This window comes from Palaemon carinicauda, chromosome 12 (assembly GCF_036898095.1).
Source record: "Palaemon carinicauda isolate YSFRI2023 chromosome 12, ASM3689809v2, whole genome shotgun sequence".
Lineage (NCBI taxonomy): Eukaryota > Metazoa > Arthropoda > Malacostraca > Decapoda > Palaemonidae > Palaemon > Palaemon carinicauda.
In genome coordinates this window covers 10,465,395-10,922,894 of record NC_090736.1, presented here as the reverse complement: position 1 = coordinate 10,922,894, position 457,500 = coordinate 10,465,395, and the positions used below count along the sequence as shown (strand labels likewise).

At 41.1% G+C, this 457,500-nt stretch overlaps 4 protein-coding genes and 2 pseudogenes across 4 annotated transcripts in view; 2 read left to right on the top strand and 4 right to left on the bottom strand.

Moving 5' to 3' along the window:
• Positions 1-79,245, top strand: part of LOC137651218 (von Willebrand factor A domain-containing protein 5A-like) — a 339,908-nt gene extending 260,663 nt beyond the window's left edge. The window contains exons 17-18 of the mRNA XM_068384404.1: positions 34,167-34,337; positions 78,074-79,245. Of these exons, the coding sequence (XP_068240505.1) occupies positions 34,167-34,337; positions 78,074-78,253 (351 nt within the window). The 3' untranslated portion in view covers positions 78,254-79,245. The remainder of the gene's footprint in view (positions 1-34,166; positions 34,338-78,073) is intronic.
• LOC137651370 (5S ribosomal RNA) lies at positions 49,304-49,422 on the bottom strand (annotated as a pseudogene).
• Positions 79,246-133,542: 54,297 nt separating the features above from the next.
• Hel89B (histone acetyltransferase 1) lies at positions 133,543-336,670 on the bottom strand. The gene is made up of 34 exons (XM_068384403.1): positions 336,327-336,670; positions 308,018-308,259; positions 304,871-305,011; positions 304,447-304,610; positions 303,693-303,824; positions 292,443-292,562; positions 283,213-283,371; positions 280,111-280,246; positions 274,232-274,417; positions 269,999-270,215; positions 267,018-267,681; positions 266,426-266,572; positions 265,503-265,659; positions 263,108-263,369; positions 262,563-262,662; positions 250,258-250,406; positions 248,109-248,226; positions 247,778-247,912; positions 240,231-240,296; positions 226,061-226,180; positions 224,683-224,919; positions 224,060-224,327; positions 218,867-219,102; positions 201,984-202,118; positions 201,090-201,241; positions 200,818-200,959; positions 187,731-188,039; positions 179,104-179,253; positions 178,338-178,486; positions 173,645-173,776; positions 159,818-159,980; positions 157,207-157,343; positions 147,641-147,722; positions 133,543-140,787 (listed from the first exon to the last, which is right to left on the bottom strand). The coding sequence occupies exons 1-34, from the start codon at positions 336,335-336,337 to the stop codon at positions 140,584-140,586; spliced, it is 5,922 nt and encodes a 1,973-aa protein (XP_068240504.1). The 5' UTR covers positions 336,338-336,670; the 3' UTR covers positions 133,543-140,583.
• On the bottom strand, positions 238,451-238,641 carry LOC137651366 (small nucleolar RNA U3; annotated as a pseudogene).
• Positions 336,671-348,632: 11,962 nt separating the features above from the next.
• On the bottom strand, positions 348,633-450,352 carry AGBE (1,4-alpha-glucan-branching enzyme). Its single transcript, XM_068384402.1, has 16 exons — positions 450,207-450,352; positions 438,105-438,219; positions 432,157-432,326; positions 429,162-429,277; positions 411,170-411,298; positions 410,199-410,343; positions 388,713-388,803; positions 377,440-377,649; positions 377,102-377,173; positions 376,328-376,499; positions 375,130-375,339; positions 371,050-371,221; positions 360,749-360,933; positions 356,534-356,641; positions 350,668-350,808; positions 348,633-348,794 (listed from the first exon to the last, which is right to left on the bottom strand). The coding sequence occupies exons 2-16, from the start codon at positions 438,203-438,205 to the stop codon at positions 348,747-348,749; spliced, it is 2,070 nt and encodes a 689-aa protein (XP_068240503.1). The 5' UTR covers positions 438,206-438,219; positions 450,207-450,352; the 3' UTR covers positions 348,633-348,746.
• Positions 401,447-404,850, top strand: LOC137651214 (uncharacterized). Its single transcript, XM_068384401.1, has 2 exons — positions 401,447-404,419; positions 404,713-404,850. The coding sequence occupies exons 1-2, from the start codon at positions 402,118-402,120 to the stop codon at positions 404,805-404,807; spliced, it is 2,397 nt and encodes a 798-aa protein (XP_068240502.1). The 5' UTR covers positions 401,447-402,117; the 3' UTR covers positions 404,808-404,850.
• Positions 450,353-457,500: the final 7,148 nt, after the last annotated feature.

The window sequence follows — 457,500 nt, the reverse complement described above, 5'->3', positions numbered from 1 at the left end:
CCACCTAACCTTCTCTGTCTCCAAACTAGACCCGGAGATCGCAGGATAGCAGTTCAACGAGAACCTTCCTAAGTTGCCAGACCATCTTCTGAGGAAGGAACAGGAGTCGAAGGAGAGACTTGTGGCCTCTCTCTCTCATCAGAACTGCTTGGAACTAAGCGCAAGCCAACATAATGCCCAAGAAATCTTCCTCTTTCTGGCCAAGTCTCACATGGGTACCTTTGTGAAAGACCTTTATGCTTTCCTCAGAGCGACGAGAGTTTGCAGACAGTGCGTCCTGGCTGCAGGAACCATCAGGCACGAACCAAGGAAGCTGATTACCTCGAGCATCTGGGGTAAAGACCTCTTCCCACAGGAGCTGGTCCAAGAGGTCATTGCGAGGGCAGCAACGGAGAACAGGAACCTTCTTTAAAAGTGGGGTATGTCCTCAAAAAGAAAATTTTCTACGGAAGGAGGTCCCCAGCCCAAGAACAAGAGGGCAAGGAAACCACGAAGACCAGCACAAATCTTCGCCATGACCATGACCATAATGCCTCAGACCACCTTCCAGATGGTCCTTCAACCCTACCTTTGAGAGGCAGTCGACTTCCTTTCACCCCAGCCAGAAAGGAAAAGATCCTAAGAGAAGTTCTCCAGGAGGTAACTTCTCTCGCGGCCGAGGAGGACATGGTCGTGGAGGCAAATCCGCAGGACCCCCCAAGCAATGAGGGCTTCCAGGTAGGGGGCAGACTCCATCACATTCGGGATCGCTGGACCTTCGATCCCTGGGCCCACAGCCTAATCACGAATGGACTCGGGGTGGAAATGGAACAGAATTCCACCCCATTTTCCAGAATTCTTCCAACACACTACCCCCTTGTTGGAAGAATATATCTCAGAACTCTTGAACAAGAAGGTGATAAAGAAAGCGAAGTCCATCAAGTTCCAGGGAAGGCTGTTTTGTGTTCCCAAGAAAGACTCAGACAAACTCAGAGTCATTCTAGACTTGTCTCCACTCAACAAGTTCATCGAGAACAACAAGTATCGGATGCTTACTTTTCAACACACTAGGACCCTTCTGCCAAAAGGGGTGTACACGGTCTCAATAGACCTAGCAGATGCTTACTGGCATCTCCCAATGAGTTGCCTTTTCTTCTCCTACCTAGGATTCAGACTACAGAAGAAGAAGTTTGTCTTCAGAGCAATGCCTTTCGGACTGAACACATCCCCAAGTATATTCACAAAGCTAGCAGACACAATCGGTGCGTAGCTGTTCAAGTGGTAGCATATTTAGACGACTGGTTCATATGGGCAGCATCCAAGATTACTTGTCTGCAGGCAGCTCAAACGGTGATCCAGTTTTTGGAACACTTGGGCTTCAAGATCAACCGCAAGAAGTCTTGTCTCACTCCAGCTCAACAGTTCAAGTGGTTAGGAATCCAATGGAACTTGAAGTCACACCACCTCTCAATTCCATCAAAGAAGAGGAGAGAAATAGCAGGATATGTCAGGAGACTAATCTGTCACAAGAGGATTTCCAGACACCAACAGGAAAGAATATTTGGCTCTCTTCAGTTCGCAGTAGTGACAGGCCCAGAGCTAAAGGTACATTTAAATGATGCGTCAGAAGTCTGGAGGTAATACGCATCAAACGCTCGCAGAGATCAACTAAGGTTGAACCCGGCCTTGTTGCGCACGCAATTAAAGCTGTGGTCAACAGCCAAGAGCCTAGCGCAGATAATTCCCCTGCAACCACCACAACCATCAGTGGTGATACATACGAATGCCTCCTTGGTAGGATGGGGAGGTCATTCTCACGACAAGAAAGTGCAAGGGAATTGGTCGCGCTACTTCAAAACATTTCATAACATTTTGGAAGCTATGGCAGTATTCCTGATGTTGAAGAGACTATCCTTCTCAGATCAATCCCCATCAGGTTGGTCCTGGACAACGAGGTGATAGTAAAGTGTCTAAATCGACAAGGCTCGAGATCACCCCACATCAACCATGTGATGTTAGCATCTTCTGCCTGGCAAGGGTGAGAGGATGACACTTATTAGCAGTTCACTTACAAGGGATCCGCAATGTGACGGCGGACTCTCTATCCAGGCTAAAGCCCATGGAGACAGAATGGTCCCTAGATGCAGACTCATTCTCCTTCATCTCGGAAAAAGTCCCAGAACTGCAGATCGACCTTTTCGCAACGAGCGACAACAGGTAACTATCTCGTTACGTAGCCCCTTACCTGGACCCTCAAGCAAAAGCGATGGATGCCATGTCCCTAGACTGGAACAGGTGCGATTGCATTTACCTGTTTCCACCAACCAATCTCCTGCTAAGAGTCCTCCGACAAGCTAAGATCCTTCAAAGGAACAGTAGCGGTAGTAGCCCCCAAGTGGCCCAAGAGCAATTGGTTCCCTCTAGTCCTAGAGTTGAATCTGAAGCTGTTTCCACTGCCGAATCCAGTGCTGTCTCAACTGGTCCAGAACTCCATTGTCTACGCTTCATCCTCGAAAACCAGCAACCTACATCTCATGGTTTTCTCGCCTTTGCGGCGAGCAAAAAGTTTGGAATCTCGAAGGATAAAGTTGACTTCATCGAGGAGTACAATTCACGTTCGACTAGGAGACAATACGAATTGTCATGGAAGAAATGGGTGACCTTTGTGAAAGCAAGGAAACCGACAGAGATATCGATAGATTATTGTCTTGCATTCTTTATACACCTCCATGAACAAGGCCTGGTCTCTACTACAATTACTTCTTGTAAATAGGCCCTGGCTAGACCACTTCTGTAGGCTTTTGAGGTGGACCTCTCAGGTGAAATTTTTAATAAAATCCCGAAAGCATGCGCTAGACTCAAGCCTGAAGCGCCACCAAAGCCCATCACTTGGTCTTTGGACAAAGTCTTGCTCTATGCTTCGAACCTGGACAATGAGGACTGTACTCTAAAGGATTTAACACAGAAAGTAATTTTTCTGTTTGCAATAGCCTCTGGGGCTAGAGTTAGTGAAATAGTTGCCTTATCTAGAAACGAAGGCCATATTCAGTTCCTGGACTCAGGAGAACTGAACCTGTTTCCCGATCCTGCTTTTCTTGCCAAGAATGAGCTACCTACCAAGAGGTGGGGTCCTCGGAGAATCTGCCCATTAAAGGAAGATGCCTCTCTGTGTCCAGTAGAGTGTCTTAAGGTCTATCTTCAAAGAACTTTAAACTTCAAAGGAGGACAGCTCTTCAGAGGCGAAACTTCAAGATCAAACCTATCTTTAAGACAACTGAGAGCAAGTCTCACCTACTTTATTCGCAGAGCGGATCCTGACAGTACACCCTCGGGTTACGATCCGAGGTAAGTTGCTTCTTCGTTGAACTTATTTCAACATATGGACTTTGAGAGGCTCGTAGACTGGGTGGAAATCATCCAGGATCTTCTACAAACATTACGCGAAGCAAGTACAAGAGATAAAACACTGTGGTGGCGGCGGGTAGTGTGATTAAACCCGTCGTCTAGTGGTGCGATGAACAGTGGACTGGTTTGGGACTTTACAGTGCATCGGGTACATGGGTATACCTACCCACTTGTGCAGATCACATCTATGGTTGACACACTGTTCTATGTAGGTGCATATCTGATCAATACACCAGTGCCGATTAAACATTTGCGTTACGGTGTTTTATGCATTTCCGAACATCTGACTATGACAGATAGATTGGTCATCGCCGTCGAGTAGAACTCCGGCTTGACCTAGATAGCAATAACACCGTCTTTCTTCTTTGCCGCCGAGTACTCTGGCTTTGAGGATTAGATGGTAATTCAGGGTGCCCTGTCTCGCAGCCGACAATGTTGCCGACTGGGGAATCTTTGTTCCTGTGCCGTTCACAACGTCATCGGCACAGGATGCCATGCTTCCTTAGTTCACGGCTGAAGTTAGGTGGCATACCTGCCGCCGCCTTTCTCCCCTGTGAACTATAAGACCCTTCCCCCTCCCCCCTCTGTCCTTTAGTGTCGGCGTAGCCGTCACAACATTCTCTCACCGGTACTCAGACAGTCATCCTGGCTTGGCGGGTTGACTGCGTTGCCGGCCGGGACCCTACCGGCGGTGGTTAGGTAGCCGCCTCAGTCACTTCCCACGTATGTCCTTCCTTCACCGGAAGTGAATGCCCCAGGGGGAAAGACTAAGCCGGCCCTGACGGCTGCCGGTGGGAAACCCAACATACTGTTGAGAGTTCTTCAGTCCTCTCTTGGTCTGCCATCCACAAACCTTGCAGCCGGCAGTATAGCCAGTGGCAGACTTTTGTGCAAGGATGGAAGGTAGAATCAGATGGATTCCTCCCCTTCCATTAGAACTCTCATTCTGGCAAGGAGACAGTAGGCGGCAGGATAGTCCTACACTTCCAGTTATTGTGCTAAACCATAATAATAAGAAACCCTCCTTTCCATTCTTTCTCTCTCTCTATCAGTTAGTGCCGCCAGGTACTAACCTAACCCCAGTAGTGTACCAGTAAAACTACAGTATACAACAATACATTAGTACAAGTAATTTTTAACATACTCTGTGTATCCTATCACAGTCTATTGTTGGGACTGCATACCATTTTGAGGTTGAGTAATCCCTCAACAGCCAGATGAATCCTTTGATCATCTGGACCCATATAAAACACCGATCAATATGAATATGCTACAGGTGGAGAAGTTAGTATAAATATTTACTAACCACGTCCCTACGTACGAGAGTCGTTCCACCCTGTATTCTCCCTTATAGGGAATCTAAATATTAATATTGACGAAGGTCTCAGCGATTGCCTGGGAGAGGAATCACAGATATGTGTCTTTCCTATTTCCTTTCTAGCTTACTATCCTAAGCTATTACTATTAAATGTATTACTATTAAATGTATGCATTTACATCAATGATATAAACAACTGAATACTCATCAAATCCTTTTCCTTTAAAGGAGGATCCAATAATGACGTGTGCAGTTATGTTCTGCAACCACAAGAGTAAGGACTTTTGTGGGCATACGATGTGCAGGTCTCATGCCCCCTGCAGCATCATATCTGGATCCCTGAGGTACTGGGACCCGAAGGGTTGCTCCAACTGCTCGACCTTGTTGTCCAACGGCTTTGGAGAAACCATCACTGTCTCCACAGGGACTAGGGATACAGCAAGGGAAACCCTTTGTAGGTGGGTAATAGGGTTCCAAAAGAACTCTCCGGCAGCTTACCTGCCCAATGAATCTCTCAGGTGCCTTCTGTTCCCTAAGGCTCACCCTAGTGTGGTAGTGCCCCAGGAACAGGTCCAGACTCCCTTCATCCAACTGAAGATCGACGCGGACATCCACAAGGCACTTGAAGGCATGGACATCCACCAAGAACGGATGTCGGAAGTGTCTACCGACACTTAACAGGACCTACTGCAAGAAGGCCCTGAAGAAAACGTGGTTCAACCACCAACGGAGAAAGAAGGATCCATTTCGACGGTGACTGAGGACCCCCAGTTTACCGTGACGGCATATCAACCTATGCCCAGTTTACCGTGACGGCATATCAACCTATGCTGTCGACCTCTTCAGCCCCAACTCCCCAACCGACTACACAGGTTGACAGGAGTGAGGCGCTCCTATCGTCGATCCAGCAGATGTTGGAAGTGTTCGGAAGGAACAAGAGGAGATGAAACAAGACATCCAACAGACGAAGAGAGAGGTACAAGAAGGGAAGCGGCCCGGAACTTCCAGGGTCTCTACTAAACCCCTTAAAGTGTCAGACCTCCCTCACTGCTTCGAAACCAACCCCTGGAGGTATACAGAACACATGCCCATGAGGAATGGAAAGCTATTCATCTCCGAGAAGTTGGGGGCCAAGCCACTTGAAGATCTTGAATTCTGGCCCAGCTTTTCAGCCTACCCAGATTGTTACGTGAGACTGCGAAATGAACCTGCATCCCGCGAGGAGACAGTACCAAAGGAAGTCATTGTCTTCGAACATGACAAGGCACAGGCCATACTTACCAAGACCTTGAAAGGAGCCGGATATACCAATGTCAAAGTCTCAGCACTGAGCAAGAGGCATCCAACCTTTATTGCTCCTTCCTCCAGACCTTTCCCCTTTTTGGAGGAAGCCCTCGACTGTGTCATTAAAGCAGTCGAAGAGGGAAAACCCTGCCCAATCCTAGAGGAATGTAAGCCATTATCTCCAGCTATGCCTACCTGCAAGGAGAATTGGAAAGAAGTATATCTGACCTTCTCCGTCTCGAAGTTGGATCCTGAGATAGCAGGCCAACAGTTCGAGTACCTTCCAAAGTTGCCAGATCATCTCTTGAGGAGGGAACAGTAGACAAAAAAAAAAAAGACTTGCCGCCTCCCTGTCTCATCAGAACTGTTTGGAAATGTGTGCAGGCCTACATAACGCCCCAGACATGTACACCGTCTTAGCCAAGTCTCACATGGGTACCCTTGTGAAGGATTTGTACGCTTTTGTCAGGTCAAGGAGGACCTGTAGAGAGCACGTGTTTGCCGCAGCAATGGTGAAACACGAGCCCAGAAAACTGATTTCATCATGTATCTGGGGCAAAGACCTTTTCCCACAGGAAGTGGTCCAAGAAGTCATTGCCAGAGCAGCCACGGAGAAGAGGAACTGTCCTTGTTGTGAACAGTACGTGGCCCTGTATTTATTTGTTGATTTTAGCCCCGTTCGGTGTTGATTCTCAAATTGGGTATCAATAACATTCCATGGTCCTTTTTGTAGTTACTTTATTATATAAACCATGAGCCCTTAATTGAGTATAACACAATTTTGGGGACTTAATCCATTAGACATACAACATGAAGAAATCCATGACAAGCAAGTCACATTTCATGTGCTTGAATCTGAGGCAGCAGTTGTTGTGATTGTTTACTTCTACCCAGTAGAGCGGGAAGTACCTCGTCCACCTTGGTAGAATGTATTTTAGTATTGTTTCAAAACTCAAGATATAACTGGGTATGCTAATGACAGTAACAATGGCTCCCCTAAATTTTTATAACAATTTAAACAATAATTATACTATTGGGGAATGAATATGAGATTCTTTACAAACTATAAAATCACAATATACAGGGTAGTCCATTCCATACCAAATAAAAATATTCAGTACATAATGACTTAAATGCTCCCTGATGGGGACTTCACTGTTGTACTTTCTAATAACATTACAACTGAATGAATAGGCCTTTCTAGAATTGTAGCTGTCTTGTGGCGTTTACCATTTTCATCAAGAAAAGCATCTGCTACTAACAATTTAATTTTTCTAACATGGCCAGCTTCATCTGCGTTTGTTTCTAATACTCGGCCTAACATCCACTTGTTGCGAGGTAGATTATAGTCTTTGATTAAAACTATATTATCAATTTCTACATTCCTTTGAGGCTTTAACCACTTTTGGCGTATTTCTAATGATTGTAAGTATTCTCTTTGCCACCTTTTCCATAACTGATTAAGAACGACATTGTACACGCCTCCATTTTTTCTTTGAAAACATGTCCTCTTTTACAAAATTACCTGGAGGAGGCAAGACTACCTTAGACTTCAATGTCAGAAAATGATTAAGTGTCAAAGGTTCTGCATTTAAAGGATCATTCAAGTTATCTGTGGATAATGGTCGCCCGTTTACAATATTTTCTGCTTCAGTCATGAATGTTCTCAAAGATTCATCGTCTAAAATTTTACTATTGTTAGATAGCAATACATTCAAAATATTTCTAACAGATCTTATTTGTCTCTCCCAAACACCACCCATATGACTTGCATGAGGTGGGTTCATTTTGAATATTATAAAATCACATTGGTCCTTTAATAATTCATTTTTAATATTTTCAACATTCATTTCTCGGAGGCACTTTGCAAACTATTCTCTTGCACCAATAAAGTTACTACCTTGATCTGAATGCAGTTGTGCACAATGGCCTCTTCTACAAACAAATATCCTATAAGCATTTAAGAAAGAGTCTGTACTGAGAGAATGGGCAGTTTCAATTTGTATTGCCCTAGTTGACATACATGTAAATAATACACCATACCTTTTGAGCTCTTTTCTACCTTCCTTAATTATAAATGGACCAAAATAATCAACTCCACTGTAAGTGAATGGAGAAGACATTTCTACCCTATCCTTTGGTAAATCGGCCATCTTCTGTGTAAGAGTATCATGTCTAATTTTTCTAAAAGTTACACATTTTGATATATGTTTCGCTACTAAGGATGATCCACTTATAATCCAGTAACCACTAGATCTAATTTCATTTAAAGTTAAATTTCTACCTTGATGGTGTACTTTATTATGATAGTGACAGATTATCAATTCAGTAATATGACTATTCCCACCCTTTTGCTGATCCCTCCCAAAATTACTTTATCTGTGGCCATTTCCGCTTAACGGCAAGAATAGGAATGGCATCGTGTTAGTAGTAGGGAAGGAGATCCACCGGGTACCTAGAACGGCACCCCTTCTTTTGCCACTCTTCCCCCTTGCATCGAAGCGTTAAATCTATTCGGGGTGAAGATTGCCATGTGTCGTATCTAGAATACGTCCCCTGATATTATACGATACCCTTTATTGGATACTCGTGCCAGGAGTTAGAATTCTGGAGACCTTTGGTTTAATTCTCTGGGAGTATCATTGTAGCAAATATCCCTTAGAAGGCTACCTATAGGAACCCTTCCATCAGGACGATATGGCCCTCTCACCCAAAAATAGATTTTTCACCTTTATCAAAATCTGTTATGTGAAAATATAAAGAAAAACTGTAAACGCCCGTATATCAAAACTATACTTATTGACCTTTAAATTCTATCTTCTCCCTCAGTCTTAAAGATATAGCATTGAAATTTGGTATATAACTTAGAAAGACCTTATAAAACAATAAAAATGAAGCCTCTTCTTCAAGTTTTTGTTTCATATTTATTTATTTGTTTTCATTGATTTTTAGGGTTTATTTTTCTACCATAATGAAAAGATTATCTAACAAAATAAAATGACATAAAAAAAAACTCTTCCTTTGATTGGAGGTCTACATCAGGGTTATATAGGTTAGTAATCCCAGGTCTTAATATTGATTATCAAGGAAGGATATAGAATTTGGAAAACACTCATTTTCAGGACCCTCTTAATGAGAGAATGCTTTGATGAAGTCATTGAGCTTCAGCACGGCATTCTATTCCCGTGCTGAAACTGGGTGATGGGCAAAAGGGCTCTTGAACTTGGGGAAATTGCTCCCCCAGTTTGAATCTAAATTTCTCTCTTTCTAATCTTTTTCTTCCTCATTATATTACTACAACCTTCTCCTAATATTATAAACTTTCTTTCATGTTACTGTCCCAACCCTATGAGTAAAATTTCCCCTATGTATATGTGTATATATTTACATGTATATGTTTTTTTTTATGGCATGGATGTTTCTACATCTGTTTTTGCCACTTGGGCGGATGTTTCTACATCCAGTGTTGCTGCCTGCTTTGATGAATGGGAGGAGGTGTCACATTTGGGAGGTGTATGTGCTCAAAGCTATATGTGAGAGTATTGGATAATCTCAGCCATCCCGAAGATGGTTAGGACCTTTTTGACAGAACTATTCTCAAGTGTTGGGTGTTCGGAATCCAGGGCTATCCAATGCTTGGGGTAGGATACTCGGAGTATGGCGGGAAGCCCGTCATTACAGATATGGGGAGGATGATTCCATAGTTTATTGGTCTCAGTCCTAACAGTCGGGTTCACCTTACACCTGTACTTCTATATCTATTTTAATGCTATCCTTCGGGTAGAGTATGGAGTGGACCATCTGGGAAGTATACTCTCACTGTGCCGGTAGTGGAGAGTGCAGATTTCCTTCCCATCATGTGATGCCTTAATGTTCTCAAGCAGGTGAATCAAACTGTTTAAAATATCACACTTCTTTCTTTTTTCTTATGGATTCTTGTGACAACGACCCCCTCCTCCCCTGGATATGCTGACTCGCCCCCGGCACTGTTGACGACCTCTGGCAATTCATTTAAAGAAAAATCCGTTGACGACGTAGGAACTAAAAAGGACTATTCTTTAAACATTCGAAAAGAGGTTAATTTGGGCAACACAGGTAAACTGAATGTCCTGCACGTTACCCAAACCCCATTAGAAGCTAATTATGATGTGCTACATAAAATATTCGAGTGTTACGGATTAATAAAAGAAATTAGAATGAAACTTCAAGATGATAATTGGGATTCTTGGTTATCATTTAATTATCATGAGGAAGCATTTAATGCAAGCCGTAACATTGTTAATATTAAAGTAGATAATATGAGTATCAAGGGTGCTCTGTGAGAGGGGGAACCTAAAGATCTGGATGTCTACAGACCAGCAGACTGGGTTGATAAAGATATAGAGGTAGATATGCCATTCCAAAGAAAGCCAAAACCACCAATGTGGCTTCTTGCTCAATCTACAGGAGGTACGGAAAATTATTTCAAGATATGCAAATTTCTTCAGAGGAAGGTAGGAACGATCGCACCAGGAGATATATCTCGATTCGGTAAGAAAGGTTACTTGATAAAGGCCAAGTCATACACACAGTCTGTTATATTGTCCAATTTAAAGACAATAAATGATGATATTAAATTGGACATGAAACCCCATCTAAACTTTAGCTATAGAAGGGGAGTGGTTTTCAATATGGATCTATATGAATTTACGGAAGAGGAGATATTGGCTATGTGTCCACTACCAGTGTGGAAAATACATAAAGTACCTGGAACATCAATGGTTGTTCTTACTTTCCAGGATGCTGATGTACCTTTCCACATAGACATAGAAAATGAAAAGATTAGAGTTCAACCTTTTAAGCAGAAGCCACTGCAATATTATAATTGCTTTAAATTTGGGCATTCTTCCAAAGTTTGCAAGAATGACAAAATTTGTAATACTTGCTCCAGTATTTACCATGGGGAATGTACACTTGAGGTAAGGTGCTTAAACTGCAACTTTAATCATAAATCTAATAATAGGAGCTAACAGTTTTATAAGTGAGAAGAGACTGCCCTCAATAATTCATTTATTGAACATGTAATCGTGGGGCATGCCAAGAGATTATTAAATAAATCTAATACCTATGCAAAGACATTAAAAACAGGAAAAAAAGTTCCTCGGGAATCATCTCACCCACCTACTACTGTTGGTAGTTCTCGAAAAAGGAATTCACCTTCTATTGATAAAGTGCTGCATAATAAGACAAGAATATCTTCTCCTAAAGATTTATCATTGAGTATCAACCAAAAGACATTGCCCACCACTATCAAACCTTTGTCCCCCATTACAAAGGATAGTACTAACCTCTCCCAGGCCATATTCTTGCCTGATTTAATGGAAATTCCACCTGAAACCAAGTTATGAGGTGTACCTGTGGTGGGGAAGGTACAAAAACCTGGTAACTCACAACCTATTAATCGTAAAAAAGAGAGACCTCCATCTCTCTCACCCCCTTCCATAAGAAATATTAGAGTTATGACATCAAATAAATATGATGTTTTGTCTGTTGGTGTTTCCGGTCAACCAGAAGACAATTTAAATAAATCAGAAATTCAAGTTGAGGTCCACCATCCACCTCAACAAATAAGATCAGAAGGATACCAAAAAAAAATTAAACGTAAAACCCAACATAACAAGACGATCTCTGAAGAAACCTACAGGAAATAATGTTAGATTAAAAACTGCTAATGGGAAGACCTCATCCAAGATGTCTTCCAAAAATAATCCATAGTTTTCTCCTTCATTTTGCAATGGAACTGTCAGGGTTTAAGGGCGAAATTTGAAGAACTTAAGCTCCTAATTCATGAACATTCCCCCATAGTTGTATGTCTACAGGAAAGTATGCTTGATACTAACACTTCTAGTCCTCGAGAGTAAGTTAGCTATAGAACACCATATAATCATCAAGCCATGGCGGAAGTCTCATGTACGTTCGTCGAGATGTTCCCCAAATACCTATGTCTATACATACAACCCTGCAGGCAGTGGTTGTACAAATTGATATAGGGAGAAAATATACAATATGCTCTCTGTACTTACCTCCAAATGATAATATTTTATATGATGATTTAGCAGAGGTCATTCAACAACTCCCTAAACCATTTCTCTTACTGGGAGATATGAATGGTAGACATCCTTTATTGGGTGATGTTTTGGCAAACACAAGGGGCAATATTATCTCATCAATTGTGAAGAATGAGGATGTGGGACTCCTTAATACAAGAGAGCCCATGCACTTCCATGTTCAGACAGGTACCTTGTCATGCATGGACCTTTCATTTGCAAGCTCTAAGTGCCTTCTTGATTTTGATTGGAGGGCATTAGATGATTGGCATACTAGTGATCAAGCACCAATCATTTTAAACACCAACAAGGGTCTGCCTTTGCAAAGATCGTCACGATGGAATCTTGACAAGGCAGACTGGGTTAAATTTTGTGAGCTACGTGAAATCGAAGGGAGAGCAGAACAGTTTGAAAGTATTGATGATGCCATAGACCTACTGAATGGAACTCTCCATACAGCAGGAATCAATTCGATTCTCAAAACCACAGGATTATTCAAAAGACGACCAGTCCCGTGGTGGTCTTCAGAATTAACAGCCTTGCACAGAGCCACCAGAAAATCTCTGACTAGATTGCGTAGATGCCGTACAGATGAAAATTTGATAACATACAAAATGTGTAGAGCACAGTTCCATCGTGCCATGAAAGAAGCTAGACGCCAATCTTGGGTGGCTTTTGTTTCCTCCATTAATAGTAGAACACCACCATCTGCTGTATGGAGGAAAGTAAAAAAGATTGCAGGCAAATTCACCCCAAACCCACCACCAGTGTTGAAAGTGAATGGTCAGTATGTGACTGAAGGAAATGAAGTTAGCAATGCCCTGGCTGACCATTTTTCAAATGTATCGTGCAAGAGTGTAACAGCTCCTGGTCACCAGTACAGGAGCATTGAAGAAAAGAAAATTTTTAATTTTGCAACAGGAAGGGAAGAATCATATAATTCTCCTTTCACTGAAAGAGAATATGATTCGGCACTTTCCACTTGTAACGATACAGCCCCTGGACCCGATGGAATTCCATATGCAATGGTGAAACATGTACATTTTAATACAAAGTTATTTATTTTAAGCATTATTAATAGAATATGGCATGATCATAGTTATCCAAGTGTTTGGGAACTAGCCATTATTTTAGCCTTTTTAAAACCCGGTAAGGAAAATTTTTAGCACAAACTACCGACCTATTGCATTGACATCTTGTTCATGTAAAATTATGGAGAAGATGGTCAATGCAAGGCTGATTTGGTACCTTGAAAAGAAGGGTATTTTATCACCGATTTAATGTGGATTCGGAAAAATGCACTCAACGACCGACGTGTTGATAAGGCTTGAGTCCTCTATTTGTGAAGTGTTTGCTTCCAAACAGCACCATATGACAGTCTTTTTTGACCTTGAAAAGGCATATGATACCACTTGGAGATATGGTATACTTAAAACATTCATGAATTGGGATTGAGAGGAGAGCTGCCACTATTTATTCAGGCATTTCTTTCAAATAGAGTTTTTCAAGTGAGAGTGGGGGAAACTTTATCAGAGAGTAAGTGTCAGGAAGAAGGAGTTTCTCAGGGGAGTGTGCTTAGTGTAACCCTGTTTGCACTAGCAATTGATGGGATATCCTCAGCCATTCCCTGGGATGTTCTCTCAACATTATTTGTGGATGATCTCTCCATATCATTTGCTGGAGCTAGAATGGCAATGGTTGAGAGAAAACTACAACTCTCAATTAACAAAATTATCCTGTGGGCCAATATGAAGGGATTTAAGTTCTCGACAAGTAAAACTACTATTGTACATTTCTGTCGTATCCGGGGAGCACATCCAGACCCGGATATATACATTAAAGGTCAACGGATCCCCTGTGCAGGGGAAGCTAAATTTTTAGGTTTGATACTTGATTGTAGACTTACATGGGTCTTTCACCTAAAAGCGTTAAAAGCTAAATGTGTTGAGGCTCTGAATCTTGTAAAAGTATTGTCCCATACATCATGGGGGGCAGACCGCAATACTATTTTCAAATTATACAAGGCCTTGAATTTTTTCCAAAATTAGTTATGGATGTGAAATATATTCTTCAGCCACCCCAAGCCGGTTAAAAATATTAGATTCAATGCATCATTCTGGTATTAGATTGTCCACAGGAGCATTTAGAACCTCACCTATCCCAAGTCTCCTTGTCGATGCGGGAGAGTTACCTCTAGACCTTTACCGAATGTCTTCCATTATTCGGTATTGGTTTAGATTGCAAAGACTCCCTAACTCTTTAGCCTTTCAGACTGCAAGCCTTGTAAGACACACATCATACTTTGAGTTGCGCCCAAAATCTCCTCAACCTTTTGCCTTTCGGGTGAAACGATTATTAAACAGTCTGGATATATTTAGAAGTAAGGTACTTCCATTCAAGGTATCATCAACGCCTCCATGGAAATTACCAGAGATATCTTTTTGTAAATACTTTATTGGAGTTAAGAAGAATATGACTGACCTAGAAGCCAGGTCTCTTTTTATGGAACATGTTGAAGAACATAGAGGATCGACTTTTATATATACTGATGGCTCCAAATCTAATGCTGGCGTTGGATTTGGAGTACATAGTAATGGTTTTAATTGTAGAGGTGCACTTCCCTTAACAGCTTCCATATTTGCTGCCGAACTTTATGGCATATTAATCGTTATTGAGAAAATAGCTTTGGAGAAGGAGGGTAATTTTACAATTTTTAGTGATGCAAGGAGTGTCCTTCAAGCTTTAGAAGTTTTTAATTCTAGTAACCCTCTAGTTTTAAAGATTTTAGAATGGCTTTTTATTATTGGACAGAGAGGTATAATGGTTAGATTTTGTTGAGTTCCAGCACATGTAGGTGTGTCTGGGAATGAGAAGGCAGATTCACTGGCAAAGAATGCTGCATCTGATTTGCTGCCAAGAAGGTATCCCATTCCGTGTAATGATTTCCTACCTAACATCAAGAAATTGCTTTGCAATAAATGGCAACAGCACTGGGATAGTCTAGATGGCAATAAAATGAGAGAAGTAACAAATGTCATATCTCCTTGGAGGTATAACATGATGCCCCGAAAATGGGAGACTTCTCTTTGTCGTCTCCGTATTGGTCACACTCGGTTGACACACGAGTTTCTGCTGAAGGGCCAACACCAACCATATTGTGATGACTGTTTATTACCTCTAACAGTGAGGCATTTGTTGACCGAATGCCCCAACTATAATAACTTCAGGAATAGATATTTGTTTGAGGGTCGAGGTGAGGGTGGCAGGTTCATCCTTGCCAAGATTCTTGGATATGATGTATCCTACAATGCAAGTGGCATTTTTAGATTTATTTCAGAAGCAGATCTTTTGAAAACTATCTAACTTGTACAATGACATTCAACTTTTATGGTTTTAATTGAATATTCCTCTAATTTTTATATAAAATAAATATCGGCATCAATGACCTTAGATATCAGGATGCCTGAAAACTTTAAATCAATCAATCAATCATTTTCAGGATAAGTTGATCTGTCTTCGGAAAACCGAAAATCTGAGGCAAAAAAACCTATGCAGTTTGGAGATGTCCTAAGTCACCTTTTTGGGCTCAAGCCATGACGTCGTGATGGAAGGTTTCTTTAGTAGCTTCCTAAGGGTATATATGACTACAGTGATATTCCCAGAGAATCATACCAAAGGTTTCACAGAATTCTAACTTCTGGCACGAGTACCCTCAAGATTACTCTCATTGGTATCGTATATAATCGGGACGTATTCTTGACACGCCACATGGCAATCTGCACCCCGAATAGCCTTTACGCTTTGAGGGGGATACGTGGCAGAATAAAAGGGTAGCTGCAATAAAGGTTACCTTGGTTCCCCTACTACTATCGTATCACAACAGTGCCAACTCCCTCTGGCGGTCATTTCCTCTATTTGTAGCGCCTCGCTACGGTGGTGTTCCCTGCTGATCTGACATTTTGATCGTTTTCTAGGAATCTTTATGCTTTTTACGGCTTCTTTCTTCATCCAGAAAGTTGAGTATTTATTCTTTACAATTTATATTTTAGTTCCAACCTCATAATGAAATTAGTGTAATTATTGTGTTTGGTTCTACGCTGGTCACCAGTGTCGCCATAGGCGCCGTCGTTCTTTGGGCATATGTTATTTAGTTAGCAGAACGACATTTCCGTTTTAAATAGTATTAATTATTATTATGAAAGCTATTTAGGCATTTTATATTGTAAAGATATTTATATGCATAATTTTCCCTTTTTTCCGTGTCGATCATATATGTCAGAGTTTTGGTGATTTTAGGTAACCGAGATCTCGCCTTGTCTATTAACCTAACCTAGACAACATATACTTTCAACATTTCCCCGGTTACCCTTGTGTATCGGTTATCATTCATTGGAGATTGATATCTCCTGGAATTATATTAGCAGTTACTAGTCTCGATTAGAGATTTATGGGTAATCTCTCTTCCCTCTGAGAGTAGCCTTAGGCTACAACTCTCTGCGTCGGCCTTGAATTTCGAATTCAGGCATGACTACCCTAAAGTTTTTCTGTCTCATACTTTAACGGCAGACAGCAAGTTTTGGGATTCAATCAGAACCTCAGAGTATTTAGTCTTTTGTCGGCAGTCGGTCGGCGGGGTGATTGCATTCCCCTGCCGGCTGAGCTGCCGGCATAGGAGGCTAGCCCTCCCTAGATTACACCTGAAGTGGTTGCATGTTGCTGCCACCTTCTCCCTGTGGTCTAGTAGACTAGTCCTATGCTCGCAGACCCTAGGCTGTAGAGTCGTATACTCTTCTAGCCTAGGATGACGCCGGAATTGGAACCCTGTTTCTCCCTTGTTGAGAGGAACGGCATGGACTGCCATCCCCTAAACTGTATTAGCACCTCCTAAGCTGGAGAATAGGTAATTCTCCTGCTGCTTGGCGTTGTGCCAGTACTGAAACAGAGTTTCTTCAAGGTGTGTAGGTCCGGCAACATTGTCGGCCCCTCCCATACCTCATACAGGACCCTTCCCCCCCCCTGATCTTTTACGATGGCCGAGCCATTGTCTTTCCTGAGCCGGCGTCCTGCAAGCTTACCATTGCCGGTGGGTTGCCGGAGCCGGCCAGACCCCCTCTTCTCAGATGACGGCTGTCAGCAACTGACGGTTTCCGGCAGCCATGACGGCTGTGGGTGGGAAGTCCCTTTTGTCACCAAGGTTTTCCAGTTCTCCCTTGAACTGCTGGCCACAACTTCTGTAGTCGGCGTTTTGCTCTGGCCAGCAGTAGACCGGCACAGATAGGTACTGACTCAGTCGGTAGCATGCCGACTGTACTCGTGCTGCCGGAGGCTGGCCTACAGTGGTAAGCCAGCAATAGTACTGTGGCTAGATGGAAGCCTGAATGTTACATTCTCCCCTTCCATTTGAACCTTCTTTTTGGAGAAAGGTAGTAAAATTATACTTTTACATCCTTTATTACTGTATACATACACAGTAATAGATAGCCTTCACTCCATGCTTTCTGTCTCTCTCTCTCTTATCTAGCTTGCTAGATGCTCCGGTAAGAGCTTGCTAATCCGGCAACATGCCGGCTGAACTACAGTATAAGTCTATACAGGTAGTCAGTATATTTGCAGTATAGTATATACGGCAGATGGAAAACTAACGTATATATTATACTAGTAGTTATTTCCAATATATTTTGGGTATCCCTGCCCAGATATTTGCTGAACCCAATCCTATATTGATAGAATAATATTTCATCAATATTCTGATTTGAAATCAGTTTCCATTTACCCTACAATATTAATTTTCGTAAAGGGCTGGTGGTGTGACACCTCTAACCCCAAAAGAGGAGAGCCCTTATCCCTGAGTTTCCCTGATCAGGAAACTCCCTGATTTGATATTGTAAGGAAGGTCACAGCAAATAGATTGGTTAGGATACACAAATATATGTCTTTTATCTTTTCTTGGGTACCCTTTTGCGAGCTTCTGCTGGTACCGCTCCTATATCGAAAGAATGGCATTCCTTCAATACTCTGATTGTGAAATCAGTCCTCCTTACCTCACAGTGTTAAGTAAAAAGGGGGACAGTGCTTGTACACTTCCTTACACCTAGGTGTTCGACCCCCTTTTTTACCGGGGAATTCCCCGGTTGGAGGAATTTCCTTATCTTAATACTGAGGGGAGGTAACAGCATTGGTTCGCAGGGGATACACGGGTATGTGTCTCCCACTATCTCTTTTAGCTTTCTGTCCTAAGCTATTTTTGTCAAAAGATGATTTTTGCAAATTGATTATGATTTTTGCAAATTGTTTATCAGTGCAATAATCAATTGAATACTCATTTCTGTTCTCCTTTCCTTACAGGAGGGACACCAGATGTTGCATCGCAGTCTTCTGCAGTTATAAAAGTGAGTATTTTCACGGACATGATATATGCAGGTTCATGCCCCCAGCAATATTATTTCCAAATCCCCAACCCCGTCTGAGACCCTCTGACCTGTGAGTAGACCAGACCTTCTGATCGAAGGTCTCGAAAAAAACCCAAGTTAATAGAATCTGGTATAACACATTTGGGTGAGAGATTTCTAAAATCTCTCCGAAACCATACCTACCTATTTTACAGCTTCCTAAAGGACATCCTGTCCCCTATCCCTCCTGTCTCCACTCCATTTCGAGGAGGGAGGTGAGGATGGCGGTTCCCCCCCCCCCTCTCACTGCCAGTGCATACAAGATGGCAGTTTCAAGCTGTCGAACTACGGTTGGTTTGGTTTCGGAAGTTATCTCAAAAATGCGGTTCAGTTACGAACTTGCAAAAATTCGGAAACTCTACGGGAATTGTACTGAAAATTTCACTTATTCATTGCGATAACTGGCAATTTAGTGTTCCTTTTAAAGGTTTTAAGGTCTTAAAACTCCCCAAACCCCCCAACCTTGCCTCACAAGGATGGTAAGGTAGCAGACACTAACGGCAATAATGAATCTGAGCAAGACTCGAACCCCCGACTGGCAAACACCAGGCAGAGACATTGCAATCAGGCCACACCTCATAGTGATAACAACGACGGCAGTCATTGATTCACTGTCACATCTGACTCCGCCGCAGAGAGCCGGCAGTGTGTGCCCTTGGTCACCACCCAGTCAATAGCTGAGTTGGTATGCCTTCAGTTGGCAGCCGCCGATAACTGGCGTACTGCCGACAGCCCGAGGGGTCGCCAATGGTTCAAAGGCTGCTGACTATGCGTATAGTTTTCACCACTACCCAGTCACATTGAATACTGGCTAGGATGGTGAGACTTCCGTCAGCGACCCGCTGACAGCCGACAAGTCACTGACATGCCGGAGAACTGCTAGCCATATCAGTACTGAAGTACTGTGCCAGTTAACTTACCCCCAAGTACTAGCCTTGACGGTAATATACCAGTTGTATAAGGGTATACAATACCCTGTACATCTGTAGTATAGGACCATATCACAGACAGAAATCGTGGGTACATAACCATACAATAGAATGGTTCTCCAGTACGCTGTACTTCTAAGCACAATCTCTTGCTGAGACCTACCTGATTTGGGGGATCCACTTTCCCCCCTTTTTTCTTACGCTTACTCTTCATCAGCCTCTTTGATTCTCATTATTAATTCCCTGGATGTAGGCGCTGTTTATGCTACTGTATCCTTATGAGCTAGAATCTTCCATCGGGCCCTTCTTAAAAGGGGATGCCCTAGAATCAATAATTAGGAAGGCCGCAGCAGTAGGCTGGAAGGATTCACACGTATGTGTGTCTCCAATTCTTTTCCAGCGTACTTATCCTAAGCTTTATAAGGAATCTTCTATTACAGTGAAACACTGAGAAGCTGATATAGGCAAACGGTCAGGTATGACCTAAAAGGAGGACGGAAGGGTTTCTTAGTTTTCCTTGGGATGTTAAACAGCATCCCACAGTTACAATGACCGTTGTCCCACAGACGGTCAGATATGTACACCTTCTGATCATGCGAAGCAAACAGATGCTTCTGGTAGGAGGGAAGTTCCTCCTGGATCACTGGACCTTCGATCCTTGGGTCCAAGGCCTAACCAAGATGAGACTAGAATGGAAATGGACATACCTCCACCATCCTTTCCTCAACTCTTCTTTTATTCAAATCCCCTTAGAAGAGTATACCTTAGAGCTCTAGAGCATACTAGCGGTGAGGAAAGTAGAGTCCATCGATTTTCAAGTAAGGCTGTTTAGTGTTCTCGTGAAGGACTCAAGAAAACTCTGAGTCATTCTGGACTTGGTGCCACTCAACAAGTTCCAATAAAACAGCAAGTTCAGAATGTTAATCCTTCTGAACATAAGGACCTTATTCAGTGAGGGGTGTCGACAATCGGGCCAGACCTGAAAGATGTCTATCAGCAACTTCCAGTCAGTTACCCCCTCCCCTCCTACCTAGGATCTAAGTTACAGAAGATAACATATATCCTAGACAAGATTCTCGTCGGACTAGATTATGTCCTGGGATCTTCACGGAATTAGCAGACACAGTCAAGCGAAACCAAGCCTAGAAAGAGTTCAGGCAACAATGGCCCAGGACGACAGGCTGGGGTGGGCAGCACCCGAAACGACTGTCTATGAGCATCAAGTCTCGATTCTCTCCAGCTCAGGGGCTTCAATGTTTTTAAAAAAAATAATTGAAACCTGTGGTCGCCCTAACGCTCCTTTCCCTTGGGGATGTAAAAGGAGATTGCAAGGTCTGTCAAGAGACTAATGTAATCAGTCAGGATTCCATGACGCTAACAGGGAGGAGTCTTGTACTCTCTCCAGTTCACGATAATGACAGACCCAGTGCTACGTGCACAGCTGTAAGATGCGTTAAGAGGCTGGAGAAGATACGCATCAAACGCTCGAAGAGATCTAATAGGATCAATGATGGTCATTCCCTCTTCGCTTACCCTACAATGACCAAAGGCCATGGACCCGTAGGCCATTTTAGCCCTGTAATGGGTGGAGAAACTCTCTCCACACAGATCAGACCTCCTTAGGTTGACCTGGGGCATCGAAGCGATAATGAGGCGTCGAAACTATCGAGGATAAGGGAATGCTAGCCATCCCTTCCTTAAGGGAATGGCGCCTATCAGCAGCTCTTTTATATATGATCCGCAAGGTGACAGCGGATGCTCTTCTCGGGTTCAACTCAATAGAGTTGGAATGGTACACGGACACAGACCCATTCCCTCCCAGATGGGAACAAGTCCCCAAGCTGCAGATCGTTCTCGTCATTACGAGCGTCATCAAGATACTATCTCGCTATTTAGCCCCATACGAGGATCCTCTAGTGGAGGTAACAGACATCATGTCTCTAGAATAGAAGTGATGGACTTAGAAATTCCTGTTCAGCTCATCAAATTTCCTCTGGAAGGCCCTCTACATGCTGAGACCCTTCCAGGGAAGAGGGCCTCTGTTGGCTCCCAGGTAGCCCAAGAACACCCCGTTCCCTGTAATGAAGGAACTGAGGCTGAGGCTGGTCCTGGTTATGCACCTAGGATTATCCAGGAGGTTCAGAAGTTTTCTGCCTTCAATTTATCACAGTACACCTGATCCCTTCATTTTATGAATTCCTTGCCGTTAACGGTTAGGAAAAAGACTGGGATCTCAAAAGGAAAAATAGAATTCCTAAAAGAATACCAGACTAGTCAACTAGAAGACAATACGAGTCTTCATGGGAAAAGTAAGTTGCTTTGTAAAGCAAAAGGGTCCGAAAGCAATCTCATGATCTTCTCCCTGTCCTTCTCTGTCCACCCCTATATTCAAGGTCTAGCGGCTAACAGCACGATGGCCTTTGAGGAAGGAGACAGTGTATCCTTGGATACTATGAGAAGTCTAGTTCTTCGGCCTTGTCCCATATAAACCCTTGAGTAAGCACCAAGGGTATGGCCGACTTTGCGAGAGAGGTCACTTGATTGGATCTTTGGATCTATGGACCAATATCTATGTGCAAGTCAGCCCCGACTAGACCTCTTCTATATGCCCTTTAAATGGATCTGACGATTGAAATCTTTAATGAGATTCCGAAAACATGTGCAGGCCTAGGCCTGCAGCGCCACTAAAGCCCATCTCATGGTCTTTGGACAAGGTCTTACATTATGCCTCACCTGTGAACAATGAGGATTGTTCCCTCAAGGATCTAACCTAAAAGGTTATTTTTTCGGTTCGCTATAGCCTCTGGGGCTAGAGTTAGTGAAATAGTGGCCCTATCTGGGGATGAGGGCCACATTAAGTGGGAGAACTGCATCTCTTTCCTGATCTAACCTTTCTCACTAAAGATGACCTATCCACTAAGAGGTGGGGTTCCTGGAGAATCTGCCTTCTGAAGGAAGATGTCTCTCTAGGTCTGCTAGAGCGTCTAAGGTCTATCTTCATAGAACTTCAGACTTCAGGAGAAACAGCTCTTTACAGGAGAAAACTTTGGATCAAACTATCCCTACAACTGAGGGCGAAGCTCACCTACCTTATTCGCGGAGCGGATCCTGACAGTACTCCTGCAGATAAAGATCCGAGAAAAGTTGCTTCATCACTGAACCTTTCAGTGTGTGAACTTCAGCCTCTTCGCTCATTTACTGATCGGAGGTTGTCCAGTGTGTCTTACAGACACTATGCTATGCAATTCTATGGATTGAAGCATTATGTGGTGGCGGCAGGTGCTATTTTGGACCCTGTCATCTAGCTCTGCGATGAACAGTACAGTAATACCTCTACATACGATAGTCCCAACATACGAATTTTCCAACATACGAAGTAAAATTCGACCAAATTTCTGTCTCAACATACAAAGTGTTGCTCCAACATACGACGTAAACAATACGCTTACCCGTGGAATTTTCTCGAAAGCGTGCAGTGTAGTTTGTTGTTGACGCTGCTAGACGGCAGCACATCGTAGGGACGCCAATCGAGCGTCACCTTGATCAGTCCTCTCATCTCGTGCGCATTGTGTGGTTGTCCTCTATTCGCTCAGTTTTAACAGTTTTTTTATCTTGCTTAGTTTTGGTTCAGGAAGTAGTAGCAGTGGTGAGAAAAAGAGGAAGTCTATGCTTTCATTAGAATTAAAGCAGGAAATCATAGAAAAGCATGAGCGAGGTGTACGTGTTAGCGATCTCGCTGAACAATATGGCCGGAATATGTCGACGATCTCGACGATCATAAAACAGAAGTCAGCCATTAAATCAGTGAAACCTTCGAAGGGGATCATGATTATTTCTAAACGTCGTAGCCCTACCCTTGAAGAAATGGAATGACTTTTGTTAATATGGATCAAAGACAAGGAGATTGTTGGCGATACGATCATGTAAACGATCATTTGTGAGAAGGCCAGCGCTATCTACAGTGACTTGAAGGCGGCGCGCTCTCGGGGTGACGCGGGGGAGAGTTCAGCCGATCCTACAACGGAGGAATTCAATGCGTCTCGAGGTTGGTTCGAGAAATTTAGGAAACGGACTGGGATTCATTCAGTTGTTCGTCATGGAGAAGCTTCAAATTCGGACACTAAGTCTGCTAAAGACTTTGTTAAAAAGTTCGAAAGCATCGTGGCGGAGGAAGGTTACGTAGAGCAGCAGGTTTTCAACTGTGATGAAACCGGTCTGTTTTGGAAAAAGATGCCTAGTCGAACGTATATTACCGCCGAAGAGAAGAAAGTGCCTGGACATGAGCCAATGAAGGATCGGTTGACTCTTGCGCTTTGTGCCAACGCCAGCAGGGACTGCAAAATTAAGCCTCTGTTAGTTTACCGTTCCGAAAACCCTAGGGCATTTAAAGCACATAGATTTAATAAAGACCTGCTACATGTTCTATGCCATTCTAATTCTAAGGCTTGGGTTACTAGGCATATCTTTGTGGAATGGGTAAACGTAGTTTTCGGCCCTGCTGTCAAGAAGTATCTTCAGGAAAGGAATTTGCCTTTGAAGTGCTTGCTTTGTTTGGACAATGCACCAGCTCCCCCCCCCCCCCCCCCCGGACTCGAGGATGATATCATCGACGAATACAAATTCATCAAGGTGTTGTATCTTCCACCGAATACCACCCCTATCCTCCAGCCCAAGGACCAGCAAGTCATCTCGAATTTTAAGAAGCTCTACACAAAGCACTTATTTAAGCAGTGCTTTATGTCATGCAAAGCACCAACTTAACTTTGCGTGAATTTTGGAGGAGCCACTTCAATATCGTGCACTGCTTAAAGATCATTGATCAGGCTTGGGAGGGAGTAACTCGTCGGACCGTGAATTCCGATTGGAAGAAGCTTTGGCCTGATGCTGTTGCTCCCAGAGATTTCGAAGGTTTTGGCCCCGAGAATGAACCTGTGCTTGCCGCCGAGGAAGACATCGAAGAGATTGTACCCTTGGGCAAGTCCATGGGTCTGGAGGTAGATGAATCGCTGATCGCTGATTGTCTGTTTGTCCTTTTGCCAATAGGCATCTCTCTGACTGCCTTATGCCTATGACCTCAGACTCTTCTCGTTCTTGTCTTTCGCCAGCCTTACAGCTCTTGTCAGACCAACTCTCTTCGCCACCTGCTCGTCAACAAACTACGGTTTGTGACTCTCCAGCTAGTTACAGCCACACGGTCACTCATCCTTCGATGACCCATCTGCATGCAACCGTTCGCCATTCGACAATGGTTAACCTCTTCCGGACTTCTCCAGCGATTTGCCGTTCACCTTCGGCTCTATGATCGCCAACCTCCCAATCTTTGATTCGATACCCTTATTGACGGCAGATCGCCGCTCGCCAACTGACCAGGCTGCCTCTGACCACTCGTCAGTCACCATCCGTTCACTGTTTGCCAATGGCAAGCCATTCACCGCTCGCTAACGGTTAGCCATTTTCCGCTCCCCTATGGTTCACTGCTCATCTTCTTCCTACCGATTGCCGACAGCTCGCCGGCAGCTCACCGTTCACCGGCAGTTCGCCGCTCGGCAACTCACCAGGAGCTTTCAACTATTCGCCAGTCACCCTCTGCTTGTCGTTCCTGAGAGATCAGAAGGCAAACGACATCAGCTCCTCGGTTCTCGCCATTCGCCATAGCGCCGATCCACTAACCGATCGGCAGACAAATGGCAGTCCCCATCAGCAGCTCGTCGACAGGTGACTACTCACAAGCACCCTCCGAATACACAGCGGCCACGAAAACCAGCTCTTGACCAACGTCAACATCCGCCAGAATGGCACCGTTTTAAGAAACAGCATCACCCCCATCAGAGCGTCCAAGGTGAGGTCATTTGTTTCCTTGCCCACTTCTCCATTAGTTCAGACTGAGTTCTCTCATAGGGAAGAGTCCTTATCCGTCTCTTTCTGGCCTTCGCTCATTTAAGGAAGTCCCGAGAGATTGCATAGTAGTCTTGAAACCCGGGGAGGATTTCATCTTTTCCCTTATGGGTGACCAGCAGAAGGCTGTAACACCTAAGCCTTCGGTGCTAGAGGCCTTCTTCTCTTTGAGTAAAGAGTCTAGGGACTCTTTAAAAAGTCCTCATAGAGGACTACAAAACCTACAGAGGCGGTCAAGCAGTCCACATGTGGCCTCTTCAAGAATGACAAAACAGTACTGCAGTAACGGACAAGGTGTCTAAAAAGCCCTTTCCTGCCAAGGGCAAGAAAAGCCCCAAGTTCTTTTGTGAAAAGAAAATGCAGCTCGTGACCAAACCCCTGACAATCTTTGTGATACGTTTAGGGTATTGCACTCCGTTCACTCATCTCTCCCTCCACTGGTCAGGACCCCAGCGTCAACGAGCTTTTCTGTAAAGGGATCTGCAAAGGACCTGGCCCTTCGGGCTGAAGTCCACACCATATTAGAGAAGGTCAGACAATCGGTAAGACCACAGGACTTCAAGTGCACTCTGGACCTAAAGGACGCATAATTCCAGAACCCAATCCATCCGTCTTTAATGAAGTATCTGCAATTGATTGTAAGAATCAATTTGCAGTCATAGAGACTTGAAGAGAAGAAAAGCAGACAATTAATGATGAATGGTGTGATATTAAGAACATGTATCAGTCAGTCAGTTAATTGCAGTTACAAGGAAAAAAACATGGATATCAAATGATACTTTGGATATTATAAAAAGAAGACAAAGACAGAAATTGATTGTTGAAAGTTTTCGAGGAAGTAATGAAAATCACAAGGTAGAGCATGCTAAGTATTCCAATATTGATGGTGAAGTCAAAAGAAAAGCCAGGAATGACTGGAGAGAATATTTAGACAGGAAAGCAGATGAGGCTGACAAAGCTATGAATTCAGGGAGTGGCTATGGTGTAAGAATTGCACATAGAATTATTAATGAAATATCTAATGGGGCAAAGAAGATGAATTATATGCCCATTAAAAAGAGAGATGGATCTTTTATAACCTCAGAAGATGAAAAACGGCCTGTTGGATGTAACACTTTGGTGAGGTCATGAATAGGAGATATGAAAGGAATAATTTGACTGATACACCTGAAGCTGAGGAAGACCTTGATGTAATTCAAAGCAACCATTTTAAAAACTCAAGAGATGGAAAGCCCCTTGATACTATGGAATAACTGCTGAGATGATATTGGCTGGAAATGAAGTGAAACCCAGAATACTTACAAGATTATTTTGTAGAATGTGGTATGAAGAGGCAAAACCTGATGAATGGGAGTTAGGAGTGTTGGTGACAATGGCAAAAAAAAAGGAGATCCGACTGATTGCAATAATTAGAGGCATCACACTTCTGTCAGTTGTTATGAAAATATATAGTATGCTCATTCTAGAGACTAAGAGAGAGAGGGCTGACACATGAACAGGCAGGATTTAGAAAAGGTAGAAGTTGAATTGACCAAATTTTCACTTTAAGACATGTAGTACAGTAATGTGTAGAATATAGAAATCCACTTTTGATGGCATTTGTGGACTATGAGAAACCCTTAAGTATATTCTCCGGACAATTTTGTGGAGAGTCCTACGTTATTATGGAGTTCCTCTCATTTATGTAAATTTAACTAAGTCTGCCCATGAGCATAGCAAGTGCAAAGTTAATGTTAATGGAGTCCTATCAAATGAATTTCCTATAAACAGTGGAGTACTCCTATGGAATGTGTTGACGCCTATGTTGTTTGTCCTCTTCACGGATTTTGTAATGCAGAAAACAGTTGGAGAAGGTGGAGAAGGTTTGGACTGGATTAGTAACAGGAAATTAGCTTATCTAGAGTATGATGATGACGCTGTTCTTATGAGCAGAACACCACAGGACTTGCAAAGCTTGCTTACCAGAATGCATGAAATATCACATGAGGTTGGGCTAAAGATAAATAGAAGAAAGACAGAGATGATGAGAATGGAATATGCAATGGAAGATAAAATATCATCGGGAGGAGAAAGTATTAATGAGGTGGAATCATTTAAATATTTAGGAACTATGATCTTTAATATAGGATTTTCAGAATTTAAGTTTAATGAAAGATTAAAAAAAGTAAATCAGACAATGTGTAGTTTAAGTAAAATTTGGAAATCAAATCTTCTGAATTTACTTATAGCATTCTGCTTTTCCAACTAGGGTTTTAGCTTGGCAATTAATAATAATAGTGATAATATTATATATATATATATATATATATATATATATATATATATATATATATATATATATATATATATATATATATATATATATATTATATCAGTTGAGTGAGGTTGGTGTTACTATATGGACGTGAGTCATGTTATAACAGTGAAACAATATCCAACATAGTGCCATATGGGGATGAAATCAGGGTGAGGGGTAGATGGAGATGGTTGAGGCATTGTCTTTGCACACCCCAAGAGAGATTAGTTCACATAACTTTTAACGGGGCTCCACAAGGCACTAGAAGAGTTAGAAAACCCAGGCCTACAAGGCTGAAGACGATGAAGTGTGAAGTAGATGATGAATGGAGAATTGTTGAATTAAAAGCTCAAGATAGAGACGACTAGTGAAATCTAACTGAGGCCCTTTGTGTCAATAGGCGCAGGAGGAAATGATGATGATAATCACGATTTATTAAAAACATTTGAATTTGACTTCTGAATTGCACTTGATTTTACATTGATTTTTCTTTGTTTTGGCAAAAATTTCATCAAGCCAAAGAGGGAAAAATCAAAATATCTCGCTAACACATAAAAGAAAATCCGCTACCAGGAGCATAAAGAAGCAAGATATTGGGTAAAAGGATCTTTATTTATGAATAGATTATGATAAATAACATTATTTTGGTATATTAATACCTAAATTAGAATATAGAATTCATAGTAATTATGATTTATTAATGTTGTCTTTGTAAAAATACAAAAAAAAAAAAATTAATATTTGAATGGCCGTCTCTCAAAACTACAGCACGGTATACTTATTTACCTTCAAAGTGTATCTTCTCCCTTAGTTTCAAAGCTATATCATTGAAATTTGGTATATAACTTAGAAAGGCATTATACAACAATTAAATGATGCCCTCCTTTTCAAATTTTTGTTTAATTTTCTTCTTCCTTTTATCCCTTGTTTTATATGGTTTACTCCTTACCATAATGAAAAAACTCTTATCTAGCAAAAAAATTACCTAGATAAAAAAAAATCATCATTTAGTTGGATGTGTACATCAGGTCTATATATGGCAGTGATCACAGGTCTTAATATTAAGTATTAAGGGAGGAGATAGAATTTGAAAAATACCTATTTTCAAGATAAATTGCACTGATGTCACAAAACCAAAGAGTCAGAGGCAGAAATCCTATGTGGTTTGGTGAAGTCCCAATTATTCAATGGTATGAATGTCGAAGTCATGTCCTTAATAAAATGGCATTGGTCGACCAGCTCCCTTAAGGGATGCCTACTTCTAAGTCCCGATCCATCCTCTGTCCTGGAAATATCTGCGAGTAGTCGTAGACAAAAGAATTTACCTGTTCTAGGTCCTCCATTTTGGCCTCTCAATAGTACCCCAGGTCTTCACGAGGATCTTGGAACTGGTATCAGCCTGGGTTCATGCCAACGGGATCTGGCTACCGAGGTATTTGGATGACTGACTCATCCTCCCAGAATCATGAGAGGTCATCTTGGCTCATCGAGAGAAGTTTCTCCAGTTCTTTCAGGATCTGGGAATCCTGATAAAAATAATAATAATAATAATGTTTATTGGACAAAAATATTTACATACAAAGATTTACAAAAAGAAAAAAAGACTCGGTCCAAGCCCATGTGGAGCAGAGCTCTTTGGGCAATGATACAACTAAAATAATATCATCAATTATGTAAAAATAAAAAATAAAGTAAATATGGATATAGATATACAAAATGTACGCATACATATATATAAGTATATATATACAAATAGATACATATAAATGAGATTCTTAGCCTAAAAACAAATGGAAATGTATATTTATATGATAAAGAAGGATGGTATATGAAAGCTGATGGCATATACATTGAAAAAATTAGATATTAAGCAAGAAACTCAGTAAAAGAATTAGTTTTACAAATAAGAATATTCTAAACAATGAAACATACATGTATTGTGGTTAGGTAGGAAAGTATAAATATTTATTAATAAAGCTTAATACCCAGATAACAGGAGATTTGTATATGATTTCTTAAATGATCGAACGCTAAGCAATGCCTTTAGATAAGCGAGCAGAGTATTCCAAAGTTTAAAACTAAACAATTCCTCCTGAACTCCATCTCAATGTCTCGTCTACTGGGGCATGGGTGTCAACATTCTCCAAGGGAAAGTGTTTCCTTTGGAGGACAGGGTGTCTGTTTCAACAAATAGCCTAGAGAATGGTCTTTGATTTCTCAGACAGCAAAGGAATTAATAACTTTGTTGGGTTCTCTAATTATAGACCTGAAAAGAAAACTCAATATACTGCTCACCAATACCAGATCCAGCAGCGGTGTTCGAGGACGCCTTCCAGCATCTCTCGGACGGCCTTGAAGCCTATACTTTTCTGCCTTTCTGCTTGTTAAGAAAGGCTCTCAACAGCATAAGGGATACCCCGAACTTTTTAGTGAAGCTCTCTTTTGACCACATTGGGAATGGAATGTGAAGATACCGAGAGAACTCTCACACCTTCAGCATCTTCTGCAACACTGCCATGTCAGGATATTCCAGAGCAGCTTAGAAACCCTATGTCTTCACGAGTGGAAACTATCCAACACCTTTTCTCTCAGAAAGGGTTTTCTAGAGTGAACTTCAGAACAGATATCTGGATATCTTTGGAAATCCTTGACTGCAGTCTACCAGGCAAAATGGGCTGTCTTTTGTGGTTGGTGTCATTTAAGGGGTATTTCTGAAATTGACACCTCTATACCTGTAATCGCAGATTTTTTATTCTACCTTGGTGGGGGGGAAACTTGGTCCATTTTTGCGGTGAAGGTTATCACTTAGTCTTGAGCCAAATCTTTAGACTTGACGAATTGGACATTTCTTCCTTAGGAAATTTGTATGCTAATACGGAACTTCAAACAGACCGGCCCTCCAGGGGAAGTCAGTCCACCTTCATGGAAGGTCATTAAGGCTCTGAATCCTTCAAAGAGGCACCTTACAAACCTCTGAAGGAAGCATCTGACAGAGGCCTCACTTTAAAGACAGTCTTCCTTCTCGCCTTGGTCTCAGCCAAATGAGTGAGTGAAGTACATGGACTAGCAGCTGATGTCGCCCATTCACAGGGTTAGAGGGAGGTCTCTCTAAGCTTTGTTCTGGATTTGTTGGAAAAACACAAAACCCGGCCTCTTCGGATCCTAGATTTTCATAATTTTTCTCTTTGAGTCTTTTTTTCATTGGTCGAGGATCCTGATTAAGTTCTACTGTGTCCTGTTAGGTCTCTGAGAAGCTATTTGAAACGTATTAGGCCGTTCAGGCCTTGCCAGCAGAACCTCTTCATAAACACAGGAAGGATCAGGAAAAGGGTCTCTAGGAATACCATCTCCTTTTTGCTAAGCAAAGTTGTTTCCAGAGTAATAGACTCTTCCATATCTACAGTATCTCCAGTAAAAGATCATGAAATCAGAGTCCTTGCAGTCTCATTAGGTTTCATAAAGAACTTCTCTGATGCAGGGTCTCAGGGCAGGGGTTTTTTTCGAAGAGACAAACCACCTTTAAAACCCATTACCTCTGGGATGTTACCAACAGGACCTTGGACACATTTACACTAGATCCTGTTGTGGATGCTCAGCAGGTGATTTAGCTTTCTGTGATTGGGTGTCGCCACCCATGGCTCATGAAGTATAGTGGCTGGGACTTGAGCGCTCATCCTTCATAACAATGACTCTCCTATAGGTAAAGAACGAACAATTAGCATGCTTGTAAGAACAAATGACAAATTTTAAAATCAATTTGTATTTTCCCAACTATACAGAGCCGAGTTCTTTGCTCAAACTTGGCCGCCATTACCAACCCCCGATGTAAAGTCCTGATTGCAATCCAATTGAGGTTGTAGTTAGCTGCAGGGCAGGAGGAGGACCGGTTGCCTCCCGGCTACCGGCCAGGTAATTACCAGCCAGTTATTTACACCTCGTTATAAGTTTTAGGTGATGTATCCTGTCCGTCACCGTTATTCCGTTTTTTATAGGTAAAGATCTCAGGTTTGTATAGTTAGGATAAATACAGTTTATTTAAAAGATTTGTCATTTTTAACTTGTGTGCCATTGTAATCACATTACACTTGAAATCATGAGCACTATCTGTCTTAGGATCCATAGCTAATACAGACATACTAAGCAATAATATAAAAAATACAATACTTTTAACAAAATTTGCACACAAACACAAATGCGTGACAAAGAAAAAGGCAAACAGTATTGTTTTTTTTTTTTTTGTGGGGAAGGGGGGTGGGGGAATAAGAACCAGCACCTATTCCTCAAAGAAAGAAAACAAGTGCTGTAAATTGTGTACACATTTACCTTTGGCAAAATCAATTTTACTTTAGGAAAGTGGTGTAAACTTTATTATTATTTAGTGAAAATCTTTCTATTAGACAATCACGTCAGGAATAGAGCGACCTTTTCTCAATCAGCTAGAACTACCAGCTCAACAATGACATTAACTGCACATATCTTGTGTTTGGAGAAGCTTGTTACTCACGGGTATCTCAACCAGTGATGTCTGAAGCAGCACTTGTCAGCAGTCAGCTATCACCTATATCATTTGGTTCCAGTGGAACAGGATATACAGGACAATCTAGTCTGGTGGAGGGAAGATGAGCATTTCTGAAGTGTCCTTCGGAAATGCTGTTCACAAATGCGTTAATGGAGGGATGGGTTGTGCACCTGATGAACCGGATCACTTCGGGTTGCTGGTCTGATGAAGGAAAGCACGTGTACATCAACCTGTTGGAAATGAAGGCAGAGCTGCGAGCATTCCAATAGCGACTCATGAGTTTCTTGGTACCATTGATAGCGACAACTCTTATCATAGTAGCTTGCATCAAGTAGCAAAGAGGTACTGTTTTACACTGCCTTTGTGAGTTGACAAATCAGATGCACATTGGGACATTTGACAACGATGTGGACCTGTCCACAAGATTCTTTCCAGGAACCACAACATGTTGTAGTGGTGTCACGATCACCGGAAAAACAGTGGGCACTTGCTTGCTTTTTGAGAGGCCCTACAAAGCTGCAGCTTCTGGTACAGAGATAATGGGAACCATGGGCGAGGGGGTCACAGGCATAAGGGTGGCGTGCTCAGATGTGAAACTCTCAGTGAAAACCTTTCTTCTGCCCTTTTGCACAGGGGCATGGTAGCCTTTGCTACCAGCCCCCTCAAGAAAAACTTGAAGGGCATACCTACAAGATCTAAAGAAAGCTAAGGCATTTTTAGGTCAAACTTATAAGCAGTTGAAGAGCTTCCAGCATATATAGTACAGCTATTACTGGGGAACTCCGTGCTCTAGACGCATACTCCCCAGGAACTGAGGTAGGGTCGTATACCCAGAAGCTTCGGCAGTCTGCCATGTTGATGGGGAGAGATAAGTGCTATAGAGCTTCTTTGACATTATCATGGTTGTTGCCAAGGATGACACCGAAAAGTCCTTAGCCATCCTTTTCCTCCTCAAAGCAAATTTTGGTACCGAGAAGTAGGCCTCAATCTAAACTGGGTTTTTCAATCAGATTACAACATCCACCCTTTCCCTTACATTCACAAATAACTGCTTTGCTTTCATAATGATGAGGGGAAGCCAACAATCAAATATTCAAACTGCATGAAAAGAAAAAGATTAAAAGGCCTTTTGATAGGATACAAAAGTACGGCTGTACTCATTGGGGCCGAAGACAAATGTGAAGAGCCTTTGACAGGAAAGTGGGCGGAACACCTATCGTTAAATACCACTTAACAAATTCAACAGTTGTTTCAGTTCTACAGAAGACATATCCTATTTTAAAGAATTAAAGATTTGTATATGCATGTGAACAAATTCTTAAGTACTTTAAACGCCTCATTTCAGGAAATTATTTGTTAAAATTTTCCAAATCAGTAGCTCAGGAAATAGTAAATGCTTAAATTGACGGACAAATAAAAACACTTTTGACAGGAATAGCATTTATAATATTGCTTCTTGTATAATGATTTTCCAATTCTTTTCTAAAGTATGGTAAGCTTTATCTGCTGATGTAGGAGCTGAGGACTTTGGACCAGATTGTAATAAGTGACATTACATGGTCGTCATTGCTAATATCAAGTTGACACTGTAAAATGTAAACGAAAACAAAATTGATTATTAAAAAGTTAGCTTATTTGGTATACCTTTATTCATGCACCATTCAGAATTGTTTTAGATGTTAATTGAGTGAGAACCTGGTGTCCGAAACCACTTTAATCAGGTAGGTGATTTTCCCGTTAAGTAAAGGTTTGGCTGGTAACACAAGGTTTTGATGTTCACTAGTGGAGGTGTGAAGGTAAAAATATAATTATATCTCGCGTAGGTATTTTTTCCAGATATTGAATGAGTCAATGATTTTTGTGGCCAGAGGCAATGATTGCATAATCTTAGAAATTTTCACACTTGCACACACATGTTTAAAGAAATTTTCTTTATTCATTGTAAAATCTATCCTAAGAAATATCAATTATGCTTCATAAACTAAATTTAGAATTTGTTGATGTAGGGAAACATGGAAGAGAAACCAGAAAGTGGGGAATATTCTCCAGTGAACTATGAGACAAATCTTATGGCTGTTGTTAGTCATCAGAAATTTGATGGATCCTGGACTCTAGAAGATGCAGCGAAGATCACATCATTAGCTCATTCACTTCTTGCTAATGCAACTGTGTACAAGGTATGTTTTACAGGGACATTTTTCTCTGTATTTATGTTTCATATAGCCATCATTGGTCTTGTCACAACATAGTTGAAATTACAAAAGGTAATCTAACTATATTAGAACCTCGTTTATTACTTCAGACTTTCCATTATAGTGCTATTGATACAACTCTGTCACATGAGCTCATTCTATGGTTTGTGGTCTTATACTGTATAGTAGATACAGGTATGAATAAAATTGATCTAAGTACTACCCTATATATCAAAATTTATATTAGAAATAACTATTTCAAATTCAGAAATACAGTAGAATGTAGTATGAGGACAAGTGATTGGTTTCTATTTTTCATACGTGTATGCAAACATTTTGTCATAAAGTAAGGATATATCCTTAGTGGCAATGGAATGGCTACTGAATTGTTAACAAAGTAGATATTTAATTTCAGGTGGTGCGAAGGGAAAGCCCCGCCCACCCATATGTTGCCAAATAACATTTGTCTTTGGCCACAATAGGTACTGGCGTACTATCACGCTCTCTTATCTGTCTGATCTTTTCCTACATTCGTTTGTGATAAGTGCTTAATTTTTACTCTTGTGAGCTCTCTTGCTTGCAAATGCAAGTGCATCAAAAGATAAGGATGTGGTGAAGTGAATATTTTTCCCATACAGATACAACCTGCAAAACCCCCTGTGTTGTTGTTGTTCTACTTCTTTGTCTGCATCTTTTCCCACTTTTATGTGGGGTCGATGTTTCTGGCAAGTGTTCCCCAACTACCTCTGTCCCACACTTCATCACCGGTTAATCCCTTTGATCGAAGGTCATCCTTGATACAGTCCATCCACCTTCGCTTTGGTCTCCCTCTTCTTCTCGTTCCCTGTACCTCCACTTGCATCACTCTCCTCCCAATATACTCTTCATCTCTTCTCATGACATGACCATACCACCTCAGTCTACTTTCTTGGATCTTATCTGATAGTTCTCAAGCAAAACCCCCTGTGTTATGTATCTTTATGTAGGGGTGACTGTAAGCAGTAATCCCCATTTGGAGTGCTTTTCTTGCATTCCCAAGACAATGAACTCAAGAGTGTAACTTGTCTCGCTCCATGGTAGTTTCTCTGGCTTGGAAGGGTATAACCCAATATAAACGAGTAACGTTTGATTATGAAACTAATTTGTCTGGTGATCTCAACTGACGGAGACACCGTTACCGAGAGCAGGCGAGTGATCCTAATTGTAGCAAAATTTGGCCACGGGAGGGTCGCGCCAACTCTTCCTGTTCTTATCATGATAAGGAAGATTGTTCCTTATGGAAATCTCCCACCAACTAGTACCTTCAGGGCAGGCTACCAGTTGTCAGCATGGTGTTATAGTCAGCTGTTTGATCATTTAAAAGTGAATAGTCCTTCCCGGGAGTATATCCAGCACCGTAATAGTCCTTCCCGGGAGTATATCCAGCACCGTATGGTGGACCAATAGTGGCATTGTTCACTTTACTGCCTCAAATCATTATGGAGCTCATGCATCAGCCAATATTTTCACTTTGGAACAGTGAACATAAGCCTGTTATGTCTCACAGCCACTACTGTTTAATTAGTTGAAGGTGAACATTCCTAACTGGACCAATCTCCAGCCCTTTACTCAAGGCAGATACTTCCTCATACCATATGGGGAGCTCACATATTGACTGGTAACCTTCAAGGTCAATTAGCAATCATGTGTAATTCCTACCACAGACCTATCTCCAAACCAATAGGTAGGCTGATTTGAGTATCATTTACGCTACTTCAAGTGCTGCTGTGAAGCGTAATCATTAAAGTTCAGATGCTGATCAATAAGAACTGTTTCTGTTCACCCTTGAGCAGCTGCAGAGTTTGTATATTGATCAGCAAGGTGAGATTGGTGCCTCAGTGACTGCTATTTAAGGGGGTATCAGTTGATCATTCCTACTGAACCCAACACGAACTTCTTGGTGATTAAGGGTAAGGGTACACATTTTTGTGAAGTTATCCTCCTCCTCCTCTTCCTCATTCCCCTCTGATTCTGATGATTCTTATCATAAGAAGAAGTAGTTTAAATCTGGGAAAGTTAGTCACAAGAACTTGAGCAGGACTGTGAGCGACCTTGTGTCTGTCAGAACATCGGCTGCTATATTGGTCTGAGAGATTGGCCCCGGCATCCGATCTGTGCCAGCAGTCAATCATCTGGGGCTAACGGCCAGTGAGACCAAGGCTGATCACCCTGGGTTGACGGCCTATGAAACTGGGGCCAATGACCTTTGGCCATAATGGATCACCTAGGGCTATGGCTATGGCCATGGCCGATCACCCATGGGGCTGCAGTTGAAGGCATGTGTGGCCATGGCTGATCACTCAGGCCCTTCTACATTCCTCCCTTGATTAGAAAAAGTTTTGTTTACCCTGAAAGAGCTGCTTTCTTTTGTGAAGAGGGATTAACATAGGTTATCCGCTGACTGATTCCTTTGGGAGCAGAGTGTGAGCCCAGTGCATATGTCACTGTGGCACTGATTGGAGGCGAGTGGTCCCTCCACACTTATCACCAGCATTGTAAGCCAGGTATATTAGGACTGAGTACCTTGCTTCTCATAAGTCCTTCTATGAATGTAGATTTCATGAGATTCAGGTAATAAAAGTTTGTGGCAGGCATAACAGTTTCTATTTGTGTTCAATCTACCAGAATCCAGACAAAGATGATTCTATCTTCGATTGTCTTCTTACCATTCTTCTTCTTTGTCTACATCTTTTCCCACTTCTATGTGGGGTCGATGTTTCTGGTCAGCTTTTTCCATTTACCTCTATCCTACACCTTGCTTGAGGGTACACTCGGGCACACTATTCTATCTTATTTTAATTTTTTTTTCTTCCTCTAGTTTTTTTTAAATGGTGTGTTGGGCAGGCTTAATAGAAGGGCCATGGATGCCCTGGTGGTTTATCAAGAGGTTGTCTTTTCCTTTTTCTGATTCTTTTTTTTCTCAAAACTATCCTTATTGTCCTCCCTTCAGTTGAAGTGTCTATCCTGGAGGGTATTTAGCCTTGCATGGTGTATCGGCTCCTCCATGTTGACCAGTTTTTCTGACTTTTTACTATAGTCTGTGGGTTTCATCAATCACTTTATTTATAATTCTGTACATATTGTTTTTGTTATAATTCTTGTTAATCTAGTTTTTAAGTATGATGTCTCTTTTTTTTATTTCCATTAGTTCTTGTGCTGTCTGGAGACATTGAGCGAAATCCGGGACCAGTACGTCCTAGATTTTGTCAATGTCGTCTTCTGTATTGCAATATTCGTGGTCTTCATGCAAATATCCAAGACCTTACAGTTGTGTCCAGACAGTATGATATTCTTTTGTGCTCAGAAACTTTGGTTTCTAATATGAGGCACTCATCTGAGCTTATAACTGATTTTAAGTAGCCAATAATGTTGAAACGTGATGCCATCCCTAGGCCCAGGGGAATGGTGGTGTATATTAGGACCGAGTACCCTGCTTCTCATAAGTCTTGCTATCAATGTGGTTGTCATGAGATTCAGGTAATAAAAGTTTGTGGCAGGCATAACAACTTTTATTTGTGTTCGATCTGCCGGAATCCAAACATGGGTGATTTTATCTTCGATTGTCTTCTTACCATTATGGCTAAGATACAAGATGATAGAAAGGCTTCTTTTGTCTTTGTTGGTGATTTTAATGCTCACCATAGGGAGTGGTTAAGTTCTATCTCTCCTAGACGCTTTAGACTTTGCCTCTGAATCAGGCTGTGAGCAAATCATAAATGAAGCTACTCACAGGTCTAGTAATTGCTTGGACCTCGTATACACTGTCTCCCCTGGCGTTATAACTAGTAAGGTTGGTTCTCCAGTCGGGACATCTGATCATGCCTTGATTTCATTAGTAGTGAAGACTGAGCAGCCTGTCCCTGATATATCATACTCTTGTAAAATTTTTATGAAATCCCAAGCAGACTGGAATGGGATTTTGCATGATCTTTTGTGCTTGAATTGGTCACAATTATATAGTAGTATAGATCCTTTTGTCCCTTTGAATGAGAATCTAGTCAACATAATTGATAGGCATATCCCTTCTCATGTGCTAAGGTACTGAGTGAAGGACAAACCGTGATTCATTGATGATTGTAGACGTGCTTATTTGGAGAAGCAGGAGGCCTATCACCTTTGGAAGGGTAACAGATCAGATTTGACCTAGAACAACTATATTCAGCTTAGAGCCTTTGCTCAGAGAGTTGATGCCTTAACTGAAAAGGAGTACAATTTAACCATAAAAGAAACCCTTTCTGGTACAATTGAGGAACATAAACGGTGGTCTACCCTTAAATCTGCACTCTTTGGTGTAGATGCAACGGGTCTTCCTTTACTTAAACCAGATGGCTCAGTCACTCACTGTCCAAAGGAAAAGGCAACCCTTTTGGCTGATTTTGACAGTAAACAGAGTAATGAAAAACTTGAAATTCCTCATTCCTGTTTTCCTGAGGCTAAACTAACTAGTTTAGCTTTTCGATCTCGTGAGATTAAAGTTCTGTTGATGGATCTTGATGCTTATGGAGGTGTAGACCCAAATGGTATTTTGCCTTTGTTTTTTATAAAGATGGCAGATTTCTTAGCTCTAAAGTTATCTGTTATTTTGTGCAAGTTAGCTAGAAGAGGAGCTTTTAGCACTTGGAGAATTGGTAATGTTACTCCTCTATGTAATTGTGTTTGTGGTAGCTCAAGTCCCACTGATTACCGCCCAATTTCCATAACTCCCATATTATCTAAAGTTTTTGAACGTCTTCTGGCAAAACGTCTTAATTGGTTTGCTGAAGGTAATGATCTACTCCCTAGTTTGCAATTTGGTTTTCGTAAAGGCCTTGGAGCATGTGATGCCCTTCTTACAATCTCCAATGTTGTACAGAAATCCCTTGATTGTGGTCAGGAAGTTCGTATGATTGGCCTTGATTTTAATGCTGCCCTTGACCGTGTTAATCATGAGGTCCTTGTTTTCAAACTGAAACAGTTGAGAGTGGGTGGGTCGTTTCTTAGCATTATTATTGATTTTTTAAGTAATAGATCTCAAAGAGTTGTTGTTGATGGGCACCATGGTGAGTATAGGAATGTGATATCCGGTATTCCACAGGGTAGAGTTCTTGGCCCATTACTTTTCATACTATATACACATGACATGTGGTTTGGCCTAGAAAACAAGCTTGTTGCATATGCAGAGGATGCTACTATTTGCATCAATTACATCCCCTGAATGTAGATCTGGGGTTGATGAATCTCTTAATAGAGATTTAGCTAAAATTAGTGCATGGTGCAAATTATGGGGTATGAAGTTGAATCCTAACAAAACTCAAAGTATGATTGTAAATAGGTTAAGGACTGTGGCTCCTCAACATTGATCTCAGTATTGATAATGTTTCTTTAAATTTGTATGACTCTTTTAAAATTTTAGGTGTGATTCTCGACAGCAGATTTACTTTTGAGAAACACATTAGGTCTGTGTCTTCTTCAATTGCACAAAAAATTGGCTTATTGAGAAAGTCTTACAAGATTTTCGGTGATCAATCTATTCTGAAGAAGTGTTTTAATTCTTTCATTCTACCTTGTTTTGAGTAATGTTCTCGTCTGGTGTTCAGCTGCTGATTCTCATCTTAATTTGTTGGACAGAAACTTACGGTCTATCAAATTTCTTATTCCTGATCTAGATATTAATCTCTGGCACTGTCGTTCAATAAGTTCATCATGCATGTTGCATAAGATTTTTCATAACTCTGACCATCCTTTACATTCAGATCTCCCTGGACAATTCTATCCTGTTCGTAATACTAGGCAGGCAGTTAATTCTAATAGCCAGGCCTTCTCCATCATGAGGCTCAATACTACACAGTATTCTAGAAGTTTTATTCCAACTGTTACCAAGTTGTGGAATGATCTTCCTAATCGGGTAGTTGAATCAGTAGAACTTCAAAAGTTCAAAGTTGGAGCAAATGTTTTTATGTTGACCAGGCTGACATGAGTCTTTTTATAGTTTGTATATGACATATCTGTTTTTGATGTTGTTAATAGTTTATATAGGACATATCTGTTTTGACACTGTTACTGTTTTTAGAATGCTTTATTGTTAATTTATCCTCATCATTTATTTATTTCCTTATTTCCTTTCCTCACTGGGCTATTTTTCCCTGTTGGAGCCCTTAGGCTTATAGCATCTTGCTTTTCCAACTAGGATTGTAGCTTGGCTAGTAATAATAATAATAGAAATAATAATCCCTTTGATCGAAGGTCATCCTTGATACAGTCCACCCACCTTCGCTTTGGTCTCCCTCTCCTCGTTCCCTGTACCTCCATTTCTATCACTCTCCTTCCAATATACTGTTCATCTCTTTTCATGACATGACTGTACCACTTCAGTGTACTTTCTTGGATCTTATCTGGTAGTTTTCTAACTCCTGCGGTATCCCTAATTACTTCATTCCGTATCTTATCCCCTGTCTTCTTATCATTATGGCTAAGATACAAGATGATAGAAAAGCCTCTTTTGTATTTGTTGGTGATTTCAATGCTCACCATAGGGAGGGGTTAAATCCTATTTCTCCTACTGATTACCATAGCTTAAGAGCTTTAGACTTTGCCTCTGAATCAGGCTGTCAGCAAATTAGAAATGAAGCTACTCACAGGTCTGGTAACTGTTTGGACGTCGTATACACTGACTCCCCTGGAGTTATAACAAGTAAGGTTGGTTCTCCAGTTGGGACATCTGATTATGCCTTGATTTCATTAGTAGGGAAAACTGATCAGCCTGTCCCTGATGTATCATACTCGTGTAAGATTTATATGAAATCTCAAGCAAACTGGAATGGGATTTTGAGTGATCATTTGGGCTTGAATTGGTCACAATTGTATACGGTAGTAGTGTTGATCCTGTTGTCCCTTTGAATGAGAATCTAGCTAACATAATTGATAGGCGTATCCCCTCTCTTGTGCTAAGGTACCAAGTGAAGGACAAACTATGGTTTAACGATGATTATAGACTTTCTTACTTGGAGAAGCAGGAGGCCTATCATCTTTGGAAGATTTGACCTGAAATAACTATACTCAGCTTAGAGCTTTTGACCAGAGAGTTTATGCTTCAGCTGAAAAGGAATACAATTTAACCATAAAAGAAATCCTTTCTGGTACAACCGAGGAACATTTGTGGTGGACTACCCTTAAATCTCCACTCTTTGGTATAGATGCATCAGTTCCTACTTTACTTAAACCAGATGGCTCAGTCACTCACTGTCCAAAGGAAAAGGCAACCCTTTTGGCTGATGTGTTTGACAGTAAGCAGAGTAGTGAGAAACTTGCTCATCCTCATTCCTGTTTTCCTGAGGCTAAACTCACTAGTTTAACTTTTCAATCTCGTGAAATTAAAGCTCTCTTGATGGACCTTGATGCTTATGGAGATGTAGACCCCAATGGTATTTTTCCTTTCTTTTTTAGACTGCAGATTTCTTAGCTCCAAAGTTATTTGAGCTCCAAAGTTATCTGTTATTTTGCGGAAGTTAGCAAGAAGAGCTTTTAGCACTTGTTGGAGAATTGGTAATTTTACTCTATGTAAATTTGTTTGTGGTAGCTCAAGTCCAACTGACTACCACCCAATTTCCATAACTCCCATATTATCTATAGTTTTTGAACGTTTTTGGCAATGCGTCTTCATAGGTTTGCTGAAGGTAATCATCTGTTCCCTTGTTTTCAATTTGGTTTTCATAAAGGCCTTTGAGCATGTAATGCCCTTCTTACAATATCTGATGTACAGAAATCCCTTGATTGTGGTCAGGAAGTTTGTATGATTGGCCTTGAATTTTTAAGTAATAGATGGCAGAGAGTTGTTGTTGATGGGCACCATAGTGAGTATAGGAATGTGATATCTGGCATTTCTCAGAGTAGTGTTCTTGACCCATTACTTTTCATACTCTATACACATGACATGTGGTTTGGCCTAGAAAACAAGCTTGTTACATATGCAGATGATGCTACAGTCTTTGCATCAATTCCATCTCCTGAATGTACATCTGGGCTTGCTGAATCCCTTCATAGAGATCTAGCTAAAATTAGTGCATGGTGCAAATTATGGGGTAAGAAGTTGAATCCCATCAAAACTCAAAGTATGATTGTAAGTAGGTCAAGGACAGTGGCTCCTCAAAATCCAGATCTCAGCATTTATAATGTTTCTTTAGCTATGTTATAGTTGTTTGTGGACTGTGGCCAAAGGTAGCACCCAAACTGTCTAGTGTCCAAATGGCGACCACAACCTAACCTTCACTACACAAAAAAAATATACAACGGTGGAATACCCAAAAATCTAGGTAACAGGTCAAGAGAACGGAACACTGGGCACCACCCCTTGATTTATAATGGGCAAGGGGACCCAGCTAGAAGCTTACTTCCTTCCTAAATTCCCTTTCCTTGGGCTAGCTGGATTAACACGTAAAATGACCGTTGATTCATTTCTGAGAAGTTAGCAGAATTTATATATACAGTAGCTCTATATTCTTTAGGTAAGATGGTTTCAAACTTGGGTAAAAAATGTCAGAACATTAGGTGAAAGGGAAAGAATTTTTTATACTGACAACAGGATACAGTGTGGGAGAAAAAAAAATTATGATAAATAACTTATTAGAAAGATTTAAAAACTAAGAAAAAAAATAGTGGCTGAGAAGGGGGACACAGTGATGTAAGGAACTGGAATAAATTTGTCTTCATAAAAACAAAAAATATCTATTTGAAAAAAAAAAAAAACTGTTAGGGTTACATTAACATTGTTTTTTTCAATTCAAATAAGCAATTAAAGACAAAATTAACATCCCTTTACACTCCAGCCTCAAGATAAAATAAAAAAAAAGATTTGACTAAAAAAAAAGAACTATTCACATCTACATGTTTTAGTACATGATAAACACAACCGTGGGTATTGCCTGGGTGGACCAATTATCTTAACAAAAAACACTACTCCTACACTAAGCTCAAAGGAGAACCCCGCAACACTATGGTTTTATGACATCTGTAATGACCAGTAATAAACTTGAACACTTAATATCTAATGAACCATCTATAAAGAGCATATAACTGTGAAAAATACTGTACTGCAATAATTTTCCCTAAATCAATACTGTCCTTATCAATATCCAGTCTACCATTAGGCTGCAAAGTTACTTAAACATTCTTAAATTCTGAACAGTATGGCCGCATACGATGCCGTGCAGGCCTCTGCGGGCCCACGATAGCAATGTCTAGAAAATCTCCAATTGTAAACCTGCACTGTGATAAGGTTATGTTGTCATCGAAACTTTTCAGTCTAACCACAGTAGTGCCTAAATTTCTCATTCTTGGAAGGGGTTTTGATAATTCTGGAACAATTCAGACTAAACTCGAACACAGTCTCTCTCCTCCTTACAACTGAATTCACTTCCGGGGCCCAAGACCAGATATGCCATTTAAATAGCTCCTGTGAACTATTAATGTTTATGACACACTCTCATATAAGGAGATTCTTCCTCATTACTTCACACATCGAAACAAAATATTCATTAACTTTACGGTGTTGACTGCCGAACAAGAGCAATAGACAATGGCCTTATAATACATTCGTTTTTGTGTTATTCAGTCAAACACTTGAGAAAGGGACTTAACAGTTCACAGGTAAGATAATATGAATACAGAGCAGCATCACAGACCACTACACACTAGTAACAGGCAATGGTCAACATTCATCTTTCTATGTACTTAGCAGAATGGTCTCAGCTTCTTTCCTATATACATACAGTACTCTGAAGTTTAAATTTCTAAATTTCCCTTCTGGGTGAAGGGGCTGCTGTCCATATCTGGAAAGGAATGATAACAGATTAAAGCACTTTTTAGGGGGCACAGAGGGCTATAAAAAAAAATAATAATAATAGTGTGTTTCCTAACATTCAACCCACTAAGCCTTCTTAGATACAAACCATTTTTTTTATTCCATCCCCCGCCCCCCATTATCCCTCAAGCCCATCCAAAAAAATGCCCCGTAACTGACAGCAACACCCCACACAAACTCTGTACAATCAAGTGAAAAAATTTTACCTTGCAAAAATGACAAATTCGGAGATAATTTGTATTTTTCCTAACCATACAAACCTTAGCTATTTACATTGGGTTTACCTTTTAGCGTAGCTGAAATGGCGAGCCATTAGAATTTAACGAGGGTGTATTACCCCCGCGCTAGTTAACAGGGGGGTAGGGGAGTGGTAGCTAGCTACCCCTCCCCCCCTCACACACCGGTGAACTGCTTCACTTCACTTAGAGGTAGGACTTGTCTTGGGGGACAGGGCTGGCAGGCAAATATGTGTAAATAGCTAAGGTTTGTATGGTTAGGAAAAATACAAATTATCTCCGAATTTTTCATTTGTTCCGTAACCGAAATACAAACCACGCTATTTACACTGGGTGACTTACCCCTTAGGAAGGGTGGAAAGTCCCCAGCCATACTGGCTTTGGCTTTACCTGGGGACTCAAAATCCGAGTGAGTCGCACTCGAGAAAAGGAGTCCCTGCACCTCACAAGTTCCTTGCTCCGCAAGGAAACGTGTGGCCTACATAAACTTGTGTGTGAAGGAAGAAGTGTGACCCGTCCTAGGCAGTTGACCTGGAGTTCCAGAAGGAACTCTGGGTTAGGACATTCCCAATACCACCTCGTCAGGATATGGGGGACGCGACAGTATTGACTCAATACTCGGAACACAAGGAAGCATGGTTTACCTGCAGAGGTTTGAGGTCAGCTATGCAGAGACCAGGATGCTGCTTCCCCAGTAGAGGGGACGATGAAGAAAGAAGTAAGGGCAAGACATACTTCTTTCGTTCATGCAGACTAAAACCTGATAACAATGCCCTCAACCTTCTGCTACCTGTCCAAAAAGGAGCCTGAGGTTAGACCAGCTGTTGTGTAGCCACCACAGAGCGATAGAAACGTATCGATACTCCTGTGGGTCACGTCCTGCAGGAAGCGGGCTGCGAAGGTCATTAGACGCTTCCAGACTCCAGCTTGTAGCACCTGCGTCACAGAGTAGTACTACTCGAAGGCGAGGGACGTTGCGATGTATCCGACATCGTGCTGTAGGGCGACGTGACGGGGGACGGTCTGGATTCAGGTCGAGATGAATGTCCTTGAGTCCGAGCTGAAGAGGTATACTGGAGACTCTCCCCTGTGTCCTTCCTGTGCTCCCAACCCGGCTGCACGTGAGGACAAACTGCAGCTGTTCCCAAAGATAACCCCTCGATTCCTTTACTGGCAAGAAGGAGAAGGTTTGGGTCATCTGATACAGAATGGCGACTCGAAATCTTGAAGGAGTTGGCCCGAAGGGCCGGGACCTCAAGATTCTGAGTCTAGCAAACAACTCGGGAGCGAACCTGAATGTTGCCTTCCCCTATTCCTTAGAAAGGGCGGAGTCGTACGAGACCAAGAAGATTGCTTACACACTGGCCGAGGCCAGAGTGAGCAGGAGCACCATCCCCCAAGACGGAATACGATCAGATGCCTGACGTAATAGTTCTAGAGAAGATCTCATAAGGGTATTGGGGGGAGGGTTAATTTTGAGTGGCAGTGTTGAAACTTGCATAGTTATTACCTCTAATTATAAGGAAGATTCACATAAAATTTCAGGTCAATTGAATGTAAACTTTTTTTTTTTTTACGAATATTTTTCTCTTAAAAATAACGTTTTTTTTCATGTTTTTTAAATTAGATCTCCTTTCTTGTTTATCACTCAATTAAAAAAAAGATACCAGCAGAAAGTTCAATTCCTACCAAATAAAATGATATGATAGAAAATCTAATATATGATTTATGCTATTTTTAAACAATTTTTAGAAATGCAATAAAAAAAAAATACCATAAAATTATGTATTTCAATGTTCGTAGAAAAAAATTAAGAGAGAAAAGAAGAAAGATAGCCCTGGTGATGAGTTTTCTCACAATCTCTAATTAAATTGCTTTTTAGATTATAAAAATCCATTCATAAATAACAGAGTTATTTAAGTTTGAAAGTAGAAAAATGTATGTTTTGAGAAAAACAGTTCTAAAGTTTTGCTTACCTTTTTTTGCTTTTAAAACCATAGTGTCTCTTGGAAAACCCCTATAGGGCACCTGGTACCCTCTCTTTTATAAGAGATATTATCCCCTCTAAAAAAAAGAACACTTTTCACTTAAACAAAATAGTTAAAATCATATTTTATATGTGTGTGGGGGGGGGGGGGGCGTATCATAGAGCGCCACTCTACTCTTTGTTGCCAGGGTTTTTGGGGAACAATGAGCTCTACCTTCATATCCTCCTTTAGATGTTCTTTGTTTCTTTGCCGTTCTTGAATACATTGCAGACATTCTTTTCCCGGTCTTCTCCTTATATATTTTTTATACCTTTGGTAAGTGCTGTTTGCCATAGGTCTAGCACCTAAAGCAATTCGAGTGTTATTCAAGGCTGCTAAGCCTCACACATTTATCATATTTTCATACATAAAAGAAGCTGTTGTTTCACCAATAGTATCTGTTTTCACACTTTAATTTTCTTTCTCGTTTGCATGTTTGAAAACAGACGGTTCTTCACACAGACACTTTAGTTTCAAGTCAACATCAAAACTGTTTTTATCAACTTTGAGTGTTATGTTGCTTTCACACTGCCCACAATATGTCGAACTAAAAGCGTCTTTCAAAACTTTCAAGGGTAATAAACTATCTCCCCATCACTGCTTTCACTTGGGAGCTTTTCTTTATCAGTTACAAAACCACTCAATAAAGATATTCGTAGTTTGGCTCCCGATAACACACCATCATCTGTTGCATCATGAACAGAAGTTACATTTCGAAAATGTTCCTACTCTTCTTTGTCCTTCTCCTCCTCATCATTGATTGATTGATTGAAACTTTAAATCAATCAATCAATCCTCATCATCATCAGATAACTTCAAAATAAAATCATCAGTTCCATCATCATCACCTTGATAAATTTGAGCAAGGGAATGATAAAATTCACTGGAAGCAGCTTCGCTATAGGAAAGACTCGCGAGGTCATTCTCACACGTGCTGAGCACATGGTGTTTGTTTATGTTTTTGTTTTCGTTATAAGCCCTAATATTGCGAGAGCTTCCATCCCTTCGCTTACTAAACTTCCTTAAAGGCATTTAGGTAGTATATATAAATCACAATTGATATTCAATAATTCGAAAAAGTGATGCAACTGTTTGAAAATACAAAAGAGCACAACCACAGCCTATAGGCCTAGCCAACTGGCTTTGTTGTTGCCATAAACATAGGGAGATGCCGACTCTATCGGGAAAACATCGTACGACGAACGAAAAAAAATTATGATAAAAAGAAATAAATACTTCGAGGAAGAACGAAAAAGAAAATGCTAAGGTTACGCCTACCCAGCCCTTTAATCCTTTACCAGGTATGTCCTTTAAATTGCCCTTTAAACTGTTTAAAAGGCTTCATATCGATTTCATCTTGCGCGAGGCAGCGGAGGTAACCCCCACTTATCGAAATATGACAGTAACTAATTTTCACGAATTTCAGCCAATATCGCCAAAATTACACCAGGCCGATACCCTTAAGGGACTAAAAAGTCCGAACCATGTTCCATGGAGGATGTCTCACTCCGACTGGGGGCAGGGACGTTCGCAGCTTAGCATGAGCAAAGAAAGGTCCAGCGGGAAGGAAAAAGTCTACTCCTTTCAGCCTGAAGGCCAGAGAAAGGCTGAGCGACAGGCTTCATTGCCGAGAGCGGAAAGGAGTTTCCTCCCGCCGAAAAGCAATAAGTCGGTTATTGCTGGAGAAGAGGCCTCAAGGGAAGAGGTATCTCTCCCAGGACACCAACCATAGAAGACTCTCCACTTCGCCTGGTAGACCCTTGCGGATGACTATCGCAGGTGACGCAACCTCCGCTCCGCGACTGTAGTGGGTTGTCTCTTCTCGAGGAGGCGGCGTAGAGTCTACAGACGTGAAGCCGAAGCGATGCCACGGCTCGTGAAAGATGTTGGAGTGTGGTTGTTTGAGTAGCCTGTGCCGTGGGAGAAGCTCTCCCGGGAGTTCCGTCAGGGGAAGCAGAGGGTCCGGAAACCGTTCCGCGTATAGTCACAGTGGAGCTCTCAGGGCCATCGAAAGGTTGACAGACAACCTGGTCTTGTTGGGGTCTGAGACTGGGGGGAAGAACAGCGGAAGCTTGAAGTTCCAGGCTGTCGCGATCAGGTCCCCCAGGCCAGGACTTGCTGGCTACTAAAGGCCAAAGACCCCCAGGTACCCTCTATCTGCGAAGCTCTGCTCAGATAGTCGGAGAGAACATTCCTCTGCCTGGAATGAGCGAGCCGATAGTGGTATAGAGAGGACCTCGGATCATTTCAGTATCTCTACTGCAAGATGCGAAGGTATGAAAATGCGTCCATTGCCGGTAGGAATACGCCAGTACCATGAAGTCGTCGCGCACGGAGCGACTCGGCAGGAACTGTAGGATCTGTAGAGGGGCCAGACTACGGCCCCTAAGCCTGCCTGAATGATGGAGAGGTATCCTTCAGGTCCTGACCATAGGCCTGAACCGGAACATGCGCCCCCCCCTCCCCATTTCTTTGACGAGTCCGTGAACAGCATCAAAATGTGGGGAAAGGACGAGAATATCCACTCCCATCAAGAGGTTCCATAGGTCAACACCCATTGCAGGTCTAAACGTTCTGCTGGTCCCATAGGGGCCAGAAAGTCCGGTTAATCGTTGCTTTGATACCATCAGAACTTGGGCCGCCCCACAGGGAACTTATCCTGAGACGACCGTTCGGGACTTTAGACGGGTCAATGAGGAAAAGAGACCCAGGAAACGTTCCAAGGTAGGGCTGAAAGCTCTGCTTGACTGAGAACAGGTACTGCGACTCTCCCCAGCCTTGCCACAGTCAACTGAAGGGAAGGCCCGGAGAAGGAGGCAACAGCATCTGGCGTCCCCAGGGGGTCACCCATCCAAGTACTGACCAGACCAAACGTTGCTTAACTTCGCTGATCGGACGAGAAGCGGTGTTTCCAACGTGGTAAGGCCGTTGATTCAATATCATGGCTAGATACTCCAGATGTTGAGGCAGAAGTAGAGAAGGCTCCTAGCAAATTACCATGATCCCTCACTCATGGTAAGGACCCGGAAGCTTGTCCCGGCGTTGAAGGTCGAACCCGAGCCTACCGGAGTTGACCAGACCTCCAAAAGGCGAAGGAGGCGGAAGCCTGCTCCTGAGCGGCCATGAGGAAAGCAGGGAGAGTTCTCTGGGGAAAAAACCTGCGATGCTGCGGCGGGATCGCCACACCGCATCTTAAGTCTAGGCTGAATTCCAAGAGCTTCCTGGAAGATGGATGGAATGGAAACTGGAAGTACCCGTCCTTCCGATCCAGGGCCTAAGGAGTCCTGCCGCCTCTTTACCAGTCTGATTGATTCTGCTGTTCCACGCTGGACGAAGTTTCTTCGACAAACTTGATCAGAGCTGAGAGGTCGACTACGGAATTCCCGTCTCAGATGCTTTCCTACGAGAAAGGATCGACTGAAGAAGCCGGGGGGTGAAGCCGTCGACGACCCTATGGAGGACCTTCTCCTAAGGCATGGATCATTCTGCCCAAACGGGCAAAACTCTTGCCAACCCCATGGCATAGAGGTTCAGTGACACTGAATTCGCTGACAGAGACGGAGAGATGGTAAGAGCGAGGCGCGATATCCTTGGCTGATCACGGAGATCGTGCAGGAATCGGCATCGGGAAGCTGTTATCCGGATGAATAACCTTAGGCATCAGCGTGAGACCTGCAAGGGGGGGTTCCCAATCCTAGAGTTTGTGAACTCTGCCGCTCCCTCTAGGATTATGCCCCCCCCCCCCCCCCCCCCCCCCGGGAGAGCCTCCCGTGCTACCTGTCCCTGACAGGAGGGGACTGCTATTGGACACCTTGTCCTAGCTGCCGTAGCTGGTCCGATAACTTAGGCCGACGAGGCTGAAAGAAGAGGCGCTGGAGGCCTGCAGGGTCTGGAAGAAAGCGCCTTGGAGGAGTGAACACGGAAGTCGACTTCCTCCGCACAACCGCTGTCCATGTCTCTGTCCTTGGGCACAAACAAGTTCTTCCCAAGGATGGAAGAGTGTCTGAGCTTGTCGACATCCACGGATGAGACACCCGAGAGGAAGCCCTCGGTCACTGCGTCTAGATGGTCCAACATCGAGCTTGCCCGCAAGTTCGAAACTTGGCGACGAAACGCCAAGGTGCTTGAGCCCGAGAGGAGGAAAGTACCTATGATCTTCCTGGAGCTTCCTTGTACAAAACCTCGGGTCGCAACCGAGGAGGGAAAGGACCTGGTAAGCCCCTTCCACGAGATGAAGAAGAGGAAGGGGTAAACCAGTCACCCCTTACCCAACGGAGAAATCTCGAATGGGAAGCTCCCTGGCAAGACCCTTCCAGGGAATGACGAGGAAGGGCTAACCCAGGTTCTGGAAAGAAGAATGTTGCTCAGACCTCCCTGAAGATTCTTCCTGCTCTTGCATGTGCCATGCTCTGCGTTTACGGGGTGAAGACCGTGTTCTGGAAATACGCTCCAGAAGACTCGCCAGGCTGGTCATGTTGCGTAACCCTGACGGGAATCGCGGTCGCAATCGCCCCGGCGCTCACGCGATGGTAAATCAATGGTTTGCACGTGGCCGAACGTGGAAGCGCCCAAGCGGGGGCACGCAGGAGCGCAGACGAAAGTGCGCGAGGGAGCGCAGAAGGAGGGCGAGCGTGGTAGGAAGGGCGAGAGCTGGTGGTCGGAATCCGAAAGTTCACAGGCGAGCAATGGATACTGCAGGAATCGAGCCGACGTTCGCGCGATGGAACACCGTAGGCTTGCGCGATGGAACACCGTCGGTTCGCGCGATGGAACACCTTCGGTTCGCGCGACGGAACACCGTCGGTTCGCGCGATGGAACACCGTTGGTTCGCGCGACGGAACACAGTTGTTCCTCGCGATGGAATACCGTTGGTTCGCGCGCTGGCGAACATTGGAGCGCATGTGCGCGGGCACATGGGCGTGTGGTCGCGCAGGCACGTGGGCGAGCGGGTGAGCGCAGGCGGTCGGAAGACCGATGGCGCGTAGGCGGGCGATGGCGCGTTGACGAGCGATGGCGCATCTTGGCGAGCGATGGCGCGTCTTGGCAAGCGATGGCGCGTCTTGGCGAGAGATGGCGCGTCTTGGCGAGCGATGGCCCGTAGGCGAGTGAAGGCGCGTTGGCAAGCGATGGCGCGTCGGCAAGCGATGGCGCGTTGGCAAGCGACGGCGCGTTGGCGAGCGGTGGTGCGTTAACAAAACGCTAGCGCGCAGGTGAAGAATCGCGCGGGCGCGTAGGCGATCGCTAACGCGTAAGAGACTAGGGATGGTTAGCGCGCATCGCGCTAAACAGAAGGCGCGCAGGTGCATCAGGAAGGTGAGCGCTGAAGCGAGCTGTCAATCAGGCGATCCTGGACGGTCAGGAAAAACCGTTGGCGCCCATTGGTGCGTGGCAGGAAAGGGCGCGCAGATGTGCGCTGGCAAATGAAGAAAGCTGGCGCACAGAAGGACAAAAGTAAAGGTGAGCGCTGGCGATCAGGAGGAAGATCTACGGCAAGACTCTGCTACCGGAGATCGTGGTTCACAGCAGGCGAGCGCTAGATCGCTACTGATGGTGTCCAGGGGACCTGACACGCGTGGCAGATCGATGGCGATCGTTGACGCGCAGGAGATCGCTGACGAGCAGGCGAACGTTGACGCGTCTGTGGTCGCTGGCGAGCTGGTGATCGCTGGCGAGCAGAAGGCAACGCGTGGAATCCTGTGCGTAGAAGAAGAGTCCTTGTCCAAGACCTGAACCGAAGTTCTAGATTGCGTGGGCGAACATGGGCGCACAGGGCGCGTAATAGGAACCAACAGGAACAGCAGCGACGATCATCAGGAGAGCGCTGACGAATAGGAGAGCGCTGGCGAACAGGAGAGCGCTAGCGATCAGGAAAACGCTGATGACCAGGAGAGCGCCTGTGCGCTAACACTGAGCAGGAGAGCGCCTGTGCGCTAACACTGAGCAGGAGAGCGCCTGTGCGCTAACACTGAGCAGGAGAGAACACTGCAGAAAGGCGCGCAGGGGAACCCTGACACGCAAGGGAAGCACCCCCGTGGGAGGCAACCCTTTCGAAGGGACCGTTGTCCGTCGGAAGACGAGGCCAGACTGCTGTCCATCTGCACCAGGGGCGGAAGGTCAAGAAGTTGTTGGAGATCGATCCCCGGAGAGATCTAAAGAGGAAGGAGCTGCAGGCTGCAAACGAAGATTCAAAAAGGTGCCTCTTAGCACCCTTATAGGGAGATGGGAGGCCCTTACGACGTAGCGGACGGTGAGCTTTACGGCGAAGGCAACCAACAGCAACAACAGCAGAAGAGTCCTCCAAAGAGGAGTCTCTATGAGTACTCTCTCGCGAACGAAAGAGAAACACTTCGTAGAATAGACGGGTCAGCCAGTGACCTAAAAAGAGCAATCCTCCGAAGAGGGGCTCCTGCAGTTGCTCAGTCCCTTGAGCATAACTGCAGGTGCGACCGCTCAGCACCAAGAGCATAGTCGCACGAAAAAAAGGCAAGAAAAGAACCCCCCAAAGGGGAAAAACTCAAGCCTGGACAGGAAAACTTCCCTCGAAAGGAAAGTACCCCACCCAAGGAGGCGAGCCTCCTGAGTGTTCTAAAATGAACTGGAGAGCTGTTAATCGTCACGGGAGTACTTCCAGGAGAAGGAGACATGCCCCTGATGAAGGTCTATAGGGGAAGCAGCAACAGCCGAATCCCCAGACCCCAACAAGACAGCTCACTCCGTCGTCACATTACAGAAACGAACTAGATCGGTAACTGTGAAAAATAAAAACAAAAATCATTAGTTAACATTCATTCCCCCGGGAAGGCTCCGAAGAGGAATCCTGAGGGAAAGGAACACAAGAATTACACAACAGGCACGTGCCCTCACAACCATTTACACTCACGGAAGGAGAGCTGTAACCAAAACAGAATTATAACAATTATAATTATGTAACTATGTAATTATGTAATTTAAAAATGAATGAACACTATAGAAAGAATGAAACCCCCGAAAGAAATCGTTCTACAAAGCTGAAAAATCAACAAATACAATTAGATTCATAAACTAATTGAGACAAAACGTACGGCGTAGCAACCCCACCCATACGGGAAGGAAGCTACTCAGACGTAGTAAAAGTAACATAGTAAAAGGGTGAACGACCTCAAGAGAGAGAGAGAGAAAGACAGTAGTCAAACTCGATCGCGACCCATGAAATTACACCATGGTGGCCTAACTGCCGAGGGCTCCACGGAGATATCGTACACTACACACACAAGCACAAACTCTGAAAAGGAAACTTACTGATTTCTATACTCAAATATATACATAAACACAAAAAAATGTTTGCATATATATTGAGTAAAAGAAAAGTAAGTGATTAAGTAAAGACAAAACAAACAATGGCTGCCAAGCGAGGACAAAAACAGAGACGTCTGTCCATTGTCCGAGCCAAAAGTGAAGTGAAGCAGTTCACCGGTGTGTGAGGGGGGGGAGGGGTAGCTAGCTTCCACTCCCCTACCCCCCTGCTAACTAGCGCGGGGGTAATACACCCTCGTTAAATTCTAATGGCTCGCCATTTCAGCTACGCTAAAAGGCAAACCCAATGTAAATAGCGTGGTTTGTATTTCGGTTACAGACCAAAATAAATTTAGTAAAAAGGTAGGATGATCAACTAAAGATTTAATTCATCATCCCTTCCTTCAGATACATATCCAATTATATGAATTTACATTAGGTACAATATATTATTTCACAATTTACTGAGATAACAAAAAGCAATAGGAATAGACGATAAACTACCAGACAAATGGAGATAAAGTATTTAAAAACAAAAAATTAGATTATCGTGAAACATTTCAGCATTACAGGTATACAGTCATGATCTGTCAAGAAATAAATTGCATTCATTGCAGTCCAAAATCAATTTAAAAGAATACAAAACTTATTGATTTTGGACTACAGGTATTACAGGATAATAAAAATTTATTAAATCTATTATAACTGTCAAGGTCAATTTACAGTGCAACAATTGATGCGACAATTACAGAAACCGTGACTAAATGAATATTTCCTCACACCATGTGTCCCATTCTCCAGTCTTTTATCTACCCCAATGTGGGAGCCAAAACATGACTAATTAAAAAAGGGTAATTATTATCAAAACTTCCTTTAAAAACTGTACAAAGATTAATTCAGTGGGAGATTTATAGTTATTCTTTTGAGTATCAAAATTCTGTCTCTGGACATGCGCCGGGATTCAGCAATCGGCTGGCGAGCCATATTAATTTCTCGCAGCACCAGAGACAGGCTAAGCTGGCGACTCCAGGTACAAGCTGGGTGTCTTTAATTGATCGATAACCTCGCATAACAGTTGGTATTTTCGGGTGATCAAAATTCTTTTAGGTAAACCAGAGACAGAATCCGCAGACTCAGAAGAGGACAATAAAAATCCCGAAAAATCAGGCGATGACTCAGGGCCAAGTTGTGTTTTGGGCGACCCAAACAGTGTTGTAGCGTTCAGGTTAGATACACCTGACTGTGCCACTTCAGCCTCGAGCTCTGACCGGTGTTTTCATCTACCATCCGAATGTTGGAAAGGGTTTGAATTCTGAGGTGACTCAGGAATGGTGGATGGTTCCCTCTCTGTAGTATTCATCTGGTCAGTGAGGCGAGGTCTCCACTTCAGGACTTGAGGCTGAACTAGAGGTAGGTCAAGAATAGGACCTTTTGACCTAGTCCATGGGTGACTAAATCCACTAGAGGTGGGATCTTCAGGCGACAGACGGTCGTCACAATCGGGTGACAAAAGGCCGAGAAAGTCATAATCAGGAGGAATAGACACTGCCGATTCGAAAACAGGGCTTTCTAAAGTAGAAGGTCTTGACCAATCTGGACTAGTTCTCTTGGAACCAAGAGAAATTAGTTCCTATAATGGAATACTGGAAACTTCCTAGAATTCCCAACTCCCTGGAGGATGCAGGACACCTTCCTCTTGGAAAGAAGCAGCTAAAAACTGGAGCGTTGGATATTCAGGCACAGGAGAGTGAACCACCAATTCGGGAGACAAAATTGGGGTTTCACACATTTCAGTGGGGCTGTTCTCCCACAGTTGGAAGATCAAGCAATCTCGAAACGATTCAGGCTTTAATACAGGAGTCTCATCAATTTTCTGGAGGATATAACCAAGCATCTAGTGCTTTATTCTCTTGTAAGTTCTAGCTGGCTTAAGAATGGGCTTAGACTGAGTAATAGCTCTAGTAGGACAGTGACTTTTCCTCTGTCGTCGGGACTTGTTACAATCTTGGGACAAAAGGTAGGACGCCACTACTGCAGCCACCCCATAGGAGTAGCCATCACTACAAGAACCAGAACTTTCAGAGACTTCAGAGGAAGTTTGACTATCCTCCACGATTCCTGGACTATTCAGAGTCTCTGTTACAGGATCAGGACACTTCGGATACCAGAGAAAGTGCCTCCTAAGATAAACTGGAGGTTCAAACCAGGCTTTTAACTGGATATGGTGAGCTCTTACCAGTTCACCATCAGGCAGTTTCTGCAGCCCATAGGTGACCTTATTCTCGTGTACCTTAGTAATACGAAATACCCCCTCAAACCTAGGGATGAGCTTGTTCGTCAGGAGGTGTCCCAACAGATTCACCTTCTTAAGCACCAGAGAGCCCTCTTTAAACGGTTTGTACCGAGGATGTCCTTCAGCCCATGGGTCTCTCGTTTTTGCTGACAGCAATGGGGTACTATCAACATCATGAGCACCCTTCAGTATGTTTTCAGCTGGAGTACAGCCAATCTCAGTGGGGTGGGAATGGTTGTAGCTGAGAACTGCCCGGGATAAGTACTGGTCCCATTTCCGAGATTCCCCTCTTAGTAACTCACCAATGGTACAATTAACTCGCTCCACTGCACCATTAATAGAGGGTTTATACAGAGTTGTTTTCACATGTACAACATTGTTCCGCTCCAACAATTCAGTAAATTCCTGGGAAATAAACTCAGAGCCGTTATCAGTCAATATCCGGGCTGGAACACGAGGAATAATAGGAAAAACATTGGTCTTTAAGCGCCTGGCATATCGTACTGCTCTCCTTATTCCTTATGGGCACTGCTGTCACCCAATTGGAATAATGGTCGACTACCATCAGACAACCAATAAAACCAGTACTGGTTATTAGGAGACTCACAAGGTCCATAGCAACCAATTCAAAAGGAGAAGAGGTCACTATTTTCAAGGTTGGCGGGGCAACCACCTCCCTTGAGACCTTACAAGTCTGACATTCCCAACATGTCCGGTACATATCTCTGATTACATTAATCAAAGATCTGTGCCAGACGAGTCGACGGAGCATTGCAATCATTTTTCCGATCCCCCAGTGAGCATTCTGGAGGTGTGTCTCGGCAACGTGGTCAATCAGGCTATTGAAGGTGACTACTGGAACTAGTGATTCGTCTGGGTTCCGCTTCACTAGCAAACCCTGGTGTACTTCCAGGTCCGACCAACATCTCCTATAGGGTAGATAGGAGTGTGAAACTCTGGATGCAGGAACCCCAGAGTAGATCATCTTAATGACAGATTGACTATGACGATGAGCTCCTTGGATCTTGCACACCTGACTAAAAGACAGAAGAGCATTCTGTATCAACAAGAGCACAAAATAATGTCTCCTGCATCATTACTATACCTACTGCCGAGTGTTGAGACACATGGGTACAACTGGACTGACAAGGTCAGATCATAGGCTTATTCCGGCCATATTGTTTAGCCATATCACTCACATGCACACTGCTCTCATGTTTTTCTATAATTTCTTGCTTCAATTCTAATGAAAGAATTGCCTTCTTCCTTTTCTCACCACTACCTGTACGTACTGAAACTTAGCTTCTTAGGCACCATGATTATAGGTAAAATCAAAAAGGAAATGTGAGAAAAGGAAGAAAATAAGCACTGTTAATAGCAGACCAAACAGAGGACAACCACACAATACACACAAGAACAGAGAACAGAGCACTCGACGCTCAATGGCGTCCCTCTTACGTGCTGCCGTCCACCGGCGTAAACAAGATCTACATCGGATGTTGGAGCATTACTTTGGGTGTCGAGACAAAAATTTGATGGAATTTTACTTAGGATGTTGGAACAATCGTATGTAGAGGTTCCACTGTATATCAGTTTTTTTATCAAATAACTTGAATTTTTTTATATGATGATGGTATCATATATGTCGAAAACATCTTTAGAAATTGTGTTTTGAATAATTAGAAAAAAAAAATTCATGGTATGGCAGATGGTCCCCACAAGTCCTTCAACACTTTTGTTCTTGGCTCTGTGTCATCAAGCCATTTCCCATATGGGACAGGAAGCATTTTGTCTATGATAACATATTAGATGTAAGTCGGGATAAAAGGTAGAATGACGGGCTCTTCTGCCTATTCTTTCCTTCCGTTACTTGGGGGTGAAGCTTTTGTACCGTTAATATTGGTAAGCTACTTTCCTGAACATTATTGTTAGACTAGATCTGCAAATAGTAGTTCTCCCCATCCTCCCTTTACAAGGGGGGGGGGGGAGGATGGTGAAATGAATTCCTATCCTTGGACTTACACCAGGTATTTATTTCCATAGTGCATATTTGCTTTGGGGAGGAAAGATTCTTTCATTGACCAGATACCAGATATCCATCAAGTACTATCTAGGCCCTATCAACCGACAAATCTGTACAATGGGGCCATCTTCTTTACTTTTGTACAGTGACCAAGGAGACAGGCCTTCCAGGTTAGTGGAGGAACCAACCAATTCGGTTGTAGGGGGACTTCCTACTCACCAATAAGTAAGTTCCCTATTTTAAAGGAGGAAAAGTTTGAATGCCCAAAGGACCAAAATTTAAGAGTAATTTCTAATTTTCCTAGAATACCAGCCCGAGTCTTAATTTTAAACTTTCCAACTCAACCAGCCCTCTAAGGTCAAAAGCGTTGAGTCTTTGATAGATGGGTGGATGGGGCTATTCGTATGCACTCACCACCTGTCGCTAACTACGTTGTTATGGATTACAATGGCCTTTCTGTCTCTGCAGAAAATATTCCATATTTTAAAGGTCATAGGTTTGTATAGCTAGGAAAAATGACAAATTTGATGAAATTTGTATTTTTCCTAATGATGCAAATCTTAAGCTCTTTATTAGGAAATATACTTTTGGCAAAGCTGGAAGACTTGATTATAAAACTAAAATTTTAGCGAGGTATAACTACCCCACCACTGGTACTACCTGCTACCCTGCTCACACACACACACACACACACCAGTGTTCTATCTTCACTTTTAATTGCAGGCAGGACTTGGAGGGGAATAGGTGTTGGTGGGATAAATTTGTATAAAGAACTCAAGGTTTTTATCATAAGAAAAAATACAAATTTCTTTAGAATCTGTTTCGTCACTAATACAAACACTTTCGCTCTTTATTAGGGAAAACTCGCCCTAAGGTGGGTGGAAGTCCTAACCAATTTGCCAGTTTTTGACCCAGGATGCTCCTCCTTGGTACACACTATCTTGTAGAGAAATCACTCAGACACCTCGCTAAACTAACGTGTATGTGTACGCATTAACGGCCTTAGCAACCCATGTGATTGTGTGATAACTTAGCACTGTAACTTCTCCTGGTAAGAATTCTTAGAGTCCTAGGAATTCCTTGAACAAACCAATGGATTGCCAAATTCCCACCTCCCTAGGGGAAATGGAGACAATATATATACAGTATTAGCTTATATTAGATTACACAAGGGAAATGGTCAAACCTACTGACAGCAGAGGCCAGCTTGCAGTGTGCCGTAGGTGCTGTACCTCAAGAAAGGGGAAGATGAAGGCAAGAAGATGTCAGTCACTCTTATCATTTATCCCAGTTTTAATGCTTGGTAATGTCTGCCCTCCACCATCTGCTACTTGTCCCTTATAGAGCTTGAGGTGTTTAAACCATTTGTTTTACAGCCATCACAAATCCGATGGAGAACTTCTTTATAATCTGGGGGTGTTACATCTTGCAGGTAATGGACGGTGAAGGTCATCCGACTCTTCCAACCACCCACCTGAAAAACCTGCACCACAGAGTAGTTTCTCTTGAATGCTTAGGGACATACTAATGCCCCTAGCATCGTGAGCTCTAGGTTTCTACGTCCGCAAAGGAGAAACAGGATTCAAGTCCAGGTCTCTGATCTTGCGAATCCATGCTGAGATGTATTTATTACGATTCTCCTTTTGACCTTCTCCGTGCTGATAAATTATCTGCACACTCGGAGACAGGGTCCTGAAGTAGCATCTCCTCGGAAGGGAAACGTCATAGGAAAGACCATGAAGTTCGCTTATTCTCTTGGCCAAGGCCAGATCTACCAGGAAGACTGTTTTAAGAGTCAGGTGAAGGCTGAGGACTGGTAAGCTCAAAACTTCGTATGAGGAAAGACAATTCCAAAGATGAGGAAATATTAACTCCTTTCAGTCTAAAGGCAAGAGTCAAGGCTGAGCGATAGCTTTTCACCACTGAGACCGAGAGGAGCTTTTCCCCCTTAAGGTACAGGAGAAACTCCACTATCACGGAGGTAGTGGTGTCGAGAGGAGAGATGCTCCTTCCACGATACCAGCCTCAGAAGATTGCCCACTTTGCCTGAAATGCTGCAGATGAAGATTCCCTGAGGTACCTAGACATCCTTTTTGCAACAGAGCCTCTCTTCATGAGGAGAGGCTGGATAACCTCCAGGGATGAAGACAGAGGGACTCTACAGCATTGTGGTAAATCTTTACGTGTGGCTGAGTAGGTCATGACATGGAGGGAGTTTTCTTGGGACCTCTTTGAGTAGGTGTAGAAGGTCTGAAACGCATCTGTGGGGTGCCATAGAGGAGCTATGAAGGTCGTTGGTAGGTTGTTCGATGCTGTTACCTTGTAGAGTAATGTTCTCACTAGGCAAAATGGGGGTAAATTGTAGACATCTATGTTGTCCCATAGTTGTTGAAAAGCATCTAGCCAAAGTGCTCGGAGATCCAGTACTGGTGAACAGTACTTCGAAAGCTTGTTGTTCAGAGGCATCGCAGACAGGTCTACTGTTGGCAAACCCCACAAAGTTTGGACTCTGTTGGGTACCTGATTATCCAAAGACCATTTGGAGTCAACTATCTGAGTCACTCTGCTCAGATTGTCCACGAGAACATTTTTCTTGCCCGGAATGATAGGGCACTGAGTTGTCAGCTAGTTGGCATAGGTGCTATGGAGGCACCTCTTTGTTCGTTTACATACACCACTTCCTGGGTGTTGTCGCTCATCAACACCAGGGAGTGTCTTGCTAGACCTGCTGGAGAGCTAGAAAGGCCAACCTCATGGGAGGTTTATGTGGCGATGTTGCTTGGACTCAGACCAGAGTCCGTAGGCTGTGTGATACAACCTGCGAGGCGGCCCCCTTTTCTTTTGATTCACCAGTGAAGAGCATCAATTCTGAGGGAGAAGAATGAAGATCTACCCCCTTTGAGGCAGTTGGTATTTGATGCCCACAACTTCTGGTTTCTTTTTGGTCATGTTGAAGGTCTGATGGGTCCTTACTGGACCCAACTGGATTTCAGCTCCCACTGAAGAAACCATATGCGTAGTCATCTACTGGTCACCAGGCACTCCAAGGAGGATAGATGGCCTATTAAATGGAGTCACTGTGCTGGTAGCGAGACAGGTAGCAAGAAGGGGCTTACCACCTTCTTCAGTCTCTGTATTCTGCTCTCTTACAGAAAGACCTGCCTAGTCTGGTGACTAGTATCATTCCTAGGTATAGCAGTTTGTGTTGGCTTCAGGGATGACTTCCAGAGACTTGCCACAATCCCCAGATTGCGGCAAAACTCGAAAAGTCTGTCTTGGTGTTGGAAAAATAGCCAGTCGTCCAAGGATCTTAACAGACGTATGCCATTCTTGTGGGGTCAGGTTGACACCAAGGAGAAATCCCTTGTGAAAACCTGAGGTGCTTTGGTTTTGTCAATCATCTAGGATGATTCTTAACAGTGGTGTGTCAATTGTCTAGGATGATTCTTAACAGTGGTGGAACTGCAACACACCCTATTTTCTTTTGTTATCGATAACAATATAATTATTTTTTCTTTAATTCTTTCTTTATACTCTTACAATATATAATCCTTAAGCTTAATATCAGTATCCATCTTTGTTTATGGAAAAAAAAAAATCTTTGTATGGAAGTTCCAGTTGTGTGGTGTTTGGCTGTTGTGCGCATGCGCACAAAGGGAGCTACACGTGGCCAAGGGGGAAAGCACTGTTGCTCCTGCAGTGCCGAGACTGCCATCCTTAGGGTGTTGGTAGTTTATTTTTTTTACTCCATGTGTTATGTGCTAGAATACTGTGTACCATATACTTGAATGTGATAAAGTGTAGAATTAGATTATTTTACTTTCAGCTATTCTATTTTATTCCTTTTTTAGTTCTTTTAAATGTTTTTTCGGTTCGCTTAAAAATTTCCATGGCTAATCAGAGGCTGGATGCTAAATTTCAACATTAAACAATAACAACTTTTTAACGAGCACTATGAATTTTGGAAGGTGAAATCTACTTAGTTATCATTCAGAGATAAGAAAGAAAGTTATTGATCTTTTTACACAATTTCAAACAAGAATGGATTTCATTTTTTATGAATGGCTCAAGCTTGAACAGTAACAAATTAGGTTATAGTAAGTAAAAATGTTTGATTTTGTACTTTTAGGAATCTATCCATCTTCTTAATATAGTTTCTCATGTCAGATTGTTTCTTTTTACACAATATTAAAACAAAGGCTACAAATTTTCTAGAGCAGCACCTCCCCTAATTATAGCTATAAGCTGCCACTGATTCTTAAATACAATGTACTTCCTTGAAGATAGATGGACTAGAACCTGGAAGTAAGCATCTTTTAAATCCAGTGTTATTATGAAGTCCTTGAGTCTGACTGCCTGTCTGACTGTGTCTTCCATATCCATCCTGAACGAAATTTGTTGAACAAACTTGTTCAAGGAGGAGAGGTTGATGTCTGGTCTCCAGCCTCCAGACGCCTTCTTTACAAGGAGTCGACTGTAGAAGCCTGGAGACCCCTATTATCGAGAGTGCTCTCCTTTCCTGACGAACAGGATAGGTCACAAGGGGGCATTCCTTTTCTTGTGATCATGTGAAGTAATAACGCACTCATTCGTTGTTGATTTAAGGCCTGAGTTTGGATGTTTATGCAACTGCCGTAGATTGCCGTTGGCTAGGAGAAGGTCTTCTATGTGCCTCAACCGGTGAATGGGTACACGACAGTGCGTATATCTCGCTGGACTGCGGTCTACTCTGCTATGAGGATCACGAGCTGGCATTAAGGAACATGCTGATTCATGAGGATCATAGTCAGTACTCCCACATGTGTTTGGTAAGCAGGCCTGTTCTATGCAGCATTAGGATTCATTACAGGGACTGGAAGAGTCATGCTGGCTGAAGAGAGATAAGTTTGCCGAACTCGACGGCAAGGTATTGCAATTACACCCACCCTACATGGTACCTCGCTGTCTCATTCCAACGAAGCTTGCTCCGGTGGGCTAGAGAGGGTCATGGATGAATCCAAGATTATTTTTGTTGTCCCCGCATGGAGGAGACCTCTCAGAGGAAGACCAAAGTCGCGATCAAGAAAGGTTTAATCGCTCATGAAGGGCAGAGGCAAGGGATAGTGACATTGCCCTAGCAAGCAGGACAAGGCCTTAGAGACTGACCATATATCATATGATCAGCGCCCAAGCCCCCTCCACTCCCAAAATAGGACCAGGGAGGGCCAGGCAATGGCTGCTGATGACTCTGCACATAGACCTATAGGCTTTCCCAAACCCCCCCAATCTTAACTCACCAGGATGGTAAGGTTGCAGACACTAAAGGAACTAACAAGTTTGAGCAGGATTTGAACCCCTATCTAGTGATCACCAGACAGAGACGTTACCAATTAGGTCACAAAAACCTTATGAGGGGCAGCTCGATGCTTCAGACTTTGCAAACCCTCTGCAGGCTGAGTCTTCTCAGGTTGAGTGAGAGCATTGTCGTCAGTGTGCTGAATAGCAAGATTGAGGACAAACTCAGGGGTGGCCACATTTAGTCTTCCTGATGGAGAACTCTGAAGAGTGCTAGAGTAAGATGCTTATACACAAATACCGGTGACAACCCCTGAGGAGTTTTGTCTAACAAGGCTCGATCTACAATTCTATATTTATAACTTCCTCAGGTATATAGGCGAGCGTGCATGGGCAACCAATGTAGCTCATGTCTTCCATTTACTATTTATTTTGGTGTCAACTTGTTGGGTAACTATGTAACAAAACAAGTGACTTAAATGGTTAAAAATAGGAAGAGGAGGCGACTAATCGCCATCATCCAAGACACAGTACTACATTAGCGCTAGTTAGGCAAATGTTAGCACATGTCGAACGTTCGCGAGCTCTGACTAGAACAGTTGTATCGATGTTGAAGATCGAGCATCTGCAGTTGCAGGTAATATAAATTTCTGTGCATAGTTACAGCTTACTCAAAGAGAGAAGATGAAGTTATAGTAAGATTTGCATAGAGCGATTTGCGCTGATCTCATTGTACTTGTGTGCTGTACAACATGTACCAAGTGGCTAGTGAGGTACTAAGTGAGTAGGATGGTGAGTGTGCTGTAACCCCTCTACAGTTGGCTAGTGTTGGGTTAGGCGATTAGGTATGAACTCTCTTAATTGTATGTTGAGGCAAGAGGTAGGTTTAGCGCGTAGGTGTTATTGGGCGATGAACTCCCTCAACTGTTCATTGTGACGAGAGATGGTTCTAACTCAACTGTGCAGTAGTGAATCTCATAGATGGTAGCACTCTGAACTCCTCACCCCAAACCTCACTACGAGAAGGGTTAAGCGCGTTAGCACATTAAGCTTGTCATTCTCTTGTCAAAGAACAGAAGTTTCTCTGCCATAATAATCCCGAAGAGATACAACCTACAAGAGGTTTCTCCCTTGTAAGAGATTACCACCCTGTGGTGGTTTGCGGACTGTGGCCAGATATAGTACGCAGACTGCCTTGTGTCCAAATGCCGACCACGCTCCAATGTTCACTACACAAAAAAGGTAAAACGGTGGAAAACCAAAAATCTGCATAACAGTTCAAGAGAACTTGTCACTGGGCACCACCCCTTGATTTTATACTGGGCAAGGGGACCCCACTAGAACCTTACTTCCCTACTATTTATCCTACCTTGAGCTTGCTGAATATACAGGTAGCATAACCACGGATTCATTTCTGGAAAAAATGAGCAGTATGCATGAATAGCTTGAATCTCAGGTTAGATTTTATAAAGGAAACAAATAATACTAAACATATAATGGGTGACTGAAAAGGGGACACAATGGTGTAAGGTACTGGAATGAAATGCTGCCTTCATAAAAACAAGAAAAATATTTATTACTCGGAGCCCTTTTTCAGGATAAAGCCCTATCTGGTTTGTGATGCAAATTTTCTAATTGTTAAAATCAAGACAGAGCCTTTCTGTTTAATCTAGATATTATCAAGTGAAATTTCCTAACATTATGCTACAAACATCTACATGTTAACCCTGGATAGGTACGGTGGGTCGTTCGCGACCCCGAGCGTAAAAAAAAAACAGGTTTTTCTCACGTGACTCACCCCCGTGACTGAATTTGTGGGTGATCGACCTGCAGGAGGTGTCTCCCCTACACGCTCTAGTAGTGTCCAGATGTGCATTGCTGTAGCTGTACTCCTTCCCCGATTTCTGAGACGCGTCGGGGTCGTTCGCGTCCGAGTTTACCCTTCTAAGGTAGTTTGCATAATTATCAAAGTTATTACGTATTATGAAATTGTCGTAGAATGGTGCAACTTGTATAGGTTATCAGTTGTGGAAAGTCTTGGTGGATTGTTTGGCTACCATGTGCATGTTTTTTTTTTTAGTTAAAAGGTCGTTCATCACCACGAGGACCATTTTACCGCGAGTGCCCCTTTTTCATTTTTTTTCATTTTTTTGCCAAGTCATTTTTCCGTAAGATATTGCCAAATAGTGTCGTAAAACTTTTGCTTGTTTAGTGTTGGAAAGTGTGTCTAGATGATCTGGCTACCCATGCATGACTTTGTTTTTGTCAGATACGACGTAGTTATTGGTATATTGGGTATTTAACTGCGGTTACCAATTTCTGTTTTTTTTCAATATTTGTAAAAATTACTACGTAGTAAGGAATTGCCGTATATTATTCATTTTTTTTTCATGTTTATGTGTTAGAAAGTGTGCCTTGATGGTTGGGCTAACACGTGCATGTCTTTTTTTTTATCTGAGATGTCGTATATTAGAATGTCGGGCATTTTACCGCGAGTGTCCCTTTTTCATTTTTTTTCATTTTTTTGCCAAGTCATTTTTCCGTAAGATATTGCGAAATAGTGTCGTAAAACTTTTGCTTTTTTAATGTTGGAAAGTGTGTCTAGATGATCTGGCTACCCATGCGTGATTTTGTTTTGGTCAGATACGACGTAGTTATTGGTATATTGGGTATTTAACTGCGGTTGCCAATTTCTGTTTTTTTTCAATATTTGTAAAAATTTACTACGTAGTAAGGAATTGCCGTATATTATTGATTTTTTTTTTCATGTTTATGTGTTAGAAAGTGTGCCTTGATGGTTGGGCTAACACGTGCATGTCTTTTTTTTTTATCTGAGATGCCGTATATTAGAATGTTGGGCATTTTTCCGCGAGTGCCCCTTTTTATTTGTTTTGCATTTTTTTGCTTAGTCATGTTACCGTAAGGAATTGGCAAGTAGTGTCGCAAAACTTATATTTTTATAGTGTTGGAAAGTGTTTCTAGATGATCTGGCTACCCATGCCTATTTTTTTTTAGCCAGATATGGCGTATATATAAGTATGTGTTCGATTTTCCTGTGACTGCCATTTTTTCGTTTTTTTCCCATTTCTTTCAAAATTACTACGTACTAAGGAACTATCACAGAGTAATATTTCATTTATATGTTTATTTGTCGGAAAATATGCCTTGATGGTTTGCCTAGCACGTGGCTGAAATTTTTTTTTTCTGAAATGCCGTATATTAGAATGGCCATTTTTCCACGAGTGCCCCTTTTTATTTGTTTTGCATTTTTTTGCTTAGTCATGTTACCGTAAGGAATTGGCAAGTAGTGTCGCAAAACTTATAATTTTATAGTGTTGGAAAGTGTTTCTAGATGATCTGGCTACCCATGCCTATTTTTTTTTAGCCAGATATGGCGTATATATAGGTATGTGTTCGATTTTCCTGTGATTGCCATTTTTTCGTTTTTTCCCATTTCTTTCAAAATTACTACGTACTAAGGAACTATCACAGAGTAATTATTCATTTAGATGTTTATTTGTCGGAAAATGTGCCTTGATGGTTTGCCTAGCACGTGGCTGAATTTTTTTTTTCTGAAATGCCGTATATTAGAATGTTAGCCATTTTTCCGCAAGTGCCCCTTTTTATTTGTTTTGCATTTTTTTGCTTAGTCATGTTACCGTAAGGAATTGGCAAGTAGTGTCGCAAAACTTATATTTTTATAGTGTTGGAAAGTGTTTCTAGATGATCTGACTACCCATGCCTATATTTTTTTTAGCCAGATATGGCGTATATATAGGTATGTGTTCGATTTTCCGGTGATTGCCATTTTTTCGTTTTTTCCCAATTCTTTCAAAATTACTACGTACTAAGGAACTATCACAGAGTAATGATTCCTCTAGATGTTTATTTGTCGGAAAATTTTGTTTACTTTTTTTTTGATTGAATATCATCAAATTTTTTTAGCTAAAATATTGTTTTACATTTTTTTTTTCGATTTTATTTCCCTTCAAAAAAATTTTTTTGGGTCAGAATTTTAATTTTATAGTCGTAAAATAATCGACAATTATCCAGCAACCCACCATACATTTTTTATGCATATCCAATAATAATTAGATTAGTAAATAACACCTTGAAATTGACATACCCTTCCTACATTTCAAGTGGCAGATTAGGGAGTCTGAGTCAGTGTGGTTGGCGGCCATTTTGTGGACATATCCGAAGCGTAAGCTGCCCTATCTATATATATTCTTGTTCCCTATAGAATTTGTGATATTTTGGTATATTTTTACCTGCATAAATATCATATTATATATTAAATATATGTATTTTTTTACGAAATTTCTAAGTACTCAAAAAATTACCTTTAGATATGGCCCCTGATATAAATGTAATTTACAAAATAATGAAGATTTTTTTACATATTTCTATTTTAGGATAACATATGTTTATTCCCTAAAAAAATTAGCCACTTCCTATTTCATTTGGGTACCCAAAAAAATTCATGAAATTTGGACAAATTTTTTTGGCCAAAAAAAGTTACCCTTTTTTTCTCATTTCAGATCTTCACCTCCATGGGTCTGACTTCATCCAAAATACATCAAGATGTGTCCTAAACATTCAAGAATCAATTCCTAAAAGGATTTGTGTATATATGTATAAACTTTTTTTTTATGAATTTTTACGTCAGGTCTTTTTTTTTCTACTTAATTTTTTAAAATATTTATAATAAATAGTTTTTCTGCAGATGAGTAGTAATAATCTTTACAGTTGTTTTAAGCATTCATTGAAGTTTTTTTTGGCAAAAGAAAAAAGGAGGTTACTGCAAAAACTGATTTTTCAAGAATTTTTTTTGGCGTCGGGGTCGTTCGCGTCCGAGTATACCCTTAAAGGGGTGTCCGAGGACCGTACCTATCCAGGGTTAATAGTACAAAATAAATGCCATCATTTGTACGTTGTTGTTCACAATTCATGCTACAAACATCTACATGTTATAGTACAAAATAAATGCCACCACGTGCATGTTGCTGTTCACAATTTATGCTACAAACATCTACATGTTATAATACAAAATAAATGCCATCATGTACGTTGCTGTTCACAATTTACGCTACAAACATCTTTAAGGAATGTCTAAATTTGTTTCACTTCAGGGTTGATGAGAATCTATTCAGTACTGAATCACTATAATGTATCTAGTTCACAGTAGTTTATAACATTCAGAATGTTCACGTCACTCCTGGGTTAACAGGATACCCAAAGTATATCTGATATACACACAGTCCCGCAGTCCACTGACTGGGCTATTTCACAGCAGTTCAGGTCAAATCCCTCACACTTGAGAATTTCTGTCACCATAAATGTATGAAGTGTTTTTTTTTTTTCTTTTCTTGATAAAAAACCTATTCTTGTACAGTACAGTACTTCTATTGTCTCCAACTCTGGTTTCCACTTCAGACCCTACAGGGTGTAGGATGTGCTGTAAAAAAATAACGTAATTAGACAAGGTTGAAGGACCAAGATATAACAGCTTAATATTCTAATACAAATACAATAAAATGAAAAAATAAAAAATAATTAGTATTTTTTCTTAACTATAATATTCATTTCTGGGTCGACCTGTGACGGCCGGTGAAAAGGTCCTTCTTTACATTTTTTTTATATAAATCTTCCAAATATACCGGAGAAAGATAAAAGCATGGAATGCAGAGGTTACTACCCTCGCGCGAGCACCTTGTGGGTGTCGTGTATACATCAGGGGCGTGTGAAAACCACTATTCACAGGCTGTCTTCCATTTAGATAATTCCTTCATCAAAGGGAAGGGCCGTAACAAAAGCCCTAGAAACCACACTTGGACCACGCCACCGACACCTAAACCGAACGCCCTCTAGGACATCCTTCTGTTTTGGACTTGCTCGCGTAGTTGTGTTGTTTGTGCTCTCGGTGTTTTTTCCCGTGTTTGGCGTTAATTCATCATGACTGACGCTGCTACTTCACCTTTACCAATGTTAAGTACCATAGTTTGTTTTGACAGCTTTTTTCAGTACCGGGCATTTGTTCTCTTTACAGTAATGTGGATTTTAATTTTGGGAGCGGCTTGGCCTTCCTCAGTGTTGGGGCATCACAGGTCTCTCTCCAGAAATAGATTTTTCCTTCGTCAAAATCCCTTTATTCCACAACCCATAAGGTACAAATCCTAAGGGATCTGGCCTTCTGAAGATGTCGGCAATAACCCATAAGAGTTAAGGTCTACGTAGCTCAATGACGAAAACCGGCGACTGCAAGCATTCCTGTGGCAGTTAATGAGACTTGTTTTGTATCCCCAGGGTACAGAAGGAAATCGGTCTCTCCCGCTGAGGGGAAGGCGACCCCTCCTCTTTGGTGCTGTCGGCAATTCTCCCTGCTAGCGGAAAGATTGCTGGATAGTGGTTGGTGGAGGGTAACTCTCGGAAGGGAAAGATGCCAATACTTGGTGGAGGATAAGTTTCCCTCATAAGGCGAAGCAGTCCACCACCTGTAAGCGGACCTCCGAGTAGTGTTCTCTGCTTCCCATCAGTAAGCTGAGCTCAAGTTGAAGGCAGACATCAAGAGCTACCTTTGACGTTAAAATTGCTTCCATTCAAGCAGTTACCCTCCTACTCCAACATTAGGAGGAATGAGGGAGACCCAAATGAGGGCTGCCACTAAGGGCAAGAGAAACTGTTGGTTACCTCCAGATTTTGGGAAAGGATAACCAAGGTTAATCCTTAACTGCAGGCCATTGAAGTTACTGGGTCACTCTCCAACTCCAGCATCAGGAGGAACAAGGGAGACCACGCCTATTCTTGTAGACTCGACGAACCATTACCTACTGGGAAGACCCGAAAGCCCCAAGGAAGGTAAGAAGCTTGCGGCAATGGGAGAGATTCCCCTGGTTGATGATGCCACTGCTTCCAAAGGAAACCCTCTTAATGAGAAAATGCCTTGATGAGGTCATTGAGCTTCAGCACGGCATTTCATTCCCATGCTGTAACTTGATGACGGGCAAGAGGGCTCTCGAACTTGGGGAAATTACTCCCCAAGTTCGAATCTAAATTTCTCTCCCTTTCCTCTATTCCTTCTGCTCAATATTTCTTCGACCTTCTCCTAATTTTATCAACTTTCTTTTGTCTTGCTGTCCTAACTCTGAGTATTATTTCTCTTAAGTTATATATATATGTAGATGTATGCATATATATATATATATATATATATATATATATATATATATATATATATATATATATATATATATATATATATATTTTATTTGTTCATTTATTTATTTATCTATTTAGTTTTATTTTATTTAAATGGCGTGGATATTTCCACATTCGTTATTACTGCCTGCTTAGATGAATGGGAGAAGGGATCACGGTTGGGAGGTATTTGCATTCAAAGCTATATATGAGAGTATTGGATGATCTCAGCCATCCTAAAGATGGTTTGGACCTTTTTGGCAGAACTACTCTCAAGGGTTGGGTCATCGGAATCCAGGGGGGTCCAATCCTTGAGGTGGGACTCTTGGCTTTTGGCCGGAAGCCCATCATTACAGATATGGGGAGGATGATTCCATATATCCTTGGTTTCAGTCCTAACAGGCGGGTTTAGCTTACACCTGTGCCTCTATATTTGTTTTGATGCTATCCTTTGGGTAGGGTATGGAGTGGACCATCTGGGAAGTATACTCTCATTGTGCCGATAGTGGAGAATGCAAATTTACTTTCCAACATATGATACTTTCTTAAAATTCTCAAGCAGGTAAACCAACGAAAAACAAAAAATCCCACCCTTAACTATGGACCCTTCAAATACTGACTCCCCATCCCCTGGATGTGCTGACTCCCCCCCCCCCCCCCCCCCCCCCCCCGGCACTGTTGACGACCTCTGATGATGTGATAAGGGAAAGTTTTGTTGATGACCTCGGAACGGGAAAGGACCATTCTCCTGATATTTCAAAATCGAGTAATTTGGGTAACACTAGGAAATTTCGAATCCTTCATGTTACCTAAATTTCAATAGAGACAAATTATGATGATCTATGTAAAGCATTTGAATGCTATGGATGCATAAAAGAAATAAGGATGAAACTTGAAGCTGAATCATGGGATTCATGGATATCTTACAGTAGTTATGACGAAGAATTTAGTGCAATAAGTAACTTGAATAATATTAAAATTAATAACTTGAATGTCGCGGCTGCTCTCTGCGGTAAGGTACCAAAAGATTTGGATGTGTATAGGCCTGCCGATTGGTTGGAAAAAGACGCAGATTTAGTTATGCTCTCCAAGAAAAATCCAAAACCACCGATGTGGCTTATAGCTGAATCAAAGGGGGTTACAGGGAATTATTTTAAAATATGCAAATTGATTCAGAAAAAAAGTAGGAACTATTGCACCAGGCGATATATCTCGTTTTGGAAAAAATAGTTTCCTTATCCATGCCAAATCCAGTACACAGTCTGTACTATTGTCCAATATGAAAATAAGTAATGATGACATTAAGTTAGATGTCAAACCTCACCTAAATTTTAGCTACGGAAGGGGCGTAATTTTTAACAGAGATCTTTATGAATTTACAGTGGAGGAGATACTGGCCATGTCTTCCATTAAATGTATGGAAAGTTCACAAAGTCCCAGGTACATCAATGATAATCCTTACGTTCCAGGATGCTGATGTACCTTTTCATATTATTATTGAGAACGAAAGGATTAAAGTAAGACCCTTCAGGCAGAAGCCACTGCAATGTTTCAATTGTTTTAAATTTGGGCGCCCATCTAAAGTTTGCAAAAATGAGATGTGTGGTATTTGCTCCAAATCTTACCATGGAGAATGTGCACTTGGAGCCATGTGTTTAAATTGCAGCTTGAATCATAAATCCACAGACAGGAGCTGCGAGCTATATAAGTTGGAGGAAGCTGCCCTCAATAAATCGAACGTAGAACATATAAGTGTGACCCATGCCAAAGGACTCTTAAATTAATCAAATACATATGCTAAGGCATTAAAATCAAACCAACCTAGCACTGCCAATAGCTCTAAAAAAAGTATACCATCTGATAAAATGTCAAATAACGAGGTAACCATATTACCTCCTGAGGCTTTACCATGGTGTATTACCACTAGGGCATTGCCCATTGCTGTACAGACTTCATCCCCCATTAAAAAAAATAGTACAAACCTCTCTCAGGCCATGTCCTTGCCTGATCTGATGGAGGTTCCACTTAAGACCAACTTACCTGATGCACCTGTTGTGGGAAAGGTGCAAAAACCTCGAATCCCACCATCTATTAATCGTAAAAGAGAGAGACCTCCATCTCTCTCTCCACCCTCCATTAGAAATGTTAAGGTTATTACATCAAATAAATTTGATGTTTTGTCTGTTGATGTTTCTAATGAACCAGAAGATAAACTGAATAAATCAGAAATTCAAGTTGAGGTCCACCATCCACCTCAACAAATAGATAAAAAATATACAAAGAAAAACACAAACGTAAAACCCAACATAACAAGACCACCTCTGAAGAAACCTACAGGTAACAATGTTAGATTAAAAACTGCTAATGGGAAGACCTCGTCCAAGATGTCTTCCAGAAATAATCCATAGTTTTCTCCTCCATTTTGCAATGGAACTGTCAGGGTTTGAGGGCAAAATATGAAGAACTTAAGCTCCTAATTCATGAACATTCCCCCATAATTGTATGTCTACAGGAAAGTATGCTTGATTCTAACACTCCTAGTCCTCGAGAGTATGTTAGCTATAGAACACCATATAATCAACAAGCAGGGAGCCATGGCGGAAGTCTCATGTACATTTGTCGAGATGTTCCCCAAATACCTATGTCTATACGTACAACCCCGCAGGCAGTGGTTGTACAGATTGATATAGGGAGAAAATATACAATATGCTCTCTGTACTTACCTCCAAATGATAATATTTTATATGAGGATTTAGCAGAGGTCATTCAACAACTCCCTCAACCTTTTCTCTTACTGGGAGATATGAATGGTAGACATCCTTTATGGGGTGATGTTTTCGGCAACACAAGGGGCAATATTATCTCATCAATTGTGGAGAATGAAGATGTGGGACTCCTTAATACAGGGGAGCCCACCCACTTCCATGTTCAGACAGGTACCTTGTCATGCATTGACCTTTCAATTGCAAGCTCTAACTGCCTTCTTGATTTTGATTGGAGGACATTAGTGATCATGCACCAATCATTATACTGTAAACACCAACATGGGTCCGCCTTTGCAAAGATCGCCATGATGGAATCTAGACAAGGCAGACTAGGCTAAATTTTCTGAGCTAAGTGAAATCGAAGGGAGAGCAGAACAGTTTGAAAGTATTGATGATGCCATAAACCTACTGAATGGAACTCTCCATACAGCAGGAATCAATTCGATTCCCAAAACCACAGGACTATTCAAAAGACGACCAGTCCCGTGGTGGTCCTCGGAATTAACAGCCTTGCACAGAGTCATCAGAAAATCCCTGACTAGATTGCGTAGACGCCGTACGGATGAAAATTTAATATCATACAAAAAGTGTAGAGCACAGTTCCGTCGTGCCATGAAAGAAGCTAGACGCCAATCTTGGGTGGATTTTGTTTCCTCCATTAATAGTAGAACACCACCATCTTCTGTATGGAGGAAAATAAAAAAGATTGCAGGCAAATTTACCCCGAACCCACCACCAGCGTTGAAAGTGAATGGTCAGTTTGTGACTGAAGGAAATGAAGTTAGCAATGCCCTGGCTGACCATTTTTCAAATGTATCGTGCAAGAGTGTAGCAGCTCCTGGTCACCAGTACAGGAGCATTGAAGAAAAGAAAATTTTAAATTTTGCAACAGGAAGGGAAGTATCGTATAATTCTCGCTTTACTGAAAGAGAACTTGATTCCGCACTCGCTACTTGCAACGATACAGCCCCTTGACCCGATGGAATTCCATATGCAATGGTTAAACATGTACATTTTAATACAAAGTTATTTATTTTAAGTATTATTAATAAAATATGTCATTATCATAGTTACCCAAGTGTTTGGGAACTAGCCATTATTTTAGCCTTTTTAAAACCCGGTAAGGACAAGTTTTTAGCAGCAAGCTATCGACCTATTGCATTGACTTCGTGTTTATGTAAAATCATGGAGAAGATGGTCAATGCAAGGTTGATGTGGTACCTTGAAAAGAAGTGTATTTTATCACCGATTCAATGTGGATTCAGAAAAAGGCACTCAACAACTGATGTGTTGGTAAGACTTTAGTCCTCTATTTGTGAAGCGTTTGCTTCCAAACAGCACCATGTGACAGATATTTTTGACCTTGAAAAGGCATATGATACCACATGGAGATATGGTATACTTAAAACAATTCATGATCTAGGATTAAAAGGAGAACTACCACTATTTGTTCAGTCATTTCTTTCGCATAGAGTTTTTCAAGTGAGAGTGGGGGAAACTCTATCAGAGAGTAAGTGTCAGGAAGAAGGAGTTCCTCAGGGGAGTGTGCTGACTGTAACCCTGCTTGCACTAGCAATTAATGGGATATCCTCAGTCGTTCTCAGAGATGTCCTCTCAACATTATTTGTGGATGATCTCTCAATATCATTTGCTGGCACTAGAATGGCAATGGTTGAGAGAAAAATCCAACTCTCTATTGACAAAATTATCCAGTGGGCTGACATGAATGGATTTAAGTTCTCGACAAGTAAAACCACCATTGTCCATTTTTGTCGTATCCAGAGAGTACATCCAGACCTGGATATATACATTAAAGGTCAACGGATACCATGTGCAAGTGAAGCTAAATTTTTAGGTTTGATATTTGATTGTAGGCTTACTTGGGTTTCTCACTTAAAAGCGTTAAAAGCTAAATGTCTCGAGGCTCTGAATATCTTAAAAGTATTGTCCCATACATCATGGGGGCAGACCGCAATACTATTTTTAAATTATACAAGGGCTTGATTTTTTCCAAAATTAGTTATGGATGTGAAATATACTCTTCAGCCACCCCAAGCCTGTTAAAAATATTAGACTCGATACATCATGCAGGTATTAGATTGTCTACAGGAGCATTTAAAACCTCCCCTATCCCAAGTCTCCTTGTTGATGCTGGAGAGGTACCTTTAGAGAGTTACCTCTAGACCTTTACCGAATATCTTCCATTATTCGGTATTGGTTTAGATTGCAAAGACTCCCCAACTCTTTAGCCTTTCAGACTGCAAGCCTTGTAAGACACGCATCATACTTTTAGTTGCACCCAAAATCTCCTCAACCTTATGGCTTTCGGGTGAAACGATTATTAAACAGTCTGGATATAATTACAAGTAAGGTACTTCCATTCAAGGTATCATCAACGCTTCCATGGAAATTACCAGATATATCTTTTTGTAAATACTTTATTGGAGTTAAGAAGAATATGACTGACCTAGAAGCCAGGTCTCTTTTTATGGAACATGTTGAAGAACATAGTGGATTGACTTTTATATATATTGATGGCTCCAAATCTGATGCTGGCATTGGATTTGGAGTACATAGTAATGGTTTTAATTGTAGAGGTGCACTTCCACTAACAGCTTCCATATTTACTGCCGAACTGTATGGCATACTAACTGCTATTGAGAAAATAGCGTTGGAGAAGGAGGGTAATTTTACAATTTTTAGTGATGCAAGGAGTGTCCTTTAAGCTTTAGAAGTTTTTAATTCTAGCAACCCTCTAGTTTTAAAGATTTTAGAATGGCTTTTTATTATTGGACGGAGAGGTATAACAGTTAGATTTTGTTGAGTTCCAGCACATGTAGGTGTGTCTCGGAATTAGAAGGCAGATTCACTGGCAAAGAATGCTGCATCCAAGTTGCTGCCAAGAAGATAACCCATTCCGTGTAATGATTTCCTACCTAACATCAAGAAATTGCTTTGTAATAAATGGCAACAGCACTGGGATAGTCTAGATGGGAATAAAATGAGAGAGGTAACAAATGCCATATCTCCTTGGAGGTATAACATGATGCCCCGAAAATGGGAGACTTCTCTTTGTTGTCTCTGTATTGGTCACACTCGGTTGACACACGAGTTTCTGCTGAAAGGGCCAACACCAACCCTATTGAGAAGACTGTTTAGTACCTCTAACAGTGAGGCATTTGTTAACCGAATGCCCCAATTATAATAACTTAAGGAATAGATATTTGTTTGAGGCTCGAGGTGAGGGTGGCAGGTTCATCCTCGTCAAGATTCTTGGACATGATGTGTCCTACTATGCAAGTGGCATTTTTAGATTTATTTCAGAAGCAGGTCTTCTGAAAACTATCTAACGTTTATAATGACATCCAACTTTTACGGTTTTAATTGAATAATCTTTAATTTTTTTTTATATATAAACTAAATGATATCGGCGTCAATGACCTTAGATGTCAGGATGCCTGAAAACCTTTAATCAATCAATCAATCAATCTTCCAAAGGAAAGCAACGACGCCCACACCTGCGGATTGTCCGGGGATCAAGTACTCTATTGGTGCGTTAACTTTAGAGCGGCCATCACTCTTAATCGACCTTCCACCAGAGAATGAGCAAGCAGAGGAAGAGAGAAGAGATCGCCAACAGAAAAGAAAGTCAGGGTTTCTTCACCTTTGAGGAAAACCCCAAGAGAAAAGAATACCTTAGACTTCCTCATCACCGCCTACCAATCTCTCAGAGGATGGTTACTCCTGCCACTTGATACCAGGAGAGTCCTACAAGCAGAGAAACTCTGCATGCAGGACTACTACTGAACGAGAAAAGTCACAAGACCAATTTGGTAACGGGGGAGAGAGAACAGAACTTCCCCACTCCGAGCCAAAAGTAAAAGTGACGATAGAACATAGGTGTGTGTGTGTGAGCGTTGTAGTCGGTACTACCCCCTGCCCCGCTAACTAGCGGTGGGGTATTTAAGCATCACTTAAAAGTCTTATGGCTAATCTTCCAGGTTTGCCAAAAGTATATTCCTTAATAAAGAGCGAAAGGATTTGTATTAGTGATGGAACAAATACAAATTACATTTAGAATTTACCATATGTAATAGGTAACCATGCATAAAAATAGGTTTGTATCAAGAAAATACTGTACTGTACTTAATGTCCATCTTCCTTAAGTCATAATTATTGGTGCTAGAGTTTGGCTTATCCTATGTAATTTGAAATTTAATTTAAAAATGTTCTCTTTTAAAGTGATACTATATTAAGTGTAACATTTTGTATCGAGTAAATTTCACAATTTTTAATGGCCATGTGGAAAGACATTATGAAGCAGCTAACCTATAAAAAGATGATTTGAATACACTTTTCTATACAAATATTTGTATATCTATAGAACTGTGATGTCATTAAATGGTATATTTGATTTAAAAGGAGTTATGTATATATATATATATATATATATATATATATATATATATATATATATATATATATATATATATATATATATATATATATATATATATATAGATAGATAGATAGATAGATAGATAGATATGAAAAGAACCCTGTATATATGAGCCATTATTTGTACAAGTGACAAGTTATGTAATATTTCAAAAGTTGTTATATAACCTGAGGCAAGTAATATTGTTATTAGGTTATTTTACTATGAAAAGGGTGAACTTAACTGCTTCATATACTGTAGTACAGGTAGGTTTAGAATTGTTTATAATTGCTTTTTATTCTTTATTTCATTGTTTTACAGAATGAAAAATCTTGGGCCACTTCAGTGGTTCTTGCCTTTTTAGAGATAAAGTACTCAGCCCAAAAGGAAGAATGGATCTTGCTGGCCAATAAATCCCGAATGTTTATCACAAGTTGTGGTGATGATGTACAAACTCTACTGGAGTGTGCCAGAAAAATTTTGTCCGAAAACCAAAATTAGTACTATACATGCTATTGATATTTTACTATAGTAAAAGTCCTTTTAACTGGTACTCAACACATTGGTAAGCCTAATAATTGGAATACACTGGCTAAGATTTTTTATTCATTAAATATTGTTTAGATTTTGTTAGCAATTGCCGATTTAAAATAAATTTATGGGTGTTAATGTTTACGTTATGTTGTAGAGTTATGTTCAATAGTATATATAACCATATAACTATGGTTTACAATGGTAAATATAACATTTCCAAATTGATGTTAATTCATGTCATGCAGAATAATTTCCTTTTAAAAAAAGAAAGCTCCCCAAACAAACTGATTTTCGTATCTTTGAACATGCAAGCAAAAAAAGCGGATCATCTGTGAATGAAGGTACCAGGATTACATTAACCGTTAAGGGTAACAGTCCCCTTCCATTCCATTCATCAGATTATAGCAAACAAATATTGTGTGGTGTAGTGTAATTTTACTTGAAAAAAGTATAAAAAAAAGATAACCAAAGTAGAAAATGAAAAAAATGGAAAATGAGAAAAAAGTTACTATTGTATATTCATGTAATTTTAAGATTTGACAAAATATAAAAAATCAAATTAGAAAATGAGAAAAAAATCTCATTGTATATATGAATGTTTTTACTGTAAGCATCCCAGACAGTAAATGGAAAAAAATTGCTTAAAGCAGTTAAAAAAGGAAACAAAGAATTTTACTTGGCATACTGTAGCTCGAAAGCAGGATTTTGATAAAACTGATCTTTTACTCAACTATATCCAATAACACACATCACATGAAGTAAAAACAGAAAATATACATCTTTCGTACTTTTTACTTATAGGGTACAAGATGGTCAAGACTACAGTCTATGGTTTCAAAATTAGTTTATTAAGGCAAACTACCAGTTTTTTAGTGCTTGCTAAAAGAATCAATTGTGGTTTTATTTGTACTATCATTGTTTTATCAAATAAAGGTATATGGTCTTTAGTAAAAATATTTTTCTCATATCAAGTTTAATGGTATATCTTGGGGTTGTTTCATCCCTGTTGCCTGTGTACAATAGTTTTTTAGTCTAGTTTTGCAGGGTTTCATTAAGCTTAAAATATTATTGACTTTTCTTCCAATTTTTTAGGTAGTTTTTATGCAATTTGGTTTACGTTTTCATAAACCACATACAACTGCTTTTTTATTTTTCTCCAGTTTTAGACATAGTTTTCCCCAATGCCAAACAACTTGAAATACTTTTTTTTAGTGAAAATTTGGGGGCTTGTACAATATGCATTAGTAGGTACACAAGTACAGTATACAGTACTTTTTCGGGCTCAAGCCATGTCGTCCTGATGGAAGTTCCTATAAGTAGCTTCATAAGGGATATATGTACTACAGTGATATTCCCAGAGAATTTTACCTTTAGGTCTCCAGAATTCTAACTCCTGATGCGAGTATCCTTAAATTTTCTCTCAAGGATATCGCATGATATCGGGGATGTATTCTTGACACGCCACATAGCAATCTGCCCCCTGAATAGCGTATACGCTTCGAGGGAAAAAGTGGCAGAATTAGAAGGGGAGCCGTATCAAGGTTACCCTAGTTCCCATACTACTATTGAGTATCACAACAGAGCCATATCCAAGATGGCGGACATTCCTACTTCTGTAGCGATTTCGCACAGTGGTGTTCCCTGTTGATCTGACATTTTCGATTGATTTTCAAGGATTATTATGCAATCTCCAGCTTCTTTCGCCTCTGGAAAGTTGAGTATTGATTCTTTACAATGTGTGTAATTTAGCTCCTGTCTCACAGTGAAATTAGAGTAATTTATTGTGATTAGGAGCTAGGCCTGTTACCGGAGGCGCCATGGGTGCTGTCGTTCGTTAGGCATGTGTTATTTAGTTAGTAGAACGATATTTCCGGTTAAAATAGCATTAATAATTTAATTATGAAAGCTATTTAGGCAATTTATACTTGTAAAGATATTTATATGCATAATTTTCCTTTTTCTATGTCGATCGTATATGTCAGAGTTTCGGTGATTTAGGTAACCGAGATCTCGTCTTGCCTAGGTAACCTAACCTAGGTGATTTAGTATACTTTCGGTATTTCCCCAGTTACCCTTGTGTATTGGTTTATCAATTCAACAGAAATTGATATCTCCTAGAATTATTATATAACTGATACTCGTCTCTAGTAGAGATTTAAGGGTAATCTCTCTTTCCTCTGAGTGTAACCTTAGGCTACAACCCTAGTGGGTCGTGCCTCAAGTCTCATTCAGGCATGATTAGCCTAGGGTTTTTCTGTCTCTTCCCTTAACCGCAGATAGCAGGTTTTGGGATTCGGTCAGAACCTCATAGTATTTAGTCTTGTGCCGACAGTCGGCCGGCAGGGTGAATAGTCATTCCCCTGCCGGCTAGGCTGCCGACATAGGAGGCTAGCCCTCTCTAGGCCGCACCTGAAGTGGTTTTATGATGCCGCCACCTTCTCCCTGTGGTCTAGTAGACTAGTCCTGTGCTCGCAGACCCTAGGCTGAAGAGTAGTTATTCTTCTGAGGCCTAGCATGGCGCCGGCACTGGAACTCTGTTTCTCCCTTGTTGAGACAGGCGGCATTGCTGCCATCCCCTTAACTGTATTGGCAGACCCTAGGTTGGAGAATAGAATTCTCCTGCTACCTAGGAAGGCGCCGATACTGAAACAGAGTTTCTTAAGGGTGTGTAGGACCGGCAACCTTGCCGGCTCCTTCCACACCTCATACAGGACCCTTTTCCCTCCCCCTCTGTTCTTTTGTGAGGGCCGAGCCATTGTCTTTCTTGAGCCATCGTACTGCAACCTCACCATTGCCGGTGGATTGGGGGGCCCGCCAGACTCCTACTCTACAGCTGTTGTCTGGCTGCCTGCGGCTATGCCGGCTGCTGGCAGCCATGACAACTGCCGGCGGCCATGTTTTATACAAACTGTCGGCGGCTATGCAAGCTGCTGGTGGCCATGTCATCTGTTGGCAGCCATGATGGCTGTTGGTGGGAAGTCCCTTCTGTCACTAAGGCTCTTCAGTCCTCCCTTGGACTGCTGGCCACAAATTCTGTTGCTGGGGTATTAGTCTGGCCGGCGGTAGGTCAGCCAGACCGGCATAGATAGGTGCTGACTCAGCCGGCAGTATGCCGACTGTACCAGTGCTGCTGGGTGCTAGCCTGCCGGCTATGTGCCGACCAGACCTTGCCGGCGATGGTACTTGTGGCTGGATGGAAGCCTGAATGTTACATTCTCCCCTTCCATGTGAACCTTCTTTCTGGAGAAAGGCAGTAAATTAGACATTTACATCCTTAATTGGTGTATACATACACGGTAATAAGGCAGCCTTCACTCCATGCTGTCTCTCTCTCTTTTAGCTAGCATGCTGGCTGCGCTGACAGGGACTAGCTATGCCGGCTATATGCCGGCTGAATTACAGTATATGTTTATACAGGTAGTCAGTATATTTGCAGTATAGGATATACTGCAGATAGAAAAACTATTGTATATATTATACTAGTAGTTATTTTCCAACATATCTTGGGTATCCTTGCCCGGGTGTTTGCTGAGACCAATCCTATAGTGAAAGAATAGAATTTCTTCAATATTCTGATTAGAAATCAGTTTTCATATTACCCTACAATATTAAATATTTAAAGGGCTGGTGGTATTACACTTCTAACCCTAAAAGGTTAGAACCCTTATCCTTGAGTTTCCCTGATCAGGAAACTATGATATTAATATTGTAAGGGAAGATCACAGCAAATGGGCTGGGTAGGATACACAAATATATATCTTATATTTCCTAGTCCAGTCGGCGTCATGCCGGCTGGACCGTGCCATCAGATGCTTGCCACAATGGCAGCACACTGGCTGAACTACATTATATATAATTATACAGTAGTCAGTATTTTGCAATATAGTATATACTGCAAACAAAAAACTATGGTATGATTATACAGTACCGTAGTTAGTTTCTAATATATTTTGGGTACCCTTGTTCGGGCTTCTGCTGGGACCGTTCCTATATTGAAAGAGTAGAATTCCTTCAATACTCTGATTAGAAATCAGTCATCCTTACCCCACAGTGTTAAAGAATAAAAAGGGGCAGTGACTTGTACACTTTTCTACCCCTAAGGGTTAGAACCCTTTTGTTAGAGTTCTTTGATAGAGGAATCTCCTTATAGTTAATACTGAGGGGAGGTAACAGCATTTGCTTGCAGGGGATACACAAGTATGTGTCTCCCACTATCCCTTTCTAGCTTACTATCCTAAGCTATTTTAGTTAAAAGATTACTTTTACATATTGCCTATCAGTGAGGTAATCAATTGTATACTCATTCTGCTTTTCCTTTCTTTACAGGAGGAACCCCGGATGACATGTGTTGTAGTCTTCTGCAATATCAAGAGTAAGTACTTTTATGGTCATAATACATGCTGGCTCCATGCCCCCCTGCAATATTATTTCCGAATCCTGCATTATTGGAACCCTCAAGTTTGCAATGTATGTCAGACCTTAATGTCCGAAGGTTTCGAGAATCCCAAGTCGTTGGAGTCTAGGGATGCAGCTCGTAACAAACTACGCAACTGGGTGAGAGGTTTCCAGAAAATCTCTTCGGGACCATACCTACCTAATGATAGGATGCGTAACCTACTATTCCCGAAAGCAAGTAAGGAAATAGTGGTGCCCCAGGCACGATTCACTCCTCCCTGCTGCCAGGTAGCCCTTGGGACGGAGGGCAGGAAGCCCCCACGGGAAGAGGTGGATAATGTCATGTTGGAATTGCTTCCGTCCGTGCCGGCTCCAGAGCCATTAACATCGACATCTTCACCCTCTATTAGACGAAATGGACTAATTGTGGGCCCATATGAAAGGTCTAATAGAAAACTTTTGCAAACAAGGTAAAAAGGAGGAAGTGAAATGCAAGATAGAGCTTTGTGAAGCTCCACTTGTCGCTCCCCAAGGGTCATACAAACGACCCAGAGACCAAGACCCTCCGACATGCTCCAAAACCAATCCCTGGAGGTTTGCGGAGCTTATGCCGATTTTAAACGGCAAACTCTTCATCTCGGAGAAGATGGGTCCTATTCCTTTGGACAAAATCCAGTTTTGGCCAAGCTTTGACGCTTTCCCTAATTGCTTCATTCGACTGAGACATGAACCAATGTCAAGAAAAGAAACGGAACTGAAGGTGGTCATGATTCTCGACCATGATAAGCCACAGGCTATCTTGACAAGTAGCCTGAGAAAAGCGGGTTACTCGGTGTCAAAAGTATTCACACTAAGTAACAGACACCCTTACTTTCTTGCTCCTGCTTCAATATCATTCCCCTTTATGTGGAAGGCATTTAAATCTGTTGCCAAGGCAGTGGAGGCAGGTAGACCATGTCCTGCACTCGAGGAGTGCAAGCCTCTGTCACTAGCCTTTCCCAGGCAGGAGAAGGAATGGAAGGAAGTCCACTTAACCTTTTCAGTAGGAAGACTAGACGCGGATGTCGCTAGACGACAGTTTAGCGAGAATCTCCCTAAACTATCTGAGTTTCTTTTGAGTAAGGAACAAGAGACAAAGGAGAGGCTTGCAGCCTCCCTATCCCTACAGAACTGCATAGGGTTGTGTTCAGCCCACCAAAGTACCCCAGACATGCTCATGGTGTTGGCCAAAATGCATATGGCCACCTTAGTAAAAGACCTTTATGCCTTTATGAAGGCTAGGAGAGCCTGTAGAGAGTTTGTGTTCCCTGCCGCAACAATGAAACACGAAACCAGGAAGCTGCTATCTTCCAACATCTGGGGTAGAGACCTCTTTCCAAACGAGGTAGTTAGAAAGGTGATTAAGAAGGCCACCACGGAGAACATAGGACTTCTCCAAAAGTGGGGCATCCTTTCAAAGAGAAAGTCTTCCACGCTTGTGGGTTCTTAACCTAAAAGGAAGACGGAAAAATCTAGAAATATTCCTCAGGCTGTTCAACAACATCCCACAGTTGCAATGACCGCGGTGCCACAGGCAAGCGGTCGAATATGTAAACCTTTTGATCAGGCGAAGCAAAGAGACGCTTCTGGTAGGAGGGAGGGTCCTTCAGGATCACTGGACCTTCGATCCTTGGGTCCAAGGCCTAATCAAGATGGGACTAGGATGGAAAGTAGACATGCCTCCACCATCATTTCCTCAACTCTTCCTACACTCCAAAACCATCCTGGAAGCGTATACCTTAGAGCTCTAGAGCATACAGGTGGTAAGGAAAGTATAGTCCATCGAATTCCAGGGAAGGCTGTTTGGTGTTCACGAGAAGGACTTAAGAAAACTCAGAGTCATTCTGGACTTGTCGCCACTCAACAAGTTCAAATAAAACAGCAAGTTCAGAATGTTAATCCTTCTGAACATAAGGACCTTATTTCAAAAAGGGGTGTTCGCAGTTTTGTCAGACCTGAAAGATGTCTCTTGGCAGCTTCCAGTCAGTCACCCCCTCCCCTCCTACCTAGGATTCAAGTTACAGAGGATAACGTATGTCCTAGGAAAGATACTTGTCGGACTAAACACAGTCCTAAGTATCTTCACGGGATTGGCGGACACAGTCACGCAAAAACCAAGCCTAGAAATGGTTCAGGCAACAATGTACCTGGACGAAAGGCTGGGGTGGGCAGCACCCGAAGTGGCTGGTCTATGAGCATCCAAGGAAGTGATCCGGTTCCCGGAACATTGGGGATGCAAGATAAGCTTCAAGACTTCAATGGTTAAAAAACCATAGAAACCTGTGGTCACACCAACTCTCCTTTCCCTTGGGGATGTAAAAGGAGATCACAGGGTCGGTCAAGAGACTATGGTAATCAGTCACGATTCTGAGACGCTAACAGGGAGGACTTCTGAACTCTCTCCAGTTCGCAATAGTGACAGACCCAGTGCTAAGAGCACTGCTGAAAGATGCGTTAAGAGTCTGGAGAAGATACGCATCAAACGCTCGAAGAGATCTAAAAGGACCGATATCGGTCTTTCCTTAATCGCTTCCCTAACAATGGTCAAAGGCCAAAAGCCTATTGAAGACCGTGCCCTTGCAACTACCCCGCCTATTGAAGATCATCCGCATGGATACCTAGTCGGAAGACTGGGGTATTCACTCCCATCAGAGGAAAATCTAAGGGATTCGGTCATTTCTATCCAAGGCCATGTTGGTCCTGTCATGGGTGGGGAAACTCTCCACGCAGATCAGACCTCCTCAGGCTGATCTGGGACATCGAAGCGATAATGAGACGTCGGAACCGACAAGGCTAGAGAGCGTCTCATATAGTTTAGGTGATGTTAGCCATCCTTTACCTAAAGGGATGGCACCTTCAGCAGTTCATGTACAATCGATCAGCAATGTGACAGCGGATGCTCTACTCAGGCTCATGCCGATAGAGTTAGAATGGTCCACAGACGCAGACCTATTCTCTCCCAGATGGGAACAACTCCCTGAGCTGCAGATCGACCTCTTCGTCACGAGCGTCATCAAGAAACTACCTCGATATGTAGCCCCATACAAGGATCCTCTAGTGGAGATAACAGACATCATGTCTCTATAATAGAAGGGATGGACTCAGGAATTCCTGTTCATCCCATCCAATCTCCTGTTGAAGGTCCTCAACATGCTGAGATCCTTCCAGGGAGGAGTGGCTCTGTTGGCTCCCAAGTAGCCCAAGAGCAACTGTTTCCTTTAGTGAAGGAACTGAGGCTGAGGCTGGCCCTAGTTCTGAACTCAGGACTATCTCAGAAGGTTCAGAAGTTAATTGCCTTCGATTTATCACAGAGAGCCCAAACCCTTCCTTTCATGATTTTCTTGCCCAAGCAGTTAGGAAAAGATTTGGGATCTCAGAAGGCAATATAGAATTCTTAGAAGAATACAAGTCTAAGTCAACTAGAAGACAATATGAGTCATCTTGGAAAAAGTGGGTTGCTTTTGTAAAAGCAAAAGGACCGAAAGAAATTTCAATGAACTTCTGTCTGTCCCTCTTTGTCCACCTTCATAATCAAGGTCTGGCAGCCAACACAATAACTACGTACAAGTCAGCCTTGACTGCACCTCTTCTATATGCCTTTCAAGTGGATCTGGCGAATGAAATCTTTAATAAGATTCTGAAGGCATGTGCAAGGCTTAGGCCTGCAGCACCGCCAAAGTCCATCTCATAGTCTTTGGACAAGGTCCTACATTATGCCTCATCTGTGAACAATGAAGATTGTTCCCTCCAGGATCTAACCCAAAAGGTTATTTTTCTGTTCGCTATAGCCTTTGGGGCTAGAGTTAGTGAAATAGTGGCCCTATCTAGAGATGAGGACCACATTCAGTTCACAGAAGCGGGAGAACTGAATCTCTTTCCTGATCCAACCTTTCTCGCTAAGAACGAGCTACCCACTAAGAGATGGGGTCCCTGGAGAATCTGCCCTCTGAAGGAAGATGTCTCTCTATGTCCTGTAGAGTGTCTAAAGGTTTATCTTCGTAGAACTTCAGACTTCAGGGGAGGACAGCTCTTTAAAGGAGAAACCTCTGGGTCAAACTTATCCCTAAAACAACTGAGGGCAAAGCTCACCTACTTTATCTGCAGAGCAGATCCTGACAGTACTCCCCCAGGTCATGATCCGAGAAAAATTGCTTCATCACCGAACTTCTTTCAGTGTATGGACTTTAAGCGTCTTCGCTCATATACTGGATGGAAATCATCCAGGGTGTTCTACAAACAGTATGCTAAGCAGGTCCGTGAACTGAAGCATTATGTGGTGGCGGCAGGTAGTGTATTAAAACCTGTCGTCTAATTCTGCGATGAACAGTTAATTGATTCGGACTGTCAATTAAAGGGAGAAGGTGTCAGCACTTTTAGTGTGATCCCCTTTTAAATGAGTGTTACCATGGCGACACTAACTCTTCAAAATCTCAGGTGTGGAATTATACAGATAGCACTAGTGCCGTGTGTACGTATTACACAGTGTTGATAGAATATAACAGGTACAGAAATTATGAAGAGAAATTTTATTAAAAACTTTTCTTCAGTCTGAGATTGGCACTCATCATTTCTTCCCTTTCAAAAGGAAAAAATAATTTCTGTTCATGTCGCAGGTATAATTCCTTTATCATGCTACATCCGTTTTACTTGTTAATTCATTTAGTCATTTATTAGAAATAAATGTCTATTAGAATGTAATTGAGTCCTAATTCGCCCGACAATTGCATGTTTAAAATGCCAGAGTTCTTTGACTTAGTCGTAAATATACTTCATATCATTGTATGCTTGCAAACAATGGATATAATGGACACTGATATTGGTTCGGCAATATATACAAACCATGAGATTGTTTGTATACTCAGTGTATACTTTATGTTTGTTCATACAAGACATGCTAACCTTGAGGCCCTTTTTCTACCGTCTAGAATGACTTCCCTGTAAGGGGCAGGAAGCACTAACATCTTTTATGATTAGTGATGATGACGGATAACGGTAACATCATTTGTCTCAAATGGTCCAGATGACCATAGAAATATTGTTCCAAGGTTAGGGCACTGATGAAAATCCACAGATACATTAATGCTCTGGTATGCTTCCATCAGGATAACATGGCTTTATCCCAAAAAACGGATTTAGAGCGAAACGAAAAATCTATTTTTGGGTGAGATATCCATGTCGTCCTGATGGACCCACCCTTCTTTTCTAAAGAAAAGATCTTCACAGTATCTCTCCCGAATCTACTGTATCTGTAGCACCATGCTCAAGGCTACAAGGAATGTCCGCCATCTTGGATATGGCGCTGTTGTGATACTCAATAGTAGTATGGGAACTAGGGTAACCTTGATACAGCTCCCCTTCTAATTCTGCCACTTTCCCCCCGAAGCGTAAACGCTATTCGGGGCGCAGATTGCTATGTGGCGTGTCAAGAATACGCCCCCTGATATTATGCGATATCCTTGAGAGAAAATTTAAGGATATTCACGCCAGGAGTTAGAATTCTGGAGACCTAAAGGTAAAATTCTCTGGGAATATCAATGTAGTACATATATCCCTTAGGAGGCTACTTATAGGAACTTCCATCAGGACGACATGGCTATCTCATCCAAAAATAGATGTTTCGCTTCCCTTAAAATCCGTTTAATACCTCGACATACAAGCATTCCAAGATTCGAACCAGCTTTGAGCAAAATTTTGCACTGTGATACGAGCACACAGACACTATAACTAGATAGCCTAATGCTTAGGAGTGCTATAAGCCTGCATCACTCATTCAGTTTGTGTGGTCATCAACTTCTGTAGGCTTAGGCTATACATTTCCCATGTTGTGTTTGTGTTATTTATGCGATTTTCACTGTATTTGTGAACATTCTTTTTAATAAGTAATTGGTCCTAAAAACGCAAGTGGTAAAGTTGGCAGTGATAAGGAAAAATGCATGATGACAATGGAGATGAAGCACAAAATTATTGGGAAACAGGAGCGTGGTGTCCTTGTGAGTGAGTTGGAAAGCCGTTACGAGCGGAGTACATGGACGATAAAAAAAAAAAAAAGTAGAAAAGAATAAAAAGTTGAAAACAAATTAAGCTATGTTAATGTTAAGTTGAAGTGTTACACTGTGTGTGAGGAATGGTGTTAATAGGGTACCGTTCAACTCTCTTTCCGTTAGCTGCTATCGTCTGTATTGAAGGTAAAAACTTATAATGAAAGCATTTTACTTCATATCACAATTTCTTCCATTGTCATTATAATTATTATTATTATTATTATTACTTCTTAAGCTACGACCCTAGTTTGAACAGCAGGATGCTATAAGCCCAAGGGCTCCAACAGGGAAAATAGCCCAGTGAGGAAAGGAAAGAAGGAAAATAAAATATTTTAAGAACATTAACATTACAATAAATATTTCCTATATAGACTACAAAAAAATTAACAAAAACAAGAGGAAGAGAAATAAGATAGAAGTGTGCCCGAGTGTACCTTCAAGCAAGAGAACTCTAACCCAAGACAGTGGAAGGCCATGGTACAGAGGCTATGGCACTATCCAAGACTAGAGAACAATGGTTTGATTTTGGAGTGTTCTCCTAGAAAAGATGCTTACCATAGCTAAAGAGTCTCTTCTACCCTTACCAAGAGGAAAGTGGCTACTGAACAATGACGTTGCAGTAGTTAACCCCTTTAGAAAAGTAGATTTGTTTGGTAATCACAGTGTTGTCAGGTGCTTGAGGACAGAGAATATGTAAAGAATAGGGCAGACTGTTCGGTGTATGTGTAGGCAAAGGGAAAAATGAACCGTAACCAGAGAGAAGGATCAAATGTATTACTGTCTGACCAGTCAAAGGGCCCCATAACTCTCTAGTGGTAGTATCTTGACAGGTGCAGCTGTGTTTAGAGGGCCACCATGAATGAAATTTTTTCCAATTATCATATGAAAGAAAATTGAGATACGAGCAAATTGACTTACAAGCTTGGTATAAATAAAGGCAAAGAGAGGTAAATACTCAACTTTGACAACCCCCCAGATGCTGAAGCCTTGATGAGGATGGGGGGCTTAGGGACTAGCAGTTGGGCTCTAATGAACAATGGGAACTACTTCCCCACTGGACCTCGGTGCCCAACTGTTGATCCAACTAAATTAGTCAGCACTTTCTCTCCGTTCCTTTGATTACTTCTTATTTTCTCCCATCTCTTCCTCTTGGGCATGAACTTGTTGACGACTTTAGCTTGTACGACTTAGGTTTTGACTGCTGCTTTGGATTTGGCGCAGGGTGGGATGGATGTCATGCCATCTCAACCTGTACAAATTTAGACGCCATCACCCTCTGGCAGACCCCATTGGGTGCAGACTAAGTCTGTTAAGAGTCGGGCTCCAATGATCCGGTTTTAAGTCACCCATATTTGCGGGTAATGGGTGACGCTAGGCATTGGAGTCGTCGGTGGGAGGGGCTAACTACCCCCACTGACCAGTGTACGCCCACCTTAAGAGAGGCAGCCCCTCTCTAATAGAGGACTGGTCCCCGCTGAAGCCTCTTCTCGTGTTGGGCCACATGGGATAGGAGGACTGAAATCCTCTGATAAGAGGTGGATAACCCGGCTTGCTTCTACTCCTAAAACTAACCCCTCTGTTGACGACCCGGAAACTCTAAAGGACCATGCTACTTATGTTCAAAAACAAAGTAATTTGGGTGACATGGAGAATTTGCGAATCCTTCACATCACTCAGATCCCCATTGAAACCAATTACGATGTTCTATATAAATTATTTCAATGTTATGGTCACATCAGGGAAATTAGGATGAGGCTTGAAGGTGACAAATGGGATTCATGGATATCATTTGATAACCATGATGAAGCATTCAAAGCTATCAATGATATCATAAATATTAAAATCAGTAATTTGAATTTCAAGGGTGCTCTTTGCGATCGGGTACCCAAGAATCTGGATGTATATAGGCCTGCAGATTGGATTGATAAAAGTATAGAGGTAGTTGTACCTTCCCAGAGAAAGCCAAAACCACCAAAGTGGCTTATTGCTCAATCAAAAGGGAGTACTGGAAATTATTTCAAAATATGTAAATTTCTTCAAAAGAAAGTAGGTACCATCGCACCAGGAGATATATCTCGGTTTGGAAAGAACAGTTTCCTAATAAGTGCCAAATCAGAAACTCAATCGGTTATACTTTCCAATTTAAATACAGATAACGAAGACATAAAGCTGGATGTGAAACCCCATCTAAACTTCAGTTATGGAAGGGGAGTAGTTTTTAATAGAGACTTATATGAATTCACAGAAGAGGAGATATTGGCCATGTGTCCTTTAACTGTGTGGAAAGTGCATAAAGTCCCTGGAACGTCAATGATTATCCTGACTTTCCAGGATGCTGATGTGCCTTTCCACATTTACATAGAGAATGAACGAATTAAAGTGCGAACTTTTAAGCAGAAGCCGCTGCAATGTTTTAATTGCTATAGATATGGGCATCCATCTAAAGTATGTAAGAATGATAAAATGTGTAGTACATGCTCTAATGTTTACCATGGAGACTGTACACTAGAGGCCAATTGTATAAACTGCAATTTGAATCACAAATCTACGGATAGGAACTGCCAGCAATATAAATTAGAAGAGGCTGCTCTCAATAAATCCAGTATTGAACACATAAGTGTGGGGCATGCAAAGAGACTATTGAGTAAATCAGCAAGTTATGCAAAAGTATTGAAATCCGGAGAAAAAATGAGGCAGGAGACATCCAGCTCACCTAATACTGCCTCTATTCCCCAGAAAAGAAATTTGCCATCTTCTGATAGAATTCTAGAGGATAAGGCAAGAATATCACGTAAGACCTTTCTCACCTCTAGTAAACCTATGTCCCCCACTACAAAGGATAATTCTAACCTCTCTCAGGCTATATCTTTGCCTGATTTGATGGAGGTTCCACATGAAACAGAATTATCAGGTGCGCCTGTAGTGGGGAAAGCATCAAAACCTAATAAATCACCACCTGTCAATAGGAAAAGAGAGAGACCTCCATCTCTCTCACCCCCATCCATTAAAAACACAAAAGTTATGTCATCAAATAGATATGATGTTTTGCCTGTTGATATTTCAGATCAACAGGAAAACTTCTTGAATCAATCAAAAATTCAAGTGGAGGTCCACCATCCCCCACAAGAAATAGGTAACAACAACACTGAAAAGGCTAATATAAAACCTAATTTATCAAGACCCAAACTTAAGAAGCCTACAGAAAATATTGTCAAATCAAAAACTGTCAATGGGAAGACCTCATCAAAGATGTCTTCCAGAAAATAATACATAGTTTTTTCATCCATTTTGCAATGGAATTGTCAGGGTTTGAGGGCCAAATATGAAGAACTTAAGCTCTTAATTCACGAGCATTCCCCCATAATTGTATGTCTCCAGGAGAGCAAGCTTGATGCTAATACCCCTTGTCCTCGCGAATATATTAGTTATAGGACACCTTATGATCACGGAGTAGGGAGCCATGGCGGAAGTCTCATGTACATTCGTCGAGATGTTCCCCAAATACCTATATCTATACGTACAACCCTGCAGGCAGTTGTTGTACAAATTGATATAGGGAGAAAATATACAATATGCTCTCTGTACTTACCTCCAAATGATAATATTTTATATGATGATTTAGCAGAGGTCATTCAACAACTCCCTCAACCTTTTCTCTTACTGGGAGATATGAATGGTAGACATCCTTTATGGGGTGATGTTTTGGCCAACACAAGGGGCAATATTATCTCATCAATTGTGGAGAATGAGGATGTGGGACTCCTTAATACAGGAGAGCCCACACACTTCCATGTTCAGACAGGTACTTTGTCATGCATTGACCTTTCAATTGCAAGCTCTAACTGCCTTCTTGATTTTGATTGGAGGACATTAGACGATTGGCATACTAGTGATCATGCACCAATCATTATAAACACCAACAAGGATCCGCCTTTGCAAAGATTGCCACGTTGGAATCTAGACAAGGCAGACTGGGTTAAATTTTGTGAGCTAAGTGAAATCGAAGGGAGAGCAGAACAGTTTGAAAGTGTTGATGATGCCATAGACCTACTGAATGGAACTCTTCATACAGCAGGAGTCAATTCAATTCCCAAAACAACAGGGTTATTCAAACGACGACCAGTCCCGTGGTGGTCTTCAGAACTAATTGCACTCCACAGAGCCACAAGAAGATCTCTAACACGATTGCGTAGACGCAGAACTGATGAGAATTTAATTATGTACAAGAAATGTAGAGCACAGTTCCGTCGTGCCATGAAAGAAGCAAGGCGCCAGTCATGGATGTCTTTTGTTTCCTCCATTAACAGTAGAACACCACCATCTTCTGTGTGGAGGAAAGTAAAAAAGATAGCTGGCAAATTCACCCCCAACCCACCACCAGTGTTGAGGGTGAATGGCCAGTATGTAACTGAAGCAAATGAAGTTAGCAATGCCCTGGCTAATCATTTTTCAAATGTATCTAGCAAGTGTGAAGGAGCCCCTGGTCACCAGTATAGGAGCACTGAAGAAAAGAAAATTTTAAATTTTGCAACAAGAAGGGAAGAGTCGTATAATTCTTCTTTCACTGAAAGAGAATTTGATTCCGCACTTGCTCATTGCAACGATACAGCCCCTGGAGCCGATGGAATTCCATATGCAATGATTAAACATGTACATTTTAATACAAAGCTATTTATTTTAAGTATTATTAATAGAATATGGCATGATCATAGTTACCCAAGTGTTTGGGAACTAGCCATTATTTTAGCTTTTTTAAAACCCGGTAAAGACAAGTTTTTAGCAGCAAACTATCGTCCTATTGCATTGACATCTTGTTTATGTAAAATCATGGAGAAGATGGTCAATGCAAGGCTGATATGGTACCTTGAAAAAAAGGTATTTTATCACCAATTCAATGTGGATTCCGAAAAATGCACTCAACGACTGATGTGTTGATACGACTTGAGTCTTCTATTTGTGAAGCCTTTGCTTCCAAACAGCACCATGTTACAGTATTTTTTGACCTTGAAAAGGCATATGATACCACATGGAGATATGGTATTCTTAAAACCATTCATGAATTGGGATTGCGAGGAGAGCTGCCACTATTTATTCAGGCATTTCTTTCACGTAGAGTTTTTCAAGTGAGAGTGGGGGAAACTCTATCAGAGAGTAAGTGCCAGGAGGAAGGAGTTCCTCAGGGTAGTGTGCTGAGTGTAACCCTTTTTGCACTAGCAATTAATGGGATATCCTCAGCCATTCCCCAGGATGTTCTCTCAACATTATTTGTGGATGATCTCTCGATATCATTTGCTGGCACTAGAATGGCAATGGTTGAGAGAAAAATCCAACTCTCTATTGATAAAATTATCCAGTGGGCTGACATGAATGGATTTAAGTTCTCGACAAGTAAAACTACCATTGTCCATTTTTGTCGTATCCGGGGAGTACATCCAGACCCGGATATATACATTAAAGGTCAACGGATACCATGTGTATCGGAAGCCAAATTTTTAGGTTTGATATTTGACTGTAGACTTACATGGGTTTCTCACCTAAAAGCGCTAAAAGCTAAATGTGTTGAAGCTCTGAATATCTTAAAAGTATTGGCCCATACATCATGGGGGGCAGACCGCAATACTATTTTAAAATTATACAAGGCCTTAATTTTTTCCAAAATTAGTTATGGTTGTGAGGTATATTCCTCAGCCACCCCAAGCCGGTTAAAAATATTAGACTCGATACATCATGCAGGTATTAGATTATCTACTGGAGCTTTTAAAACCTCGCCTATCCCAAGTCTCCTTGTTGATGCTGGAGAGTTACCTCTAGACCTTTACCGAATGTCTTCCATTCTTCGGTATTGGTTTAGATTGCAAAGACTCCCTAGCTCTCTAGCCTTTCAGACTGCAAGCCTTGTAAGACACGCATCATACTTTGAGTTGCACCCAAAATCTCCTCAACCTTATGGCTTTCGGGTGAAACGATTTTTAAATAGTCTGGATATAATTAGAAATAAGGTACTTCCATTCAAGGTATCATCAACGCCTCCATGGAAATTACCTGACATATCTTTTTGTAAATACTTTATTGGAGTTAAGAAGAATATGACTGACTTAGAATCCAGGTCTCTTTTTATGGAACATGTCGAAGAACATAGGGGATCGACTTTTATATATACTGATGGCTCCAAATCTGATGCTGGCGTTGGATTTGGAGTACATAGTAATGATTTTAATTGTAGAGGTGCACTTCCTCTAACAGCTTCCATATTTACTGCCGAACTGTATGGCATATTAACCGCTATTGAGAAAATAGCTTTGGAAAAGGAGGGTAATTTTACAATTTTTAGTGATGCAAGGAGTGTTCTTCAAGCTTTAGAAGTTTTTAATTCTAGTAACCCTCTAGTTTTAAAGATTTTAGAATGGCTTTTTATTATTGGACGGAAAGGTATAACTGTTCGATTTTGTTGGGTTCCAGCACATGTAGGTGTGTCTGGGAATGAGAAGGCAGATTTACTGGCGAAGAATGCGGCATCCGAGTTGCTACCAAGGAGGTATCCCATTCCATGTAACGATCTCCTACCTTACATCAAGAAATTGGTTTGTGATAAATGGCAACAGCACTGGGACAGTCAAGATGGCAATAAAATGAGGGAAGTAACAAATATCATATCACCTTGGAGGTATAACATGATTCCCCGAAAATGGGAGACGACTCTTTGTCGTCTCCGTATTGGTCACACACGGTTGACACACGAGTTTCTGCTGAAGGGCCAACACCAACCGTATTGCGAGGACTGCTTAGTACCTTTAACAGTGAGGCATTTGTTGACCGAATGCCCTAATTTTACTAACTTAAGAAATAGATATCTGTTTGAGGCTCGAGGTGAGGATGGCAGGTTTATCCTTGCCAAGATTCTTGGACATGTGTCTTACTATGCGAGCGGAATTTTTAGATTTATTTCAGAAGCAGGTCTTCTGAAAACTATTTAACTATTTTAATGACCTCTTAATTTTTATGGTTTTAATCGAATCCTCTTTTAATTTTCATATACAGTAAATGGTATCGGCGTCAATGACCTTAGATGTCAGGATGCCAGAAAACTTTCAATCAATCAATCAATCAACTTTGACAAAAAGAGGAAGCCATTCCAAATGATAATTCTTCAAAAAAAAAAAAAAAAAAAAAAAAAAAAAAAAAAAAAAAAAAAAAAAAAAAAAAAAAAAAAAAAAACGAAAAAAGCGCCCACAAAATCAACCGAACTGTAGCCAAAGCTGCGATTGTAGGAATAAGAAATGGGACCACATTGGGGCACTGAAAGGTGATATGATATGTAACGGCTCCTTACTTATCCTACCCCTAAGTGGACTAGATTGGGAAAGGTCTGTTTGGGGTGCAGATATCTATGGTTATCTTAGGATACGTCCCTGATTATACACGATATCTTCGGATATTCGTTTCCGGGGGTTGGAACCCTGTGATACCTGATGGTAATTCTCTTATAATATAAATCGCAGAAATATTATACTGTAGAAGTTGCAAGAAGGAACTTCCATCAGGAGGACATCGCTCGAGCCCAAAAATAGATTTTTCCTTCGTCAAGATCCCTTTATTTTTCCATTTTTAACGGTTTTAATCAATTGATATCATTTTTCTTCGATGTATAGTGTATGAATTATGTGGTCACTTGGGTGATATAATAGGTTTAAATAAGTTTCAAGGCATTCTTAAAGGGTCACCCTATAAAATGCCATGTTTTATTATCCGACAACAGCGAAGTCTAGATGGTGCCATTTAAAATTAATTTACCGTATATTTGCAGTTTTTTTTTTTAGTTTGAGTACAAATGGAAAAGATTAAAAAATGGAACAATCTTCCCTCATTACTTGGCGATTATTTTCTTGATCAGTGGTAGATTCAGGGGATCAAGATGCTAGAGGCATAAGATTCGTAGATGCTGATGGCACAAGATTTATGAAAGATTCAGATCCGAGATCAACACAAGATAAAGAGGAGCTATTTACCCGAAATTCAAAAGCACCTTTTGCGTGAAATTCTGAGGAACTACGTCATAAGTTAGTGTTTAGTGTTTTTAATAGTTGAACAATAATGAATATTCATTATTAGATTTTGTAGATTGCTAGCACTAAGCCATAACATGGGTTCTTTTCTCTACAGACAGACCATAATGTATGACTGATTTTATTTACCGTACTGTGTGTATACAATACAGTTGTATGGGAGTTTTGCTAGTCCTTGAGGGAAGTGGAGTAATATATCAAAATGATTTCATAAGATAAAACCCTATATTCCTAGTACAGTTTATGAAAAGAGATATCACTAAGCTGAATATTTTATCTTATATAGGAATACTATATTGATGATTGAACATCATCTTGTTGGACGGTTGTAAGAATTACAGTAATACCTCGGTTCTCAGCCATAACTCGTTCTGGAATTGTGGTCAAGAACTAATTTGTTTTAAAACCTTAACTATTTTTCCCATTAGACAATGTAAACTAGATTAATTCATTCCCAAGCACCAGATGAATGTTCACATTCTAAAACTAAATACTGTACTAATATGCAAAAATGTGTATCTAAACTATTAAAACTAAATACATAATAAAGTAAATTTAAACCCTTTTTGTATCATTTGCTTACCTTTTTAACCAAAGTGTGATGGCATACAGGAATGGATGTGGGGAGGGGAGGGTTACTGCTCTGAAGGAGAATCCCCTTCCATGAAAGCAGTGGGTAACTGTCCATCGAGAGTTTTTTCCCCTCTCGTCCTCTTTTGCTCAGGTGAATTAATCTCTGTAGTTGCTTTACGTTTTTCTTTGACTAAAAACCTATCCATCGCAAGTTGTGTTTTCCTTCGTTCCGCAATTTCTCTGAAGTGGATCAATTTGCTACAACTGTATCCAGGTGATATTTTTCAATAAAAAGCTGCAGTTCAACCCATTTCATTAATTACGACACTCGCAACCTCCTCCCTTCCTTCCTCCTCTTCTGATGACAGTTCTTCAACCATATCCTTCTCCTGCTGTTGTTGCAGGTGCAACTACTCTTCAGTGGTTAACTCGGTAGTGTCCTTCCACAAGCTCATCAATATCTTGTTTTTCAACTGCAAGTCCCAAAGTTTTTCCCTTGATCACAATGTCATCAATGACAGCAATTTCTTCGACTGAAGATATTGATTCAGGCTGAAAGCCTCAAAAATCTCTTTACGGTACACATTCTGACCAAAGTTTTCGCTTCGCCATGCCGAATTTAATTTATGGTAAGTTATGTCACTCTAAGCATTGTCAATTAGATTCACACAGCTCAGGATACTGAAGTGTGTCATTTGTCACCTTGTAACACTTCCGGAAGAGGGCTTTAGTCTAGTTTTTTTAAATTTGAAATGACCTGTTGGTACATGGGCTGAAGAATAGGTGTTGTATTCGGCAGTAGGAATTTAACTTTAATGAAACTAAATTCATCAACTAGATCATCCTCTAAACCTAGGGGGTGAGCAAGAAGCATTATCCATGATTAAGAGGCATTTTATTGGCAACTTGTTTGCCGTAAGATATACTTTCACTTGGGGGCAAAAACTTTATGCACCCACTCATTGAAGAATTATCTGGTAACCCAAGCCTTTGTGTTTCCCCACCACATAATAGGCAATTTACTCTTCCTGATATTGTTCTTTAAAAATACCCGAGGGTGTTCTGAATGATACACAAGCAAGGGTTTTATCTTACAGTCACTGCTAGCATTTGCACACAATAAGAGAATGAGCCTATACTTCATAGGCTTGTGGCCTGGGCAATGATTTTTCCTCCTGTGTTATGTACATACTGGCCAGCATTTTTTTTCCAGAATAACCCTGTCTCATCACAATTAAAAACCTGTTGAGGAAGAAACTGTTCTCTTTAAATAGTCATTAAATTTTTTCATAAAGCTTTTAGCCGCAGCTTTGTTCGAAAGTGCTACTTCACCATGCCCTGTTATACGATTTATGCCAGTTCTGTTTTTGAATTTTTCGAACCAATCTCTGCAGGCTTTGAATGTAAATGTATCACTTAAGGCACTTGTACTAGGCATTTCTCCTCAAGGTCACCATAAATCTGAAATACTTTTTCACAAATAAAAGCTTCACTAATACAGTACTATCACCTGCTAACTCCTTTTCCCTGATAAGTATAAGTACAGTTAAGCCTAGTTTTTCCCGATGGTTAGGTTACGGACACATGAGCTGGTGCACGAGCTGATGATTAACACAGTCGAACAGTAAATGTGCACACATGTACACTACGTACTGGACACAGTTAGGCTACAGTACAGTATTGTGCTAAAGTAAATCTTTACCATACAGTATTGTGCTAAAGTAAATCTTTACCGTAGTCATCATCCCCCTTACTGTTCTGTATAACAAAACAGTTATTCCTATCTAGTAATACTGTAATCTAACACTAGCTGATACTGTAATGTATATTACTGTAACATATGTACAGTAATATCACTACAGTACAGCTTAACTGTACTGTAAGTGTGGTGATTTCATTTAAATGACTCAACGTAGCCTACACATTTTCTTGATGCATGACCCAACGCCTAGGTGTCGTCTTTTGTGCAGTATTCTATATCTACAGTGCAGTAACCTGGTAATTATATTTATTTCGTCTTCTACTTCAATGGGCTAGAAAAATAAAAGATTATAAGAGTATCGTCAGTGACATAACAGTATAATCATTGCATAAATGCATACTGCCATAACAACTGAACCCCAAAAAATAAACAGCTGTTGCGTTTTAATAATTATATGATTTTTTTCTACTTAGTAATTTGGAAGGATTTACTCAACAAAATATAATGTGCTCAATATAATCATGTACTGCAGTTGTGTTTTAAGTAAAAATTAGAATTAATTTTATCTTTACAGTAAAAACATTCCTTTAGGATTGTTCAGTAGCTGTGTTTTTTAGGCTCAAACCATGACGTCCTGATGGAGGGTTCCTTTAGTAGCTTCTCAAGGGTATATAAGACTACAGTGATATTCCCAGAGAATCAAACCAAAGGTTTCACAGAATTCTAACTTCTGGCGCGAGTACCCTTAAGATTATTCTCAAGGGTATCGTATATGATCAGGGGACGTATTCTTGACACGCCATATGGCAATCTGCACCCCGAATAGCCTTTACGCTTCGAGGGGGATACATGGCAGAATTAGAAGGGTAGCCGCAATAGAGGTTACCCTGGTTCCCCTACTACTATCGTATCACAACCGCGCCCACTCCCTCTGGCGGTCATTCCTTTATTTGTAGCACCTCCCTACGGTGGTGTTCCCTGTTGGTCTGACATTTTCGATCGATTTCTAGAAATCTTTATGCTTTCTACGGCTTCTTTCTCCATCCAGAAAGTTGAGTATTTATTCTTTACAATATGTGTTTTAGTTCCAGCCTCACAATGAAATTAGTGTAATTATTGTGTTTGGATCTACGCCGGTCACCGGTGTCGCCATAGGCGCCGTCGTTCTTTGGGCATGTGTTATTCAATTAGCAGAACGACATTTCCGGTTTAAAGAGCCTTAATTGTCATTATGAAAACTATTCAGGCATTTTATATTGTAAAGATATTTATATGCATAATTTTCCCTTTTTCTGTGTCGATCGTATATGTCAGAGTTTTGGTGATTTTAAGTAACCGAGATCTCGCCTTGTCTAGGTAACCCAACCTAGACAACATATACTTTCGACATTTCCCCGGTTACCCTTGTGTATCGGTTATCATTCATTGGAGATTGATATCTCCTGGAATTACATTAGCCGTTACTAGTCTCGAATAGAGATTTATGGGTAATCTCTCTTCCCTCTGAGAGTAGCCTTAGGCTGCGTCGGCCTTGAATTTCGAATTCAGGCATGACTAGCCTAGAGTTTTCTGTCTCATCCCTTAACAGCATACGGCAAGTTTTGGGATTCGATCAGAACCTCAGAGTATTTAGTCTTTTATCGGCAGTCGGTCGGCAGGGTGATTGCATTCCCCTGCCGGCTGAGCTGCCGGCATAGGAGGCTAGCCCTCCCTAGATTACAGTACACCTGAAGTGGTTGCATGATGCCGCCACCTTCTCCCTGTGGTCTAGTAGACTAGTCCTATGCTTGCAGACCCTAGACTGTAGAGTAGTATACTCTTGTAGCCCAGGATGGCGCCGGCATTGGAACTCTGTTCCTCTCTTGTTGAGAGGAACGGCATGGACTGCCGTCCCCTTAACTGTATTAGCACCTCCTAAGCTGGAGAATAGAAGATTCTCCTGCTGCTTGGGGTTGTGCCGGTACTGAAACAAAGTTTCTCCAAGGTGTGTAGGTCCAGCAACATTGCCGGCCCCTCCCATACCTCATATAGGACCCTTTCCACCCCCCTCTGTTCTTTTACGATGGCCGAGCCATTGTCTTTCCTGAGCCGGCGTCCTGCAACCTTACCACTGCCGGTGGGTTGCCGGAGCCGGCCAGACCCCTTCTCCTCAGCTGATGGCTGCCGGCGACTGACGGCTTCTGGCGGCCATGACGGCTGTGGGTGGGAGGTCCCTTTTGTCACCAAGGGTCTCCAGTTCTCCCTTGAACTGCTGGCCACAACTTCTATTGTTGGCGTGTTGCTCTGGCCAGCAGTAGACCTGCACAGATAGGTACTGACTCAGTCGGTAGCATGCCGACTGTACTAGTGCTGCCAGAGGCTGGCCTACGGTGGTAAGCCGGCAATAGTACTGTGGCTAGATGGAAGCCTGAATGTTACATTCTCCCCTTCCATTTGAACCTTCTTTTTGGAGAAAGGCAGTAAAATTACACTTTTACATCCTTTATTACTGTATACATACACAGTAATAGATGCCTTCACTCCATGCTTTCTCTCTCTCTCTTTCAACTAGCATGCTAGATGCTCCGGCAAGAGCTAGCTAATTCGGCAACATGACGGCTGAACTACAGTATATGTCTATACAGGTAGTCAGTATATTTGCAGTATAGTAGCCTATATACGGCAGATGGAAAACTAACGTATATATTATACTAGTAGTTATTTCACATATATCTTGGGTATCCCTGCCCAGGTATTTGCTGAACCCAATCCTATATTGATAGAATAATATTTCGTCAATATTCTGATTTGAAATCAGTTTCCATTTACCCTACAATATTAAATTTTGTAAAGGGCTGGTGGTGTAACACCTCTAACCCTTCAAGGGGAGAGCCCTTAGCCCTGAGTTTCCCTGATTAGGAAACTCCCTGATTTAATATTGTAAGGGAGGTCACAGCAAATAGATTGGTTGGGATACACAAATATGTCTTTTTTCTTTTCTAATCAACATATCTTGGGTACCCTTGTGCGAGCTTCTGCTGGTACCGCTCCTATATCGAAAGAATGGCATACCTTCAATACTCTGATTGTGACATCAGTCCTCCTTACCTCACAGGGGGACATTGCTTTATACACTTCCTTACACCTAGGTGTTCGACCCCCTTTTTTACCGGGAATTCCCTAGTTGGAGGAATTTCCTTATCTTAATACTGAGGGGAGGTAACAGCATTGGCTCGCAGGGAATACATGGGTATATGTCTCCCACTATCTCTTTATAGCTTTGTGTCCAAAGCTATTTTCATTAAAAAAAAAAAAATATTTTTGCAAATTGTTTATGTGTGATAATCAATTGAATACTCATTTCTGTTCTCCTTTCCTTACAGGAGGGACACCAGATGATGCATCGCAGTCTTCTGCAGTTATGAGTGAGTATTTTCATGGACATAATACATGAAGGTTCATGCCCCCAGCAATATTATATCCAAATCCCCAACCCCGTCTGAGACCCTCTGACCTGTAAGTAGGCCAGACCTTACTGTTGAAGGTCTCAAAAAACCCACGTTAATAGAATCTAGTATAGAGCTCTTAACATTTACACATTTGGGTGTGAGATTTCTAAAATCTCTCTGAAACCATACCTACCTATATTACAGCCTCCTAAAGGACATCCTGTCCCCTATCCCTCCTTTCTCCACTCCAGTCCAAGGAGAGGAGGTGGAGATGGGGGTACTCCCCCCTCTCGCTGCCAGTGCATACACGATGGCAGTCTCAAGCTGTTGAACTACAGTTGGTTTGGTTTCAGAAGTTATCACAAAAATGCGGTTCAGTTACGAACTCGCAAAAATAAGAAAACTCTACGGGAATTAGACCGAAGATTTCACTTATTCATTGTGATAATTGGCAATTTAGGTTTTAAGGTCTTAAAGCTCCCCCAAACCCCCCAACTTTACCTCACAAGGATGGTAAGGTTGCAGACACTAATGGCACTAATGAATCTGAGCAAGACTCGAACCCCCGACTGGCAAACACCAGGCAGAGACATTGCAATCAGGCCACACCTTGTAGTGATAACAATGATGGCAGTCATCGATTCACTGTCTCATCTGACTCCGCCGCCGAGAGCCGGCAGTGTGTGCCCTTGGTCACCACCCAGTCAATAGCCGAGTTGGTATGCCTTCAATCGGCAGCCCGCTGATAACCGGCGGACTGCCGACAGCCCGAGGGGTCGCCAATGGTTCAGAGGGCTGCTGACTATGCGTATAGTTTTCACCACTACCCAGTCACATTGAATACTGACTAGGATGGTGTGACTTCTGTCAGCAACCCGCTGACAGCCGACAAGTCACTGACATGCCGGAGAAATGCTAGCCATATCGGTACTGAAATACTGTGCCAGTTAACTTACCCCCAAGTACTAGCCTTGATGGTAATATGCCAGTTGTATAGGTGTATACAATACCCTGTACATCTGTAGGTAGTATAGGACCATATCAGACAGAAATCTTTGGTACATAACCATACAATAGAATGGTTTTCCAGTACGCTGTGCTTCTAAGCTCAATCTCTTGCTGAGACCTACCTGATTTGGGGGATCCAATTCCCCCCCCCTTTTTTTTTCTTACGCTGACTCTTTATCAGCCTTTTTGATTCTCATTATGAATTCCCCGGATGTAGGCGCTGTTTACACTACTCTATCCTTATGGGCTAGAATCTTCCATCGGCCCCTTCTTGAAAGGGGATGCCCTAGAATCAATAATTAGGAAGGCCGCAGCAGTTGGCTGGAAGGATTCACACGTATCTGTGTCTCCTATTCTTTTCCAGTGTACTTATCTTAAGATTTATACAATAAAAAAGGAATCTTCTATTACAGTGAAACACTGAGAAGCTGATATAGGCAAACGGTCAGGTATGACCTAAAAGGAGGACGGAAAGGTTTCTTAGTTCTCCTTGGGATGTTAAACAACATCCCACAGTTACAATGACTGTTGTTCCACAGACGGTCAGATATGTACACCTTCTGATCATTCGAAGCAAACAGACGCTTCTGGTAGGAGGGAAGTTCCTCCTGGATCGCTGGACCTTCGATCCTTGGGTCCAAGGCCTAACCAAGATGAGACTAGAATGGAAATGGACATAGCTCCACCATCCTTTCCTCAACTCTTCCTACATTTCGAATCTCCTGGAAGGGTGTACCTTAGAGCATACTAGCGGTAAGGAAAGTAGAGTCCATTGATTTCCAAGGAAGGCTGTTTAGTGTTCACGTGAAGGACTCAAGAAAACTCCGAGTCATTCTGGACTCGGCGCCACTCAACAAGTTCCAATAAAACAGCAAGTTCAGAATGTTAATCCTTCTGAACATAAGGACCTTATTCAGTAAGGGGTGTTGACAGTCTGGCCAGACCTGAAAGATGTCTATCGGCAACTTCCAGTCAGTCACCCTCTCCCCTCCTACCTAGGATCCAAGTTACAGAAGATAACATATATCCTAGACAAGATTCTCGTCGGACTAGATTCAGTCCTAGGATCTTTATGGAATTAGCAGACACAGTTAAGCAAAACCAAGCCTAGAAAGAGTTCAGGCAACAATGGCCCTGGACGACAGGCTAGGGTGGGCAGCACCCGAAACGACTGTCTATGAGCATCCATGGAGATGATCCGGCCCCGGAACATCGGGGATGCAAAATAACTACAAGAAGTCTCGATTCTCTCAGGTTCAGGGGCTTCAATGTTCTTAAAAAATCATTGAAACCTGTGGTCACCCTAACGCTCCTTTCCCTTGGGGATGTAAAAGGAGATTGCAATGTCTGTCAAGAGACTATTGTAATCAGTCAGTATTCCATGACGCTAACAGGGAGGAGTTTTGAACTCTCTCCAGTTCACGATAATGACAGTCCCAGTGCTAAGTGCACAGCTGTAAGATGCGTTAAGAGGCTGGAGAATATACGCATCAAACGCTCGAAGAGATCTAATAGGACCAATGATGGTCATTCCTTCTTCGCTTACTCTACAATGACCAAAGGCCACGGGCCCGTAGGCCATTTTAGCCCTGTAATGAGTGGAGAAACTCTCTTCACACAGATCAGACCTCCTCAGGCTGATCCGGGGTACCGAAGCGATAATGAGGCGTCGAAACTGTCGAGGATAAGGGACGTATCATTTCATTAGGGAATGTTAGCCATCCCTTCCTTAAGGGAATGGCGCCTATCAGCAGCTCTTTTATAAATAATCCGCAAGGTGACAACGGATGTTCTTCTCGGGTTCAACCCAATAGAGTTGGAATGGTACACGGACGCAGACCCATTCCCTCCCAGACGGGAACAAGTCCCCGAGCTGCAGATCGTTCTCTTCATCACGAGCATCATCAAGATACTATCTCGCTATTTAGTCCCATACGAGGATCCTCTAGTGGAGGTAACAGACATCATGTCTCTAGAATAGAAGTGATGGACTTAGAAATTCCTGTTCAGCCCATCAAATTTCCTCCGGAAGACCTTCTACATGCTGAGACCCTTCCAGGGAAGAGGGGCTCTGTTGGCTCCCAGGTAGCCCAAGAACAACCCGTTCCCTGTAATGAAGGAACTGAGTCTGAGGCTGGTCCTAGTTATGCACCTAGGATTATCCAGGAGGATCAGAAGTTTTCTGCCTTCGATTTATCACAGTACACCTGATCCCTTCATCTTATGAATTCCTTGCCCTTAACGGTTAGGAAAAAGACTGGAATCTCAAAAGGCAAAATAGAACTCCTAGAAGGATACAAGTCTAGTCAACTAGAAGACAATACAAGTCTTCTTGGGAAAAGTAAGTTGCTTTGTAAAGCAAAAGGGACCGAAAGCAATCTCATGATCTTCTGCCTGTCCTTCTCTGTCCACCCCTATATTCAAGGTCTGGCGGCCAACAGCACGATGGCCTTTGAGAAAGGAGGCAGTGTATCCTTGGATACTATGACAAGTCTAGTTCTTCGGCCTTTTCCCCATATAAACCCTTGAGTAAGCACCAAGGGTATGGCCGACTCTGCGAGAGAGGTCACTTGATCGGATCTTTGGATCCATGGACCAATATCTATGTGCAAGTCAGCCTCGACTAGAACTCTTCTATATGCCCTTTAAATGGATCTGACGAATGAAATCTTTAATAAGATTCCGAAAACATGTGCAGGCTTAGGCCTGCAGCGCCACTAAAGCCCATCTCATGGTCTTTGGACAAGGTCCTACATAATGCCTCACCTGTGAACAATGAGGATTGTTCCCTCAAGGATCTAACCTAAAAGGTTATTTTTTTGGTTCGCTATAGCCTTTGGGGCTAGAGTTAGTGAAATAGTGGCCTTATCTAGGGATGACATTAAGTGGGAGAACTGCATCTCTTTCCTGATCCAACCTTTCTCACTAAGGACGACCTACTCACTAAGAGAATCTGCCTTCTGAAGGAAGATTTCTCTCTAGGTCTGCTAGAGTGTCTAAGGTCTATCTTCATAGAACTTCAAACTTCAGGAGAAACAGCTCTTTACAGGAGAAAACTTTGGATCAAACTATCCCTACAACTGAGGGCGAAGCTCACCTACCTTATTTGCGGAGCAGATCCTGACAGTACTCCTGCAGGTAAAGATCCAAGAAAAGTTGCTTCATCACTGAACCTTTCAGTGTGTGGACTTCAGCCTCTTCGCTCATTTACTGATCGGAGGTTGTCCAGTGTGTCTTACAGACCCTATGCTATGCAATTCTATGGATTGAAGCATTATGTGGTGGCGGCAGGTGCTATTTTGGAACCTGTCGTCTAGCTCTGCGATGAACAGTAAATTGATTGGGACTATCAATTAAAAGAAGGGGTCAGCATTTTTCGTGTGACCTCCCTTGAAAAAGTGTTGCCAAGGTAACACCAAATCTGTTCAGAATCTCAGGTGTGAAATTATACGGATACCACTAGTGCCGTGTGTACATAGTACACAATGTGGTTAGACTATTTCATGTACAGAAATTATAAAGAAAAGTCTTGTTAAAGGAGCTTTTCTTCAGTCTGAGAGTGGCACTCATCATTTTTCCCCTTTCAAAAAAGGGAACATTAATTTCTGTGTATGTTTCTTGTATAATTTCCTTATCATGCTACATTCTTTTAGCATGTAGTCATTTATTAGGAATAAATGTCTATTAAAATGCAGTTGCGTCCTAATTCGCCCAACAATTGCATGTTTAAGATGCCAGAGTTCCTTGACTTACTCATGTAAGTATTTCTCATATCATTGTATGCTTACAAACAACGGATGAGGACACTGATATTGGTTCCGCAATATATACAATCCTTGAGACCGTTTGTATTCTCAGTGTATACTTGTTTGTTCATACAATATATGCTACCTTGAGGCCCCTTTTCTAACGTCTAAAAATGACTCTTCCCTGCAGGGGGCAGGAAGCACTAACATTGTTATGCTTAGTGATAATGACGGATAACGGTAACATCATTTGTCTCAATTGGCCCTTTTGGCCGTAGAAATATTGTCCCAAGGTTAAGGCACTGATGAAAAGCCACAGATACATTAATTCTCTGGTATGCTTCCATCAGGACGTCATGGCATGAGCCAAAAAAACGGATTTTGAGCGAAGTGAAAAATCTATTTTTGGGTGAGATGGCCATGACGTCCTGATGGACCCACCCTTCCTTTCTATGAAAAGATCTTCACTGTTTCCCCGCCTGAACTACTGTATCTGTAGCACCATGCTCAACGCTACAAGGAATGACCGCCAGAGGGAGTGGGCGCGGATGTGATACGATAGTAGTAGGGGAACCAGGGTAACCTCTATTGCGGCTACCCTTCTAATTCTGCAACGTATCCCCCTCGAAGCGTAAAGGCTATTCGGGGTGCAGATTGCCATGTGGCGTGTCAAGAATACGTCCCCTGATTAGAAACGATACCCCTGAGAATAATCTTAAGGGTACTCACGCCAGAAGTTAGAATTCTGTGAAACCTTTGGTTTGATTCTCTGGGAATATCACTGTAGTCATATATACCTTTGGGAAGCTACTAAAGGAACCTTCCATCAAGACGTCATGGCCATCTCACCCAAAAGTAGATTTTTCACTTCGCTCAAAATCCGTTTATTTTGCCAAAATGGCGGTAGACGGTATGCTGAATGTACTCTCATTGACAAAGTTGTGAACATTGCTGAAACTCAAATTGTTTAATTTTTATAATTTATTAAACTGAAATACAGCTTATTTTATTAACTAAAAACATTAATTTCTTGGTAATAATTGTTTCTTTTAAAGAAACAAACAAAAACAGTGCATTCAATTTTGTTTCGGAAACATTATTGCATTCTAGAAAGTTACGATTATTTAAATAGTTAATTGTGCTTTAATAATAATTTATCTGCTTTTGTTTTAAATTTCAGTATTTTAACAAACTATTTTGGGTGTTGTGATCAGATCAGCCGATGCACATATGAATCAATAACCAAGGGCATTGTTTATACTATTTCTTAACTTATTCAAAACATCTATTATATATAGTCAATATAGTATTACATAAGCACTGATGTGTTATAAGCTATCATCATTTTCATATAATACATTTATAGCTCACATTGCAGTATTAGTTTTTTTTTTTTCTCTCTCTCTCTCTCTCTGCATATGTAAACATACAATAGAAAACCAATCAAAAACAACATTTGTCCATGCAGAGACTTGGAGGGTTATCTTATAACAAATAATTTAGAAGAAGCCAAACTGATGAATACATACAGTTTTTCAATATTAATCTTACCCGATGATCATGTAGCTGTCAACTCTGTTGCCCGACAGAAATCTAAGGTCGGGATACGCCAGCGATCGCTATACAGGTGGGGGTGTACACAACAGCGCCATCTGTCGAGCAGGTACTCAGGTACTTCTTGTCAACAAGAACTCAATTTTTCCTCTGTCGTGCCACCGGCAAGACCTACTTGGATACGCTGTTGATTCTGGAGTTGTTTTTCACGATTTTGGTGATGTATTCGCTCTAGATTTTAGCCTTCGCTATTCAGGAACCTTTATCATTAGCCTATCAAGCTTTTTGATTAAATTTGGATTAATTGTTAACGAACTTTGCTAGATTTTGGAATTCCCCCCTTGACTATTTCTACAATTCAAGATGTCTGACCAGTCTCAAGTCCCTAAGTACAGGCAGTGTAGCGTTAGGGCTTGTTCTAGGCGTCTTCCGAAGGCCTCCATAGATCCTCACACCGTTTGTTCCAATTGTAGGGGTAAATCCTGTCAATTGGAAGATCGATGTGAGGAATGCGCTGGGCTTTCGGAATTCGATTTTAACGAATTCCTTAAAAATGCACGTAGGCTAGAGAAGGATAGGATCAGGAGGAGTTCTTCTCGCTCTTTTGATTTTTCCTCTCCCCATGCCCCTCAACCTATTCCTTCCCCTGTAGTGGTGACTCCCGACCCTGCTACTAGTGCTCAACCCTCCATGGCGGACATGATGCGTGCCATTCAGGCTCTTGGTGACAGAGTGGAGTCATTAGCTAATGACCGGAATCAACTTTTGGCAGATGTCAAAGAGTTCAAAGCGCAAAGTGCAGTGGGAAGTGTTGTGAGTGCAAGTGAAGTGAAAAGTGTCAGTGTCAGTGTTGCGCATGAGGGTACATCTGTTCGTGCCAGTCGTCCTCCCAGTCCGGGACCTCTTGCAAGCTCCCAAGCCCAGGGGAGAAGCAATGTCGAAGAACCAAAGGGTTCGGCAGGCCTTGATCAGCGTACGGATGTACCCTCAGTGGTTGCGGACGTATCTGTCAGAGATCGTCCCATCCACAAACAGACGAATGAGCCCTATCATTCCTCGTCTGTGGAAGAAGTTTCGAGGAAGAAACGTTGGACCAAGGTCTCACGACCTCTCAAGCGTAAGGTCCCTTCCGAGCGAGTCCAACGGCCCAGGTGTAGCCACTGGGTCAGTTCGGACTCGCCGCAGTCTTCCGAAGACTGCACACCTCCCAAGAGAGGTAGAGTGGTTCCGCAGCAGGCAACTACTCCGTCTGTTGCCGCACCAACCACGGTAGATCCTAAGTGGTCCATGCTGCAGACTATGCAGTCTCAGCTTGCTTCGTTTATGCAGGAGTATCGTGCTGAGAAGGTTGACACTGCACCAGTTAACCTACAACCTGCCACGGTTGTGCGCTCAGCAGATACTGCGGCTGCCTGCTCCCACACTCCACCTGTGAGCTCCACCACCGATGCGCAGTCCACCCTGCCAGACGCATGGTTCCCCTACTACTATCGTATCACATCCGCGCCCACTCCCTCTGGCGGTCATTCCTTGTAGCGTTGAGCATGGTGCTACAGATACAGTAGTTCAGGCGGGGAAACAGGTGCTGTCGAGCTGCCGTGTTTTGACACAATGCGGCATGCTCCGCAACCCATGCGGCATGCTCCGCAACCCATGCGGCATGCTCCGCAACCCATGCGGCATGCTCCGCAACCCACGGCAGTCCCTCCCACGCACCAACACTCTGCTTTTGTTGTTGCCAGCTCGCAGACTGACCAGCAGCGGCATGATGTTGGATCCGCAGCAGCTACGCATGCACCCGTGCTGCCGGATTCAGCCGTTCAGCTTTCTGCTCCACCTTTGCCACTTCCTCCTCAGCTTTCGGATGATGGAGTCTCCGATGACGAAGCTGCGCATTTGGACGATCCGCACTCCGACTTAGAAGAGCCCAAGTCTACGCCTCCCTCCTTAGACTTTCGGAAAGTCCTTGCCTTGTTCAGGGACTTGTATCCGGAGCAGTTTGTGTCTGCAACCCCTCGCTCTCCTCCCTCCGAGTTTGCTCTGGGCATGCAGTCAGCAGCTCCTGCCTTCACCAAACTTGTACTTGCACGCTCATCCAAGAGAGCTTTGAGGGTTATGGGAGAGTGGTTGCAGTCCAAGAAGCAACTGGGAAAGACTGCTTTCATCTTTCCGCCTACCAAGCTTGCTTCCAAATCTAGCGTCTGGTATGCCACGGGAGAGGAACCCGGCTTGGGAGTTCCTGCCTCTGCCCAGGGCGACTTCTCAAGTCTGGTTGACTCTCCCCGCAGGCTGGCTATGAGACGATCTAAGATTTGCTGGTCCTTTTCTGACATGGATCATCTGTTGAAGGGAGTCTTTCGTGCTTTTGAGATCTTCAACTTCCTCGATTGGTGTTTGGGAGCGTTAAGCAGAAAGACATCCCCTTCGGATAAGGACTCTGCCATGCTTATCATGTCTAGCATGGACAAAGCCATTCGGGATGGGTCTGGTGAGCTTGCGGCTTCGTACGTGTCGGGAGTGCTTAAGAACAGAGAACATCTTTGCTCCTTCTTGTCGTCTGGGATCACTCCTTGCCAGAAGTCGGAGTTGTTGTTTGCTCCTCTCTCCAAGTGTCTCTTTCCGGAGGAGCTGATCAAGGGGATGGCTGCCTCGTTGATCCAGAAGGACACCCATGACCTGGTGGCGTCCTCCGCACGTAAGGCTAAAGCTTTACCTTCCGTGCCTAGACCTAGGATGGACACACCAGCCTCTAGGGTCATCCCGCCCTTTCGTGGCAGAACCTCCAGCAGAGGAGGTACCCATGCCGACAGTCACCGTGGCAAATCGAAGAAGGGTTCCAAGTCCTCAAAAGGCAGAATCTGACTGCCTACCTCTCCAGACAGCAGTGGGAGCCAGGCTCAAGAACTTCTGGCAAGCTTGGGAGAGCAGAGGTGCAGACGCTCAGTCTGTGAAGTTGCTAAGGGAGGGGTACAGAATTCCGTTCTGCCGCAGTCCCCCTCTAGCAACGTCTCCCATCAACCTCTCTCCCAACTACAAGGAGAAGGACAAGAGGCTAGCGTTGCAACAAGAGGTGTCGCTCTTGCTACAAAAGGGAGCGGTAGTCATAGTCCGGGACCATCAATCCCCGGGCTTCTACAACTGTCTCTTCCTGGTAGCGAAGAAGACAGGAGGTTGGAGACCGGTGCTGGACGTCAGTGCTCTCAATGCTTTTGTCACCAAGCAGACGTTCACGATGGAGACGACGAAGTCGGTCCTAGCAGTGGTCAGGAAGGAAGACTGGATGGTCTCGTTAGACCTGAAAGACGCGTACTTTCATGTCCCCGTCCATCCAGACTCCCAACCTTTCCTAAGGTTCGTCTTTGGAAAGGTCGTGTACCAGTTCCAAGCCCTGTGCTTTGGCCTAAGCACGGCACCTCTTGTGTTTACCAAACTGATGAGGAATATTGCCAAATTCCTTCACTTGGTAGACATCAGAGCCTCCCTCTACTTGGACGACTGGCTTTTAAGAGCTCCGTCAAGTCGTCGCTGTCTGGAGAATCTCAGATGGACTATGGATCTGACCAAGGAATTGGGCCTCCTGGTCAATATAGAGAAGTCCCAACTCGTCCCATCCCAAACCATTGTCTATCTAGGTATGGATCTTCAGAGTCGAGCTTTTCGGGCTTTTCCGTCGGCCCCAAGGATCAGTCAAGCCCTAGAATGCATCCAGAGCATGCTGAGAAGGAACCGATGTTCAGTCAGGCAGTGGATGAGTCTAACAGGGACACTTTCATCGCTGGCCCAGTTCATCGAGTTAGGGAGACTCCACCTCCGCCCCCTTCAGTATCATCTAGCTGCTCACTGGAGAAAGGACATGACGCTAGAGGCGGTCTCAGTGCCTATTTCCGAAGAGATGAGGTCTACACTGACGTGGTGGAAGAACAGCATTCTTCTCAAGGAAGGTCTACCATTGGCTGTTCAGACCCCCGACCACCGTCTCTTCTCGGACGCATCGGACACGGGCTGGGGTGCGACACTGGACGGACAGGAATACTCGGGCACATGGAATCAGGAGCAAAGAACACTTCACATCAACTGCAAGGAGCTTTTGGCAGTTCATCTGGCCTTGATAAACTTCAAGTCCCTCCATCTAAGCAAGGTGGTGGAGGTGAACTCCGACAACACCACGGCCTTGGCGTACATCTCCAAGCAAGGAGGGACTCATTCGAGGAAGTTGTTCGAGATCGCAAGGGACCTCCTCATTTGGTCAAAAGATCGAATGATTTCGCTGGTAACGAGGTTCATTCAGGGCGACATGAATGTCATGGCAGATCGCCTCAGCCGGAAGGGTCAGGTCATCCCCACAGAGTGGACCCTTCACAAGAATGTTTGCAGCAGACTATGGGCCCTGTGGGGTCAGCCCACCATAGATCTATTCGCTACCTCGATGACCAAGAGGCTCCCGATGTATTGTTCTCCGATTCCAGACCCAGCAGCAGTTCACGTGGATGCCTTTCTTCTGGATTGGTCCCATCTAGACCTGTATGCGTTCCCTCCGTTCAAGATTGTCAACAGGGTACTTCAGAAGTTCGCCTCTCACGAAGGGACACGGTTGACGTTGGTTGCTCCCCTCTGGCCCGCGAGAGAATGGTTCACCGAGGTACTGCAATGGCTAGTGGACGTTCCCAGGACTCTTCCTCTAAGAGTGGACCTTCTGCGTCAGCCGCACGTAAAGAAGGTACACCCAAGCCTCCACGCTCTTCGTCTGACTGCCTTCAGACTATCGAAAGACTCTCAAGAGCTAGAGGCTTTTCGAAGGAGGCAGCCAGAGCGATTGCCAGAGCAAGGAGGACATCCACTCTCAGAGTCTATCAGTCAAAATGGGAAGTCTTCCGAAGCTGGTGCAAGGCGAATGCAGTTTCCTCAACCAGTACCACTGTAATGCAGATAGCTGACTTCCTTTTACATCTAAGGAATGTAAGATCCCTATCAGCTCCTACGATCAAGGGTTACAGAAGCATGTTGGCAGCGGTCTTCCGCCACAGAGGCTTAGATCTTTCCACCAACAAAGATCTACAGGACCTCCTTAGGTCTTTTGAGACCTCAAAGGAGCGTCGGTTGACCACACCAGGCTGGAACCTAGACGTGGTTTTAAGGTTCCTGATGTCAGCAAGATTCGAACCGCTTCAATCAGCCTCTTTTAAGGATCTCACATTAAAGACTCTTTTCCTCGTTTGCTTAGCAACAGCTAAAAGAGTCAGTGAGATTCACGCCTACAGCAGGAACATAGGTTTTACATCTGAAACGGCTACATGTTCCTTGCAGCTCGGTTTTTTAGCTAAAAACGAGCTTCCTTCTCGTCCTTGGCCCAAGTCGTTCGAGATCCCAAGCCTGTCCAACTTGGTGGGGAACGAACTAGAGAGAGTACTTTGCCCAGTAAGAGCTCTTAAGTACTATTTAAGACGTACAAAGCCATTACGAGGACAATCAGAAGCTTTATGGTGTTCTATCAAGAAACCTGCTTTACCGATGTCTAAGAACGCAGTTTCTTATTACATCAGGCTTTTGATTAGAGAGGCCCATTCTCATCTGAAGGAAGAAGACCTTGCTTTGCTGAAGGTAAGGACACATGAAGTTAGGGCTGTCGCTACTTCAGTGGCCTTCAAACAGAACCGTTCTCTGCAGAGTGTTATGGATGCAACCTATTGGAGAAGCAAGTCAGTGTTCGCATCATTTTACCTCAAAGATGTCCAGTCTCTTTACGAGAACTGCTACACCCTGGGACCATTCGTAGCAGCGAGTGCAGTAGTAGGTGAGGGCTCAACCACTACATTCCCATAATCCCATAACCTTTTTTAATCTTTCTCTTGAAATGCTTTTTATTGTTGTTTTTTGGGTTGTACGGAAGGCTAAGAAGCCTTCCGCATCCTGGTTGATTTGGCGGGTGGTCAAATTCTTTCTTGAGAAGCGCCTAGATTAGAGGTTGTGATGAGGTCCTTTAGTATGGGTTGCAGCCCTTCATACTTCAGCACCTAGGAGTCGCTCAGCATCCTAAGAGGATCGCTAGGCTCAGTAAGGAAGACGTACTTTAAAAGGCAGAGTAATGGTTCAAGTCGACTTCCTTACCAGGTACTTATTTATTTTATGTTTGTTATTTTGAATAACTGCTAAAATGAAATACGGGATACTTAGCTTCTAATGTTAACATGTATGCTGGTCTCCACCCACCCCCCTGGGTGTGAATCAGCTACATGATCATCGGGTAAGATTAATATTGAAAAATGTTATTTTCCTTAGTAAAATAAATTTTTGAATATACTTACCCGATGATCATGAATTTAAGGACCCTCCCTTCCTCCCCATAGAGAACCAGTGGACCGAGGAGAAAATTGAGTTCTTGTTGACAAGAAGTACCTGAGTACCTGCTCGACAGATGGCGCTGTTGTGTACACCCCCACCTGTATAGCGATCGCTGGCGTATCCCGACCTTAGATTTCTGTCGGGCAACAGAGTTGACAGCTACATGATCATCGGGTAAGTATATTCAAAAATTTATTTTACTAAGGAAAATAACATATTTCACAACCGTATTCACTAGGGAAGAATCAATGACCGTCCCCAAACCAGCTATGAAATATGAAGGGCCACAACCATTAAGTAGACTTACATTTACAATGGATGATGTGAAAAAGATAATAAAAGGACTCAGTAAGTCTATGGCACCAGGTCCAGATGATATTCATCCAAGAGAGATTATAGAACTAAAAGAGATAACCCCACACTCTTACAAAATGTTCCGAAAGACAGCCAACAAAAGAAAGGCACCACAAGCATGGACTACTAGGCAATGTTCCTCCAAAGGAAGAATCTGGCAATTACAGACCAGTGTGTGTAACTTCAGTGCCTTGCAGAATTTTTTAATCAATTACAGTAGATTCAATAGTAGAACATATTGAGAAAACAATCTTCTGATAGACAGTCAACATGGTTTTAGACAAATCTTTTGGAATTTTCCTACATGTTTAGCATTTATGACAAAAGCCAGGCAATAGACGACATGTACCTAGACTTTCAAAAGGCTTTTGACAAAGTTACTCATAAAAAATTAATGGTCAAAATTAGAGCACTAGGCATCATTGAAGAGCCAGCTGAATAGATCGAAGATTGGCTAAAAAACAGAAAATGTAATCAATAGAGAAGCTTCGGAGTGGGCAGCTGTTACAGGCGTAGTACCTCAAGGATCTGCCCTTGGACCATTGCTATTTCTAATCTACATTAACGACATAGATTTAGGATTAACTATTAGAATAGCCGAATTTGTTGATGATACTAAACTAGGCATAAATGCTGCGAATTGAGAAGACGTAAAAGCCTTAAGAGAGGAAGTAACGAAGCTAGGAGAATAGTCCAGGAAATAGCAAAAGCAAGCATTACAAGCTAGGGTCACCAAACTAGTTCCAACACCAAGGCAATTCGATAGACGGAGGAAGGAACGTTTGAACTTATTTGATCTACAAACTCAACAACTAAGGGGACAGGTAATAGAGGCATGCAAAGTTCTTAAAGGAATAACAATTGTAGATTACAACAATCTTTTCAAGCTTAGCACAAATCAGTCCAGAAGTAACTGATACAAACTGGAATTAAAAAGACACACCACCACTCAATGTGGGAATTTCTTTTCATAAAAATTAGCCAATAATTGGAATAGACTTTAAGTGGATGTAGTAAACAGTAACACGGTAAAGGAATTCAAGCATAAGTTAGACAAGATCATAAGAATTCTCTAAATGCTTAAACTAACTCGCTCAACCAAAGAGCAAATGGAGATTCTGTGGATGGACTAAAAAGTGCAAAATCCTTATAAAACACACACACACACACTCACCCACTCACTCACTATGTGTGTGTGTGTGTGTGTGTAACAAATGAAATCTTTGTATCTTTACAAAGTGTCTATTGAATACTCACTGACAGTCGTAATAAATAATTTCCTGAGCTCTATAATCAAGCAACACAGAGCTAAAAACTATGAAATATCGTACTTTGGCAGCATTAGTGAAACTCCGGTTAATGTTATGCGATTCAACTCGACAATACAAATAAATAAAATATGAGAGAAGTATTTCAAATAAAACTATTGAAATTAGTATGCTAATTGGAAAATAATAGATCATGTAATATGACACATTCGGAGATAATTTGCATTTTTCCCTAACTGATACAAACCTGGAGTTATTTACTGTATGTGGATATTCTTTCAATGGCAGTTGGAGGTAGCCATTAGACTTTAATTGCGAGGTGGCAACCCTGCCTAACCGCTTAGCGGGTAAGCTTGGGGTACCCAGATGCCTCTATATATGCTCTCAGCTGTGAGAGACATCACTTTTTATTGCAGGCAGGACTTCTGGGGGACAGGTGATGGCAGGTCAATTTATATAAATAACTCTAAGTTTGTATTAGTTAGGGAAAAATACAAAGTATCTCTAAATTTTTTATTTGTTCCCATACAAACAAACCTGTTATTTATGTGGATGACTCACTCTTAGGCAGGTGGAAGTCCTAGATCTGGCATGGACATTGACCCGGTTTTACCTGGTACATTATATGACTGGTCTAGGGAAAACTGACACCTCGCTGAAATATGCTTAGTGAGTATATTCACGGCCTGTGCAATTTAGTAAAAGACAGGTTGTTATTTGTGTGAACGTCCGAGTTTTAAGTAGGAGAAACAACAAGATGTGTCCCATTGCTCCCTCACAAAAAGCAATGGGGTTTTGGACAGTATAAAAATTTTACGACTTATACTAGGCTACACAACAGAAGTGATAATTATCTGCAGAGGTTGAAGCCAGCTAGCAGAGGGACCCATGGTGCTGTACTCCAAGAAAGGGGAAGATGAAGAAAGGAAAATCAGACATTCTTCTCATTCATTCCAGTCTTACCCCAGGTAATCAATGTCCTCAACCAACTGTTGCTTGTCTATCAAGGAGTTTGAGGTATCTTCAACCACTTGTTGAGCAGCCACCACAGGACCGATAGTAAACATATCGAGCCTTCTGTGGGTCACGTCTCTGAGGTAATGGGCTGTAAATGTGGTTTGTCTTTTCCACACCCCCGCCTGGAGAACATGCAACACAAAAGTTGCGTTTAAACGCCAGGGAAGTACCGATTCCCCTGACGTCATGGGCTCTAGGTCGACGAGCCTGAGGAGGATCCGGAGCGGAGGCTCTTTCGATCCCTTGCTGAATCCAGGAGGAAACTGTGTTGTTTGTGATCCTCCTCTTTACTCTTCCTGAACTGACAAACAGAGATGTTAGTCTAGGCCATGTTGCTGCCGTGCATTTTAAGATAGTATCTCAAACTCCTCACTGGGCAAAGTAACAACTGATCTGGGTCATTGGTTACAGAACGAAGACTCATAATCTGAAAGGGCCCGAATCCATGGTCCAGCAACCCCAGATTTTGAGTCTTTGCAATAAACCCTGGGACGAAGCTGAGCGTCACTTCACCCCCCATCCCCTTGAATGGGATATGTCATATGAGAGGCCATGAAGTTCACCGACTCTCTTGGTCAAGCCTAAAGCAAGCAGGAACGCCATCTTCAAAGTGAGATTTCGGTCAGTTGCATGGGGTAATGGTTCGTAGGGAGGTCCTTTTAGGGACCTCAATATGCGAACCACGTTCCAAGGAGGCGGCCTGATCTCTGACTGAGGGCAAGTGATCTCATAATTCCGTATGAGTAAAGAAAGCTCCAACGAAGAAGAAATGTCGACTCCTTTCAGCTTGAAGGCAAGGCTTAAGGCTGAGTGATAGCCTTTCACCGCCGATACTGAAAGGAGCTTTTCCTCCTGAAGGTATACAAGAAACTCCGCTATTACTGGAATAGTGGCATCGAGTGGAGAGATATTCCTTCCACGACACCAACCACAGAAGAGACTCTATTTAGCCTGGTAGACCAAGCCTGAGGACCTTCGCAAGTGTCCAGACATTCATTACACAACTTGTAATGAAAAGCCCTTCTGAGAGAGGAGATGCTGGACAGTCTCCATGTGTGAAGTCTAAGTGACTACACGGTCTTGTGGAAGATGTTCGCGCATGGCTGTTTGAGTAGATCTGGTCGTGGAGGGAGTTCTCTCGGTAGATCTACGAGAAGTTGTGGGAGGTCTCGGAACCCCTCTACGTGATGCCATAGGAGCTACAAGGGTCATCATTAGATCTTTGGATACATCATAAACATCATCAGAGAGAAAATAAGCGGATTACGAAAGCTGGTGAAAGGTAGGTGCCATCCATCCAGTAGTACTTCCACCATCCACTTCTCTGCACCATGTTGCTGAAATATTGCTCAATGGCTTAACAGGCATTCCCGACTCACGGCAACTGGATGAGATTTTAAGATTTCTATAACCCCTTCCTCTCCTTCTACCCTTCTACCTCTACCTCCCTCCCTAGTGCAAGGAGCAACCTTGTTGGAAGTGATAGGGGGATACATGGTCACTACTGAGTTGGAATGAAGAAACGCTAAGAGTAGATGATCAGAAGGGGCCATGGCCCTTGAAGGTCACTGCTCTGTGGATCAGGGATTACTACAATTATCGACGATGTTCTTGACGTCCTTCTGTTGAAAGAGCATCATTTCATCCATGATTAGTGTGTTCCTGAGGGAAAGAGCTACATTCTGCCCACCCCTGACTGGAGAACATCCCTGTGACCACATCTCTCAACTTTGAAACTCAAATGTTACTGCTTTCACTCCTGAGAGAGAACAAGGTTGGTATATTTCTTCTTAGCCAATGGGTTAGTCAAATCCTGAGACAAAGAAGTACAGTTGTAGTTTGCAGGCTGGTCATAGACTCCAAAGCCAAGAACAAGGTGCCCTTGTACTTGGAGTTTGTCAGCAATGGTGCCTGATGTCAGCTTTCCGTGTTGCTGGATCTATCGAAACAGGTAATGGTGCCGTTTCTTCCGGTACATTAAATCTATGCTGCAGTGTTAGGAGGCAGGATTTTGGACAAGTAACTTGAGCAAAGTGGATTCTTAGGCCTGAAGATCTATTAGTTTATCCTAACCAAGGGACCCCATGCAAGAACCGACCACAAGAGCTCAAAGGCGGATCTCTTCTGAGGGCTTCAGTCAATTGCTGTCATCCTGCCCATGATGGATATCATTATTCTCTTCAATGTCGGTAAACTCCCTGATAAGTGAACGATACTGTACTGGTTGCAGACTTGGAGGAGAAGTCGTGTCAATTAGTGACAGAGTTTAGAAGGGTGTGTGAGAGAAGGAAATTGCGAGTTAATGTGGGTAAGAGTAAGGTTATGAAATGAACACTTAGGAGAATGTTAAGTTGAACGGAGAGTTACTTGAAGTCGATAAGTTTAAGAACTTACGTTCTATTGTTGCTGCAAATGGTGCAATGGAAGCAAATGTAAGTTAGAGAGTAAATCATAAATATACCAGGGCACTTCCCCCAATTTTGGGGGGTAGCCGACATCTAACAAATGAAACAAAAAAGGGGACCTCTCCTCTCTACGTTCCTCCCAGCCTGGCAAGGGATTCAACCGAGTTAGGCTGGTACTGCTAGGTTGCCACAGCCCACCCTCCCCCGTTCTCCACCACAGACAACGCTTCATAACGCTGGATCCCCTTCTGCTGCTACCTCCGTGGTCATCCAAGGCACTGGAGGAAGCAGCAGGGCCTATCGGAAATGCGTCACAATCGCTTGCCATTCATTCCTATTTCTAGCACGCTCTCTTGTCTCTCTCACATCTATCCTCCTATCACCCAGAGCTTTCTTCACTCCATCCACCCACCCAAACATTGGCCTTCCTCTTGGGACTTCTCCCATCAACTCTTGCATTCATCACCTTCTTTAGCAGACAGCCATTTTCCATTCTATCAACATGGCCAAACCACCTCAACACATTCATATCCACTCTAGCTGCTAGCTCATTTCTTACACCCGTTCTCACCCTCACTACTTCGTTCCTAACCCTATCTACTCGAGATACACCAGCCATACTCCTTAGAAACTTCATCCCAAACACATTCAATTTCTGTCTCTCCGTCACTTTCATTCCCAACAACTCCAATCCATACATCACAGTTGGTACAATCACTTTCTCATACAGAACTCTCTTTACATTCATGCCCAACCCTCTATTTTTACTACTCCCTTAACTAACCCCAACACTTTGCATCCTTCATTCACTCCTGACATATATCTGCTTCCACTCCACCATTTGCTGCAACAACAGACCCCAAGTACTTATAATGATCCACCTCCTAAAGTAACTCTCCATTCAACATGACATTCAACCTTGCACCACCTTCCCTTCTCGTACATCTCATAACATTACTCTTACCCACATTAACTCTCAACTTCCTTCTCTCACACACACACTTCCAAATTCTGTCACTAATAGGCCAAGCTTCTCTTCCGCGTCTCCAACCAGTACAGTATCATCCGCAAACAACAACTGATTTACCTCCCATTCATGGTCATTCTCGTCTATAAGTTTCAATCCTCGTCCATGCACTCGAGCATTCACCTCTCTCACCACTCCATCAACATACAAGTTAAACAACCACGGCAACATCATACATCCCTGTCTCAGCCCCACCCTCACTGGAAACCAATCCCTCACTTCATTTCCTATCCTAACACATGCTTTACTACCTTTGTAGAAACTTTTTGCTGCTTGCAACAACCTTCCACAACTCCATACAACCTCATCACATTCTATATTGCTTCCCTATCAACTCTATCATACACTTTCTCCAGATCCATAAACGCAACATACACCTCCTTACCTTTTGCTAAATATTTCTCGCATATATGCCTAACTGTAAAAATCTGATTCATACAACCCCTACCTCTTCTAAAACCACCCTGTACTTCTAAGATTGCTTTCTCCGTTTTATCCTTAATCCTATTAATCAGTACTCTACCATACACTTTCCCAACTACACTCAATAAACTAATACCTCTTGAATTACAACACTCATGCACATCTCCCTTACCCTTATATAGTGGTACAATACACACACAAACCCAATCTACTGGTACCATTGACAACACAAAACATATATTAAACAAACTCACCAACCATTCAAGTACAGTCACACCCCCTTCCTTCAACATCTCAGCTTTCACACCACCCATACCAGATGCTTTTCGTACTCTCTTTTCATCTAGTGCTCTCCTCACTTCCTCTCTTGTAATCTCTCTCTCATTCTCATCTCCCATCACCGGTACCTCAACACCTGCAACAGCAATTATATCTGCCTCCCTATTATCCTCAACATTCAGTAAACTTTCAAAATATTCCGCCCAGCTTTTTCTAGCCTCCTCTCCTTTAAACAATCTTCCATTTCTATTTTTCACAGTCCCTTCAATTCTTGAACCACCCTTCCTTACTCTCTCCACTTCTTTCCAAAACTTCTTCTTACTCTCTTCATATGAATGACACAATCCTTTACCCCACCTCAGGTCAGCTGCCCTCTTTGCCTCACCTACCTTGCGCTTCACTTCCACATTTTTCTCTCTATATCTTTCCTACTTCTCTACACTATTACTCTGCAGCCATTCTTCAAAAGCCCTCTTTTTCTCTTCCACTTTTACCTTCACTCCTTCATTCCACCATTCACTGCCCTTCCTCATGCTGCATCCAACAAACTTCTTGCCACACACATCACTTGCAATCCAAACAAAATTTTCTTTTACTAACTTCCACTCCTCCTCTAAATTACCAGTTTCTCTTACTTTCACTTCGTCATATGCCATTTTCAACCTTTCTTGATATTTACTTTTTACCCCCGGTTTTATTAGCTCTTCAACCCTCACTAGCTGCCTTTTACATCCACCTACTCTATTCCCCCACTCTTTTGCTACAACTAATTTTCCTTCCACCAAAAAATGATCAGACATACCGTTAGCCATACCCCTAACCACGTGCACGTCTTTCAATCTTCCAAACAATCTTTTAGTTATCAACACATAATCCATTAATGCCCTTTCTACCACTCTTTCATTTGCCACTCTTACCCATGTATACTTGTTTTTATCTTTCTTTTTGAAAAAGCTAGAACTTAACACCATCTCTTGCTCAACATACATATCTACCAGTCTCTCACCACTCTCATTTTCACCTGGTTTGCCATACTTCCCAATGACACCTTCTACCTCTCCAGCGCCCACTCTAGCATTTGTCACCCATGACAACTACATAATTCCTTCTACTCACCTAGTTAATTCATCCCAGAACTCGTTCGGCTCTTTTTCACTTTTTTCACAACCTGGCCCACACGCACTGACAAAAGCCCAACATTCCCTACCCAACCTAACCCTTACCCACATTAACCTAGATAATATCTCCTACCATTCCACTACTTTAACTCTCATCCAATCACTCAGCAATAAAGCCACACCTTCTCTCACTCTTCCCCTTTCAATCCCAGACATTTCACCAAACATAACTTCACCTTTCCCTTTTATCTTTGTCTCGCACAAAGCCAATATATCCATCCTTCTATTCCTAAACATACTTCCAATCTCACATCTTTTACTCTCTATCGTACTACATCCACGCACATTCAAACCCCCCAAAACTAGAGTGCGGGGAGCAGTCACTCTCCCCCCAGCTCCCCCTCTTTGATGTCTCATAGGATTATAATACAGGAGAGGGGGTTCCCGTCCCTTTTAGTCGCCTCTTACGACACGCAGGGATACGTTGGCGCTATTCTATCATTACCAGGTGACCTTCACCGAGTCCGTCGTCGGGCAAACAGGAATGAATACAAAAAATGACAAATTCAGAGGTAATTTATATTTTTCCTAACGATACAAACCTTACCTATCTAATAGGGGTTATTACTTTCGGCGTAGCTGAAATGACGAGCCATTAGAATTTTAATGAGGGTTTACTACCCCACCGCTAGTTAGCGGGGGGGTAGGGAGGGTAGCTTGCTACCTCCCCCCCACACACACCTGTGCTTGAGCTCACTTTGCTTAGAGGTAGGACTTCAAGGGGGATAGGGCTGGCAGGCAAGTTTGATTAAATAGCTAAGGTTTGTATCGTTAGGAAAAATATAAATTACCTCCAAATTTGTCATTTGTTCCGTAACTAAAATACAAACCAAGCTATTTAATAGGGGTGACTCACCCATTAGGAAGGGTGGACAGTCCCAGCCAGTACTGGCTTTTGGCTTTGCCCAGGGACTCAGTATCTGAGTGTCAGCACTCAACAATAATGAGTCCCTGCACCTCGCTAGACCCTTGCTACGCAAGGGACGTGGCCTACGTAAGCTGTGTGTGAAGGTATAAAGTGTGACTCGTCCTAGGAAGTTGACCTGTAGTCCTTTATAAGGAAACTTAGGCTAAGACTCCCAATACCACCTCGTCAGGATATGGGGACGTGACAGTATTAACTTAATACTAGGAACACAAAGAAACATGGTTTACCTGCAGTGGTTTGAGGTCAGCTGTGCAGAGAACCCAGGATGCTGCTTTCCCCAAGAGAGGGGAAGATGAAGAAAAGAATAAGGGCCAGACATACCTTTTCATTCATGCACACTAAGACCGGGTAACAATGCCCTCAACCTTCAGCTACTTGTCCATTAAGGAGCCTGAGGTTTTAAACCAGCTGTTGTGCAGCCACCACAGGGCCGATAGAAAACGTATCGAGCCTCCTGTGGGTCACGTCTTGCAGGTAGTGGGCTGTGAAGGTCGTCTGACACTTCCACACCCCAGCTTGAAGAACCTGCATCACTGAAAAGTTTTTCTTGAAGGCCAGGGACGTAGCTACGCCCCTGACGTCATGTGCTCTAGGGCGACGTGACGGAGGAGGGTCTGGATTCAGGGACCGATGGATCACCTTCCGAATGCATGCCAAGATGGTATTCTTGGTGACCCTCTTAGTCCTCCCAGTGCTCACAAACAATGCCTGCACCTGGGGGCGGACTGCAGCCGTTCTTTTGAGATATAGCCTCAGACTCCTTACTGGGCACAGTAGGAGTTGGTCTGGGTCATCTGTTACAGAACGAAGATTCGAAATCTGGAAGAAGTCGAATCGAGGGTCCGGCACCCCAGGATTCTGAGTCTTGGCAACAAACTCAGGGACAAATTTGAACGTAACCTCCCCCCATCCCCTTGAATGGGCGATGTCATATGAGAGACCATGAAGTTCACCGACTCGCTTGGCCGAAGCCAAAGCTAGTAGGAACACCATCTTCCAAGTTAGGTGGCGATCTGAAGCCTGGCATAATGGTTCATAGGAAGGTCTCTTAAGGGACCTGAGAACTAGAACCACGTTCCATGGAGGTGGTCTCACTTCCGACTGAGGGCAGGTAAGTTCATAACTTCGTAGGAGTAGGGAAAGTTCCAGCGAGGAAGAAATGTCCATTCCTTTGAGCCTGAAGGCAAGACTTAAGGCTGAGCGATAGCCTTTCACTGCCGAGACTGAAAGGCGCATTTCCTTCCGTAAATACACAAGGAACTCTGCTATTGCTGAAATAGTGGCATCGAGAGGAGAGATACCCCTTCCACGACACCAACCACAGAAGACTTTCCACTTTGCCTGGTAGACAGATGCGGATGACTCGCAGATGTCCAGACATCCTGATCGCAACTTGTTGCGAAAATCCTTTCTCAGCGAGGAGATGCTGGATAGTCTCCAGGCGTGAAGTCGTAGCGAAACTACGGCTTTGTGGAAGATATTGGCATGTTTGTTTGAGTAGCTCATGTCGCGGAGGAAGTTCCCTCGCAAGTTCCGTCAGGAGTTGCTGAGGGTTCATGAACCATTCCGCGTGATGCCATAGTGGAGCTATAAGGGTCATTGATAGATTGAACGATATTCTGGTTTTGTTGAGTACCCTCCTCATCAGACAGAACGGGGGGAAAGGCGTAAACGTCGATGTTGTCCCACCGTTGTTGGAATGCATCTTGCCAGAGAGCCTTGGGGTCCGGGACTGGGGAGCAGTACAGCGGCAGCTTGAAGTTCAACAGATCCACAGTCGGAGAACCCCACAAAGTCAGGACTTTGTTGGCTACTCGATGATCCAAAGACCACTCGGTACTCACTATCTGAGACGCTCTGCTCAGACTGTCGGTGAACACATTCCTCTTGCCGGAAATGAAACGTGCCGATAGTGGAATCGAGTGGACTTCGGTCCATCTCAGCATCTCTACTGCGAGATGAGATAGCTGCTTTGAAAAGGTACCTCCTTGCTTGTTGATGTAAGCCACTACTGTGGTGTTGTCGCTCATCACCACCACAGAGTGACCCGCCAGGTATTGTTGGAACTGTTGAAGAGCCAAGAAGACGGCCTTCATCTCTAGCAGATATATATGGAGGCACTTTTCTGATTCTGACCACAGGCCTCAGGTCCTGTGGTGCAGAACATGGGCCCCCCACCCTTTCTTTGAGGCGTCCGAAAACAGCATCAGGTTCGGGGGGAGGACGAGAAGATCCACTCCTCTTCATAGGTTTTCGTCTATCACCCACCACTGAAGGTCCGTCCGTTCCGCAGATCCCATAAGGATCATGACGTCCGGGGAATCTCATCCTGAGGCAACCGTTGGGAACTAGACGAGCCAAAGATGAAAGATGACCGAGGAGATGTAACCACGATTGGGCTGGGAGTTCTTCTCTTCTGAGGAAAGAGCTTGCGACCCTCCTCAGCCTTGCTATCCTGTCGTCTGATGGGAAGGCTTTGTGGAGATTGGTGTCTATGATCATGCCTAGATATACCAGTCTTTGAGTGGGAAGCAGAGAGGACTTCTCGAGATTTACCATGATCCCCGGATCCTGGCAAAGTCGTAGTAGTTTGTCTCGGTGTTGAAGAAGGGATGACTCTGAGTCTGCTAGGATCAGCCAGTAGTCTAGATAACGGAGGAGACGGATGCCGATCCTGTGTGCCCACAACGATATTAGGGTGAAAACACTGGTGAAAACCTGTGGTGCTGTGGAGAGACCGAAACACAGCACCTTGAACTGGTAAACCTTGTTTTCTAGGCTGAATCTTAAGTACTTCCTTGAAGACAGATGGACTGGGATCTGGAAGTACGCGTCCTTCAGATCCAGCGTACACATGAAGTCTTGCGGTCTCACTGCAAGTCTGACCGTATCTGCCGTCTCCATGCTGAACGGAGTTTGCTTGACAAACTTGTTAAGAGCCGAGAGGTCGATGACTGGTCTCCAGCCACCAGACGCCTTCTTTACAATAAAGAGTCGACTGAAGAAGCCTGGAGATCCGTCGAGGACCTCTTGGAGAGCGCCCTTCTTCAACATGGTCTGGACTTCTGCCCGAAGGGCTTGCCCACTTGCCGATCCCATAGCAAGGGAGCTCAAAGACACTGGATCCGCTGTCAGGGGAGGTAGAGATGTTGTGAACGGGACGCGATATCCCTGACTGATTACGGAAATCATCCAGGAATCGGCCCCGAGTTGCTGCCACCTGTTCGCGCAACTTTGTAGGCGTTCCACCACTGGTGGACATGCAGGGGGACTGCCAATCCTAGCGTTTGCGACCTCAGCCGCTCCCTCCAGGATTTTTCCCTCCCCTGGAGGACTTTTTGCCTTTCTTGTCCTTGACAGGAAAGGGCTTAGACACCGTCGTCTTTGCTGCAGCTGCCGGTTTCGTAGTCTTAGTAGGACGTGGTTGCTGGGGTGCTGGAGGTTTATAGGGCTTCGATGTTAGAGCTCGATGTAGGAGAGAGTCCTGGTTGGACTTCCTCCACCTCTCAGCAGCCTGCTCCATGTCCTTAGGCTCGAACAAATTCTTCCCCATAACGGAAGAATGTCTGAGCTTGCTGGTCTCGGTACTGGGGACCTTTTGATGGAACCTCTCAGACACCGCATCTCGACGTTTCAAGATGGTATTAGCCCACAAGTTCGAGACTTGGTGGGCTAGAAACTCGATCGTGCGAGTGCCCGAGAGTAAAAAGGTCTCCATAGCCTTCCAGGTTCTTTCTTTGGACAAATCCTCCAATTGTAACAGGATGCCTAGTGTACCTAGCCAGATATCCAGCCATGAAGTGGCCTGCATGGCACACTTCGCTACCTTCTCCTGGCTAAGGATCTCCGTAGCCGAGAACGAAACCTGCCGGTTGGAGTGTCTCTCAAGAGAGACTCCCCTGGTAAGATCTTCCAATGAATGGTGAAGTGGAAGAGCTAAACAAGGCTCCTCAACGATGTCGAAGTACCTCCTCTGATGGACACGAGGAAGTGGGAGGAGCTTGTTGCCGGCGCTGGATCTGCTGGAGGAGGCAAGCTCGGAGAGCTGGGCCTCGATCTTGACCCTGGCACTCTTAACCCCCTGAGACCAGGGCAAAGCCGCACTGGCCCTAGAGGGTTTTTGAGTCCCAAAGACTCGGTCCAAGACCGTGTCCTTGCCCTCACGAGGAGGAATCTCGGGGTTCGCAAACCTATTGAGATTCCTCATATGGGATAGATTTGCCAGAATGCGTGTTCTGACTCCTGCAGCTCTCCTCCTGAAGGACTAGCAGCGAAGTCTCCAGTCCCCAAAGGCTCTTCTTGGGGGAACTCGTGGACGTTTTCAGAGGGCTTGGCTGGCTCCGGTTTAAGCCTTGATGACGACTTAGGTACAGTTTTGGAGTCCTTCGACTCCTTCCTGGGAGGGATGCAGTACTCCAAAAGCGACAGTGGGAGGCTCTTCTCCACCCCTACCCGAGAAGATGTTTCAGCGCGAGGTGGGGTTTCCCCCATTGGCGCGATGGGGGAAAGTCTCACCTCACGTGCTTCCCGAGGACGGAAATTCTTCGTCCGATGGGGAGGGAGAAAACGTCTGGGGGGGGGGTGGGGAGGGAGAGAACGTCTGGGGGGGGTGGGGAGGGAGAGAACGTCTAGGGGGGTGGGGAGGGAGAGAACGTCTGGGGGGGGTGGGGAGGCCTTCCTCAAGTACTTACGCAGAGTCAGCTTCGCCCTTGGAGAAGTTACCACGTTCAAAACTCCTCTCTTCCTCTTCAGGGGAGTAGAAGCCGCCAAGGATTTGTGGCCCAGGTCAGAGAAAACAGGCTTAAACGCCTGCATGATAGCTCTGACCAGTGTCCCAAACCAAGGCTGCTGGCTGATGGCTGCGCTGTCAGTTACTCCCTCTGGAGGGAAAGGGATCGACTGATCCCTGGGAGGAGTTACCAAAGCGGGGTTCGCCTGAAAAGAGGCATGCGAAGAAACGTCCCTGGACCTTTCTGGAACTTTCCCCCCTGCCGGCGAGCGCACTGTTCTGTGCTTGCAGGGGGGGGGGGACGCGACGATGATGACCTGGCCGCGCGTTGTCCTGCAGCCTCGCGCGTGGGTGGTTGCTGATCGCGCTGCGGAGCGCGCTTGCACGATGGGAAATGCCCAGGGTCGCGCATGGGTGACTGTACGCGCGCAGGGGCGCGCGATGGACACATCAGAGGGTACGTCGATGGAAGATCGCGCGCTCGCGTGTGCGAAGGTGAATGTTCGCGCGCGGGGGCGCAGGATCCGGCTGAAGAGCCCGTGCGGGCGAAGATACCGTTGGGAGACACATACCTTGCGCGCGGGCGCGCATAAGAGCGCTTATCAGGCTTTGGAGATGGGCGTGGGCGCGCGTGCGCAACCTCGTGGGCGCGAGTCGGAGACTGCGCACGAAGATGTGCTGGCGAGGGATGGCTCGCAGGTGGAGAGTGACGGCGCGCTGGCGCGTTGGCGAGCGCTAATGAGTAAGAGAAGGAAATATCTTTCCTACTGTGCCCAGATCCGAAGATCGTGGGCGCGCAGGAGATCGTTGGAGTGGAGAGCACTGGCGCGCATGGCGCGCAGCAGGTTGAGGACGCGCAGTAGCGCTCTGGCAATCAGGAGAGCGCTGGCGCGCTTTATCAGGAACATCCAGCGATGAGCACTGAGGAGAGCGCTGGCGTGCTTTAACAGGAACATCCAACAATGTGCGCGCAGGAGAGCGCTGGCGCGCAGGTGAGCATTGGTGCGCAGGTGAACCCTGGCGCTTAAGGGAAGTATGTGCAAATTTGGTCATACGCCCTTTTTGCCCCAAAGGGACCGTTGCCTGTTTTCCAACAGGATGTGTTGGCTTCCACAGCGCGTTAGCAACCAGGAACGGCGACAGCAGGTCAGCAGGTCTGGGGGGTGGAAGGTCGACGTGTCCTTTGTAAGGACGACCTTCCACAGAAGGAGATCGTGAATGATCTGCGGAGAGGTCCAGGGTTGTAGCTGGGAGAGTCGGAGCACGATGGCGAGGTTCCTCTGCGGCGGACTGCGGAGACGATGAACTGAAGAGGCGCCTCCTCACACCCTTGTGAGGTGAAGGAAGACCTCTCCGGTGAAGAGGAAGGCGGGCCTTACGCCTTATGCGTCCTCTGCGGGCCGTGGGATCAGCATGCTGAACATCAGCAGTCCTCCGAAGAGGAGTCTCTGTAAGTGAACTCCACCGAGGGGGAGAATCACCAGCAGGAGAGACCGTTGGACTTAGTTCCTCCCTCGAAGCATGAGCAGAGGGAGAAACTAAGCCTTCAGCAACAACAAGTTGATCAGGAGCAGAGGTTTGAGATATCACATCGGAAGCCTCTGCCAACCCAACGTCGACGATAGACAGAGGATCAACCTCTGCTAAAGTCGGCGATTGTTTGACAGCGGCTCCCAACCGGATCATGTCAAACAAGGCTTCCTTGGAGGGCGAACCCTGGAGCCCCAAGGAAGACCAAAGCTGAAATAAATCATTAGTGCAAACATCAAGATTTAAATCCTCACCCGGGGGAGGAGGAGGAGCTGCCTCGCTATGGGAGGCAACTCCCTCTCCCGAACCCCGAGATCGGTCAAAAGAACCATGGACTACGCTTCCACTCGACGGTTTCTTGGAAGAAACCGATCGAGCAGGAGCTTCGGAGGAGGTTTGGGCAACGGAAGAAGAGTCCTTGGGATTTTCTCCTTTCAAAGAAACCTTCGAAGGAGAAACATCCCGTCTGGACTTCTTCTTCCGTCGCCGAGAAAACCTCTCCCACTGGGAGGTAGACCACTCCCTACACTCGCCACACTTATTATCTCTATCACACCACTGTCCCCTGCAATAAGGACAAAGGGTGTGAGGGCCCGTATCGACCGCCGACATAAACGTGCTACAAGGGCGGTCGGGTAATCCAGGACACTTTCGCATAATCGTAGAGGCCAACTTCAGACACACCTGTAGAAGAGAAAGCAAAAGCAAAAAGCATTAAATGGATGTCAAGAGGCGAGGGTGAGAGCAGACATGTCCGACTACCACCCGAGCCGAGAGCAAAGTGAGCTCAAGCACAGGTGTGTGTGAAGGGGGTGTTAACAAGCTACCCCCCCGCTAACTAGCGGTGGGGTAGTAAACCCTCATTAAAATTCTAATGGCTCGTCATTTCAGCTACGCCGAAAGTAATAACCCCTATTAAATAGCGTGGTTTGTATTTTGGTTACGGAACAAATCTCCTTTTGTTTCCTTTTTATTGGGGGAAGTGCTATGGTAAATAGATAATTCAAAAGCACTTATGATAAATGCCAATATGCAGGAAGAAAACCTCTCAATGATTAATGACTACATATTAATCAATCATTAGTGACACCTATGTAATAAGGCAAAAAATATTCAACAATATAAAAGAGTAACCCTTTTAGATTCTGATGAATTTGCAGTGATAAAAGGAAAGGGTAAGAATTCAATTCCAGATAATTTCTGTATTCAGCTTGAAAATAACATAAATCAACATTTCTTAAAAAATAAATTCACAGCATGTGATAATAGAGCCTTATTCATATGGTCATAAACGATTAATAGTGTGACTCTCCTCGGAAAAGTTTCCTGACAACCCTTCTACCAAATATGAAAGGGTTAAGGGAAGAAAAGCAGAGTTCCTATTGTACTTATAAAAAAAAAACAATCGTAAATATACATATACAGTACATAAAGTATGAAATTAGTTGAAAATCAAACAAAACTAACTGTAATAGACATCTGTCAGCAGAGTTAGTCAACACATATAACCTAATTAACTTGCCAATGGTAAAAGTTACCTAAAAAATAATACATACATACATATACCAAGGCACTTCCCCCAATTTTGGGGGGTAGCCGACATCAAACAGATGAAACAGAAAAGGGGACCTCTCCTCTCTACGTTCCTCCCAGCCTGACAAGGGATTCAACCGAGTTTGGCTGGTACTGCTAGGAGTGCCACAGCCCACCCTCCCCCGTTATCCACCACAGATGAAGCTTCATAACACTGAATCCCCTACTGCTACTACCTCCGCGGTCATCCAAGGCACCGGGGGAAGCAGCAGGGGCCTACCGGAAATGCGTCACAATCGCTCGCCATTCATTCCTATTTCTAGCACACTCTCTTGCCTCTCTCACATCTATCCTCCTATCACCCAGAGCTTTCTTCACTCCATCCATCCACCCAAACCTTGGCCTTCCTCTTGTACTTCTCCCATCAACTCTTGCATTCATCACCTCCTTTAGCAAACAGCCATTTTCCATTCTCTCAACATGGCCAAACCACCTCAACACATTCATATCCACTCTAGCTGCTAACTGATTTCTTACACCCATTCTCACCCTCACAACTTCGTTCCTAACCCTATCTACTCGAGATACACCAGCCATACTCCTTAGACATTTCATCCCAAACACATTCAATTTCTGTCTCTCCGTCACTTTCATTCCCCACAACTACGATCCAAACATCACAGTTGGTACAATCACTTTCTCATACAGAACTCTCTTTACATTCATGCCCAACCCTCTATTTTTTACTACTCCCTAACTGCACCCAACACTTTGCATCCTTCATTCACTCTCTGACATACATCGACTTCCATTCCACCATTTGCTGCAACAACAGACCCCAAGTATTTAAACTGATCCACCTCCTCAAGTAACTCTCCATTCAACATGACATTCAACCTTGCACCACCTTCCCTTCTCGTACATCTCATAACCTTACTCTTACCCATATTAACTCTCAACTTCCTTCTCTCACACATCCTTCCAAATTCTGTCACTAATCGGCCAAGCTTCTCTTCCGCGTCTGCAACCAGTACAGTATCATCCGCAAACAACAACTGATTTACCTCCCAAAATACATCAGAGAGTAATGTTTGCTGAAATTAAGGCAGTGCAGTTCTCTAAACTTACGCTAATTGTAATTAAGTGTTATAAACTACCTTTAAAAATGCTGTATCTACATGGCTACTAGAATAATACTAATTTGCATTATCTAAATGGAAAAATATGTAGATAAAGGATGCATTAAATAATTTGACAATTATTATTTTTCAAAGATTTGAATTAATTCCTAAAATTGACTCCTACAAGATCAAATTTGTCCCCTAGCTGCATCCATTTTTCAGCTTTCTTCTATATTTCTGTCCAACCTCTTTTCCAGTTACACCTCGGTGTTGAATGGCCTCCGTAGCCATAATTCAGGGCCATAAGAAACAAATTCTAATAATCAAATAAAATTAGCAAGAAAAAGCAGTCAAGTGGTGAAGAACGGCGAATCACTCCTTTTGTCTTACCAAAAAGACTAACAAAATCTCTTTAGGAGACCCAAAAATCTTGAATTTAAACTAATTATAAATACATGTGATGTGTAATAAAACCAACTCTAATTGTAATAATAAAATATCACATATCTAAACTTTTAAATATAACCTTTACTGTGGTTCAGACTAACAAGAACAAATGATTGAAAGAAAAGGCAATTTATTTGTAATTCTTTATTGTGGGCATTTTTTTTATATCTAACCAGGACATTAAATTGCCAAACTATAAAATAACTGGTACTGATTACCTATGTTCTTAGCACCATCCCAACCTCTTATTTCTATGAATCTCCCCTGATATTCATACAGGGTATTGCTTTGACCTCAAAGCAGACTCAATATCGTCGTTACCCGCCCCCCCAATAAAAACACAAATTTCCACTTTTCTTCCCTGACCTCTTGCCTAGTCAGGTGACATCTGGCTGTTAAAGTCAATCTAATTCAGTCCTCTCTGCCAAGCGATACTAGATTGACCTTTTGCCTTTTTGTGTCCAAAGGCACTCCTATTTGGAGTTTCCTAAATAGATTTTGGAAACCATGGATTTATTTGTTCTACAAGTGTTCACCTAAGGTATCATATCCCCTAGTCTGTTTCTCTATATAAATAACAGAGAACTGAAATGTAAATTCAACTAAGTGTTTTATAGGGGCAAGTAGGAACCACTTATTTCTTATTTTATGGTGTAGCCTATCATTTGCTAACTACTTATGATGGGTTACATTTGGATGACAACACACATCGTTCGATTACAGGCTCAGGCACTAGCTCATCTTGAATTTTTCTGAATTAATGTTAATGTAAGTAATTCTTAATGCCAAAATTTATCTTTTACCCTACACAGTACAAAATTGCCGTTATTAGTAAAAAAGGGGAAGGGATTTTATACGCAAGTTATTTTGCTTTATCTTATTTTTGTTTTGTTGATATTTGAATGAATAATATAACTCGATGATTAAGATTATTCCAAGATATGACAAAATTTGTGGATTCAACAATTATTTTTTTATTTTGCCGAAATGTTTAATCAAAACTACCAAATATATAGGGTACTAATAAAATATTATCTACTTTATTCTCAGCTTTAAAAGGCCAAGAAGAAAGGATGTAAATCAAAGATTAGATGTGTTCGGATTATATTGTTTTGAGAAACTGGTGGCCCCTTATCGGCCTCAAAGAGAGTGGTTTCCAGGTCTGTGGCCTCGGTAGTTGGACTGACCGAGGAAGTTGTCATACAACCATTTTTCTCAAGCAACTTTTCTACAGACAGGTGCATTCTAAATCTTGGCATTGTCCATAGAACTGCGTGAACGCTGTACTCAGCATCTTCAGAGGAAACATTTCTTTTTCAAAGCCCTTTAGTTGTCTATTTTAGATTCTTTAAATTAAAGACAGTCCACAAATAAGCTTATAAAGTTAATGGAACATTTAGTTTGATTGCTGCTAGTAAGCAATGGGTCAGTAACTAGAACTAGTTTGGATAACAGTAAATTTCTGCAATTTTTTTTCTAAGAATAGAGCTCATGCTCATTAAGACCATCTTATCTTCTTTGCTGGTATTCAGAGCTAATATAATTTTAGGAGTATAGTACTTGAAATTATGTTAGCAGTACAAATACCAATTGAACCGAAATCTTTTCTTTATAAGGCTCGACTAAAAGGGACTAAACTCCTTTCATGCAATCAGTCTGAGTGTCATACTGTACTCAAACAAGTCCAGATTTAGTACCTTTGAAAAATATTCATATCAAAAGATCTCATGGCTAAAACTGTTTCTTTGGTGTTATCATTGACTCAATGCATTAGTACACTAAAAGCCATTTCTTGTAAGGTAGGTTTTGAAGAATTTTATAAGGATTTTATTGTGTTTGCCTGCTTTCAGGGCTAAGAATAATTTTAGGAAAAAAAAATTTACCACAATATTTTTAAATGCTATTTTTGAAAAGGAAGTTATGACTGCATCAGCGAATGGCTTTTTTTGGCCAATGAGAACTATTAAAGTATTATCTGGTAAAAATTGCAGATATTATGAGTAATGTTCCTAATTTTTGTGAGGTTAAATTATCAAATTGTCTTTTATTAAAATACTTTTCTGTAAAAGATTGGTCTCAAAGACACGAATGTTGTTATTTCTAAGTCAGAGATACGATTTATAAGTGAAAGTCCAAGATATTACAAGTGCACCTACATCAAATTTCGTAGGAATGTCTTTGAAAATATTTTAGCTGGAGATCAGGGCTTACCATATCAGTATTCGCTAAACATCACCTCAAAGAATCCTGAACCTCTTACCAACATACTGGCCTCTAGTTACCATAGTAGACTAGTGGCTGGAGATGTTTGAATAAATGTTGGTTTTTCTTCAGTTTTACTGATGAATTAATTTAATTTGTTTTTACATCTTAGAGGTATCTAAAATACCCTTTCCTTAGATGCAACATTTTAGTACCGAGCCATTACATTAGGGGGAGAGTCTGGTGTATATGAGCATTTTCTTTTGGCCTTTAAATTTCCTATCAAGCAACCTACTTCAGTGCATAAGTCAGCAATATATCCACGGGAGGTTCATAGAAATAAATTCAATTTGAATAAAATCAGTTATTTCTATACTTGCATGATCATATACGTGTACATCACCACTCTCCTCCCCATTGCCTAATGAGGTCAAAAGAATAGGAGATAGATGTCGACCTTGAAATAGAGTTGTGTTGACTTTAATCACCAGATGTCACCTGGGTGGGTTCAAGGGAAGACAACTGAAAATCTACTTATTTTTTGGTGTGGGGGGAGGGAACAGCGATATTGAGTCAGCTTCGGCAATAGGGCAACATGAACATCAGGTGAGCATAGAATAACAAATTTCATTAAAATTAAATTATTTATATTAAGAGAATATTTTCAAGTTTTGATATAACTCACATCAGTAACTTTTTCATTCTAAATTGCAATACAAACTGAGATATTTTGTATCCATGGGATCACAGATTCATTACATCCAAGAAACAATTAGTTATTTTCAGTTTTTAAAGGTATTTCATGCAAACCGGAGCTAAAAAATGTCAACTCTCACAGGGCCAGCCTGACGGGTTTGTTCTTGTAAAACATTATCAAGCTGGTTCTCATAATATCTGCAGTACAGAAAAGTTACTTATTCTAACTGCAATCACTGATCTGTCTTGAATATAAAACAACAATTATAAAGAATTTTAATTAAATTTTGTTTCCAAGTAACATGCAAGTTAACATGATATAATTTTTTTTTCTATACTTTATAAAATACCCATTTAGTTAGCAAAAGGAGATAACCAGATGCAAAAAATCACAGTACAGTACAAAAATTACAGGGCAACTAATCAAGATAAAAATATCAAAGTAATTTGGAAAATAAACACTAGTACCACTGTTTATCTATACAATATTTTGTGACTGCTTAAAGGCAAACAGTTCTGGCTCTCATGGGAGTTTAGATCTGAGGTAGTTAGTTGGGGAACAATGTGTACTCGATTTTTAGATATTGGACAGACCAATATTCAAGAACCTAAGGATTTTTAGGGTAAGATTTGGCATTTCTCTCTCACTAATTATAAAAACATTGAAAAAGATTATTTTATCAAATAATATAAAGCCTTACTAGAGCTATTACTTCAAAGCTCAAAAGACAGACCAACTTATATAATTACCAAACTAAAATAACACTTGTAAATTTGGGAGAGCCAGGAACACAGTTTAAGTAGAGTTTGACCTCTGCCTATCCCACCTCTAATGTTTTTTCATATCCACAAGAGTTAATATTTTTGGAGACAATATCTCCTTCCAGATGCTATTTCCATAATACTGTAAACTGGAGAATCCAATGGGTCATATAAAATGCTATATTTGCTTGGCTTATGCTGAGTAGTGGCCACATGGCCTATTATCGGATAGGGCATAACATACCTTGGTAATCCTAATTGCTACTTCAGTGTAGAAAATATGAATTCATGTTGAAGATTTCCAAGAAGGAACAGTCAAACATGTGTTGCAGATTCCTTGTGCAAGAGTAACAAATGAAAAGATTAGATGCAACTAATCAATGTTAATTGGCCAGTGTTTAAATTAATGAATGACTCCATGAAGCATGGTTGTTTTTTATATGATTGGTTGTTATACTGCCTAACATGCCTTTCTAAGTTCCTCAACACCTTAGCCTTCAGTGACCTTCAGTTACAAAAGACTCGAGTCTTGGGCACTTTCTTCCCAATCATTTATGTTGTACAGTATTAACATATCATATACTAAAAATTAAAGGGCATAAAAGATCTTACAATCTTTCTCCACCCTCTTCATGTTTCTACATATAATATTTTAGTTAGAACTAAATTTTCATCCATTATTGTAATGAGGACTATTCATTGAAATCTGAACATTTGTATAGTATACAGTAGAACCTTTTTATCGTCTGGCATTACAGTCAGAGCACTCCCCCGCCCCAGTTGCGGAATCCAGAGAACAATATGTGATGGAAACTCCGAGGATGTTTCATCCCCACTTGTAAATATTCACTAATGAAATTTAATTGTACTTTAAATGTTTAATAATATGGTACAATACATTAAAATTTTAAAGTCTCTCTCTCTCTCTCTCTCTCTCTCTCTCTCTCTCTCTCTCTCTCTCTCTCTCTCTCTCTCAATTAAAAATTAAGGCTTACTGTATATTACAGTTCTGTATAATAATAATAGTAAAACAGTCATGAAAAAAACAATAACTTCACCAACACTTATTTGGCACTTAAGTCATAAAAAAACCATACACTAATGATATTACCTATTAAAATGATCAAAAGAAGCTCTGAAACATATACCGTAGTTCTGTATATAACTAAGTAATATTTGATGATATAAAATCCATGATAAAATTATGGTACAATAATAAGTGGTCAGCAATATGAAAGGATTGTTATTCTCACTCTTTCTCTCTCTCATTGAAATTAGAGTAGAAGTTCTAGGAATTTAATTATGATGTTATCATAAGCTTGAATACTTTTTATCTAGATAAAAAGTATTCAAGCTTATGATAACATAATACTTTTTTTTTTTTTCCAGGAAAAGACTTGGAAAGAAATTTATATAAAATTTCATGCAGTGAATCAATCTATACAAAATCTACATTAAATACCATACATAGAATATAGTTGGAAAACTGAATGAAAGAAAATAAGGATAATATGGAATACGAAAGGAAGCATGAGTATAATGAATAAACAGAATGTAATGAATGCCAAAAAATATGTCAAAGGCTAAAATTAAAAGGAAATACTGTAGATGAGAAAAGAAATGGAGAAACTTTAAAGCCTTTGGCTTTGAATAAAATTATAGCCAATAGAATATACAGTACTTGGGAAAACTGCAAAAAAAGGTAGTAAGGATAGTAAGCAATAAGAAAGGGAATACAGATAATATGGCATAAGGAAGGGTATGAGGAATAAACCAAGAGATGAACATTAAAAACACATAAATAACAGACAAGAAAAGATAAATGTAACAGTAAAGAGGGAAGAATAGGAGAAACCTTTTAGCCTCAGGACGCACGTTGCTTTTATTTGAAACAAGACTACACCAGCCTACCCAACTGAAGGGTGATGTAATAGCACACAGTTTTAAAAGTTTTGGCTGATGCTTTCAGTTTAATAGATGTGGTTAAGTGAATTTTCACCTATTATATTTTCAGAATGCTATCAATAGTTCAACAGTGGATACAGTAATCAAAAAGTTTTACTGTACTTATGTGGAGTCAGAATTACAGTAATATTTCTCTTGCATGGGTTAGATATAAATTAGTTCAGAATTTAAGTCGTTCATCCTTAAATATTATATATAGAAATAAAATCCATCTTATGCTGTGTTACATGACATTATGTTAGTGTCTATGTCATACTAAAATGATTAACTACTGTACTGTATTTCACATGGAAGCTTATCAATGTAAGTAGAGTATCTGGTTTTCATAAAATGAATGTCAAGTTCACTTTCATTTTCAGTACATGTACAGTTAACGTATAAGTCACTTTACAGAGGAAAAATCTGATCTATGTAAAATAATTGACTCACGCTGGGTCCCTTAGAAACAACTAACAGCCTACGGTGGGATATTCCTGTTAGTCCAATTCAGCCTCCAGTATATCCTAGGGATTTTTTTCAAATAAAAGCAATAGCACCTATGAAATCTCTTGAGCCGGTGTGTATTTCTCCACCATTAAGCGAGCAAGATAAAAAAAACCCTTAATGCTTCATTAACTTCATTCAAACTAAGCAGATAGGAAAACCAAGAGGAAAAGAAGTCAAATTTCTAACCAACTCACCATCCACATACAAATCCCTCTTCTAGACCTAGAAGAGGAACTCATGGCGAGTTTCCTCTCTCCAGAAAATTACAAGTGATCTGATTTTAAACCTGACGATCTGTCTCTCAAGTACCATGGTAACAACTTTAGTAAGGCAATGGCTTGTGTTCGTATGAACATATTCATTTGAATAAGTCTATTGTCAGTGGTAAAACATTACACTAAGAAGGTTTTAGACATAAAAAGTGAGGAATTTCAAAGGATAAGACATTCAAATTGATAGGAAAAAGATTATCCTCACAAAATTAGAAAATCTGGTAAACTAAAAGAAGTATAACCTAATCTAACCTTATGTGAGCTGGAAATTAAAAAAGGAACATAAATATCATATGCTTAAGGAATGTTTCTTTTAGTGTACAAGTAATAACCAAAGGTAGGTCTTAATGACTAGCTCTTTCTTTGCATTTTGTTCAAGGAAAAAAATTGTTCTTACTAACTGTTCCTACTCTAAGAATATAGCTTAATATACTAGTCTCAAGTATTTCTATTGGTAAATAAAAAGTTTTCTAAAATACTAATTGAATAATACAACTCTTTTATGAATATTTCCTAATTTCTTGTACTTTAGTTAGAAATCACTGCTTGCTTCTGTTTTATTTACTATGATTCATATTAGGCACTTAGAATCAAGACAATTCAAGTGCAAGACGCATGTAAAACATCCTATAAAATTTCTATTCCATAAAAAAATTAAAACTGCAATCTCTGGGACTAAACACTTGGTGTCCGTCTATAGAGCTCTAGCAAATCTATAAAAAAAGACAATATAAACATGATACCATACCATTTTTCTCTAGACTTAAATACTGGTATATATGGCAAATTACTTCTTTAACATTGCCATAAAAGTTGTTAGGTCATATTCACTTTCATACTGGTCATCATCCCAAAGTTCAGGCAAGTTATCCAACACAGCCTTTGCTCCTGAAGTACCGATACCAAGAGCTTGAGTACTTGCTGCTTTCTGGCCTTGAGAATCATGAGATGTTTCTCCCTTTTTGGAATCGAGGGAGAATAGGTCCAACAACTGGAATGTAAAAAATCCAATTAATTGGTGCAAAACATACAACAGATTGTGGTAAAATAATAAAAATATTACTTTTTTTGACAGCACGCTGTATAAGTTCTACTATCGTCTTCATCTTGGAATTCAAGAGGAGCTTCGGGTATGTGTGTCTGATCTGAAATCCTAAGAGAATATTCAACAAATTCCATTCTATATTATAATTAGTGGGGGCTCTACAAATAGGCTCCGTGGAAGCGGCACCCCTTATTTTCACTTAATATTATTGATAAAATTCAATTTAATGATTTTTTAATTTTTTTCTTTTTTATATACTTGTACAATATATATTCCTTAAACTTGAAGGTCAGTAGCCATCCCTCAGTTTATGGAAAAAAAAAAATGACAAAAATCACTGTATGGAACTGTGCACTACTTGGTTCAAGTGGCGTGGTGTTTGGCTATTGTCACAGGGAGTTGCATGTGAAACCGAGAGAGCACTGCAGCTCCTGGAGTGCTGAAAATGGCGTGCTAATGGAAGGTAATTTTTTTTTTTTTACTACTCTGCTTATTGTGCTTTTCAACACTGAAAACAATGAAAAATTTCTAAGTAGCACTATGAATTCAAAAAGACTACATGCACTTACAGTGCTTTCAATGGATAAAAATTTCCCTAGTGTCATCCAGATCACAGAGAAAACTTCAGCAGTGTCATTCAGAGATTAAGGAGAAAATTTACTCAGTGTCATCCATGGATCATAGAGAAAATTTCCTCGGTGTCATCCAGAGATCAAGGAGAAAATTTCGTCAGTATCATCCAGAAATCACAGAGATGATTATTGATCTTTTTTCACACAAATTAAAACAAGAAGAATGGATTTAAATTTTAAATAAATGGATCAAGCTTGAACTATAACAATATAAGTTAAAGTAAAAAAAGATATGCGACTTTGTTCTTTCAACATTCTATCAAACTTCTGAATAATTTCTTCACCTGTTTGTTTCCTTTTACATAATTTAAAACAAAGGCTGAACTTTTTCTGGAGAAGCACCCCTACTAAATTTATCAACGAGCTGCCACCGATTATGTTACTAACAACTACTTGATCACTCAATATTTAGAGCAGGAATAAATTTTAAAAGTTTAAAGCTTTCCCCTTTAATCAACACATGCACTCAGTAAAGGAAGGAGCATTCTCACAGGTAGCGGTAACTGGCTTAGTTTCTTCAGTTGTTTGCTAATTACTGCACATAAGATTCTCTCCTGATTTTCTTAGCAATTACTGCATGGAACGTGTAAAGGAATTGTTTCTAGGGGTTCATTATCTTGCACTCCCTTGATGTATTATGTCAGGTGCAATACTATGATTTAAATAATGTTGCGAAAAGTACATTACCTCACAGTACAACTCATGAGAAAGTATGTTGTAACGGCTGTTAAACTAAGTTAACATTGCAAAGCAATAAAGGGAACTTGGTGTTAGTTCAGGGAAAAGCACTTGGGCACACTATTCTATCTAATTTCTCTTCCTCTTGTTTTGTTGAAGTTTTTATAGTTTATATAGTAAATGTTTATTTTAATGTTGCTGTTCTTAAAATATTTTATTTTTCCTTGTTTCTTCCTTTCCTCACTTGGCTATTTTCCCTGTTGGGCCCCTGGGGCTTATGGCATCCTGCTTTTCCAACTATGGTTGTAGCTTAGCAAGTAATATTAATAAAAGCACGCCAAGGAAGACTAGGCTGATTGATTGTAGAGGGGATGACAATGATAATGACTGATCACCGCCCTTAGACAATTCACATAATTAGCAAGCTTTCAATAGTGATGAGCTTCATAAGCTTGTGACATTGCTAGCTTTCTTTGTTACAGTTCGTTAGTCCAGTGATTCCTCTCTTAAAATGGTCGCTCTAGTTCTACAACCCCCCCTGTTGTCAGCCTAACCTGACTCCCCAAGTTGAGTCTAGTGTTTAAAGTGTTTGTTTCAGTAAAGGTTTTGAAAGCGAACTGCACATTACATATTGGAAGGCCGCTCACAAAACTTCAAATTCTTTCATTATTTTACACACTTCTGATGCTAGGCTAGACCCTTGAATGCCACAACCCTTGTAGTGCTATAAGACAACTAGATTGTGAGGCAGAAGATAGATCCTAATATCATTTCATTCATTAAAGTAAGCTCTCCTAAATCAAAACCTTTTACATAGGTAGATGGCATGACATATTGTATGATTCCCTTAAACCTTATGAAGGTGAATGTAGTTTCAAGACAACTTATTCGTTTGCATCATGTTCCATTCACTTGCAAGCTTGCCCACTAGCTTATCAATTCACGTGGGATACATTGACGTAAGTATTAGTACATATACTAACAAAACTAGTAATCCACGGGCAAGTGCTGCATTACCCAATTCACTTTAGTTGTAAGCAAGTCGGGAAATCAATTTTTTCTCTCGGTTCAACTTAAAATAAAATGAAAGTGATGAATTATGGGTATTTCTCTTCAAACATTATGTAACCTTATTGCTGTTAAATACCATAAGTTGAGTAACTTAAGTTTGGAAGCTTCTTATTCTTCCCATATGGCAGAAATAGCCTCTTTTAAGACTGGTTACATCCCTTACTTACCACCTCTGTGATGGATAGAATTGATATATTGGTAAAATTCTAGGTACTGTTTAAGCTGTCTATAACGCAGACACATTATTATCTTAGGTTTCAATTAAATTTCCAGTCTTGCCTCATAAACAAAAATCTTTTAAACACATTTCGCAAGTTGGTTGACTAAAGAGATCCTGTTTGTGGGTAATCAAGAGGGAGTGTTCTTGAATCACTTTCCTCAGCAGTTTTATGTTTATGGAAATTTCAATAGGTTTCCCAACTAGATTTGTTAGCATTATTGCATAGGGAAAACTGTGTTTTAAATAAAAACATCCCAGCTAGATTTTTTAGCATTTTTGCATGTGGAAAATAGTGCGTTATAAATAATGATAATTCTCCTTTCAAATTGCAATAAGTGTTTATATTGTCTCAAGTTATCATCCCTACTGAATCTTAAGTTTTTTGCACAAGGAAAGTACTGCCTTTAAACACCATTATCAGGAGTTTAAAGTTTTGAACATAACAACTGGTGTTAGTTTTCATAATAGCCAAAACAGCAAGACATGTTAATGATAAGCAGAGATTAGTTGTCTTTTGCACAATGGATAACAATGCAATACCCCAATACTTCCTCACCCGTCAAGTTAGTGAAGAGTTTTTAGATCTTAACATATTTATATTCCTTTGTTATTTTCAGAAGGCCAGTGTATACACTAGCCTTACTTCCATCGTTAGGTCTAGTGATCATTAGTACAGTTTTCCTTCAGTAAAGGTTCTGAAAGCTCACCTCGCCTTATAGAGTCAATTTCCTCTTACAGTTTTGATTTCTTGTAACTACTTCAGATATTTTTGTAGCTAAGCCCTTGCCTTTCCGCATACCTAGTCGTTCTATTACACCTAGATTGGGAGGCAGAAGACCGAAGGTAATTTTGATCCTTATCTCTCTTCTCTAGATAAAGTAAGCATTCCTAAGCAACATCATTTTTATTTTGGGAGATGGCGTTTCAGTTTGCAGATACTCTTGATATTTTCATTTAATTGAATCTTTATAAATATTGTTGTTCATGAAAATGTATCAGACAAATCTAGGCAATCACATCACATCCCAGATGATAGTAAGTTTCCCTTCGCTTGCATGTTCGGCCACTAGCTAATCAAGGGGTTATCTTTAGTTGGGTAAATTCTAACACGAGTACTTTTATTATCCTTACGAGTTTGGCTATAAAGATGTGAATATTATACTGGGTTATTAGTAGTCAGTGAAGAACTGTAGTAAAAAATCAGAGAGGTTTAAGTTAAACAAATTTTATTGCTATTATTTGTAAGGTATTACATAGGGTACGCCTTTTGTCCATGAACCTCCACATAGGTGCTGTACTAAGGTACTAATTGGAAACAAAGAGGGTTAAATGTTCCAAAAATCTGAGGATAAAACTACCTTACAAACCAATCCATTTCCCCTTTTCATTGTAGATAAGTCTCTAAATTGTTATAACTACACTAATGCCACGTTATACAAGTAAGTTCTGTTCATGAAGAAGCATTTAAGCGAAAATTCATACATCAAAGCACATTTTCCCGGTCACTTCCATTATAAACAATGAGATATGTTCCTAGAAGCTCACCAAAGTTCACTTGCTTCCCAATACAAGGCTTAATATACAGTAATGAAATAGAATACCAGAGCAAATTTGTTTTATTAATATCAAGTAAGGTAATAGTTACTAGATAACTACGGTTTAGAAACTACATTGTGTTTATGTGAGTAGCACAACTGAAAAGTTAAAATACCACAATGATGTTTTCAGTATATTACTGTCCCCTTAAAAATGGAGAAAACAATACTGTAGAATTAAGAAAGAGGTCAGTAGCTGTATGAAAACCTTAAGCAAAACAAACCATCTACTAATTATACTTCACAAAATAAAAACATATTTTACTCTACTGCATAATAATTCTAAAATTACTAACAAACATAGTTATAAAATACTGATCAAAATGATTTGACCTTGACACTGCTTTTAGATGACACTGCCACCTAGAGGCATGCCCTTCCGCTGTAGAAACGGGAGTCGGGAAAGGCGCTAGGCAAGCGACCACAGTAGAAGTTGGCGCAGCAGTGTGAGATGGCGCCGTGAAGTTACTAGTTACACCAGCAAAGGCAGCAGCACAACGCAACCTCTAGTCAGAGGGAGCCAGCGGGTCACAGAGATACAGCTACCTTCTCAGGAATAGTCTGAATCGCGTCTGTCCTAGGATCGTGAGAAGCAGCGACAATGGAAGCCGTTGCTTTATGGATCTTCTGTAAAAGAAGCCTCACGAGACAACCCTGGCGCTACTGGCTCGCAGATGGACTGCTCCTTAACTGGAATGCGAGCCTGCTAGCATGGTGCCAGTGGAGTTTAAAACTTGTCCATGCAAACTTCCCCTGGTGTAGAGTCAGGTGATTGCAGACAATCATGGGTCACTAGGAAATACGTAGCATCCAATGAGCGATTGCAGATTGGATCGTGGCTCACAAAAGCAGCGGGGCTGACAGGATCACAAGACTGTGCCTCACGACTTATTTTGTGAGGTAGATCGTACTCAGCTCTGAGTGAGCAAGACACAGAAGGTTGGATTGCAAGTGCGAGCAAGTGTTGCATTGCTCTCGGAAAGCTACCTGCTGTGCTCGGACTAGCAAAGATGATATTCGTGTTACGCAAGCTAAGCAAGCACACTGACCCTTAAGGGAAAGCGAGCTAAAGAGTACCGCCCCGCAGTTCCTCTGATGGGAAAGGATACGTGATGGACGAAGGTCCAGAGGGGACAAGACCTCGAAGGCGGCTTTAGAGGGAAGTGCTAAAGCCAACCCCAACAGGAGCAGAAACATTCTCCCGCTGTGCACCCCTGCCCAACACCTTCCAAACCCGGTCCTTCTAGGGGGAACCGAGATTCCCTAGGACAGCCACTGCATCTTGTGTTCAGTTTCTCCCCGAGCGGAACCATCTTCCACTTCACTAGGGTAAGAGAAGGAGCGACCTGACTCAAAGATTGACAGAGTCAAACGACCATCACTTACTCAAGTGTTCTCTGGAGGAGACCAAACAAACAGAGTCAGAGAGGAGGGTACCAGGGGAGAGAGAAAGAAGTTGAGATGTTTTGGACTTCGAGGAAGTCCACGAAGAAGCAGCCTGCCTTACCTAAGCAAACTCATGTCATGCAACATCAAGGTCATACACCAAATCATATCTAAAAAAAGAAAAGGGAAAATTTAATTTTTAGCCAAGCCATAGAACATGAAAGGAGACATTTATCTTCAACCACAGCTGAGATGAAAGTGAAGAAGTGAGCAGGGGGGGTGGGGTTGCTTCTCCCCGCTACCATGCTACCATAGTTTTTGACACCAGGTTATGTTTTTATAGCCATATGCCAGCTTGCACTGATTTATTCTATGTAGATAATATAAGGTTTGTATTTTGTGTAGGAATTTGTACAGTACCATGACAGTAAAATAATCTACGGTAAAGTTAGTGAACTATGAGAAAATAATGCACCCTAGCGAATCATCAAGCGTTAATCGACTACAAGTAGGCAATAGTCAGTTGGTTGAGGAGGTTTTGAATTCGACTACAAGTAGGCAGTAGTCAGTTGGTTGGGGAGGTTTTGAATTGACTGACCATAGGGCACCAATATTTCATAGGGTCTTGATCTTCACAAAGATCTGTGTCATCTAACCCCTGCAAAGATCAATGGCTACCTATATATAGTTAAAAAGTATTTTGATTTATGAGGGAAATTATCACCCTTCTGAAGGAAGCAGTTTCTTGGAACAAAATGAAACAATTACCAGTATTGTTTAACATTTTCATAATGGAAATTACCTATCATCAGAAGATAAGTGTCTCAGATGCATTACTATCCAGAGGAAGTGTTTTCTATTCATGGAATATTTGGAAAGTGCTCTTGTAAGGTAATACGGTTGTACTAGATCAAGACTCAACATGTGGATAAATAAATTAAAAAAAAACAACAGTAGAACTGAATCCTTCAAAGACACTTATCCAATTCAATTTAGTCCAAACTTTGTTAGGGGGAAGAGTCATCTGGAATTTCATCTATGGTATAATATCCCGTTCCGACAGTTTCTGCTGTACAGCAGAATATATAAAAGGTGAATAATCTCAGAAGTAAACATTATAATGTTAATAATAAAGCAAGCAGCATAAAAATTATCAGACATTTAAACCATTTTTACAACAAAAGGGTGAAAAAATATATATATAAATTTACACCTACCTGATGTGTCCCCATGCTCAGCAAACTTGAATTCTCTTGACTTATGACAGTATTTGCTGTCATCACCTTGAACTTCTGTAATCTGTAAAATTAAAAAAAAAAAATGTAAATTATACGGTTTTCTTAACTCAGACTTCTATCAATGAAAAAAAAATTAACCATCAAAATTATGCTTATCTTTCTTAATGCCAAATGCTTGAGTGACCAAATTCCTTAAGTCATTTCTTTTTCCATAAACAGGAGACATTTACAGTTCAGTGAAGCTTCAGGATCAAGGAACAAAAGTGAGATAAATTGCAGTTGAATACTGTATCTGAATTAAAACCGAATTTTGATAAAAAAAATGTCTTTCTATATTATCTGACATTCATATTGCTTCTTCTCCAGAAACTTGTTTTATCAATGTTTTTATAGTAATAAGTTGGCCAGGGCACCAGCCCCCCGTTGAGATACTACTGCTCGAGTTATGGGGTCCTTTGACTAGCCAGACAGTACTACATTGGATCCTTCTCTCTGGCTACGATTCATTTTCCCTTTGGCTACACACACATCAAATAGTCTGGCATATTCTTTACATATTCTCTTCTCTCCTCGTACACCTGACAACACTGAGATTACCAAAATTCTTCTTCAAACAAGGGTTTACTGCACTGTAATTGTACAGTGGCCACTTTCCTCCTGGTAAGGGTAGAAGAGACTTTTTAGCTATGGTAAGCAGCTCTAGTACGAGAAGGACACTCCAAAATCAAACCATTGTTCTCTAGTCTTGGGTAGTGCCATAGCCTCTGTACCATGGTCTTCCACTGTCTTGGGTTAGAGTTTTCTGACTTGAGGGTACAATCAGGCACACTATTCTAGCTTATTTATCTTCCTCTCGTTCTGTGCAAGTTTTTATAGTTTATATGAGAGATATTCAATGTTAATGTTCTTGAAATATTTTATTTTTCCTTCTTTCCTTTCCTCACTGGGCTATTTGCCCCTGTGCTTATAGCATTCTGCTTTTCCAATAAGGGTTATAGTTTAGCAATTATTATTATTAATAATAATAATAATAATAATAATAATAATAATAATAATAATAATAATAACATAATGAGACAATCTAGCAGTTAATAGTAAGTAGCATGCTAAGAGTTGCCCTTTCTTCAGTTATGAAGTCAAAATTATTCCCTAATCCTTGACATCTCAAATTTAGTGGAAATGCGGGTGGGCACAAACTTAAGGTGAAAGAGAAAAATCTATTATTGAAATTATTTTTTTTTATAAACCTCCCCTGGTGTTTATATAGCTGACTCCCGTCCTCTGATGGAGGAGGGATGCCAGTGAAGAAAAGGTATAGATCAACAAAGTTTGAATGTATAACCTGATTAAAATTCTACTCAGGAGGTCTAGAAATTAATAGGAATGGTATTAATACAGTTTGTTAATAGGGTTCCAAATTGTTTTTCTAACAATATCTAAATATAAAAAATTATAAATTGATTTCATTCAAGAAATTCAGAAGGCCATAGCAGCACCCACAATAGAACCTAGAGGGCAGTAATCTCAATAAGAAAGTCAGGATTTCTCAAAATAATGTTCTTCTAACACTAAACTTATGTGTTATTGAGCTGTCACTACAATTCTTTCCAAAGAAAAATTTACTCCTAATGTATAGAACCTTAACCTTCAAGGTTTATAAGATTTGGATCCAGACTTGCTGAGGTCTTGAGTCCAAACCTTCAACAAGAAATAACACTGCCTCTTAGAGGACAGATTGAGATTCTAAGCTCACATAGTAAATTAACGGCATAGTTGGTTCATAATATACTGAACATCTCTTAATTGATAAGGATCACTATCCTCAGATGAAATACTTCCAACCGTTCTAATAAGTGGAATTGAGATAAGAAATTGTAACAGACTTAAAGTCTTTACAATTTAGCTCTAAATAAAGGCAAAAAAGACTATCAACTTGAACTTCCAAAGCTCAACTTCAAAATTTAAAAGATTGTTTTGCATATAATGCATTTGCTGTCAAATCTGTAAGTGCAAGTTTCCCAGATTCAAAACTGCACCTACTACAAACGTAAAATCACATGCCCAACCTGACAATGAGACAGGATTACTGACGGCCTATCCTAACAAGGATAAATATATCCATTATATTACCTAAAAGCAGATGTCTATTCCAAGATGCTTAAGTACCAATTTTAGATGCTTCAGAACCAAATTAAGCATTGATCTTTACTCTATAAAAGTTGATTGGAGATTATTTAAAAAAGAACTTTTTTAATGGAAATTCTTTTCCTAAAAAGGCACCTTAAAAACTTTTAACCGAGTGAACCTAAGTAGCTCTAATTATTGACACATTCTTAAACTGAAAGTCATAAAAATAAGTAAACTATTATATTTGAAACAAAAATAAAAGTAAACTATCTTTAAGACTAATAGAGGACTATTCAGATGGTTGTAAAGACCCTGGGTTCAATAATGTCATCGAAAGTTCTCAGGTAATTTGATGTAAAACAAATGTGTTTTGTTGAACCACCTCTGAAATGGTTCGGCGGAACAGATTGATGATACAACCTTCTTTTGCACTCGACAGCAGATGATCCCGTTCCACATATTTCCCATGTGTCATGATCAGGGCTGTTAGGAGACATTGTGGTTCACAGAAAGCTTTTAACTTTTCACAACTGCTAGATCACAGTAAAAGGGGGGAATGTGTACAATTCTAGATTTTCCTTTTGTTAAAAGGGTATCTACCTTTTAAACTAACTGATCAAGAACATGACAAAACACTTCCATCAATGACTGTCAAGAACATATAGCATTTCAGGAGGGTTAGCCACCTGAGTAGCAATCAGGCCTCATTGTTTATACTGCGGAAGGGCACAAAACAAATAAAAAATTTGAGGCTCTGTGATAGGATCTTGAACCTGGGATAAACCGAGTACCATCAGAGCAATTACTGAAGGTGTAGTAGGACCATTAGTTACCACTTATGCATATGGGTTAGGGTTTGAAATTGAATAGGTCAGGTCTGAAACATTACTCTGAATATAGAACTAAGTGGATTTCTGAGCTACCAAAAAAAGGTGTTAAATTTGCAACACAGTATAACAACAACCAAACTAATTAGGCTGTAGTAAATACAAAGTACTGTATTAGAGTAGTAATACTGTCATCATTCTTTCTATACATGAGCCTGGCCTTTTCTGCTCAAAGGAAGTCTTCTGAAAGTCTATAATTAACTGCAAATTAAAGTGTTTCAAGAGCTCTTCCTATATCCTACCTACCAAGCAGTGACTTAATTAGCTTTTAAAACATATATTAAAGATTTGTTTATTACTTGTAATGATGAGCTCAAAAGATAGCATTATACTCTATAACAAAGTTAGGAAATAATTAGTCTTGAGACAAAGAAACTTGAATTTTTAATCAAACTAATTTAGTGAAACTCTAAACCAAGTTGGCCATTCTTAGTATAAATGATAACTACATAATGACTTTTTCATAATGAAATGAAGGAAGTGAAAGGTATATTTAGACAGCTGTCTCTGTATACTCTGATGAAAAAGCCACATCAGGACTTTCCTTAAACTCAAAAAGTTAGTTTTATAGTAAGTTTTCCAGCATGTTAAGTCCTAACACTAACCTTGTTAACAACTAGCACCTTAGTGATATGCATATACTGAGGCTCATGGCCAAAGGGCTTAGCATATGTAATGGCACTTCCTGAGAATTACTGATATAATTTAAGAATTAACCTCATTACTGTTATAAACTATATTCCTTATATAATAACTAAATACAAAATGCTTCTATAATATTGAAGTCTTATACAGCCAAACTCATAGGGGTTATGAAAAATATGAGTATCAGGAATTACCCCACTAAAGTAAACATGTGATGAGCTTGCAAGCGAACAGAAACTCGCTGTCATCCCGAGAGATGATATGATTCAACTTACCGGCTGAGCTGATACATCACCAATAACAATAAAATTTAAGAAGGGTTACTTTAGTGATAGAAGGGAAAAGATATACATCTTGAAGACTCACTTTGATGGAGAAAACGGAAGAAAGAGTAACTCCCAGAATACTATTTACCATTAACCGCTAGATTGTCTCATTCCAGTACGTAAATGGGGTGTGTATCTTTTGAAAGATAAGAAAATGTTAAAAGCTTTTGATAAATTTTTGGGGTAAACATCGATAAAATGCACTTCTGGAGAAGAAGCAATATGAACGTTTGGGGAAGTTTATAAGAACTGAATACGTATTGCAATCCTTAGAAAAAATATAGCCATTTTTATCATTATTATTACTTGCTAAGCTACAACCCTAGTTGGTAAAGCAGGATGCTATAAGCCTGGGGGCTCCTGCTCCAACAGAGAAAATAGCCCAGTGAGGAAAGGAAGCAAGGAAAAATAAAAATTTCAAGAAGAGTAACAAAATTAAAATAAATATCTCCTAAATAAACTATATAAACTTAAACAAAACAAGAGAAAGAGAAATAAGATAGAATAGTATGCCCGAGTGTACCCTCAAGCAAGAGAACTCTAACCCAAGACATTGGAAGAGCATGGTACAGAGGCTATGGCACTACCCAAGACTAGAGAACAATGGTTTGATTTTGGAGTACCCTTCTCCTAGAAGAGCTGCTTAACATAGCAAAAGTCTCTCTCCTACCCTTACCAAGAGGAAAGTTGTTACTGAACAATTACAGTACAGTAGCCCCTTGGGTGAAGAAGAATTGTTTGGTAATCTCAGTGTTATCAGGTATATGAGGACAGAGGAGAATATGTAAAGAATAGGCTAGACTATTCGGTGTGTGTATAGGCACCGGGAAAATGAACCGTAACCAGAAAGAACGACCCAATATAGTACTGTCTGGCCAGTCAAAAGATGCCATAACTCTCTAGTGGTAGTATCTCAACGGGTCACCGGGTAGCTGGTGCCCTGACCAACTTACTACCTACTAAATTTAAGAATAGCTAGCAGTAGTTGCTAAACCTAACCCTGTAGGTAGATAAAAAAACAAGAGAAATGTCTCCTTCAAAGTTGAAAATATGTGTAAGGAAAAAATCTTATGAATTAAACCCACTGACTTTCAAACAATATAAATTCTACTTTAAGGGGAAATATTTTGATGAAACAGAGCTTTCAATAATTTTCAGCTATAAAAACCTACTGTTAACAGTACAAGGTGTTACAAAAAATAATTTACTAATGACCTTTGAATGCAATTTAAGAAAAACCATAAAACTGACTATCAGCTCTGAAGGATATTTGTAAATATACTACAGGATGAAGCTAACTATTTTTTCAATGAAACTTTACATGGGTTAACCATTAGACAAAACTTATCTAAACCTGTCTTAATACTATCAAATATCAATAACAGGATGGAATTCATTTTACATTTACACAGATAAACCTGAAAACTGATGGGGAGAAAACTTGAACAGTAATGGTAATGATTAATATCATATAATAAAAACACCTCAAAAATTGAAGAACAATATGAAGCGGCATGAAAAATTTATATAATCAGAACAATCAATGATGAACACATGGTTACATACAGTCATTGATTGTTCAAGGTACCAAACAGGGGGTACTTCTAAGACTGACAACTTCCTTTACTAATGGAACTTTTCTTTAGTTTACACATACAGAATAGTAAGACATATTCTTTACAAATTGGACAACATTGAATAAACTATATTTTAATTAGGCTAGCACAATGTTCATTGGCCCACATGCTCTGAAAGTGAAACTTTGTTTTACAAATTTTAAAAGCTGAGGATAGGGAGTGGATTTGTATGACTAGCCCTCTCATACCATAAGTGACTCCTCCTTTTGTAGTGTTGATACAGAGAATTTCACTCCATTTTTGGAAATGGTACAATGATTTCTATTCAGATTTTAGATTAATATTCAATATAGGTATACAGAGTTGAGATATTGCATACTCTGTAATGTTCTATGTCTGTAATAAGATTAGAATACAGAGGACTAAGTTTGGCCAGCATAACATTATTATTATCTGCCAAGATCAAACATACAGTATTGGAGAGGGAAAATGAATGAGTGTAGGGATATCCAAGACCTTATAGTATCAAAATATGCTATGAATGGAACTAGATGGGAACAAGAGGAAAGGATGAAGAGAACCGAGAGGCCAAACTAAAGTAGGAAAGAGGCAAACATAACAGGCTGATACTTTGATGATTCAAGAAATTCAGCCTCCAGTTTCTGGATTATACTTTATTACTATGGACCTCCCCATCCTTCATACTGCTTCCGATTTGAAGCTTGGTTAAAAATAGAATTCTATTATTACTAAAAATTTCCAGTTTTCTTTCTTAGTAATAGCCCTGACCCTCTAGTGTAGTATTAGGATCATATAGTGGCATATGGCAATTATACTGCACAGGTTAGTCATATCACTTTGCCTTCCACTTCTCTTGTTGACAGGTTAGAGTGGACACTTTACTGGCACTTCCAGATTGTGATTTTGTGCTTTAGGAAGTTCTATACAAACTTGTTATTAAATACTATATACTAATACTTGATGTATGATCCTTATTCTCTTTATGTCACACACCAGGGGAAAGTGTGATTTGAATAACCGCTGTGAAAAATGTAGTTCCCTTCCAAATCCTATGAAGCTTCATCTTCAGTTAATAGGTTTTCAGGTAAAATACTCAAATTGTGAAAGATCATTGTATTTTAAATCAGGGGAGAAGAAAAAGAGGACTAGACTATCTGATGCCATGCCAGCCATTACCAAGCTTGCGGTAATTAATAGTACAGTAATGAGCTTCATAAGCTTTTAACCAATTCTGTTTTGTTTGAGCATCTCAAAAGGCTAATGAGCCATCAGGTAATGGCAGCAAGGCTAGTCTAACCCACCTTATTTTAAATCCTAGGCTAACTCTTCTCATTGTGACTGGCAGTTCTGGTGCACAAGTTAGTAAGGGTTCTTAGTACTGTGCATTAAAGATTCGATAGCTTTTCCTCAATCCTTGCTCTTTATAATAATTTCAAGTCCTTCACTGCAAAACCATCGAAACTCTGTCATCCAGTCAGCTCTATATGTCCAATGGATTCTGAGATTGAACACAAGCTTGCAGTCTGGATTATAATATCCCTTTGCCTGCTGAAGTATGTGTTCATAAGCATCCTTTGTTATACATTTATTAATAATGTGACATATTGTATTTGACTTGAAATAACTATATTTAGCTAAGACATTTTACTTTAACTGAAAAGGAATACAATTTAACCATAAAAGAAAACCTTTCTGGTACAAACCAGGAACATAAATGGTGGTTTACCCTTCAATCTGCATTCTTTGGTGTAGACATAACAGTTCCTTCTTTACTTAAACAAGATGGCTGTAGCACTGACTATCCAAAGCAAAAGGCAGCACCTTCGGCTGATGTGTATGACAGTAAGCAGAGTAATGAGAAACTTGATCTTCCACATTCTTGTTTTCCTGAGGCTAAACCAACTACTAGTTTTGTTTTTTAAGTCTCGTGAAATTAAAGCACTCTTGATGGACCTTGATGTTTATGGAGGTAAACCCAAATGGCATAAAAACTGCAATTGCTTAGCCTTAAGTTATGTCATTTTCTGAAAGTTACCATGAAGAGGTTCTTTTAGCACTTGTTAGAGAACTGGTAATGTTAATCATATGTAAATGTGTTTGTGATAGCTCAATTCCAACTGATTCCCACCCAATTTACATAAATCACACATTATCTAAATTTTTCTAACGTCTTTTGGCAAAACGTCTAAGTAGGTTTACTGAGGGTAATCATCTGTTCCCTAATTTACAATTTGGTTTTTGTAAAGGTCCTGGAGCATACAAAGCCCTTGCAATCTCCAATACAGTACAGAACTCCCTCGATTGTGGCCAAGAAGTTCATATGATTAGCCTTATTTCATCTGCCTTTCATTTTGTTAATTATGAGACCCTCGTTTTCAAACTCAAACAGTTGTGAGTGGGTGGGTCTTTCCTTAGCATCATTATTGAATTTTTAAGTAATAGATCACAAAGAGTTGTTGGTAGGTACCATAATGAATACAAGAATGTATTATCAGGTGTTCCTCAGGATGATGTTCTTGGCTCATTACTTTCCATACCATATACTCTTGACATGTTCTTAGAAAACAAGCTTGTTGCATATGCAGATGATGATACTACCCTTGCATCAATTCCATCTCCTGAATGTAGATCTGGAGTTAATGAATCCCTTAATAGAGATCTCACTAAAATTAGTGAATGGTGCAAAATATGGGATGTGAAGTTGAATCCTAACAAAACTCAAAGTATGATTGTATGTAGGTTGAAGACATTGGCTTATTAACATCTGGATCTCTGCATTGATAACGTTCCTTAACTTTAGGTGTGATTCTCGATTGCAAATTTACTTTTGAAAAACACATTTGGTCTGTCTTTTCTTCAATTGCACAGAAATTCGGTTTATTGCGAAAGTCTTTCAAGATTTTTGATGATCAGTCTTTTCTGAAGTGTTTTAATTCATTCATTCTTCCTTGTTTCAAGTACTGTTCTCCTGTCTGGTCTTCAGCTGCTGAATCTCATTTTAATTTATTGGACATGAAATTACTGTCTATTAAATTTCTTATCCCTGATCTAGATATCAATCTCTGACACCATTGTTCAGAGTTCTTTATGGATGTTGCATAAGATTTTACATAATTCTGGCCCTATTTTGCACTCAAATTTTCCCAGACTACCACCCTGTATGTACTACTAAGTATGCAGGTAATTCTAAGTCATGCCCTCTCCATTGTGAAGCTTAATACTACACAGTATTGTAGAAGTTTTATTCCAGCTGTGACTGGATAGTGTGATGACCATCCTATTTGGGCTATTGAATAAGTGGGACTTTGGCCGTTCAAACTTGCAGCAAATGTTTTTATGTTGAACAGGCTGACAAAAATATCTCTTCATAGTTATATGACAGATCTATTTGAACAATGTTACAGATGTTTAAATATTTTATATTAATCAATTATTACTTCTCATGTAATTTATTTAATTTCATTTTCTCACTGTGCTATTTTTTCCTAATGGACCTCTTGGGCTTATAGCATCCTCCTTTTCCAACCAGGGTTGTAGCTTAGCTGGTAATAATAACAATAATAGCCCTCCTGTAGTGTACATGAGTAGGTTTGTTCTATAAACATTGGCGATTGTATCTTTTTAAGTCTTTTAAACAACCACCAAGTTAAAATATTCTAACATACATACATAGATGGTTATGCGTTTGAAAAATTATTAGCAATCACAAACTGCCTTTATACAAACAAGGCAATGAATAAATTTTCAATGCTGAAAAATTATATACTTACCCATAACTACTGTACTCCTAATTTTATGGTAATTGTTTAATGTATATTCTTCAATAAATTTTCTGGCTTATATGTTCCTTCCATAGTAATGTATTTCCTCTGTACCACATTTATCAACAAATGTTGAGCAAATCGTTCCAAAAAGTCTTGGCCATTTGACCTAAACCGAAAAACAAACAAATAAAAACTTACCCCATAATTTTTTCTTCCAACGTTCCTTTAGTGATCAGCCTATAAACATTGACCACTTTTTTTTGGCCTATTCGATGAGCTCGATCCATTGCTTGTAAGTCTCTCATTGGATTCCAATCATGTTCCACAAATATTACCTGGAAAATGATCAAACATAAACCAATGACCTGGCAGCCTCACTATTTGAGAGACAAAAAATCTCATTGACTGCAAAAGATACTTGGGTGGCATAAAAAAAAAAAAAAATTTAATAAAATTCATTTTATACTTGCCTAATGTTCATATTGCAGCTTCTCTCGATGCTTGGTTTAACATCTAACCATATTTTTAAAATTTCCAATCTTTCACTACATGCCTCTACTGTAGTATAATCATGAAATATGAGCCCTCAATGGCAAGAAGAACATTAATGATGCGCCATGGGCTCTTTGGAGGTGGGTATGTGATGGAGAGAGACAATAGACATTAATAAAATTCTAGGTGTGCCTTGATTATGGAATATTTAGTAATTTCTTCGTTTTACCTTCCATAAAGATAAAATGCCTTCCTTTACCATTGTAACAAAACTCTAATAAAACAAGCAAGTAATTTAACAAAAAGAATATGCCCATGAATCACTATTGGCCTAGATCGCATAACTATTAATAGCCAGGCTGTGTCGACACCATTAATCACTACATAGGCTGATTACTAGCATTTAATCCAAAGACGTTAAGTCAAGAATTTGATGATTTACTCGAGCTCTTGACCAGTTCTTCTGTCTCGAGACTGATTGCATTGGCCAACCTGGATTCCAATAGTTGAAGAAAGAGAAGAACCTGATATCATAAGATATCTTTGCTTTCAGACAGGGATGAGAAAGAAAAAAAAAGAAATCACAGCTTTCAATGCAGAATTTGACTTGCTATTACACAGAGAAATATCTTTTTCAGAAGGACATGCTTGGCAAGTATACATCGTATATGCCTGAACCAAGTCTCATGCTATTCCTAACATATTGCCAAGATCTACATTTCTTAAATTTCTCAAAATGTGTTATTTTAAGTACCAACATAACCTTTCATCAATTAAAGAAATTAGCCGCTCTCCCTGTACAAAACCCAGAAGGCCTATCATCATACTACGCAATCTTTATGACAGAGAATGGAAGATGCTTGAATGGAAGGAGGGGTAATATAATATAATAAGGAAAAGAAAGTCTGCATTTGATCAATCTTAAAGACACTACTTATTTTCAGCTTGAAAACTGTTCTACAACACAAGTGATCTCATCTAAATCCAAATTGGGTCCTAAATACTCGGACTAAACCTCAGTGCTTCTACATGTCAGAGACAACCCTAATCCCAGAACACAACTATTCTTTCCATTTCACCACAAATTTACCAAACAAACCTGTAGCCTCTTGTGCACCATCTGATACTGTTTTATCTAAACAGCACAAGAAATACAAAATAAAGATTAAGATCTGGGTGTCCTACTTCTTTTCAATGAGAGCAAATAAAACTCCTACCACAGAATTTGTAAGGGATAGATTTTCTACCAAACTACCCATACACAAAATACAAGAATTGCAACAGTTAATTCATAAACACATGTAAATTGATTTTTGATTGATTGATCTTAGATTTTTTGGCATCCTAACATTTAAGGACATTGATGCCTATATGCAGGTCAATACACAAGTGAAATTAATTTTAAGTATTCTAAAAAATAAAAGAAGTGAAAGTAGTAAATAATAGACCTATTCTACCATGTGTATTTTAAAACAATTTTGCAAATGCCTGTACAGTATTTGTTACCTTACAACCAGATATACCACACCTTGCAACTTTTTCAAATTCTACTACAACTTATTCAAATTCTCATGATGCTAAAGTAAGCTGCAGTTGGAGAAGCCAGTCCACAGTGTTGTTGACAAAGATTATATGAAGTTCTTGGCATTAATAGGCCTGTGGTGAAGTTCTACTTGGTGGCATGGGAGGAAAGATGTGAGAGTGGGGTAGAAATTTGTCGTATTTTTGATAACAGGTCGGAAAGCTGGGGGCTTCGATGACGTTAGCATGATGACTACAAGGTAAGGGCTATGGATATAACTCGTAACAAACAAATTGTAATTGTATAATATAATTAACCAAACAAAAAAACAGATACACTCCCACAAACTGTAATTTACCAAAGAATATATAATCTCAGATTAGGCAGGAGACTTATTTTATTTAATGTTCTTTCCAAATTAAAAATTTGTTCTTTTACTACCTTTCGGTAATATCTATTCCATTGTAATAGTAATCGCCCATTGACAGACACATATAAATTTTCCAGACATGGTGCATTATTATTACAAGATCAAAAAATTTCACTACTGTACATTAGAATTTTTCATTCAAGCGTAATAAATTATCTAAATGGCTTCCCATTTCATAACACTCTTTCCGGTGATGACCAAAACAGCTTTCATGAACAAAATGAGAATTAAAATATAATAAATAAATTTAAGAGTGCATGGTCAATTGCTCTTGGAATACACAAGGAATTTAATGAAAATAAAACCTAAAGCTTTTAGGCTCGTAGGATAACAGAATTACATACAAAATAAAGAATATCACTTACAGTATCTGCTCCGGTCAAGTTTAGGCCAAGACCTCCAACTTGTGTTGTAAGTAGAAGAAGATCAATGGAGGGATCAGCATTGAACCTTTGTACTAATGCATGTCGTGACCCAGCTGGTACTGAGCCATCCAATCTCAAGTAAGTCACACCAGGCAGATGCTGCCTGAAAGTGATAGCAAATTTTAAAAATACTAATTTGCATTCTCCATAGGTATACAAACCTGTGTCCTTTACTATAGGAGAGTTCTTCTACAAAAGCTGGATTTTCCAAATTAGGATGTAGTACTCTCCTTTATCAAAGGACAAAAGGATTATTTCATGTTATAAAAATGTAAAATTAAAATGGGCATCTCATAATTATTTATGTGAGTTTGATCATCCATCAACAACAAAATAAAATCTTAAAATAAAATGGAATTCATACTCCAAGTTTACACACTTGTCATATGACAAGTGACTAATATGTGAATATTACAGACATTACTATTGAATACAGTTAAGTAAAATTGAAATTTATGTTGTGGCCACATCAAATGGACGTAGTTTGGTTAGCAGCATAGCAATGCCGAACAGTAGATACGTTAATGAGTGTTCAGATTTTAAATTTTTAAGTAACATATACATATGGATATACGTAATGATGAGTCTACAGTAAAAGTGTGTTATCATGTATTTTAAGTGTATAACAGGCTTATAAAAGTGTTAGGAGGGGTTAGAATAACTTCAATTTACAAAGAAAATAAAAAAATACAACAATTTTATAGAATAGAAAAATATACCATAGATTTCTGTACCTACATCGCAGTTTTTCAGATATCGCGGGGAGTGGTGGGGGTCCTGGAACGGAAACCCCGCAATAGCCAAGGGATTACTCTAATGCTTTAATCCTTTGACTTCCCTGTCAGGTTAGAGTTCGGAAAACTTTAATCCATCATATAAGTTTTCTCTTTGAAATGGTAAGAAAACAGAATTTTCATATTCATGAAAAATTGCTTGTTTCTATGAACCTCACTTGATGTTCATATTGCTTCTTCAGAAGCTCAGTTTAATTAACAATGGCCCATAAAATTAGAAACTTCTCATTTGTTTCCCTTCAATAAATTCATGCACTTAACAAATAAATGGATCCCTTTTAGTGGTAAGTGGTATGAAGCCAAAAAACTGCCATGCTCGATACTCTGTCTCTGCGGTTTTCTTTATCGCATCGGCCGTGCTCAGACATTCTCCCGATTGTTTACATGATGCTCATTAAGATGTCTTCCCCAGGTTTTATTAGCTATTACTGCCTTGAATGCGCACTGTAATTGTTTCTGGGAGATCATGATCTGCCTTCCCTTTGTGTATTGTGTCGGAGGTAATACTGTGATTTAAATAATCATTAAGAAGACTGCTTTTCACCCATGATACCACTCATGGATAAGTATGTTTCTATGGTTGCCAATCAAGTTAACAAAGAAATGGATTCATTTTAGTGGTAAGTGGTATGAAGCCAAAAAACTGCCTTGCTCGATACTCTGCCTCTGAGGTTTTCTTTATCGCATCAGCAGCGCTCACAGGTTCTCCAGATTGTTTACAAACTGCTCAAATTAAAATGTCTTTCCCAGGTTTTTTTAACTATTACTGCCTTGAATGCGCACTAATTGTTTCTGGGAGATCATGATCTGCCTTCCCTTTGAGTATTTTGTAGGGGGTAATACTGTGATTTAAATAATCATTCTGAAGACTGTTTTTCACCCATGATACTAGTCATGGATAAGTATGTTTCTATGGTTGCCAATCAAGTTACCAGTTCTAAGTGCAAAAAGAAACGTTGTTAGATCAGGGGAATAACTATGGAAGATTAAGCTAGTTGATTATAGTGGGGAGGATGACGACAATATTGTAACACACCTCCATCTTTGAACAATACACAAGTTAAGTCATCTTTCAATAGTGATGAACTTCACAAGCTCTTGACATTACTTGCTTCCTTTGTTAAAATTCAGAAGTCCAGGGGATCCTCCCTTAACAATGATGATTCTGGTTCTTCCCACCCTGGTGCCAAACCAAACCTAACTCTTCAAGTTCAATCTAATGATTAAGAATATTGCCTTCAGTAAGGGTTCTGATAATGTGCACATAACTGATTCGAAGGCCACAATCTTTAAATAATTTAGTTCCTTCTGCTGCTAAACTCTTGCAGTATTACAAGCCCAGTCACTCTATAAGACTGCTAGCATTTGAGGCAAAATACAGAGTTGGTAGTCTTGATCTTAATATCTCTCCACTCATTTAAGTAAATTTTTATAACAAGTCTCATATTACTTATAATAAGGATTATTTATATTCTTATAGAAAAAAATTTGCAGGACATCAGGATTTGAATTTAATGTTAAGATTATCTGACCTGTTTTGATATGACTGTATCAGATGGGACCACCGAGGCATTATTAGCCTTTGTGTGTTTTATGATTAAGATAAGAGGACAATATGTACATGTATGATTAGATTAGTATGGGGGGGGGGGGAATCAATTTCTAAACCTATTTTGGGACTTGTGTTAGATGGGACATTGATAAAGTAGTGGCTTAGGTAGAGATCAGAATTTGAACTGATGTCCTGAGGTTAGTTTCTTGAAATATGATATTTTAATTATAAAATAAATTTTTGAATATACTTACCCGGTGAATATATAATAGCTGCTGCTCCAGCGGCTCGACAGAAAACACACACAAAAACTCGCGAGCGATCGCTATGAAGGTTGCGGGTGTGCCCACCAGGGCCAACTATCGGCCAGATACCGCATATACATGTAAACAGACCCAATTTTTCTCATCCCGCTGGGTCTCTATCGGGGAGGAAGGGGGGGCCTTTAATTTATATATTCACCGGGTAAGTATATTCAAAAATTTATTTTATAATTAAAATATCATTTTTAAATATTTAACTTAGCCGGTGAATATATAATAGCTGATTCACACCCATGGTGGTGGGTAGAGACCAGAGTTAATTAAGTTTACAACGTATATGCTTAGAGTTTTTGACAGTTATATCATAACAAAACCCAAATATATAAAGGTACCTGGTAAGGAAGTTGACTTAGACGATTACTCTGCCTTATTAGTCTGTCTTCCTCACGAAGCCCAGCGATCCTCTTAGGATGCTGAAAGATTCCCAGGAGCTGAAGTATTAAGGGCTGCAACCCATACAACAGGACCTCATCAAACCCCTAATCTGGGCGCTCTCAAGAAATGACTTTGACCACCCACCAAATCAACCAGGATGCGAAAGGCTTCTTAGCCTTCCGTACAACCCAAAAAAAAACAATATTAAAAACATTTCAAGAGACAGATTAAAAAGGATATTGGAATTAGGGTAATGTAGTGGTAGAACCCTCACCCACTACTGCACTCGCTGCAACGAATGGACCCAGTGTGTAGCAGTCCTCGTAAAGAGTCTGGACATCTTTTAAGTAAAATGACGCGAACACTGACTTGCTTCTCCAAAAAGTCGCGTCCATAATACTTTGCAGAGATTTATTTTGCTTGAAGGCCACAGAGGTTGCTATAGCTCTAACTTCATGCGTCTTAACCTTAAGCAAACATCGGTCTTTCTCATTCAAGTGAGAATGAGCTTCTCGTATTAAAAATCTGATAAAATATGACAAAGCATTCTTTGACATAGGCAATGATGGTTTCTTAACTGAGCACCATAATGCCTCAGATTTAGCTCGTAATGACTTAGTACGAGCTAAATAGAACTTAAGAGCTCTAACGGGGCATAATACTCTCTCTAGTTCGTTGCCTACGATCTCTGATAAGCTAGGAATATCAAAAGATTTAGGCCAAGGACGAGAAGGCAGTTCATTTTTGGCCAGGAAACCAAGTTGAAGTGAACAAGTGGCTTTTTCTGTAGAAAAGCCGATGTTCTTACTGAAGGCATGAAGTTCACTGACCCTTTTAGCCGAAGCCAAGCACACTAGGAAAAGTGTCTTGAGGGTGAGATCCTTCAGGGAGGCTGAATGTAATGGCTCAAACTTGTCTGACATGAGGAACCTTAGGACCACGTCTAAGTTCCATCCAGGAGTTGCCAAACGACGTTCCTTAGAGGTCTCGAAAGACTTAAGGAGATCTTGGAGATCTTTATTGTTGGAAAGATCTAAGCCTCTATGTCGAAAGACCGAAGCCAACATGCTCCTGTAGCCCTTAATCGTGGGCTGAAAGGGAGCGAACCTTTCTCAGATGTAAAAGAAAATCTGCGATTTGGGCTACAGAGGTACTGGACGAGGACACAGATGCTGACTTGCACCAGTCTCGAAAGACTTCCCACTTCGACTGGTATACTCTAATGGTAGAAGCTCTCCTCGCTCTTGCAATCGCACTGGCTGCCTCCTTCGAAAAGCCTCGAGCTCTTGAGAGTCTTTCGATAGTCTGAAGGAAGTCAGACGAAGAGCTGGGAGGCTTTGATGGACATTCTTTACGTGGGGCTGACGTAACAGATCTACCGTTAGAGGAAGACTTCTTGGAAAGTCTACCAGCCATTGAAGTACCTCGGTGAACCACTCTCTCGCGGGCCAGAGGGTAGCAACCAACGTCAACCTTGTCCCTTCGTGAGAGGCGAACTTCTGCAGTACCTTGTTGACTATCTTGAATGGTGGGAATGCATATAAGTCCAGAAGAGACCAATCCAGTAGAAACGCGTCTATGTGGATTGCTTCAGTATCTAGGACTGGAGAGCAATACAGTAGATTGGTAACCTTTTGGTCAACGAAGAGGCAAAGAGGTCTATGGTGGGTTGACCCCAAGTAGCCCAAAGACTCTTGCCCACGTCCTTGTGGAGGGTCCATTCCGTGGGTATCACCTGACCCCTCCGACTGAGACAGTCTGCCAAGACGTTCAAGTCCCCCTGGATGAATCTCGTCAACAGGGAGATGCCTCGATTTCTTGACCATAAGAGAAGGTCCCTTGCGATCTCGAGCAGCATGAAGGAGTGTGTGCCTCCTTGCTTGGAGATGTACGCCAAAGCTGTGGTGTTGTCTGAGTTGACCTCTACCACTTAGTTTCGAAGAAGCTTTCGAATATCATCAAGGCCAAGTGGACTGCTAATAGCTCCTTGCCGTTGATGTGCATGCTCTTCTGACTTGAGGTCCACAGACCCGAGCATTCCCGACCGTCCAGGGTCGCACCCCAACCCAAATCCGACGCGTCTGAGAACAACACGTGGTTTGGGTTCTTGACTGCTAGGGATAGTCCCTCTCTCAGACTGATATTGCTGTCCCACCATTTCAGGCATGCCTTTACTGGTTCGGAGACTGGGAATGATACCGTCTCTAACGTCTTGTCCTAGTTCCAGTGAGAGGCTAGATGGAACCGGAGAGGCAGAAGGTGTAGTCTCCCTAGAGAGACAAACTGCTCCAGGGATGAGAGAGTCCCTACGAGACTGTTCCAACTCCTGACTGAACAAACGTTTTCTTTTCAGCATTAGTTGGACTTCGAGTAGGGCTTGTTCTATTCGGTGGCAGACGGAAAAGCCCGAAAAAAAACTGGACTGCGAATCTCCATCCCCAAATATAGAATAATCTGGGATGGGATCAGTTGGGACTTTTAGGTTGACCAAAAGTCCCAACTCCCTGGCCAGACTCAACGTCCAATGTAGATCCTGCAGACAGCGAAGACTGGACGATGCTCTGAGAAGCCAGTCGTCCAAGTACAGGGAGGCTCGGATCCCCGATAGATGGAGGGATTTTGCCACATTCCTCATGAGCCTCGTAAACACGAGAGGAGCAGGACTGAGGCCAAAGCACAGGGCTCGAAACTGGTACCCCACATTCCTGTAAACAAACCTCAGAAACGGTTGGGAATCCGGGTGTATAGGAATGTGGAAGTATGCTTCCTGAAGGTCGAGAGAGACCATCCAGTCGCCTTCCATTAATGCTGTCAAGACAGCCTGGTAGACTTCATCGTGAAGTTTGTCTTGACAATGAACACATTGAGCGCACTTGCCTCTTACGTACTCCTGCAGTGAACATGGCTGCCAGATCATTGGAGCCATCCCTGAGGGACTTGTTCCTGCAGAGAACGTGGCTGTCAGATCATTGGAGCCATCCCTGAAAGCCTTGTTTATGCATGACATAATTGTACAGCAAAACTTCAAACGCTCGAAAAAACTCCTAACAGGAGATGGTCTAGCTCTGAAGTCGACCATAAAATCTTGGAGCGTCTCATGGCCAGGCGCCAGGGAGAGTCTATGAGGTTTGAGAAGTCTATCTGGGCAGAGGCAGGAACTCCCAAGCCGAGAACTTCTCCCGTGTCATATCAGACTCTCGCTCTATAAGCCAGCTTAAAAGTAGGGAAAGCAAAGGCTGTCTCCCCCAAACTCCTCCTGGTGATAAACCAGTCGCCTAGCAAACGTAAAGCTCTCTTAGAAGAGCGAGAGAGCACTAGCTTATAAAACAACGGCTTCGAAGTAGCTAGGCCTAGTGTAAACTCTGACGTTTAGGCGAACGAGGAGCAGCAGTTACAAAAAGATCCGGACAAAGATCCTTAAAAATCAGCATGATTTATTTAAAGTCCATAGAGGGCTGAGCAGCTTTAGGCTCCTCTCCGTCTGACAGAGTCCTCAAGGGAATATCAGTAGGAGGGGGAACAGCAACTTCCTCATCTGAAGGAACCTTGTCCGACAATAGCCGAGTCTCAAGCAAGGGAGAGACCTGCCGTGGTGGCAATGCCTGACAAGCAGAGTCCACACGCAAAGGAGCAACAGTAGCAGTCAAGGACGCTATGTCATGTAACTGCTTAAAGGACTGACCAGCAACAACCAACAGGTGTGGGAGGACGCTCGACGTCAACTCGAGACTGCCTTGACTGCCTAGACTGAGCAGTCAAAACAACTCTTGACTGCGGTGCTTGACGCTCAACGTCAAAACAAGTCAACTTCGCTGGTTGGCGAACGTCCTGAACGTCAACAAGAGCATGCGGCAGCGGCTGAACGTCCACAAGCGGCTGAAATTCAACACTGGACTGCATCGAGTGAGGCTCTACAAAACGTGACTGACGTGACTTTGTAACGTCAACGTCAACAGGACGAGCAAAGGTTCGTTTGGGCGGCTGACGGCCAGGATCTCGATCAGCTAAGCGGCGAGGATCATCGTGAACCTGCTCAGTAGAATAGTCCTCCATAAGAGAGGCAAGCTTATTCTGCATGTCTTACCGTACAACCCATTTAGGATCAACGGGAATGGTTGCGGTAAGAGACGAGGGTAACGTCTGTGACTGTAAAACCTTGCCTACAAAAAGACTCTCGGAGCCTGCGTTACGCTTTTGTTTAGGCGGCGAGCAGTCTTCCGATGACTGCATAGGGTCAGAGCTGTCCTAATAGTTAAAACCAGGACGCTGGACCTGTCCTGAAAGGACTGACTTTCGCTTAAAGGGCCTCGAAACCTTGTTCCACGGTTTCTTATGCGAAAAGCCTTCGGATGACGAGGAGAAAATCGTCTCGCTCGTCTTATGGTAGGGGCGGTGTTGATGAGACACGCCTGAAACCATAGAGGGAACGTCTGTTCGCTGATCAAGTCCTCTCGAACCCATAAGTCGTACGACATTACTTCTCCCCTGGGCTTGGGAGCTTGCAAGAGGTCTCGGACTAGGCGAACGACAGGCACGAACAGACGAACCCTCGGTCGCAACACTGATAACACTTTGCGCAATTATCACTTTATCACTATGATTTTCTGTTTTGCACTTATTTAACTGAAATCGAATTTTTTAACAATTCACATTAGGTATGAATAAAACTGATTTCTACCTGAAGCACGCAATTCTACCCTCATCAAAAGGTTATAATTGCGAAATCAGTCGTATAATGTAAGCACATTAATACAAGCAAAAAACAGTAAACATATTTTAAGATAAAAAGATCAGTGGCTGGGAAGGAGACTAAACACTAGTTCATTCAAAACTACGTTTTCAATCTCTCACCGTACAGTGCCTTGGGACGAGAATAAAAACTAAAAACGTTTTATCCTTTCTCCCCGTACAGAGACTAGGGACGAGAGTAAAAAAAAAACTGACTCGAGAACAACGTTACTCGCTTGGGACGAGAATAAAGATCGGAACGTTCTCTCTCCTCTCTCTCCCCCCGTCTCTATCTCTCTCTCTCTCTCTCTCTCTCTTGATTTCGCACCGAGGAGAAGAGCCCACTTACCTTTTGTCAATAAACAGGTTATTTGACCAAAGGAAAAAACTGAAAGGTTTTTCAATTAAAAAGTTCCTTTAAAATAGTATTTAAAACATTTAAGCTTTGAAAGAAGAATGAACAAAACGTCAGAATCGATTTACTCTTTCTGCAAAGTGAAACCGTGATACTCTCTCTCTCTATCGTAACGATAGAGCGCAAACTGCGTAGCATAAATAAACTAAATGTTAGTTCATCTTTGAAACAGTACGAAGACTATTCAAAGAAAATCTTTCATAAAATATCTACTAAAAAATATTCATTAAATAAGTTTTAAATCATTTGCTCTGTAAAAGTTATTTACGATTGAAAGGGCTCAACGTTGTTTAACTTCGGTTTCCAAGTTAGGACCGCCTACTCTCAGGAAAGGTCGCATATAAACAAATCATTAAAATTTATCTTGATGTTTATTATAAATGGAAAGCTAATCGAAGAGGCCTAATACAGTGAACCCTCGTTTATCGCGGTAGATAGGTTCCAGACGCGGGCGCGATAGGTGAAAATCCGCGAAGTAGTGACATCATATTTACCTATTTATTTAACATGTATATTCGGACTTTTAAAACCTTCCCTTGTACGTAGTACTGTTAACAAACCACCCTTTAATGTACAGAACACTAAAGCACCCTAAACTAAAACAGGCACAAATATTAAAGGCGATTTTATATCATGCGTTTCCTAAACACCTAAAAAGCACGATAAAAAATGGCAACCAATGTTTTGTTTACGTTCATCTCTGATCATAATGAAGAAACAAACTCATTTAGTGTACACATATATGTATAGGTTAGTTTTGCATCGATTATATTGATTATACAGTACTGTATGTTGATTTTTTTATTACCAATGTTTTAGTTTACGTATTTTTCTTAGGACTTCCAAATGAAATCTTTTTCTTTATGACGCCGCCTGAAACGACGGCGTGTACGCTCAGTAAACAACCACGCTCAGAACAAACAAGGCATTTAACGCGCATGATGATAGTGATAAATAATGATACAGTACATACAGTATTTACAGTAAAAGCATTTACAAAATATGTTACCTTACAAATATAAATTATACAGTATTGTACGTAGCAAAGCAGGAAAACAATTTACAAGAGAGAGAGAGAGAGAGAGAGAGAGAGAGAGAGAGAGAGAGAGAGAGAGAGAGAGAGAGAGAGAGAGAGAGAGAGATTGTTTTACGTACGTAAATGTAAATTTTAAACAAAAAAAATATGATAGGTTACAACATGTAGACTTTTAAAACCTTCCCTTTAACTTAATGCATACAGTACGTACATTACTAAACTATAAAACAGGCAGTAAGAATATTAAAGTAAAAAATAAAGATTGTTACTGTACTCACCACGAAAGAAGTTGAAGAAAAACTTGAATGGTGATGGCGATGAATTTGCTGCACAGTAGAAATGATGATGATGAAGCTGATGATGTGTTCTACTGTGCAGTCAATGGTAGTATTTTACGTCTCTTCAGACGGAGGTGTCTTTTCCTGGGACACCTCTTCAACTTCTTCAATTTCTTCCGAAGGCGTACTAGCAGGAGGAACTGGCTCTTTTTTGCGAGGCTGGAAAAACATTGTGATCGGAAGTTGCTGCCGCTGCTTCTTTTTTCGCTCTAAGAGCATCCTGTAGGGAGTCATGATGTCATCGACCTTGTTGGAGAATTGCATAGACCGAAACATATCCTCGTCCCACTCTTGTAACATTTCTTTCGCCTCCTTGATATGGTTGCAGAACTTGGCAAGCCGTTCTAATGTTAAGCCCGTTTCTTCGACATTTTCTTGGGTCTCTTCCTGGGTATCACTCTCTTCCTCACTTGCCGATTTCGTCAGGTCTTCGAGGTCTGCGTCAGTTAGGGGCTGGGAATGGCAGTCCAACAACTCGTCGACGTCTTCAGTCGTCATGTCGCCAAACCCGTCACCTCCAATTATGGCAGCCAACTGCACAGATTTCCGTATTGCAGAGTGTTGGATTTCCGACGGAGTAAATCCCTTGTCGTTGTAAACAATATCGGGCCACAACTTCTTCCAGCTCGCATTCACGGTTGCAGGTTTCATCTCTTGAAGTGCCTTCTGAATATTCTGCAGGCACGTGGCTATGGTGTACTGCCGCCAGTACGCCTTCAAGTTGAAATCTTCATCCTCGTCATCTTGGGCAGCATCCACACACGCAACGAGGTCCGCCAAGGTATTCTTCGTGTAGAGGGCCTTGAACGCCCTGATAACCCCCTGGTCCATCGGTTGAATTAATGACGTGGTGTTGGGTGGCAGGAACTCAACCTGAATGCCCTCATGCGACAGGTCAGTTGCGTGTCCACCAGCGTTATCCATAAGGAGAAGGATCTTGAATGGCAAGCCCTTCTCTACGAGATATTTGCTGACTTGCGGGATAAAACACTGGTGGAACCAGTTGGAGGTCAGCATCTTCGTAATCCATGCTTTTTGATTATGCATCCAGTACACGGGAAGGAGATTCTTATTTTTATTTTTCAAAGCGCGAGGATTTTTCGACTTATAAATAAGCCCCGGCTTTAACAAAAATCCAGCAGCATTGCCACACATCACGAGGGTAACGCGATCCTTGAATGCCTTAAAGCCAGAGGCTTTGGCTTCCTCTTTGAACAGGAAAGTTCGCGACGGCATTCTCTTCCAAAACAAGCCAGTCTCATCCATATTAAAGACTTGTTCCGGCTTGTATCCACCTTCGGCGATAATATTCTTGAACGTCTGGTTCACGTAAGTTTCAGCAGCGGCAGTGTCAGCGGAAGCAGACTCCCCATGCAGGGAAACGCTTTTCAGGGCGAAGCGTTTCTGAAACTTCGCGAACCATCCTTTGCTTGCGGAAAAACGTTTCTGAGGCTGGGAATCAGTGGATGTCCCTGGTTGAGGATCATCTGCATCATCATCATCTTCAGCATGGTTGCCGTCGTCGTCTTTAGGTTCCTTTGCAGCAAAATTCTCATATAAACTCAAAGCCTTTGTTTGGATGGTGTTCGTATCCAACGCTATGTTCTTCTTCCGGCAGTCGGCAATCCACACAGCTAAAGCACCTTCCATGCGTACGATCGTTTTATTACGCGTTGTAACGACTCGCTTCGCTGATCTGCTAAAGGTGATTGCAGCCGTCTTTCTAATGTTCGCCTCGTCCTTTTTGATATAGCGAACGGTGGATTCGTTGATGCCAAAATGGCAGCCGGCGGCCGCGTAACTTCTACCATCTTTTAACATGTCGAGAAGCGTAACCTTCTCAGCTATCGTCATCATCCTTCGGTGGCGTTTAGGCTCACTACCAGCCTTAAGAGAAGCAGAACGCTTGGGAGCCATTACAGTAGGATTTACGTACAGTACTGTAACAAAAAGTTCAACTTAAAAAGGTCGCACACAGCACAGATTAAACTTCACAAACTTAAGAACGTCTACTCAGCGATACGCGGTAACAGAGAGTGAACGATCCAGCCCCGCGAGAACTTTGATGCTGCGGGTAGAAGATGCGGGCAAAACACCAATCACAGGCTAGATAACAAAACTTGAGTTCTGATTCGTCTTCTATCAGCGCTTGAACCAATCACAACCCGTCTTACAGTACTATGATGCGTTGGTTACCTACTCATAGAAGATGCCCCGCGCATACTGAACGTACGTAGATTAAGTACAATACCGTAATAATAATAAATAATGATAATAATACTGTACAGTAATAATAATAATAATAATGATAATAATAATAACAATAATAATTTTATTAACAACAACAACATTAATAATAATAATAACAATAATAATAAAAATTTACGTACGCTATTTTACGCTCTCTCTCTCTCTCTCTCTCTCTCTCTCTCTCTCTCTCTCTCTCTCTCTCTCTCTCTCTCTCTCTCTCTCTCTCGTACGCTTATTCGAAATGTGATTTTTGCAACAAAGAATATTATTGGATGCAGTACTGTACTACGTACGTATACATACAAAAGATTCATGGAAAAGAAGCACATCCATTACAGTACACACCATTCTAATATGGTATGACTGCATCTGATTTGCGTTTCATGTTCGATTTAATTTTACTACGTACTGAATTATCGTATGATCACATTCTCTTTTCGTGTTTTATTTCTTTCTGTGCTGAATTATATATCATATGTAATGCAATGAACAATCAGTAAGAGCAGATATTACTAATTACAGTATTAATGGAATTACAGGTAACAAAATATCGTATTTGGGGGTCTTCAGATTTCGCGGTATTTTCGAATTTTCCGGAAAATCCGCGATATGTATATATATATATGGGTTATGGAAAAACCCCGCGAAGTGGTGAATCCGCGATTGTCGAACCGCGAAGTAGCGAGGGTTCACTGTAAAGGCGGTTGATATAAAATATATAGAGGAAAATCTATAATTAATTTATAACGTGATAAGATAAATGCTAAAAGCCTAAAACACACTTCCGTACTAAGGGAAGGGTCGGCCATTTAAAAGTCAAATAAAGTCCAAAAAACAATCCAAAGTCATCAAAAATTAAATCTATCCAAAAACGAGTTCAAGATTTAAGTTGAAGATAAAACACCTGCACTGCGAAAGCTCAAACCAAAAGGAAGTACTTCACCAAATATGTTGAGAAAACTCCAGGTTATACAGCGAGTATTGATACGTCTTGTCGTTAAGGCCGACAGAGAAAAAATTGGGTCTGTTTACATGTATATGCGGTATCTGGCCGATAGTTGGCGCTGGTGGGCACACCCGCAACCTTCATAGCGATCGCTCGCGAGTTTTTGTGTGTGTTTTCTGTCGAGCCGCTGGAGCAGCAGCTATTATATATTCACCGGCTAAGTTAAATATTTAAAAACTAAGCCTTCCATTTATAAGTCAAATTTCTCAATTAGATGAGCCAACAAGGAGGCCCCTTTGCTCGAGAAATATCACAACAGAATTCTATACAGTAGACTTTCCAGAAGGATTGCCATCCATACTCAAAAACCTTATTGTAAAATAGAATGACTGTCCTTTAATTCCAGTAGGGGGAAGACTATCCCACTTCTTCCTCGTTTGGGAAAGCCTGCAGCCCAACCTGTGGGTATTGGCTGTGGTCAAAGAAGGCTACCTAATCCCACGAACTTTAAACCCTCCTTTATCAAAGAATTCAGTTCTGTACACAGGTTATCTTACTAACACAGCAAAGCTCAGTTGCTATAACTAGTTCTAGATGTCACAGCACTTAAAAAGTTCACAGTGTTCACAAAATTTATCATTATAATTATCATTCACGGTGAACATGTCACCAAACTCAAGATGATATGGTAACTGTTCCCATTTAAAAGTGTCTTACCATTTAGGCACTCGAACATCATTTGCATATTATGAATAAAGACAGTGTCTGTTGTTATAACAGAAATTTTTCTATAAAGCAGTGAAAATAAAACCAGCATGTAAATCTTATAGTCAGTGCTTGTGAACTACACAAAGTGAGGTGAAAATATCAGTTAGATCAAATCTAAGAGGCTTACAAAATAACAGTCATAAAACCTCACTGATAAAAAAAAAATATTAATTTATAAAAACCAAAAGCACCAAAAATAAGACATATAACTACTGTATTAATGTTAATGTATATTAACTTACTTGAGCAAATCTTTTTCAATTATATCTAACATTGCTTTAAGCTGACAAAAGATGAGAGCTCGGTGTTGGGAAACCACAGCTTCAGTACCTGTAACGCTGTCAACGCCTATACCGCAGTCTAATAGCAACTGTCTGTAAAAAGAAAAATAAGAAAAGAAAAAGATTATCAAATCTCACTTACCCAGTTCAGGATTAAATTCCAAATAAAAATTGAGTATAACATTTGGGGATCACATCTTTTAAATCTTAAAATACAGAACATTTTTTGTGGATAAAATTCAAGGATCAAGATGTTCATTGCCACCAAATCATTAAAATCCTCCACAAAAACTACATAAAAATTGATCAGAACAAAATATTGCGTACATGAATGAATTATTTTCAATTATCTGGCATTATAACAGCTGAGGTCATTGATGCCGATTTGATTATGCTTAATAAACAATTAATAGCTTAAGATATGATCTAAAATAAATAAGAAATTAATAATTAACAATTAAATTAATAAAATTTAATAACTTAAAAACGAGTACGAAGGCCAGCTTCCAACATGAACTTAAAAATTCCACTGGCATCATAAAAAAAAAGTCCCATCCAAGAATTTTAGTGAGGAATTTAGCAGAAATTTTATTAGAGATAGGCCTTGTGTTTGGCCCTAAGTAATTAAAATTCATCACCATCTCCTACGCTTATTGACGCAAAGGGCCTCTATTAGATTTCGCCAGTTGTCTCAATACTTCTCCCATTAAAATTCAACAGAAAAGTTACTTTTTGGAATGGGGAATGGGGTGGAGGACAAATTTTGTCTTTCTATACATATTCGTATCTATTTAACACAGCATTGTTCAAATGCCATATAAACCACCGGAGCAAATGCAAATCTTTTTTATCACTATATGTATTACTTATGGTTTTATTATGTATTTGAAATACTTTACTTTTTTATTTAATTATTGCTGTGAAACTCCCTTGATGTTCATGTTACTTCTCTTTGGAAATTCGGTTATATTAAATATTACCCCTAGAACTAAAAACTCTCCTGTTTTCTTTTGTTAAGGGGACCGTCCACTATGTCCTGCATTTTTTTTAACACAATTTCTATATATGTTTTAGACATACACAATACCTTCATCATAAAAAAATTTCAAGTCATTTGATAAAAAAAAAAAAAAAACTGATTTACTAGCAAAAATCATGATTTGAAAGAAAAATTAGGTACATTTTTCTCCACTAATATGACACCAATTGTATTGAAAATCATACCATCAAAACTTCTCTATAAATCAAATAATTCTGTATGAAAGATTTTCAATTTTCCTTTTTTTTTTTATGAATTTTTTCTTAATTTTCTTCGTCTACACATATTATAATCATGAGAGAAAAAGGAAAATAAATATTGTTACACAAAATTGTGGGATTTTTATTCCTCTTTTAAATTATATCTTTCTCTCTAAAATCAAACATTAAATAACTGAAAAAAAATTTACCCAACTGTGAATAAGTATTTTTTTAAGTTATGCGCTCCCAAAGATTTGCAATAAATTTCCGCTTTTTTCTTAAAAAATCAAGATAACATTATCATGAACCTTACTTTGTATTTTTATTATTTATTCTTACGTAAAGGCCCTCTAAACGAGGTATTTAAACCCTAAGTTTACTAATACACTTGGTGTACGGATGTCATAAGTTGCCTCTCATTGTTGCTAGAGTTTTAGTAAGAATGTTCCAGCTTTGTACTCTTTTTTTCATATTTCCCTCTCTTCTTGGTTCTTTTTTGTTGCACTCTTCCTACGTTTTGTTCTTTCTTTGACCTTAGGTAACATTGGCCTTGCTATAAAGTTCACGAGGACGTTATGAAAACACAATGTACATACGAACTGCAAGTAAACCAACACACATGCAACGTAACTTCTTTATGTCTTTAGAAACTCTGGCTGGTCTTCTCGTAGATCGTAGTTTGCGTTAGCCTACCCTCTACCAATGCCTTTCATCTTTACCATACGTACGAGATTTCGAAACATAAGTGAAAAAAAAATTGCTATATACAGTATATGCAAAAATAAGCACACAAAGACGATTCTGTCAAACTCGGTTATACAGACATTAGTAATGTTGAAGTCATCACATAAAGACAGCTTAATCTTCATTACTTACAAAAATAATTGACAAACTTCTGGAGAGCATGTGAAATATGTTTCTGCATATATACATACATACATATACCAAGGCACTTCCCCCAATTTTTTGGGGTAGCCGACATCAAAAAAAAAAAGGGGGGGGGACCTCTACTCTCTACATTCCTCCCAGCCTGACAAGGGACTCAACCGAGTTCAGCTGGTACTGCTAAGGTGCCACAGCCCACCCTCCCACATTATCCACCACAGATGAAGCTTCATAATGCTGAATCCCCTACTGCTGCTACCTCCGCGGTCATCTAAGGCACCGGAGGAAGCAGCAGGGCCTACCGGAACTGCGTCACAATCGCTCGCCATTCATTCCTATTTCTAACACGCTCTCTTGCCTCTCTCACATCTATCCTCCTATCACCCAGAGCTTTCTTCACTCCATCCATCCACCCAAACCTTGGCCTTCCTCTTGTACTTCTCCCATCAACTCTTGCATTCATCACCTTCTTTAGCAGACAGCCATTTTCCATTCTCTCAACATGGCCAAACCACCTCAACACATTCATATCCACTCTAGCTGCTAACTCATTTCTTACACCCGTTCTCACCCTCACCACTTCGTTCCTAACCCTATCTACTCGAGATACACCAGCCATACTCCTTAGACACTTCATCTCAAACACATTCAATTTCTGTCTCTCCATCACTTTCATTCCCCACAACTCCGATCCATACATCACAGTTGGTACAATCACTTTCTCATATAGAACTCTCTTTACATTCATGCATATATAGAAACAATAAAACGATTTAAAATTTTTTTAAGTTAAGTCAAGCACCATAGCAAACGGTCCCCTTAGCCCTCAAGTAAAGACATGAGAATCTAGCAATTAAAGATAATAAACCAATGGGTTAGCCAAGCTATACTGCTTTTGTTTATAATCTCTAAATCACTCTGTTTAAATGAGTCAAGTACTCCAGATTATTAAGAATTAGATTTTTAGTGTTTTCAATATTTTGGGGGATTTGCTAGTTGTTACTGCATATATTGTTAAAGGGAAATGTTTCTGGGCAGTCATGATCTGCATTCTATTTGTCTTTAGTGTCAGGGATAGAACTGTACTGTTATACAGACTACTGTAGTGACGAGTGCAAAGGCCCCCTATTCTTCTTAAGCAAAAGTATTGTTACTTTTGTTGATGACCAAATTAAACATTTGAAGCATAAAAAAAACTTGCTTTTAGTTTAAGGGGAAATCAAATGTATTGTACACCATTTGACAAGTCTAATATGGATAATGATGAAATTCATATGCTCTAACTTCCTTAGTGCACATGTATCTAAGAAGGTCAGCAAGTTTTGAGTAAATGGCAGTTCAGTAATTCCGAGCTAATCTGCCCTATTTCAAACCCTAACCTAACTTTGCTAGTTGAGTCTAATGATTTTAGTATGCTATTCAGTACAGATTCTGATGATGCACAGCGCATTACAGATTCAAGATCCTCTCATAGAGCCTGAAGTTCTGCTGCAAAACTCTCGCTTTCCCACAATCCTAGCTGCTCTTTTATTGCCCTTACAGTACTATTATCACAAGTTAAGCTACAAGCCTAGTTGGAAAAGCAGGCTACTATAAGACTAAGGACTCCTATAGGAAAAACAGCCCAAAGAGGAAAGGAAATAAGGACACAGAGTGACAGAACAGTGTGGCTGAATAGACCCTAAAGCAATAGAACTCTAACCCAAGACAGTAAAAGACTGTGATACAGACCACTACCCAACATTAGAGAGCAAAAGTTTGATTTTGGAGTGTCCTCCTAGAAGAGTTGCTTACCAAAGCTTGAGTCTCTTCTACCCTTACCAAGTAGAAAGTAGCCACTGTACAATTACAGAGCAGTAGTTAACCCCTTAAATGAAAAAGAATTTTTCGGTTATCTTAGTGGTCAGGCTTATAAAGAAAGGATAATGTGTAAAGAACAGGCCAGGCCAGACTACACAGTGTATGTGTAGGCATAAGAAAAATGAGGCATAGCCAGAGAGGGATCCAATATTACATTATCTGGCTAGTCAAAGACAACTATATAGCAACGCAGAAGATCAAGTTGGTAGCGCGGATCCCAATATCCCTCCACTCGCTGAAGAAAAAACTCTACAGCTACCCCTTTTTTTTATTAGTGGATGATGTGGTATATCATATGATTCCCTTAGTATATATGTATCTGTTAAAGTTTTGGCAAACATCACAAATTTTAAGTAATTTGTATTTTTCCTAACAATACTTACCTCGAACTACTTTCTTAGGAGTATCTGGGATCTCCTCCCAACCGACCAGAGTTTTGTGTAGTTTACCCTAGTCCTGTTTTCTATGAGGGGTAACCTCAGGTAAACATGTTCATTTGCAACTTTTCTCCATATAGCACTCACTGTAAACATATGGTGATCCATACAGCATTTTTATGCCTCATCATACTTTGGACTTTCATTTACGAAAAGGAAATTATGAAACACTAATCCTACATCTTTTTCCACTGTGAAATGATCATTACAAAACTAAATGCCATGCTACATACTTGAGAGCTGGAAGTTTAGCAGAATGGGATATATCCGACAAAGAAGAATTAGATTCTTTAAGTTTAGCAGTCATTCTTTCATATTCTGGATGCTGAGGCTTGATAACCAGTTTTGGATGATTGCATACTTTGCGTAAATACTGCAATGCCTGTAACACAAATGAAATAAGAGATTAAAAACTATCAATTCTTAACTCTGGAAAAGACAGTAAATTTTATTGACTAATATGAGGCAACAGTGTGTAAGTACAGTTATAGTAAATATACAGAACCAATGTTTAAAAAGTAAAATACAGTATCTTCATAAAATGAAATGTCCATCATTAAAGGTTAATGGATAAACAAATAAGAAATGTGTCCTAATTTTGGTAAGAGTACTTATAAACAATCTGCATTTGGGTATAATAAATAGATATACAGATTTTCTACCAGGCACTTATAATTGCTTTAATATATCTAGTGTTCATATTCTATTTATATTCAATTTCAGATTTGTCTCTAAATCTACCATAAACTTCCTCAAAACACCTGAATTCCCTAATTATAAACATTTTTCCTTTGACCATACAATTTTCTTGTTGGTCCATCACCTTTTTTTCCTTAACATAAAAACTCTAGCTTAATAAATAAAAAAAATGCAGGATATTATTGAATTTTAGCACAGCAGGCATTTTGGTTTATTTGGGTTTAAAATTTTTTTTTTTTAAAACGAAGTAGTAGGCAATTAACAATGCACTTCAACAAAATGAGACGTCAATATTCTTACCTGGAATACATGACTCTGTGCTTTAGGAGCAGACTCTTCACCACCTAAGTCAGGGATTCTCAAAGCATCAGTGATGTTTTGATTAGCCTGTGTACGAGCAAAATCTTCATAAAGTTGTTCTTGTAATGGGCTGAGCTCACAATAATAATCCTGAAAGGGTAAAGGACCCATTTAATTAAAAACTTTAAAATAAAATGGTCCTCGAAATAACAATAACAAAAAACCAGAAACAAAAGTCACCAATATTCATAAACACAGCCAGTGCAAAAGTAATTTGAATAGTCTTCTGCCCCTGACAGTCATACTTATCCAGATAAATCAGTTTTTAAATCAAGTTTCATTGTCACTTCTATAAAACTTAGTATGCATCCATAAAAGAGAAAGGTATTGGAGAAGATTATTGTTGGTTATTATAGCCCTACACTTCTCAAAATATTTTTTACATATAGGTCCTTTTTACATAGATACTCGCCATTACCTCTAACTTGTCCTTTTAGGACATGTATTTATCAAATTTAGTTTTTTCAAACCATTTATCCAAACTAGGTAGACTACAAAATATCTCCTTAAACTGTTGAAAAAGCAATGAAGTAGAGGTCAGCTCTGAGGCTAGAAACTCTCCAAGCAGGAACTTTATATCTTAATAGTTAATCCTATGATCAACCAATAGGTAGACATAGGATCAAAAGAGTTCCATTATGCATTAGACCTTGCTATTTTGATAGCCCTGACCTAGAAGCTGGCAGATTGTCCAATAAAGGCATTTTCTGTCTTCTGAAGGATAAAAATGAGAATAAAATGAAGAGGTACAACATAAATAAAAAGTCACTAGATAGCAGCATCTCTTAATATGCCATACATCTAGAGTTTTTAACATAGTGTGTTCACCCTTATTGGACAATAATTACTCCTGTCATAGTAATCACTATATTCCCATAGCTTCCATGGGAGGAGAAAACACAGTGTCATTTTGGGAGTACATCCTGGGTAATCTGATCTCTAAAAAAAATACTGTCAAAAAGTCAAAATGCATGAAAAGAACTGAGTAAATGTTGCCAATCCTAATGCAAAGAGAAAACATATTATAAACACAATGATGATGTAATTCATAAGAAAAAAAAAAAGTTACAGCCATTGAGACTGAACAAACCCAAATCTTTATGTACCAACTTTAATGAATTATAATTATCTTGGACTCCTATTCAATATAACAACATGAATAGCATTAGAAAAATCATTTATTCAATACTAAACGGGCTCAAAACATGAAGGAATATAGTAAAGTATAAATCACAAATTTTTAAGTAATTTGTATTTTTCCTAACATACTCACCTAGAACTACTTTCTTAGGAGTTACTGGAAACTCTTTCCCAACCGACCAGAATTTTGTGTAGTTTACCCTATTCCCATTTTCTATGGGTGACCTCAGGCGGAGTGATACGCGCCCTGAGGCGACCCGCGGTCGGAGAGCGTGCTAGTTCAGGTCGTGCTCCTCAGTAAGTTTCGTAGCAAAAGGGTTCTCCTCAACCCTGCAGGACCCTCGGGGAAGGATGGGCGGGCCATAACCCGAAAGTAGTTCTAGGTAAGTATGTTAGGAAAAATACAAATAACTTAAAAATTTGAGATTTGTTCCAACACAGAGTACTTACCTAGAACTACTTTCTTAGGAGACTTAAACTTTAGAAGGAGGGAGTGTCCTGCAGGGACTAGGGTCTGAAGGTTAGGAGCACGAGCGGGCGAAAAAGGGAACCTCGAAGGGGAACTAGGTTCCGATGACCCCTACTAGAAAACTGAATGAAAATAGGGGAAACTACCCAAAAAACTAACTTAGTGTCTAAGTGGCTTACCTCTGTACCATTACTTCTGAGACGTATTCCTTGCTGAAGACGTATATCCTGGCCGCCAGGGCCTCTTGAGTCACGCCCACGCCGGGGATTAAGGGTAAGGGGAAGGATGATAAGGGGGAAAGGTAAGGGATGAACATGTGTCTCATGGCTTACCACCCCCGGTTTCCCTGGGGCCACGACCTTCAAATCTTTTGCAGGGCCGATATGACTGGGCCAAGGGCGAACCCGTCCAAGGATTTCCTAGAGCAGTTCTTCAGGTAATGTTCCATGAAAGTGGACTGTCTGGACCAGGTACCCGCTTTCAGAATTTGGCCCACGGCCATGTTCTTCTCAAACGCTACGGAGGTGCCTAGACCCCTAATATCATGAGGCCTTGGCCTGCCTGGGAGAGGGGTTCCCGAAGCATCATAAGCTCTCTTGATCACCTGTCGTAACCAAAAGGAGATTGAGTTCTTGGAGACTGGTTTCTTCACCTGACCGGTCGAGACAAATAAACTCTTGATCTCAGGTCGGAGTCTGGAAGTCCTTTCAAGGTATTTTCTTACTGCTCTGACCGGGCATAAGAGTAAGTCTTTAGGGTTGTCCGACCGAGGGATTGCTGGGACCGAAAAGCCCTCGAACTGAGGGTCCCAACAGGCTGGGTTCTGCATTTTGGCCACAAAGTTTGGGACGAACCTAAACGAGGCCTCCCGCCATCCTTTTGAGTGTGAAACCTCGTACGATAATCCGTGCAACTCACTAACCCTCTTCGCCGAAGCCAGGGCTAAGAGGAAGACCGTTTTGAGGGTGAGCTCCTTATCCAGGATGTCCTTGAGGGGCTCAAAGGGAGGTTCTGACAGGGCTTTGAGTACTATGGCTAGATCCCACTGCGGTACCCTCACCTTCTGTGGGGGGCATGACTGCTCAAAGCTCCTGATGAGCATCGAGATGTGCCGGGAGGTTCCCAAGTCAATGCCCTTCAGGAGGAAGACTTGACCTAACGCTGCCCTCACTCCTTTTATTGCTGGAATGGAAGAGCCCAAATCGTACCAGAGATACACTAGGAAGTCCGCCACGTCGTGGATCGAGGCCCCCAAGGGTTTGATATTCCGGGAAGTGCACCATTTCGAGAAGACTGCCCATTTCGCTTGGTAGACAGTGTTAGAGGACCCCCTTAAGTAACCCGACATCCTCGTCGCCGTCCTCGATGAGAATCCATCTTTCTTCAGAGGCCGCTCGATAACCTCCACGCGTGAAGGTGGAGGGACCGAGGGTTTTCGTGAAACCTTTGGAAGTGGGGTTGACGAAGAAGGTCTGGCCTGTCCGGGAGCGGCCAAGGAGGAAGAAGGGCCAGTTCTTTTAGGTCTGCGAACCACTCCCTCTCCGGCCGACCAAAGTCATCTGAAGGTTGGCTGTTGTCCTCACTTTGTTGAGGACTTGTCGTATCATTCCGAAGGGGGGGGAAGGCATACACATTGAGGCCGTCCCAAGGGTGTTGGGAAGCGTCCTCGAACGCCGCTGACGGATCTGGGACTGGAGAACAGAACACGGGGAGTTGGGCGTTCAGACGTGTGGCGAAAAGGTCTACTACTGGGGAACCCCACTTCAGTATGACTGACTGAGCTATCCTTGGGTGTAGAGTCCACTCTGACCCTATTACCTGGCCTACTCTGCTGAGGCCGTCCGCCAGGACGTTCCTCTTTCCTGGGATGAACCTTGCTGTGAACTCGATCCCTTCTTCTGCCGCCCATTCTAGAAGTTCTGTCGATAACGAGCATAGTTCTTTCGACTTTAGACCCCCTTTCTTCTTTACGTAGGCTACTACTGTGGCGTTGTCGCACATCAACGCCACTGTGTTCCCCCGGAGGAGATGAACGAGTTCTTGACTCGCCCTCAGCACAGCCATCATCTCTAGCACGTTTATGTGGTGCTTTGCTTCCTCGCTCGACCATTTTCCCTTTGTCGATTGGTCGAGTAGGTGAGCGCCCCAACCTTCCTTCGACGCATACGTAAACAATAGGACTTCCGTAGGGTCGGGTGCGAAGGGCATCCCCCTCTCGGTGTTCCTCCTGTCGTGCCACCACTGCAAGACTACCTTCGTTTCTGGGGAGACCGGAACTAGTTTGTGGGGATTTCTCCCCTGGGTCCAGTGTTCCTTCAGGTTCCACTGCACCGCTCGAAGTTTGAGTCTCCCTTGTGGCACTAACTTTTCCAAGGACACTAGGTGGCCCAGCAACCTCTGCCAATCCTTGGCCCTCCTGGGTTGGTCCAACAGAAAGGGTTGCAGAACTCGCACTAGGTTCTCCAATCTCTCCAACGAGGGGAAGGCTCTCACTAGTCGGGTGTCCAGGACCATCCCCAAGTAGGTCATCCTGGTGGAGGGGATCAGTTAGGACTTCTCTACGTTGACCGTGATGCCCAACTCCTCGCAGAGACGAAGTAACCTCGCGCCCTGTTCCTTCAATTCTTCCTTTGAGGCTGAAAGAAGCAACTAATCGTCCAGGTACCGGATCAGACGGATGCCCTGCTCGTGTGCCCATACGGAGACCGTCGTGAAGACTCTTGTAAACACTTGAGGAGCCATCGACAGTCCGAAGCAAAGGGTCTTGAATTGTAGCACTCGGGAATCCTACTTTATCCTGAGAAACTTCCTGCTGGAGGGATGACCGGGGATTTGGAAGTAGGCGCCCTTGAGGTCCAGGGATATCATGAAGTCCCCTTCCCTCAAGGCGGCCAACACTGTCTTGGCAGTGTCCATCTTGAACTCGGTTTTCGCCACAAACTTGTTGAGGGCCGACAGGTCTATTACCGGCCTCCATCCCCCTGTCGCCTTCTCCACCAGGAAGAGCCTGCTGTAGAATCCTGGGCCGGGCTCTTCGACTAGTTCCAACGCTCCCTTGGAGATCATGGATGACACTTGTTCCTGCAGAGCTGCCCGTTTCATGGGGTCCTTGGGTATCAACCACTCCGCCTGAAGGGCTGGAATAAGTGGGGGAGGTTCTGCTAAGAAGGGTAGTCTGTAACCTTCCCTCAGGATTGTCACCATCCAGGGATCCGCACCGTAATCCCGCCATGCTTGCCAAGAGTGTCTGAGGCATCCCCCTACTTGAGGCTCCTGTAGGAGTAGGGGCCTCGCCTCCTATCTCCTTCTGGAGGGGCGTCCGGACCGACCTCTTCTTGAGTTCCCGAAGGACGGTCTAAAGTTAGACTGGGGTGCTGTGGTACCTCTACGGGGGGGCCGAGTTGTTTGCAGCCAGGGAGCCGAAGGGGGTTCTCCTCTAGGTTGGGCCGGGGATGAACGGGAAGGGTGAGGGGCGTCCACGGAGGGTCTTCTGTGAGGTGGGTGCCTCATTGGGGGAGGTCTATGGTCTCCCACGTCCTTCATCTTCCTCACCCGTTCCATCGTCTCGTCCACTAACTTAAGGCGAAAGATGGCCTTGTCCCAGATCGAGGAATTTCTCAATTTTCTTGCTTCCCGGTCAGGGAGTTTTCTCACTAATTTGCTGAGAATAGTGTCTCTCTTCCTCAGGACCCAATTGGTAGCCTGGGAGAGGGATTGATAGGATAAGAATTTTAGGGCTTTGCCCCCTGAGCTAATCAGCTCTCTCAATAAGGTTTGATTTTCTGGTAGGGACAAATCATGAGAGGACTGAAAGCCAACCAACGTGCAGGCACACCAGTCCAACCAGGAGGACACGTAAACTAAGTCTTGGGCCATGTCCTCCATCATGGAGGTCTCCGAAGGGGAAAAACACACAGGGGCCGTGGATGCTCTGTCTTCAGCGGCACCCTGGTTCAACGAGGTGATGGCTGTCTCCGTTGCGCGGGGTCCTCCCCGACGACCTTCCGGCGCGTAAAACCTCTTCTGTGCCCTCAGTCCTGGAAGCAGCTTCGAGGCACTTTGACTCCTAGGGGCGTCCGCCAGGCCGTCCAAGAATTTGTCAATATGCTCCATACCCAGCTTTACGTCAGGAGCTAAGGGTAGAGCTAAGGAGGGCTTTTGCTGTATAGGGTTCTCCACCAACCTGCTAAGTCCAGAGAGCCAGGCCTGTTCAGTGGTGGGCATGGGTTCATCCAGCCGATGGTGCCGCCTTATGAGGGCCAACACCTTGCGGTAGGAGGAGATGTCATCGGACGAGCACTCTCCTCCCTCAACCAGGGCCTCTGTCACCAGTCCCTCCGCACGAGTATCATCGGTGACGGTGGGGGGGGGGGGGGGGGGGGGAGGGGGGTAATGTTGGACGGGCCTGCCCGTGTCACGGGCGGATCCGCAGAGGCGAAGGTATCCGTCATGGGATTACCTTGCCCTGTGGCTGTCCTCGCATCTGTGGGAATATCTCTGGCTGTAGGGTGCCCTTGGAGCTTAATGAAGTCAGCCAAGGAGCCCGTGGCTGGCGTAACGCCTTTTACCTGATGGCGCGCCTCCCTCCGCAGAGTAGGGGCAGCGGAGGCCTTCGTCAACTTAGTCGCATCACGGGGAGCTTGGAAAGACCTCCCTTGGTGAGGTTCTTGTCCGTAGGCAGAGAAGGAGGGGAGAGACGGTGAGGATGAGGCTCTAGGGAGCCACCCGGAAGCGGCCACGGCTTTGGTGACCTTAAACAGCTCGCTCCGGGGCACCGTGATACTCACCCAATCCTTCGACTTACTCCTCTTCGCCTTCTTCTTAGATGGCCTGGACTCCTTCTTCTTCTGTCTTGAACGGGAGCGGGACTTCTTCTTTTTCCTGGACCTCTCGCGTTTCCTCCTCGCGGACCTGGTATCGTCCTCTGATGACAATGAATCTGCGGACGAGGAAGACGAGGAGGAGGAGAGGGAATCAGCCGAACCACCTGAGACGTGCAATTCCATGGGGGGAACTCCATGACGAATCTCTGGTTCCGCAGGCTGCAGGAAGACGGGCGGAAGCATCGCCGAGGGCGCTGGGGGCGACCGAGGAACGTTCTTCCAGGCGATCCAATGGTCAAACTCTTCTTCTAGCCTGAAGGGCGACCTGCAGGGTGTTCTAGGAATATCCCAAACAGCGGGGTCCGAATTCGACGAATGGCCTTTCTCGGCATCCCCCCCACGGCCGAAGTACCTGAAACACATGCCCAAGATGGGGGGAGAAGAGGTAGTACCTGACTTCCCCCACATAGGGTCTTCGGTAGAGACGGGCCCTGCGGGCACCAGGCCCTCGTCTCCCACACACACTCCCGCACTTCCCTCAGGCCCCACACATGCCTGTATCACATCCGTAGCTTCCCCCACAGGTAATTCAGACTCCTGGGGAAGGACAATGGGCCGCTTCCCCGCAACGGACTTACCTCGTCCCCTACTCTGGGTAGGGGAAGATGAAAGGGAGCCGCGTTCCGATGAGGCATCTGGAGACACCAAAGCAGAGGACGCGGTAGCCGATTTCTTGGCCGACTTCTTCTTCTTAGTCCCATAAAGGACCCACTGGATTTCGCCCCACGACTCGCACTCCGAGCACGTGGCGGTAAGGGTGCATACCTTGCCCCTACATGACGAACAACGCGAGTGTGGGTTAACCTCGGACTTTGAAAGGAAAGCCCCACAAGACTTACCGGCCACAGGCCCAGGGCAACGGCGGGGATGCTCCATAATGAAAACACTAACACACCAAGAGACACAGGGACACAAGGGAAAGGGGTAAGGATACCGGCACAGGAACCACGTGGTGAACACAAAGGGTCGCACTGGGTAAGAGAGAGCGCAGCGAGATGTGAATCACGTCGCGACCAGAAACTTACTGAGGAGCACGACCTGAACTAGCACGCTCTCCGACCTCGGGTCGCCTCAGGGCGCATATCACTCCGCCTGAGGTCACCCATAGAAAATGGGAATAGGGTAAACTACACAAAATTCTGGTCGGTTGGGAAAGAGTTACCAGTAACTCCTAAGAAAGTAGTTCTAGGTAAGTATTCTGTGTTGGAACAACTAAACTTTAAAAAATAATACCTGTAAGATAAAAATATCAACCCTTAAGATAAAGTCAACTTCTCCTTACAAGAAATGCAAGGTGCATCCAGTTGCTGTTTCTTTTTCTATGTAATGACAGTTTATGAATACCTGTACTTATATTAACATTAATACTTGCTATTGTTCAGCTTGATGTCAGCCTCTGTCCGCTGTATAATTACACATATAGTAATAAGGTAACTGGCTCTGAGCTTTGGGATGGTATGAAATGTCCCTAGAATTGGAAATTGCAAACAACCCTCTCTTATAATACTATCAATCTTAATGGTATGGGTATAAGAAAAAATTAAATCTGAAGAAATTAAAATTTTACTTACAAACGTCCTACGAAATTGAGCAACATGAGCTAAGCACAGCGTTTTGATAAACAAGTTTGTCTTAGAAAAGGTAAACATTTCTGTTACCTTGAAGACACATTAAAACTATGAAACAAGTTCAGAGGGAAGCAAGAGATTTGCTGCAACATGAACAAAATAAAGAAAGACTGCTAAATTTACTGAGGAATAAAATATATCAAATTAGTAAAAATAACTCAAATGTAAAGTGTAATACTCTATTCTGCATAAACAAGAGCACTGACAAAAAAATTGGAAGAGATCTTGAGATAGGGTGTGATCTCAGAATCTTGAGCTTTGTGGGTGGAGTATGGTGAAATTCATATTATAAAGAAAGAACTGGTTGAGAAGTAAGATAGAAAAAAAAGAAAAAAAAAATGTGAATTAAGATTGTGATGGATTGGGTATGTAATAAAAACGGATGAAGAACAATTGATTCGAAAGTCAGTGGATGTGGCTGGAGAATTTACAGAACTACAGTCTTACCTGGGTAATCTTTGGCGGTAAATCTTGAAGAACGTCTTCTTTGAGTCTTCGCAGAAGAAATGGAAGTACCTGACGATGCAAAGCCTCCATAGCCAAGACTCCTGCTTCTTGTTCCCTACTTGAACTTTTTGCATCACGTGACTGAAGGATGGGTTTCGAGTAACGCGCCATGAACTGACGCTCAGTACCCAAAAAGCCAGGCATGAGGAAATCGAACAAAGACCACAACTCTAATACATTATTCTGAATAGGAGTTCCTGACAAGATTAATCGATGTTGGGCTTTAAGTTGTTTGATGGCTTTGGAGGACTGAAGGGAGAGAAAAGTATCATATTAGTCTTCAGGAAATAAAAAATGAATTGGTTGCTTGGAAAAAAAGACTGGCGTTCACTTCAAAATAAAGCAATGTTCAAGTATTTTTCACTAAAATAACATACAGGTTGCAATTACAGTTTGCCTAACCCTTCAACCATTTAATATGCCTACACAAAATGTAGTGTCTCTGGCCCTCTTTAGAAACTGTCACTTTTACATATCTTGGATATATACTGAATTTATGTGTACTGTTCTAGTGCCTTTTAATTCTCATGTCTCAACTACTCCAAAGCTTCCTTGGTCTTCCTAAAACTTTTACATGTTTTTCCTGCTGCTGCCTCCGATGCCTTAGATGACCGCGGAGGTAGCAGCAGTAGGGGATTCAGCATTATGAAGCTTCATCTGTGGTGAATAATGTGGGAGGGTGGGCTGTGGCACCCTAGCAGTACCGTCTGAACTCGGTTGAGTACCTTGTTAGTCTGGAGGAACATAGAGAGTAGAGGTCCCCTTTTTGTTTTTGTTTCATTTGTTGATGTCGGCTGCCCCCCAAAATTGGGGGAAGTGCCTTGGTATATGTATGTATGTATGTACTAGCTTATCATCCTCCCTTCTAACTAGTCTGATATATTTTTTCATATATATTTCCTAATTTATTATTATTATTATTATTATTATTATTATTACTAGCCAACCCACAAACCTAGTTGGAAAAGCAAGATGCTATAAGCCCAAGGGCTCCAATAGGGAAAAATAGCCCAGTAAGGAAAGGACATAAGGAAATAAATAAATGATGAGAATAAATTAACAATAAATCATCCTAAAAACAGTAACAACGTCAAAACAGATATGTCATAAATAAACTATAAAAAGACTTATGTCAGCCTCTTCAACATACATTTGCTGCAACTTTGAACTTTTGAATTTCTACTGACTTAACCACCCGATTAGGAAGATCATTCCACAACTTGGTCACAGCTGGAATAAAACTTCTAGAATACTATGTAGTTTTGAGCCTCAAGATGGAGAAGGCCTGGCTATTAGAATTAACTGCCTGCCTAGTATTACGAACAGGATGGAATTGTCCAATTCAATCTTTCTTACTACTGTATAAATATACAAAAATAATTTTCATCAGCTTCTTTCCTTACTCTGTTATTCTATTAAAATCCTAAATTAGCTTCTATATAAATATATAGACCTGCAAGCCCCTAATAGACTCATTTTGTCTTCAAAACCTTTTGCAGCAATGCCACGACCAATCTTGATTTAACAATTTGTGACTTCTCTATTTTCTTAACCTATTATAATCTAATACGTTCATGCTAAAAAATTCTTAAATGAATCAATCTTCTCAATTTTTCCATCATTCATTCTCAGTTTCACTTCACCATCTCCCTTGCTTCTTATATCCCATCACCATATAACTTTCCAGTTTTACTTCCCAAATCAAATAATTTCTTTAACAAACTTGAGAATGCCAAGAATGCCTATGGCTTAACAGAATGGGCACAAAGTGGAAAAAGCCAAATTGCCTTCTTAAAGAATAATAATAATAAAAAAAAAATACTGATCTGCCAAATTTTATAAGATCAGTTTGCACCTGAAGATAATGGGAATGCTTACATAAGGAATAAACTTGATTTTACATTTTTCACTTTAAATTAAGTAGATTTTCAACTTGTCATACATCATGAAAAAATGGTATATCCCAATACTCTCTTCTCATTCAATTTGCAAATAAAATGATCGTCAATCAATAATCAAGGGTAAAGAAGAAATTATATGTAAATACATTTAGAGTTGCATTAAATATAATTTAGTGGAAACATGAAACAAACCATATACATTGCAAAATTAAACACTTGTTCATAAATAAAACTATAAGACCATGTGGGCAAACTAAGTAAATAAAAGACCACATTGATATCTGGTGAATATAGCTTTGAGGAAAGAAAGTTTCAATAAAAAATGTAAAAGACAAAATATTACAGAGCTCTAGATACCTCAGACAGACAGGCTTGTAATTCAATAGGTGAGCAAAGATCCACTATACTTTATAGTAAGCTCACTACCCAAGATTAAAAAGGAGTGCACTAACAAGTAGTTTCAAGTACAAATGCCATCCTACTTGTGAACATTTGTGTTACGATCAACCCTACATACGAATACACGTCACAATAATGAAAATTCTTTTTTTTTTTTATTCTTCTAGAAGTGTGAATTGTAATTGCACACCTTCCGCAGAGTAAAGCTATGTTATTTGGTTGCAATCCTCACAGAGCAGCATGCGGCATGCTCACAACGATACCGAATCAGCTTGGTAACATGTACACTAGGGGTAACATGTGTTTGCCTGTGCCCCAGCTGTTCACAATTTCATTTTTTCTGTAACTGTAAAGTATTTTCTATAGAATCATCCCATCCATAACAGCATATGGAAAGCATAAGGCAAGTGATGATAGTGGTAGTACAAAGAAGTGGCATGCAATCTTTATGGAAACGAATGTTGCCATAACTAAGAAATTAGATCATGGTGAAAAAAGCAACAGTTAATATGATTTACAAGAACAAAGAACATATTTTGGAGCATTGTAAGGCTTCAGTACCTATGCAATACATGATAATTAACAAGAAATGGGGAAAGCTGATAGAGGAGATGGAGAAACTTCTATGCACATGGATTGAACACCAGATGCAGAGACAGGCACCTCTTAGCCTAAAGATCGTACATGAGAAGGCTGCCATCTCAATCATGACGAGAAGAAGCGAAAAACAGTGCAAACTCCATTGGGCACATATTTATACCAGTGTATTCCACCTAAAAAGCCTGCTCAGACGTTGAAGCAACTTTCGATATCCCTGAGACTGATGAAGATGTTGACGAAAAAAGGAAGTTGACGACCTTCTCACTGCTAACAAGGGATATGGAGTTGACAACCCTCTTTCCAAATACCTCAACACCCCCCTCCTATTCTCCTCTCCTTTCATTGTACCAAGAATGTTTTATTACACTTTTTATCATTATGAAATATTCATTTACATAAAAAATACACTAAAATCCTAACATATCCAAGAATTTGTTAAAGGTTACTATGGTGCAAAAAAGGAGGCCGATTTATATATCATCAACACAATGGGGCTAAATAACTACTTACAAAGGAATGAATGAATAATTTTGGGTTTTCTGGCACCGTTATATCGGTCATTGATATCTATATCATTTCATATAAATAAATTGTAAAAGGGAATTGAATTTGAAATCAGAAAAGAAAACAGTTCAGTATAAAAGTTAAATATTTTTCAGAAGAACCACTTCTGAAATTAATCTAAAGATACCGTCAATATCGTACAAGACATCCTCCCCAAGAATCTTGCTAGGGATGAACCTGTCATCCCCACCTCAAGTCATGATCAGAAACACACACCGAAAAAAGTGAACCGCTTAACGCAAGCGCTATTAAAGGAGTGACGTCACTAGCGTGGGTTGGACTGTTGATAGTAGACAGTGCTAGGTCTTGAATGGCACCTCGCTGTACAGGGATATTGAGAGGAGATATCTAAATGGTACGAGGCCTCTGGTTGTGATTAATTATCACGCCCCAGTTGATTATACCGACACCTTATTAGGTGAGCGAGCTGGGTTCAACCTAGCATTCCTAGACTATTTTTTCTCTGGTAAATTCATAGCAAGTTTTTACCTTAGAAATGATGCTAAAGGAGCATTTCACTGGGCGGCACAGGTCTCTCGCCCAGAAATAGATTTTTCCTTCGTCAAAATCCCTTTCTTAAGTACCTAATGCTTCAATGTCAGGGGTATCAAAAAGTCATTGTAATATGGCTGGTGTAGGCCAGTCATCAAAAATTTGTGCATCAAATGAGTGTGCTAAAATAATGGCTAGTTCCCAGACGTGTTGGATAACTATGTTCATGCCATATTCTATTATTAATGCTAACAATAAATAATTTAGTGTTAAAGGATACATGTTTAATCATTGAATTTGGAATTACATTGGGGCTAGGGGCTGTATCATTGCAAGCAGTAAGTGCGGAATTGAATTCCCTTTCGGAAAAAGGAACATTATAAAATTCCCCCTCTTCTGTTATAAAATTTAAATTTTCATTCTGTAATGTTTTTATACTGGTGACCAGGAGCTGCTTCACACTTGCATGATACATAGGAAAAATGCACAAATAAAGTATTGCTAACTTCAGGTGTTCCAGTTACACTGACCATTCACCTTCAACACTGGCAGGGGGTTGGGGGTAAATTTGACCGCTACCTTTGCACTTTTCTCCATACAGAAGACGATGGTGTTCTACTATTGACGGAAGAAACAAATCGTATCCAAGACTGGCGCCTGGCTACTTTTATTGCATAATGGAACCGAGCTCTACATTTCTTGTACATTACTAAATTCTCCTTTGTACTGCATCTATGCAATTGAGTCAAGGATGTTCTTGTAGCTCTGTCCAGAGACTAGTTCCGATGACCACTCCTTTCAGTAACCTTGTGGTTTTGGGAATTAAATCGACTCCTGCTGTATGAAGAGTTCCATTCAGTAAGTCTATGCCATTATCTATACTTTCAAACTGTTCTGAATTTCTCAGTTTTGCCTTATTAAGGTTCCACCATGGAGATCTCTGCAAGGGTGGATTATTGTTGGTGTTTTTTGTAATTGGTGCATGATAATTAGTAGGGCAATCATCTAACATTCTCCAATTAACATTTTGAAGGCAGTTAGACCTTGTAACAACTTACACCCTTCTAGAATATACCTTGTTCTTAAGTTTGGTGGGGTATATATTGAAATTTGTAATTGAAACTTTTAACATTTTGTAGGGCCATCATTTGTTTATTAAGAATTGTTATGTTATTAAGAACTTGAATAACCTAACCTCCCCCTATCCCTCCAAAAGAAATTAGTAATAGCTTGATATTAGAAGAAAACTGAAATTTATTCTAATATCTTATAATAAACTTACAAAAAAATTATGACAAAATGTTATTTTCATTAGTAAAATAAATTTTTGAATATACTTACCCGATAATCATGTAGCTGTCAACTCCGTTGCCCGACAGAATTCTACGGACGGGATACGCCAGCGATCGCTATACAAGAGGGGGGTGTACTCACCAGCGCCATCTGTGGCCAGGTACTGCAGTACTTCTTGTCAACACCACCTCAATTTTCCCTCGGTCCACTGGTTCTCTATGGGGAGGAAGGGTGGGTCAATTAAATCATGATTATCGGGTAAGTATATTCAAAAATTTATTTTACTAATGAAAATAACATTTTCCAATATTAATCTTACCCGATAATCATGTAGCTGATTCACACCCAGGGGGGTGGGTGAAAACCAGTGTACATGTTAATCAAGAAGCTAAGTATCCCGTATTTCATATTATCAGTTATTCAAAATAACAATGAAATTATAAGTACCTGGTAAGGAAGTCGACTTGAACCATTACTCTGCCTTTAATAAGTTCGTCTTCCTTACTGAGCGCAGCGTTCCTCTTAGGAGGCTGAACAACTCTAAGGTGCTGAAGTATAAAGGGCTGCAACCCATACTAAAGGACCTCTACACAACCTCTAACCTAGGCGCTTCTCAAGAAAGAATTGACCACCCGCCAAATCAACTAGGATGCGGAAGGCTTCTTAGCCTACCGTAACAACCCAAAACAACAATAAAAGCATTCAAGAGAAAGGTTAAAAAAGGTTATGGGATTAAGGGAATGTAGTGGCTGAGCCCTCACCTACTACTGCACTCGCTGCTACGAATGGTCCCAGGGTGTAGCAGTTCTCGTAAAGAGACTGGACATCTTTGAGATAGAATGATGCAAACACTGACTTGCTCCTCCAATAGGTTGCATCCATAATACTCTGCAGAGAACGGTTCTGTTTGAAGGCCATCGAAGTAGCCACAGCTCTCACTTCGTGTGTCCTTACCTTCAGCAAAGCAAGGTCTTCATCCTTCATGTGAGAATGAGCTTCTCTAATCAGAAGCCTTATGTAATACGAAACTGCGTTCTTGGACATAGGCATCGAAGGTTTCTTAATGGCACACCATAAGGCCTCTGATTGTCCTCGTATAGGTTTTGACCTTTTAAGATAGTACTTTAGAGCTCTGACAGGGCAAAGAACTCTCTCTAGCTCGTTACCCACCATGTTGGAAAGGCTAGGAATTTCGAACGATCTAGGCCAAGGACGTGAAGGAAGTTCATTTATTGCCAAAAACCCGAGCTGTAAGGAACATGTAGCTGTTTCGGATGTGAATCCTATGTTCCTGCTGAAGGCGTGAACCTCACTAACTCTTTTGGCTGTTGCAAGGCAGACGAGGAAAAGAGTTTTGAGAGTAAGGTCTTTGAAAGAGGCTGACTGGAGAGGTTCAAATCTAGGAGACATAAGGAACCTTAAGACTACGTCTAGATTCCAGCCTGGAGTGGACAAGCGACGTTCTTTAGAGGTCTCGAAAGACTTAAGGATGTCCTGTAGATCTTTGTTGGAGGAAAGATCCAAGCCTCTGTGGCGGAAAACTGTTGCCAACATACTTCTGTACCCTTTGATAGTAGGAGCCGAAAGAGATCTAACATTCCTAAGATGCAACAGGAAGTCAGCAACTTGGGTTACAGAGGTACTGGTAGAGGAAACTGCATTGGCTCTGCACCAGCTTCTGAAGACTTCCCACTTGGATTGATAGACTCTGCGAGTGGATATCCTCCTTGCTCTGGCAATCGCTCTGGCTGCCTCCTTCGAAAAGGCTCTAGCTCTAGAGAGTCTTTCGATAGTCTGAAGGCAGTCAGACGAAGAGCGTGGAGGCTTGGGTGTACCTTCTTTACGTGAGGTTGACGTAGAAGGTCAACTCTTAGAGGGAGAGTCCTGGGAACGTCGACCAGCCATTGCAGTACCTCTGTGAACCATTCTCTTGCAGGCCAAAGGGGAGCAACCAACGTCAGCCGTGTCCCTTCGTGAGAGACGAACTTCTGAATAACTCTGTTGATGATCTAGAACGGCGGGAATGCATATAGATCGAGGTGGGACCAATCCAGCAGAAAAGCATCCACGTGAACTGCTGCCGGGTCTGGGATTGGGGAACAGTACAATGGGAGCCTCTTGGTCATCGAGGTAGCGAACAGATCTATCGTTGGCTGACCCCACAAGGCCCAAAGCCTGTTGCACACATTCTTGTGAAGGGTCCATTCTGTGGGGATGACTTGACCCTTCCTGCTGAGGCGATCTGCCGAGACATTCATATTGCCTTGAATGAATCTCGTTACCAGCGTGAGGTTTCGACTTCTTGACCAAATGAGGAGGTCCCTTGCTATCTCGTACAGCTTCCTCGAATGAGTCCCTCCCTGCTTGGAGATGTACGCCAAGGCTGTGGTGTTGTCGGAGTTCACCTCCACCACCTTGTTTAGCAGGAGGGACTTTAAGTTCATTAAGGCCAGATGTACTGCCAACAACTCCTTGCAATTGATGTGAAGCGTTTCCTGTTCCTTGTTCCATGTTCCCGAGCATTCCTGTCCGTCCAAGGTCGCGCCCCAGCCCGAGTCTGATGCGTCCGAATAGAGATGAAGATTGGGGGTCTGAACAGCTAACGAGAGACCCTCCTTGAGAAGGATGTTGCTCTTCCACCACATGAGAGTAGTCTTCATCTCTTTGGTAACAGGAATAGAGACCGCTTCGAGCGTCATATTCTTGTCCCAGTGAGCTGCTAGATGGTATTGAAGGGGGCGGAGGTGGAGTCTCCCTAACTCGGTGAACAGGGCTAACGATGACAGGGTCCCTGTTAGACTCATCCACTGTCTCACCGAGCATCTGTTCCTCTTCAGCATGCTCAGGATGCACTCTAGGGCTTGGTTGATTCTTGGGGCCGACGGAAAAGCCCGAAAAGCTTGACTCCGAATCTCCATTCCCAGGTAAACGATGGTTTGGGAAGGAATAAGCTGGGACTTCTCTAAGTTGACCAAAAGACCCAGTTCCTTGGTCAAGTCCAAAGTCCATCTGAGACTCTCCAGACAGCGACGACTTGTGGGGGCTCTTAAAAGCCAGTCGTCTAAATAAAGGGAGGCTCTGATGTCCGCCAAGTGGAGGAATTTCGCAATATTCCTCATCAGTCGCGTAAACACCAGAGGTGCCGTGCTTAGGCCAAAACACAGGGCTTGGAATTGGTACACAACCTTTCCAAAAACGAATCTCAGAAAAGGTTGGGAGTCTGGATGAATGGGGACGTGAAAGTAGGCGTCTTTCAGATCCAACGAGACCATCCAGTCCTCCTGCCTGACCGCTGCTAGGACCGACTTCGTCGTCTCCATAGTGAACGTCTGCTTGGTGACATAAGCATTGAGCGCACTGACGTCCAGCACCAGTCTCCAACCTCCTGTCTTCTTGGCCACCAGGAAGAGACGGTTGTAGAAGCCCGGGGATTGATGATCCCGGACTATCACCACTGCCTCCTTCTGTAACAGGAGCGACACCTCTTGATGTAACGCTAGCCTCTTGTCCTTTTCCTTGTAGTTGGGAGAGAGGTTGATGGGAGAAGTGGTCAGAGGGGGATTGCGGCAGAATGGGATCCTGTAACCCTCCCTTAGCCACTTGACAGACTGGGCGTCTGCACCTCTTCTTTCCCAAGCTTGCCAGAAGGTCTTGAGTCTGGCTCCTACAGCTGTCTGGAGAGGAGGAGAGTCAATGTTTGCTTTTCGAAGACTTGGTACCTTTCTTGGACCTGCCCCTGTGACCGTCTGGGCGGGTACCTCCTCGGCTGGGGGCTCTGCCACGAAAGGGCGGAATAAATCTGGTAGCAGGAGTATCAGCCACTGGGGTGCGGTAAGTTCTTGGTACTGAAGGTGCAACCTTAGCCTTCCGTGCTGAAGAGGCCACGAGGTCATGCGTATCCTTCTGTATAAGAGCTGCAGACATTTCCTTGATAAGATCCTCAGGAAACAGGAACTTAGAAAGAGGAGCAAAAAGTAACTGTGACCTTTGGCAAGAGGTGATACCAGTGGAAAGGAAGGAGCAAAGTTGTTCCCTTTTCTTGAGGACTCCCGATACAAACATAGAGGCAAGTTCGCCGGAACCATCGCGAATTGCTTTGTCCATACAGGACATGATCAGCATGGCCGAGTCTTTGTCAGAAGGGGCAGTCTTCTTGCTCAAGGCCCCCAGGCACCAGTCGAGGAAATTAAAAATTTCAAAGGCGCGAAAGACTCCCTTTAAGAAGTGGTCCAGGTCAGAAAAGGTCCAGCAGACCTTAGAGCGTCTCATAGCCGACCTTCGTGGAGAGTCAACCAAACTTGAGAAGTCAGCCTGGGCAGAGGCAGGGACCCCCAAGCCTGGTTCCTCTCCCGTGGCATACCAGACGCCCGCCTTAGAAGTCAGCTTAGGAGGCGGAAACATAAAAGACGTCCTTCCCAGTTGCTGCTTGGACTGCAACCAATCCCCTAACATTCTCAAAGCTCTCTTTGATGATCTAGCGAAGACAAGCTTAGTGTAGGCAGACTTAATAGGTTGCATGCCTAGAGAGAACTCGGATGGAGGAGAGCGAGGGGTAGCAGAAACAAAGTGTTCAGGGTATAACTCTCTGAACAGAGTTAGGACCTTGCTTAAGTCAATGGAGGGTGGCAATGACTTGGGTTCCTCCACATCAGATGAAGGATCATCCAGGTGAGCAGCTTCATCCTCAGAAACCTCATCACCTGAGGGTTGAGAAGCGAGAGGTAACGATAAAGCGGTATGCTGAATGGCTGAATCCTGAAGAGCGGGTGCATGCGCACTTGCGGATTCATCCTCAAGTCTCTGCTGAAGAGGATGAGGGCTGGTAATGACAAAGTCATGAGGCTGGGATGAAGGAGGTTCTGCGGGGGTCTGAGGAGCAAGCGTGGTGAGAGGCGAATGCTGTAAAGCATGAGGCTCATGCTGCATAGTCTGCGGTTCAAGTTGAATGGGAAGCGGCTCAAGCTGAGAAGAATGTGGTTGCTGCATGCGTTGAGGTGGCTGTCTCATAGCATGAGGTTCCTGCCTCAAGAGTTGCGCTTGCCTCAAGGGTTGAGGTGGCTGCGCAGAGAGAGGCTATTGTCTCACGAGTTGAGGTTCTAGCCTCAAGAGTTGAGGTGCTTGCCTCGAGAGTTGAGGTTCTCGCCTCGAGGAAAGTGGAGGTGGCTGCCGCAAGAGTTGAGGTTGCTGCCTCAAGGATGGTGGAGGTTGTCGCACCGCAAGAGGTTGCTGCCTCGAGGATGGTTGCAACGCATGAGGCTCCTGCCTCAAGGGTAGAGGAGGTTGCTGCAAAGCATAAGACTCCTGCCCCAAGTGTTGAGGAGGTTGCCGCGTGGCAAGAGGCTCCTGCCTCAAGGAAAGTGGAGGTTGCTGCACAGCGCTGGTATCTGGCAACTCCCAATGCGGCAGCTCACGCATGGAGGTAGCTTGAGGAACCTCAACATCATACGTCTGGCAGGCTAGACTGCGCAGAGGTGGAGGAGCGCTCGCAGGAGGAGGTGTGTTAACCTTCTCTGCCTGAAACTCCTGCATCAACACCGCACGCTGCGACTGCATAGTCTGCAGCATAGCCAACTTGGGATCAACAGAAGTTGAGGTCTGTTGAGGCATAGCTTTAACAGAAGTTGAGGTCTGTTGAGGCATCGCTTTACCTCTCTTAGGAGGCGTGCAGCCATCCGATGACTGCGGCGAGTCCGAACTAGCCCAGTGGCTACACCTGGGCTGTTGGACTCGCGCGGTCTGGACCTTACGCTTAAGAGGCCTTGAGACCTGGGTCCAGCGTTTCCTCCCGGAAACATCTTCTGCAGACGAGGAAATTAAGGGCTCAATCGTCTGAGAGTGGAAGTGACGATCTCTATAAGATACGCCCGCAACCACTGAGGATACTACTGTGCGCCGATCAAGGCCTGCCGAACCCTTTTGCCCTTCGACATTACTTCTCCCCTGGGCTTGGGAGCTTGCAAGAGGTCCCGGACTGGGAGGATGACTGGCACGCACAGAAGTATCCTCATGCGCAACACTGACACTGACACTAGGCACAGCACTGGCACTACCACTTCCCACTGCACTTTTCACTTTAAGTTCCTTGACATCTGCCAAGAGAAACTTGTGGTCACTCACTACCGACTCCACCTTATCACCTAAAGCCTGAATGGCACGTAAAACATCCGACATATCAGGCTGAGCACTAATAATAGGTTCGGGGGTAGCCACTACAGGGGGAGGAAAAGGTTGAGGATCATGGGGGGAGGAATAAAGCAAAGAGCGAGCAGAACTCCTCCTAACTCTCTCCCTCTCTAACTTAGTCGTATACTTGAGGAATTGAATAAAATCAAATTCCGAAAGCCCGGCACATTCCTCACATCGATCTTCCAACTGACAGGATTTTCCCCTACAGTCGGAACAAACGGTGTGAGGATCAACCGAGGCCTTCGGAAGACGCCTAATACAAGTCCTAACACTACATCGTCTTTGGGTAGGAGCTTGAGAATGGTCGGACATCTTGAATCAGAGAACAGTCAAGGGGGGTTCCAAATTAAAGCAAAGATCATTATACCATTAATCAAAATCAATCCAAAAGCTATCTAAGCTAAGGGAAAAGCTTCCTGTATAGCGAAAGCTGAAATCTCAGAGCAATACTTCACCAAAACCGTGAACAAAGACTCCAAAATCATAAGCGTATCCATGTAGGTCTTGCCGGAAGCACGACAGAGGAAAAATTGAGGTGGTGTTGACAAGAAGTACTGCAGTACCTGGCCACAGATGGCGCTGGTGAGTACACCCCCCTCTTGTATAGCGATCGCTGGCGTATCCCGTCCGTAGAATTCTGTCGGGCAACGGAGTTGACAGCTACATGATTATCGGGTAAGATTTATATTGAAAATATGATAATATACAACCTATTTATTGAGGGCTACTGAGAGTAGCATTTTAATGACCCTGTTGCACTAAATGCATTACCTCTACCTTATACCCTTCGGGTAGATTTATGATAATTAGGTAGCCTATGTTCAGGTCCCTTCAAACCTTTTCTTAACTGTCTTGCTCTAATTTGTACCAATCATTTAAGAGCAGATCAAGGCTCCAGTCTAAAAGCTTTAGGTTTGTAAAAATTTACTTTTCCAATTAGGTTGCAGATGGGGTAAGGACATTGGTAACAATACAATAAAAAATAAATTAATTTCTATCAATAATTATGCAAAGAACAGGGATACTATTTACTAATAATTCTCCATGCACATCGGCGTCAATGACCTTAGATGTCAGGATGCCTGAAAACCTTAAATCAATCAATCAATCTCCATGCACAAATAAGATAAGACAAGTGTGTACGATTAATCTTGTTGTTGGGTGGATTATTACTAAAAAGTAGGATTTTCCATTAGGCAAGGGGTGAAAATCAGAGCAAATTAAACTTACAGATGTTGGACAGCTTAATGGAAAAAGACCAAAACAAAAGAACAGTAAGCAAAAGGAAAATTGGCTGATGCTAAAGGGAGGCTGCACAGAATCTTTGCCTCGCATTGAATTTTCCAAGTGGCATTGTTATTACTATTACCATTTTAAGCCAAAATGCAACCCTAATGGGTTCTGTCTTTTAAAACACCAAATCTTTCTGAAATTCAAAACTCTCTTAGGAATATGTATCAATGAGAAACAATGAGATCTGTGAACCATTAAAAGAATGGAGATAAGTTAGAAAAACAAGAGAGTGGAACATCAATTACCAATAAAATATTCAAAGACAATTAGAATGGTTATTTAATCTAAAAGTGTATTACCTTTGTTTTACCATTTTTTATAATGTGTCCTTCATCCAGAATAACATAATTCCACTTGATCTGAGAGAAGAACTGGATATCATTTCTAACAATGTCATAGGAGGCTACAATTAAATTATGATCAGGTACATAATGTCTCAACCTGTAAACAGAAAAAAAAGAGAGCGAGTGTCAAGAATTGTAATATCTTATATAGCTACAAATCTTTTTCAAATCAAATAAGAAAAATTCAGCATGTTTATTACAAAAAGTACTTATTTACAAAAACATACTTGCATCTCTCTGCAGGGGGACCTGTGTAGTGTAGTGGGTTTAAATACTTTCTAGCAACAAACTTTTTAACTTCATAAACCCAATGACCAGTTAATGTTGGAGGACACACAACCAATGACTGCCATTGTACATTTTCAGATTTCCCTGAACTCTGAAATACACAATTCTCATCTAATCAATAGAATTAATGAATAAGACATGAAAAAAGAACTTCACCCTAGCCTTCTTCTACATTAAGGAAGATCTTGTGTTAAAAGTAAAGGAGACAGACAGATTTTTAAGAAATAATTTGTATTTTCCCAGCTGGAAACAAACTTTGGTCATAATTGTCCAATTTCCTTACACATAATAACTTTGGTAAAAGGTGGTTTTCTTAAGTGAAAGATAACTTTTTAAAAGTTAGGATCCCAAGTATACAGTACAGTAATATATTGCCTTTAGAAATGGAAAATATTTTGGAGTTTAAGAAAATACATACTGATATTTATCTTATTTTCCATGCTTCATAGTCTATGCTTACTTAGATTTATATTTTCCAAAGTTGACTGGTAACAATGAAAATAAAATTTTGAGTAAATCTATCATATGTTTAGGATATTTCTTTTGGATATTAAAAGGTTTGTCAGGAGTGAGACAAGCTTTTGTTCAACAAATACAAGAATCCATCATCATTAAAAGACAAACATATGTATACAGTACGCCAAAAAAAATATCAAAATAACTTGGATATATCAAGGCTCCTGTCATATTTAAAATCTGAAAGCTTTTACTCAAGCTATTAACTTTCAAATTGCAAAAACAAAAATGAATCTTGCCTATAGCTTCAATAACATACTGTAAGGTCATACAAAAACTGTAAGAGAATGAAAAGTCAGCTTAATCTAAGGACATACCTGCTTTTTTTCCTTAACAAAATGGTCACTGGACAAAATGCAGATGGACTGTAGTGTCTTTCCGAGACCCATGTCATCACATAAAATACCATGAAGTTTATATCTATTTAGAAAGGCCAGCCAGTTAACACCACTCTGGAAAAAAAATAGTATTCTTTAAGTACAGTCAACTTTCCTTATCCAGGAATAATTAGTTTATGGAAATGGCCGAGCATGCCAAATTCACGTACACTAAAAATTTTTCTATAAGAATACATGGCAAGTCTGTCTAATGTGGACAACAAGTTCCCAATCTTTTTCATATTCTAACTAAATCAACTGTATTTTACCTGGAATAAATAACTGTATCAAGTATGCATTATCACATTTAATAGCCCCGAGTTTAAGAATAAAATTACCATTATCATATCATTAATTGTGGTGTGCAATTACTTGGTTCATAAAAGTGAAAACAAACAAAACACTGCATTTGATTTCATTAGCTGATTTTCTCTATCTCTCACGTGTCATACAATAGATACATATAGCAGAAGAAATAAAAATCGGTTTCCTTGAAAGTATCAATTAAATATGACAAAATAAATTTATATTCAGCAAATAGTAACAAGGTTTTGATCATAGTTTAAAACATAGCATTCAATTTTATCAGAAGACACTAGTTTTAGCAAACATTATGCCATTCAAGAAATACATGATTTTTTAAATAGTTAATTGTGCTTTATTAAAATATTTTTGTAATTTTCAATTTTGGGGTTCATTTTATCAATGAAGTATTGCCAACTTTTTTTTTTTTAACTTTTGGTTATGATCAGCTGATCTCAACTTGCCACTCTCAAGAATATGCCATATAGATGAAAAAACCGATAGGATCTGACCTGTCCAAGATGAATTGTACATGGGCAGCTAAAGAAACCCTTCCTCCAAAGGGGAAATCAGTCTGAAATAATATATTTGTATGGTGATCAATGGGTTTGTATAAATTCCAATATCCCCCTGTTAGAGAGGATGTGAGGCATACATATTTCTTTAGGATAAAAAATGGAGCTAGGAAGTTTAACTTAGCAGCATGAAGTCAGATAAAAAATGTAACATTTACAACTGGTTTGTCCCTAGAGAAGGGACAGTCATTCCAGACTTACATCCACAGGTTACCATAGACAAAATGTTTCTGTCTCGTGTGGGATACAGGGTGGCTTAAGTAGCCACTACAGGACTAAGCACAAAGGTGCTGAGGTACATGTGAGTGTACAGATACTCCTGTAGTTAAAAGCGATGAAGGTGGTTTGGCAATTCCAAACTCTAGCCTTTAACACTAGGCCAACTGAGAAGTTTCTCTTGATGGCTAAGATGGGGCCTATACCCCCAACTTCTTCACTGATGCTAAGGCAACAAAAGACAGTTTTGAAAGTAGAATCCTGATTGAAGACCTTCTCAAAGACTCAAATTGGTATGCATTAGAATCTTGAAAATTAAAGAGATTTCCCAGTCTGGGGGCCCTGAGATCCCTGGTGAGCTATACTGCTCAAAGCTCCTCATGAGCACAGATAACTCTTACAAGAAGGAGAGATCTATACACTTCAGTCGAAAGACCATGTTCAAGGCAACTGAGAGGAGCTATTCTCGGAGAAGGAAGATGAGGAAATCTGCGATCTGCGCCAGAGATGTTTCGACCGGAAAAAATCCCTTCAATGACACCAATCAGACAACTGCAGATGACCCTCGCAGGCACCCAGACATTTACTGCAGTGCATTGTGAAAAAGTGTTTGCTCAGAGATGTTGGAAGACTCCAACCATGAAGTTTCAGGTACCTCTGAAGGTGCGACTGACATAGAAGTGAGGGCCATAGGGAGTTCTCTCATGACCTCAACTATAGTTAATAGGTTGGGATACCACTCAGCATGTAGCCATCAGGATTATCTCAAGTCCTGACATCAACATTCAGATGATTAGCAGATAGATTAGGTTGATCGGAGGAAAGGAGTTGCCATCCCAGTGATGGCATTAGTAGTGAAGAGGACGACCTTTATTTTGCTTCGATCAGACTGCATTCTGAAAATAAACGTGTATTTCAAATACAGTGATGCCTCAGCATACGAAAGTAATCCGTTCAGGATACGGTTTCGTATGCTGATTTTTTCGTATCCTGAGTCGCGTTTTACACGTAAATAGCCTAATCCGTTCCAAGCCTTACGAAGACACCTTTTCTTTCATAAACACACTAAACTGTAGTAATAAACATGTAATGCAGCCATTTCTATCATTCAATAATTAACCCAACGTTAAAAACAGCCTAATCCATTCCAGAAACCACCATGAGATTATTCAATAATGTAGTTATAGCCTAGTTATCCCCTCCAAGCCCTAAGAAAACGGTCCATTTTCTTTACTACTGTATAAAAGTTACGGTACTGTATGTAAAGCATTTGGATCAGTGAAGGTGTATTGTTACCTGTACACCTAAATTAAGGGTTGATACCCTGAAGAAAAAGTTACAGTGTACTGTACAGTTAATTAACAAAAAAGTTGAAACTTACCTTTTGATTGAGACGATGTCCGATAGCGAAGTCACGACAGAGGATGATGGCATAAGGCAGAAAACGTAACAAGTGACAGACTACTTACAGTAATTTACACACTTGACACATTAACCCTTAAACTTTACGAAATAAAAAAATGGCAGAAATAATTAACACTTAACATTACGTATGGAAAACTATAAAATGAAAGAAAAAATTACTTTAACACTTAACGGTAACATAAAACTTAAAATTAATTTTTTTTTTTTTTGCTTTTTTATAACTTTACGTTTTTCACATTTTCTAAATTTCTTCTACTTCTTCATCACTTTCTTTTTTCTGTTTCTTTTCTTTACTTTCACCTTCTAATTCTTCATCACTTCCTCTTTTCTGTTTCTTTTCTTCACTTTCACCTTCGTCTTGGCCTACTAATACCGCTGGCCTCTTTAATAAGAAACTATCCATGGAAGCTTGTTTCTGCCTACTTTTCAACACATTTCTAAAATGCGTTAGGCAAACGTCATTGCAGTGTTGAAGCGCACGGTTGGTATAAACTTTTTCTGGGTGATCCTTTTCGACGTAGTCTGCCATTTTATGGAAACATGCGAGAATTTACTTAATGTCTGACGTTTTCAAAGGTGTAACATCCTCCTCATCACCACTAGAGAACTGCTCTTGAACAACACTCATTTGCATCGTCTCCAACTCTTTCAGGTCGTCCGTCGTCAATTCCTCGTGGTGCTCCTCGATAAGTTCATCTATATCCTCGGCGCTAACTTCCAGCCCCATGGACGTACCAAGATGTACGATGTCAGCCACCTCAGACTGCTGAATGGGTTCAGGATCGTCAACAATCTCGGCTTCGCCTTCAGGCTTCCCGAACCCCTCGAAGTCTCATGCAGAGACAACATCAGGCCACAGCTTCCTCCAAGATGAGTTCAGGGTACGCCTCGAAACTTCCTGCCAAGCGAGATCGATGAGTTTGAGGCATATCACGATATTAAAGTGATCTTTCCAGAATTCACGCAGTGAGGTTTGTACTTTCTGTGACTTGGAAACATCTCCGGAAGAGATGCTTCGTGTACAATTTTTTGAAATTAGAAATAACTTGCTGGTCCATGTGCTGGAGGAGAGGGGTGGTGTTAGGAGGTAGATACAGGACCTTTATGAAGGAATACTCGGCCAGAAGATATTCCTCGAGGCCAGGAGGGTGAGCTGGAGCATTGTCCAACACCAGCAGACATTTCATAGGGAGGCGCTTTTCTTCCAAATATTTTTGAACAGTCGGACCGAAGCAGACATTCACCCAATCAATGAAAAGTTGCCTCGTTACCCAGGCTTTAGCATTCGCCCTCCACAGCACGGGAAGGTTCTCCTTGATGACTTTGTGGGCTTTGAAGGCTCGGGGATTTTCAGAATGGTACACCAGCAGGGGCTTTATCTTGCAGTCCCCACTGGCGTTTGCGCAAAAAGCAAGGGTAAGCCTGTCCTTCATAGGCTTATGTCCGGGTAGCCTCTTCTCCTCCACCGTGATGAACGTCCGACGAGGCATTTTCTTCCAGAAAAGCCCAGTTTCGTCGCAATTGAAAACTTGCTGCGATCTGTAGCCTTCCTGCAGAGTCAACTCTTCAAACGTTTTAACAAAGGCTTCGGCGGCCTTCGTGTCCGAGCTGGCTGCCTCCCCATGCTGTACCACTGAATGAATACCAGTCCTTCTCTTGAATTTCTCGAACCACCCCCGAGAAGCCTTGAACTCTGGGGGTTCCTGCTGGGATGTTCCTTCTCCTGCCCCTTCTTTGGCCTGAGAACGCACGAGATCACCGAAAATGGCGGAGGCCTTCTGGCAAATTGTAGTCTCAGTGATGGTGTCTCCTGAGATCTCTTTGTCTTTGATCCACACAAGAAGCAGCCTCTCCATCTCGTCATGCACGTGGGTTCTCTTGTTGGAGAAAATAATGACGCCCTTAGAAGGTGTCGCTGCTTTGATGGCCGCCTTCTGCTTCAGGATGGTACCTATCGTAGACGGATTCCGGCCATACTCCTTGGCGATCGCACTTAAACGCATGCCAGACTCGTACTTTTTCACGATTTCGAGTTTCATCTCCATCGAGCATCGTCTTCTTCTTCTTTACTTCGGCAACATTCTTGGGACCCATGGCTACAGTATTAAGCTCAATAATACACTACGTACGTTATATACTATGTAGTAAACACTAATACAGTACAGTGCACAGTAAAGAATGTTTAATAACGATAACACGTGGCGTACGAATGTATTTAACACTACGTCAAACAAGCGAAAGCACACGAAGTCAATGTTAACGATACCGCAGTCGGAACGAAAAGAGAGAGAGAGAGAGATGAACGCCCGTGCGTAAGCAAGGTGGGATAGTTGCCGACCAATAGGAAAGCAGGATCTTATGGCGTCAGCTAGCATCTGAGTAGGGAGATAACTAATGGGTGAGCGGGAGGCTGTAAGTGAGTTTACCCAAGTTCAAAGTCTGGCGGCGCGCGCTTTTTAAAATTACTCTCAGCGACGAGTTGGGATCTCGTAAGCTTTACGTATCCTGAAAATTTTTTCGTATACTGTACTGGGGCATAAAAATCTTCTTCGTATCGCTTTTCGTACCCTGAATTTTTCGTAAGCAGAAACTTTCGTATCCAGAGGTATCACTGTAGTTTTAACTTTAGTTATAGATACCAGTATTATGTTTTTGTGACAGATAATTGTAGGAATTATAATTGAGTGAAGAAAGATATTACAAAAAAAATATACAGGTAATCTCGTAAGTGGCGGAAGAATGCTGTGATGTCGTAAGGTAGGAGAGACCTATTTCACCTGGATAGACTGCAGCCAGTATAGTGATGTTTTAGTAATTTTTACCTTATTTTTTTCACTTGTGATAGGATATTCAACTGTAAATGAAACTTTAAACACAGCTTTCAATTAAGTCGGCTCAGACCGACAAGTTTAAGTAGACATCATCCATTCTAAAAAACCATGACTTTTAAAAAGATAATTTTGCTTCATTAAAGCTTTTTTTTAATTTTGTTTTCAATTTTGGGTGCATTTCATTAACCATCAACTACTGGTGACCTTTTGTTTACTCTACAGAATCATTGAGTATTGTTAGATACAAGCAAGTGTTTTGTTGAAACTTATACAAAGCATGGTGTTGCAGTGACTAGTTTTACGAGTCATGGTGATGATTTTCAGTTGGTGTTGTCTTACCTTGTACTGAATTTTGTTAACAATGTACTATGACTTCTGAAAAGTAGTAAGCATTAAAATACCATGACAAAAAGCACATAAAAAGAACATAGTGCAGTATAGTGGGTTACCCAGTGTGTTAGTCAACCATAGGTAGGTAATGGTCAGCAAGTTGGTGGGTTATGAGTTGACCCTCCCTAGGGCAGCAAATATTCGCGGACTCTCACCTTTCCTGCCTGCCTCTGTTACCTAACGCATACAAAACGCGGGGGCTAACTGTATACGGGAAGCCGGAAGTTTCCAGTCAGGGAGGATACACACTGGTGGAATACTAATGACTTCTCTAATTCAAGATAAGATTGTTATCTGGGGATACCACGACCACCCAGAGACAACACTCTGCATAACCATTTGATTTGGCCACCCAATATGTTCCTACCACTTGGAATATAGTGGCAAATAAGGAAATTGCATATACTGTACAGGTATGTCTGGCAAATCTAAGCCCTAATTGGTAGCTAGTGCAGATTGCCTTGAATACGGTGTTAAAGAATAGTCAATATGACAATTTGTCCTAAATTGTATTTTTCCTAGCTATACAAACCCGTAATAATTTAATAAAGGAATTCACTTCTGCTCAGCTGAAACAGCCAAAGAGAAAGAAAACCAGGCAGTTGTGCTGATTGGTTGGCTGGCGGTATGGGGCGGAGCCTAGCTCCGCTAGCCCCCTCCACCGCCAGCCCGCTTTCCTCATTTAAACGCTTTAGGCTCAATGTGGAACATGACAGGGGTGGTAGAGGCGGACATTGATATTAAATGATTACGGGTTTGTATAGCTAGGAAAAATACAATTCAGGACAAATTAACATTTGTTCCGACGAAATATACAAACCTCGTAATCATTTAATATAGGAAGACTAACTGATTGGTGGGAGGTCTGCCTTTGCTGCTTGTGGACAGCTAACTGCCTGGATATAGACCTGGTCTCAAATGGGAGAAGACGACTAAATCCACCTACCCCTGTCTCTTGACCCGACATGATAAAGGTGGGGTCTGAGAGACTGGGAGCCGCCACGCGATGGGTAAGAGCACCGCGCAATCTGAGAGCGTGAATGTAAGAGACACTCGACCCTAGGGTCACAGTGACTGGATGAACCTCAAAAACCAAAAAGCAAGGATTTATACATCCACCGTCTTCCCTGCCTAGCAGAAGACGGGGGGAGAATACCTGTAAACAAACCCTAGCAATCTTACCTGAGAAGACTTGTCTTGATATATGGAACTCCAAGGGAGGAGACAGAGAGAAAGGCGGATCACATGCAGACTGCTTTCACACTGCCAAAGATACCATAAAATCAAGACAAGAGACTTCCCTGTTCCAGAGGAACTGGAGAGGTCAGACAATAGCTTGAGCCACTATCACACGGCCAAGAACTAAAGTGTCGAAGGACTTGTGCGTAAACTCCCTCAAGTAAAAGGCCGTAAAGGTGGTCTGGCGTTTCCAAACACCAACCTTCAGCACTTGGCCCACTGCAAGATTTCTCTTGAAAGCAAGTGTGGGGGCAATGCCCCTGATCTCGTGATCTTTAACCCTCGCTGGTGCTTGGACTCTTGAGGTAGAGGAAGTCTCATAAGTCTTGCGGATGGTTTCATGGATCCAGAAGGATATAGTGTTCCTCGACACCTCCCTCTTGGCTCTGCGCGGTGCTTACGAAGAGTCGTCGACATTCACGTCTGAGATGCTGAGTTCGCTTAAGATAGTGCCGGAGACACCTGACGGGACAGAGAAGCCTCTCACCTGAACCACCACTCGCTGCATCTGGTAAGGAAGGAATAGTGAAGGCCTCGAACCTGGGATTGTGGATCGCTGGGTTCTGAGTCTTGGCCACAAAATCTAGCACAAAACTCAAAGATTTCCTTCCAACCCTCTGCGTGACTGACATTACAAGAGAGGCCATGTAACTCCCCGACTCTCTTCGCCAATGCTAAGGCTACCAGAAAAACAGTCTTAAGGGTTAAGTGCCTGTCTGAGGCACGGCTCAGGGGTTCGTACGGAGCACGAGTAAGAGACCTGAGAACTAAAGTGACATCCCACTGGGGAACTCGAAGTTCCCTTGGGAGACAATACTGTTTGAAGCTCTTAATGAGCATAGAAATCTCCAGGGCGTTGGAGATATCTATGCCCTTCAAGCGGAACACCATTGCAAGGGCAGACCTGTACCCTTTAATGGCAGAAACCGAAAGGAGCTTATCTCTACAAAGAAAGACTGGAGTCAGCGATCTGAGTCAGAGCGGCTCCGACCGGAAAGATACCCCTTCCACTACACCAATTACAGAAAGCCAACCACTTCCCCTGGTAGACTGAGGAGGAGGATCTTCTAAGGTACCATGCCATCTCTCTCACAGCGAGTCGCGAAAACCCTCGCGTTCTGAGAAAATGCTGGATAGTCTCCACGCATGAAGTCTGAGCGACTGCACCGCCTGGTGGTACCTATTCGACAAGGGTTTGCCAAAGGAGATTGGGCCAGTGTGGTAGCTCTCTCGGTGCCTCGACCAGGAGCAACAACAGATCGGGAAACCACTCCATGTGTGGCCATAGTGTACACAGTCATCCTGAGTCCTGGGGTTACTAGGACCCAGGACAGGACTGCGCAAAGCAAACAAAAGGGGGGGAAAACGCGTAGCAATACAGTAGATCCCAAGGATGCTGCAGTTCGTCCTCGAACGAAGCCGCGGGATGTGTTACTGGAGAGCAAAACACGGGAAGCTTGGCGTTGTGCCGTGTTGCGAATAGGTCGATGCATGGTTTTCCCCAGAGGTCGAGTACTCGACTCGCGACCCAAGGGTGACGAGACCATTCTGTCCCTATTACCTGGTTTCTGCAACTTGGGGTCTGCCAGAACATTTCTCTTGCCTGGAATGTACCTGGCTGACAAGGTTATGTGTTGACTCTCTGCCCACAGAAACAGTTGCCGCATCAACTGCTGCAAGGGACACGAGAGCGTGCCCCCTTGCTTGTTGACGTACGCGACCACAGACGCGTTGTCGCTCGTCAGCACTACCGAGTGCTCTCTCAAACGGGCCTGGAAATGAAAGAGTGCTCTCGAGACCGCCATCATTTCCAGCACGTTGATGTGCAGGTGTTTCTCTTCTTCCAAACACACACCTGACACGACTAAGTCATCCAGGTGTGCACCTCAACCTTACGTGGACGCGTCTGTAAACAGACGGAACTGAGGTGGAGAAACCCTCTCATGAGGTTCTGCTCATTTAGCCACCAAAGGAGATCCTCCCTTACCTCGCATTCCATGAGGACCAGACGAGACAGAGGATCAGTGGCTGCTGACCACTGCTCCTTCAGACACCACTGAAGGGAGCGGAGATGGATCCGCCTGAAAGGAATAAGCTTCTCCAGCGAGGAGAAGGTGACCTAGGAGAGCTTTCCACTGGAGTGCTGGAAGTTGTTCCTGTGACAGGAACGGCTGCGCAACCTCTCTGAGTCTGCTGATCCATTCTTCTGAGGGAAGAACGCGAGCTACTGCAGAGTCGATCAGCATTCCCAGATCACCTTCTGCTTGGGAATGAGGTTCGACTTCTCGTAGTTCACCACGAACCCCAGATCGCGACAAACTGCCAGAAGCGAGTCTCGGTCCTGAATCAACTGCTCCTGCGAGGGAGCGAGAATCAGCCAGTCGTCGAGGTACATCAGTAGGCGGATGACCCTCGAGTGGGCCCAAACTGCTACCGCCGTGAACACTCGCGTGAACACTCGGGGAGCTGTGCACAGTTCAAAGCACAGGACTTTGAACTGGTACACCGTGCCCTGGAAGGTGAATCGGAGGTATTTTCGAGACGACCGATGAACTGGTACTTGAAAGTACGCGTCCTTCAAGTCTATGAAAGCATGAAGTCATACTGCCTGATGGCTAACAGCACAGTGCGAACTGTCAGCATCTTGAACGTAGTTTGCTGAACAAACTTGTTCAATGGTGAAAGGTCGATGATCAGTCTCCAACCTCCTGTCGCCTTCTCGACAAGGAAGAGATGACAGTAGAACCCTGTTGACTGATCGTGTACAACTTCTAGCGCATCCTTCTCCAACATTTTCTGGACCTCTGCCTCCATGCGCCTGGTGGATAATGGAGTCCTTTGAGTTGAGGCCCCATTTATCCTGTGCGGCCTGAACTTCCTCTGGTGGAAAGAGAGAAGTTGCAGCTCTAATAGGAGCGTTCCTGAGTGCCAGGGCTTCTCCTGAACCAATCTGTCTCGCCAAACGAGCAGCTACTGCCTCGCTTTTTTTGAGGATCAGACTGGCATTCTGGGTAGCAAGCTGGTCCAAGAGAAAAGCAACAGCTTTCCCACCAGACAAAGCCAGGTTCCTGTACTGCTCCATGTGTTCGGCGGTAGTGAGCTTGGTGTCCCGCGCAACACTGTGGCCATACCAAACCAGTGGTCGAGCCACAAAGCAGCATGGAGAGCAGCTACAGAGATGGACTCCATAGTTGAAATCTCAGAGGCCGAGAAGGAGACACTGGGATTTCAAGCTCTCGACCGAGGAACCTCCAGCAAGAGCTCTAACCTCGGGGTCGAGAGGGAGAGGACAAGGCACAGAAGACTCTGTGACATAGTACCTCTTCTGTCGCAGAAGTGGTTGAGCGAGAAGCTTGTTCGAACTTTGGCTCCTAAGCGAGTCACCAGGTCCTGCGATCTGGTCACTCACTCGGTCCAATGCTCGAGCAGCCTGTCTTGACCAGGGTAGTGTGATGGGCCGTGAACTGCCTTCTGGAGCTCCCCATAGGATCTTCAAGGCTGTACAGTTATCCTCAGACACTACCGCAAGAGGAGCTCTGAGGTCATTAATCTCATGCATGAGGTTAATGACCTCCATGAACAGCAACTCCACCTCGGGATCTTCCGTCTCTACGGACGGTGAAGGCGGTGGAAGTGGCTGATCCCTCGGTCCGGCTACATCCGTAGTTCTAGGGGACGCGACATGCTGCATGGGGGATGATATCCCCCATGAATACCCTCGCTCTGGTCCTAAGACCTAACCAGGCGTGTATTCAGGAGACAAGGAAGGACCCTGGTAGGGTTCATCCCCGACGGAATGCATCGAAGTTCCCACTGCAACCAAGTGCATGACTGGTCGCTGCGAGCACCACGAAGCTCCCAAAGGAGCTCAAGCGCGAGCGGGGTCGCTGGAAACTACAGTGCTCACACCAGGAGGTGTAGGCAGGTTAGTCGCGAGAGTGGCACACGCGGCCTCACCTGTTACATGGCCAGAAAGCATGGGGGTTGGCTGCATCTCGCGCGGCAGGTATGGGCGAGAGCTAGCCTGGTTGTGCACGATTGGCCCCCATGTCGCGGGCTGAGCCGCGAGGTGGCTCCATTCCGGGCCCGAGTAGCCTACTCCCTGCTCCCGCGACACACGAGTCGCCGAGTCAGTCCGCGTGGCTACCCCCATGGAGGTAGTCATGCGTACCACTGTGGAAAAATTAAAAGGATAGTTAAGAAAAAGTACAAATCATTTTTCATTTTTTTATTATATTATATTTGTAGGCTGTTATATTTTTGGTCCTTCAACTTTGTCTAATTACACTTTTTTTGCAGCACGCCCTACTCCCTGTAGGGTTTGAAGTGAAAACTAGAAGTTAAACATAAAGTGGCATAGAAATGTTTTTAGTGGCAGCCAAACTTTTATGCACTGTCAATGCCTAAACCCAGTTGATTGTTCATGCAGATAATGAACCACAGTGTTGCAGGGTTCTCCTTTAAGCTTGAAGTTTTTCCTGCCATAAGTCTGGAATTTTCTCTGGAATAATATTGCATGATCCTGCACCTGATTATGTTGCTAGTCAGCCTGGAGAAGACTGTTAAAAGCAAGTTTGCCTGGAGCTTCTAGTTTTGCTGCACGAATTGCAACCTTGTTTTATAATCCCTTTGATCATGAGGCAAGCTACTTGTATTTGAAGGTATCCCAAACAGATACCCGGCTAGGGTGTGTCTTTGTTCATACTTATATCTGGAACCCATAAGTGAATCCAGCATGTGAATAGTTCTTGTTTTTTTCTGTTATTCAAATAAATATTTTTTTTGTCTTGTTAACTCTTAGAGGGTTAATTCCTATGAGGCTCTGCCATGGATATATCTAGGTCTCTGTTTATGTTTTTTGAAGATATGACTTTTCATACTATAGTTTTGTATTTTTTTTTTCAGGAATGATATAAATTTTTTTGTTCCCTTTACAAAATAAATATTTTTCATTCCAATTCCTTTCACAATTATGTTCCCTTCTCGGCCACTGTTTTTTTCATAGTATCATTGTTTTTCCCCCTTTTTTTTTTTGTTTCTCAAATAACCTGAAAATGGCTTATCTCTGAAGAATATAATGCAATTATATATTTAACTGGGTCCCCTTGCCCAGTATAAATCAAGGGGTGATGCCCAGTGCTCCGTTCTCTTGACCCATTACCTAGATTTTTGGGTATTCCACCGTTTTACCTTTTTGTTTAGTGAATGTTGGAGTGTGGTCGCTATTTGGACATATTGTTCATTTACTGTTAAATCGTCACTGTCAAAAGACTCATGAAATAAGAAAGTCTTCAGTTTCCTCTTGAAAGCCTTAATGTCTTCAATCATTCGAATGTTTCGTGGGAGCTTATTATATAGTCTCGGGGCCGCATATTTAAAGGCTCTGGAGCCTAAAGTAGACATATATCTAGGTTCCAACAGTTTGAAGCCATCTGTAACTATTCTTGTGTCGACACGATTTGTTGGCTGCGCAATGTGTAGCAATTCTCTTAAGTATTTTGGACGCCCGGTTCTGATAACTTGGTGGGTTATTGTACATTTTAAATTCAATTCTCGCTTTAATCGGCAGCCAGTGTAAATCGATTAGTATAGGGGTGATCCTTTCTCTAGGTGGGACACTTTTATCAGTCTTGCTCCTCTGTTTATTATGTTTTGTAATTACTTAAGTTGCACTTTTGGTAAATTATAGTAGAGAGAGTTGCAGTAGTCAATCCTGGTAATAACACAGTTTATCACAAGTTTCTTTACAGAATTTTCGTCCAGGTACTTTTTTATAAATGCAATATTTCTTAAATGATAACCAGCAGTTTTTCTTACATTATTTATTTGGGCATTTTGAGACAGGTTACAGTCAAGAAATACACCTAGATCTTGAACTTTACTAAATATCGGCACAGAGTCATTAGTTATGTTCATTTGAATATCACCTAAGTTTCTCACGCTGTTTCTCTTGCCCACCACCATGAATTCAGTTTTGTTCACATTTAATTTTAGTTGTTTAAATGTCATTCATTCTCTAACACTATCAAGGATTTGGTTTAGAGTTTCAGTAGTATCATGTATATCATTTATGGAGAAGTAAAATTGTGTGTCATCTGCAAATAGTTTAAACTTCTCGCCATGCCTTTGTAACATTTTTGATAGACCAATAGTATAGATGCAGAATAAGATTGGGCCAAGTACACTCCCCTGAGGTACCCCTCTGTTTAAAGGTTCATATGCTGAATAAGAGTTTCCAATTTGTACAAAGTAATTTCTACCAGCCAAGTAGTCTTTTAGGTATTCGAAGGCTTGATCTTCAACGCCAATGGACCGCAGATCATTTAGGAGTTCATGCACCACTGTATCAATAGCAGCACTGAGATCGAGCAGTATTAAAGTATTAAGATACCACATTTATTTTCATCCATCATTTCTGGCATATCCTTTACAACAGAGCAGATGGCTGTCTCTGTAGAGTATTGTCTTCTGTAAGCAGATTGGTTGTCAGGCAAAGCTTCTATTACTTCTAAGTGGTTGACTAGTTGTTCAAGAATTACATATTCAAGCACTTTTGAGACAAAGGACAGATATGAAATAGGTCTATATGAGCTTAATTCCTGGTAGTCCAGTGCATTTTTCAGAACTGGTGTGACTATAGCCATTTTCTCAGATTTAGGGAACTTACATTCATCAATGCTTGCATTTGCTATTCTCATTATTTCAGCTAGACTAGAAAAGTCCATCTCTCCAATTACCTCAGATATTGGCATGGGATTGATCGCGCAGTTTGTTTTTTTTGCTCTCTTGATACTTCTGGTGATGTCATCTTGTGTTATGTCGTTAAATTGTATTAATTTTGTCTGTGTGCCTGGTGTCTTATTAATCTAATGTTGAGTATTTACAAATGACCTGGTTATGTTTTCAATTTTGTTTTTAAAGAATACTAGATAATTATTTGCTAGTTCCTGGTCACTGTATCCATCAGGTAGCTTCTTTTCTTTTACATTTCTCATACCATTCAGGAGACGATTTAACTTATTTATGTCTGTTGCTACTTCGAGGATCTTTCTCTAATAATATTCACTTTTTTTCCTTCTTAGTAGGTAGTTATATTGACATGCAGCAGTTTTGCATTCTACCCAAGTACTTTCAGTTTTTAACCTATTCCACTTTCTTTCTATACGTCTTTTTTCCCTCTTTTTTTTTTTTTTTTTTACCAAAGTATTTCCATCGAACCAAGGAGATTTTCTTTTACGGTTATAGTCTTTTCCATCGGTGGACACATGATATCATATTCACTTTTACTCACTTTATTGTAAGTGGTCATAAGACAGTTAGCACACTTAGCTCCTAACAGGCGTTGGTCATCATGATCACAGGGAATGTTGATGGCATCATTCATTTTCTTTGTAACTTCAATAAATACGGTTGGAGAAAAATTTAATTTATATCTAAAGTTTATTTTCTTTACTAATGCATGTGTCTGTAGAGGTAAACTAAACGTAATAAGTTTGTGTACTGGGGAGATAGTACATTTCTCTTTGCCTTCTATATCAGATACAATACAGTATTATTCATGTCATCACTTATAACCAAGTCTATTGTATCCCCAGTTAAAGTAGTTGTGCAGTCGACATTATTCAATAGTCGATATGATTCTAGTAACTCACTAAATTCAAAAGCGTCAGGATTTGATGCGTCATCCATCCAAAAATTGAAGTCCCCACAGATAAGTAATTAGTTTTTCTCCATGATAATCATCTCAATGAGAGCACCGAATTCTTCAAAAAAGATACTAGAGTTTGTTCTAGGAGGTTTGTAATTGTTACAAAGGATAATCTATTTTTTGGAGTAAATTTTATTTCTATATATTCAAAGCTTGTTACACTAATTCTTTTCAACATTTTGAGATTTGAGTAACTTTTATGAATAAAGAGTCCAACACCCCCACCAGACCTACCTTCTCTCGGTATGTGAAAGAAGGCATGTGTGGGGGGCGTTATTTCAGTGATCTTTTCCTTATCCAAGTTATTTAGCCATGTTTCAGATAATGCTCGTATATCTAAATATTTCTCGTTTATCAATTCTCAAATTTGAAGTCTTATTACCTACAGATTGTATATTTACATAACTACAGTTTATGACATCCCTAGTAACCATGATCAGTATTTTCCGCTAGTCTTTTCAATTCAAAGTCAAAAGCATTGCAGTCTTTAGAATTTACTGTATGGTCACTTGGTCTGTTTAACTTTGGGCAGTTTATACACTTTGACACTTACGAATTACACTCCCTGGTGGAGTGTTTCCCTAAACATTTCCCGCAGACTGTATCATCATTCTTAGACTTGCAATCTTTTTCAAAATGTCCATACCTCTGTCAGTGGTAGCAGGTGATCACGTGGTACCTATCATGAATGTTATAGATACCCCATCGTAACGAATCTTTGTCCCCATTATCATGAATAGCCCTCCAAACTTCGGGATCACATTTCAGCACATGGTGGGTGGTCCCCCCACCCCAGGCAATTTTTCTTCAAGACTACACTTATCTTATCTTCTATATTTTGGATATGGTCCAGGCAGCTATTTCTTTGAATCAAAGCATTTACTTCATCATCTTAATCATTGTATACATTGCATATCATTATTTTGGGTTTTAGTTTTCATATTTTTCTCGTTTTGGTGTCTGCCACCAACGTCTGAATTTTGTTTGCCACCTCTTCTCTGATCATATTGTTTGCAAAGTTTACAACAATATTTCCATTCGTAGTTGACCTTGTGTTAAGTATAGGAATGTCTTTAAGTGCTTGTTCAACCTCACGTTTTCTTTCAGTAATTTTAGTTGTTGTATTAGTTAATTTAATTATCAACAGATTTTTTTCCTTAACTTTGTCAGCAAATGTCGGTTTCTCCGGTTCTGGGTCTATCCATGTTTGCAGTGTTGCTTTAATTGATTCCATATTCATAGCAAGAATGTTAACTTTCTTAGTGAGGTCGGTGATCTGGGTGGAATTTGCTGCGTCTGTGCCAAGGTCCGCAAGTTTGTTTTCCAAGTCATCTATTTACGCATCTTGTTCGTTCAGGGCCAGATTACTCATGTTTACATCTTTTTGATATTACTAAATTGTTTTGTCTGGCATCACGTACGCAGTGAGGGCATAACCAATCTAAGTTATTCAGGTCAATCTCACTGATGGCTGCCACTATATGCACGCATCTCTTATGGCAGAGTCTTTTGCATTCACATACTATCCATTTTTTCCGTTCTCCATCCGTTTCATTACATTTGAAGCAGATATAGTTAGGAGCAGACATGGTGTAGTTTCTTATCATTTAGGTTTCTCCATAAGACTAACTAATATCTTTTCAATGATATTCTAAGCGAGAAATACAAAGCTAAAACATGACTCAGGGCATGAATAGCAGAGCTCAACACATGTCCACACTCTAGCACTGACAACTTAACAACTGAGCTGAACCGAATTCCTATATTAAATGATTACGAGGTTTGTAAATCGCGTCAGAACAAACTTTCTACATTATACTGAAACCGAAACAGTATGCAGCACCTCAGTGGGCAGTTTTGAAACTAACATACAAACTAAAATTTACTCAATGAAATTCAAGATATTAATCAACATTACACTAATTCCTGCTTATTTAGTTTTGTATTGTCCTTATCTCTTATTTCTTCTTTGCTTCCTTGACAACATTCTAGCAATTTTTTCCTAGATCTTGAAAGAATTACACATAAACAATTAGCACAATAAAATTACAAATATAAGTATATTTTAATCATGTGATTCATTTCATGGATTAATATCTCATGGAGAATGAAATATAAAAGATGTCAATACTATACCTGCTGGTAAGTTCTTAGCTCTGCATTAATTGGGAGTGGAATTTTATAGCTTTCTATCTTTGTTGGATCCAGCAGATGCTCGAGGAATTCCCTTTCTCGTAATTTCTGTTGCATAAGTTCAGAGCTCATGTCAGGGGGATCAGGCACTCCGCCTTCGAGCGGCAGCAATCGAATAAGGGTGGCAAAGCAGTGAGTTGCTAGATTACGGACATTACTGTCCTGGTCGCTCATACAACCTATGAAAGAAATGGAATTCTGAGTTTATAAAATGCTCTTCACAAAAAATCATGTTATTTCTTGCCAGTTAAAAATAAAACCATAAATCTAAGGAATGAACAACATGCCTCCAAAGATATTTTTATAAAGAAAAAATTACAAAATAATTCTTCCTAAGAAAAAAATAAATAAACTGGTTACTAACATGAAGGTAAAAGAATTACATTGATATCATGCATTACTAAAAGTATAAAAAAATGTTTATTACTATACTATTATATTCAGATAAACCTATCCCTCATGTATAGATCAAATCATTGTTTAAAAGAGAGTTTTTGATGTTAGCTGCATGACCCAAAAAGCTGTTAATGAAAAGTATTAGCATGGAGCCATACATTCAACAGTATTAACATTTATGTAAGCCAGTGGCAAAAAACCCCAGGAGGCTAAGTCACTAAGGATGACAAAAGAGAAACTAATGTTAAGAAACAAGATGCATCTCTACAACACAAAAGTTGCGAGAGATGTTATCTTCAGTGTGAGCTACAGCAGGGATGCCTTAAGCATTAGTTCATAAGGAATCTTGCATAGGCTATTCCAATCATCAAGTATTTCAGGTGGACTGGATTGGATTCATGAATATAGGCCATTGCTGGGGACTGTACGGGTATTCACTACCCAAAGGCAACTGGGGTAAATCCCCCAGTTTACACTATGAAGTAAAAGTTAAAGGGGATGGACATCAAAATAAAAGAAAGAAAGCAGTAACAGAGGTAAAGAAGGATATAAAGCAAGGTTAGCTAAGGGGGAAGGAACGCACCAAAGATCATTCAGTAATGTGTATAGTACATCACGTGAGGTGCTCTGAAAACAATAGCCTCTACAATTGCCACGCCCCACAGCTTCTTTTGACACTTCGGAAAAGAAGGATATTACTATTTAACATATAGTGACATCAACTAGAATAACTCCCTTTCCATTGTACATACATACATACATATACCAAGGCAATTCCCCCAATTTTGGGGGGTAGCCGACATCAACAAATGAAACAAAACTAAAAGGGGACCTCTACTCTCTACGTTCCTCCCAGCCTGACAAGGGACTCAACAGAGTTCAGCTGGTACTGCTAGGGTGCCACAGCCCACCCTCCCCTGTTATCCACCACAGATGAAGCTTCATAATACTGAATCCATTACTGCTGCTACCTCTGCGGTCATCTAAGGCACCGGAGGAAGCAGCAGGGCCTACTGAAACTGCGTCACAATCGCTCGCCATTCATTCCTATTTCTAGCACGCTCTCTTGCCTCTCTCACATCTATCCTCCTATCACCCAGAGCTTTCTTCACTCCATCCATCCACCCAAACCTTGGCCTTCCTCTTGTACTTCTCCTATCAACTCTTGCATTCATCACCTTCTTAGCAGACAGCCATTTTCCATTCTCTCAACATGGCCAAACCACCTCACCACATTCATATCCACTCTAGCTGCTAACTCATTTCTTACACCCGTTCTCACCCTCACCACTTCGTTCCTAACCCTATCTACTCGAGATACACCAGCCACACTCCTTAGACATTTCATTTCATTCCCCACAACTCCCATCCATACATCACAGTTGGTACAATCACTTTCTCATATAGAACTCTCTTTACATTCATGCCCAACCCTCTACTTTTTATTACTCCCTTAACTGCCCCCAACACTTTGCAACCTTCATTCACTCTCTGACGTACATCTGCTTCCACTCCACCACTTGCTGCAACAACAGACCCCAAGTACTTAAACTAATCCACCTCCTCAAGTAACTCTCCATTCAACATGACATTCAACCTTGCACCACCTTCCCTTCTCGTACATCTCATAACCCTACTCTTACCCACATTAACTCTCAACTTCCTTCTCTCACACTCCCTTCCAAATTCTGTCACTAGTCGGTCAAGCTTCTCTTCTGTGTCTGCAACCAGTACAGTATCATCCGCAAACAACAACTGATTTACCTCCCATTCATGGTCATTCTCGTCTACCAGTTTTAATCCTCGTCCAAGCACTCGAGCATTCACCTCTCTCACCACTCCATCAACATACAAGCTAAACAACCACGGCGACATCACACATTCCTGTCACAGCCCCACTCTCACCGGAAACCAATCACTCACTTCATTTCCCATTCTAACACATGCTTTACTACCTTTGTAGAAACTTTTCACTGCTTGCAACAACCCTCCACCAACTCCATATAACCTCATCACATTCCACATTGATTCCCTATCAACTCTATCATACGCTTTCTCCAGATCCATAAACGCAACATACACCTCCTTACCTTTTGCTAAATATTTCCATTGTACAAACAGAAAAAAAGATACCATTTTGCTTTGTAAAGATTAGGCTTGACATTTTACAAGGTTTCGTATGCATTGGCTACTATTGCTAAAACTACTCAATATCAGAGGCTTGGCTGCATAACTACCATGACTCCAAAGTTTTGTGGATTAACCAATAATAATAATACTATAATTCTGTATAGTACTGAGTCTAACAAAAGAAAAGACATAATATTAGAATTAACATGGCAGATTGTACAGTCTGGAAAAATTTGAATACATGTAAATTTTTGAATTATGAAAAATTAAACAGCATGGAAAATGAACTAACTAGACAATGGCTCTGGAGATTAACACCTTCAGGTTTTATCTAGAAATTTAAGATGAGAACTAGCTGCTGAAAACCAGACAGAACAATCTTCAAGAAATGGCAGAATAAAATAATCTAAACATTTCCTCAGAATTGGCAGGTTTCCACAAATCTTGAGGTTCAAAATATCCAAAAATATTTCAAGTAATTTACATTTTTCCTAGCTACACAAACAAGAGTCCTTTAATAGGGACATTGTTTTGGGGTGAGCTGAAGACAGTCATTAGAATTGTTTGAGTAGTTACACTGGTGGAACGTTCAGCTGGGATCCACAAGGCACTAGAAGAATTGGAAGACCCAGGCCTACATGGCCGAGAACTATGAAGCGCCAAGTAGGAGATGATGAATGGAGAGGTATCGAATTAAAAGCTCAAGATAGAGACGACTGGCGAAATCTAACCGAGGCCCTTTGCGTCAATAGGCATATGAGGATATGATGATGATGATGACACTGGTGGAGGGTGTGGACGGGAAGCCCCGGCCCTACCTCACCAGTATGAAAGCTTCACTTTTGACCATTCAGTCCAGGATCTAACTGAGAGGGGAGGTTGAGGAGGGAAATTAGGATAAAGAACTCAGGTTTGTATAGCTAGGAAAAATACAAATTACTTTTTAAATTTCTGATTTATTCCTATGCAACATACAGACTCTTGTCCTTTTAAATAGGGATACTTGCTGCTTGGTGGGTTGGAAGTCCCCCTAGAACTGAAATGGATGGTTCTTTTTCTTCGCTGGAAATGTCCAACCATCTGGTCCTGTATGAAAGCAAATGGTTGATTCCAGCAACCTCACTACAGAGGGAAATGGCAGTCTCAACTCAAGTGTGGTGTTCTCCGGTGAGAACGAAGGAAGACTTTCGATACTTATAAAGGAGACATCTCCAAAAGCAAAAAGTCATCCTTTTGCTGGAATTTGACACAAAGGATACATGTGAAATTACAAAAGGATCTTTACAGATTAAATTATCAGGTAATCCAGTGTGAGTATCATGACCATAGACCGGTAGGAGGAGAGATCCGCCTCTTGTCCCAACCAGGAGAGGAGTGAAGCTAGTCTTGCAGCAGCTCGTAGTATTGCCCAGCAATGAAGCTGCCTACTAGCCTATTATATAGTTGCAAGTTAGACACCTTTGTCTTTCTCTTTGGTCATAGAAAATTGAGTAAACCCCATATAAATGACCCGAAAGTTTGTATCAGCAGAGGAATAATATTTTAGATTACAGGTAATGTAATATAAAGAAATTATTATCTAGACACATCAAAATCTAACTACTTTCATCCACGAGATTAATAGCTTTACTATATAATAACTATTTTGTAACTCTAAATTAAATAATACAAGTGTTTAAGTGTCTTTTAATTATTCAAGTTCTATAATTTAGGATTGGTAACTATAGATGAAAAGTACAATTGTAAATTATTTTCTTCTTGAGCATGCTGACATGGCTCTTATACCATTGTTTATTTCTTATGAATTATTATTATTACAAACTAAGCTATAATCCTAATTGGAAAAGCAAGATGCTACGAGTCTAAAGGCTCCAACAGGGAAAAATAGCCTAGTGAGGAAACAAGGAAATAAAACTACAAGAGAAGTAATAAATGATCAAAATAAAATATTTTAAGAACAATAACAATATCAAATTAGATCTTTCATATATAAACTATAAAAACTTGAGAAAAACTAGAGGAAGGGATATAAGATGGAACAGCGAGCCCAAGTGTACCCTCAAGCAAGAGAACTATAACCCAAGACAGTGGAAGACTATGATACAGAGGTTTTGGCACTACCCAAGAATAAGAGAACAATGGTTTGATTATGGAGTGTCAGTCTTCTACAAGAGTTGATTACCATTGCTAAAGAGTCTCATCTACCCTTACCAAGAGGGAAGTAGCCACTGAACAATTACAGTGCAGTAGTTGACCCCTTGGGCAAGGAAGAATTATTAGGTAATCTCAGTGTTGTCACATGTATAAGGACAGAGGAGAATGTGGAATGAATAGGCCAGACTATTCGGTATATGTGTGGGCAAAACAAAATAAGATGTAACCAGAAAGTGGGATCCAATGTAGCACTGTCTTTGATATTTCTCTTTACCATTTAATTATCAATTTCTTTAGGGTTGCAGCATTCTGCTTTTCTAACTTTGGTTACACCTAGCATTATAAAAAATAATGATGATAGGGATAATTCTCTAACACGATGAAGATGTGAACAGACAAACACACTAAGACTGGAAAATACAGTAACTAAATAAAAAATAACTGGGCTACACATACCTAATAAAGGCACAATAAGAAGTACGATGTAAGGCACAACATCAAAACCAAGCCTGTTGATTGATGCAAAAATACACTCGATGGCTCCTTGTCTACGATTATCTTTCTGGACAGCTTCAAGAGAAGGAATAATATTTAATACTATGTAGGTCATTGTTGACACTGATAGGACAGTGGCCAAGGCTCCTATTACTCTAGTAGCCATATGTCGAACAGCAGCATACTGATGATACAACCATACCTCTAATTTTGGCATCTTCACTTCCAGCTGAAATTTAAATAAAAAAAATGGTCCAGTCAATCATGACATTTACAAATAAGCCACAACAGAATCTTATAAAGAATTTCTACAACAGTAGTTTGTATATATGCCCAACATATACTGCATAACTTTTGTTCTTACAGATTACTAAGTAAGTAATTTTTAAGTATTTTTTAAAAATAAAACACCATAATTTTAACACAGCCTATAATGCATGATGGAACAAACTATATTGCAGTGATAATTTTTGGTGAATCTAATAATGCTTAAAGTACAAATAACTAACCTTACTTACAAAAGCTCCTAAAATTCACTGAAAAAGTTAACTAATTGATAAAAGTCAAGCTTGAAAATATTTTACCTTGGTTAATAATTTCACATGAAGTGCTGGAATTACAACTTCCAAAAGCTGCAACCAGTTAATCGCAGCCTGCGAAGTTTCCAAAGTTACATCCGAATTTTCAAATAAATCAAAAGGATCATAAATTAGACTCCACAGCTGGGGCATCTTCTGAGGAAGCTCTTCACCAAAGTAACGTGATATATGCATCAAAGCGTAAGTACAACCACGTCTTTGAATTTCCGCCAATTTTTGATTCTGTGGAAAAAAGTTCATATATTTCACTTACTATATAAGAAAATTAAAAGGAGAAATAACAAAAACAACATGAGTTACAGAAACAGTAATGATAATGGTAACCTTGTCATCATCAGCAGGATTTAAACTAATAGTGATAAATAGTTTAACCTCTGCCTAATTGTGTGCGTTAATGACTGTGCAAAAACCCCATGAAAGTGGTCAGCGAGATATTCAGCGACACGTGCAATCTCTATGGGCCACAAGTCAGAGTTCTGCCTTTTTTGTTTCCAAAAATACCTCTTCTGCAAAATTTTAAAATAGTTTTTATGATCTTATTTAACTTAAGCTTGAATTTGATCATATGAGAGAGAGAGAGAGAGAGAGAGAGAGAGAGAGAGAGAGAGAGAGAGAGAGAGAGAGAGAGAGAGAGAGAGAGAGAGAGAGAGAGAGAGAGAGAGAGAGAGAGCAGGCATGCTTGCATATTATATAAAATGGAGGGTTTAGCAGTGAAACAAAGTTTTCATGAAAAGACTATTTGAAACATGATATATAGACATTCTGCTTGCCAGGAATACAATAATCTTAATTTCCAAAATTCCAAGCAGAGTTTGCAAGTTTGCTTCTTTTAACCAACTATCTTGATAATTAGTTCATGGCTTGAAGACATTCCTTGATTTCAAAGGATGAATGATTTGTATAAGAGCAGGAACAAATTTATTTTCAAAATATTTTGGGTCATTTGGAGAAATAGCAAGTATGTTACCATAATCTTTTTAGGTATTATTCTTCCAATAATTGTAGTCCATCACTATCCCTGATCTAAGTTCACTTAATGTATTACTTCTTTACGTACAAAAGTGGAGGTGATAATTGGGGCCACTTTAAAATTTCCATTGCAATTATAATATCTATGCTTTTCATTATTTATTTGACCACTTTCTTTTCCCTTTGCACATTACATTTAATAAATGTAATATTTCTTATTATCATTTTATCATTGTTTATTCCTATTTCTTGCTGTTTCACTTACACCTACTGTTTCTATATACAGTACTGTACTCAAAAGATGTTACAGTACCTCTAAACATAATGTTATGTTAAAATTTCATTCAAATGTTTTCTTAAAAATAAAGTCAGAATAAATGAAAAAAAAACTTACTTGTGAATCAATAATGGCTTCTGTAACATCTGCTGGATCCTCAACCTTAGCATTTGCAGGTGGTCTTCCTGGACCACGGCCAGATATAGACGAAGTACGGCGAAGCAAACGCTCAGCCTCCTATGAAAAAAAAAATGAACAAGAGAGCAAGATTTAAAAAAAAAAGTAGGATGAAGATTTATTCTTCCATTACCACAATATTCCTTAATCAATACAGTCGTAAAGGCTCAATATGAAATTATAAATTCTTAAAAAAAAAAAAAAAAAGTTATAGTAAATACAATTTTTGCGGGGGTTAAGTATGGCATCTGTGAAATTCTAAAATTAACAAAATTTAGTGCCCTAGGGTATGTCGATTTATCAACTTCCTAACTAAATGGCCACTACTAATACTCTAAACTTGCTTCATTGTTTTCAAATAGTTCACTGACTGTAACTATAGTTTATATTACAAAAACATTACAGCACAGCATTATACAAATTCCTATTTTTACACCTTTTCCTTAATAATCACATGTAACATTAAATACACTTCAGTACAGGTACTTCTAAATTTCATCTTATTTTCTTCACAGTACAAAAGTTTAAAGGTTTAAAGGCCACTCATGAATGGCAGATGCAAGGGACAGTGACATTGCCCTATCGAGCAGGATAATGTCCTAGAGACTGACCATATATACATATGATCAGCGCCCAAGCCCCTCTCCACCCAAGCTAAGACCAGGGAGGGCAAGGCAATGGCCACTGATGACTCAGCAGATAGACCTATAGGCTCCCCCGAACCCCCCATCCTTAGCTCATAAGGATGGTGAGGTTGCAGTCACCAAAGAAACTAACGAGTCTGAGCGGGACTCTAACCCCGGTTTGGCGTTCACCAGTCAGGGACGTTACCACATCGGCCACCACAACCTATGAAATAACTATTTAATCTTATTGCTTCTTCAATACTGTATATAATTTTGTTATATTCAATTTCTACTTTAGAATAATTTCCCTCTACCTTCTCATTACATTAAATCTTAATTCATTATTTTTTTTATTTTCCTTCCTTTCATTATTTTTATCTAATCATTTACAGCTTATTTCCATTCCAAAATTATTTCTTTACTTCCCATGTAATAAATCAAAAGTACTCAATAACAAGACTTTTCAGCCCACGCTTTGATTTAGCATATTATATTATTTTAAAACTTTTCATTTTCCAATCTTCCTTGTTTATTTCCCTACAGTTTTTGCTATTCACACATTTTACTGTTCATTTATTTCTTTTACCTTTTCCCTTTTATTATTTTGCATTATCCTCAATCCCTTGCTTTATTACTTTTTATCATTATTTACTTTTTAATCAGTATTTATCACTATACATAGGTATGAATCTTATTTGATACAGATGTTGTACAGAGGGAACTTGCTGCATATAACTCTGTGTGTACCGTATATACTGTATGTGTGTAACGAGCGACCCTACGTATCATACGATCACAAAATGTTCAACCATAAAAAAATATTTGATCATGCATTTCATGCATGTTATTTTTTGAGTGACCAGATTACAATAAAATAACCTATTTTCTTCCATCTCTTTTCTTGTATCTCTTTGTTAAGTAAGAAAAAGTTAAAGTGTGATAAAAGTATCGTTAGTAATGGGTACAGCCACAGACAACCAACAGTAAACAATTGCCGTAATTGTGTTACACATAACATTTTGAATAGGCTTGATGTATATTTTCATTATACCCGTATTTGTTATGGAGAGAATATCGACAAGAAAATATAATCTTAAAAATAAGCTACAGGTTACATCCAAAGCTGAGAAAAAAAATAATGTTTAATCTGCTAAAGAAAGGAAACGCAGAGGAAACAACTTCTTATGACTAAATGTAAATGGCCACATTTAAAAAATAGAATGGCAAAATGTGTGACTGAAAATAGATTATAGTTTTATTATAATAAGATCTAATATAAGACTATGAAATTCAAGAAGCAAGAAAAGCGCTAATTAAGGGATTTTGACGTAGGAAAAATCTATTTCTGGGCGAGGGACCTGTGCCGCCCAGTGAATAAGCTCCATTTAGCACTTATTCTTAGGTAATTTACTGCTAAATATACCAGAGAAAAAATGTAAAGGAGTGCTAGGTTAACTAGCTCGCTCACCTATTGGTGTCGGTATAAAATTGGGCGTATAATCCAGAGGTCCCACACTATTTAGATTCATCCACGACAAAGACCCCAATAGAGGAGAGCCGTTCAACCTCACTCGGCACCACCAACTCTGCATCCGCTCAGAACCCAACTCCTTAGCACCCAAAGTTTGGGGACTCCAAGGGAGAGGAGCTGGGAGGGTTCACTGGGCGGCACAGGTCCCTCGCCCAGAAATAGATTTTTCCTACGTCAAAATCCCTTTTCTGGGCTCGAACCTGTGCCGCCCAGTGAATCTATGCAAGAGAAATGTCACCAAACTTGCAAAATAAAGGAAAAACATAAGCGTAAGGAACATACAAGATGCTTTAATCAGAGATGAGTGCCAAAAAACAATTATAAGGGTGTCTTAAAAGGAACATAAATCCACTTGGTAGAACAACTGACAAACAAGGTAAGATATAATAATGCCGTGAGTGATAATATATACAGATACTCAGGAGTTAAAGATTTACAAATATAATAATAGTACTCAGGTGCGAAACCAACGAATACAAATAGGGTATAAATGAGGCAGGTAAGGGGGAGAGATAAAGTGACAGGGAATTAACATGTGAGTTACCTGGGAGTAACTGCGCTCCCTGCAGCTACTGTAGAAAATTTTAGGGCTTCCAAATGTTTAAGATAGTGTTTCTTGAACACTGACGGTGATTTCCACCCTGTATACCTGGAAAGGTCCGTAAAATTCATGTGGTGAAAAAAGTTCACCGAAGTAGCAACTGCTCTGATATCATGTGCAAGAGGAAAAGAGTCAGGGCTAGCTTGTTTAATAAAATACAAAATTTGTTGCCTGATCCCTTTAATGGTAATGGTCCCACCTTGTTCTCTAACGAATAGAGGCCCCGAGGAGTTAGAGGAGGTCCGGGATAAATAAGACCTAAGAGTAGCAACAGGGCACAGAGACGGATCTTGCGTGAGGGGAACAATTTTCCAGGAGGACCATCTGTTCTGAGGGTCTTCGTTCTTAGCCAAAAAGAATTTGTTAGGCGAAAGAAGGACCTCTCCCGAAGGAAGGAACTCAATATGACCCGGGTCTCTTGACAAGGCTGCCAGTTCAGAAATTCTTGCCCCGGAAGCCAAGCTCACCAGGAAAAGTGTTTTCCTGAGAAGGGGAATGTAACCACAAGAACTGTTAATGGTATCAGCAGCCAATTTGAGTACATCATTAAGGAACCAGGTCACCGGGGTAGGACGAGTAACCGGTTTCAGTCTGGCACAAGCTTTCAGAATTGAAGCTAACAAAGAGTCGGTTAAGTCTATGTTAAAACCTACTAGGAAGATCTTTTTCAAAGCAGATTTAATAGTGGTGATAGTATTGGCTGCCAGACCTGATTCTAATAAAGTTCTAAAGAAAGTGACTGTAAGGTTCAAGTTCATACAGTGCACGTCTGAGTCCATCAAAAATTTTGCCAACTTTTTAACTGCAGAATCATATTGGCGGATGGTGGAATCCCGTTTATCTGATTCTAGAAACAAGGTGTTTTGAGGATCGATATTGGCACCATGCATGGCCGCAAACTTCATGAAGTCCATAAAGTTAGGGCGCTCTGAATGTTTGAGAAAGCGTACACAACGCGTGTTTGTACTATCTGAGACAGAACCGGATTGGGTATCGGGTGAGGATATAGTCTCAACTCTCGCAGGAGAGGATACCAGTTGCTCTTGGGCCAATTGGGTGCGACCAAGGCTACTTGTCCCTTGAAGGATCTCAGTTTGTCTAGGACTTTCAGTAAAAGGTTCACTGGGGGAAAGAGATAAATCCTTTCCCAGATGTCCCAATTCTGTGACATGGCGTCTGTGGCGTAAGCCTGAGGGTCTAGATTGGGAGCCACATATACTCTCAATTTGTGGTTGGACTCCGTGGCGAAGAGGTCCACTTGGAGACCGGGAACCCGAGAGAGAATCCACCGGAATGACTTTAGATCGAGTGACCATTCCGATTCTAGAGGGGAGGTCCGGGACAAGGCGTCTGCCACTACGTTCCGGACTCTCGCCAGGTGGACAGCTGAAAGATGCCAACGGTTCGAGGCTGCTAGGGAGAATATGGCTACTAGAACATGGTTCAGGGGCCCTGATTTTGACCCGCCTCTGTTGAGGCAGCGGACCACCACTTCGCTGTCGAGGACCAGACGAAGGTGTTGTCTCTTGGGTGGAGCGAGACGTTTCAGGGTTAGAAGAACTGCCATGGCCTCCAGCACATTGATGTGAAATTGGCGGAATAAGGGAGACCAAAGACCTTGAACTTTCCTGAGCTGAGAATAGCCGCCCCAACCTGATAGGGATGCGTCCGTGTGAATGGTTAGCTTCGGAGGCGGAAACCGAAGGGGAACTGACTTTGCCAGATTATTGTTGGCTCTTGTCCAAGGAAGAAGTCTCTCCCGTACAATGGGAGGAAGGCGGACTTTCCTGTCCCGGAGCTTCCGGTTCGCCCTCGAACGCCAGATACGGTTGATATCTTTCAATTTTGCCTTCAGAAGTAGATCCGTCACTGAGGCAAATTGAAGGGACCCCAGAATCCTCTCTTGGAGTCGTCTGGAACTTACTCGCAATCTCTAACCTCTTGGGTTTGGGAAGACACAGAGAATGAGATATAAGGTCCTATTGCAGGCCGAGCCAATGGAACTTTGATTTCGGAAGAAGACGGGACTTCTTGAAGTTGATCTGGAAGCCTAGAGATTGAAGATATTGGATGACTCTGTGAGTGGCTTTTAGGCAATTTTGGGAGGTGTCTGACCAAATGAGCCAGTCGTCCAGATAGGCTACTACTTGAATCCCCTGATTTCTGAGTTCCTGAACAGCGACTTCTGCTAACTTTGTGAAGATCCTTGGGGCGATGTTGAGCCCGAAAGGCATCACCTTGAAGGAGTAATTTTTGTCCCCCAGGCGGAAGCCCAGATACGGACGGAAGTGTCTCGCTATCGGGACGTGATAATAGGCGTCTGTAAGATCGATAGAGGTGGTGACGGCCCCACGGGGAAGTAAGGTCCGCACCTGCGAGACGGTAAGCATTCGAAACTTGTCGCATTGAATGGACAAGTTGAGAAGGGATAGGTCTAGAATCACTCTTCTCTTGTCCGAATCCTTCTTCGGGACACTGAACAGCCGACCCTGAAACTTCAGGTGTTTCGTTTCTTGTATGGCGTTCTTTTGTAACAGATCCTGGACGAATTCGACTAGGTCCGGAGAGGAATGTTGATGAAATTTGTTCGGAGGAGGAGGACCTTGAATCCAACTCCACCCCAGTCCCTTGGAGATGATACTGAAAGCCCAGGGACTGAACCTCCATTTGTTGCGGAAGGCATAAAGCCTCCCCCCTACCTGCTGCACCTCAGTATTGGCTTGAGGAGTTGCCTCCACATCCGCCTCGGAAGTTCTTTCCCTTGCGAAAAGATTTTCCTCTACCCCTGTTCTGGTTTGAACCACGGTGGTAGCCTCTACCTCTGTTATAACTCTGGGAAGAGCTATGAGCCTCATAAGACTGGTTAAAGGCAGGAGAGGTGGTGGAGGCACCGGAAAGCTGGCTCTTAGGGAGCAAAACGGTGACATAGTCATCCGAAGGAGCCTGAGAGGTAGAAGGCTGCGCAGGAGCAACGGGAGATGGAGGAAGAGGCAGTCGGAAATTGGATGAACTACTCTGCTGTTGCCTGAACTGGGTGGAGGTATACGGGCGGAGCTTCTTCCTACCCCGGGCTTGGTAATTTGCGGGGTCATATTTCCGTTTAGGAGTCAAACCCCAACGGGCTTTAAGGCTCTGATTGACTCTAGTGGCCTCAGCCAAGACTTCCTCCACAAGGTCCTCAGGGAAGAGATTTGAACCCCAGCAGGAGGACCGGATGAGCTTATTAGGCTCGTGCCTAATAGTCGCCTCAGCCAGGACGTGCTTGCGACACCTACGTTTGGCAATAGCAAAGTCATAAAGATCATAATACAATGACTGCAACGTAGCCTTATTGAGAGACTTAAAGATACTCTCAGTATCATAAGTCAAGGCTATCGACTCCGTGGAGGTGGCCAAGTTCAGAGTTCGGCCAACACGTAGGCGGGAATCATACTCCTGTTTAATGAGGGATTCCGGGAGACGGGGAAGCCGCTCGCTAAACATAACTGAGGCACAGTCCGCTGATAGCTTGCCAGAGGTAAAAGTTGTATGGACATTGTCCCAACACTCAATGCCAGAAGGAAGAAGGAGGGAGATCGGATCCACCTCTCGGATGGGAGGCAAGGGCTTCTCCTCCAGAGCATATTGAAAAGCAAGCTCTGCTACCTTATTGACGCATGGAGTCACGGTGTTTTTATCCATTAAAAACATTGTGAAGGAACTCTTATACGGCGTCAACATGGTGTTGGTGCAACCGATGTCGTTCAAGAACCTAGCCCAAACAGATTGGGCTTGTTCTTTTGGGAAGATGACGGTCTTTTTGGGGACCTTATCTAGCCGAACCAGAGCTTCCTCGGTAAGCCTGGCATAACCATGAAATGGAAATGCCAGACCAGGAGGAAAGAATTCAAAGTCCTCTAGAGGACGAGTGCCAAGACCTTCCAAAGTTAACATTCCGTCTGAGAACGGAGAATGAAGAGCCATGCGCCAAGGATTATTCTTGGAAAACGGCGGGAGCTTAGAGGCATCCGGGATGAGAGAGCTTTGGACTCGCTCCGGAGCACCTTGCTCTAATGCCCCAAGTCTCTGACCGATGTTAGAGAACATCTTGGCCTGCATTTCCGACACCAACTTAGCTTGCATCTCCGACACAATGCGAAGCATGGCTGATTCGGAAAGGCCCGGGCTAGGAGCAGGAGTGGCGGATTGTACTCCCGGGTCGTGAGACTTAGAGGAGGAGCCGGAAGCCTTAGATGACGGGTTTGTATTCAGCTTAGAACTATGGGAAGCCTTGTGAGGCTTACGAGCTTTAGGTAAGGTTCTCGATGTAGACTTATCCTTGGGGGGAACCGGGTGTGATCGTTGAGACGAATCACGGTCCCCAGAAAAACCATGAAAGGAAGAGCGATCAGAAGAAGAAGAAAGAGCGGGACTGAGGATAGGAATCTCAGCGCCGGTACCACCTGCCTCACTTACCACCCTACCTGCGTCCGTATCATCCAATAACATGGGTTCGACGTCCAGGTTCATGGAAGCAACATTGTCTTCAAGATCTCCGGGGGCATCCGACGGATCTTGATCTTGATCAATAAACCCCGCTATGGTGGCATCAATGTGGGCAATGATGGGAGCTGCAACATGCCTAGCCACAGCGGCTGAAGACTTGGCGTTAGGGTAGACCATGGCACAATAGTCTTCGGATAGGACGTAAGGCTGCTTGGATTTCACGTTTCGGGCAAAACCACAAACCCACACTTTCAGTGTGGCCCGAGCCGCAAACTTTTGCTCCGGGGATGCCTGAAATAATAGTGGGAATTATAAAAAGGCAGACTCCCAGTGGTCCTTCAAGACCATAGAAATCTTACTAAATAGTGTATGTATACCAAAAAAGGTAAGATAAATAAGAAGGCAATATAGTCAACAGGACTCACCAAGTCAGATCCAAGGGTGGTGATGAGGTCAAAACAGACCATGCAGTTATCAGGGTGCCAGACCACGATGTCCTCCAGCTGAACCCCGCAGAGGGCGTGAGACCGACATACGGTATGCCCCCAAGGCTGATGCAGAACAGCCGCACAGGCCGTCGTCTGACAATGCACCATCTATAAAAAGAATAGTATATGAGAAACTGCAATTCTCTTAAGTAGGGGCGGGTCCGGAGGACCCGGGACTAACATAAGTCTAACTTAAGACTAGAACTTAACTGTAATACTCTTAAGTAGGGGCGGGTCCGGAGGACCCGGGCCTAAGCATAAGTCTAACTTAAGACTAGAGTATAGTTATCCATTCCGGTCGAGCCGGGAGCATAAAAAGGATACAACAAAGGATTAAGACACTTAGTGTCTGATTTCCCGGGGCGGGGTTAAGCCCCGGGCCGGGAAATAAAAGTATATCCATAAACCAATTCATATAGGAACTCCGAGATAGTAATCTGTCATATATATAATCATATATAATCATAGGAACTGTTATAATTAATTAATAGGGGGGCGAAACTGTAGATAAGAACCGCCAACCGAACCCGGAGGGTTTCATATAACATAATAAGAGTGTGATAAGTGAATATAAAATAGGGTGCACCGGGATCCAACTCTGTTGACCGGTGGCCAACCAGTCTAGACAGAGACGAACCCGCCGGGACACCCGGAGGACAAAGTCCATAAACACTGAACTACCCCCTCTAAAAGGAGGGAAGGCAACGGTCCCCTAGGGGAGGGGGGAGAGAAGCCTAGCCGCCCACCTAGCGAGAGGGGGAGCTTGGGGGAGGATCACGTGATACGGAGCAGCAGGGCTACCAACTGACGATCCCCAACCAGACAGATCACACGGAGTAATAGCACAAATATTCATTATAATAGTAATAGCGTTGACAATCATATAAATATACACATAAAAAATTTAGGGCAAGGCATGCAACATAATAAATAAATCACAAAGGACACACCTGATGACTTATAAAATAAAATTGCCGCCTAGTAACGAAGGTCGGCAAGCCATAACGATACGTAACTGATATCGGCCCTAAAAATGAACCACGAGGGTTCTAAACGCTAAATAATGAATATCCACAATAACAAATAACATTTAAATAATAATAAAAATAATACACATAGTAACACCGCGAGTGAAACTAAAAACTCTCAAAACAGGAGTACCAACTGTAAGCGAAGTCGAGCAAGATCGGTATGAACGAAGAGAATAAACTCCTATAATTTAAATATTAAACGATCTAGAATGCTCAAAACACAGCAAAACATAGCTTGGTACTTAACTTAGACGGTGTCTCCTGGGAAACCGACGAAGAAGCCATAATCCAGTGGAAAAAAGCGAAATATGAGAGCACAACAAAAAAGCGGGTTACAACACAGGCGTGCTAAAAGGAGTTGGGTTCTGAGCGGATGCAGAGTTGGTGGTGCCGAGTGAGGTTGAACGGCTCTCCTCTATTGGGGTCTTTGTCGTGGATGAATCTAAATAGTGCGGGACCTCTGGATTATACGCCCAATTTTATACCGACACCAATAGGTGAGCGAGCTAGTTAACCTAGCACTCCTTTACATTTTTTCTCTGGTATATTTAGCAGTAAATTACCTAAGAATAAGTGCTAAATGGAGCTTATTCACTGGGCGGCACAGGTTCGAGCCCAGAAAAAGAGTTTTTAGCAAGTGCAAAATGTTGTATTTGGTTAAATAAAATTGCACAAAACCTAATCAATAATTTCCTAAGCTTTGCAATCAAGTACAGTACTGCCAAACTAAAGACTACTGTATAGATTATTGTGCATCTGCAACATGGCTAAATTTCTAAATGACAAACTCACAGTAAATGAAATATGAAAGAACAGTATTCTATTAAAAACTATACAACTTTGTAGGTTGAAATAAAAATGGTAGTTCAAGCAATAATGGTTAGTTTTAGCAAGCAAAAAAATATTTCCTCAGTTTGCTTTAATCAGCTGATTTGGATAACATAAACTGTAGTTTTGATCAAATTACAAAATGTAAGGAATGGAAAGGATGCATATTCACTGTGTTTTTATTTCATAATACTTTACTAATGTGTTATTATTTTATACAATTAAGTGAAACATCAATTTTATCAAAATCCTGTTTATTTTCAATAAAGCTGTACTTTTTTTACTTAAGTAAATGGATGTAGAGCTTGGTCAAGAGTATAGCATGACCCAGCAGTGAATACACTCACTTCAAATCCTTAAATTTAGCTTCAAAATTAAGTCTTAAAACATTGTATGATAAGCGGGAATATACAGCATTTCTTTCCCAGTTATTTACCTAAACCAGTTTCATACTTCACTGTCTTTGTTGTCATTTCTAGCCTCATTACCCCACAGAATATCAATTTGGTTGCATGTTGAACAAAACACCACAGTAAAAAAAAAAAGTGCTTGCCACTGACAATGACTCTTAACTTTAACGAGCCAACTGGCTGTAAAAACAAAATTAATTTTCTGTTTGAGGTAATGTTTAATTCTGATAGGGGAAACTGATGTCGAGTACACTATCATATTACATCATGATATCCTTTAAAAAGAATTGCACTTGAAAAATATTACAATTTCTATGAAAATTGTATTTTTCCTAATATACTTACCGCAAACCACTCTTTACGAGATAACCTGGAACTTCAGCTCCCACGAACAGAAACCCCACAAATAGGCCTAACACCCCCCCCCCTCACGGTGCACTAACCCGACCTGTTTTACCTACAACACACTAAGAAGGAGGCCCTGGGAAGAGAGTGTTCAGAGAAAAGGTCGGCATTCCAATCTAAAGAAACTTCCAATCTTGACTCCTACCGGGAGGCACTTCCGTGGGGAAGGATGGGTGGCCAGTAAACAGAGTGGTTTGCGGTATGTTAGGAAAAATACAATTTTCCTATAAATTGTTATTTGTTCTGACACGAGACTTAGCGTAAACTACTTTTTAGGGGACTCAGAGTTAGGAGGAGGGGGAATGAGACCCAGGAGGTCAAGGAGAGAGGGGGCAGGCCTATCTGGAAAATAACTAACCCATTAAAGTACTAAAAATACAGCCGAAATAAGGAGGGGTGGAGGGGAAAGGGATTTGAGACACTCTACTTCTAACCGTTCAGCATGAAGTACTGTATGCAATACAATACACACAACACTGTCAGATCCTTTGTTGAGCGAACCCGGCTGGCTCGAGCTTGAACCCTTCCTGGGACTTGAGGGAACAGCCTTTTAGGTAGTTTACCGTCAAGGTCGATTGGCCCTTACGCACTCGCGCTCTCATCACTGGCCGACTGCCCTGTTCTTCTCGTAGGCCAGTGAAGGGCCAATGCCAAGGATGTCGAGCGGCTCAATGGGTCTAGGGGAGGGCTCACCTTTTGCCGAGTATGCCCTACGAATCATTTATCCTTGTCAGGAGATAAAATCTTAGCGACCAACTTCTTTACCTTCCCAACAGTCATGAGCAGGTTCCTAATGGTTGGGTGGAGATTGGAGGTCCTAACGAGATACGCACCACTCGGACCGGACACAACAGCAAGTCTTCCGGGTCACTTGTTCTGGGTATGGCGGGGGACAGAGCGGGTGTGTTTTGATTATGAAGGAGGGGACGAGCCTGAACACCAGCTCCCTTCACCCATAAACGTGAGCTGTCTGCTGAGGGACTCTGGAGCTCGCCCACTGCCTCCGGGGCTCAAGGGGCATCATCTTCAGCGAGTAGAGCACCTTGACAATGTCCTACGTGGGGGCTCGGAAACTCTTATGAGCACTGAGAACGGCTTGGAGGATCCCAGGTTCAGCCCTTTGAGGAGGAAGACTTACTCAGGTCAAGCTGTAGATGGACTAGGAAGTCTGCTATGATGAGGATCGAAGCCTTGACAGGCTTGATATCTCTCCAGGCACACCACTTCCCAAAGGTTGCCCACTTCGCTTGGTATATGACCTTCAAGGACTCTCTACAGTTACCCATCACCAGTGCGGCAGTCCTCCTGGAGTAGCACTCCCTCCTTAGCAGACACTGTTTAGTCTCCTTGCATGAAGAGAGAGTCTTCGGAGTCCTTCGTGCAACCTCAGGAAATGCGGTTGCCTTAGCAGATCTTGCCTTAGTGGAAGGGGCCACAGAGGCTCTACAGCTAACTCCAGAAGGTCCGGGAACCGTTCCTTCTCAAGGCCCCACGGAGCTACCAGCGTCATTCTCGCATGCCTTGTCCTTCTGAGCCTTTTGATGGTCTGATGGAGTAGTCTGAAGGGTGGGGGAAAGCATACATGTCTAGCCCATCCCACGGGTGTTGGAACATGTCTTCCACTACCGCTGCCGGGCCAGGTGTTGGGAAACTGAAGACCAGAAACTCCACATTCAGTTTGGTAGCAAACAAATCTAGGCAGGGGGATCCCCACTTCTCAAACACTGCCTTCACCATCAACGGGTGCAGAGACCATTCGGTCCCCAGCCCTTGCCCTTTCCTGCTAAGTCCGCCTGCGACCACATTCCTCTTCCCCGGAATGTACCTATCCCTCAGGGAAGATGGTATTGTCCTCGGATTTATTCCCTGAAGGGGTATTTTATAAGGAAATCATAAGACCCAATGGAGGATTGGTAATGAGCTACTCAACCTGTGACGTCTTCCTCCACTCGAGGTTGACCCCCTGAGGGTACATTCTTCAATTCCCAGCATAAAGTCAATAACCCCAGAACTGCTTCCCACTCCGAGGATGACACTCAACCATTGAACTCGTTCCGAGTTTTGGACTTGAACACAACAAAAACACTATAGAATTGATCCTATGTCGTATGATCATCCCAGGACAGGATCTCTGCTGTCAGGTCGTGGATACAACGGCAGCGTTGTCGCACATCAGGGCCACTCTCCTTCCCTCCAACGAACTCCCCTACTCGAGAAGGGGCCTCTGAACTGCTACCAGTTCTAGCTCGTTTATGCGGGGAGCCTTTTGGTATCTGGTTTCAGTTTCAGTTTCATCAGAATAAATGCTGACCAAAACGTCAACCGGGCAAGCCAAACTCTCCCACTGTGATGCCCAAACACAGCAGTGGCCTCCCCAGTAAACAGCTTAAACTCACAGTCCTAGGCTGGGATTGATCTGCTGCCATGCAAATACTAGGCGAACACGTTACCACTGTATTAGCCAGGAGCCGATTGTCTGGCAGATGTGACCCCTATCGCTCCTTGGATGTATCTGTAAAGAGAAGAATCTCTGGAAGAGGATCCAGTAGGGAGACCCCTGCTAGGGTATTTCTCAGGTTTAACCACCCCTGAAGAGCCTCCCTAGTTGACTGGGATGGGGGGGTGTCTCGCTGAGGGGTGCCTTGACAGTAGACCCGTATCGCTTCAGGTCTCACTGGACTGGGCGTACCCTCAGACTCCGCTTGGGGACGAGCTTCTCCAGGGACCCTGATGGAACTTCTGAAGAGTAGAAACACCTGTGCTTTGCCTCCAGGAGGGGCAACAACCTTAACACGTTGTTAGATCTAACGGCTCCCTTTGTCTCTGACCACGCCAAGGCGACACCCTTCACGCTCTTCTTGGGGCCTCCTCCTTAATGCATTGTGGGTAAAACAGGTGAAGTCAGGTTAGTGCACCCTGAGAGTGGGGGTTAGGCCTATTAAGGAGGGGGAACTTTTCTGGTTGTGGGAGCTGAAGCTCCAGTATATAAAATAAGAATAATAAAATTTAAATTACTTATAGAGAGAGATATATGAAGCTTTAAAAATTAACTACCCATACACAAATATATTCAAATGATAACTAATATTAAGGGCTATACATGAACTGTATGAAAATTCCAATATCTTATAACATATTGGTGCTGGTGTAATATTAATCATGATGATATTTTGAATAAGCTAAGAAATTATATAAACGATACACCTTGTTATTCGTATTCTCTCGATATGGTAGCGGGATCTTAAGATCACCTGATCACAAGCAAAGGTAAACAAAAAGAAGTCAGTAATTATTGATTGTTAAAATGCTTCCAAAATAGAAAAATAGATAAAAAAATACTTTAATAAAGTATATGATATCCCATTACAGTAACTAACAAAATCAAATAATTATACACAGCAATAAATTACTAATGAAATATGACCAAGATGATTACAGTATCATGACACAGCATAATAACGATGGAAACTTTAGTTTTTAAGTTCGATATACGTCCAGATAGAGTTATGTTACACCTGTCGGTTCCTATCTTGGTCATACGTCGAGCATTACTCATATAAAAAATTGCAATAACTATTCACTCCATCACTATCAACAAAGAACTGAATAGCACCCACACAAGAAACATATTAACATAGTAAGCTAAAAATTCATTAAGTGAATATCATTAATGAATGATAACGAAAAAAAGTTACCGGTACATACTTTTATTTGTGATGTCAGGCTTAAAATTCCATACTCCTTGTCTTCAACTGTAGTGTTGGGAGTTTCCTGTAAAAAAAAATAGAAAAAAAAAATAAATAATTTACCAAAATACCAAATTATCACAACACAAATATCCTTTATTTCAAAAAATATTACGATAACAATTTCTTAGTTTCAATGGAGACTTTAAATCCTGATACATAATACATGTATTTCACTTTACTACATAAAGTAACTGAATTTCATTGGATTATGCATTTCTTCATAAACTTTAAAACAAAATAAGCTTTCTTTATTTAATAATGAGTCTACAGAAAAAACTCTTTAGTCCAACTGACAGAACATCAGCGGCAGCAGAGTGAATGAACTTCCTGGAGACTTGGATACCTATTAATTCCCTATCTCGAAAATTGTGTAGTATAGATATGTGTAAACAAGATCTGCAGGGCTTGCCCATCTCCTACCCTGTATGCTTCAATTGAAATTCATTTGGAGGGACCAAACTAATGAATATCGCAGTCGGTATTTAGACGAGTAGGATCAAGTAAAGCACTTAGGGAATGGCATGTAAGAAAGTGAAGATACAACATTCCCTTGAGACATATTTAAAAAGTCCTGTACAGGTGGAATCTACATTTCACTAGTAGCGAGGACTGATCTTGTAGATTAAAACTCTTCTTTCAAGACATTAAGAAACTGTTCTCATGATCTGTTTCTTCCACTGACCTGTAAAGTCAAAGTCTGGAGATCTTCTCTCAAAGAGACAGCTTCACCTCAGGTACAGGTATTAACAAAGGGTTCTGTCTGGACAGAAAAAAATGATTCATCTCTCGAAAGTTGAATGAAGCAAGAGAAAGGATGGTTAAGATTCCTTTGCAATGGTCCTGACTGCCTGGATTTCATAAAAACAACTAATTCACTGACTTAACACAGATGACAAATGCTAGGAAAAAACTGTCTCCAGTTAGGGCGAGACTTAATCTGGAAGAAACAGCACTTGTGATATCTTAGTACAACTATTTGATATCTGGAAAAGTTCCCCATTAGGAGATAGAAACTTTTGAGAAATATCCTCGTGAAATATGCTGGATGGGTAAGTTTTGTTAGATCCTCAAAGATGAAAGGCCATTAAATGAGGCAAGTGGTGGATCAAGGATGGCAAACTCTTATCTTGTCTTGAGTCAAATAAACTAAAATGGCTTCTGCCTTTTATGTCTATAAAAGAATATATGGCTCTTACTGATGCCAATGATGTGAAGTCCAATCATTGACCTTTCTTAAAACAAAAAGGGCAAGAAGTCATTAAAGGTCAATTGACAATAATGCCATCAACAACCAGTTATCCAGATACACTTTACGCCTAGTAACATTACCACGCTGGTTGCCAAAACAAATGAAAAAATTTAATTCCTCAATGTTGATTGAACAGTGAAATGGATGTAAAAATCCCATAGTGGTCCTCAAGTTCCCTTTCCTAATGGAATGATTAACAAAAGCTATAGTCCCCTAAAAAAAAGTTTTCTACATGAACTTGTTCAAACAGCTGAGGATGATTATTTTGATTATTTGGCCACCATATCCTAAAGAAAACTCTTACGTACTTCTTCAATGCATTCTGCAATCACAAAGACCACACCTTAAGTACTCACAGCCTATGATGTCTTGGAGTTGTAATTTTATACATTAAAGTCTCATAACTGTGACAAAAGTAAGGGGAATGTATATTGAAACAGAAGGTATTTCACGGCACAAAGCTCCACTCCTAATTGTTGTCATTATCTCCAGAATTTTTAGGCACAAAAGCCAACAGGCCAGAGAAATCAACAAGGGAATAAGGTGCTAGATTCATTTTGCCTTTGTTAAAAGGAGACTTCATTGTTGAATTCTGCCTTTCCTTTCCCAAAGGATAACCATTTCCTCCTCATTGGAGTCTTCTTGCTGGAAGGTTAAAGGATAGATATGTACCTAGAAAAACCTTCAATTGGGTGGGGCTAACAAGGCAAGTGCATCATGGGTTATTGACATAAACAACACAACCAGTATATTTAGTCCATAAAAACACATTCAGTGAAGGAAAAATCAAGAAAACACTTCATAAAAAGTACTATTTCAAGTCCACTTTACTTGGTATACCAAACCCTTTTGAAAACTTTCAAGTCATCACTGACAGTCATGGTTGCAAATCCCTTTTGCGTCTATGCAAGTCCCAAGGGTTCGATATTTTAATGAGGATAAAGTTTTTTTTCCTGGAATAAAACTTTTTTTACACTTACTGACACACTATATGCACTCACATGATGTTTAAAGTAATTTTCTTCATTCGGTGCATCTCCTTAGTATATTATCTTTTACTAAGATTATGAATTTTTACATAACATGTCTAGTGGCATTCAGATATAAGACCAGATGAATGGAAATAAGAGTGAAAATATGGAAATACTCTAGAAAATAAACCGGTTATATCATAAACATATAACTTATAAATAGAAATTTTTGTATATGTGAAATCACCCTAAATATTTCTGTCAGTTGGTGGTACTAAGCATCCAAGGGTGGATGGTAGAGTATCCTGCAGCTACTAGTCATTATTTGTGTGGTGTTCACTGCTGTCATGAAGTTAACAGGCGATTCTTAATTGTGATTTTTTTTTTTTTAAATGTTAACTTTATTCGTTTCATTTTTCATAAATTAGTTTTCTGAATAAGTGTTCCACAAAAATTAAAGTATTTTGTCTTCTGCTCTTACACATAAGTTCCACTAAATATATAAACTTTGTATTCTTTTCTTTTATATATGCCGCACTGGGAAAATAGATTTTGTATCAGGCTATTTCTCTGTATTTCAAATATAGTGTACTAAAGATGATAGAAGTGTAATTTTCCACAAATTTGGAAAAATCTGGGAACTATAAATATCAGCATAGTTTTCACCACTTATGGATCTAAGGTGATATTTAGTTTTTCTAAAAGAGCAAATAGTTGAGATACAATGCTTACATTTCCAGTATTGAAGGCAACCCACATACTTTTGTAGCAATTTAGATGCTGGTTTTATTGCACTTGAACTTCTGTTTAACCAGCAGAAACTGAAAGACAAAGTATCAAGACTAATGTTAGTTACCGTGTTTCTTGAAACCATTACTCACAATAAGTACTGCACTGGGGTTGTTTGAATAATCTTTTCTTTTCAGAACAAAATTAAATTTTTCATACAAATCCATCACTTATATGTACAGTAGCTCATATTCAACGTCAATAAGTGTCTCATACGCAATATAGAAGAGCAGTAACAGATCTAACCATGTGCCACTTCGACCAACATGAATACAGCAATCACTTACCTTACTTTTCAAGTACTGTACTGTAGTTTGGAAAAAGCTGCGAGCCTTATTTCACCCCAACTCCATAAATTACAGATAATTAAATAACAATTTAGGGGGGATTGTTCTAGCTGGAAAATGCCCTAGAGATGTCATTATAACTTGCAAAATCCATAGGAAGCTTCTAGGGCAGATGAATTAGCAAAGAACTCAAGACTAATATGAACAAGTCATACTCAGTAAGCAGGAATGGGTCATTAAAATGTAGAAATATACCACCTGCTGATGTAATATTCTTCATTTGACTACATAAATATAAAGCAAGCGACCCCACTATAGCCACATAAAGCTTCAATATTCAATCTCTACCAACAAAGTGGAACCAGTTCTGTAGTTCTTAAGAGGAAAGGGGCATGAATCCAATCACTACGGTATCATATACAGATCTCAATCTCAGCCACAAAAGGCTTAAGATGCCCTTTCTCAGGTCTTTAAATTTCATGGATTAGACATGGGTTCTTCAGCGATGTTTTAGAGGAATTTGTATGAAAATAGCATGTTGGACGTCATTTAACACAACTTAGATATCTCTTCTAGTTTTAAGGAACTCTCCATTATCATCATTATTATTATTTCTATTATTAATATTAGTTAAGCTACAACCCTAGTTGGAAAAGCCAGATGCTATAATCCCAGGGGGATTATAAGGAAAAAATAGCCCAGTGAGCAAAGGAAATAAGGAAATAAATATACAATACTGTCTAAGAAAAAATTAATAATTAAAATATTTTAAAAACAGTAACAGCAGCAAAACAGATATTTCATATATAAACTATATAAAGGCTTACGTCAGCTTGTTCAATATAAAAAAATGTGCTGTGAGTTTGAATTTTTGAAGTTCTACCGATTCAACTACTGTACCCGATTAGGAAGATCATTCCACAACTTGGCCACAGCTGGAACAAAACTTCTAGAATACTGTGTAGTATTGAGCCTCATGATGGAGGTTTGCAGGTGGCTTCTCTGCTGGATTCCACAAATAAGATGGCATTTCTACTAGCTTTTGTTGCTAAGATGCGAGTAAGATAGCTTCATTGGTTCTGGTAATCTGAAGACTTGACCTCAATAGCTTTACAGAATTTGTATCTAACTTTGTGGCAAAGCAAAACTTTGAGTAGCAATTAAATAATGATAACTGAGAGATCAATTAAAGATTTATGGCCTTGTATGTATTGAGTTCTATTATATTATATATCGGTTATTACACAAGGGCTAAAAATGACTAGTAATAACGAATCGCGGATATAATGCACCATTTATTACCTCCACCAACGAAATTGGAAGGAGGTTATGTTTCCACCCGTTTGTGGTTTTGTTTGTTTGTGTGTGAGTTTGTTTGTGAACAGCTTCCTGGCAACAATTTTAATCGTAGAGTAATGAAACTTCCAGGGATTAACTGATATGTAAAAAGCTAGAAATTATTAAATTTTGGAAGGTCAAGGTCACAATCAAGATAAATGTCCAATTCACGTAATCAGCCATAAGTTTAGACATTGCTGTCACAGACTTCAAACTTGGTTCATATTTGAGTATATGATAATCCATGCCAATTAATACATGTTAAGGTCAAAGGTCAAGGTCAAGTTTGACCAAAAGGTCAAGAAAAAAGCTGCCACAGCGGAGGTCTTCACTCTACTGAGTGACCCTCTAGTTTAACCAAGTTCTAACAAGGGACAGAGGAAACTTATACCTCAGGGAGCTGCGAAGAGATGAACTGACGCCAGTCCTATTGCGCTGTGTCTACTCTAAATTTGAATTTATCAAATAAGCTGGTATTTTGTGTTAGAAAATAACAGAAAAAAGTAAAAAATATTGAATGGCATACCTAAGCATTTATCATTCATTTGTACAAAAGGATTTATATGAATTAATCACTACTGTAATTTGCCTGGCAAAGCTAGGACAAGGAGATCTACAGCCCACCAGCAATGACAGACCAACTGCTACTGGCTAAAATGATCAAACTCTTGGGCCGAGGAACAATGCATTCTGAATTCCGCAAACCTCTTTGTATGGCTATCATAAATATTGACAAAGCTTTTGACAGTGTCAACAGTCAAATGCGTAGGAAGATTCTGAGAGGTTACAGTTGCGTCCACAATAAAAACAATACATTAAAGTAGCAAGTGCCATCTGGGTGTCAAAAGGTCAGATGTCTTCTGAATAGCATGGAATGTATTATTTTCTCTTCGTTTTAAACTGCTATTGGATTTTGAAATGTGTTTGACACTTGGAAAAAAAAAGAGAGAGGGAATTGAGTGGATTGAGGATGGCATTGAAGAAAATGATTTTGCACTTGATGTAGTATTGCCAAATAAAAGTGTACAAAAAATTGGAAACATTAGTTAACAGGCTGAAACAAATGGCAAGTGGTGGTAGTCTTTAAATGAATGTTGCTAATTCAGAAGTTATGAGAAAGCTACATGCCGGAGTAAAAGGTATAACACTGGGAAGTTAACCTATCAATGGTGGTGCTGCATTTAGATATCTTGTCACAAATATAGGAAATGATAATCTCAAAACAAATTTTCTGAAATAATGAAGAAGGTAAATCAGACTATGGGTTTGCTCATAAAGTATATTCATATAGAATTGCATTGCATACCAAGATTTATTTAATTAGGGAGACTAGTTTTATAACGTGGGAAAACATCTTGGTATGATAATGAAAACAAATAGTTTTAGTTTAAAGAAATAAACCCTATTCATTAGTATTCAATGGTAAGATCACATTAGTAATGAAAATATCAAATGTGTTTAATGAAGGATTAATGACTGGCTGTTGGCATTAGCTAAGACATGTTCTTTGCTTACAGCTAAAATTTTCAACCAATATATTGCTGAGTAGATGGTGGGCACCATAATAACTACGCAAATGTGACCTGTACAGATTCCTTAGGGTATATTAATTCCACTGTTGTTCTGTTGGGGGGGTTTTCTTAACATTTCACTTTTTATATGATATCTGCATGATACATATGTGATTTGGCCTTTGAAAAAAAGCTTGTTGCTCATACATATGATGCTACTTTATGTCAATCGCATCACCTGAATGTATGCTTGTGGTTACAGAATCTCTTAACATATAACCAACATTTGTGGCTGGTGAAAACTATTAGGGGTAAAGTTGAACGCTTCACAAAGCTTTTAGTATGAAAGTAAGTTTAGAATAGGGCAACCTCCACAAATACTCTTAGCCCCTTCCATTGACAATATTTCTTTCACTAGATGCAGCTCACTTAAAATTCTAGGTGAAGACACCAATCTATCCTAAGATTTTTTTGTCAGGATTTGATTATTGTTTTCCTATCTGGTCTTTAATAGCTGACTCTTATCTTGAATGGTTGAACAAAAACATGACCTGGATATTAATCTTTTGCCCCATTGTTCATGTAGCTCATTGTGCATGCTGTACAAGATTTTTCTAAAATTTCTTTGTAATCAGATCTTCCAAGACCAAACCAGCCAGAACAAAATACTGTATTAGGTATGAAGTTAATTCTATCAATCTTGCATTTTCTTCAATAGATCTCGACACTAAACAGTAGGGTATTCTGGAAGTTTTATTTTAAATATGACCAAATTAGGAAATGATGTTTCCAATCAAATGGTTGAATCGGTAAAACTTAAGAAATTTAAACTTGGTGCAGATACAGTTTAATTGAACAGGTTGGGCTAAGTCTTTAGCTTCAGATTATATGCATTACTTATCAATTTAATTTTGTTAGCATATTTCATCTTTTATTCTATGCTTCATTTCTTTTCTGTACTGGGCTCTTTTCTTTCCAAGGCCATTGGGATTGCAGCATTCTACTTTTCTATCTAGGGATACAGCTAGGATAGTCCTAACAACAATGAAAAGAATATATCGGCGTCAATTACCTTAGATGTCAGGATGCCAGAAAACCTCAAATCAATCAATCAATGAAATGAATACTGTATAGGGCAGCCGTGCAGATACAGTAGTTAAAAAAAAGTTAGTTGTAAAAAAGAACTATGAAGAAAGAGTTGAAGATTGGGTGGGATCATCAAAAAGTAAAAAATAGGGATGACTGGATGCCCGCTAAATCACGCAGCAATTAGTGACAAATTATTTAGTTATAATGAAAACCCTACATTTAATAAGTCCTTTTAAACTGCACATCACAATAAAACCCATAAAACCTACCTTGATAACCTTTGGAGTAAATTCTTGGTCAACACATAGAAATATAGCGAGATTTTTCAGAACTTTTTCATTCGGACTCTTTTCTCGTTCAATGCATAGTTCTAGGAGTTTTGTTAGATCTTCTGCCGCTAACCTCTATAAAAAAAAAATGCAAAATTATGAAAAGGACAAAACTGAAGCCATGCTGAACAGACACTACATATTAAAGTTAGATCAATACCTTATGTAATAAACTACAGCAGTGTTATACTCTAATTGTTGCAAAGTTATTGCAGGATAAAATATAAAATTCTTGCAAGAATTTTTATATCAATTTCTACACAAAACTTACTTGCAATTGATCAACCTTCTCTTTCTTAATGCTATCCATTAAGGGTTTTATCACAGGACTGAGTTTTTCTGGCAAAATTCTGAAGCGTACTATGGCACCCGCAATCATAGCCTGGGTCCTGAAAAAAATTATATTGTTCTAATAAAATTACTCAGAAAAAGGGAATTCATACTATTAATTTAGAAAAAAAATTTGGCAAGGTGTGATAGATATATGTGGTGGGGATGGTAGAAGTCAATTAAAACAGATGCTCAACCCACTAATTGCTTATGTCAGGTCTGCAAGCATTTAGTATTATTTTTACTTTTCATCTCGAATGCATTTGATATTAATTTTTATTATGCAATACAGAATGGTAAAACACACAATTCTTCCTCTTAAACGAAACACACTTTTACTTATGTTTCTTAAATACAACAATCTCTTCTTTATCAAGTACATTACTGTATACTTATTTCTCAAAAAGTAAAACAGAGTGCAAATGCTAGTGTAGCTGGTTTAATCTCATTGAGGTATCTTCAAGAGGACTAAAACATAATGGAAGAATTTTCGTTTATATGCTTTTGAATGATAATGCAAACAAACTTACAAAAAGCTGAAAATCTATCAACAACTGTGAGAAGGAGCAGCACCACCCCCATTTACCAAAGAGTCAAGTCCACCATTCTGTACATACCTTGTTTATCGCATGTAGATGGCTCACACATTATTATTATTATTATTATCATTATCATTACTAGCCAAGCTACAACCCTAGTTGGAAAAGCAAGATGCTATAAGCCCAAGGGCTCCAACAGGGAAAAATAGCCCAGTAAGGAAAGGAAATAAGGAAATAAATAAATGAGAACAAATTAACAATATATCATTCTAAAAACAGTAACAGCCTCAAAACAGATATGTCCTATATAAACTATTAACGTCAAAAACAGATATGTCATATATAAACTACAAAAAGACTCATGTCAGCCTGGTCAAGATAAAAACATTTGCTCCAACTTTGAACTTTTGAAGTTCTACTGATTCAACTACCCGATTAGGAAGATCATTCCACAACTCGGTAACAGCTGGAATAAAACTTCTACTGTAATTATATACAGTACAGTAAAGTCATTATAGTCTATCTTATTGCCTTGTCAAATTTATCAAAATATTTCAATATCTTGCCTATTTCCTTACTTATTTATATAAAATCATGCTTACATATACAGTACAAAAAACCCTAAATATTACAGATATGAAAATTGGTTTCTCTTTATCTCATTGCTATGCAGAGAATAAAAATGTTCATTTTGAAACAATGCACAATATATTTAGATTTTAAAAGGTGCTGTTTGACTGGTCTTATCAGAAATGGAGAATGTCCACCTGCACGCAAAAATCTAGGTTTGTAAATGGTGTACAGTACTCGCCCTCAGTTGCAAATGATGTTCGACCTTATTCTACTCACAGATAATAGTTTCTCACCTGCTACTGGGTTAAACTGCCCTTTCCCCCATGTATACAAACTATATATTTCCATCACTGTTACAGTCCTCTTGATGATGATTTTAAAAAATAAGACAAAACCTGCCAAGATATACTCCCAGTTTCATTTTCCTTGTGAAAATGTGCAACGTAATATCATGTTCTCCAGAAATTCTCTTGGGCACATTTGTGCAACATTGATTTTTTTTTGTACAAAGTTTGACGGAGATCCCTTCAATTGGGTAAGTTATGATAAGGCAGGGATAACAGATGGATTAATTGACAGACAGATGGTCAATCTGTTACACTTCCAATATTTATAATAAAAATTACAATAAGAACAAAAAAGCAAAAATTCATACCATAATGCTTTACTGGACAATAACATGAGTTTTAAAAATTGATTGGATATCAAGTTACCTGTTTATTAAACCATACAAAGGGCTAGTAGAAAAATCTATTTTAACATATTACTGCCTCTTCAAAATCAAGAGAGAATAATATAAATAGACATTATGATAATGCCTATTATATTTAGCCATACATAATATACAAACTTGAATTGATAAAGGTATGTGCAGAAGCAGAGAGAGAAAAAACCTGTGTATGAGAAGGCGAATCTAAATCTTTGACTTATCCAGAGCATAAATATAAAAATATAAGGCTTTTTGAGGAGAATACTTACGTTGTAGCTAAACTAATTTGATCAGTTGAAGTTTGAGAAACATTGTTTTGTATGGCCTTACGGCGCTCTTCCAGAGTACTATATACTTTGGGCCTTAAACGACCACCACTGAACAGTGTTAATGCCACAGGACCACTGAGATTCTGTATCTGCAAATAAAAAGAATTTTCTTGAAAATTATGGCATTTACAAAACATTTAACTAAAAGAAATTCTCTCTCACACATATTAGGCATTGTTGTACTAGGAAATTGAAAGGGTGAGTCAACCTTTTCAAATCTTTTCTATTTTGGACTTGATAGGAAAGGATATTAGATTATTCAAATAAGACAGTTTTTAAAATCATTACACTGGTGTAAAAAGCAGAAAATGCTGGTCATCATAATCAGGGTTAATTACTGATAGACATACAAGTAAAATACAACAGAAAAAATGGGATAAATATGTTAGATTACTAGCTTGGAAAACGTCACCTCCCTGGAATAGGGGATTACTTATTGTCCATTCCCTAGAAGCCAAAGGATCAACTAGTTTTCACGAACACCAAGCTTGATAAATGTTAAAAGGATAAGAAAATGTGTCTCTAAATGTGAAAAAATTAATAGTAAAATTTGGAACTTTTGATGTTACAAGTTTACTAATTTTTCTAGTTTTCTCTGAATGAAGAGACTAAAGTTAGTATACATTTGCAAAATAACAAAGACTTCATCCCCCTTTGGAGAGTTGACCAATCACCAAGGAAGGTCTTGGTAATGGGTGGGGCTACATTATAACCCTCCATAATGACTGGTAAAGGGTTGAATTGAATATAGGATTTAGGCATTAAGCCAAGCACTGGGGCATCAAAGGCCATTCAGCGCTATAATGACTGGTAAAGCAAGTACTTTGATACCATGTTTACTTTATATTAATACAAAGTACAGTACAGTATTATATAGATAATACAACATCCAGAAGATCCACAGGGAAAATGAAAATAGAAAATTTTCAATTAAGCCCTGACTAGTTTCATGATACTTTGTCAAAAGACTGATTTATTGAACAAAGTCCCTTTACATTCTATATGGTACAGTAAACGTACGAACATACATGCACATATTTACTAAACAATATTCCACTCCTAAACAAGCTACTTAGCCTGTATTCTCAGGTGTCTGTGGGAGGAGTATTGTTTTGTAAATATCTGAAGAAATACAGTACAGTATTAGGAAACTTAATCTCAAGCTTCATATTTTCATTTACCCTGTGGTTCTTTTGAATCTGAGCATCATGCTTCCCTGTGATTTTAATGCAAAAAAAAGAGAGAGAGAGAGAGAGAGAGAGAGAGAGAGAGAGAGAGAGAGAGAGAGAGAGAGAGAGAGAGAGAGAGAGAGAGAGAGAGAGAGAGAGAGAGAGAGAGTGTGTGTGTGTGTGTTTGTGTGTGTGTGTGGGGGGTCAGTTGCTGAATACACACTTCTAAAGCCTACATGTTCTTTTGGTTAATTAAAGTTTACGTAATTAACTAGGTAATGGGAAAATCTACTGAGTATAACAAAAAACTATGTATGGCATTTATAAACTATGAGAAAGCTTTTGATTCTGTCAAACCTTTAGCAGTAGTGAAAACCCTTCAAAGACAAAGAATAAATCAATCTTATGTTAGAATATATCATATATATATATATATATATATATATATATATATATATATATTATATATATATATATACATATTTACATACATACATATATATATATATATATATATATAAATTTACATATATATATATACACACACACACATATATATATATATATATATATATATATATATATATTATATGTACATGCATATATATATACTTATAATATATATATATATATATATATATATATATATATATATATATATATATATATATAAGTAAGTAGTAGGTTGGCCAGGGCATCAGCCATCTGTTGAGATATTACCTCTAGAGAGTTATGGGGTCTTTTAACTGGCCAGACAGTACTACATTGGATCCTTCTCTCTGGTTACGGTTCAATTCCCTTTGCCTACACACACACACCGAATAGTCTGGCCTATTCTCTACTTATTCTCCTCTGTCCTCATACACCTGACAACACTGAGATTACCAAACAATTTTTTTTTTCCCAAGGGGTTACTGCACTGTAATAGTTCAGTGGCCACTTTCATCTTGGCAAGGGTAGAAGAGACTCTTGGCTATGGTAAGCAGCTCTTCTAGATGAAGGACATTCCAAAATCAAACCATTGTTCTCTAGTCTTGGGTAGTGCCATAGCCTCTGTACCATGGTTTTCCACTGTCTTGGGTTAGAGTTCTCTTGCTTGAGGATACACTCGGGCACACTGTTCTATCTTATTTCTCTTCCTCTTGTTTTGTTAAAGCTTTTATACTTATATAGGAGATATTTATATTAATGTTGTTACTCTTCTTAGAATATTTCATTTTTCCTTGTTTCCTTTCCTCACTCGGCTATTTTCGCTGCTGGAGCCCCTGAGCTTACAGCATCCTGCTTTTCCAACTAGTGTTGTAGCTTAGCTAGTAATAATAATAATAATAATAATAATAATAATAATATATATATATATATATATATATATATATATAATATATATATATATATATATACAGGTATATATATATATACATACGTACATACATACATACATATACTGTATATGTATACATACATATATATATATATATATATATATATATATATATATATATATATATATGGTATTTTTATTATAAAATTAATTTTTAAATATACTTACCTGGTAGTTACATATATATAGCTTAAATCCTGCGTTTCGTCGCGTGCACGTCAGAAATTCAAATTTCGCATAAATCGACGCCATGACAGTAGGTGGTCATACATGAGTGCCATCTCTCATAGGTTACCAGAACCATTCCCAACATTCCTCAGAAATTCCATGCCCCTGTTTTCAGAGGGGAGAAGGGAGGGCCCTTTCATATATGTAACTACCAGGTAAGTATATTTAAAAATTAATTTTATATTTAAAATACCATTTTTAAATGTAACTAACCTGGTAGTTACATATATATAGCTGATTGACACCATTGGAGGTGGGTAGAAAACCTCATCCCATCGGGAATTTGTATAATTATTAATAGCTACAATTAGTAGTACTAACAATCTGGTTCTTACCCGATAAGGAAGCTGGCTTCAAAATTATCCTGCCTCATTTCGCCTGCATTCCTTAAGAGACTCGGTGATCCACTCAGGGGGCTGTAAGTCTCTGTGGGGCTGCCACAAGGTCCTTGACCTTAGCGTGACTAGACCTCCACCCTTGCAAACCTGGCAGAGCCATGGATACTGATTCTGACCACCTACTCCAAAAAAAACACACATAAATAAACTAACTTGACTTGCATCCCAGACTGTGGAAGGCTGCAACAACTTTCACAGACAACCTGTGAACACAAGTACAAGAAAAATAAAAAGGCAATGGTATATATTGGATTATAGGGAAGAGGCAGTAGACCCTTCTCCAACTACGACGCCGGAGGTAACGTACGGACCAAGGGAACAGCAATCCTCATACTGGGTCTGGACATCTTTGAGATAACAGTCTGCGAAGATTGATTTACTTTGCCAGAAAGTAGCCTCCAGATTTGACTTCATTGATTTATTGTGCTTGTAAGCCATAGAAGTTGCAACAGCTCTAACCTCATGTGGTTTCACCTTAAGGATTGGGAAACTCCTTTCCTCAAAATTCTGGTGAGCTTCCCTTATCAAATCCTTGATGAAAAAAGCTAGAGCATTCTTTGATATCAGCTAAGAGGGTTTTATAACCGAGCACCAGAGGTTGTCTGTTTGTCCTCTCAGGTTTTTGGACGTGTGCAGATAAAATTTCAGAGCTCTCACTGGACAAAGGCCTCTCTCCTTCTCCCGTCCAACCAAGTGAGATAGCCCTGGGATGGTAAAAGATCTAGGCCAAGGTTGAGAAGGATTCTCGTTTTTCACGAGAAAGCCCAGCTGAAGGGAGCAGACAGCATTGTCTCCATTAAAGCCCACCTTCTTGCTGATGGCTTGTAACTCTCCTACCCTTTTTGCTGTAGCCAAAGCAACTAGGAAAAAGTGTCTTCTTGGTAAGATCCTTCCAAGACGCCTTGTCCAAGGGTTCAAAGCTACTTGAGGTTAAAAAGGCCAGGACTACATCCAGGTTCCACGAGGGGGTTGGATTGTCCTTCCTCTTAGTCGTCTCAAAAGATCTAATGAGAACTGAAAGATCCTTGTTACCTGACACGTCAATGTGTCGGTGACGAAAGACCGAGGCTAGCATGCTGCGGTAACCCTTGATGGTAGGCACAGCCAGCTTCTCTTTTGTACATAGATACAACAGAAAATCTGCTATATTGGCTATAGAGGTACTGGTAGAGGAAAGTTTGTTATTCCTGCACCATACTCTAAATATGTCCCACTTGGATTGGTAAACCCTAATAGTGGATGTCCTTCTAGCTCTGGCGATAGCTCGTGCAGCCTCCCTTGAAAAGCCCTTCGCTCTTGCCAGCTTTTCGATAGTCGAAAGGCAGTCAGATTGAGAGCGAGGAGATTTTGGTGGTACCTCTCCAAGTGAGGCTGTTTGAGTAGATCGCTCTGATTTGGTAATGTTTAGGGGGTATCTACCAGCCACTCCATTATCTCCGCAACCCAAGGTCTCATGGGCCAAAATGGAGCTATCAGGGTCATGCGGACGTTGGGCGATTCCCTGAATTTTGTCAGGACTCTGTCCAGGATCTTGAATGGAGGAAAAGCGTACACGTTTAGACCCTCCCAGTTCAGAAGAAAAGCGTCCACTGCGGCTGCTTCCTGGTCTGGGACTGGAAAGCAAAATAACGGCAACCTCTTTGTCATTTGTGTGGCGAAGAGGTCTATCGAGGGTTGACCCCACAACATCCAAAGGCTGGTGCACACCTCGTGATGCAGGGTCCACTCTGTAGTTAGAACTTGCCTTCTTCTGCAGAGCAGATCCACCCTGACATTTTTCTCCCCTTCTACGAAGCGAGTAATCAGGGTTATGTCCCTCGCTTTCGCCCAGAGAAGTAGATCTCTCGCAGCCTCGTAAAGTGAGGCCAAATGAGTGCCTCCCTGCTTTTTTATGTAAGCCAACGCAGTGGTGTTGTCTGCATTGATCTGAACCAATCTTCCTCGGACTTCCTTCTGAAAGAGAATGAGGGCTAGGTGAATTGCCACTACCTCTTCGATATTCATGTGCCATTTCCTCTGAGACTCTACCCACAGACCCGATATCTCGGCCTTCCCGAGTGTTGCACCCCACCCCATGTCTGAGGCGTCGGAGTACAACACTAGGTCGGGGTTCTTCTGATACAGTTCGAGACCTTCCTAGAGTTTGTTGGCATCGTCCCACCAATCCAAGAGATTCCTGATCCCCAGCGGGATCGGCATCCACTTTTCCAGACTTTGACCTCTCGTCCAAAACTTTGCCAGATGAAATTGAAGAGGCCGTAGATGAAGTCTTCCCAGGGACAGGAATGTTCGATCGATGAGAGGGTGCCCAGGAGACTCATCCAATCTCTCACCGAGCAGGACCGAAAGTCTAGGAAATGTCGCATCTTTACTAGGCAATCTAGAATGCGTTTCGGGGCTGGAAAAGCCCGAAAAACCGCTGAGTGAATTCTCATCCCCAGATAAATGATATTCTGTGAGGGTGTTAGTTGAGATTTAGCCAGGTTTAACATCAGACCTAACTGTTGCGTTAAGGACATTGTCATTTGAAGAGCCTCCAGACACTTTACTTGTGATTCTGCTCTGAGTAGCCAGTCGTCCAAGTACAAAGAAATCCTTACTCCCTTTAGGTGAAGCCAGCGAGCCACGTTGGACATCACTCGAGTAAAAACGTAGGGAGCCGTGCTCAGTCCAAAACAAAGTGCTTTGAACTGATAAGTGGTCTTGAAGAACACGAACCTTAGAAATTTTCTGTGATCCGGGTGTATCGGGATATGGAAATACACGTCCTGCAGATCCAATGACACCATCCAGTCTCCCTGTCTGGTGCCTGCAAGGACTGACGCTGAAGTTTCATGGCAAATTTTACTTTGCTGACGAACTTGTTCAATGGACTGACGTCCAAAACAGGTCTCCATCCCCCCAATCTTTTCAGAACTAGGAAAAGTCTGTTGTAAAACCCCTCCGAGGATGTGTCCTCGACCACTTCTATGGATGATTTCGACAGCATAAGGTTCACTTGCTCTTGAAGAGCTGCTGCCTTGTTCCCTGAGTGGACTGTTGTCAACTCTAATGGTATCGACAACATGGGAGGCATTCTAAGGAAGGGGATCTTGTATCCCTCCTTGAGGACATTGATCGTCCAGATGTCCAACCCACTTTGGCTCCACTCTTGCCAAAAGTGGGAAAGCCTGGCTCCCACTAGTGTCTGGAGATTGCATATCTCACTTTCTTGATTTGGTTTGCTGTCTTGGGAATCTGCGAGCCTGACCTCCAGCCGCAATTCTCTGAGGTCCCCTTGAAGGGGCTCTCCCACGAAAGGGCTGGCGAGTGGGAGGAGCCTCCTTTTGTTTCCTTGCTAAAAAGCTAGCTGGGAGGACTTTCTTAGTAGTCCTTGAGATAAGATCTTGCGTAGCCTGTTGTGCCAGAGCTGCTGACAAATCTTTCACTAAGTCCGGAGGGAAAAGATGATTACCCAACGGAGCAAATACAGTGGAACCTCTACATACGAACGTATCTACATCCGAATTTTCCAACATCCGAAGTAAAATTCGAGCAATTTTTCGAATCTCCACCCGAATCTTATTTCGACACACGAAGTAAGCAATTTTCGTCGTACCAGTTGTATCCGAATTTTTCGACACGCGAAGTACAATTCGAACACGTTCCTACTCTACACCCGAATTTTTTTTCGACACCCGAAGTAAACAATACCCGTACACGTAGATGGTACTCATAGCGCCGGATGTATTTTCTATTTCCGCCGATAGAAGGCAGCACTTCGACCTAAGAGGGACCCTCAATTAGCGTGGCTTGGGTCCTTCCTCTGTTCTCGTCGGCTTCGTGTGGTTGTGCCCTGTGCGTTCTGCTATTAACTGTGTTTTAATTGTGATTTTTTACGTTCATCCCTTTACAGTATTTTACGTAAATCATGGGTCCTAAAAGACTTAGTTTCGCAAGTGGTAGTGGTAGTGGTGAGAAAAGGGAGAAGGAAATGCTTTCTTTAGAAGTAAAGCAAGGAATTATTGAAAAGCATGAGCGTGGCATCCGCGTGAGTGAACTTGCAAGAGAATATGGCCGAAACATGTCGACGATCTCGACAATCTTGAAACAGAAAGAGAGTGAAAATGATTAAAATTAATCATCAAAAAGAAAAAAAAAATGTAAAAAAAAATATAAAATATAGAAATAAAAAAAAAAAAAATAAGCTAAGTTAGGTTAAAGTTCACTTAGTGTAAGTTAGAATAAGTTACGGTAGTGTACGTAGTCACCCTCTCTACCTCCTCACCACCCGTCCGTCTACTCTCTGCGTAGCAAGACAAGACACCTGCGCTGGACTTTTAAGGTAAAGCGACGCTAAAAACCCGTTTCTTATTTATCATTTCTTTAAAAATATTCTTTTTTACATGTCTATTATCTAATTTAGTGTGCATTATTGTCATGTGTAATTATGTGTAGTAATTTATTTAGGAGTTATCATAGGTTTTTGGGCTCAACCACGGATTAATCCTATTTCAATGTATTCTTATGGGAAAATTCGTTTCGACAACCGAACATTTTCAACACCTGAAGTCGGTTGTGGAACGGATTAAATTCGTATGTAGAGGTACCAATGTAAAAGTTCAGATCTCTGAACAAGGGACAAACCTGAAGATAAGAAGGAACAAAGCATAGCCCTCTTTTTAAGAACTCCTGCCATAAAAAGGGCGTTAAGTTCGATGAAGCCATCCCTCACGGCCTTATCCAAACAGGCAATCAGATGCATCTGAGCCTCATTCTTATGGTCTGTGGCCTCTGCGAGAGCTCCGAGAGTCCAGTCCATAAGGCTGAAGACTTCTATTATTCTAAAAATTCCCTGCAGCAGAGAGTCCATTTTAGAATTGGGCCACATAATCTTCGACTTGCTCATGGCTGACCTGTGTGAGGAGTCAACAAGTCTGGAGAAGTCTACCTGGGAGGAGGCAGGAACTCCCAAACTGAGAACTTCCCCAGTCGAATACCACACACTAGATCTGGAGGCCAGTCTAGTTGGAGGAAAGAAAAAGGAGGCCTTCCCTAGATCCTTCCTCTTGGATGTCCATTGGTTGAGAGTTGAGAAAGCTCTCTTAACCGATCTAGCCAGTACCATCTTCTTGAAGGAGGATGTTTTTCGGGGTCTGCCCTTCAAAAACTGAGAGGGCGGGCTATGAAGCATAGGTTGAGTAAAGTCTTCTGGATACAGAGATGTTAAAACTGTCAGCTGCCAGCAGCGAATCATGAGATTCGTCCTCTAAAACTTCGGCTAAAGGAACATCGATCTCCTGAGTCGAATGGGTAGGAGACAAAACCGCGTCCTATCGGTTATTGTCTTCCATAAAGAACTCATCCTGTCCTGATGGAACATCGTGAAGGATATCATCCAGTTGTGAAGAAGCATCACGTTTACGTTCTGCCAGTTTCGAGGGAGAGACAGGTTCCAGTGCTTCCAGCATAAGTTCATTATGCTCTAAGGAAGCATCAACATCGTGACTCCCATGCTGCGAGGGTAAGTCCTGCTCGCGTGCGTCCAGTGTGCGTTCAGCTTGCTGTATGTCAACAGCGTGATGCAAGGGAGCGTTAGCTGTGCGTCCAAAGAGTCGCGAAGGAGAGACAACAACTTGTCTATCCTGCTGCAAGGACAAGTCCTGACTGCATGCGTTCAGCATGCATCCAGATTGCTGCATGCGTCCAAACTGCTGCAAGTGTCCATGTTGCCATGAGGTTTCAGCGTGCTGCATGCGGGACATCTACAGCGTGACGCAAGGAAGCGTTAGCATCGCGTCCAGCAAGTCGTGAAGGAGAGACAACTGTTTGTCTATCATGCTGTGGGGACAAAAACTGACTGAATGCGTCCAGCATACGTCCAGACTGCTGCATGCGTCCAGGTTGCCGTGAGCTTCCAGCGTGCTGCATGCAACCCGCATGTTGTATGTTTACAGCGTGACGCGAGGTAGCGTTAGTCGCGCGTCCAGCAGGTCGTGAAGGAGACACAACTGCTTGTCTATCATGCTGTGTGGACAAATCCTGACTGCATGCGTCCAGCATACGTCCAGACAGCTGTCTGCGTCCAGAATGCCGCAAGGGAGAGACCAGAACCTTGTCGCTTCCCACAACGCGTCCCGATCGCTGCGAGGGAGCGTTGCTGAGCGTAGGAGAAATACGCTGTCCGATAACGCCTTGGTTAACGGCAGCTCCTTTCCTTGGTCTGTTGATATCTTTAGTTTCTTTTAGACGAGACTTCTCTGTTCGAGAATCGTATGCGTCAAACAGGGACGAAATCGACCTCTTTAGTTCAGACAGATCAGAAACTTGATGAGCGCCGTGTGCGCTAATTGAACCGTGTACTGATCACTGCAAGGGATCGTCAACCGTAGTTCTGGTGACCACCAGGGGAAAGTCCTTGCGATATTTCCGGCGCACAAGGCGCGATCTGAACCGTGTAACGATTGCTGCGAGGGATCGTCAACAGTAGTCAGGTGGCCACCAGGGGAAAGTCCTCGCGACATTTCCCAATCTGAGGGAGGGGAAGAAGGGTGTACAGAAATAAACTGAGCACCTTCTTCCTCCAACGAACTGTGTCTAACGCGAATGTTTTGACAATGACACGTCGTCGTCTTCCGAAAGGAAAACCTCTGGCGAACACCAGTTACTGCAGGATGGTTTATTAGGAGACATACGTCTCTTGAGAGGTCTTGAACACAGTGGTTGGCGCCAACCACGTCGCGGTTTTGCGTCATCCGACGAAGATGCACACTTTCTTACCTTGCCTTTCCAGCGGCGAGGGGGAGCAACCTGGGGATCGTCAACAGGATCACTCGAGGGGACGTCCGTTCGCTGATCAAGGTCTGACATATCCTTTGGCCTTTCGACATTACTTCTCCCAGGGATTGGGGAGCATGGAAGGGCTGGGATTATGAAAGACACGAACGGACCCACCCTCCACTTCACTGTCACTATTCAGAAGCTTGTTTTGCAAGCCACGCGCTGTACCCCACATAACTTCTTTTTCCGAAGTCAGGGAATGATCCTGTGCGCCTAAGGCTGAAATAGCAGCCATCACATCCTTTAAAGAAGGTTCACTTACCTCTGACACCATAGCGGGGTCTGGGACTACTGCCTTAGGAACATGAATAGGAATATTAGAATGATGTATATTAGAAGGAATATTACTATCAGAAGATCCATTTGAAAGAACACTGGTCGATCTAGCCCTTCTAAGTCTATCCTTCTCTAGTCGCTTAACATAGCGATCAAACACATTCCACTCTGAATCAGACAAAGACCGACATTCATCACATCTGTTACTATAAGTACAAACCTGACCTCTGCAACCATTACATAATGAGTGAGGATCAACAGAGGCCTTAGGCATACGAGTCTTGCATCCTCTAATACACTTTCTTATAGAGTCAGCCATTTTGTAAACAGAAAAACAGTCCAGGTCAAAATCCAACAGTGTCTATCTATTAGTGAAAAGTCAAAAGAATATCCAAAATCCAGCAGCGAAAACCATTAACAATAATCAGACAAAAGGTACTTCACCAAATTGTAGAATAAAGTAATATCAGCGAAACGAACTTCCTAGGTGTTGACTCAATCAACGGCAGGGAATTTCTGAGGAATGTTGGGAATGATTCTGGTAACCTATAAGAGATGGCGCTCATGTACGACCACCTACTGTCATGGCGGCGATTGCCGAGAAATTTGAATTTCTGCCGTGCGTACAACAAAACGCGGGATTTAACCTATATGTATTGGCGTGCTACTGTTATAAGCACACATTGAGTAAGTGTTTTTTCAGATGTATGAAAATGGATTAACTGAATACGTCTTAATAGTTTTTAAGTATTTATTCTATAAAAACAACAGAGTTAAACATCTCCATCACTGGAGGAAGCTGGGTTGGTCCAGATGACCAATTCTGGTGAAGTATAGATATGAACTGACTAAATTATCGATATCACAGATATCGTGTGCTTAGTTTACTTTAGACACGTCACAAACTCGGAAGACACCTGCATCCGGTGACGTCACAAACTTTCACACGCTGAGACAATGTGTTGACGTTTAAGAAGAATGTCAATTTGCCGAGGTTTGCATAGGTTTGCATTGTATGTCCTGTTTACGATTTGAATGACTACAGCAAATCCCAGGGTTAGCTCCTCCAACCAACATGACATATTACGTCATTTGTTTTAAACATGTAATATTAACTATTCTAATCATTACATATATATGTAACTACCTTGGAAGTTACATTTAAAAATATACATACATATATATATATATATATATATATATATATATATATATATATATATATATATATATATATATTATATATATATATATATATATATATATATATATATATATATATATATATATATATATATATATACTATATATAATATATATAATATATATATATATCACATACATACATATACCAAGGCAATTCCCCCAATTTTGGGGGGTAGCCGACATCAAACAAATGAAACAAAAAAGGGGACCTCTTCTCTCTACGTTCCTCCCAGCCTGACAAGGGACTCAACCGAGTTCAGCTGGTACTGCTAGGGTGCCACAGCCCACCCTCCCCTGTTATCCACCACAGATGAAGCTTCATAACACTGAATCCCCTACTGCTGCTACCTCCGCGGTCATCCAAGGCACTGGAGGAAGCAGCAGGGCCTACCGGAACTGCGTCATAATCGCTCGCCATTCATTCCTATTTCTAGCACGCTCTCTTGCCTCTCTCACATTTATCCTCGTATCGCCCAGAGCTTTCTTCACACCATCCATCCACCCAAACCTTGGCCTTCCTCTTGTACTTCTCCCATCAACTCTTGCATTCATCACCTCCTTTAGCAGACAGCCATTTTCCATTCTCTCAACATGGCCAAATCACCTCAACACATTCATATCTACTCTAGCTGCTAACTAATTTCTTACACAATATATATATATATATATATATATATATATATATATATATATATATATATATATATATATATATATATATGTATATATATAAATATATATATATGTATATATAAAATCATTTCCTACCTGTTCTAAAGTAAGGAATGGAGAGGCAGAAAATGAATCCTCAATCTCCAATTTGTAATGACGAAGCATCGCCATGAAATCTCGAGCTTCTTGCTGGAGCCTGAAAAATTATAGAGAAACACCATGAATTATTAAAAGAATTCTTTTGGCAAGGGCAAAATCCTCTTACATAATAAATATCAAAATAGAAATTCTGCAAATCAATTAACGAGGCACTACACAGCTAGGCATAGCACATCTGATTTCATTTCAAATTTCCTACATTAAGTTATTTTTAGAGACATGAAAGCATATTTTCCTAAGTGTATCTCCAACTACTGTAATACAGTTGGCACCATATTCACATATTGGAACAAAACAAAATTCTAGAATGTGACAGTACTTTTCTACATATGATGTTTTTTAATATGTTGATTATTTTAAAAGGTTGCATTCACTACTCCAACAACGCTTCAAAATCAGTATTGATTTCACTTTGAATATCTAGGCTTTTACCTTACAATAATGATTCATAAAACCTTTAAATATACAAAATAAAATATTACCTTGTAAAGGAGAGGGCAATTTCATCATAGTATACAATTTCCGTTAAGCATGTGTGAAGTGCACTCTGAAGCTGTGGATGACAGGCCTGTTCTGGGAACAGCAATGCCCATTCTCTGATTACTGATCCAGCAGTCATCCTCTGTACAGATGATCTTGAACAAAGATGAGTGACAAGGATGCGAATATAACAGATGTCAGGTGTCTCGTCGGGAGGGTACTCCACGCCAGGCATTGGTTTTATGAGGTACTGTGACAAACGACCTAAAAGGATAAGGGGGAAAATAACAACTCGGTTCATGACACTACAAACAATTTACACATAATGTTGTAATCTGAAAAGTCTCGAAATAATATTGATTTCTAATCTTTTAATGAAACAAAGCTCAAAAAGAGCTCCGACTGAAACAATTTTATTTTGTGGTTATTTCTAACTTAATCTACATTTTAATTTCTAAACCAATTTTCATCTTTTAAAAGACATTCTAAAAATATTTTTATTGGCTAAAGTTTAATAAAACATATTTTTCCTTGAATCCTCATTTTTTATAAGTATTTTTTCAAACATATTGGCAATAACTGTAAAGATTGCCATGTTACATATAAGTTTTGATAATTTTGCAAATCCCTTCTACAAATTTTTATAAGATAAAACTTCCTATCTTTTCATATATGAATGGTAAATATTTGTCCATAAACAAAAAAGTAGTTTTGATTTTTCTCTGCAAATCTCCTGTTTTGAGATATTAGCCATCAAAGTTTTTTTTTTTTTTTTTTTTTTTTAAGGGTAATTAGGGGTTAGTTTGGGCTTTTAAGGAGTAAGGATCATGAGGGCATGATCATATTTCTGAGTTATTCATTAAGTAGTGGTGAGCAACACCCCTCAAATTCAGAAATATATCTGCTACTGTACATATACCAAATTCCTACAAATGAGTAAGACATTGCTAGCATATATTTCTTGTCTGCTATCTTTCTTGGCAAATTTTACTCTTCAGGCATACTTAGCTGTCGTCTCTGATATTTCATACATCTTCAGCATAAATATATCATGAAAATTGTTATTATATGAATCAACAGACAGAGAAATACGGGCTTCAAAATTTTTCATTTTGTAGTGATCAGTTGAATATACTTTAGTGTTCATAAGTATGGGCTTTTAGTGGTAATTTTCTTAAACAATGGGGATTATAAGATCATACTCATCATATCTCAAGGTTATATAAAATCTCAAAGTTATTTACTAAGCAGTGGTGAGCCCCTTTCCACAAATCTCGAAATACATATACTAAACAGTATGTAACAAATGCCCTCAATTCTGTTTATTTTCTGTAATAACTAGTAATTTGGTTGATTTTGGTACACTATTAACTAATAATAATGTAAAATAGTAATGACTGCTCTATTGCAGGTTAAATTAATTATAGATATTTTATAAAACAGTATCATGAGTACGCATTAGTCAAAAAATTTAATAAAAGTAAAAACTATGAAATAAAATGAAACAAAATATCATTCCTTCTAAATGTACAGTACATTCCAAAGTACCTACTCTATATTGGGCCCTGGATTATTGAACCATACATTACTGTAAAAGAGTTTAACCCTTTTACCCCCAAAGGACGTACTGGTACGTTTCACAAAACTCACCCCTTTACCCCCATGGACGTACCGGTACGTCCTTGCAAAAAAATGCTATTTAATTTTTTTTTTTTTTTGCATATTTTTGATAATTTTTTGAGAAAATTCAGGCATTTTCCAAGAGAATGAGACCAACCTGACCTCTCTATGACAAAAATTAAGGCTGTTAGTGCAATTTTAAAATATACTGCAAAATGTGCTGGAAAAAAAATAACCCCTGGGGGTTAAGGGTTGAAAATTTCCAAATACCCTGGGGGTAAAAGGGTTAAGAACTGTGATTGTCATGAATGCTCTTTTTAAAATCAATGGTTCGACCATTGCATTAGTATTTCTCCTCATCTTCAAGTCCCCATTCATCAATTCCTTCAACACTGTACTGAGCCTGGTTTCATCAAACAAATCAGCATATCTAATTGAGTGTTTCCAAAAGTAGACTAAAAACACAGTGTTACGGTATTTGGGATTACCTCACGTCGTATGTAGGTTATCTGAACACGCACACTCATCCCTTGAGAAGGAGGCTTACAAATAGCATTATCATTATTACTTTATAATTATTATCATCATTACTAATATTATCATTATTTTTGTTGCTGTTATTGTTGTTACGGCAATCCTGACTTGATAAAACGATAGTAATATGAAAGAGTTGTGACCTGGAGTCCTGACCCTAGGAACCTTAAATGTACCCTGATGCTTAGGCCAGGGTACCTGCATTCTACATAGACTAAAAACACAGCTCTAATTTCCTCTCACCTAACAACTTTGCAGCAGAACATCGGGCTCTCACAACCACAGACTGTCTTTCATGGTAATCATTATACTGGTCACATCCTCCAATGTAAAACTTCACTTCAGCTTTTTGTCCAGGGTCGGACAAACAACTGATACGTAGTTTTTTCCCCTCCCTGCTCTGAAATTAAGGAAATTTCTATGTCACAAGAATATGGCCCAAAATAAATCCTGGCTCTCTATTCATATTGGGGTTAACAATAAAGCAAAAGGAACATTAAAATGGGGTTAACAATAAAGCAAAAGGAACATTAAAATGGGGTTAACAATAAAGCAAAAGGAACATTAGAATGGGGTTGAAAATAAAGCAAAAGGAACATTAAAATGGGGTTAACAATAAAGCAAAGGGAACATTAAAATGGGGTTAACAATAAAGCAAAAGGAACATTAAAATCTGGTTGACAATAAAGCAAAAGTAACATTAAAATGGGGTTAACAATAAAGCAAAAGGAACATTAAAATGGGGTTAACAATAAAGCAAAAGGAACATTAAATTGGGGTTAACAATAAAGCAAAAGGAACATTAAAATGGGGTTGACAATAAAGCAAAAGTAACATTAAAATGGGGTTAACAATAAAGCAAAAGGAACATTAAAATGGGGTTAACAATAAAGCAAAAGGAACATTAAAATCGGGTTGACAATAAAGCAAAAAAGTAACATTCAACTCTGCTATACAGCTGTATTCTCAAAGGACCAAAGTCAATTAACATAAAGATGTTAAATTTTAATGAATATCAAAAGCATAAGCAGCAGAAAGAACTCCCTCCAGAAGAACCTTTCAAAGAGCTATCTCTACTAATAGCAACTAGATAGCAGTATAATCTTCTCAATTTCTTATTTACATTTCTAGACAGAATATCTTATACAGAGAAAAGTAAAACTTACAATATTATGATGAGCAATCAAAAGAAGACTTGGGTCAAGAGGCACTTTGGGACTTGCCATTGCTAAATACAGCCAGCTGGCTACCAGAGGACAAACAGCCATCAAAAGATAACTGAGAGAGACATTTTCAAGCATTTGCTCCCAAATCTGTCAAAAAATAAATAAAAATAAATTTTTATAATGCAAACACATTATTAATACAAATCTTGAAAGAAGGGTATCACATGATTAATGCGATATTTACTAAAGTGAGTTTCGAAAATCTTTTTGGCTACTCAAACATATTAAAAAAAGGCTATTTGGCTACATAGTTCAATTATGAACAAACTTAGATTTGCCCTTAGGAGGCAAGACTTGGCACAATTAAAGGCCTTTTTGGCATTGGAACAAATTAAAAAATAAACTATTAGAAACACGAAATATAGACATCATCCTAGCTAAAAATAGTATAATCTAGATTTCCAAAATTCCAAGCAAAGATCATGATTCACGCCCTTTAATGGACTATCCAACTTTTGTTATGTTGCATAATGAATCTTAAATACAATGAACTAAAATAAAGGAGAATCTTTGAAGTAAGATATTTTCTCACCTTAAAGACAAGTTCTAGATTATCAGAAGACTGCTCTAACAAGGCTCTTTGGAAGATGTGCGTTAGCGCTGGCTTGATGATCAGACTTAACCAATCTCCAGGACTTAGGCTACTTGCGACAAAATTTGTACAATCTTTAATCTTGGAATCATTATTATTTATCACACTGTTATCTGAGCTTTTATCATCTTCCAAACACGTTTCCTCCATTTTCACTTCACCAATTTGTATGTTTGACACTTTAAGAGTCATCTTGTCACTTTCACTTTCCGACGAATCTTTTTCCTCTTTGATCACATGGGTATTTGACACTTTAAGAGTCACCTTGTCACTTTCACTTTCCGACGAATCTTTTTCCTCTTTGATCACGTGGGTATTTGACACTTTAAGAGTCACCTTGTCACTTTCACTTTCCGACGAATCTTTTTCCTCTTTGATCACATGGGTATTTGACACTTTAAGAGTCACCTTGTCACTTTCACTTTCCGAGGAATCTTTTTCCTCTTTGATCACGTGGGCATTCCCAGTTTCCCTTGCTCTGACACCAGACTTCAGTGATGTAAGTGTGTCCAATGTTTTCAATGCAGATCCTCTAACGGAACTACTCGTGTGGTATAAAAAGGGCCAAAGTCTGGGGACTAGTTCTGTCAGGTGCTTCACGCCACTGAAAAAGAATCTCAAATTTTAAATACAGTACATTCTGTACAGTATCATAAAGATGAAATTTTTCCCATTTCCCATGCTAATTATGAAACGTTAGCTTTTTTTTTTTTAAAGAATATCATATTCCAAGCTTTTTCTTATACTCATTGTTTTTCTCTTTATTTTCAGCTCTCCAACTATCAAGTTATAATTCAACTCTATTGCTAATAGAGAATTGGTAATGAAATACAGTTAGAATTCTAGTATGAGCTGAAACTGAAAGGTAGAAATAATAAGTGTAAGAAAAAGGCTGAAATAACATATTCCTAAAAAGTTCATAGTTAAGCTTTTAACTTAAAAGAATAAGTTGAAGCTTGATAAAAGTTAATTTCTAAGCCCTTATGAATCGTGAGAGGGGGCAGAGGCAAAAGCATGCCCTGAAACACACCGATCATTTCAGAGAGGATGTCTCAAGCAGGTTGCAATAAACACTTTATTACTTTAAATTATATCGCTTGGCCATACAAAACATAGATAGGAGCTAAAGCGCTGTGCTTAAATACTCAGTGCACAGAGGCAAGAGAGCTCTCAATGCTAGGTATAACGTCCTTGTACACTACCGATCGAAGCTTATTTGTGTTAGCAGCTACCTCAGGAGTGATGCATTTGCTGCCACTCATGGTACGACAATCATATAAACTATGCTAATCCTGGGTAGAATGCGTGTGCACCCGTGGAATGCTTAGCATAAACGCGAGTCTCTCAAAAGAAAATGAAGTACTGTAGTGGCATGAGACACTCCAGACTCAAAATTTCTTTGAATGATTTAGAACTTACTGGAAGAGCTGAGCCACTTCTTGCTAGCAGTAAATGATGACTTATCTGAACAGGGGAAGTATATATATAACTTACATTGTGAAATTCTAAAACTAGCCCTGATATTTTCTATTCTGAGGTTCTGACGTCAAAATTCAACAGAACCTAACCTCCCAAATAAGTTTTACTTTTCTGTAAAATCTTTTTGACTAAAAAAAAAATCTAATTCATCCTTGAATGAAGTTATCCTGTCAATAGAGATTAATTAGTCTACAACCAGCATGTGGAGCCAGAATTTCTTTAATAAACACAGACCTAGCCTGTTTAAAGCATTTTTCTCCTCTTTTACGGGTGGCTTGACGTATGTCTACCTCACATTCACTGTAATTATTTTGCCTGGCAATAACTACTAAAACTGAAATGTCCCAGCTTGATTACCAGCCGCGTATTGTATAAACAAAAATTCTATTTGATTTAGCACTGAAAATTTTAAACTTGAAATTCAAAGGCTTGACGAACTACCTGGAGGAGAAAGATGTACAAGGGGCATTTGTGAAAGGGAGGCAGAAGTAGAATCCATAAAATTAACAAGACTCTTTAACATTACAATGTGAATCATTTACTCCAACAGAACAAGGGTTAACACCGATCGAAATGGCCCTACATTTAGCATAATCTAATACTATTTAATCTTGGAGACCCTTACACTCATTGCATCTACCCTGAACTACTGTATACATTCTTTGCCTCAACGGGTGACTCACATTTCATGCGGGTCAAACTTAGACATGTACATAGAAGTCTTATTAAAAACTACATAATAAATTTTAGAAGACATAACTTGAATATTAAGTTTGAAATTTAATAGAAACACAATACCATCAAGAACCTTAAAAAGAGCACAAAAAATACCCAAAATAGAGAAGTCAACACTGACTAAAAAGCAATAAAGAGGATTTCAAATATGGTTGCCATGGAGAGCAATGCAAAGTAGCGCTAGTAGTTATCAAGATATAGAAGGGCTAGTAGTTATCAAGATATAGAAGGGCTAGTAGTTATCAAGATATAGAAGGGCTAGTAGTTATCAAGATATAGAAGGGCTAGTAGTTATCAAGATATAGAAGGGCTAGTAGTTATCAAGATATAGAAGGGCTAGTAGTTATCAAGATATAGAAGGGCTAGTAGTTATCAAGATATAGAAGGGCTAGTAGTTATCAAGATATAGAAGGGCTAGTAGTTATCAAGATATGAAAGGGCTAGTCATACAAATATGCTAATAACCCACTAAAATTTGAGTTTGACAACCAAAGCTGCACCTTTAGAGCTTATAGTACAATGAATATTTGGTAAAACTGAAATATAGGTAGTCTGTTATCTCCTCTTTGTAGTGTACTCTTCTCATCCATAAACAAAACTGATTCAATATATAAATCTTGTTAATTAGGTACCCCACTCTCATACTTAAAAGAGATACAGCATTCCAAATCAAAGAACAAAAATAGATAACCCCAACCATGACTGACCTGTCACGTAGAGCAGGATGAGCAAGAAGTTTGGATAACAGCAGCAATATGGAATTGGTTGAAGAAGTAAGGTCATCAATATCTAGCAAAGAGTCCCACAAAGTAGATATCAGTTTAGCAACAACTTCCTTCTCGAGAAGCTGTACAACACTATCAGCAACCGGTACCAAACAAGATGCAGCAACTGCCACTACATCATCCATTTCATCCTGCAAACCTAAATACAAAAAAATTTAAAATTGAAATTGGGTTTATAGAATTGAATATTGGGTTTATAGAGAAAACAACAAAAAGTACAACATGAAATTGCTCATTAACATTTCTGATGAAAACCCAAAATCTCTTTCATGGAATTACTTATCTTCCATCAGACAGAGCTAGTTCATCTTTAATTGAATTAAAAGCTTGAGTGTTGTCTTAAATTCCACACAACTATTTTCAATGTCCACTTAAACAAAAAAAAAAAAAAAAAAAAAAAAAAATTCCTATTTGAAATTCATACTTTTCATTAGCACCGAACCAATCACAAGATCTCCAACTACAGTAAAGTACCAGTGTTATCTACAAAGCAATATCAGTAAATTCAACACACAACATGTTTAAGAATATTCCTCATGAATTTTTGCAAGGTATGCTTTAGGTTTGGTTTTGAATAAGTATACAAAATCTAAATAGTAATTTGTATTTTTTCTAGTTATACAAAAAGTAGTCCTTTTAAAATAGGGAGATGTCTTCAGCATTGCTGAAATGCTGTTGAATTAATCAACAATGTAGTTAACAAAAGCGGTGAGAGAGACTTTATTTTTTACCTTTGGCTAAAGTTTCACATGCCTTGTTGAAGTGCGAAGTTTAACTTTAAAAGCTCAGATTTGTATAGCCAGAAAAATTAAAATTACTTGTAAAATTTGCTATTTGTTCCTATGCATAAACAAACCTGTCATCCTTTAAAATAGGGAGGCTCACTAATTGGCGAGTTAGAAGTCCCCTTAGAACCGAGATGGTTGGTTCTTTTCCTTTTCTAGAAGTGTTAGTCGTACAAAACCAAAGACGACGACTCCAGCAACCCCCTATCTATCCATCATAGGGATGAATAGGCTGATTGGGCCACGCCTATACAAAAAGATTGGTACATAGTCAAAGGAGGGATCCCTTCCCCATAAATGGAAGACCAGGCCAGAATGATACCTGGCATATGTGATCCATGGGTTGGCATATACTCTGTTATCATACCCCTCGTCAAGGAAGGATGGAGGAGATACTTTTTTAGATTCAAAAGAATGGAGCTTAGAAGTATGCTTTCCAGCATCAAGTCAGATCTAATGAGTAACAGTATGACCACTTCATCCACACAAAAAAAAAAAAAAAAAAAAAAAAAAAAAGGGGGGGGATAGGAAAGATAAAAGAGAAGATCCTGTCATTCTACCTTCCATCCATGATTTACTGGGAAAAGAAAGATAAAGGAGAAGAGCCAGTCATTCTACCTTCTATCCTAAATCTACATTTACATGCTACCATAGACAAGATGCTTCCTGTCCCGGGCAGAGCTGGGTTGGCAGCATACCTACTTGAGCAACCACCACAGGGCCAAGAACAAGTGTCAAGGGACTTGTGGATATACTCCAGTAGGTAAGAAGCTGTAAAGGTTGTTACTCTCGCAGTACTGGCTCATGGCCTAGCCCCGTAGCTCCGGTCAATCGGGTGTTATCATTCCCTTCCGAAAGAAGGGTAGTGTTGTAAGGAGCCCTTTCTTATGGCTCAACTTGTCTTCCTGGACCTCTTGGATTACTACTACTTCTGCAAAGCAGACAAAGAAGAGTTGGAAGAGGAACACTCCCATTTCTTTCTCTCTTTCTCTTACCATCTCTCGTCTCAGGCTCTTCAAGTAAATGAGTCAAGGTCTGAGCAGCCATCGACGATGAGCTCCCCCATTCTGGGGAGAACCGCATTTCTTACTCCAACACGAACCACATAACTGGAGAGCACTCAATAGGAAGGAAGCGGTAGGAACAGAGGAGACAGAAGCGGTAGGAACAGAGGGGACAGAAGTGGTAGGAACAGAGGGGACAGGCACTAGGACAATACACTTAGGGAGCACAGAGTACAGGGATCACCAATGTAATCATTGAAACCAAGGATGCTGACTGCTAACACTAGAATCACTGGTGTCACCACTGAGGTCATCAGGGCAAAGTAGCTTTATGCAAGAACCAAGGAAGACCTTCCTTAGGTCACTCAACATCAGCAGTCTGCAAGAAAGAGCTTTCAGCACATGCTAGAATGCAACGATCACCTCAAACCTGGAAAACTCCCAAATATAGATCAGAGTTGTCACAGCTCCTCAAGCATAATTCTCAGGTCTAAGCCAGGACTGTACATGCAGAAGATTCAGCAAAACACCAAACTCAGAGAGGAGAGCAAAGTAGTAACAGCCCCTCTGGCAATTCATAGGCTTGGCAAGGATAAAACTAGGGAAGACTTGGCCTTCTCGCTCCTCAACGCAAATGCCAGCCTACAGGAGGCCATGATCTACACTTGGTAACATACATACATATACCAAGGCACTTCCCCCAATTTTGGGGGGTAGCCGACATCAAACAAATTAAACAAAATTGGGGACCTGTGGCACTTGGTAACAAAGGGGATAATTTTAACAATCTTGCCCTTAAATTAAGATTGGATTTATCACCGGTTTATCGTAAGCTGAAGAAGTTTCCAAAATATGCATGAAATCTTGCTATGCTTCACTACAATATAAAGCCGATATCACCAATCAAACTAAAGGTATAAGAAAAAGAATAAACAGCCTTGGATAGGACGCAAAAGCATATGTACTTGTTGTGGCCAAAGACAAAAGTATAGTCTTAGACAGGTGGGTGGATGTGTAGGGGTATTCATCTGCTTGCACCACCTCGATAACGAATTAAAACAGCCGTTTCAGATGTGCCGAGGACATCTCCCTAATTTAAAAAGACGAAGGATTAGTATATGTGAGGGAATAAATAAGACTCGAATTTCTAACCAAGAAAAAAAAGGGATTTTGACGTAGGAAAAATCTATTTTTGGGTGAGATAGCCATGTCGTCCTGATGGAAGTTCCTTCTGGCAACTTCTACAGTATAATATTTCTGCGATTGATATTACAAGAGAATTAACGTCAGGTATCACGGGGTTCCAACCGCCGGAAACAACTATCCGAAGATATCGTGTATAATCCGAAAAAACCATAGATATCTGCACCCCAAACAGACCTTACCCAGTCTAATCCACTAAGGGGAAGGATAAATAACACATCCTATCACCTTCGAGTGCCTCTACTGTATACGTTCCTGTCTTCTATTCCTTTGATCGCAGCTTATGGCTACAGTTCGGTTGATTTTGTGGGCGCTTTTTTCGCAGTTTTTTTTAAGAATTATCATTTGGAATGGCTTCCCCTTTTTCGTCAAAGTTGGGTATTTACCTCTCTTTGACTTTATTTATGCTAATTTTGGTTTCACTCCCTTCGGGGAATTTTATTTTAGCTTTTGGTTAGAGGAAGCCAAAGCGCTTTGAGTCCTGCTAGCATGGCGTCGGGCTTAGTCCACCATGGCCTCTCATTTATCGTGTTTACTTTATTTTTATGGGCAAGTTTCACGTTAGCTAGTTTTTGTTTAGCATTACGATGCTAAGGACCCCTTATCTATCCTTCCCCTTAGTGGATTAGTCTGGGTAAGGTCTGTTTGGGGTGCAGATATCTATGGTTATCTTGGGATACGTCCCTGATTATACACGATATCTTCGGATAGTCGTTTCCGGGGGTTGGAACCCCGTGATACCTGATGTTAATTCTCTTGTAATATCAATCGCAGAAATATTATACTGTAGAAGTTGCCAGAAGGAACTTCCATCAGGACAACATGGCTCGAGCCCAAAAATAATTCTAAAAAAGGTAATCATGGAGGATATGGTAAGAATCACACAAAGTAATGCAATATAAAAATCCTCAATACAAACTAACAATGGAAACTGCACCTATTACAAAATTACATGTACTAAGGTAAAATAAAAAAAATTTGAAATAAGAACAGTACACATCTATTAAAAAAATGTGCATTAATATCTATCCACAAATTAGTATAAAAGTGAATAACCATGCAAGCCTATTCTGGCAAAAATGAAACTTTAACAATCTATTACTAATTAAAAATAGTAATACAAAAATACAGTCTATAACTGTGCAAAGAAAACACCATCATACCTTTGAAAATGTGTGGATATGCATGAGTCATAAGATTAGATCTTATATCAGCTCTTACAGCTAATAAATACTTAAGGCCAAGAAGGCCACCATGACGAGCTTCCCACTCCCCTGAGGAGAGTAACTTTTCCAATACAGACAAGACATCATAAACACCCGACTCACACAAGAGATTTAGAATACCACCTGTAAATAAAATAAACTTTTAAAAGTACATGGAACTATATGGAAAAAAAAATATCACAAATTTTTTAAAGTAATTTGTATTTTTCCTAACAATACAAACCTGGGTCCTTTATTATAAGAGCAAAGAAAACAGTGAATGTGGAAAACGGCAGTTAAAATCATAATAAGGTAATTACTGTACCTATCTGTAGCGAAGATGCAACCGGCCCCCACCCGGCTCAACAATTTACTTAAAACGAAGCTTGGGACTTACTCGGGGGCTGGTGATAGCGGTATTTTCAGTAAAGGTCTCTGGGCTGTATTAGGAAAAATACAAATTACTTTAAAACTTTGTGGATTTGTTCCTACAAAAATACAAACTATCATCCTTTACTATAGGATACGCATGCTTAGGTGGGAGGAAGTCCCCTTTCTCAACTGGCAGGAAGCTTATCCCGGGGAGCCAAAGTTCGAGTATCTCAGATGCGCAAGAGTGTAAAGGTTCCTTACACCTTGTGAACTGGAGGAGTACCAGCGGGTTTCATGGCCCTGGCTGTGAAAGTGTTATACTCGAACTGGAATACCGTGTGCAGTAAGCCTCGCAAATAAGGGGTTTGAAGAAGTATTGTGGTCCTAGGGAATTTCAGATAGCACTTTAAGAGCTGTCACAGGACAGCAAAAGCTGGTCAGGATTATCAGTTACATCCCTAGGACTCATAACTTGGAAATATAGAAATTACGAATCAGGCATAGATGGATTCTGAGTTTTTGCGACAAAATCTGAAATGAAGGAGAGAAACCTGCTTCCACCCCCTCGAATGGGTGATGAAGTTAAGCCTAAGCAGCTCATTAACAAGTTTAGCTGAAGGTAAAGCTATCAGAAAAATAATTTTCTAGGGTAAGGGCCCTGTCTGAAGCTCGCCTTAAAAATTCGTAGGGTGCCCCCTTTCAAGAACATACAGTAATACCTGTACACATTCCATGAAGGTGGGGTCACCTCAACTAAAGGGCAGAGCTGCTCAAAACTCTTGGTAAGCAAAAAAATTTCCTCCAAAGGAGAAATATCTACTCCCTTAGTCTAAAGACTTGGCTCAAAGCCGAGTGATAGCCTTTAACCACTGAAATGGAGCAGAGTTTCTCCTGCAGTGGTAGTACAAGAAGTCGATAATTGGAGGCACAGAGGCTCCGAGAGGAAAGATACCCATCACACGACACCAACCACAGAAGATGACCTACTTGGCCTGGTAGGAAGCCCTCAAGGATTTACAGAGGTATTCAATCATCTGCCGCGTTCTCCTTGAGAAAAGCCTTTCTCAGAGGTGAAATGCTGAATAACCTCCACACTTGAAGACGAAGGGATCACAGAGCATTGTGGAAAATTCTAGTGTGAGACTGACGTATAAGGGGGGGGGGAGTTGGCAATTCTCTCAGTCTCTGTTAGGAGGTATAGGAGGTCCGGGTACCACTCCTTGTGTAGCTACCTTGGAGCCATGAACATTAATGACAGGATGGGAGTGTTACTTACTCAATTGAGGAGTCTTCGAAGTAGTCAGAAGGCAGAAAAGCATAGGCATCAAGACCATCCCCATGGGTGTTGAAACGAAGCATGCTTTGCACTTCATTTTGCAAGGCAAGATCTTCAGCTGACCCATGATGATATGATGATGATGTCGCTGGAGGATGAATTAGAGAGGGAAAGATGATGAACAGGCGACAGTATCTAAACCAGAAGACCTCCACCATCCATCTCTCTGCTCCATAGAAACATCAATACCTACAATTGGCCTGCAGGCATCCCTCTTTAGTGGTGGATTGGGGGGAATGCCCTGCCTAGCAAATGCATTTTCCTCTATCTTTCCCTCTGCTTCTACCTCAACCCTGGTTCTGTTGAGAGGGGAAAGATTGTGTAGAAGGGGTTTTGAGGATGGAGTGTCGAGGCCAACATCCTTTCTGTGTCGGTCTTTGGGTTGGTTAAGAAGCAGGTCTCCCTTGACCTGACATTGAAGGTTGGGGCTGGCGAAAAGACACCGTCCTCTGAAGGAAGAAGTTCTGATTTTCTTTTCACCACTCCTCGATACCCATATGTATTTCCACTGGTGGAAAAGGCAAAGGCTCCCTAAATTATGAGTTGCGGAGGGTACGACACCATCGACAGCCATTGCGTTTATGAAACCAAGCGGTCACTAACTGTCAATGCGTCAGCACCCACTTTGCCCATTGGTTGGCAGCCTGGTTCATGAAAACTACACAGCCCTGGTCCCTATGAGGACAATGTCCCTAAGGGCTATCTTTTTGGTTGGGTCAGTAAGATATTCAGTGTCTGCCAAGAAGTCGACGATGCTAGACCAATGATAAATCCAGGAAGTAGCCTGCATTATTGCCATGGTCATGACCTCCATGCTTGATGCCCCCAACCTGGAGTCAGAGATCCACTGCTGGATCAAGAGGAAGAGGAGATGGAGGGGCCTCCTGAGTACGATGGTACTTAGCTGTCGAAGGAATTCTGAAGGGACCAAGCAGAATGATCTCATTGCGCCAAGAGACTCCTTTGATCCAGAGACCTGGATCTCTACCTTGGTTAAGGTCTCCTTGGCCAAAACCAACCAAGGAAGTTTGAGTCTGGGTCTAGCAGTGACTGGGTGCTGCACAGAAGATCAATCACCACCATCTTGTCTTTTGGAGCAGATTTTATTGCTTCCCTGAGGCCAATTACTTTCTGAATGCAGAAAAGCATCTGAAGGATAGTAGAGTCTTGTCTCCCACTCTTCTGCCTCCGAAGGACAGGGACTGCTGGTTAAGGAAGGTCTCCTTCAGAACCTACTCCGAATCAGTCTTCCTCTACGGGGATGTAAGTCTCCTGTCCAATGCAAAGGTCACGCTGGAGCCTCCTGCTCTGGAATCCTCACTACTTGCAGGTGGGAAAGTCTTGCATCCCGAGGACAGGCCGTCTTAGAAGCGGTCTTCTTGTCCTTACCTTCGGGCACCTGCCGAGAAGGGAGAGAGGTTGTTAGCCGATGTCCTTAGATCTACTGGTGCCCCGTCATCTAAATGGTGGCTGGTAGTTAGAGGATCAGTGTTCTTCCTCCTTGCTGGAGGAGGATGTTCTTCAGAGAATGCAATCAGCAAGAGCCAATAGTTCTCTACCAAAGAAATCTCTCTTAAGGAGAATGAACCTCCATGGATTCTCACCTGAGTATCTCCTCTAGGGAGGGTAACTGGAGCACTACCCCTTTTTGGATTTGACCTTGATACACAATATACTTGTCAAAGAGGGGGGTGAACCAGGATTCTCCTTCCTTGGAGCCCCCAAACTTGCTTAGGAGAGTGGCTGTAACTCTTTCTATGCATGCAAAGGTATCTGAGGAGAAGGCTTACCTAAAGAACACCTTGTAGGTGGCTGGTTACATCTGGAAGGAGAAGGCTAAGCTTCTGACAGGTGTCCGGCACATCTTGTAAGCGCACATTCCACATGCTCAGATCGTGGCCTTGTAAGATCATCAGACGTAGGGTTAGAGAAGTCTCTCTTACCTCTACTTTAGAAGAGAGCCTGCGGTGAACAGATGGCGAGCGTTTGCCATGATCTATAGAAGGACATCTTGGTGAAGCCTGTGCTCGTTGAAGATGGCAATTTTCATGTCAAGCATGAAGAGGTGAAGAAAGACTTTTGTTTGCAGCAATCGGACGAGCATTGGGGCCTACAAACGTGAGGCAAGTGAGCATTGTCCTCTAGGTAGGAAAGGTCATAGGATCGTTGGCAAATTGAGTAAAATCAGGGGGAGTGAGCGTTGTCCTTTAACGAGTAAAGATCGTAAGATCTCTTGAGTGTGCTTTATTGTCTTCTGAGGAAAGCTCGTAATATCACTTACAAGAAGAGCAAGACAAGTGTTTAAAAGTTGGCAAACGTCGAGAAGCGCTTGGCTTGTCAAAAAAATAAACAAGGAGATGAGTGTTTGAAGGACGGTTGGTGCAAGCTACTAGGCGAGGAGTGTCCAGGAGAGAGACTTGCAGGAACACCTCTGACAGGAGAAGATTGACAAAAGAAAGTCTGGTAATTGGTGGAATAACGAGGCGATGAGCATCTCAAAATAAGTCTAGGAAAGGCTTGTTCATGGCAAGCCTGGCACTGGGGAAGACCGTTCAGCAGGGCGTGAAGGCGATGATCTATGCCTATGAGGAGTGGGATAAGACAAGGCACTGGAGAGCGCGCACAAGGCCTGCGAGGCAGGAACCTGGACTGCAAGTGAAGACAAAGGCGAAGCTCACCTGCAAGCGTGTCTGGAACTGCGAGAAGTTCTACAACAAGACATGATCTGGGGAAGCGCATGCTGAGAAAGCTTGTCATCTGGAAGAGCACGAGAGCAAGATTCTTCAAGTCCTTAGAGAAGACAGTCTGAGTGGCGAGTCACCCTTGGAGGATGAGAGAAACCTCCTCTGAAGGGAAGGTCTAGGATCCTTCTCCGTAGAACAAGGATCTTCCCGAGGTTGCCCAGCTGAAGCGATGACCAGTCCAAAGAAGGGCAGGGCCAAGAATCTAGAGAGGCATTCTCAAGTACATCCTCTGCAGGCGCCGAGACGACGATCAAAGATTCCTGGGCAGACACTGGTGAGGCAGTGTCCTCTAACGGCCACCTGGAATCCAGAAACTGCTGCATCTTATCCTCCAAAGAGGAACTTTCAATACCCAAGGAGGGCCACAGCACATATGGAGCATTAGACCTCTTAAGAAAAGAGGGCTCCCTCTGTGAAGGAGGTACTACCTTTTCGCTAGGGGAAACAGATGGACCTCCCTACCTCAGGGTTGCCTTGAGATTAAAGGACCACCAATCCTACTCAATTGGCTCCCAGAGGAAGCCAAAGAAGAAGAGAGTCAGAGAGAAGAGTACTGAAAGTGGAATAAGCCGCTCAGGCCGTCTTCGACTTCGAGGATGGCCCTGAAGGCGAAGAATCTCTCTTAGGCTTCTTCTTCCTTCTGCCATACTTCTCCAACTAGGAGGATAGCCACTCCCTACAATAATCACAAGGGGAAACTTGGGAAAAGTATGCCCTAGGCACTGAGGGCCCAACAGATGAGGATCAACCTCAAGGGCACTCTCTAAGGTACCACAGCTCTTTAGCAGTACTCCGAACATTTTCGCATAACAGGAGGCATCCTTGAAGAAACATTCACTAAGAAAACATGTTGAACTAAAGAAAAAGAATTAGTAAACTACCAATAAAGAGCTCCAACCAGAGCGGTGTGCTCTCACTGACAGCTGAGTTCTAAGTGAATTGTCTGTGAGCCAGCAAGGGGGTTAATTACCTGTTGGTTGTTACACCTCATTATGAGTTTAACTGCCATGTTCTAACTTCCCTGTTTTCTATTCTCCTATTGTAAAGAACGATGGTTTGTAGGAACAAACCTTATTTAACAACTGGAAAATTATCATTCATGAAAGCAACCTCCTCTAGCAAGATAAATTAGAGCGAGGCATTGAAACTTTAAAATAAAATTACAACTTGCACTGGAATACAACTTGGGTCAAAAACTATTTGCATATAATGAACTAACACTACTGGTTGAACTTCAGTCATAAAGCCTAATTTCTTAATTATTGTATAGTATTTATTGGCATGGTCTAATTAAAGTTTAATAGCTAGTCACATGCTTTTAAAGCTTCAATCATCTACAGTACTTTTGTAGCAACGTTCATCTACCATGAAAAGTAATTGCTTACCTAAAGCTTGAGCACAAGTTTCTCGAACTGGAGCCACTACTTGATCAGACACAAAATCTCCAAAGCGATCTAAAGCTAAAACGCACAAAAATCTTACAGCCATGTCCTCCAACCAAGCCTGGTGATTTTTCTCCATCTAGAAAATGGAAGAAAATTCTAGATAAAAACTAAGGCATTCTGATATATACATCACTTGAAAAAATATGATACGTACTATACCAAACTTAAACATTTTAAGAACTGTGAGCATGAAAATGGTGACTATATAAAAAATTCATCCCTAAACCAGTATTGGAAAAATCAAAACAGAAATGTAAGTTCAAGAGGTGTAAGTATGTCCTTTAAATTGAATATTAAGTAACATTATTCAGTGGTTTAATTAATATTTCATGATAACAACAAAGTATTGTCATATTAACAAATATTCAAAATAATGTGTTTTTTATGAGAATATGAATACCCTTAGTTTTGATGATTATTCTACATTATTGAATAAAATTGTTATTTTAATAATAAAACTTATTTCCAAAAACTACTCAATATTCACACAGCCTTTCTCTCGAACCTCGGTTATACCGACACTTGCCACCAAAACAAAAAAAAAATCCCATTTTTTTCCTTTTAATATATTTTAGGCCACTAGTAAAGCAATGAGACAGTCTAGCGATTAATGACAATAACAATGGCTTGGGTTAGACGTACCATCTGTCTAAAGAGGTGTTTATACGGTCGAACAATTTGTTGAACCCGGTTGTCGAACCTACTTGTCAAACGGCTCGAAGAAGTGGAGTTAGCCACAAATGTATAAGGTTTGTGGACAATGAAGTCCCACTTACAAAGTTCAGGCGAGAACAGACTTTCTTCGAACCGGCCGACAACAAAATACTCCGTTCACACGTTCGAACATCCCTTCAAACACTTGTCTGTCGAACCGCTCGACCGTGTGGACCCGCCTTAACAATCTCTGCATCATTGTCAGTAAGTCCTTAGTTAAAGGTAGTGATCCTGAACTACACTGCCCTCCCCTAGTGTTTCTAGTACACCATTCAGTAAAGGTTCTGATGGTGCACAGCACATCTCATGTTTTAAATCCTTTCATAGAGCCTACAACTCTATCTTTACTTTAGACCCCTCTGCTGTGAAACCCTCGCCTTACTGCAACTCATGCCACTCTTATAGACTGCTTATTTTGAGGCTGAAAAGAGTTTGTAACCTGGATCCTAATATCCTGCCACTCACTGACGTGCTAAAGCAACCTCATATTTCAAATGTGAAAGGTGTAGCACATCATACAATTACCTTAGAATAAACTATGTCTACTGTACTTTACATACATTATTTCTGTGACAGAATTTGGAAGGGTGTGTGAGAGAAGGAAGTTGAGAGTTAATGTGGGTAAGAGTAAGGTTATGAGATGTACGAGAAGGGAAGGTGGTGCAAGGTTGAATGTCATGTTGAATGGAGAGTTACTTGAGGAGGTGGATCAGTTCAAGTACTTGGGGTCTGTTGTTGCAGCAAATGGTGGAGTGGAAGCAGATGTACGTCAGAGAGTCAATGAAGGTTGCAAAGTGTTGGGGGCAGTTAAGGGAGTAGTAAAAAATAGAGGGTTGGGCATGAATGTAAAGAGAGTTCTATATGAGAAAGTGATTGTACCAACTGTGATGTATGAATCGGAGTTGTGGGGAATGAAAGTGATGGAGAGACAGAAATTGAATGTGTTTGAGATGAAGTGTTTAAGGAATATGGCTGGTGTATCTCGAGTAGATAGGGTTAGGAACGAAGTGGTGAGGGTGAGAACGGGTGTAAGAAATGAGTTAGCGGCTAGAGTGGATATGAATGTGTTGAGGTGGTTTGGCCATGTTGAGAGAATGGAAAATGGCTGTCTGCTAAAGAAGGTGATGAATGCAAGAGTTGATGGGAGAAGTACAGAGGAAGGCCAAGGTTTGGGTGGATGGATGGTGTGAAGAAAGCTCTGGGTGATAGGAGGACAGATGTGAGAGAGGCAAGAGAGCGTGCTAGAAATAGGAATGAATGGCGAGCGATTGTGACGCAGTTCCGGTAGGCCCTGCTGCTTCCTCCGGTGCCTTAGATAACCGCGGAGGTAGCAGCAGTAGGGGACTCAGCAGTATGAAGCTTCATCTGTGGTGGAAATGTGGGAGGTTGGGCTGTGGCACCCTAGCAGTACCAGCTGAACTCGGCTGAGTCCCTGGTTAGGCTGGAGGAACGTAGAGAGTAGAGGTCCCCTTTTTTGTTTTGTTTCTTGTTGATGTCGGCTACCTCCCAAAATTGGGGGAAGTGCCTTTGGTATATGTATGTATGTATGTATTTCTGTTAAGAGTTTCAGCACATTCTTGAGAGTTCTGGGATACATTAACCATCATAACAAAGGTACACAGAATAGTTTTCCGGAGACAGCAGCTGCTTCTTATATATAAACCAATACTCCTATCCCCATTTCCATTGAAATACTACCTAGCAACTCTGGATCATAAAATAATCCATTTGCACAGGATCATTAGGTTTTAGGTCAAGTAAGGATTTATGGATTCATTTTTACTGTATATCATTGACAATGCTTGTTAACCCTACTTTAAAAGACATTCTTTGTATTTCAGAAAACTTATTTAGAGAAAGGCTTTCATTCCAAATACTTGTTACCCTATATCTCATTACTTTTATATATCATTTTGGTAGTTTAAAAATCAATTTAATCTCTTACTTGTCAATACTGTACTGCAACAACACTTCTAATCATTTTAAGCATAGCTCTTCTGTGTTCCTTTAATCTGATTTTCCGATTACTTCCTGCTTATCCATCATAAGACCTATATTAACAACTATTTATACAGTAGTCAAATTTAACTATATTAAAAAATTATTCATGTATGTAAAGGATTTACTATCACAAGGATCACATGACTGAATATACAGCAAAAGCCAGTGAGAAATTAAAGATTTTAGTATTTACCACTTTCGTGCATTTTAATATACACTTCAGGGCACAGTACAGTACTAAAATGCTAGGTACTAAAACCTTTCATTATTTCCCACTGACTTTTGCTATATATGTAAAAGTTTTAAACCTATAAAAACCCCTTTTACCTGCTCCTTTGAATGATAAGTGGCTTTCCCAGCTCCTTGACCATGAATACTGATAATCTGCCTGAGGGCTGTGGCGGCACCATGCCGGGATTCCCATGAGACGCTGAATAAATCCGTCGACAATAGATTGCAGAACATTTCCAACGGCCATTCACATACCTTTTAAAAGACAAATAAAAAATTGACAAAATTACCCACAAGAGACTAAGCTTGCAAGTATTTCTATACATTATTCAAATATGTTTTCATAGAAATAAAGGGAATATGTAAAAGGTAAAGTACAAGAGAATGCTAAAGAAATTATCAAAAGATTGTATAATAATAATAATAATAATAATAATAATAATAATAATAATAATAATAACAATAATAATAATAATACAATATAATGATATAAAATAAGTTAACAAATAAATATTCTCAAAATCTAACATTCCTCATTTACTGTACATTAAATAGCATATTTCTATACTGTACATGTTTATACCGCACTGTAAGTGAATGAATTTGGTTGTTACTATTTCATCATAGTTGAAAGAGAATAGGCATAACAATCATTCCTAAATCCAGCTATATACGATGTAATATTTTGTACTGTACTGTAGCTTACCTATTTTTCTATTTACATCATCATGTTCCTTCTACCAAAATATGACAGTTGCTACCTTTAAAAATTAGGTCTACAAAATCTCAATCACTTGAGATATTCTTTGAGGAGTCACATCAAAAAATCTCAAAATCATCACATCCATAAAAATAGCCATCAAACATACAGAAAGCAAATTGTATTAAGATGTTCTCTGATGACTTGCAAGCGTATAATTTTTCTAAAATAAAATAAATCTTTGAAAAACCGATGACTTATTGTACTAACTATAGTTGTCAACAAAATCACATATTTTGTAATTCATTTGTAATTTTTCTAACCCTACAAACCAGAGATCTTTAATAAGAGCATGACTTCAGAAAAGGTGGAACACCCTTAAGCTATTAACGAGGTAAACACAAATGGGCCACCTAATTGGTAGCGCTACCTTCACTGACCTTTGACTTAACCCTTTGGGGTGGTTGAGGAGGGCAATGTAACATTAAAGGTCTCAGGTTTGTATGGTTAGGAAAAGTACAAATAGTTTTTAAAAAAATTTATTTGTTCCTATACATACAGTAATACGAACCTTCAACTTTTAATAGGAGACTCCTCCTTTGGAAGGTGCAAGTCCCTATAACCAAACTGGCAGGTTTTACTGACCAAGGTATTATCAATTTACTTTGGTTCTGTAAAAAGGAGTGAATGTCATGAGTCCCTTCAACCTACTAACTACATGAGCATTAGAGATATTGCAGGTGTTTGGCTAGGCCTCCACTAGCGATTAGTGGATGGTCTAGAAGGATTCCATATCCTTCTGGACAAGTATCTGAGTATATAGGCATTATATGAGAAATGAGTGTATATACATTTTATCCATCCTTCTGCTTGTACAGAAAGGTGGGAGAGATACTTCAATGCAAATTAAAGTAAAGGAAAGGTACTCTGTTGAGTACCTTACCTGCATAAATCATCCAGTCCAGTGCCATAATGACATGACTGCTAAACCCCAAAGGAAGGGATGAAGAAAGGAAAGAGCCTGACATTCTTACCTTTCACTCTTGGACACATAAAGCAACCGCAATCTAAGATGAGATGGTTTTTGTAATATCAGGAAGCTAGGCTAGTTGCACAAATTGTTGAGCAGCTACCATTGGTCATAGGGAGAATAAGTTCAGGAACTAGTGGGCATACTCCCACAGGTAGTGGGCAGTGAAGGTTGTTTGGGGACTCCAAACTACTGCCTTCAGCACTTATGCCATGGCCAAATTCTTACTAGGGTGAGGGTGGAACCGATTCCTCTGACTTCATGCACTTGCGCAGTAAATGGATCGCTCGGGGCTTCCCTAGAGGCAGATTATACAAGCTTGATGGTCTCACTGACAAAGTAAGAATGAGACTGTATTCTTGGATATTGACTTCTTCACCCTACCAGTGCTGAGGAACAACCTCTTAAGCTCTGATCAGAAGAACTGGATTCTCTTAAACCTCTCCCTACAATGACGTACATTGCATGTCAAATCATGCCAGGTGAAGCAAAGTATGCTACCATGCCAGCCCAGTGATCTATCCAGCTAGTAGCTTGCAGGCTGGCCATAGCCCCAGCTTCCATGGTCCTGGACTTACCAATCGAGAAAAAAGTGCCCTCGTACTTCAGCCTATCCGCAGTGGTGCCTGTTGTCAGCGATGCTGTTGCTGAATCAATTAGAGGAGGTGAAGGGACTACCACGACCAGTACGTAAATCTTCCGCTATCAAGAAAAGCCTGGTGGGGGGAGCTTGGTGGAGCAGCTCGATGGGAGTAATTCTTGGATCTGGTGACCTGCACATTCACTCTGACAAGTGTGTCTTTCACAACTATCAACCAAGGAAGCTCAAGGGTAGGCCTGGAACATTGAGGGAATCCAAAACATCAATCAATTTCCAGCATCATCCAGCTTATGATAAGTTTTGTGTAGGCTTCTCCAAGGTCATTCAACTTCCCGATGAGAGATAAGACCTTTAGGAAAGTTGATTTGACTCCAGATTCTCCGTCTTTGCAAGGAGAGGACCCGAGTCAAGAGGAAGGGAACCTTCTCTTGCCTGAGAATCCTCTCCTATCCCCCAGAGGAGGTCTCAACAGAAGCAAATGTTGCTTCCTCTTGCCCCTTAGTGTGCTCTCTCCAGTCCCAGGCCAGTGCCTGGTCTATACTCCTCCAAGGAAGAAGGGATTGGACACTGAAGATTGGTTTACAGCCTTGCAACCCTTTACTCTCTTGTCCTCTGAGATCAAGGAGGCACTAGGCAACATGGTCTCCCAAGGGTGAGAAGGGAGAGTGAGACATTGAGCAGCCTCCATCCATATACCAAAGGCACTTCCCCCAATTTTTGGGGGGTAGCCGACAACATCAAGAAACAAAACAAAAAAGGGGACCTCTATTCTCTACGTTCCTCCAGCCTAACCAGGGACTCAGCCGAGTTCAGCTGGTACTGCTAGGGTGCCACAGCCCAACCTCCCACATTTCCACCACAGATGAAGCTTCATACTGCTGAGTCCCCTACTGCTGCTACCTCCGCGGTCATCTAAGGCACCGGAGGAAGCAGCAGGGCCTACCGGAACTGCGTCACAATCGCTCGCCATTCATTCCTATTTCTAGCACGCTCTCTTGCCTCTCTCACATCTATCCTCCTATCACCCAGAGCTTTCTTCACACCATCCATCCACCCAAACCTTGGCCTTCCTCTTGTACTTCTCCCATCAACTCTTGCATTCATCACCTTCTTTAGCAGACAGCCATTTTCCATTCTCTCAACATGGCCAAACCACCTCAACACATTCATATCCACTCTAGCCACTAACTCATTTCTTACACCCGTTCTCACCCTCACCACTTCGTTCCTAACCCTATCTACTCGAGATACACCAGCCATACTCCTCAGACACTTCATCTCAAACACATTCAATTTCTGTCTCTCCATCACTTTCATTCCCCACAACTCCGATCCATACATCACAGTTGGTACAATCACTTTCTCATATAGAACTCTCTTTACATTCATGCCCAACCCTCTATTTTTTACTACTCCCTTAACTGCCCCCAACACTTTGCAACCTTCATTGACTCTCTGACGTACATCTGCTTCCACTCCACCATTTGCTGCAACAACAGACCCCAAGTACTTAAACTGATCCACCTCCTCAAGTAACTCTCCATTCAACATGACATTCAACCTTGCACCACCTTCCCTTCTCGTACATCTCATAACCTTACTCTTACCCACATTTACTCTCAACTTCCTTCTCTCACACACCCTTCCAAATTCTGTCACTAGTCGGTCAAGCTTCTCTTCTGTGTCTGCTACCAGTACAGTATCATCCGCAAACAACAACTGATTTACCTCCCATTCATGATCATTCTCGCCTACCAGTTTTAATCCTCGTCCAAGCACTCAAGCATTCACCTCTCTCACCACTCCATCAACATACAAGTTAAACAACCACGGCGACATCACACATCCCTGTCTCAGCCCCACTCTCACCGGAAACCAATCGCTCATTTCATTTTCTATTCTAACACATGCTTTACTACCTTTGTAGAAACTTTTCACTGTTTGCAACAACCTTCCACCAACTCCATATAACCTCATCACATTCCACATTGCTTCCCTATCAACTCTATCATATGCTTTCTCCAGATCCATAAACGCAACATACACCTCCTTACCTTTTGCTAAATATTTCTCGCATATCTGCCTAACTGCAAAAATCTGATTCATACAACCCCTACCTCTTCTAAAACCACCCTGTACTTCCAAGATTGCATTTTCTGTTTTATCCTTAATCCTACTAATCAGTACTCTACCATACACTTTTCCAACTACACTCAACAAACTAATACCTCTTGAATTACAACACTCATGCACATCTCCCTTACCCTTATATAGTGGTACAATACATGCACAGACCCAATCTACTGGTACCATTGACAACACAAAACACACATTAAACAATCTCACCAACCATTCAAGTACAGTCACACCCCCTTCCTTCAACATCTCAGCTTTCACACCATCCATACCAGATGCTTTTCCTACTCTCGTTTCATCTAGTGCTCTCCTCACTTCCTCTATTGTAATCTCTCTCTCATTCTCATCTCCCATCACTGGCACCTCAACACCTGGAACAGCAATTATATCTGCCTCCCTATCATCCTCAACATTCAGCAAACTTTCAAAATATTCCGCCCACCTTTTCCTTGCCTCCTCTCCTTTTAACAACCTTCCATTTCCATCTTTCACTGTCTCTTCAATTCTTGCGCCGGCCTTCCTTACTCTCTTCACTTCTTTCCAAAACTTCTTCTTATTCTCTTCATATGACTGACCCAGTCCCTGACCCCACCTCAGGTCAGCTGCCCTCTTTGCCTCACGTACCTTGCGCTTTACTTCCACCTTTTGCTCTCTATATTTTTCATACTTCTCTATACTATTACTCTGCAGCCATTCTTCAAAAGCCCTCTTTTTCTCTTCCACTTTTACCTTCACTCCTTCATTCCACCATTCACTGCCCTTCCTCATGCTGCCTCCAACAACCTTCTTGCCACATACATCACTTGCAATCCCAACAAAATTTTCTTTTGCTAACTTCCACTCCTCCTCTAAATTACCAGTTTCTCTTACTCTCACCTCGTCATATGCCATTTTCAACCTTTCCTGATATTTACTTTTTACCCCCGGTTTTATTAGCTCTTCAACCCTCACTAGCTCCCTTTTACATCCACCTACTCTATTCCCCCACTCTTTTGCTACAACTAATTTTCCTTCCACCAAAAAATGATCAGACATGCCCTTAGCCATACCCCTAAACACGTGCACGTCTTTCAATCTTCCAAACATTCTTTCAGTTATCAACACATAATCCATTAATGCCCTTTCTACTACTCTTCCATTTGCCACTCTTACCCATGTATACTTATTTTTATCTTTCTTTTTAAAGAAGCTAGCACTTATTACCATCTCTTGTTCAACACACATATCTACCAGTCTCTCACCACTCTCATTTTCACCTGGTACGCCATACTTCCCAATGACACCTTCTACCTCTCCAGCGCCCACTCTAGCACTTAAGTCACCCATAACAACTACATAATTTCTTCTACCCAGTCCTTCTACACACCTAGTTAATTCACTCCAGAACTCATTCCGCTCTTCTTCACTTTTCTCACTACCTGGCCCATACGCACTGACAAACGCCCAACATTCCCTACCCAACCTAACCCTTACCCACATTAACCTAGATGATATCTCCTTCCATTCCACTACTTTACCTGTCATCCATTCACTCAGCAATAAAGCCACACCCTCTCTCGCTCTTACCCTTTCAATCCCAGACACTCTACCAGACATTTCACCAAACATCACTTCACCCTTTCCTTTCATCTTTGTCTCACACAAGGCCAATACATCCATCCTCCTACTTCTAAACATAGTTCCAATCTCACATCTTTTACTCTCTATCGTACTATATCCACGCACATTCAAACACCCCAAAACTAGAGCAGCCTGATTGATCAAAATGTATCCCTTTGGAGGAAGAGCAGTGACTTGAGCTGCTTCTACTAGAGGAAAACTCCTTTTTTTCTTCGGGGAGTGTCAAAAGATTGTCCTGGGTGTTCCCCGTTTCTTCTTCTCTTGCTGATGTGAAAGAGGCTTATGCCAAGAAGAGTCATCTCTGCATCTAAAGGTATTGTTAGAGACTGACCAGACCTGCCACGAAGACATGTCTTGTGACCAAAACCAGTCTAGAGCCATTGACAGACTTTTATTATTATTATTATTATTAAATGCTAAGCTACAACCCTAGTTGGAAAAGCAGGATGCTACAAGCCCAGGGGCCCCAACAGGGAAAATAGCCCAGTAAGGAAAGGAAATAAGGAAATAAGGAAAAATAAAATATTTTAGGCTGTGCCTCTTGGAGATCGGAGGAAACAGGTGACATGACTGCAATTAAATCACGATTCCTGCAGGACGAAGGATCAGAAAGTCCTATCCCTCCACTTGGTCTTCTGGTCAGGCTTGTCTTTGGGTTGTGGTACCCTATTGGAAATGTCCCTGCTGCATGCCAATCTGTTAGACAGGGGTTTGAGATCCTACCTGGCAAGTCATCAGCAGCCATTGTCTGGCTCTTCATGGTTCTAGCTTGATGGATAGGGGGCTTAGGACTAACCATATCTATATATGGTCAGTCTCTATGCTTTGTCCTGTCCTTTACCTTTGACATTCATGAGCGACCTATAAATCTTTAAACCCAACGTGATAGGTTTTCCCCCAGGGGAGACTTCTCCCACTGCTATATAGCCGAGGGAGGAATCACTGGATCTGCAGTGCTTTTTGCCGATCCTGTGAGAACCAACTGCAAGGAGACTTCATCTTTGGGGATCGTGATTTTGATGATTCGCTGCCCCTAGGTTGACGACATGGGGATCATGAATGTTTGCCACATGCACGAGAACAAGATCAAGATGACTATTGTGTTCGTACTAGTAATTTGGCGCATGCTAGTGTTCGTGCGCCTACCAGTGATCATGAACATGTAGTGTGTTTCTTACAATCTGGCATTAATGAGCGCTTAGGAATGTCCCTGGGCAGGAGATGGACTAGAGAGTAGCTCATAGACCTGACCAATAGGGCTTGTGTCAATTCTCCAAAAAGATTTGACAAGGTTAGGAACCCTAAAACCATGTACCTCAATGCCTCCCCGAGCCAAAGTGTTTTGATACTGCGCTGCTACTCCCACAAAACAATAGAGGAACTGGGAGGAGATGCAATTGTCTCAAAGATTTGTCATCCTGTGCATCGGAAAACTCCACCTCTTCTTCCTAGCGGCAGGCAACTCCACAGCAGGGATAGAAGGTACAGAAAAAAAACAAGGCAGGTGGTTAGGAGCAACCACGCTTCTTCAATGTGGTCAAGGGTTTCATGACTCCAAACCGACTCTCAGCAACAGGAGACAGAGACTCATCTGCATTAGCAGGCAAGGACATATTCAGAGCTCCTTTCTCCAGGGAAGGGGGGAGCAGCAACAGGGCAAGAAAGCTGCTAGATTCTTGCAGCTGCTAGTATCCCTAGGAATTTCTCCAATTCCAAGGACAGGCCACAGCAAGCTAAGGTTCAAGTCCTTACAAGAGTAGTCAGAGATTACATCAGCGGAAGAGTTTTGGGCGATTAGTGGCAGGCAATACTCCTATCTCAGTCAGCGAAATCTCTGAGGGAAGGTTGGAGTCTCCCTTTTTCCTCAATCTTCCTCTGAAGGCCTCAGCCTTGGAGAAAGAAGAAGAATGTGCAGTGGACTTTGATCCTGAAGGTAGAATGAAGGAGCTAGAGGTTCTTGGGCATCAGCTTGAGCACACCCAAGACTAACTCTGAAGAATCTCTCTCTAACTTCTTCATGAACTCAGTCCATTGCACAGGAGAATGCTCCCTACACTCAGGACAAGGAAAACCCTGCAAATAATCATGCTACCTGCAGAAGCAACAAAGATGATGAGGCTCGACTTTCGGCTTACTTATATATTGGCACATCCTCGGCCCGGCTTTCCAGTACACCACCTCATATCTGCCCACTGAGCCGATAACAAGAACAACAGAGTAAATAAGTCCACAACCACCTAAAAAGAAAAAGCAGATTGTGAATAGAGCCAAAGTACGATGCTGAAAAGGATGTCTGTACAAAACAGCGGCCAAAGTCAAAGTGAAGGTAGCGCTATCAGTTGGGTAGGCGGAGCTTACCCGCCACCCAACAGCCAGCTGTATTTACTTCGTTAAAAGCTGAACAGCTATTCTAGCTTCACTGAAATCGACTCATATTAAAGGTCAAAGGTTTGTATTATGTACACTAGTTATGGAATAAAATGGCTACTAAATGTTATGCGTTTGGATTTCTTGTTCTAAACTACAAGTACTAGGATAAAGGAAAGTCTTATCAAACCCTATCCCAGAGTATGAGTGCTTTTAGGCCAAAAGTGTGTGTATTCAAATAAGTTTTCTCACTTGGCAAAGGCTAGCAACAAATTGTTTTTTAAAGGGAAATTCATTGGCCTGATTTAGGGTCTTTCATAGTTCCACCTCAATTCTCATACAGTCCTTAAATGGCTTAACTGTAACCGATTACCTAATGGTGTTCATTACTCATTACTAGCAACTTAGAAGAAGCAATGACCTTCGTCTCCATCCTGACACAACCAACCTGTATCTATCTATACTGTAAAATGCACCAAAAAATTCCTCATCCCCTAAAAACATAGAATTTTATAATTACCCAGAAAAACAGACTGATATAATTTAAATTTTTCTTGACTAAACATAAAATACACTACAGTACTTTACCTAGCAACAATTCATGGGTGTTTAAATGAGAAGTCCATGGGAATACCTTCATTAGTACAGTGTTTATCTGTGGTTAAATGACAAAATTCAAGACATAACTTAATGTTAATTTGGATTGCTGAGTAACTTTAGAGACAAGTTTCAGCAAACTTTCTCTTGACAGTTCTGAAATGAATGTTATCCTAAAACTAAGGGCATGGTTGAATGAAATTTTTAGGTCCCAAAACTATATAAAAACAATGTTAAAAAGATTGATAAACAAGTACAGAAATAAGTAAAGGTACCTCTTCACTTGCAGGTCCTTCATCTACCACCATCTGACTTTCATCATCACTATACGCTTCATCAGTCAGCCCTTTACTACATATGCGCGGTCGTTTCCTCTCTGGTCCCTCATCCGGATTCTGCAAATGTAATGAGAAATACAAAGTAGTACTGGTACAAAAATGACTGAATTTTAAAATTTGCATTTTTCATAGCTATACAAACCTGAGTCCTTTAATATAACTTCCTTCCTCGATACTTCTTAGGTTACAAAGAATGGAACACATTAGGTCTGTATCTTCATCAATTACACAAAAAATTGGCTAATTGAGTCTTTTAAGATTTTCAGTGATCAATCTATTCTGAAGTAGTGTTTTAATTCTTTCATTCTACCTTGTTTTGAGTATTGTTCTCCTGTCTATTCTTCAGCTGCCGATTCACATCTTTATTTGTTTATAGGAACTTACAGTCTATTAAATTTCTTATTCCTGATTTAGATATTAATCTCTGGCAGCATTGTTCAATTAGTTCGTTATGCATGTGTGCATAAGATATTCCATAATTCTGATCATCCTTTATATTCAGATCTTCTCCTACAGTTCCATCCTGTTCGTAATACTAGACATCCACTTAATTCTAATAGTCAGGCCCTCTCCATCATGAGGCTCAATACTACACAGTATTTTAGAAGTTCTATTCCAGCTGTGACCAAGTTGTGGAATGATCTTCCTAATTGGGTAGTTGAATCGGTAGAACTTAAAAAGTTCATACTTGCAGCAAATGTTTTATGTTGAACAGGCTGACATAAGTCTGTTCGTAGTTTATGTATGAAATATGTTTTGATGTTACTGATTTTAAAATATTTTATTTAAATTGTTCATTATTTCTTATATAGTTTATTTATTTCTTTATTTCCTTTCCTCACTGGGCTATTATTCCCTGTCGGAGCCTTTGAGCTTAAAGCATCTTCCTTTTCCAACTAGGGTTGTAGCCTAACTAGTAATAGTAATAATAATAGTGTAACTTACCAGCATCTGGTCTTACAAACTTGTAACACCTAAACTACAGACCAAAAGAGGAGCAACAGAATGAAGGAGAAGATCCAGTTATACTAAATTCATTCCTGACTTATGCCAAAAAGTTACCATAGACGAGATGCAATCTGTCCCACAAGGGAGCTGGGCTTGCTACACAACAGTTTGAGCAGCCACCACAGGTCCAAGAATAAAGGTGTCAAGAGACTTGTGGATAGAAGGTTGTAATGGTGTCCGCCTCTTTCAGGAATCTGCCTTCATCACTTGGCCCAGACAGGTATCTTTTGAAAGTGAAAGTTGGGGCAATACCCCTGACTTCGTAAACTCTGGTCATGGTTGGCGCCTCGACTCTCTTATCAGCCAAGGCGTAAGCTCACCGGATTATCTCACAAAGCCAGAAAGAGACTATTCCTTGGACCTACCGGTGCTAACAAAGTTTCCTACACTCAGGCCCGAGATGATTCTGGATTGGGTGCAGTCAAATTTACTCTTAGTACTCATAACAAGCGATACAGACCCTTGAATGACTTGGGATCGTTACTCGATGTTTTTAATAACGGGAATACTGATATTAATCGGTAACGTACTGATATTTGCCCTTTCGCTTTCTGCTGAAAATATGACATCACCAGCCATATAATGTAAACTCGACAGACATTAAAACTTTTCTTAATATATTTTCTATTTAAAAATCAATAAATTAAAAAAAACGTTAACTTATCAAGAGAAATTAGTTAATTTTTATAAAAGAAAATATATTACTTATAATAAAATATTTGTCCTATTTAGTTAACTATTTTTGACAGCCCTGTGACGTTATCTCAATTGCAAAAGTGGTCATAAAGTCGAACACTCTTAAGTTGCATAAGTCGTAAGACAATGACTACCTGTATTGATATTGTCATTCTACGCAGTATTCAATATGTAAGAGTGCATTTGTAATCCTGACAGCTGTAAACACTATGACAGATGGCAAGATTTATGTTTTTCTTATTTAATTTCTTATTTTCTCAAGTATTATTTCTACAAAATACAGTAATATTTTTATGTCTTAGATATATAATATATTTCGTATCAGTATTGTCCATTGTTTTCACAAGTAAAAGTTAGTCTACTGTTTCCATTTCCAAGCACTGAAATACTGTACAGTACCATAAAACCGAAATTATCCAGTTCACAGCATCACATGTAAGGTGGAGAAACAGAAGAACAAACCAATGTATTTAGCTGACGAATTAAGTTTATATTACGCCTCTTTCTCCCTCTCTCTCGTGAACTAAATTTAAATTACCCCTCTTTCTCTCTGGCAAATGTTTAGGCCAATATAAAAAAACTTGAAGAGGGCCCCCCCCCCCCCCCTCCTCTCTCTCTCTCTCTCTCTCTCTCTCTCTCTCTCTCTCTCTCTCTCTCTCTCTCTCTCTCTCTCTCTCTCTCTCTCTCTCTCTCTGTGTGAAATGTTTCTTTAGTCATCAGAATATAAGTTTTTAGTTCATCGTATGCCTCCTAATTGTACATTACCGTAGACTTTTTGTATCAAAGGAAACCAAGGGACATTTTTTTTGCATTTCTGTCTCCTGTGGTCTGTTACCGATAAATAGTTTTTTATCTTTCGATGGCTATATATCGTGGAATTATTACACAATTAAATAATCACTTTGCAATACATATAAAATGTCTTTACACACAGAATCACATTGCTTTACTATTGTTTAGAGTAAAATAATACGACCAAAAAAAATTCTAAAAAAAATTATTCTACATAGAAAGAATTTTTCAGTTGTATGAGTGAAATACAATAGTAAATAAAGCCAAACTTTAGAAAATTTTATTTTGTAATTAACAGAATAACAAATAAACACAGAAATGTAGATTATTATAGAATAAGTATATCCAATTATGACAAATCTTGTATGCAGATCTTGAAGGGGAATCTGCTGCTTCGTAGTGAAGGGGTTAAGAACAAGAATGCTCCTAATGGCAGGAATAGGAAAGGAGTGCAAAACATTTCACTTTCCCCGGGGCCTAGAGAATCAGTGTTGGGTTCCGACTGAGACCATTCACCTATATTCAATCCCGGAAGACCATCACATTAGGTTCACAACTGTTCGACCAACCAAAGGTACCAGTCATAGTAAGAGCCGGTAATTCCACTGGAAGAGGGAAAGCAACTTTCCAAGTGCCGGATCATTCTCATATGTCATAACACTAAGGAACACTCAGCAGGTGAGATTGGTCATTTCCTCCAAAAGATAACTGCATGCTAGAATTCCCAAGGAACTTTGCAAGAGGCCTTCTGCACAACTACTACTGCTGCTTATCCCTTCTAAGAAGAAGTGTGTGAAGAAGAAAAAAGGAGATTGGGTATGGAGCAAAGTACAAAATGAACGTGGCCTGACAAATACCGGGGCAAAAATCCAGGATCATTCTGCCTGTCATATATCCAGAAATAGAATCAGGAAGGTTAGGGAACAAATTTAGATATTAGAGGGAGAAAATGTATAAGGCAAGGCATATCCTTACCGACAGATGGGAAGCAACTTTGGATTGTCCCCTGTTCTTCTTCTCCATAAAACCCCTTCTGGATCGAGTCCTGGGAGGGGCAACAATAGGTGGAACAGGTGGAGCAGGGTTCAACCCCTTCTGGAGGAAGAAACTGCTGGTGGTCATTGCTGGGATTTGGGGGACAGGACCTTCCTTAAACCAGAGATAATGGGCATGACCGCCCCTGAAGGCTTGGCCAGGGTCTCCCTCAAAAGACTTGAGCCCTTGAGGGATATTGAACAATGGATGGAGGACTGATACACAGCATCCCCTTCCACCATTACCTCAATATCACTCTTTTAACAGACAAACGAATCTTGCATATCAGTAATAATCAGACTAATCTGATGTGCCGTGGTTCCATTGGGAAGTAAATGAGAGATTTTCAGGATTTGCTGTTTAAATGGTGGCGGAGTCTTCCCGTATCTTATGCATGATAGTTTTTAACACGTTATAAACATTATAAAGGTTGTCTGAGAAATGATCTGGCAGTGATTTTAGCCTTCTGGAAGCATTATAAATATTGTAGAGGATGTTCAGAAAGTGCAAGTGTTGGTTTAGCAAGTGATTTTAGCCCTCGGAAAGCGTTCTAAATATGTTATTTTGATAATAAAATAAATTTTTGAATATACTTACCCGGTGATTATATAGCTGCAACTCTGTTGCCCGACAGACAACTCTACGGTAAAAACTCGCCAGCGATCGCTACACAGGTTGCGGGTGTGCCCAACAGCGCCATCTGTCGTCCAGATACCCAGTACTCAATGTAAACAAAGACTCAATTTTCTCCTCGTCCCACTGCGTCTCTATTGGGGAGGAAGGGAGGGTCCTTTAATTTATAATCACCGGGTAAGTATATTCAAAAATTTATTTTATTATCAAAATAACATTTTTCAATATTTAACTTAGCCGGTGATTATATAGCTGATTCACACCCAGGGGGGTGGGTAGAGACCAGCAATATATGTTTACACTTTTATGAGCTAAGAGTTTTTATTTCATTTTAGAAGTTATCAAAATAACAAAAACAAAATAAATAGGTACCTGGTAAGGAAGTCGACTTGAACAATTACTCGGCCTTTTAAGTACGTCTTCCTTACGGAGCCTCGCGATCCTCTTAGGATGCTGATCGACCCCTAGGATCTGAAGTATCAAGGGTTGCAACCCATACAACAGGACCTCATCAAAACCCCTAATCTAGGCGCTCTCAAGAAATGACTTTGACCACCCGCCAAATCAACCAGGATGCGAAAGGCTTCTTAGCCTTCCGGACAACCCATAAAAAAACAACATTTCAAGAGACAGATTAAAAGGATAAGGAATTAGGGAATTGTAGTGGTTGAGCCCTCACCCACTACTGCACTCGCTGCTACGAATGGTCCCAGTGTGTAGCAGTTCTTGTAAAGAGACTGGACATCTTTCAAGTAAAATGACGCGAACACTGACTTGCTTCTCCAATAGGTTGCGTCCATTATACTTTGCTGAGATATATTTTGCTTAAAGGCCACGGAAGTTGTTACAGCTCTAACTTCGTGCGTCTTCACCTTAAGCAAAGTTCGGTCTTCCTCACTCAGATGTGAATGAGCTTCTCGTATTAACAATCTGATAAAGTCTGACCAAGCATTCTTTGACATAGGCAAGGATGGTTTCTTAACTGAACACCATAAAGCTTCAGATTGGCCTTGTAAAGGTTTAGTACGCTTTAAATAGAACTTAAGAGCTCTAACAGGGCATAAGACTCTTTCTAGTTCATTGCCTACGATCTCCGATAAGCTGGGGATATCGAAAGATTTAGGCCAAGGCCGAGAAGGCAGCTCATTTTTGGCTAGAAAACCAAGTTGTAGCGAACAAGTGGCTTTTTCTGACGAAAATCCGATGTTCTTGCTGAAGGCATGAATCTCACTGACTCTTTTAGCCGAGGCTAAGCATACCAGGAAAAGAGTCTTAAGAGTGAGATCTTTCAGGGAGGCTGATTGTAACGGCTCCAACCTGTCTGACATGAAGAATCTTAGTACCACGTCTAAATTCCATCCAGGGGTAGCCAAACGACGCTCCTTGGAGGTCTCAAAAGACTTAAGGAGGTCTTGCAGATCTTTATGTTTGGAAAGATCTAAGCCTCTATGCCGGAAGACCGATGCCAACATGCTTCTGTAGCCCTTGATAGTGGGAGCTGAAAGGGATCGTCCTTTTCTCAGGTATAAGAGAAAAACAGCTATTTGAGCTACAGAGGTACTGGTCGAGGATACAGAAACTGACTTGCACCAGTCTCGGAAGACTTCCCACTTCGATTGGTAGACTCTAATGGAAGACGCTCTCCTTGCTCTAGCAATCGCACTGGCTGCTTCCTTCGAAAAGCCTCTAGCTCTCGAGAGTCTTTCGATAGTCTGAAGGCAGTCAGACGAAGAGCGTGGAGGCTTTGGAGTACCTTCTTTACGTGTGGCTGACGTAAAAGGTCTACCCTTAGAGGAAGACTACTGGGAACGTCTACTAACCATCGAAGTATCTCGGTGAACCATTCTCTCGCGGGCCAGAGGGAAGCAACTAACGTCAACCTTGTCCCTTCGTGAGAGGCGAACTTCTGCAGTACCTTGTTGACAATCTTGAACGGTGGGAATGCGTAGAGATCCAGAAGTGACCAATCTAGGAGGAAAGCATCTATATGTATTGCTGCTGGGTCCGGGACTGGAGAGCAATAGATTGGAAGCCTCTTGGTCAGCGAGGTTGCAAAGAGATCTATGGATGGTTTTACCCCAAGTGGCCCAAAGTCTCTTGCACACATCCTTGTGGAGGGTCCATTCGGTTGGAATTACTTGCCCTTTCCGACTGAGACAATCTGCTATGACGTTCAAGTCGCCTTGGATGAACCTCGTTACTAGGGAGATGTCTTGACCTTTTGACCAGATGAGCAGGTCCCTTGCGATCTCGTACAACGTCAGTGAGTGGGTACCTCCTTGTTTGGAGATGTACGCCAAGGCCGTGGTGATGTCCGAGTTAACTTCCACCACTTTGCCTCGAAGGAGAGACTTGAAGCTTTTCAAGGCCAGATGTACTGCCAACAGCTCCTTGCAGTTGATATGCATGCTCCTCTGACTCGAGTTCCACAGTCCTGAGCATTCCCGACCGTCTAGTGTCGCGCCCCAGCCCACGTCCGATGCGTCCGAGAAGAGAACGTGGTTGGGAGTCTGAACAGCCAGGGGAAGACCCTCTCTTAGGTTGATATTGTCCTTCCACCAAGTCAGACAAGACTTTATCTTTTCGGAAACCGGGATCGAGACCGCTTCTAGCGTCTTGTCCTTTTTCCAGTGAAAAGCTAGATGGTATTGAAGAGGACGGAGGTGTAGTCTTCCTAGTGACACAAATTGTTCCATGGATGACAGCGTCCCTACCAGACTCATCCACAGCCTGACTGAGCAGCGTTCCTTCTTCAGCATCTTCTGGATGGATAGCAGGGCTTGATCTATTCTGGGGGCTGATCGTCTTGTTGTTCAGCAACGTCCTCATCAGAGGGTTCCTCATCCGAAAACTGATGAGGAAACGGCAACGGAGTGGGCAACGTCTGGCTCGCTGAGTCCGGTCGCACTGGTGCATGCGTGACGGAGCCGCATGCAACATCATGGAACTGCTGCACAGTCTGTGAACTGTCAACAACCATGGGTGCGCGAGAAAGCACAGCGTCAACCCGAGACTGTCTAGACCGTCTGGGTTGTGCAGTCAACACCCTACTGGGTTGCTGAGGTTGACGCACTGCGTCAAAACAAGTCACCTCTGCTGGTTGTTGAACGTCCTGAACGTCAACAACCACCTCCGAGCGTCGCTTAACATCAACGTGCGGCTGGCAACCCACACTGGGTCGCATCGGTGGAGGAACCACCTCAACTGGCAGACGCGAGTAGGTTACCTCAGCGTCAACAGGGCGCACAACCGACCGGTTGGAAGGTTGTTGGCCAGAAGGTTCAGTAGCAACCTTCTCCGCATTAAAGTCCTCTATCAAGGACGCAAGCTTGGACTGCATGTCTTGCAGCAAAGCCCATTTAGGGTCTACGGGAGCAGGTGCGGCAACAGACGGGGTTAGCGACTGAGGAGGTACCGCTTACCATCCCTGAAAGCCTTGTTATGCATGACATAATTGTACAGCAAAACTTCAAAAGCTCGAAAACAGCTGTGAAGTTGACCTGTAAAAAACTTGGAGCGTCTCCTGGCCAGGCGCCAGGGAGAGTCTACGAGAATTGAGAAGTCTATTTGGGCAGAGGCATGAACTCCCAAGCCGAGAACTTCTCTCGTGTCATATCAGACTCTCGCTCTATAAACCAGTTTAAAAGAAGGGAAAGCAAAGGCTGTATCCCCCAAACTCCTCCTGGTGAAAAACCAGTCGCCTAGCCAACGTAAAGCTCTCTAGGAGAGCGAGAGAGCACTAGCTTAAAAACAACGGCTTCGAAGTAGCTAGGCCTAGTGTAAGCTCTGACGTTTAGGCGAACGAGGAGCAGCAGTTACAAAAAGATCCGGACAAAGATCCTTAAAAAAATCATCATGATTTAATTAAAGTCCATAGGGGGCTAAGCAGCTTTAGGCTCCTCTCCATCTGACAGAGTCCTCAAGGGAATATCAGTAGGAGGGGGAACAGCAACTTCCTCATCTACAGGAACCTTGTCCGATAAAAGCTGAGTCTCAAGCAAGGGAGAGACCTACCGTGGTGGCAATGCTTTACAAGCAGAGTCCACACTCACTGGTGCATGAGTAGCGGACCAGAACGCAACGTCATGTAACTGCTTGACAGTCTGTGAACTGTCAACAACTGAACTGTCAACCACAACAGGTGCGTGAGGACGCACAGCGTCCACTCGAGACTGCTTTGACTGCCTAGACTGAGCAGTCAAAACAACTCTAGAATGCGGAGGTTGACGCACAACGTCAAAACAAGTCAACTCCGATTGTTAGTGAACGTCTTGAACGTCAACAGGAGCATCAGCAAGTGGCCTAACGTCCAAATGCGGCTGAAAAACCACACGAGACCGCATCGAGTGTGGTTCTCAACAACCTGACTGACGTGACTAAGCTACGCCAACGTCAACAGTAAGCACAAAGGAACGTTAGGTTGGCTGAAAGCCAGGATATCGATGAGATAAACGGCTAGACTCAACGGACTAATCGGCAGAATAGTCTTCCATAAGGGAGGCAAGCATATACTGCATGTCTTGCCATACAACCCATTAAGGATCAACGGAAATGGTTGTGGTAAGAGACGAGGGTAACGTCTGTGACCGCAACACTTTGCTAACAAAAAAAGACTCTCGGAGTCTGTGTTACGCTTTTGTTAGGCGGCGAGCAGTTATCCGATGACTGCATAGGGTCAGAACTGTCCTAATGGTTGTAACCAGGACGCTGGACCTGTCCTGAAAGGACTGACTTTCGCTTAAGGGCTTCGAAACCTTGTGACAGGTTTCTTATGCGAAAAGCCTTCGGATGACGAGGAGAAACAACGTCTCTCTCGTCTTATGGTAGGGGAGATCTTGGTAAGATACACCCGATACCATAGAGGGAAAACGTCTGTTCGTTGATCAAGGCCTCTCGAACCCATAAGTCGTTTGACATTACTTCTCCCCTGGGCTTGGGAGCATGCAAGAGGTCCCGGACTAGGTGAACGACAGGCACGAACAGACGAACCCTCGGACGCAACACTGTAACACTTTGCGCATATCACTTTATCACTTCGATTTTCTGTTTTGCACTTATTTCACTGAAATCGAAACTTTTACTGATTTCTACCTGAAACACGCAATTCTACCCTTCATCAAAAGGTAGTAATTGCGAAATCAGTCGTATAATGCAAGCTCATTAATACCAGCAAAAAACAGAAAACATATTTTAAGATAAAAAAATCAGTGGCTGGGAAAGAGACTAAACACTAGTTCATATAACTACGTTTTCAATCTCTCACCGCACATAGCCTGGGGACGAGAATAAAAAACTAAAAAAGTTTTATCCTTCCTCCCCGTACAGCGACTAGGGACGAGAGTAACTCGAGAACAACGTTACCCGCTTGAACGGAACGTTTTCTCTCCTCTCTCTCCCTCCGTCTCTATCTCTCTCTCTCTTTCTCTCTTGATTTCGCACCTAAGAGAAGAGCCCAATTATATTTCGTCAAAAAAACATGTTATTTGACTAAAGGAAAAAACTGAAAGGTTTTTCAAATAAAAAGTTCCTTTAAAATAGAATTTAAAACATTTAAGCTAAGAAAGAATTAACAAAACGTCAGAATCGATTTACTCTTACTGCAAAGTGAAACCGTGATACACTCTCTCTCTATCGTAACGATAGAGCGCATGTTGAACGTCCTGAACGTCAACAACTGCGTAGCATAAAAAAACTAAACGTTAGTTCATCTTTGAAAACAGTACGAAGACTATCAAAGAAATTCTTTCATAAAATATTACATTTAAAAAGTTTTAAATCCTTAGCTCTTTAAAAGCTAATTACGATATAAAGGGCTCAACGTTGATTAACTTCGGTTTCCAAGTTAGGACCGCCTACTCTCAGGAAAAGTCGCATATAAACAAAACATTAAAATTTATTTTTATATGTTTATAATAAATGGAAAGTTAATCGAAGAGGCCTAATAAAGGCGGAGAGATATAAAATATATAGAGGAAAATCTATAACGTGATAAGATAATACTAAAAGCCTAAACACACTTCCGTCTAAGGGAAGGGTCGGCCATTTAAAAGTGAAAGAAAGTCCATACTCTCTTTGTCACCATAATTAAATCTATCCAAAGCGAGTTCAAGATTTAAGATGAAGATAAAACACCTGCATAGCGAAAGCTCAAAACTAGAATATAGTACTTCACCAAATAGATGTGAAAAACTCCAGTTTAGCAACAGCGAGTAAGTACGTCTTGTCGATAGCTCGACAGAGAGAAAATTGAGTCTTTGTTTACATTGAGTACTGGGTATCTGAACGACAGATGGCGCTGTTGGGCACACCCGCAACCTGTGTAACGATCGCTGGCGAGTTTTTACCGTAGAGTTGTCTGTCGGGCAACAGAGTTGCAGCTATATAATCACCGGCTAAGTTAAATATTGAAAAATTGTCATTATAAAAATCATTAAAATGAGAGGAGTCCTGCACCTCCAAAATCCTTAGAGTATGTACATATCTATGGCCAAAACAAGGCAGAAACTAATTAGACTTCCTGATCAGAGGAGTGAGAACAATAATCCACAAGACACAGCTGGTTACTGTCACCCCTTCAAAAAGGTACACACCAAATGAGAGTTTCAAAGGTTTGTATCCTCATATATCAAAATTCACTTCACAACATGATTAACTTTCAATGCACTTTATCTTACAAGCAAGAGCACTTACAAAAACAACACTAATCATAAATGAATGCAATAAAAGATACAACAGTCAAAAGAGGGGAATGGAAGCAGGCCTGTGCCTGCCGCGGCCAAAGACTAATGTGGCTATTCAGCAAAAGTTTGTAAGTTGGGCATTCTCCTCCCACCACTCACTGTTAAATAATACCCTTGTTAATAATTCAATGGCCACTCGTGCCGTTAAAGGAATATCCCTAATTCAAAGGACAGGTGGTTTGTAAACGTGTAGGAAAAAATATAAAGACACTTACCTAAAATAATTTTCTTGAAAACCAAACATTTATGGGTGCAAAACAAAATGAGCAAATACAGTACTTACACATTCTGACATATCAACAGATTTTTGTTTGATGAGGAGTTTAGCTTTCCTCCGTGCTCGATTCCTTTCACGTGAACTTAATGCCATCGCTGGGGATTTGAATTTTTCCTTTACAATATTCAGGATGGAATCCTAGAAACCCAGAACAAGAAAAATGGAGCTAGTAAAGTTTATAATTATACCAGGCTTCCTTAAGAACTAAACTCAATAGTACAATACACCTTGAAAGCTTAAGAAAAGGCTACTTGAAGCATTATCAGTTCATAAGAACAATCTGAATTAAATGCCAATAATTACTGCACTTTAAATGGGGTAAGATTTCAGACCCCCTTGAAATTTTACTGTACAGTATTAGGCATTACATATGCAATCGTATATTTACAAAAGGCGGCAGCATGCTTCCATACTAGACACAATATACTCCACTTATTACATAGAAAATAAATTCACTTTAAAATAATGAATAATTTGATATGAAACTGCTTTTTAAGTTAAATTCTGTAATAAAAGACAAATTTCCAACTACTATAGAGACTGAGTCGCACCAATTTTTGAATGGGGTATCAAAATTTTTTCAGCTGTTTCTTACTCGGTTTTAGACATTTAAGTCTCTCCACATTCACAAGCAACAAAAGCTTACACAATTTGATTTCTTCCTTTGCATCAACACAACAAAGGCCAGCAAGGAAATATTGTACAATATCAGTAAAGATGCTCCTACAATACCAATTTAGAATTCAAGCAATTTTCTTACCCTTTCTTGAGTAACATCTGATACTTTCCCCACATTGCAATCTGCTAAATCTTCATTAGAGAAAATGTTACTTGTATCGACTCCAATAGCTTCAGCTACATCAAGTCCTAGGCGTTTGTTAATGAGGTTCCTCTGATGAGCTATCCGTGTAACTGGATCAACATCTAAGAAACAGAAATGATAAAATGCAGACAACCCATCTACTCAAAAATTCCGAAGACTTACTTTTCAATTTTACAAAAGCATTTGAAGTTCACAACATATAAATTCCCTTTACAAAAATATGAATAAAAAATAATTTGTTCCCAACACAATTATAAAAAAATATAGTATTTGACATATTTTCCAACAAATATATATATATACTGTACAGTATTTCAAAAAATGATTAAAACACTTACAAACATTCGATTAAAACACTTACAAACATTTTCTTCGGACAATTCAAAAGACTTTTCATCTGCAGCCATAAGATATGAGCCACTTTCAAGGACACGATTAATATCAAGAGATTCTAGAGACAACCGACCTAATTGACTTTTGCATGGATCGTTCTCCTCCCAATCTGCAGCGAAAGAAACAGAAAAATGTTGTACATCAGCAATGAGAGAACAAAATCATGGTGCAGTGATGAATAAACAATCAAATAGCTTGTCCTGTAAAACATTTTAATGTGAAAGAGCCATTCTTGAACTATTTGAAGTACTGTAATGGGTAAAAACTATAAGAATCTTTAGAGCATCTAATGCAATATTGGGGTCAAAGTAATGTTAAAAACAAGCTCCAGAGCCTTCACCAACGATAAAGAGATGCCAGTCGGGTATCAATCCTTGTGGATTACAACACATCCAACCTATACTCTTAACTTGGAGCAATCCACAAATAGTTTTAAATTATTTTAATAACCTTTTCTATGGGAGTGAGGGATTTTGTACACAATGAAATTTCAGGCATAGTCCAGGGTGGTACAAGAGGATAACTAATTTTCAAGATTTTCAGCCTCTTAAGAGAGACATAGTTGACAAGGTGTTTCAATCTCATTTGAAAAAGGCATAGATGATGATGGTTCACATTATCACAAAGTTACCAGCTTCTTTCAAGACATGTAACACAAAAAATACTTCCCTGTTGAATTTCCTTCCCTTGTACAAAAAACACTAGCTAGTATGCTCTCAAAACTTACTTTTATGCACAGGTATCTAGTAAAATAAAATAAATGAACCTAAGCATACTACCAAAATTATTGGAAATCTTTAAGTAATTTGTATTTATCCTTGCTATAGAAACCTGAGTCCTTTAATAGGGGTAAGACTTCTATAAAGGTTGAATGGCCAATGAAAATTAATGAGGTACTTACAATTAATGACTGGTAGAGCAAGGGAAGCCCTAACCATCTTCCAGTCATCAAGACTAGCACTTTTGACCTTCAGATCTGGGACTTCAAGGGTGATTGAGGCAGGAAGTGTAATTTGAAGAACTAAGAATTGTACAGTATAGAAAAACTGCCTCTCAGAGGAAGACAGGATTAACCAATCATAGAGATAATTAAAAAGACACCATAGTTGACAATTGCATGAGCACCTAGGTGGCAGTGCACAGTCCAAAACACAAGTCTTAAAATTATGAAGTTTTATTCTTTGATGGAAGTCAGTACAGTTCATACCATCTCCATCCTGAAACTGGTTTGCTGAACAAACTGGTTAAGAGAAGAGAGGAAAATACTGCAACTGGTCTCTAGCTTCAGTCGACTCCTCCAACGGGATTAGTCGATTTGTAGAACCCGAAGATCCATCCTGAAAGGCCTTGAGCACATTTTTCTCCGCCAGTTTCACTCTTCCTGTAGAAGGCAGAACTTTTAGTGATTTCACAAGAAACTCAGATGCAATTGGTGTGCAAGTGAGGGAAAGTCAAAGGACTTTGAAGGGTAGCTTGTATCTGTTTTGAAGGACTTCCAAAGCCCACTGCTCTGTTCCATTTCAGTGGTATGACAGGCATCACAACCATCTCACTTAGCCATTAGAGAAGGTGACTACCAACTTCAGTTTCCCCTTCTCCATTCCTTCTCACATGTAACGCCCTTCCGAACCAAGCAAAGCTAGGAGAAGTTAGCCTGAGCTTTCTTCAAAAGCGATCTTGATATCGTTGAGGGCCTTGACTCCTAAAAATAACTGCTAAGTGGATGAGGAAGTCATAACTAGCCTTCTTTATTTCTCCCCAGTTGCCTTTGTCTTTCTGAGGAAACATACGTAGCCTCCAGAATCAAGAAGTTCTTCAACGCCACAACGCCTCCTAAAAAACTTGGCTAATGAATTGAGATGTGAATGCCTCCCTACTCTTCAATCCCAGTTGGCCCATTTCTTGGCTGACTGCTGTGTCATGAAGGTCACTTCCTCCATCAGACAGAACGAAGAACAAACTTCCTGTACTTTGGCAGCATCTCAGAATTTAACTAATCTGCAGTAATGGCGATGTAGGCAACTAACCCGGACCTCTGGTCGAGCCAGGAAGCTGTATGGAGGCTGCCCCCGAAAGAAGCTTCCATGGCAATAGAAGCAAGAGCTCAAAAGATTGAGCCTCCGGTCTTGTCTCTCTCCACAAGAACTCATGCCGTCAAAAGCAGAAAACACAGGATCAGTGGAAAGAGGTGATACGTGCTTTCACCTTCAGCCAGTATCTCCACAGGTGTAGTAGGAGTCATATCATTCACCACAGGGGCAACCTCAGAAATACTGAAAGAGGACAAAATCTTCTCCCACCAATAAGTGACAAGCACCAATAATACTCAAGGATGCCCAACTTACTTAGGTTCAGGTCAACAACATTGTCATACAGTCACATGGGGATTCCACTGACTTGCACTCATAACAATAAGATTACTGTGAACAGCCCTGCCCCCTGCAAAATTGAACAAAGATGATAGAGATAAATGGCTGCTTTGGTATAAACCTGCCACACTTCATACCGGATGTACACGAACACAACATCATATCCTTGTATTTTTCCACTATAAAATGAAAAAAGAAAGAACTAATAGTAAAAAATCTGAGATGCACCAAGAGTATGCCCACACTGCTAGCAGCCAAGTCAAAATGCTAATCTTGATAACCAACATGTGGTTGGAGCTTACCTGCACCAACCATCAGTAGTTATAACTACCTCGTCAATTTTAAAAGCTGTTCCAGCTTTGCTGATGTCATACGCCTACTAAAGGACATGGTTTGTATTTTTGTAGGAACAAACCCATTTTATATATTGTAGTTTCTGAATTATGCCTTACTACCAGACATTGTTGCCTGCTTCCTTAAGATCAAAGCAAAATCCAATGGTTTGACACTGCTTAGAGAACGCTTGCAGATTTTCTTGCAACTGCTTTTGTTCCACACAATGACTATTAGTATCTAAAATTTTCTATTGAACATCATACATACTTTAATAGAGTATCTGACAAACAAAACAAGAATGTTTTGAAATAAGACTTCTTGGGTTTATGAACAATCTGAAAAAAAAAATTACATACTGATACATCAATAAAATTCCTACAGTACAATACAGTCAAATAACATGATTATACCTTCTTGAACTTTTGAAGGCTCAGGGTCCCATTGTGGCACATTTTTAACAATTGCTTCCACTGCTTGTCCAGCAGCAATTCTCGTCTCCCAAGACTTTGAGCCAAGGTATACTTTGACCCGATTGAGAAGAGAACCAAGTTCATGAGGATGGAGTCGAACCACTTCCCCCAGCTGCTGAGCTGCTGCTTGTCTTGTAACACCTGTGCCTCCATTCTCCAGCAGCACAAACAGCCTATCCAACCTGAAATTATATCAAAATTACATTCAATGAAAAGTCTCACACACTAACTAGTATCATCTTCAATCAGTAAATAGAATTACTGCTGTAACATGTTTATTACAAATCCTTGAGCTAGAACAATTTAAAGAAAATACACTCCGAATCTCCATACGGGAATTTAACCATGTGAGACCCATCATGAATTTTCAGACAACATATGATTCTTCCCTTGATATATGACAGATTTTGAGAATTAGCATTTCTCCTGAAGCTGGTAACAGGATAATTAATTAGTGACACAGGCGAGTTACAAGGTATTTCCCCCCCACCTCTTAGTAATCCATTACTTTTTCATTTGACAACAGTGACTATGCAGTGTGGCCAAGTTTGAATGATGATTAAAGACCCACATTACTTTTCCAGTGAAGAATGAAAGATCAGTCAAACGACCACCCTGAAATATCAGACATGGGTCTTGAACAATGGTAGGGGAGACCTAACTCCTGCAACCTTCTATTCAGCTTGGCTAAAAGATGCTGTACGGGCATCATATCAATTTAGTTAACACTCGTCAAACTGCATCTATAAAATGATATTTTAATTATAAAATAAATTTTTGAATATACTTACCCGGTGAATATATAATAGCTGCAACTCTGCGGCTCGACAGACAACATACTCAAAAAACTCGCGAGCGATCGCTATGCAGGTTGCGGGTGTGCCCACCAGCGCCAACTGTCGGCCAGATACCACTCTCGAATGTAAACAAAACCTTCAATTCTTCTCGTCCCGCTGCGTCTCTATTGGGGAGGAAGGGAGGGTCATTTAATTTATATATTCACCGGGTAAGTATATTCAAAAATTTATTTTATAATTAAAATATCATTTTTAAATATTAAACTTAGCCGGTGAATATATAATAGCTGATTCACACCCAAGGAGGTGGGTAGAGACCAGAGTTAATATGTTTACAGCGTATAAGCTAAGAGTTTTTTTTCATTTTGACAGTTATCAATATAACAAAATCAAAATAAATAGGTACCTGGTAAGGAAGTCAACTTAGACGATTACTCTGCCTTTTAAGTCTGTCTTCCTCACGGAGCCCAGCGATCCTCTTAGGATGCTGACAGACTCCCAGGAGCTGAAGTATCAAGGGCTGCAACCCATACAACAGGACCTCATCAAACCCCTAATCTGGGCGCTCTCAAGAAATGACTTTGACCACCCGCCAAATCAACCAGGATGCGAAAGGCTTCTTAGCCTTCCGTACAACCCAAAAAACAATATTAAAAACATTTCAAGAGACAGATTAAAAGGATATGGAATTAGGGAAGTGTAGTGGTTGAGCCCTCACCCACTACTGCACTCGCTGCTACGAATGGACCCAGTGTGTAGCAGTCCTCGTAAAGAGTCTGGACATCTTTCAAGTAATATGACGCGAACACTGACTTGCTTCTCCAAAAGGTCGCGTCCATGATACTTTGCAGAGAACTATTTTGCTTAAAGGCCACGGAAGTTGCTATAGCTCTAATCTCGTGCGTCTTAACCTTAAGCAAAGATCGGTCTTCCTCACTCAAGTGTGAATGAGCTTCTCGTATTAACAATCTGATAAAATAAGACAAAGCATTCTTTGACATAGGTAAGGACGGTTTCTTAACCGAACACCATAACGCTTCAGATTTACCTCTTGAAGGCTTAGTACGAGCTAAATAGAACTTAAGAGCTCTAACGGGGCATAATGCTCTCTCTAACTCGTTGCCCACGATCTTTGATAAGTTAGGAATATCAAAAGATTTAGGCCAAGGACGAGAAGGCAGTTCATTCTTGGCTAGGAAACCAAGTTGAAGAGAACAAGAGGCTTTTTCTGTCGAAAAACCGATGTTCTTGCTGAAGGCATGAAGCTCACTGACTCTTTTAGCTGAGACCAAGCACACCAGGAAAAGAGTCTTAAGAGTGAGATCCTTCAGGGAGGCTGAATGTAAAGGCTCGAACCTGTCTGACATGAGGAATCTTAGGACCACGTCTAAATTCCATCCAGGTGTAGCCAAACGACGTTCCTTAGAGGTCTCAAAAGACTTGTAGATCTTTATTGTTGGAAAGATCTAAGCCTCTATGCCGGAAGACCGAAGCCAACATGCTCCTGTAGCCCTTGATCGTGGGAGCGGAAAGGGAGCGAACTCTTCTCAGATATAAGAGAAAGTCTGCGATTTGGGCTACAGAGGTACTGGACGAGGATACAGAAACTGACTTGCACCAGTCTCGGAAGATTTCCCACTTCGATTGGTAAACTCTAATGGTAGAAGCTCTCCTCGCTCCTGCAATTGCACTGGCTGCCTCCTTCGAAAAGCCTCTAGCTCTCGAGAGTCTTTCGATAGTCTGAAGGCAGTCAGACGAAGAGCGTGGAGGCTTTGGAGTACCTTCTTTACGTGTGGCTGACGTAATAGGTCTACTCTTAGAGGAAGACTTCTTGGAAAGTCTACCAGCCATCGAAGTACCTCAGTGAACCATTCTCTCGCGGGCCAGAGGGGAGCAACTAACGTCAACCTTGTCCCTTCATGAGAGGCGAACTTCTGCAGTACCTTGTTGACAATCTTGAATGGTGGGAATGCGTAAAGGTCTAGGTGAGACCAGTCTAGGAGAAAGGCATCTATATGTATTGCTGCTGGGTCTGGGACTGGAGAGCAATAGATTGGAAGCCTCTTGGTCATCGAGGTTGCAAAGAGGTCTATGGTGGGTTGACCCCAAGTCGCCCAAAGCCTCTTGCACACATCCTTGTGGAGGGTCCATTCGGTTGGAATAACCTGACCTTTCCGACTGAGACAGTCTGCTAGAACGTTCAAGTCGCCCTGGATAAACCTCGTCACTAGGGAGATGCCTCGATCTCTTGACAAGATGAGCAGGTCCCTTGCGATCTCGTACAGTGTCAGAGAGTGGGTACCTCCTTGTTTGGAATGTACGCCAAGGCTGTGGTGTTGTCCGAGTTGACCTCCACCACTTTGTCTAGAAGGAGACTCTCGAAGCTTATCAAGGCCAGGTGAACTGCCAAAAGCTCCTTGCCGTTGATATGCATGCTCCTCTGACTTGAGGTCCACAGACCTGAGCATTCCCGACCGTCCAGTGTCGCACCCCAACCCAAATCCGATGCGTCTGAGAAGAGGACGTGGTTTGGTTTCTGAACTGCTAGGGGAAGTCCCTCTCGTAGACTGATATTGTCTTTCCACCAATTCAGGCAAGTCTTTACTTTTTCGGAAATCGGGATCGAGACCGCCTCTAGCGTCTTGTCCTTTTTCCAGTGAAAAGCTAGATGGAATTGTAGAGGTCGGAGGTGTAGCCTTCCTAGCGAGACAAACTGCTCCAGGGATGATAGAGTTCCTATCAGACTCATCCAATTCCTGACTGAGCAACGTTCTCTCTTCAACATCTTTTGGATTACGAGCAGGGCTTGATCTATTCTGGGGGCCGACGGAAAAGCCCGAAAAACTGGACTGCGAATCTCCATCCCTAAATACAGAATAGTTTGGGATGGGATCAGCTGGGACTTTTCCAAGTTGACCAGAAGTCCCAATTCCTTGGTCAGATCTAAAGTCCAATTGAGATCCTTCAGAGAGCGATGACTGGACGAGGCTCTGAGAAGCCAGTCGTCCAAATAAAGGGAGGCTCGGATACCCGATAAATGAAGGAATTTTGCCACATTCCTCATAAGCCTCGTAAACACGAGAGGAGCAGGACTTAGGCCAAAGCACAGGGCCCGAAACTGGTACACCACATTGTCGAACACAAATCTCAGAAAAGGTTGGGAATCTGAGTGAATGGGGATGTGGAAGTAAGCGTCTCTTAGGTCGAGAGAGACCATCCAGTCTCCCTTTCTGACCGCTGCTAAAACTGACTTCGTGGTCTCCATGGTGAACTTTGTCTTTGTGACAAAGACATTCAGAGCACTGACGTCTAGCACCGGTCTCCAACCTCCTGTCTTCTTCGGTACTAGGAAGAGACGGTTGTAAAACCCCGGTGATTGAAGGTCCGAGACTTTGACCACCGCTCCCTTCTCTAGCAAAAGAGGCACTTCTTGTTTCAGGGCTTGTCTCTTTGCTTCCTCTCGGTACCTGGGAGAGAGATCGATGGGGGACGTCGCTAGAGGAGGTTTGCGTACAAATGGGATTTTGTACCCCTCTCTGAGCAACCTCACAGACTGTTGATCTGCGCCTCTCTTCTCCCAGGCTTGCCAGAAGTTCTTGAGTCTGGCACCTACTGCTGTCTGAAGCTGCGGGCAGTCAGACTCTGCCTCGCGAGGACTTGGTTCCTTTCCTCTTTCCTCTCTTTCCTTCGGCACGAGTACTTCCCCTGCTGGGGGCTCTGCCACGAAAGGGCGGAATAAACCTGGACGCTGGCGTGTCTATCCTAGGTCTAGCAGACAAGGCAGACGAAGGGGTCCCTTTGCGAGCCGAGGACGCAACCAAGTCATGGGTATCCTTCTGCACAAGGGATAACGAAATTTCTTTAACCAAAAGTTCAGGAAACAAGAACTTATATAAAGGGGCAAAGAGTAGCTCAGATCGTTGACAGGGCGTCACTCCTGCTGACAGAAAAGAGCACAGAGACTCTCGTTTCTTTAGGACTCCTGACGTAAACGAGGCGGAGAGCTCGTTGGATCCATCGCGGATGGCCTTATCCATGCAGGACATGATGAGTAAGGAAACATCTCTATCGGCTGATGAGATTTTCCTACTCAGGGCTCCCAAACACCAGTCAAGGAAGTTAAAAACTTCAAAAGCCCTAAAGATGCCCTTAAGTAGATGGTCCAGGTCTGAGGATGACCAACTAATCTTCGAGCGTCTCATGGCTAGGCGGCGGGGAGAGTCTACAAGACTTGAGAAGTCGCCCTGGGCAGAGGCAGGAACTCCCAAGCCGAGAACTTCTCCCATGGCATACCAGACGCTCGATCTAGACGAGAGTTTAGTTGGTGGGAAGGCAAAGGAAGTCTTCCCTAAACTCCTCTTGGTTTCTAACCAATCGCCTAACAGCCGTAAAGCTCTCTTGGATGAGCGAGAGAGAACGAGTTTCGTAAAGGCTGGCATGGCAGCAGGAACGCCTAAAACAAACTCAGACGGCGGCGAACGAGGAGCCACAGAGACAAAGTGTTCAGGGAACAACTCTTTAAAGATGAGCATGACTTTCTTAAAGTTCATAGATGGCGGAACTGCTCTAGGCTCATCAATATCTGAAGGATGATCCTCAGGCTGAGGGTCAGCAACGTCCTCATCCGAAAGTTCCTCATCTGATAACTGATGAGAAACAAGCACAGGGGTAGGCAATGCTTGACACGCAGCATCCGCCCGCACCGGTGCATAAGTGACGGAGCAGGACGCAGCGTCCTGAAACTGCTGAACAGTCTGGGAACTGTCAACAACAACAACAGGTGCGTGAGGACGCACAGCGTCCACCCGAGATTGCTTAGACCGCCTGGGTTGTGCAGTCAAAACAACTCTAGGTTGCGGAGGTTGACGCACCGCGTCAAAACAAGTCAACTCTGATGGTTGGCGAACGTCCAGAACGTCACCAGGCGCATCAGTGAGTTGCTTAACGTCCACATTAGGTTGAAAGTCCACACGAGACCGCATCGGGTGTGGTACAACCACAACTGGTTGACGTGAACTGGCAACACCAACGTCAACAGGACGCACAACAGAACGCTTGGGTGGCTGACGGCCAGGATCTCCATGAGATAAACGGCTAGGTTCAACGGAAACCTTCTCTGCGTTGTAATCTTCCATAAGGGACGCAAGTTTAGACTGCATGTCCTGCAGTATAACCCATTTAGGGTCTACGGTAACGGGTGCGGTAACAGCCGGGGTTAGCGTCTGAGACGGCACAATTTTGCCTTGCTTAGGCGGCGAGCAGTCATCAGATGACAGCAACGGGTCCGAACTGTCCCAATGACTACATCCGGGACGTTGGACCTGTCCTGAAGGGACCGACTTGCGTTTCAAAGGCCTAGAAACCTTGCTCCATGGTTTCTTGCGTGAAACGCCTTCGGACGACGAGGTAAAAATGGGCTCTCTCGTCTTATGGTAGGGGCGATCTTGACGAGATACGCCTGATACCATAGAGGGAACGTCTGTTCGCTGATCAAGGCCTCTCGAACCCATAAGTCGTACGACATTGCTTCTCCCCTGGGCTTGGGAGCTTGCAAGAGGTCCCGGACTAGGTGAACGACAGGCACGAACAGACGAACCCTCGGTCGCAACACTGTTCACAACACTTTGCGCACTAATCACTTTCCCACTTTCCGCCGTGGCACTGTGGCACTTAAGTTCCTTCACGTCAGCCATGAGTTGATTACGGTCACTTGCTAACGCTTCAACCCTCTCCCCCAAGGCATGGATAGCACGTAACATGTCTTGCATCGACGGTTCCTGAGTGCTAGAAGGGGGGTTAGGAACAACCACTACAGGGGAAGGATTAGGTTCAGGGGCATGTGGAGAGGAAAAATCTACGGACCTAGAAGAACTTCTCCTTACCCTATCTCTCTCTAGTCTGCGTGTGTACTTATCATATTCGATAAAATCGAATTCCGAAAGGCCCACGCATTCCTCACACCGATCTCCCAATTGACAGGTTTTACCCCGACAATTGGAACAAACAGTATGAGGGTCGAGAGAAGCCTTTGGAAGACGGCTATTACAGTCCCTAGCATTACACTTTCGAAACCTAGGTACTTGAGAAGGGTCAGCCATTTTGAATTAGTCAAAGAAAATTCCAAAAACAATCCAAGTCATCAACAAATAATCCGATTCAATAAAGAGTTCAAGAGTTTATGTTGAGGAAAAACACCTGTACTGCGAAAGCTCAAACCAAAATAAAGTACTTCACCAAAGATGATGGGAAAACTCCAGGTTCTACAGCGAGTATAAGTACGTCTTGTCGTCAACGTCGACAGAGAAGAATTGAAGGTTTTGTTTACATTCGAGAATGGTATCTGGCCGACAGTTGGCGCTGGTGGGCACACCCGCAACCTGCATAGCGATCGCTCGCGAGTTTTTTGAGTATGTTGTCTGTCGAGCCGCAGAGTTGCAGCTATTATATATTCACCGGCTAAGTTTAATATTTAAAAATGGTTCTAGAGACTCTCCTTTGTTATTTGGAGAACGGAAATGATGTCGCTGGACATCCATCCCCTCCTAATTGAGATGGGACACACAGAACACATCACCAGACCTCAGTTTTCAGAAAGTTGCTTAATTATGGAACTCTCCTACATCTGCCAGACCATTATGTACAAAAGTTGGGCTCTCAACAGCTGAGAGGACAAAGAGGTGAAGAAACCCTGAATCCCCTAACAAAGGCTTAAGCAACCACAATAAGCCAATGGCATGTGTTAAAAAACAAGTGGAATCCAGGTATCTCTTGAAAAACCATCATGAGTAAAACAAGGGTAAAAGGGGAGGTGCCAAGCTAGATTGCCAGCAGTTAAGAGAAGAAACTTGGCATGTAGGTTTAAAAATTGTTCATGAATGGATGAGGCATGGGACAGTGACAGTGCCCTAGAGACTGACTACATAGTATTATTACTATTATTATCATTACTAGACAAGCTACAACTCTAGATGGAAAAACAAGATGCTATAAGTCCAAGGGCTCCAACAGGGAAAAATAACCCAGTGAGTAAAAGAAATAAGGAAATAAAACTACAGTATAAGAGAAGTAATGAACAATTAAAATGGAATACTTCAAGACCAGTAACACCATTAAAATAGATCTTTCATATATATATATATATATATATATATATATATATATATATATATATATATATATATATATATATATATATATACAGTATATATATATATATGTGTGTGTGTGTGTGTGTGTGTGTGCGTGTGTGTGTGCCCGAGTGTACCCTCAAGTAAGAAAACTACCCCAGGACAGTGGCAGACTGTGGTACAGAGGCTACGGTACTACCCAAGACTAATGAACAATGGTTTGAATTTGGAATGTCCTCCTCTAAGAAGAGCTGCTTGCCCTGGCTAAAGAGTTACTTCTACCCTTACTAAGAGGAAAGTAGCCACTGAACAATTACAGTGCAGCGGTTAAAACCCTTGAGCGAAAGAGAATTGTTTGGTAATCTATGCTGTCATGTGTATGAGGACAGAGAAGAATGTGGAAAGACCAAGCCAGACTATTCTGTGTATGTGTAGGCAAAGGAAAAATGAGCCGTAACCAGAGGGAGGGATCCAATGAAGTACTGCTTGGCCAGCCAAAGGACCCAATAACACTTTAGCAGAAGTATATCTCAAAGGGTGGCTGGTACCCTTGCCAACCTACTAGCTATATTTACATATGATCAACACCCAAGCCCCTCTCCATCAAGCTTGGAACAGGGAGAGCCAGGCAATGGCTGCTTATTACTCAGCAGGTAGACATATAAGCTCTCCAAACCACCAATCCCTAGCTCACATGGATGGTGAGGTTAAAGACACTACAAGAAATAATCAGACTTGAGCGTGTCTCAAACACGCCCATCCAACAGATTACCAGGCAGGGATGTTTCCAGTTGGCTACCTTAACCCAAGAAAGAGAATAAGTTAGAGACGACCTCTAACTTAATACCAACTCAAACCTCACTAGAGGGCATGGTAAAGAGATAGTCAATGCTGTAAGGCTCGACTAAAGAAATTGGCTCTGATTGTTTACTGTATTTCCAAAATAAGTAAATGTAGCATATAAGAAAGGGAGCGCATATAGTCTAAAACTGGAAGATTGAAGGACAATATATTTCCTTTTCGGATGAATGGAGGACAAAACAGTACCTAGAAAGCTACAAAGGAGCTGTGTAACTAGCACCGACTCGAGAGGAATCACTGACAGCAAAGGTTAAACTGTCAATGGACATGGAAATTCAAGGTAATAATGAAGAATACTTGATTTCCATACAGAAGAAGCAAATCGGGAGGAAAATAAACTTTTAATCAAAGGAAAACCCTATTACTTTGTAACAACCCAAGAATTTACCTCATACCTTTGGTCATTTGACAGGGATGTAGATATTAGGGCCCCTAAATAAAAGAAGCATTTCTTCTAATGGACAGAAGGGACGAGAGAACAGCAATACTGTATTTTTATGATTACCTATTAAGGATTTAAAAGATTATCCAGTGTCTGGGATTCAAGTTCACATTCAAGAAAATAACATACTACCCATAATGCAAACCAAAAAATCCTGCTAAGTCTTTACCCAGTGAATCCCTGTAGCTGACCAAGTATATGTAAAAAGGCAGTAAAGAATGGAGGAAGAAAAGTATTTAATGGTTAAAATCCATCCTAATACAGTAGTAAAAACTATAGCTTGATGACAAGTCACCAGTTATGGGAGGAGTATGCTTTAAGGAAGGACTCCTCTCTAGTCCATAATGGAACAATGTACCGCTTTCATCTTCCTCTGGCCATTCATCTGCTTTCTCCACTTCCTAGGCAAGGATCAGGTAGCAAAACCTTGACTCGTAATGAAGGTGTAGTCTAACCAGAGAACTCTTCTCAAGTAGACTAAACCCACAGTTCCTCCACTAGAAAAATCCCGCGAGTTTACACAGGAAAGAAAATCAGAAATCCTGTAGAAACAATACCCCACTCAAAACGTGGAGCGTTACAAAGAAAAAAAAGCACACTTCTTGCATGTCTACATCAGGGACAGATAAAATTATTGATGGATAGAGATTTGAAGTGTGTGAGACAAGGTTAATTAAGTCGACCTCGGCCTTGGACTTCCAAAATTGAATCACTTCCACATCTCGACATAATTACTGTAATCCCTGTGGCCAACAAGTTGTTCACAAACAAACAAACAGACAAACATACGGCAAAAACATAACTCCTCCCAACTTTGTTTGCAGAGGTAATAATAAGACATAATTTCTTAAAAGATATGAGTTCTTACTTTGAGTGAAGTTTCGTGGCTTGATTAGCTATTAGGATGGTAAAAATAAGAGGAAAGAGGCCCAACACTGAGAATTCTTAACAGGTAATGCTATTAAAGAGCTTACATAAGCAATACAGTACAAGTAACATCACAGGAAACCAAAGGCACTGGGTATTGACATACATACCACTCATTACATTCAAGGGAAGGACTATCTCAATACAGTATACATGATCCAAAAACAGCACAAAAGGAATAGAAAAGTACCGAAGCAGACAGGGACAAACAGATAAATGTTGACCTCACAATGCTCAAATTCCAACCAAGTTTAATGTAAGGCAACACAAATAGCATATGGACAGCATAGCAAGATACACTTTAACATAAGGGTAATATACCTAAGGAAATCTTTCAGCAGTAGATAATTGTTGTCCAGGAAATTAAGGATCCGTAAATATTTCAAAAACTATTACACTTGTCGACTTGTATTAAAAAATCTATGGCATTCACATATTCATTTACAAATATATTAGTCTTGTATACAATTTTGGTTATCTTAATCTTTGGGAAAGTAGTACATTGGTAGGTAGTTTCCAGATTACCAGGTAGTGTATTTCAGAGCTGTATGCAGTGTTTTTATTCAGTCCAGCCTTCTATTTATCTTTGCTTTTGCAAATTTCATTTAATTCATATTGATTATGTTATTCAAAGGTGAAAAACAAAGGGTCCTCAGGAACATATATCCATCTCAGGACAGGATATCCCTCCTAAGAAAGGTGCTTCTCCCCTTCCTTCGCCAACCCCATCTGCCGGAAAATCAGTGGCAGAAGCTACTAGGGTACCTGAAATCCTTAGAGAGCCTAGTAATAGGCTGTCGCCTTCACCTTCGGTCATTTCAGCGGGAGCTAAAAGGGTGATGGTCTCAACATCTCAACCCTCCCTTCTTACTGGTGCCAAAAGTGTTACAATTCTTAATGACTTAAAATGGTAGTTGAACAAGTCAAGTCAAAACTCCAAAAAGGTTGCTACTCTTGAAAACTTCTTCGGAATTCTTGCTAATCACACACGCATCCAATGAAGGTTGGGGAGCTTGCCTTCGCCAAAAAATGATCCAAGCAGAAGTGCAGAGACCAAATAAAGTTTTGGAGCTGAAAGCAGCCTTTCTAGCTCTCCAGCATTTTTGCCCTCTTCTAGTAGATCACTCGGTGGTGTTGAAGAGCTACAACCCTACCAAAGTGGCCTACATAATCCCTTACTTAGCATGGTTAATGGGGACCAGAACCGACCGCGATAGGTGAAAAACCGTGAAGTAAGTTCCCTCCCTATTTTTGGAATATGTACATTTTTTTGTGTACATGTACATGTATATATAATAACAATAAGTGCATATTAACCCTATAAATGCATATGTTATCATTAGAACATTAAAGAATCATGTAAGTAAATATTGATAAAATAAATTATATACTGTAAATAAAATAAAGTACCGTACTGTATAAATACTGTAATATAAATACAGTATTTAATACATTACGTATACTGTATGTAGGGTCAGTAGCTGTAGTGAACTACACCTCCTAGTAACAGGGAATTTTGAGGAGGGAGAAGTCTAATTGGAAAGGGACCTCTGGTATATTCCTGGCATTCCATGCAACTTTTTTCTATGGTATATTTAGCAGTATTTATACCTTAAAAATGGTGCTTTAAAGAGCATTTCACTGGGCGACACAGGTCCCTTGCCCAGAAATAGATTTTTCCTTCGTTAAAATCCATTTTTTAGAACTTTTATTCTTATAACCAGATACATAACTCGCCTCTAACAATGACGATGATCTTGATAAATGTCGATGAAACACCTGTGCAGTATGATGGAGGAGAAGAAGATCAAGATGATTTACTGCATAGGTCAATGAGAGCTTTACTGCTCCTCAAGTGATGCCTCATCATCAGTTGATAGAGGCAGTGGATCGTCAACAACAGTTTCCAATAGAGCTGGAGAAACTGCAAGAGGTGGCGTAGTGGCTCGGTGGGAAGCCGGAGAGGCAGCAGGAGGAGTATCTGATGCTTCTGCAGAAGGTTTTCAGCGTACTAGGAACATCGTGATGGGAAGTTGTTGACGTTGTTTTTTCATCTGAGCAAAGATGCTCTTGTACAACGCCATTACACCTTCAATACGGTTACTAAATACGATGGCTCTGACCATATTATCGTCTATTTCCAGCGCCCTTTGTTGCAGAGCTCTTGCAGGTTGTCCAAGGTAAGGCCACGTTCTGTGACGACATCAGCTGCCTCTTCTCCTTCCTTACTCGCTGATCTTGTAAATTCGACAAGGTACTCGTCGGTTAGGGGCTCCGAGTAGCACTCGATCAATGAGTTAATGTCACCCATCGTCATGTCAGAGAAACCTTCGTTGGCTACTAACCGTGCCAGCCTCACAGCCTTATCTACAGTGGAGTGGTGAACTTCGTCTGGCATAAATCCCTCGTAGTCATGAACAACATCTGGCCACAATTTTCTCCAACTTGCATTCAATGTTTGCTGTTTCACCTCCTAAAGAGCTTTCTGAATATTGGTCAGGCACGTTGCAATGTTGTATTCCCGCCAATATCTCTTAAGGCTGAAATCCTCGTCGCCTCCGTCGATGGAGGAGTTTGAGGCCCTCCATTGTGGACCGCGTGTAGAGGGCCTTGAAGGGCCGAATGACCCCCTGATCCATTGGTTGTATGAGTGAAGTGGTGTTGGGGGGGCAGAAACTCCACTTGGACCCTGTCATAATGGAGATCCGTTGCATGTCATCATGCACAGTCCATCAAGAGGAGGACCTTAAAGGGCAGCCCATTCTCCGCGAGGTACAGCTTCACCTGCGGGATAAAGCAGTTCACGAACCAGTTGAGTGTGAGGGCTTTGGTTATCCATACCTTTTTATTACTCATTCAGTAGATGGGCAGCAAGGATTTGTTTTTGTTTTTCAAAGTCCGAGGATTCAAGGACTTGTAAATTACGCCGGGGCTTGAGCATGAAGCCCGCGGCATTCCCGCACATGAGGAGAGTGACGCGATCTTTGTGGGCCTTGAGCCCTGGCTTCTTCACTTCGTCCTTGTAAAGGAACGTCCGGGAAGGCATCCACTTCAGAAGAGGCCAGTCTCATCCATACTGAACACCTGCTCTGGGAGATAGCCACCTTCTTTAATTAATTACAGGAACTCGTCCTCGACGTAACGAAGAGGTGCTTCTTGGTCTGCTGAGGCGGCCTCTCCATACAAAGGAACACTGCGAAGGCCAAACCTCCCCTTGAATTTCTCAAACCAGCCCTTGCTGGCAACAAAACCACTTTTCTCGTGGGGCAGGATCATCTTATTCGTCGTCACCACCACCTTCGTTGTCTTCGTTTGATTTTCCTTCAGGAACTAGGCTATCATACAGGGTTTTGGCTTTGGTTCGAATAATGTTGGTCTTGAGTCCAATATCCACATTGATAACGCATTCTCCATTTGTACAATCGTCTTATTACGAGGAGTCACAATGCGCTTAAGTGTCCTTGGAGAACGTTATTGAGGACACTTTACGTATTTTCATTTTATCTTTTTTTTATGTAGGGAACCGTTGACTCATTCACTTAGTAAATCAGGGCAACAGACGCATAGCTACTGCCTGCCTTAAGCATGTCCAATAATTTCACTTTCTCATTCACAGTCATCATTTTTCTCTTCTTGGATTCACTAGAGGATGTAGAGGGTAGAGGACGTTTAGGAGCCATTTTCAAGGGCGTCACAAGCACTATTTTACACTAAAAAGCACAAGAAAACAGCTAAAAGCTCCACACGGCAAGACTAAACAACACAAGCAAAAGTGAGAGAGAACAATGAATGTGGTCTCCCTTCGCGAGGCGCACGGCAGGGAGAGATGCTGGGCAAAGCATCTCAGCCAATCAACTTGCAAGATTCTGGAGCCAAGATGGCCAGCGAATCAGAGAGGTGGATTTTGAGTTGCTCACCATTTACATGTTGATACCTGATGTCACTGTACTCTGTCTTCTGCTAGGGCCAGCATAACTCTCGCACCATTTTTACTAATTTTTTATGAATATTTTTGAAATTCCGCGATGCACTGAGGCCGCGAAACTTGAACCACGAAATGGCGAGGGATTATTATTATTTGCTAAGCTACAACCCTAGTTGGAAAAGCAAGATGCTACAAGCCCAGGGGCTCCAACAGCGAAAATAGCCCATTAAGGAAGGAAACAAGGAAAAATTAAATATTTTAAAAATAGTAACATTAAAATAAATATTTCCTATATAAACTATAAATACTTTAACAAAACAAGAGGAAGAGAAACTGGTAGAATCGTGTGCCTGAGTGTACCCTCAAGCAAGAGAACTCTAACCCAAGACAGGGGAAGACCATGGTACAGAGGCTCTGGCACTACCCAAGACTAGAGAACAATGGTTTGATTTTGGAGTGTCCTCCTAGAAGAGCTGCTTACCATAGCTAAAGAGTCTCTTCTACCCTTACCAAGAGGAAAGTAGCCACTGAACAATTGCAGTGCAGTAGTTAACCCTTTGGGTGAAGAAGAATTGTTTGGTAACCTAAGTGTTGCCAAGTGTATGAGGATAGAGTAGAATCTGAAAAGAATAGGCCAGACTATTCAATGTATGTGTAGGCAAAGGGAAAGAACCGTAACCAGAGAGAAGGATCCAATGTAGTACTGTCTGGCCAGTCAAAGGACCCCATAACTCTCTAGTGGTAGTATCTCAAAGGGTGGCTGGTATATATATATATATATATATATATATATATATATATATATATATATATATATATATATATATATATATATATACTGTATATACAAACAAGGAGGTACATTGTCACTGTAACTCTTGCATCTTGAGGTAGAGAGACTTGAATGGGCAGAACTCAACTTGATTTTCCTGACAGCCCGCTTCATTCCAGGCAGGAGGAATATAGTGGTGGACAAGTTGAGCAGGAGGACGAAAGTTGTTGGCACCGAATGGTCTTAAAGTTCTTTGATAGCAATGGAGATCCTGACATTGTGAGGTTCGACGACAGTAGACCCGTTTTCGGCACAAGCTCCCCCATCTACTGCTCTCCAATTCGAGAAGCAAAAACGGCACTCGAGGACGCATTCCAACACCCGTGGGACAGCCTTAACCTCTATGCTTTTCTGCCTGACAAGGAGGCAGATGCGCTGCCCTTCATCCCCACCAGCAGTATGTGTACTCAGCTCGTATAGTATGAAAGTTGTGTGACGATGTTTCTTTCTGCTTTGGGACACCTTTCACCACTTACTTTTCCCAGTGCAAGACCAAGCACAGGCAAAAAGTGCGTGAACATCCCAACCGAGTACATAGACACCTACCTAATGTTGTGTGTCGCGATATCTATTTCCGATATGGGGTAATATTTGGCACTCATTCGCGAAGAGGGAAGTCCCTGGTACCGCAGAGCTTCTCCCACAGGCAGAGAAATCACTCATCGATTGGTCTTCTCTACTTCTCCAAGAAGTAGCAAGAAGGCTCTCTAAGGAAGATGAGGCTGAGAAGGAGAAACTTTGAAGTTTGCCTTCTACAGGTTGTACAGTCCAAAAATGACACCACAGGGAAAGAGATCATAGAAACTATAAGAAGAGACAGCACAACCTTAGCACCTTTCAGGGAATGAGAAGACACTCAAAATAAGGATGGGGCCACACCCCCTTCATAATCAGTGGCAGCAAAACTCCCTTCCTCTGTTGGAGTACAACACTGTTTAAGGAATACTGGCCTCCTAAGGATTACGTTGTGGTCCTTTCTTCCTAAATATGACAAATTCGTACATAATATGTATTTTTCCTAACTATACAAACCATAGCTATTTAATAGGGGTATTACTTTCGGCGTAGCAGAAATGACAAGCTATTAATTTAAAACAAGGGTTAACTACCCATACAGCTAGTTAGCGGGGGGTAGGGAGGGTAGGTTGCTACCGCCCCCCTCACACACCTGTGATTGAGCTCACTTTGCTTGGACTTCAAGGGTGATAGGGCTGGCGGGCAAGTTTGCTTAAATAACTAAGGTTTGTATAGTTAGGAAAAATACAAATTATCTACGAATTTGTCATTTGTTCCGTAACTGAAATACAAACCACGCTATTTAATAGGGGTGACTCACCCATTAGGAAGGGTGGACGTCCCAGCCAATCTGGCTTTTGGCTTTTACCCGGGGGCTCCTTATCTGAGTGTGTCAGCACTCAAGAAATAGGGATTCCCTGCGCCACACTAAAACCTTGCTACGCAAGGTTCACGGCCTACGCAAGCTGTGTGTTGAGGTAAGTAGAAGTGTGACTGTCCTGGCAAAGTTATTCCGAGTTCTTTAGAAGGAAAAACTGTGCACCAGGACTTTCCCGATACCACCTCGTTAGGGTATGGGGACGCAACAGTATTAATCTTAATACTAGTTACACAGGGGAGCATGGTTTACCTGCAGTGGTTTGAGGTCAGCTATGCAGAGAACCCAGGATGCTGCTTTCCCAAAGAGAGGGGAGAATGAAGAAAAGAATAAGGGCCAGTCAAACCTTTTCATTCATGCAGACTAAAACTGGGTAACAATGCCCTCAACCTTCTGCTACTTGTCCAATAAGGAGCTTGAGGCTTTAAACCAGCTGTTGTGCAGCCACCACAGGATCAATAGAAAACGTATCAAGTCTCCTGTGGGTCACATCTTGCAGGTAGTGGAATGTGAATGTGGTCTGATGCTTCCACGCCCCATCTTGAAGAACCTGCATCACTGAATAGTTTCTCTCGAATGCCAGGGACGTAGCTATGCCCCTGACATAATGAGCTCTGGGGCGAGGTGATGGAGGAGGGTCTGGATTCAGTGCATGGTCAATGACCCTGCAAATCCACGCTGAGATGGTGTTCTTGGTGACCCTCCTCTTGGTCCTCCCTGTGCTGACGAATAGCGCAGGACGGGCTGCGGCTGTTCTCTTAAGATACAGCCTCAAACTCCTCACTGGGCATAGTAAGAGATGGTCTGGGTCATCTGTTACAGTATGGAGACTAGAAATCTGGAAGGAGTCGAATCGAGGATCCGCTACTCCCGGGTTCTGAGTCTTAGCAATAAACTCAGGGACAAAGCTGAACGTTACCTCTCCCCATCCCCTTGAATGGGCGATGTCGTATGAGAGACCAAGAAGTTCACCGACTCATTTGGCCGAAGCTAAAGCTAGCAGGAACAGTCTTCCGAGTCAGGTGGCGATCTGTTGCCTGGCGTAATGGTTCATAGAGAGGTCTCTTAAGAGACCTGAGAACTCGAACCACGCTCCATGGGGGAGGTCTCACTTCTGACTGGGGGCAGGTAAGTTCATAACTCTGTATGAGTGAAGAAAGTTCTAGCGGTGAAAAAATGTCCATTCCTTTCAGTCTGAAGGCGAGGCTTAAGGCTGAGCGATATCCTTTTACTGCCGAGACTGATAGGTGCATTTCTTCACGCAAATACAAGAGGAACTCCACTGTTGCTGGAATAGTGGCATCGAGTAGAGAGATACCCCTTCAACAACACCAACCACAGGAAACTTTCCACTTTGTCTGGTAGAATGCTGCTGATGACTTACGCAGGTATCCAGACATCCTAATCGCAACATGTTGCAAAAATCCTCTCTGAGAGAAGAGATGCTGGATAGTCTCCAAGCGTGAAGTCGTAGCAAAGCTATGGCTTTCTGGAATATGTTGGCATGTGGTTGTTTGAGTAGATTGTGTCGTGGAGGGAGTTCTCTTGGAGTTGCAGAAGGTCCGGAAACCATTCTGCGTGATGCCATAGCGGAGCTACGAGGGTCATTGAAAGATTGACCAATGTTCTGGTCTTGTTGAGTACCCTCCTCATCAGACAGAACGGGGGAAAGGCGTAAACATCAATGTTGTCCCACCATTGTTGGAAAGCATCTTACCAGAGCCTTGGGGTCTGGGACTGGGGAACAATACAGCGGGAGCCTGAAGTTCAGGGCCGTTGCGAAGAGGTCCACAGTCTGAGAACCCCACAAAGTCAGGACTTTGTTAGCTACTAGATGATCCAAAGACCACTCAGTACTCACTATCCCAGATGCTCTGCTCAGGTTGTCGGCGAGCACATTCCTTTTGCCCGGAATGAAGCGTGCCGATAGTGGTATCGAGTGGATTTCGGCCCATCTCAGTATCTCTACTGCTAGATGAGACAGTTGCTGCAAAAAAGTACCTCCTTGCTTGTTGATGTAAGCCACTACTGTGGTGTTATCGCTTATCACCACCACTGAGTGGCCTGCCAGGAACTGTTGAAGGGCCAGAAAGACGGCCTTCATCTCTAGGAGATTTATATGGAGGTACTTTTCTGACTCTGACCAGAGGCCTGAGGTCGTGTGGTGCAGCACGTGGGCCCCCCATCCTTTTTTTGAAGCGTCTGAGAACAGCATCAAATCCGGGGGGAGGACAAGAAGGTTCACTCCCTTTCGTAGATTCTCGTCTGTCATCCACCATTGGAGGTCTGCCAGTTCCGCTAGTCCCATGGGGATCTGGATGTCCGGGGAGTCGTGAGCTTGATTTCACCGGGACTTGAGTCGCCACTGGAGGGATCTCATCCTGAGGCGACCATTGGGAACTAGACAGGCCAGCGATGAAAGGTGACCGAGGAGGCGTAACCACGATTGGGCTGGAAGTTCTTCTCGTCTGAGTAAAGGTCTTGCGACCTTTCTCAGCCTTGTTATCCTATCGTCTGATGGGGAGATTGGTGTCTATGATCATGCCTAAGTATACCAGTCTCTGTGTAGGAAGCAGAGAAGACTCCGAGATTTACCATGATCCCCAGATCCTGGCAAAGTCTCAGAAGTTTGTCTCGGTGTTGAAGAAGGGTTGACACAGAGTCTGCTAGGATTAGCCAGTCGTCCAGATAACGGAGGAGACGGATGCCAATCCTGTGTGCTCAAGATGACACTAAGGTAAACACTCTGGTGAAAACTTGTGGTGCTGTGGAAAGACTGAAGCACAGCACCTTGAACTGGTATATTCTGTTGTCTAGGTTGAATCTTAAGTACTTCCTTGAAGATGGATGGACTGGGATCTGGAAGTACGCGTCCTTTAGGTCCAGTGTACACATGAAGTCTTACTGTTAGTCTGACCGTGTCTACCGTCTCCATGCTGAACGGAGTTTGTTTGACAAACTTGTTCAGGGCTAAGAGGTCGATGACGCCCTAGTTTGCAATTTGGTTTTCGTACAGGCCTTGGAGCATGTGATGCCCTTCTTACAATCTCCAATGCTGTACAGCAATCCCTTGATTGTGGTCAGGAAGTTTGTATGATTGGCCTTGATTTTAGTGCTGCCTATGACCGTGTTAATCATGAGGCCCTTGTTTTCAAACTGAAACAGTTGGGAGTGGGTGGGTCGTTTCTTAGCATTATTATTGATTTTTTAAGTAATAGATCTCAAAGAGTTGTTGTTGACGGGCACCATAGTGAGTATAGGAATGTGATATCCGGTGTTCCACAGGGTAGTGTTCTTGGCCCATTACTTTTCATACTATATACACATGACATGTGGTTTGGCCTAGAAAACAAGCTTGTTGCATATGCAGATAATGCTACTCTCTTTGCATCAATTCCATCCCCTGAATGTAGATCTGGGGTTGGTGAATCCCTTATTACAGATTTAGCTAGAATTAGTGCATGGTGCAAATTATGGGGTATGAAGTTGAATCCTAACAAAACTCAAAGTATGATTGTAAGTAGGTCAAGGACGGTGGCTCCTAATCATCCGGATCTCAGTATTGATAATGTTTCTTTAAATGTGTATGACTCATTCAAAATTTTAGGTGTGATTCTCGACAGCAAATTTACTTTTGAGAAACATATAAGGTCTGTGTCTTCTTCAATTGCACAAAAAATTGGCTTATTGAGAGTCTTTTAAGATTTTCGGTGATCAATCTATTCTGAAGAAGTGTTTTAATTCTTTCATTCTACCTTGTTTTGAGTATTGTTCTCCTGTCTGGTCTTCAGCTGCTGATTCTCATCTTAATTTGTTGGACAGAAACTTACGGTCTATTAAATTTCTTATTCCTGATCTAGATATTAATCTCTGGCACCGTCGTTCAATTAGTTCATTATGCACGTTGCATAAGATCTTTCATAACTCTGACCATCCTTTATATTCAGATCTCCCTGGACAATTCTATCCTGTTCGTAATACTAGGCTGGCAGTTAATTCTAATAGCCAGGCCTTCTCCATCATGAGGCTCAATACTACGCAGTACTCTAGAAGTTTTATTCCAGCTGTTACCAAGTTGTGGAATGATCTTCCCAATCGGGTAGTTGAATCAGTAGAACTTCAAAAGTTCAAAGTTGGAGTAAATGCTTTTTTGTTGACCAGGCAGACAAGAGTCCTTTTATAGTTTATATATGACATATCTGTTCTTGACGTTGTTAATGGTTCATATATGACATATCTGTTTTGACATTGTTACTTTTTTTAGAATGATTTATTGTTAATTTGTTGTCTTCATTTATTTATTTTCTTATTTCCTTTCCTCACTGGGCTATTTTTCCCTATCGGAGCCCCTGGGCTTATAGCATCTTGCTTTTCCAATTAGGGTTGTAGCTTGGATAGTAATAATAATAATAATAATAAAGAGTTAACTGAAGAAGACTGGGGACCCGTCAAGGACCTCTTGGAGAGCGCCCTTCTTCAACAGGGTCTGGACTTCTGCCCGAAGGGCTTACCCCCTTGCCATTGCCATGGCACTGGATTCCTGGTCAGGGGAGGTAGAGATGTTATGAACGGGACGCGATATCCTAGACGGATCACGGAGATTATCCAGGAATCGGCCCCCAGTTGCTTTCACCTGTCTGAGCAATTTTGTAGGCATCCCCCACTGGTGGAAACGCAGGGGGAATGCCTATCCTACCGTTTGCGGCCTTAGCTGCTCACTCTAGGATTCTTTCCTCCCCTGGAGGACTTTTTGTCTTTCCTGTCCTTGACAAGAAAGGACTTAGACACCATGGTCTTCGCTGCTGTTTTCGTCGTCGTTGCGGTCTTGGTTGGACGGATCTGCTGGGGTGCTGGAGGTTCATAGGGCTTAGTTGTTAAAGCCCTATGGAGGAGGGAGTCTTGATGAAACTTCCTCCACCTCTCAGCAGCAAGTTCCACATCCTTAGGCTCAAACAGATGGGCCACCTCTATGGAGGAATGTCTGAGCCTGTATATCTCAGCGCTAGGGACCTTCTGGTGGAACCTCTCAGACACTGCATCTCGATGTTTCAAGATGGTGTTTGCCCACAAGTTTGAGACTTGGTGGACAAGAAACTCGACCATACGAGTGCCTGAGAGTAAGAAGGTTTCCATAGCTTTCCTGGTACTTTCCTTGGAAAAATCCTCGTATCATATCAGGATACCCAAGGTCCCTAACCAGATGTCCAGCCACGAAGTAGCTTGCATCACATACTTGGTGACCTTTTAATGATTAAGGATCTCGGTTGCCGAGAACGAGACCTGCCGGCTGGAGAGTCTCTCAAGATTGATTGATTGATTTAAGTCTCTCAAGGAATCCCCTGGTTAGCTCTTCCAGAGACTGGTGAAGAGGAAGAGCTGAACTGGGTTCCTCCAGGATCTCAAAGTACCTCCTCTGCTGTACGCGAGGAGGTGGGAGGAGCTTGTTCGTAGTTCCGGCACGGTTGGAGGAGGCAAACTCAGAGAGCTGTTGGGAGATCTTGTCCCTGGTACTCTTCACCCCTTGAGACCAGGGCAGGGCCGCACTGGTCTTTGAGGGTTTCTGAGTACCAAAGACGCGGTCTAAGACCGTGTCTTTGCCCTCTTGAGGGGGTATCTCAGGGTTGGAAAACCCATTAAGAACCCTCAGAGTCAAAACATGCCAGAATGCATGCTCTGACTCATGTTGGTCTCCTCCTGCTGTAGAACTTGCAGCGAAGTCTCTTTCTATCCCCAAGAGCTCTTCTTGGGGCGAGTCGCAGATACTCCCTGAGTGGCTGGCTGTCTCCATCCTAGCCCTAGTGGAGGACTTTGGCAGTGTTTTGGAGTCTTTGGACTCCTTCCGAGGAAGGAGATAAGACTCCAATATCAAAGACCTGTGTGGCATGTCCCTCCTGGTCTCAGATTGCGAGGGACTCTCCGCGTGACGAGAGGTTTCCTCCATTGGTGCGATGGAAGAATGTCTCTCCTTGCCGGGTGAAGAATCTGTGCTCGCGCTTGCGCAAGGGGAATATTGGTGCTCGCGCTTGCGCAAGGGGAATATTGGTGCTCGCGCTTGCGCAAGGGGAATATTGGTGCTCGCGCTTGCGCAAGGGGAACATTGGCGCGCGCAGAGGAGAATCTTGGCGCGTGGGTACGCGGGAGTGTGTTGGCGTGCGCATCTATGTGCATGTGCGCGGGAGATAGTTGACGCGCAGGTGAGCACGAATGTTCAGGAGAGTGCTGGCGCGTAGATGAGGGCTGCAACGTGATTGCTGTATCACCTACAGACTTGTGCGCTGGAAAATGATGGCGCGCGGGCGATGAAGGGCGCACACGTTGGCGCGCAGGAGAGCGTTGACGCGCAGTTGAGAGCTGGAGAGCACTGGCGCGTAGGCGAGAGTTGGCGCGCAGGTGGACGCTGGTGCGTAGATCATGGATGAGCTGGAGAGCGCAAGCACGCTGTGGTGTGCTGGCGCGTAAGAGACCCTGAGTGTGGGCGCAGGTGAACGTGAGCACGTGACGTGCAGGAGAGTGCTGACGTGTCGGCGAAGTTTGGCGCGCAAGCGCGTGAGACTGCTGTCGTCTGTCAGGGCGAGTAGGTGGAGGGGCGCGCTGAAGCGCTGTAGAGTGACAAGCTGCTGGTGAGCGCTGAAGGTCTAGGCGCGTGGCGCGCAGGACAAACTGCAGGGTGATGGCGCGCAACTGCGCACTTTGGTGGAGCTACAGTGGGCTCTTTCGGTGACAGGAATGGTGATGGAAGGTCGGCAGGTCCTTTGTAAGGACAACCATCCACTGAAGGGGATCGCGAACAATCGGCAGAGAGGTCCAGGACCGAAGTCACAAGTCTGGTTGTGGGAGCAGTGATGGTCGATGTATGAAGGTCTGACAGAGGAGGCTCTTCTGCGGGGGACTGCAGTGATGACGATGAACCAAAGAAGCCCCTCTTCACCGTTGGTGAAGGGAGTTCACCGTTGGTGAAGGGAGACCTCTAAGGCGAAGAGGAAAGCGAGCCTTCCAACGGATGTGCCCTCTGGGGGCCGTTGGATCAGCAAGCTGATAGTCAGCAGTCCTCCGAAGAGGAGTCTCTATAAGTGAACTCCCCTGAAACACTTGCAGGAGAGACAGACGTTGAACGGAGGAAACTAAGTCGGCAGCAACCGCTGTAGAGTCTGGAGTGGCACAGGAGATGGATGACACCGCATGAGACACCTCTGACACAACAACATCGGCAAGTGCCAGGGGATCTACCTCTGACGGCGACAATGATTGCTTAACAGTAGCACCCATGCGGATGAACTGCAGTAGGGCTTCCTTGGAGGGCGGACCCGTAAGTACCAAGGAAGACTATATCTGTAAGAGGGGAGTTAGTGACAAGGCCTCACCCGTGGGGAGAGGTGGGGCTGTTTCGCTAGGGGAAGCACCATCATCTCTCGAGACCCGCGGTTGGCCTATAATAACTTGGTCTACGCTACTACTCGACGGTCTCTCGTAAGAGACCGACCGAGTAGGAGCTTCAAAGGAGGGTTGGGCGACAGAAGAAGAGGCCTCGAGTTTTTCTTCCTTCAAAGCAACCTTTTAAGGAGAAATATCCCGCTTGGACTTCTTCCGCCGTCGCGCAGACCTCTCCCAACACCTGTTAACACTATCACACCGTTGACCTCTGCAGGAAGGACAAAGGGCATGAGGATCAGTCTCGACCGCCGACATATGTTCCACAAGGGCGGCCGGAGAGTCCAGGGCAGGTGCGCAAAGTCGCAGAAGTCAACTTCACACACACACAGTACTAAGAGAAAAGAAAAAACAAAAGTCGTTAATGGCTGCCAATATTCGGCGAGGATGAGGAGCGACAATGTCCGTTCACCATTCGAGCCGAAAGCAAAGTGAGCTCAATCACAAGTGTGTGAGGGGGAGCGGTGTGTTGTTAAAAATCAATAGCTCGTCATTTCAGCTACGCCGAAAGTAATACTGTACCCCCATTAAATAGCGTAGTTTGTATTCCAGTTATGGAACAAATCCCTCTCACACAACAAACTGGATGAAGCCAAATGAGGATGCCGTAAGTACTTCTATACTATACGGCTGATCAGTGGCCAGGGCTTAATCTGCCACAAGTCAGTAAATACCACCGGCTCATTATACATCTTAGCAGAGTTCCAGCTTCATTGAAGGCATACTCCTTTTAAAAGACAAAGATTTGTAAATGTGTAGGAACATTTACAAACAGAAGACATTTTCTGACTTTTGGGATGGTGATAGTAAGATTATCCATGCCCTATTGTCAAACGAATTAAAACCTTTTCTGTTTTTTAGTTAATGTATACATTACAAAAAATTTTTCATCAGTTAAAACTTTCAAAATGTTTACGTTAAAATTCCTGAATGGTTTGCAATTTTTCTTTATTTTTTTTACAATATCCTTTCCAGTTACAGGATCATGAGAAGCTTGTCAAGAAATATATCTGTTCAGGTACTCTATAACTATAAAATTCTTTATTCTTTCAATAACTGCAGAAAAAAAATCCATTTACATAGTCATGCACAGCAAATATGAATTGCATAATGTTTTATTCAAGGATTACCAAGTGATATGGCATCATAAGACACATTAAGGATGGGGGTTGAGGGGCCACAACCCTCTGATAATTTAAAAGGTTGACCAAATCCTCCCTCCCTCCCCCATAATTTAAAAGGCATACCTACTGCTGCATAGGTTAGGTTTAACCACAGCCTCCCACAAAATGTAGGGGTATTTTTCCTATGGATTTGCGTGTGATTTGTACTGTATATGAAGTTCCTTCTAGCAAATTCTACAGTATAATATTTCTGCGATTGATATTACAAGAGAATTACTGTCAGGTATCACGGGGTTCCAACCCCCGGAAACGACTATCCGAAGATATTGTGTATAATCAGGAACGTATCCTAAGATAACCATAGAGATCTGCACCCAAAACAGACCTTTCTCAGTCTAGTCCACTAAGGGGTAGGATAAGTAAGGAGCCGTTACACATCCTATCACCTCCGAGTGCCCCAATACGGTCCCGCTTCCCATTCCTTCGATCGCAGCTTTTGGCTACAGTTCGGTTTTCTTTGTGGGTGCTTTTTTCGCAGTTTTTTTGAAGAATTTTAGTTTGGAATGACTTTCTCTTTTTCGTCAAAGTTGAGTATTTACCTCTCTTTGCCTTAATTTATGCTAATTTTGATTTCATTCCCTTCGGGGACTTATCTTTTTTTTAGCTTTTGGTTAGAGGAAGCCAAAGCGCTTTGAGTCCTGCTAGCGTGGCGTCGGGCTTAGTCCCCGATGGCCTCTTATTTTAGGATAAGAAATGAAGTGAGCGATTGGTTTCCGGTGAGAGTGGGGCTGAGACAGGGATGATTGATGTCCTCATGGTTGTTTAACTTGTATGTTGATAGAGTGGTGAGAGAGATGAATGCTCGAGTGCTTGGACGAGGATTAAAACTGGTAGACGAGAATGACCATGAATGGGAAGTGAATCAGTTGTTGATTGCGGATGATACTGTACTGGTTGCAGACTCTGAAGAGAAGCTTGGCCGATTATTGACAGAATTTGGAAGGGTATGTGAGAGCAGGAAGTCGAGAGTTAATGTGTGTAAGAGTAAGGTTAAGAGATGTACAAGAAGGGAAGGTGTTGCGAGGTTGAATGTCATGTTGAATGGAGAGTTACTTGAGGAAGTAAATCAGTTCATGTACTTGGGGTCTGTTGTTGCAGCAAATGGAATGGAAGCAGATGTACGTCAGCGAGTGAATGAAGGATGCAAAGTGTTGGGGGCAGTTAAGGGAGATGTAAAGAATTAGAGGGTTGGGCATGAATGTAAAGAGATTTTTGTATGAGAAAGTGATTGTACCAACTGTGATGTATGGATCAGAGTTGTGGGGAATGAAAATGACGGAAAGACAGAAATTGAATGTGTTTGAGATGAAGTGTCTAAGGAGTATGGCTGGTGTATCTCGCGTAGATAGGGTTAGGAATGCAGTAGTGAGGGCGAAAACGGGTGTAAGAAATGAGTTAGCAGCTAGAGTGGATATGAATGTGTTGAGGTGGTTTGGCCTTGTTGAGAGAAAGGAAAATGGCTGTCAGCTATAGAAGGTTATGAATGCGAGAGTTGAAGGGAGAAGTACAAGAGGAAGGCCAAACTTTGAGTGGATGGAGTGAAGAAAGCTCTGGGTGATAGGAGGATAGATGTGTGAGAGGCAAGAGGGAGTGCTAGAAATAGGAATGAATGGCGAGCGATTGTGACACTATTCCGGTAGACCCTGCTGCTTCCTCTGGTTGCCTTGGATGACCCCGAAAGTAGCAGCAGTGGGGGATTCAGCGTTACGAAGCTTCATCTGTGGTGGATGTTGGGGGAGGGTGGGCTGTGGCGCCCCAGCAATACCAGCCAAACTCGGTCGAGTCCCTTGTCAGGCTTGGGGGAACGTAGAGGAAAGGCACCTCTACTTTTCTTTTTATTTTTGATGTTGGCTAACCCCCAGAATCGGGGGAAATGCCTTGGTGCGTGTATGTGTGTGTGTGTGTGTATATATATATATATATATATATATATATATATATATATATTGTGAGGGTAAATACACTTTTTTCTTCAGCTTTATTATGCTAACAAAATAAAGTTTGTGATATGAAGACAAAAAAAAAGGAGTTCCCATTAACAATAATGGTCAGAAATACAAAAACAAAAAATAAAAATGTGGAGAAATATATGGCTCAAATATTTCAAGAGAAATTATCTAAATCAAAACTACTATACTACATTACTAGCCTAACCAATTAGCCTATATAAACTTAACCTAACATAGGCCTTAATGCTTTACATGACTGACTTTGGGTTAAACACTAGTCCCATTTTAAATATTACAAGAACTGACATTCTTTACTTTTTTTAGAGCTACCATAAGCTTACAATCTGCCAGAATCAAAGAAGAAAAGGACAGAGGAGATAAACAGACCAGTCTACATTTTAGGCTAATCTTGACAAGTGGTCTCACACAACAACGTATCTATTGACTGTATAATCCAGCGCCAGGGTTTAGATTGTAAAAATTAATCCATAGTAATATAATAAGATTACTTGAAACTAGACCTATATTTAACTCTTTGATATTCGCAACCTTTCTATATACGAGTAGTCCTATAAATATGGAACTACGGCCGCTTATCTCGGAAAAAGGGTCAGCCTATCAGCTTACTGACTTTAAACGACGTAAGTAAATTATAAGAGAATGGTAGCGTGTATAAATGGACATAGCATATGTTGGAAATTTCCTTAAAATAGAGTTTGCCGTAGGCGTATGACATGCAATCCACCTCGGTCAACTTTCCACCTGCCACCAAATCCCGTTACGAGTTACTTCTATTGCGATTTCTGAAAGCAAATTTAAGATGTCGAGTTCATAGATAGAATTGATAATCATGAAATGATTAATTTCTCACACATTGACCCTTGGCCTCTGTTATTGGATGTTTAATGTTATGGTTATCGAATGACATTCAATACGACAGCCATTCATAACGGTCAAACCTGTCAAAACAAAAGGAGTTTGAAATTGCGAATTCCCGCTAATACTATATATATCAATCTCTCGTATTTATTGGCATTTGCACATAACAAAGAAAGGCAACTTGAGCAAAATAAAAGCATCATGGACCAAGAAACAAAAAACTAATTAATAGTGTGTGCGTTTGTGTTAAGATTGCCTTATTTCGTGTTAAGACACGGGCTCTTGCGTTGGCAGGCCGTAAGAGAATGTAATTGGAAATTGCTAAATTAAATTTGTAAAAAGAAGTTTGCAATGTGAACAGGGTTTTAAGGGTAGGGACCAGAGGGGCGTAGCCCCACCAGTAGTCTAGTAGGAGGTAGACCATGCCTGGCCAGATCAAGGCCGCCCACTTCAGCGTTACATTCCTGAACAACTTCATTTCTCTTGGCCCAAAATGTCTTCTCACCTGCTGGTCATTTTCTCCTGCCTTCAGATATTTCATTTATTAAGCAGTTCTTTTCGGCGATGGCATCCTAATAGTACATATAAGAGATGGGACGATTGATGTGTTTTAAGGGTACAATCTAAGAAGAGGTGGCTAAGCCTAGATTGTCCCAGTAAGTGTTCTTAATTTAGTTACTTATTTCGTGAAATGGCCCTTTCACATCCACCTCCATAACAGAAAGTACGTAAGAATCGGATCACAACACTGTATTCACAACAAACAAAGTAATAAAGACTAATTAAATCCCTATTGAAAATGGTTCTTTTATTGCCAGGAGATCGTATACTCATCATGGTCATTTTTATACTGTGCACCATGTTGTGCCGTTCACGCGTTTTGTTACCATCCTCGCACTCTGATTGGCTACATTCTCAGCTACCTTTCACCTGCGCATGCGCAAAGATTTTACCGCTAAATTTAAATGCGCAAGACAACCATTTTATTTTTTATAAATCCTATTATTATCATTGTTGTTGTTTCTTGCTAAGCTACAACCCTAGTTGGAAAAGCAGGGTGTTATAAGCCCGTGGGCCCCAACAGAGAAAATAGCCCAGTGAGGAGAGGAAACAAGAAAAAATAATTATTTTAAGAACAGTAACATTATATTGTTTTTGTTTCTTGCTAAGCTACAACCCTAGTTGGAAAAGCAGGGTGCTATAAGTCCGGGGGCCCCAACAGGGAAAATAGCCTAGTGAGGAAAGGAAACAAGAAAAAATTGAATATTTTAAGAACTAACATTAAAATAAATATTTCCTTAATAAATTATAAAACATTTTACCGCTAAATTTAAATACGCAAGACACCCATTTTATTTTTTATAAATCCTATTATCATTGTTGTTGTTTCTTGCTAAGCTACAACCCTAGTTGGAAAAGCAGGGTGCTATAAGCCCGGGGGCCCCAACATGGAAAATAGCCCAGTGAGGAAAGGAAACAAGAAAAAATAAATTATTTTAAGAACAGTAACATTATATTGTTGTTGTTTCTTGCTAAGCTACAACCCTAGTTGGAAAAGCAGGGTGCTATAAGCCCGGGGGCCCCAACAGGGAAAATAGCTCAGTGAGGAAAGGAAACAAGAAAAAATAAAAGATTTTAAGAACAGTAACATTAAAATAAATATTTCCTAAATAAACTATAAAAACTTTAACAAATATATCTTACACCATAAATGGCTTGTTTAATCGTGTATGAGAAAATTGCTTATAAATACGGCTGCTTTAATGAGAAAGCATATTATATTGTACCTTTCGCCTTCAACCAACAAATGTAAAAGATGAAAATGTGGATTGTTTATTTTAACAGAACTCAGACTTCTTTTTATAACTCTTCTATACATACAAGAGAATATAGAATCGAACTTTTAAAACGATAAGTAAATAAGATTCTATAAATACGGGTAAAATGTCTTCAAACCCTTTCAACGGCGTAGACTTTACAGGATTTACACTGCTTAAAAATACTGCTGCTTGTGTATTTACACTGAAGGGGGGGGGTTAATGTAGCTTCGTACGCTGAAAAATTAATGCTAAAATTAAAGCAACAATTTTACCTAAAGCAAGTAGCCTAGGCCTATCAACATTTTAGTAATACGAGAATTTTGGTGTTGCAATTCAGTACCTTCATAAAACAAATAAATAAGCAGGTGCTTATTTCGTGATCCCTTAACAGCAAAAGTGCTAGAATGTGTAATTCTTGAACAATTATAGTTTAAAGATATTCATATAAAAGACGTCGATGCATTGTTGTTAATTATATTTTATGGAGGCAGCTATATATGCTTTGTCTTCACTGTTTTTGGGTTAGAGTTCTCTTGCTTGATGGTACACTTGGACACACTATTCCATGTAATTGCCTCTCATTTTGTTATTAAAGTTTTTTTTTATATAGTTTATATAAGAAATTTTTATTTTAACGTTCTTACTGTTCTTAAAACATTATTTTTTTCTTGTTTCCTTTATTCACCGGGTTATTTTCCATGTTGAGGACCCTGGGCTTAAAGCATCCGGCTTTTGCAACTAGGGTTGTATTGTAAGTAATAATAATAATGGAAATGATGGATATTGTTCGATCTGATTAGTGCTACTTTTGATACGCTTGTGCACGAACTGCTACTTAATGATTTACATTCATTGGTATTGAATATCGAGTTCTTTTTCATTTATCAAAATAATCACTTGGTTGAGAAAAACTACCGTGTCTGTGTACGAATTGGAAAATCTTACTCATAATATAAATGATTAAGCAGAGAGGTACCGTCAGGGAAGTGTGCTATTGGCTCAATCTTATTTTGTATCTATACTATAGGTCTACCAAAAGTACTACACAGACATGGAATGAAGTTTAAACTATTCAATGATGATACAAAATTTCCCTTCTTCATAAATGACAGTAATGATAATGTTGAAACTTTAAACCACGTTCTTATTAGTATCAGAAATTGTATGCCAATTAAACAACTAAAACTAAATGGAAATAAAACGGAATTAATGGTGGTATGAAAGAAAAACAACTTAAAAAACTTAGATGACACCCAAGTAAATATTATTAACAACCCGGTCCCATATATCTAGTAGAGATCGTGACCTATAGGCCTAGGTGTATCACTTCACTGTAATTTGTCCCTCAGTGCCTGAATAAATAATGTAGTAAGAATCGCTGGATATCACCTTAGAAATGTTGCTTTAAAAAAAAATCTGGGATATTCTGTCAAGAAACTTCCGATTGACTAATGTAACTGTATCTATTACAGTCAGCAAGAAGTGCAACTTAGGAAATTACAAAATATAATAAACAAAGGCCAAAAGATTGATAAAAGGTTTTCCATCCCAAGAAAGGATTACTACTGTATAAATTGAATTACACGAGATGCTTACTAAAACCAGAACAGTTTAGGGTATGTGTAATGACTCATCAAGTTATCAGAACCGGACGTCTAAACGTTCCAAGAGAATTGCTACGCATCGTGCACCGAACGAATCGTGTCGACATGAGAATAGTTACAAGTGGTTTCGAGTTATTTGAGACAAGATTTACCTATAATGAGGGTTCCATAGTTTTCAAATATTCGGTCCCAAGACTACATAATAAACTAGCACCATGCAGTCATCTAAAAAAAAAAAAAAGAAAAATCATATTAAGGTTTTAAAAAAGAAACTGGAGACTCCTGCTTTTTAAGTGCTTTGATAATGAGTACTTGACAATTAACTTGGAATACACAGTGTGATACTCTAAACAGCCTCCGTACCATGGTCTTCCACTGTCTTGGGTTAGAGTTCTCTTGCTTGAGGGTACACTCGGGCACGCTGTTCTGTCTTGTTTCTCTTCCTCTTGTTTTATTAAAAATTTTATATTTTATACAGGAGATACTTATTTTAATGTTGTTACTCTTGAACATTTTATTTTCCTTGTTTCCATTCCTTACTGGGCTATTTTCCCTGTTGGAGTCCCCAGGCTTATAGCATCCTGCTTTTCCAACTAGGGTTGTAGCTTAGCAAGTAGCCTAATAATAATAATAATAATAATAATAATAATAATAATAATAATAATAATAATAAATAAATATATATATATATATATATATATATATATATATATATATATATATATATATATATATATATATATATATATATATATATATATATATATATATATATATATAAACAAATCTTGTGGACCCAGCAGTGCACAGTTTCCTTGAGTGATAAGACTTGGAAAACAGCTCTCCAAGAAAGCAAGTATGTGTCAACACGCATAGCCTACAGGATATCCTGTATAAGAAAGAGTAGATTAAAAAAATGCAATGATAATGCATAACAACTATAAACAATAATGGTATTTTGAATATCCAATCGGTAGGAAAATGTGAAATGAGACCTGATATATATATATATTAAAAACAAGTATGAGTAGGTTAGATGGAAGCCCACAGTGCCTCCCAAGAATATTTTTTCGGTGTTAAGCAGTTTATTATTTTTATACATTACACATCAAAATATACATTTTGTTATATATAATTATACTTAATGTCTACTTTACTTAATTTGAAGTCTGTTTTCCTGGTCCTATCACACATTTGAACCCTGTGTCCTACAGGACCAGTAAGACCTATTTTGTCGTAGGCCTATACATCCTTAAGTATTTACAAGGTCTAAATATGTTAGGTCTAGTCACTGGGGATGAATTAAGTCACCCCAGCCTTCGGCGTGAGCTAAGCTAGCGACTTTGATCATAGACCTTGGGAGAAGCTGTCACTTTATTCCTGTCAATCGTTCAGAGCATTTAACTTCTTGTCTTATTTCCTCGAGAAAATATTGAAAGTGCCTAGGCTCTCTATTTGGCTAATATAGGAGAAAAATAGTTAAAGAAAATGTCACTTTCATTCGCTTCCTAAAAGATGATACAAAGTAAGATTGGACTTTGTTCACTATCCTTAGGTACCTCTCTTCAATTAGTTATACGACGAATGAGAGTTTCCAATTCATACACAATAGTTTCTGCCAATTAAGTTATCTTTTAGGTACTCTAAAGCTTCATCCTCAACACCAAATGACCGTAAATCATTTAGTAGCAGTTCATGCACAACTGTATTAAAAGCACCACTAAGATCGAGTAATATTAAAATACCACATTTGCTATCATCCACCATTCCAGTTACAACAGAACAGATAGCAGTTTCAGTAGAGCATAATTTTAAGTAAGAAGACTGGTTATCTGGCAAAGTTCTATTTTTTCTGACTGATTAGTTGTCCAAAAATTACAATTTCTAGCACTTTTGAAATAAAGGATAGATTCGAAATAGGTCTGCATGAAACTAAGTCTTAATAATCTAAGAGTACTTTTCATGACCAGTGTAACTATAGCCACTTTCTCAGATTTGGGAAGCTTACATTCATTGATATAATTCTTTTTACTATTCTTGTAACTATGTTGGCAAGACAAGAAAGGTTTCACCTCGAATTACTTCGAATATTGGCATCTTATCAATCACCCAATTTGTTTTCTTTGCCATTTTAATGATCCTGATGAATCTATATTTTGTTATATTATTAAATATTGTCAATTTTGTAAGTATGTCTAGCATAGCTATTTTATTTTAAAAGAATTCTAGAAAATTTATTAGCCTGTTCTTGGTCGCAACAGTTATCTGGAAACCTGGCTAGTACAGTGGTAACGTGTTTGCCTCGCATTCGCGTGGAAAGAGAACGATCCCCGCCCAGGGCCGTGAGTTTAAACTGTTTACTGGGGAGGCTACTGCTGTGGTAGGGCACCACAGTGGGGGGTTGGACTTCCCCGGCTGACGTTCTGGTGAGTATCTATTCTGATGGAACTGAAACCCTTTAACCTTTTCCCATTCTACCATTCGGGAGACATTATAACTTATTTACGCCTGTTGTGTTTTTTTTTCTTCTGATAGCATTCCGCTTCTCACCTTAATAGGTAAATATATTGGCACTTTACGGTTTTGTATTCCACCCCTGCACTTTCTTTACGTATTTTTCCCCCTTACTATAAAGTTTCCCCCCCCCCATCGAACCAAGATCTCTCCTTAACAATTTTAGTCTTTTCCATTAATTTTTTTTCACCCTTATATATAAAGTTATAAGGCAATCAACACACACACACACACACACACACACACACACACACACACATATATATATATATATATATATATATATATATATATATATATATATATATATATATGAGAGAGAGAGAGAGAGAGAGAGAGAGAGAGAGAGAGAGAGAGAGAGAGAGAGAGAGAGATTAATAAACGCTGATTGCCATTACCAGGGGGAAAATTGATAGCATTATTTGTTTTCTTTTCAACTTTATCAATAAATACACAAGTAGGGAAATTGGATTTATTTCTAAAGCGTATTTTCTTTAACATTGAGGAAACACATTTATTTGATATCAATTCTCAGATTCTTCTTCTTTGAAAGATAATTGTTCTATTACAGATAATTGTTTATTCGTTATGGCTGTAGGATTTCAAGTTATTATCACGTGGTTGAAAAAAAGGAAACAATTTAAAGGGAGGGTAGCAGATTAAAGAATTACCGGTATATACTTTGATCATTCAAATCTGGGTTAATGACTTATCATCTGACCATTTTCTCCTCTTGGGCTGCTCATAAATTAAAGAGATCAAACCTACTTCTTCCTCAACAACTCTTGCTACAGCTGCTTCTCTGAACCCTTTATTCAATTCAAATACCATATTGTAGCTGATGCTGATTCCATGTTGATGAAATGTATCAATTAATTGATCCTTTCTGGTTTTTGCAAAGACCAAGAAACCAAAGTATAATGGAAATGGAGGTTCTCTTGACTTGGAAAGTCTGGTAAATGATGAAGATGCTGGAGTCTTCCGATAGCTGAAGTGCAAAAGTTGTGCAAATTCTAGATCAATAGATGATGTTTCATATTCAAGCTAGAATTCTATATAACCACGTGTTAGCAGCACACTTAAAAATTCCAACAAACTTGGTGGTACCGATTCTTTTTAAGTGTATGCTATAAAGGTTCCATCAAATGCTTTTTCATGTTCAAGCAGCTGCTTTCTCCTCGATATCTTGGCTGCTTTGGCCACGTTTAGTGCATAACTGTAGTCACACGCTAGACGTGGACAAGGCTGTGCAACATCAGGCTGGAACCCAACCTGCCATCTCTAGAAGACAGGATTGCACAGAGAAATGCATCCACAATAACAAAAATATTTTTCTCTCTGTTAGAGACTCAATAACAAAAGAGAGAGTACGAGAGGAGCTCACAATGCACCCTGAGATCCAGACCCCAAGCTCCTATGGCAAGGATCACAGCAATAACATAAGGAGCCTGGGAATAGCTGAAGAAATTTTGCAACTAAGCCCAGACATAAATCAGGGCGCACAGCACATCCCCCCTCCTGGAAGAAAGAAGTGGCGACCTTTAGGTACACAAAGCTTCCTAGAGCAAAGGAAGACTGCACAATGGAGTAACTAAGAACTGCGGCCCAGGAAGCAATCAGGAGCTCAGAAACTGCAGGGCCGCAGACCTACTACACCGATGATACTGTAGATCCTGGAATTCAGACAGGAGCTGCAGTATACTCCGACAACTTCACGATCTGCTGGAGAACATCTAACCATGCCTCCACCAAGCAGACAAGAGCTTGTTGTAATACAACAAGCACTAAAACATTCCATTGAAAGTGAAGAAGGACCTGTAGTCATCCATATTGACTCAAGATCCTCAATGCAAGCCTTGCAACAAGAAAAGAACAAATAAAACAAGGCTCACTAGCTGATATCAAAGCACGTTTATATCAGCACAATGAAAGAGGCAGACCTGTGACTCTCAACTGGATTCCCAGTCACATAGGAATACCAGGGAATGAGAAAGCAGATGAGCTAGCCAAAAGCACCAGACACATAGATAGAGTACAGGTGCACATACAGCCTGCACTGCAATAAATGTAAAATAAAATTAAGCCACAGCTCAAAGAAAATCTAATTAAGGACCTACACAAGTGGATAGGGAATAACTCCCCCTCTGCCACATGGTACAAATGGGCCACAGATCTAGTGCCTCCCCCCATTGACGGACACACACCAAGAGAGCAGGCTGTATGCATCCATAGATTCAGGCTGGGATACAAAGCAAATTGGGAGATGTTAGAAAACAATGAAAGACCTTGTGAATACTGTGATTTTACACCACAACAGGCACTCCTGCACTACCTACTAGAATGTAGGGAGACAGTACAACTGAGGAGTAACCTACAAGCGGACATCATCTCGCAACACGCCAGAAAGACTGCAGCCACACTGGCAAAAGCAATTATCGAAAACATGAAAATTCACAGACAGTTGCTTTCAAACCTACCTCCCCCGAGGTAATATAACCTCTGAATTTCTCATTTAAATTCGTCTCATCCCCTCACTGTGAGGCCCTATACACATCATCCCCTGTATTTTTCCATAACTTTTTCTACTACCAAGATATTCCGCAGGGACCGTGGGGAGTAAAGGGTTGGAAAGCACCACCTGCAACATTTCTCTACATTTCAAAGGCCTTACAATCTTTCAAACTACTGTACCACTATCCGCGACATGATGGCCCCCTTCCACTACCACCATCATCTTTCCTCCGTTCACACCTGTCTCTACAATTAAAAACCTTTCAAATTTCCTTTTGTTCTAACAACCAACCTTCTGAATTTTTCAGATCACCTACGGGCCGAACAAGGGAAAGAAAGGTCCGTGCCAACATAAATTGTTGGCTACAATACAACAACCAACCAAATGCTACGTCTTCTCCTACTTTCCCCTTATAAATAAACCAAATCTCTTCCTTTTTTGAAGGCATCCATTTCTGGGATACAGCGGTGTCAATGACCTTTGATGTCAGGATGCCAGAGAACTCAAAATCAATCAATCAATCTGGGATACATGCAAGTATCTGTTCCTGTAACGGTGCTTGGTGCACAAAGGAAGCATCAACATTTAGCTGTTCCAGTCCTTGTTAGCACAAATCATACAGTTCTACCATCTAAAATAACAGCACCCACCTGTAGTCAACTGCTTGACTCTTATGTACATCTCAAGCTCAGCAACAGGATGGGCACATGCCTCTTATCTGTACTGCATATAATCATATCAAATTTTCTGGGAATTTAGCCAGGCCCTTTCCCTGTCATAAATGCCTTATCAGATATGGGTGATACATGTGGTTCTGGGAAACAATATCTCTAGCACAAGTTTAGCCACAAGTTTCTCATCTAGTAGGATGAAGACAAATCATTGGAACTTTTTGTGTAAGGACAATATCACGGCCAATCATAAATTTTGATTGGGGCTGGTGTTACAAAATAGCAGATTCCTTCTTTCTCAGTCTCAGATTCTTCTGCATCTTCATTACCTACTTTCTGGGTATTATATGTGAATTTTGCTGATCTTCATCTTATTCTTTTGTCTTATACAATAACTTCCTTTTCCTTGCTACTTTTGTGATTTTGAACTTCAGCATACATGATACATATGTATAGTTTTGTTATTTTCAAATGTCTACAGATTGACATCACTTCATGAAGACTTTTAGGATGAGATTGTACAGGCATTGCAATTAACTTATATAATTCAGGAATATTTGTAGCATGGGTAACTCAGCCAGCACTAGATGCATCCACTAGTCTTTCACGTGTGCCCTCTTGGCACAAACAACAAGCATCCGGTTAGTCTTACAATCTCCCTCCAAGAAAGAAGTCAACTTCCAAGATTGTGCTGCCATTGCTTTTGTACCTTTCAATATTTTAACATAAACTGGGAGTGAATGAGGAATTTGAACATGAACAAATTAGATTTCAATGGTTAGATTTTCACAAGCCATTTTGAAAACTAGCCGGCCATCTTGGAAAATTGAAAAATTTTGTGCGGCTGGAGGTTGATGAGACAGAAGGTCAAAGAGGATCGTTAGGTCAAATTTCATGCTTGTATCATCACTTGCACTTTTCCCTATAATTTTTAAGTATTCTGCATCACTATAACAGTAACTTCCAACTTACCTTTTCAATACCATAACTGCTTTTTTACATATGTCTTTAATTTCTTCTTGAATGTTTGCAAGTTCTGTGGTGAAAAATCCATTTTCAAATAACTTAATTGCCCTTTGCCTCTCCCATTTAGCGAATAATTCTACCTCACTTGTAGTTTTTATTTTCTTATTTCCTTTCCTCATTGGGCTATTTTTCCTTGCTGGGGCCTTCATACATATGTACAGGGGTAAGCAAACAGATCCACTGGCGAGAATGAAGGAGATTAACTGTGCCTCCCTTCCTCCATTCTATGAAATGCTTACTCTATCTTGGGGTCAGAGTTCTCTTGCTTGAGGGTACACTCGGGCACACTATTTTATCTAATTTTTCTTACTCTTGTTTGTTCAAGTTTATATAGTTTAAATAGGAAATATTCAAGTTGATATTGTTACTCTTCTTAAAATATTTCATTTTCCTTGTTTCCTTTCCTCACTGGGCTATTTTCCTTATTGGAGCCTCTGACCTTATATCCCCCTGCTTTTCCAACTAGGGTTGTAGCTTAGCAAGTACAGTAATAATAATAATAATAATAATAATAATAATGTGGAAACAAGCCGAGGTTAATCCTACTGGTGGGGAGAGTCCAGTCAACTATGGATGGACGAACACTGGGGATGGTCTCCAGCCCCTATGGTTCACTGGAAACCCTGTCCCCAGCTCTATAACTAAAGCTGACAATGGAGAGGATTAGGACCAAATGATGGCTGAGGAGCATGAGTTTACAGACAGTGTATGGAGCGAGGATAGTGATAATACCGAGGAAGAAGACAAATAATGCGATTTTTTCCCTTTCTACTATACCTAGATTCAAAATCCTACATACATATACCAAAGGCACTTCCCCCAATTTTGGGGGGTAGCCGACATCAACAATAAAACAAAACAAAAAGGGGACCTCTACTCTCTACGTTCCTCCCAGCCTAACAAGGGACTCAGCCGAGTTCAGCTGGTACTGCTAGGGTGCCACAGCCCAACCTCCCACATTATCCACCACAGATGAAGCTTCATAAAGCTGAATCCCCTACTGCTGCTACCTCTGCGGTCATCTAAGGCACCGGAGGAAGCAGCAGGGCCTACCGGAACTGCGTCACAATCGCTCGCCATTCATTCCTATTTCTAGCACGCTCTCTTGCCTCTCTCTCACATCTATCCTCCTATCACCCAGAGCTTTCTTCACTCCATCCATCCACCCAAACCTTGGACTTCCTCTTGTACTTCTCCCATCAACTCTTGCATTCATCACCTTCTTTAGCAGACAGCCATTTTCCATTCTCTCAACATGGCCAAACCATAGCAGGTAATAATCTCAATTTATAAAAAAAATAACATTAAAGCATTATACCTCTGTACCATAAGAGGACTGGGATTGAATAACACTTTCATTTTCAAATTTTTATAATAGCAAAATAAACAAGGAGAAAATATACACCTTTATTATCAGCTGCAAAAAATTATATATATCTTCCTGAAATGCTCGAGACAAAAATAAATAGGATTGAATGTGTTATAAGCCTTGAGTTTCTGATAATATTACTAGTTCATTTTGTATGGGAATAATATAATAAATATTATTCACATCTGTTTTTATTGTATTTTTTTGTAAGTTTCTTTTCAAGTTAGTAAAGAATTCTGCTTTTTGTATCAGAGTATGATCAATTGTTAATTTTGTCAACTTTTATCAATACTTAAATATACTGACACTGCTATGAAAATATTGGAAATGGTCTCAATTAGTCCTAATTGAGACCATTTCCAGCCTTGCCACTCTTCACATGAATAAATCTATTTCTCCATTCAGTAGTCAGGAGACTTCTAATGCAACATTCTGAACTACTGTCCTTTTGGCCTTGCCGTAGTTCACATGAATAAATGTCATTTTGCAACCCCTACTATTGCCCCAGTAGCAATACAGAAATACATTCTGTGAGGATCAGGCATGATAATAATGTTGAACCTTTTGCTGTCTTACACACTCTTGGCTCCTGGGCTCTCTGACAAATTCCCAATTGTGCAAATAACTTCTCACAATTGAAGAGATGGCGACTCTGTAACTGAAGCGACGCACTTAATTCACACCATATTATGTTGATCTGAATTTTTATATTTTAGATTTGATATTATAAGGTGACTGAAATGCCAAATAGTGACTTTCATAAAACAGAAGGCTTCTGATGGCTCAGCAGATAAACTTAAGCCCCCAAACCATCCATCTTTTGCTCAAAGGAGCAGTAAAGTCATGTAGCCATAAAATTTTATAATGCCTTTCAGCAGGGATTTTACTTTGGACTAACTCAGTGGAAAGTTGCAAACAATATCACTATGCCACAATGAATACTGTATAGTAAAAAGTTAAGATCTTTGAAAGCTGGTGACGACAATTTTATTTCTGTCTTAGAGGTATGTTTTGCCTAACTCAAACATCTACATGCAGTTATAGTATACCCTTTCTTTTCAGTGGGTCTAGTACAGTTTTTGTCTTCCATATTTCTTTTTTTCAGGTATAAAGTCTTTAAAGAGTACTGTAATGGAAATGATAGTTAACTACATTTTTTGCAAAATGTGATGAAAGATACCAATATTATTTCCTTTGTGACAGGTCTTCTAACACTAAAATCCCTTTGCACAGGTCATTTAAAAAAAAAGGAAGAAATATTTTCCTTTTTCTAAGGAATTTATAAAACTCAATCAAACCATAATTATAAAATCTGCTTTATTGCACACCCTAAAACTATACTTACAGAATGATAACAAGTGTGAGTAGAGTAAATTCTAACAATATATTCTAATATGTCAACATACGCTTCAATCTGCTTTTGCAAAAACAATGGCGACCCTACTCGGGAGGTATATCTGTAAATTAAGCAAAATAATGATTATTTACCCATTCTGTAAAGTAAGCAAAATAATGTTTTTTTTCCCATAAACAAACAACAGAAAATATAGTTAATATATCTCAAATTTTAAAAGTAATTTACATTTCTCTTAGCTATGCAAACCACTATCCTTTACGTAGGGAATACAGCATGTTTTCAGTGTGAGCTGGATGGCTGCCGAATCGTTTAACAAGGCAGTTAAGTGACAGATGGGAACAAAGCCAAGGGCGAGGGTGAAGAGCCCCGCCTCCCTTCATGCCAAAAGCTCTTCATTTATGACCTTTTGGCTCAGGACTGAAAGGGGGTGGTTGAGGAGGGAAGTTTAAACCTTAAAGACTCAGGTTTGTATACCTTAGAAAAACACAAATCACTTTTAATATTTGTTATTTATTCCTACATGAAATACAAACCATCGTCCTTTAGGTATAGAGGCTCACTGATTGGTAGGTCAGAGGTCCCCCTAGAACCGAAATGGATGGTTCTTTTTTCCCTGGAAAAGTCAATATACCTGCTCCTGTACAGGAGCAAAGGAGAGGGCTCCAGCAACCTCCTATATGCATATCATAGCAATATATAGGCTGATAGGGCCTGACCTGTTCAATAAGATTGGTACGTGGTCAAAGGAGGAATCCCTTCCCCCAAAAGGAGGGATTCCTTACCCCGAAGGAGGTAGTTGTCCGGAATAATATACTGTACCTAGTGTATAATGATCAATGGGTTCGTGTACTGTAATTCCACGGAAGTTCCCCTTGTCTAAGGAGCATGGGGAAGAACTAATGCTAACAAGTCAAAAAATTTCTCATTCATCAATTACCTCATTTGAATTGTCTATTACCAACATGCTGTATTTAGATTTTAAAGAATGGAGCTCAGAAATGTAGTTTACTAGCATTGCCAGATCCAGCGAGTAACATTTTAAGCGTTTTGTCCCTGTGAGGGGGGAAGAAGGAATGGAAGAGAATAGCCAGTCATTCTGCCATCATTCGAAACTTACATCTATCCGTTAACATAGACAAAATGCTTACTGTCCTGCATGGGAGCTGGGCTTGCTACATAACTACTTAAGCAGCCACCAAAAGATCAAGTTCAAGGGTGCCAAAGGATTATGGGGTCCTTTGACTGGCCAGACAGCACTACATAGGATCCTTTCTCTGGTTACGGTTCATTTTCCCTTTGCCTACACATACACCGAATAGTCTGGTCTATTCTTTACATATTCTTCAATGTCCTCATACACCTGACAACACTAAGATCCCAAACAATTCTTTTTCTTTCAAGGGGTTAACTACTGACTGTAATTGTTGAGTGGCTAATTTCTTCTTGGTAAGGGTAGAAGATACTCTTTAGCTATGGTAATTGGCTCTTCTAGGAGAAGGACACTCCAAAATCAAACCATTGTTCTCTAGTCCTGGGTATTGCCATAGCCTCTGTACCATGGCCTTCCACTACCTTGGGTTAGAGTTCTCTTGCTTGAGGGTACACTTGGGCACACTATTCTATCTTATTTCTCTTCCTCTTGTTATTTTGAAGTTTTTATCCTCTGGTTATTTTCAAGTTTTTATAGTTTATATATAAAAAATTTATTTTAATGTTATTATTGTTCTTAAACTTCTCGTAGCTTCTCCTTATTTCCTTTCCTCACTGGGCTATTTTCCTTGCTGGAGCCCTGGGGCTTATAGCATCCTGCTTTTCCAACTATGGTTGTAACTTAGCAAGTAATAATAATAATAATAATCATACATTACTTATTTAGATAACAAAATTAATTGCACAAACTTTAGTGACAATGTATATAACTGGTGTTTAATTTGTTTGACTACTACAAAATAATAAAAAGACCAAAAACTTACCATCAAACTGTTAGGTCTTCCATTAAAATCCTCTTGCTTAGTAAAGAACTCGACTGAATGATCCAAACGTTTATGGCCGCCAAATTCCTCTGCATCAGAATCAAGTACGATTTTATACTTTCCACCATTTCCTATACCAATCTGAAAACAATAAAATTATTTTGTCATTATCTTCTTCTTACTAGATAAATTTAAAGAAATTCTGGTCAATCAACCACAATGTTCTTTGAATACAAATTATATGCAGCATTGTATATCTATTTAATAAAAAATCCCTCTGGAGAACATTTGTAATGACCATTACACAATCTACCCAAAACTGTATTTCACATAGTTTTCTGTTGATTTAATATTTTCTACATTAATGTACAGTATACAAATCTACATCCATATCATATATTAGTGAAGCTTTATTCCCAACGTAATAACCACAACTGTTAGATCTCTTTACAGAATCACTTGATATTACTTTCTGTTAATATATACCAATTTTTAGCTTCATTGGATATAGTCAGGTAGAGAAAAAAACAGCAGTAAATTTAATAAGACCTTTCTAGCTGCACATTACTGTTGTTGAATTTGTGAAATTGCAGTCTAGTTAAGTCACTAGGAAGAACCCATCATGATACAGGTATAGCAATGGGAATATTACTCTACTTTGGTTATAATGTACAGAATTTTACTTTGTGACTTTTTCCCCTCAATTTTAAAAAATACTACATAACTAACCATTTAAATTGAGAACATTCATGCCTTAATCTTTACTTAAGGTCAACACTTTATCAAATAATGAATACTGATATATTTCATAACAATTCCACTAAGCATATAAATTCCTCCACAGCAACACATGATGATCCAATGATGGAAACATTCTTAAGAAGGGAATTTTGAGGGAAAAAAAAAAAAAAAAAAAAAAAAAATGGAAGAGGTGCTGAGTCGTCTCCAAGGAGTTTCCTGTGGAAGGCTAGAACAAGGGATCCAAAAAGATATGAATACCAAAGAAATATTGTCTCCTCTACTCTACGGCCACTGCATCAACGGACAAAGTACAAACTCAGTGTGACAGTACAGTATATGGGAAACTTTTTAGTTCAGGGTCAATTGAATTTGAAACTACCTCCAATGCTATAGGCGACTCCATTATGTCATCAACTCATAGACAAGAACCGTGGGAGAAAATGCTACCTACGCATCTATTTACGCCCAACAACAATCTTACGTTCTTTTCTCTGGGTTATCGCTGTAGGGGTCACAAATGAGCCAAATACCCTACATGAATGTTGTACTGCTTAGATTTGTTTCAGGTAGTGTTTAATAATCACCCAATGCCCAGACCAACATATAAAAGCCCATGATGTCCTGAAATTGCATATTAGCAAAAAAACACTAGTGAAGAAATTTTTCTCCCATCCTGAGTTTTAGGGAAGGAGACAGGATCAGCATTTTTTTAAATTAGGGAGGTCATCGAAATACAGAGTCCCTGATGAAAGGGACTTGGTGGTCTGGGGATTTTGAAACAAATTACCTTTTGAGGATGGGGATCTCAGTATAGTTGTAGAGTAGATACCGGACAGGGGTTACTATCTCTTTAGGGATAAAGTGTAAAGTGGATCCCATCTCTGACAAGGGCTTCTTTTTTGCTTAAAAAAAAAAAAAAGAATGCTTGGGGTTAGGAGCAGAAAATTACCTGGGATTATGGTAATGAACTCCTGGTCCCTCCCAAAGGCCAAAAGTTCACTGACTCTTGCTCCTCTTTTTCAAGATATTAAAATGTGTTTTTTTACAAAAGTTCTTTAAGGGAGATGGAGGAATTATTCAACTTAGCCAAAACTCAGACACCCTATCCACAGACAAATATATAAGTATTGGTGGAGAATATCTATGCACAGCAAAAGCCTGGGAGACCTTATGAAACACGTTATGTCCGAGTCTAGATCAATGATAAAAGCACGCTTGAAAGATTTTGTCAATACCAATTTATATGACAAGATGGCTGTAGCTTCCTATCCTCAAAGAAGTGCACCAAGAAGGAAGACAGGAAGTTCGCGGTTATCTGACAAGGTTACCTATTCAATAGAAAGGCCATCCAAGCTTTCCACACATTGGTACATTATTGTCTCAGGGATGAAAACCTCTTGCAGCTCATCAAATAAGTTAAGTTGTGGGCTGAGAAATCTCTCTTGTGAATACAGGAGAGAAAATCCAAGCATGAAGGTTCTGGGGCAGAAAGGAGGAAGTAAAGAGAAATCAGATCCCTACTTTCTGATACAGCTGTTCAGACTGAAACAGGTGAAATGTTGGTCTTAAGACATTGAAGCAGTGGATACCTAGGACCGCTTGGCCACAATGGAGCTATTAGCTCAGCTGTCCCTGAAAAGTCCTGAAGGATATTCAAAGCCTTCAAAATAAAACTCATTGGAGGAAACATACATATGCTTGTGGTTTTTCTTTAGTTGCATATACAGGTCTATCTGAAGATAAGGAACTACCTCTAGAATCTCCTAAACTCTGATCCTAGGTCCATTCTCATACAGGACTGTCTGTCTGGATAGGGCATCCACCACTATGTTGAGCGAACCCAACAGATGGAATGGTGACAGAAGCCCATTTCTCTCCTGAAGGAGCTTCATAATGGGAAAAATCACTGCACTGAGAATTCTTGAGTAGGATCCCCATCTCCTGAGGTAATAGACAGCTACTTGGTTATCTATGAAAATCTTTATATGGGAGATTCTTCTTGGACTGAAGTCTCTTCAACGTCAGACAGATGTTCCAACATATTTATGTGAAATCCTGCAAACTGAGGGGACCATTTCCCAAAAACATTGGTCTTCTCTGAATGACCTCCCAACACAACCATAATGAGTATGTATAAAGGACAATGGAAATTGAGGAAGGGACCAGTGAGATAGATATGCATAAGACATTTGATGTCCATGGACTGAGAATTCTTTTGCAACTGAGTCAAAGGTCTCAAAACCCATTCCATGTCACTCTTCTCCACCCCCAACAGAGATCTTTCAACCTGACCTTTAACACAGGGTCGACTATTGAGGCAAACTGATGGAGGACCAAAATCTTCTCTACTTGCCACCTGGTGGAGAACTGTTTGAATGAAAGAACCTGACATTGCTTAGAATTCTTTGCCGAGATGATTTTGTTATGCTTAGAGTGGCTTTCACCATATTTCGTTGAAGTCTAGCCACAAAAATATTCTTGGAATTACTCTTGATTTTGCAAAGTTGATTAAGAAACCTAGATCCTGAACAACCTACAGGGCTTGATTTGTGTATTTAAGGCAATTCTTTCGTCTCTGTGTAAATTACCTAGCTATCTAAATAACCTATGACCAGAATTCCCAGGACATTGTAGAGTAGATGCTTGTTCATCTGAAAACATTGCTGAAGCAACCCTGTCATTCAAGCGTGTGTCCCTTCCCTCCTTTGACACATCTGAGCACAGTTGCATGTCAGGAAGTGAAGGTGAAGTCGAGTGGGACTCCCTTATGAGGGTTTATAGTTATGCAACAGGTAAGATCGACCCCATCTTCCCACCCCACCAGCACGAGGAGGGGTGGCGATCCCTGGAGACTAACCAGCGATTCTTTAAACAGTACTTATATGAAATTTCTAGAAAAAGGTGTTTGCTTGAGGCACGACCTTCCCCAGTAAGGAATGGTGGCTGAGAAGATTCTGTCCATGACAATGTAGTTATGAATGACAGAACAGACACACTACCCCATTAGGCTGGCTTGCTGATGTGATTGACAAACTGATCGAATCTCTTTAATACCAGCATGTCAAAGTGTTTCAACCTTAGCTTGGGTAAGAGAGACTTTTCCTCAATTATCACAACCGTTAGAATATGACAAAAGCAGAAAGTCAAACTCGACCCTGTCACTATTGCCTGACGATGGAAGCCAGGCTCACCCATTCGAGAGATACATCCATAGATGTACAGTATGTATCTTTAGAAGTGGACCCCAGTTACTACCCAGGTGAGCATTTGAATTGACAGTTGAGGAGCAGTATTCAGTTCGTGGCCCAAAGACCTCAACTGATACAATGAACAGTAGCGGGAGATGAATGATTGACATGCTACCAAGGAAAACAGTATCTTTGGCATTGAAGGATTGTGTGTGTGTATTAGTAAACATCCAGTAGAATAACTAGTGAAGACCAGCATATAATGCGTAAAAAAAAAACTGTTATGTGAAGACGATTATGTGGTTGGCCTTTAAGTAGTGATTAAGTCGAGTGTTTTACTCTATTTGCGATCGTGTTTTGGCGTACATCTCTGTTTATATAAGTGAAGAAAACAGACTGAATATCATATCTGGAGAAATATGTGCAGATATCTTTCATTGAGAACAGTTTCCTTGAATTGCAATATCAACAGTTGTGATGATCTATGGTAATTCATTACTGTATTTGTTTTATTAGGTATATATTGGGGCAATTAACACTAATGTGGGCAAAGGTCCGTCATGTTAGATTCAGACATAGCCTGTAATTCTATATATTTTGTTGGAGCATCAAGAAAAGTTTTATTAATGTGTATAAGATATAAATGCTCAATTGCCGAAACATTTTTGGGAGTAAAGTCAAGGATATGACAGTTTTTCCACCAAACTCTGAGGGAAGTACATAAATTTACTATAAAGATGAGTTTTGAGTTGACATTGGAATCATTTTATTATATATCTTTATCTTGTATATTAGACACAGAATAATGAACATGTATGAGTGGGTTACTATCATACAAGCCAAATTAGAATTAGAATTGTATCTGATACCCACTGTATTTGCACCCTTACTTCCATTTCCATTGTAAGATATTAAGTTTTTTTTTTTTAAATTTTACTTTAAAAATATAAATACCTTTTTATAATTGGCTTAGTTTAGTCCTTAAATATTCTGAACCAGATTACTCAGGCTTCTCAGAACTACTAACTGAGGCAATGATAATATATAAAAAATTCACTTGAGGTTCATGTACTTGTTAGGTCCCCTTGCCCAGGACTATAACAGCGGGTGGTGTCCTGAACTTATGAGTGTTCCGATGGAAACTATTGTGACAAGCAATACATGCTGAGCTACGAAAACTTGCCCCATTGGTTTTTTTTTTTTTTTGTCACTATTTTAGGGATATTTTTTAAAGAATTTTAATGGTTTTCGCTCCACCGTGGATAGCTTCGCTCGCAAATAAGAAAACCATCACTGCTCATATGTTCTGACAAGAAAACATGCTGCGCTGAGAAAACTGGCCCCATAGGTTATTATTTCTTTTGTCATTATTTCAGGGGTATTTTGTAAAGAGTTCTAATGGTTTTCGCTCCACCAAAAGTGAGTTTGCGCACTATATTTAGCCGAGCGCGCTAATCGCTACACTGCTGTATTCATCTTGTTTTTGTGAGCTTCATTTGATGTTCCTTAATTAAATTACTTTGTTTTTGTAGAAGTAATATTTGTTTTTGTGAGCTTCATTTGATGTTCCTTAATTAAATTACTTTGTTTTTGTAAGTTTAATTTAATTTACATTCCTTAATTATGTCATGCAAGGGTTAAAAACAAAAGCGTGTTCATCTCAGCTGCTTGTTTTGATATTACCCACATGTTAGGCATATAGAGTAGGCCCATATCCTATACAATTTGATATAATTTTGCTTAATTTTATACTTCAGGAAACATATTGCGGATACAATACACTATCGATGGTAATGGACACCTATTCCCCCTTATTAGTCTGTTATTGCAAGGTTCACACACACGACATACACAGCAAAATGGATCTGCAAAAATACCGCAAGTAATGAATGACAATGAACAAGGCAATAAAACAATATTCAATATAGTATACTGACCTTATAATCACTGTAACTCTTATTCGGATGAAAATTGAAAGCAAATACGCAGCATCCTCGTTCAAACACAATAACTTTATCTCCATTGTGTTTCGTGCTAACAAAACCCTGAAAAAGAGTGAAGGTAACAAATTTTAACATGTATACAAACAAAACACTATTGTATTTGAAAAGATATTCACATTCAGGTACTTTAACATTAAAAACATGAAATGGTAAATCAAAGTGATGGCAACAGTTAGAATAGGATAGGGAAGTAAATATTAAGCATTTTCAAAGTACCAATAATTTGTTTTACATAAATAAGAATGCAATGAAAATGACATTCTATACTTGGCAGAATCGTACAACCACTACTTGAAAAAATTTGGAAATAATTTGTATTTTCCCTAACGATACAAACCTTAGCTATTTATAAGGGGTATTACTCTTGGCAAAGTTGAAAGGACGAGGCAATAGAATTTAGCGAGGATTAACATTTTGTAGGAGTAACTGAGGAGACCGAGACATTCCCAATACCACCTCGTCAGGGTATGGGGACGCAACAGTATTGGGATAATACTAGGTTACACAAGGGACCAATGGTTTACCTGAGGTCAGCTTGTGCAGACAACCCAGGATGTTGATTTCCCCAAGGGACGGGAGGATAAAGAAGGGATTCACATTCAGACTAAGACCCAGGTAACCAATGCCCTAAGGAGCTTGAGGTACTAAACCAGCTATTGTGCAACCACCTCAGGACCAATAGAAAACGTATCAAGGTTCCTGTGGGTCACGTCTTGCAGGTAGTGGGCAGTGAAAGTAGTTTGGCATTTCCACACACCTGCTTGCAATACCTGCATCACAGAGCACGTAGTTCTTTTTGAAGGCCAGAGATGTAGCTATGCCCTTGACATTGTTAAATAATGTACCTAATGTAATATATATAATTTGATAAGTAGCTGAAGGGACAGATGATGAATCAAATCTTTTTAAGTTGATCATCCTACCTTTTTACTGAATTTATTTGTGTAAGATAAAAGTTATTCACTTGAATGTATGAAGTTGGTGTAGGGTGATGTTGCTAGTCGTGAGACAATGTTGAGTGGACCAAAGATCTAATGGGGGGAATGTGGAAAAATTAAAATAATAGTTAAGAAAAATACAATTTATTTTTCATTATATAATAATTCTTTAATTTAATTAGAATGTTATTTTTGTATATTTTGGTCCTTCAACCTTGTCTAATGACATAATTTTTTTGTAGCACACCCTACTCCCTGTAGGGCTTGAAGAGGCTAACTAGACATGCAGTCAGACAAGTAGAGGTACAAGAATAGGAATAGTATTTTACAATCCTGCACCTGTTTACGTCACTGGTCAGCCTGGTGTAGACTGTCAAAATTAGATACCTGTGTAAAGTATCTGACAATGAACTATGGAGAACCTGTTAAAAGATAGGCAGTGAGAGTGATTTGGACTCCTTTCTGCTTTTGAAAGTGATATAGACTTAAGCTGGTAAATACATAGTTTCTAGTTTTGTAACGTGAGTAATTTTTAGGATATTAGTGCAGTGGACACTTCAGTGTAAGAAAACCCCACGGTTGAATATATATTCAAGAGATTTTTTTTAACAGACTCTGTTCACTTACTGTGTGAATCTTGAACTGTAAGATGGTGGGGTTCTCCATTAAGCTTGACGATTTCTTGTGCCGCCAGCTGGAAACTTTGAAAATGATTGTAGCATAATTTTAGGAAGTTAATATACGATAGTTGATAGGCTATTTAGCTGTCCCCTCTCGGTGTAACAGTGAGGATTGTAAGCTTTGTTTTTATTACATTATTTTTGTCTTTCTGATGTAGAGGTGAGAATGTACAGTAGAGTCCGGTCCGATGTACAACCTTGTTTTATGATCCCTTTGATCTTGACGCAAGCTCATTCAAATTTGACAGAAAATGTTATTGTCAACCTAATTATTTTTTTTTTTATTAAATCTATTTCTAATAAGTCTCTTTATTTGTATTTTTTCCTCTCATCCTGCAATGTCCCCTCTTAGCCACTAATTTAGTTTTTTTTTTTCCTTTATATCATCGTTTTTTTTTTTCCCTCTAGTAATATTTAGTACTTACATAACCTGAAATTGACTTACCTCCAAATAATATTATGCAATTATGCAATGTCATGTTGAATGGAGAGTTACTTGAGGAGGTGGATCAGTTTAAGTACTTGGGGTCTGTTGTTGCAGCAAATGGTGGAGTGGAAGCAGATGTACGTCAGGGAGTGAATGAAGGTTGCAAAGTGTTGGGGGCAGTTAAGGGAGTAGTAAAAAATAGAGGGTTGGGCATGAATGTAAAGAGAGTTCTATATGAGAAAGTGATTGTACCAACTGTGATGTATGGATCGGAGTTGTGGGGAATGAAAGTGACGGAGAGACAGAAATTGAATGTGTTTGAGATAAAGTGTCTAAGGAGTATGGCTGGTGTATCTCGAGTAGATAGGGTTAGGAACGAAGTGGTGAGGGAGAGAACGGGTGTAAGAAATGAGTTAGCGGCTAGAGTGGATATGAATGTGTTGAGGTGGTTTGGCCATGTTGAGAGAATGGAAAATGGTTGTCTGCTAAAGAAGGTGATGAATGCAAGAGTTGATGGGAGAAGTACAAGAGGAAGGCCAAGGTTGGGTGGATGGATGGTGTGAAGAAAGCTCTGGGTGATAGGAGGATAGATGTGAGAGAGGCAAGAGAGCGTGCTAGAAATAGGAATGAATGGAGAGCGATTGTGACGCAGTTCCGGTAGGCCCTGCTGCTTCCTCCGGTGCCTTAGATGACTGCGGAGGTAGCAGCAGTAGGGGACTCAGCATTATGAAGCTTCATCTGCGGTGGAAATGTGGGAGGTTGGGCTGTGGCACCCTAGCAGTACCAGCTGAACTCGGTTGAGTCCCTGGTTAGGCTGAAGGAACGTAGAGAGTAGAGGTCCCCTTTTTTGTTTTGTTTCATTGTTGGTGTCGGCTACCCCCCAAAATTGGGGGAAGTGCCTGGGTATATGTATGTACATTTTTAGCTGGGTCCCCTTGCCCAGTATAAAATCAAGGGGTGGTGCCCAATACTCCGTTCTCTTGACCTGTTACCTAGATTTTTGGGTATTCCACCGTTTTACCTTTTTGTGTAGTGAACGTTGGGTTGTGGTTGGCATTCGGACACTAGGCAGTTTGGGTGCTACCTCTGGCCACAGTCCGCAAACCACTACAACACTGTGGGCTCCGGGACTATGTGATGGGGGAGGATCGGGATTCAGAGCAAGGTCAATGACCTTGCAAATCCAAGCAGAGAATGGGTTTTTTTCATGATCATCTTCCTGTTTCTGCCTGTGCTGACGAAAAGTGGGGGCACTCTGGGCCGAGCTGCTGCTATTCTCTTGAGGTAGTGCCTCAAACACCTTACTAGGCATAGACGCGTCGGGCGGGTTATACGGAAGACCATCAGCCAACGGGATGACCTAAATCCAAGGGAGAAAGGTCGGATGGGAAGGTTCTCCGTCCTTGAGAACCTGCCGTACTACACTGTCACACACACAGTACATACAATAAAAAGAAAACTTACAACATATATATATAAAAACATTAAGAAAGTTTTCATATATATATATATATATATATATATATATATATATATATATATATATATATATATATATATATATATAGAAGAAAAATTATAAGTTAAAAAGACCAAGATTAATGGCAGTCCAAAATAGGCGAAGAGGTAGAGCGGTAACAACCGTTCTCCATCCGAGCCAAAAGCAAAGTTAAGCACAATCACAGGTATATGGGTGAGAGGGGTAGCTAGCTATCCCCCCTACCCTCCGCCAACTAGCGGGATGGGCAGTAAACCCTCGCTAAATTCTAATAGCTCGTCCTTTCAGCTTCGCCGAAAGTAATACCCCTAGAAACAGCATTGGTTTGTATTCCAGTTATGGAACAAAGGTAAATTACAGCACCAAACCTCATTAGACCTACAAAACACTTCTTCACTGAAAAAAATTTTTTTGGGTAGTACAGTTTTAATAATCTCAATAATAAAAGAATTGTGGATAGTTCTACTGTGAAAAAGATCTTCATTAAGTAAAGAGAACTCAACTAACCTTACCTAACCTAACCTAGTCTCATTAGATGCAGCTGCGTTTAAATAAAATAAGAACCAAATTACTGTAAATCATAACAAAAATATGGAATCAACTTACAGGCTCAGCATGCAACCATCCAAACTGGTCTTCTATCTTATTCATGCTCGCATCAAAATTGTTCAAGAATTTGTACTTCAGGAGTTCATCATCCACAACTTTCCACTGCCTTCGAGCATAATGGTAACTCTCCTGATTTCCTTCTCGAGGAAAATCGAGCCATTCTGGATGACCAAATTCATTGCCTGAAATTGGAAATAAAAATATAATCTCATCCTATTCTTTCTGCTTCTAATACAATGTTGAATTAAATGATTTCTTTCAATGTCTCCCACGATGTTAAGCTTAAGTCAGATAAGGACATTGCATTGCTCGCCTTGTTGGCTTTCTCTACGAGTAGAGAAATATTAAAAAAAAAAAAAATAAAAATCAAGGGTTATTACATAAAATATTACTAATCTATCTCCAAAAAATATTACAGAGAACTCTGATTATCTTTCAACTGCTTTTGATGAACTAAAAAAGTTCAATAATCACAAATTGTCTTTCTTTTAATAACAAAAAGAAAATTATTCTTTATGATCAAAAATTCTTTTTCATGAATCTTTTTCTGTAATTCAATGAACATGCAGATTCATCTTCAGCTTACCCTGAAGCCCTTAAGGGAAAAAATATACAGAATGATATTTTGATTATAAAATAAATTTTTGAATATACTTACCCGGTGAATATATAATAGCTGACGTCTCCGACGGCTCGACAGAATTCAAAAACTCGCGAGCGATCGCCATGAAGGTAGCGGGTGTGCCCACCAGCGCCGACTATCGGCCAGATACCGCATATACATGTAAACAGCTCCAGTTCTTCTCATCCCACTGGGTCTCTATTGGGGAGGAAGGGGGGGGGCCTTTAATTTATATATTCACCGGGTAAGTATATTCAAAAATTTATTTTATAATCAAAATATCATTTTTAAATATTAAACTTAGCCGGTGAATATATAATAGCTGATTCACACCCATGGTGGTGGGTAGAGACCAGTATTAATACAGTTTACGGCGTATATGCTTAGAGTTTTTGACAGTTTGTCATAACAAAACCCAAATAAATATAGGTACCTGGTAAGGAAGCTGACTCTAACGATTACTCTGCCTTGTTAGTCCGCTTTCCTCACGAAGCCCAGCCATCCTCTTAGGATGCTGAAAGACTCCCAGGAGCTGAAGTATCCAGGGCGACAACCCATACAACAGGACCTCATCAAAACCCTTAATCTGGGCGCTCTCAAGAAATGACATTTGACCACCCGCCAAATCAAAAAGGATGCGAAAGGCTTCTTAGCCTTCCGTACAACCCAATTAAAAACATTTCAAGAGAAGATTAAAAGGATATTGGAATTAAGGGAATGTAGTGGTAGAACCCTTACCCACTACTGCACTCGCTGCAACGAATGGACCCAGTGTGTAGCAGTCCTCATAAAGAGTCTGGACATCTTTTAAGTAAAATGACGCGAATACCGACTTGCTTCTCCAAAAGGTCGCGTCCATAATACTTCGCAGAGATCTGTTTTGCTTAAAGGCCATGGAAGTTGCTATAGCTCTTACTTCGTGCGTCTTAACCTTAAGCAAGCAACGATCTTTTTCACTCAAGTGAGAATGAGCCTCTCGGATTAAAAATCTAATAAAATATGACAAAGCATTCTGTGACATAGGCAATGAAGGCTTCTTAACTGAGCACCACAAGGCCTCAGATCCACCTCGTAAGGATTTAGTCCGAGCTAAATAAAACTTCAGAGCTCTAACTGGACACAGCACTCTTTCAAGCTCGTTGCCTACGATCTCTGACAGGCAAGGTATATCAAATGACTTAGGCCAAGGACGAGAAGGCAGTTCATTTTTGGCCAAGAAAACCAAGCTGAAGTGAACATGTGGCTTTATCTGTAGAAAAGCCGATGTTCCTACTGAAGGCATGGATCTCACTGACCCTTTTAGCCGAAGCCAAGCACACTAAGAAAAGCGTCTTGAGGGTGAGATCCTTCAGGGAGGCTGAATGTAATGGCTAAAACCTGTCGGACATTAGGAACCTTAGGACCACGTCTAAGTTCCATCCAGGAGTTGCCATACGACGCTCCTTAGAGGTCTCGAAGGACTTAAGGAGATCTTGGAGATCTTTATTATTGGACAGATCTAAGCCTCTATGTCTGAACACAGACGCCAACATGCTCCTGTAGCCCTTAATAGTGGGCGCTGAGAGGGAGCGAACATTTCTCAGATGTAGGAGAAAGTCTGCAATTTGGGCTACAGAGGTACTGGAAGAGGAAATGGATGATGACTTGCCCCAGTCTCTAAAGACTTCCCACTTCGACTGGTAGACCTTGATGGTAGATGCTCTCCTAGCTCTCGCAATCGCTCTGGCTGCCTCCTTCGAAAATCCTCGAGCTCTTGAGAGTCTTTCGATAGTCTGAAGGCAGTCAGACGAAGCGCGGGGAGGCTTTGATGAAGACTCCTTACGTGGGGCTGCCGTAAGAGATCCATCCTTAAAGGTAGACTCCTTGGAACGTCTACCAGCCATTGAAGTACCTCTGTGAACCACTCTCTCGCGGGCCAGAGTGGAGCAACCAATGTCAACCTGGTCGCTTCGTGAGAGGTGAACTTCTGCAGCACCTTGTCTAGGATCTTGAAAGGTGGAAAGGCATAAACGTCCAGGTGAGACCAGTCCAGCAGGAAAGCGTCTATGTGGGCTGCCTCTGGATCTGGAACTGGAAAGCAGTAAGTCGAGAGCCTCTTTGTCAGAGAGAGTCGCAAAAAGATCTATGGTGGGTTGACCCCATGTCATCCATAGCTTCTCGCACACAGTCTTATGCAACGTCCACTCCATGGAGATGACTTGTCCTCTTCTGCTGAGGCCGTCCGCCAAGACATTCATTTCTTTGCACAAATCTCGCCAAAGGAGAGATGTTACTGCCTTAAATGGAGTTCCTTCTGATCCGTGGATCAAAGACCCGAGCCTTCCAGACTGTCCAGTGGAGCTCCCTAACCCAAATCCGATGCATCTGAAAACAACACATGGTTTGGGTTCTTGATCGCAAGAGAAAGACCTTCTCGAAGTCTGATGTTGCTGTCCCACCAAGTCAGACATGTCTAGACTGAGTTGGAGATTGGGAAAGAGATACTCACTAAGCCCTTCTCCTTGTTCCAATGTTTTAGGTGAAATCGGAAAGGGCATAGGTTGAGTCTCCCCAGAGAGATAAACTACTCCAGCGATGAAAGAGTTCCCACGAGGCTAGTTCAAACTCTTACAGAGCAACTGTTTTTCTCTTGCAAGTGAAGGATTTTTAACAGAGCTTGTTCCATTCTTGCAGGAGATGAAAAGGGCCGAAAAATCAGACACTGTATCTCCATTCCCAAAAAAAGAATAGTCTGGGATGGGGTACTGTAAGTTACGACTTCTCTACGTTCACTATGAGACCTAGCTCCTTGGTTAGGTCTAATGTCCATTAGAGGCTCTCCAGACAGCGATATAATGACGACGCCCTGATTAGCTAGTCGTCAAAATAAAGGGAGGCTCTGAATCCTCAAAAAATGTAGAAAGCTTGCTACATTTTGCAAGGGCCTTGTAAAAACAAGAGGAGCAGGAATGAGGTCGGAGTACAGTGCTCGACAGTGGTACATTACTTTCCCGTCCACAAACCTCAGATGTAGTTGAAAGTTTGGATGAATCGGGATGTGGAAGTATGCATCCTGAAGGTCGAGAGAGACCATCCAGTCGCCTTCCCTTAATGCTGTCAAGACAGCTTGGTAGTCTTCATCGTGAAGTTTGTCTTGACAATGAACACATTGAGCGCACTTACATCTTAAGTACTCCTGTAGTGAACGTGGCTGCCAGATCATTGGAGCCATCCCTGATAGTCTTGTTCCTGCAGAGAACGTGGCTGTCAGATCATTGGAGCCATCCCTGATAGCCTTGTTCATGCATGACATAATTGTACAGCAAAACTTCAAACGCTCGAAAAACTCCTAACAGGAGATGGTCTAGCTCTGAAGCCGACCATAAAATCTTGGAGCGTCTCATGGCCAGGCGCCGGGGAGAGTCTATGAGAATTGAGAAGTCTCTCTGGGCAGAGGCAGGAACTCCCAAGCCGAGAACTTCTCCCGTGTCATACCAGACGCTCGCTCTATAAGCCAGTTTAAAAGGAGGGAAAGCAAAGGCTGTCTCCCCCAAACTCCTCCTGGTGATCAACCAGTCGCCTAGCAAACGTAAAGCTCTCTTAGAAGAGCGAGAGAGCACTAGCTTAGAAAACGACGGCTTCGAAGTAGCTAGGCCTAGTGTAAACTCTGACGTTTAGGCGAACGAGGAGCAGCAGTTACAAAATGGTCCGGACAAAGATCCTTAAAAATCAGCATGATTTATTTAAAGTCCATAGAGGGCTGAGCAGCTTTAGGCTCCTCTCCGTCTGACAAAGTCCCCAAGGGAATATCAGTAGGAGGGGGATCAGCAACTTCCTCATCTGAAGGAACCTCGTCCGACAATTGCCGAGTCTCATGAAAAGGAGAGACCTGCCGCGGTGGCAATGCTTGACAGGCAAAGTCCACACGCAAAGGAGCAGCAGTAGCAGTCAAGGAAGCGACGTCATGTCGCTGCTGAAAGGACTGACCAGTAACAACAACAGGAGTTGATGGACGCTCGACGTCAAGTCGAGACTGCCTTGACTGCCTAGACTGAGCAGTCAAAACAACCCTTGACTGCGGTGCTTGACGCTCAACGTCAAAACAAGGCAACTGAGCTGGTTGGCGAACGTCCTGAACGTCAACACGAGACTGCAGCAGTGGCTGAACGTCAACACGAGACTGCAGCAGTGGCTGAACGTCAACACGAGGCTGCGGCAGCGGCTGAAAGTCAACACGGGACTGCAGCGAGTGAGGATCCAAGTCACGTGACTGACGTGACAAACTACCGACATCACGTTTCATAACGTCAAAAGGACGAGTAAATGCTCGTTTGGGCGGCTGACGGCCAGAGTCTCGTTTAGCGTAACGGCGACTCGAAAGCGAAGGTTCATCGTGAACCTGCTCAACGTCATACTTCTCCATAAGGGAGGCAAGCTTAGTCTGCATGTCCTGCAGGACAACCCATTTAGGATCAACGGGAGTCGGAACGGGCCGAGACGACGGTAACGTCTGTGTTGGCAAAACATTGCCTTTACCGCGACCCTCGGACCCCGTGTTACGCTTGCGTTTAATAGGCGAACCGTCTTCCGACGACTGCAAAGGGTCAGAGCTGTCCCCATGGCTACAGCCAGGACGCTGGACCTGTCCTGAAGGGACTGACTTCCGCTTTAAGGGTCTAGAAACTTTGCTCCAAGGTTTCTTTTGCGAGAAGCCTTCGGATGACGAGGAGAAAACAGCCTCGCTCGTCTTATGGTAGGGGAGATCTTGCGAGACACGCCCGATACCATAGAGGGAACGTCTGTTTGTTGGTTAAAGCCTCTCGTCCCCATAAGTCCTACGACATTACTTCTCCCTGGAGCATGGGAGCCTGAAAGAGGTCTCGGACTAGGTGAACGACAAACACGAACAGACGAACCCTCGGTCGCAACACTAAAAAACACTTTGCGCAATTATCACTTTATCACTACGATTTTCTGTTTTTGCACTTACTTCACTGATATCGTATTTTTCAATAATTTCACATTAGGCATGAATAAAACTGATTTCTACCTGAAGCACGCAATTCTCCCTTACATCAAAAGGTTATAATTGCGAAATGAGTCGTATAATGTAAGCACATTAGTACAAGCAAAAATCAGTAAACATATATATCGAATAAAACGGAAATATATACAGTTAAAAAGGATCAGTGACTGGGGAGGAGACTAAACACTAGTTCTTAAAGACTACGTTTTCAATCTCTCACCGTACAGTGCCTTGGGACGAGAATAAAAACTAAAAACGTTTTATCCTTTCTCCCCGTACAGAGACTTGGGACGAGAGTAAAAAACTGAATCGAGAACAACGTTACTCGCTCCCAAACTCCTTACTTGGGACGAGAATAAAGATCGGATCGTTCTCTCTTCCTCTCTCTCTCTCTCTCTCTTGATTTCACACCGAAGAGAAATGCCCACTCACCCTTCGTCAATAAACAGGTTATTTGACCAAAGGAAAAAACTGAAAGGACTAAGAAATTGAAAATTAACAAGTTCCTTTAAATTAGTATTTAAAACACTTCAGTTTGAAAGAAGAATGAACAAAACGTCAAAATCGATTTACTCTTTCTGCAAAGTGAAACCGTGATTCTCTCTTTCTCTATCGTAACGATAGAGCGCAAACTGCGTAGCATAAATAAACCAAACGTTAGTTCATCTTTGAAACAGCACGAAGACTATTCAAAGAAAATCTTTCATAAAATATCTACTAAAAAATATTCATTTCATAACTCTTACAGAGCAAATGATTTAAACTTAACAAAAATAAAAGTTGAATGGGCTCAACGTTGTTTAACTTCGGTTTCCAAGTTAGGACCGCCTACTCTCGGACTAGGGGAGGAATAGGTAAGGCCGCATATAAACAAAACATAAAATTTATCTTGATGTTTAGTATAAATGGAAAGCTAATCGAAGAGGCCTAATAAAGGCGGGTGAGATATAAAATATATAGAGGAAAATCTATAATTAACAACAACAATTTATAACGTGATAAGATAATTGCTAAAAGCCTAAAACACACTTCCGTACACTAAGGGAAGGGTCGGCCATCTTTACTCAATGGAAAAAACCAGAGATAAAAGAGCAAGGGCAAAACACTTTTACTCTCCTTTCAAAAGCATTTCTTTTGAGGATAGTATTGAATAATCCAACACGGCGAAAGCAATAAAACCAAAACCAAGTACTTCACCAATTCGGTAGAAAACCCGAGGTCATAATAGCGAGTGGAATCGACTTGTCGACGAAACCGTCAGAGAAGAACTGGAGCTGTTTACATGTATATGCGGTATCTGGCCGATAGTCGGCGCTGGTGGGCACACCCGCTACCTTCATGGCGATCGCTTGCGAGTTTTTGGATTCTGTCGAGCCGTCGGAGACGTCAGCTATTATATATTCACCGGCTAAGTTTAATATTTAAAAATAACATATAAACATCTAGCAATACAGTATTACCAGTTAGCCAATAGTGTATTTTGAATGAATTTTAGAAAGTTAAGAGCTAATACATCTTATGAGAGCACGAAAAAGTATCTAAAAATTATCTGAGAATTCATCGCGTTATAAAAAACCAACAGTTCAAATTCTACGCTGACAGTTAGAAAGCAGTGGCTGATTGGCTGCTTTAGTATTTAATTTTAACATTTTACAATTAGCCAATTCAAACAGGAGGAGTCAGCAATTTTTAAAAATTTCTGTTTGAGTATTTAAAATGTTGAAGGCTCAATTGTATAAAACTTTTGTTTGATTATTCATAAGTTTGAGGGACATATCAATACTGCATTAATGATATCTGGAGTTACAAAAAGCTGTTGATACAAAAATAAAAACCAAATACTACTTGGCTGCAAAAATATTAGAGATGAAATCCCATTGTATAATTATGAAATGTTTTAAACTAGATGAAACAGCAAACCATTGGATAAGAGTAAAGTAAAACCATATTTGTAAAGATGAGAAGCAGGCTCATGGGCATAAGCTTTTGAGGGAAAAATTCAAATTAATGTCTACAGTATAACCTTTTTGAAGACTTCATATGTGTATTAAATAGGATATATCACAAATTTTAAAAGTAATTTGTATATTTCCTAACTATACAAACCTAAGTCCTTCAATGAGAGTATAATTTCAGTGCAGCTAGAAACTCGGCTGTTCAAATTTATAACAAAGTCTGGGTAGTTACAGGCAGGTAGCAGGGAAGCCTGGCTACTACCAACTCACAGAGAAGCCACAATGAATTCCACCTAGAAATTGCAAGATAGATGAGGTAGGAAGTATATCTTAAAGGACTTAGGTTTGTATAGTTACGAAAAATATAAATTAGTGATTTTTTTCTTATAAGGATACAAACCTTAGTGCTTTAGTAAGAGACTTATTCTTAGGACGAAGGACGTTCCTATACCCAAACTGGCAGTTTTAAAATCCCTGGATGTTCAACACTTGATCCTTATAGAAGCAAGAGTATTGACTCTAATCCATTTCCTATCACTTGAGATCAGGGGATACGGCTATGATACAGCCATAGACAGGCAGTCCTGGCGTAATCAACACACAGTTGATTAACAGGCGGATCAGGCTGAATGGAGGAAAGGCGTATGTATGCTGTCATGTGATCCCATGGGTCTTGGAAAGCGTCTTCAAAAATAGCCCATTTGTCTGGAATGGGATACAAAAACACAGGAAGGGTCCTGTTTAGCCATGTGACTGGAGCAGGGCCTGTCCTTGATCCTGAACCTGCAGGAACAGCCGAACCCACGGGTTTGGGTGCTGTTTCCTTTGAAAATCTGGAGCCCTTGGAGGCAACAGGTTGATGGATCAAGAAGTTCTGTGAAGCAGTCCTCCACGAATCCACTCATGCCTGCACACGACTCTCCAGAAGCAGAGTTAAATAACAGCAATGTTACTTCCGGACTAACTTGTTTTGAAAAGCAAGAAACCACAGTCTCGCATCTTTCAAACCCAATTAGGAAGGTGATGGCCTTCCCTTCAGACAACACAAGGCTCTTATATTTCTCAAAGGCCTTCAGGGTTGACAATCTTGTTGTCTTTACAAAGTACGTCCCTGCACTCGACGACTGGTCGACTCCGGACACAGCATGGAGAGGCCAAGGTCAAAGCCTCTATGGTCACCGACTCAGGGGACTACAAGGGCGTGCCTTCCGCCCTTCGTGTTTCCAGAGAGAGAGGCCATTCCTGTCAGAGTGAACTGTCGGGTCAAGCTGTAGAGGTGAGGACATAGTGCTCTCTGGCGTGTTGCAACTTCATTGCCTAGAGAGTGGGGAAGGCAGATCTTGTTCAACCTGCCTGAAAGAATCAAATTCTCAGATCAGCAACCAAACCAGACTTAGCAGACACCGGGGCAACTACCTGGCACCTCAGATGGATCACAAACCTGCAGTAGGAGTACTGAGGGAAGGTGATCTTGGCTACCACCTCCCTAAAAATTGTCATGGAGGGCCTACCTGAAAGACCTAAGGAGGTCCAAGCCTTCCTTAGGTTAAACTCATCCTCAACAGCCTGCACAGTCACACCTGAAATTTCTTCAGTCTTTGTATGGGAGATGTGAATACCCTGAGTTCCTGCACATCAACAAAACCTGAAAAAGACTCTGACGTTGATCCGCTCTCTCCTGACCCCTGCTGTGTACTCCCTGGGGACCAATCCAGGGGTGTAAGCTCAGAGGCCTCAGCAGCAGACCTAACCCCTGACAAGAGAACAGTGGCAGAAGCCTTCACTGGTGCCCTCTTGAGTGTTGACCAGTCAGACTCAGACAAACATCTAGTATGCTTTTTCCCCTTCAGAGCATACGCCTCCCGCTGCACCAAAAGCCATGATCAATACTAGGCACAAAGGGACGCCTGAATCTTGAAGCACAGAGGGAGTGCAGGTCCACCTACAACTTCAACATGAAGCAATTGCAGCGCCTGCCCTTTCCCTGGTAAACACAAATTTCCTGTTTCCATTCCATAATCAACAACCACAAAAACGAATCCACAGCTTGAATAGCGCTGACAAACATACGTGCAAATAGCACAAAAGTCGTAGCAAGTAAAAAAAAAAAAAAACTGAGGGGGCAGAGTTCTGCATGCACCCTTTCTAGTCAGATAACTGCCCTTCTTCTCTTTCAACGACCGATTCAAGCTTCAAGGACAAAGGTTTGCATGCCGCATAGGAACAACTCTTGCTTATTCACATTCATCAATAACAACCAAAGGCATTCACTTCCTAAAAGAAAAAATCAAAGTTCGATTAGGGAGCAAGAGCTACATCTGTACTCGCTTGCAGCTTGATAAAAAATGAAGCTATTCTAGCAGGTGGTGGTGGTGGGGGGGAGGGCTTCTCGCTCACTCCTTCCATTGGTTGCTTAACCTCTCATTTAACAATTATAAAGACTGTGCTCAGCTCACACTGAAACAACCTACCTACCGAAGGACAATGATTTGTAATTTGCATAGGAACATATGCCATACAAAGCACTTAATACTACTAAAAATACTGTATACCTGAATTCTTATTAGAATTGTAGATAACATAATTATACAAACATTTACAAAACTTTAATTCTTAACTTATCAATCTTGACATGTAACTATGAAATATATGTTTAAATTTAGATCACAAAAAGCATTCAGATGCAATTTATAAGAGCAAAATTATTATTACTTACCCATAAAATTCAGGTACCCTTCACCACCTAACCCGTGGGTAATCAGTCGTATCATCTTATGAAGAGCTAATCCCCTGTCTATTATGAGAGACGGCTCTGATAAGACCGACATGTGTGTGTACATTTCCTTATCCATGAGCCAGAAAGCTATTGTTTTATCTCCGACTAAAGCCTGCAAAACATATTTCAGTCAACAAACGAGCAGTGAACAGTAATAGGAGTGAAAATAATAGCTAAGTGATTGAATTTTTCTGGTAATGAATCTTGAATATACTTTTATTTTATAAAAATTACAGTATTACATCAAACTTTTAGTTCACTAAACTATATCAAACTTTTTGAAAGGAAATCAATTACAATAATCTTTCTACGGATTAAATAATTTGTCTCAATAAAAGAAGTTAACAAAATAAGATTATCATCATTATTACTAGCAAATCTACAACCCTAGCTGGAAAAGCAGGATGGCATAAGCCCAAGGGCTCCAACAAAAAAATAGCCCAGTGAAGATAGGAAATAAGGAAATACAGTATATAAACTACATGAAAGTAATGAAATAATTAATATAAAATATTTTAAGATCAACAACAACATTAAAATGGATGTGTCATATATAAACTATGAGGAGAGACTTATGTCAGCCTGTTAAACAAAAAAATATTTACTGGCATGAGTATGGTAGGCGTTAATAGATTTTCATCACTCCTGAGGTAATACTTCTTCATTATGATGGAAGTGTAACACAGTATACATCAACATGTTCCTGTTACTCAAAAAACTAAAGCCTTGCAACTCTTCTTTCTTAGTGTAAGCTGACTAGGATATTATGATAAAAGTGGTAGGGATGACATGGGCTCCTATAAGCCTCAACTCACAAACTGATTTTTTATCCCAATCTGCAATCATTCATGAATATTTTTAATGCTTTGCTTATTCTCATGTATGTCATTTACTTGATATGATGTATCTCACTTTCTATGATGAAGTACCATTCTTGCTATTTCCCTCTCTCTCATTTACTATATACATACATACATACATATACCAAGGCACTTCCCCCAATTTTGGGGGGTAGCCGACATCAACAAATGATACAAAACAAAAAAGGGGACCTCTACTCTCTACGTTCCTCCAGCCTAACAAGGGACTCAACCGAGTTCAGCTGGTACTGCTAGGGTGCCACAGCCCACCCTCCCACATTATCCACCACAGATGAAGCTTCATAATGCTGAATCCCCTACTGCTGCTACCTCCGCGGTCATCTAAGGCATCGGAGGAAGCAGCAGGGCCTACCGGAACTGCGTCACAATCGCTCGCCATTCATTCCTATTTCTAGCACGCTCTCTTGCCTCTCTCACATCTATCCTCCTATCACCCAGAGCCTTCTTCACTCCATCCATCCACCCAAACCTTGGCCTTCCTCTTGTACTTCTCCCATCAACTCTTGCATTCATCACCTTCTTTAGCAGACAGCCATTTTCCATTCTCTCAACATGGCCAAACCACCTCAACACATTCATATCCACTCTAGCTGCTAACTCATTTCTTACACCCGTTCTCACTCTCACCACTTCGTTCCTAACCCTATCTACTCGAGATACACCAGCCATACTCCTTAGACACTTCATCTCAAACACATTCAATTTCTGTCTCTCCGTCACTTTCATTCCCCACAACTCCGATCCATACATCACAGTTGGTACAATCACTTTCTCATATAGAACTCTTTTTACATTCATGCCCAACCCTCTATTTTTTACTACTCCCTTAACTGCCCCCAACACTTTGCAACCTTCATTCACTCTCTGACGTACATCTGCTTCCACTCCACCATTTGCTGCAACAACAGACCCCAAGTACTTAAACTGATCCACTTCCTCAAGTAACTCTCCATTCAACATGACATTCAACATTGCACCACCTTCCCTTCTCGTACATCTCATAACCTTACTCTTACCCACATTAACTCTCAACTTCCTTCTCTCACACACTCTTCCAAATTCTGTCACTAATCGTCCAAGCTTCTCTTCTGTGTCTGCAACCAGTACAGTATCATCTGCAAACAACAACTGATTTACCTCCAATTCATGGTCATTCTCGTCTACCAGTTTTAATCCTCGTCCAAGCACTCGAGCATTCACCTCTCTCACCACTCCATAACATACAAGTTAAACAACCACGGTGACATCACACATCCCTGTCTCAGCCCCACTCTCACCGGAAACCAATCACTCACTTCATTTCCTATCCTAACACATGCTTTACTACCTTTGTAGAAACTTTTCACTGCTTGCAACAACTTTCCACCAACTCCATATAACCTCATCACATTCCACATTGCTTCCCTATCAACTCTATCATACGCTTTCTCCAGATCCATAAACGCAACATACACCTCCTTACCTTTTGCTAAATATTTCTCGCATATCTGCCTTACTGTAAAAATCTGATTCATACAACCCATCCTCTTCTAAAACCACCCTGTATTTCTAAGATTGCATTCTATGTTTTATCCTTGATCCTATTAATCATTACTCTACCATACACTTTTCCAACTACGCTTAACAAACTAATACCTCTTGAATTACAACACTCATGCACATCTCCCTTACCCTTATATAGTGGTACAATACATGCACAAACCCAATCTACTGGTACCATTGACAACACAAAACACATATTAAACAATCTCACCAACCATTCAAGTACAGTCACACCCCCTTCCTTCAACATCTCAGCTCTCACACCATCCATACCAGACGCTTTTCCTACTCTCGTTTCATCTAGTGTTCTCCTCACTTCATCTATTGTAATCTCTATCTCATTCTCATCTCCCATCACTGGCACCTCAACACCTGCAACAGCAATTATATCTGCCTCCCTATTATCCTCAACATTCAGTAAACTTTCAAAATATTCCGCCCATCTTTTCCTTGCCTTCTCTCCTTTTAACAACCTCCCATTTCCATCTTTCACTGTCTCTTCAATTCTTGAGCCAGCCTTCCTTACTCTCTTCACTTCTTTCCAAAACTTCTTATTCTCTTCGATATGAATGACCCAATCCCTGACCCCACCTCAGGTCAGCTGCCCTCTTTGCCTCACGTACCTTGCGCTTTACTTCCACAATTTTCTCTCTATATATGTATATTAATCGCAATGAGAAAATGACTAGTTTCTTATGAAATGCTGAAAAGCTATAACAAATGATACCTATTCTTGTCCTGATAATTGTAGGGAGTTACTGCTAATATTAAAATTATCTTTTAATAGCTTTAGTAACTTAATATACCTAAAACATACATAATATCAAATACTGTCTTTGTAGATAAAAATACATAGGAAATAATTTAGTAGCACTCACTTCAATCACAAAGAGCTAATTGATTCTAGCATGTAGTTATGAGTGTAAAATATATGTGAATTACTACTTTTATCCTCATAAGTTTGAGGTATCAGATTTTTTCTATCTAAATAGACTGTTCTGATAAAGGTTGCTCTTTTTTCCTATGTTCTAATAAAAGCTGATGATAATGTACAATGTTACTTGCATAGAAGCTCTGGCGACATCTGCGACTGAAAATTTCATCTTCATGGGAATGGCTATAGCTTTACCTATACCGTACCTTACAATAAAATATAACCTTACTGTACTTCTACTGGAGTTATCAAGGTTATGAATTTTAAGTTGTCCCATTACCCTTTACAAAATTAGTGTAAATTTCAGAGCTTGATTTTATTTTCATATTAATTTCAACTCTAAATAAAATAACTTTCAATAAATAAGAAATGGAAGGTCCAGCCTTCTCATACATTTCATAAAACATGGTATAGCCACCCAACGTCACAATTAATGGTTTGGGTTTCTCACGAAATAATTAATTTTGTTATCCATAAAATAATCACCATTATTTTTATTACTATCATTATATAAAAAATTATTATATTGTAATCCTTACTATTACAATAATGAAAGAATAATCATACTAAATTAAAACTACTACAAACAATAACAATAATATAACAAGTTAAAATACACACAGTATTCATTACCGGACTTATCAAATTATCATCATAGCTTACCTGGTCATGTGACTCTGCATAAGCAATTGTCTTCTCCTGGTATCGTCTATTCTCGAGTATGTGGCATATGTTTGCCATGTCCCAATCATCATCTGATACATCTTTCAACAATTTAATCCAATTATCAGGGATAGCCATGCCTAAACGATAGTCAAAGCCAACACCCCCCTCCCTGACAGGGCGACACAGGGCTGGCATTCCAGACACATCCTGTAAAAGTGATTTACATTACTCAGGATATTGTAATTCTATATACTTTACTAACTTATCAGTAGTTGTTGTCATATAAATTTAAACAATTGATGAAAATTAAGCACAGTAAAGCATAAGTATTATGGTAAATACAAGTCATTAAACATCAATACATTTTTATCAAATTAATATCTTCACAAATGATCCCAGACTCAATCTTTAATAGCTTAAGTCATGCTCAACTCATCCAGGTTAAAATCACAATATGTAACAATAAGTTAACAGTGAGGCAAACTCATACCCCTTATAAGAATAGTAATAGGAAGTCCGGACAAAGTTAAAAGTTATATTTAAAACCTTACCAACACCATAAACTGAACTTTAAAAACAATCTTATCTTCAGAAATTATAACAAAATGGGATGGCTATCTTAAAACTGAATAAAAAGATCATAGCTTTTATTCTATATTTCCCACAACAAATCAAACTATTTTATATACAAAATATTTTTTTTTTCACTATGGCTAGATATTTAGAAAATAGGAAAAAACTAATATGATTTTGAGGATGAAAAACTGATGATAAACTTTATACTCGAAGGTCAACACGGAACAGACCTGAAGTAGTAACATCCCTAGTGCTTGTTGTAACTGCCCTTGGTACATTTCAAAACTTCATCCAAAACACAATGAAATGGCCGCTCAAACAGTAAGGGGATACCACTTACAGCGTGTCTTGTGACACCCTCTGCAGACTGTACTAAATCTGGTTTGCAGAGGTCCTCTGGCATTTGTCAAATTCTTTTTCCTGATGCTTTTTATTATTCCCCTATTGCTTTTTGCCAATTCACATTTAGCTCTCCCTTTCACTATCTTTACCAATACTTAGAGACAAGATGAGCAGTATGAGAGTCTTGTAATAAAATTCACTGGCCTTATCAAATTACTTATCAAGATACTAAACTCACCACTGAACATCTGAAATAATTGCTGAATAATAACTTTACCTCTGCAACTGTAATCATATCTGGGCTCACATTATGAAGCAACTCATTAGCTAGCATCAAATAAACAAGCGCTTCAACATCAACGCTTAGGCCATAATATTCGTGGTACCCTCCGGAGAATCCTTCTCCAATTCCATGGTGATGATACAACATTGATGTCACACCATCAAACCTAAAAATATTAATCAAAGGAGGTATTACATAAATCTTTTACCTTTTTGAAAATTCTACAAAATCTATCGGCTCTATCTAAGAGAGAAAGAACATTACCAGAAGAGCTAAGACAAGTTGAAAGGAATATGTACAGTTTACCGTAAATCCTATTCTACAAAATAATCATCCCTCGATCTCTACGATCTTTCAGGTAAACTAATTTTTTCTAAAATACAGGTTCCTCTTCAAAAGTCATTTAAGCAACACATTCTCTTTGGTCTAAAATACCCACTTATTCTTAAGACTTCTCCCAAAATATTCTGTAGAGTAACCTTAAAATTAAAGACTTCAATATAGAGTAAAATTTCAATATAATCAATATCCTTGACAGTAAAATGGCAGGGAAAGCATTTAGCAGGATCAAACAAATATTTTTAAAAGTTAAGCTAGCAATGCAAATGTTTATCATAAACACTTAGATTATCTAACTACAGACTTATTAATATTTTTTGTCAATTTAAAGCATGCTTATATTTTCAAAGGGTAAAAAATGTTGAAAAAGTTTACAGAGCTATTAAAAACACCGAATACTCTGGAACGCTAACAATGAAAAGTACTTACCGGAATCCGTCGAACTTATATTCCTCATAGTACCAATGCAAGTTTGAGAGCAAAAATCGCAGCACTTCCCAGCTAAAGAGAAAAGTTCAACATAAACATTACAAAAAATACTATATATTTAAGAGAATCACTATGCATACTGATATAACATTGTTCATTAAAAGGGCAGAATTCATAACTTAGCAATATCTGTGCACTGAAGTACAAGGAATTTCCCATAACACCAGATCAACCAAACTACATGGAATTAATAAGTCTAAAGAATAAATTAAAAATGACAATAAGTGTTCAATAATGCAGTGTCATATAACCAAAATATAAAAGAAGAAAAAACTTACTGTGAGTAGTTGAATAATCTAGAGTCCCAAAGCGAATGAGTTCCTCGGGAGCCTCCGTGAAAGTAACAAGAATCTGAACCATCGAACTCGTTGAGACCATCCAGGACATTCTTGGAAGCATGAGAATGAACAACATCAAGAAGGACATAAAGACCCATAGAATGGGCCACATCTACCATCTCCTTTAGTTCTTCCGGTGTACCATAACGACTGTGAACACAAAATCATAAGATTTTATTTTTTCCATGCGTAATTTCATCTACATAACCTAATGATAAACTTTTTTTTTCCATCTCTATATGTCTTGTAATTTTTAAGTATCTAATATCAAAGTGGACATCAGTAGGCTTTTTCTTTAAAATATATATACACTTGACTGAAAAATGGTACTTTAAAAGATCTTGAATGCTACACTTTCTACCACAAAACAAACTCCTTATTGAATTTTTAACTAAGTAACCTTAGTGTCAATAACCAACAATTAAATGCGAGGCTGCATAATTCATTGATAAGTGTTTTTATTTGCTTTGTAAGTTTCACTTCTTAAAAAACAGAGACCAAAATGTGGAAATCAAGCATAATTCCCTATGTAGCTTTCTTAATCCTGCATACTATATGGACTTCTTCTTTCCCACTATTATCACTACATTAAGGGGTCAGCTGCCTGATGCGCCCTTTCCAATGCCTTCTATCAAAGGCATTCTCTTCCACCTAACCTCTTCTCTCCATATTAATACTACAATTATTACTAGCTAAGCTACAACCTTAGTTGGAAATGCAGGACGCTGAAGCCCATAAGCTCCAAGGAAAAATAGCCCAATGAGGAAAGGAAACGAGGAAATAAACCAACTGAGATAACAAAACCCTGGATAATTAGATATAAGAAATGAGGGGTTGCTTAATAGCACCTACTTCAACGAGTGGAGGGATATTGGATACAGACTACCAGCTCGGACTTCTACCTCGGAAACCAAAGGTTCATAGGAGCCGATTGGTTTCCGGAATTGCAAGAGTTGATCAATCGAATATACAAGTTGCATCAAAGTGTGAGGCTTTGAGAGAAGAACTTGACTCTTTAGTATTGTGCACTATCTGAACCTCAAAAGACTAGTGCAATAGAACAACTGGTCAAAACTTGAGAGGTATGTTATAGACATTGTTAAGACCCAAACATTCACTTGATAATTTAATATTGTTTTAATCTTAAATATATACTAAACATATTTGGGACTTCTTAGACTGTACTAAAGTCTACTATCAAAATCTCAAAAGCTAGTTAAAGGCTGTGGTGTTGATAACAACTGAGGGTATGTGAATTGCTAGCATTGCATTTCCAAGTGTCTATAATCAACTATTTTAATCATTTTGGACTTTCCCTTCAACTGAACTGCATCAATAAGAAAAATCTTGTCCAAAGTAAATTTGATCAGTATATTAGGCCCAGGAAAAATCTCATCTATTCTAAATAGGCAACAAAATAAGTCATATCAAATAGCCTCTCATGTAAATAGCTAACTATGACTAATACCTTATAAGTGATGACATTTGGGACATAAGACCTGGTATTGGGACAGGTGACATTTGTTGAATATTTTTTGAACAAAATGCCGTCAATCTAATTATTAAAAAACTCTGGATATTCAATAAAAAATAATACACAATAAGATGAAACATCTGAACATAATTCATCGTCGTAATTAGTTCAATATCTAGGTTAGCTTGATGCAACTTTAGTCAATTCTCAGAATATTTTGAAGCCCTGCTCACCTTGTTGAACTATAACTAAATAAATCCACATTAAGATCATGATTATAATTCTATACTAATAAAAACTTTGCAAAGGAGAAAATTTCCCAAAGAATCCTCTTTAATTCTCCTGTATTCAAAGATTTTCTTTCATTTACAATCATTTCCCAAAAAATCCTCTTTAATTCTCCTGTATTCAAAGATTTTCTTTCATTTACACTCAGTAATGGTAAAGATATTTAACTATTCATGAACAAGTTTAGACCATTGATTGTTCTACAGACTACATAAAAAAGTAAAAGGTCTTCACACTAAATGGTCATTAAATAGGATGCTTTCCTTGCACTCAAGACAAACATCTAGCAATTTGTCTATAACATCAAGGAAACTGTGAAAATACTGTAAGTCATCTTAGTGAACATTTAGCGGCGACTTCGAAAATAAAGAAATATCAAAACTTACCTCAAGAAGCTTATTTAGATATTCAACCAAATTAAGTAAACTTTACGCTCCTCTAGGCAAGGAACTCGATCATTAGAAAGTGTACTAGCCTTTCATTAATGCATCTAGTGATCGAGAAAAATACACAACAAAATTCTAAATTGGGATGGGCTCATCACCAATCAAAACAAACCTTTATCTCCCTGAAGTTGAATTAAAAACAATCTTTATTAACATCCACACCATAATAAAAGTATAAAAATGTGCAAAAGGTCACCTACTACCTCGGAACTCAGTGGTCCAACAAGCAGAATACTTGCAGAATTAGCAAAAGTAATGCAAAAAGAAAACCAAACCACTATTAAAAGCATAAGCAGTTAGCCTCTTGTTTTTGGTCTTCTCTAGATTAACCCAAACTAAATGCAAACAATGCAAATAGAAACAGTGTTATTGAATATTAATTGCTTTTTTTGTAATCACAGCAGCCAACTAACAGGTATAATTAACTTCAAAGTAACTTTGAAATAAAAGGGACTGTGAGTGAACAAAATTCCTTCATACACATTAACACAAAAATGCAGCCGCCGGCCAGATACATTTGCATTACATAAAGCCAGGAAAAATTTAAATTACACTGTGATTTATTAGTTCCCTGCTGAAATCCAATTTGAGAAGAGAGGCAAAATAAAGAGATCTTATTTAGACACCAGTTGATGAGAGACTGAAGAGAAAGATGTTCAACATGACATGTCATTGACTAATTACTGGCCATCATTCGCCAGATGGTGGTAGCTCTCAAAGTGGGAGGCCTTTTACATGGAGAGAAAACAGGAACTCCTTCTTTAAGGAAAGACGTCGACACAGCTTCGAGCAAATGCAATATGAACATTCAGACACTAGTCAATGAGAGACTGAAGAGTAAGAGATTAAGATGAAGTGCCATCAACTAATTACTGGCAATCATCCGCCGGATAATGTGGTAGCTCTCAAAGAGGGAAGCATTTTAAAAAGAGAGAAAACGGGAAATCTTTCTTTTGGGGAAGATGTCGACTCAGCTTCGAGTAAATGCAATATGAACATTCGGATAATTTCATAAAAATAAAGCAGAACTTTTTCATAACTGGAAAGAGTAAATCAAAGACCCTTAATACTGATTGAATTACTTGTAGCTTATGAAGGGTTATTTTTTTATTATTTCAATAATGAAAATATAAATCTACACAAATCAATACTGCATTCAAAATATCTCTTAACAATTTATTAAGAGTGTTTTCTCCTTATCTTGATATAAAATTTAATAAAAAGGCATTTGAGGGCCAGAACATAAAAAATGCACATACAGCAACTGTTCATATACATAGCAGAGTAAAGTATAATCAGCTGTCAAACATTTTAATAGAATCATATTTATGCTGTGTAGTGTACAATTCAATTATAGGTAGCATTCTCTTGGTATAAAACCAACTACTGAATGAATGTGAATTAAAACATTAATTTATTAAAATATGTTATTTTTATTAGTAAAATAAATTTTTGAATATACTTACCCGATAATCATGTAGCTGTCAACTCCGTTGCCCGACAGAATTCTATGGAGGGATACGCCAGCTATCACAATACTAGAAGGGGGTGTATTTACCAGCGCCACCTGTGGCCAGGTACTCAAGTACTTCTTGTTGACACCTCCTCAATTATTCCTCGGTCCACTGGTTCTCTATGGGGAGGAAGGGAGGGTCGATTAAATCATGATTATCGGGTAAGTATATTCAAAAATTTATTTTACTAATAAAAATAACATTTTTCAATATTAAACTTACCCGATAATCATGTAGCTGATTCACACCCAGGGGGGTGGGTGAAAAACCAGTGTACAAGACTAAAGGATAGCTAAGTATCCCGTATTTCATATAATCAGTTATCCACAATAACAATGAAATAATAAGTACCTGGTAAGGAAGTCGACTTGAACCGTTACTCTGCCTTTAATAAGATCGTCTTCCTTACTGAGCGCAGCGTTCCTCTTGGGAGGCTGAATCAACTCAAAGGTGCTAAAGTATACAGGGCTGCAACCCATACTAAAGGACCTCATCACAACCTTTAACCTCGGCGCTTCTCAAGAAAGAATTGACCACCCGCCAAATCAACAAGGATGTGGAAGGCTTCTTAGCCGACCGTACAACCCATAAAAAGTATTCAAGAGAAAGGTTAAAAGGTTATGGGATTATGGGAATGTAGTGGCTGAGCCCTCGCCTACTACTGCATTCGTTGCTACGAATGGTCCCAGGGTGTAGCAGTACTCGTAAAGAGACTGGACATCTTTGAGATAGAATGATGCGAACACTGACTTGCTTCTCCAATAGGTTGCATCCATAACACTCTGCAGAGAATGGTTCTGTTTGAAGGCCACTGAAGTAGCCACAGCTCCCACTTCATGTGTCCTTACCTTCAGCAAAGCAAGGTCTTCTTCCTTCAGATGAGAATGTGTTTCTCTAATCAGAAGCCTGAATAGTAAGAAACTGAGTTCTTAGAACTTGGAAAAGAAGGTTTCTTGATAGCACACTATAAGGCTTCTGATTGTCCTTGTAAAGGTTAAGACCTTTTTAGATAGTACCTAAGAGCTCTAACTGGGCAAAGTACTCTCTTCAGATCATTCCCCACCAAGTTGGACAGGCTTGGGATCTCGAACGACTTAGGCCAAGGACGTGAAGGAAGCTCGTTTAGCAAAAACCGAGCTGCAAGGAACATGTAGCCGTTTCAGATGTGAAAACAATGATCCTGCTGAAGGCGTGGATCTCACTTACTCTTTTAGCTGTTGTCAAGCACACGAGGAAAAGAGTTTTTAATGTGAGGTCCTAAAAAGAGGCTGATTGGAGAGGTTCAAATCTTGATGACATAAGGAACCTTAGGACCACGTCTAGATTCCAGCCTGGAGTGGACAACCGACGTTCCTTTGAGGTCTCAAAAGACCTAGGGAGGTCCTGTAGATCTTTGTTGGTGGAAAGATCCAAGCCTCTGTGGCGGAAAACCGCTGCCAACATACTTCTGTAACCCTTGATCGTAGGAGCTGAAAGGGATCTTACTTTCCTTAGATATAACAGGAAGTCAGCAATCTGGGTTACAGTGGTACTGGTTGAGGAAACTGCATTGGTCTTGTACCAGCTACGGAAGACTTCCCCTTGAGACTGATAGATTCTGAGAGTGGATGTTCTCCTTGCTTTGGCAATCGCTCTGGCTGCCTCCTTCGAAAAGCCCCTAGCTCTTGAGAGTCTTTCGAAAGTCTGAAGGCAGTCAGACGAAGAGCGTGGAGGATTGGGTGTACCTTCTTTACGTGAGGTAGACTTAGAAGGTTCACTCCTAGAGGAAGAGTCCTGGGAATGTCGACCAGCCATTGCAGTACCTCTAAGAACCATTCTCTCGCGGACCAGAGCGGAGCCAACCAACGTCCGCCGTGTCCCTTTGTGAGAGGAGAACTTCTGAAGTACCCTGTTGACAATCTTGAACGGCGGGAATGCATACAGGTCGAGATGGAACCAATTCAGCAGAAAAGCATCCACGTGAACTGCTGCTGGGTCTGGAATCGGAGAACAATACAACAGGAGTCTCTAGGTTATCGAGGTAGTGAACAGATCTATGGTTGGCTGACCCCACAGGGCCCAAAGTCTGTTGCAAACATTCTTGAGAAGGGTCCACTCTGTGGGGATGACCTGACCCTTCCGTCTGAGGTGATCTGCCATGACATTCATACCGCCCTGAATGAACCTCGTTACCAGTTAGCTTTCGATCTTAAGACCAGATGAGTAGGTCCCTTGCGATCTAGAACAACTTCCACGAAAGAGTCCCTCCCTGCTTGAAGATGTAAGCCAGGGCTGTGGTGTTGTCAGAGTCCACCTCCACCACTTTGTTAAGCTGGAGGGACTTGAAGTTTATCAAGGCCAGAATAACCGCCAACAACTTCTTGCAAATGATGTGAAGTGTCCTTTGCTCCTGATTCCATGTTCCCGAGCATTCTTGTCCGTCCAAAGTCGCACCCCAGCCCGTGTCTGATGCGTCCGAGAGGAGACGGCGGTCGTGTTTCTGAACAGCCAAAGGTAGACTTCCTTGAGAAGAAAGCTGTTCTTACACCACGCGAGAGAAGACCTCCTCTCTTCGGAAACAGGAACTGAGACCGTCTCTAGCGTCATGTCCTTTATCCAGTGAGCAGCTAGATGATACTGAAGGGGGGGGAGGTGGAGTCTCCCTAACACGATGAACAGGGCCAGCGATGAAAGTGTCCCTGTTAGACTCATCCACTACCTGACTGAGCATCGGTTCCTTCTCAGCATGCTCTGGATGCATTCTAGGGCTTGGAAGATCCTTGGGGCCGACGGAAAAGTCCGAAAAGCTCGACTCTGAAGATCCATACCCAAGGAGACAATGGTCTGGGATGGAACGAGCTGAGACTCCTCAAAATTGACCAGGAGGCCCAGTTCCTTGGTCAGATCCATAGTCCATTTGAAAATCTCCAGACAGCGACGACTTGTGGGAGCTCTTAAAAGCCAGTCGTCTGACGGAGCCGGACACAAGATCATGATACTGCTGCACAGTCTGTGAACTGTCAATCATGGGCAAGCGAGGAAGTACAGTGACAACCCGAATCTGTCTAGACTGTCTGGGTCGTACAGACAACTCCTTATCGGGTTGCTGAGGTTGCCGCACTGCGTCACAACAAGTCACTTCTGTTGGTTGTTGAACGTCTTCCCCGTGACACATTGACTCCGTAAACAAAAAATCCTCTAACAAGGACTAAGCTTGGACTGCATGTCATGCAACACAGCTCAAGGTCTATGGGAGCAGGTGTGGTAACAGACGGGATTAGCGACTGAAGTGGAACCATTACCTTCCCTGGAAGCATGTTATGCTTAAATAAAAGTCCATAAGAGGTTATGCAGCTAAAGGCTCCCTCCAAATGACAGAGTCCTCAAGGGAATATCAGAAGGAGGGAGAAAAGAACTTTCTCATCTACAGGGACCATATCCTAGAAAAGCTAAGTTCTCTCAGTGAGGGTTCACTGGTGCAAAAGCAGCAGACTAGAAGGCAACGTTATGAAACTGCTTGACAGTCTAGTGAGTTGGCAACAACCAAAGATGTGTGACTGAGAAGCATGCGGTAAGGTATGCAGAGCATGTTGTATGCAGAGTATGCTGTATGCAGAGCATGCTGTATGTAGAGCATGTTGTATGCAGAGCATGCTGAATGCAGAGCATGCTGTATGCAGAGCATGTTGTATGCAGAGCATGCTGAATGCAGAGCATGCTGTATGCAGAGCATGTTGTATGCAGAGCATGCTGTATGCAGAGCATGTAGTAAGCAGAGCCTGCTGTAAGCAGAGCCTGCTGTAAGGAAAGCAGAGCGTGTGCATGGCGTTTAACATTTCTCAGAAATTCCATGACCAGTGCTAGAGTGCTTTATGCATGCTTGCATGGGGTTTTAATAACAACATAATATTTACCTTACATTCATAACTCATGATTCATATTTTTGCCATATTTTGCGATCTTGTTAAAAATATATTGCAAGGAATATAAATATATTTTTATAAGTAATACAAATAACCTCCATTATCATATGGTTTGAAAATGGAGGTAAGGTATGCTGAACAGCAGAGTCAGAACGAGCTGGAACAACAATAGTTGTGGTTTCCTCTTCAAGACTCTGTTGAGGGAACACCTGAGGCTCAGTCTGCAAAGGCTGAATAAAAGACAAGCAGAAGGAAGGCGCATGGGTGGAGGAGGCTGACTCCTAGCATGAGTGGTTGAACCCAAGGGTTGCGCTTGCTGAGCGGTTGGCGGAAGCGGAGTAGCAAGTTCCAGTTCCTGTGGTGTGAGCGGAGCGCGATGAGGAAGAGGCTGCGCAGAACAAGGTAAATGTCTCGCAAGCTGAGGCTCCTGAGGCGCAAGGCTAAGGTGTTGTGGTGCTTGCCTTGTGGAGGGTTGAGCTCGCTGCAGCGAGAGCTGAGGAGACTGACTCATGGACGGGAGAGGTTGTTGTACCTCAACCGAGTGTTGCATCACTGGTGGAGCAGCAAGTGGAGGCGGAGGAAGAGAGGTATAATCCTCCTGATCCCATTGTAAAGGTTGCCTTAAGGAAGGCGGAGGCTGAACACCACTGGGAACAGCAAACTCAGCACGTGGCTCAACATCGTACGCCTGGCAGGTGGTACTGCGATCAGGCGGAGCGAGCGTAGGCGGAGGGAGTGTAGGCGGAGGCGGAGGCGCAACACTCTCAGCCCGACACTCACGCATCAAGTCCGAAAGCTGTGCTTGCATGGACTGTAGTAGAGTCCACAACATCGTACGCCTGGCAGGTGGTACTGCGATCAGGCGGAGCGAGCGTAGGCGGAGGGAGTGTAGGCGGAGGCGGAGGCGGAGGCGCAACACTCTCAGCCCGACACTCACGCATCAAGACCGAAAGTTGTGACTGCATGGACTGCAGTAGAGTCAACTTGGGGTCGGCAGACACTAAGGTCTGCTGAGGTAAAGCCTTAACAGCAGAGATCTGTTGCGGCAGAACCTTACTCCTCTTAGGCGGAGTGCATTCAACTGATGACTGAGGAGAGTCAGAGCTAACCCAATGACTGCATCCGGGTTGTTGAACTTTAACTTCGTACGTCTGGCATAGGTCTGGACTTTACGTTTAAGAGGTCTTGAGACCTGAGACCAGCGTTACTCTGCCTTTATTTTCTCCCCTAAATCTCTTCTGCAGACGAGCAAAATAAGGGCTCAATCGTCTGCGGGTGGGAGTGACGGTCTCGGTAAGACACGCCCACAACCACCGAGGATACTTCTGTGCGCCGATCAAGGCCTGCTGAACCCTTATGCCCTTCGACATTGCTTCTCCCCTGGGCTTGGGAGCTTGCAAGAGGTCCCGGACTGGGAGGACGACTGGCGCGCACAGAAGTACCCTCACGCACAACACTGACATACTTTGCGCTAATCACTTATCACTTTGATTTCTGTTTGCACTTATTTCACTGAACTCGAAACTTTAAGTGGTTTGTACCTGAAACACGCAATTCTATCCTTTCTCAAAAGTTAGTAATTGCGAAAACAGAATTACAATGTAACAGAAAAATCTAATGAAAGATAATTCAGTGGCTGGAAAGAGACTAAACACTAGATCACTCTAGAAACGTTTAGTTTCTTCCCCTAAAGAGACTAGGGAGAAGAGCAAAAACGATAACGACGTTACTCGTACGCCTGGCAGGCTTGAATGAAACGTTTATCCTCCTCTTTCTCCCTCCGTCTCTATCTCTCTCTCTCTCTCTCTCTCTCTTGACTTAGAACCTGAGAGAAGAGCCCAATCATATATATCGTTAAAACATATTATTGTTAAAGGAAAAAACTGAAATATTTCCCAAAATGAAAAGTTCCTTTATTAGGATCAAAACCATTAAGTTAAGAAAGAATGAACAAAACGCTAGACACGGTTACTCTTACTGCAACGTGAAACCGTGAACATTCTTTCTCTATCGTAACGATAGAGTGCAAGTTGAACGTTCTGAACGTCAACAACTGCAGAGACAAAACAAAACGTTAGTTCAACTTTGAAAACAGTACGAGACTATCAAAGAAATTCTTTCAAACTCTGTGGCGGAAATAGCATAATATGTTAACAGGTAAAACCGAAATGACGGGCTCAATGTTAATTAACTTCGGTACCAAGAAAAGACCGCCTACTATTAGGAAGGTCGAATATAAACAAAAATAAAAATTAATTTTAATAAGTTTATAATAAAAGGAAGTTAATCGAAGAGGCCTATAAGAGGCGGAGAGATATAAAATAAATCTATAACTTTTGTTAAGCAAAATTAAGAAAGAGAGTCTATACTCTCTTAGACACCAACACTTCCGTCTAAGGGAAGGGTCGGCCATTGAAAGGTGAACGAGAGTTCATACTCTCTTCGTCACCATAATTAATCAAATTAATTCCAAAAGCTAACTAAGCTAATATAGAAGTTTCCAGTAAAGCGACAGCCGAAATCAAAGAGAAATACTTCACCAAAGTCGTGAAAATACTCCAAGAACATAAGCGTATCCCAGAACGTCTTGCCGGAAGCACGACAGAGGAATAATTGAGGAGGTGTCAACAAGAAGTACTTGAGTACCTGGCCACAGGTGGCGCTGGTAAATACACCCCCTTCTAGTATTGTGATAGCTGGCGTATCCCTCCATAGAATTCTGTCGGGCAACGGAGTTGACAGCTACATGATTATCGGGTAAGTTTAATATTGAAAAACAGTTTTTTAAATGCCCATTATTTGTAACTGAAGTGCTGCGACCACATCTCTATCAGTTACAGAATAATGGCAATATAGATAATCTTCAGTGTTAGTTTAAATAAGCCATCACTAATTTTTACAATGAAAGGTGAGAAATATGTCTGTACCGCACGTTTCATACAAGTTCGTACACTGAACCGGTTTGGCTTTTTTTTTTTTCTTATCACTCGATCTTCCCTGCAGTAGATAGGTGCAAGGTATGTGAAAGGCCATAAATGAAATCAAACACCTGTCAGCGTATGGAGCAGGTATCCATGGTATACCAGTACTGACATCAAAAGCAAAACTATTACCATGTACGAGTGTGTATGAAACACGCACGGTACATGTCTTATACTTAACCCTTTTACCCCCAGGCTATTTGGAAATTTCCGACCCTTAACCCCCAGGGGGTTATTTTTTTCTCAGCAAATTTTGCAGTATATTTTTTTTAAATTGCTCTAACAGCCTTAATTTTTTTCATAGAGAGGTTAGGTTGGTCTCATTCTCTTGGCAAATCCCTGAATTTTCTAAAAAAAATTATCAAAAATATGAAAAAAAAATTTCTACAGCATTTTTTTGCGAGGACGTACTGGTATGTCCATGGGGGTAAAGGGATGGCTTTTGTGAAACGTACCAGTACGTCCTTTGGGGGTAAAAGGGTTAATGGTCAGCCATATGTTTTCATACCAGCTGTGGCAAGTGTTTGGGAATATTCTTAGATGAGTAAAATTAAAATTTCACTTACAGTATAAAGATATGGAAATGAACTGGCAAGATTTCTTTTTACCTTGAAGCTGCAAAGAAACTTGTCACTTGGTATCCAAAACTTGCATAATACGCATGTTCCATGATTGCCATTACTTGTATGGCATTATAACCTGAAATTAATTAGAAAAGGTTTCTCACTGTAGTTAGTTAAGAATTTAAACGCAACATGACAAATTCGAAGATAATTTGTATTTTTCCTAACCATACAAACCTTAGCTATTTACAAAGGGTTATTACTTTTAGCGTAGCTGAAATGGCGAGCCATTAGAATTTAACGAGGGTGTATTACCCCCGCGCTAGTTAGCGGGGGGGTAGGGGAGTGGTAGCTAGCTACCCCTCCTCCCCCTCACACACAGGTGAATACTCACTTTCACTTAGAGGTAGGACTTGTCTTGGGGGACAGGGCTGGCGGGCAAATATGTGTAAATAGCTAAGGTTTGTATGGTTAGGAAAAATACAAATTATCTTCGAATTTGTCATTTGTTCCGTAACCGAAATACAAACCACGCTATTTACAAAGGGTGACTTATCCCTTAGGAAGGGTGGAAAGTCCCCAGCCATACTGGCTTTGGCTTTACCCGGGGACTCAGAATCCGAGTGAGTCGCACTCGAGAAAAGGAGTCCCTGCACCTCACAAGTTCCTTGCACCGCAAGGAACCATGTGGCCTACGTAAGCTTGTGTGTGAAGGAAGAAGTGTGACCCGTCTTAGGCAGTTGACCTGGAGTTCCAGAAGGAACTCTGGGTTAAGACGTTCCCAATACCACCTCGTCAGGGTATGGGGGACGCGACAGTATTGACTCAATACTCGGAACACAAGGAAGCATGGTTTACCTGCAGAGGTTCGAGGTCAGCTATGCAGAGACCAGGATGCTGCTTCCCTTTAGAGGGGATGATGAAGAAAGTAGTAAGGGCCAGACATACTTCTTTCGTTCATGCAGACTAAAACCTGATAACAATGCCCTCAACCTTCTGCTACCTGTCCAAAAAGGAGCCTGAGGTTAGACCAGCTGTTGTGTAGCCACCACAGAGCGATAGAAAACGTATCGAGACTCCTGTGGGTCACGCCCTGCAGGAAGCGGGCTGCGAAGGTCATCAGACGCTTCCAGACTCCAGCTTGTAGCACCTGCGTCACAGAGTAGTATTACTCGAAGGCGAGGGACGTTGCGATGTATCCAACATCGTGCTGTAGGGCGACGTGACGGGGGAGGGTCTGAAGACAGGTCGAGATGAATGTCCTTGAGTCCGGGCTGAAGAGGTATACTGGTGACTCTCCCCCCATGTCCTCCTTGTGTTCCCAAATCGGCTGCAACTGAGGCCAAACTGCAGCTGTTCCCAGCGCTAACCTCTCGATTCCTGTACTGGCAAGAAAGAGAAGGTCTTGGGACATCAGACACAGAATGGAGACTCAAAATCTTGAATGAATCGGACCGAAGGGTCGGGACCCACAGATTCTGAGTCTAGCCAACAACTCAGGAGCGAGCCTGAATGTTGCCTTCCCCTCTTCCTTAGAAAGGGGGGGAGTAGTAAGAGACCAAGAAGATTGCTTACACACTGGCCGTGGCCAGAGTGAGCAGAAGACCCAGGGCGGAATACAATCCGAGGCCTGTCGTAAAAGGGTCTTGAGAAGATCTCTTAAAGGACTAAAAGTCCGAGCCATGCTCCAAGTTGGAGGTCTTCCTCCGACTAGGGCAGGGACGATCGTAGCTTCGCATGAGCGAGGATAGATCCAGCGGGCAGGAAAAAGTTATTCCTTTAAGCCTGAAGGTCAGGGAAAGGCTGAGCGACAGGCTTCATTGCCAAGAGCGGAAAGGAGTTTCCTCCCGCCGAAAGGCAATAAGACCGTTATTGCTGGAGAAGAGGCCTCACGGGAAGAGGTATATCTCCCACGGCACCAACCACCTTAGACTCTTCACTTTGCCTGGGAGACCCCTGTGGATGACTATCGCAGATGACGCGACCTCCGTACCGCGACTGTAGCGGGTTGTCTCTTCTAGAGGAGGAAGCGTAGTGTCTCCAGGCATGAAGCCGAAGCGACGCCCCGGTTCGGGAGAGATGTCGCAGTGTGGTTGCTTGAGTAGTCTGCGCCGTGGGAGAAGCTCTCCCGGGAGTTCCGTCAGGGGAAGCAGAGGGTCCAGAAACCGTTCTGCACATAGTCCCAGTGGAGCTCTCCCATTGAAAGGTTGACAGACAACCTGGTTTTGTTGAGACCCATTGTCCGCAGACAAAAAGGAGGGAAGACGCAGGCGTCGAAGTTGTCCCACCATCACCGGAATGCATCTTGCCAGAGTCTCGGGGTCTGAGACTGGGGGGAAAACTAGCGGAAGCTTGAGGTTCCAAGCTGTCGCGATCAGGTCCCCCAGACCAGCACTTGCTGGTTACCCAAGGTCAAAGACCCCTAGGTACACTCTCTCTATGAGGCTCTGCTCGGATAGTCTGAGAGAAACATTCCCCTGCCTGGAATGAGAGAGCCGATGGTGGAATTGAGAGAATCTCAATCATCCCGATATCTCTACTGCAAGATGTGAAGGTGTGAAAATGCGTCCCCTGCTGGTTAGCATGAAGTCGACACGCAACGGGGCGACTTGGCAGGAGCGGTAGGATCTGAAGAGGGGCCAGACTAAGGCCCTTAAGCCTGCCTGAATGATGGAGAGGTATCCTTCAGGTCTTGACCATAGGCCTGGACCGGAACATGCCCCCCCCCCCTTCCTTTGACGAGTCCGAGAACCGCATCAAGAATGTGGGGAAAGGACGAGAATATCCACTACCATCAAGAGGCTCCATAGGTCAACACCCATTGTAGGTTTAATAGTTCCGCTGGTCCCATAGGGCCAGGGAGTCCGGTTAAACATTGCCTGAAGCCACCGGAACTTGGATCGCCCCACATGGAACTTATCCTGAGGCGACCGTTCGGACTATAAACGGGTCAATGAGGAAAGAAGAACTAGGAAACGTTCCAAGGTAGGGCTGAAAACTCTGCTTGACTGAGAACAGGTACTGCGACTCTCCTCAGTCTTGCCACGGTGAACCGAAAGGAAGGCTCGGAGGATGTGGTAACAGAATCTGGCGTCCCCAGGTGGTCACCCATCCAAGTACCGACGTTGCTTAACCTCGCTGGACGGACGAGAAGCGGGGTTTCCAACGTGGTAAGGCGGTTGACTCAATATCATGGCCAGATACTCCAGATGTTGAGGCAGAGGAAGAGAAGGCTCCAAGCAAAATACCATGAGCCCACACTCATGGTCAGCATTCGGAAGCTTTTCCCGGCGCTGAAGAAGGTCGAAACCCGAGCCTACCGGAGTTGACCAGCCCTCCAAACAGCAGAGGAGGCGGAAGTCTGCACCTGAGCGGCCAAGAGGAAGGCAGGGAGAGTTCTCTGGGGAAACAAACCTGCTATGCCACGGCGGGATAGCCACACTGCATCATAAGCAGGAATACTTGCAGTTTAGGCTGAATTCGACGAGCACCCTGGAAGATGGATGGAATGGAAACTGAAAGTACCCGTCCTTCCGATCCAGGGTTAAAGGAGTCCTGTCGCCTCGTTACCAGTCTGATCGATTCTGCTGGTCTACGCTGGCCGAAGTTTGTTCGACAAACTTGATCAGGGCTGAGAGGTCGACTATGGACATCCCCTCTCAGATCCTTCCTTACAAGAAAGGATCGACTGAGGGGGCCGGGGGTGAAGCCGTCGATGATCCTAAGGAAGACCTTCGCCTAAGGTATGGATCATTCTGCCCAACCGGGCAACTCTGCTGATGCTATGGCATAGAGGTTCAGAGACACTGAATTCGCTGACAGAGACGGCAGGCGCGATATCCTTGGCTACTCACAGAGATTGTGCGGGAATGGGCATCGGGAAGCTGTCATTCGGATGAGTAACCTTAAGCATCCTCCCAGCGAAAAAACCTGCAATCCTAGAGTTCGTGAACTCCTTTTAGGACTATGCCCCCCCGGGGGAGTCTCCCGTGCCATCTGTTCCTGACAGGAGGAAACTGCAATTGGACACCTTGTCCCAGTTGTCGTAGCCGATAACTTAGGCCGACGTGGTTGAAAGAAAAGGGAGCTGGAGCCCTGCAGTCTGGAAGAAAGCGCCTTGGAGGAGTGAAACCGGAAGTCGATTTACTCCGCACAGCAGACGTCTAAGTCTCTGTCCTTGGGCAAAGACAAAACTCTTCTCAAGGATGGAAGGGTGTCTGAGGTCGTTGACCTCCACAGATGAGACACCCGAATGAAGCCTTCAGTCAGCGCGTCCAGATGGTACAACATCGAGCTTGTCCGCAAGTAGATACTTAACGACGAAAGGCCAAGGTGCCTGAGCTCGAGAGGAGGAAAGTACCCTTGATCTTCCTGTAGCTTCCTTGAACCAAACCTCGGGCCGTAACCGAGGAGGGAAAGAACCTGGTAAGCTCCCAGAGGAAGAGGTAAGCAGTCACCCCTTGTCCGATGGAGAAATCTTCAACGGAAAGCCCCCCCGCCAAAAATCCTTCCAGGGCGGGAGAAGGAGAGAGTACTCGTGCAGGAGAGGGGACCCTCGAGACCGACCTCTTGGGAACCAACTTCGCCCTGGGGGAAGTCACCACGAAGTCCACTCCTCTCTTTCTCTTCAGCGTAGGAGAGACAGCCGCTGGTTTGTTACCCTGGCCGGTGAGTGCTGGTTTCATAAACCTCATTAACGCCCGTGCCAGCGGATCAAACCATGTCTGCTGCTCCAAGGACACAGAGTCCGAAATCCTCGCTAAGGTGAAAGGGATCGGGCGATCCTTTGGAGAGGACACGACGGTTCCTGCCTGAAAAGAAGGTGGGAAGAATGCTGTACTGACCTGTCTTCGTCCTGCACTACCAACCTGTGCTTGGATGGAGGTGATCCCGAGTGCCGCCTAGGAGCACGCGTCCCTGCTGCTACCACCGGCTGTGGAATTCGCCGCGAACTATGGTCGCGCGAGGGCGAACAGTCGCGCAAAGGCGAATGGTCGCGCGGGCGCACAGGCGAGTGGTCGCGCGGGCGCGCAGGCGAGCGGTCGCGAGGGCGCGCAGGCGAGCGATCGCGCGGGCGCGCAGGCGAGCGATCGCGCGGGCGAGCGATCGCGCGGGCGCGCAGGCGAGCGATCGCGCGGGCGCGCAGGCGAGCGATCGCGCGGGCGCGCAGGCGAATGGGCGTGACGGCGAGGGATCGTGCTGCCGCGTAGGTGAAGAAGATCGCTGGCGGTAAGCGATGGCGAGCAGCATGTGTAGGTGAATGATCGCGTGATAGGGTGCGATGGTGATCAGCATCCGCAAGAGGGCGAGCGTTCAGGGTTGTGCGATGAGGAGCAGCATGCGTAAGCGGGCAATCGTGCAGGGTTGTGCGATGGCGAGCAGCATGCGCAGGTGAATGATCGCGTGAAAGGGTGCGATGGTGATCAGCATCCGCAAGAGGGCGATCGTTCAGGGTGGTGCGATGAGGAGCAGCATGCGTAAGCGGGCAATCGTTCAGGGTTGTGCGATGGCGAGCAGCATGCGCAGGTGAATGATCGCGTGAAAGGGTGCGATGGTGATCAGCATCCGCAAGAGGGCGATCGTTCAGGGTTGTGCGATGAGGAGCAGCATGCGTAAGCGGGCAATCGTTCAGGGTTGTGCGATGGCGCGATAACGATCAGCATCCGCAGTTGAGGGTCGCGCGATGGCGATCAGCATCCGCAGTTGAGGGTCGCGCGATGGCGATCAGCATCCGCAGTTGAGGGTCGCGCGATGGCGATCAGCATCTGCAGTTGAGGGTCGCGCGATGGCGATCAGCATCCGCAGTTGAGGGTCGCGCGATGGCGATCAGCATCTGCAGTTGAGGGTCGCGCGATGGCGATCAGCATCCGCAGTTGAGCTAGTAGCTGGCGAACCATGTTCCTTCAGAAGTGTTGGAGAACGTTGGCGTGCCAGCTGTAACACACGTGGGCGATCCGGAGATCGCTGGCGAGCTGATGATCGCTGACGAGCTGACGATCGCTGGCGAGCTGATGATCGCTGACGAGCTGATGATCGCTGACGAGCTGATGATCGCTGACGAGCAGAAGGCTACGCGTGGAAGCCTGTGCAAAGAAGAAGAGTCCTTGACCCCGACCTGAACCGAAGTTCTAGATCGCGAGGGCGAACGTGGGCGCACAGGGCACGTAACAGGAACCGCAGGGAAGATCATCTTGAAAGCGCTGACGAACAGGAGAGCGCTGACGAACAGAAGGGCGCGCAGGGAAACCCTGACACGCAAGGGAAGAACCCCCGTGGGGGCAACCCTTAGCCCCGAAGGGATCGTTGTCCGCCGGGAGACTGATGTCCGTCGGAAGACCGCTGTCCGTCGGGAAGACCGTTGTCCGTCGGGAAGACCGTTGCCCGTCGGAAGACGAGATTAGACTGCTGTCCATCTGCACCAAGACGGAAGATCGAGAAAAAGAAGTTGTAGGCTGCAAACGGAGATTCAAAAAGGCGCCTCAAGCACCCTTATAGGGAGATGAGAGGCCCTTACGACGAGGCGGACGGAGGGCCTTACGGCGAGGGAGGCCAACAGCAACAGCAACAGAAGAAACCTCCGAAGAGGAGTCTCTATGAGTGTACTCTCTCGCGAACGAAAGAGAAACACTTCGTGGAAGAGACTGGTCAGCCAGTGACCTAAAAGGGGCAATCCTCCGAAGAGGAGCTCCTGCAGTTGCCCAGCCCCTTGAGCGAAACTGCAGGTGCGACCGCTCAGCACCAAGAGCATAGTCGCACGAAAAAAAGGCAAGAGAAGAACCCCCCAAAAGAGGAAAAGCTCAAGCCTGGACAGGAAAAAAACTTCCCTCGGAAGGAAAGTTATCCGCCCAAGGAGGCAAGCCTCCTGACTGTTCTAAAATGAACTGGAGAGCTGTCCGTCGACACGGGAGTACTACCAGTAGAAGGAGACACGCCCCTGACGACAATACAAGGGGGGAGGCAGCAACAGCCGAATCCCCAGGACTCAACCAGACAGCTCACACCGTTGCTATATTACAGAAACGAACTAGATCGGTAACTGTAAAAAAATAAAAACAAATAATATTAGTACACATTCATTCCCCCGGGAAGGCTCCGAAGAGGAATCCCGAGGAAAAGGAACAAGAATTACACAACAGGCACGTGCCCTCACAACCACTTACACTCGCGGAAGGAGAGCTGTAACCAAAACAGAATTATAACAATTATAATTATGTAACTATGTAATTATGTAATTTAAAAATGAATGAACACTAAAGAAAAAAACGAAAACCCCGAAAGGAATCGTTCTACAAGCTGAAAAATTAACAACTACAATTAGATTCATAAACTAATTGAAACAAAATGTACGGCGTAGCAACCCCACCCACACGGGAAGGAAGCTACAAGGGCGTAGTAAAACATAGTAAAAGGGTGAACGACCTCAAGAGAGAGAGAGAGAGAAAGACCGAAGTCAAACTCGATCGCAACCCATAAAATTAGGCCGTGGTGGCCTAACTGCCGAGGCCTCCACGTAGATATCGTACACTACACACACACATCTGAAAAGGAAACTTACTTATTTCTATACTCAAATATATATACAAACATGAAAACATGTTTACATATATATTGAGTAAAAGAAAAGTAAGCGATTAAGTAAAGACAAAACAGACAATGGCTGCCAAGCGAGGACCAAGACAGAGACGTCTGTCACAGTCCGAGCCAAAAGTGAAAGTGAGTATTCACCTGTGTGTGAGGGGGAGGAGGGGTAGCTAGCTACCACTCCCCTACCCCCCCGCTAACTAGCGCGGGGGTAATACACCCTCGTTAAATTCTAATGGCTCGCCATTTCAGCTACGCTAAAAGTAATAACCCTTTGTAAATAGCGTGGTTTGTATTTCGGTTACGGAACAAACCATTTTTACAGACCCCTTATATACAAACCTAGAGACTACTACTAGTTCATACAAAATCTAATCTTTGCAAACTTTTTTTCAATTAGGTACAAAAACATTGATCATCATCAAAAACCTGGTTTATATCACAGCATTTCCCCTTAATATGATTAAGACATCAGTTGGATTTTTTCCCTCTCCTCTACATTGTACATTATAGGTCTTCATCTAAGTTCTTTTCCCATGGTTTCCTGGGAATTTCTAAAGTATTTTCTCCAACCTAATCAATATTTATTCCTTTTCTGATTAACAATTTCATACCTCTTCTCATCACAGGTTCAAACAATTTCAATTTTTGAGTACAGTCCTACAAGGTATTTTTGTCCAGACTCATTTGTAATGAGATCTTCCCACCGTGCATATATATTTACAAATCTCATCAATTTTCCTAGAAAGGTGCATAAGTTTCAGCTTTAGAGCACAGTGTCAGTATCATATACCCTTTACCCAGAATAACTCAAATAATAAATACAGTTTCTATATCTTAGAGCATTCCAATCATAACTTAAATGCAATAGAAGCATGGGTGGATCTTATTATTATTATTACTTGCTAAGCTACAACCCTAGTTAGAAAAGCAGGATGCTATAAGCCCAGAAGCTCCAACAGGGAAAATAGCCCAGTGAGGAAAGGTGTTTTCTCCTTGAGTAACATCTTATCTAACTAATAATATCCAGCCACATCTAAGTTGTTTGAGAGAGCTTAAAGACCCCGTCCAGAGAGGACGTTTTTTACCCATCTACATCCCCTTTTGGGGCTCATTTAAAAAGGACTTCCATGACCAGTTATTTTTAGCCCTGAGTACATCCACCAAGGTTCAACACAAGGCCCCTTAACCCTTTGGAAGTTTACATTCCAGTTAAAGGTGGCTATAACAGCAAGCTCTTACATCTGCAAATATTTTTGCCAAAAATCTACATTTACAGTATCACTCTTAATAGAGGCCATAATTTCTCTGACCAAGGAGATATTTTTTAAAATCTCGCATGAGTTTTGTATGTTGCCAGTCCAACTTTTGTTCCTACAGCACCTACACCCTACACCACAGTTACGGTATGTTAATGTTCTCAGATACTAGGAAAAGTGCATTGATAATATTCTTATATGAAGACTTATACACTACGTCAGCTATTGGGTCACTGGAGTATGTTTCCGTTAGTAATATAAGAAAACTTGAGGTAAAATCACAAACTTTTAAAAGTAATCTGTATTTTTCCTTGCCATACAAACCTGAGTCTTTTAATTAGGGGATTTTATTTCAGCATGCGCTGGAAAAAGTTGTTAAAAGTTGCATGACAAGTGGTTATAAAGTTACTGAAGTATGTTCATACAGTAATATAATACTTATACTGTGATAGAAACCACATAAAATCAATTTAGTGCAGTATATGGAGTGAAGAAAGCTCTGGGTGATAGGAGGATAGATGTGAGAGAGGCAAGAGAGCGTGCTAGAAATAGGAATGAATGGCGAGCGATTGTGACGCAGTTACGGTAGGCCCTGCTGCTTCCTCCGATGCCTTAAATGACCGCGGAGGTAGCAGCAGTAGGGGATTCAGCATTATGAAGCTTCATCTGTGGTGGATAATGTGGGAGGGTGGGCTGTGGCACCCTAGCAGTACCATCTGAACTCGGTTGAGTCCCTTGTTAGGCTGGAGGAACGTAGAGAGTAGAGGTCCCCTTTTTGTTTTTGTTTCATTTGTTGATGTCGGCTACCCCCCAAAATTGGAGGAAGTGCCTTGGTATATGTATGTATGTATAGTGTGTTACGTAGTGTGTTAGTCCACCCGCATAGGCAATGGGAAGCGATTTGGTAAGTTATGAGTTGACCCACCACAGAGCAGCAAGCATTTGCGGATTCACAATTTTCATTACTCTTTTATGACTAGGAGGTAGTAGGTTGGCCAGGGCACCAGCCACCGGTTGAGATACTACCGCTACAGAGTTATGGGGTCCTTTGACTGGCCAGACAGTACTACACTGGATCCTTCTCTCTGACTACGGTTCCTTTTCCCTTTGCCTACACATACACCGAGCAGTCTGAGCTATTCTTTACATATTCTCCTCTGTCCTCATACATCTGACAACACTGAGATTACCAAACAATTCTTCTTCACCCATGGGGTTAACTACTGCACTGTAATTTACGTTCAGTGACTATTTTCCTCATGGTAAGGGTAGAAGAGACACTCTAGCTATGGTAAGCAGCTCTTCTAGGAGAAGGACACTCCAAAATCAAACCAATGTTCTCTAAGTCTTGGATAGTCCCATAGCCTCTGTACCACGATATTCCACTGTCTTGAGTTAGAGTTCTCTTGCTTGAGGGTACACTCGGGCACACTATTCTATCTTATTTCTCTTCCTCTTGTTTTGTAAGTTTTTATAGTTTATATAGGAAATATCTATTTTAATGATATTACTGTTCTTATTTTTCCTTGTTTTCCTTTCCTCACTGGGCTATTTTCCCTGTTGGAACCCTTGGGCTTATAGCATCCTGCTTTTCCAACTAGAGTTGTAGCTTAACAAGTAATAATAATAATAATACAACTATTTATGTTATCATTAATACTATATTGGACAGTATTATGTTATTACAACAGCAATATATGGTATACAGTACAGTAGGAAAGGTGAAAAGCAAAGAAAAAAAGCAGATAACAAGATTGGCAAGTTGTGCGGCAATCCTTACCGAACTGATGCTGGAAAGGTCAGCAAAAAATTCGAAAACACAAGGGAAACAGTATCACGTCTCTTCGAAACCCAGTTAGCACACTGGTTTGCTGACAGCTTTGAATGGTGTCATCCTCGCTACCTAGTCGAGTGACAACTCTGGCAGAGGGAGGAGCTGGCATCTGGTGTCCTAGAAGGAAGGGAAATGGAGGTCGCTGAAGCTTTTTCATCAACCTTGGAACAGAAAACGTACGGGGCCGTACACTCATCTGGGCCAGCTGCCTACAGAGAAACCGGAGCCACAAGGATGGCTGTGGCTACTGGGGTAGACTGGTTCCCATTCCAGCCCTTACACCAGCCCCAGAGCCTTGGCTCTGGGCCACCACACTGTTGGAAACCTCTTGGGTGCAGAACACTTCCTTTGAAAGAGAGGCGGTGTCTCAAGGAACCCTATTCTTGTGACAACGGCTGGCCTTCCAAGACTTTTTCAACTTCCTCTTCTTTTTCAGCTTAAGAAAAAGTGTCTGAAGAGGAGGAGGAGGAACAGCGCACATGCTTCTTCCTCTTCCTGGCTCTCACTCCTGGTTCTGCAGGCAGAGAGGTTGAGGTCTGAGAGACCATCGATGAAGACACTCCCCCCCCCCCCCCCCCCCTCTGGGGAGAAACCACGCACGTTGCTCCAACAGGAGCTACAACACTGGGACAGACTGACACAGGGGAGGGGTAATGCATACTTACAAGGACCCTAGATACAGACATAAAGGGAGGAGAAATAGGCACCGGACCCCTGATACAAGGTTTTGGGTGACAGGAACAAAGGAAGGGGTAGGTATCACCATGGAGGGACAAGGGTTTGTATACTGGGTAGGAACAATTGTACTTTACTTAGCTATACAAACCTGAATCATACAGAAAGTTCTCAGCAGCACTGAAATGGGTATTAAGTTGTTAAAGGGTACAGTAATACCTCAGTTTAAGAATAACTTGGAATACGTTGATCTCGGAACAGTAGACTATATTCACACACAAACCAATAATACATACTCGGGCCCACAAACGAACTACAAAACATTTACAAAATCGACACAAACTAACATACAATCAAACAACAAACGTTCATGTTAACTGAGAAATACTGCACACTAATGTGACGTCACAGCAATCCCCATTCCTCATTGGTCTCTCGCTAGAACTTACACAAGGTAAGGCAATCTATACAGACAGAGACCCATGAAATTTCCTTTCAGTATACGTCCACTGTATCAGTCTGCTACCAAATATTTTCATCTGTGTTTGCATTTTTTGTGGAAAAGTACTAACATATATAGCACGCACTACACATATAACAGATGCTCAGTACCAATAAACCCCCAAATTGTTTCTGTGATTTTTTAAGCCATTTTTTTGCCTTTGATCACATTCCCCACCCTCTGGTATAACATTTTCACTTACTCCACAGTAGTCATACCACTTTACATCTATAGCAGTATTCATTTACAAAGTTGGGACAATGTATTTTTTAAAGAACTGTGAGCACTACTGCTCACGTCAAGTTAACAGTGTAAACAGTACTGTATACAGAAGCATTAGACAATGGCCACAAGAGGATCAGGAAAGAAGGAAATAAGATGATTACTTTTGAGTTGAAAAAAGAAATTATCAAGAAGTATGATAAAAGTATGCATGTGGCAGAACTGACAAAAATGTAGAATGATGCAACATCCATGATAAGCCCAATTTTTAAGAAGAAAGAAGAAATAAAAGTAATTTATGGTGCAAAATGGATGCTTACTTCGACAAACCTATGACCACGTATTCTTGATAACTTTGAAAATTCGCCTCTCATATGAATCAATGAGAATCACTTAGCAGGAGATATGATGACGGAGAACATCATTCGCGAAAAAGCAACGATTTTGTAAGAAAAGCTTTTGAAAAATGAGCCCTGTATATCAGCAGACAAAGAAAAAGAAACATTAAAAGCCAGAAATGGCTGGTTCAAAAACTTCAAAAGATCAGGCATCGATAGTGTTATGATTCCCGTTGTATATTTATTAAATATTTTTATTTAGTTTTCTTATCAGTCACTAGATGGAGTGAGTATCCTTAAAAATGTATGGTTGTTTTCAGTCACTAGATGGTGTGACTAACTAGTTGTAATTTAAGTATTGTTTGTTTGTTTGTTCCATGGTCCATGGATGACCAAATATTGTTTACTTCGACAATAAAGTTTGCTTTGTCCAGTGTGCTTCCTGGATTGGTGATTAACGGTTCTTGGATTTATTACTTGGTTTTAAAAGTGTTTATTTGTATTCGGTAAGATATTATTGTTCATTTTGTTTCGAAACACCAGTGGATTTATTTAAGAGAAAGTTATGAATTTATCTATCATTATTTCTTTATATTTCTGTACATACGTGTAGAATATATATATTGTAATTAAAAGTGGTTAAAAGTGGTTAAAAAGTGATTATCTATTTTCCCTTTTAAATTATAAACTTTAAATTGAACCTAGTAAACTAGCACTAACTTCTAAGAATATTGTTATGATCTATAAAAGTGCTACATGAAATCGTGAGTTATAGATACGAATCATAACAAATGGTGACCTGGCCAGGATATTCTACACGTCGGGTATGTACAGAAATTTTCCTAATTGCCTCTATTATCGAACATATGCGTATTTTCTAAATATATTAATCGAGCGAAGTTTTGTGAAACTTTTTTTCATTTTAGTTGACTATTGATGGCTGCTCTGTATTATTGATTTTTTTCGACCAAAAAACATTAAGTGAAGTGTAAAGTTTAATATTTAAATTTAGTTTTGAATAGTAAAAATTATTGTAGTTATGGAGCCTTTTGATTTGAGTGCATTTGTTAGTCAACCCTCTATTGGTTATTTGCGTTCGCATACGATACGTAAAGAGGACTGGCTATCTATTGCGCGTGAATATGAATTTGTTCGTGATGTCAAGAAAACGTGGCGTAAATCACAAGTCAAGCATTTTGTTATAAGTAAATTGGTTGATAATGATATATTAACTGAAGAAGCGTTTGATCTTTGTGATGAAATAAGTTCAGTGTTAGAGGTAAAGAGGTTAGAGTTGCAATATGCTGAGAGAGAAAGAGAGAAAGATAGAATAGAGAGGTCAGAACGTGAAGAACGAGACCGGAAAGAGAGGTCAGAACGTGAAGAACGAGACCGGAAAGAGCGGTTAGAACGTGAAGAGCGTGAATATAAGTATAAGTTAGAACAACTTAAAATTGAACGCGAAACTGGTGGTGTAGCTCGGTTAGAAGATAGTAACACTAATGTAATTAAGTATTCAAAGATGATTCCTTCCTTTGACGAAAACTCGCCTGATGAATTTTTTGCTTTATTTGAGAAGTTGGCAGATAGTTTAGAGTTACCTAAGGTAATATGGCCAATTCTTATTCAACCTGCTTTAAAGGGTAAAGGTCGGTCTGCCTTTCTTGCTTTAACATTAGAAGAAGGTAAAGATTATGATTTTATTAAAGAATCTATCTTGCGTGTGTACGAACTCACCCCGGAATATTACCGCTTAAAGTTCCGTAAATATCGTAAATTTGACAACCAGTCGTATGTTGAATATTCCCATAATATTGTGCGTATGCATGATAAGTGGTTAAAGTCTGCTGGTGTTTCGAGCATGGATGAATATAGAGAATTAATATTAGTAGAACAATTTATAAGAGGTATACCCATTGATACGCAGAGGTATTTATTTGAGAAAGAAGTAACTACTCTTCAAAGAGCAACTGTACTTGCTGAAAATTTTAGGTTATTAAGACCTCGCTATTCAGGTAACCAATCCAGGAAGACACCAGGTAAGTCACCTCAAAACTCACCACCAACAAGTCCTTATAGATTATCTGTTAAATCTCTTGGCTCTGGTGCTAGTTCAAGTGTAACTTGTTATTCGTGTGGTGAGGTCGGTCATGTGAAAGCTAGATGTCCCAAACATTCTAGGAAGAATGAAAGAAAGAGTAAAGCAGAGGAATCTAATTTCTCTTGTTTCGATATAAATGCTGAGTCAGCTGGTGGTGTTGATGGTTTCAAACCATTCTGCTTTGACGGAGTTTTGGTTACTGGTGATGAACATAGTGAGGGTGTTGTTGTAAAGCTAATGCGGGACACCGGTTCATCACAGAGTTTAGTTGTAAGAGGGGCAGTACCTGGGTTAGAGGACTGTCTTACCAATGATAAAGTAATAGTTAGGAGCATAGGTGGTTTGACTTCTTTGCCTCGGGCTAGAGTGCATTTGGATTGTGGCATATTCAAGGGTAATATCATTGTGGGTATTGTAGAGTCTCTTCCGATTCCTGGCGTAGATGTTCTTGTTGGAAATGATGTTGCAGGTAATCTTGTGGTGCCGGACCCAGTGGTATGTGATAATCCTTTGGAAGTCAGCCCGGTTCAGCAATTGGAGGATGTGGAACCTGAGTTGTTCCCATCTTGTGTAGTTGAACGCAGCAGAGGCCTGCGTGGTATTGTTTTGACCGAATCGGTACCTAGTATTGATGACCAGTTCAATGCTGTTGAATGTGGTGCTAGGTCTGCAGTTGAGGATGACAAGGTGAGAGATGGAGTACGTTTAGATTTAGGGACAGATTTTGACTACTCTCTCCATAGTTTGTTTAATGAAAGTGTTCAACCTGATATTCCTACTGTGGTTAGGGAGAATAGTTTTGATACTACGAGTAGGAAAGGTTGTAATGGAAAAGTTGGAAATGTATTGACATCATCATGCAATGATGTATATAAAATTAATGTCACAGATTTGAAACATGAACAAATTAACGATGTCTCTTTACAGCCTTTGTTTAAGAATGCATTGACAGAGAAGGAGAGTATGGCAGAATCTACATGTTACTACTTGAAAGCTGGAGTGCTAATGAGGAAATATAGAGGAAGTACTGCAGCAGCAACTGCCTCTTGGGAAGTTAAACAACAGTTGGTGGTTCCAGCATCTCTGAAAAATCATGTGATGAAGGTGGCCCATGAAGTCTCTACTACTCATCTTGGGATCAAGAAGACAGCATACAGTATATTGCAATATTTTTATTGGCCTAGCCTTTTTCGTGATGTGAAGGTATTCTGCAATTGTTGCGTAACCTGTCAAAAAGTAGGTAAGCCAAACCAAGCACCTAAACCAGTTCCTTTGGTGCCTCAAGTAGTCTGTAATGTTCCTTTTGAAAAAGTTATTATTGACTGCGTTGGACCTCTACCAAAAACAAAAAGACAGCACCAATACATGTTGACTATAATGTGTTCTAGTATTAGATATCCAGATGCTATTCCTCTACGGAATATAACTACTAAGAATCTTATTCCACACCTTATCAAGGTTTTTACTCAATATGGCATACCTAAAGTTGTTCAAACCGACCGTGGTACCAATTTTACATCAAAGCTTTTTCAGGATGTTATGTTGGCTATGGGTGTTCACCATTCAATATCTACAGCTTATCATCCGCAAAGCCAGGGGGCGCTAGAGCGATTTCACCAGACGCTTAAGGAGGCTCTGACTAAATACTGCCATGAACATCAGAAGGAGTGGGATGAGGGACTATCGTTTGTGTTGTTCGCCATAAGAAATACTCAGCAAGACAGTTTGGGATATTCGCCTTCTGAACTACTTTATGGTAGGAGTATTAGAGGACCCTTAAAGGTTTTATATGATGTCTGGCTGGAAAACCATGAATCAGGTAAAGACTTACATCAATATGCTGTTACTCTTAAAAAGCAATTAGATGAGGCTCGAGTATTTGCACATCAGAATCTGTTTAAAGCCCAAAATAGTATGAAGAAAAGGTTTGATGTTAAAACTGTAATAAGAGAATTTAAACCAGGTGATCAAATTTTAATGCTTAATCCCACTAAAAAGTCTTTAGAATGTCGTTTTGAAGGACCCTATACTGTAGTAGAGAGACGGGGCAATAATGTATATGAAATTGAAACTACTGGTAAGAGGAAAGATAGGCATCTTGTTCATGTGAATAGACTTAAGCCTTTTGTGTCAGAGATGACTAAAGTGAAGTCGACAGTGCTTGCAGCTGTAAACGTTAAGAATGATTCGGTTATTGTTCCAGAGAATGATTTTCAAATAGGTAATGATTCTCACCTCTCCAATTCTGAAATTTTAATTAATATCTCCGCAAAATTAATGCATTTAGGTTCTCGCCAGGCTATGGATGTGGAACGTTTGCTGAAGTCTTTCAGAGATCTGTGTGGAGATGTACCAACACAAACTAATCTTTTGGAATATACTATCATTTTGAAAGAGGGAACAACCCCATGCAAGCAAGCACCTTATCGAGTATCCCCATACAAGAGAGCTATATTGAGAAAAGAAACTCAGTTTCTACTGGATAACGACTTGGCCGAAAGCTGTGACAGTCCTTGGTCTTCACCGTGTTTATTAGTACGAAAACCCGATGGATCGTTTCGACTCTGCACCGATTATAGACAGGTTAATAAACTCACTGTCACAAATGCATACCCACTGCCTAGAGTGGATGATTTGATTGATCAAAGTCTTGGTCGGACCACATGAAGGGCTTGAAAGAAGTATTGCTGCGTCTGAGGAAGGCAGGTTTGACAATAAACCTGAAGAAAAGTGACTTTGGACATGCCAAGATACAGTACCTTGGATACGTTGTGGGAAGCAATGAAGTGGCACCAGTAGATGCCAAGGTGAAGGATATCATTGCCATACAGCCTCCCACCTCTAGAAGAGAAGTTCAACGATTCCTGGGAATGATTGGATACTATCGACGTTTTTGCGAAAATTTCTCGGATGTGGTCGCTCCTCTCACTTCTCTTACAAGCAGTAAAAAGAAATTTAATTGGACTGACGATTGCAAGGCTGCCTTTGAATACTCAAAACGCATCCTGGCATCTTTTCCAGTTTTGCAGGCACCAAATTTTAAGAAACCCTTTTCAATTGAGGTTGATGCCAGCGACTTGGGAACGGGAGCTGTACTGCTACAGGAAGGGACAGATGGAATTTTGCATCCAGTAATGTATGCTTCTCAGAAGCTCAAACCTCACCAACGACCCTATGCAACGGTTGAAAAAGAAGCATTTGGGTTATTGGTTGCATTGGAGAAGTTTGCAGCTTATCTCCATTGTTCTCCATTTACTATCAATGTCTACACGGACCATCAGCCTCTAACGTTTTTACAGAGAATGAGAACGAAAAATCATCGACTCATGAGATGGTGGCTGATGCTACAAGAATATGATCTTCAAATACACCATATAAAAGGAAAAGACAATGTATGTGCAGACATGTTATCACGGAATCCTACATGATAGAGAATATTAAAATAGTCTTTTCAGTCATCTTGATGGTGATGACGACTTTTTGTGGGGGGATATGTTATGATTCCCGTTGTATATTTATTAAATATTTTTATTTAGTTTTCTTATCAGTCACTAGATGGAGTGAGTATCCTTAAAAATGTATGGTTGTTTTCAGTCACTAGATGGTGTGACTAACTAGTTGTAATTTAAGTATTGTTTGTTTGTTTGTTCCATGGTCCATGGATGACCAAATATTGTTTACTTCGACAATAAAGTTTGCTTTGTCCAGTGTGCTTCCTGGATTGGTGATTAACGGTTCTTGGATTTATTACTTGGTTTTAAAAGTGTTTATTTGTATTCGGTAAGATATTATTGTTCATTTTGTTTCGAAACACCAGTGGATTTATTTAAGAGAAAGTTATGAATTTATCTATCATTATTTCTTTATATTTCTGTACATACGTGTAGAATATATATATTGTAATTAAAAGTGGTTAAAAGTGGTTAAAAAGTGATTATCTATTTTCCCTTTTAAATTATAAACTTTAAATTGAACCTAGTAAACTAGCACTAACTTCTAAGAATATTGTTATGATCTATAAAAGTGCTACATGAAATCGTGAGTTATAGATACGAATCATAACAATAGTGTTATGCGACATGGTGAGGGTGAGAGCTCCGGTGTCATTGCAGCAAAGAAATTTGTGTAGAAATTTAAAAAGTTCACAGATTCCATGTCTTCTATACCACAGCAAGTGTTCAACTGGGATGAGATTGGTCCAATCTAGAATTTCAAACTGCAAATGGTCTCGTTCCACGTAGTCCGCTTGCCTCAACGTTTAGAAGCCTAAAGCGGGGACCAGTCACTGACAGACTTAACACAGTACACTGCGAGCTTGAGTGCAGAGCCAGTGCTGAGCAGTAGTAATGTCTCTTTCACATACTTAAGTACTTTGTGAAAAATAAGAGAGCAAAGAGATACTCCATCGTCCAGGTAAATGGTGAAGAAGGAAGCTCAAGCTCCTTGATCATTTAGCTCGTAACATCATTGGTATCCACCCCACGTGCCGTCAGCCTCGTCAAATCGCCCAAAGACCATCGGCCTCGCTTGATCAACCCCTTGAGGGACCGATCACCCATTGACATAATTGATCAACCCAGCACAGCTTTATTAGACTCATGGCCCAGTATTTTGCTCCGCATGGGATCAGGTTTTGGGTGGGAACTGTGTTCTTCCTTCGAAAGAGGGGAGAGATTGCTTGAAATCCCTCGGAAATTCTTGCGATCAGCCTCCTCCTTTTTATTCTGAAAAGAATTGTCAGCATTAGAAGGGGAGGAAGAAGAAGAGGGCAATAGCTTCACACAGCATATCCTTGATCTCAAAAACCTAGAAGTTGGTATTTGCTCCACAAACAGCAGTCTCACCTTGTTGACTGACCAAGAAGATACCCATTAGTGAAAAAACTCCATAGCAGCATCAAGTTGAACAGTGGTAGATGTTACCCCAAGCTCACAATCGCTAACAGGTACAGGTCAGCAGCTCCATTGGCTAAATCCCATAATGCCAAAAAGAATAACATAAATAATACTCACTTCAGCCTACTGCTGGTATTGATCAGTCCAAGATAGGAAAATTATGAAACAGCATTAGAAGTAACATCAAGCTAACAATGGCTTCTTTTTCTTTGACTGAAGCTTTTCCAGCAATGCAGGGTCGCTATTTTTTAAAAGCTCGTGATCGCTAACTAACCCCAAAGGTAACAGTCAGTGGGTGAGTTCTGTACAGCACAGAGCACGTGCCAGGGTAAGGAACAATCCTCCATATCACGATAGCAACAAGAAAGGTGGCTGTATACGGCTCCACCCTCTCTTAGCCTACAGTACTGTTGTTCAGTCAGAGCAAGACTGCTCAGTGCTCACCTCCTCATGCACAGCGGTTACTGCAACAGCGGCTTACACTCGCTTGACTGACCCTAAAGGTACCAGTTAGAGGCTAGGTACCATCACACCCTCCTGGAGGAGCAAATGACTTTCTTCTCATGGAAAAAATTATCTGATGAAACGAATGGAGGAAAGAAAAGAGATTGGTAGAGAAGGGGGAGATAAGGTGAAGTTTACTTCTCCTTGCCAACTATTCTTTCTTTTCACAAAGGAATCACGGTTTTTGTGACTGATAACAAATGCAGTCCCTCTGAGGAAGAAACTCAACTTCCTCAGCTGCAACACAAACCACTACAATGGGCATACTCACCGACACAACAACACAAAGATCACCATCTGGGGAACACTGTCGGTGAACCCACCATAAGAATAATTCTCCCTATTGGTCATGCAGGTGAGAGCGACACTCGGTCTGAATTAGGTAATTTCCTCCCAAGGCAGATCAACTACCAAAAAGCAAAATGAGCTATGATATGAATTCCTGATCAGGCGAGATAGAACAACACTCCAAAGAGGAGGGGGCTACTTATAGTTAACCCTTTCACAAACGTACACAACACAGAGTTTCGAAAGTTTGTATCTCCATAGGGAAAAAATTCCTTTTGCCACATGCTTAATTTTTGTTGAGATCCCATTTACAAAGAAATGCTCCAAAAAGCAAAATATACAACAGATCATAAATGAATATAAGAAAAGATGCAAAAGGCAAGAGAGGAGCGAGATGCTAGAGTACTTCTGTACCTGTTGTGGCCAGAAAAATGACCATTTTGTGGCAGGCAGGTGGGGGGGTTTCCATGTCGTGTCAGCTGTCACTGACCTTGTTAACCATTCAATGGGCATTTCAGTGCCGCTGAAGTCATATTCTTGTTTGAAAGGACAAAAGGTTTGTATATGCATAAGAACATAAAGAGTTGATATGAAAACATTCATTATAAAATCTGGATGTTTTAGCCTAAACAATCAAGGATAATCATTATCATAATAAAATAGTATAGAGACCCATGTTTTATAAATCTAAACTCTCATATACCTGAATGATTTGTAACTGGAGATGTCTTAACTTTAAAACATTATCTGCACAAGTTTTCTCAATCAGCAGGCAATATAGAAGTTATCAAACAGACCTCAATTTCTACTGATTTTGATAAAAGAAAAGTACAATAAAGTATACTTACTTCATAGCACAACAACAATCATTATGTTGACTTATATTTCATGTAGAATGAAGGTACGAGAAAATCTTTTGTTCTTTGTATTGAGAACACCATGGGACAATTGAATTGAAATTGGAGAAAAAAAAAAGTTATGGTACTTGGAGCTACATCACTTTGATGAACAGAAAGTGAACTGTGAAAACAAGTTACTTTCATATATGATCATTGAATGTTTTGCTCTTGGTAGATCATAAGATAGGAGATTTCACATGATAAAATATTGAAAACCATATTAATATAATCTTATTCACTACTTAACACTAACTATACAAAGTGATATAAATATTACTGGTGAATTAACTCTGCATAATACAAGGTTACCAAAACGTTCCTGTTATGGAACAAGAGAGCAAAGCTACTATGTAAAAATGTGATATCAGAAATGATAGAAATGCATGACTATTAACACACTTAAATAAATTTGTCAAACGAAACGATATAATACCTAATTTGACGATTCTTGGAAGGATATTCTGGGCAAATTCTTTGTATGTTCCCACTCTGTACTGATCGGTAGCAATACCAACATGGCACTCGTACACTTTCAAATTCTTTGGTTTACTTGGCCGTGGATGCTTCATAACATAACGCTGAAATAATAGAAATATATGTATAGGGTATATACATATCCATTCAATTGGTCATAAAACAGGAAGATAATAATTTCACAGAGGTATAATCTGACATGAGAAAGGAAAGATATAGTATGGTAAATGTTACATGCAGAGGTACACTGTGAGTATATATATGAAAATTTTTTCAAGTAATTTGCACTTTTCCTAGAAAAACAAAACTGAATCCTTTTAATAGGAAGATTGCTTTAGTGTAAGCTGGAATCAGTCATTAAAGTTGGATAACAAGCAGTTATCCAATTGGAGAGGGAGCAGGGCAAGGTGTTCCGCCCCCTTTCTCGGTCAATTTTTTATTTAAAAACCATTTGAAAGAGAATTCTATGTTCTAAAAGTTGTACATTGGAAATTTTCTTAGCATTCTTATTTCTTTATGTATTATCTTATCAATGTATTAAAGTCATTTTCAAAGGTGACTATTTATCATATGGAAGATTTTTGTTTTTTTCAAAAAATTAATGTACATATTGTAGACAATAAAATCACCTATCTTTTCATGTTTGAATGTAAGAAATTTATAAATATTATAAAAAATAGCAGGGTTTACTGTATCACTAGTATTAAATGAATTGCAGCTTGTACATACTACTGTATATATAATTTTAAAACTACTCTGGAGAAAAAAATAAATTTTAAAACTACTCTGGAGAAAAAAAGAAATTTTAAAACTACTCTGGAGAAAAAAAGAAATTTTAAAACTACTCTGGAGAAAAAAAGAAATTTTAAAACTACTCTGGAGAAAAAAAGAAATTTTAAAACTACTCTGGAGAAAAAAAGAAATTCTCACCTCTTCAACAGGAGGATTCCAGAATAACTGGTGATAAGCAAGACCCTCAGTCTTGGTTGGTTTCATGACATAATTTGCCCATGGTGATAATCTGTCTACCATTTGGTTCTCTGCTGTTAGCACACCAATCTGAAACAAACCACTTTTAATAAAAATACCAGTGGGAAGTACTAAGAATTAAAAGCAATCTTGATATACTATGTACGTACTGAATAATGAGCTTGAATGATGGTGCATAATCATTGGAAAAATGAAAAAAAATAAATAAAGCAGAATGCACATTTAGAACACTGTGTAACCCAGGTTCCAAGCCCTAAAATCATAATGTTTAGTATTTGATTCTATATTTGTACACAAAATACACACAAAAATTAATTAGCATGAACATAATCTTTTTAAATAATTTGCATTTTTCATAACCATACAAACACAAGTCCTTTAATTGGGAGGAGTACTGCAGCATAAGCTAACATTGGTTTTTAACCCTTTTACCCCCAAAGGACGTACTGGTACATTTCACAAAAGCCATCCCTTTACCCCCATGGACGTACGGGTACGTCCTCGCAAAAAAATGCTATAAAATTTTTTTTTTCATGTTTTTGATAATTTTTTTGAGAAAATTCAGGCATTTTCCAAGAGAATGAGACCAACCTGACCTCTCTATGACAAAAATTAAGGCTGTTAGAGCAATTTAAAAAAAATATACTGTAAAATGTGCTGGGAAAAAAATAACCCCCTGGGGGTTAAGGGTTGGAAATTTCCAAATAGCCTGGGGGTAAAAGGGTTAAACTTGGATAACAAGCAGTTCTCCAACTGATGAGGGTGCAGAGCAAGGAACTCAGCCCCCTCTCTAGTCAGAAAACCTTCACTTTTGACCTTCAGCCCAGGAATGAGAAGGGTGGTTGAGGAGGGAAGTTAGATTAAACAACTTAAGTTTGTATAGCTAGAAAAAATACAAATGTACTCTTAAATATTTGTTATTTATTTGTACAGAACATAAAACCCTCTTCTTTTAATTAGGAAGACTCACTGGATGGAAGTTCCCTGTAACCCAAATTGGAAAGGTTCAATTTCTTCGCCGGTGGTGATCAATGCTTCGTCTATTGAGAAGCTAAACGAAGCCCATTGCTATTCCCTCTCCGTCTTTCATATGGATGAAAGACCGAAAGGATTTGAGTTGTACATGTAAATATGTATCTAATCAAAAAAAGATCCGTCTCCCCAGTTGAAAACAAATACCAAGCAAAGATTAATGGGTTGGTATAGGATTCACCATCCTCCTGCTCATTAACCACTTTGCTGTTGTTATATGTCAAAAACATGCCCAGTAATACAGACAATGATGTCCAGATACATCATTTACAAATATAAACCGTATGGCGGTTAAAATGTTATTTTCATTAGTAAAATAAATTTTTGAATATACTTACCCGATGATCATGTAGCTGTCAACTCTGTTGCCCGACAGAAATCTACGGTCGGGATACGCCAGCGATCGCTATACAGGTGGGGGTGTACACAACAGCGCCATCTGTGAGTAGGTACTCAAGTACTTCTTGTCAACAAGAACTCAATTTTCTCCTCGGTCCACTGGTTCTCTATGGGGAGGAAGGGCGGGTCCTTCAATTCATGATCATCGGGTAAGTATATTCAAAAATTTATTTTACTAATGAAAATAACATTTTTCAATATTAATCTTACCCGATGATCATGTAGCTGATTCACACCCAGGGTGGTGGGTGGAGACCAGCATACATGTTAACAAAGAAGCTAAGTATCCCGTATCTTATTTTAGCCGTTATTCAAAATAACAAACATAAAATAAATAAGTACCTGGTAAGGAAGTCGACTTGAACCATTACTCTGCCTTTTTAAGTACGTCTTCCTTACTGAGCCTAGCGATCCTCTTAGGATGCTGAGCGACTCCTAGGTGCTGAAGTATTAAGGGCTGCAACCCATACTAAAGGACCTCATCACAACCTCTAATCTAGGCGCTTCTCAAGAAAGAATTTGACCACCCGCCAAATCAACCAGGATGCGGAAGGCTTCTTAGCCTTCCGGACAACCCAGAAATATTTCAAGAGAAAGATTAAAAAGGTTCTGGAATTAGGGAATTGTAGTGGTGGAGCCCCCACCACTACTGCACTCGTTGCTACGAATGGTCCCAGAGTGTAGCAGTTCTCGTAAAGAGACTGGACATTCTTAAGATAAAAGACGCGAACACTGATTAGCTTTTCCAAAAGGTTGCGTCGAAAATATTTTGCAAAGATCTATTTTATTAAAAGGTCACGGAAGTTGTGATAGCTCTAGCTTCGTGTGTCCTTACCTTCAGCCAAGCTTGGTCTTCCTCATTCAGAAGGGAATGAGCTTCTCGTATTAACAGTCTGAAAATAATAGGATAAAGAATTCTCTGACATAGGCAAAGATGAATTCTTAACTGAACACCATAAAGCTTCAGACGGGCCTCATAAAGGTTTTTAAAATAGAACTTAAGAGCTCTACAGGACATAATACTCTTTCTAGTTCATTTCCAACCATATCGATAAGTTTGGAATAACAAACGATATTGGTCAAGGCCGAGAAGGCAGCTCGTGTTTGGCTAGAAAACCAAGATGTAGAACATGTAGCCGTTTCGGATGAAAATCCGATGTTCTTGCTGAAGGCATGAATCTCACTGACTCTTTTAGCTGGTAAAGCATATCAGGAAAAGAGTCTTAAAGGTGAGATCTTTCAGGGAGGCTGATTGAAGTGGTTCGAACCTGTCTAACATAAGGAATCTTAGAACCACGTCTAAATTCCAACCAGGTGTAACCAAACGACGCTCCTTCGTGGTCTCAAAAGACTTAAGGAGGTCCTGTAGATCTTTATTGTTAAAAATATCTAAGCCTCTGTGACGGAAGACTGATGCCAACATGCTTCTGTAACCCTTGAAAGTGGGAGCTGAAAGAGATCGCTCTTTTCTCAGATAAAAGAGGAAGTCAGCTATTTGAGTTACAGAGGTACTGGTCGAGGATACGGATACTGACTTGCACCAGTTTAGGAAGATTCCCCACTTCGATTGGTAGACTCTAAGGGTGGATGTTCTCCTTGCTCTAACAATCGCTCTAGTTGCCTCCTTCGAAAAACCTCTAGTTCTCGAGAGTCTTTCGATACTCTGAAGGCAGTGAGACGAAGAGCGTGGAGGCCTTGGAGTACCTTCTTACGCGTGGCAGACGTAGCAGGTCCACCCTTAGGGGAAGAGTTCTGGGAACGTCTACTAGCCATCGAAGTACCTCGGTAAGTTATTCTCTCGCGGGCCAGAGGGAAGCAACTAGTGTCAACTTTGTCCCAACGTGAGAGGCGAACTTCTGCAGTACCTTGTTGACAAACTAGAACGGAGGGAATGCATATAGATCTAGATGAGACTAATCTAGTAGAAAGGCATCTAAAAGAACCACTGCTGGGTCTGTTGAGAGCCTCTTGGACATCGAGGTTGCGAAGAGATCTATGGTTGGATGGCCCCAGGTGACCCAAAGTCTCTTGCATACATCTCTGTGGAGGGTCCAATATGTTGGAATTATTGTCCCTTCCTACTGAGACAAACTGCTAAGACATTCAAGTTGCCTTGGAAGAAATTTGTTACTAGTGAAAAGTCTAGACCTGTTGAACAGGAGAGGAGGTCACTAGCGAACTCGCACCATGTCAGAGAGTAGGTCCCTCCTTGCTAGGAGATGAACATCAAAGCAGGGAGTTGTCCGTGTTGACCTCCATTACTTGAAGGAGAGACCTGAAGCTTTTCCAGGTCAGACTTACTGCCAGAAGCTTCTTGCAGTTAAAATGCATTGTCCTTTGACGCGAGTTCCATAATCCCGAGCATTCCCTACCGCCTAAGGTCGCACCCCAGCCTACGTCCGATGCGTCTGAGAAGAGAACGTGGTTGGGAGTCTGAACAGTCAGGGGAAGACCCTATAAAAGGTTGATAAAGTCCTTTCCTCAGGTTAGACCAGACTTATCTTCCGGAAACCGGGATCGAGACCGCTTCTAGCGTCTTGTCCTTTTCCAGTGAAGAGCTAGATGAAACCGAAGAGGACGGAGGTGTAGTCTTCCAAGTGACACCAAATGCACCACGGATGACAGTGTCCTAACCAGACTCATCCACAGCCTGACAGGGCCGTATTCCTTCTTCAGCATCTTCTGGATGGATAGCAGGGCTGGGGATTGATCTTCTTGTTCAGCCATGTCCTCATCAGAGGGTTCCTCATCCGAAACTGATGAGGAAACGGCAACGGAGTGGGCAACGTCTGACTCGCTGAATCCGGTCGCACTGGTGGATGCGTGACGGAGCCGGAAACAAGATCATGGTACTGCTGCACAGTCTGTGAACTGTCAACCATGGGGAAGCGAGGGAGTACAGCGACAACCCGAAACTGTCTAGACTGTCTGGGTAGTACAGACAACCCCTTATCGGGTTGCTGAGGTTGCCGCACTGCGTCACAACAAGTCACCTCTGCTGGTTGTTGAACGTCTTCCCAGTGACACACTGAACGTCCACAACCACCTCCGAGAGTAGCATAACATCAACGTGCGACTGGCAACCCACACTGGGTCGCACCGGTGGAGGAACCATCTCAACTGGCGGACGTGAGTAGGATACCTCAGCGTCAACAGGGCGTACAACCAACCGGTAGGAAGGTCGTTGGCAAGAAGGGTCTTCTCCGTAAAAAATCCTCTATCAAGGACTAAGCTTGGACTGCATGTCTTGCAACAAAGCCCAAGGTCTATGGGAGCAGGTGTGGCAACAGACGGGGTTAGCGACTGAAGCGGAACCATTTACCCTCCCTGGAAGCATGTTATGCTTAAATAAAAGTCCATAGGAGGCTAAGCAGCTTAAGGCTCCTCTCCAAATGACAGAGTCCTCAAGGGAATATCAGAAGGAGGGAGAACAGCACTTTCTCATCTACAGGAACCATATCCTAGAAAAGCTAGGTTCTCTCAGTGAGGGTTTCACTGGTGCAAAAGCAGCAGACCAGAAGGCAACGTTATGAAACTGCTTGACAGTCTGTGAACTGTCAAAAACTGAACTGTCAACCACAACAGGAGCGTGAGGACATACAGCACTGGTGTATAAGTAGCAGACCAGAAGGCAACGTCATGTAACTGTATGACAGTCTGTGAGTTGGCAACAACCAAAGTTGTGTGGGGAAGCCTCAACTCCTGACTGACTAGTTTGCTGCTGGCGAGTGGCGGTAACCACAGTGTGTTGCGGAGGCTGACACACCGTGTCAAAACACGGCAGCTTGTGGTAGCTCACGCACGGCAACGGAGTGCTCTGTGTGTGGGAGTCATCATACATCTGGCAGGGTTGACTGTGCATGGGTGGAGGAGCTCTCACAACAAGAGTGTGAGAGCAGGAAGCCATGCCGGGCGCACAACCGTGGGAGGTGTAGGCCCACGGGTGCATCGTCAACCTTCTCCGCAGTCGGAGTGTGGGAGCTGGCAACAACAAAAGCAGAGTGCTGGTGTGTGGGAGGGGCTGCGGTGGGTTGAGGAGCATGCGGTATGGTATGCAGAGCATGCTGTAAGGTATGCGGCTCATGCTGCATGGTATGCGGAGCATGCTGTATGCAGAGCATGCTGCATGGGCTGCGGAGAATGCCGCATAGTGCTGGAACCCGGCAGCTCTACAGAACCTTCCCACTGCTGATGCATTAGCTCACGCATGTTAGCAGATGGTGCAGCAAGAACATGCGTCTGGCAGGGTGGACTGCGCATCGGTGGTGGAGCTCTCACAGGTGGAGGGTGGGAGCAGGCAGCCGCAGTATCTGCTGAGCGCACAACCTCGGCGGGTTGTAGGTTAACAGGTGCATTGTCAACCTTCCAGCACGATACTCCTGCATGAAGGAGCAAGCTGAGACTGTATAGTCTGCAGCATGGACCACTAGGGTCTATGAAAGACAACAACAAACGGAGCTACTGTCCGTTGTGACTGAGGGTCTAAAACAGCTGGTGCGGCAACAGACGGAGTTACTGCCTGTTGCGGTACCACCTTGCCTCTCTTGGGAGGTGTGCAGTTGTCGTACTGCAGCGAGTCCGAACTGACCCAGTGGCTACACCTAGGCCGTTGGACTTGCGCGGAAGGGACCGACTTGCACTTAAAAGCTGCAAGATTTGGTCCATGGTTTCTGCGAGAAACCTCTTCCGCAGACGAGGAATAAATGGGCTCTCTCGTCTTTGTGTGGGTGGGGTGATCACGTCGGCAACGTGTGTAGATACACCCGAAACCACGGAGGGAAACGTCTGTTCGTCGATCAAGGCCTGTGGAACCCATAAGTCCTTCGACATTACTTCTCCCCTGGGCTTGGGAGCTTGTAAGAGGTATCGGACTAGGTGAACAGCTGGCACGAACAGACGAACCCTTGAACGCAACACTGTAACACTTTGCGCATATCACTTTATCACTTTTGATTTTCTGTTTGCACTTATTTCACTGAACTCGAAACTTTAAGTGGTTTGTACCTGAAACACGCAATCCTATCCTTCATTAAAAGGTAGTAATTGCGAAAACAGTATTACAATGTAACAGAAAAACATAATGAAAGATAAAGAATTCAGTGGCTGGAAAAGAGACTAAACACTAGATCAAATAAACTACGTTTAAAATCTCTCACCGCATAAAGCCTGGGAACAAGAATAAAACTCTAGAAACGTTTTACCTTCTTCCCCTATAGCGACTAGGGAGAAGAGCAAAAAACGAGAACAACGTTACCCGCTTGAACGAAACGTTTATCCTCCTCTCTCTCCCTCCGTCTCTATCTCTCTCTCTCTCTCTCTTGACTTAGAACCTGAGAGATGAGCCCAATTATATATATCGTTAAAACATATTATTTTTTAAAGGAAAAAAAAACTGAAAGGTTTCCCAAATAAAAAGTTCCTTTATTAGAATTAAAACCATTTAAGCTAAGAAAGAATGAACGAAACGCTAGAATCGGTTTACTCTTACTGCAACGTGAAACCGTGAAATACTCTCTCTCTATCGTAACGATAGAGCGCAAGTTGAACGTTCTGAACGTCAACAACTGCGGAGACTAAACGAAACGTTAGTTCAACTTTGAAAACAGTACGAGACTATCAAAGAAATTCTTTCAAAAACATTAAAATTAAAATAGCATAAATTCTTAACAGGAAAAACGATATGACGGGCTCAATGTTAATTAACTTCGGTTCCAAGTAAGGACCGCCTACTATTAGGAAAGGTCGCATATAAACAAACATAAAAATTAATTTTTATAAGTTTATAATAAATGGAAAGTTAATCGAAGAGGCCTATAAATGGCGGAGAGATATAAAATAATCTATAACTTTGTTAAGCAAAATTACCAAAAACCTAAACACACTTCCGTCTAAGGGAAGGGTGGGTCATAAAAAGTGAAAGAGAGTCTATACTCTCTTCGACACCAACACTTCCGTCTAAGGGAAGGGTCGGCCATTTAAAAGTGAAAGAGAGTCCATACTCTCTTCGTCACCATAATAAAATCTATCCAAAACGAGTTCAAGTTTTGAAATGAAGATAAAACCCCTGCATAGCAAAAGCTCAAAACTGGAATAGTGTACTTCACCAAAAAGTTGTGAAAACAAATCCAGTTAGGGACGGCGTATTAGTAGGTCTTGCCGGAGGCACGACAGAGGAAAAATTGAGTTCTTGTTGACAAGAAGTACTTGAGTACCTACTCACAGATGGCGCTGTTGTGTACACCCCCACCTGTATAGCGATCGCTGGCGTATCCCGACCGTAGATTTCTGTCGGGCAACAGAGTTGACAGCTACATGATCATCGGGTAAGATTAATATTGAAAAATTACTCATATAATTCGTATATCCTACAAAAGAGTATAGCACATGATTGTAAATCACACACATTTCACATTCAGGAAATTTCCCTAAAAGCTCCTCCTCTCCCTATGATTAGCCCCTCCTCCTCTTTTCTTCAGCCAACCAACAAAGTCTTTGGGATTCTAGCCTTCATTTCTGATTGCATAGGAGCAATTTTAGTCAGTTTTTATGTTACCCTAAAGAAAAACACCACTCTCTCTAGCCAATGGCAACGTTCCCTACCCGAGGCAATACTCAAACACCCCTCGACACCCGCAAATTAGAGACGTAGGGATCCTCACATCTCACCCCACCATCTGAAACACTTACAAGTCTTAGTCATTATTCATGGTTATGTAAGGTCTATTTTAGAGTACAGTACTTCTATGTTGGCATATGTGTTCAAATAACACAAAAGGTACTACATACTCCAACCATCATTGATTCTCTGCCTCTGACTCCAGTCCCATCCCCAAAGTCACCAAAACGTTTTACCTGTAAAGCAAGTTGTTGACACACAACTACATTTATTTTTTTTTTATTCTATTCTTTTTTTCTCAACTATCATTTCTACATCAGTTCTTTGTTTATCGTATTATATCTTATAATTATACATTATAGAATAATTCTTGTGTCAAAGGAAATAAATTAATATTTTCATTACATCTCTGTATAACATAAAGTCCATTAATACTGACGAGTAGATTAATACCTATTGAAGGCTATTTATCAGGGAATTATTACGGGATAACATAGTCATTTCAATGAATATAAAGTTTTTTTTTACGCATAAAATTCCAGTGCTTTACCATTATCTAGAGAAAATTATATACACAGTAAAACAGGTTTCTGAAAAATGATTCTATTATCACTTCAAAGTGAATGGAAAAAATATCTCGGTTGTTCCGAGTGAAATACAATAGAAAGTAAAGCAAACTTTTGAAATATTTATTCTGTAATCAGCAGTAAAACAAATAAATGTGGAAATGTAGGTTATTATAGAGTAAGTGAGCATGTATATCTGATAATGGCAAACCTTGTATATAGCTTGAGTACCAAATCCGCTGCCTCGTAGTGAAGGGGTTAGAGAAGGATGGGAAGATATACTTCTTTAAACTTAAAAGAATGGAATTCTAAAGTGAAACTTTCCAGCATCTGGTCCAACCAGCATGTAACATTTTGACTTTGTACCCATGATGAGGGGCAGAAGAATGAAGGGAGAAGAGCCAGTAATACAGTATTACCAATGATTCCAGACTTGCACTTACAAGTTACCATAGATGAGATGCATCCTTTTCCCAAAAGGGAGCTGGGCTGGTTATACAACTCTAATTAAGCAGACACCAGAAGTACAAGCACAAAGGTGTCGAGGGACTTGTGAGTATTCGCGCAAAAAGGTCGTGAAGGTGGTCTGGCATCCAGACAAATGTCTTCAACACTTGACCCTATGACAGGTTTTTCCTGAAGGCTTGGGTGGGGGCAGAGACCCCGACTTCGTGACTTCTGGTCCTAGCTGGTGCCTTGATTCTCTAAGCAGTCGAGGCGTAAGCTATACGGATTATCTCCCAAAGGCAGAAAGACTTTCTTGAATTCTCTTTCTTGGACCTGCCCGTGCTAACAAAAAAGACTTCGACCCTCCAGACCGAGGTGTTGGGTCCCTTCCAGATAGCACTTCGGAGCCCTACTCTCAATCACCACACAACTCTTCTGTAGCCTTTGGCAGCCACAACTGAGAGGAGCTTCTCTTGGCGACGGAAGACAAGGAAATATACGATCTCTGAAAAAGTGTAAAAATATCCCTTCTACAACACCAGTCGCAGAAGATAGTCTTTTTAGTCAGGTAGAACAGCTATTGAAGACCTTAAGAGACATTCGGGCATCTGCCCTGTGTCTTCCAAATTCTTTCACTCAGAGAATCTGGATAGTCTCCATCCGTGAAAACCCAAGGACTCCACAGTTTGGAGGTACTTCTGCAGAGGCAGCTGACCGAGAAGAGTAGGCAATGGAGAAGAGTAGGCAATGGGGGTAGCTCTCTCGGGATCTCTACCAGTGGAGCTGGCAGACTGGGGTACCACTCGATCTGAGGACATCTGCGAGCCATCCAGTTCATCCTGAACCCTGGCGTAATCACCTGTTGATTACCAGCTGGATCTGGTCAATAGCAGAAAGATGTAGACGTTCAGGTAATCAAATGTGTGTTAGAATGCATCTTTGAAGCTCATGAGGCTGGAAGAGGAAGTAAGACACGGGAAGATTCCTATTCCGCCATGAAGCAAATAGGTTAAACCACAGGGAGCCCTCAAAGTGAGGATGTTAAAATTTTTTGGAATGGAAGAATTTACAGTAAATAAATTTTGAGGAGTCTTGGGATCAATCACATCTGTCAAACCATAAGAAATATCTAGAAAAATAATTACGACTACTTTGATAGAGGGGAAATGACACCTATAACAAAGGAAGGTCAATAGAGAAGACAGAATAACAACTAAGATTGCAAAATCAAATTCTTATTTTTTTCTTTTCCTTTCCCTTTTCAATTTCCTGTTTTCTTTACAAAACATATACAAAATTGGAGTAGACTTTCTTAATTACTCTATAGTAAATTCAAAGTTTCATTCATCTAAGTTTGTGAAGTTAGAACCACTATTTCTATATTGAATTTCATACGCAAAAGCATAGTGGCATGACAGAAAATGGAATTGTATCACACTCAGTGTCTTTACTAACTCCACGAGCACAATCACCCAAGATTGCTACATAAGCAAAACCTTAGAAAACAATAACACAAAATGGCATAGTATGACCTATAAATTTATTGAAAAATGTTATTTTTATTAATAAAATAAATTTTTGAATATACTTACCCGGTGATTATATAAGCTGCAACTCTGTTGCTCGACAGAAAACTCTACGTTCAAAATACGCCAGTGATCGCTATGCAGGTAGGGGGTGTACATCAACAGCGCCATCTGTCTAGCAGGTACTCAGTACTCAATGTAAACACAGAACCAATTTTCTCCTCGGTCCACTGGGTCTCTATTGGGGATGAAGGGAGGGTCCTTTAATATATAATCACCGGGTAAGTATATTCAAAAATTTATTTTATTAATAAAAATAACATTTTTCAATATTAAACTTAGCCGGTGATTATATAAGCTGATTCACACCCAGGGGGGTGGGTAGAGACCAGCATTACTTGTTTACATTATTATGAGCTAAGTATTTTGTATTTCATTTTAGCAGTTATTCAAAATAACAAACATAAAATAAATAAGTACCTGGTAAGGAAGTCGACTTGAACAATTACTCTGCTTCTTTAAGTACGTCTTCCTTACGGAGCCTCGCGATCCTCTTAGGATGCTGAGCGACCCCTAGGATCTGAAGTATCAAGGGTTGCAACCCATACAACAGGACCTCATCAAAACCTCTAATCTAGGCGCTTCTCAAGAAATGACTTTGACCACCCGCCAAATCAAGTAGGATGCGAAAGGCTTCTTAGCCTTCCGGACAACCCAAAATCAATAATAAAACATTTCAAGAGAAAGATTAAAAAGGTTATGGAATTAGGGAATTGTAGTGGTTGAGCCCTCACCCACTACTGCACTCGTTGCTACGAATGGTCCCAGAGTGTAGCAGTTCTCGTAAAGAGACTGGACATTCTCAAGATAAAAAGACGCGAACACTGACTTGCTTTTCCAATAGGTTGCGTCGATTATACTTAGCAGAGATCTATTTGTTTAAAGGCCACAGAAGTTGCGACAGCTCTAACTTCGTGTGTCCTTACCTTCAGCAAAGCTTGGTCATCCTCATTCAGATGGGAATGAGCTTCTCGTATTAACAGTCTGATAAAATAGGATAAAGCATTCTTTGACATAGACAAAGATGGTTTCTTAACTGAACACCATAAAGCTTCAGACGGGCCTCGTAAAGGTTTTTAAATAGAACTTAAGAGCTCTTACAGGACATAAGACTTTTTCTAGTTCATTTCCAACCATACGATAAGTTTGGAATATCGAACGATATTGGCCAAGGCCGAGAAGGCAGCTCGTGTTTGGCTAGAAAACCAAGTTGTAAAACATGTAGCCGTTTCGGATGAGAATCCGATGTTCTCGCTGAAGGCATGAATCTCACTGACTCTTTTAGCTGTGGCTAAGCATACCAGGAAAAGAGTCTTTAAGGTGAGATCTTTCAGGGAGGCTGATTGTAGCGGTTCGAACCTGTCTGACATAAGGAATCTTAGTACCACGTCTAAATTCCAACCAGGTGTAACCAAACGACGCTCCTTCGTGGTCTCAAAAGACTTAAGGAGGTCCTGTAGATCTTTATTGTTGGAAAGATCTAAGCCTCTGTGACGGAAGACTGATGCCAACATGCTTCTGTAACCCTTGATAGTGGGAGCTGAAAGAGATCGTTCTTTCCTCAGATATAAGAGGAAGTCAGCTATTTGAGTTACAGAGGTACTGGTCGAGGATACGGATACTGACTTGCACCAGTTTCGGAAGATTTCCCACTTCGATTGGTAGACTCTAAGGGTGGATGTTCTCCTTGCTCTAGCAATCGCTCTGGTTGCCTCCTTCGAAAAGCCTCTAGCTCTCGAGAGTCTTTCGATAGTCTGAAGGCAGTCAGACGAAGAGCGTGGAGGCCTTGGTGTACCTTCTTTACGCGTGGCTGACGTAGAAGGTCCACCCTTAGGGGAAGTGTTCTGGGAACGTCTACTAGCCATCGAAGTACCTCGGTGAACCATTCTCTCGCGGGCCAGAGGGAAGCAACTAGCGTCAACCTTGTCCCTTCGTGAGAGGCGAACTTCTGCAGTACCTTGTTGACAATCTTGAACGGAGGGAATGCATATAGATCTAGATGTGACCAATCTAGTAGAAAGGCATCTATATGAACTGCTGCTGGGTCCGGGATTGGTGAGCAAAATATTGGGAGCCTCTTGGTCATCGAGGTTGCGAAGAGATCTATGGTTGGCTGGCCCCAGGTGGCCCAAAGTCTCTTGCATACATCCTTGTGGAGGGTCCATTCTGTTGGAATTATTTGTCCCTTCCGACTGAGACAATCTGCCATGACATTCAAGTTGCCTTGGATGAACCTCGTTACTAGTGATATGTCTAGACCTTTTGACCAGGTGAGGAGGTCCCTTGCGATCTCGTACAATGTCAGAGAGTAGGTCCCTCCTTGCTTGGAGATGTACGCCAAAGCCGTGGTGTTGTCCGAGTTCACCTCCACCACTTTGCCTTGAAGGAGAGACCTGAAGCTTTTCCAGGTCAGACTTACTGCCAGTAGCTCCTTGCAGTTGAAATGCATTGTCCTTTGACTCGAGTTCCATAATCCCGAGCATTCCCGACCGTCTAATGTCGCACCCCAGCCTACGTCCGATGCGTCCGAGAAGAGAACGTGGTTGGGAGTCTGAACAGTCAGGGGAAGACCCTCTCTAAGGTTGATATAGTCCTTTCACCAAGTCAGACAAGACTTTATCTTTCCGGAAACCGGGATCGAGACCGCTTCTAGCGTCTTGTCCTTTTTCCAGTGAAAAGCTAGATGGAATAGAAGAGGACGGAGGTGTAGTCTTCCTAGTGACACAAATTGATCCACGGATGACAGTGTCCCTACCAGACTCATCCACAGCCTGACTGGGCAGCGTTCCTTCTTCAGCATCTTCTGGATGGATAGCAGGGCTGGGGGCTGATCGTCTTGTTCAGCAACGTCCTCATCAGAGGGTTCCTCATCCGAAACTGATGAGGAAACGGCAACGGAGTGTGCAACGTCTGACTCGCTGAATCCGGTCGCACTGGTGGATGCGTGACGGAGCCGGACGCAATATCATGGAACTGCTGCACAGTCTGTGAACTGTCAACAACCATGGGTGCGCGAGGAAGTACAGCGTCAACCCGAAACTGTCTAGACTGTCTGGGTTGTGCAGTCAACACCCTACCGGGTTGCTGAGGTTGACGCACTGCGTCACAACAAGTCACCTCTGCTGGTTGTTGAACGTCCTGAACGTCAACAACCACCTCCGAGCGTCACTTAACATCAACGTGCGACTGGCAACCCACACTGGGTCGCATCGGTGGAGGAACCACCTCAACTGGCAGACGCGAGTAGGTTACCTCAGCGTCAACAGGGCGCACAACCGACCGGTTGGAAGGTTGTTGGCCAGAAGGAGGAACCACCTCAACTGGCAGACGCGAGGAGGTTACCTCAGCGTCAACAGGGCGCACAACCAACCGGTTGGAAGGTTGTTGGCCAGAAGGTTCTTCTCCGCATTTAAGTCCTCTATCAAGGACGAAAGCTTGGACTGCATGTCTTGCAGCAAAGCCCATGTAGGGTCTACGGGAGCAGGTGTGGCAACAGACGGGGTTAGCGACTGAGGCGGAACCAATTACCATCCCTGAAAGCCTTGATATGTGTGACATAATAGTACAGCAAAACTTCAAAGGCTCGACAAAAGTTGAGAAGTTGACCTGTAAACAACTTGGAGCGCCTCCTGGCTAGGCGCCAGGGCGAGTCTACCAGAATGTAGAAGTCTATCTGGGCAGAGGCATGAACTCCCAAGCCGAGAACTTCTCTCGTGTCCTATCAGACTCTCGCTCTATAAGCCAGTTTAAAAGAAGGGAAATCAAAGGCTGTATCCCTAAAATTCCTCCTGGTGCAAAAACCAGTCGCCTAGCCAACGTAACGCTCTCTAGGAGAGCGAGAGAGCACTAGCTTAAAAACAACGGCTTCGAAGTAGCTAGGCCTAGTGTAAGTTCTGACGTTTAGGCGAACGAGGAGCAGCAGTTACAAGATCCGGACGAAGATCCTTAAAAAAATCATCATGATTTAATTAAAGTCCATAGGAGGCTAAGCAGCTTAAGGCTCCTCTCCAAATGACAGAGTCCTCAAGGGAATATCAGTAGGAGGGAGAACAGCACTTTCTCATCTACAGGAACCTTGTCCGATAAAAGCTAGGTTACCTCAGTGAGTCTCTCACTGGTGCATTAGTAGCAGACCAGAAGGCAACGTCATGTAACTGCTTGACAGTCTGTGAACTGTCAACAACTGAACTGTCAACCACAACAGGTGCGTGAGGACATACAGTGTTCACTCGAGACTGCTTTGACTGTCTATACTGAGCAATCAAAACAACTCTAGAATGCGGAGGTTGACGCACCGCGTCAAAACAAAACAACTTAGACTGTTGTTGTACCTCGCGAACGTCAACGGAAGGTTCCGTGCGTTACTGAACGTCAACATGCGGCTGGCAGGGTACACTGGAACGCATGGGTGGCGGGACTCTCTCAGCTGGAGTGCGGCAGAAGGTCGCCTCAGCGTCCACCGGACGCACAACCGTGGTTGGTTGTAGGCTAGAGGTTGGTGCAGTGTCAACCTTCTCCGCACGAAAGTCTCGCATCAATGACGTTAACTGAGACTGCATGGTCTGCAGCAAAGACCACTTAGGGTCTACAGGAGCAGGTGCGGCAACAGACGGTGTGACTGCCTGATGCGGTACCGCTTTGCCTCTCTTAGGAGGTGAGCAGTCGTCGGAAGACTGCAGCGAGTCCGAACTGACCCAGTGGCTACAACTGGGCCGTTGGATTTGCGCGGAAGGGACCGACTTGCGCTTAATAAGCTGCGAGACCTTGGTCCATGGTTTCTTACGAGAAACCTCTTCCGCAGACGAGAAATAAATGGGCTCTCTCGTCTTTGTGTGGGTGGGGCGATCTTGGGTAGATACGCCCGAAACCACGGAGGGAAACGTCTGTTCGTTGATCAAGGCCTGACGAACCCATAAGTCGTTCGACATTACTTCTCCCCTGGGCTTGGGAGCTTGCAAGAGGTCCCGGACTAGGTGAACGACAGGCACGAACAGACGAACCCTCGGACGCAACGCTGTAACACTTTGCGCATATCACTTTATCACTTCGATTTTCTGTTTTGCACTTATTTCACTGAAATCGAAACTTTTACTGATTTCTACCTGAAACACGCAATTCTACCCTCATTAAAAGGTAGTAATTGCGAAATCAGTCGTATAATGCAGCTCATTAATACTAGCAAAAAACAGAAAACATATATAAAGATAAAAAATTCAGTGGCTGGGAAAGAGACTAAACACTAGTTCAAATAAACTACGTTTACAATCTCTCATCGCACATAGCCTGGGGACAAGAATAAAACCCTAGAAACGTTTTACCTTCTTCCCCGTACAGCGACTAGGGACGAGAGTTACACGAGAACAACGTTACCCGCTTGAACGGAACGTTTTCTCTCCTCTCTCTCCCTCCGTCTCTATCTCTCTCTCTCTTTCTCTCTTGATTTCGCACCTAAGAGAAGAGCCCAATTATATATCGTCAAAAAAAACATGTTATTTGACTAAAGGAAAAAAACTGAAAGGTTTTCCAATAAAAAGTTCCTTTAATTTAGAATTTAAAACATTAAAGCTAAGAAAGAATGAACAAAACGTCAGAACAGATTTACTCTTACTGCAAAGTGAAACCGTGATACACTCTCTCTCTATCGTAACGATAGAGCGCATGTTGAACGTCCTGAATGTCAACAACTGCGTAGACTAAAAAACTAAACGTTAGTTCATCTTTGAAAACAGTACGAAGACTATCAAAGAAATTCTTTCATAAAACATTACATTTAAAAAGTTTTAAATTCTTTAAAGGCTAAATACGATATAACGGGCTCAACGTTGATTAACTTCGGTTCCAAGTTAGGACCGCCTACTATCAGGAAAGGTCGCATATAAACAAAACATAAAAATTATCTTTATATGTTTATAATAAATGGAAAGTTAATCGAAGAGGCCTAATAAAGGCGGAGAGATATAAAATATATAGATCTATAACGTGTTAAGCAAAATTACTAAAAACCTAAACACACTTCCGTCTAAGGGAAGGGTCGGCCATTTAAAAGTGAAAGAGAGTCCATACTCTCTTTGTCACCCTAATTAAATCTATCCAAAACGAGTTCAAGTTTTGAGATGAAGATAAAACACCTGCATAGCGAAAGCTCAAAACTAGAATAGTGTACTTCACCAAATAGTTGTGAAAACAAATCCAGTTAGTAACAGCGTATTGGTAGGTCTTGCCGGTAGCCCGACAGAGAGAAAATTGGTTCTGTGTTTACATTGAGTACTGAGTACCTGCTAGACAGATGGCGCTGTTGATGTACACCCCCTACCTGCATAGCGATCGCTGGCGTATTTTGAACGTAGAGTTTTCTGTCAAGCAACAGAGTTGCAGCTTATATAATCACCGGCTAAGTTTAATATTGAAAATTATCAGATTTCAATTTACAGTGAACCCTCGCTACTTCGCGGTTCGACCATCGCGGATTCACCACTTCGCGGATTTTTTCCATAACCCATATATATACAGTAATATATATATATATATATATATGTATGCATGTATTTATGTATATATGTAGGTATGTATATGTGTATACATATATATATATATATATATATATATATATATATATATATATATATACACACACACACACACATATATATATATATATATATATATATACATATATATATATATATATATATATATATATATATATATATATATATCTAAAGTAGGAAGATGTGATGTAGTTCTAAGGGAAAAGTATGGGAAATATGTCTGGGTAATAAGCAAAGCTCTACCTCCAGTTTGTTTCTACATTATGATCAGAGATAAATGTAAACAAAACATTGGTTGCCATTTTTTATCGTGCTTTTTAGCATGTTTAGGGAATGCATGATATAAAATCACCTTTAATATTTGTGCCTGTTTTAGTTTAGGGTACTGTAGTACATGCATTAAGTGTTCTGTACATTAAAGGGTAGTTTGTTAACAGTACTACGTACAAGGGAAGGTTTTAAAAGTCTGAATATACATGTTGAATAAATAGGTAAATATGGTGTCACTACTTCGCGGATTTTCACCTATCGCGGCCGCGACTGGAACCTATCTACCGCGATAAACGAGGGTTCACTGTATTACTAAAGTTTAGGGAACTTAATAATACTTTTCCAAAATTAGAAAAAACTAAAATCGAATTGATAACTCAATGTATCTAGGAGTCAATGCAATACTGCCTTAATCCAAAAGACTATCAAATAAGTAGAAGTGTCTTGTAACTAAAAACTTGACCTCACCTTGACTTTCGAAAGATGAGGAATCGCACATGAGCCATCAGGATTTGCAGGAACTGTTATCTCCCATTTACCAAAATCAAGTTTCTTGAATGAATGGGATGTAATGTTCCAGTCATCTGTACAAAAAGAAAAACAAATTAAATTTCAAAAGTCTAGCAATCTGAAAATGGAGTTATTCGATGAAGATTTGAAAATAAAAAGGTTTCAACTAAGCAATGTTTCAGCATACAGTAATAGCTCATATTGCGAGTAACTCAGAAATCATGCAATAAGTATACAAGCATGAAATTTTATTTCATCATACGTGCACTGTATTGGTCTGCCAGTAAAAATTCTCGTCCATACTCGTTTTTTCTTGTGAAATAATATTAACTAAACTAGCATGCTATGCACAGAAAGTCACACGTCACCCATGTGTCACCCACACAGTGTTCATGTGATTTCTACATTTTGTTTTGCATTTTCCCGCGTCCTCCCTGCTCAGCCCTTAACTCTTTCACTCACTCTGCATTACAAAATTCTTTTCAACATATTTTTGGAACCCATGCTTGGGGTTACTTTAACTTATCCTGTGAAGGATCTTTATGATATTAGGTCCCTGTACCGTCGGTGAAATGATTGTGGCGGACTGTTGGTAATGTCCTTGCCTGGTGATTGCCAGACTGGGGTTCAAGTCCCGCTCAATCTCGTTAGTTCATTTGGTCCCAGCAACCTCATCATCCTTAAGAGCTAAGGATGAGGGGTTGGGGGAGCCTATAGGTCTATCAACCGAGTCATCAGCAGCAATTGCCTGGCCGGCCTTGGTCCTAGCATGGGTGGAGAGGGGCCTTGGCTGCTGATCATATGAGTTTATGGTCAGTCTCTAAGGCATTGTCCTGCTTGATAGGGCAATGTCACTGCCTCTTGCCACTGCCATTCATACGCAGCCTTTAAACCTTTAATGGTACAGTAATACCTTGACCTACGAGTGAATTAACATACAAATTTTCTGAGATATAAGTTGTCACTCGGTTAAATTTTCCCTTTGTTAAGAAAGCAAGAGTTTGAGATAAGAGTTTGTGATGCCGCTGCTAGATGACGTAGTGAGCAGTGATGACAGTTTCCCCAGCCTCCAACACACTTTCATTCTCTTTGTGCACTCAACTCGTAGAGTAAATACCGATTCGTTGTGCTTGCTGTTTCTTTCCTAGTGTTTTCTGAAAATTTCTTATTATTTATTTTTTTCTGTAATTAAATGTTTTTGCATTATTATCATTCGTTATCAGATAATTGCTGATGCACCATTTAAGATACAATTTCGCTTTCATCATAGAATTTACCGGTTAATGCATCTTTACTTGCTTTCCTGTCGTTAACTGTATTAATAGGTCATTTACGTCGCCCCAAGTACCAGGGTAGTCGGGGCTGTGGCTATCCAGGCACCTGGGCATCACACGGGTGTCGTCCATCTCCTGAGAGAGAGAGGTGATGTCACAAGGAACCCTTCTCTTTTTTATTCGACAGAAAAAGTTGGCATTTAAGTCAAAGGATGAAGAGGAGGGCAGCAAGGAGGATGAGGAGGAGGAGGTGGATGACGAAAAACAGCGCATGCACTTCTTCCTCTTCCTTGTTCTTCAAGCATAACAGTCAAATTCTGAGCAGGCGTTGGCGACGATGCTCCCTGAGGGGAGAAACCACACAGGTTACTCCATCAAGGGCCAAAATACCACTGGGGAAGGGGAAGTTACTCTTACAAGGCCTTGCAACCCTGCAACAAGTGGGGCTGAAGGCACATCCACTGTACTGAGGGAGTATGAATGGGCCCAGACATGTGAGAAGGGGTGGAAATCATAAGCACCGTGTCAGGAATCGAGGTAACACCAGGAAAGGGCAACACTCTTCTTTTCCTTACCTTTACCCTTACGATTCGCAGCAGTGACCATGGCTTCAGACTCTGGCACCTTACCAGACTTACCAGCCTTCGTCTTCTTCAGGGAGGGAACCACCGGTCTCACTAACACTAGGAGAGTCACCATCCCCTTCACCATTGACGTCACTGGGGACACTTGGGACAAAGTTAAATGCACAGGGGGGGACTGGGAGAAAAGTAGCCCCAGCTACCATCTCCCTAAATAAAGTCATGGAGGGGCTAAATGAAAGACCTAAGGAAGTTTTGTGAGGCCCAAGAGTTCCTTAGGTCAAACTCATCATCAGCAGTTGGTACAGTTACAGACAAAGAGCCTTCAGCCTCTGGAGGGGAACAGCGAATGCTAGGGGTTCTCTGTGCATCTGCAAAACCTGAAAAGCTAGCCAATGCAGATTCGAGTCCTCATGACACCTGTAACGTACTCCTTAGGGATTGATTCAGGGGCATCTGGATAGGAGCTGCAGTAGGAACCCCAGAGGAGACAGAAATAGCAAAAGATTTCTCCAGTCTTCTTAGGTGTTGCCCAGTCCAACCAGAACAAACGCTTCGCTTGCTTTTTCACGTCAGGGCCACTACACCAGAGGCAATGCTTGCACTTGGGACGGGGATGACTGAAAACAGTCGTGCCCCCTACAAGAAGAGGAAACGAAGATCCACAGCTGGTTTAGACACAAACCGGTTGCAACGTCATTCCTTCCCCTGCCGTACATGAACTTCTTGTTTCCATTCCATCTTCTAACAACCACTCAGTGCAAAAGAGAAAGAAAATGACAAAGTTATGTCAGGAGCCATCTGTATATCTATACTTGTCAGTGACTGAAACAAAAGTGGGGAATCTTCGACTAGAGAGGGCGCAGGTATCCTCGCCCAGCACCCTCACCAGTTGAATAACAACTTGTTATCCAATTTTAACGACCTGTTCCAACTCGCGCTGAAACAATTTCCCTAATTAAAGGACGAAGGTTTTGTATGATGTGTAGGAAAAATTCACAATAACTAATGCAGTTCTTTAAAAAATCAGTAAAAAAAAAACTAGAATAATACCAGTGATTCAAAAGACTTTCAAGATTAAAAAATGGAAATACTCACTAAAATCTCCTTTGAGAAATAATGCTTTGGCCAAAGGTGCCCATTCCATCCATTTGATGCTGTTATCTGGATTAACATGATATCCAAAGTTCTTATATCCAGATGCAAACTCTGGCAATCCTCCTTCTGTCTTTTCTATCTTGCCTTTCAACTCTTCGAAACAGCCATACCTGCAAAAAGTAATAATCCATAAGTTAAATAAGAGACCACACAAAAAATTACAGTAATCCCTCTTCAATAAGAGAAACTCACAATTCAAAATGAAGGCGTAATGATTACCGCATTAATAATATAGAATCCAAGACAATTACCTGCATGAACTACCTACAGAAATCATATACTGACCAATAAACAAATTAGACACAACTTGAAAACTAAATTGGTAGTGTTGAGGATTGAACAACCATATGACTATCAAAGTGTACAATATAATACAGGGGATTTCAGTTCTGTAAATTTAGCTTTGTGTTTTGAATGTACCTATACCTTTACAATGGAGATCTAAGGATGACCATAACTAAAGTTACCCTAGATGCTTATAGCATATCCAAAGAGGGTGACCAACACTTTTAGGTAACCCTAAAACTTTCAGTCTGCCATTTCATTGTATATTCATGTTGAATTTTGGTTTAATCCTATCAAATCCTACCCTCAGACATTTCTTCACTTTAGTATACAGTACTGCCTCACAACACGAAATTAATTCGTTCTGGAGTGGCTTTCGTAAAGTGATTTTTTTGTGTTGTGAGTCACATTTCACATGCAAATTGTCTAATTTGTTCCAAACCCTACAAAACAGCACACTAAATCTTATAATAAAGCTACAGTATAACCACAATGAAATAATGTGCAGCCAAATACATTTGAACCATTCAATATACCTAAACTAACTATTAATACCTGTAAATTAAGTTGTTATTACAATATAATGCAATAATAAAAGGAGAATAATACAATACATACAGTACAAGACTGTAAATATACAAAATATGCAGTACCATATACAGTGGTACCTCTACATACAAATTTAATCCGTTCCAGAACCAACTTCGGATGTAGAAAATGTTCGGATGTAGAAACGAATTTTCCCATAAGAATACATGGTAATTCATTTAATTCGTTCCTCAGCCTAAAAACCCATAATAAATCCTTAATAAATGGCTACACATAATTACACATAACAATAACATAACTTCATAATATGAAAGAAGCATGTAAAAAAGATAATTATAAAGAAATAATAAATAAAAAATGTGTTTTATTACCACTTTACCTTAGAGACAGGCCAACGCAGGTGTAGGATTTGCTACGCCGAAGACGGACGATCGGCGAGAAGGTAGACATGGTGTTAACATGTTCTTTAAATAAATACTCTCTCTCTCTCTCTCTCTCTCTCTCTCTCTCTTGTTCTTATTCACTGTTAGTGTTAGAGACGTCTATTAATTTTTTCTGAGAGAGAGAGAGAGAGAGAGAGAGAGAGAGAGAGAGAGAGAGAGAGAGAGAGAGAGAGAGAGAGAGAGAGAGAGATTAAAAAAATTGAGAGATTAAACAAAAATGAGAGATTAAACAAAAATGTGTTGTGTACATATGATTTTTAACAGCGTTAACGAGTTGAAAGACAGTTAAATGTAACTAAAAAAACAATAACAGCTAATCTGAATCCCTTTATTAACTAAAACAAATATTGATACAAACACACTCGAGTGCGTATGCCCAAACACACACACACGCACGAGGAGACACGATCGGCGAGGAGGTAGAGATGGTGACTGCGATAACATACCGTAACTTACACTACGGGAATTTTAATCGAACTTGGCTTTTTCATTTTTTTTTTTATTTTCATATTTCATATTTTTTACATTTTTTTTCTTTTGATTTTTTATTTCCATCACTTTCAGTGACGAGTTACGGTATGTTATCGCAGTCACCATCTCTACCTCCTCCCCAACCGTCTCTCTTACTGCGTAGCAATTCCTGTTTTAGTTAATAAAGGAATTCAGATTAGCTGTTATTATTTTCTTAGTTACATTTAATTGTTTTTCAACTCTTTGACGCTGTTAAAAATCACATGTACTCTAAACACATTTTTGTTTAATCTCTCTCTCTCTCTCTCTCTCTCTCTCTCTCTCTCTCTCTCTCTCTCTCTCTCTCTCTCTCTCTCGGAAAAAAAAATAATAGACGTATCTAGCACTATAACAGCGAAGAAGAGAGAGAGAGAGAGAGAGAGATTTTATTTAAAGAACATGTTAATGCTATGTTTAGAGAGAAACAGAAAAAGAGAGAAGTCTTATTTAAAAGAGCTTGTTAATGCTATCATGGTTTTCTTTGCTTCCCTTTTTTCTTTCTTTCTGTTCATCACGCTGGCCCTTCTCACAAATGATCGTTACCAAAAATCTCTTTGTCCTTTCCAGGGTATTGCTAAGATGTCTTGTAATAATGGTGATCCCCTTCGATGGTTATTTGCTTTAATGGCTGCCTTCAGCTTGATGATCCTCGAGATAATAGGCCTATTCCGGCCATATTGTTTAGCCATACAGTATCACTCACATGCACACTGCTCTCATGTTTTTCTATAATTTGTTACTTCAATTCTAATGAAAGAATTGCCTTCTTCCTGTACTGAAACTTAGCTTCTTAGGCACCATGATTATAGGTAAAACCAAAAAGGAAATGTGAAAAAAGGAAGAAAATAAGCACTGTTAATAACAGACCAAACAGAAGACAACCACACGATACACACAAGAATAGAGAACTGAGCACTCGACGCTCAATGGCGTAATGTTTACTTCGTGTGTCGAAATAAAATTCGGGTGTAGAGTCAAAAATTTGCTCGAATTTTACTTCGGATGTTGGAAAATTCGGATGTAGATACGTTCGTGTGTAGAGGTTCCACTGTATACTGTACTATTATAGTTACCCCTGTTATAGACTACAGCTGCATTTTCTATTGGCTAAACTAATTTTCTTTAACTCGTTTTATTGGGTGACTATTTTACTCTCGTCCTGGCTGGCAAATCTCTTTTCTTAAAATGAAACATTTTTCGCAAAGTGAGTCATGAAAATATTTGCATATCGTTTCACACCTTGAAAATTTTGTAAGCAGATTCTTTCGTGAAGAGAGGTATGACTGCATACTGGACAGTAGTTTTTTTATTTAATTATCACAAATTTTTTTAAGTCATTTTTTTCCCTAAATATATAAACCTGAGACCTTTGACGAGGAGTATGTCTTTAACAAGGCACATGCAGTAATCTATGGCTCAAGAACTTAGCAGGGTGGTTGAGGCCGGAAGTGTAATTTAAAGGACTCAAGTTTGTGGTTATCAAAAATCACCAAGGGCTTGAGAAGTGGATGAGGTAGGGAGTAAAACTTAAAGGACTTAGGTTTGTTTAGTTAGGAAAAAAACAAATTACTTAAAAAATCTCTGATTTGTTCCTTCACCTATACAAACCCTCTTCCTTTAACATTAGACATACAGTATCATAAGGAGGGAGGAAATTTCTATAACCAAGCTGGCTGGTATAAAATCCTGGGATGTCCAACCACTTTGACCTAGGGAGGTAAGATGTGTTGGTTCCTATGCATTTTCAAGCAACTAGAAAGAACTTCAGACGATGGGCTAGGTTACTGTCTAGCAACACCCTGTCAATTAAGAACCTTTGACATAAAAGATCTATCCAAAAAGTTTGGTCAATATGAAGTTAAAGGGTCATCCACCCTGATTCCAACTTCCTCCACGTAAAAAGGATAGGGGGAGGTACATCTATTCTTAATCATACAGAAGAGCTTACTTACATCAGTATCCAAGCCAGCGAATAACAGCACGACCGCTGCACCCGAAAAGGAGGGGAAAAGAAGAGAAAAAAGGGCCAAATATTCTTATCTCTCAACAGGACTTATGTCGATACCACTAACTTAGACATGATGCTAGGTTTTCTACACAGCCTCCTTAGCAGCTACCACAGGTCCCAGTAAAAATGTACCCAAAGACTTATGGGTATACTTCCGCAGATAGTGGGCGGTGAAGGTTCTCTGGAGGTTCACGACTCTGGCCTTCAACAGCCAACTCCCTAAAAGGTTCTTAATAAAAGTTAAAAGTAGAACCAAATCTTTAGACCTCATGAGGGTGAGGCAGGCTGGCTCTTCTGGATCTCCAGCTGGAGGAAGTTATGATCTCCTAAGGGTTTCTCAAAGCCATAAGAAAATGGTATTCTTAAGATTTCTTTTTGAGTCTAGCTGTAATCACGGAAAGGTTTTGTAGCTGTTGTCTGACTGGTTTTGTCAGCTTCAGGTAGCAATGTACCACCCTCGCAGGACAAAGAAGCAACTCCTACGGATCTCTGGAGGATATGGTAAAAGATTTGAACCTAGGGTCCTGAATGGCAAGGTTCTGTGTCTATGCCACGAACTCTAGAACAAAGGAAAAATAAACCATTTTCCATCCCTCAGTACGACTTAAGGCATACAAGATGCCATGGAGCTCTCCTACACGCTTTGCAAGTGCTACAATAAGGAGGAAAATGGTCTTGAGCGGGCGGGTATAAAAAGGCTCCATTGTAGAAGACAAGTTCAATGAAATCGGGCTGGATGGAGATGGAGGCCGTAGGTGCTTCTTTCCCTTACCTATCAATAGTATTAGGTGAGCTGTGGAAGGTGGGGATCGACAATCAAAGGCACCTTCTGGAGTCATACGTTGGACTGAAGGGGACACGTCAGTAGCTCCCTCTCCAGAGGCAGCAGGGGAAGGAGGGGACACAGAGGGAGACCTAGTTTTAGATGTAGCTAAGGCTTACAGGAGCTTCTCTGTCGACAGAAGTCCCTTAAGCCATAAGGAGGTCCATAAAGTCCTTAGGGCATTATCCTTAGCAGCGTCGCCATCTGAAAAAGCAATTTCGGGCTCACTCCAAATTAAAAGGCAGGGCCTACCTGTTTCTCTAGGGGAAGAAGACAGGCCCACCTCACTCAGAGCTAGTCATCAAGTTAAATCTGAGTTGAAGAATCTCGCTTCATTTTTTTCTTCCTCCTCTTGCCATACTCCAGTCCTGTAGGGATGTCTATTCTTTACATTCCTCACAAGGTGACGATTGCATGTAATCACAACCTCTGCAAGAAGAACACAATGAATGGGTATCCACAGAGCTCCTGTTCATCAAAGTGCTACATTTCTCCACTCTCAACCACACAACAATTTGAAAATAGAAAAAAGTGCAACTCAGCCGAATTTGTCACACCGGGAGTACGTCAGTACTGCTCAGCAGCTGAAATCAAACTGGGTACTCAGTGAGCTGGTAGAGGAGTAGGACTTCCCCACCACCCGCCAGTAACTAATGACACCTTGTTATAAATTATTGTATACCAACTGATTTCTATTTGTGTAGGAACAAATATAGTGCATACAACAGATTATGTGCACAATCTCTCATGTACACAAGTTATTAACAATAACATACAGTATACTGTATGGAGTATCGTTCATATATTTCAAAAGCACAACTCTCATGTGAATAAGGTTGTATCTATGCGAGGGCTTGTGCACATAACATGTTATATGGATGAGACCGTGAGTACAGTTTGTAATAAACACAATCTCGTGCATGTCAGAGGTACAGCACAAATTACCGTGCGTAGAACCACGTCCGTGGTTCGACAACAAAAGAACTATCAAAAAGTAGTAAAGAGACATCTCTGCATGGGAGGTTTATTTTTTTAAAATGAGTCAAAGAGCAAGTCATAATTTAATAAAGACAAACTGGCTCAAAGATGTTTGCCCTCTTCACATAACTAAATTTCTCATGCTAAGTTCTAAAGGGCTTTAAACCAGCAAGATTATGAAGGTTAATTTCCTATGGTAAGAGAAGGTATTAATGCATGTCTTCAAACCTTAACAATGAATATTTAGTACAGTGCTTTAAAGAGAATGTAGAAAGACAGAGAATAATTTTACCTCCTTCGAATTTCTTGTTCATATGGTTTCAAATAGGTGTCCCGCTCTAATAACTCATTTATATCAGGTACAGACACTTCCATTGGGTTCTCTATGTACATTCTGCTGCTATGTCCTGAAATGAAGAAAATACAATATATAAAATACACTAGCCTATACTATTTCAAACATAACAAAATTATGACAAGGGTACAATCAAACTAGCATTAAAAATAGTAGGTAAACCAAGGTATTAATTGCTTGCTGAGATACAACACTACCACAACAGGAAAAAGGACACTTCTAAGATTAGTTAATCAACCCAATGCTGGAAACCTTTCTCTAGTTACAGATTTTCCTTTTGGCAACACACTCAGAATAGACTAGCACATTCTATCCTCACTCATTTTCATCTTTCTCTATACATTGAGCAACACTGAATAAACTAAACACTTCCCTTTTAATGTCTCTTCTTAGTCTGTTGGCTATAGAACCGGGCAATGGCCTATGCCGTAGGGTGAAAATTTAATTTCTCGCAAAAAATCTTTCTTATGGCAGAACTTTATATGTGTGCCATTCAGAGATAAAAAGATGTCCAATGAATACGAATACTGTACTATATCTTAGCTTAATTTAATTAAGTGAAGGGTGCACACGAAAAGTCCTCACAAGTAAAGATATGGTGTCATAGCCTAAAATTGAGGTTTTGACACTTTATTTGTGATGGCGTATGGGTAAAGATTTAGCATTATTATTGCTGTACTTATGTTTTGACTTGTGTATGTGTTTTCTATCAAGACAGTGCCACCCATCTCAGAGAATTCCACTCTTCCCTCGTTTCTTCCCCAATCTATAGGCCATCAGAGGTTGCATCCACACAGGCAGTAATCTGCGTGGTGCAGACAATAGTAGATTTACATAGCCTAGATATTCTTACAACAATGACACCTAATGTTTTTTTAACAATATGGGATACTATTATTCTATTTAAAATATTCAGAAATGAGAGATAAATTAAATACAGTACTCTTACAGGTTGTTTCAAGTTTTAAAACTTCTTTCTTTGCATTGTGATAGCATGTTTCTACATTGGTCTTTTTCTCACTTGTACCAATGGTTCTTCTCATTTAGTTTTTGATACATAATAGTTTGTCTGATACATAATAGTTTGTCTGATACATAATAGTTTGTCTGATACATAATAGTTTGTCTGATACATAATAGTTTGTTTGTGTGTCATTGGCCCTATTTTCTATGGTGATGGCATGAAACTCCTAGAGGTTTCTTTCTAGATTTACTACTCATTCATTCCTTTCCATTTTGCGTTAGATATTACGCACAACCTTCGTGAGAAATACTAAGAACTAAAAAAATGTACTAAGCATCATGAAGCAAGATGTTGAAAAAAGAAAAAAAATTTAATACAGTTAACTTTTTTTTTTTTAGTTTTTACTTATTCATTTTTTCTATAGTTTTTACTTATATGATTACAACAAATAATATATCAATTTTCATCATATGTTTATTCAACCACTAACAACTATAAGCGACAAAGGGGGGGGGGGGAATACCAGCCATAAACTAACCAAATCAGGCATGACTCCATATCCTAAGTGGTTGCCCATTAGAAACGTCCTTACCTGGTGATCTGCTAGACTATGGTTCTAGATCCACTCAAGCTTAATGTCTTGGAGTATTAGCAACCTCACGAGGTTTAGAGGAGCATATAAGTCTACCTGCAGAGTTAGCAGCCGCTATTGCCTGGCCCTCCCTGATCCTACCTTGGAATTGGGTGCTGATCATATCTATGTATAGCCAGTCTCTAAGGGCATTGTCACTGTCCTTTGCCGCTTCCAATGAGTGACCTTTAAACCCTTAAGTGGGGTTTACATGGTCGAATGGTTCGTCGAACTTGCTTGTCAAACAGTTCGAAGAGGTGGAGTCAGTCACAAATGCATAAGGTTTGTGGACAATGAAGCCCCACCCACAAAAGTCAGACATGAATAGACTTTCTTAGAACCATTCGACAACCAAATACCCCGTACACACCTTCGAACATTACTTCAAACACTGGTCTGTCGAACTGTGCTAACCCGCTTTTAGGTTAAGTTGGAAAAAATACGTTATTGCATATCCCCATTTTTCACTCTTGTTCTTTCACATACAGAAATTTTGGCTTCCACGGGGAGGGGAGGCATTCTCATTAGATATAGAAATGGTTTCCCACTGGGTGTGGGTGGTATCATTAGAAAAAGGATGTTGCAATATATTAAATCAAATTCATTCAATTATATCAGAAATCTCAAACTTCTCCAGTTTCAGACCGAATGGAAGACTGCATGCTGGATGCGATTAGGTTAGGATAGGATGCATACCTGTCGAATAACATTTGATATTTCCCTTCTGGTAAACTTTAAATTGTTGTAGAGAGCTGAGCTGGCATTCATGAGATCTATGATTTGATTCCTAATCAATGCTTGGTCAACAGATAAAAACTGGTACCTGTGCACAGTCACAGAAAGAAATGTGCTACCCACCCAACTTCACGATACTGTGGCCCGGTATACATGTCATTTTACAAGACATATACCAAACATCATTTGATGGTTTTGAACCAAATTTAACTTTCAGATTGTGAGAGGGTTAGGGGGCAATTCAATCAGGCCAGTAATACCATAGATCAAGGCTGGGGTTATGTACATAGGAGAAAGGTTTAAAGGCATACAGTATTTATAGTAAAGTACACTGAAGGTTATGTTAGAATGTAAGCTATCTTCACCTACCTTTTGTCACAAAATGATATTTTGATTATAAAATAAATTTTTGAATATACTTACCCGGTGAATATATAATAGCTGACGTCTCCGACGGCTCGACAGATTCCAAAAACTCGCGAGCGATCGCCGTGAAGGTTGCGGGTGTGACCACCAGCGCCGACTATCGGCCAGATACCGCATATACTTGTAAACATCTCCAGTTCTTCTCAGTCCCCTAGGTCTCTATCGGGGAGGAAGGGAGGGCCTTTAATTTATATATTCACCGGGTAAGTATATTCAAAAATTTATTTTATAATCAAAATATCATTTTTAAATACTAAACTTAGCCGGCGAATATATAATAGCCGATTCACACCCATGGTGGTGGGTAGAGACCAGTATTAATACAATAAAGGCGTATATGCTCAAGAGTTTTTGACAATTATTCAAAAAACAGACTTAAGTATAGGTACCTGGTAAGGAAGCAGACTCTGATTATTACTCTGCCTCATTAGTCCGCTATCCTCATGAAGCCCAGCGATCTGATTATTACTCTGCCTCATTAGTCCGCTATCCTCATGAAGCCCAGCGATCCTCTTAGGATGCCGAAAGACTCCCAGGATCTGCTATAACCAGGGTGAACACCCCTATAACAGGACCTCATCAATACCCTTAATCTGGGCGCTCTCAAGAAACAATATTTTGACCACCCGCCAAATCAAAAAGATTGCGAAAGACTTCTTAGTCTCCAGTACAACCCAAAATAAGATTAAAAATTTCAAGAGTAGATTAAAAGGATATTGGGATTAAGGGAATGTAGTGGTAGAGCCTTCACCCACTACTGCACTCGCTGCTACGAATGGTCCCAGTGTGTAGCAGTCCTCATAAAGAGTCTGGACATCTTTCAAGTAATATAAAGCGAAAACCGACTTGCCTCTCCAAAAGGTCGCGTCCATAATACTTTTAATAGGTCTATTTTGCTTAAACGCTACAGAAGTTGCTATCGCTCTAACTTCATGAGCCTTGACTTTAAGTAAATTATGATACTTCTCACTTAATTGAGAGTGTGCCTCCCGAATCAAAAGTCTAATAAAATAAGACCACGCATTCTTAGACATAGGCAAAGAGGGCTTTTTAACGGAGCACCATAAAGCCTCTGAACAACCTCGTCGCGGTTTAGTTCTGGATAAACAAAAATTAAGAGCTCTAACGGGGCACAGCACTCTTTCAACTTCATTCCCCACAATCTCAGAAAGACTGGGGATTTCAAATGATTTAGGCCAAGGACGAGACGGAAGTTCATTCTTGGCCAAAAAAACCAAGTTGAAGAGCGCATACTGCTTTATTAGCGGAGAAACCGATGTTCTTGCTAAAAGCATGTATCTCACTAACCCTTTCAGCCGAAGCCAAGCTCACCAAAAAAAAGTGTCTTGAGGGTAAGATCCTTCAGGGAGGCTGAATTTAATGGTTCAAACCTGTCTGACATAAGGAACTGTAGGACCACGTCCAAGTTCCAAGCAGGAGTCGAAATATGACGCTCCTTGGAAGTCTCGAAAGACTTAAGCAGGTCTTGGAGATCTTTGTTATTAAAAAGATCCAAACCCTTATGCCTGAAAACAGAAGCTAACATGCTTCTGTAGCCTTTAATGGTGGATGCAGAGAGGGAGCGACCGTTTCTCAGATAAGGCAGAAAATTCACAATCTGCGCTACAGAGGCACTTGGAAGAGGAAATAGAGGAGGACTTGCACCAGTCTCTAAATACCTCCCATTTCGACTGATAGATCCTGATGGTAGAGGATCTTCTAGCCCTCGCGATCGCTCTAGCTGCCTCCTTCGAAAACCCTCGAGCTCAAGAGAGTCTTTCGATAGTCTGAAGGCAGTTAGACGAAGCGTGGGGAGGCTTTGATAAAATCTCTTTACGTGGCTGTCGCAAGAGATCCATCCGTAACGGCAGACTTCTTGGAACGTCTACCAGCCATAGAAGTACCTCTGTGAACCACTCTCTCGCGGGCCAGAGTGGAGCAACCAATGTCAACCTGGTCCCTTCGTGAGAGGTGAACTTCTGCAGCACCTTGTTTAGGATCTTGAAAGGTGGAAAGGCATAAACGTCCAGGTGAGACCAGTCCAGCAGGAAAGCGTCTATGTGGGCTGCCTCTGGATCTGGAACTGGAAAGCAGTAAGTCGAGAGCCTCTTTGTCAGAGAAGTCGCAAAAAGATCTATGGTGGGTTGACCCCATGTCATCCATAGCTTCTCGCACACAGTCTTATGCAACGTCCACTCCATGGAGATGACTTGTCCTCTTCTGCTGAGGCAGTCCGCCAAGACATTCATTTTTCCTTGCACAAATCTCGCCAAAGGAGAGATGTTACTTGCCTTAAATGGAGTTCCTTCTGATCCGTGGATCAAAGACCCGAGCAATCCAGACTGTCCAGTGGAGCTCCCTAACCCAAATCCGATGCATCTGAATACAACACATGGTTTGGGTTCTTGATCGCAAGAGAAAGACCTTCTCGAAGTCTGATGTTGCTGTCCCACCAAGTCAGACATGTCTAGACTGAGTTGGAGATTGGGAAAGAGATACTCTCTAAGCCCTTCTCCTTGTTCCAATGGTTTAGGTGAAATTGGAGAGGGCATAGGTTGAGTCTCCCCAGAGATATAAACTACTCAAGCGATGAAAGAGTTCCCACGAGGCTAGTTCAAACTCTTACAGAGCAACTGTTTTTCTCTTGCAAGTGAAGGACTTTTAACAGAGCTTGTTCCATTCTTGTGGGAGACGAAAAGGCCCGAAAAATCAGACACTGTATCTCCATTCCCAAATAAAGAATAGTCTGGGATGGGGTACTGTAAGTTACGACTTCTCTACGTTCACTATGAGACCTAGCTCCTTGGTTAGGTCTAATGTCCATTAGAGGCTCTCCAGACAGCGATATAATGACGACGCCCTGATTAGCCAGTCGTCAAAATAAAGGGAGGCTCTGAATCCTCAAAAAATGTAGAAAGCTTGCTACATTTTGCAAGGGCCTTGTAAAAACAAGAGGAGCAGGAATGAGGCCGAAGTACAGTGCTCGACATTGGTACAGTACATTACTTTCCCGTCCACAAACCTCATATGTTGTTGAAAGTTTGGATGAATCGGGATGTGGAAGTATGCATCCTGAAGGTCGAGAGAGACCATCCAGTCGCCTTCCCTTACTGCTGCCAAGACAGATTTGGTAGTCTTCATCGTGAAGTTTGTCTTGACAATGAACACATGAGCGCACTTACATCTTAAGTACTCCTGCAGTGAACGTGGCTGCCAGATCATTGGAGCCATCCCTGATAGCCTTGTTCCTGCAGTGAACGTGGCTGTTAGATCATTGGAGCCATCCCTGATAGCCTTGTTCATGCATGATATAATTGTACAGCAATACATTGATAGCTGGAGAGACCTTCTTACTTAAGGCTCCCAGGGACCAATCCAACAAATAAAAACTTCAAACGCTCAAAAAACTCCTAACAGGAGATGGTCTAGCTCTGAAGCCGTCCATAAAATCTTGGAGCGTCTCATGGCCAGGCGACGGGGAGAGTCTATGAGGCTTGAGAAGTCTCCCTGGGCAGAGGCAGGAACTCCCAAGCCGAGAACTTCTCCCGTGTCATACCAGACGCTCGCTCTAGAAGCCAGTTTAAAAGGAGGGAAAGCAAAGGCTGTCTCCCCCAAACTCCTCCTGGTGATCAACCAGTCGCCTAGCAAACGTAAAGCTCTCTTAGAAGAGCGAGAGAGCACTAGCTTAGAAAACGACGGCTTCGAAGTAGCTAGGCCTAGCGTAAACTCTGACGAAGGCGAACGAGGAGCAGCAGTTACAAAATGGTCCGGAAAAAGATCCTTAAAAATCAGCATGATTTTTTTAAAGTCCATAGAGGGCTGAGCAGCTTTAGGCTCCTCTCCGTCTGACAAAGTCCCCAAAGGAATATCAGTAGGAAGAGGATCAGCAATTTCCTCATCTGAAGGAACCTCGTCCGACAATTGCCGAGTCTCATGAAAAGGAGAGACCTGCCGCGGCGGCAACGCTTGACAGGCAATGTCAACAAGCAAAGGAGCAGCAGTAGCAGTAGAGGAAGCGACGTCACGCCGCTGCTGAAAGGACTGAAATCCTTGTGACTGACCAACAACAACAACTGAAGTTGATTGACGCTCGACGTCACGTCGGAACTGCCTTGACTGCATAGACTGAGCAGGCAAAACAACCTTCGACGCTCAACGTCAAGTCGAGGCAACTGAGCCGGTCGGCGAACGTCAGGTCGGGGCTGCGGCGGCAGCGGCTGAACGTCAACACGAGACTGCGGCAGCGGCTGAAAGTCAACACGAGACTGCAGCGAGGGAGGATCCATGTCACGTGACTGACGTGAAAAACTACTGACATCACGTTTCAAAGTACAAGAAACGTCAGCACTAACGTCAAACGGACGAGTAAATGCTCGTTTGGGCGGCTGACGGCCAGAGTCTCGTTTAGCGTAACAGCGACTCGAAAGCGAAAGTTCATCGTGAACCTGCTCAACGTCATACTTCTCCATAAGGGAGGCCAGCTTAGTCTGCATGTCCTGCAGGACAACCCATTTAGGATCAACAGGAGTCGGAACGGGCCGAGACGACGGTAACGTCTGTGTTGGCAAAACATTGCCTTTACCGCGACCTTCGGACCCCGTGTTACGCTTGCGTTTAATAGGCGAACAGTCTTCCGACGACTGCAAAGGGTCAGAGCTGTCCCAATGGCTACAGCCAGGACGCTGGACCTGTCCTGAAGGGACTGACTTTCGCTTCAAGGGTCTAGAAACCTTGCGCCAAGGTTTCTTTTGCGAAAAGTCTTCGGATGACGAGGAGAACACAGTCTCACCCGTCTTATGGTAAGGGCGATCTTGACGAGAAACGTCCGATACCAAAGAGGGAACGTCTGTACGTTGGTTAAAGCCTCTCGTCCCCTTAAGTCCTACGACATTACATCTCCCTGGTGCAGGGGAGCCTGAAAGAGGTCTCGGACTAGGGGAGCGACAAGCACGAACAAACGAACCCTCCGCAACACAGAACATGTTTTTTTTCTTTTTTTTGCACTTACTTCACTGTTATCGTATTTTTCAATAATTTCACATTAGGCATGAATAAAACTGATTTCTACCTGAAGCACGCAATTCTCCCTTACATCAAAAGGTTATAATTGCGAAATGAGTCGTATAATGTAAGCACATTAGTACAAAATGAAACACACATGCAAAAATCAATAAACATATACTGTACATATATATCGAATAAAACGGAAATATATAAAGTTAAAAAGGATCAGTGACTGGGGAGGAGACTAAACACTAGTTCACTAAAGACTACGTTTTCAATCTCTCACCGTACAGTGCCTTGGGACGAGAATAAAAACTAAAAACGTTTTATCCTCTCTCCCCGTACAGAGACTTGGGACGAGAGTAAAAAACTGAATCGAGAACAACGTTACTCGCTCCCAAACTCCTTGTACAGAGACTTGGGACGAGAATAAAGATCGGAACGTTCTCTCTTTCTCTCTCTCTCTCCGTCTCTCTCTCTCTCTCTTGTCACACACAAGAGAATTGCCCACTCACCCTTCGTCAATAAACAGGTTATTTGACCAAAGGAAAAAACTGAAAGGACTAAGAAATTGAAAATTAACAAGTTCCTTTAAATTAGTATCTAAAACACTTCAGTTTGAAAGAAGAATGAACAAAACGTCAAAATCGATTTACTCTTTCTGCAAAGTGAAACCGTGATTCTCTCTTTCTCTATCGTAACGATAGAGCGCAAACTGCGTAGCATAAATAAACCAAACGTTAGTTCATCTTTGAAAAAAACAGCACGAAGACTATTCAAAGAATATATTTCTTAAAATATTTTCTAAAAAATATTCAACACGGCGAAAGCAATAAAACCAAAACCAAGTACTTCACCAATTCGGTAGAAAACTCGAGGTCATAAAGCGAGTGGAACCAACTAGTCGACAAGACCGACAGAGAAGAACTGGAGATGTTTACAAGTATATGCGGTATCTGGCCGATAGTCGGCGCTGGTGGTCACACCCGCAACCTTCACGGCAATCGCTCGCGAGTTTTTGGAATCTGTCGAGCCGTCGGAGACGTCAGCTATTATATATTCGCCGGCTAAGTTTAATATTTAAAATTGACATACAGTATTTCTTCTTATTATTTTTATTACAGTTCTAGCATACATGATGTCTTGCACTCTCTATATACAGTACACTGTATATATACAGTACAGTATGAACACTACAACACTACTGTACTTCTTGTTTCACATGAACAGTACCACATTGCTATTCTTGATAATAACCACTATAGTCCATTCCTTTTAGCAAGGCAGATTTGCACCGACTCGCAGCAGTGCCCTTTTAGCTCGGAAAAGTTTCCTGATCGCTGATTGGTTAGAGTTATCTTGTCCAACCAATCAGCGATCCGGAAACTTTTCCGAGCTAAAAGGGCACCGCTGCGAGTCGGTGCAAATCTGCCTCGCTAAAAGAAATGGACTATAGTTTTATTCTTCTAGCCCAGAAGGGTTTATCTATATTACTAATGTTTTCTAAGCAAAGCCGACTTGCCTGTGGAGTAAACCTGCATCCATTCAGGCAGTCATTAAGTTGATGCATGCAGGATTGCAATAAAACATGAATCTACTGTATAATATATTGACTCCAATCAGACCTCAGATAAAGTAAAACCCTTAAAAGGACAAGTCTTGTTGAAACCAACGCATTTTAAATCCAAGCAAAACAGCCCTCCTACCCGAATTGGCTGAATTTCCGACTATGTGGTCATAGCAACAGATATTATTATTATTATTACAAGCTAGGCTACAACCTTAGTTTGAAAAGCAGGATGCTATAGGATCAAGGGCTCCAACAGGGAAAAATAGCCCAGTAAGGAAAGGAAACCAGGAAATAAACTACGAGAAGAATAAACAAACTACAAGAGTAGAATAAACCATCAAAATATAATTCAAGAATAGTAACAGAATTAAATTAGACCCTTCAGATATAAACCATAAAAGAGAGAGAGAGAGAGAGAGAGAGAGAGAGAGAGAGAGAGAGAGAGAGAGAGAGAGAGAGAGAGAGAGAGAGAGAGAGAGAGAAACAAAATAACCTAGATAGCCTTTAAATAAGAGGAACTGAAGGGAAAAGCACTTTTCCCTCAAATGGAAGGCAAAATATGAATAAACACAAACCAAAGCACAGGTATTATTAGTGCTATAGCTTCATCCTTGCCACATGACTGGTAAATATCCATACCTCACACTTCACCCTATTTTCAATATTTTATTTTAATTGCTCATTATTTCTCATATCGTTTAGCTACTGTGCGCCTAGACATTATAATAAACTGCCAACTGAAATGAAGGACCTAAAGGGAGCAATTGAATTTAAGAAGAAACTAAAGACATTACTTTTCACAAGATCATATGATTTGGAAGATGCTACAATCAAAGAATTGTATAAGTTATAATGAAAATGTTTCGTTTGATGATTAATATGGACCCGCCCGAGAAGTAGTTCACTCGACTTCAGTGGAGGGTTGGATTTAAACCCAAAACAAGTAAGTAAGTAAGTTTATTTATTTCCTTTCCTCACAGGGCTATTTTTCCCTGTTGGACCTCTTGGGCTTATAGCATCCTGATTTTCCAACTAGGGTTGTAGCTTAGCTAGTAGTAGTAGTAGTAGTAGTAATAATAATAATAATAACAATAGTAATAACAACAATAATAATAATAGCAATGATGATAATAATACTAATAACAATAATAATAATAACACTATGTTCCTACTGGCATCCACCGAATTAACTAAATCTACCACAGGGGTAGTGTTCATACTCAGCGAATGTCTTCGTATCTCTGAATGGCTCATACCGTAATAAAAATAAGTACGAAAAACTGACAAAATTTAAAATTTTCAGCAAACATTCAACTGTAACCTCTTGCCCTGTTCGTTGCCACAAGTTACTCTAGACTATAACAGGTGCAAGGTATAAGAATACCTCCTCTAATTCTAAGTGACCTATTATTAACAATAAATAAAATATAATAAAATTAATAATAATGTTTACAGCTCTACAGCAAAAATGGTCTACAGTTTGAGGTAGGGCCCCTAAACTGGTGAATGTAGTTCGTTGAGACAGGTGTAAGCTTTGTTACTTCTCAAATCAATTTTATTGATGGGGGAGTTGTTATTTATCTTGATCTGAAATACGATAATATGAAGCTAGTTTTACGATTTAAGACGATTTCACGTTACTTTGCCGGAGTGAAGCTGGTTGGGGAGCAAACACAGGGTTGAGACTTATTCTTAGAGTAAGCCAAGGATATGGAAATCTAAGGAGGGAGTCGTGGGGGGGGCATACCGCCCACCCCAGTAGGTAAGGATACAGCTCCTAGGATAGATTAGGTGGGGAACATTAGGTTAAGTGACGTTCTTGCACAGAACACCATGTAACCTAAACCACAAAAACTAACCTAACATAAAAGCAGTGTCTTTACCTACTTACCCAATGGGGGAATGGCCCCCTCTTATACTGCTGTATTCTAAATGATAGGTTTGAAAATAGGGGAGATAATAGGGCATGGCCGTCATCGTGTACAACCCCTAGAGGAGGTGGGAAACCTTTGGTTTGGTGCTCTTGTGTTTGTTTCCCTTGAAGAGGGGTTTACACGGCCGAACGGTTCGTCGAACCAGCTTGTCAAACAGTTCGAAGAGGGGTCAGTCACAAATGCTTAAGGTTTGGGGACAATGAAGCCTAGGCCACAAAAGTCAGGTGAGGACAGAATTTCTTTGAACAGTTCGACGAGAGTATTCGACAACCTCAAACGTTTGAACCTCACTTCAAACTTAGTCGAACAACGTTCGACCGTGTAGCACCGCCTTTAAAGTGTGGTTTTTCTTTCATAACTTGTGGAATTCTACGCGACCGGTCTGTCCCAACGAGGTACAAAGGCTCCACCTAAACTCCCGAACGAAGATCTGATCATGTTAGCTTAAATCTTTAATATTTAACCTTGGCAAACATGATTTCTATAGGATAAAACTATCCTCATATAAATCTTATCCCACCACCAACTGTTTAATGAATAAAAAAGGCAAATATCCTCAACATGTGACTTGAACACAAACATGACCTTGTCGTCAGGCGGTTTCTATGAAGGTCGAGTAGTCTTGACACATCCAGAAGTCCACACAAATATTGATATTTGTTACCTTATACCTTCGTGTCATGTTATGATTTTACAGTAAATCAACCCATTAAAGCCTTGATGTTCTTGCTATACATGTTACGTAAAGGATAAAACATTCTAAAACAATATTTACCTTGATTTTCGGCAGCTTGTGCAAGAAGCAGGACAGTGCCACCACAACTTTAGCAAGTGCGGACAACTACAGAACTTAAAAGCATCTAGATAGGGGAGTCGAGTCACGTGATTCATGCTTTCATTTCTCCCCCTTAAGTATATTAACCGGTTTTATGTTAATATGATATGCCGGTATAAAGGCATAGCCCCGTAGAGAAGGCTATGGGATGTCATATAGTCATCACGTTAAAGTTTGTGTTTAAATGATCGTTTACAGATCAAAAGTTAGAGTAGCAAAGCAAATACCGTGGATTTTATTAATAGATTTACTCATATAGACTGGCTCTGTCTATCTTCTTATCTCTGTTAATGTACCTTACAAGGAAGAAAACCACTCGTTGAAAGCTGAAATTTGCTTCATTGTGTAATCTCTCTCTCTCTCTCTCTATCTCTCTCTCTCTCTCTCTCTCTCTCTCTCTCTCTCTCTCTCTCTCTCTCTCTCTCTCTCTCTATCTCTTCACGTGAGCAACACATGGGCAAAGCCTGCATATCTACACGTATACCAATATCTATATTTAAACGTTTTTTCCCCTTGGTTGCATTTACGTGTTCTTGGAGGTATGGTATGTGAAAATAGATTTATCAGTTCTTATGAACAGTTTGTAGTTGGGCTAAGCATCTCTCTCTCTCTCTCTCTCTCTCTCTCTCTCTCTCTCTCTCTCTCTCTCTCTCTCTCTCTCTCTCTCTCTCATTATCATAGAACCACTCGTCAAGGACAACTTCTAACTTTAAGTCACGCCTTTTTGCTATCAAGAACATGTAAAACAATGTAAGAATTTGCTCAAAACTTGAACGATTGTTACAACGCGAGTAGTATAGAAATGTGCATTCTAAAATTCAAAAGGATTAATTTGTTAATTAAAGTGACATAAAAGTAATCGAAGAATTTGAAGACCGAGACGTTGGCTTATATAAGAATTGCTGTTGGATTTATTCCATTATAGACAAACTCTCCAACTGACGATAGCCTACAGTGGAACAAAAGATAAATCCAAAACATTGTAAATTTTTTGGAAGGTCATCCTTGAAAATAGGATTTTGACCACCGCTTATTCTATTTTTTTTTCTTTTTTATTTTACCTTACGGATGGGAAATATCGCAATAGTGTCATATAGAGATTTAAGAACTTGGGCCAAAAGGTCCGGCACTTTGCCCTTGGTAGGCTGTAGGCTATTCAACAGGTGGAAACTCCGCAGTTGGAACTTCTTATATAAAAAGAACAACGTGTCTGCATATATATATATATATATATATATATATATATATATATATATATATATATATATATATATATATATATATAATATATATATGAATATATATATATACATATATATGTATATATATATATATATATATATATATATATATATACAAGTGTGTGTGTGTGTGAATATACTGTATAGCCTATATATTAATTGTTCCGCTGAGCGGCATTAGCAGACGTATGACTATTCAATCCCTCCCCGTCCCTCGGGAGGGGAGGGAGGGAGTAGTCATATCTTCGGGAGAAGGGATAACCCGGAGAGGTATACCGGCAGCCACTGTCTGGTCCGTCTTGGTCCTAGTTTGGGGTGAGGAAGGGATATGAACCTCCGCAACAGTAGATGAAAATATAAAATTCAACTTGAGAGAGAGAGAGAGAGAGAGAGAGAGAGAGAGAGAGAGAGAGAGAGAGAGAGAGAGAGAGAGAGAGAGAGTCTAATGCACAGTCTGTTGAAATTTAGGATCAAGGTTAAAGCGGGAACACTCTAGCTATTAATGGTAATAGGCTGGCCAATGCACCAGGTCATCCGTTGAGATACTACTGCCAGACAGGACTACATCAGATCCTTCTCTCAGTACGAAGGAGCCACTTGTCCTTGGTAATGACCCAATAGTGTGAGATACAAAAGAAGAAGGCATCTGGCTGGCACTTGGCACATATATATTACATCTGTCACTTCATTCAAGGTAAATACAAAACGTAAGTTTTGGCATCTGTCCCAAGGACAACCCGGTGTTCAGAATTGTCATTTTTTTGTGCGCGAGATATTATTATTATTATTATTATTATTATTGTTGTTGTTGTTGTTGTTGTGCGCGACCCATCAAAAATGACGGCTATATATTTAGACAAATATGCACCACAGATTCAACCCTTTTCACCCCCTCCCCCTTTTTACTTACAGCCCCTCTCGTCAGGGTATGCCTACTCCCTCTCTCTCCCCTACCCGGGGGACAGAGAGAGACCGAGTAGTTATACGTTTGGCAATGCCGTTGAGCGTGATTTTATATCTAAATATATATATATATATATATATATATATATATATATATATATATATATATATATACAGTATACTGCATATAGACTGTATATATGTATATATATATATATATATATATATATATATATATATATATATATATATAGCCAGACACTTGCTCTTTATTATATAGGGGAGCTAATTATTATCATTATTATTATTATCATTATTATTATTATTATTATTATTATTATTATTATTATTATTATTATTAAAATAACAAGTTAAATATCTGGACTTTCAAATCGGTCCTCATTTGGAAATCAGAGCGAAGCTAAAAAATTATACGACGTTAACAATAAGAAATGACTTGAAGTCATTACCACATAAATCAGAGAGCACTGGGATATTATTGAAAGGTCTGTGGTTCGTTCCAGTCACATCACCTATCAGCTTAACCATCGGTATATTGGTACCAACGTCGGCTGAAATGTAAATGTAAATGTAGTTTCTAAGAATGGGGTTGATATCAAATTATAAATTCGGATAAACGAAAAACAAGAGACAGAGAAAGAGTTCGTTGGACTTAAGTTGAATAATGGTGATGTTTTATTGATAGGAGAGGAGCTAAAGGGTGAAACTGGAGGACTTAAGGAAGAGTTAAGGTTGTCATTAATTTGAGCTGTCCCTCGTAAATGGTGATAACATCCAATGTTCTTCAGATATGTATGTATACACACGCATTTGTATATATATATATATATATATATATATATATATATATATATATATATATATATATATAGATATATATATATATATATATATATATATATGTGTGTGTGTGTGTGTGTGTATATACACACACAGACATATATGTATATATATATATATATATATATATATATATATATATATATATATATGTATGTGTGTATATATATATATATGTGTGTGTATATACATACACACACACATATATATATATATATATATATATATATATATATATATACATATATATATATATATATATATATATATATATATATATATATATATATATATATGTTCTTTTAATAATTCCCCCATCGTTTCTCTTTGAAAGACTTTTTTTTTTTTTTTTTGCGAGGTTTGGAACATACTCTAATTGGCATTTCATGAAAAATACGCAGTTTTACTGATGATCAGTGAATGTGATGTCGAATTATAATTTTCGTTCACGATTCCTAAAATATGTCGACAATGGTACAAATCCTGAAAGTTTATCGTAATGTCGCCATTTGGAATTAATGTTCTCTCTCTCTCTCTCTCTCTCTCTCTCTCTCTCTCTCTCTCTCTCTCTCTCTCTCTCTCTCTCTCTCTCTCTCTTAGAGGCAATATTGAAATATTTTTTATTTATATTCTTTAATTTTTTTTTTTTTATCAAAATGTTCCATTTCAAAATCAGTCCTGGCCGGAAGGAAGATTTGCAAAATGAAATAAAATAGCGAGAAAAGTTTAGTCATCAAAATTTTCATCATATTTAATACTTTGATGAATTTTCTTCCCGTAATCATCAGATCTTCAATTTTAAATCGTAAAATGAGAAATGATGACTGGAAGCTATCTCTTCCATTTTAGAGATTAAAAAAGATCTATGTCTTTAACAAATTTATTTTGTAGTTTACAAAATATATAGAGGTTAGAATTATCAGTATATTCTGCTATCCTAGCAATCCTACATGGCTGAGGACTATGAAGCGTGAAGTAAGAGATGATGAATGGAGAAGCATTGTATTAAAAGCTCAAGATAGAGACGACCGGCGAAATCTATCCGAGGCCCTTTCCGTCAATAGGATTTGTAGATGCAGAGGCCCTTTGCGTCAATAGGATTTGTAGATGCAGAGGCCCTTTGCGTCAATAGGGTTTGTAGAGGCAGAGGCCCTTTGCGTCAATAGGGTTTGTAGAGGCAGAGGCCCTTTGCGTCAATAGGATTTGTAGAGGCAGAGGCCCTTTCCGTCAATAGGGTTTGTAGAGGCAGAGGCCCTTTGCGTCAATAGGGTTTGTAGAGGCAGAGGCCCTTTGCGTCAATAGGATTTGTAGAGGCAGAGGCCCTTTCCGTCAATAGGGTTTGTAGAGGCAGAGGCCCTTTGCGTCAATAGGGTTTGTAGAGGCAGAGGCCCTTTGCGTCAATAGGATTTGTAGAGGCAGAGGCCCTTTCCGTCAATAGGGTTTGTAGAGGCAGAGGCCCTTTGCGTCAATAGGATTTGTAGAGGCAGAGGCCCTTTGCGTCAATAGGATTTGTAGATGATGATGATGAAAATGATCAGTATCACGAATTAAAACATATTTGATAATAACGTATTAGTTGAAAAATTTTAAGAGCTTTTATCCTCTTGATCTTTTATGTAATTTTCAATTTGCTTTTTATTGTTTTCTGTCATTTTTATTTTTGCTCTTTAACTTTTTCTTTAAATTTTTCTACTCTAATTTTTTTCTCATTTTCATTTTTGCTCTTCAATTTTTTTGTCATTTTCATTTTTGCTCTTCAATTTCTTCTGTCATTTTAATATTTGTTTCACGTTTCCTGTCATTTTAATATTTGCTCTATCATTTCTTGTTATTTTAATTTTTACTCTTTAATTTTTGTCATTTTAATTTTTTGCTCTGATTTTTTCTCTTTATTTTTTATCATTTTCATCTTTATTCTTTCATGTTTGCTGTCATTTTAATTTTTTGCACTTTAATTTTTTCTTTCATTTTCATTTTTGCTTTTCAATTTCTTCTGTCATTTTAATTTTCGCCTCATGTTTGCTGTTATTTTAATATTTGCACTTTAATTTCTTCTGTCGTTCTAATTTTTACTTTTAAACTTTTTCTGTCATTTTAATTTTTTGCTCTTTGATTTTTCTCTTTATTTTTTATCATTTTCATTTTTATTCTTTAATGTTTGCTGTCATTTTAATTTTGCATTTTAATTTTTTTCTTTCATTTTCATTCATGCTCCTCATTTCATCAAAATAAATAAAACATTCTATTGCGCAAAGTGGACTAAAACATTAGTACTAAGAGCACTTAAAAAAATATCGCAAAGAATACCATCTAATTTAATATATTTACACTAGATGAATGGAGAAATATTGATTTAAAAGCTCAAGATAGAGACGACTTGGCAAAATCTAACAGTCTCTTTGCGTCAATGGCCGTAGATGATGATGACGATGACGATGATAACACATTTAAAACAGGGCGCATACCTCCACTATCATCTTCTAGCTGGTTTCGAAGACTTGATTGGTTAACGAATGAAAAAATGTGGTCAGAATTATTTCATTTATGAAATTGGCAGTGTGGACACAAACGGCTTATTATTATTATTATTATTATTATTATTATTATTATTATTATTATTATTATTATTATTATTATTATTATTATTATCTTGACCTATTATTATTATTATTATTATCTTGACCTATTATTATTATTATTATTATTATTATTATCTTGACCTATTATTATTATTATTATAATCATTATTATTATTATTATTATTATTATTATTATTATTTTATTATTATTATCTTGACCTATTATTATTATTATTATTATTATTATTATTATTATTATTATTATTATTATTATCTTAACCTATTATTATCATTACTACTACGTAAATCCAATTATGATAAAGAAAGTTTGCTCATATATGACTCTGATTTTTTTGCAATATTTAAATCAGTCTTCCTTTCCTTTCTCTCCTTTGTGGTAGGTGATAAGCGTGACTTATCTTAAGTTTTTTATATCAAATTTGAGTTATATATGGAACTTAGCGTCGCAACGACTGTGGTCATCAACTCCGAGTGGATCCGTGAAAATTCCTCAATGGTAAAACTAGAAGATTTATTAGGTTAGAATAAAACTTATTGTTTTGGTATTAGAAATCCACAAACTGAAGTTTTAGCACTTCGTCCAGAGTGCTTCTTGAACTGAAGAGGCACTTTAGATATATAAGGATAAATGGACCAAAGAGTTTTAGACTGGTTATGGTGTTTTCTGCAAGTTACTTATTTTTTTTACATCTTGTTCAAATTTACAATAATAATAATTATAATAATAATAATAATAATATTGATAATAATAATAAAAACAACTATGGCAATAATAATAATAATAATAATAATAATAATAATAATAATAATAATAATAATAATAATAATAATAATAATAATAACATTGATAATAATAATAAAAACAACATCAATAATAATAATAATAATAATAATAATAATAATAATAATAATAATAATAATAATAATAATAATACAATATTGATAATAATAATAAAAACAACTATGGCAATAATAATAATAATAATAATAATAATAATAATAATAATAATAATAATATCAATGAAATCGATAATAATAATAATAATAATAATAATAATAATAATAATAATAATAATAATAATAATAATAATAATAATAATAATAATAATATTGATAATAATAATAAAAACAACTATGGCAATAATAATAATAATAATCAATAATAATAATAATAATAATAATAATAATAATAATAATAAAACAAGATCAATAATAATAATAATAATAATAATAATAATAATATTAATAATAATAAGAATAATATAATATTGATAATAATAATAAAAACAACATCAATAATAATAATAATAATAATAATAATAATAATAATAATAATAATAATAATAATAATAATACGATTACTACTGCTATTCATACATCTACTACTACTACTACTACAACTACTACTACTACTACTACTACTACTATTACAACGACGACTAATAAAACTAATGGAAATGCTAGTGCTAATGATAACAGTAATACAAATGATAATGATAATTTACTCGAACGGAAATAAGATGATTGAACTGTTTGTGAAGAAAAATAGTTTATACGTTGATGATGTAAATTAATGTTGTTACTGTTCTTGAAATACTTTATGTTCATTGTTTAGTCTTTTCTTGTAGT

Bases quoted from the DNA above. Each gene is read 5' to 3' on its own strand.
- Hel89B (XM_068384403.1), bottom strand. The intron at 224,920-226,060 runs GTAAGTTTTTTT...TTTTTTCCACAG, and splicing joins AAGCCATTATTGATTCACAA to AATCAAAAATTGGCGGAAAT. The intron at 219,103-224,059 runs GTATGTGTAGCC...TTTCTTTCATAG, and splicing joins TCTTATTGTGCCTTTATTAG to GTTGTATGAGCGACCAGGAC.
- LOC137651214 (XM_068384401.1), top strand. From the start codon at position 402,118: ATGGAGCCTTTTGATTTGAGTGCATTTGTTAGTCAACCCTCTATTGGT. The intron at 404,420-404,712 runs GTAAGCCAAACC...AAGCTTTTTCAG, and splicing joins CGTAACCTGTCAAAAAGTAG to GATGTTATGTTGGCTATGGG.
- AGBE (XM_068384402.1), bottom strand. From the start codon at position 438,205: ATGTACATAGAGAACCCAATGGAAGTGTCTGTACCTGATATAAATGAG. The intron at 375,340-376,327 runs GTAAAGTTATTA...TCACTTTTACAG, and splicing joins ATATGATTACAGTTGCAGAG to GATGTGTCTGGAATGCCAGC. The intron at 348,795-350,667 runs GTAAGTTTTTGG...CTTAATTTACAG, and splicing joins GAAGACCTAACAGTTTGATG to ATATACCTCCCGAGTAGGGT.